General features: G+C 39.2%; 22 protein-coding genes and 1 long non-coding RNA gene across 57 annotated transcripts in view; 11 read left to right on the top strand and 12 right to left on the bottom strand.

The window, feature by feature from the left end:
• The first annotated feature begins 81,523 nt into the window (after window positions 1–81,523).
• LOC122969885 lies at window positions 81,524–95,477 on the top strand. Its single transcript, XR_006399108.1, has 3 exons — window positions 81,524–81,611; window positions 86,098–86,101; window positions 95,466–95,477. It is a non-coding gene; the product is annotated as an uncharacterized LOC122969885 (long non-coding RNA).
• A 27,062-nt stretch (window positions 95,478–122,539) lies between these two features.
• stpg2 (sperm-tail PG-rich repeat containing 2) lies at window positions 122,540–183,943 on the bottom strand. Of its 6 annotated transcripts, XM_044372994.1 has the most exons (14): window positions 183,003–183,941; window positions 182,274–182,377; window positions 181,782–181,949; window positions 179,709–179,876; window positions 176,369–176,484; window positions 173,932–174,043; window positions 169,423–169,530; window positions 161,643–161,802; window positions 159,288–159,451; window positions 158,971–159,063; window positions 137,432–137,597; window positions 135,273–135,388; window positions 125,160–125,346; window positions 124,411–124,485 (listed from the first exon to the last, which is right to left on the bottom strand). In XM_044372994.1, the coding sequence occupies exons 1-13, from the start codon at window positions 183,115–183,117 to the stop codon at window positions 125,179–125,181; spliced, it is 1,758 nt and encodes a 585-aa protein (XP_044228929.1). In that variant the 5' UTR covers window positions 183,118–183,941; the 3' UTR covers window positions 124,411–124,485; window positions 125,160–125,178. The 6 variants fall into 6 exon arrangements, with proteins under 6 accessions (XP_044228920.1, XP_044228938.1, XP_044228956.1 ...); XM_044372985.1 differs by lacking the exon at window positions 125,160–125,346 and having other exon boundaries at window positions 122,540–124,485; window positions 183,003–183,943; XM_044373003.1 differs by lacking the exons at window positions 125,160–125,346; window positions 183,003–183,941 and adding an exon at window positions 182,860–182,983 and having other exon boundaries at window positions 122,540–124,485.
• An 18-nt stretch (window positions 183,944–183,961) lies between these two features.
• Window positions 183,962–192,937, top strand: LOC122997086 (bri3 binding protein). Its single transcript, XM_044373053.1, has 3 exons — window positions 183,962–186,512; window positions 188,618–188,720; window positions 188,851–192,937. Exons 1-3 carry the CDS (start codon window positions 186,336–186,338, stop codon window positions 189,273–189,275), a joined length of 705 nt encoding a protein of 234 aa, XP_044228988.1. The 5' UTR covers window positions 183,962–186,335; the 3' UTR covers window positions 189,276–192,937.
• Window positions 192,938–194,124: 1,187 nt separating this feature from the next.
• wdr31 (WD repeat domain 31) lies at window positions 194,125–202,388 on the bottom strand. Its single transcript, XM_044373043.1, has 10 exons — window positions 202,065–202,388; window positions 201,185–201,256; window positions 200,352–200,484; window positions 200,068–200,142; window positions 199,800–199,944; window positions 198,790–198,890; window positions 198,525–198,592; window positions 197,194–197,335; window positions 196,243–196,405; window positions 194,125–196,125 (listed from the first exon to the last, which is right to left on the bottom strand). Exons 2-10 carry the CDS (start codon window positions 201,229–201,231, stop codon window positions 195,923–195,925), a joined length of 1,077 nt encoding a protein of 358 aa, XP_044228978.1. The 5' UTR covers window positions 201,232–201,256; window positions 202,065–202,388; the 3' UTR covers window positions 194,125–195,922.
• A 3,925-nt stretch (window positions 202,389–206,313) lies between these two features.
• On the top strand, window positions 206,314–228,226 carry LOC122997040 (guanine nucleotide-binding protein G(q) subunit alpha). The gene is made up of 7 exons (XM_044372948.1): window positions 206,314–207,423; window positions 217,043–217,227; window positions 220,470–220,624; window positions 220,790–220,918; window positions 221,859–221,988; window positions 222,792–222,945; window positions 224,227–228,226. Exons 1-7 carry the CDS (start codon window positions 207,288–207,290, stop codon window positions 224,415–224,417), a joined length of 1,080 nt encoding a protein of 359 aa, XP_044228883.1. The 5' UTR covers window positions 206,314–207,287; the 3' UTR covers window positions 224,418–228,226.
• A 2,185-nt stretch (window positions 228,227–230,411) lies between these two features.
• Window positions 230,412–242,414, top strand: gna14a (guanine nucleotide binding protein (G protein), alpha 14a). 2 transcript variants are annotated; one of them, XM_044372962.1, is made up of 8 exons: window positions 230,412–230,815; window positions 231,058–231,215; window positions 237,843–238,027; window positions 238,398–238,552; window positions 240,262–240,390; window positions 240,529–240,658; window positions 240,803–240,956; window positions 241,506–242,414. In XM_044372962.1, the coding sequence occupies exons 2-8, from the start codon at window positions 231,092–231,094 to the stop codon at window positions 241,694–241,696; spliced, it is 1,068 nt and encodes a 355-aa protein (XP_044228897.1). In that variant the 5' UTR covers window positions 230,412–230,815; window positions 231,058–231,091; the 3' UTR covers window positions 241,697–242,414. The 2 variants fall into 2 exon arrangements, with proteins under 2 accessions (XP_044228897.1, XP_044228906.1); XM_044372971.1 differs by lacking the exon at window positions 230,412–230,815 and having other exon boundaries at window positions 230,825–231,215.
• Window positions 242,415–243,754: 1,340 nt separating this feature from the next.
• On the bottom strand, window positions 243,755–283,539 carry vps13a (vacuolar protein sorting 13 homolog A). Of its 3 annotated transcripts, XM_044372917.1 has the most exons (76): window positions 283,369–283,539; window positions 282,454–282,497; window positions 282,313–282,355; window positions 282,135–282,230; window positions 281,558–281,659; window positions 280,177–280,286; window positions 279,888–279,947; window positions 279,666–279,725; window positions 279,253–279,333; window positions 278,732–278,789; window positions 278,116–278,243; window positions 277,822–277,928; window positions 277,505–277,676; window positions 276,930–276,992; window positions 276,417–276,549; window positions 276,120–276,214; window positions 275,831–275,973; window positions 275,131–275,332; window positions 274,924–275,038; window positions 273,900–274,036; window positions 273,556–273,688; window positions 273,152–273,269; window positions 272,536–272,674; window positions 272,114–272,225; window positions 271,804–271,979; window positions 271,247–271,403; window positions 271,054–271,133; window positions 270,871–270,930; window positions 270,342–270,540; window positions 269,972–270,088; window positions 269,620–269,723; window positions 269,099–269,266; window positions 268,222–268,529; window positions 267,921–268,068; window positions 267,366–267,537; window positions 266,991–267,115; window positions 266,710–266,879; window positions 265,333–265,589; window positions 264,489–264,673; window positions 264,212–264,355; window positions 263,657–263,866; window positions 263,301–263,444; window positions 262,833–262,934; window positions 262,583–262,735; window positions 262,233–262,491; window positions 261,738–261,898; window positions 261,177–261,280; window positions 260,714–261,026; window positions 259,335–259,471; window positions 258,145–258,439; window positions 257,750–257,854; window positions 257,421–257,567; window positions 256,658–256,789; window positions 256,351–256,484; window positions 255,334–255,402; window positions 253,915–254,047; window positions 253,247–253,304; window positions 252,656–252,827; window positions 252,035–252,188; window positions 251,675–251,821; window positions 251,490–251,571; window positions 251,335–251,404; window positions 251,103–251,217; window positions 250,850–250,963; window positions 249,932–250,077; window positions 249,728–249,809; window positions 249,462–249,575; window positions 249,078–249,153; window positions 248,619–248,782; window positions 248,097–248,142; window positions 247,810–247,933; window positions 247,445–247,559; window positions 244,827–244,912; window positions 244,370–244,493; window positions 243,986–244,060; window positions 243,755–243,829 (listed from the first exon to the last, which is right to left on the bottom strand). In XM_044372917.1, the coding sequence occupies exons 1-76, from the start codon at window positions 283,466–283,468 to the stop codon at window positions 243,770–243,772; spliced, it is 9,843 nt and encodes a 3,280-aa protein (XP_044228852.1). In that variant the 5' UTR covers window positions 283,469–283,539; the 3' UTR covers window positions 243,755–243,769. The 3 variants fall into 3 exon arrangements, with proteins under 3 accessions (XP_044228852.1, XP_044228861.1, XP_044228871.1); XM_044372926.1 differs by lacking the exon at window positions 255,334–255,402; XM_044372936.1 differs by lacking the exons at window positions 243,755–243,829; window positions 243,986–244,060; window positions 244,370–244,493; window positions 244,827–244,912 and adding an exon at window positions 245,209–245,709.
• A 1,538-nt stretch (window positions 283,540–285,077) lies between these two features.
• LOC122969867 (C2 calcium-dependent domain-containing protein 4C) lies at window positions 285,078–286,325 on the bottom strand. The gene has a single exon (XM_044335883.1). It carries the CDS (start codon window positions 286,323–286,325, stop codon window positions 285,078–285,080), a length of 1,248 nt encoding a protein of 415 aa, XP_044191818.1.
• Window positions 286,326–297,775: 11,450 nt separating this feature from the next.
• foxb2 (forkhead box B2) lies at window positions 297,776–299,098 on the bottom strand. Its single transcript, XM_044337632.1, has one exon. It carries the CDS (start codon window positions 299,067–299,069, stop codon window positions 298,110–298,112), a length of 960 nt encoding a protein of 319 aa, XP_044193567.1. The 5' UTR covers window positions 299,070–299,098; the 3' UTR covers window positions 297,776–298,109.
• Window positions 299,099–305,183: 6,085 nt separating this feature from the next.
• On the top strand, window positions 305,184–348,966 carry LOC122996998. Of its 6 annotated transcripts, none has more exons than XM_044372886.1 (19): window positions 305,184–305,491; window positions 312,864–312,965; window positions 314,239–314,441; window positions 314,897–315,063; window positions 317,503–317,637; window positions 318,238–318,326; window positions 327,159–327,308; window positions 327,931–328,259; window positions 328,413–332,201; window positions 334,142–334,684; window positions 337,953–338,041; window positions 338,448–338,669; window positions 338,846–339,025; window positions 339,847–339,946; window positions 340,699–340,830; window positions 343,007–343,093; window positions 343,415–343,513; window positions 347,356–347,388; window positions 348,381–348,966. In XM_044372886.1, exons 1-19 carry the CDS (start codon window positions 305,453–305,455, stop codon window positions 348,409–348,411), a joined length of 6,519 nt encoding a protein of 2,172 aa, XP_044228821.1. In that variant the 5' UTR covers window positions 305,184–305,452; the 3' UTR covers window positions 348,412–348,966. The 6 variants fall into 6 exon arrangements, with proteins under 6 accessions (XP_044228821.1, XP_044228813.1, XP_044228836.1 ...); XM_044372878.1 differs by having other exon boundaries at window positions 334,139–334,684; window positions 337,956–338,041; XM_044372901.1 differs by having other exon boundaries at window positions 334,139–334,684; window positions 338,466–338,669.
• A 4,073-nt stretch (window positions 348,967–353,039) lies between these two features.
• On the bottom strand, window positions 353,040–358,684 carry LOC122996993 (beta-1,3-galactosyl-O-glycosyl-glycoprotein beta-1,6-N-acetylglucosaminyltransferase-like). Its single transcript, XM_044372856.1, has 5 exons — window positions 358,422–358,684; window positions 356,630–357,342; window positions 356,415–356,508; window positions 354,667–355,071; window positions 353,040–354,538 (listed from the first exon to the last, which is right to left on the bottom strand). The coding sequence occupies exons 2-5, from the start codon at window positions 356,926–356,928 to the stop codon at window positions 354,053–354,055; spliced, it is 1,284 nt and encodes a 427-aa protein (XP_044228791.1). The 5' UTR covers window positions 356,929–357,342; window positions 358,422–358,684; the 3' UTR covers window positions 353,040–354,052.
• A 5,903-nt stretch (window positions 358,685–364,587) lies between these two features.
• Window positions 364,588–371,887, top strand: rfk (riboflavin kinase). 3 transcript variants are annotated; one of them, XM_044372845.1, is made up of 6 exons: window positions 364,588–364,752; window positions 365,025–365,158; window positions 367,036–367,187; window positions 369,531–369,633; window positions 369,756–369,947; window positions 369,982–371,887. In XM_044372845.1, exons 1-5 carry the CDS (start codon window positions 364,721–364,723, stop codon window positions 369,926–369,928), a joined length of 594 nt encoding a protein of 197 aa, XP_044228780.1. In that variant the 5' UTR covers window positions 364,588–364,720; the 3' UTR covers window positions 369,929–369,947; window positions 369,982–371,887. The 3 variants fall into 3 exon arrangements, with proteins under 3 accessions (XP_044228780.1, XP_044228772.1, XP_044228763.1); XM_044372837.1 differs by having other exon boundaries at window positions 369,756–369,967; window positions 370,002–371,887; XM_044372828.1 differs by having other exon boundaries at window positions 364,589–364,752; window positions 369,756–371,887.
• A 2,687-nt stretch (window positions 371,888–374,574) lies between these two features.
• pcsk5b (proprotein convertase subtilisin/kexin type 5b) lies at window positions 374,575–454,445 on the bottom strand. Of its 5 annotated transcripts, none has more exons than XM_044372782.1 (37): window positions 453,691–454,445; window positions 449,478–449,582; window positions 440,756–440,908; window positions 438,968–439,111; window positions 438,033–438,109; window positions 433,882–433,970; window positions 433,001–433,173; window positions 429,067–429,279; window positions 427,727–427,827; window positions 422,242–422,345; window positions 420,493–420,610; window positions 414,967–415,155; window positions 414,384–414,520; window positions 413,693–413,824; window positions 413,372–413,474; window positions 409,076–409,269; window positions 406,710–406,794; window positions 404,392–404,495; window positions 404,143–404,281; window positions 402,425–402,540; window positions 393,130–393,232; window positions 392,283–392,419; window positions 390,230–390,430; window positions 388,121–388,189; window positions 382,694–382,754; window positions 382,459–382,604; window positions 381,888–382,091; window positions 381,498–381,575; window positions 381,095–381,281; window positions 380,782–380,996; window positions 379,552–379,794; window positions 379,214–379,447; window positions 378,864–379,044; window positions 378,545–378,762; window positions 377,437–377,537; window positions 377,033–377,237; window positions 374,575–376,583 (listed from the first exon to the last, which is right to left on the bottom strand). In XM_044372782.1, exons 1-37 carry the CDS (start codon window positions 453,868–453,870, stop codon window positions 376,159–376,161), a joined length of 5,664 nt encoding a protein of 1,887 aa, XP_044228717.1. In that variant the 5' UTR covers window positions 453,871–454,445; the 3' UTR covers window positions 374,575–376,158. The 5 variants fall into 5 exon arrangements, with proteins under 5 accessions (XP_044228717.1, XP_044228726.1, XP_044228733.1 ...); XM_044372791.1 differs by having other exon boundaries at window positions 377,033–377,228; XM_044372798.1 differs by lacking the exons at window positions 438,033–438,109; window positions 438,968–439,111; window positions 440,756–440,908; window positions 449,478–449,582; window positions 453,691–454,445 and adding an exon at window positions 435,406–435,511.
• A 5,710-nt stretch (window positions 454,446–460,155) lies between these two features.
• LOC122996941 (ubiquitin-associated protein 2-like) lies at window positions 460,156–477,072 on the bottom strand. Of its 3 annotated transcripts, XM_044372750.1 has the most exons (30): window positions 476,973–477,072; window positions 475,383–475,520; window positions 474,592–474,669; window positions 474,340–474,450; window positions 474,016–474,175; window positions 473,616–473,693; window positions 472,518–472,581; window positions 472,168–472,256; window positions 471,743–471,795; window positions 471,479–471,543; window positions 471,076–471,307; window positions 470,692–470,947; window positions 470,467–470,604; window positions 469,812–469,948; window positions 469,009–469,256; window positions 468,602–468,839; window positions 468,421–468,460; window positions 468,034–468,163; window positions 467,757–467,814; window positions 467,298–467,532; window positions 466,953–467,044; window positions 466,380–466,430; window positions 466,020–466,098; window positions 465,557–465,757; window positions 465,120–465,290; window positions 463,695–463,799; window positions 463,561–463,593; window positions 463,174–463,247; window positions 461,925–462,116; window positions 460,156–461,027 (listed from the first exon to the last, which is right to left on the bottom strand). In XM_044372750.1, exons 2-30 carry the CDS (start codon window positions 475,476–475,478, stop codon window positions 460,932–460,934), a joined length of 3,600 nt encoding a protein of 1,199 aa, XP_044228685.1. In that variant the 5' UTR covers window positions 475,479–475,520; window positions 476,973–477,072; the 3' UTR covers window positions 460,156–460,931. The 3 variants fall into 3 exon arrangements, with proteins under 3 accessions (XP_044228685.1, XP_044228694.1, XP_044228703.1); XM_044372759.1 differs by lacking the exon at window positions 463,561–463,593; XM_044372768.1 differs by lacking the exons at window positions 463,561–463,593; window positions 463,695–463,799.
• A 1,986-nt stretch (window positions 477,073–479,058) lies between these two features.
• LOC122996921 lies at window positions 479,059–489,238 on the bottom strand. 3 transcript variants are annotated; one of them, XM_044372741.1, is made up of 16 exons: window positions 488,912–489,238; window positions 487,397–487,507; window positions 486,416–487,312; window positions 486,073–486,235; window positions 485,828–485,925; window positions 484,754–484,972; window positions 484,332–484,419; window positions 483,682–483,803; window positions 483,428–483,533; window positions 483,242–483,313; window positions 483,020–483,129; window positions 480,725–482,715; window positions 480,515–480,625; window positions 479,957–480,431; window positions 479,536–479,629; window positions 479,059–479,298 (listed from the first exon to the last, which is right to left on the bottom strand). In XM_044372741.1, the coding sequence occupies exons 2-16, from the start codon at window positions 487,453–487,455 to the stop codon at window positions 479,137–479,139; spliced, it is 4,767 nt and encodes a 1,588-aa protein (XP_044228676.1). In that variant the 5' UTR covers window positions 487,456–487,507; window positions 488,912–489,238; the 3' UTR covers window positions 479,059–479,136. The 3 variants fall into 3 exon arrangements, with proteins under 3 accessions (XP_044228676.1, XP_044228659.1, XP_044228668.1); XM_044372724.1 differs by having other exon boundaries at window positions 480,515–482,715; window positions 488,912–489,237; XM_044372733.1 differs by having other exon boundaries at window positions 480,515–482,715; window positions 487,397–487,502; window positions 488,912–489,237.
• A 1,131-nt stretch (window positions 489,239–490,369) lies between these two features.
• On the top strand, window positions 490,370–493,266 carry LOC122970764 (Rieske domain-containing protein). Of its 2 annotated transcripts, XM_044336987.1 has the most exons (5): window positions 490,370–490,714; window positions 490,914–491,026; window positions 491,759–492,016; window positions 492,555–492,589; window positions 492,733–493,266. In XM_044336987.1, the coding sequence occupies exons 3-5, from the start codon at window positions 491,785–491,787 to the stop codon at window positions 493,015–493,017; spliced, it is 552 nt and encodes a 183-aa protein (XP_044192922.1). In that variant the 5' UTR covers window positions 490,370–490,714; window positions 490,914–491,026; window positions 491,759–491,784; the 3' UTR covers window positions 493,018–493,266. The 2 variants fall into 2 exon arrangements, with proteins under 2 accessions (XP_044192922.1, XP_044192911.1); XM_044336976.1 differs by lacking the exon at window positions 490,914–491,026 and having other exon boundaries at window positions 490,371–490,714.
• A 1,361-nt stretch (window positions 493,267–494,627) lies between these two features.
• gtf2h3 (general transcription factor IIH, polypeptide 3) lies at window positions 494,628–498,258 on the top strand. The gene is made up of 13 exons (XM_044372701.1): window positions 494,628–495,013; window positions 495,158–495,237; window positions 495,326–495,432; window positions 495,644–495,783; window positions 496,077–496,139; window positions 496,637–496,666; window positions 496,762–496,790; window positions 496,875–496,949; window positions 497,038–497,091; window positions 497,186–497,254; window positions 497,361–497,496; window positions 497,591–497,627; window positions 497,725–498,258. Exons 1-13 carry the CDS (start codon window positions 495,004–495,006, stop codon window positions 497,792–497,794), a joined length of 900 nt encoding a protein of 299 aa, XP_044228636.1. The 5' UTR covers window positions 494,628–495,003; the 3' UTR covers window positions 497,795–498,258.
• A 216-nt stretch (window positions 498,259–498,474) lies between these two features.
• psmd9 (proteasome 26S subunit, non-ATPase 9) lies at window positions 498,475–501,440 on the bottom strand. The gene is made up of 6 exons (XM_044372712.1): window positions 501,250–501,440; window positions 501,020–501,119; window positions 500,045–500,238; window positions 499,814–499,915; window positions 499,395–499,483; window positions 498,475–499,082 (listed from the first exon to the last, which is right to left on the bottom strand). Exons 1-6 carry the CDS (start codon window positions 501,373–501,375, stop codon window positions 499,055–499,057), a joined length of 639 nt encoding a protein of 212 aa, XP_044228647.1. The 5' UTR covers window positions 501,376–501,440; the 3' UTR covers window positions 498,475–499,054.
• A 1,064-nt stretch (window positions 501,441–502,504) lies between these two features.
• Window positions 502,505–511,839, bottom strand: LOC122996891 (rab5 GDP/GTP exchange factor-like). 2 transcript variants are annotated; one of them, XM_044372692.1, is made up of 9 exons: window positions 510,102–511,839; window positions 505,809–505,993; window positions 505,256–505,383; window positions 504,724–504,875; window positions 504,544–504,613; window positions 504,321–504,456; window positions 504,131–504,225; window positions 503,769–504,025; window positions 502,505–503,665 (listed from the first exon to the last, which is right to left on the bottom strand). In XM_044372692.1, exons 2-9 carry the CDS (start codon window positions 505,964–505,966, stop codon window positions 503,249–503,251), a joined length of 1,413 nt encoding a protein of 470 aa, XP_044228627.1. In that variant the 5' UTR covers window positions 505,967–505,993; window positions 510,102–511,839; the 3' UTR covers window positions 502,505–503,248. The 2 variants fall into 2 exon arrangements, with proteins under 2 accessions (XP_044228627.1, XP_044228620.1); XM_044372685.1 differs by lacking the exon at window positions 510,102–511,839 and adding an exon at window positions 507,397–507,694.
• A 1,673-nt stretch (window positions 511,840–513,512) lies between these two features.
• On the top strand, window positions 513,513–520,179 carry cfap251 (cilia and flagella associated protein 251). The gene is made up of 20 exons (XM_044372672.1): window positions 513,513–514,003; window positions 514,161–514,301; window positions 514,442–514,551; window positions 514,637–514,745; window positions 515,366–515,446; window positions 515,544–515,621; window positions 515,723–515,764; window positions 515,877–516,148; window positions 516,250–516,426; window positions 516,535–516,785; window positions 516,870–517,021; window positions 517,573–517,749; window positions 517,870–518,054; window positions 518,140–518,254; window positions 518,369–518,532; window positions 518,633–518,723; window positions 519,033–519,176; window positions 519,278–519,506; window positions 519,684–519,794; window positions 519,888–520,179. Exons 1-20 carry the CDS (start codon window positions 513,815–513,817, stop codon window positions 520,013–520,015), a joined length of 2,946 nt encoding a protein of 981 aa, XP_044228607.1. The 5' UTR covers window positions 513,513–513,814; the 3' UTR covers window positions 520,016–520,179.
• Window positions 520,180–521,606: 1,427 nt separating this feature from the next.
• On the top strand, window positions 521,607–539,789 carry LOC122996854 (MLX interacting protein). Of its 4 annotated transcripts, none has more exons than XM_044372637.1 (17): window positions 521,607–522,206; window positions 526,685–526,791; window positions 527,322–527,407; window positions 528,047–528,136; window positions 528,285–528,320; window positions 528,760–528,931; window positions 529,189–529,278; window positions 529,460–529,554; window positions 530,631–531,219; window positions 531,988–532,088; window positions 532,730–532,841; window positions 532,925–533,040; window positions 534,396–534,503; window positions 534,631–534,758; window positions 534,862–534,985; window positions 535,922–536,051; window positions 537,571–539,789. In XM_044372637.1, exons 1-17 carry the CDS (start codon window positions 521,899–521,901, stop codon window positions 537,675–537,677), a joined length of 2,499 nt encoding a protein of 832 aa, XP_044228572.1. In that variant the 5' UTR covers window positions 521,607–521,898; the 3' UTR covers window positions 537,678–539,789. The 4 variants fall into 4 exon arrangements, with proteins under 4 accessions (XP_044228572.1, XP_044228555.1, XP_044228562.1 ...); XM_044372620.1 differs by having other exon boundaries at window positions 528,691–528,931; XM_044372627.1 differs by having other exon boundaries at window positions 528,279–528,320.
• A 17,989-nt stretch (window positions 539,790–557,778) lies between these two features.
• Window positions 557,779–569,612, top strand: LOC122996844 (leucine-rich repeat-containing protein 43-like). The gene is made up of 12 exons (XM_044372602.1): window positions 557,779–557,954; window positions 558,136–558,348; window positions 559,762–559,872; window positions 560,639–560,778; window positions 562,182–562,420; window positions 562,559–562,722; window positions 564,735–564,894; window positions 566,087–566,226; window positions 566,318–566,407; window positions 566,871–567,089; window positions 567,255–567,345; window positions 567,941–569,612. Exons 1-12 carry the CDS (start codon window positions 557,868–557,870, stop codon window positions 568,126–568,128), a joined length of 1,842 nt encoding a protein of 613 aa, XP_044228537.1. The 5' UTR covers window positions 557,779–557,867; the 3' UTR covers window positions 568,129–569,612.
• A 49-nt stretch (window positions 569,613–569,661) lies between these two features.
• Window positions 569,662–576,716, bottom strand: part of clip1a (CAP-GLY domain containing linker protein 1a) — a 28,974-nt gene continuing 21,919 nt past the window's right edge. For 3 of the 7 annotated variants that reach the window (XM_044372537.1, XM_044372570.1, XM_044372555.1), the window contains 11 exons: window positions 576,594–576,716; window positions 575,395–575,532; window positions 575,162–575,268; window positions 574,910–575,030; window positions 574,755–574,807; window positions 574,112–574,229; window positions 572,768–572,918; window positions 572,593–572,645; window positions 571,912–571,917; window positions 571,259–571,383; window positions 569,662–570,338 (listed from right to left, as the gene is read on the bottom strand). The exon at window positions 576,594–576,716 is cut by the window's right edge and continues 2,331 nt beyond it. In XM_044372537.1, coding sequence (XP_044228472.1) covers window positions 570,107–570,338; window positions 571,259–571,383; window positions 571,912–571,917; window positions 572,593–572,645; window positions 572,768–572,918; window positions 574,112–574,229; window positions 574,755–574,807; window positions 574,910–575,030; window positions 575,162–575,268; window positions 575,395–575,532; window positions 576,594–576,716 — 1,227 coding nt within the window. In that variant the 3' untranslated portion in view covers window positions 569,662–570,106. Of the gene's footprint in view, window positions 570,339–571,255; window positions 571,384–571,911; window positions 571,918–572,592; window positions 572,646–572,767; window positions 572,919–574,111; window positions 574,230–574,754; window positions 574,808–574,909; window positions 575,031–575,161; window positions 575,269–575,394; window positions 575,533–576,593 lie in introns of all 7 variants that reach the window. The other 4 variants (XM_044372589.1, XM_044372546.1, XM_044372564.1 and 1 more) reach the window with 3 other exon arrangements.

The following is a 576,716-nucleotide window of genomic DNA, read 5'->3' as shown; positions in this document are numbered from 1 at the left end:
AGAGAAAAGGATTTTGGCTTGAATTCTTGTTCTCATATGAGCAGATATTGCACGTACAGAACACATGTTACACTCAGTACCAAATACACAATCACAGCACACGTAATCACAAATGCTCACACTGCACAACAAGAGGATCTTGTGCATGCACATACACACACAAGGTTATGCAACACAGCATTTAGGGCAACAGTTGGTGGTAAAGCTCAAGCACTGGTGCTAATCTGTTTTCACCTAGATACAGCCACTGTAAAAGACATTTATTTGTGTGTGTGTGTGTGTGTGTGTGTGTGTGTGTGTGTATGCATGCGTGTGTGTTACATGGCAAGGGATGAATGAAATTACATGTGGGTTTGCCAAAATTGTAATAATTGTAATTGTTGCTTAAATACAGTACTTATTATGAACTTAATTTAGACTGATCCTGATCACTCAGGTTTAAATGTCTATTGATGCACCCAGTGTGACCAGCACACACACACACACAGCTCGCCAAACATACTCACAGTGATTTCTTAACATCACTAAGAGACTGCTTTAAAATACAGGCACATTAGCTAATAATATTCTGTCCTCTGCCAACAATTATTTCCATCCTTGTTAACGTCTTCATTAGACAGATGTGTCAGTTCACACGCAAAGATGCACAGAAACAAGTACAGATGTGCACACACATACATGTGCACACACACATCCATATTTGATCAGGTGCCAGCACCATTCTCATTAACAGTTTGTAATTAAGAGCAAGTCAATAAACAGAATTATTCTCTAAGGTGCAAACACAATTCATAGGTCTACTTTAATTGCTCATGAAAACACAAGCAACAGCTATACACACACACACACACACACACACACACACACACACACACAAACACACATACAGCAAATGACAAATTTTCTTTTGTTTGCTGGTGTTTGTCTGTACTCACGCTCATGTGAGTCCAGTGCTTAAAATGTCAGTGTGATTACTTACATGTCTCCATATGTGTGACAAATTCTTACCTCTTCTTGAAGTACACATTCTCATTTGTGTGTGTGTGTGTGTGTGTGTGTGTGTGTGTGTGTGGTGTCTTTTTGGGATGAGACAGCAATTTATCGCACTGGATCGCACCCCCCGATGGTGTTCGACCTTGAGCTGAAAGAACAGAGAGAAAGGAGAGAGGAAGGCAGGCAGTTTGAGCCTCGTGGGCACCTCTCCGCGGGCGGTCCCCATGCCTGCACCCTCGCTGATAACGAGGGGTGGAAAGAAAGGAGGGACTCGAGGAGAAGCAGAGGGGGCAAAGAGACAGAGACAAAGATGCGTGTGGCAGCAATGGGGTACCACACATCACCACAGCCATTCAGCTGTTACTGCTCATTTTCATTCTACACTTTAATTTTCTTTTATTTAACAGCTGTGGGTTTTTCTTTTTCTCTGCTACATTCGGAGACAATTTGGCAAGTTCAAGTTAATTCTCACTTTTCTTTTTGCACCTTTTGATGAACTCTGCAGAACAATTTAGCACTGAAAGTAATGTTAAATGGCTAGCTACCTCCAGCTGAACGATTTTCACTTTGCTCAATAGGCTTGGAAAATCATTTTTCATACATGTGCTAATAAACTTTTTTTTTTTCCAGAGAAATTGAAAATTTTTTCCATATTCATATTCATCAACTGCTAACATTAAGTGCCAATGCAGGAAGTGAGAGTCCTGCAAGTCACAAAGTACAAAGTAAGGATGTGGAGAGGAAGATTAGTGAGACAATTTGAATTTGAAAAGAATTTGAAAGTTTTAGAATTTTTACTGTTTGTGTTTTGTTTTTTGTTTTTTTTATTGCATGAACGCAACTGCTATTGATAACTATTTTGTGTATCCTGTTGTCTGGTTGATCATACGTTGCCTAGCAACAGCAAGATGCCTTTTACTGCAAAAAACAATGTCAGTGTGACCAGAATCATGGCTGTGGGCGGCAAAAGCATCAGGGTGCCCCTTTTTTTAGGCATCCTAAAGAGCCTTAAAATATTCCACTCTGTCTTCCCTTTAACTCCCTGTCTCTTCTCTCTCCCTCTCTGTCTGACTCACATATTTTTCACTGCAACTCCCTCTCTTCTGTTTTCCTTCCACACAATAAAAGCGTTAGGTGAGTCAGGGCAGTTTAGAGCCATTTCAAATTCACCATTTTTATTCTTCACCAACTCCTTCACCCATTTTCACAGTTTGTTTCTTTTCTGGCTGGACCGGCCACGGACCAGCCGTATAACCACAGTTGTCTGTGATTGAGTGAGTGATAAAGTTTCACCATTGGTTGTCAGGCCGAGTGTTAGAGTTTTCACATTGGCCGTTGCTCAATTCATTCATTTCTTTCAAAATAAATCAGTGCAAGATGATGTAAGTGGAGGACAGCAGCTCAATGCAGAGTGACTGTGTTTTCTGCTCCAAGCTCTGACACTCTAAATGCAGAGAAGTTGGCTAAACTCCTGTTTAAACAGACGCGTACCAGGACCATGCGTACTCCGGCTAGCAGCACTGTCAGCAGCCAGCAGAGGAGACGCTCCATGGTTCGCTCTCGGCTGAAAACTAAAGGTGATCGTGCCTTTGCAATTGTGGCTCCAACACTATGGAACTCTCTTCCTTTACATATACAGTCTGCATTCCCCATAGATCCTTTTAAAAACTAATTGAAGACTCGTCTTTTTTAATTGGCTTTTGTGTCATCTTGAGTTGTGTGTGATGTGTAATGATTGTTCATTCATTTGTTCCTTCTTGAGGTACCATGCTGCCTGTGTTTTGTTTTTATGTTAACTTTAACTTGTGGCATATATTTTTATTGTATGTATATTTTTATTAATTTTAACTTTTATTCCTGTGAAGCACTTTGTGAATTTTATTTGTGTGAAAGGTGCTATACTAAATAAACTTATTATTACCATTATTATTATCACAAACGATGGACAACAGCATTAAAACAGAGTCTTGCAGGTAAAACATGAGACTCATGTAGCTGTTATATCAGTTTAGTGTGGGGCAGCTGCTCTGCAGGTGCGCGTGATTTGATCTCTAACTGCGGTAAATGGGCAAAAAGATGTCAAAAATTTCATCTGCAATCACCACCACAGCCTCCATGATCATCGACCTGGAAGGAGGCAGAAAAAATGCGTATAGAGTCAGAGCGCACAATTAAAGCACCCATAATAACAATCATTCTGACAAAACACTCTATGCAGAGTGACAAAAGAGACACATCCGCAGAGTGAAACAGATAAAGGAGCAGGGAGAGTAAACAGATAATTAGAATAGTTATAATTAGAATTAAAATAAGTTCTCTTTCAAATCAAACATCCCAAGATATGAGTGGAAAGTTTTGTTCTTGCAACTTAATTTATACATTTTTTTTGACTCAAATTTAGCTTAACAGTGTCATGTGATATGTTACTTCAGTACACTTTACCAGCAAATATTACTGGGACCACTACAGGAAATTGCAGATAAACATTTAATATCAAATTGGCCACAATTTCACACATTGACCATACACGGTCCAGCAATATACTGGGTTTTGATCTAGTCTTGTTTATGTATAAAAGATTATTTTTTGCAGTTATTGTCATGAGGAAATTATTCCATTCATTACGCTTTAAGTTTTCACTGAAAGCTCTTTTCTTACATATGTTCTTTCTCTCTGCACTTCAGCTGAGACTTGAATCATTTACTGCTTTAAATGAATTGACTCATCTTATCCTCTATTTTGATCCACCTCCTTGTTTCTCAAGTTCTTTTTCTTTCCTTGTTTGCTGAAGTCATCACAGTCTCATCTTCTCTTTCTCTGTACCCCTTTCATTGATTGAAGAATGTCTTTGTTGTTGACATTGATTATATCAGCAATGAAAAGCTGACCACCAAAGCATTAAAATGATAATGCTAGTATAATCTTCATAATAGGATAATGCTTGTACTCTTGATTTCCTAAGCTTTTTGTCATAATGACATTGAGTGTGTTTTAAATTTTAATGCTTACTTCACTGTAGAAGTTGATGTAGCTTTAGTTCAGCAGGACACATTCAAAGGCTCAAACCACTCCAACGGTCGAGACCAGAATTGTATTAAAACATGTTCAAGTCTCACTGACATTTGATTATTAAAGTTTTGTTTTGGGTTTAAATGTTATAGTTTGCATTTGCCTCTTTATTGTATATTAGAGCTAAAAGATGTAAAGTGAAGGGACTGATTAAATATTGAACCCAATGAATCATCAGCATAAGCAAAATGATAAAAATGTCCCAATTAGAATATGTATGGAGTCATCCTTTGCTTTTAGATAGTTGTTCTGTAATCTTTCCTGTTTTCCTTTGAGAGAATTTGTGCGTGTGTGTTTGTGTGTGTGTGTGTGCATGCGTGCGTGTGTATGCGTGTTTGTGTGTTTATGTGTATGTGTCAGTGTGTCTACTTCATATCAGTCAGGTCAACAGGAAGGCATTACATATTCATGAAATTACCAAATTATGAAAATGGAACATGAGTCAATGCTGGGATGAAAGAAAGCCAGCCTTCCATGGCTTCAAAGCTCCCATCTGAAACTAGTTATAATCTGAACGCATGGCATGTGTGTGTGTGTGTGTGTGTGTGTGTGTGTGTGTGTGTGTGTGTGTGTGTGTATGTGCGTGTGTGTGTGTGTGTGTGCACGCACATGATTATACTGGATGTGAGAATAGAGAGCAGACAGAGAGAGAGAGCGATAAGGGCTGACCTTCAGTGAATCACTTCCCTCTCTGGACAGACTTGTGGAGAAGCATCATGTTTGGCAACTGTTCTTACAGACAGAAAGACACAAAAGAAAGAGCTAGAAAGAGGCAGAGAACTGGAAGGAGAATGAACAACGTACAAGAGGTGTGGAGTTAAAGGAGGATGAAAGTAAAATAGATGGAGATAGAAATAGAAAGAGTAAGGATCAGAAAAAGTTGGGGCAGGAAGGGAGCTCAAAGTATTCAAGAACATCCCCAGAATTGAATTAAAACCAAGAATGGCTTGGCTCAAACCACAATGAGGGCACTCAAACATTGTGTAACAAAGTTTCTGTCTTGTGAATTAACATGATAGTTCATCAAATAAGCATAATGTTAGCTCCAAAAGCAATAATGAGAGATTATTTAGTCATCATAACCTGAAGGCAGACCTTTAGCAAGCAGGAAGGCACTGGAATGCACTAGGAACAAGTGCTTGGGGAAAAAAATGCAGAAATGGGCGGCAAAAAACACAATAATGTCATGTAGCCAGCGTTATGCTACACCTGGGTAATATGTGGATATACTGTAAAAACTTGGTTTTTGGTGACCAGTGAAATAAAGCTGCAACAGCATTTTTCAAGCAAAAAGTGCCAAACATTCTCTGGTTCCAGCTTTTCTGGTTCCAGAGGAGCATTTTAGACTGTCAGGCAGACAAAACAAGCAAATTGAAAACATTGTTGTGACCTCTAAGATGTTTTTTAACATTTCATGGACTAAATGATTAGTCAATTATTCCAGAAAATAATCAGCAGATAAATGAAAATAATCATTAGTTTTAGCCCTAGAGTGAAACTGGTGACATTTGCTTCTCAAATAAATGCATTTCTTGTCTTTGCTTTGAGTCACTATGACAATTATCAGTACATTGCTATAAGCAGAGACACTGAGTGGTGGACATTAATATACTTTTTTAGATGAGAGAAAAGTCATTGCTTATTGTTTACACTTGTAAATGAGTTTCTGTTCACTAAACTAAGAGCAGGACGCCTCACAGAATGCTGTGCTTTTGTTGAGAAGGTTCATTTTGTTTATCATTTTAGTTGTAAAGGTTAAACTATAAATTTATCAGCAACCTATGCTGTGAAGATTCATCATGTCAGGTACAGTAGCTTCTCTTAATTCTAACTTTGTAAAACATTCTGACTTTGTAAAGGTTATTTTCACATATTTAGTTCAACAGTGATATATATAAACATATAAACCTGAATTCTACATTTCTCTACACCGTCCTTACACACAGTCTTACCCAGTTCAGAATGAAGGTGTTTCTGTCATTCAGAAGTGAATGCCACCCTTATACAGTCACCTCGCTGCTCCTCTATGGTTATAAATCAAACATGACGCTCTTTAAATAGGGAAATTAATTATTTACACTTCAAGCCAAAATACCTTGAAGAGGAAGGAAAAAATACTGACACATAATAAGTCATTTTCAGGCCTGAGAGGCTGGCCACTCTATTACCATAGTCTAGATTTATAATGCTCTCATAAGAGTCGAGCCACCGATAGAGATACTTTCATCTGGCAGTACTCTGCAGCCCGTTCTATTGCCCCTTTTCTAAAACAGAAAAGTGTTTGTCAGATCCAGTGACTGAGAGCATTTGGCCAGTTTATGCTGCAGGTGTCATGCTGTTACCTCATTCACATGAACAGGAAGTGCTGCAAATATGTAGCACTTTTCTCCCCAACATCACCATGCTGAGATGTTTGAACAACATTTCAGCTGGCAAAAAACTACATGTTACCTAGCAACGATGATGGAGCAGAACTGTGAAGAATACACTGCAGTGACTTAAGTATTCCTACCAATGGTTTTGATAACAGTGTTTCACATGAGCATTGGGCCTTTTTTGAGTTTGAAAGCCAGTGGTTTTCAAAAAGAGTTATCATTATTTACCAGGTTTTCCACCAGAAAAGTTGTTAGGCCTGGTGGCTGAGTGTCTTTTTTTTTTTATTTATTTTGTGGAGGGGGGTTGCTGAGCAAAACTCTGAGGAGCGGCTGGTCACTAAAATGAAAATAGCTGGTCCACTTTAAGTGAGCCTGGGCCGAAGTTGTCACTAACTTTGGGGCTAACCTCCTTCACTTCAGCCGGGTGGCAAACAAGACACACTGAACTTGGTTTGGTCTTGAGGAGTTGTAGCATTTATTCACCGACAAATGGCCTAAACTGTGCACACACTGCACTGCTACATTCACAGCTATAACATTACTGCTAACTACTGCTAACTTACTATGCACACAACCCATGAACTGAGTTTTTCTTTAAAGGAGCTACATTACTTATATAACACATTATAGTGTTAAAAACATCTCAATGATACATTTAAAAAAAAAATCCCTGATGCTTAGGCCTGGCAGGCTGCCTGGCTTGCAATACACTGGCAGAAACTCTGCTTACCACTGTAGCACTGGCAGCCTTGGTGAGTGCCAACATTACTGACATTCTCTGAAATTGACTTTTCAGTAATGGTTGGACATTCCCTTAGAGAACTGGATTGTGACTATCAAGTGGAGACAAGTACCAGAAGCAATAATAATGGTTAAAAGTAATAAAAAATACTACAGATAGAAGTCCATGGAATATGTAGAGGAGCAGAAAACCTTAGTTACTAGCTGTCAATAATCTGGAGCTGGGAATTGCCTTATTTTCTGGAACCAGGAGAGTTACATGAGACAAATCTAGAAGTTTAGAAGATGAAATTTATGTTTTGAACTTTGGTCTAAAAGACTTCCAGAAAATGTTGTCATCAATTATCTATTTATTTATTTTTGTGTGCTTTTTTTCACCGTCATTAGCTCAAATCCTGGTGTGAATGTCATGTGAATATGGCTCAATAATTTTATTAACAGACTACTGATCCACATCTTGCCTATATATCTTTAAGAGACAGCCCTCATCCACATCAGGCCCCATTGCTCTTAGTGGCTCATGCATACTGGTAAGGGCAGGATTGCACTGATCTTTTTATCCTGTTACTAGGTGTAGATGCCATTCAGTGTCTTACCTAGCTAGCTTAGTTGATTTGATTACAGTGGTTACAAGAACAGTAAATATAGCACATTATAAAAAGCGCACTAATGCTGGCAGTCAAATTGGCACCTATTGAATACAGAATCCCACTTTTCAAACATGATTTGTCATATTTGACACTTCAGCATGTCAGGAACCTGCCTTGACACATCTCAACAAATGGCTACATAAAATTAAAGAAGTCATCAGGTTGTGAAAAGGATGTGTACTGTATGAACCAGTGTTAGTTCATCAGCAAACACTATGATGTAAAATATTATTTTTTCACAACAGAAATGACACTAAAAGTATATGAAAAAGTAACCAGAACTATGATGAAATATACTACATTTTTCATCATCAAATAAACAGTACCAATCGATTATGTGAAAAATATACTTATACTTATTCAACTACCTGCAGCCCATGTTGTTCACTGTTAATAAGAAGCATCTTGCATTCAGTAATGTTATGTCTGTCAGTAATGTTATCTGATGTTACTGGTTCTCGGTAGAAACAGATTTATGGACTAAATTCATTTACAATCCACTGAGAATTAGGCAAGAAGCAGCAACAAAACAGCTGGGCAAAAAATAAAAATATGCAGGCAGCATACCAACATTTAAGCTGATGCAACATTATCAAGTGCCATGGATGCAACTTCAGTCGGCTATCTTTCGTGTTGCTATCAGAAGGAATGAGTAAATTTCAGGATCAATATTGGAAGCCAACCATTTAAATTTTCCTCTAAACGTTCACTAAAGAAATATTACTATGTTTTATCTTCCCTCAAGCTAGACCCACACAGGTAACAGTATGTTAGTGGACAGGTGAGTGAATCCAGCTTCTGAATGATCTCGCTGCTCTGCAGTGGAGAGCACATGTAGCTGTGGTCACGCTAGCGGAGCAGGAACAACAGAGAATGAGCTGTTCTGCTCAAACAGCCAGAGTTAGGAAATTACTTATGAAATTTACTGAGAAGAGTCATAGACATGTAACCATAGTGGAGACAGATGTAACCTCAAAATGCTAGAGGACATATACAGTACATTTTAAATACATGACAAAAAATGAAACTGAAATTAGATGGAAACTAGACTAAAACTCTAAAATGTCTAAAATTTGACTAAATCTATATATGTTTTTGTCCAATGACTAAGACTAAAATCAGGTGGCAAAATGAACACTGGTATAAACACTGCCTTTCTGCAGAGCTTGCCCTCGGCCATATTTTCCACATTTTCAAGGCCATGCCTTACACACTTCTCTTTTGTAAAATAAGGATATTTTCATCCTTGGTGTTGTGTTTTTTATGTTGTTTTTTTTTTATGAAATAAGTGGGCCAAAGTGGGGGAGCTGTCAATATAATGCTTAGCCATCTAAAGATAACAGCTCAAAGTATGTGCTACAAGGCTACTACTTCTAGTGCAGTGCTCAGCATGCATGAATTGTCTGCCAGGTTTCTCTCCCTCACCTGCGCTCCCCTGGATATTGTTGTGTGATGCTTTCATGTCTCATGACAGGTTTGGTATTTTTCCTTACCCAAAGACCCTGTTTTTACATGCTGTCCCACTCACACCACTAATTCTATCAAGCTTTCAGAGCTTAAAACTAATAGTGTAGAATACTGTATGATGCCAGTGGCACTACATATGATGTACAGTACATATGACTCTGTGATGCACTGTTTATGCTTATCAGGACAGCTGGGGCTTGGATGTACTGGAGTGATGTCCTCATTTGATGGTGTGGGTGTTTTATGAACATAACAGACAAACTATACAGTAGTACTTAAATGACAATAATACTTAAACTACTTGACACATTTTCGTGGCAGGCTGCAATGTTAGAACATCACCAGCTTCGAAAAGGCTTCAGGAGCAAATTATGGAGACACAAATTATGCACATTAGATAACTTGCTGTTTTCTGTAAAACACAGCACAATGTGTAGAAGACATGCAAGATGTATAAGATTGAGATTACTGTTTCTATGGCAACAGAATGAATCACATCTCAGAATGAAAACACTGAGAAGATAAATTTGGCCAGCTTTTCCTCTGCCATACTGTCCCTGTAAACAATATGGGTCATAATGAGTAAAGCAGAATCACTTCCTATTTCATATTTATGGTTGAAAAATGTATAATTTTACAGTACAAACCCAGTGTCAGCAGCAGCAGAATAAAGTGGGCATAAAACATGTTTAAAACAGCTGCATTAGAGGAAGAAGTACTTTTATTGATCCCCGTGGGGAAATTGATCCTCTGCATTTTACCCATCCTATATATACACACTAGGAGCAGCGGGTAGCCGCAATGCAGCGCCTGGGGACCAACTCCAGTTCTTTTTGCCAGTGCCTTGGTATTAACCCTAACATAAATGTCTTTTGATGGTGGGAGGAAATCTCAGATCTCACTTTCACAACCAAATTTTTAAAAAATATGACACTCGCATAACAGAGGATGAATCTAGTATGTCATTCTGCAGAAATGAGGTTAGTTATATTTCAAGTTATTTGTGAAGGAAGAGGGTGAGAAAAGAGATTAAACATGTGAGTCACTAGCTCAAAAACATCAAAACGCTTGTTGACAGCAGGGAGCGACCGCCTGAAGAAGATGAGTCCCTTTTCCAAAATTACATTTTCTTGGCAGTTTTAGGTGCCGGGTTGTAATATTCCACATTCTACCAATGTTCCAATGTTTCCTGCAGTCCCCAACCATGTTAGCTCCACAAAACCGCACGGAACCTGTTCAGCAAACAGAGAGGGAGCGGAGATATGGACATAAGCAGCACAGACATTCTCCTCAGGTGAAAGTGTCTGCTGTAGCCCTGAACAGGAAGCACAAGTGAACTCCTCTGGCCTGAGCAGGTGTTTCACACTTCCCTTAATGAGAATCCCTCTATATGAGAAGCCAACTCATAACCAGGCTCATGTGGTCATGATCCGACTGCAATCTTTATGTAACACTTTGCTTTCACAGTTCAGTAGTTGAGTCCCATTTACAGAAACTAGTTTGTGCACAATTCTGAATTACAAGAATTCCTGTAAGTGAATAAAGCATACAAAATCTTACACCCTATTTATACTAACCACAATACTGGTGTGGGCTCTGATGCATATTTGACAGACCAATACACACTTGTAGCAGTTAGGCCAGTACAACAGAAAAAAATAGATTTGAAGCGCAAAAAGATGCTTTGGGTCACAGTTATGCAAGTGAAACACAAGCTGTTATGTGACCTGTGTAGACAAACCTTTTGGCTTGTGCCTGTGACCCCCAAACATCCAATGTACCTACTTAAAAGGCAATTGCTGTCAATCCCACACACACTGTTGTTGTATCTGTATGTGCTCAGCCTCTGACTGAACTCAGAACTCACCAGAAAATGTCATTTCTTTCTGTTATTTCTCTCCAGTCTCAATTTATCCTTTAATCTCTGTACATTTATGAAGCAGATTCATAAAGCCCAGAATTTATGTATACAATCGAGCCATCTCTAAAATTTCCCTTGCTTTCTGCTTGAACACGAAGTAATGGTTATGACCAGTTCAACCAAAGACAGATTTTTTTCTAGTTTTATTTGAATCATTTTTAGAGTCCTATAAAAGTAAAGTTATCCATCAATTCACTACAAAAAATAAGTCGGAGAATAAAGATAACTTTAAATAGCAGTCAGAATAGGTTTTATTTTCTGCCTTTCTATCCTGTTAATCATCTCATGACCCATCAGATTCATCATGCAACCCCTTGTAGGAGTGCTGGTCGGGAACCACTGGACGGAAATATAAATACATCTATTCCATCAGATGCATATGAGAGGGACAACCAAAAAGCGCAGCTGACATGCATTCAGTGAAAATATTCTGTAATGCTCTGGTTTGTGCATTGCATTAGTTGAACTTGATATTTTGCAAAGCAGTTCTTTTTAATGTAGCATTATGATTTATGACTATGTCACTGTGGGTTCAAGGATCTATTTATTTACCCATAAAAGTCAAGGAAATTTCAGTACATTCTTTCTGAACATAATCCAACTTTAATAAAAATACACAGACAAATCAGATAATACATCTCACATTCATTTGAGAGCTGATGTAGCATGCCTACTTTTCTATGGTTTACACACAAAAGTTGATTATGCAGGAAATTATTTTCTGAACACAAAACAAACAAACAAATGCCTAAGAGATGGCATCATTACTGCAAGTAGAGGACTGTAAGGCTTGAAAACACTTGTTATAAAATAGAAATCTTAAGAATAACCAAAGCAGTATTTTCTTTTTTAAGATATACTTTTGAGGAGTGTGTGAGGATCCTGGATGAGCCCCCAGTTGTCATAAACTGGCTACGTGCATGTGACAAAGAGGAGAGACAAGTCAGGTTAAAGTGCCAATTGAATGTTTTATTGGAAATAAAACAACATAACCATTTACAAAAGGCATGAGGTTTAGAGAGTAACTTAATCAGGAATATATGGAGTGAGAAATGTGTATGCTACTGTTACTGCTACTGTTACTGAATGAAGGAAAAAAAGGCCAAAATAAACCCAAAACCTGCCAGCTCCTGCAGGAAGAGGCCAGTTCAACCACTGCAGGCAGGAAGACAGGGGTTGTAATAGCAATGAAAAAAAGTAAATGTGTTTGTATTGTCACCCCTAACCAACTCATTCTGTCACATATTATGTAAAATAAAGACCAGCAACCTCATGTGAATCTAACTTAAAAGTGCATTTCCCAAAATTGCATTGGTTCTATCTATGGCACTGTTATTGTGCCAAAAGCCTTTTCAGTCCATTTGAAACTATAAACACATCACCCAACTCATGCTGTGATTTGTTTTTTTACATTTGATTTGAAATTCAATGGTCCTAGGAAGCCTTCATCTCGGTTGCCAAGGGAAATGTCTCAGTTTCTCTTGTCCCAAAAGTCTTTGTTAAAATATTAAGTTCTCCTGGGATTACAACTTCAACTAAGTCAATGTGAAGTTTTCATTCAACATGTTTTTGTAGATTTTTGGGGGAAAATAATAGTCAAAATAACCTCTCCCGTTTGAGAGTTTGACACTGCAATTTAGTCTGAATACTCAACCACTTAAGAGGAGCAGAGAGAGGAAAAAATATCTTCTCCCTGAAACACATGCTGTAGATGCTGTCAAAAGAACCACAACGCACTTTCTCAGAATTTCAGAATCAGAATTTCCAATGTGCACTGAAATAGAAGTAAAATAAAAAATATATATATAAATAAACATGCTTTGTAAATACACAATCAAAAGACAACATAGACACAGAGGAACAAAGACAATGCTTTTAACTAAAATTTGTCATCACATTTTACTGATGAACAAAGAAAATTATACGTTTTTTTACACACATAATTATAAATAGGAGCATTTAGAAAAGTGACTAAACAGTCCATAAGTGAACTACATTGCTGAGCAGCCAGAGTGTACCAGTTTTCATATTTTATGAAAAAAATAAAGGAATAATTTAGATATTTTTACATGAAGAAATGGTTACCTTCTCTTTGTGAAATCAATGTAAAGACATTAAGTCAAGCAGCCAGCTCTATTTGGCCAACTGCACTGAGCCAGCTGTTGTGAAAATGTGGTACATCCGCCATAAAAACGGACAGTAGCACACACTTACTAAATTAAAAAAAAAAAATGTTTTATTCAAAATAGCCAAAAAATGATATTGTATTATTAGTCTGTATGCATATCAGGCTGAATATAACCTACAGGTGTAATTTAATTTGTTAGTCCATGGGCCTAAAGCTGAGCAGCATTGTACGTTTTCATTAATCTTGTGTGTTGCGTAAATGTCCTTGCTGCAAGGCCAAAACGTACAACTTCTATGCTCACACTGTGGATTGTCTGACCTGAATGTGGGTGCACACACTGAATATAAACAGGGAACCCCCCACCAGTTTTGTCCACTGACAATTGGAATAAAGTTTTACACAAACCAGACGGCCGCATTCTTAAAAAATGATGACAAAAAAAGAGAAGGGCAGTGCTACTCTGTTGTTATCCTACTTTGGAAAGCAAGAAGACAAAAATAAATATATGGACTTACAAATGGCTGACTGAAAGGTTCAGTGTTATTTTTATCACAGCAGTCTCCATCAAGACGTCAGTTACCCACAACATGTAAAACACTACTCCAATAATATTAAAACAAGCTCATTACAAGTTGTTACTTTTGACACTGGACATGTGGGAAGTTGGATCCCAGAGCTGCTAAAACTGCAAGACAGCCAACCAAAATTTTGGACATGCCAGAAATCCAATTGATCATTGATCATTCTTGCAATTAATCGGGTGTCGCAACCCACCTTAAACTAAAGGTCAAGAGACAGCTAAGGAATTTAGCTTGGTTCTAAAATTAGTCAGGGCGACCAACTCATCACCTGCTGCTGCATACTGTGATAACCTGCTATAATGGACCTGCACTTTTATGGAAAAGTCTTTTCTGTGCATCTCTGTTCTTAAATATAAACCAAGGAAAATTCTGTTTAAAAATTGATTTGCCTAGTTGGAACCAATCATCAGACATCAAAACAGAGAAGACATAAAATCAAAGCAGATTACTTGTCAACATAAAAAGTATTAGAAACGAACGGTCTAACCAACAAATCCTCTCCTCAAAATCAAATGAAAACAAGAAATAATTATGATCTAATTTAGGCAGATTCAGATTCATCTTTGCAGGTACAGAAAGTCCATTTTAACATCCTGAGAAGGAACTGCAGATGGAAAGTTTGGAACATTTATATTCCAATGTTGATTACTGTGCATTGACCCTATGAAAATAAATAAATAAATACAAATACACAATTTTCTAGGGAACCTCAAATGCTTTTTCATCTGTCTTAATTAGTCTGTCAATCAATACAAACTGACAAAAACATGTCCCATCCTTAGTTTGGGTCTCAGTGGTGGACCTACAGTATGTACATCATTGCCCACATTAACACTCTGATTGTCTATGCAAGTGGGGGGGGGGGGTTGAATTGATAAGAAACGTAATTTGATAATGTACAAAATTCATCACGCTGCTAAGAGCCTTTATTCTGTCTCCTTGGACAGACTCATCTATTATGTAGAGATCCCTAAGTCTGAGGAGAGAGAGCGAGAGAGTAGAGCAGAGCAGAGCAGAGCAGAATAGACACAGAGAGAGATAAAGGGAGAGAGAGGAGAAGGAATTGAATGAGATAGATCAGGACGAAGATATTTTGTGAAATCTGTGGTAATTAGATGGATTAATGAATCAGAGACAATCCCTAAAATGGAGATTAATTCCTATGACGTGGCCATCATGTTATGTATTTATCACTGTCAAGCAAGTATTTTATTAATAAGCCATAGATCTGGCTCTGTCCCTGTAGCTAATAAAAGGGTAATACGTCTAATTTACAAAGTAACAGATAATCTAGAGGAAGAAGTGATGGGACTTAATAGAAAAAGGGAGTGAAAGAGAGAGAGAAAGTAAGAGAGGTTGTTAGAAAGTAGTCATTGGTCTTTGACAGGATTTAATTATAATCATGTTTAGCCAATGATTTATAATGTTATGAATTCACACATATGATTAACGATGCTAATATGCTAATCCGTGTGTGCGTGTGTGTGTGTGTGTAGCATGCTGTACTTTTATATTTCTATGTATGAACAAGATTTTCTTGCAGTTTTAACACATAAAGGGCAGCAGACACTTCTACTTGAATGATAAAACATTTAGATTAGGGTGAAATTACCACTATTTATATCTTCTTGTAATTTATTTTAACTGTTTAACTATTCTTAATAGTAAAAAAAGAACAACTACTTGTTAAAAATGGTAGTAAAATGACCTCACTACCAATAATCCTTTATTTTGTGACATGTCTTTTGAGTATAAACTATTGTCATAGGTCCAAGTAGTAAAATGAAGATAGAATATCAGCAAGAAGTGTTGTAGTGATGCTACATTATCCTGACTTGTTAAGATAAATGAGTAGTACTGAAGGTTATAAACAGGTTTATGACTGAGCAGATGAGGAGTGTTTACTGTATATACGCAGCTGCTCTTGACAACAAACAACTGGAGCCCGCAGTGAAACCCTTAAAGGACAGCATTAAGCATTTAGTGTGAATGCTGACTTAATGTGACCAGCTGTGAGGTTCACTTGGCAGAGACCGCTGTCTCAGGCTGGTCTGTACAGGAGTTCAATGAAGCTGTTCTCACCTGCCCAAGTGAGCTTTTAGCCTATCATAAAGATAATTTTATATTAAAATGTGCTCAAAAATTAAGTATACAACCTTCACAACCTGTTGAATAATTGTCCAAGTTACACTTTTGAGTACATTCTCTGTACATTTCTGTTCCAATCTGTGTTGAGCATGAAGCCTGCGTGCTGCAGGATGATGACTTACCACCTCTGACTGATGGTGGTTATTATGTTTTTAATTCCCTTGGGTTCACTACATTTCCCATGGTGCTTCAGTCCTGGAAATCTCAATGGTTGACTGCAGGGAATACTTGTGAAATATAGAGATGGAAATACATGCACACACACTCACATCATTTGCACACACACACAAATTTAGCATTCACTCCTCTTTCCTTTTTCTAACCACAGAATCCATTAGGACAAACATTTAAACTTCCCAGCAGTCCAAGCATTCACAGAAACCCATTACTATTTTTCAAGAACAAGTACAAAAAAAAAAATCTAAATGTCACTGCATGTCCTTGAAACCACTCACCATTTTGTTCCTCTCTGCTGTCTGCCCTGCCATCAGCGCTAATTACTGTAAATGAGTTTTAATTGGGGATGCTGAAGCCTGCCTGATGTTGGAGATTTAGAGTCAATATGCATGTAATGGCACTATGTCTTTGTCCATCATTAATCAAGGTTACGTATGGAGTCGCAGACTGCAAGACCGACAGAACACGTGTCAATTACTATCAAACAAGGGAACAGGGTGTTGATGAGGTTTAGAAACAATGCTAATCTTTGCTTGAATTTCACAGACACACACATTAGTAGTAGTGAGCGGACAGACATGGCACACAAATTGAAACAATGATAGAAAAGCTGAACTCATTGCAGCCTTCCAGTCTCATCTATGTTGATAATGCTTTCAGATAAAAAAGGCTTACAACTTTTCTGTTCTTTTCTCGCCAAAAGCATTTTTGGATCCGGTCCAAGAGGTCTCAGAGTTTGTACCACAAAGCTCAAGCACCTACACATTTGTTCAGTGGGAGAGTCAGCATCAGATTAAGATAGTACCACTCACAGATATAAACATTCAACAGGACCGACAGCAATAGCATTAGCAATTTCATTTGGATTGGCCTTGTTTAAAGTTTTATGAAAACTCCCCTCAGTAACATAAACGTTTTATGGAAGGTCAATTTGGTCTGCAGGGTGAAATGCAAAAGCTCTTTCCAAATGATGGAGTGGGAAGTTGTGCTGCAAAGTCTAACTCATTAGCTAAAGGTTGTCCATTTCACAACATCCATGCCCTCTGAAAAATTTTAAAAATAATATAGTCTAAATTTGTTTGTATAAATATGCATCCAGGAAAGTCTGGCTAAGCATGCATGGTCTTTGTCAGAAAAACCATGCTTTCAGTGACAATACATCAACTTAAAGGGGATATAACATGCTTTTTGTGATTTTCTGTTATTTTTATACTGTTATGATGTCTGATATCCGTGTTAAACATGGTCAATGTTCCAAAATTTGCGCTGAATCTATATAAAATGCTCCCTGAAAGTCAAAAGCCAGGGCTTCAGCCTGCTCTGAACACTTAATTTGCAAAGTCACCTCTACTTCCTCATTGACCTGATGTCAGATCACTCGTTCATGCCCGCAAACGGCCCTCTGTTCCATAGCCTTTGTTGCTAAGGTTGGTTCATGGGTTGTTCACGTTGCCCACTTGCATATTTCAGACCAGATTCAAGCATGTTCGGATGTATTTAAGTTTCCATTTCGAGTAAAGAACGAGAAAATGAAGTGAAATCAGACTACTACTAATTGTTGACGTAGGCACAGCCGAGGCACAGCTCGTGGTAGCTGGCCAATCAGAACAAAGTGGGCTCATCAGGAGGAGGCCCTTAAAGAGACAGGAGCTAAACCTGCCTGTTTCAGACAGAAGCTGACCTAAAGGCCTGCACAAAGAGCCAGCATAAGATATAAATAAGGAGATTTTTTAACAGTAAATCACACAAAAATATACCAGTCGAGCCCCAGAATATAAACAAACACATGGAAATGTGCATGATACGTCCCCTTTATATGTTTAGCCGGCTTTTGTACTATCAAAATGTATGTGTGTTCTATGCAAATTTCAGTCAAATTCTAATGTCATGTTGAAGAAAAAGTAAAAAATAGTCAACAAAACAAGCATGCTGGTAGTCTTTGAAGAAATCTGTGCCCTACATTTGTTCTACATTACTTGCATCATTTTACAACAATTGCCTCTTATAAGATGGTAAAATACTATCCTGACACTCATGTAAATATAGGACAAAACTAATATTGCAACCTGGCCAGTTTATTCATGGTTTTTAGTGACATCACTATTCTGTTGATAAACTGTCTTTTAATTCGACTCCCAAAGGTATTTATGAGACAGTATGCCTAATACTGCATTTTTCTAAATCATGCATTTTTCTTGTTTTCAATGTGCTTTTTTGCAGTTGTTATCTTTCATTCATGCTACACTTTAAAAAGTCAAGAGAGTTTCAAGTGACATTATCATCCCTGCCTGGTTATTAGGCAAAAACCTATTCTCCTGATGATATGGTTTCAGTTATGCATTAAAGTGCAATAATGATATTCCTCAGCACTTCTGTATGCTTTAAGGGCCCGATCACATCAGCATTTAACATGATTCATTTTATCAAAATAATTTTTTCAATGCAATCAGTGTATTCTCTCACCGTGGCAAAGTAAATCCAGACAAATCTTTTGTGTTGAAAAGGCAAATTTGATCTGTTGACCAATAGCGAACTGCATTGACCTTTTAAGGGAACGCAGGGCTGGAAAGTCAAAAACAAGAGAAGCCATAATTGCCTAGCTGTCGTGAAGTGTAAAATGCTCCACAAAAGTAAGGAATGGTTTGCAGACAGTTATGAGACAAGAGTTGATGGAACAAATATGTCTCTTTAATAAACTATGTGAACATATTGTCCTGTTAATGAGTGAGAGCTATTGTGACTGACTAGCGCTAACATGAGTTAGTGGTGTCAACTGTCGAAGACGCTGAATCAGCCAACTCACTGTGATGTGCATCGTAGTGGGCTACTACTAATTCCACTGAGAAGGAAAGAGCAAGCAGTCCAATGACATAACTATGTTGTTCTGTTTCTACTGGACGTGTAAGTAAGCAGTCACTCACTGAACACATTAATCATAACAAGTTGACAATCTGATAAGGTTGTGGCATCTTTCTGCTGCTTGGTGGTTCAAAATTGCTTAATGCAGCTTTAAAACTCTCTCTTTTTTTAAAGGAAGGTGATTAAATTGCTTGTTCATGGACACCTGTTGTATGGTCTGATTCTGTGCACGGGAAGATTAACGTGACACACATGCTGCACAGTAGCTGCATACTCAAACTGGACAGGAGACATTATCCTGTGACATAGAGTTACATTTTAATCTCCTTTAAGTCTGGCCTTCTAATTTGCATTGTCTATTACCATGCTACTAACGACTCTGACCTTCTCCACTGTTAAACACCAAGCCAGCAGAAGACGAGGTGTGGGGGGAAGAAGGGATGACGTGGTGGGGAGGGGGGGTTGAAATCCCTAGAAAAAAGGGAGCGACAGAGAGAAGGACAGGATGACAAAGAGAAGAAGGAGACAAGATTTTTAGGGCCCTGGCATTCACTAAAGTAATAAATCTGTGGTTTATGGTGAAATGATGGCAGATAATGTAAGTAAAGGTCAGCGCAGCATGTCAGCCAACAATAGATCAAGGGGACTGATGATTGTGGTCACACTGCTTTGGTGGAATCCTGCACATTCTTTCATGCGTCTTTTTCCTTTTCTTCACTTGCATTCTTGTTTATTTTTATTTTTTTTTATCTTTAATGCATTTTGGAGCCTGCAAATCTACTGCAAATGTTCTGTAACAACACAGGAACAACCACCTGTGAAGTATGCTGCAGTGAATCTGACTGGATAAATTGTTATTGATAGGCTCTAGACAGAATGTGTCAACATTGTGTTTCACAGCCAATATCATATCGTCACTGTGGGAGCTCAAGCATAAAAATCTCATAAATGTGTTTTTCAATTGGCTGCTTATTTCTGTAAAGAAAAAAATAATGATTGGATACTAATTCAGTAATTACAGACCTTGACTTGACGTGTTTGTATTTCATCTGCTATGCCAGACATTGTGAATTGTCGTCCCTGTGGCGTATCCAAAATATAAATGTATTGTCACAGATTTGTCTTTTGACACCAACTCTTTTGTCTGACATATCCTTCAGATATCACTCAGTAATCCAAGTATGAAGACATGTCCACAAAAGCTATTATTTGCTTTGTTGATGTGATACATAAATAATATTTAAGATTCAAATAAAATAAGGTCCAGCAACATGACCCGCCTACAAATATTGTTGCAACATCTGCAGGAAAGCTACATTTCTAATTGATTTTCCATAAAACTTTATTGCTTCTAAAAGCATCAAGAACATAGATCACATAGACATCCACATTCATGCTCACATTTATGTCACCATCACAGGCTGTCATATGTACTTTTTCATTGGTTGCTGCGCTTCAAGAGGGCAAGTCTTTCGTCATATGAGCCAGTCCGGGTGCTGATCCCAGAGATGAGAGTGCTAGAGTAAAGATATGGATGCATGAGAGAGACGGACTGCAGATGAATGCAAAGAGCAACTTTTCATGATGGACACATGGCATGTATCATAACCATAATAAAGAAACAGCATGAGCACATTGAAGAGTTTTAAAATACAATTAAAAGCTATTTTTTGTTCATCTAAAACCTTAGATATGTAATTGTCATGGGGATTAGGCAAATGTAAGCTTTTACAAAGCCAACAGTCAGGCTTCAGGTAGAAGTCTATGTTCAGCAGTTGCACAATGCTGTCAAGCACTCAGCTATTTCGCTTTCTATTCTGGCTAAATTAAGACTCTTGTAGAACTAAAACACATGGCTGATTGATCTAGACTTTCAATCTTCTCAGACTGGCTCATTCTAACAGAAAACCTGTACATCCTGAAAGAATCTACCACTTGCGAGTTCATTTTATCAAGAGTCAGCAGGTGCACTGTTACAACTGAAACACCACTCTTAGTTTTTAGAGAAAAGGTGGTTATCTTTTTAGACTTCCAATTAGTCTTAATTGCGTGCAACTGGCCTAACTAGCCCAGTATCTTTGAGGGTAGTTTATACTGTATGTGCTACTCTTAATGAGATCCACTTGGGCCTGGCTGAAGGTTCTGTGGTTAAGAAGTGGTTTGATATAAAACAACTTTTTTCACTCTCCTCCAGAGCCTCATATGGTTCTATATTGATCCACTGTTATGCACCTTTACTTCCTTACACAGAGCAAAGTGAGGTGGAGATTGACTGCAGATTTACTATGCGACTGAACATTCGCTACCTGTACCTTTTAACACGGACATAAGTCAAGATTAGCAGAGTCAGATGAGAATTTTATCCCCAACACACACAATCCAAGCAATCCAATATCACCTGAGCAAAGTGCAAGGGTGTAAAACGTCTCTCATTACCCATTCACAGGCCTGTCTTATCATGTATAACCAGACAAGCTGCTTGTTGACTCAACCTTGCCTTCCTGAGAGGCAACATTTTGAAGGGAAAATTATCATTTTGATGGGAATGATGTCTCGGTATGCTGCTAAAGCCACTCTGTCGTCTCCAGCTGATAAAAACTTTAGAACAGTCAGACGCCATCTCTCCTGAGATCGAATTGGGATGCGGTGATAAAAAACATGAAAAAGGTTTTTATTTATGTCCCCATTATTTATTTATTTATTGAGAAACAGCCATTCCAAAGTGTTGATAGAAATTATGGATTTGACTTTTAAAACTGAATCTACTGGTTAATGGGAAATATTGTTCCTTTGAGAAACTTTTTTCTGCGTCTTTGCTCAAAACTTGTGTTTCCCAAGTAAATAATGGTGGTGGGTCTCCCAAAAGTTTTGGCATATCATTACTGGACTATGAAAGCCATTAATAGCACTACTCTTGATCAACGGCCATCAATGCACTTCAATGAACTGTAACTGACATTCTCTTGTACAGAGGGCAGCTTGTACTTACTGTGAGAATCGGGTTCGTCCTGTCGTCATCAGAACATTTTTCTCCCAAACACAATTAACTGTTATTGGTTTTCTTTTTCAAAGTTGGTTAATCAAAGTTCTCAAACAACAGCAATAACTGTTCAGTAAACTGTAATGATATTTCTAATGTTTGATGATCACATTTGAGATTGTGCTGACATTTCAAAAAATCCTGGAAAACTAATTGTTGATCATCTCCTCTAATCATGGGGACAGAGAATATTATTGATTAGACTCAGAAAAGAGACGGTATATTGATTTTGTTATCTGCTGATGGTAAGTGCCTACATTGTTATTCTCTTGTGTCGCTACCAACATGAACATTTGAGACTATCCATTACTTCTTTTGCTCTTTATTTTCTGCCTTACTTTCTTTCATTTCTTTCTCCATTTCACTTTCTCTGCTATTGTTCCACTCAATGTCTCATCCGTAACTGAGTCGGTGGACTGAGATGGAACTACCTCATACCTCAAGCCTCGCCTGTCTTATTGTGCTGCTCTGGTTACCTCTGTTCTATATATGAATGTGGATGTGTATGTAGGTGGAAGTACAAAGGTGTGCTTTTCAAAAATACCTGTGCCATTTTGTGTATCTGAACCCTTTGTGTGTGTGTGTGTGTGCGTGTGCGTGTGTGTGTGTGTGTGTGCTTGCGTGTGTGCGTGTGCCCAAGCACAGTATGTGTGCTCAGTATCTGGCATCTAGCCTCTGTGTTGGAATCTCCCAGAGAGTATCTTCCCCCAGGTGTCACAGTATCATGATAAATGGGCTCAGTACCGCTGAGAAAACCACAATACCCCACAGCAATATATTTCCATAACTGCTCACTGCTTTAGAGAAATATATGCCATTTCTTGATAACACGGGGGCACCATTATAACACATTATAGGATAGACCTTTGGCTCCAAAGGCAAGCTAGTTGACCAAATTGGGAACTGGCTTTTGATATATCAAAAAGCAGCTTTGGCAGGAGCAGTCACCAAAGAGTATTATGCCATATTTTTACAACAGACGATACCACATCAGCAATTTAAGACATAATTTAGCATATTCTTTCTCTGTACATCATATTTGAATTGGCCTAGTGTCCAGAAGCCAAGAAGTCATTACACATGAAGGTAATTGGGTTGTGTTCAATGCTTTGTTTGAAGGACAGTATTACATTCACAAACTCTGTGTGCTGTGCCCCAAACAGCAGGAATGTCTACAAAATCTCTCACATTCATTTAACAAACACTCTAAACTAGAATACTGTCAACAGTTAGGACACATTTATACTTATTTCAAAATACATGCGGCTTCTGTACTGAGGCAAAATGTTGTTACTGGTTAATTGACTTTTTAGAGGCTGTTAGCTTGTTGTTTTAGAGAAGGACAAATCAGTGTAGATCAAACTCCATGAAAAACTAGAAAATTGTGTTTGTGTTCGCTTTATTAAATGGATACAAGAGCAAATGTTTTGCACTGAAATGTTCAGTGAACTGAAATCCTGGTTTAATTTTACAATAGTTATGTTAAGATAATATGGTAATAGTCTTAAGAGTCCATTATAATACATTGCCAAGTTTCAAGTCTCTGCTCATTTATTTTCATACTAAACTGAAATGATTAGAAACAAATTCTTCTTTACATATTCTTCTGTCACAGTTAACGATTTGAACTTTCCATGGTAACCTTCAAATGCAAAAACATTGCCTCTGTCAGATCACATTTTGTTTGTGTCAGCATCTTGGTAATGTGAAACATTTTACACACAGTCTCCTTGAATGTCATTTGCATGTAATTTATCTCGCACTTTTCTTCTTCTTTTTCATCACTGCATATAGTAGAATGGTGATTTTCAAGACCAAACATCAGCAAACAACAAGGCATTTCATAAAGGTAACACACTCTTCCTGATAAAGAAAAAAAATCCACTCGATAGATCAATTCATCCTCTGTTGTAACCATAAGCTGACTCCTTTTTAAAAAGTGAGTCCCTTGCAAGCATTAATTACTTCATATTTTTTTATTTAGGCAGTGTTAGCAAAGCAGCAGCAGCTGTCATCAATTAGCAGGTTGATGAAAATGTATAATGAGGGAATAGAGAAAGATGCTAAGCTGATGCAACCTCCTTATCTCACAGCTTATGTTGATTTGCCAAGTTTACTGTATTTTATTCAAGCTTATGCTTTGACAGTAGTGGCTGCTAGATGTATTTATTCACATCCAAAGCTCTCGTCTAACCATTTACATTAAAACACAAAATCACCATTTTCCAGTCAATTGTCATTTTTGCTTCAGAATTCTCATCTTCCATGCAACAATCAATGCCAGTACCAGTCAATGTTGATAACAGTTATGGTTTTTCTTCGCCTGCACAGAATCAATAGAAAATAGACGGCATATTAGATCCTGCTCCACTTCATCCATAACTGCCACGGAGAGCATTTATTCAAGCACAATAACTCCGCCCAGATATTAGTATCGAACAAGATGATTAATCTGCTTCAAATCCACCTTAAAATGCCCCAATCAATAAAAGATTGACGGTGTGAGAAGTTACAATATTGCTAAAGCACTTCCGGGATAAACATATTAGTTGAGCAGATTTTTGCATTCACTGTCTGCATGATTCAGGGTCATGTTTTGTTAAAGCTACATATACATATAGCTAATATCATAGCTTATTTCCTTTTCAGTAGAGAATGAAACAATACAGCTACATCAAATAAATAGCAACAATGGAAAAAAGCATGTAAAAATTACACTAGATAACCATTAAGAGGACAAATAAAATTTCAAGTGTGCAAATAAAGTGTGTAATTACTTTTTCTATCAATTAATCTTGCGGAAGTGTGTTACAGTATAATCAATACACAGTTTTTGAACTGTTCAGTTGTGCCTTTTATGGCACTAATTATGTTATACCTGCCTCCTAAAGGAAATTAATGTGTTTTAGAAAAATCTTTTTGAACATAACTCTTATTAACTACAAAGCTACAAAAAAAATCAGTAATTGCTATGAAAAACTATGTAAATAATATGGATGTTTACAAGAACATCTCCAACAGCATACACATGTTTTTGTTTAGTTTAGAGGAGACAACACTTTATCTCAGTAAAAGTGAGAAACCAAGACAGAGTGCAGACCTTTGCAAAGACGATTATCTCCCTAGTGAGCCATCGCTGTAACAGTCAGCGAGGTAGCAGGTAGATGACAGAATTCATAACAAAGGGTAGCCAGAGTTTTGGGAAAGGTCATGGGGTAATCAAGGTGCCATAAACAAATATTGTGTTTACAACTAAGGGCTAAGGAGATCTATTTGAATGAAAGGTTGGCAACTCATTTCTTCTTACTGGCAGCATGAATGAACACCAAATATATCAGTATGAATCAGATTGATCTAGAAGTGGGTGGGATGGAGGTATGATTGTTAAAATCTGTAGTTTTCCTTGTTGAATGTGTTCACCAAATTTGAGGCATGTCTGTCCATATAAAGATAAATAAATCATGGAGAAGCCTTAACACAAAAACGATCATAATATCTCTTAAAGGAGGGATCCAGTCAAGATAAAGGATGATAAAATACACAGTTAATTTGATTAATCTGACTCCATAACCCAGGCACTTAAACCAGGTTAACCACCACCTGACACTTATTTGTCATCTTTACCCTACTTAAGTGTAAATTAATTACAAGTATATTACAGTTGCATGTCTCGGTCAATTGAAAGTGAGTAGTTTCATCTTCATACTTCCAACTGCCTGTAATATTTCTTCCAAAGCTGCTTGACCTGAACAAGAATAAGAACAGCCCCTCCTGATTTCCTCTCACTTTAGGAGCAGTTGCTCTAATGACATATCAGTCTTAGAACCATGAATACATGGGCTGTAAAGTTGAAGAGAGTGCTGTCACATTTATTTCCCCCAGTTTCTTCTTCAGGCTTCAAGCGTCTGTGTCCCCCTGTAGTTAATTGCGGTTCTAAGCTGACGCGATGCCCTCCCTGTCTATTACGTCGCGCCTGGCTATGTCTGAATTGTCTGTGTTGATGTGAGTCACTCTAGGAGAGAAATTCAATTACCTCCCCTCTCTACCCAGTCATGGCCCTGCCCAGCCAAGCTGAAGTATGACTGATATCTGAGGGAGAGGAGAGGAGAGAGACAGAGAGAAGAAGATGGAATAAGTTGAATGTCTGTGTATATGAGAGAGAGAGATCACAAAGAAAAATAGATATAGTCAAAACAGGGAGAGGCTGGTAAACAGATGGAGACAGTGAGGTGGAGAGACAGTTTGAAAGAGTGAAAGACAGGCGGAGACGAATGGAGAGTATTAGAAGATGCGGAATATAAAGATGCATTCCAGTGAAAACATAATCTGACATTCACCATCCAAGCAATTTGTCCTTGATGGAGGTCTGAACGATATGGGCGTCACATCCCGGAAACATGATTATTGGAAGCTGTTTGGTTTTATGAGACATCAAATAAAAGTCCAAACAAATGGATCTTCTATTTCTGCTGTGGGCTCAGCGTCCTAAAGGAATCTCATCTCTCAGCATATAAATATTTTTATTTATTGAATTTTACACAATATTTTAATACTAATTTTAACGGTTGTCTTTATATCAACATCAATGAATATCAGACATAGTTTATTATATATGAATAATAATGGTTGACCCTAAAATTTCACCTGTTTTTTTCCCCAAGTAGGCATGTTACTAAGTAATCTAACAAACTGTAACTCAGTTTTTTTAAATCAAGTGAGAGTACTTTGCACTCTTGTCAGCTGTCTCTTGATAAAAGATGGTAAGTTGCACATTGTCTCACATTTATACCATGGCAGCAAGCAGAGAAATTATGAAGTAGAATGATCATACAGCACGTATCGTCCTGTTTTTGGTCAACGTCACTCATAGATCAGACTATAAATTTCAGTATCAGTCATGTAAGAGAAAATATTTTCTTACTTCAGCCAAAATCATGACAAGGAACTATCCAGTCATATAGTACTGTGTGACAGGGCTTGACATTGTCTTTGACAATATAAGCTGCTATATTTGTGCGGAGCAACAGCAATAATAATGATAATTATGCCCTTCTCTTTTTATGGCTTTTCCTGAGGTGATAGTAATCATTGCAATTTTTCATATTTTTCACCACCAGGACATAACAATGCAAAGGCGCTATACATGCCAGTACCCCCAATTCAGTCTTTTCTGATGTCATGAATAGATGACTCAATGACTAAAAGGTCTTGACCTAATTTTTTTATGAAGGTGGTCAAGAGGCACAAGAGAACACTGAGGTAGAGGCAGAGGAGGCACCTGAAGATAAAGATAATGAAAAGTACAAAAGTACAACAAGTAAGAGCCAAATGAGTCATCTTCAAATGACGCAGACATCCCTGAGGACCATTAAGGTGAGAGGGGACATTTTTGTCCAGAAATGAAAAGATAATCTGGTCTTCTTCACCGTATGGCAGTCAGGGCCAAATGACAGCACACAGTGAGATCAGGATGACCCTGGGGGCCAACTAGAGTGGCAGTTTCCCACGGTCAGGACACTGTCTCAGTGTTTCATCTTTTCAGTACAGCAGTAGGGGCAAGCCCGTGCGAGTTATGAGAGCAGAATGCTGATACACCTCTACACGACAAAGTGTTGTTGTTTGAAGACGCCGCATGGTGCTGGCTGAGAGCAGCATCCTTCCCCTGACCCTGACACTCTGCCGCAGCATCCTGGCAATAACCACCAATGATCTAAAGATCCTACCAACCTTTTAGCAGCAAGCCACACCTCAACTAATTTCCTACATGTAGTACAGCAACTGACAATTATTTTGACTTGATTCAATTAATCTGTTTATTATTTTGTTGATTAGTCATTTGGTTTATTAAATGTCAGATAATTGTGAAAAATTCCCATTACAATGTCCTAAAGCTTAAGGTGATGTCGTCATATTGCTTGTTTTGTCCAAACCAAACAGTCTAAAACTCAAAACATATTCAGTTTACTATCATGTATGAAAAATTAAACTGCAGATCTTCATAATAAAGAAGCTGGAAACAATGAATGTTTGGCATTTTTGCTAGAAAATAGTTGCCAATTCATTTTCTGACGATCTGACGATTCAGTTCTACCAACATGTGCAAAAATACATTCACTGTACTAGAAAAATAGTATATATTAAGTTTTTCTCCATCAGCCTCTGACTCTCTATGTCCCTCATGTGAGCAGCAGAATATCAGCCCTCTCACACTGACTGAGAGAAGGAAATGACCCAGTAGAGGCAAAAAGAGACCACATACAGCAAATAGTTTCCTTAAGAACTGCTGAGTCAACTATCTGTAAGACATCTGTAAGACATAAGGGTCTTAAATGTAGCAGTGAGCATTAGCAGAGGGAACTTTATGTTTTGTTGTCAACAACATGTATTTATTTGATGTCCACAAACAAAGCACATTGTTATTCCTGTAAAATGTCTTTAATACTAAAGTATAGATGAACAGCCCAAATAGGATGGAAAAAAAAAGAATGTGTTGCACAAATCTTCTTGTGGCTAAAGTTGTCTGGAGCCCTGTAATTGAGCCACTGTATCACATACAATGTCTCAATGGACTTTACAGGCACACATCAGCAACGGTTCCTGACCAAGCCCAAGCTCTCTAAAAAAAGTGAGGAAAACTCCCCAAAAGCCAGAGCACACAAGGAAAATGGGAAAACCCTTGGGAGAGGCAATGCAAAGAGAGATCTCCTCTTCATGTGGGAGCAAAACAATATATTATTGATATACAGTGAAGCCAGAGAGTATAAGGGAAGGGCAGAAATACTTTTTTCATTGTTGAGTCTCTACCCAAGCACATTAGATTTAAAATGAGACTGTGACTGCGAGGCTACGGTGCTGACGTTCAGCTCCGAGCGTGTTCAAAAGTGTAAAAAAGCCCCTTTTATACATTGTCCCCAAAATTTAGGGTAATCCAGCAGGATACTGATCCTAAACATGCCATCTTGTCTCCTGAAAATGATGTTATTATACCACTAATTTGTTTTGTGGTTAGAGGGAACTGTCATTCATCTATTCCTAGGCTACTTGAGATAATATATACACTGTTTAAAAGCCTGTTAACATTGCCAGAACATGATAAATAAAAGTTTTGGGCTGATATTTGCAGGTGAGTCACAACATTCCGTTAGTAAAAGAATTACAACCAAGCAACACTGCACAGATTTCCCCAGTCTGGTGAGATGCTAATCTATACATCTAGAGCTCAAAAATCACAACTTGACACACACTTTGGTGATAAGGTTTAGATAAGGTCATATTGACAAGAGGGAGAGAAGTCATTACTGGACGAATACACAACAGTTACATCTAGTGTGGCTGCCAAAGGGATGTCGCTTGATAGTTTTCCTCATATTTCATAGCTCTTTAGCTGTGAATTTAGATAATCAAAATGGCAGACTGCCAGCTTGTCAAAAGCTTGTCTTGGAGCAGCCTGCCTTTTGCCTTGGCATTTTTATTCATAAGCATTACCACTAAGTGCTTTTTGTTGTATGACAAGGCTAAGCTGAGGCCCATTTTCACCCTGCTGGGAGAGCAGTTACTGGAATCAAAGCTAGATCACAGTTGTCACAATGCCATTTCACTGTGTATTACCATAGCATGCCACTTATTCAAGTTGGACGATGGAAAACACGCAGGTATGTTTACCCCGTTTCTTCAGATAATCAATTTTTACCTAAAGGAATTCACATATTGAGTGTAAACATGTGAGGTGTGTGGTGGGATGTGATGATTCTACATTTTACCCCATTTAAAATCAACATCTCCATAGTATCAGATGTTTTACAGCCGAAGTTTTACATTCAATAGTCTAAGAATGTCTGTTCTATCCATAATACATTTCATTATCGCGGAAAATCCACCAGGGGTGTGAATTTATATTATTACAAGCAAGCTGTGTACATCTGATTGTTGTTGCCATTATGTGCAAAGAATCCAATCATTTCTGATATGTCCAATGTTTGCTGTAATGGAAAGAGCAGAGAACAGAGAAATATTGCTTTGAATACAACCTCCCATTCTGGATGTTGCTGTTGTAACCTGTGCTTCAGTAATTGTTGGTTATATCAGAGACTAAATTACCTGCTGTAGACTGAGTCCCACCCATGTATTGTCACCATTATGAAAATAAAATTGAGCACTTGTTTCTTGTGCAGTGGTGTGAGTTGCGACCCAGCAATAAGCCTAAGAGAACATGTCGTGCTAGATTATTAAAGTCTGGTTCTGTCTGTATTGATTGGTCCCGATGCCCTTGAGGGAGTCAGGCTGTTTAGTGGTGTGACGGGCACAGTGAGTCATAAACATAGCGACAGGATGTCAATGAGCCATAAACACTTCTATAAAAATTATCTCTCCCTGGTGCTGCTGAAATTTGTCTCACATCACATAAACATGGAGGTGAACTGACAGTGTGGGAACATTTTTTTTAACAAATTTAAAAATTTAAAAACAGCAATACACAATTGTATAACCTCAGACGCTATAAAAGAAAAGGTAAAACAACACAACAAAATCAGACAACAATCAGATTGAGCATATTTGTCCACTCAGATGATATTTACTTGACAGAAAGTGATACAACACTATGTGCCTAAACGGATTTAGCTTGAGAACAGTTGGGGGGTGAGGGGAGAGCAGCACCTGAGGAAAATCATCCAAGTTAAGTACACCGCAGTCCCAGTGGAGCTAACACCTTCGCAGCTAGCATTAGTCCACTGCAGCTTTTCAATCTCTTTTCTCCACCTCCTCCCCACAGGCTGCTTCTGCATGATTTTGGACTGGCCAATCAAACTGGTCGGGTGTATTTACAGTGTAGGGTAAAAGGAGCCTATTTGTGAGTATTGGACTGGTCAGGAAAGGTGCTGCATGTTGTTTTCCAGGCTTTGACTTTAATAGATCCTTTTCCACAGCAGACATTTTGACTTGTCAAAACAGAATAAGCACAGGTGGAATTAACATTAATGACGGCTGCACTGCATTTAAGTGAGCCAGTTTCAGGGCTTTGGTATTGTACATGCTCACTTACTGGCATCGCTTACTGGGACAATTAATGTAATGGAGCCATTGTTGGTGTTATTATTTACAGCTGTGAAATATCTGCTGTGAAAAGCATCAATGGACCCAGCCTTCACTGCACTCAAACCTACCCCGACTGCAAAAGTTTATTTTTCACACAAAAGAACATTTTCACAATGCTTCACATACAGTGAAGGCTCAGTAAGCACAGCTAGCTTCGAGAGGCATTTTCTGAATCTTATCCTGAGATGATTCAACACCAACACTTATCACCTTCAGTCATTTCAGTGGAGTTAATTAGTATGGTTTTACTACTCATATTGTTTCTCTGTTGTGCTGTGAAGAAGTCCTCCAGATTATTGCTTCGTTAAGGTTATAGGGGACCTTAGTCATCATAGTTAAAACAATAACCCTGTGGCTAAAGTCAGGGAAGGACTGTTATCATAGTTAAAAGAAACAACCGACGCTCTTGTTTTTCTTTGGAGGATAGTCTCTGATTAATTTGCATATTATACATATAAGTATCTGTCTGCTTTCCTATTTTTTTTTTTATTACCTCAACACTGTCACTGTGTGTGTCTATGTTGTAGGGCTAGCATTTTGGTGTTTGTTTTCATTGTGTATTCGGTAATGTTGTATTCATGATGTGCTCTGACAACACAGAACACACTGGTAAGTTGTATCTGCTCTTTACAACAGTAGGATTCAGTGTAAGTGTAGATAGAATTTTACAGGTTTACCACATTCATTATCACTGAATTGAACCATTAGAAAAAACCCCTCAGTATAATTCAGTACGATCCAAACGCACCACAGCATTCAAGTGACTATTCAGTTAAATCAGCATCCCTATTTTAGCAAGGTGTTCCTAATAGACTGGAAATTGAATGTAATTAGAGAAATGTGTATGTATTCACTCAAAGGTCGCTACTGTACATAGGTTTTGTAAGGTCAATAAAGATCATAATTATCTTTGACTACAGTCAGGCACCAAGAGCTAGATATACTAAGAAAATGGCGTTGTGTAAATGGGTGCTGCGGTTTTTCAATGCATTTGCGGCTGCAATCTGTGTGTATTCAGCATCTGATTTATTAAGACAGCAACTGATTATGCAGTCAGCTCCTGTGCTGTGCCAGGGACAGCCCTCCAGTGAAATTAGGAGCACTCATAGGCACTGTCAGCAGTGGGATTTCTATGAGGTCACCAATTTCAAGACAAAAATAACATAGTGATCTTGAAAACACTTGGGCTGTGGTTCAACTCCACCTATGAAAAACTTTTACAATAGTCTAAATATTATACTCATAAAATTATGATATTCTAATTTTTAGCACATATCCAATTATTAATACATAAGGAGGCAATAAATGTCAATGGGAAACAAAAAGGAGAAGAGTGATAAAATAAGACAAATGAAAGAAATACAAAATACACACAAGCCACCGTAACCAGAGGAGAGAGGGAGAAAGAGAGCAGCAGCAGGTCTTTTTTTTTTAAACAATACATTACTGAAAAAAATGCAGCAGTATGTTATGCACAAATAGAAAAGTAATACACAAGGCATTTTCAGTTTTTAAAATGTTTCTCCCCAACTCAGAACACCCTTAACCCACCTGGCAGAGGTGGGAAGTAACAAAATAAAATTAAATAAAAAATACTTTGTTACTGTACTTAAGTAGAGTTTTCAGGTATCTGTACTTTACTTGAGTATTTATTTGTCTGGCAACTTTTTACTTTAACACCCTACATTTCAATACAAATATCTGCACTTTCTAATCCTTACATTTTCAATATGCTTGTTACTTTAGTTTTAATGCACGACAGATGTAACAAGATGAAAACAATGTAAAAGACATAACAAGATGAAACAAGCAAGAGAGTTTTGTTTAAGGGGGCAGATAACTGGTTCACACTCCAACATAGTAGGTGGTGGAAATGATGGCTTTATTAACACTACTCTGTTACACTCTCTTAGTTTCCCACAATTTAAGTCGCTTGGATGAAGGGCCTTCCTCTGATGTTGATCTCCTTTTCACAGCAGGTGAGGTGAGGTTTTTGTACCTCTCCAGGTAATTCCCATGCTTTCACTAGGAGTGACAATATGCACATGCAAGCCACAGACAGATATATGATTTACAATTTTATAAAACAATTATAATTCTGTTAGCCAAATTACTTTTCTTTTCTTGCCAATGTGTGTATCTGTCTGTGGCTTGCATGCAGTCTAGTAGTGCATATTGTCACTACTTGAGAAAGCATGGGAATCACCTGGAAAGGTACAAAAACCTCACTTCACCTGCTGTGAACAGGAGATCAACGTCAGGGGAAGGCCCTTCATCCTATTAACTTAAATTGTGGGAAACCAAGAGAGTGTCACAGAAAAGTGTTGATAATGCCATCATTAACTTTGTCATTCAAGGTCTATACCTTCTCAGTATTGCTGAACAGCAGAGTTTTTAAACTCTTGTGCATCATCTACAACCAGATATGGTTCTAATGTCTCCTGGTACAGTGAATAAGTTGAGAAAGCAACACTTGAAATGAAGAATAATCTACACAGACAGAGTTTCATTGGTGTCACAGCACATTGGATCGAGCCTGAAACTCTGGAGAGATGCTCTGCTCCAGTAAGCAAACACCTCAAAGGATCACATACCTTTTCTGCACTCGCTGGTGCCCTGAATGACATACAAACAGAGTACAACATCCATGATAAGATTGTACACACAACGATTGATAATGGCTCCAATTTTATAAAAGCATTTCAAGTCTATGATGAGCTGGATGAAAACAATAATACAGAATCACTTGAGGGGGCAAGGCCAAGTCAAACAGGAGAGTGAGAGAACAGTGAAGAGGAAGAGGGGGAAAACATTGTGGGTGTTGAGTTTATTGAAGGTGGAACCATGTTGGACAAAGATGATGGCCTGCAATACCAACTGTCAAAGCCAACTCCTAAACTTGGTGTCAACAGTTGATGTCTCAGAAGCAATTGCCAATACAGTTTATACGAGACTCTCTCAATCAGTGTTTTGTAAGTGCTGGACTCTCTGGAAAATTAAAGTGAAATAATTTAAGAAAAATGCAAACTCCAGCTCTTGAGGCCAAATGAGACAAGGTGGAATTCTCTTTTCCTGGCTGTGGAGAGGATTCTAAGGATCATGAGAGAACAAGGAGAAGGAGCCATTACAGTACAGTGCAGTGCACTAAAAATTCCCATGTGCTTACCACTTTATTTTCACTTTATTTTTAACTTATTGACGGTAATATGAGGTGTGTGTGTATGATAGATAGATAGATAGATAGATAGATAGATAGATAGATAGATAGATAGATAGATAGATCCCACAAAAATTATACATCAGTCACTACCTATTAGTCACTGATGTCCATCTCTTTTTAAAAAATAGGCAGATTTAGTTGTAGCTGGGCAGTCATGAGTTCCATCATGTAAACCTGTTTGACTTTTTGTAGCCATTGATGTTTCCTCCAAGTTCTGTGGGCCTTTGGTGGATGCTCTTCATGCTGGACTTGAAAGGCATTTCAGACAGATGCTTGTTGATCCAAAGCTAACTGCTGCTGCCATTCTTGTCCCCAAGTTAAGGACATGTTGGACAAGTGACGAAGGCATCCTAAAACTTGGTAAGTGTTACACTGTTTGCTTTATGCGTTACATTTATTGTAGGGCTGTAGTCAACCAAAGAAAAGAGTGCACAGTAAACTCGGCAGCCACACATTTCTCTGTTCTGTATTTCTCTGTTTTGTGTCTTCAGGTTATGCTAGCCCATTGTTGCTAACTTTGGAGCTAACCTCCTTTACTTTTCCAGCATTTGAGGAAACAACAGACGTGACTTTTTAGCATTTATTAACTGACATACTGTAGTCTGTACTGTACATTTAAGTTACTGCCAGACTGACAACTTACCGCTAACCTTTTCCTCCAGCCCGCTCGCATCCACCATCACTTCTCTGCCCCTCGCTCTTTCGCACTCGCTACGCAAACATACTCTTTAACAGAGCCACGCTACCAATAGTTTCCCAGGCAACGACAGAGGTTGACTCACATACCAGAACAGCGCTGCACAGAGACTCCCAAATGCTATTGATTTCAAATATTATTTCGGATAATGTTATATAATATTATTTCAGATTTCGGATATCAAATATTAAAAAACATTTTTTTTGGCCTGGCGGGGGTTCTCGTCGTGTCATTATGGAGAAAAACAGATTCAGTAAACGTTCAGTACGTTCAGTAAACGTTGAGGACAGTTAGACCCAGCAGATCCATTAGGTTGGGTGAGTTCAAAGTTGTGAAAACAACGGGGGTGTTTTGAATACACCCCCGTTTTCACAGGTAATTTGTTAGTCTGTCCCTCTCGCCGCAGGAAATAATGGATTACTCCTGAAAAGCTATTGATGTAGCACTTTTCTCCTTATGAAAATAACACAGAGATTATTCGACCAATTAGAATTTAGTCGGACGAGAGCATATCGACCAACTAATCGACTAGTCGACCAGCAGACTACAGCCCCAAGATAACAGAATACATTTTGGCATTTGAAGTCTCCATAACATAATGAGCAATTGTTTTTTCATGCAATAGCAAGTAAAAGTCACATTTGCTTGTGCAAACAAAATTACAATCCTATGCTAATCCTCAAGTGCGTTTATCAAAAATCATTTTACAAAACATCTTAGCATTAATATATTGTAATCTTACTCCATGATCTAATGTTTTAATCTAGGTATTACAAAGGTGATGTTTATGGGGGAAAACGGTTAAATCCTTTGATTTTGTATTCCATAAGCCTTGACTACATCAAAAGCGATCTGAAGGAGCAACCCTTGGTGCATCAAGGTGACACTTCCCATTCTTCAGAGGAAGAGGACTTCTTTTCCCCCATCAAGCAGTGCAATGCTCAAGAAAATACCAAGCAGTTTGAATCTTACCTGGCCTGCCCAGCTGATACCATGGATGTCCTGAAATCTTTCCCAGTAGTGTGCAATTTGTCTCTCAAACTCAACACACCGCTACCTGCCTCAGCTGCCTGTGAGAGGCTTTTTAGGACTGTAGGACTGATTTTTAGACCCAAAAGGGCATGCCTTGATTCAAAGAACTTTGAGAACAGCTTCTGCTGAGGCTGAACAAAAGATTTTGGTAGTCCTGTAGAGATGAGGGAATTTCTAACAAAAGAATTTAAGGCTTAATTATATCTGAAATGTGTTTTTGTGTTCATGTTTCGAATTCTGTCGCTGACATTGAAAACTGTGTATGCTGAACAGTACGTGTAGATATTATAAGTGGGGAAAAGGCTCATCTTGGCTTCAGAGAGGCCAGGGGACCCTGAAACATGCCTTGAAAAAAGCCATGAGCCACAGAGAAGGATACAGGTTACAGAGAAGTGACCATCAGTAGGAGTCTGATCTGTTCTAAATGTTTATCCAGCTGCTGAGTGATGGAAGTTTATCAGGTGGTGAAAAGTGTTTTATTTTCTAATCCTGATTAGAGTTGAAATTTCTTTTTTTTTTTAAGATATGTTTTTGAAGTTAAGTTAAGAAGTGAAGTTAATGTTAATTATTTTCAGTATATTGTTTTTTACTTTTTTTTTTTTTTTTTTAAGTTAGAATGGTTTAAGTTTAATAGTCTTCAAATTATATTAATATGATGTGAGGTTCAGTTAGCTTTGGACAGAAACAGCTGGTAGAAATGTCCTTCAGAGGGCTACTTTTTACTTTTATACTTTTGAGTACATTTCAGAGCCTGTACTTTTTTACTTTTACTTGAGTAAAGAAGTTAAATCAGTACTTCTCCTTTTACCTGAGTCTTTTTTTAAATGATAGTATAGTAGTATAGATAACAAAGGTAGAAGTGAAAGTAGGTAAAAGAAAATAAATAAAAGAAAATAACAATGAAATTTAGTATAAAAATATGAGTGAAGACAGGAATTGTCATAAATTATAAAACTGAAACTAATAATAAAGAAGGAAATCATCACATGGGAACATGCACATAACACACATATCTCATTAAAGAGGGGCTGGGTGCATACCTGCCAACATTTAGGTTTCATAATATGGGAGGTCTTTTCCTTTTTACTCGAGCTGACGACATATATGCTCGTTACTGTAAGTGCAACAACATTTGTGAGTAAAAAGCCAATAAGTACTTTATCAAACCACCACCAACAAGCATGAACATGTAGAAAAGTGATATTTTGAACTGCTTTGCCTGCGCGTACATTTTAAACAACCACAACACACTGGTTAAGCTTATAACACAAAAGTTGTCTGATTGTGGCATAACAGCTTATCTGAGTTTGCCACGTATCTTAAAATTTGGTGAATTCTTTTAAACCTAGCTGCTGGCTGAGACAAAACAGCCCCCTCTCTCTACAAGCAGTATCTGCAGGTAGTGATTCACATCAGCAGCAGATGGAGGCAGACAGAGGACAGGAGGAAAGAGTTTTTGCACAGAGATCAGTTGTGCACACACCCCTTGAATCAGATTGTGGTGACAGATAGTGAGTTTGTGAGTGTAAATTGTGTTTCATCGACAATCTGGCAACTTGAGTAACATCAGACAAACATAAAAAATGTCTGGATCCGTGTGTATAATGATTATTCATAATAAAGGTTGAGGGTCATGCAAATTATGGGAATTTCCTGGGAGAAATAACAAAATGGGAGCACAGCGGGAGAGGGGATGAAAATACAAGATAAACCCAGGAAAAACCGGGGTGTTGGTGGGTCTGACTGGATGGTGAACAGGCAGCAAGGCAATCACACATTGCAGACAGGCCCAAAGCATACCTCTACTGTAAAATTTCATTGGCAGGCAGCCAATCAAAATAACTGATTAATGGTTGCCAATGGGAATAGAATCAAAGTCAGAGGGATGGAACTGACAATGGTGATATTTCTAAGGCTGGTTGGTTAAATGGGAAGCATTCTCTTTTTTTGAATATTCAATATATACCCAGAAAATGTGACAAAAGAATTTAGAATTGACAGAATGTGAGGGATACTAGATGATGGATTACATACATATAAAAGTAGGTCATCAGCGTACAATGAAACTTTGTATTCTGTTCCCCATCATTGAATAATTAAAAATCATGTTTCTGTTTTCAGTGCTATCGAAAGCAGCTCAATGGCGATGGCAAATAGAAGTGGGAAAAGTGGGCAACCTTGACATGTTCCATGAGAGAGGGGGAAAGGTTTAGAATGGTGGGTTTTTGTACACACCGATGATTGAGGAGAGGTATAGAGCAATCAAATCCAAGAGACAAATTTGTCTCCGAAGCTGAATGATGCTGAGAAGCCTTCAAAAGTTAGTGAGTAATTGCCGCTGTTTAATGACTCCTGTCTGATCTTCTGATATGACTGAGGGTATAATAGATTCCAGTCGACAAGCAAAGTCCTTTGAAAGTATTCTTACATCAACAGATAAGTGATATTTGACGGAAAGAACAGTTAAAAGGATCTTTGTCCTTCTTGAGGATTAGAGCGATAGAGGCCTGTGTGAGAGTGGGTGGCAAAGAGCCCTGTTGGTGTTACTGTTTAAACATCTCCAACAGTAATGGAGCCAATTTCCCTTGATTTTTTAAAGTAAAATTCCACCAGGAATCCATCAGGCTCCAGGGATTTGCCATTGTGCATTAATTTAATTCCTTCAGTAATCTCAGAAAGTCATAAGGGGGTATCTAGTATCTGTCGGTCATCAGCTGAAATCCTGGGCATGTCCAGCCGTGTAAAAACTTCAGACATTTCATAGTTGGGACTCTGATGTGTAGAGTTGGGAATAGAAAGTTCTAAAAACATTATTAATCTCACTAGGGTCAGAAGTAAGGGTGCCTGTGTTAATACGGATCTGAGTGATATGGTTTGAAGCAGTCCTAGCCTTGCTTTGTCCCCAAACTCAGATAAAGTACCTCAGGAATGAACCAAAGTTGTTCAGCCTCTCTTTTTGTCAAAAGATCAAGCTCTGTTTGGAGTTTCAACCTTTCCTTATAAGGATCAGGTGACTGATTAATTGAGTAGCGACTGTCCATGCTGGCGATAGATTCTTCTGAATTCTTTTTGATATGCTCTATGTTTATTAGAACGAGATGTATATGAAATAATTTTACCTGTAATAAATGCCTTTAAGGTTTTCCATAAAGAAGGGTGGGTGTCTTCTGTTCTGTTAGGCTGGAGATATACTTGCTTTTAACTACACGTTCACGTGCGCATGACGACTGCCTTGCTTATCCTGCATCCGTTTGGAGCATTGGTTGTGCACGTCCTCAGAAATTAACCCTATGCATCTGCGAGATCCAATACGCACATGAACTGCAGGAGCAGTGTAGGGGCAGTATTGGGATGTGATGGTGACAGCAAGCTGCTCTGCTGAACTGACTGGCTCACTGTGTGTGTTGTGGTGTATAATCAATGGGCTAATCTGATGGAGAAAATCATCAAACATCCTGGCAGACATTCGAAAATACTGGTGGTGTTTCTGATCATCAATTTCTCACCTTGGCAGAACAAGAGAAACATAATCGCCATTGTCACAACATGCTTGATTTAGGGGTCTTACATATTGTCTACGATGGTGCCTCTGTCGCAAATCCAGAAGTTCTGTTTATATCCTTAGTTCTCTGTTGTGTCATCCAGTGGCATCCTCCAGTAACATGCAAAGTACATAGGCAAGTGCGTGAACAATTACATTCACGACGCAGCTGGTTGTCTATTCAAATGCCTGGTTAAAAAGCAAGTATATCTCTAGCCTTAGTCTCCAAAAAGAAGTCAATGGCTTCAGAGACATATGCGCAGAAATTTGCATTAGTTACTAATAAAGGGTCTAAACACCAATGTCTAAAATCCTTAGGTTTAAGGTCAAAGCAAAGATCAAGGACTACAGTAGAATGGTCTGACACAGCTACTGAAAAGTATTGTATGGAAACTACTTAAAAGATAAGCACTTTATTGATAAAGAAATAATCTATACGCGAATAAGTCCGATGTACATGTCAAAAAGAGAGTATTGTTTTGCAGAGGGATGTAAGAATCTCCAGCGGTCAATATATCTGTACTGTTCCATGAAGGCACAGAGGGTCTGAGACATTTTGGAGGGTGTCATAGCTCTAGAACTAGACCTATCAATTAGGGGGTCAATGACACAGGTTTTGTCTCCTCCCATTGTTAATAAGTGGGAGTTTAAATTGAGAAGAGAGGACTACAGACCTCTCATGAAGTTATGATCATCCCAATTGGGGGCATATACAGACACAAGAATGACTGGTTTCTGATATAGTGTGCCAGAGACAATGATGTAACGGCTGTTCATGTCTGCAAGAACTTGGGGCTCCCTGGTGGCCTAATGGTTAAGGCGCATACCATGTAACCGCAATGTCCACAGTTTGATTTCCAGCCTGGGGACCCTTGTTGCATGTCACTACCCGCTCTCTTCTTGCTTCCTGTCTTGCTATACTAACTCTCAAATAAAGACAAATGCCAAAAAAAAAAAAAAATGTCTGCAAGAACATTGCCAGGGGTAAAATGTACATCTTTCCTAATTAGTGCAGCTGCACCCCTTGTTTTCAAATTAAAATTTGAATGAAAAATCTGTCCTATCCAAGGTCTACTTAGTCTCTGCTGATCAGTATTAAGTAAATGTGTGTCTTGGAGGAGCATTATGTCTGCTTTTAGATTTTGAATGTGCAAGAAGATTTTTGCATTTTTACTAGGGCATTTATTAGCAGCAGATTTGGCTCAGAGCGGAGCAGGTGGAGGTGGAGATGGTGTTGATAGGGATGTTAATAATGTGGTAAATGTATCCAGACACATGCCTTATGTCTCAACAGAAGATAAAGAATGTAGCCACAGCCTGTATGACAGTTCACTGATGGTCAAGTTCAACTTCAAGTTTGATGAACAAACAACCGCTCCCTCCACTTTCCATTTGTTTGCGTAATCAGATATTGTGATGAATAAACACTTTTTAGTTGACACATTTATTTTCAATGCAAAACTGAGAGTCACAAATTGTGTGACCATGACAAATCCAGCTGAATACGTAATCAACTCTGTTAACATGACTACTCCTATTAGGAGTGCCTGGTTGATAAATAAACCACCATGTTTGGGGCAGAAAAACAGAAGCAAAAGCCTTAATCAATCTGGCCCAAAGTTGCTTACTCAGCACAACCTGGCATTTAAATTTGTCTCTCGTAATGTGCTTTGACAACAAATGTTTTGGAACCATAACTTCTTTCAGCACCTTTTGATTCATTCATTGTATTCATTTCCATTTCAATAACCTAGATGTCTAAATCCAAGCAGGGCCATGCGTATTGTCACATTTCCAGTTCTTGGATATAGTGATGTGATAAAACTACAAATCTATTTTTGTTATGTGATTTCTTCTGTTATTGATGACAAACACCTTTGAAATTCAGAAATTAAATACATCATTCATATGGCCTTGCAATTCAGCCTGTGTTACTGGTGTTACTGTAATGAATATTCAGTACAGAAGCATGAACTTAATACATTCATACTAGTGCAGCATGCTTGATAGTTAAACAACAAATAAATGCTGTTATACCAAAGTACTAAGTAAGTAAGGGGTAAGATGAAGGTTCACCCAGATTCACTGCTGCTCACCGGCTTCCGACCCACAAACACGGTCAGTTGTGTTCCTTGGAATCCATAACTTTAAGATGTACTGTACATCCTACAAAAGTTTTAATAAATGTTTTCAACATACATTATGCATCTCCCAAATAAAACTCCCAGATAATATACGAATGCACAGAATATTCTGGTCATGTTGCAGTTTTCACTCAGCAGTTGAGACACGTTGGTTCTTGATATATTTATTTTACATTCTGTAAACAACTAACAAAAAAAAAGAATTGTGGCTGATTTGTTATTGGTAAGTTTTCAGAAGAGGCCTTCAAAACCAACTCTGCCCAAGGTCACTATAACTGTAATGTAGAGCCAGTGAAAATGCACAAACGATGCACAAAGAATCAAAGATGTCAACAAGGACAACATTGTAGAAGAGAAACGACACAAATGCATATACTTAAAAAAGGAGAAAAGAACAAACAGTGTGTCTTCATTTGTAATCAGTGTGGAGTCAGATGTAGGGTTAACTATTTAACCCTTTAGGTTTAGGTTTTAGGTTTTAGTGGTATAAAAAAAAGAAGAACACAACTCTTGAGTTGAAACTGAGGTACTCTGAGGCTTTTTTCAGAAAAATTGAATTGTGTGCATACTTAAGGCGTAGAACAAAACAAAATTAACGAAAGACTTCTAGAAACTAAGATAAAATAACATAGTGTTTCTGAGCTCAGATGAGGACCAGTTTAACAGAACAAGGTTCACTGTTGTCAACTTAGCCGAAACAGACAGAGTTTTGGGCGTGTATTAGGCATGGAGAAGTTGTTAAACACCACAACTTTTATACATATCAATTCTTTTGTTTGCAGGGGACAACATGGTTTGATGCCAAGATGGCAGTTTCTCCTTCAGTGCCTAAGATGGCGGCTTATGATTTCCTAACTCCTGATTTTTATGGTATTAAATGGAATTAAATGTTGAGTTTTACATGCAAAAATCCACATATTTCAACCATCACTATAGTCAATTAATCATGATTTCGAACATAAATTGTAGGTAATAATGTGTATTGTATGAGACATTCAGAAACCACATAGATTTAAACATTAATGAACATTAAAACATTCCTCAAACATTATGTCTCTAACATTCCTCCTACTTTGGCATAATTCAATATTATAGTAAATGCACACAAGGTCAAAGCAGTAATTAGGTGATCACCCAATATATGAAACACAGGATACAGTCTTCAGGTATAGTTTAGTGTTAAAATATTTTGCTATACATAATCAGTAGATGCCAGTGTTGCCATGCAGTGAAGAATGTCTTACGTCTGGATTTTAGTAATTCATCCATGACTTATCGTACAGGTATCAAAGTTAGACCATTCTTCAAGAAATCTTATGCTGAGCAACATTATCTGGCTTACATAATGATTACACAACTTAATTCACATGAATTCAAACTTGGCTAAACAGGGGGTATACTAATGTTAGGTCACTCAGGAATATACAGATATGGCCACAAATAGTAGTACCCTTCCATCTTTTAAAAAAAATAAAAAAATTAATTCTCTGTATTAAGTTGAAACTGACAGAAGTATATGGTGTCCATCAGTCCTTATTTCACATTGAATATAACTGAAATGTTGCTTTTGATTTACAAATTAACATATTATTTAATACAGTAAAACAAATGAAAATGGCATGGACAAAATATTGGTCTTATTGATATCTTAATATTTTGTAGCACAGCCTTTGGAGGTAATAACTGCAGTCACGTGCTTTCTGTAACTGAATAAGGTTTCTACACTTCTTCACTGGTAGTTTGGCCCACTCTTCTTGAGCAAACTGCTCCAGTCCTCTCAGGTTTGATGGGTGCTGTCTCCCAACTGTAAGTTTCAGCTCTTTCCACAGATGTTCAATGGGATTCAGATCAGGACCCATAGCAGGCCACTTCAGAACGGTCCAATGTTTTCTTATCATCCACTCTTTGATGTATGTTTGGGGTCATTATCCTGCTGGAAGACCTATGACTTGTGACTAAGACACAGCCTTGATAGTGTCCTGATTTCATTGTGCCCTGCAAAGATTCAAGGCACCCAGTGCCTGAGGCAGCAAAGCAATCTCAAAACATCACTGAGCTTCCTCCATGTTTCACGGTAGGCGTGGTGTTCTTTTCTTTGAAGGCTTCATTTTTTTCTTCTGTAAACATAGGGTTGGTGTGATTTACCAAAGAAGCTCTAATTTTGTTTCATCTGTTAAGAGCATATTCTCCCAGAAGGACTGTGGCTTGTCAACATGCATTTTGGCAAAGTCCAGTCTGACTTTTTTGTGTCTCCCTCTTAGAAGTGGGGTCTTCCTGGGTCTTCTACCATGGAGCCCATTTTCATTCAGACAGTGAGAGATGGTGTGACTTGAAACTATTGTAACTTGAACTTGAAGATTAGCTTGGATCTTTATTGAAGTTTTCCTTGGTTCTTGACCATTCGAGCAATCCTTCTGTTCAATCTTGGGCCGATTTTCCTCTTGACATCCAGAGATGTTGGCTACAGTTCCATGGGCCTTAAACGCCTTAATAATATTTGCAACAGTGATCACAGGAACATCAAGCTCTTTGGAAATGGTCTTGTAACCTTTACATTGACCATGCTTCGCTATTACCTTTTTTCTAATGTCTTCAGACCGCTCTCTAGTTTTCCTTCTGTTTTTCCACATTCAATGTGATGCACACAGTGGCACAAAACAACAGAGTGAATAATTTTCTCCTTTTAAACTGGCTGCATGAGTGATTATAAGATTGAAAACACCTGTGATACTAATTAAAACATTTTAGTCTGCTCAAAGTATCACTACAAATCAATTATTTCTTAAAACATCTAAAGGGTACCAATAATTTTGTCCAGGCTATTTTGGAATGTCTTTGTAGAATAAGCATGAAAATTAAAATTTTGTTCCACTGCAAACCAAACACAGACATGCACTGATAATAAAATATCGTTTAATTTCAACACTGTTCAGGGAGAATGGTAATGGTAAAATACAAGGGTACCAATAATTTCGGCCATGTCTGTACTCTCAGATTTATGACAGTGTCTGGAGATAAGTGAAAACCAAAGGGAGACTCTGTCTATGTTAATATGGAGTTCTCTTGATTTGTTTCTTCAGTTCAAATGACCCAATGGTCATTTAAATGTTTTAACACTTTGCTGTTAATTGTTAATAGTTATCTTGTTAGCCATCAAGAATTTTTAGAGACAGTATTTGGTCTGTTCAGTGTCACTTCTCACCCCCACTGAAAAAGGTGAAAAGGCCAGTCTGAAAGCCTGAAAAAAAACACTCACCTCTTTCTTAGAAATTAAAGAAAAGGTTTTATCCAGTTGGAAGGAATCAGACTGTCCTACCCAGAAGTGATGCCAAGCCTCACGTTGAAGGAGCTCCCATAAGGATATGGGGCTTTTTCCTATCTTTATTCGAGAGCGGGGTCTTTCAATTTGAAAGCATGATTTATTGATTTCACTTTCAGATTTTGTAATTATTTTCCTAAAAACCCTCCTCTCACATTTAAATAGCCCCTGCTTGCGCCTAGATTTGCTCTGCTTCTGCTTAAACTGCTTGCACTTAGATATATTGTTGCTTGCACAGATTTCCTGCACTCCAGCTTCAGCCCTTTTCCTCGCACTTAGGCTGCTTCTGTGCACTTGTGAAACATCTGCTCTCAGATTTCTGTTCTGCTTTCAGATGAGCAACAACCCTGTCAAAATTCCCCAACCAATAGAATGCCAGGTACAGTGTTGACCAATGAAATGATCCCTGCCTCCTTGCAGGCGTGTCTGCTTTACTTCCTAGAGCGTTGCATATAGGTGGTTACTCTTTAACTTGGTTCATCCACTCCCGCCCTCGAGGACTTTATGAAATGTATTTCCCTTGCTTTCTTGTACTACTTTTGGAATAAAAGGACAGTTAATGTATATACCAGTGTTCATACATTTTCTTTTACTATAATAGCTACATATAATAGTAGCCGTATAGCACACCAGCCTCCCATCTGTGTGCTAGAGGAGAAAAAGTCACCTTCATGTGTCAGGAGTGGGAGACTAGCAGATCGATGACCAACATGGACCTCCAAAGTGAGGGACCTCAAGTAAGTTTATTATTCTAATGGTGCTATTACTTACTTCAAATTGAATTGATAAAGTCATATTTGCAGCACAAGAATACATCCATGATAATATGCTTGGCAACTAACAATAAAATGGACACCGCTGTGTTTCTTTTTTTTAATCTGTATTTCAGTGTGTAGGAATGGGAAAAGTACCAAACTCATTACGTAGCCATCGAAAGCAAAAGTAACTAGCTGACACACAGGACAGTAGAAAACAAAAGTTAATTACCTTTAAGAAGATTGCCAGGTACTTTACATTTTGCAGTCTTCTCTCAGGGAAACCACTGCTTATGTTTGGCCATTTTAATATGATCTTTTATGTCGGCATTTCCACCATGCGCGACTGAAAATGTACTCTTGCAGTATGTGCAGAATGCAGTGTTTTCATTGTCGGGTACTTTGTGAAGGAAGGAGTAAGCCTCCTGGAGCTCTTTAGAAAAGACTGACTCTCTTTTCAGCAACTGTTAGCATATTGACAGGTTCTGTCAGAGAGAGCCGCAAGCGTCATAGGCTAGCAATAGCCTTGACAACGACACATTGATTAACTGACACGCATACATACAAATCAGTGTTGAATTCAAGTGTGGTGCATTGTTTGTTTTTATAAATGGTTAGGTAATAATGAGTGGGACGGAACATGATAAACATCGATGTGAGCGCTGAAAACAAGTATAATATTCTTATAATTATTATTTCAATTGTGGTCTAAACAATTTGGTAGTGAATTGTGAAAACCGGAATATTTAGTCTTACAGATATTTGTCTGGACTCGGGAGACCCAGTTTGAAACCAGGACAATCCCAGACACACAAGGATGTCTGGTCACCATACAAGTATTGCTCTTATTGCAGTCCCATGCACACCACTTCAGCAAGTGAAGAAATCCAAAGCTTGACAGGCCTGATGTGCGTAGTTATAGATGCTAAGCTATGATTGGAGGGTAGGTTTAGCGAATTGGTCAATTGTCTGTTTTATTTATTTATTTTTTATTTCATTTATTTCTTTCTGGGGGCATGTAATGCCTTTATTATATACGAGGATAATAGAGAGAGATGACAGGAAATGAAGGGAGAGAGTTATGGTTATGGCATGCATCAAAGGTTCGCTGCTGGAATTGAACCTCGGACCTTGTAGTTATGTGCCTGGCCTGTTTTGAAATTATAGTATGTATAGCTACCCTATCCTTCTATCCTATCCTAGCTTAACTTGGTAAGCATCATGTTAGACTTAAATGATTCCAAAGACAAATACAAAAATACTTCTAATAGTGAAAAAGAAAAGAATCTAATGGGTGAGCCAAATCAAAAATTCAGCTCTCCTGTCCCATCAGGATGGCTGCATGTAAAAGGTGGTGCACAACATTAAAATGGACAAAGACGGGGACACAAACCAGAACAAAGCAGAGAGAGACATGATTAGACAATGAGGTGGGACTCCAGCCAGAGCACCTGTGTCTACTGCTGAGTATAATCACTGCATGTGACAGTGTATAAACAACAGGACAAACAAGCAGACAGTCAGTAATTGTAATGATGCCACAATATAGTGAAGGCCCAATACAGCTGGTTTTTATATAAACATTGGCTCAATGAACATTCAACTAACTATCCACCTACCTATATTTTAACATCCAGGTGGAATGCTTGTAAATGTTACATTTGGATTTGCCGATCATTTAGCAAGTATTCCCTCAAAGGTTTGTTAGCTCATCCCATGTCTGCAAGATGTAACAGAAAGGTTAATAATGCCTCCCAGTGTAAATGGCCAGTAGCACATAGACCTTAATGTTGCAATATAACACCTACAGTATTACTGATTCACCCCATATGGCTGCAAGGGTTTTTATCTACATATTTTTCCACTAAATCCAACTGTAGAGGTGACTGTTTCTTGAGAAGTAAAATAAAATAAAATATACAGCACTTTTATTGATACTACTGTATTATTATTGTATCTGGGCTGTGGTATTGTACTATATTATATGCATAATAATAAGAGGATTTACAGTAGGTACAGAGGGAGGAGGATTAAGTTATATCACAAGTCTCTGCTGGGAGTATCAACAAACAAAAACAAACAGGTGCCTTGTTTCCCAATGAGCTTATTGTACCTCTGAAGCATTTGTTCTAGTGATTGTTAACATAATTTCAACACACATCCTATATATGGTAATAAGATTACATGCAGGCTTTGCGGTTGCATCAGTTAACTACCACCATTTCATTGAAATGCTGCTAAGACATAATCATTTAATTTATTTAAACTGTTTAAGCGCAAGTCAGTATGCACAGGTAAGTTATTTCTAAGATGTATAAATACTGATCTGAGCTGGATTGATAAAATAGATAAAATAGATAAAATATGATGAATAGATTTAATCATGTGCAGTCTCCTTCCTTTCTTATGTCTATTGCATACACTTATGTTCTTACACTCTGTCCCACTGACTGAGTGAGATTTCCTTGCGAGTGATGTGTGTGTGTGTGTGTGTGTGTGTGTGTGTGTGTGTGTGTGTGTGTGTGTGTGTGTGTGCGTGTGCTATAATGATATACTCATGTTATTGGAGAAATTTGTTTTCCCTATGTGAGCATTGCACTTGCCCTGAGTGGAGGGAAAACAATTCCTCTTTAATGGATCCCTATAATGTTCCAGTCACAGTCATTAGGGACTCTGACAGGCACCATATTTAGAGGAAATCCAGTAATTAAAGGAACCGTTTGCCATTGTGAGAAGGGGGCTGGCTTTAATGGGAAGTTCTATTAGACTGTCACAGTGAAGCCTAATGGCTGACCACCATACTATCATTAGGAACTCTGTTTGTGTGTTGACTAATCGTACAATTAAATGGACTATGATTCATCACAGACAAGTAATGGGAATACAAACCTTTTATTCCGACTTCTCCTCATTATCTATCTCTGTCCTTTTGTGTTTTTATTTCAGCTGAGCTTAGCTTCTGCCTCTATTTGATTCACGGACTGTCTTTCTCTATAGCTTGCTGTTGCTCACTGCTGCACTGTTATTCCTCATTACTTTGTCCATCCGTTTCCATTTTAGCCTGTGATTCCATGTTTCCCTCACCCCTCTTTCATCCTGTCTGTCACTTTGCATCTCTCTCTCTCTCCCCTCTTGTCCCTTCCTCTATCCTCCCTCCATCGTTATCCTAACACTTTCATCTTCCCTCCTGTGCCTACATTCATTCAATTTGTCTTTCTCTCCAATGCTGTCAGCATTTTCTCTTTTCCCGTCGCTCCAAATTCCATTGCCCCCTCTCCCTCTTCAGTCCCATTCTCCTCATTACTATCTCACAGCAATACTCCTCTATCGTATTTGCCACGCATGGTGTTTTCATATTCTGTTAGCATATGGTGAACTATTACTATGGAGAAGTCATCAGTATTTGTATCGCCCTATCAGTCCTATAAGTTCTAAGCAGATGGTTATTATGAACTGCTGATGAAGGTATTCTTGCCTGATCAGAGGCTACAAGCGTGTAAGACATGTTTAACTATTTTTTGACTCAACAAGCTGATGAGGAACAAGTTATTTTTAACTACAGCTTTGAAGAGTTTTTACACTGGTGGGAGTGTTGCATGTATACACTACTTATCTCAAACAAATTATTTTTATATCCTACTAGTTTGCTTTGCCAAAAGCATTTGGGAGGAAACATAATTTCTGCCTGGATTCTGTTAACTGGCAATGTTTCTTCCCAATCAAGAACATCAAGTGTCATTGTTATGTATATATAAATGTAATTGTTCTTCCTTATGTTGATAAAAACATAATCTGGACAGCAGATGTATTCAGTAATGCAAATTAATTTGCATTACTGTTTTATTAATTGTATTTATGAAACAGGGTTGACAAATATTCTTTTGTTACAAAAAGTCATTTTTGCATTGAAGTTTTTTTTTGAAAATGTGGATACAAATGAATGTCATGGATAGATTAGTCATGCAAAGCACATTGCAGGATCCGATATAACCAATGGCCCAATGGCCCAATTCCCTGATGGCTTGGGGCCAGTAAAAGTTTATGTAGGGCAAGTTGATTGGCCAATCATTAGGCTAGTGACTGCCAATCAGAGTAATGGGTATACAGTTTAGGATGAGGGGAGGACATTTCTCTCTGATTGATAACGTTAAAAGTTAGGCTTTGCGATCGGCTTCCTGACTCATTTTAAAAAAAAAAGATGAGAGGAAAAGAGAAAGAGGGAGAGAGAGAGTTTTAGTGAGCTGATAGCAGTGGCGGTCAAGCGAGGAGAGGGAGCGGCGGTAGAGAGAACAAAGCAGTGAATGAGAGAAATAAAACGTTATTTTCTGATTGTTTCACTACAGTTACGTTCTAAAGCACAAATAAATAGCCATCAAACACTCAACAGATGATTTACTGTGGAGACAGGCGCTCTTAATTTCTGTTTCATTTTTCTCCTCTGCATTTTCCTTTTCATTCATTCCTTACAGTTCAACTCCATGCCTGTAGTGGACAGGTGGCTCACGGAAGCAGACAGAAGGAGCTTGGAGTGAACACGCACACAATTAAATGCCATTATGCTCTTTTCTCACTGCTCAGTTTTAACAAGTACATTTCTGCAGATCTCTCAGCATTGTCTCAGTTCTTGACACAAGTTTATTATCAAGGTCATCCATACTTGCTGAAATGTTATCATAAATTATGTTTTTCTTCTCCCTATGTATTCCATACTCTCTAGGTTTACACAAAGTATTGAGAAACCTACGTTTATACTAATTTTGCATTTTGCATATTTATGTAATATCAACATTACATATCCATAACTAAAGAAAAACAACCAAATCTAAAGTGAATTTCACTGTTGTATGTTTTATGTATGTATACAATAAATAAATCACCAAAATTATGGAAAAAAGAGTTATTTTCATTTTTTGGCTGCTAGGCCAGAGAAAATATACAAGATATTCCCCGATGGCCAAGTGGGCCAGTGGGGAAAAAATGTTACTTTGCTCACTGCATAAAGTAACCACAAAATATGTACATTTCTGTAATTTGGACAAACTCTTGTTAATTTTGGAAAACTGAATACTTGTAAGTTAAAACCCTATTATGCTGCTGTGGCTCAGCAGGTAGAGCGGGTCGTCCACTAACTGCAACATTGATGGTTTGAACTCCAGCTCCTCCTGTCCATACATCAAAGCGTCCTTGAGCAAGACATCAAACCCCCTTAAACTGTAAAGCGCCTAGAAGTGCTGTATGAATCCAATCCATTTACCATTTACATATCAGCACATACATTTACTCACATAAAAAAAAGCTTTTAAAAAAAAGACCTCAAACAATCACCTTCAGTGAATTGAGAAAAGCTCAGTGAAAGCTTTTCCCATTAACAGCTATCCAGCTTGACATTTTACAAAGCATTTTCAATTTTACAGCCCAGGTTTTGGGTTATGAAAGTTAGAGAAACTGTTAAGATTAAATCTTCAGATCCATGGTTTTTACAGGATCCTGCAGTGTGCTCCACCCTAGAGTGTTCAGTAACATCCCACAGCCACCTTGTAAGATCTGTCTGAGCAGATGGCCTCTCCCCATGAAACTCTGATGACAGCACAGTAATCTGACTCAACAGAGAAAAGACTGTCGGATTAACAACTAACTCCATTCAAGTGGAATACCAACACAGGTGCTCAGCACTGAGCTGGAATGTCCTGCTCATGTCAGTCACTGTGTAAAATATAGAATTTATCTAAATGATGGACGCGGTTCGATTCAGTATCTGTTCTTAGGTTTTGATGTAGAATTTCCAGTGTACAAATTTGAAATTCTGTTAGTGAACAAGAACAATGTAATCAGCATATGCAAACATATTCACTGCATTGTAACGACTGGCTGGTTGGCCAGCTGACAAATTGGTTGCCATGGCTGTTATGAGAACCCCGGGCAGAGGTGATTGGGTCGCAGCGTCTGCAGCGACTGTGGTCGAGAGTTACACTGAGGGGCCAGATGGGGCAGCAGTAGGGGGTGAGAGTTGCTATCCTTAGTACTTCATCACAGAGACACCAGAATAGAGAGATGGTGCTGGTGTGAAAATGATGACCTAAACTAAAGCTGTTTTTTAAAGCAAATTCAACATGACATATTGTGGAAGAAATGCAAGGCATCCAATTTTAAACAAAATAAGATACATGATGTATAGGGAGGGACACACACAGTAAGCAATCCAGTACAACAGCCCTGAAATAAGTAATACATGAAGACACAATTTTTGCAGATATAGTATAAACGGTGAGCCAAGACAACAGCATGTATTGTTTAAATCTTGTTGCCAGTGTGAGAGATGAATCCAAAATAAACACCTAGGAGGGAACCAGACATTTCAAAAATTAAGGTGTGAAAAGTTTTTCTGTTAGTGTATTATTCCTTAAAAAGGATCTATTATGCTCATTCCAGCTATAAATAACAAACTCCTTATTTATCTCATACTGGCCCTTTATGCAGCCCCTAAATATACAGTTTCTCTTACACTCTGTTTTAGCTCCTGTCTCTTTAAGGCCCCTCTCCCGGTGAGCCCACTCTGTTCTGATTGGTCAGCTTTACGTATCAGAGTTGTGTAACTGTACCGTCAATGCAAACCAAACATTTCCTGCTGTACTGTTTCAAATTAAAAGCTTTTCAATGACTAACTAATTGCAGACTTTTATTGTGAAGAATTTACAGGAAGTAAAAATGTGTTCCTCACCTAATTAGCAGAGCTTCGTTAGCGGCGCTAAAAAACGGTCAAAACAACAACATATGGAGTTATTTGTTCAGCGGATCAGTTAGAAAAAACGCAGGGAGGAAGAGTACAAGCAGAAACAGCCACAGTGAGATGTTTTACGAAGAGCTGCAGACAGCCAGCACACCTCCAACAGGTAAACTACTTATTTTACTTTGCTCTGCTGTGTAATGGCATTGTGGCTTGGCGTAACTACTCCCGGAGCAGAGCAGCGAACTCACGCGCTGTGCACATAGCAGATGTCCATATAAAGAAATCCATCATGAACTGATGTCAGCTCGGGCGAAAGTAGAAAAAACCGTTGGACACCAAGCTTTCAGAGCAGTCTGAAGCTGGTACTTTTTACTCAAAGGGATTACTGCTATATACATTTACCTCCTTATTTGACACATCGGCCACTTTTAACATGAACATCTGACATTGTGACAATATATATATGTCTGAAAATAAGGGAAAGCATAATACATCCCCATTAAAATTGCTTTTCTATGGTAGCATTTGTGGCACGAAGCAATTTTCTCAGCAATGGCCGAGAAATGTTGCAGTGGGAAGCATGGATGTATAAAGAGAACTGGATACAGTGTCGGAGGCGGGGCCCCATTCATTCCTATGAAAGTTGCTCTTCCGGGTATGAAAGTACCCGGATCTTCCACATTGTGTGTCCCATAGAGCATGCGCACTAGTGACTTTCGCTGGCCGAGCCGGCTACTTCCGGTTTAGCCCTCCGGCTAACTTGAATGGGGATAAAACATCAATCACACGGCGCTTCTAAGCTTTTGAAATGTGATCAGGTTCAATAGCGAGATGAGTCATTTCGCAGGGGTTGTGATGCTCAAAAAAATGTATTCGCTGATTTACGGATGTCTCTTTCACAATATAAGTCTATGAGAAAAAGTCTTTTTGGGCCAGTGTGCATCACGTGACGTTGTAATTACACGGTTTGGCCGCTATGTCAAATTGGCTTCAAAGCCTGGCGCTCTTCCTGTATCCAGTTCTCTTTATACATCCATGGTGGGAAGTGAATAATTGATGTTCTCTGCTTGCTGTTTAAGTGCCCATGAGTAGCTCATTAACTACTCCTGTGCAGTTGCTCACTGGCCAATGATACAAATGGATATATTGGGACATTCTTGAGTGCTTATACTTCAGCCGAAATTCAAGTATATATGAAAAAATGTGTTATCTCCATGACACATGGTGTTGTCACCATTGAGGCCGGAGGCTGAAGCTATTTTGTGCTGTTCCACCACCGACCCTGCAGATGCGTCAACCAACCAGTAGGGGTCGGCAGTGCAGCAACAAGTGAGAGAATCGTCAATGATTTCCTACCTCGCAAACATGGCAAATGGCGTGGACTAGAACGCGAAAAATGGAGGTACAATAACAGTATCTCCAGTGTTGCATGAAATCCTAATCCCTGCACCACCTCTGCACCCCTGTAGTCAGTGTGCCGAGGCTGTCAGGAGTTGTTTAAAGACTCAGCTGAGAAGCCAAGTTTAAGTTCATTTGTACATATAAGAAGGAAATAAAACTTCTGATACAAAAAGCACTTGATATTCCATCAGTTTCATAATTGCACAGGGACCTTAACAATGAGAAGTGGGCTTTTTGTCACTATAGTAGCAAGATATTTTCATTAGCAAAGGAGCTCAAGGCTAAATTTGTTATGTGAATTGTATACTTACAAGTCTAAAGAAATCTCTAATCTATATGGCTGCGCCTTGGAGCTGACAAATGTCATAAATAAGTAGATTCAAACATTTTAAAGGTTTCATTCTGTCTTTTTTCTCACAACGCACACCTGAGTGGGCTTTTTAGGAAAACAAATTAATCATTTCTAAAGAAGAACAGTAATTATTCTGCATAAATTACACTCAAGAAGTAAGAGAAAGCTTTGGTAACATAACAAGCTGTGTGTGTGTGTGTGTGTGTGTGTGTGTGTGTGTGTGTGTGTGTGTGTGTGTGTGTGTGAGTGTGTGTGCGTGTGTGTGTGTCTGTGTGTGTGAGAGAGAGAGACAGCATGCAAGACTGGTGCTGTACTTGCCCAGTGTGTCCTCAGTGGGCCTGTCAATCCCAGTCATTTTTACCTGAATGATGCCACTGCGACTCCATCTGTCACTAGAAATCCAGGCCAGAAGATGAAAAATGAAAAAAAAGATTGAGAGGAGAGAATGAAGAGAGAGAAAAATAGAGGTGTGATGAGACAGAAGGTGGGAAAAGTAAGAAAAGTAGCCATAAGTTAAATTAAAAAAAGCTAACATAACAGGATATAAAAAAGAAGGAAAACTAAAAAATGGAAAGGATGGGAACATGATAAATGGTAAATACAAGCATATTAAAGGAAAGATGGAAGAGACAAGAAGAAATATAAACAGGTCTACTCATACAGGGAGGAATATTACATTTTACTGCAATGACATCCATAGGTATGAGCTGTTTGTTGACTGATGCCTATAAGGCTTCTTTGAACCAATCTATCCTAAGTTAGAGAAACAGATTTCAAAGGATTTCATTTCAGATATCGAATCAGCTGTGAGCAAATATCTCTGAATGCATTTGAGAAAAAAAATGCTTTTGAAAATTCCCTGCCTTACTCTGACTTCTCTCTTTGTCCTCGCAGTAGTGAAGAAGACAACATGCTCTTTCAAAGCAGGACACCCTTAAGATCTGAGCCTGTATTCATGCAGAAGAATATCATATATTATATACCAATATCATCAAGTAATGTGGGACATAAGTGATTTTTCTGCATATCTTTGAAGTCAAAGACTGATAATACATGGACTACCTCTGAAATGAAGTTTCTAAGCGGGGATAGGAACTGATCAATGTGATGGAATCACTAAAGATGAAATATTGTTCTGTAAAAAAAGAAATAGGTACAGGCAAAGTATAATTTGTCATCACTTCGTGAAATTGCACCACCACACTGTCTCAAAAAAATTCGTACAGGAGTTCACATGTTAATGTGACCTCGCTAGTGATCCTGAGTGAGTCCCTTAGTTCTTAGAGGCTTTGCACACACAGGCCCAGATTTTCTGTGCTGTCTAAATCCCGCCTGGCTCTTCCACTGAGTCTCAGTCTGTAGATCTTAGATAGAATCTCAAGGATCTGGCTGTGAAGCTCAAAAGCTGAGCTTACTGATGTGAATCAACACCATCTGGATAATGTGGGTCACAATATTTTGTGTAGAGACAAGACAATGTTCTCTATTCGGTAGATGCAGATGCAGTCAAATATATTTGACTGTGTCAAGTGACTGCCGTAAATGCGAGACATACATGCACACACATATACTGTATGTAACCAAACCCCCCATTACCTTTCATGATTTATACATAAACATAAGCACACCTCTGATGATGATATGTCACTGACCCCTGTAGCAAGGGTCGGTGACACTCTCTCTCTCACACATACACACACAAACATTATTTAAAAGATATGGCTGGTGATTTTCTATATTTTTCTTATTGTCAACAAATCTCATGTACAGAGCCAAACCAAAAATGAGTTGATCCTACTTATACATATTGTGTGTGTATCCAAAGTCTGAGATACTGTATTCCTCTGTGCCATAGACCTCCGTTGGCAGAAAGAGGGATGCAGACCTTTCTTCCTGTATTGCACACAGATGTGATTTGTATATTTTTATTGTACTTCAACATCTCCATTGTGGTCTAAAAACTAGTGAAAACAAGTCAGTGAGCCACACTGTAGCACTGGGTGACATGTTTTTTTTCTAATGAAGACTATGGGTATGATAGTTTGTTTAGAAATGTGTTTTCAGTGTTTTCAGTCTCCAGTGAGTAGTTCAGCGTAAGGCAGGTGCCACTGCACATGCACAGGAATGCAGTTCCATTTACTTTTACGTTAGCTTGTTGTGCTACATATCCTGTTACATATTCCAACTTCTTGACTTCACTTGAGGCAAAGAAACATGTCACCCAGTGCAATAATGTGGCTCATTGACGTGTTTTCAACAGTTTTTGGACAACAAAGGAGGTGTTGAGGTACAATAAAAATACACAAAACACATGGACACAGGAAAAGTCTGCATCCCTCTTTCTGCCTAATTTTGTATAAGCCTACCTCCTGTCTTTAAGTCAACTATGTTAAGAAAGAAGAATAAAGAACGAAAGTTGAGAGACGAAAAAAACAGTTGAGTGTCAATCACTGACCACAGGATAATTAACAGACCAATCGTGTCAATTCTTCCTTTGAGTTCCTCTTGTTCCATCTCTGAACTGTAAATGGTGCCATTTTCTTGATAACACCACTTAAAAAGAAAGTGAACATCATTTTCTATTTCTCTTTCATCTGTCCTTCTTTTCTGTTCTTAGTTAAGTTAAGTTTCTAAATCCCATGTAGATAACCAGCTCTAGTGATGGAATAAACCAATGTTATGGACATCATGGATTCTTCTAGGATCCAACAGTGGTGAATCAGGTCTGGACTGGATAATTCAATTCAGCCTCTGTAACAATTTGGTTTATACAGAACTATAGGTCTTCACTTTTCCTCTTTGTCCATTCAGTTTAAATTAGAGGTTGTCATATCATAAAATCTATTTTTTTTCAACAGTGATTTGAAATGGATTTGGAAGGCGCAGATAACTGCCACTAGGGGTGTCAGATCAGAAACTGCTTGTATATGTCGTTCTAACATGAATTTACCAATGACATATTTTGTTGTTTAATTTGGATGACTTGTTTGAGGGGACAGCTTCCTCTTTCGTTGAGCTAGGTGGCACACAACACAAAACAAAAAATACATTTCAAGTTATAATAACTCCAGAAGGTTATCTGTACAACACCACTTGGCACCTGAGACCAACATCTGTAACAGTTTGAATACGTTCCAAAAAGCAAGATTGTGTCACAACCACCATGTAGCTAATTTATTTAATGGTTTCAAGCTATAGAGGCAATGCATCTGCCAGACAGCTTTGTTCCTGTATTTACAGTAGTATTAAATTTTTTTGTCAGATGCATGTATATAATGAAATATACATACATTTTTCCAAGTAAAAATGGTACAGAAATAAAATATTTATCCTTGATATATAAGAACCTTAAAACACAAAGTGTCTGAGCTTTCCTCTAATGCTCCACGATGTGCACATAGTTTTGTAATTAAGTTAGTGGAAAACACATTTCTTCTTTCTATTAAATCATTTATTGACAGCATTATTTCATCTCCATGAGCCTCTTTTAAGTGTCATTGTCTTCAAAAAATATTCTGTTATTGAATTTCTACTGTTTCAATTGATTTATTGCTTCACATACATTCATGAGAATATATTTTTGTATTTTTAATGCGGATTTCCTATACAGTACGACGGTTCAACCTCAATCAGAATTTCATGCATCCACTTTCAATCAGCAAGTGTCTCATGTTCTCTATCCAAGAGCCTGAGAGGATCTCTCTCTCTCTCTCTCTTACTCTTCCTCCCTCTCTCATTGCTACTGTATAGATCACAATAATGTTAGTGGTGACACTCCCTTCCACGGTCATTCATCTGAAACAGAATTACATAAGCCATTTACCACCCGGTCTCCATGATGGATGGCAGGGCCCCCAGCCAAAGCACCCGGGCCTGATCGCTCCGCTTTTCTCAGTGACAAATGTCACCAGAAAGACGTACACCACCTTCTGATTTCCTACAGTTTTAAATGAGAATATGTTTGCGATAGGAGAAGTGAGATCAAAAATACACAGGTCTTTGTCATACATAAATTACCTAAAAAAGTGTGGCTGTGTTTCTCTATTTTTCTCTTGATTTTTGCTTTGTGTTTAAATATTTTCCATTTCAGGAGTGATAGGAGTCACATTTTGATTGATTGACTTATCTGTACAAAGAAATTAGTGTCATGCTGTGACGATTTGGGTGTGTGCTTGTGTGTATGTGTGCGAGAGAGAGAGAGCTAGAGAGAGAGAGAGGGCTCTAATTTTGTGTATCAAGGTGGAAAACACAAATTGCAGTCAGTGCGAGTAGAAGTGGCACTTTTAGTATTTCAGCTTATGCTTGCAAATTACCCCTATGCACATGTTAACAGGATGGGATTAGCAATATTGTATTATCCTAGCTTATCAGAGGGTGCGTTAGGGGCTGGTAACCATCATGTCCCATCATCATTATGTGCAATAATAAGAATTCTGTAATACAGTAAATAATGTAGTAATGGAAAGTCCTAAAGCGTTTCCCCCAAGAGGAAACTTGTCTGGGATGTGCAGAATTAAGTGCAAATATAGAAGACCAAATGTGCTGACATGGGCAGATGATGTCTCTTTTTAATACATTTTCTGGACATATTGAAGGTTTGAAGTTCATTATATTTTCCATGAGTTATTTTTAAATATAAATTAGCCACACAATAAAAACATCTGTTGTCTGTATGAGCCTCTACACGGTTACATGCACTAACCATTTCTGTAATTATGATTTTTATTTTTCCATTTTTTGGTTTTGGCTTCACACCTACAAAACTGCTATATCAACAGCCATGACTGTGCTCTAAGTGTCTGATTCTTACGGTTGTGCTTCAGTTTTTCAGTGCAGCCACAGCTTAACCTTTATCACAATTAAAAAATGTGAAGCTTCAAGCATTACAGAGAAGAAATTCAGAAAAAATGGTCCTGAGGGGTTTCATTGAGGAGGGAGAAGTTTTAATTATTTTATGACTTTTCATGAAAATGAGTGAACTGTTTGTCCAATGTGTCCTGAGGATGTCAGTGTCTCCAGATGATTTTTATTCCATAAAACATGTATGGAGCTAATTTCCTGCCAAAACTTAACAACCAAAACATGTTTTTACAAATGTCCTACAATTGACTAACAAACACAGTGTGGTTTGCAACTACAAAACATACCTATCAAACAAATACACAACATATTTCTAATACATCATGCTTCAGAAACAAATACAGTATGTCTTACAAGTACAAAAAAATATATCCTATAAAGACAAAAAATATCACGTGACTTTTGGCACAATCTTTTCCGTCATGATTGTGCTGAAGAATTTCCGGGAGTTTGAGCAAAGCTCATGGATGTATTATAAGAGCTGGATATAGCGCTGCCACTCAGCCTTGCTTCCAATTTTCCCCAGTGGTCACTTGTGGTATTGCAGCGAAAAAATTCCCCTACGGTCTGTAAAACTGTTGACAGGACACCTCCTACTGCAAACAAGGTCAATTATGACTCTTTCTATTATGAATTGTTGATCCATGAAGTTTTTATATTTGTAAAACTTTCCTCGAGCTGAGAAAAACGATTTAAAAATCTGTGACGTCATCATATTGTATAGTCTATGGGCCAAGCGGGACCTTGGAGGCAGGGCCAGCAGGAGAAACACTATTGTGCATGTTTAGTAGGCCACAGTAAACTTGAAGTAAACCTGAAAACTACAAACTTTTTTGGCATATGTGTCAGATGAGAAATTCTTATTGGACTGAATAGGTAACATTTTCGGTCCCGTATCCAGCTCTTATAATACATCCATGGCAGAGCAGAGCAGAGCAGATTGAACAGACACCGCCTGCTGTCGCTGCCCGAAATGTTGCAGTAACGGTAGAAAACAGAGGGAATATACAAGTAAAGAAAGTTGAGCCATTAAGATAATAATTAAATAAAATAAGGAGCTGAGCACGGGGCAAGAATAGATTATATTCAGACATAAGTATACAGAAGCCTCTTTTACACCGAGAACCTGCATTATGGCTGTAAAGAGGATCCACCTTTGAGCTACCTTTGCTTTTTTACACTGAACCACACAAAGCTGGCATAAAACCGCCTCCGTGTGTGCTTTTACATAGCATGCTGGTGTTCCAGATTCAGAGGCGTGAAGGAGATCAGACTGATCATAGCTGTAAACTCCGCTGTGAGGGAGTACAAAGATGTTACTCGGATGAGGGGAGGACATTTCTCTTTGTTTGATAACATTAAAAGTAAAGTTATACTTTTCTGTTGGCTTCCCAACTCATTTTAAAAAAGACGAGAGAAAAAGAGAGAGAGCAGCTGTGGTAGAGTGAGCTAGAGAGTGAATGAAGAGAGGGAGAGCTACTAGTGAGGAAGTGAATCAAATCAATAAAGCATTATTTTCTGATTGTTTCACAGCAGTTACGTTCTAAAGCACAAACACGCCCACACACCTCCGCTCAACCCTGCAGCTGTACGCCATACCACCTGATTTGGTCTGAATACCGGCTAACATAACAACGTCAGCTGTCCCACCGTGCCTGCTGTCCCTTTTACACATACAGTCGATCCGGCTCTGTGACTCTCTCCGTAGCCGGCTTATTGGTGGAGCAACTCTGCCCCTCCACTCCATGCCTGTACCTTTTATACAGAACAGCGAAGCAGATTACAGGCGCAGTATTCCTGCCTTGAACAGGCTGTGTAAAGGGGCTAGAGTTTCCTGGCTTGGGCGCTTGTTACCCTTTTTATACATTTGTTTAATAGAGAAAATACATTTTTTAGTGCATTCCGCAATGGGGGGATTTGGCCAAGCAACATTTATATATATAGTATTTTGTTATAATGATAATATTATTAACTAGACATTCAATATGCTTGTTCTTCATCCAGTGTTTCTTTAATTAATGCTCTTTGTAACCCTTATTGTTGTTGAAAAAATGTATCCCATAAGTAATACTTCATAAATGCATAAGGATGCTGAATAAGCATTACTTAATCATAATTAACAATTTATTAATGCGCTTTGTGACCCTTATTGTAAAGTCCACTCCACTAGATGCCACTAAATCTTACATACTGGCCCTTTAAATGTCTCTCTATCTGGGAAGGATAAATTGGTATGTGATGATCATCTCCTTATTCATTGTGTCAGTCCTGTAGAATGGGATCCAAAGCAGCTGGCTACACCACTTCCAGGTTTCTGTCATAATGTTTCACCACTGGGACTTATTCAATAAAATGTCATGTTTTAGTCAGTAACACTATGGACCATATGGTACAAGTTTGTCTATATTGCATGGGAAAGGAAACCATCCATTTTGATGAAAGGATGTGGTAAGGACTTTGTAATACCATGGGATTAAACATTACTTTTGCATTTTCTTTCAACATGTAGCATACAGTCTTCATCTTTTTGAATTTGGAATGAATCGTGTTGATAACAGACGGTTGTCATGATGAATTGATTTCCAGTTGGAAATGTTTCACTAATGTTTAATAGCTGTGTGATTATTTCAACTGTACAAGGTTCACAAAGAGCATTAATGCATGGTTAATTATGGTTAAGTTCTGCTTTTTCAGCACTCTTATGCATTTATGAAGTGTTACTTAAGGGATACATGTTTTCAACTTCATGATAAGGGTTACAAAGAGTATTAATAAATTGTTAGTTATGGTTAGGTAATGTATCTTATACATTTATGAAGGGATGCACTTGGCAGAAATGGTGTATATATAATTTATATTTAATTAGTGTATATATAATCCCAAGAAAATAAGAATTGTGTTTTCATTACTTTAGAATGAACCCTTTATATCTACATAGGGAGTAGGTCCTCTTCCACAGAGCCCACCATGTTGCACTGCTGTGTTTCTACAGTAGCCCAGAATGGACAAGCCAAACACTGGCTCTAGAGAGGGCCTTCCTTGTTTTTCACAAGTTTCATGGCCACCATAGGTTCCCTACATGTTTGAAAGAGGAGAGGTATTCAGTTGGTTGCAATGTGTGTAACCTGTGTGTGTACAACCTCACTGCTAGATGCCACTAAATCTTATACATTGGTCCTTTAAGTTGAAAACATATATATTTTCAACTTTACAATAACGGTATTAATAAATGGTTAGTTACGGTTAAGTAATGCTTATTCAGCACTCTGATGTATTTAGGAAGCATTACTTAAGGGATGCATGTTTTCAACTTTACAACAATGGTCACAAAGAGCATTCATTAATGGCCAATTAATGGGTAAGTAATGCTTATATAGTATAACATGAACAATAATTTACAGGTTAGGCTATAAGTTAAGGAACGTCTACATGAAGATAAAGGAACAAGCAAACCTCTACATGAAGACCATGGAGTGTGCCCACTGATCTCAACCTTTACCAAAAATAAGTCATGAGTTGGAGGATGGACAAGTAAGTGGACAATCATTATCTTTAACTAAAGATTTCAAAGAAACAGTTAACTTCATGACATACATGTTAATTACCATCATTATGAACCATTTAATAATATCAGTTAGCACCTTAATTGACATGTAAACTCTTAATAAATGTTAACAAGAGACATTTGTTGACAGTTACTTAATGTTTATTATTGTATTAATTAACTGTTAGTTGATGCTTCTTACTGTGTTAACTAATGTTAATAGCATCTTTATAAACTATTAAATAATGTATGAATCAATACCTTAGTTAACATGAACACCATTAGTAAATTATTACTAAATTACAATTATTACTATTACTAATAATTATTACTAAACGCATTAGTTAACTGTTAATTAACTGTTAGTTAATGCTTATTACTGCATTAACTAATGTTAATCAATGTACCCTTATTGTTAAGTGTTACCATAGAGCTTTGAGTTCATGTGTTTATGAGAGAGAATTTGTCAGTGTGGTAGGCCCAATATAACGAACAGATCCATCCAGGAATATGAATGTGTGTATATGTGTGTGTGTGTGGCTATGGGGACAAATTTGACTGCATGTATGGCTGGCAGATAGAATTTAGACCAGTCTGACAAATGATTTATAGGTGCAATTTTATCCAGCTGTCATTGCACTTTATTCAGCTTGACATGGTATTTGTGTGGATGTGTGTATGAGGGAGTGTGTGTGCGTGCATGTTCTCATGCACCTGTTCTTATCTGTATGAATGTATGAAGGTGTACTGTATGTATATGTGTGTATGTGTATGTGTTTGTGTGTGTATACATGACCTGTGCTAGCTGGAAGAAAATTGTGATATGAGCAGAAAGCACATTTACTATACTGATCACTGCTTTACTTAATGGACAGAAATGACTTGTGTCATGTACAGTAGAGCTCTATTAATTCAAATGTATCCCACTTCATCCATTTTTCATCTTCACTCTGTAACTCATTCTTATTACCAGGAAAATCTCATTCACTTGATTTAATCTGATGCTGTTATGTGCAATTTCCCTTCTCATCACCTATTATGGCTTCCTCTCTCACTGTTAATAGATTTATGGATATACAGAGCCAGAAGACAACAAAATAAATGAATAGAATAACTTTAATTAGGCTATTTATTAAATCTTAGAGACATGTGTAAACAGCAATGTTACACAAAGGACATATATATTTGTCCGCTAGTGGCATGAATGTAGAGGAAAGAATGAAAACATCAGTTTGCAGTCTGAGAAGCGATTGAGAGTTATTTAAATGCAACAACCCATGAAGAGAGAGTTGGTGGGTTCATATAACAGCTGAGAACTAAAAAAGGTATGTGATTGCCTAGTTCTTGAAATGCATGCATTGAAAAGACAGATGAAAGATATGCTTGCCTTATTTTAAGACAGTAATTATGTGACTGAAACTGGCAATTGTATGTTGACTGTGTAATCTAATCAATTATACATTAAACAGTAGGAATAATGTATGGAGAAGCCTCCCACTGTACATGTATAATCTAGATTGCACTCATCTCTCTCTGTTAAAATGGATGACAGTGAAGTAGGACCAGATAATTCAGGACATAGCCTGCATGTCCTCGTCACTCTTTCTGTATGAGCTACTTCAGTTCTTTCTTTACTTCACTGACCTGATCATTTTTCAAGCGGACTCTTCACTCTCACAAAAGCAGCAAAGCCACTCTCTGTCCTCCATCCACAAGGCAGTTCTCTTCAAGAGAACTGGCTTGTGTCATTGAATCATATCCCCTCTCTCACACTCTTATTTTATATTTACATGATCGTTAGCAAGGACATGTCTTAGCACACTGATTCTACATCTTGTTAGTCGTCACACAGTATGTCTGACTGTGGAGAATTGTGCATTTACAATTAAATGCCTAAAATACAAATATTTTGTTAGCGCAGTGAGTGCACCATTTCCAATTTTAACTATGTGAATGATTTTATAGGTTTGTAAATTCCTGAGATGTTCCCACAGTGTGACATCAATATCAAGTAACTCTTCCAGTAACATTTATGTCTCTCATTTAAACCAGTCTATCAGTTTATCAGCCTTAAACATCCATCGGTACTGATCTGGCTAGTCACAGGTTAAAACATTGATCAGCAGAGCAGCTAATAGCCTGAGCTGTAGTCATGTAACACAACTAAAGAAAACCCAATTGCCCTTTATGTGGCCATGCACTGACTGACTGAAAGCTGTTTGCCTGACTGCCTCACTTTCTTTACTCGCCTTTAACCTCTTGTGATCTTTTGGGCTCCTCTCCGCCGTACTCTTGCCAGTTTTCTTACACTCTTTGCTTATTGGATGTCCTTGGCTCCTCTCCCTGTGATTTCTAATTCTCACAATGTCTCTCGGCCTACATTGGCATAAATATATTGTTTACAGTAGATACATCTCATACCACTGGATTATCAGTACTTTCAGTGCTGTACTTACTAGTATTAAGATGCAGTGTAAAGAGAGCTAGTAAAGATAAAATTAGAGTCTTATCAAATAAATGATGCACATTGAGCTTTGCTTGTGTATATTTTATGCTTAATGTGTAAGTAGGTAATTATTTGCTAACATGCTAGTCATATTATATTGCAAAGTCACTTGTATATCAGGGTGATGTTTTTTTTATTCATATCTGATGCAATGAATAAACCATAACATGTCCAAGGGTTAGGAAGTAGATATGGTGGAGTCACAGAGGTTCCCTGAGGCACAAATTACAACATTAAAAGGAGTTGCTCACTTAGACATCCTGACAGATTGTTTTGGGGGTTTTTTTTTATCTGAGTTTGATCACTCAAGTTGACTGAAAATAGCTACACATTACTAAGAACAAGTGCCAACTAAAAACAAACTACAATTTGCCAGAGACAGCTAGGTATGAACACAATTCTCCTTTTTTTAGGGCAGAACTACTGTATATGTTGTTCCTGACTGTATAATATGTTTGAGTCGACTGCTACTGCACCTGTAGTGAGCAGCATGGAATTTCAGAAGGTTATTTTTGTGCTGTTACTACAGTACCGGCTGGTCAATCTTTATCCAAAAGTATGGTGAAGTTTTCTCACTCACTCTGAACATTCCTCACAAGGGGTTTCAGAGCCTTGAAAACAGGTCTGTTTACTTGACTGTTTCTCTGCCTCTGCCTCTTTCTACAAACACACACACACACACACATACACACTCGCACATTTCTATAGGATTGTCATCTCTGTGAAGCTCAGCTGGTGAAACTGATATGGCTGTAGGCAAGGACATAAACACAAGGCTAGCAAATGGTTGTGGGCAAGAGGTCCCCATTGTGTGTGTTTGTATGTGAGTTTGAAAGTTTCTGTTCATATGTGGGTAGCTTTTCTTCTGACTACCTGCAAGTAAACCTAACCTCAATTGAATAAATAAATCATAAATCATAAATCAATCATCTTACGATTTATTGAATTTTCCTCACTGATCTTATCTCACACGCTATATATTTGCCATTTTTATTTGCTTCAGAACTCATCAGCTATTGAGATACATGTTCAGTTTTAGCTTCTCATTATAATATTGTACATGTGATTTTGTAAACACACACACACACAGACATAGAACAAAAGATGTTGGAAATTGTATGTGCATGTCTTAATAAACAATACTACTATATTATAGTACATAAATTGGATTGAATGGTAGTTTTGATCCCAGTGACATATTTTTCAGAGTAACATTAAATATTTACAACCCAGTTTGAATGTGTTGAGGCCTTTAACATCTGTTTCATTGCAGATGATATGACAACATCTGTTTTCAAATAGAACCATTTGAGAATTGCACCTTTTTAGATTTGGTGACACTGACATTCACACAATTCACACTCTTGTACCCACGAAGAAGAATGGGTTATGTCATTTGAACTTTAAACTAGCAGCTGCTGTTGTCTACAAATATGATTTAAACAAATCCATTGGTCCTGAAAGACTTCTCCACTGTCACCTTTGAAGAACCAGATAAGTTAAAGGAATCAGTCTTTCCATCTTAGTTGTTGCAGGCAAAATAAGGCAGCCAAACTTATGTCTCTATCTACTGTATGTGTATGTGTTCTTCAGTGTTAGCCTGGGTGTGTGTGTGTGTGTGTGTGTGTGTGTGTGTGTGTGTGTGTGTGTGTGTGTGTGTGTGTGCACGCGCATGTAAGTGTAATTTCATGTGTGTGTCTGTGTGCATGTGCGAGAATGGATCTGGCCTTTGTGCTCAGCTCTGCCGGTTGAGTGGACAGTGTCCAGGATGATGAATTGAAAGTTCAGAAAAATATCTGTTAGAATTTGAAAGCCATGGAAGGAGAAAATTGGCAACGTTGTCTAAGGCAGAATCCTTCATAACCTCCATTCATCATCTGGAGATAAAAGGTTAGATGGGCAGTTATACTGTAGCGTGTGCATGTGTGTGTATGTCTGTGTGTGTTGTGTGTATCTGTGTGAGGCTGGTCGCAGTTGGCATGGATGGATATTTGCTCTTTAATATTAATCATTTCAGTTTATTTTAGGATAATTTGTGCGCAGTGGGATCAGTGTGTGTGTTTGTGCATTTGTGTATAGCAGGACGTTTGTTTGTCAGAATGTGCAAAGACATGTTGATCTGCATCGACAGCAGAAACATTGTGTTAATACCGGTCACAGCGGGGGGACACTGACAAGTATTTGCTCTTCAGTTATCAGTCACCTCACTGTTTATTTTGGGGAAATTTGTGTTCAACCAGATCTGTGTGTGTGTCTGTGTGTGTCTGTGTTCCATGTGTATGTGAACTTATGGATGCACTTTGCTATTTTCTCTACTGCACTAAAATGTCTTAAAATTAAAATTCCATGAGTGCAATTTGTGTAAAACAGGATGTGTGTGTGAGAGAGAGATTGTGTTTGTGTGTAGGTATGTACAATATGAGTGCGCAGCATTTCTGGCCCACTTCATAAACATTCAGAGACACAGTCTCACAGCAGGTGGTTCATTACACGGCCTGTAATTAGGCTGACTTGACTTTCTTCTGCTCCTGATTACAGATATTGGTTTCAGTGGAGCATGGAAACAAGATGTTTTTTAAATTATTTTTTATTTCAATAAATTGCTTGTTGCTATCACTGTGTGAGTTTATGAGCTGTTGTTTTGCTGAAATCGTCACTTTTAAAGGATGTGAAACATTTGTCACTGGTGTAGTTTTGATCATTTATGTGCCAATCATGTATATGGTTCTCAGAATATTACATGACTGATTATGGCTCTTGCTCTCTAACATAATTCCTCTCCTATGTTCATCCTTTTGTGTTTCTCTAATGTTTGCTGTTCACAAGGTAGAGATGTCAAAGTAATATTTCAAAGAATTTGTAAAACTATGCTAATACCAGTGAGCAGAACATGTCCTACCATGGCATGTCTATGTTGAAAACCAGACAATGGTTTTAAATACCTTTGTGTTGTTATTTAGTTAGTTTCTAATAGAAGGCATAACATCACTCACACAGTGTGCTCTAGTGTTGGGGTTAGCTTAGCAAGGCATCAAAAACATTCATTTTGTGTCATGTTTTCTTTTCACTTTTAACATTAGTAAGCAGCACATTCTTTATAGTTAAATTTCCAGGACAGTTTATGGGTATTATATGGTTTGACATCAACTACAAGATATATGAATTGGAAATGTATTTGGCAAGAAATAAGGCAGCAGTAGGATTTTCTGTATATCATACATTTCTATTATTCACTGTTGATTTTAGGTCAAAATGAAGAGCCAGCAAAAGTGATCTTAAGCAGCAAGACAAGACTGCATGAATATTACAGATGCAATAATAAATTTGTATATGATGCAAGTACACTGTGTGTGTCTCTAACTAACTGAAAAAAGCCACCTGCTTCCTGATTTTTCCACACAATTTAATATTTTCCTACTCTTGGAGCAGGATCTGCTCCCATCAGCTCTGATATTTCCACGCGATGAGTTGAGAGAAATGAGGATCCTGATCAGCTACCTTTCTCCTCTGGCAATCACAGTCATGAGTTGACTCAGTAAGTGCCACCTGACCTAGATACAGTAATAGGTAGGAGGAGTAAGAGTTGGCATTGGACTGCTGAGGTGGATTGAGGGCTATTTACTATAGAAGCTATGTCGTACAAACATACTCTACATACAGGCTATATATATATATATATATATATATATATATATATATATAAATATTTTCTCCATTTTTACTGCTGACTGATTTTAATTAAGTTCATCAGCAAATCAGAAGTTTAATCTGTACAATTTTACATTTGATCATATATTGTCTTAGTCATTTTGTTTACATCATCTTCATTTTGGATATATATATATATATATATATATATATATATATATATATATATATATATGAAAAAATATTTTTTTCATTAGTAGAACACAGGACTCACTATATACCAGTTCTGTGTACCTCCAGAGGTTCAGCACCTTGGACAGTGACAGCAGCCACAAGCTTCGCTGGTGCACATTCAGCCCTGAGGCCAATGACTGAGAATTCCACATACCTATGGACCCAGAGTACAGCAAGTGGACTGAATAAGGAGTAGGGAGAGCAGACAGAGATGAGATCACAGCCAGCATCACCTTAACTCACATTCTGACATTTTTTCCCCATCTCTAAAGACATCTAAGGCCACTAGGACAACTGCACTGGGTGCCTTTATCCTTCTATGAACCCTTACTTTGACTGGATCACCTCACCTGCCCCCTCGCCACAGCCTGCACAATCCATGCATCACTTAGGCTGCCTCCCTACTACTTTCTTCCACACTTCATCAGTGTGATGAGCTCTTTTGTTTGCACTTTCGCAACATCCCCCTCATCATCTTCAAGTCAGCGTGTACATTTTGCCTTTCCCACGTCCCCCCATGACACAATATAATACAACTGTGTTGAATACATGCAACGCAGGCACTAGATGCCTATGGTTTCACTAACACCAGAGAATGGAGCTTAGGATTTGCCTAAAAAAACAAAAAAACATACGACTCTTAACCTACGACTTGAGCACAATGAGCATATGGGTGGTGTGTAAGAATTTAGTAGCTTAATAGTGGAATGAAATTGCAGTCGTTTCATGGAAAGTTCCTGGATGGGATCATATATCAGTTTGATTGTCTAGAAGCTGTCCAATCAGAAAGAGTTGTGAGTCCATTTGGCTTTGATCACTTTTACTGACAAAAGACTCACATCCTTGAGATGAAAAAATTGAGAGTTATTGTAAAGTGATGGCTTGTTATTTATACTCCACCCAAAATACTGCTTGGCACCAAAGATCTCACAGATTTTTGAAAGAGAGAATTCAAAGTTAAGAAGAAAAATAGAAGCCCTAAAGCTGAAGAATTGGTATGATAAAACATGACATGACAGCATAACACTATTTCACTTGAAGATGAGCGGTCATGGTGTATGTGCGTATAATTTGTCATCCAAGTCCAATGGATGCAAGTGTAAATCATTTTTTAATATGAAAACCTTGTGATTGTCATTATTACCGGATAACAAATCTGATGTTTCTTTGAATTTTGTCCAATACTTTTCCCCTTGAGTTTAATAAGCAATTATAAAGCATCAGAGTCTCCCATTGTATTCTTACCACTATTTACACAGATATAATACCTTATTTTATTGCTTGTGCTATTGTCTCGTGTTCCTGTTTTCTCTCACTGCAATTTTTCCAGACTTGTGACATTTAAGGCATTAGGCACAAAAGGCGGTCGCTGATTATGTACTTGGTGCATTTTCCTTAAACCGTGGCCTTTAATGATTTTGTTTCCTCTTACCAGGCTCAGAGGCTCAGAAAAAGCAAACATATTGTAGCTTCATGGGTAGACAGACAGAGAAAAAAGGAGACAGGCAGAGAAATAGAGAAAATGAGACAGGGTGAATGAGAAGGAGAGAATGAGGCAGAGCAAGAAAGCTGAGTGACAGAGTGAGTCAGAAGAAGTGCGTTCAGGAATTTAATGATACCAGATAATACATGAGATGAGTTATTCCGAGAAGAGTACCACAGATATGCACCAGAAACATCCACGTTATAACAGTTAGACTGGAGAAAGCATGATTCAGCCAAAACACTGATCTCACACAGTAATCCTAATTACATTCTTTTTACACCTTTGCTTACATAATACTCACATTTTGTCAGATCAAATCCATTTCTATATACTTATTTATACATCTGAGGTAAATATATTCCTCTGAGGTGAAAGTCTGGATATTTTTCTGTAATGGCCATAATGAATAGCTTCATGTCAACCGAGAACCACAGCACTGCCGAGAAGTAATTACATCTGCAAATGCCCCACCCTCACAAATAATCAAATCAGTGCCACAGAGATCTACACACATGTATACACAGAAACACACACAATGAGCCTCATTCATGACAAAGGTATGCACAGAGAGGGGAGACTATCTTAACTTGTACATATGCTTTTTATTGACTCCTCAATATTATTCTTTTCCAAAAGGCAGGTAACAGAATTTATGTGTGGTCAGGACCACTTGCTGCCACGAGATCCAAAACAGTATCATGGTATGACACGTTTGAAGTAAGTCACCATTTTTAGTTGACTATGTTTTTCAGCATAGATATCATTTGAGTTGCCAACATTCTTCTTCAGCCTTCAGCTTCAGCACATTCATAATGTATGTGAACTTGAGGGTTTGTGAATTTGAGGGCTTGTTTGTGGGTGTTAATTATCAAAAAAGTCACTTTCTACATGCATTTGTAGGTGTCTGGGTAATCTGATCCCATGTTTCAGTGTGGGTGTAATTTAGGCGTAATCAATGCAAAGACTGTCTGGCTTTTTTATTGTGTTTACAGCAGGCTGAAAGTTCCTGATGCTATAATTTTAAGCTCTTGTTAAGTGTTGTTCAGGGTGTCTCTCTCTTTTGCAAATGCACACACATACACACACACTTACAAAAAGAAACACCTCAGGATGTGAATAACCTTCTTTCTGAAGGTGAGGACATGCAAATTTAACCCCCAAATTTAATGAGAAGGAAAGGAGTTGAGGCAAGACAGATAGCTACGTTTCAGAGCGGCACACAAACACACACAGATGCGGACACACGCATGAATGCACACACTTCTAGTGAGAGAGAAAGCATGGGAAAGCAGCGAGATCGACTATAAATGTGTCTTCCAGCACAAAATGCCACTAAACACAGTGGGCCGTGTCTAGGTGAGCAGTGCCAAAGGTTCTTCTCCACTGAATACAAAATGTACTGTGCATTCAAATCATGAAACGATGCTTTTCACACCAAGCATGCAGGAATAATATCACTTAAGTTATCAAGACTTGTACCACAGTATGAAGTCCATACATCAGTGCACCCCATTAAGCTGTCATAGGCGTAACATAAGTTATAACAGTGCAGCAGACATGACAGAGGTCATAAAGCTGTCTGCTAGTATGACTCTGTCATAAACTGTTCTAGCCACTTTAGCTTGGCTGCTTTGATAGTAACATATGTCAGTGGAGCTGTAGCACAAGTGTCAAGGCAGTGTGGGTAATGACATCTCTTGTATTTTAAAGCTGGAATACAGCAGAATCTAAGCTTTGAAAAATGTCAGAAACAACAGGGCACAGAGCATTACGTTTCTGATTGAAGTCTTAGTTCTCTCTAAAAGCCAATAGTCAACACTCGGGGTCTAATAGGTCTGGTTAACAAACGCCAAGTGAAATGATGACGTGTCTGTTCCCAACTAAACTTATGGATGTGCTGAAGGTCAAATCACCTATGTAAACTGTCACAGCTGCCTCTATTGTAATCCTTTGTGTTTACGCTGCAAAAAAGCTCTGGAGTTGACTGTCTATTCTCCTTAAAAAAAACAAGTCACACTTTATTCATGTGTTGTATCTGCTGCCTCCTTGGTTTGTGGATGAGATCAGTACAACAGACATCTGATATCACACCGGATACAACGTTGTTTGATTGATGGGCTAACTTGAGAAACTTTTGTTTAACCAATTCAATGTTGTCCAGACTGGACAAAAGGCATTGAATACAATAAAAATAAATAAATGAAAGGACTGTCTGAAAATAGCCTTTGATTGACATTGGCAAGCTTGTGTTTACAGTTGATATACCTCAGACAACTTCTACAAAATGTGTTCAATACAATAAAATCCAATCCAACTATCATAATTAATCTACTCATACTGTATGAATGTGGTTTAAAAACACAATGCCTATGGCTGCAAATTACAATTACAGGCTATTCAGAGAGCATTTTATTCATTAGTATCCTATAAACTGCACTGTCATTATAAAGATTCATGGTCTTGCTCTTACATTATACAACTTTTATGATGAAGATGTTCAGAGTGTTTTCTAAACAAAACATTTCTGAAGCATAACGACATGCTCTGAATTTCATTGGAGACAGCTTCTTTGGTTTACCATCAACTTTCTCTATTTTAGAAAAAGGACGAATTAAGGTTATGGAAACTAAGCTGGCATGCTGGTGTAGTGTTCAGTGGTTTCATGGCATACTTACAAAGACTTTGAAACCATTTGGACTTCAATCATTTCATCACTTTATCTTCCCTTACTTCATTAAGTAACAGTTGCAGTTCAAAACAATTGGCGTTTATTGGGTTCCAGCTGTTGCTAAGTCACTGTCGAAAGGCTGCAGAATTATGGTCTGTCTGCTCACCATTAACAGAGATATCCATATGCTGGCTCCAGATGCCCAGTGTCTCTACTACTGGCTCATTATCTGCTCTCCTTTTACGAGCTGGCAGGGTGGAAATCATATCTCATTCCAAGTGCAGCTGGAAACATTTGGATATTCAGCTGTCGATTGATTTCAAGTTTATGTTTTTCTCTTCACAAACTCTTCTGATTGTTTTATACACTAGGAAGTAAGTTACTGTATATGAAGAACACTGCAATGCACAAAAAATGGATATAAAATAAACATTATATGTTTTGCAAAGGGAGGGCAGTACTCCCCCTTTTCCTCTCCTTTTTTTATTTATTTACATTGAATTGGTAAGAGTAAAACAAAGGACAATGTATCTTCTGTATGCTTAGTCAGTAAAAATAACAAATGAAATATTTTATGTGGCATTGAGAGCAAACATATATCATAAAATGTGTGATTCAGAGTTTGGATAAATGGTTGAGTTTCTTGATCCCCTGAGCTTTGTGCATTATATATATGGCTCCATTCACTTTGTGGAACATAAATGAGTCAGTTAAGATGTCAAACATATCACCTCCGATGAAATTAAAAGGCTCATATGCCCCTCTGGGCAAGAATATATATCTTAACAAACAAATGCATCAACAGACATGCACAATATTATTTTGAGCTGCAACCATTAGTTGATTAATCAATTAGTCGATTGTTAGAAATTAAATCGCCACCTATTTTTATAATCGATTAACCGTTTCATCATTTTTCTATCAAAATGCAGATGGTCCCATCTAGAGCTGCAATGATTAGTCGATTAACTGATTAGTAGTCGATGACAGAAAATTAATCAGCAACTGTTTTGATAGTTGAATAATCGTTTTAGTCATTTTTTAAGAAAAAAATGCCAAACATTTGCTGGTTGCAGCTAGTACACTGAATATCTTTGGATTTTGGACCCTTGTTCGGACAAAACAAGATATTTGAAGATGACATCATGGGCTCTAAGAAATTATAACATGCATTTTCCATTATTTTATGGAGAAAACAATCGATTAATTGAGAAATGAATCAGCAGATCCATCTGTAATGAAAATACTCGTTAGTTGCAGATCTCGTTCCAGCTTCTTAAATATGAAGGTTTGCAAAATTGTGTCACTATTTTTTAACATTTCATAGACTAAATGCTTAATTGACTAATCAAGAAAATAATCAGCAGGTTAATTGATACTGAAAATAATCTTTAGTTGCAGCTCTAGCATTATCATCAGTTGTCCCTGTAAATAGGTGACAATCCTCTGCATCCCCTATCCACCCATCCTATTTACTAAAGATGAAAAGCTTGTTGGTTGGTGTAATTAGAGTGCTGATCTGCGGTGCCGAGTGACAGGGACACGGTTTAATAAGGAAGGCTGGCGCACACACTCACATACACAAGTACAGACGATGTCACCTCAAGGACAAATCAAGAGACTCTGAAAGTTGGGTAGGAGAGTGTGTGGGGGTGTTAACTCATATCACATTTATGATGACTTTTTCTCAGATAATTAAAACAGCAGTGGCCTCTATGATTGAATGTAATTACTGAATAGTAAAACACTGTTTTGTGTCAATGTTGTTTTGTTCCACTTCCCGCTTGAAAAGAGGTGACATCTTCATCTACTCAACTCTTGATATGAGGTAGCCTTAGTAAAACTCGTCTGTTTAATTTGTGATTGTCAAATATGAAAATGATTATTTACATGTTTGGACTATGGGTGACTTTAAAAGCCTTGGAATATAAAATCTGTGAGATTTTGCTAAGCCATTATAAAAAGTGAGATACATTATGCTGCTTACACATTTTTTACAAAAACAGAACAGAGCATTCCAATAACTAATTAAACTTTGATGCTCACTAGTAACAAAACAAAAGCCTTGTGTCTTCCAATAAATTGATGACATTTTCACATGAATACATTGTCTCTTACACACCTCCCCTGTAAATGTTACACTGATTGCCCCAATTTGTCTCGTTGTTCATTATGGCTCCATTCTTCTCTTATCATGTAAAAAGCCTCCTGCTTGCAAAGACCATCAGTCTGTTGCTTTTAAAGAACATGTGACCGATAACAGCACTGTGTTCAATTAAAAAAGCTCTTTCTCAGAGGAAGGCTGATAACTTCAACCCTGCTGTGAGAGAAATTAAAGGCCAGGACTGGTGCAGAGGGATGCAAAACACCCGCTTGCTCTTCACTTCCCTTCCATCCTTGGTCCTTGCATCCTTGGATACTCCCTTTCTAGTGTTCCGCAGTCCTCGTGTCCCTTTTCTCTCCTCTACTTACTTTTTGCCTTCAGTGTTACTTTTTATGCTCATACTGTTTTCTTTTACTCTCTTTACTCCCTCCATCTCCCCTGCTCTTTTTTCCACTGCATCTTGTTTTGTTTTCTCTTTGAAATTCGTTCTTTTACAGTGTGATAATAAGCTGTCTGTCTAGGCGTGCAATGGCCCCCAAGAGCCACTTTGTGTGTGTGTGTGTGTGTGTGTGTGTGTGTGTGTGTGTGTGTGTGTGTGTGTGTGTGTGTGTGTGTGTGTGTGTGTGTGTGTGTGTTTGGAAGGAAGTGTGAGTGTGTGTGTTTGAAAGTGTGAGTGTGTACATGCGAGACAGAGAAAGACAGTTGAGTTGCTGAGTGTTTGCATGAGAGTGACAGTCCCTGTTTGTGTGTGTTTCTGTGCCAATGCAGACATGTAATTGGGTGAAAGTGATAATGTGTGTGGATGTGAGGGAAAGTGACAGTGAAAATGAGTGTGTATGTGTGTGCGTGCGTGCGTGACATCCATCAGTTTCTCTCAGACTGTGAAGGCGACCCACAGAGCAGGAAGCAAGGATAAGGCGCCACACCCCCCGCTGGTGAAAGAGAGAATGAGCAGGGCAGATAATGCCCTCTTATCTCCCCCACCACCCCCTCACTTCTCTTTTCTCCCTCTAACCCGCCTCCACTCACTCCCCAACACACACATGCACACAACCCCTCACCCTCCTTCCCCTCCCAACACACTCTCTGCAGGGGGGAAAAGCTTTAAGTTGGATTTGGTGGTGGGGAGCGTTGAGGGGTACTCACGTTGCAAGATGCCAACCCTATAACTCACACAAACACTCAGTTTTACTCACTGCACAATAAACAAATAAATGTGAGTACACACACACAAAGGCACACACTATATCTCTTTTTCACTTGTGGGAGAAGTGCCTGTAGGAATTTTTATGCTTGATTTAACCAGGCAACTCAATTAAGTGTAAAATTTGTATTTACAATAATTGGCCCAGCAAAAGACTTCTTAATGTGTACATGCACAAGTCTGTGTGTGTGTGTGTATACATATATATATATATATATATATATATATATACATACATACATACAGGGTCTTGATGACCCTGTAAGAGTCACTCCTACACTTCAAGGGGCTTATAGCACACATGGTGGAAGCAGTATAGATGACTCCACTCAGTGTTCATCACAGGAACTTTTCCAGGAACCTCTTTAGGATCTCGAGAACATTACCTAAATTTTGCAGATACCTAGTTTAAGTTTTGGTTCCTGGCCAAGAGTCCCCTGCCCCTCAAAAGGTTTTTGCTCCTGAGGTAGTGCAGGTACTTTCTGATCAGGGTGGAGAAGTGCTGAAAGTTGCTGACTGATCTAACTTAAGCTCTGACGCTGCTAAATATTAACAGCCTTCATTGAGACTGTATGTCAGCACTGGTTGCATGCAGTTTTTCAATTTTAGGATCTGGAATGGGAATTTTTTTTTACTGGGTTGAGGTAAGGTTGAGGGGACAGTATACTCCTTCAGATGTGCCTGTCGGATGGCCAAATAGTTTCTTAAACCTTCCCCCCACACCTTTCCAACGGCAGATTCAGGGGGTCTGTGCAGGACCATTTCTGTAACTTCCTGTTACAGACTAGTCAAGTCTAGGGGATTCAGTGCTGAGAACCGATACTAGTCCTAACCTGGAGGGTGTAGAAAAGGAGAAAATGTGGAAGGACACAGAGGTAGAAGGACTGGTTTCCAATATTTGAGAGACAGCCAGGAGGTGGGTTGCCTTAACGAGTTCCCAAGCCGGCTAGCAGTTATTAAGTCCCTCCAACTCGGCCTCGCCAGCATTGGGCGTTGCTCTCATGATCCGCGAGCTCTGTCTGGCGTTTCAGTTCAGTTTTTGGTGGTTCGGGGATGGGTACCCGAAGAACAGAGCTGATTTTACACAAAGGTCCGGGCGCAGGAAAGGTGTGAAGGTGTGATGTCTCAAAAAAACGCTTCTAAAAGGACGTCTCTGGTTTTTAACTCAACTCGTAGCACTCATTCAACTGTCGCGCTTTTCCAGCTGAGCCTCATCACGTCATTAAGTTACTCCAGTGGCTGCGCGCGCACCTCACTGTGACGTCCTTTCACGTCCTTCATCAACACACAGCTTAACCACACCCCTTGTTATCTTCTCAATGAAAACCAGTCCAGTGTGTAGAAAAGGGAAAGGAAGAAAGAGGAACTATAAACCCCGCCCCCAATCACTCCTAACATTCCCGACACAGACGAGCCGTCATTCACACCCACTTCATGCAGTGATTGGCCAGCTGTGCAAAGGTGAGAACGGAGCCAGGAACAAATGGCTCAACAAATGAAACAAATGTTTCTACAACTTTTTAGGTGAACAACCAAGTGCAACACCATGACTGCCTTCCAAGAGGGAATGTCTGAAAATATGCACCGTTTTCACCGTATTTAAATGACATCATGACTCCCCTGTCCTCCTCCCCTCTCTATGACGGTCGGCTTTTCACTTCGCCTTTGAGTGTGGCCGTTTTGAACAACTATATACACATTTGATATCCAACATGGTTGAACAACACATCGTAAGAACCAGTTCTGATCGACCATATATCAACCTTTTGCTAAAACTTTACAGCGTTCATTGTTGTTACTGGGTTGAGGTAGAGTTAGGGTTCCTGAAATTTAACAAACATCTCCTTTCAAAAATCCAATCAAACATCACAGCTGGTCCTAGACTAAATTTGGAACAAACAACACAATGACTTGTGTGACTTGGTGTTGTCTTGTTGTGCACAAATATTGCGTCTCAAACAAAGTAATCTCCATTTAATCCTATACTGGTCTAATTTGGATAATCTTCACGGTTCTTCACATCTGGTGGAAACGCAAACAGGAAGGCACAAATGGAACTTTTGAGTTTTGAGTTTAGCTCCTGTGGGTATTTGGTCAAAAGAATCTATAAGACATACTACAGACCGGTTTATAGTTCATGTGAGTTCATTGTCATCCTTAGTTGCAGACAAAATGATAAAGGCTTTTAATAATATATCAGACTAATATCAGGCTTAATACAATCTCTCAGACATGAACCCCACACAATGCAGTTACACGCTATCAAATCGGGCAATCTCTTGATAAAATTAATCGCTTCAAGTCTGGTGATGCTAATAATCTGCTGATTGTATTATCTCCACAAGCCCCCAGTGGGAGTCTGTGTGTATTATAACAGTCATTATTATGTTTATATCTGTGGTTGGGAGGGTGAAGGGGCAAGCTGAATTTGGAGTGTGTGTGTGTGTGCACGCGTGTGTATGCTTACGTCTGTATCCCATTATCTTTGTCATTAACGACAATAATGGCATCTCATTGTGGGCACCTCAGGCTATGTTTTGAAGATCACACACACACACACACACACACACACACACACACAATGGCTGTCTTCTGGCCTGCATCTCTGCCTAATTGGGAAGGGAATAGTCCTGGTGTGGGCGATCACACCAAAGCCCCTAGCTCATTGACACAAGGTTAAAGACCCATTAACTTGACCAGTAGAAAATTTGAGGAGAGGACAAAAGGGAGACTGAGTAAAAGAGAGAAGGGAACAGAGAGCAACATACAGAGGAACAGAGAGGTGGCCGACTGCAGGCTCTTTAATGTCAAACCTGCCTGCCCACACAAATCTTTGAAAATATCACGATGCACAAGCAAGCCAAAGTAGTCCTGATTATCTTACATCTCTGCCAACACCTGAGGCCTTTTTAGTAAAGATCATGGTACCTTTTTGTAGGTGTCTGCCCTGTGACATCTTGGAGGATTGACAAAAGGGGAAATACCAGCCCAGTCTCCCTTTGGACGATTCTACAACAAATTACTTATGTCCAACACTAACATTCAGTCCAAATGCAAAAAGCAGTATGCCGGGTATGTAGCATGTTGACGTAAGAGCAGCACCTTTACATTTGATGCCAGAGATTTGGGTTTGGATCATGCCTGAGACAAACCTTTAAAGATATTTAACCATGATTTTTATCTTTCCCCAATATTAACCAGGTGTTTATTTCCCTAACCTTAACTATATCTTAATCATACAGTACTTGCTGTAAGAATATTGCCGTATCCCATATGCCATGGGCATGTTGAAAAACTTTGGCACTGAATGAGTTTTTGCAGAATCGTATCAACGTTCTGCTTGAGTTGAAAATATACAATACATCTCTGAAATCACCAGGCTGCCAACTTCCAAAAAAGAAAAAAAAATTCAATAAGAGGCTGCCACAAAGTTCACTTCTGATTTTCATGAAAGAAGATGGAGAGTGAAGCTATGTGACATTTTTCAGGTCTTCTTGTGTATAAAATGAATAAAATATCAGTGAAAAAAGCAGCCCTGTGCCAAAAAGTATGACGTTAATCCCCTATTCTGTGTGTTTGTAAATCAATGTGCATGAGTGTGTGTACTCTCACTCAGAGCTCCACATTCATCTAAAATTGACATTCACTCCACAGCCTCTCAAAATGGGCACAGCATCTTTGCCCCTGCAAGTTAAAAGACGAACATTTCAGTGAACACCACATGAAGAGGAAGATCCTCTTTTCCCTTTTCTAATCATCTGATTAAAACTGTGAAGAAAGCAAAGTGGTTAAGTCCAGAGGGTGAAGGACTGGGTAAATCAATTCTTTTTGAGCTGCGTTTTTGTGTGTTGTTTAATAAAAATGTGTATTTTGCTTCTGAAATCAAATTAGAAGGCTTATAAAAGGAATATTCATGTAGAGAGAATAATTAAGAAGGGAAAAAACAGTTTCTAAGAGAATCTTAATATGGCCCGCCAATATGGCGGCTCAACTTAAAGGTCAATTGATGTTAAGTCTGTTTGATTCTTCTCAGTATGTTTATATACATTACTAAAATCAAAAGACTTCTGCATTCTGACATATGGAACTGGCAAGGTAAAATTATTATTTTTATTTTTTTCCTTTCTTCCTCAGACAGCACATCACTCCTTTCTTTTTACTGTTGAATCCTCTATCTCTCCACCTCTTTTTGATTTTCATCTTGCTCACTCTCTCCTCTTTCTTTCCTACTTTTTTTCTATACATTCTCCTATTTTTGTACATCAACACTCTTATTTTGCTCCAGACACTCCTCTCATTAAGTTCTTGAAACACCAGATGGTGGGACTTGGACACATCATCAGTGATGAACCCAGGGTCATAGGGTGTTTCCAGTCTTAGATCAGACACCCTCACTTGGGCAACCCAGCCGGTGATGATCAGTCCCCAGCTTGTATCCAAGTAGCGCACTACACCATAGATAACCCCTCTTGGTCCACAGCCACCTTGACGCTTTTTCTACGGCTTCGATGATGTTCTTGGTGGCTCGTCTTTCCTGCAACCCTCTGATGTCAAGGAGACTGACGGACGGTTGGATGGACGGACAACACGAAAATATAATGCCTCCGGCCACGGCTATCGCTGGCACGGAGGCATAAAAATATTTTCATTTTACACACATTTTCGCTTACATAGATTTTGTCTGACTAAAACACATATTGTTTAATAATGGTTAAACCTTGATGTGAGTAGGGCTGCAACTAACAATTATTTTCATTATCGATTAATCAATTAGTCGTTTGGTCTATAAAATGTCAGAAAATACTGAAAAATGTCCATCACGGTTTCCCACAACCCAAAGTACGACCTAAAATCTTCTGTTTTGTCCCTACCAACAGTCTACAACCCAAAGATATTCACTTGACTAACATAGAGGACTAAAGAAAATGTATTTACATTACAGTTATTCCCTGGGGAAAGTTCCTGCGGTCAAAACACGGCTTAAGAAGCTGGAACAAAAGAATTTGGGCATTTATTCTTAAAAAAATAGCTCAAAACAATGAATCAGTGAATCACGTGAATCAAATAGTTGGCAATTCATTTTGCAGCTCTAGACATGAGTGTCCTCACTGAAATGTATGTATCCTTAAAGTCTAGCAAACATGTTGTTGGTGGGGTAAGTGCCAGTGTTGTATTGATCAGTGCATCATTTCGTTTAACATTTTAAAATCAGCATTTTTTTACATTAACTACCAATCCTTTATTGATGGATGATGACTTTTAAACTTTTAAATCTCAATATGTAAAATTGCTTGAAATCAAGGGACATCAAACATTTACCAACAGGCAAACTGATATGCAGGCTTAAGTAAAAATGAATACATTAAAGGCTTAACTGTTTCATAAGACCATATTGCAAGGCAGATTAATGATTTTGTAATTCTGCTCTGTTACTTCACATTTATATCACCATCTTCTGTAGTCAACAGAAGGGTGTATTGTGTCACTCCTGTGCTTGTGTGCCTGCTGCTAGATGCTTGCACTCCTATACTCCTTAGGAGCCTGCATTACAAAGTCTTCACCTAATTCTAACCTTCACCCTAAAACTAAGTCTTAAACAGCCCTTTAAAGAAGTGAGGAACAGCTAAAATGTCCTGACTTTCCATAAATGTCCTCAATCTCCAGGTTCAAAGCTCAATTTCGCCCTTGCAAAGATAGATACACAAGAGCATGCCCACACACACACACACACACACACACACACACACACACACACAGGAAGAGTACCTCTCCTGCTCCTATAGTCCTTGTACAACATGACATGCCTTGGTGTTTCTGTCCCCGCAGTAAGCACACAGGTGCCAAATTCCCATTTAGCTCTCTAACACACAAACACACACAGGTGACAACCTACTTTTCAGCTCCTTTACATCATTTGAAGTGACAACATCCCATTGCAACCATACGTACTGGTCTCCCACACGGCAGCCGTCTGTTAACACAGTACACACCTTCCCATAGGCGATCACACACACACACACACATACAATCACACATACTCACAGAGGAGTGAGTGCCAAGACACAGCAAGTGAACCTGACGTGAATGTTCTTTCGTAGCCTCTAATCTCTTTCACAGGAAAACAACTGCACCTCAACAGAAGAACAGTAGTGACTCATAATACAAACGACCTTCACATATTGTGTAGGAAGAAAGAGAGCAGAGAAGAAAAAAAGCAAGCCAGAAAAAAGAAATAATGAGAAAAAGAATCTGGAAAACAAAAGAGACAAAGAGCAGAAGACATTTCAAAAGGCTAAAAACATATTGCTCTGCCAGTTATACAGCACTTCGCAAGCACTTTTTATACTTTATCTATATTTTCCAGTGTGTTGCGCAAGGTTTACATGAGGTAAAGAACACACACAAACAATCATTTCCCTCAAGGAAATTAGGATGAACTGAACTGAGGTGAATCTCATTTTAGACAACAGAGAGAGTGAGGTACAGATACAGTTAGGTATGTAGTTGTAATGTCAACCTATAACCCATAATCACAGCCTTTATATGCTCTTAACCACTTTGGTTATCAAAATCTAACAAGGAACAAAAAAAATCTGACCTTCCCAAGAGGCATTAGTACCTTGGCTTTCATCTTTAATTTAAGATATAGTGCAGTAGAATTCAATCAGGGCTCAACATTAAGGCTTATCCGCTTGTCCGGGACAAGTGGATTTTTCTTGTAGGGCAAGAGAGGGAAGAGAAATTTACTTGCCCCACCAGACAAGAAACATGTCTTCACATTATGTGGAGTGTTTCCCTTACTACTGCTTGACCCCCCGCCCCTCTTGAAAGAAACAAATAAAAACATATGTTACTTATACTAGCAAGATAGCAAAATCGTGATAAGCTCGCATGTGTTCATATGTGTGTTGCATAGACTGTATATGGTGTGTTGTAATCAGGGCTGTAGTTGAGGCTGAACACACGTAAATGCTGTTTAGCCACCTCTCAAATTCAGAAATAGTGTTTATGCAAACTTTCCATCACTTTATAGCTGTTAGCTCAGACAGGCTCCCTACCGCAGTTTCTGTTGTAGCTTCTAGGAAGGTGCGTTTTGTTTTCCATTTGAACACTGTAGCCTTGTATGAGACATAACAAGGACCAACAAAAAACCAACAGCTCCTGCTACACGGGGGTTTAAAACAAACTAAACTCTCTGTGCTGAAGTTAGCAGGCAGACTGGAGCCGCTTTCATGAGACAGACAAATGAATCAGAGTTCAAAAGGATCATGTCACTAACATGTGTGGCATTAAATGATAATGTCAGACAAAAGACAACAAAGTATCTACAAAAGCTCTTCAGTGAGGCTTAAGTTTTTAAAATTGACATTAGTGTTGTTTTAACAGTCAAGTTTATCTGGTGCTGCTGCTGCTGCACATGACAGTAATGTTAATGTAGCTTAATAGTTCGGATAGCTTGACTGTTGATGTATTCCCACTGTGTGTCATTTGTCCACAATTATTGTAATTAACATCATACAAGTTAAAGCTCTGCATCATGCTCTGTAAGACTTTTAAAAGGAAGGATTTTTACATTTCCATAATGAGTGAAGGAATCAGGAGAGAGGAGATAGAAGTCAGGAAGAATCGCAAGTTGTAATGTTAATGGTGTTGAAAGAAAAACAAGGAGAAAGTAAAGAATTGATTCAAGGAGGGAGAAGGTGCAACTGATTCAATATTTAAAGAAAATAAGTTTAAGGAGGAAAAAGAAACATAGAGGCAGCCCAGGTGTCTGGTGATGGGAGAGACATGAACAAATTCAAAGCAGGAGGCAGAAAAAACTGCTAAGGTCTGACTTGTACTTTTAACTAGATGAATTACTGCTCTGGTAAATATTTTTAAAAGCCCAATCTGTTATCCAAATGTAAACTGGAGGACATCTTAACAAACAAAAGTCAAAGCACAAGATTTAAACCTGCTATAAAAGGACTTACAGATCTTTTAACACAGATACTAACACTACACAACTACTCTAACAACATGATGTTTTCTTAAACTTGTTGTTGTTGACCTTAGTAACTGATTTCAGTTATTAGGAAACACAAAATGCTGAATCATCATTCATCTGACTGTTTCATCTATAAGTTTAACTGTTGTCTTAATTCGGCTTTAAGTTTGAGCAAATTAATTCTCCATAAGTCAGTTTTGTTATTTTGTTATATTACAAACACTGATCTATATTAAGGACCATATAGACGGTGTGAGAACCGTTTTGTTTTTAAGTGATTAACTGATTGGTCCATCTACCATCCACAAGGCCTATGTTTATTTATGTGTTGTAAATAAATATTGTTAATATTTATTTACCTCATTTATCATTTATGTGCACTTGTTTCACATACCATGTATGTATGTAAAAAAATAATTGGGGAAACACTGTCAATCATCATTATTCAACATCAGAAGGATGATCGATGATTAATCTATAGAGCTCATGTTGAAACAGACTTTACAAAGTGCTTCACAATTCAGGATCGAATGAAAAGACCATTAACAAGGAAGTAATGACTGTGATAAAATTCAGAAATTGAATCATTTATATGTTGACACTGTTTGGATGCTTTCAACTGTTTGTCATCTGAATTCTGCAATCACAAACAAAATGAAAAAAGTACATTATTGTCATTTTTACATGGACAAATGTTTTTTTCTGCCTGGACAAGTGAAAGGTGAAATTTACTTTTCCAAAGGACAAGTGTCTCAAAAAGTTAATGTTGAGCCCTGATTCAAAGCTAGAAAGACTGTGATTAAAGAAGACCAGCCATGAATCTCCAGCCATGTAGTTACTAATGTAAGATGAGGTGATACTGAGGTATTAATGTAAATGTATTCAGAGAAAACACAGGAGAGAAGAGAGGAGAAAAGGAGAGGATAGGATAGGAGAGGAGAGAAGAGAAAAGAGATAGTGAGAGATGTAAGTCAAAGGACGAGATGCACTGAGCAGATGGTTGTGTGCTCTCAGGTGTACAAAGACCTGCCGAGAAAGATCTGTTGCACAGAGGGAAGGAGGCAGAAATGGAGGGATAGGTGAGGAATGGGAGGGATTTAACAGAAATTAAAGGTTGTGGGAAAGCTACGGTATATGGAGGGAGTGAACTAAAAAAAGCTAGAGGGATAGAGCAGCATGGAGTCTGGTGGTGAAGGAGAGCAGGATCGGAAGAGAGGACGGAGAGAGAGCGGAAGCTGGCTGCAGTAAAGGGACGGATGGAGGCATGGTGAGCGGGTTACAAGTTGAGGTGACAGGCAGCGGGATGCAAGGTGACCAAAAGAGATGAAAGCAGTGGTTAGAGGGAAGGAAGGTTAGAGCTGTACACAGGTCTGCTGTAGAGGAGAAAGGAAGGGTGGATGGAAAGGACAGAGGGAAAACAGATAAGAGAAGTAAAAGATGGAGGGGTGGAGAGATGAAAGCCAGGGGATATGGATAAAAGTGAAGTTAGTCATTCAGAGGTATAGGACACAGAGAGATGAAGGAGAGGGGAAATAGAGGAATAGAGGTCTGCGCCCACATGGACAGATCTGAGTTTTCTGTCCATCCAAAATGTGGCTACTTCTAGAGTTTTCTTTCTTCTCTCCTTCCTCCCTAAACTCTTAAGTGCTTCCTCCTTGTTCACTTTCCTTAGCTGTACTTTGTTCCGTTTTTCCTTTTCTCCTTCCTGCCAAACACACATCGAACTTTCCTGCATCCATCTCATTGTGTTATTGGTTACTGTAGTTCCCATTCCAGTTTCATAAGTAATAGACACAACACTTATTGTGATTTACATTTACTAGCAATGTTTCTGCTAATAGAGTAGTGTGATACAGAACAAGGAAATGTACAAGTGTTTATGTAAGCGTATAAAACATCTGACTTTCACATCTGAGACAACAGTTTTAGTCACACTTAAAGTCTGCCTCCACTCAAAAAAGTATTTTTCCTGTTGTTCCTTCAGTTGGGTGTTTGAGCTTCACTGTGTCAAACGATGTAGGTGCAAAGTTCGATACCTGAAGACTGTTTTCACATTCATCTGCTGAAGGAGGAAAGTTTCTCCATGTTCACTGAAAATTTTGAGTTTAGGGTGTGTATCTATGAGCATACACACAATTTTAGAGTTAATCATGTTAATCATATCTAGTATACATATCAAGTAAACATATCTGGAGGGGATCTTTAAATTTTGAATTGACTTTTTCAATACTTCAACATAACCACAGTCTTTCCTGAATTTTACCCAAAGGTTTTAGCTGCCTTCAACCTGCATTTATTGATGTTTTGCCACTTGGGCACAGAACAAGCTGTAAACACGACATTGGTATATTAGCTCCTCAAAAGGCTGATATAGCAAACATTTAACAGCTCCTTATTTACACATCTAGCAGATACAAAGCACCATTAGCATTTATTTGGAGTCATGTTTCTGGCCACCTGAGAAATCTAAGTCAAATGTTCACTCTCATTTTAGATTTATGTTGCTCTCCCACAACTCCTGAGGGAAATATCTCGCTCTTTAGCTGCTCAGTGCAGAATTATCTTTACCAATTACTCGCTAACTTTGTCTGTCTGCTGTTTGGTGCTAGCCAGGTAGCGTACAGTGAGTTTATCAGAGCTTTTCCATTGACAACAACAATGAACTGTGGGTTCATTACTACGAGCAACCTCTTTCAAATTGTAGTCGTGTAGTCATGTTTTCATTGTTAGTATAGAAATATTGATTAGTGCAGCTTTAAACTAACCATAAATTAACCTTGCTACAGTTGCAATCCAAGTGAATATTGTCCAGAATATTTAAAAAATTTAGAAAATTATTTTAACATAAAACATGAACAGAACATTTTGTAGATATATCAGTGTTTCCCCTATAGTTGTACAGACCTGGTGGGCCACCAAGCCAACAAGAGGCCCCACCAGGCAAAAAAATCTTTGCTTTAATGCCAAAAATAACACCAAATATCCATTCATTCGGAAATCAATAGTCATTTGCGTTTGGGAGCCTCGGTGCAGCGCTGTTCTGAAATGTGAGTCTACCTCTGTGTCCTTGCCTGGGAAACTCTTGACGCGATGTGAGTGCCACTGCTGTCAGAGTACCTTTAAATTACTGCAGAGTAAGAGCGCGGGCATATGGGATGCAGGTTAGCTAATGGCGCCACCTAAAGAAAAGCTCTAATACAGGGGACAAATATAACCAAATATATTAAAGTTTTTCTTGAAAACTCTGGAGCCAAGCAAAAATACATGTGGGGAAGAAGGGAGAATGACAGAAGTGAGAGAAGTGAGAGGGACAGATAGGGGGGGAAGCTCAAGCTTATTTTTATGCAATAAATGTAGCTTATTAAGTCATCCTCTCCTTGCGATCTGACTGCATGAATATGCCATCCCACGTACCTCGTCTCTTTAGGGTTTTTTCGGTGCATACCACCGAGCCTGAAAAAAATTCTAGGGGAAACACTGTGTATACAATACTGATGTTGATATAAAAAAAAACAAAAAAACAAATGCATCATCAAGGCTGGTTAGAGTTACTTTCCCCAAAAACATATTTTGATAATGCAAAATATTTGCATGTAATCTTGGGAAAAATTGCTGAATTCTGAAACATAATTCCGCACACTATTACAGTGTGAAATGTAATTTTCTCCTCAAATGCCCTGAGAAACACACAGGAGGCAAAACATGTTCTCTATCTTGCGCTGTCTACACACACACACACACACACACACACACACACCAGTTACAACATGCAAACACCCATACTTCACACTCTCAGCCATCTGCTCATTCTCCCCCAGTCACTCTCTCTTTTTTCCTCTCTCTGTTAAGGTCATTTTATACACATCATCTAAGAAACGACCTCTCAGAAATCACTACATGCATTTTCTATGCGTCATGGAGATGACGAAGAGAGGAAGAGAGAGTTAGAAGGTTAAAGACAGACTGGCGAAGGGAAATTCCATCCTGCGTTAAGCGTGGTTTTGCCTTTTATCATGTTCCGTCTAGTTTGTTAGGGCTTGATCAATATAATTACTGACGTGGCTATTCGCACACAAAGACCATGTTCGCATACACACACAAACATCAATCATAAAACTGGACTTCAGAGAGTGACACACACAAGCACGCAAACACCCAGCCTGTCCCACATGAAGGCTGTCTTAGAGCATAAGGACATGCTGATTGATTGGCGCCTGGGGGAGGCTGTCCCTTCCTATTAACATCTCCCCGTCTATGGGAATGTGTGAATAGATATTTTGCCACCAGCAGCATGCGGGTCTGTATTAGCACATACAAATCAGGGGTGTATCTCTGCCTCATGTTTGTATGTGTGGTCCAGGTATTCCTCACATTGTGGGGACGTAAATCTGTTTACACAGTCATTAGTAAGTTTAGGGTTATGGTTAAGGTTAGGGTTAGGGTTAGGGTTAATGTCCTCTGAAGTGATGGAAACACAACTGCGTGTGTGTGTGCACGCTATGTCTGTGTGTGCGTGTGTTTTCTTAGTTTGTGAGATGTTTTGGAGATTTTCAATTAAAAATAATCATAATCATGCATTGAACCATCCACTTAAATCATCAACTGCTAAAGTAGATTTTTGGCTTGTGCGCAAATGTGGTGCTTTATACCAACATTATTTATAAACAAACAAAAACAAATCGAAGCACTAAAAAGGACTTTTAGTAAAACTCTTACAATCATATATTCATTACACCTTTGACACCTAGAATAGTTTGGAGACTTGTGAGTATTAATAAATCAGTGTGTTTACATGCACTTGCAGTAACCAAAGTCGGCTTTGCTGTGATGCAAACTAAAAACCTACCACTATCAGGGTAGGGGATTACACACACCAGGAAAAAAGAAGCATAAAGGGAGAGAAAACAAGCTGATTACTGGCCTGCTGCATGCATATATGGATTTACAGTAACAAGGTTACTACAGTGCATGTAAACACGTTCTCCAATTACCTGCATAACTGAGTAAGCTGGTTACTTAAGTGCATGTAAATGCATTAATTTACTTGCCCACATGCCCACATATAGGCCTAAGTAACTTGTCCTCAAAGTGTCAGCAGTAGCTGCATTTTAGCTTAACGGTGCCCTCATATTATTAATTGATCCCCTAAAATAATATAATTATCTAATTCAGTACATTTGTTCCTTTCCCCTTAACACTCTTTATCATATGCTTTGGATGCTACATCGGATGTTTCAGCACTCCTTTTTTAGAACCAATCAAAGTAATTAGAGGGTACAAATTACTAATTCATGCAAACAAATTGCTAATTACTGATTAATGTGTGGGCACTATGTATCACAAGGGCTTTGTAGAGTTGTTAATTCAAAGTCATACCAGCAAGAAGATACAGTATGAATTAGGACTGGGCAATATATCAAATTAATTCGACTAATTCAAATTTTTGTTTTTGCACAATGTGTAAAATGTCAAAATGGTGAAAATCCAGTTATTAAATATGCACAAAAAGTTTATCTTTAGTCAAAAAGTAACACAGATGGTAGCTGCTACATTTCTGAGTCACAACAGTCCTGTAAATTGTGACATCAATATCTTCACTATATGTGCACCTGCAGCAGTTTACAAGACTGTTGTGATTTCAGGTGGCTATCTCATAGTTTTTATTTAATGGCTACATCTACAAGAGGGACAGATTCAAAATGACTCTGCACAGTGATCCGCGCTCTCGGCTTCTGTTTGTTGACGAGGCATGATCTTTGTTCACGAGAACAATACTGAACAGTTTCCTGATTCTACTTTCTTCAGTTTGTCACTACCTGCTGGGTAGCAAACACTAGCTAGCAGCAGCCTGAAGATATCTTGTCAAGAAACACAAACAACAGATCAATTAGTGAGCGATCGTTTCTGCTCTGTCTGTGCTGAAACTGACTATTACATTGGATGTGCTCTACTTAGTTGAAGTGAAGTTGTGTGGGGTAACCTGTATTTTATGCATAATGATGACAGCTCTGCAGGTGGTGCCGGTCCTTTTATTATTCTCACACAACTGTCTTGAAAATATGATGTTCTAATACTGCATTTTGCAAAAATCAATCAAAACCATGAATCATCTACAAGCTTGAAAAAAAATTCAAGATTTTATCTCTTTTTCCATATTGCCCAGCCCTAGTATGAAGTCTGAAATGTGGAATGATTATCATGATTGGTTTGTTTTGTATTTAGGAAATAAACTATAGTATTCTATAACTTACAATAGATCTGTTACGTCTGTTTCTCTGAAAACTGTAGTCAAGTCAAACTAAAACTGCAAGTTTACCAAGTATATTTCCATTGTAACTTTGTAGCTAATATATATTATGCTAAGATTTTGAACTTGTTAAGTGAAATGTCATTGAAAAAGCAGCAAAGGTTTGTGTACATGCACACAACATAAAACACAAAAATATAGCTTTGCACTTGAGAGGGAGAGAGAGCATTTTGCACACAGCACACAGCCTTGTGTAATGTGCAAAACTGTAGAAAAGAACGCCCACTCCCCCAGAAGGTGAAAAAGCCCTTCCTATCTACATGTCAAATTTATATTGCTTTGACCTTTTCCCTCAGGTCCTCCTATTTTTCAGTGCATGCAGAGATTCACTAAACTGCTGATGTCTGCACCACCTTGCCACTTTCTACACATTTGGATAAAGGGGGTGCGGGGTGAGGTATGGAGTGGGGATGCAATATCTACACCGGCACTTTCAGCTTCTAATTCACACAGATAGGACACATGAATGGCAAACTGAACTCCCTGGAGCATTTTTCTTTACCCGTCGACTGTTTGTTCCACAATAAACAGATGGAAAAATATATTTGTAGCTTGAAAATTGGTTTGCTATTTTGTGTGTGTGTGTGTGTGTGTGTGTGTGTGTGTGTGTGTGTGTGTGCATGCATATGTGTGTGCATATAAAATGTGGTTTTGCTCCAATCAAGTGTATGTGTGTGGATTCCCAAGGACTTCAAAGGACAGCTATAGAGAGTTATATGCTCGTTTACCTTCAGTTATTATTTGTAATGATAATGTTGTGGATATAGAGTCAAAGTTAAATGGAGTGATGATGAATTGAAGTTATCCAGCCGTGACCTTAACCAACCAACCCCACCAACTCTGTACAATTATTCAAAGGGGGCTTGGAAGCAAATAATTGGTTTCCAGCACAAAATGGGACAATTTCTATCAACACACACACCCACAAGTAAGCAGCATCATTCTCTGCTATACAGCTGAAGTCCACTGGATGGGAATGAGGTGGTGTACAGTAATTTAACACCACATTTTGACATCACCTTTTTTGACAACAGAACAAAATAAGTCATTTAGGTTTGAGGTAATACAGATGGATTCTGGATACAGAGGTACAAAGTTGGTGCCTGTAGGTAAAAATAATTTTACACAACAATTAACTTAGTATACATACTACTGCATTAGTGTCTACTGGCATGTTTAAAGGTTATTCTCTGTGTTGTTGACTGAGATAGAACAAAGAGGTGGAAGAACATGTCTGTCTGAGTCAATCTGTGTCAGATGTGACTGTTTCTCAGCGTCCTTTGATTCACTGTCCTCTTGTCACACCCTCGGGGAGAAGTTAGGACATTTCTGTGTATGTGTCTGTGTATGTGTGTGTGTTTGTGTGTGTGTGTGTGTGTGTGTGTGTGTGTGTGTGTGTGTGTGTGTGTGTGTGTGTTTATGTGGGACCTCGGGCAAGTGCCAGCATCTATGACCAGATTTCACCACCTCAGAGCGTGACACATTAGCCAGTGGCAGCTGAGGGCAAGGACACCATATAGGGGTTACATAAAGGTCTGAGTGTGAAATTGTGTGTGTTTGTGTGTGTTTGTGTGTGTGTGTTTGTGTGTGTGTATTCCTAAGATATGCATACTGCATGTACAGTTATAATGTGAGCACATAAATATTTGTAAGAGTACTGTATGTGTCTACACAACACAGAATCCTTGTCAATCATTGTTTAAAATGTGCTGCTGCTGTAGTGATCGCTCAGTATCTCTTCTCGGACTCAAAAAGTGATGTCAGAGTGATAAACTTCGCCTACGGAAGCTTTCACAGGAGTTTATTTTTAGTTTAATTCAGTCCAGTATATTTACAACTGACTAATATTACAAACAATTATTGGTCACCTCCCAGAATGTTTAGCTGAACTCATTAGATAAGACACGACCAAATCAAGTTATGCTATTTATGTTACATGTACACTGTATTGTACATGTTGTTACATGTACCATGATTTAAGATAGATTAAAAAGCAAAAAGAACATGTTTAATTTAAATTTTAAATAAATATTAGAAGTTTAATATCAGTATGTTCGTGCTACTTGCCAAAACAACAGCTACAGTACAGTTTTGTTTTCTTCACAGTGACGACTCTGTTTACTGACAAAATGTCTGTCCATAATTGAAGGTTTTAATCCACTTAATTCTTGGAAATTCAATAAAGTAAAATGGATCATTTGTGGATGAATATGTGACTGATTTTTCTCTCACGAATTAAACTTTCAACTGACAGCTAATTATTTCTGCGCATTTTAGGACCCTCAGTCCGTCACTCTCAATACATGTAGGCCAAAGTGCAATTAAAAGAAATCTTCAAAACAGCTACATAATAAAATGAAATATATTTTTTTTTAAATAGAAAATGATACCTTTATCAAGTGTAAATTTTGATGTACTTCTATAATAACTACAACAAGGTAACAACCATTACTGATGTAAAATATTAAGGCAATGCAACAAATGTCAAAATGCTTATCAGAGAAGCACCAAATATCACATGAAGGCTACATATTAGTGTTTAGTTTACTAGTCTACTAAGTGTTTGATGATCATGAATGCAGGTAAATTCTCAGTGAGTCCAAATTTGCACTGAACTATGACCACTTAAGCTGATCCAGCTGAAAAGGAGTCATTTGTTTGCCCTGTTTGGAGCACACTAAATCCCACTCCACACTATATTAGTAATCTTCATCTCACCTGTTAAACTGCTGATCTGGATTTAAGGAGCCCGTTAGTTGACATTGACCACTGAGGACAAATAGCACTAGTTTACTAGCTTTATTCACCTTCAAAAATAAACACACCTCAAGTTTACCATGTGCCTCAACATACAGTGATAGAGACAGCTCCCTGAGCACCTCATAAAGACCACCTGATCTACACAACCACTCAGGCTTTAACCAGCCAATAACACTCACACACAGGCAAGTGAATTTATGGGAACAAACAATGGCCAGTACACACACAAACGAACACTCACATGTATGCATGGAAAATATGAAGACAATACACTGCTGGGGGGGGGGGGGGGGGAGAGATGAATACTCATACACACACATATGCACACACACACACAAAGGGATAACAGAATATGTACTCCTGCCAGACTTGGCTCACACCAAGGTTATGGAGAAAGAGGGATGACTAGTGAGTGGGGGTGTAAGTAGCATAAATGCCTTGCTTGAATTGAATAGATCAAAGTAAGTGGGCCTATAACACCACCTATTCTGATCTATTGTTACAATGAAAAGACTTGTGAATACAAGTTCAGGACTGCTGCAAGAAAAGGGAAGACAATAGGAAACAATGAGAAGGAAAAATCCACTAAAAAAGCAGCTGAAAAGGCAGAGAGGAATAGAGAGGAGAATGGAAGAAAGAGCATATGCTGGGCAGGTTAAATGTGGTGTGGGGATACACCATAATAAAGACGTCTTGGAAGCTTTAATGCTCCTGTGAGAGCAGCCGACACAAACAGCAGGAGGATTAAACACAAACCTCAGAACTTTCTCTTTTTTTAACATGTTTATTTATATTTATGCACATTTGAATTATACACTGCTTGTCAGGAATTGTTTTTTTAAAAAAGGAGAACTATTCACAGTCCGGCAAACAAACAAAAAAAATATAAATCATGACATCATGTGCATCCACATAGAGAGAAGTCTCCAAAACATTAAATACATAAATAAAATAAAAATGCCATAAAAAACCAGGTGTTAGTTTTGAGAGCCCATCGGTTTTAAAACATGTCTGTGTTTACGTGGAGTTTTGCTGTTATTTTTTCCATTAAGTGCACTTTCATTAACCTGTCATTGATGTAGGGTGGGTGGCAGTGGTTTGAGCCAAGATAAAGTTTGTTTGCCAACAATAAAAGGATATGGATCAATGTTCAAAATGGCAAGTATTTCTGTATGAGTCCCTTCTCAGTATGACTTCAATTTTGGACAATCGCAAAAAGTGTGATCTCCAACCTGTTTACAATCCCTCCAGCACAAATTTGTTTTACTTCTGTCATATTATGAAACAATTAAAGGAGTTATAAAATACCTCATTTTTAATTTTCATTTCCTGTTCCATATTTGGCTATTAGTTACTTTATGTCCCCCTTCACACACTTCTTCCTATGTTTCATCTTTGATCATAACATTCATCTCCAGCACCCACTTTTATATCCTGAGTAACATTTATATATTTGTTCCACGATTTTTGGACCACTCTTTTCTTCCATAATCCTTATTTTTTTTTAATTCTAAGGGAGTGGATGGTCGCTTGAGGGTGTTCCATTCTTTATGTGACATTAAATAATTTCTCAATTGTAGATATCTATAAAAATCTTCAGAGCATTTTCCAAACTTATCTCATAATTGTTTAAATGGTTCTAAAATTTATCCCTAAAACATTTGGTCTTTTGTAATAAGTCCTTTCTCTGCCCACTCCCTAAACCCAGCATCTGGTTTACCTGACAGAAAATTCACATTCTTTGTGATCTTTATTGCTCTTGATATTGTTAAAGGTGCTTCCACTCTTTTTCTCACCTGTGACTTTCTGGGTGCAAGTCATCCATTCATTTTTTTAACTTAAGTTTCCTCCAGATTTTTTGCCCCAAAAATGGCAGCGTCTCAAGAGGCCCTAGTGGACATGAATTTATTTCTACTCACATTAACCACTCAGCTATTTCACAAAGCTGTGCCGCCCAGTAATATCATTTCAAATTTGGAAAATGAAGGCCTCCTTGATTTTTTTGTGCAAACTAACAGTTTCAGTTTAAACCTAGGTTTCCTCTTCTGCCATATAAATGTGGAAATCCACTTTTTTTAAAGACTGATACTGGTATCCAGATGGGTAATGACTGAGAAAAAAATAGCCCAAGGAGTATATTCATCATAATTTCATTTCATTAACATAATTTCAATTCCATCAAATAGATGGGGTTGATGGAAAATCTCCCATTGTGCCAAATCTGATTTTATTTGAGCAATTAATCTACCATAATTTGCTTTGTACAACTGTGATGCTTCTGGGGTGTTTCTGGTGCCTAGATGCCTAAATCCTTGTGCTGATCAATGATCCAATTGTGATGGCCATTTACCCACCAACATCATAGCCTCCAATCTGGATTCATTAACTTTGTAACTTGACACCATCCCAAAATCCCTCAAACATTTCAAAAGTGTTTGGATAGTGGTTAGAGGGTCACTAATATACATGACATCATCCGCGTGCAGTGATATTTTATGTGATCCTCCTCCATCTGATATTCCATATATTCTAGGATTCTCCCTTATCATTTGCTCACAAATAATCACAAATAATAATGGGGATAATGGGCTGGTCCCCCTTTTCAATTTAAATTGTTCAGACATATACCCACTGACTTGAACTTTGACAGTGGTCTGGAACACAGTACTTTAACCCAATTAATAAGATCTGGATGAAATCACATTTTTTCAAGTGTATGTTCCAAATACAGCCCGTCTACTCTATCAAATGCTTTCTTAGCATCTAAGCTGAGAAGCATTAAAGATCGTTTAATTTTTCATGCCACTGAGATTATATTCAGGGTTCGTCTAATGTTATTTGTTCCCTGTCGTCCGAGTATGACAACTGTCTGATCTGGTTTAATCATTTTATTAATACATGTCTGGATTCTTTTAGCCATTATTGTATTCAGTGTCTTTACATTACTGCAAGGCAAACTTATAGGTCTATATAAAGCACAATTTATAGGGGCTTTCCCTTCCTTGGGAATCATGGAGATTATTGCTTCTGACCATGTTTTAGGAGGATCATTCTCATTGAGAGCATAATTAAATACTCTTTGCAGAAGGAGCGTGACCTCCTTAAAACATTTATAAAATTCCCATGGTTACCCATCTATCCCTGATGACTTATTAGTTTTCAAATTCTTTATAACTTGTTCAATTTCCTCCTTTGTGATTGGTGATCATTGCTTTTGACTCTTTTTCATTCAATTTAGATTAATTCTTCCAAGTAAAGTTCTAATTTTTCTACTTTATCATTTATCACTGGCAAATCAAGTGCCTTGTAATAAACAGAGAAAGCTCATTTTAAAAATTATATAAATAAAAATTATAAAATGATAAATAATGTATGCACTTACAAAATTAGCTGAGGAAAATCCTGTAATAAAATGAACAAGACAAAGAGTCTGCCATTATAGCAGCTTGGAGAGGCTGTACTTAAGCACAGCGATGTTTTTAGCTAAATTATAACATCAACATGCTAATATGCTAACAACTTGATGATGACACTAGAGGAAAAGTTTGGGGATTACCAAAGAAATTACAATTCATCCTGAGGTAGATATGAATGTGCGTACCAAATTTCATGGAAATCCATTCATCACAAAAGTCATTTGGATTTATCCTCTGATGACCATGACCTGTGGTACATTTCATGGAAATTCATCCAATAGTTGTGATATTTTAGTTTGGACCAAGGTGCTGGACCAAGCAACCAACAGAGCAAAAGTGCCATTGCCAGTCATGTTGGATAAAGCAGCATGGATAAAATGAAAATACTGAACACCAATTAATATAATTATAGTGTTTCCTGTAGAGCTGCACTGGTTAGTCAAGTAATCAATTAGTTCATTGAATGAAAATTAAAGCTTTATGATAGATAATATAAAATAGTAATCAGTTCTCATTTTTCAAGCAAAAATGGCAAACATTTGATGTTCCAGGTTCTCAAATGTGTGAAATTGCTGCTTTTTTGTCTTACATTGAAGTAAATTGAACATTTTGGGGTTTTGGTCTGTTGGTCAGAATAAACAAGACATTTAATGACATGCCTTTGTGCTCTCAGATATTGCAATGGGCATTTCACACTGTTATAGATTATTCAAGAAAATAAATCAGCAGATTAATCAATAATGAAAATAATCATTAGATGCAGCCCTAGTTTCCTGTAACAATAACAAAATGGTAATTGCATTTAATTCAGAAGTATTACAGCTGAGAGATTTAATAATTCAATAACATATTGACTGAGGTGTAAAATGAACTGCTCTGTAAAGGCATGATCTATGTCATCCTAATCAAATTGCCTCATTTCCCGCTCATGGTTGTGTGTATATTAGTTTGTTTGTGCGTGTGTGTGTGTTTAGAAAACTGTCTCCCCTATTAACTCTGGTGATAGCTGATAAAGATGATAGACACACTGTATTCGCATCACACCAGCTTTCTGCTTTTCTCTAAAATTACTTGCAGACACTTCAATTAAGGCAAGCAATTTTACCACACACACATTCACCTCACTCATTCTCTGCCTGTAGATTACCTATAAAATAAATACAACTAGTTCTTATTATCTCCTTATATCTACCTTTAATATTTGCCATATGTTGTGCATGTAGTGTAATTATTGTTTGGTTATTTTACCAGAGAAACTAATGCAATTATGTGGGTACACAGGTGATCTGTGTTTTCTATTTATGTTCCTGAGAGATCTGAACACAGAAAAACTTTGGGAGATAAGAACAACCTAATAGCAGCAAACCAAACTTTTTATGTGAAGACATATTTACGAACCCACACACACGCACACACATTTTTGATCAGAACAGCTTGTCTTAGTGACTAACGCACAAGTCTTCACGGACCATTACCTTGCTCCAATTAAAACATGTAGCAATATGTTGTTTTTCTAGCAAGAATTTTTGCATACTCCTTTATCAGCCCTTAGGGACGACACCTTGAGTCTATTTCCGCTTCTTATCCCTCCGGTCATTCACATATGGTTGTTTGAGGCATCTTGTCACTTCCAACATGATGAAGGAAGAATTTTAAAAGCCTTTTCAAGTGTAATACCAGCTGGGAGAGGGATCCCTCCTCCGGTGTGCTTCCTGAGGTTTCTTCCATTTTTTTCCTTATTAAAAGGGTTTTTTTAGGGAGTTTGTCCTTAGTTGAATCCAGGGTCTAAGGACAGAGGATGATTGCTGTACAGACTGTAAAGCCCCCTGAGGCAAATTTGTGATTTGTGATATTGGGCTATACAAATAAAATTGACTTGACACACACGCATTAGACATAGGATGCAGAGAAATTAAATTACTCTGAAATGAATCATCACTATACCAAATGACCGCAACAATATTTAAAAATAAGTGGGTTTGAAACAGTAAGCCATACTGTAAATGGAAAATGCCTCAGATATCTCCATCAGTCCTTTGGGATGACACCGACAGCCCTCTCCCTCTGCTGATCCCTCTGTTGTTTCACATATGGCTGAATGGAATTTGGCAACTCTCTTACAATATGTTCATGGGTGTAGTAGATCGCTTTCACAATATGGTTTGAAATGGCATTTAAAGTGTCCATGGAGCACAATACAGTGTCAGATTTTGATGCCAACCCTTTGAGACAAAACTGTCTTCTCCTATTGTAGCCGTCTGGTGGCTTGTGTTGTTTGTTGGCGGCTTGATGTTTCATTTTCACACGACTGGGGAGTAACAGAACACGTTTAGGTAAAATATAGAAGTCTGAAAAAGTCAGACCAGATAAAGTCATCAGATTAAAGATTCATTTTACCAGAAAAGATGACTTCACACTATGAAAAACAGATAGATATCAGTCGCAGGTGATGATGACATTCATTATTACTCTATTACTCTCTAATTACTTTAAACAAGTCCTCAAAATTCCTCAATACAAAGATGATTTGTGATTTCAGTTCATATGACTGAAAAGGCATAAAAGGCTTTGATATAGGTAAGGAGGGTTTTTGAAATATATTAGATGTATCCCATCTTCAACCCCTTAGTCTTCCTGCACATATTCAGTGACATTTTAGGTAATTAATCCACATGACATTGGCCAGAAGGTTTTAAATGTTGTCATCAAACATCTCAGACAGCAGTGTGACTCATCTTTTCTGTTTAAGTCTTGTTATTTAACCTTCAACCAGGAATGCTTCTTTCAAACGAACATTGAATTTTAGTATTAAACTTAAAGGTGCACTATCTAAATAGTAATGGGGGACAGCATAGTCCTCGCATTCTATTGATAATTTTAGTTAATTTTTGAATGTTTTAAATTAAAATTCTGGTCCTATCTTACATACTGCAGCTTTTTAAAAAAAAGCATGTTACTATGGTCACCATCCAGCAACTCTCCAGACTGAAAGTGACCCAATTTTGTGTCCAGACTCTGATCATTATCTTAATCATCTGCTAGAACACTATATTGTGCTGTTCTTATCTAATCTCTATTATTATCATTGTTCATTATGGTTATGAAAAAAAAGATATCCAGTAGATGCAAATTACTCTTCCAATGCACTACACTAATTATCATGGACAGATCTTAATGACTTTTGTAACTTTGCAGCTGTTAAAACGCTTGATTAAGTGATGTGATCTGCAGAATCATGTTCATAACTTCAGAGCTCATTTAAATGTTCATTTATAGAATTTTTTTATGTGTCAATCGCTACCTGTGTCAAAACAACATCTCTTTTGCTTCATATACTGAAAGTAATTTGTCACCTAATTCATCTTGCATTCTGAAATGAAATATTCTATGCACAAAATGAGACTATTAAACTACCTGAAGCTGTATAATTGCAACAGTGGTATACATAACTTTTACTTTTTTAAACTGATCTGAAAGTATGCAAATCTTTAGTAGTACATAACATGCAGGGGAATGCAGTATAAAGTGATTTACATGACTATGAAGCTGTGTTTGTGCCCATTTATGATGAAAACTGACAGCTATTATCAGCTGCATAAAATGTACATTATTTTATCAAACTGTATAACGAGAAATCTTCAAGGTTGTTCAAGTAATATGGAACAGAGCACAGCATGTAGTCCAAAGCCATGGGAAGATGTGAAACTGTGTGTGTGTGTGTGTGTGTGTGTGTGTGTGTGTGTGTGTGTGTGTGTGTGTGTGTGTGTGTGTGTGTGTGTGGCGTGAAAGAGAGAGCGAGCATGTGCAGTGTAATCTACTGTATCTGACAGAGGCAGGTCTGGGGATTTTCTCCACACTGAGCTCAGCTCTGCAGGGGGTTCGAGCGGCCCACAGACACACTTCCTGAAGCACCGCTGGCCATGATGAAGGAGGCAATTTCAAGTTACGGTTTTATTTCTTCTCTATAGCTCAATATGCAACAGGGGATTGGTAAGAGGTGCAAATACATTTGTCCAAATATGCATAAACAGTGGGTAAAAGAGGGAGAGGGAGAGGAAAATAGATGAAGAGGAAGAGAGAGATAGAGACTTATAAATGTTACAAAAAAATAATTAAAATGTTTTTAAGAATTAAAAGTAGCATCTCCTTCACCTCTTGCACTTCTGCAGTTTGCACAGTGCAACTTTCTTCTTAAATTGGAGAGTTCAGCAAATTGTGAAATATTTCCCAGCACAACCTCCACTTGTGTACTACGTCTATATGATGCTAACCTTGTCTGGATGCTTTACTGAGCCTTCACTTTACGGATTCAGCATTGCATTGAAATGCAGCACAACTATACTGGAGTGAGTGATTGACTGAGTAATTATATAGAAATGTATGTAGAGGATGGTAAAAAAAAAAAAATAGAAGGGGTGGAAAAAAAGAGAGTTGTGGATATAGAGCCAGCCAGCCATTTTCCCTTAAAAGGTCCCATCAAAAATGTATCTATTAATATATCTGTATATTAAAGCCAGCAACCCTGTCTCCTATATTACCTTTTTAATGCCAGCCAGATTAAGTTTTCTCATAAAATATTCAAGAAATGTTAATTAATCTGACAAGTCACAAAAATCTCGACACTGAACATATCAGTAAAATGTTCACTGACAATGTATTTCATTTGTTTTCTGCCAAAATACCCAATCTTATAGTACAATATCTGCTCATTGTAACTACAGCATCATTAAACCTTCTTATGGCTATGTTTAGGCACTGACAGCATTTGGTTAAGGTTAGGGAAAGATTGTGGCTCAGTGATTCCATTTGCTGCCACATCATTGGAAAAACAATTTAGTAAACGTAATTTCTAGGAGACACGGTTGCAAACAGACAAGATGCCTGTCCTCAGAGATATAATTTAGAAAATGTTTTTAGAAAATTAAGTATTGTTAGCAGGGCTGTTGCTAGTGGGAAAAAGTTGATGATGATGTAAGAAACATACAGATTGACAGGACTCCTAAAACTGTCCAGGAGAGGAAGCTTTGTCCTTGATCAATATCAAAAAGTGATAGCTGTTATAGTGATGGTTTATTACTGTCAAATCAAAAGCAATAGTATTAGCTTCTGGGTAGTAACGGGTTAAATTAGTCATGATGGATTGATTGTAGCACAAGTCGTAGCACCTAAAAATGTCTGAAACAAAACACCTTGATCCACAGTCCCTTTAGGACCAGTCAGGAATCCCTACAGTACGTTTTATTTATCACATTTACCAACCTTCATCTAAAGCCAACTCCGCCTGTTTCAGCTGTTTCCAAATGTGCTCGTCTACCAGGCTCATGGAATATGTACATCATTTGGTATGAGAGGTAGAGTTGAAACAGACAACTGGTCAAGGAGCCAAGGGGTCGCTTCCCTAGTTAGATCATTAAATTTCCAGGTGCAAAGGAACACCTGGCTGGGGGTGAACAATGGGTGGTCCCACATCAGCTATTATTATTGCAAATGCTGTGCTACAGCTGGTTGGGGTAGTAAAGGGCAGATCCCACATCCGATCATTAATGCCTCCTGCAGAGCTGAACCAGGGAGGGTGGGGAGGGGTGGGTGATGGAGAGGTGGAGCTAGTAGGGCACATAGACAAGTAGAGAAGAACTCTATTCTCATCCCCTCTAACCTCCAGTGGTGGTTGGTGCCCAGCATCCCTGCAGGACACTTATTACCTATAAGCCCCATTTACTCATTTGCGCAGCAGTGTGGACTTATAGATGACCAACTGTTTAAAGATGTCCAAGGTTCACAAGTTTCCTCACAATCACACACCCACCGTGTAAAGGTAGAGTTGCACCTTGTGTCACTGAGACTCAACCTTTTGATCTCAAAAGTAGAGCAAAAAAGGAAAGAGGAACATCAGTCGGCGCTCTCTTGATCTGAGAAGTCATACTCTCAGTTCAATTCAATTCAGTTTTTATTTATATAGTGCCAAATCCTAACAAAGTTATCTCAGGGCACTTTTCACATAGACCATACTCTTTAATACTGTAGTTATGTAATCAGAAATTCTACTGTATCTTACTATGTTCAAATTAGGGTACATTTACTTGTCCTCGCCTGTGTATTCTGTGGTTATATGTTTTTATTTTTTACATGGATTTGCATAAATGTACATATATGCTGCCACTGAGAAATTAAATTTACATGCAAGACAATAATTGCACAATTAGAGCCATGTAATTTACATGCATGCCTGTGATTGGATGTCCAACTAATATCCATGAGTCCACGAGTGACAATTCACAGCTGAACACTATAGGGGAAAAATACATGTTTTGGCTATAAAATGTTTTAAAAGCCCTCACGGTGATCAGTGGGTGTCGATGAGTGTGTGTGTGTGTGAGTGACTCAAGATAAAGATGGAGAAGAAAGAGAGAGCGAGAGAGAGAGAGAAAGGGGGGAGTGAAAGAGTAGAGACATCAATCTTCCCGCTGCCCCCTGTGGTCTGGGGTACCTGTCCTGTTTCTGACATCAACAAAGCCAAGCCTTCTGGGTAGTAATCAATCAGTCACACTCCGACAAGCTGGCGGAACTGAATGGTCTGTGTGTGTTAGTGTGTATGTGTGTGAGTCGGTGTGAGTATTTAAGTGTGTGAGTGTGTATTGGGGTGGAGAGGGAACATTAGCCAGGCAAAAGATGAGCAAAAACAGAGATAATGGAGTGTGGAGGGTGGAGGGAGGATGAAAGAAAGACAAGTGAGGTCTGCGTGTAAAAGAAGAGATATGGGAAATAAATTTACAGCAAAGACAAAAGTGAAGGATGAATTTAACAAAAGGGTAGAGAGAGTAAGTGGACTGAGAAAATGTTAAAGGAAGGGAGGAAAGAAACAAAAGGTGAAGAGGAAGGAAGACTGAGACGAGCGCTATTTTTTCCATACAATCATAAAATACAATTAAAGGCTTATAGGAATAAATAAACTGCATGATTATCACACATTGCATTCATCAAAATAAATGTTATCTATGTCATGTTTAACAAATTACAAATCATGAATGATGACAATACTTTTATTTAATCTAAGTGTCATGATTTCCAAACTGTACTCAACTGCTGTAGAATTACATGATGACAAGTTAGCTTTTCACTCCCGTCCAGGTTAAAAGACTTGTGAAATGCACTGGCTGTGTCCTCTGAGTGACCTTGGTTGTCATGACAGTCAAGAGGGCTTCTTAAGCTCTTGGACAAGAGACATGAGCAGCACTAATATCAGAGATCAATGACGATGACAGCTTTAACCCATAAGTTCATAAGTGTTATATCAGATCTAAGAATTACTGTTAATTAGTGGCCATAATCTGAGCATATTTGCTCAGCCTTTTCTAAATCTCTACTAAAGACCTATTTTTATAGATTGGCTTTTAATTGAATTATTTTGATCTTGTTTATTCATATATTTTCTCTTGTAAATCATATTAATTAATATTTATTCAATGTGGTCCCATGAGTGTTTATTTTCTCTTCGTTTTATCTACTCTTATGTCTTTAAAGCACTTTTAAACCTGCTTTTGAAAAATGCTATATATACTATATAAAGATTTTTTTTCTCCTGTGTCAGATGAAGCAGGGTTCATAGAGAATGAGATACATGTAGCAAATAAAGTTAGATAAAGAACATTCACAAAGATAGAATGTGTCCAAAATAATAACACATATCTTAGAAATAGTGTGTAATTACAATGATTGTTCAAACCCCTACACATCCATGGTTCACCCACACAGGTGTTTCCACTTATTTTCTCTCATTAGACTCTTCTAAGGAGTATGTGGTGTATATATATAGACCATACTTATCTCCCTCATGCTCATGTTTTTTTTTTTTTTTTGCACCTCTCAGAACAGGTTATTCTTATTCATACACATAGTTAGTGATCTCACATTAGAGAGCCGAAGTAAAACCTGCATTTCCGGATTCTGTTCCAAAAGTAAGACAACCTCATTTAAAATCCCACCGACATTTGCAACTACGCTGATAACTAAACATCAAGCCTTGGAACAGAACCTTTCTCAACAGTATGTCGTGTGGTTCACTTCATATGTTTAGATAAGGATGGTAGTTTTTTGAAAAACTATCTCATATTATTGTTACTACTTATGTTTTTAGCAGCCTTTAACGAACACCATTTCCCATAAGCCCTCGACGTTTGTAGGCTAAATGTCACGGCTCAACAGAGGAGGCACATCCTTGAGCGAGTCGAGGGGTCCTGGCTAGCTCAAGCATATCTGTATTAACAGCAGGGGAAAGAAGAGCAAATGCTGTAGAAGTTTGTACACAGCAGAGATTACAACTAGAAAATTACTTTAGAAGAAAGCGTTGGTGAGTTTTATGGGACTGGACGAAACCAAGTTACGACTGACTGATGACATAAGTACCTGTGCTGCCGCGCTTGAAGTTGTTTTATGGGGCCTGTTGTTTTTTTTTCTGTGCTCACAAAGTAATCATTGTTTAACTTTGTTAAAATCACAAAGGTTTCAACTTCTGAAAGCAAGTGCTGCAGTAGATGCTGAGTTGTCTCAGAATATAGAAAGTAAACCCCACGCTTCATTTTTTTCAGAAAGACAGATGCTCAAAAAGAAATTCTGAATGAGAAATAACATTTAGTTACAGAAGCTAGTGGAACAGAGGCTAACTGGATGTGATATCATGAATTTGCTCTCTATTCCAAGCATACACCTCCACCTAAATTCAACCTATTTAGAGATCCAATCAACCATAAATGAAAACACCCTCAGAATTACTAGAAGTTTTCGAAGAACAGCTTTTCCAAATACTCAGACTAGTTTTTAGCTCCTGTGTGAGTATTATGTTACATCCCCACTACACTTCAACCTGTACAAACTCTTCAGACCAGTGTTTGATGTAATGTTCTTTTATTACTCCATAACTTGTTTATCCATCTTTTTTTTTTCCTTACTACAATCCTGTCTTTGTTACTAATGCTCTCTGAATGTGATCAATGGGTCTCTGGGTTAGGAAATCAATATAAGAAAATTGTAAATTGTAAACTGTCAATGTTTTGGATCTTTAAGGTTTTCATATTTGTAATGTTATATTCTGTGGAGAGATATTTCCTGAGGTCTCCTTAAAGCCCCTTAGTCATCTCCCACAGGGACGTCGGACCTCCCAACCCAGCACAACAATAAACTGACCCTCGTAAATCACCAAGGATCTCTATTGAATTAGCTCTGCAGCCAGATCAAATCTAGCATAATTGGTTAAATGCATTATGCTGATTAATCGGTTCCGCTAGCTGTAATAAAGTAACAAGCAGCACAAGTAGAACAGATCTGTCTTTTTCTGTCTTTGGTCTTTTGTACTGAGAAATCTTTACAAATGACCTGACAAATGACGGTCGGTTTCCCCCTCCTCCTTTTACTGTCAGTCTCTCACTCGGCTCTCATTTTTGATTGTTCCTCCATTCTGTATCTCGGGCTTCTGGTAAAAGCTCTTTCTACCACCACTCTCTCCTATCTCATTATCTTCCTCTCCATCTTCTGATGTACAGGCTTTTAGGAATGAAAAACTTTGCAAAGCAACAAAACTGTCCGCACTAATGAAGAAAATCACATTCTTCTTCTCTCTAATCACAACCTCTCCATCAGTGAATGCTACTCACACGCCGCCTGTATTTAAAGGAATGCTATTGTCCTCTGAATAATGCCATAATTACTGAGCACTCTTTAGAGAAAGAGCCACCAAATCTTTTATCCCCTCAATGAATTTTTATCTTAGAAATGGAAAAGTATTTTCCAACTGTCAAGCTAAAATCAACTTTTCAGAAATTGTCAAAAACCTGGAACTGATGTGACAAATCTCTTTTTCCACTGGTTCTGTACTGTATACAGTAGCATTGTCATTATTATTATTACCTTTATTTAAAACTGAAAATAATTGACGGCTGGCCCTCATTTACAGTGATGTTGAGTATAATAAAATGATAAAGGTACAGGATTAAAAAAATCAATTAAAACAAGGATAAGTAGAGTTAAAGGATAGAAGATAGAAAAAACAATTTAATTAAAATGAGTATATAGATAATAAAAGATACAAGATATAAAACAAATCAATTAAAACAAGTACAAACAGAAGTTAAGTGGTTGGTAATCATAAATTTAAAATGTCCAAGGGTTACTAAAGTATCATTTTTTAAGCAGTATGCCTCTGCTTCATATAGTTAGACACAAGTTCTTCTTCTTGTGTTCATTTACAGATAGTAGCCTCACTGTGTACAAAATCAAAATTCTAATTAATTGCTATGTTATTATGCTGTTATGTAAACCAGGCTCTTCCTGCTGCTGGTTCATGTTAAAAGCTTTCCACCAGCAATCCACTGGAAGGCTTGTACTGTGAAACACATACAGGAAACTGCTGACTTAAACTGCATTTCCACCGCACAAACTTTCCTCAGGGACTAAAAATCTTTTGAGGAACTCAGTTCCCCTACTTGTGTTTCCACGAGAGGAACCAGAGTCTAAATGAAGTTCCAGGGAGATTGGCTTTACCCTCGAAAAAGTCACTGCTCGGAGGATAGCACTTTCCAAAGTACAGAAACTTTGGGGGCAGGGTTTGCAGGGATGGCCATCGCTGGTTGGTCAAACACAGACACCGCAGCCTCTTCAACTTCTTCAACTTGTGCACCGCTTCATTAATAAAACAAGGAGGAACTTTTGGTCGAAAAGGGGCTTTAGTCTTTGACATAAGTAGTTTTTGCCTCTTTTTAAATAGGGGGATTAGTTTTAAATGTTGGAAGGAAGTAATGGTAAAAGAAGATAAAGATACAAATGAGTTGGCTATATAAAGACCTCAAACCTCATCAAGGAAAACAACAGCTTTTACCGTGCCGTGCCGTCCTGTTGTATGGTAACCGCTCTATTGAACGAATGCTGTGCTGGTCTGAGGCAAAGTTGTGGCAGTGTGAGCATCTGTGACTTTAAGTCTCCAGTGATCCAACTTATACTTCTTGGAAGAATGAAAATCAGCCTAAAATTCTGACAAGCGGCTGGAAAAGTGTGTGTTGCCTGGCAACATTACTAATGGGAGCAGTCGAGTATCAGCAGTTTGGATTCCAGAGAGAACCAGTTGGTTGGCTCATGAACCAGTACCAAGACGAACGCCATGAGTCCAGGGTTACAACTGCAGATTGGATAGATGGTCAGGTGCCATATGAAAACATACGTACTATATTCATACTGGTTGTATATAGTTCAGCTTGTAGAGTAGCACTAACACTGCCAGGTATAAGGTATTTCAGTCCCACTTAGGGCACTCATGCTTTAAACTGAATGCACCCATGGACTGTAAGACACTTTGGATCAGAGCATCCATTAAATGATGTATGTTATATTAATGTGGAACACTTGAGTATGCGGCAAAACTGACTGTAGAAAGATTTCTGAATGTCTTTGGGGCATGAGCCTTTTAAAAAATTGATAATAACATCAAAACGTTACAGAATGTGCAGTACTCCAGGTTACAGGCTAATTCAATTTACCAATTTAAATGTGACCTCAACTCTTCCTTAAGAAAGTTTTCTGTACCATCCACATCATGCTACATTAGAATAAATATTTATCATGTATATGGAAGACAATCTGTTCCTTCAGCTTCCGTTAAGCAGCCAAGCATAGGAGCCAAAGTCCAACATCCATCCAAAATATCAATCTCTCAGCTGACCCAGAGCTGCAGTGCCGTTATTCCAATGAGCGCTGTGCGGTTTGACAGAACCATAAGAAACAGGCCTATATCTGCACCACCATCACAAACAGGCCTTTCTCTGTTCACATCCTCACGCAGTAGTGATGCTATTAATAGATTATGCTTTTACCAGAGTTCTTGGCAAGATACCAGAAGAATCTATTCCCTGAATAAAAGCTTTTAACAGAGTATCTTTCTCCACTTTAGACCATATGCAACTCCTCAGTAAGATTACAACCGTCTTTTGCACAGTGGGCCTGATGTGTTCCCAGAGTCAGCTTGGATTCATAATTGTTACAATGGTTTCTGACTTAAGCATACAGTATATTTGCTTTGAAAAATCAATCTACATTTCTTAAACCACCCATATTTTTGCCAAAATGCACATAATATGCATCATAAGTGATGTAAGAAAATATGTCTGCAACAAATTATTGGCCAGAGTCCCGTAAAGTATTAGTGAAGAAACATAATGTTTAATAGAGACATGACAGTTTAGTATGTGTGTGTATATGAGTGAGAGAGCATCTGTGTGTATACATTTGCTGACACTGGAAAACATGTGCATGTGAACACACACTGAAATTATACATAAACACTGCAGCATAAAAACAGATCCACAGTGTGTGTACATTTTGTACACACTGCCCATATTGAATTTGGACACACCATTTGTTGTCGCAGAAAGTAACAGAGGAGCGCATGTGCATGCACACACACACACACACACACATACATACACACACACACACATACACTGCTGCACCTGTCCCTGATTCTTTGTTTTAGGGATGATAAATGAGCTGTCAATACTCAGTCAATACCTTGTCTTGTTAGCTGAATAAATGTTGTGACCAGCCAAATGATGACTACAGTTGTAATATAAGTTGATATTTTCACAAACATTAAGTCCAAAACAAAGTTATCTTTTAACTAAAACATGTTTGGCATTATTCAAAAAAGACCACTGGGGCTGTATTTGCCTCAGCAGACACGTACTGTACTATTGCAAGTCATGCCAAAATTTTAATTGACATCTGTTGTTTATCTTTTAACTCTTTTTCAATTTTTGATGCCTCATTTTCCTTGATTCTGTGTGCTGGATCAACTGATTACAAAATTAACAGAAACATTCAAACCAGAAGCAAACTTTTTGTACTTTTGCTTTAAGACATTATTAACTTCTGTCATTTCCAGCTGCATTGAGAGTGAAGTTCAGTTTAATTAAGTTGCATCTTTTGTTTCTGCTGGGGTTGCTGTGCATTCTGTATGTGTTGAAAATGCTATGCTATTAAACCTTGGAGACCCACCATAGACCCATTTTTGTCTGTTTTGGGGGAGACAGGAGATCTTTAGAGGGAGATAGCAGGTCAACAGTATATGCCACACAGAAGTGGTATACATCATCTGAAAGCTGGGAATCTGAGATGCAGCTCAGCACTGTGTGTCAAGTTTTTCTAGTCATAAATCTGCAATAAACATTGGGTTTTGGTTGGGCACCTATTCAAATTTTGAAAGTTTAGAGTGTATAAGGGCTTAGAACATTATGATGGAAGTATATGATGGCCATTCACATGCTCAGTTATGTCTCATAATTTGCTGCAGCAATTTTTTGTTGATTGATTTTGTTGACACAGATTGGGTGCAAAATATAACCATTTTTGACCACTCGAGAATTGATAAAAATGGTCAAAGATCCCTCCAAAATACCACAATAAGACACCAAGACATTGAGGAACATCATAGAAAAAATCATGCTGTGATTTGGCATCATCAGTGATTGAAAGGAAAGCACTTCTGTTCTGGAAATTGCTCAAGAAACCCTTTACTGTCAATACACCTAGGAGCCATACATCCCTAGGTCTCTAGTCTGTGCTTGTAAAGTTTCATGAGGCTGTGATTATCCTAAAGGTCACAATAGGTCATTTTATACAGTGAGGTCAAGTTACAAAAAATGGTCTCACTACAATGAAACTGCTCCTATGGGGACCAACATCATCACACATGAATACAATTGGGCTGACTAAATCCACAAGAGTCTCAGCTTTCCAATCATATCAAATTTATGCAATTCCAAGGACCCCAGTATGCATTAATATTCAAATACACCATTTTTAGAATAGGCAAAAATAACACATTTATACTGCATGCAAAAACTGCATGGGATTAGCATAAAGTGGGCATGTCAGTAAAGGGGAGACTCGTGGGTACCTATAGAACCAATTTTCATTCAGATATCTTGAAGTGAGAGGTCAGGGGACTCCTTTGAAAATAGCCACGCCAATTTTTCCCTCACCAAAATTTAGCCCAACTCTGGAGCATTATTTAGCCCCCTTCCCAACAAGTTAGCATGACATGGTTGGTACCAATGGATGCCTTAGGTCGTCTAGTTTCATATGATACCGGTATCTTCTAGCTTTAAAACTGAGGCAGCTACAGCCTCTGAAAGACAGTAATGTCGACTGAGAGTGCAGACGCCCCCGCGGGTCTCCGAGGGTTAATTATATTGCTGCTATGCCTTTTGATCAAACAGTCAGCAGTGGTGAGTCATAGGTGGAATTCTTCTCTCTAGAAATATTGGAACTGTAATAATTTGAGATGAAAGAAAAAGGACATTTTTTAAATTACTTACAGTAACTGTTTCCTGTTTCAAACACTTATACTGTACACTCTTACTAAAAAATCCTGATCAGGCTTAACATGCTCTACTTGCATTCAATATACATGTGGAGACATGATTATTAATAGAGCTTGTACACAGGATGACTGAGAAATGATGTATTTAATTAGGGTTTTTTCCCCAACGGTGAGAGATGACACAGCATGCTCATACTGCATTCATGAAGCATTCATGAAGCTAAGCCTAATCTAGTGTGAATCTTTGTAATACAGAACGCATGCTGTTGCCATTGACAGACTAACAAGAAAAATAAACATGTATAGAGAGCAAAGATTAGACTCATAGCTTTGAAGTCTGTCTTATGGTACACTAAGTAGCCAAACAAATATGAGTATAATTCTGACAAAAAATAAGAAAACTTCTTCCAGATCACTAAATTAAATACAAATTAACATACAAATTACAATGTATTGCAAAATCTGCATATTTGTCCAAGTTGTTACTATTTTTATGCCTTTCATTATTTTATTAACTTTTATTGATTTATTATTTTTTTGTTAAGATGAAAGCATTCATCTCATCTCTGTCACAAGAGCAGCCAAAAATCACTGGGTGGCGGCACATCAATTTTGGATACAGAGTGAGTGAAATGAAAAACATTTCAAACAGAAATGCCATCTGCCAAAAATCAAGGTTTACAAAGTGCATTGTTGTGACATTGATGTAAATTATGTAGCAGCTCGTGTCAATACTTCTGGCTTCATAATTAATGGCCATGAAGGCAGTGTTTATTTACTGTTAATCCTGAAATCAACCTCACACATGACTGCGCAAACACGTGTATATACAGCTGGAAAATTATTGTAATTACTGACAGCAAAATTAAACAATCAGAGAGGGAGAAGAGAAAATCACATCTCCCACATAGCTTGGATGTCAAATAATGAAATCCACTTGACCTTCAATCTGTTGGTGCCTCGGAGTCCTTTCATGCCATCTCTGTCCATCAATCTCCAGGAATGGATTAACTTCATATTTCTTTTCGAGTACATGTTGCTTTGTGTTTCCACAGAAATATCATTATCTGAAAATCTGCCTCAGCTTCAGAAAATGACAGTAAAGTCACTTTTGGACACAATGAGAAGGACATAAAATTGGAAATCGGATCAACCTTTTGCATGCCCACATGTGGCAAATAAATAGATGTTTTCTCTGCAGAATCTTTTCCTTTTGTTTTTGCAGTTCACATCTACAAAGAATACATTTATCCACTGTTTCATTCTCATTATTACAGAGGCTAAAAGTGCTGCTTTTCCTCCTCTCCAGCTACAGCTTCAGCTGACCCGACTTTGCAGATATTTGATGTTTTTTTTATTGTCCTTTACCCTCATGTACCTGCCCTCACTACTTCCTCTCACTCCCACTCATATTCTGTATTCCTTTCCATAAAACTCTCTTACCCTAAGATCTGAAATCAAACAATTTATCCACACGACCCTGACACACTCACCTTTCTACTGTTTATCATGATTCCTTCTCCCACTTGTTTTCATCATTTCTATTATTCAAATACTCCTCTGAGCATCCCTCAGCGAGTAACACCACTGTTGTTTTGTTGTTTCAACTCAAAGTGTGAACTAAAATGAACTTTCTGAAGAGATTCATCTGACAACTAACTAAGCATGAAAGAGTCTAAAAAAAAAAAAAAAAAGAGCTTTTTAGTTGAAGGGCAGATGAAAGTCTTGTTAAAAGTGAATCCACATACGCATAAACTTCAAAACACATGTGCACGCAGTCATGTTCAGAAACGAGACATTTGACTTTTCCCAACCCTTCGTAAAACAAAGGACATGTTTGCGTCGTGAGGAGTGCGCAGCATGACTGAAGACACAGTTGTCTTGTTTCTGTGGAGAATCAGGGAAAAAGGTTTCCAGGATATTCAAAGCAAACGCTAATCAATGCTAATCAGGATATTGTTTTTGTTATTCTTTGTCGCAACACAACCCTCCGACAATTTGTTTGAGAAGACGCTCTGATAATGACGACTGTGCAAATGAAATCAGACCTCTATTCTTTAACTCCAGTCTGCTGATGAAGAAAGACAGGAAGAGACAAAGAGAGGAGGGGGAGCGAGAAAAAAAACAAACAAAATGGGAAAAAAAGATCACTGCTGAATTGATTAGTCGATCAGAGAAAATAAACTGTAACTAATTTTGAATTCCTGGTAGCAGCCTCTTAAAAGGGAGGATTTGCTGCTTTTTTGTGTTACATTTTCATAAATTAATACTTTTGGGTTGTGGGCTGTTAGTCGGAGAAAACAAGCAATTTAAAAATGTCTCCTTGGGTTCTTGTGATTATGACGTGCATTTTTCACTATTTTCTAACTGATTTGTGGATGAATAAAAAAAAACTGACCAATTAATTGATGACTCTCTTGACCTTGAAGAAGGGTCATGAAGGTCTTTCTAAAAATGTGCTCTAACTGAGCTGCTAGAAAAGCTAACAAACAGATTAATTGGCAAGACAACAATTCATATAATAGATTATTCATATAAATCATTTTGCAAGAAAAAAATTCAATGCCAATTTAAAAAGAAAAGGAAGGATTTGTTGCTTTCTTCTGTTTATGTGATTGTTAATTCAATATCCTCCGTAATGAAAATTGCAGCCCTTCTACCTGATGTCGTGCACATATACTTAGTTTTACAGTTTTACTCAGGTATTGTTAAAATTACTTATAATGTACTATCCCTATGTACTAACCAGGTTATTAGGCACTATGCATTCTTACTTCATATTTACCTTGTAAATAGCTTGTTCTTAAGCAACTGTGCACTTACAAGTAGGGCGTTTTCAAATCTGATTTGTTTACTCCATTTGGACTTAAGTTCATTGTCCCCCTTGATACGCAGCAATCTTACTCAGGTGCAGACCAAAACAACCTTACAGAGACACTTTGAAGAAGTGGTCTCGGACACAAACAAATTCTGGAGCAGTACATTTGTGGTGGGAAGGTGATCCGACTACAAGGTGGACAACTCTGCAAGTGAGTAGCCAAAAGCAGGTTGCAGGGATGCAAATGAGTGAAATCAACAGCTGCTAGCAGCTAGCCGCAGAATGAATCAAGGGCCAACCTGGACTAACAATGAAGTGTGCTGGCTTTGGGGCTGCAACTTACAATTATTTTCATTATTGATTAATCCATCAATCATTTTCTTGGTTAATCTATTAGTTGTTTGATCCATAAAATGTCAGAAAATTTCCACAACAGTCCAAAACCCAAAGATATTGTGTTTATTGTCATAGAAGACTAAAGACACCAGAAAACATTCACATTTGAGAAGCTGGAATCTGAACATTTTGACTTTTTTTCCCTAAAAAAATGGTGATTAATCAATTATCAAAATAGTGATTAATATAGTAGTTAGCAACTAATTGATTCATCGACTAATCATTGTCAACCCAACCAGTCAAAGCAGATGGCCGCCCACCAAGAGCTGGGTTCTGTTTGAGGTTTCTACCCATTAAAGGGGAGTTTTTCCTTACCGCTGTCGCCAAGTGCTTGCTCATTGTTGGGTCTCTGTAAATTAAAGAGTACGGTCTTGACCTGCTCTATGTGAAAAGTGCCCTGAGATGACTTTTGTTGTGATTTGGCGCTATATAAATAAAAATTGATTGAATTGATTGATTGACAGATCTAGCTGTATTCTTCATATTTGGACAGTGGACCTTCTTCAGGACTTTCCTGTGTTTACATTCTTACTTAAGACACAACTAACCAATGAGAGTGAAGGTTTTCCTATCTTGGTGATCACGTTGAGCGCACTCACGTGGCATGAAAATGAAATGAAAATGAAATGAAAATCTCTGCTCCAGGCTACAACAGAGTTATTTTACCGAATGGTTTAAAAAAGCGTACTTCATTGCAGCAAACAAGTATGGTATGGTAACCTATTGGCACTGAGTCTTCATCTGAAAAATCTGTGCTCAGAGAGGCACAGAAAATTCTGAATGATCCAAAACACATCCTGAACTCTGAATTTGAAGTGTTGCCTTCAGGCCAATGGTTCAGAATCCCAAAAAACAGACTGAACCGGTACAAGAACTCATTTATTCCATCCTCCATCAAGATATTAAATAGCTACAAGTAGTGGAGATATTTTGAAACTAAGTGATTGTGATTTGACTGCTTACTATCTTACTATCTTGATTTTATTTGGCTTTTGAAACTATGGTCTATTTATTGCAACTATTTACAGTAGTGGTACTGTATTTCATTTACAGAATAGGATACAATGATTTGATTATCTATTATCTGGTTTGACGATACTTGGCTTTTTTAAATGATTGTGTTTATTTCCCTTTCTTCTCTATTCCCCTTTATTATCCCTAAAAATATACTGTCTCACTCAACATGTGAATTTAAGCACGTTTAAACATATTAAGTTTAAACTTAAAGTTTAATCTTGAATGTATGTATGTATGATCTATGTTCTGTGTGTACAAGTGCATTGTGACACTATCGGCAAGTGTGTTGTGTGATGCAGCGGCTCGGAGCCCAAGACAAATTTCCCTTGTAGGACAATAAAGTATAGCTTATCTTATCTCACGTGGCTTTTAGTGATGCATTTTGGTACACTTGGATTTTTTTCTGTGTGAAAAGAGACCAAACCAAGGGGAAAACACACCAAATTTACCAACTCATCCACTGATTCAGAGCAGAGCAAACATACTATCCCATAGAAAGTGTAGCATTGTTCCCTGAAAACTAACTACGACTGTACAGTCAATTGAACTGATGAATAATGACAGAAGTGTTTAACAGAACTGCAAGACTTGGCCTGACAAAGCACAAATAAAAGGTTAAATAAACTGATATTTGTATCATATGCTCTACAAAATGATGCATTTATATGAATATTAAAGTATATCATAGCAATGGCTGCTAATCTAGTCATCACTAACTTTAATAGAGTACATTTTTACAATAATGTCCTGACTCATAACGATGAGAGAGAGCAGCAGTTTTCACAATCATGTAGATTTGTTTGTGTGTTGTTATGTTGCCATCTCAACCTCACACCCACAAAACAGAACATCTCTCCAGTGATTCACTACTTTGCATGATTTGCCATGATACAACACTGCTGCTGCTGCTGCTATCTGCTTGAGAATGAGCCTTGATAATGACACCGAGATGAACGCAGCAAAATGTGGAAATGAAATCAGACATCTATTCTTGAACTACAATGCCCTGATGGAGAAAGACAGAGGAGGAAGGGAGGGAGAGGAAGAGGAAGAGAGTGCACAGGTAAATTAGATTGAAAGAGAGAGAGAGAGGGCCAGGCAGCAGAATGTGGAAGAAATAGAAATAAATCAAAAGTGTGAAAAAGAAATGATATACTGTGGTGAGATGGAAAAAAAAAAGAGAGAGACGCAGGGGGAGGCAGTGGAAGAGAGAAGGCGGTGAGGGAGCTCTGAAGAGGAAATCAGCTGCTTTCTAATGGGCACTGATTACATCTCCTCCTAAATGTCAAGTACATTTCCATTTAAAGTGCCTTGCTGCTTAAAAAGCCATGAAGAGAGGCACACCCAGACCACACACACACACAGACACACACACGTGCATGTGGGCTGATATCCAGTCCACACGCGCAGACACATACAGGAATGCAAACAACTTAAAGACACACGACACTACACACACACAGTTTAATTAACATCTGAATGCATCCTGCGCTGCTGTGTGTAAGAACATATATGTGCACGCATCATTTCTTCAAACATCCCTTTTTTTGTATGTCTATGAATCTTGGAAAAGTGACACAGTTGCCGGAGTACACCTCCGTCTCATCAATAAAATCCACACATGCTCACTCGCGCTTCTTTATCCTTCATTTCAACCCGCTCTCAAATCTGCTCTGAACCAATGAGGCGTGTCCTCCCGCCGGGGCTCAGTAATGACTGCCAATCAGGATCACCGTAGCTGTGCCCACCAGCAAAGACCAGGAAGATAGATGAGTGGCCCCGAGGCCCCCGCTGCACTGGAGCGAACAGAGCTTAGGGATAGATTCAATATGTCACAATAACACACACACACACACACACACACACACACACACACGCTCCGACACTCCCACACACATGGAAAAAGCCTGGCGTGTGTGGATGCGAACACATGAACACGTTCTTGTAGCGAATGCAGACATGCACAAGTGGAGCCAGCTGTTCTTTCTCATCTTCTCTTTCATATATGCACAACGCAAGAAACTCACAGGCAGCGATTAACTGAATAACCACAAAAAGATGCACACACACAATACACAGGTTTTAAATGACGTTAGTACAGTAAAATATGAACACAAAATTGCAGTTTTAGCCTATTTAAACCAAATTCTACTTTCAGAACTGCTTAAACTACGTGTGTAAGTTTAAACAATGTTTCATTTTATCTGCTGTGTTACAGTATTTGGTTATTAAACATAAAATAAATACTTGAATGTTAACATGATGATAATTTGTTAAAATGTAAACTGTGATAATGCAAACTAATTATTCAAATTTGAACTGTCATTCTGACACACCCAAAAAAGAGGAGTAGGTAGAAATGTTTTCTTAAAAATGACTATTTCAGTTGATGCAACTCAAGTTTTATTGCAATTCTTTTGAACGTTACTCAGTTTATATCAAATCTGATGTAATTCATACGTTGACTTTAATCAAGTTGGTTGAACTCATTGTCTTTGCATTTTCACCGAGGCTCTACTCAGTTCACTGTTACAGTTACTGTATTTTATTGAGTTTGTCATACTCAATACTGTACCAAGAAGTTCACTAAACTAACAAAAAATGCTTGGGAAATGTTGCCTTAATTTCCTCATTTTAAGTTTTCACAATGAAAGTAGTAATTTTAGTAGTTTTAGCAAGTCCCACAGGACCTCTTAACACAATATGAAGCAGATTAATGTGTCATTTTACCTACAAAGTCAACAAATCTAGATTTGTAGTGCTGTTTAGTTGACGTGTAACACAAGAAACCACATAACAGATATAGTTCATTTCTAAAAACAATACACATTATGGATACAGGACTATATATTTTTTTCTTAGGACTACAAAGCTTACAGTCTGACACAGGTACAAATCAGTGCTGAAAACTGTCTGAAATGACTGAACACTAAAAACATTCTCAGATCTAAAACGATATGTTCACATGAAAGAGCATCAATGCATGTAACAAATACATGACCTACAGACTCTGGTCTAAATGGTTAGCATGCAGCCTTAAAGATTCACAGCCGATTATGCAGCACAGCTTGAAAACAAAACAAGACTGATGCAACTCTCACAAGCAATTAGTGTAACAGGCCTTCTGCACAGGTTCACCAATCACACTATCAACAGGTGACTGAACTGCTAATAGATACAACAGTGGAGATATTTCAAATGCCTGTGCTGACAGCAGATATAATACAACAACTCCAGTGTCCAGACAAACCTCCATAAGATCAACAAAAGCACAGCAAAGAGTTAAATACACACAAACAGCTGTCAGAGACAGAAGACAGAGGGTGTATCTGACTCACCTTACTTGAAGATAAAGTGGTCCATATATCTATATTATGTCCGCTGCACTTGTTGCTTTACACTGTTACACTGTTGTTTTTTTATTAGAATAACAGTGATAGCTATTTTGGTCAGTGAAGGAGTCCTGACCAAAATGTGTGTGCATGTGTGTGTGTGTGTGTGTGTGTGTTGAAAATTGTAAGAGCTTTCTTTGACTAAGCATCAAATGTAAGACAGCTGATTGTTTATATATTTAAATAGAAAATGTTAATCTTGAGATGTGAAGTGAAATAGCTCAGATGTTAAATATCTCAGAGCATAAATATTCATTATATCACTTACTCTCTATAAAATATTTACTGATGCTCCATACACATAAGGATGTGGACTGTATGAAGTATAAAAGCTGCAAATGAGACAATGCATCCACGCAATGTGATACATTTTTGATAATAATTAAGATAATGACCCCAGTGGATTATTATTGTACTGTCAAATAAACTAAAAACTTCTGTTGATAAATTGCATTCAGGAAATAGCTCACACCTTGAAGCTGTAAAAAAAAAAAAAAAAGCTGTGCATTAAACATCCAGGTGTGATTGTCTAATCTATTTACATTGTCTCAGATTGAAGACTACAAAACATGAATGGACAGAAAGAGCACTTCTGAGTCCATCACCTGCAAAAAATAGTCTTTTATTGCAGCCTTTACTATAAAATCTACTGTCTTCTGGCTCTCTTTCCGACCATGTTTGCCTATCAAAGTTCCGACGCTGAATGTGTCCCTTATGTAAAGTATTGATAGATAGTGAAGATATGAGGAGTTAAGGAGCCAAAAAGTGGAAAAATACTGCTCCCCTCCTTTAAAATCATTACCTCCAAGTATGAGGTCAGGAAAAAAAATCACTGCACTAGAGTTTAAAACTTTCAAATGAGGGAGACATTTTGTCTCAGACAAGAGTTAAATAATTTATCAGTAACTTGCAGCTACAGTATGGTGGAAAGTGTGTGAGTGTGTGGGGGGGGAGCGGGACGGGGGAGAAAAAGATGTTGATGAAATGATCCAGAGACAATGTGTGTGTGTGTGTGTGTGTGTGTGTGTGTGTGTGTGTGTGTGTGTGTGTTTGTGAGAGTGAAGTAGAGGAAAGTAGAAGTAATGCAGCCAAGTGTAAAAAATATATACATTTTTTTTAGTCAAGATTTTTAGCCAGCTAGTGTTTGGCAGCGTGTGGAATACTTGCATTTTTAACTTTTTAATTAATCTTAAGATTTGTGTACCTGCAGCAACACTGCGAGAAAACATAACATTTTGTCTTATGGGACAAAATGAAGCAGCTGAAGTCCTGAATGAAACCAGTATCAGGGTGCTTGTAATCATAGGAAATAAAGCATTATACATCATCAAATCTACATAAAAAACCTGCATGCATTTTAATACCTTTCCCTTCAAGATGCATGAGTAAATCTCATTACTGCACAACTCTCAAACAGCTACCTGACAACATGAGCTTCTCATCACGCTCTTGTGCACTACATTAAGAAAAGAATTATCCACAGCAGCTCCAAGAATAAAAGTGGATAGATGCAGGGAAGAGTTGAGCACTGACTGGCACTAATTGTAACCCTGCCTCGTTCTTCTCACTGTATCTAAATGAAGCCTCGCTGTCTCGTCTGCCCTTGTCAGCACTTGTTAACCTCCATATCGATTCTTCTGCACTACTGTACATCTCCTTTAATTAAAGACATCGGCTAATCTGGCTTTCCACCAAGCTGTATTTGCCAGCGAATATCTGTCAACCTCAAGATGATTGTAGCTAAATACAGAGCTTTACATTTGCATGTATTGACGGATTGAGTTACAGAGGATTGATAAAAGTAGTTTGATCTCTGGTGAGTTGCACCAATGACTTTGACTTTTGACAGAGAAATACTTTAGTATACGATGACTTGGACTCAATCATAATGGAAAAAAAAGAATGTGGTGAATACGAGGCGTCTATAGGCGTCTATCTTGATCCATCTCACAATCAGGTGTGTGGTTTTTGCATATTAAAGCTTCCAGCATGTAAACATCATTAAAGCCATGTTAAAATCAGTGGCGATAAGGCTGGATAACATGGACAAAATGTCAAATTGTATTTTCAAATATTTCAAAATTCATAGTATGCGTTACAATATTTTTGATTTTGAATATTTGAAGCTGGACTGCAAGTTACTTACAAGAAGAGAAAACCAGAACAAGAACAAAATTGTATGCAAGATTTTATTTCTATCACAAAATAAAGACATGAGAAACCATGTTTATTCAAAAAAAAATATTTTAAAAGTGAACTATAGGACTATACATTATAGCTAACAGTCAGAAACACCCTCAAACAAGGTGAACTACTGACTTTAAACTGCCACAGCAAAACACTACAATTAGATCTTTAAACTCACTCTTTACTGTATTTAAGTGCTGTCATGGGAAAACACTAAAAAAAAACACATTGGAGGACTTGAAATAAATGTCAACTTTTATGAACAATCCGCTGAAATATCTTTTCTGGAAATAAAAAAGGATTAAAACAAACTCTATGCAACATAAATATATATTATAATTTGCGTAGTTTTGTCTTTTTGAACAGTTGGAACGTTTAAGCCTTGAGAAAGCTATGATTACCATGGAATACGAATATTAATTTCATGCTTGGTTTGGCCAAAAAATTATACATTTGCTAACAACATATTTGGACAACATATGCCCGAACAATTATCCTCCAGAAGCAGTTATTTCCTGGAAACAGTCTGCAGCTTAAGCAGCTGCCCCTCGCATGCATGTGTTTCATGCATTACACTACTGTTACCAATAAAAATACTGATCAACCTCTACTTTACAATTAGCAAGAGATCTCTCGGGGACAGCTTCAAGGTTTGGTAAAGCTAATTAGATTAAATAATGGCTGAATAGAGCGCTTTAGTAAATGAGGTAATAAAAATGCTTTTTGGATGCCTGGGCACAAAGACAATGAAAACAGCCATCATGAGGGGACCAGCGCAAGGACACAATACAATATGTCTTCATCCCACACAAGACATCTGCAAGTGACGGTGCTTGGTACTATGTGAGAGATGAGAACAGAACAGAGAAAAAGGCCCATTTGAGCATCGATCACTTTTATGCCCCTGGTCTGTTTGCATATTTTAGACCTATAAACAACATGAATGATGTGCCGTGTAATGCACCATAATCGAGATTTATTCAGTCGGGGGGTGGCGGGGTAAGGGGAGGAGATGTTCACAATCTCAGAATCAGGAGGGGCTTTTGTGGCTGTGTGTGTGTGTATGTGTGTGCGCACGCACTGTGATTTATTTGATTTAATTAGATCGCCGATGTAAAACAGCTCGCAGGGAAAAAAAGGTAAAGACGAGTGCCAAGGGAGGCATAAATAACACCAGGCTCTTTCCCCTTCCTCGATCGCTTTCTTTCCTCCTCAGCCTCTAGTTTTCTTTCAGCTCTCTGATCTTTTCCCTGCCCGTACACAATCTCAAATTTTTTTCTACATCCTCTTTTTCTTCACCTCTTTTCCTTTGCTTTCTTCTGTCTCCATTTTGCTCTGCCCATCCTCTCCCTCCCCTTCCCTCTCTCCTCCATCTCCCTCTGCTCCGCTCCCAGCTGAATAATGATAGGGGGTAAACACCTCATTAGGCTAAAAGGCCCACAGGAACAATCAGAGACATGGTACTCAGTCGAACCTGTTACTCTGAATGAGACATTTTGAACACAGCACAACAAGATGGATTCTACACAGGAAGTGGATAAGAGGGAGGGGGGCGCAGTCATTCACTGGAAAGGTTGTCCAGATCAGATATGACTAAACTGCATCTTAAAAACTAGATCTATATGCATAGTGTCATCTGTGCATCCTCTGATGCTTAAACACTTCTTGTGGCTCTCTTCCTGTCCCTCTTTGTTTCCTGTGGACACACAGAGCCATGAATATCTGATTTATAGTGAGTGATCAGCAGAGAAGAGGAGCATAAATCTACACTCTCCAGTAGTAACGGCCAGTAAAAGTAGTTTATCTGACACTTTGAACCGCCTGCATCGCCTCATCACAGCCAACCATCTCTACCTCTCTGATACCAGACGTACAAGGTCAGAAACTTGTTTCACTTTTCACCTTTCAGCTGTTTTCACATTTACTTTCATATAGAAAGTTATTCCTCCCTCTCTTTTTTACTTTTTTTTTACATTCTCTACGCTTGACTTTAAAATGTATATCAAAAGTCCTTGATTTAAAAAATGTATCCCTAGTAGCCAGTGGCAGACCTTGAGATTTCAGTGGTCTTTGAATTACCGCATCACCTGAGAAACTTATTGAGCTTGTGTTTAACCGTAGTCGCTCTAGGTGAGGACGCTAATTTAGATTTCTTAAATTTAGGGCGTATTTCCCTTTATCATTGCTCCACATGTATTTTCTTCTCTCTCTCTCTCTATCCAGCCTCTCTCCTCTTACAGGTGTTTGAAAGCATCAGAGTATTTGTACACTCAATATTTAATGTTGTAGCCACATAAGCCTGGGCAGTGAAATTTGGACAGATCTCTCCTCTGCATGCTCAGTTAAAACCAAACCAAAAACAGCAAAACACGGCACAAGCAACAAGACAAGCAATCGCACCAAGAATGAGACCGAAACAATGCATGTTGGTGCATTGGTGCAGCATGTGTGTGTGTGCATTAAACAAAAGATGAGGCTAATTTGATTAATGAGCAAAGCATATCAGTGTACAACCAAATTGGAACATAAGTCATGAGTCTTTTATATGACTTTCACACCTGTTTCTCTGGTAGTCAGCACAAATATACATAATGAATGGCTTCATGATTTATGCATGCTAAGCAATAATGTATGGCTACGAATCTTTAGGAATTCTAATGGCATTTTTTATAATTGTCTCTTGTGCTGGTTCACTGTCATTAAATAAAACATGATTTCTGACAATCCCCACCTCAGGAAGAAAAGATGCAGACTTTCCCAGGTTTCCTGTCACTAGCAGATGTGAGCAGCATGGCGATCTGTCTTGCAACATGAGTAAAAATAAAATATTTTTGAAATTTTAAACTATACTTTATATATGAGGACGAATTGATTTTTTGATTGCTGCTTTAAGAAAATAAAGAGCCACGTGTTTCTCTTTTTTTAAGAGCTGCTTTGGAAACACTTTAGACAATATTCATATTAATAGCTCTTTAATTGTTATTGATTACCAAAGTGGCTTATGCAGAGAGAACAGATCCACAAAAACAGCTGAATCAGTGTGTCAAGCTTATCATTACTGAGAGGAAAGGATGAGGAAACCAACAGCTGTAGATGCACTGTACGTATCTCTCCATGCGACACTGAAGAAAGAGCAGTCATCTTCCTCCAAACACCCACCTGCAATTATTAAAATAGCAAAGAAAATAAATTCATCAGTCAGTATATTGCTCCAGTAAATTTTAGGTTTAAAAAGTCACAAGTTATTAGCTGCTCTAATTAGTAAATTATCTGTGAAATTAACTGTGAGGACAATTTCTAACAATTTCTAACACACACAAAAATGAGGAGTATTACCAAAACAACAGCTCTGGGGATCTACTGTGCATTATTTGTTGGCAAATTTTGGGCTTAGACACGCACACACACCCATAAAACACACACATACAAGCAGCAGAACAAACAGGAATTGGACAGACTGCTTAAGCAAGTTTTCAAAATAACAACGCCAACAGAGAGAAGCTTAAACAAGCTATGAAATATTCAAGTGATTACTGTCACTATCACAATTCATCTAAAACAGTTTGTTCAGAAAACCTCTTCAAGCTTTGTTTTGAATTGCACAATACTATTGCAATATCCATGCAAGATCTCACTAAAACCACTTTCCTGTTCATTTAATGAATAAGCTTTGTTATGTTACAATTCAATAATTGAAAATAATCTCACTCATGATCAATTATACATTCAACAGAAATGGATTTAACCATAAATATTCATGAAAAATCAGCTTTCTCCAGAATATGAATTGAAAGGATTGACCTGTCACTACCCTCTCACCCCTCACCCCTCACCTCTGACCCACAGAGAGCTCTAGGAAGTGCTACTGGTGATGAAGGTGTTGGGTGAGACAGCATTAATGGTTTTGTGTCCCGTTATTGGGCCAGGGGCCACGTGGGAGGAACAGGAGGTACGCAGAGGGTTGTTGAGCGTCACGTTGAAGGTGCCCTTCAGCACCGTGTTCATGATGCCTGGACTCAACTGCAGACACAATTAGAAATAGGAAGGAACAAAAAGAAAGGAAACAATGAGGCAAAGTAAGAGTTATAGCTTTGTGTCACACACACAAAGGAAAAGGGAATGTTTTAAGACAGTGGTTCTCAAACTTTTTCACATCAAGGACCGCTAAACTGACACAAATTAGACCATGGACAAGATTTTGTCCCAGGGTCCCCAATCTGGTAGGATTTTTGCTTTTAGATGTTTTATTACAGAAAGTGTATAAAACCCACGATCAAAATAGTCACACATTCTGTCATTGTGTTACTTATGGATGGAATTATAGTGAAAATATTTTTTTTTTTTGCTGGGGACCCCTGGGGGTCCCTGGACCCCACTTTGAGAACCACTATTTTAAGACATAAAAATACTCTGCTTGGAATAATCATATGTGTTTGACATGGTTTTTACACAAAAAGTTACACAATTACCTGTTTAAAAATGCTAAAAATTACATCTACACTACTCAACAAGATGTCTCCTACATCACCAAAAAGTTCATTCTCAGTGTAAATTTATGCGCTGGAGATTCACACATCCAGATCATGTCTGTCATCACAAAACTCAGACAGAGAAACTTTCCCTCCTTCAGCAGGTTAATGTTAAACCAGCCTTGAAGTTGTTTTACAATTGCATAAAGCTGAAACACAGAACAGTCCCGTTGTACAGAACATTGTGCAAGAAAAAAAAAATGAATGAATGAACGAATGACTGGGTGGAAGGCAGTGGCTGAAAACTAGTATGATGGTTGTTGTTGTCTTCTGGCTTGAAAACAGGACAATTCTTCACATTTTCCACCAACTGCCCTCGTTTTTACTGCAGTCCACTAAACTGTCTCATAAACCACGTCCCTTGACGGAGTATGAACTTGCCACCTCATGTGAAACAGCTTCACAGTGTCTGTCAAGATATGAACACACACCACCTAAACACAGAACTTGCTTAAGACTGAGGAGCTGTGCACTCTGGTGTATTTGACTTATCCTGATATCTGTTACTTCATATCTCTCAAAAGTTTAGTGTGAAGTAAGGTAAGATTCAGGGTGGCTTATGAAGTGATTTTTTTTTTCTTTGTCTACAGTAGCCTTTGTTCAAGTCTTGGTACTGCAGGGCGTTTGTAGTGTCAGAGGAGGTCACTGGACTATTTCTTAAAAGTAAAATTGCTATTAATTTCTAATATTTTAGCATCTACAACTTCAGCTTTAAACATAACTTAGATCCTAAAAACACATACATGTAGCAGACAAAACTATAATGATTGTTGTTTTTCTCATTGAACCCACAAATATGGAACTAGCATTACAGCACACATACACATGAAGTATTAGTCTGTCTGTCCACAGTCTTACCAAGGGTACATGAAAAAAGCAGACAGCACATAAAAAAACAAAAGAAATCCATAAACTTCAAAGTCTGACTTTAAAATTACCTTGCCAAAAAAAGAAAATCTCTCACACACACACACACACACACACACACACACACACACACACACAAGCCAAGATGAAGATGCAGACATACATGCATATATACGCTGTATGCACACACACTTGATCCACCATCCCTCCCACCCAGGTACTGCCTAAGGAATCTACTTCCTCTATGTTGTCAAATCTCTCTCTCTCCTCTCTCTCTCCCCCCGTGTCTGTCTTTCTCCCCGCACTTCCTCCCCTAACCTCCCGGTGCACATACAGACATCAGTATGCCGGAGATGCCACAGTAGGATTTAGGCACATTGGCGGGGCCGCTCAGATCTTAGTATTGATCCTAATGGGAAAAGGGTTGCGGGTTCAACTCCAGGTCACCCTCAGGGTTGCCCAGGAGGTCGAGGAGATAGGGGAAGAGCCCTTGGAAGTGACGACACCATCAGCATGGCAATGATGAGGGAGATTATGGGATGTTTCACTAGGTCAAAGAGGGAGAAGGAAAAGGGGATCTATGCAGGGAGTTGGTGATTATGTTACTCTGTCTGTACACAGAGGTGTACAAGTGTGCACACAGGAGCAGAAGAAAGTGCAATGCAGGGAAGTCTTTCCCACAACACACATACATGTACAGTACATGCTACATAAAAGTAACACAAGCTTCACCCAATGTACTATGCATATGCACATGCCAGCAAAATTAGGGATGCCTTTTCTGTATAGGTGCATGTAGAAATTAGCATATCACATACCAATTTGGAACCACACACAAAGGCAAACATGATGCATACGGACGTTATCTAATCGATGACCTCTGTTTAAAGGGGACATATTATACTTCTTGTGGTTGTGTTGTTATTTGTATTCTGTATGTCTGATATCTGTGCTAAACATGGTCAGAGTTCCAAAACTTAAGGTTAACGTATGTCGAAATGCTCCCTGCAAGACAAAAGCCAGGGCTTCAACCTTCTTTGAATCCTTTCTTTGTGACAGCTTTTCTACCTTGCAGACGAGCTGATGTCAGCTCATAAACGGCCATCCACTCTGTAGCTTTTGCTGCTAAGGTTCTTCTATGTGCTGTTTGCGCTGTCCATTGTCATATTTCAGATCAGATTCTGGCTCGAACATGTACGGATGTATCTTAGAAGTTGACATTTTAAGTAAAGAACGAGAAAAAGTAGCGAAATCCTACTACTATAGTTTGTTTCATGGTTTGTTGATGTAGCCTCTGAAGCCACTGAATGTCTTCTGATGAGTGTAGAGCGAGCTCCTCGGGATGGGCGGGGGGGCTAAAATGGTCACCGAGACTGAACTGAGGGACTGCGTAATGGGTCAGTATGAGTTAAATAAGGAGTAAATCATGCAAAGATATTCTGGTAGAGCCCCCAGATTAAAAATATATACCTGGAAATGTATATAATGTGTCCCCTTTAAAGGTATACTTGAGTTCATCAGCAGTTAGCTTCACAATGTAGGTTCAACTGATAAAAAACATACTCATTCATTCATTTTTCCTATACCCACTATAATCTATTCCAAGACAGGAAAGTACCCACATACCCAAACTTGTAGTTAAGCTACAGTTTCCAACACCCACAGAAAAAAAGACAGGAGCAAACAAACACATGCAAAAGTTTGTACTGAGGGAGTAACCTTGCTGTTCTTGTCAGAAAAATAGAGGAGAGCGTGATGAAAAAGTATCAGGCTGCTGTGCTTCCCACTTGGAAGCATTCAAAGTAGAAGTATAAAAACTCTCATGTGGAGGAAGCGCATGTAGAGACACAAACAGCACACCCCGAGGAAGGTTTGATGAAATGTCAGCTTAAGGACACCTTCTGTTCTGACTCATAATGAATACCAAATAAACTTGAGCTTCTATTTTATGTTTGGCTCTGGATGTACTTTGCACTCGGCCAGTTTATATCTCAGCAAAGCTCGCAGCATTTAATTAATACTTGTTTCTGCTTGACGTCTGCTCCCTGTGACTTTTTATATTCCCGTGTTCTATCCACACACTCCCCTCTCTGTTAAATTAAGCTCAACCAATAAGAACAGTGTCGTGAGTGAGAAGGTAATCAGGCCTACTTTCCAGAAGTAGATACCTCACATGGTGCATTTAATGGAAGCACCAAATGAGCCCTCACTGTGGCCTAATGCCGCTCAAGTAGATAGCTTTGTGTCATTACATACACACGTATGGGTGGACGCACACGCACACGCACGCTGATGCTAATGCTGAAATAGGTACTTTAACTACCCTCTTCAGCTGCTCGATTTGCTGCTGTCTGTCTCTCTGCTTCCTTTCCTCTTCACTTTTTTTCCACCTTTTCATCACTCTGTCTCTTCTCCCTCTCTCTTTCCTAACCCTTCCTGCCTCTCTCTCACTGCTATCATCCCGCACTCTCTGCCTGCTCGTCTTCCAAACTCTTATTTCTGTCCCTCTCTGCACCACTTCACATCATCTTTAACTCTGTATGGCCTATGGTGTCATATAGATTCGCAGTCACACAGCTCGAGAGCTTAGACATGCATTCCACCAAAAAAAAAAAAAAAAAGAAAAAAAGAAGAAAGAACCAAAGCTCCAAAAGCTTAGTTGAGTAAGGCGATGTCTCACTCACAATGCAAGACTCTCTACCAGGTATGAATCACAACACATTTATTTGTTAGTGTCAATAGTCTTCCCTTCCCCTTCCAAGCGTATAGGGGGACTTACAGTGGCCGTGAAACTCACGAAAAACGCTAAAGGCCCTCTCTAGAGCCAGTGTTTGGTTTGTTCGTTCTGGGCTATTGTGGTAACATGGCAATGCAATATGGCGGGCTCCGTGGAAGAGGACCCACTCCCTATGTAGATATAAAAGGCTCATTCTAAGGTAACAAAAAGACAACGATTCTTATTTTCAGGTGATTATACACTAACTAAAACATACTTATGAATATTATATTCCATTTCTGCCAAGTCCATTCCACTGGATGCCACTAAATTCTACACACTGCACCATTTTAACATTAAAATGTGTATTATGTGTCTGAAATGTATATGATTTTTTTTCTTTAAAAGGGCAAGCCACTCAATTTACAGAAGTTCAGTTTAGTCATCATGAGGAGTACTACTCAGCCTGTGAAAACAGTCGTATGATGTCTTCAGTGGCTCTGGAGAAGCTTTCTCAAGTCTGCGAAAAATAACGCTGATGATGTCATCAAGGTTATTCTGTTTATCTCTGTTTGAGCTTGAGACTTGAAATTAATATAAAACAGAAATCCTGTGTAACAAACTGGAGGTGTGGAGTTTAAACGATGTCTGAATTTATCAGTCTAATGAAAGACAGCATCAAGCTGCATTATGGGAAGTGTGGGATCCAAGGTTTTTGGGCAGTAATGATAACTGGTGCTTCCACTTTAGAAATTATTTTTAAAATTCACACAAGCCCCCAAAATTTATCAAAGTGTAATGCTAAGTATCTCTTTAATAGTACTTTGAAAGACTTTTAAAGGCATGTTTGTTTTATTATCATATATCTGAATATATTCACACTTTCACTTACAGTTTTTTTTTGCCCTATTTCATATGCTGCCAATTTATCAAAGTTTCAGGATTTGTTGTTTGTTTTTCTATCTATCCATTATCTTTACCCACTTATCCTGTTCGGAGGCTGGTGCGTCTTCAAGCTCACATTGTGATCACTGAGGAGGTCGCCAGTCTCACAGAACTGACCCTACATGTCTTTGTTTTACATCTTTAGTCTACTGGTTTATATGGAAACTAGAACACCCACTGGAAACCCACAAAGAAACACTGGTGGATTCAAACCCAGGACCTACTGTAACAGTTTTCTCGCTGTGAGGTGACAGTGCTAACCCATGCACCACCACACTGCCCCAAGATTAGTTTCTCCATTATGAAGTTTATTTATTGTTTATTTATTGGCCTGCATTTCAGTTCTAGGTACCATTCTGATTAACTTTATTCCAAAAAAAACAGGCCGGTATTGAAGATCTAATCATATAACTAACCTCTTAGAGCAACACATTTATAGTTTGAGCCAATTATCTCCTAGCATTAACTCTACTCTCTGGTTGACTAAAGTGGCTGCAGACAAACACTTGACAAGCTAAAATGGTGGATTTTTACTTCAGTTTTGATTTAATGCCGTGGTTGAATTAATAGTTTTTGGAAGTTTTTTTGCTTTCACATACCCAGGGAGAGGAGAGGAGAGGAGAGAAAAGGGGAGAGGATCATACAAGGTACTTCAACAGTGTGACTAGTTACTGTCAGTGGAAAAATTCCCACAGCTACAGTTTCTCGTCATAACAGAGAGTAATGGAGCAGAGCAACGGAGACAGAAGCAGAGAGGGACAGGAAGGAAAGATTAAGAGAGGAGAATATAGCATATGGTGATGAAGAAAACAGTACATCTAAATAGGAATATAGATGTTACAAAAATGTGTAAGGTGCATTCTGTCTTAATCTTAAGCTTCTGGACTGAGCTTAAGATTGTTCAAACCAACAAAAACTAGACAAAACAGGTAACAACTCTCTCCACAGACAAAAAGTTTTTTTCTGGACTTGACAGTCAGAAATGATCACATATTGAACTATAATTAGTGTTTTGTCTCTAGGCAAGCCCTAATATCCACAAATTCCTCTTCTGAAAAAGAAATAGACATCCATCAAAAATGGTTTCCAATTCAATTTGCACTGAAAAGACTAAGAAACTCAGTAAAAACTCTTCAAACATGAGGGCAACAAGGACTGCAAACTCTGCAAAGAGAGCTGGAGGAGACTTTACTTCATCACGGTGAGGTGAAGTTCAGGTGAGCTGTGGTGTTGTACTGAAAACTGATGAACTGGATAATGAAATTATTCTCAGTCATCGCACACCATGCTATTTTACCATCCTCCTCAGTTTTTTATTATTATCTATCCCATTACATGTGGTCAACAATCTTGAATCCAGTCCTAACAGCTGGACATGTTAACATAATTCTAATGAGAACAACAGGCAGCATGCGGATCAGAAGACTTACATTTTTTTACCACATAACCAAAAGAAATATGGTAGAAAGAGACAGAGGAGGAGAGAGGCAAAGACAGCAATGAGAGACACAGAGGTCATGAACTGTGGAGAAGAAGACAGGGAGAAGTTGAGGAGATAAATCCACACAGAGACAAGCAGACTGAGAAAAAGAGAAGGATGAGCTCTGTGATAACATTACCCCCGTAGACATGAACATGACGATAAACTGCATAGTGAGGTTTAAATCAAACTCTGTGGTTTTATCTTTGATTTTCACCACTCAAAGTCAGAAGGGACTGGAAGCGACATTAGCTTTGTCAGAAATGTATTATATCAGGATAAACCCCTTGAGATGTATCATCTCGTTTTCAAGGGGTCCCAAACAAACACTCACAAAACAAATGGGAAACAGAACAGTACAAGACACAATAATATATAACACAACAATGACAAACACCAATCAAACAACAAACAACCAAACTAAAGCCTCTTTCACGCATAGTTCCCAGTAAATTACTGGGATAACCTTTCAGGCACCACTAGTGATTTTCACTATTCACACATGCAGCTACATTCAGGAACATTTCTGTCTTGCACCTTTTCATACATGCCATAGCAAAGCCGGAATAGATGGGGCAAGGGACAGTCCAGTAGATAATGGTAATGCAACACTTATGGATGCCAACCACCATAAAACTCAACAGAGGAAGAGGTCGAAACTCACATAACTCAGATCAAACTGTCAAACTAGGCAGTCCTGATCAAATATGAATGAAGATTATGTTACTCCATTGCCTATTTCTCGCCTCAGATATTTTCAGAAATACATTTTAGTGTACTGTTTAGCCATAATATGAGAAAGTTTGTGACGCGGCCACCATGTTGAAATCCCTGAACTCGCAGTATGTCACCCTCACGTCAAGTCTTGATTGGTTTCGCTCCACATGAAAGCGTCTCTCGTCAGACAGACATAATCCTGTACGGATATTTACAGGCAACTTATTCGAATCAGAAGGAGCCCGAAACAGAAAAGTTTTTTTACCAACTTCCTTAGATACATAGTGGTCTATAAAGAAAGGTAAGTTCAGAGTCGATCCACACACCTAGATATTATTTTTTTCTATATTCTGAAGAAATCTACCATTTACAAGTTACAAGTTAAAATCAAAGAGTTGGATTTGGAGTTGAGGTTCTGTCTCACACCAAGAAGCATTTAATAGGTTTTTGTTTTATTGAGCAGTAATTTGTTAGCTGACAACCAAGTTTGTAGTATATTAAAAATCAGATTGCAGGGCCTCTTGAATTTGTGATATAAAGGCTTTTGATGTATATATAATAGTATCATCTGCATGTGCACAACAATCAGAAAAAAGAGTAGATCATTAATAAAAATAAAGAAAAGAAGTGGTCCTAAAGTAGAACCTTGAGGCACACCTATCTGCTGAGTAAGCAAATCTGATTTAAACCCTCTCAAAACAACTCATTGTTTTCTCTTGTGAAGAGACAACTTAAACCATAGCAAGGCATGTTGGGAAAGACCGATAGCATGAAGCTTGTCCAAAAGAAGATAGTGATCCATCAGATCTCAAGCTTTGGTGAGATCAATAAATATTGCTCCTGTCTGATGACCACGATCAGATGCAGAGAAAACATTGATGGTGAATTTTAAGAGAGAAGTAGTTGTGGAAAAGTTAGATCTGAAACCAAATTGATATTGAGAAAGGATATTATTATTGTTATTAAGGTACTGTGATAATAGATTATAAATATGTTTTTTAAAAGTACTTTGGCAATGGAACAGATAATTGAAATAGGTCTGTAATTATTGGGATCAAATGTGTCATCATCCTTTTGGAGAGAAGTAATACATGCAGATTTCCAAATAGCTGGTATTTCACATGTACATAGTGAAAAATTAAACAGATCAGCCAATGGGTAGATGAGAATATGAGATGCTAATTTAATAAACTTAATTTCAATCCCATCAAGTCTGGGAGCACTGCTCTCTTTCAAATCATGAATGGCATTGCAGATATCATTAGGAGTTATTGTATAAAAATAAAAAGAACTTTGACAAGCTGAAATGGAATTAGAAGTCATGTACACTGTTAAGAATTAAATTAGAACAGGCAGAGGAAAAATGCTGATTGAATGCAATGAGGAATCATTCAGTATTGTATCAGCAACCCTTCATTTACCAGCAGAACATTTATCTGATGTATGAAATAGGTTTTTTATTTTGCTCCAAAATTGTTTTAACCCGACGCACCAGATGGTTTGTTACACAGAGCCATCTGAGAGGTTGTCCTTGGCAACTGTTGGGAAAAGGGCAGGTACTTTTAAAAAATACTAGATTGGATAAATCATCTGTCTATCACCATCTATCACTGTCTTACCTTGGAGGCAGCTGGATTCGAGAGATAACGAGAACATGTGAGAATTCTCATAGGACGCTGACTGGTCCGAACCACTGGTGGTTTGGACACAGGCGCATAACTTAAATCCTGACGAGATGGATTCTTGTATGATCTCACGATTTTGTGATCTTGTGAATCCAGCTGCCTCGCTTTGACTTTAAAAATTATCACTCAGAAATTCTTTATAGTAATTAGATTTAGCATTTCGGACTTGAGTATTGGTGATATTTCTTAATTGTCTGTATGTTTCCCAGTCAGCTTGTTTACTTGTCTGATTAAATTTTGCTCAAGCTTTATCTCTCTGCCTAAAAAGAGATATGAGTTCTTCATTCAGTCATCTCACAAAGACATTCACCAGCAGCTGTAACCCAGAGCTGTAATTCCTATTAAAACACACTGAAATAGAGCTGAGAGAGAGAAAGAGATTAGGTTTCATTACAACTGTATTATACTTCAACCTTAAAGTGCATTTGTCTCTGTCAGTAGTCTAAGGTGGGTGCATTTAACAACATTACACTTAATAAAAATACACTCACTTTTCCCGGTTTAATTTAACCGGGCAGGTCAATTAAGAGCAAATTCTCCCACAAAGTTAAAAGCCGCCTTGAGCAGGAAACTGCATCATTCAGCCTCGTGTTGCATCGGTGGAGAAACAGAGATTGGTCGAAACCGCAGAAACTTATTGGAGTTTGGATTTTTTTTGTGAAGCAATCAATTTCTTCCGCACAACTCAAGGTCACAGAGAGAACTCTTAACAATCTAATCTCTCACAGAGGATCACAACATAATGTAATGCCAGACATACATTTGTGCCTCTTGTGCACAAACCAGACACACAAAAACACACACAACAGAGTCTGTGTACATCCCGGTACGCTTTTACTCTTAGAAGTAAAGAGACATTAAAATCAAAGAATGTACTATCCACACATATCAATGCACTTGTACGATACGCTAATACTGAATGTTGGCTGCTCTGGGAGTCGTGCAGAGTGTAGTGGGATGTAATAATGTTCTACAAGAGTAAAATGTAACTTTAACAGCATGTTTACCTGATAAGAGCCAGGCCCAGGATTGGTGTTCACAGAGACTTTGAATCGATCTTCTCTTGAGGAGATTAGAGCCATTTGAGGGAAGGATTTCACATTGGGGTTGTACCGGTCAGGGCCTGATGAACACATACACACGTAATCCACATCTAAGCTTCAAATACATCATTTCATACTTAGCTGCTTTAACAGAGGCAGGCAAGACTGGCGTACAACCACAAAGGCATGCAAACAAACAAGCTTCAAACTACTCAAAATTTTCAATTAATTATGTTTTTTATGGCAGCATACAGTACCCTTCAGCAACAGTATTGGTTATAACATGACAGAACATACAACATTTGTTGGGATGTACAATATTTTCAGAAACAGCAGATCCAGTTCATACATATTTTAAGAAAACCACCAACTGCAAATGTGTATTTTTTGTCTAATACAAATGTTTTATTTGTTCAAGTTTTTAAGTGTTACATCTTTGGGGGTTAAGGATAGGTTAAATAATTTTGGTTAAAGCTGAAATCTCTAACTTTCTGCACATTATTGTGGTTGACAATGATAAGAGGTCTACAGAATAATTGCAGTGGCAGATAATATTGAAGTGTTGTTCATTCAAATTTAACCATTGCATTGAGATTAAGACAAAGTGTTTTGGTCAAGGTTATTATAAGGTTTTAATCATGTTTTTTTTCTTGGTTTGCACCTTTTCATACACAGTGGATGAAAAATGTCACAGCATTATGGGTGTGCAGTATGAGTCTGATCTATTTCACCAGAGCTTGCTGGCTTTTTTCATGTGTTGCATTGTAATGTAGCTGTAACTGTTTGGACTATGATCAAAGCTCAGGCTACCGTAATACTGAACCACCATGCTGTCCTGCACCCAGGCATGAGGTGTTTTGTATTAAAAAAAAAAAGAGTCTATGTTATGAATAGACACTTACAAAAACACAAAACACGCACACACTCTCACTCACAGTGTTGCAAGGGGTAAAAACAAATTCCTTCTAAAAAGCTAAAAAGTTCCATTCACATTTAATTCTGAAAAATGAAAATTGAAAAAATGAAGAAGCTAAGCCTTGGGGGTTTATCCATTACACAACATGTTTCCATAAACCATTTTATTTAAAACCTCAACCACCAACTTTTCAGGAATTATGGAAACAACTTTTTGAGATTGTTTAATGGACCCCAGGGTTATGGATCGTAATCAGAATTATGATAAGAACAATAAGAAACAAATTACATTACTGGTCCAACATTGTTGTAAGACAGCAGCAGGTGCTTTGTCTGACCCATTGGCTGCAGTCAGCTTATGCCTACACAAATATGAGGTGACTTTCAAAGTTACACATAAACACATAGCCTACCTAAAAAACACAACACACATGCATAATAAACACCTTTATCCACTGTTAATGTCACAGAGCATTATGAGTAACACTGTCATTCTGCAGGGACTTTGTGTATACTATGTGTTATCATTAAATGCCTTTACCATCAGGAATATGATTGCAGGGGACGCAGCATGATGAGGAATATAATGTACCCTAATGTTCCATACACTGTAGGCCAATTCATGAATGCAAATTCAATAATGGGTAAAATGATGTGTGTGTGTGTGTGTGTGTGTGTGTGTGTGTGTGTGTGTGTGTGTGTGTGTGTGTGTGTGTGTGTGTGTGTGTGTGTGTGTGTGTGCACTATTAGGCATATTTCAGTGTGTGTGTTCCAGTGTCCACATGTGTGTATGCTTGTGCTCTGCATATCTGTTTCAGTGTGTGTATGTATATGAGTATGAAAGAAGAAACACTACTGCAAACAGTCCAAATCTATTTATATGCAAATTGGATTTTGGTTAAACGGTTTGGGGTGCCTCATGGGTTGAGTCCCTAGGTGAAATGGGGCTATTCATAAATTATCCAAGTAAGTCATGAATCTATCAATTTTGAAACAACATTTTTCAATGGGAGTGTAATTGAGGTAAATATTAGGTTAGAAGCCCACAGAGATGGAGCTAATTGGACAATATGATGGGGAAAGGGTAGAGCTGCACAGTTTCGCTGATAGATAGATAGATAGATAGATAGATAGACAGACAGATAAACAGACAGACAGACAGACAGATTAGATAGATGTGGTCGTATGTTTTTGTGTGTGTCTGATACCTGGTACACTGGGGTCACATTGTAAGAAGAAATCATTCCGTGGTGCAGCTGAGAGAAAGCAGGTGTGTCGTCTCTTGGCTCCCTCACTTCGGGGTTCAGAGAAGGAGTTGCCATTAGTTTTCTCAAATGCCTTAATCACATCATAACTCGTGGCTGGAGGGGAATCCTACAGGGAAAGTAGAGGAAAAAGCTTCTTAGTTTACATGTACATAACAAGACTAGGGGCTCTATTTTCGTGCCAGGGCAGGGCGTAAAGCACAGTGGCGCACCGGCAAACTACTATTTTCCTGCTGTTCACTGAGGTTATTTCCTCAACTGCACCAAGTTGGTATCTTGGTGACTTGCTGTGCACCACACTGGGAGGAGAGGCGCAGTAGAGGGTGTGGTGATGCCAATCCAGCAGCACACTGCAATCTTGGTGCCAAGAATGAATACATCTGGCACCATCCGCTGCTTGCCAGCTCAGAGCAGATTGAAAGCTCAGCACACTTATGTTCCGTAATTATTTATCACTTTATTTGGGGTGGCTGTGGCTCAGGAGGTAGAGCAGGTCATCCACTAATCGGAAGATAAGCGGTTCGATCCCTGGCTCCTCCAGTCCTTGGGCAAGATACTGAACCCCAAATTGCTCCCGATGGCTGTTTTTTTGTGTTTTGCTTGTCTTTAACTTTCCAGACAGTTTTTTTTTCTGGTAATGGCATAAATACCCGTGAGACTGAATAAAGATGAGAGTGATTCTTACCAGCATCTGTCATCCACAACAGCTAGCATCCTATACTGACAGCCTTTTCTTCACCCTGGTGACTGTCTGTAAAGCCATCTGAAGGCAGCAGGAACCTGCTCCATCCGCAGACTCTAATTGGAATGATGTTTCGCGTTGTCAAGGCACCATTACGCCCACCAGATCTGCTGGTTAAACTGTGTGCAACCAGCACCACACTGTTGCAAAATAAGTACAGAGACCTCTGTGCTTATATGAACATCAAACTTATCAGTTATGATCAATTATTCTGTACAGTTTTTCAGAACAGGGCTGGCCAAAGTGTCGCCTGGAGCTCCACATTTTAATTTACAATACAGGTAGACGTGTCGCCTTGATGAGCGACATGTGATAGAGATTGTGAGGGTTAAATTTTATACAAATGTGTTTCAAAAACCCCAAACTCTCATGTGTGCATGACGTGAACCGTAGTGTGGCTATGAGAAAATTTGACCGGCAAAAAATCTTATATATATATTACTTCTTCATCAATTAACAAGTTTGAGTCCTCGTCTTCAACTTCCAAGTCCAAATGCAGTCAATGCTCAGGTCAAAGTCCAAGTCCAAGTCATCGGTGTGCAAGTCCAAGTCGAGTCTCGAGTCCTGAAAATCAGGACTCAAGGCGACTCGAGTCCAAGTCCTGGACTCGAGTACTACAACACTGGTGATAGCATGCTAACATTTGCTGATTAGTACTAAGCACAAACTACAGCTGAGGCTGATGGGAATGTCAATTTTGCGGGTATTTCGTCGTAAATCAAAGTATTGCACAAATAAAAATTTTGACCTGATGATGGTCCTATATGAAGACTCAGGGTCAACAAAGTTATTACAATTCATCCTGAGGGGAACATGAATGTATGGCATTCCTGGAAATCCATCCAATAGTTATTGAGACATTTCATTTTTGACAATGTGTTCACTATGTGTTGACATATTTTACTGGATAAGTGAAAACTTTGACATGCTGGAGGCACTAGAGGAAAAGTCAGAGGATTACCAAAGTCAGTGGGATTCATCCTCTGATAACCATGAATGTTTGTGCAAAATTTGATGGCAATCCATTTAATAGTTGTTGAGATATATCAGTGTGGACCAAAGTGGTGGATCGACATACAGAACCTTGCCGAGGGAATGGCTAAAAACATTTTTAAAATTTCTACATATCTTGAATTGAATGATGGTGAAGGAAACAAGAGGTGGCACCTGGCACTGTCTCTAACACTCAGGGAAATGTCTGACTATGTAAAACATAATCATACACAAAATGTGGCATTTCAGGGGTCCCCTCATTACATTACACGACTGACAGATCCACAGTACAATGGAAATTCAAGGTATTATAAATAACAAATGATCCAATCACCCATCTGTTATCAGAACACACTGTCAGACTTGTTCTAATATCACCAACATACACACATTCATAAATGAATATCGGCGTTCAGAAGCAAGGACATACATATCACATCATCTACATGCAAATGCAGACAAACACACACACATACACACACACCCACTGATCTCCTCCCTGGCAAAAATGAGAGGTTAGCTTTCATTGGTCATTATGCCGCTTCTCTAGAGAGAGGAATGATAGAAACATGTGCAACATTTCGAAAATATCACATGTAATTTCAGATAAATCGTCTGTATATCAAGGCCATTACAGTCATTAATGTATTGCTAATAATTCATTGCTAGTTCATGGAGGAACCATTGCTGATGTGAATGTAACAGATCCCACTGACAACAGTTACAGAAATTTAGATCTGAAAAGAGAAATGGGTGAATTATATCACCTGGTGAGAAACTTGCACTACCTCCGCTGCAGAGGAATCTGAGTTACTGGGGATTTGTCTTGTCGGTGGCTCTTTGAATAATTGATGGCGAAGGCTGAATATAGCTGCGCGATCCATTTATCCTAAACATAGCAGAGCTGTCATTTACCTCAAACTGTCATTTCCCAACCGCTGTTTTCTCCTTCTCCTCCTAGTAGCCGTCCATCTTTAATCATCGCTAACCCAGGCCATTTAGCTTTTCATTATAGACACAGTGGGAGGAAAAGGAGGCGAGCACAACATGTGCACGACAATCCAATCTCACACACACACACACACACACAAACACACATACACAAAGATAGTCAATTTACAGGCACACACACACCTACACAAACTGATTCTGCGTGATGTTGAAAGAAACTGTGGCATTGCTGAAAAGTAAGATGAATTGAATGATGGTGAGGAAAATTTGTGTCATTTGCTACTGTTTCCCATGGTTTGCTTTGGGGTGCATTAGACATACACACACACACACATGCACACACACATGCACCTATAGGCACACATCTGTCACAGATCTATCTAACAATGCACAGCAATCGTCCTCCAACCCCTAGAACATATTGTGCACACACACATACCTATCGGGGAGCCATATGGTCTGTAATTATACCTGAATATAGAGCATACCACTGTTCCCAGTAGCAGTCATCACCTATTGACAGCACTCAGGTTGACTTTAATTACACACTCATGACATTTAGACAGCTCAATACTTATCTTCTGAAATATACACACAGAGATACACACAAACACACCCTTTCCTAATGATTCTGTCACATTGCCCTTGACTGTCAAGAAAAATATCCCAGAGTTCACATATACTGTAGATGCCAGATACAAACTGGGCAGGCAGGCAGGCAGTGACACAGACTGACTGAAACTGAATATTGATGTGATGCAAGCACCAGATTGTCAGACCTGACAGCATTTTTTTAATGAAAGCGAAACGAGACAAATTAACACAAAAAAATAAAAATATTATTAATATGATGCATGCAGAATGTCACACATGAACATAAACATGTGTTAACGTGTGGTTCACTGAGACAAACATATTGTGGGAGAAAATCATTTGAGCATGAAGTCATGGTAAATACTAAATAAAGTAACACATAGCTACTAAATTAAGTAAAAGTGTACAACGAGTGCCAGTGAAGACATACCGTATGTACATATTACATTAGATACTGTCCCAAAGCACACTGTGCATAAATTGTGTCCAACTCAAAGTCACATGTCTAAATAGAAATAAAACATCCTAATGCACAACATTTCATCAATGCAAACACAAAACAAACTTTAAAACTGACAAACAAAAAATGAAAAGCCTAAGATTCCCCTGGCTTATGGACAAATCACAGTGTGTGTCTCTTAATTATATAACAAGATGAATAGTAGTGCTCATCCAGTTGGTTTTTTGAAGGACTTTTCTAAAATTGATCAAAATATTAATGCTTGTCTTGTGCAGTTGCACATTTCCATAGGTTGTCATTATACTGAAGTTCATTGTCCAGAGTCAAATTTAACCTTCAAGACTTTATTCACTTTATTTCATTACCTTGGTACTTGTTTAAAAAATATTTTGTGCTTCATATTTATTGAGTAATTACTGGCTGCTGGAAACCAGTCTCTGGCATTACTGATGAATAAGACAATTTAAAGTTTAAACATTTTCAATTTAAAATTTTTCAGACAATTTATGTGCTTGTTGTTTTGATAAGTGACAAGTAATCATCATGTGCTGTAAAGAGCTGTCTTAGAAAATTTGCAATATTTAGTTCTGACAAAAGTTGGCCACTGTAATCAACAGGTCAAATCAAAGCTTGCCAATTTTATTACATTTTGTAGGGTTGAAAATCCAATATTCCCCTGTTTTAATATAAAAAATTAATTTTTTATACCTTTTGTTTAATGAGCCATATCTGTCACTGACCTACGAATGTATTTACAGTATTTGAGCCTCTGCTCTCAACCCTCTGTACAATCCAGTAAAAGAACATTTCTACAAGGATCAATAACATATTACACAGCTGCATCCTTTATAGGTATAAGATACAAGATACAAAATGTAAAGCAGCTTCACAAGAATTCAAACTAAACAAAATGTGAATACAAAGTGAGATGTAGCTTGTTATCTTCTTAAAACCTTTCTTCTCACACCATGTTCCCTCACACTAATGACCGCTCAAGTACACCTTACAGTGGTCATACTACTGATTTGGCTTAGTATGTATAATGACAGCTTTGACTAATGGCCAGATGGCCAGGCATAACTCATGTGTGTATGTGCATGTGTGTGTGTGTGTGTTACCACCAGATCCCATTCTTCATCCTCTCATTATTCTTAAAACCTTTCATTCTTCCTAGCAGATAAGATTTCTATTTTCGGACCCAGCCTATATTTCCATATTTCAGAACTTTGTAGTAGAGGTAATGGTAACCCTTCCTTTTACAGTCCCCTAGTAGTTACCTGATAAATATCTGGTAAATTATAGTATATTATTAGATAATTACTACTGGTAATAAGTAGGTAAATACAGAAAAACTACAGCTGAAATACTAAGAAAAACCGCTACTATCACCCATCAACTCAACTAAGTACTGTGTAGTTGTGACTGGTTTAGGTTGGTAATGACTCAGATATAACTGTGTGCTTTCTAAGAAAGTAAGCAACCAATTTTTAGAAACACTTCCTTCATTACATTAGATAGAATATGTAATTTCTAGATAGAATATAATTAAACTTGGGCTGTTACCAACATAAACTCTGGATAACTACAATTGTAACTTGAATTGATGGGTAATGGCGGAAGTGTTTCTAAAAATCGGTTGCCTATTTTCCTAGGAAGTACGCAATTATATCTGAGTTATTACCAATCTAAACTGGTCACAACAACATGGTACTTAATTGAGTTGATGGGTAAGAGCGGAGGTTTTTTTTAGTATTTCAGCTGTAGTTCCTCTTTATTTACCTATTTAATTATCCAATAATATACTATAATTTACCATATATTTACCAGGTAAATACTTACTAATTACAGGGCTGTAAAAGGAAGGGTTACTGAAATAATATATATTCTTATCGTGTATGTGTGCTAATGCATGTACACATCTGTGTGTATATGTATGAGTATGTGTGTGTGAGACACATCCATGGTGTGTAATGTACGCAAACAAACACCTATGACATATTCGCAAATCCATAAAATCCATTAACTATCCATTAACTATATTGTGGTGTGTCAGGGTTGGCTCTGATTCATTTGTTATTTTTATCTGCTCAAGATAATAATAAGGTAGGCTGGTTTGCGGTGTTTTAAGAAATGACAGGCGCAATCTGAATCAGTAAAGCAAATTTTTAAAGGTTTCAACCAATCTGAGGCTCAATTATGACTCTTATTAGAAAACTAATTTGTAATTAATGTTGTATGGTTAAAAGTCAATTCTGTGGACTTGAAATTAAAAGTGTAACTTTGTTTTAATTAAATATTCTTGTAAAAGTGTCTATTACAAAAGCTGTACATCTATAATCTGACTGTACTTTGTCCTCAGTCTTGCTGGCACACTCTGCATGAACAGGTTGGATATCCCTGTTTAGAGTCTAATAAATAATACTGATACCCCTTAAATCCACAGTGTCATATGAGGTTCATCTATTCCTGTATACAGCTGAAACAGATGGCTTATTATAAAGTGCGTATCAATCAAAACTCTTACACAATGGCTTCACAATGAACAGACTTCCTTAATACGACTTGATGCACCAAGCAGCTAGACTTACACATACTGGGATATCTGTCAGTAATGTCCCCTTTTGAGTTCATAACTTCACGTTTTGTCAGCTTGTTTCTGATGTCCTATAGATAATGTCTTTTTATGGCAAATCATCTTCCCTCAACCCGATTCTAAGTCAGTCATATGTCATCTTTCATATGAACCTCTTGTCAAAGGAACACCAACAGAGCTGGATGCTAGAATGCATAAGCAGCATAACAAATTTTAAGCCTAAATTCTTCTTCTGTACACAAATCATCTTACAAACTGACACAAGACAATTTTAAGGAAAAAAGGGAGAAGACTTGAAGAAGTTCAAAAGATTGTGATCAGATATAGATTTGCTTTCCTGGAGCAGCACAATGGTCATAATGTATTTGTGGGGACTAAAGGTATGGTTTATCAGTGCCAATATCAGTCTGATTACTTTGCCAAAGTTCTCAGACGTCTTTATTGTCTTCTTTCTATCAGATACTGTCCTTACACTCAACCAGACAATGGTTAGCAAAGCTGTAACAAGCATTGCACTGAAAATGTCTGCTGCGTAGCACAGTCTTTTAATTTAAGCATCTTTTTTTCTCTGTTTAATTTTGCGCATGTGTGTTGTTTTACCTTACGTAACAAAATAGATTGCTAGTATTTAAATGAGAAGTGAATACAGCATTTATATGCTTGTTTTCCTCCCAGAATAGACTATCTACGTATGTCATTCTGTGGCATAAGCACAGCTGGTGTCTCATCATAGAGCCTGATAACCATCTGTCTGATTTTAGTAGTGGAGGTATGGCTGGTGTCATAAGGCCTTAATGAGGTTTTAGACAGGTCTTCAATATAGATGGAATGACAGAGAGAAACCATATGGGTCCCATTCGCTTCCTATTCACACTTTATAGGCAGCAGTTAGTCTAACAATTTGCTGACAGCTACAGTTTTCTGCTGTTTTGTAGACTTTTACATCTTACTTTCTCCATTATTTATTTTTATCCCTGCCTTGTGTTCTTATTTTCATCTTATCTTTTTGTCTTTCTTGCTCATTTCCCCCTTTCTTTGTCTTTTCTCTGTTTCTGTCTACTGCTCTGCTATTTGTGCTCCTTACTCTTTCTCTGCACTAATCTTTCAACAGTTGAAAAGTGTGTCCCTCTTCATGTATTAACTGTTCTTTATGTTTGTCCAAACAATTGTATCTTTGCAGTTTCCCCTTTTTTATTTTCTTTGTCTCACAAGTGCTCAGTTTGTCTAATCTGACAGGCTCATCTCATCTTACAACATCTCACGTAGTATTTACATGTACACAGGAACAGTGTACAGTCTATATTTAAGGAACATCCATGTGGAAGGATTTTAGCTTAGATCTTAACCACTTTTTTAAGCTTAGTCTCCCTGTGATTAATTTATGTAATGATTGGTAAACTGTCTGTCGAGTCTGGCAGGTTGAGAGTCCTGAATAAACACCGACACCCACAGCTGGGGCCCTCCTGAACCACCATCCATCCAACAGAGGTCCACACGGCCTGGTTGAGCAAACGCCCGGCCCAGGCCTTCTTACATCTCTCTGGGCTCAGTTTTCCCTGTTGTCCCCCTGGCCGCCTGCCTGACTGACTGTCTGCTTGGCTACTAAAATCATCACCTGCTACTAAACAGCTGTCCATAACCAAACACACACAAAACACACAGCTGCTGCATAAAATGGGAATGTACCCACACCTGCATATGGGTTCATGCACACAAAAGCATTATACACACATCTGCTGGCCACAGCTGGTGCCCATACTATATACATGAGGCGTGCGCATGCACACACTGGACACAGCTGCTTACCACATGTGTCTATTTCATCCACATGAGGAGTGGGTGAAGAGAGAGAAAGAGAGACTGATTAATGGACAGAGAGAAATAAATATTGATATGAAGCAGGAGAAGCAGAGACGATAGAGAAAAATAAATATAGAGGAGGAATGGGTTGCAGAGAGAAAATGGAGAAAGATTGCCAAGGGAAAAGGAAGAAAATAAATGAAGTTGAGAAAACTGGCAGCAGAAGTAAAACTCAACCTTTATAATAGACATGGACAGCATCAAATTAAAGGACCATGCTGGGTCACATCTCACTTTCTCTAATTCAATCTAAAAGTGGAAAATAAGTTTTTAATTTGTTTAAATACTGATCTCTATTCTGGGCAGTGTCACAGGTCCACAGGTATCTGCTGATGATTCCATTATTCTCAAATAAATAAATACAAATGGAATCCAGTCTCTCACATGGTACTGAAGAGTTTCAAAGGCAGGTCGATAAAAATGAAATTTGACAGACGGAGCATGTGGCTGATTCTGACACTAGACAGAAGAGATGCACCTGAATGGCTTCAATTATCAAAATGATGTTATTTTACTTCATGTAGAAAAGTCACTGCCTGACTGTATTTCTTAATTTCAGGCTGTTTCCACTTCTCTATTTTCCTCAGTGTGACACCAGATTTGAGACACAGAGGGGGAATATATACAAATATGAAAGAATACTTGAACCTCTGTGTCTGACTGGGCGCTATAAGGCACTTTATAGCTTACAGTAAACAGTGAACCAAATGTAGATTTTATCTTTGTGATGCTTATGAGAGATTATCCATATCAAAGTATGATTGCATCTGTTGTTTAGTTAAGTGCTTGAAATCTTGAAATATTGTTATGTTTTCTGATAGAAACCTCTTATGATTAAGGACATGGTCACTTTAACTGAGTCATTTGATGCTAACTAATGGTCATATGGTTCATTTTGGAAGGCAATGGCAAACAATATCATCCCCACCAATAGGGTCAGAAAACATTCATTTGGGTTGTTTTAAAGGCAGTAATGAACAACCTATTTGTTGTTTAGGTTTGAGGACTTTTTTTCAGTTTATAATGTAAAATCTCATTCCACTTCCAAAACTAAAAGTATTTTAATAATAAGTCTATGTAAGTATGGAAACGGGCTTCCTCTGTATTTAATACACAATAGGTGTGATTGGTGACACCCAAATAACAACACTGTATACAGCATACTAATGAAGCATACAGTAGGTACAATGGCTTGCACTGGAGTTGTGTGAATGTGCGAGAAATCATGTGGTGTTTATCCACCCTCACTTGTAAAATGTTTTTCATTCTGAGTCATGGGGTGTTTTTGAGCAAGAGCTGTTTTGCAGTTGACTTGTTTTATAACAGCAAGACAGCAGGGAGGTAACAATAACCAGGACTTCACAGCAAGACAGGAAGAGAAGGAAAGAGAGAAAAAGAATTTCACTGAGCGTATGTGATCTTTTCCTCCAAGCAATGAGTTAGAGAGCATCCACACATCGTGAAATCTGAAAGTGCTACACAGACAAGTTCTCCATCTGTGCCCCAACACACATTTTAAGACTACTTTTTTTCTGTTCTCTCTTTTCTCTGTTGCTCATGCGTGCATCCTCATTTTGCACATTTATTCTTGTCTCTGATGCTCTCCTTTTACTGTCAACATGGTCTCCCTTTCAACTTATCTTAACACCCCTCTCCTTCCCCACGATGTCTTTGTAAATCAAGATAGATTTGAAACTATGGACTGGTACTATTAAAAGATGTCAACATTATTTTCATTAGATATGAATCACCTAATTTGTATCTATCCCACTCAAGGCAGGAAATTAAGCTTACAACAACTTAATTAGAGGACAGGTGAGGTCAGAAGTGAGAGTCAGTTCATTTAGCAAGTGACAAATTAATAAGAGTAAAATATTTTAAAAGATTAAAACTTACTAACCACACATTAGGTGACAACTTGTTCACCTGAGCTACATTTGCTAACATCTCACAACACTGCATTCTATAATTGTTGTTGACAGTCTTGACTGTATGTCTTTCTCATTAAGTAAGTGAGGCAGATTTCTGACCATGCAGAGCTCCATAGGTGATCACAAGAACTTTCAATTGGATTCTGAATTTGATGGGGAGCCAGTGAAGAGCAATCAGAATCGGTGTCATTATCACATTTACCACATGCTAAGGTGAGTTTCAAAGACAGCCTAATATGAACAAAAACGTTTCTGGTGAAGACAGTCTCGCAAACAACGCTTTGGTTGTATCGCAAAAACTAGCAGTCAGATGTCCATTTCCATGACTTTTACTGTAGTGCCACCATCAGGACACATAATAGGCAATGTAATGTGAGGGGGTTGTGAACACTGCAGCCTCTAGTGGTCACTAGCAGAAATCACAGAAAAGACTTAACTCTTGTGCTTTAATTTCTGTGTCGATAATCTGTCTTTTTGTCTCACCCACACACCGCCACCCACCACCCCTTACTACATCAGCCATTATATGATCTGAGCATCAGACTTCAATTAGATCCAGTAAACTGTTTGAATTAGAGACTTGTTTCCACCAGTCACAGTCTCACACATCTTTTGATGGACAGCAATTTAACATTAATTTAGCTGAAAAGTTGAGTAGAAAAAGAGAGTAAAAGCCCAGACAGAGGCGCTTAACAGCAGGGCTCCAGACCAACGGCATTGCGTCGTCCTGGGGATGGTAGGAAATGTGTTGATGTGGGATGAAAAGAGATCTTCCCCGGGATGCCTCCGGGACGAAAGGGATTTTATATATAATTTTTTATTTATCTATTTTAAACTATTGCTTAACAAATGACAAACTGAATCGAGCGCTGACTACAATGGAGCGCGTCTTCTCATGCTGTTACTATAGTTACTATCACTGGCTGCCTACTCAGTGTGAGACCTGTGAAATGTTCCCATGGTACCGGTCCATCTATCCCCTCAGTCACAAATGGCTTGCTGGCAGGACCTTGCGTATATGTTGCGCTGGTTAAACAAAACACAGCGCTACCCTGGTTGTGTGTAAGTATATTAGCTAAAGCATACATTTAGACAATTTCAATATATTATTGTGGTCTTTCTTGTTATAATCTACACCTTAAACACTTTAAAAATAGCTTGTACATGGACAGTAATGATGCGTAGATTGCAGTTATATCCGCAGGCACCGATGGTTAATCTGTGGATCGGGTAGGTTGGGTCATAAAAATTTGCATTCTGATTAATAGCGGATGGGTCTCATATGGTGAAATAATAAAACATTAATGAGGAAAATATTAATTACATTCTCTAACATATGAACATAGCAGAAAGCAAAGCTGCAGAGCTACAGAGCTGGTCCTCTGCTGCTCTGCAGCGGACAGCTTCATTTTTGTCAGGCACGAATTAACTACACAAACTAACAACGGGGAATACTAAGAAATATACAGACACTAATAACAATTATTTCTATAAGTATACAAGAGAGACTGCTAGACAAATTGGTGCACTCAGCATGCTACAATCTCTCCAGACCGCATGGGTTATCAGGAGCAGAAACAGGACGACAGCAGGCAGCATACATAGGACATAAATATGAAACTGTATTGCAAAGGCACATTTCACCATGGAAATATTTACACTTGCTGAAAATAGCATGTCTAATCTTTGAAGTAAATCGTTAAAGAAAACTTTCATACATCAACAGGGTCAAATTTAGTGATTTGGAGGCCCCAGGCAAACTCTGTTTTGCTTTACAAAGTATTTTTAACATTTTGAATTTGAGATGGTTTACATTCACTTTGGGACAATTAAAATTGTTTTTCAGGACAGTTCCATGGCAGTGGTGAAAAAAGTTAGTCTGGAGCTCTGTTTAACAGAGCAGACAATCCCCTAAAAATAGTCTGTTAATAATATGTCTATAAGTAAAAAGGGGAAATACAGAAATAGATCAAGCTAAAGCATTGGTCCTGAGGCTTTTACTTCAGACACTCCTATGTACTAAACACGGTAAACACATACTGCTATATGGATTTTATTTAAGCTTTCCAGCAGCTTTCCATCTGGTTACACCTCAACTAGTGATGTCACAGCAGGTGGCTCACTCTCTGGCAGAAACAATAACCTCTGACACTAGCCTTCTATGTTTTATGTATGCCATTCTTTCCATTATTGTACTGTATCACAAAAAGCACCTTGTTGCAAGGCCCATGATGATCAGGACTTTTCTTTTACAAAGTCTAACAACTGGACACAGGTTGACAGATTGAACACAGAGTGTTCAATCAGGGAGTTCAGGGAGGTTTACAGCACAAGGGCATTATTGTATGCTGGCCCCTAAGCGCAATACACATACAAAAGTGAAAAACACAACCATTAAGAGAAATGCAACAAATACTGAAAAACAAACATTGAAGCACAAACATTGAGGGAAATGTGCTCCAAAACACAAAATAACACCAAATGGCAAAACACACACAAGAACAACACATATAAAAAGAGAAACTGGAAGTGCTCTTGGCCACTAGGGGCAGCGATGAGTTCTTTGCCCTCGCAGTGGCTAAGACAAAGTGGGCTTATTCAACATGAAATTCACCTCATCTGGAAAGAACGGAGGTTCAACAACATGACGTCTTATAGAAACTTCATATTCTGAGAGAGAGAAATTTTTATTTTATTAGTTGGATTTTGCACTATGAAGGTTCTGTTAGCAAAACATTTACTGTTTTAGTATTTATAACACTTTTGGATTTGAAGCGCATTTTTCTTAATGTTTGTGTTCTCACTTTTGTATGTGTTTTACGAATTGTAGCATTTTTGGGATTTGGAGTGTATTTTCTTAATGCTTGTGGTTTTACTTTTGTATGTGTTATGACTTTAGGGGCCACCATACTATTAAAACCTGTCACAAGTGAGAAAACGCTTTGTTGGATTGCCCCTCACTCAACACAATGCAATGTCATCCAGCAAAGCACTGCATTGGACAATGAAATATGTGCAAGTGCACATTTCTGGTTGATTACTTTAGAATGGGAATGGCATATTTCTTATTTTCCTGATCCAAACCAGCTTCCTGGTTCATTTTTCATTGTCTCGCCAGTACCTGAAATAACACCTACACCAACACAGCCACTTCTTTTTTTTTTTTTTTTTTTAACACAGTGCTATTTTCAGTGTTAACACACAGCAGGTGAATGAGAAGAAGTGTTGCTTGCAGTCTTAAACTGTGGGGACTCCAGTAAGCTTAAATTGGAGAGGCAGACTCAGATAGGTAGATAGAACAGGTAGAAAAGCAAATCAGCGGATAGCGAGGCACAGACATAGACAGCTACACTTGGCCATTTCACTGACTCATGAACACAAAATCAATGTCATTGCATGTCATTTCCTTTTTTATTCTGTTTATAGCTCTGAGCAAATGAAAGTGGCCAGAGTGAAGGACAAACAAAAAGACAGCAAAAGGCAGTAAAAAGCCCTGGTCAGACAGACTAGTCAATACAGATACAGGATATGACAGCACCACTACTCCACCACTCCACCAACCTCCCTTCCTCCTTTCTTTAAATCTCTCCATCTATCACTTTTATGAATTGTTCAGGAGAATATTGAATAGAGCATGATGGGAGTGTTACTGTCTGATGCCTCAGGGTAGAAGTGTCACTAAGCACTTCTTGTCATTCGGTCACTTAATTGTGCATGTGTATGTCTGCTGTGTGTGTCGTACTACAATATGCGAGTATGTGCATGCTTAAGTACATGCGACTGGATGCATGCATATATGTATACTGTATGTACAGTCTGGGCATTACTGTTTGAATATGTACATTTATGTGTGTAAGGGCACATTTTGAGGGTGTCACTTTCTCTGTATGTGCACTAGTGTGTGCATATGACCGTGCTTGAATTCTCACAGGGACTCACATCATCATCATTACCCTGACAGCTGACAGTAAAATCCATATCAAATCTATAACTCCATTTTCCTGTTTTTGTTCCTTTCTTTCATCTCCCGACTCCCTTGTCTCCCATAAATAGAGGCTGCACCATGACATGCCATTAGCTGTCCATGGATATATCATAAAAATGCAATGAAACACAGAGACAAAAAGTCAATAAGTGACAAACCTGGACTGCTGCATATTTTCCTATTCCAGATACTTCAAGAATATGTTGCCCATGGCATTACTATCAATGCAACTGTCACACACTCTTTGTCTGACTCACATGGTATTTATTTATTTGTCATCTGTCCCTCTCTCTAGAGCCACAGAAAGCGGTGTCTCACTTTATCTAATTCTGTCTTTCTTTCTTTGTCATCAGCCACTTTTTCTTTCTATCTGTCCCTCTTTCTCAGTCATTTCTTGATTTCTCTGTCAATCTCACCCTCCTTCATTCTCAGTATAATTTCACCCGCTAGATTTTTGTCGTTCACTCTGCCCTCTACAGAGCAGGGGCATGATGCTGCTCTTCAGTTTGATAAACGTATGTTTAGCAAACACACTAATTATCTCAACCAGAGCTAATAGGATAGATAATTACACATTATACACAGAGGCTCTGTCTCTCATTCTCTTTGTCTTTCCTTTACTCCCCTCCCACTGCTTCCTCTCTTCCTTTTAGTTTGATTTTCACTCTCTCCTCTTTCTCTCTCTCTCCCGAGCCCATTGTGTGTGGTATATTTGTCTGAGAACGATGTGGTGTTTTTCCACTTGTCATAGACATTAATGAGTGTTTCCTTGACTGTGCCAGGCCTTATGAATGATGTCTGTCTGTGTTGGTGAACCAGAACTGTCGCTACCGAATATGATTTTTATTTTGTATGTGACTTACATGATGGGAGACAGGTAGGAGAGGAGAAATAAGGCAGTCCAAGCAGACCATTGACCCTACATTGCAGTCTCCACATAATGTACATACAGTAGCTCCTACAGGAAATCACATTTTTAGGAGGTTTACATTAGGAATGGCTGGACTCTCTAAAGTATGTACATATGGAGCTACCTCACATACAAAAACACCTGACCTGATCATTTAGACTTCACTGTTAATTATTTTTACTGCAAAATACTGTAATCTTAGCACATGTACCTTATTACCAGTCAATCCTGGTTTTGTAAAACTGTAACATATAAGTGGACAATGAGTGACTAGTAAAAATCATTTAGTTTGTTGCCATGGCATTGGAAGTCAGTGTATTACTTCTACAAGAAACAGTGAGAGCTGTAAAGGATGGAAATGTCTCCAGTTATGAAATGTCTCCTTTTTCTATTTGTTTTCATTATTATTTTCTCACCGTTGGTGTTTTATGAATCCTGGTTCCAATCACTGTCAGTGGCACATCTAATAAAAGCCATGTTTTAATATTGTCTGTCGGATTCCATCACGCCAGTTACACTGGAGAATTAGGAAGTGTTGTTTGATGTCAGCGTGACAGATATTAGTGCAGATAAACTGAAAATTTGTTTGACTGGCAGAGACATTATTGCTTGGTTACATCAGTTTCAAATTACTTGCATGGAGCCAACAGACCTCCATGATCAAAGACTTTATATTGTCAAATATTTGACTACTGTGACAGAATAAAACAGAAAATTACTTTTTATTTACTGATGTTATTGAGGGTTATATGAGATATTACATTATTATTACAGATATTGCATTTCTTATTAAACTTTTATGAAAATCTATACAATGTTTTAAGTTTGCTTTTCAAAAGATACAATCAGAACATGTTAAAAGCAGGTTTCAATCTAATTTTAGGTGACCAATGTACAGTAAGAAACTATGAAGGCAACTTGTGTACAGTATGTGACTTACATAAGTCAACTTTGGTTACTCTAACACTATTATGTATTGTGATGTAGTGTTGTGATCATTTGGGGCCACCCACCTTCCCTCAACCCTTTTTCAAACACTTTCACGTTACACGTTTCACATAATAAGTTCAGCCAACTATAACCATGAAGATTGTTTATTGACCATGACTGGATAAAAATGGCAGTAGGACGCTGACTTTGCTCAACTCCATTTTTGATGATTGATATGTTCATGGATAATTTAACAAACCAGTAAAAAATTAGCTCCAGCATCATTGTACTCTGCGTGGTTTCTGTGGTTGCCATCCATCCATCACCCAATCTACAGGCAGCAGCAGCAAACAGTTGTGCGCATTCATGAGAGAGGCACCCACCCTCTCTCTCCTTGCCGCTGAGCCTACCTGCGCGGCCAATGTGTTTACACTGGAAACAATAGAGGTCGCGACTGCATCCTCTCAGAGTCTCAAAGTACCTTTAAAGTGTATTAAAGCAACTATCATTGGGGAAACCTGTGCTTCTGCTTCTTCTTTGATGGATTTCTTTGCCTACAATCCCTGTAACACCAGCGAAATATGATGGGCCTGAGGCAGTTAAACTTATTCATATTCTCCACTCATGTTCTGTTTTTTATTTTACCCATGTTTAACTTAATGTTTAAGTCAATGTATGCATCAAAGACGACCAAGATTAATTAATAGTCATATTATTTAATTTCAGTATTTCAATGGATTAATTAGCAATTTTAATCCCTACCCACAAGTCACTGATGTGAACCCTAAAACTATTGCTAACACCTCATTATTCTACCAATGCCCTTGCCATTGACAATGCCTCACTCTCACTGAGTATAACAATAAACATCCATCAGAACCTCTATTATTCTCAACATCATTGGCAACACAATAAAATTGACAGAAATGACGAAAGGCAGAAACGTATCAGTAAAAACTGACAAAACATCCAGTCAAACCTCTCTCCTGTCGCTCCAAGGGCTTCACTAATCTATAGAAGAGAAAGGAATTCCACTGCCTTGGGTAAAACACAGGTCTAAATTAAATTCTACACTTTTTCTCTCCCAGCACTGCCTGGAGGTATCCCACGACCTCTGCAACAGAAAGGTCATTATCAGGAAGGGTTGACCGAGAGGAAAGAGGAGGAAGAGAAAGCAGCTAGTAGAGTGAAGGGTATGTGCAAAGTGGGGTAGGAGGTGAAAAGAAAGAAGTAAGAAGGGGGAAAAGGGAGAGAAAGAGATGAGGGAGGACAGAACAGAGGAAAGGAAAGGAAGATGGCAATCAAGAAAAAATAGTGGAAAGGAACACAGAATTAAAGAGAGAGAAATGCAAACTCTTTGTAATCGTCTTTCTCCTTTCAGATCTGTCATTTCTCAACAACATGTCTGACTCTTTTCTCTCCACAGACACATAATAATCATCTCCTATCAGATCCAGACCTGTAGCTAAAGTACAGATCTGATGTGGCTTCAAATATTTGAACAAGCTGAGTTGTGTTTGATTTAGGCTGTCTTTCAGAATTTCAAGCATCCTTTGAATGATGGCATAGCAAAAAATAAGAAAATTCTACCTAAATAAATAATACAATGCATTCAATATGCATTTAACCACTGTTTGGCAATTTAATCCTTATAGAGTGGATTTGGGAAGAGGCACATTTGATATTACTAGTGTAAATAGAAAAACTGATCATGAACTGCCACTGAATAAACAGAGGCCTTTGTGCACCTTGGATTTTGCCCCAAAACAAAGCAAACAAAAGATCTGGAAAATAAAAGGTAAAGTAGGTAATAGCAAAGGCGGAGGAAAGAAAGTAAATATCTTTTGGAAGTCAGATTACAGGACTCCCTGCTGTGTTTAATGCACCACACAAGACAGCTTCTATCATTTCAACTGACGTGAAATATTTTTGATTTCAAAAGCCATGCAGTGTGAATAATTTCTCCAACAAAATGTCGACCTCTCCTGCTAGATGAAGCTTTTCAGTCAAAGTACAGAAGACATAAACTCCCAAACATGAAACAGATAATAAAGACATACTTTCTGCCTTCATCTTTTTTTTCTTTTTCTTTCAAGTCTTACTCCCTTCAGATGATCGTGATTGTTTCCTGATTAGACACTTTTAATATCCGTCCCTGCGGGGTACCGTTACCAGGGATACAGCTTAGGCTGCAGCACGGCATGTGGCTAACTGTTACAGCTAAGATGTCCCCGGGCGATTTTTCATTAACTAGTCATAAAGGAGGCTCTGTGTGGAGCCATTACAAGTGCCCTCAGATCTTCTCCACAGAGCACTCAGAGGTACTACCCAGAAGAAAGCGCCAGCAAGACAGGGAGGAAAATATGGAGGTAATATTGTGTCTCTAAACTGCAGTCAAACAATTATTTTCTTGGGAGGTTTTTTGTTTTGTTTTTTTGTTGCAACTTTTTTCCTTGTTCTCTCCAAATGTGGAAAGTCCAAACCCTATGCACTGCACTGCAGTCCCTATCACTGCCAACCCTGCTGTTTGCCAGAGGAAGGCTGCAGATAGACATATGCTACCTCCATGACACATGATGCCCCCAGACACTTCTTTTCACTTCAACCTCGCCAGCTCCCCACCCACAAACACAGCCAATTATGTTTGTTGGAACGCACAACCAAACTGGATGTACCGCTAGTGGGGATTGAATCAAGTTAAAGACATGTTAAATATTTAATCACCCAGTGTGTCCGGCATATAATGAAAGTCTACACTGTATAAACCTACAGACCTCCAATTTCCAGATCTGTAGCTATCAGAGCATAACAATGTGAAACATAGACACTATGTGGACTGTGCAGTATGGCTGTCAAGTTTTTGTACTGTGTACAGGATTCTGAGTGAGCCAGATCATCCATCAGCACGATATACTGCAGTGTGACAGGAAACTATCACGAAGCCATTGTCATGAAAAATGGCAAACAGCGCTGACAGATATATGAGGTAGAGACTATTACACAGGCATCAGCACCAGAATTCTTAATAGATCACTCTCACTGCTCTAATGAGTATCATCATCCTTGCAAAAGTTCATTTGTGATATGAAATATATTGTGAATGATTCAAATTATTCAAGTGCATAAACAATTTAACACTAACAATAATGTAAATCTATGAATGCAAACTTGGTGAATGGGTTTTTTTCTAAACTACCATACCAAATTCACTGAAACTGAAAGAGATGCAATGCTTTGAATACATATTATTTTTTACTTTGCTGGGCATAGTATGGTGGCACAGGGTATAAAGAGACTATCTCTAAATCTACTATCTAAACTATCTAAAGAAAATAGACTGTTTGTATGTGACCCTGACATCTGACCTCACTGCATAGGAAGGCAAGAAAATGTCCCGTTGGAAATTGTAGGTATATAAGACTATTACACTGATTATTGATGTGGATCACCTGCAGATTGCTCATGCTGCGCTCCTTACAGCCCTGCTGCTTTTATGTCCTACCAGGTAGTTAATTGCATTCACTTGGTGTTCAAAGTATGAATCATTCCCTGATTAAACAGCAGGAATAAAAACCAGCTGGGCTCTGTCCTGACGCTGAGGTCTGGGTAAGACTTAGGGATGGCTGTACTTAAGTGTTCTTTGTTACTAAGTTAACATTAGTTTGAGTAAAAAGGCAGCATTTCTTTCAAAAGTGTGCCCTTCAGTAGCAGTCAAAGGGTTGCATTGTTGCATTGTCGTCAAATCCCAGTGATAATTGTCAAAGCAAGGATTTTGCAGCAATGACAATTGAAAGAAAACACCTGCTGTGACACAATGACATAATGATTTGTATGAGGCCACAATTGCACATGCTTGAAATGTATGTACACAAACTGACTCAGTGTGTGTCACAAGGGGAAGTTCAAGTGCAAACTTGTTACTTTATTGACACAAATTATTAAGTGGATGATTTGGATAATTATTGTGTTTGTTATATCGGTAGCATACAACTGAGTGAGAAATGTGTATGAAAGTTGCAAAAATGATAAACCAAACCCAGAGACGTGGAGCCAACACCTAAAGATTTCTGCCCTCTGTAATAAGTGTTGAAATACCCTTTAAACTGTCTTTCTAGAGAGCGGTGTAGTTTGCAGTGTTAAGATCAGATCTGGAGACCTTTGCCTCAAGATTCAGATTACACTTCTACCCTTTAGGATTAATCAGAGTAAACACCAGCTGCTACCCAGAAGGGTACTCAAAAAAACAAATTGTGTATCTTGAATATTAAAATGCCGTATCATACACATAAGCAGGATTTTTACATAATTTTTTTTACAAGATTTTTTTTTAATACAGGCGTCAGTAAGATTTAATCGCTAACCCTGTAATCCAGCTGCTTCATTGTTTGTTCATTAGCACATTGTTTATTTACAGGTAAACACCATCTTCTGTCATATAGGTCAAAGAAATACAGTTTTCATCATCCAAACACTGTCACTTCAAATGTAGCACCAGTGTGGCGTATTCATTTGTACAAGTAGGCTGTTTTAGTGTAAATTCTGAAGACACAGGTTTTAGCAATATATTAAAATGGATGCATTCATAAAACACAAACGCCTAGAAAAGATTAAAATGTAATTCAACTGCAATATGGCATGGTGGGTAAAGAAAAATGTAATGGCAGCATACTCTAAATGTCACCGAAAATGTAAGAATGTTGAAGATAAACCTCCATAATTATTTAAAGATAATTCAAATATGTTGATATTCAGGTTGCTGCTGAGTTGCCCTGAAGGAGTCAGTAGACTTTCAAACAACACAATTCACTGAAAGCTGTTTGGATATGAGGTTTAGATAAATGAGTCTCTGTGAGGCAGTCGTCTGTATCATTGCCTTAAGAGTAAGGTGTGCAGTAGCTGTAGAAATACTCTCAGTTTTATTTGAGTGAATACAGAAATACCTTTATAGCTCTCTATAAAGTTAATGGCCCAGTCACTTAAGAAACATTAAGATATTCAATGTAAAATGTACATAAAGTAAGCATATCTCAAATATCAGGTCCTTATGTTTCAGTTTTACTCCTCTATCACAGATACTGCAAATAATTTATTTGGAAAAAACACTGATGTCATGTTCACCTTAAAATTGTACGTTTCAATTACCGTTGGGAGAAGTTGGAGAAGGAGAGGAATAAGGGAGATCAGTGAATAGGAAAAGGGAGATGAACAAGAAACTAATTATCAAGAATTGTGACCTGTTTTCTTCTACAAAATAAGCATTAGGGAGAAGAGGAAAAGAAGAAAAGAAGCAGTCAAAGAAAATTAACTGCTGGAGAACAGGCCCTTGGCATAGTGGGTCAGATGCTACTGCTGCGATGGCCCATTTATGCAAGTAAAAACTTGGCATGTAATGCTTTTTTACTTCATCTTAGACTCCTCTGTTAAGTAGGTTTCAGCAGCTTTACGGCACACACTTGGCGTGGGGATAGAAAAGAGTGAGACAAAGACAACTGTTGGGGAAACTGTAAAACAACATAGAGAGAAAGAGACTTACTTTAGCCAGCAGTGATGATGCCAAACGCTCTGTGGCTGATTTGAATACAGCTGTGTGGTGCTTTTTGTAGTGCTCCTCTGTCTTCTTTTCTGTCTGAATGCAAACATACGGCATTCACACATATGTATATGTACATACAGCACACCCACACATATACGGGGATGAGGATATGAGCGTTTTCTGTAGGGCTCAAGCAATAACACAGCTAAGAAGCAAGGAAGTAAGAAACAAAGAAGCAAGGAAAAAACAGACAAGAAAACACAATGAAAATGAAGACAGAAAGATGAATGCATGAATACATTGATGGATCATCCTACCTCATACTGTCCTGGACTTGGGGTCTCTATCGATTCCTTGTTGAGAAAGATGGAGTTGCGCTGAGCAGTGGAGCCAAAGCCTCCCTTCCTGGTTCTCTCTAAAAATGCCTTTTTAAAACTCTCTCGGGCTAAACCATAGTCGAACACATTATAGGAACCTGGACCTGGATAGAGTACAGACAGGATCATTGTGTGTATGTCTTAAAAAATGCCTTCTTTTCCCTGTGACAACATCCTAAAGAATCAGTACAGAAAATGTACAGCTTACCTTCCTTCAAATCAATACCTGCTATTTCTGTGATGACGCAAAGGAATTTACATAGGTTTACAATGAAGAACCAGGTATTAGAGACATGTAGCGTAGGTGTAACTTTGGCATAGAGTCTTTAGTACTGGCAGTGTGTTTAGCATTCATGTAGTGTTGGTTTGGACTGAAAATGACGCCTGTGCTACACCTGCACTACTCTAAATTTGTCAGTGCCTGCTTTGATAACAGCTGGCTGAGTGAATGCTCAAACTCACAGAAGAATGATTCTCCATTTCTATTAATACAGAAGCTGAGAGAGCCACTGCTCACTGTAACTTAAGAATACACTTAGATATAAACAAATGAAGAGAACATTTTCACCAATTTGACAACACATACTACATACATTCATTTATACGCATGCTGCAAATACAGAAAACGCAAGTAAACACAGAAATGCTACAATATGCAAGGACAACACAAACGAGCACCTTTTTCGTAAGTGTTTGGGGCTGTAGTGCAACCAGACTCCGCGCTGATCATTTTTGGCACATCAGAGACACTGACCACATTGATTTGTGCTTCAAAGACCATTCATTGCTCGTATAACTGAAGAGAACATTTTATGCACTGAATATGAGAAATATGATATTGAATATAGAAATATGAGAAATTAAACATAGCATTTGCTAAGGCAGAGCACTAAAGATGCAATTGCGTTAATAAATTGGCATCAGCTGTTTCATTGAGGCTTCGCAGGTTTAGCTGTGTGGCTATCTGCTGACTACTCCCGTCCCATGTTTGTTCTCTATATTTGTCTTAATTCATTGAATTTATGTACTTTTGTTTATATTTTTTGTTTGTTTTTTCAGCTACAGTGGGAAAACTGAAGCACACAACTGTAACTTTGTGAACACTAGCAGAGCTTCAATAAAAAAATCATATGGCAACACAAACAAGTTACACCTGTGTAGCCACATTTAAAGATGTTCTGAGCAAAGAGTGGAAAGACAGAGGTCTAAATGTTAGTATGGTGGCAAAGCACAGCTCCTGAAATGTGTCTGCATGTTATACGTGGAGACTCAGCATAAAAAAACACACATAAGATTTATTTTTTGAATTATCAATGAATGTCCTAAGCTCTTATTTAATCAGTATGATGAAAAATAAATGATTCTAAACCAATTTTGGACCTTCACACTTCCATTGTATTGCATCTGTTCTGTATTTGTGTTCTCTGCATTTATCTTTAATTTTTAAATGCAGCACTTTATATCAAATTCTGTTTTATGTAGAGGCCGTTGTTAAAAATCTGTGTGTATTAGTGTGTGCAGGACAGTGTGTATTGTGTTTCTGACATGTGTGCACACACACACACGTTTGAACTTCTATACATGTGAGAACCCACCCAATGTAGTCCCCAGGCCCTCACCCTAACCTTAACCATCACAACTAAATGCCTAACCATAAAACCTTAACCCTAAAATCAAGTCTTAACCCTCAAACAGCACTTTGAATGTCTGTACCTCACTTTCCAAAAATGTCCTCACTCCCAAGGTATGAAACTCAAATTAGTCCTCAAAAAGACAGACATACACACACTAACACAGCAGGAGTTAGTTCCCTTCCAGTTAATTTCAAAATGTTATTACAAGCTGCAACGTACAACTCATTTTTAATTATTACTTGTTAAGTTGAGTATAATGGTCATGTCAAGTTGATATCTGAACTTTCAAAGAAAACGGCTTGTTTGAAATGAAAGAGGATGTGATTCGGACTATAAAGCCACATCTAAAATGCTTACAAATACTCTCCTCGGATATTATACTATAACAATCAAGTGCCAATGATGTCTGACAGAGTACTGGTTATTAACTACAAGAGCTAGATCCATTTTAAGCATTATGAGAAATTAGTTCAAAGCAACATTTTCTGTCTTTTGCACAAACAGAAGAATGCTAAAACTCCCTAAAGGAAAAGAAAACTGCATTACATCCGTACAACATAACTCTATATATCAAAGAGGAATATCACTTTGAAGAGCATCCAACTTGGACACACTTTAGATTGGCACACACATTTGGCCACACAAATACACACATACTGACCTGGTGTGTGGCATTTTTTGTCGTTAAGAGTAAAGCGCACTGCAGTGAGGCCAAATGGACTTTTCTTCACTCCCGTGGTCTTCTTCACCAGCTCCAGGGCACAGCGCGGGTCATTATATGCACCAACAGGAGGCGACACTTCTTTCACAGGGTTAAACCTCTAATGGATGGAAATGAAAGGAAATGAGACAGATAAAGGTTAGAGTGAAACAAGAATAAGCAGAAAGGAAAGAGAGCTGGACAAAAATGGATGAATCTTAATTCAAGATCCCTCGCACACACTGAAATATCAGGAACCATGACGCAAAAAGCTGAACATCAAAGTCTACTTTGTAAAAAGTAATCATTGTACAATTTAATGATTAATAGCCTTTTCTATTGATCAAACTGAACACTCAGCACAGTTTTAAAATGATAAATAGTGAATTTATTTTCTCTACCCAGTGCCCATCTGGAACACAAAAACAAATCAAGCTGTGAATATTTGCTTTATCCGCAGGAACAAAAAATGACAGGGCACTGCATCTCCTCACTGTCAGTAATACCAAACAGAGTCAGAACTTGACCAAATACAGACTACTACCCGCAGCCCACAAGTAAACAGCAAGACTAGAAGTCTATCAGGCCCCTGGAATTGCTCATTACACATCACATAACCAAATTGTTGAATGGATGCAAAATTGAGCCACAACTTTGATTCTTACAAAAAAGACTGGGGCAGTGCCAGAGGAAAGACTACATTTTTAGTAAAAGAAGGCCATTTCAGGACAACTCAGGATCAGCTTGATATTGTCAGTCCTGGCTCAGATGTTTCATCAAAGCTTCACTCAAACTCAGCGATAAATCAGCTTCAGCTGTAGTTATATTACATTGAGGTTATGTGAAATGAATAGTGACTGGAAAGATTTTAATGGTTGCAACATGCAAGCATTTGATCAGACATTTTAACTGTACGGCTGTGATTGACACACTGTATGCTGCTTTGGGGGTAAGAAGTGTGCATTTACAATACCATATTAATATTAAATTAGGCGTTATATACACACACACACACACACATATATATATATATATATAGTACTATATCATATACATATATGTATGTACTGTTTGTATGTCCTTCATTCGTCCTATCTCGAGAACTGTTCATCTGATCTACTTCACACTTGGCGGGTGTATTGCTGGGACCCAAGGAAGTGCAGACTCGGGGGCGAAGTTGTTTGTTTGAGTAATGTCAAAGATATCATTAGAAGAAAACATTTAGCGGATCTTGACACGGATCTCCAAAATGCCAGCTATGCAGACACATAGCTGCAACATACAGCAGCCAAAGAAGTCTCTCTGTCTGTCTGTCCTTTGATTTTCTCGACAACCGTTCATCTGATCACCTTCACACTTGGCGGATGTAGTGCTGAGGACCCAAGGAAGTGTAGTATCAAGTGTGAAGTTGTTTGGATGAGCGGTTCTCAAGAAAGCTTCAGCAATACAGGAGGAGAGCAGAGCCGGAGAGACGGAGCACCGGAAACTGCCAAGAGAACATGAGCCTGCCCGAAATGACACACAGCAGCTGATACAGAAAACACAAGACAGAATCTTATATAAGGACAATTTCACCTCATTAAAACTAATCTAACTAAAATGGAAGAAGTATCTGTCTGTATGTATATATGGCTGTCCCATCCAATCAATTTCACACTTGGTGGGTGTATTGCTGAGAACCCAAGGAAGTGCAGTGTCGAGTGTGAAGTTGTTTGGATAAGTATTTCTCAAGAGAGCTGCAAACAGCAGTACCGGACACTAAGCCCATTGGCCCATTTCATACAGGCGCATTTTGAACAGGCACTGCACTAGTTTCACTCAAATCCACAAATATAAACCGGCGCTAGATGAAAGGTCAGGGGATCACCAAAGTAAGTCCTATACATCATCTGGGAAGCATGAATGTCTGTACTAAATTTTATGTCAATCCATCTTGGAGATGTTGAGTTATGAATCACTAAAGTCATGAGGATTCATCCTCTGGGAACCATGACTATATAAAATTTAATGGAAATCAATCCAACAGTTGTTAAAGTTTATCAATCTGAACCAAAGTGGCGGACTACCCAACAGACAGGCTGACCAGCAATGCCATCCATAGAGTCATGCTGCTAGTGAGCAACTTTGTCTATTTTCTGTTATATTCTTTTTCATAACTCCTAATTGCATGCAGTAACTGGAAAAGCTGTTCTCAGACAATTAAAACACACTGAACTGAACTGAGAGAAAACAGAAAAAGAAGAAAAAGAAAGACATGCATGAGAGAAACAGTGAAAGTGATTAAAATGCATACGGACAGAACAAAGTGGAAAGATGAGGAGAGAGAAAATAAGTTGGGTTAAACAGCATTTCCAACTCAAAGATAATGATGCATACAATCAGGTATGTAATGTTCTTTGACTGTTTTGCTGATGCCAGAGCTTATTCAGCGCTGCGACTGCTTGGCAGCTTTACTTCCTGGGTATAAATGTGTTTATCTGATAGCCTATTATGACAACACAGGCAATCAAGGGACCAAAAGCAGATAAGTTGCCTTTTCAGTCAAAATTACTGAAGGTGAACTGTGTTTTAATGTAATTCTAAATTTCTCCTCAGCCTCTCACAACTGAACCATTCAGTTGGTTGTTATCGAACACAATGAAGGAATACAAAGAACTTGATTCCTCGAATACTAGCGTGCCCACATTAACAATTTCATGCGCCCCCCCAACCATATACACACATACACACACTCTAAGCCAGTTCCCCAGATGCTGTCAAAACTATAAGAATGATCTTAAAAATACCCCCTTTTACTGGATACATGCCAATCATTGATTTGCACTTTCCATTTAAACAAGATGCAGCCTATAGAAAATTAGTTGTGGGGTAATGAAAACTATGTTAGTAATGTACAGCTGAATTATTGGGCTTTTAGGCAAAAGGGAGAAGGAAAACGAACGAAGTGAAGAGGTGTGGCTGGAGGAGGAAATGGAGAGAGGAGAAGAAATGACTTAGAAGAGAAGTGTTTGGGTTAGAACTGAAGTGAGTGTTTGAAGAGAAGCAAGAAGAGGAGCAGGAGTCGCAAGACATGCTGTTTCAAGGCCAAAACAAACGGTGTTCAATCAAAGCCAGTTGTAGAGCTGGGGTTTGTGGCCATCTGTCAATCCAGTACTGCCCTACTGGCTTTAGTTAAGTCTTATTCATGGGCACTTTTTTTTTCTCTCAAACTGACTGACTGAGCTTTGTTGGTACATCACATAGATGCTGGATCTATTTTGAAGGTGGATTTTTTTGTTATGCTTCCTGTTGTTCCATTTCCAGACACATATGATAAGACATGCCAAAAGGAATACTTTTGAAGATTATGCCCTGAGCCAACACGTTATCAATGCAAGGTGTCTCTGTATGGGGGCCTACCAGAGACAAAATGTCTTAACGTCTGTTAATGTGGATAAACGAGGCCAGTGTAAGTGTAGCATAAGTGCCCTCATGTCCCTTCTGGCACCAAACAAATGGGAATAATCTCATATATAATATACTATATAATAATAATGTTTACCCAACAGTGCAGTCAAACCCAAAGTTTAACCTCTAGGTCACCAGAAAACCAAAACAATGACCTGAAAGGCACTATAAAGCTCCTCAGAGCTCAGGGGAAATACAGAGTCTTTGATAACTTTCTGTGGGTTTGTCATTACTAGCGACCCACTTTGCATCTAAGTAATCATGTGATCTATTGTTAATGTCAAAATACTGAGATTATAGCCACTTTAAAGATGCAGTGTCTTTCAATTCTGAATGGGCTTTGTGGACATTAGGACACACATAGGCTCATTCAGTGTTGTCATTTATAAATGACAATTAAAAAATGTATGTATGGTGCTTTCAAAGCACATGATTTAAAAAATATATTAGTGCTTTTAATGTTGCTTTTCTCCCAAATTACAGTACAGTACAGTTGTTCTTTGTGTGTTTTTATGTAAAATTCTATAAAGCACCAAAACAGAAGATGGCCTTCAGGGATAAAAGGGACTCAGGGATGAACAAAGATGGGAATGGGCAAGGATAGAATAAAATAATTGCCACAAATAAGGAGAAGGGCAAGGAAATGAAAACCAAAGAAAAAAAAAATAGAACACTAACTGAAGGAAAGAGAAGAGGCCTGTAAGCTTAGGAAGGAAGAAAATAATTCAAATTCAGAGCTAATGGAGAAATGAAAAGGAGGGAACAAAAAGGAAAATAAGGATTAGTGGAGGAGCGAGGGCAAGGGGATTTTTTTTTTTTACAAAATGTCGGATTGATGCTTTGATATTGGGAAATTGGGAAGTCAAAGGGAGGAGGAGAGGAAAGAACTGGAAGATTCCAGCTGGTCCTCTTATCTTCAATTCCCTCCCTCCCTCCTTCCTTCACTCCCTCCTTCCCTCGTTTCCTCTCCATCCCTCTGCAGGATAACAGTGTCAGATGGAACCGGACTCACAGGGAGACGAAGATCTAAGGAAACTGTCGTTCTTAGTTCTGCATTGGAGATGACTTGTGACACACGCGCACACACACACGCACACATACACACACTCACTGACGTTCCTCGGTGGGTGTCGGTGACGACATCACAGGGTCGACGCACTAACACAGCATGTGGCCAGAGAAATTAGGTCAGAGCAAACTATGACACACACACATACATACATATGCGCACACACACACACACACACACACACACACACACACACACACACACACACACACACACACACACACACACACACACAGATCAAATGAAATCCACAATCTTGCATCAGGCGTTCTCGGCAGGAAACTAGCAAAATGTTTTATGTTTCTGACGTGATTAAGGTAATTTCAGGGAACTGTGATTGTGTGTGTGTGTGTGTGTGTGTGTGTGTAAGTGTGTGTGTGTGTGTGTGTGTAAGTTAGTGCATGTGTGAAAAAAGGCTAATTTGCATGCATGTTAACAGTACTTGCAAACCTGTCTGTCTCATGTCTATATCTGTCTGCAGATGAAATTCGCACACGTGTATGTCTGAGTTTCCTGTGTCTCTGTGTGTGCGTGAGCATACACTCTCACATTATGTATGACTGTGTGTGTGTGTCACAGTGATAATTAAAATATCAGTCAGAGAGTTTCACAGGAGTGAATCTGTGGGGCAGTGCCACAGAGGAGTTCAGCTATTCCTGAGACATCAAACTACACATTTTCACTTCCTTCATCTTGGCTCCTGTGAGCCTCTTAATAAACTCATCTTCACCCCCATCTAAAGAAACCCTCCACTCCCAGCACATCAATTAAAGAAGCAAAGCCCGGCTCAGTGTCTTGGATCTGTAACTTAATCTTAAATATTCCATATTGAAATCCAGTCTCCTTTGAGAAATTGTAAATTGAATATATTTGTCTCCCAGATTACGTCTGAGAAATCTTTTCAATGTGGTCTGATTGTTTTCTCTGTGTATAGGCCATTATGTAGAGTAATGCTCCTAAATTTATGGATTTAAATTTGTTTATCTTAGCCAGTTAAATCGATATTTGTGCATGATGATCTCATCCCACGGGCAGAATCAAGCCTGATCTGTAATATTATTGTAAATGTACAAGGGAAAAATGTTAAATTAGTTTTATACTCTGTCAAGCTGAATGGTATTCTATCAGCTGACCTGGAGCTACAACAGGGCCTCCATGGGAAGGCAAAGGGAAGGAAAAAGAAAATTATTAAGGTTGTGTTACTGTAATCGAAAGCACAGCTGATCATAACCACTTATATTAACACTTGTTTCCCAGATGCATAACCACACTCTTAAGTCAGCAGCTGTAGTTGCTCATGGATAGCTAACTGCAGCTATACTTTTACTGTTTGGTTTACTGTCAGTGCTCTAATCAGCCTAATTTCCAGCAACAGCAGGCAGCTATTTACAGCAGAAAAACTCTAAAATTCACCTGCAAATGGCAGACAGTCAAAATTAGCAAGCAGCTGGTGAACATAGTGGAGCAATTAGCAGCTAAAGAGTCAGGTATTTCACCCAGGAGCTGGTGGTGACCAAAAACAAAGCTAAAAAGGGTAAATATTGGCCTTACATTTGTCAAGTGGCCAGCATGCATCAAAATGAATGCTAATGTTGCTTCATGTCTGCTGAATAGGCAACTAATTGCCTATCTAAGTTAACCATATCAACTTTATTAAATGATAATATGTCAATGTGGTGTTTACAGCTTGGTGCACTTCTCCCAAGCGGCCAAAAATCAATTCATTTTAAACAATAAGCCTAGCCACATTAACAATATGAGGTTCCCTTTTCAGCCAGTAATGAGAATTGTCCACATATCCAAATAGAAAAATACATAAATAATAATAAATGCTAATGTTTATTTCTTTTTATGTAGGTTATATTTGCATATAGATGATTTTATTTAATTACAACAGGATTTCTGATGGTACGTTAGAAGAATCGTATGTGTAAAACTGCTACAGTATTATGACATCTACTAGCAACACGTAACATACAGAGAAGGAGTTCTAATGTCATGTTTGACTCAAACTTTGTTTTTTATCACATTTTATAGTATGAACTTTGAGTGATTATCATCCAATTTGAACTCGTGTGGCAAAAAAAAAAATTATTACAGACAACAGCAACGGGTCTCATACAAGCAATTGCTGTAGTTCTGGAGTCAAAGGCTGTGGGATGAACACAAATATCAAATCAGTGCAATAAAAAGGCAAAAACTAAAAGAGAGAAAATTGAAACAGACAGTAGCTGCAGTTACAAGCACACTTTTTTTCACGATTGAAATAATTCTGATTGAAGATTTCGAGTCAACTGTTTACATGGGATGTAATCTAATACATTCTGGTATTTACATGCGCTGACACATTTAATCAGAACAGCTGTGTGACATGTGCAAAAGTGATGAATACATCAGGGTGATATATCAAAATGTTCCTACCAGCCACCGTCAGCCCCACAACGGAGGGGGGGGGGGGGGGGGGGGGGGCTTAGCAAGACTCAGCAGCTAGACATCTCTCCTATTTAGGAGTAGCTGAGATTGTCACTAGAATGAGAATAACTGGTCCACCATAAGTCAGTCCACCTTAAGTGAAGTGATCAGGTTAGGCTAACCCATTGCTGTTAACTTCTGAGCTCACCTCTTTCACTTTAATCAGCAGGTGGCAAGCAGGACATGGGAACTTGGCTTCGGTCTTGAGAAGTTGCAGCATTTATTCACTGACAAATAGCCTAAACTGTAAACACACTGCACTGCTACGTTCACAGCTGCTAACTTCACACACACTCTCTCTCTCTACTGTCACGTCACCTAATGTTATCCCCACGTGGGTCAAACATGTGCAGAAAGAACATGTTTATTCCAACCAGAGAGAAACAATCGGATTTAGTGTTTACATGGTTATTAGGCACTAATATTTTCCTATTGAACAGATTATCAAAGGTTTACACAACCCCTCTTGACCTGATTGAAAATTCCTTCTGATCAGGGTAGATCGGGCCTGTCTCTTCCAATTGAGTTGGTTACATAAGGCATTTTTATTCTGACTGGGCTATTATTCTGATTATTAGTGGAATATTAGGGTCCATGTAAACGTAGCCAGTGTTGGACAAAGGCAGCTCTAAATTTGCTCAAGAGAGAACCTGCTCTGTACAATACAAACCTGATTCATCTAAAAATGTACTCGGAAGGCTTCATGCAGAGCGGTGAATGGCTCCACTGTTAACTTTTTTGTTTGCACTGTACCTCAGTCTGAGAGAGGAAGGAGCAAGTGACATTCTGCATGTTGCGACTGGACTTCATAGGCTTTTCAAATTGACCTCTGATGTCGTACTGGCCTGGACCAGGAACTCCCTGATGGGAAACAGAGAGACAGAGAGAAGGGTAAATACAAGGTAATAGTTGTACTGGGATGGGAAGTACTCTGGTAATATCAGTATTCATTCAATTGTGTCAATTATAGGAAAAGGAGAGGAGTTGTTTTGAGTCCAAAAGATGAATTTCTTACATGCTCTTGAGGTAAATGAAAAGCACACGGGAAAAGACTATTAGAGGGAACTAAGTGATGAGGGAAATGTGCTGCAATGTAAAAGAAAATGACTAAGGTGCTGTTGAAAACACGCAGGTAAAGAGCTCTGAAAGCCTTTTTACGTCTTTATTCTGCACTGAAGTCATCTGTGCTGAAGAAAAGATAGACAGACAGGAAGAGAGACTCTATACGTGTGCACATTTGCTCTTTTCATAGTCTGGAAACAAACACGTCAACTCAAGACTACTGCACCATTTTAGTGCAGTAATTACAGTAACTAGCATACCAGCTAACAACACCTCACACTAATAGAGATGCTGACAGTGAGAGGTGAGGAAACAAACATACATTTCCAAACTCCCTAGTGCAGAGCCAGGAAATTTTTTTATTTGTGGTAAACCCACTGGCTTGTTGGGCCAGAGTGTGCAGTTAAACAACATGGATTTCTGTGGAGATTGTTAGCAGTTACATAATCTTAAAGGGAACAGTGGTGAATTTCAGCACAATATGTCCTCCCTATGCCTTAAGACAGCTCAATTTTTATTCATGAACATAGTTTCTTGTCCTCAGAATATGATATCTCACATACTGACATATATATATATAAGTAAAGCTGTTACTGAGAATGCTTTTTGCAGGGTAAAATGTTCTCTGGAGTAAAGATGCTTGACGCATAGAGCAAAAACACACCTTTTTTGTGACATCTGAGGCCAATATCTCTCGACATCTTTAGCCTGTGCACCTTTTCTTTGCCATTCAGAAAATTTTGAGCTACAGAGTCACTCTGTGGCTAGAAAAAGACAGTCTTTGGAACTCCTAAATGGGCACTCCACCGAGTCTACTTGTCATGGCGAGTATGACTCAGTCTGTTAAAGCTGTTGTTTAATATATTCGACGGTTGTGGAGGGAGCTTTCTTAAATTAAATAAATTGACTTGGGCTTGCATCCCAACTATTTTTAACAGAAAGCCTGTGTTACAAACTGAGACTGTGGAGTTTGAAAGATGTGGGTAATTAACCAAGCAGGGAAGGTCCAATGAAAGAGCTATCTAGTTGGTTTGTGGGAAGCGTAAGATCCAGCATTTTTGGACTTCAAGTCAAAATATTATTTTTGATAAGTCTTTTCTAAATCTGTATCTCGCTAGTCCCTCAACTTTACAGAAGTGTAATACTAAATCATGGGAGTACCCTTTTAAAACAACTCTTGGACACGTCAAAAAATTCCTGAATAGGTCAAATATTTTCTTTCCATCAGCCGTGAGGACACAGCAGATCTCCAGGATTGGTTGAGTTCACCCCATCATTGCAAAATGCAAATAAAGTATAATTATGACACATTTAACTGAACTTATTTGACATTTGTTTGTAGATTTTTAAGGTAGAAAATCTAAGATCCAGTGTTAAGCAGTAGTGCTAAGTTTTTCTCCCCTCTATTTCCCCTTTGGCGGTGGTGTTGCCTCCCCATTCCTAAAAATAACAAGTGGTGCAAACATAACAACATCATCCATGATTATGTTAGCATGGAATTCACAACATTTTTAAGATAAGCTGACAAGTGAACTTCATATTTACACTATAATATCAAGCATTACAGTGGTACAATCCCAACTGTTATTTTCTTTTGATTGCAGAAATACACACAGTAATGGCTTCTTAAAGTGGTTTGCTCAGTCGTTGCCCTTGCCATGTCAGAATGTCTATTTAATGGGAAAATCCTACACATAGACTCTCAAACTCTATGGGACACCAGCAGCCCCAAGCCATTTGAGCCAGACTGTCTGCTGATCTCTAGGAAGTAAAGGTGTTTGTCCTGAGTGTCCCCACTGCGGGTAATGACCCATCTGGTCACTGTATGTGTGTGTGTGTGTGTGTGTGTGTTTGTGTATGTGGGAATACATGTGAGTTGAGGTGTCAGGTACTAATGATGACGGATGGAGGCGCAGCCATCATGGTAGGGGGTCCAAATACAGCATGGTGCACTCTCACACACACAAACACTCACACAGAGGGCAAAGTTGTTCAAAGTCACAGGATAAATTATTGAAAGGATAACATTCTTAGTGAGTCTGTCTCTCAATAAATCACTCCAAAATGTCTAATGTATAATAAACTGTGCATTGTATTGAGATGCTTAATGTGGTAGTACTTCTATCTGAACCTAACGGCAGTTAACAAACAACCAAGTGAACAAATAAATAAGATAAAATCTAAAAGATAGTTGGCAGAGCAAGATGTTCAAGGAAAGAGAGGACAAACGGAGAGAAAGGCGTAGGTGCAAGTCTTTAACATCTGGGATACATTCACCTCACTCTCCACAAATTCAGTCCCACGTTTTTCAGACTCTGCCTCACCCACTCTACCCCACCGACCAGAGAAATAAGGCATCACAAAGTACTATTCTTTTTTTATTATTATTATTTTCAGGCTTTTTGCCTTTATTTGACAGACAGTGTAGAGACAGGAAGCTGGTGAGAGAGAGACGGGGGTACGTTTTTTTTTTTTTTCAGGCTGTTTGCCTTTATTTGACAGACAGTGTAGAGACAGGAAACTAGGGAGAGAGTGAGGAGGGGGTAAATGTTATTCTTTTTTTTCAGGCTTCATGCCTTTATTTGACAGACAGTGTAGAGGCAACAAGCTAGGGAGAGAGCAGGGGGTATGACATGCAACACGGGTCCCACGGCCAGGAGTCAAACCGTGGCCGTTGTGGTTATGCGGTAGGAGCCTTAACCGTCAGGCCACCAGGGCGCCCATCACAAAGTATTATTCTGCCAGCACACTCAAGTTCATATGCAGGTGAGTAACTCCCCTCCACTCAACCAGCTCCAATGTATCAATGTGTGTGTGTGTTTGTGCACGTATGTGTGGTTAGCAGGCTGTGGTTAAAGCTTATGTTCTACTGCCCTCTAAGGGTGAATTGAAAAACTGACAAACCATAATCAGAGAGGGAGGGGGGTTGAATTATTTCATTTCTAATCAACTGCACTTGAATAAATCCAGACTAAATCCAAAGCACTTAGTTTGACTCTCTTCTCACTGTAAGTCACTGTGCTCTATTATGACTCATTCTCAATCTGCAGTATTCAAAGTCCTATTGTGTTAAGAATTCATCTAAATCAAAGTGCTGTGAAGAATGTGGACAAGCTGTTTAACTGCTAAAGAAATGTAGTCCCTTCTTAAGCATTTAAAACTCCTGAAACATGTCAAGGCATTGCAAGCTCATTAGTATTTTGAAGTGATTACAACAACATTATAAATTATGTTAAATGTGTATAAAGTGTTAAAGGTTAAAGGCTTCAGTAACTGCACTGGGAGAAGAAGTGCACTAAGTCTAATTTATTCATAATGTGGTTATTATGACTTTCACACAATGAAATACTCTAAGATTATTGTTTTTACAACTGTTTTACAACTGTAGGGATCTTTATATGATGCAGGGTCTCCTGTGTGGACTGCTAATAAGGTAAATTTCTATACTCTTACGATCCAATACCCCAAGATTAATAAAGTGAAAAATTTCAATATACAACTTACTAAGTTATTTTTTTAGTTTTTAGAGAAGAAAATATTTTGGATGGGCTGTCCAAATAAATTACATGAACAGGAATTTGAGCTGACCTGCCTCCTTGATTATTAATGCAAGACTGTGCAACTTTTGAAAGAGGGAAAAACAAACATTAAACTTTTCCTACAAAAACAGTAAGCCAATAAAATTCACCCTTAATCAATTCAATACACTCAGGGTTTTTTCTGCTACAACTTTACGTTGTCCACTAGCATATGATGGCTAAGGATAATTGATGTTAGCTATCTTTAGATAGATAGTTGTATAACGGACATTAGTGAGTCAGTTGCTGACTTTATGACTCTTCTCCTCCTGTACTGCTGCCAGTACACTATGTTTTGTTTACCACTGTCATGTAATTTTGACTTGTGGCCATAATGGCCGCTGTTCAACAAAATTTACATAGGCTCACTTTAAAAGAGTAAGGCCCGCTGCATAGTTTGGTAATCTCACACACACACGCAAACCTCCTTAATTACGTAGATGAGATGGAGTGCAGTTTGATGCAGGGACCAAGCAAAGCCCATATGTTCCCTACTGAGTAGAGCTTGATACTGAATCTCAGCCCTGTGGAGATCTTATCTCTTTTAGTTCTCATTTACACAAACCTAGCATACATAGCTCCACATGGACACAAACACCCGCAAGCACAAACACATACTTGCCTTCTTTTCCTCTTGCTTGGGCACCAGTTCATGGTAACGAGGGATGATAAGCTCAGCTCTGCCATTCTGCTCTTTTTGAAGGTTCACATTCACATAGTGTGTTTCTGGGACTCTGAGGCGGACAGAGACAATGACAATGACAACAGAGACACAGAACAAGCAGAAGAGATAAAAATAAAAAAAAAGAAAGCAGTGTTTTTTAAAGACATACAAAGCAAAGAAGACGAAAGAAGGAGGAATGGGAAGATACAATATATTGAGAGATTGGAAGAGAGATGAGTAAATGGAAAAGTAAATAGAAAGAGATAAACAAAGCAAAGACAGATGGGAGTAGAGGACGAAAGAGAGTTAGAATGAACAAGAGAGGGAGGAGTGAAGGGGAGAAAAGAAGATGAGACTGAAATAACAGGTTTGCAAGCAACTGTAAGGGGATTAAAGACAGCAGTTTTAACTCAATCAAAAATCAGATTGTATTACAGACATGTTTGTGTGGAAAGGTGAATGTCTGCCTGCCTTTGTGTGAATTATTTCTCACATGTAGACCTTTGCTTCTATTGCTCAGTCAATTCCTTTATGAATAGCAGAGCTGGGTGTGTGCCCACCAATCTAGAGGTGCTTAATAAGGCCCATCCACCATAGCAATCAATAGAATCACCATGTAAGAAATGTCAAATGTAATGCCCTGGCTGGAGGATTAAAGCAATATTTCCCTTTGGTGGAACCGCTTCTCTGTTCAAAACACATTTCTGTAATGGTGCAGACACACTGGATCCGTTGACAGATGTCAAATCGACAGATCCCATTCATTTTCTATAGAGAGCAGGAGTATCTGAATTTGCATAACCATGACTCAACCTCAACTTTATGCAAATGAGTCCGTCCAGCGCAACGCGGGCGGCTCGTGAAACTCAGATGAAACTATGAAAGTGAGCAGTGCTGATCAAATATGAATCAAGATTCTGTTACATATTTTAGTGTACTGTTTAACTATAAAATGTTGAACAGTCAAGCCAAAACCAAGCACCGCCCAACTCGTAGTACATCTGTACACCTTACATATTCTGTTTCGTTCCGTTTGGAACGTTGGTTGTGCACGTCCTCGTGTCCGCAAGGTGCAATACACACATGAATGGTGGGGGCAGTGTAGGGGCAGTATGGGGAAGTGACAGGGTCAGGGGTCAGTAGGCACCAAAGCAGCAACAACAATGGCGTAAAGTTTTGACGACAAATTAATAGACCAAATCCGCAATTACCCGCATCCGTTCAATGTGTCATTGCCACTGCACAGTGACAAATAGAGTTTTTTGGCGGATTTTGCATCATGCAAATCCAAAAGTTCTTTTTATACCTGTAGTACTCTGGTGTGCCCTCTAGTGGAATCCTCCAGTAACACACAAAGTACATAGGCAAGTATGTGAGTAATTACGTTCACAACGCAGCTGGTTGTTTATATGAACATATGGTTAAAAAGTAAAGTTTAAAAGTATATATCTCCAGCCTTAGGCCTCAAGAGCAGTGAACTTCTAAGATTTGATGCCCTAGAGTATCTAATCAAACCAACTGTTTGGCTCTTTGTTCCTGCTTCAAAATGTGAATTTGTGAGGGTTTTGCAAACACATGCATCAATAGATATCCATTAATATCTCAACATCAAAGATGATGCTACATACCTGTTTAGTTAGCAAAGCTCCTAAGATGACTGCTAACTTCAGCAGTTCTTAAAGTGGACTTTAATGCTAACAAGTATGTAGTTTGACAGAGATTTCCCTAACATCATTCCCAAACAGATATATTACATTTACATTTTGCTTTTTTTGTCTGTATTTTACAAATTCAAAGTAAGTGCATGATGTGTCCACAGATCGTCAGAACTTACTAAATTGGCATGTGGCAGTTTATTTTACTACACTTTTTAAATATTTAAAATGTTCTGATGATGATGAAATATTGCTTCAAACCCAGTTCACCTGAGTTTACCTCAATTAAACTCTCCATTTCTGCAGTCGCCAGTGATGTCATAACTGCCTTTTGATTACTTTAATAGTAATAAAATACTGTACTACATCAGCCGTCATTGTTTATTTATTTTGTTCAAATGGTTTTTAAACCATTTGAACAAAATAGAGACAAAGCAGAAAAATATTAAGAATAATTTTAAAAATCTTAAAACTGAAAGTGAGAGTTTTAGAGTAATAGTTCAGATGTTTGGGAAAAATGCTTATTTGCTTTCTTGACGAGAGTTACATGAGAAGATCAATACCACTTTCCCAGCTGAGCGAGGTAGCAAACGTCTCATCTACCTCTTAGCAAGAGAGCGAATGAGTGTATTTCCCAAAATGTGAATTGCTTTAACATGTTCTCAGGCCACTGTTATGCCAGGATGAGCAATGTTGTTGTTTGTTCATTATGCCAGTGGTTCTAAATACATGATACTCACATCTCATTGTAGTATTGTCCTGGACCTGGCCCCTCCTTCACAGTCACCACATCTCTCCTCTCTGTCATGTTGCCAAAGTGGACACCTTTATACTTCTGTGCAGAACTCCTCTCTAACTAGAGATAGAGAAAGAGTAAGAGAGGGAAGAGACAGACACCAAGAGCGGAGGTGAGGAGTCGGTGAAAGAAAGGATTGGCCATGGAGAAAGAATGAGAGAAAGAAGATGAGGAAGGAAGAGGGAGAGAGCAAGATAACAAGAGGATAAATGGATGAACAAAGAAGGAGAAAATAGCATTGACTCATTCACACTAAAGTGGTTTCTCTTCCAGCCAGAGCTCATGAAGTTGGGGCTGAATGAAATGTGAAGTTCAGCCAAATGCCAGAGTATGTCAGAGATCTAGGGGAGACCCTCCGTCTTTGCTTATCTCTCTCTCTTTTACTGCCTGATTTCCTTTGCCTCCGGCCTTTCAGATAGGAATGGTCCACTCTGCAGCTTAACAACTAGGGGAGGCTACGTCTTGAAATGAGCTGGCCAGCTATAGCCAAACACATTTTAAAGATACAATGTGGGAGATGGCAATGATTGCAAATGAACTGAATAGAAAGAAAAATAAATAAAACAAGACCACAGGGTTTTGGATTCTTGCACAAATCATCCTTAAGACACAGGTCAAGTTTTACATCAATATGACTAGTCAAGTAAGTAGATTTTCACAGTGGGCTTCCACTTAACAGTGGGGTTCCCAATTTACTTCAATTCATGTTCCTGACACTCCTGGTCTGTCAAATTTGAAAACACCTGTGCTAACATGAAACAGACATGTAAGGAAAAAACTTATTGAATCAAAATTCAAAGTATCTAAAGTTCTTCTGTCTCTTTTCTAACTTTTTGCTTGACCCAGCTGTCTGTTTCTACTCTGTGAGACAGGTTTTGGGAGAACTGGCAGAGAGTCTCAAAAAGTTTCAAACTCCATGTGGGGCCTGTCTCCTTATCTCAACTTCAGCAGTGACTGTAGGCCAAGATCTAAGGTTCTATCCCCTGTGATCCACCAATCCAGTTTTGAGAAAGAGAGATAGGAAACAAGGATGTTCAGATGCTTGAAGTTAAAAAGAAAAACATAACTGTTCTACATTGCATGCAGACACATACAAGTACTGTGATGGTATCACGGCTGGCATTGAGTTCAGAGGCACAAAGTGCCTATTTATGTCAAGGAGAGCTTTTAAAGGCAAAACATAAACACAGCTAGTGGCTATAAACATATTTATTCAGCTTTGATAGAAGGGAATGACAGCTTATTTATTATTTAAATGAGAATTTAAAAAAGTCAACCAGAAATAAAAGTTTTTGGTTGTAGGGTCCTGTGTGGGCAGGATCCCGCAGGCGGAAATTGCTGGTGTGCTTTCCACAAACATATACACAGCACAGCATGGGTCTGAATCTGATTCAGGTTCAGTTGGAAGGACAATCATGACCACATATCCATTTCCATCTCAGGACAAATTCTGTGTAGAGACTGACCAGTACTTGATTTCCGGGGCCAGTATTGCACAGTGTTTTACAGATAAAAATGAAATTATTATTCATTTTAGACTCTGCGACAAAGTCTGTCGAGTAAAAAAAAGCTTTGTGACTAACAAGATATACAGACAGGTGGCAAATTTGAAGAAAAACATGAATAAATAAGTGAGGAAATATAATAAATAAAGGTGCTCCTCCACCATCATCAAAGCACCAAATGAGGGAATATCTTTTGGAAGAATAGTGTTCACGTCAGTAGGTTTCCAGAGACTTGTAGCTGTTCTGGCAGCTTGTGGTGGCTTAACACCTTACTTAAACAAAGTAAGTCGAATCTGTCACCTATCTGTGCCTGCTCTCTCTTTAAATTCAGAGTCAGCGCTTCTGGCATGCATATTATAATTATACATTATAATTACATATAATTTACACATACTGAGTAAAAGCAGAACTGCACAAATATGGACTTATATATAGCTCTCTCTCCTCTCATTTCCTGTCATCTATATGCTACCACCTCTCTAATAAATGCATAAAAAATTAAATACATAATTTCTTGAATAGGCTTTGGTGAGGGAGTTGCTGCTGTTGTCTCCACTTGTATGATCTGTCATAACTAACAGTTAGCTCTTTGATTGGCCAGTCAGAGAGTGCTGCATTGTTAGCCTTTCAGTTTTCACTTTCTAAAATCTCATATTACAGAGTCTGAACTAGCAAACTATCTCATGGTCATGTTTCTAAATAATTAAAAGTGCTTTGTACTGCATTATGTCGTTTTCACATATCAGCCAACATGTATGTCTATACCAATATATCTGTGATATGTCTGGCCAATGATATCACTACTCCACCACTCTGTTTCTAATTATGTGTACTAAGTTGTAAGTATCAGTCTATGCTGCAAAGTAATTGTTAGGTCAATACAGACTTGAAACATAAATGTATGGTGGCTGGATAAAACCAATTAAGATGTTTTTGTTTTTCTCAATAACATTCAGACAGAAAACAAAGTTATTCTGCTTTCATTTCCGTCTGATGTCTTATCATTCAAAGGTTGCCACGGCCACTTTGAAGTTACGTCCTCAGACAACCACTTAATTCCGCCTCTCTGCACTTTTGAACTCAGTTGGAGCGAAGGGAAGTGTTTGAGTTTAACGCAACGAGTGTGTCAGACACAGAGACAGAAGGGAGCAGACAGACAGAAACGGAGGCTGAACTTTCAAAGGGAGAGCAACAGAAGTTGAGACGGGAAAAAAAGAGCTGTGGATGGATGCACTGCTGATAGCCCTAAATCACAGCGCGCCTCTGTGCCTGCGCGAGTGTGTTGACACAACCTCGGCCAACACTCAAGGACGCTGTTGACTTCCTCTGGTCATTAACAGATGAAAAATGACTTAATTGAGAGCCAGACCAGCAGGCGTGTGCATTATTTTAAGTGAATATTGTAATATAGCTTGAAGAATAATTACTAATGGCTCTCTTTGTTGGCATGTAAAATGGATGAGCATTGGTGCGCTGTGGCTTTTTTAAAGTGGAGCTGCATTCATTAGCTATGGAAATGGGTTTTGGGCCAACAGAATGTGGGGGGAGGGTGGGGTGGTGGGGGAGGGGGGTTTCAGTGGTGCATTAGATCTGCCTAACACTAATGGACCTCGCCTCACGGGCAGAGTAAGTACACTCAGACACACACTCGCACAGACTAATGAAAGCACACATGCGTGCACAAATGAACACTTCACATTCTCTGATGGATGTACATTCAAACTTCAACATGAGTGTATGCGCATGTACGTGTGTGTGTGTGTGTGCATTCATCCTTACCAGTAGTGGATTGTAGTAGGCTGGCCCCAGGGTTGTGTCCCTGGGTGGAGGCTGTTGCTTGTGGAGCACACCCAGGGTGTCCTCCTCATAGCCATAGGCCTGGCCCGGGGAAGGAATGGATGGGATATGTGACTGACGAACCAGCCGGAGACTTTTAGCCTCCAGCCACTGCGCGGAGAGAAATAAAGCAGCGGAAAGAAAGGGAGAGCGGGGGAGAGAAGTCAGGGTTTGTGATGGTGAGGATGCCCTGGCTTACAAAGTAGCTGAGCATTGCCTGGGGCCAATATAGTGTGAGACCAAGGGAGGGACAGAGAAAGAGAGAGAAGGAGCAAGAGGGGAGGTGTTGTGTGTGTGTGTGTGTGTGTGTGTGTGTGTGTGTGTGTGTGTGTGGTGTCATGCAGATAATTACAGCTAGCATAGAAGGAGGAGAGTGTGAGCATAAGCTCTATGGGGAATCCTTCTAAAGATTGGTCAGGTCTAGAGGTGAATGTTTTTAAATTCTTCCAAATTCTTTGAATTAAGTGAGCTATCGGTGTAGATGAGATAAAAGCCCTGAGCTCAGTATTAACTCAAAGCTTATCTATGTGTGTATACTCGGGACATAAATTTAACATAGCAGGCGAACACAGAGAGCAACTCAATATCGTCTGTGAGTTCACTGCAAGGTTGAACTTCATATATGTTTCACTGCGGATGAAGCTAGAGGCTAGTGGACGGGCTACACTATCGAAGATTCAACATCTTTTCTCCAAAGTTCATATATCATGTGATGTATTTTGTGAGTTCAGTGATAAAATAATTTGCTTGCTTAATACTGGAGGTGGTTTGTCTTAAACTCTCCTGAGACATTATCTTTCACACCAAACAAAAGGGTGGGTTCACTGCACTAAATGTAAATTTACAAAGCTACAAGGCTGTTGTATCTGTTGAATTTGATTCATGGCGACAATAAAACTGTCAGGAGCGCTCGCCAAAATCTACTTGTTTACGGACACCTCGCACAAAAAGGTGAGCAAAGTTTCTGGGGCTTTCAAAGAACTGTGGTGAAATGGACACCCGGTTGTCTTCGGTCTTTAGTCAGACTATGACAGAATGAGGTCTGACTCTGCGGCTGTTTATGCTTCTCAGAATATTAAGATTCACCCTTATAAAACTTTTCTTACACTGTAACAGCGGCATAAAGAAAAACTGTACAAGTCAGAAAACTAGCTCATCGTCCCTGTGCTTATCATCCTATTGATTATTTTGAACTTGTTCTTGAGTCTGTTGCATATTATACATGACTGATACACATACACGAGGGGTTTTACATTGAAAAACGTGATACAATACTTTGAGAAGATACAAGAATTCATTTGTTTCTGCTGGCATGTTCAAATTATGCATTACTCAATATGATACATTTTCAAATGTTACACCAAATACAGCAGATTGTATTCTTTTTATAAAAACAGGAGAGAAGTAACTGTTTTGACCAAAGTCTTGATAAACTGTTTCCTACAAAGTTTTAAAATAGCAGCCTGTAATCCCCATAGATTGGTGTTTAGCGGTCTGCAGATGGCAGAACTGACAAAGATAAGGGCCAAGGTACTGGCAAGGTACTGTCTGCAAGCATTGGCAGTCGCTACATTTGGAGGAGGCACTGTTATTCATATTGTTTGTTTCACGAATGGCACAGATACAGCACATCGCAGTACACAGTGCTGAGGAGAGTTTTACATGTTATGTTTTTTTTTTTAATTGTTTATGTGAAAATAAAAGTCGTGTAGTGCTGGCAGGACTGGAGGCTGGAGAGATCGGAGAGAGATGGCTGAACTTCCACCAGCAAAGAGGGATATTTGGGTTACGAAGATGATAACACATGGGACAAAAGCATGTGTTTGTGGAGAGTAGAGAAAGGCACAGTAAACAACTAAAAAACCACATCTATCTTGATGTTTTGTTCAACCTCATCGGGTTGAATTAAAGAGCAGTTTTCCATATAGACAACATACAACAGCAACTCTAAAATAAATAATCGTCAGTCACTTTTCACTGCTCATTTGCTTTGTCCTCATTCACCCATATGCCTACCATTTTCCTGCCGAGCTTCTGAGACTGTCCTGCATCACCAGTCATGGCCCTGAGTGTGTTTCCTGAGGATGGCAGCACATTGTAGGCCCCAGGGCCCGGAACCTCTGACACAACCTTCTCAAAACGCTTGGAACGGTTTTGAAGACTACGGCCACCGTGAACATTTCGCTGAAGAGACGAGGACGGTTCAACAGAAAGACAAGCAGAGGGAGAAAGAATGAGATTAGAAAAAAGAAATGTTATTCAGCATCAATATATAAACAATATTATTTATACATATATATATATATATCTTTCTCTTGGTGTTACCCAAACAATCTCCCAATGACCATTATTACATAATACATTTCCGCTATTGATATATTTTGTGATATATGGGTGTAACAGGGAATAACTAATAACTTCAGATCAAGTGCCACCCAACCCAGTGACTCTCAGGTCAGCAGTTCTTGCCTTCCTGATGTGTGAATAACTGTCTTTATCATGCCATACCTTAGCAGGTGAGTCGTCATACTGTCCAGGTCCTGGCATCCTTTCACTGGGCACACTGAATAGTGCCGGTCTGTTGGTCAAGGACAAGAAAGGAGCATAGCCATCTAGGGAGAAAAAAATAATTTATTTAGTTACACTGCCAATAATGCTTTTGTTTCGGCCTCAGCCTAACCAACATAATGCGGCATATAATCACTGACGTTTTAATGCTGCGTCATATCACTAAAAATTGTAGGCTAAAGAAGGCTGATATATGGTGGGTCGCGCGACTTTTTCAGTTAACACTTCGGCGTAAGGTTTCAGTTGTCTCCGTGGTAACCAGGCGCTAACCTCCAGTCGGCTTGTTTAGTTACATTATATCATACCGACCGGGACTAATTAAACATGGACGGTAGAAGTTATCTAAAGTTACAGACCAAAATATCAATAAGGAAGTTCAGTGAAAACTACAATCTCCATGGCGACGTAAGTAACACTACCCAATCACACTGAGCGACAAAATGTGACGGTGTCCGCGACATAACAAAATTCTCCAGGTGCGCGACATTTGATCTGTCGAAAATACGTTATTTCTGTCAACACTTACCTTAAGTGTCGAGCGACCTACCGCAAATCAGCCTTAACAGGTAGCGTGGGCTTCATTTTCTCAAAGTAGCATTTTCATCTTGAAATGACACTGCAGCATGCTACAGTTTTTCAGTCAAGTCTTGATGGTGGCTAATATCCTACCTGATATTTTAAATTTGCCTCGGGTGACTTGGTACGATCCGGGGCCAACTGTAGATGGGGTTCCACTTGTTCCACTTGTTGTCAAGAGGGTGACTCTTGGAGCGCGTCCATACATTTTTTGCCCTTAGCTACCCTACTAAAAACAAACATTCAAATGAATGAAACTTAATTTGCAGAGGCACCTGCGAGGTTTAGCCCCGAATAGAAGAATAGCTCTCATTTGTATAGCTAAATGTGTTGAGCCACGAGGTTAAAACGTTCCTTCACTGCTCTCTTCTATGGTGCTGTGTCTTGTCTGGACTCTACGTTACTTTGCGTGCGTCGTTGCATGGATACAACGCGTCGTTACATTCTGAAGTTACAGAGCGACTGGAGTCAGATGCAGAAATAAACTGATCAAATGAAGGTACAAAAACTTATCTCCCTTTTATTATAGTCTATACCACCTACAGTTAACAAATATTCTTGCCATTTTCACTCTTTTTGGTTTTGCGTGAAATTGTGAAATCATCCTGAAATTCATTTGCACCTACTGCAAAATGTTTGAGGCTATTGCATATTAATTTAATGTGCAAACTTTTAAGGCTGACTGTTGTTAAAGTACAACCACAGCCCAATTCTACCATCTAGTGGATAAATGTGAGAGGCATGCAACCACCCATTTATCTTGTAATGTGGGCCAGTGAGTGTTCATTTAAAAGAAAAATCAACTGAATCCTCATTTTAAGATAAGACTTCATTGTCCCAGAGGGAAATTTGCTTTGGGCTCACGATGACACACAATGCTGAATTTAGAAACATTTAAAAACGTTCACCTCCAGACCTGAAAAGGATTCTCTAGAGAATTTATGCTCACACTCTCCTCCTATGCTAGCTGTATCATCTATATCTATATCTGCATAACAAACACAAACACATACACACACATTGTCCTAAGTCGCTTTTGGGGACATTACATAGACTTACATTCATTTCCTGGAGACTTACCCCTAACCATAACCACTACTTGCCTAAACCTAACCTTAAGCTTAACTACTGACCTAAAAATCAGCTTTTCCTCAATTGGGAACACAGTTTTGGTCCCCCCCAAAGCCGTCCCCAATCAGTCTTAAGTCTGGTGTGTGTCCCTGTAAGTAGTAGTAAGTCATACTCCACATAGACACACACTCACCCCCACCTTAGGGAAGTTAGTGGAGTCGCTTTAATGCATTTTTAGAGAGATGGCTTCATCGCCTGTTTCCTCATTTTCATGTGATGAGAAAAAGTTCAGCAGCATAGCTTGATTGTTTGCGCAGTAAAGACAACTGTTGCTGCATCTGGCCTTTTTGCGCGACTCTTGTCACCACTCTTGTTATCATTATTTGCAGCCTTGACCTGCTTCCTCTTGCACTATTAGGCTGCCCCACAATATTGTTAAGATTTAGATAATGAGAACTCAGGGGAAAGCCATCCAAGTAACAACTGCCTCTCTGGAATAGCACTGAAATGCATCTTTATTTGAACATCCTGTCAATTATCATAAGCAGGAGGTTTGTCCTGCATGCTGGTATTTGATTTGATTTGACAAATGGTTTTAATTCCCAAAAGGGAAACTTAGTCAAAAACCAAGCATCCAATTACACAACAATAATGATTATGTTACAGAGTGCCTTTAATTAATAACATTATTCTGTGATGTGATTCACATGATTCATGATAACTGTGAGGACAACTAAGAACTGGTGCAATGAATTATAATTTTGATGACATTAAACTCTCATTTATCATAAATTATTATGATAAAGTTATTCATATGATCAATCTGGTAGCCTATTTTTCCTAAAACTTGTAATTCAATTTCTCCCCATTTCTCAGCTTTCAGTCAGGGTCATATTCAAAAACTTTATATTGCTCTTTAGAAAACTACATCACTAGCCACTTAGTGAAAGTACTACTAATACCACTGAAAAATCCATGAAGAAGTTATAATAGTCCATAACTTTGCTGTCTTTTCTGAAGAGTGTGTGCAAGTTGAGTTAGGAAAGCATTTTTGATCAGTTTGTTGATTAATTCTCTGGCGACATTTGCCTTGCATGTCATCAAACCATGACAAAAGACAGGGCAGGAAAGGGTATTTCTGCATTAAATGAGCTAATTATCTTGTGAAAACATAACATGGGCTGGGCCTTGTCATAAATTGCCACCAATATTCTATTTCCTTATAGACAATACACAAACAACAGCTTTTTTGAAAAGACAAATAAACCTGTATTTACATGAAAAACAGAATAACACACACAGTTTAAGCCTACACAACTCACTAATATGAGAGACATGGGGTTTATTTAACTACAATTACTGCAAAATCAAATTAATTTGGTTAGCAGTAGTTTGTGTAGTTCTAGATACAGTCACAAGGACTGATACAGGAAATCCTTCCTGCCTAAAGCAATAACTCTCTAAAACACCTCATCTCTACTTGGTCTTTACTGTTCCCATGTAATGTCTTGATAACCTGCTTCTGTAACACAAGAATTTCGATATATTTGGGATCAGTAAAGTACATCTATCTATCTATATCTATCCATATGGTGACTGAATAATGCAGGAACATGTCCTGATCCAAGCATGATGGAGTTATATGATGAAAAATGTAGCTGAATATGCAGAAAACCAGAACAGAGCTTACCTGAATATGAGGCAGGTTACGGATAATGTGTTGGGTGACACAAATCCAGGGAGATAATGCTATTTGTCCAGTAGAGAGCAGCAGCAAGCTTGAGATGAGTTTATATACCTTCATATTCATATGAAGACAGGAGATGCTTTTGCAGGTTACCGGAAATGTCACATGACACCTAGGATATACAACTGTTTGAAACAGGCAAATGGGATTTTAAAAAAAAATCTATTTTGGACTCTAAATAGTGTTGATACAAATAAGTCTTTTTAATTTTTGCATGCTCAAAGGAGACACACACGTGCTATAACTGCAAATTAGGATACATAGTCTACTGACATCCTGTTCATAACGCCGCCGAAGGACAGACTAGCAAATTGTTGTTTGATTGACAAAGTAAAGCAGCAACCATTAATTGACTGCTTTTCTCACATAATCTTTTTATTAGTCATTAATTTCGTTGTAAAGAACGACAAGCTCTTTCAGGGCGGAGGAGTAGCAGTTTACGAGGTGTTCCTGAATGCAACACGGGTCATCGCCACCATCACAGCCAGCCTCTGTCATCATCCCCCACGAAGGTGTCACAGAAGGCAGCTAGCTACCTGCTTTACACTACGTTTCATTTAATCATTTTGATACATATTTCTGCTTGACCTTTCGGGGCATTTGGCGTCATGAAGGGAATCAGGTTTTTCGTGGTTTTCTTGGTGCTTTCCGCGTCTCTGCTGTGCACAGCCGAAGCGGGCAGAAGCAGGACCAGCAACCAGAACAGCTTCCGACGGGCAGCTAACGGCATTTACCAGACCCTGAGCAGTGTTTTCGGAGAGGACAATATTAGAGGGCTATACAAGGTGAGTGTGGTGAATGTGATGTTTAGATAAAGGCTCGTTTTCTTCAGGTGACCGGTAGCAGCTGGCCGTCAAGGCGGCGTTTGCGGTCCGAGAATGGGGAACAAGGAACAAGCGCGCGGGCCTGGCCAAAAATTTCACGGATGCCATTTTGAAAAATTAGCATTGATCCCTCTACAAAAGGTGTCAGGTGATGTACTATGGCCGTAAACATTAAAATGTGGCACACTCTCATGCAGTTTGACTTCAATCCAATAATTTGTTGTATAGCTAATTGCCATTCATTACACTGTGTCCAACAGCGGAGTGAAATAATGTCAGCACACAGATGTATGTAGTCCCGCTGGCTCAGGTCATAACAGCTGTTTCTTTATGTCTGCTTCAATTATGAGTTATTTTAAAAACGAAACTCGCAAAGGGAACACAATAGTCTGCTTGCTCTCATTGCATTAGCTGCACTTCCTGTATTTTGAAACCCAGTGGTATTTCCTGCTGTAAAGCCGCCAAAATGAACCAAAGTGGCATATGTTAAATGATTAGTGGCTGCACAGAGTAACTATTTACTTATGTGGACTGTTCACCATTTATAGTAAGAGCCCATTTGCGTCATTGATAACATGCAAATGGAGGATGACTGATTGAAGTTATGTGGAGAGAGACAATACAGAAGACTCTCCCTCTGGTGACTTCCCTATAAAGCCAAAGCTGATTGGATTAGCACAAATGTTACTTCCTATGAAGTCTTTATAGTCAATAGTCTTATGGTAAATTAACATGTGACATTGTGGCTTACTGGTAAATCTAAATGGAATGGAGACATAATTAATGTTATTAGTTACACCTTTGCATTTCCTGCTACTAAGATACATACTCCTGTAACAGTTTATATTAAAGTCCCCTTCTGCTCAAAAATGTGTTTTTCTTCCTTGTTCCTGCAGTTGGCTGTTTGAGCTTCACTGTACAGAATGATGTATGTGCAGAGTTTGACATTAGAAGGCTGTTTTCACATTTATCTGCTGAAATTAGGAAGTTTCTCCATGCTCATTGAAAATCCATTTTTAAAGGGTCGGCCTATGAGCATGATTTGTGACATCACAACCAGTTTGGAAGCCAATCCTGGTGCAATATTTAACTTACACAAGTGTGATGTGGAAACTTGAAGCCTCCAGTGCACAAACACTGAGAATGGACTTAACAGTGAATTTGGACACATCTTGTGTCCAGCAGTTAAACTTCTGAAATGTAATATATATATGCGTATTTATAGATTCTGGATTTTTTAATGAAGGAGTAGATGTAATTTTAAGGATTTTAACAAGACTTTCCACTTTTTTGTAGAAAAGCCATATTAGACACAAATTATTATTCAAAGTAGATTATTTTATATACATCTTAAAACATGTCTGGAGGGGACCTTTAACAATTATCACCCTGACTCATAGCAAATCAAAAAGTACTATTTAAAATCTTGGTTGACAAAATGATTCTATATATGATTTGATTTAGTCCCAGTCAGAAAAACTGCAACTCTGTACTTTTATTTCTGACTGTGCATGTTAGAGATATTGAACAGTGATACTGAGTAATTTAACATGTGCCATTTCGTAAACGAACACGTGTCACATGTGCACGCTTCTCAAAATCTGTCCCGTCATATTCCAGTACAGTTAGGCTATTTTATATTGCAGGCTTCAGAAGAAAAGTAACACGACGTCGCTAGCAGCTAGAATGAGAAGCTAATACAGTATTGTTTTGCTTAATATTGTAGTAGTGGAACACATATTAAATGTGGGCAATGCTAACAAAACTTTTTGACATACAGGTTATTGTAATAATTTAACCTAAGAGAGCCAACCTATGGTGAGCATAGAATTGATCTTTTTTTCAGTATTTATTGTTTTGGGGGCATCTTGTGCCTTTTCTTTGTGAGCAGACAGTAAAGAAGATGACAGGAAATGAGGAAAGAGAGAGATGGGAACTGAAAACAGCACAAAGGTCCTAGAATGTTGTGAATGATCCTTTTGCGTACTTTATGTACTTTTTATGTGGTTAAAATGTTAGTGAAAAGATTAAACACACTAATCCCCCACTCCTGGTTCTGTTTGTAGTTTTTCTCCAAAACCACGGAGCGGTTTGTTCATGGAGTGGACTCATTTCTTGATACCATCTGGAAGATCTGGTCAGATCTGCTGGATGTGATGGGCATTGACTGTAAGTCTCTTATTAATTTTACAACATTTCTTTGATAAGAATATCAAAGAAATATGTAAGATTGATGCTAAGAATGTAAATTGTTGTATGATTTTAAAGTAACATCTTTCTCCCTTTATTCCATTTGTAGCCTCAAACCTCAGCCACTACTTCAGCCCCACATCTCTCACCAACTCCCCAGCACGCGCCCTCCTCCTCGTCGCCGCCGTGCTCTTGGCCTACTGGTTCCTCTCTGTGTTCCTGGGGGGCTTCTTTTACCTGCTGCACGCTGTTTTCGGCCGCTTTTTCTGGTTAGCACGCGTCACCCTCTTCGCCCTGTCCTGCCTCTACATTCTACAGAAGTTCGAGGGCGACCCCGAGCGCGCAGTGCTGCCGCTGTGCTTCATCATGGCAGTGTACTTCATGACGGGGCCTGTGGGAGCGTATTGGCGTCGTGGAGGCGGGGGAGCAGGTTCACTGGAAGAGAAAATCGACCACCTGGACACTCAGATCAGGCTGCTCAACATCAGGCTGAGCCGCGTCATAGACGGCCTGGAACGCACCGGGGAGCAGTAGACTTAGGTGCAGGCGAGGATGAGGGGGAGGGAGGGGATATTCTAGAACCAGCTGCAGTTGATGTCAGAATGCTGTTCCTGCACATATCTGCGGCAACACAACTACTGGGTACTTACAACTCTATTGTCAGATGGGAACAAAGCTAGATTTGAAAACAGTATTTTAACTGCTTGAGTTGATTTTAGTTACCAGATACCTAAAAATGAAATCCTCAGAAGTGTGGACAGATGACCTGGAAGTTCCAAAACTCAACCAGACAAGGTTTTTTTTTTTGTTGGTTTTTTGTTTTGTTTGCCTCGAAGGTTTGAAAGGTTTTTGCTACATCTGTAAGGAGGTTATAAGAGAGATGTCCATGGTTTTCTAAATGCAGGCCTCAGTCTACACCTCAACTACTTTTGAGAAACTCCCAAGTTGGGGTTTGAATTTTTGGTGTTTTGATAAGTATTGTCAATGCTTGCGCAAAATGAATAAGCATATTTTATGTATGTCTGTGAATAACCTGGGGGTTGATTCTGAAACAGTTTCGTCCACAAGCATTTTTCCCCTTTTTGAAACTATTGAAGTAGGAAAGGGTGTATGATGCAGGGAACCAGTTTAAAAACATTGTATTTCTTATTCTCATATGTAAAATCCTCAAGACATCAGATCGTTGTTCATAGTAAGATTTATTTATTCAGTTTTCCATCCAAACTGTTGAAATCATGTAGATCTAGTTTGTTTCATTAAGTCAACAATACCATAGTGACAATAGTTTGACATCAGGACCTCTTTTTCTTGTGAGTATGTATGTGTGTGGTCGCATCTATGTGTATGTGTCTACGATCTTTTTGAGTGTTTGTTTCAAATTTAAGGAATGGAAAAGCACTGTAGTGAAAAGTCACCATCAGACTGTGAGAAAATGCAGACAGGCAGCAATATCTCAGGGACTCAACCAACAAATATTCAGAATTGGAAATGAGATTTCAAGTATATTAAAATCATGTCTTGGTCTCTTTGAGTCACTTCACAGGTTTTCAGATATGGTTTGAAATCGTCTCAGTAACTTACATGACTTATTGATACATGAGTGCACCGTGTGTGTTCTTGCATCTTGTTGGAATTGCAAGGTTTGGTTTATGTCAAGACCAAATACAGTATTTCAGATGCTTGTCATTCATCATTTCAATGTTAGTATGGAATTTCCATAGTAGGAATTTGTATAGTGGTTAGTGGTTCTAAAGTTTAAAATGGACAGTAACGTTTTTAACTAACTTTTAGGATTAGGATTTTTAGTGAGGTATAAATGTGATCAAGTTGACTACAGATTAATTAGGTCTAGTGCCTTTGAACCTGTAGGGGGCTGTACTGTTCAGCCCATTTGACTCTTGGCTCTTACCAGTAATTTAATGATAGACTTGCAACCAGCCTGATGGATACATACAGTATAACATTCTGTTGAAAACAGTGCTTTAGACATAGTGTGCATCACTATAGCCAGCTGTAGTCTGTTAGTATGAAAGGTCTTTTTGTATTTTTTATTTTTTTCTGCCGTTATTTCTTTATATTTATCATGTTCTATCAGAAGAGATTGGGCCTTGTTACTGTTTCTTTCCCTGCCAAACATCTTCATCTTATCATGTTCCCCTGTGCACAGTTCAATTGTAAAATTGTAAATTCAATTGATAGAATCTGGACTGTGTAAACATGTTTTTATATAAATGACCCTAATGCTGTGCAAATTTGAAAAAAAAAAAAAAAGTTTGCTTTCAGTGTCTCATGAGAAAGACTGACTAAAGAGGGACACAAGTCAGTAATGTTGCAGGATGTTACAAAGATCAGCGAGCACTCTTACAGTTAATGACACCACTGAGGCCAAAGAACCAACCAGTATTTATATCCTCGACACTCAGTATGTGTGAAATGCTGTGGGGTGCAGTTTTTTGCCCCTTTTCTAATGTTTCTCAATGTAGTAAGGGTGCAATGTTAACACTTTTCTTGAGTATGTGGCTGTTTCCCTGTATATTCTGATAATTATGTGCGTGGTTTTTCAGGTGTCCGGTGCAACGGCTGAGTTGAGATTCTCATTAGACCCTTTGTCTTGCCTTGCATCTCTATCTTGGACTTATGGCTAGATGTGTAAAATCAGTTCAATGCTGTATATCCAATCCAGGTTGTCTTAATGTGCACCAGTAATTTCTTCAAAAGGAAAAGGTTTTCTCATCTTTCCCTGACACATATAGTTTGTCCCCTGCAGTAAATCCCCCCATGGCCCACACAGCCAAAGTAAACTGGTATTTTCTTGCATGCTATGTTTCTTATGCCTATAATGTTACATCCTATACATATTGTTCACCATTTAGGTAGAAAACCCTTCCAAATGTGATTGTGGGAATTTGAATGTTAGTTTCATTTGACGAATTAGCAAGAAATTAAGTATATTAGGGATTTGTGTTTAACAAGTCTTATTTTTAACATTTGCACTGATTACCAATCTACTGTATAGACCAAATTATAATTCTTGTGAGGGCTGTTTCGCAGCTGTCATCACAGCCATGCTGTCTATCCTCTCTGACATGTTAGTCATGTTTAGAGCAACCCTTGCACTCCCAGGTGGAAGGAAGAAAAATGTACATTGACACATTTTCAAAGGTCTGCAATTGAAAAATAAGATATAGTATCTGGCGTGAAAGAGGAGCTCGATCCTGGTGTCTTGTGGTGTGGCTCTCTTAATCTGTCGCCAATGACTTGTGTATGTTTTACTAATAACAGCATGTGTGATTTATGAAGGTATAAAGTGAATAGTAATCATGTATGTTGTTTGTTAAGGAAGGTTTTACATGATATTCCATCGAATCTTGCCACTAAGATGGTCTCAGTGTGATCTTAACAGGCTGATTTTTCCATTCATTAATGTATTTCATGTCAAACATATTTAATGTCAAACACGTGTGTTATACTGTAGTGGTTCAGAATTTGGAGCACTTCACTGTTTGAGAAAAAAGAATCAGGAATGAAATAGTTTCTCTTAAAATTGCACATAAGTTCTCTCACACAGTTTTAATCATTTCTAGCACCATAAAAATGTCAGTTTCTGAGATTTAAAAAAAAAAAAAAAAAGCTTGAAAACGTTCCAAATGGACGAGGGCTTTAACCTTCCCTCAAAATATCATGACACTGTATACTTCAAGTTGCCACTAGCTATACCTGTAAGCCTACTCAGTTACCACTTGGCATCACTGCATAGATGTTGAAAGATGCTACTGGATCTCTCTGTTGACACCTGTCAGCACTGGAATGACTGCTACATTCAGATTATATTTATTATCTGTTGAAACTGTCCATGTACTGTATCCTACTTATTCCTGTTATTCCATGTAGCCTGCTTTTTCTGACATGCTGTGCCAATGATGTTTTTTTTTATTTAAGGCAATTCTTTGTATCTGTTGAAATTTGAATAGGTGTAATTTTTTTTATTTCAACATTTCTAGACCTTTTTTTAAAAAAAAGATCCTGTACTTCAGTAACATGGCAAACGCCAAACTGTTCTGCCTGCTGTTGTCTACTTTGTATGCGTGTGTGTGACTTTATGAAAACCTGTCGGTGGGTAAATGATATTTTAGTTTTTCTTTGTGTCGAAGTGAAAATGAGGTCCAGATTTGAATAAATTAAACACCGCAGTAGGACTGAAAGTCTTCCATTTTCTGTTTCATTAATAATTTAATGCAGATATGATAATCCAGCAAAATATTTGTGTGAGATATTTGTGTGTGGTTCTTAGATAAGAACCAGAAATTGATAGGCAAGAACATCATCGTTACAGTGAATTAAAGATTAGAAACAGTATGGTTACCAGATGGAAAACCCCAGACGGGGGGAGTCCATTCTCTAAACAGATTGTCACGGTGCCCTTAAGCAAAACAATTAACACCAGTTTGCTCCAGTGAAACTGCCCAGTAGCTGCTAATAGAAAATGTAGAAGATGTAAGATGTGCATAGCAGCTTTCAAGTGTAAACATCTCTAACCGTGACAGTGACATACCACACACGACATTATCGGTTATATTACTAGAAAAGAGCAATATTTTCTTTTTTTTCACATTTCTACTGGTTCTTTCTCACAGTAGACACAATGGTACATACTACTGACTTGTACTGGGGTACATCTCACAGATTGAGCTGGTATATCAAGAATGATTTAATTTACCTGTGTTACTCTTCTTTGATGAAGGAAATGAAGAAAGTATTTAGTGTTAGATGAAGTGTCCTTTTCTTAAATAATATATAAAACACTCCATTACAAGTTAAAGTCCTACATCACAAATGTCTCTTAAGTAAAAGTACATAAGCATTATTACAAAAATGTACTTAAGGTATCAAAAGTGAAAACACTCCATGCAGAAAAATGGCCCCTGTACTGTTACACTATTATGTATTGGATTATTACTACTGATGCAATAATGTGTCATTAGCACTTTACTGTTGCTGGTTGAGGTGGAGCCAATTTTAACTGTTTTATACTGTTTGGTAGTTTATTATACAGTTGATTTTATTTTATAAACTCATGTTTTGTATGTAAAATATTAGTCTGTAACCAGTAACCACAGCTATTAGATAAATGTAAGGGAGTAAAAAGTATAATGTTTCTCTGAATTGCAGCTGAGTAGAAGTAAAAAGTAGCATGAAATGAAAATACTCAAGTAAAGTACAAGTACCCTCAAGTTTGTACTTAGGTACAGTACTTGAGTAAATGTAATTACTGTAGTTACATTCCACCACTGGAAGTATTCATAATGACAAGTATGTAAGTAGCATATTAAATATGAGGCTGTGACCAAGTAAAAGATCTAAAAAGATGAAACTACAACAAAGATTTACTCCTCAGACATTATAAAATGCCTCATTTATTGCTTATTCATAACGTATCAAACAAACAGAGATAAAATTGAATCAACTGGTGATATTTAGAGTGACGACAGTAAATTCTTACAAAATGTCTGATTGAATGTGGACTCCTTAGCACCGTATGGCAAAGCCACACATCACAGCTGACTGAGTTTTCCCATTGAATTCAACTCTAACCTGTGAAATTCTCTCACTGTTTAACATCTGTTCAACAATGCATCCTCGTGCCTTCACATTAATATTCATGTTAAGTACATTTGGAACCACTTGAGAGTGCATTAGCTCTCAACCAGTGACCCTCCTCCTGAACTTTTGTCAACCTCTATCCTCTAGTTGCAGAGAATTCTCTAAATGGATTCAGTCTTAGCCCTGAGAAACTTTGACTTACACATTTTTGGGGGAAAGATGGTCACCAGGAAACCTACAGACAAAAGGTCAATCATGTAACTTTAAAGCAGTTGAAGTTGACAAAGTAATCAGTACTAAACTTAAGTGTCAACAGTGGTTATCTCACGTCCTGATACTTATCTACTCAGGTAGGAATGCAATGTGCTGCCAAACTCGCTCACTTAAGGCTGCTAATATTAACATTAGCATTTGCTGCTCAAACTACAGTATGTTTGGATTGTTAATTCTAACAAAGTAGTTCAATATCTGTGTTAATAGCATGGTAGCCACATCATTTTAAAAACAATGCTGATCCAACACTATCTGAAGTAACTAGCATGTTTCATGTTGACAGGCCGCGGAGCAGCTTTGTTTTGCTTTTTCAATATTTTTTATTCCCATTTGTATATTAAAAGAATTTAAACAGGGAATTACTCTGGGATTCCTCTTGCATAGTGATTTTCAAATTCAAATATGTTGGAAAACTGCACAAAACATCAGCGATTGGCAGCTTCAGTTCAAAAATATCGGAATCTGTATCTTTAAAAATCCTTATCGGTCGAACTCTACCTAAAAACAAAGCATGTTTATACAGCCCTGTGTCAGGTATTCATTCGGTCTAACACTTGACAGGTTAAAGCAACAGTACCAACTAATGAACGGTTACATTATTAACAACATACATGTTCTTCATTACTCTGTTTTGGTGATAAAAACAATTATCAAGTGTTTGACAAACAAGACTTCAAGTCTGACTGCACTTCCTAAATTATATCCAGGAAAAGAAAATAGTATAGTAGTATAAAACTCTATTTCGCTTGAGACTCATGATAAGTAAACACCTCACCAGATAGGTGATGATTTTCAGTTCCTTTTCACTACCACTGTTGCAGAATTCAGATATCCCGTGAAGTTGTAGTCGGCACTGACAATAAAAGCAATGCAACGAGTGCAAGAAGCATCCAGTCAGTCCCACCTAGCTGAAGTAGAAAGTTGAGAGTAATCCCCAAGTCATCTGGCTAGGTCCACGAAGGCAGCGTTCCAAGCAAGATCAGTTTAGGTGTGAATAGTCCTTTCAATTAATGGGTGATTTGCTCTACAGACCAGCCTCCCAGAGATAGAGATATGATGCACATCCAGGTGGCTCTGCTGCACAAAGGTGCATACTTTGTGAAATGTACATCATTATTATCCCATCATTTTATCCTCACTAATCACTTCTGTCTTTCTTTATTGTATGGCAGTCTAGTAAAGCAGAAATAAGTAAATTTGTAAAAAAAAACAAATAAACAAAAAAACGTCCACATCCAGTCATACTGCTCACTGTGCTAGTGGATGTTCACAGGTCAGGTCAGGACACACCAGGCTCATCTGGGCTGTCAAAAGCGCGCCACAACTTTAATGTCCAAGCCACCAGCGCCACCTGAACCTGCCCCAGAGCCCTGAGCCTGGTTTGATCCCTGGCTCATCTGAATTTGGTGGAGGCCGTTGTTGAAACTGGCACAGAGCAGACTGGAGGAGTCGGTGGGAGCCAGAGCAATCAGTGGACCAGCGCCATCCAGAGACAATGTCCCTAAACAGACTGAACAGAGAAGAAGCCAAGGGATGGGAGAAGAAAGGTTGGAGGAGAGTTAGACACACAAAATGTGTCTGTGTCTGTTCCCATGTGTCTTTGTATTTGTCTTACTGTGTGTGTTACCTGCTGTGTTCTGGTCCCAGATTTTGACGGAGCTGTCATGGGAGGACGTTGCTACCTGAGCTGCGCCACCAGGAGGCGTAGGCAGAAACACACAGCTGGCTGTGGTCTGGAGATGGCCTCTGTACTCCACTACCTTACAGCCAGGCTGACGCAGGTCCCAGAGCTGGTAACACAGACATAACTCCACTGAGAACAAATGATAACGTCAGACTTTTACAAAGTGTCATCATGAGACAGTGGACACTTTTGAGATTGTGCCAAAATAAATTCAAAATTGGGTTTTCATAAAGCTGGAGAAAAAACTGACAGTAACGCAAGAAAACCCACCAATATATGTAATTTCTAACTTTCATGTATCTTATTTTTTTACTAGACTGTGTACTACAGAACCACTGGAAGCAAGTCAAATAGGTGCGCATGCACCAGATTAACATCTCCATATTTGCCTCTTTTAGAAGACACAGTTTAGACAGAAAACCGGTCTATACAGAAGAGGAGCCCATAGTCCAAACCAGGGCCCAAACAGACTGCTAACTGGGGGAATCAAACCCTCAAGGGAAAACTTCAGAGACTGGGTGCACAAGGGTAATGGCCAATTGTTTTGTTTGATTTAATTTGGTGCCACAAGAAAGACAAAGAATTGGTATTAACTGAGTAGGCACCGGATTTCCTTCTTTACCAGTACATGATTTCAAACCTATAAAACATATGACTGTATCAGCGAACTATATTCAAAACCACTCCAAAGCCCAAACACTCATTGTTGTTTTCTGTCATGTGAATTTTACCACTGTTCATGTTACAAAACACATTGTTTATTCCAGTAAAGCGTTGTCTAATATCCACTCAGTCAATCCCACTAAATAGGCAACAAACCTCCAACAATCATCTGTACAACCACACCTATACAGGCAACAACCGCCTCTATACAAACACCTCCACCGGTCTCACCGTGGCTTCACAGCCCTGGCCTCCAAAGCCGTTGCTGCTGGACACCAAGTAGTTGCCATTTGGAGAAACGTCACAGTGGGTCTGGATGTATTGCTTGGCTGGAAAAGTATTGGTCACCTGCCATGCACGGCTGTCCCACACCCTGTGTACTCACACAAACATATTACTGTAGAAAAACACTCATTGTGTATGTATAGTTTTATACATGAAAATACAATTTTATCTAAAACACAAAGCAGAAGAGACACTGGTGGAAGTTAAGTAAGGCTAAATTAAGTGCTTGTATTTTATCAGAGCTAGAATCTGCAGAATTGTCTGTCATCTGAAATTTTAAAACTGGATAACATATCATCAAGAGTGAAGTCTCATTGGTTCATTACAGGGACAATCCCCAATTTAAGTCGAAACAAAATGAATGAAAATACTGCAGCAAAAACCACAAAAAGAGCCCAGGTTGATATGAGAAACTAAATTAAAATCAGCAGTTTAGACCTAATGGAACATCATCCATCTTTGCTGTAATACTTGCTGTAGAGGAGTGCTTCTTATGTTTTGTATCATAAGCGCTTTATTACTGACTGATTTCAGCAAAATACTGTACTGATAAAATTCAGTTGTATGAAATCTCCAGTGTGTCATTACAAAAGTAGAGATGGAGTTCACAGGTTCAACATGATTTATCTCTAACTAACAGTAGGCAGCATGAGGTCATGTCAGAGATAATGTATTCAGGGAGATTTTATCTGAGTGTAAAGAAGTGTAATGACTACAGCCTCCCACCTGTCCACTTATAATTACAACCATGCTGACATGCTGGTTTATCAACTAAAATTACATAAATCATATCACATGCAAGTATGAATGTTTCACTCAGGAGAATATGTGCGTTCTCCTTCTCACGTCACCTGTGAGAAAGAGAATGTACACAGGGACAATCCCAAGTTTTAATACTGCGTCCGGTATCACTGACCTTCTTTAAATGACAGCAGTAAATCACTGGCTAAAGTGTCGACAGTTGCATAATTTCATGTTTTCATGTGACCTACTGATTTGCATATGTCATGCTAAACATAGCCCGTCAGTCGCTTTTACTGGGTCATAATCAAGTAGTAGATAGAAAGCATGAAAACTCCAAAGGTAACAGCACAGAATTAGTTTATGAAAGGACAATAAACTAAACAAATGTCACAGCCAGCTGTGTACAAAGTGGATTTCCGCACCACTCCACTAAATTTGCTTTGTTACAGATGGCACATTTACACATCTACTGTAATGTATCATTTCTAGCTCTACATGCTTTGTATAGTTGTAGTAGCAAAATCTTTCTGTACCTTATGGTCTTATCCTCAGAGGTCTGGACTATAGAGGAACTGCCTGGCACCCAACACACATGAGTCACCTGGCCAGACGAGAGAGGAAAGTGGAAAAGTTTAGAGCCTGCAGGGTATGAACTCAGGAAGTAAAAGTCAGATTCAATGGCTTATTGATTTGATTATTTTTCATGCTTAGGTACACACCTGAGGCAAGTCAGCATGCTAGCAACTATTCTTAGCACAAGGCTGTGTACGCACAAAAATCACACACTACTACTCTCACCAGGTTTCTAGAAATGTTGTGTCTCTGTTCACATTTTGCTGATTCTATGTCCCACAGGCACATCCAGTTGTCACGGGAACCCGTGCACAGCTTTCTCCCTTCTGCAAACGTCAATAAAAGCAGTTCAACATCTTCAATGCAGATCAATAAACAGAAATATAGTATTTCAATGTGCATAAAATTACTAAATCACAGGCAAAAGCCTCTAAAGCCCCAGAAGTAGTTAAAAATTTCACTTGAAATATATGAACATAAAACATGAAAGAATTGTTCCCATTGCCTAAAACGTAAAAAAAAAAAAAAAAAAAAAGTAATCAAAACATCTAAAATAAAAACATATTGTCCGGTCAAAGGTGATAATGGATGATATTTATTACAGCCTGCATATAAAACAGGTATCTTATTGATATTTTACTTCATCTTCTGTAGCAGCATCTTGAGTGATCAAGACAAGAGATCAGTTCAGATATTAACTTGTTGAGGAGTCTCTGTCACATTTAAATCTATACCCAGGAGTTTGAACAGTGAAGATCCTTACAAACATTGATGTAAGTGTCTTTGAAATGGTCATCCAACAGCTACCCCAAGGGTTTTGTTTGTTTGTTTGTTCTAGCAGTTTTTGTACATGCTTTTATACCACTTTTGCATATTTAATGCTGTGCTGACTGGCAGCCAATAAGAACACAGATATTTAACCAAATGTGTAGATGACTGTCTTCTGCAGAGGGAGGAGATGTGCTGTTGATGGCACTGTTGCTCCACTTTTTGTTTAATATTCATATTATTATTAATGAAATATTTCCAAAGCAACAATAATAAATATAGAGGAACTTGAGTTAGTGTATAACCATAAATAAATAGTAAGCTATTAGTTTTTAATAGTAAGTTATGCTTTGGGATAAATAACATGCAACCTGCAAACAGATAATGCAGAAAATTCTGTATTTTGGTATAATAAGTGGGTGAAGAGACTCAGTGTGTGTTTGTGTGTGTGTGTTTACTGTATATACCAGGACTGATAGCTACTCCATTGACCACCAACTCATGCCCACAAAATTCCTGAATAGGTTCGTCCCCCTGGTTTAGGTCCCACATCAGAACAGTCTTGTCCCGTGAGGCACTAAAGATCCATGTGCTGCCTGGATAACACACCACCTGGCAGAAAGATGGAGGTAGAATCAAGAGGAGACGAGAGGATACATGATATGTGAAATGTGTGACAGCTTTGAACAAGCGTCACACCTTTATCAGTTTGCACAAAAACACTATTGACGTTACCTTGGTAACCTCTCGGTTGTGACCCTGGAAGGACTGACACATCCGGCCTTGTTTCCAGTCATACACCACCACAGCCTAAAGGGGCACACACACACACATGCGCATACAATTCCCTTACATGCTGCATCTCACTGTGTATTACCTAAATAAAAATGTAAATTGGACAGTATTATGAGTCTTTTCCTTGTATAGGACATTTTACTGAGTTCTAGTTATTTGAAAACCATTACGCAAGACAAAAATTACTCCATAATAAATGCTGTACAGTGTATACATGAATTTACCTTGTCATTCCCACCAGAAACACACAGATCTGGGCTGAGATTGGTGACAGTGTTGACGGATCCTTGATGTGCAAGTTCATACTGTACCACCTGACTGTCAAAGGTGTTATCTGCCTTCTCCCCCTGAGATGCCCTGTACAGAAAAAACACCAGTAGTAAGGAAGCAATACACAAATCAAACATATACAGACATATTTTGTTATCAACAGAGAAACAATGACCTGATAAAATTTTCTTTTTTATTTTCTCCAATATCAACGCTAGTGAAAGTAAGAGATTTTAATGTTAAATTTATCTCTGTATTATTCCGACATTATGTTCCTTTACAGGTTGAAATTGAAAAACTAACCTCCTTAACATCAATAAGTGGAATTAAAACAATCTTACAAATTACCTGTTGCACCATTTGTTGATGATACTTGCCATGTTGACATACTAAATATTCTAATACTACACAATATACGCTACAATGATCTTCATAGTACCGATATCTCCCGCCAATTTCAATAATCACAAAGAAAAAGAAAAATATTTTCTCACAGATTTTTTACTTTCTTTGTTTCTAGAGATTTTCCTGGAGCTTGGTCCCTCCTGTGCACAATTAATATATTTAAGTACATCTTCCATTTCATTTGTGCATTATATTGCAGACAGTAATCATCATAACCACACCCCAAAATCTAAGGATTTTAGGATGCATACTGACATCTTTAATAATACTTTCTTTTGATATTTTTCTTGTGTGAGTGGGCTACATACTCAAAGCCTGCTTTGAATCCATATGTAATATGAAACAAGGACATGGAAAGTGTTTTCAGCAGTACACGCCTCACCTGTAGAGCTCAGACCTCTTGCGAAATTTGCTCTGTAGTTTGCCCATGTCTGCCTAGGTACCTGCAACCACACTGATACACAGAGACACAGAATCCTGGTTTCTCAGGGGCTTTATGTCTTTCCATCCTTGTTGTACCTGTTGATGCTGAGGAGCAATGGCTTAAGTCTATTTGCAACCCTACAAAGCCAAATACTTTACAAGAGTTCAGTAGCTCAGTAAGTGAAACTCTATAATCACATTAAGCTTGAAAAAGCAACAGCATAATGCATGTTCCAACGTATATCATTACCATTAACCAGCTGTTATGATACATAATTCAGATTGAAACCTCAATGCTTTAACTGAAAAAGTTGAAAAGCTTTGCTTGCAGCCTGGTTGACTTTTTCAAAGTGTATTTTGGAGCAAATGTGTCATTGTATAATGTATATTAGGATCATGCTCTGATTACTTTCTTTTCCATGACAATTAAATTATGCAAAATAAAGGCTCAACTACATATAATCTCACATCCAATTTAAGTAGTCTGTTAAAACGAAACTATCATGCATAAAGGTAAAAGAGACTAATGTGCAAAGTTAGATTAAACCACTAAATAAACCACACGTTCCCATGCAAACACACAGCAAAGCTGCTCACTCGTTCCTGCCGTACTCCCCCAACAAGCGACAGGAAGGAGAGGGCGAAAATCCTATTAGAGCCGCATCATTACTGTCACAAGGAATTAGTCACTCGAAAACACCTGCTATGAACTGTGCTGGCAATCATTATGTAACAACAGCAAGGGATTTTCACCAGAGTTACTAATGGTCAAAAAAAAATAGTGGGTGAGTGGTGGTACACAGTCCTGGAGAGAAATGAAGTGAGGTTTCTTATCTTACCTGTCACTGGCAGGCGTGGTCGCTATGTGATGCTGAGGATGTGTGGCTAGCTCGCTAGCATGCTAACTAATCTTTATCGGTCATGCCAAGATAGATGCAATGCACTAACAGCACCAAAACATGAATGTACAAACGTCAAAACTTGGTAAAGCCGTTGTCGAAACGACCGAGAATCGTTTCCCGCAATTTGCCATGATAGTAAGCTCTGCTAACTGCGTGGGGAAAGTGCACAAAAGTGTCTTCTAACTACAACCGACCCATCCCTCTCCCCGTAGCGACCATGGAGCGACGCTTTCTCGTAGCTAGGCAAGGACGCGGTCACGTGACATGGGGCAGGAAGTAGTCCAAAGTGTTTTATCTTCCAAAATAAAAGTCTGTGTTTTTCTTTGATTGTTTTGTTTTGTTTATTTTTAGGGAAAAAATACAATTTATTGTTAAATATCTTACTGTGTATATTTTTATTGAATTGAATCTAGAACATTCAATACATATGCACTGTTTTTATAGGGATGTGTCCAAGGTGAATAAGTATAACTATTCATCTTTAATTTTTTTTATACATATGATGAAATCACTCAAGTGGAGAAGGTTTTATGTGGTGATGGGATTTATATCTATGAAAAAGTGATTTAATTATTGTCTGTCTTGTTTATTCCTCCATTGGCACATCTACACTCATGCCAGAATTAACCTGGGACACTGGGGCCTTCCCTGGACTCCAAATTAAGAGAATGCCCCTGAAGAGCTACACTGTAAAATTATTTCCCATTACCCTGAGGGATAAATAAGTTCATCTATGTCATTCAGAGATATCTGCACATGAGCAATGTTCACTGACACAGGTAAATTGTGGAATAAAATCCTGCTGTTCTGTAATTGTATGTCTAAATTAACCTCATTTGTTTCCTCCTAGTTTAATGGCTGAAACCTTTCTTTAGCAGATTTCATCAACAATCCCTCAGTCCTCATGCAGCTCAAAGTGATAAAATGTTGCAAGGAATATGCTCTTTTTTGGTTGAAATGAAAGTCTAAAATAAATATATTATGAGTCTATTAGATCATTTACATGGTTTTCAACTTGATGAAAAATAACTGAGGTGATACATGGTTTTCAGCTATTAGCATGGCACATTTGCTCAAAGGGGAATCTCTACTTTAAACAAGATTATGCTGAGCAACACATGACAGGTGAAAGTGTTACTGACCTGTGGCTGAATGTCACTCTAGAGAACCGCTTGGTTGCCCTTCATTACAGTCACAGATTGACATGGCTCCCCAAGCTGCAAATCTGGGACGAATCAGACAGGTCCCTGGACAGGTAACATTAATTCTACTAGAACTGTTTAACAGTTTTTCTTTTTATATTTTCACGTTTCATTCAAGGTTTAATTTTTTGCCAGTTTGGTGGATACAGACAGGAAAGATAAGACCGGCATACAGGGGTTAGCACATAGTAGTTTTAAACAAGTGCACTGAATGCAATTAAGCACTGAGTCACTGTCATGTCCCCATTTAAATGGTCTAAATGGGCCACTTAGTTAGGTTACAATCAACATGGCTCAATACCTATGTGAGATGACCTCAATTGAAACTTTTTTGTTTACAAAGAATTGTTTAAGCAAGTAGGACATCTGTAAAACTTGCAAATTACTGTTTTTCAGTCATTTTATGACAAAGTAAGGTCATTATAAACCAAACATGTTATCTCAATGAATAGTACTTTCCAAATTTGAGTATGTAGGACTATTGCAGTTACATATTTCAGTACTAGTACTATCTCCTATGCTCACTGGAGACAGTAATACAACCCCTATTTTTGTGCCTTCCTCTTACAAAAATAGGGGTCTGTTAGGGTGCCCATGATAATGAATTATTTTATATTAACTAGTGTAATGTGTCTTCTTGACTTGCTTTTATTTGCAGTACTTCACTTACTATAATATGTGCAGTAAGGCAAAACAAAAGCAACTCATATGTGTCTTCACTTCACTATAACCCCTGTCTCAGACTTGAACGTGACAAATTCCATTTGCCTCACCAAACGCTGTCACGAGAACAGTAGAAATCTATGTCACACACTGCAGAAAGCACCAATATCATCCTGTAGATCTTTTATGATGCTGTTAAAAAATCATGAACTTTGCTCTGAGAATGCCCAATATCTCATGTGACTAGGACTTATGTTTCCATTTTTGGTAGTGGTGTATGGCTTTGTCCATGACACTTAAAAAAAAAAGAAGCAAAGCAGTGCAGAGAAATTATGTGTCACTGAATCAGTATTACAGGTGGAACACAGCATGTGACCAACCAAGGAACAAATCTGGAAGGCTTTCAGACAGGCCTTAAACACAAAAGCCTTTAAACCAAAACTGGCCAATAAAGCAGGTCAGCGCTCGTTCTACAGCGGCATGCGTCTGAGTGGGATCCAAATGAGAAATTCAATGTCGCTTGGGACCCGAGCTCATTACTGTTCTCATTACTGGTAGGGCTCAAGAAGTCCACTGTAGGCCTACGACCCACTTAAAACCCAACCCCAAAACAAAACAGCTTACACAATATTGTGTTGACTTATGATTGAGTTTTCTTTCCATAATGAGTGGGTAATGATAATGTTTAGTTGCGGAAAAGGCGGTAACACAAGGCTACATTTACTGATAACACTATAAACACTGGCACAGGCAAGAACAGTGGGGAGGATCATAATGGAACAACTGAAGACATGTGATATGCCTCTAACATCCATCTATCCATCCATCCACTTATCATTTCATCAGTCTGTAAGTGTGTGGGCCTATTGTTGGAATAATATGACTAACAACTGCTTCATCTCTCCAGTTTGTTAAAGGCCTTCAGCTCAGATGATTTAACAGTTACAATGGGTGGATACAATTAAAGACACTTACATTAATGTACTCTCATTGGCTGCAATAAGTAATACATTTATGAACTGCACAATATTCTGTTTTTGTTGAGGTACAGACTCAAATCTACATGACGTTGCCAGTTTATCAAATACACTAGCTAAAAGTAATGCAGTCTAATACAAATTTCCTGCATATTTGGTGTTTGTCAGAGAGAGTTCTGCATTTTGAAGATGTCTTTACGATATAAAAAAGTCCAAAACAACATGTCGATCAATGTTTCAAAAAGCCCAAGATGACATCCTTAAATGTTTTGTTTTGTCCTGACCAACCATCCACAACCCAAAGATATTCAGTTTGTTATCACAGAGGACTAAAGAAACCAGAGAATATTTACATTTTCAGAAGCTGGAATCAGAGAATTGACAACTAATCAATTCATTGACTAATCATCACAGCTCTAGATCTAACAGTTAGATGGGGGTTAGTAGAATTAATCTGCAGTCTAAAACTATCGTTCTGAAACAGCACGTTCCAATCTCAATAAAAATAGAACATAATCATTCATAAAGGGACATTAGTACTCAGTTCTGTCAGCACTAAAACTCAATTGCACCTTATTGTCCTCAGTCTGTCAGTGCTGAACTTCCCTTGCTGTCTGCTGTCACCTGTCGCCAGTCTTCGCCTCATGCACCTGTAAACATGTTTTATTGTGATTTTGCCTTTATTGTGTCAGCCTGATTTATGTATTTTATATACTGTGCATGATTTTTATGTCTGCGCTTCTGCTTTGCATACTTCAGATAGTGTCAATGTGGTCTCATTACGTCCATATTTGTACTAACAATATCTCTCATTGTATTGTTTTGCATGTCTTATATTATGAGCCTCTGTGTTTTATGTTTTAACTAGTACCTGACAATGTTGTATAAGGGTGTCCTGAATGATCTGTGTTGACATTAATATTCTGTTTTCTTCTTCTTATGGTTCTGTCTTCTGTTTTTAGGGTGACTCTGTAACATCTGTCCAGATGAAAAATAGCTTCTTGGCTAACTCCGGCTCATTCACAACGTTTATTAAAGCGCACTGTCTCTGTTAAATAAACCAGCAAATAAATAAGTAAATACTTTAGCTGTTTCCCATTAAAATAGGCTATATACAGCATGTTTACTGATGTTACTCCTCACTGTGACTTTATCCCACAGCATCAGCACAAAAGCAAACTTTAAGAGGAACTGTCCTGCCCATAGAGATATGAGCTCAGCTTTGTCCATTCATACACATTTTCTATTCCACAGGTTGGGGGGTATAAATAAATACTTGTATGGCGTTTTTGTTTTTTTTTGTTTGACGTGACACTCCCCCCTTGTCGATGGGAGGCCGACGTCACCCTGCCAGCGGAGGAGCGGATGGCCTCTGTAATAAAAATACATGAAGAGAATTGAGGAAAAGGAGAAGATTGGCCGGGAGGGGGGAGAAAGCAACAAACACGGGCGGTTTTTATTCCTCTTCTCTATCCTCCCGCTGTTGAACCATGGACGTGAACCGGGATATGCTTTTCGTCGCCGCGTCGAGGGGCTCCGGCTGAAACGCTGTGTTATGTGTGCTTTTCTTTGTTTTTTTGGAGCAGACAGACAGAGATAACTGTACTGTATCCCAGCCTAGCGGATTGGAGTGAAAGTCCGCCATATTCTGCCTTACCACGCCCGGGAGTCGAGCCCCTGGAAAACAAACGGACAGCTTTATTCATGTGTTTTTCCCCCGTTGCCCTCACCCACGGACGATAACCTGAACACGGGGGTGGGGGGGGATTTTGTTGTTTGAAAAATAACAACATTGAAGACTTTGAAGAGAGAGAGAGGGAGAGAGAGAGAGAGAGAGAGAGAGGTGGACGGGATCACACAGGAGCAGCACGGAGGATGTGTCTTAAAAGGATCTGTTGATCATATTGAGAAGGAAAAGCAGATTACACCAATTAACTCAAACCGCTTTGGACGCTATTTTGAAGCTGTCGGGGAGGCCCAGAAAGCGAAACGAAACCGGGGGATGGGGGGGAGGGGGGGGTGTCAATAATTTCTCAAATATCTAATTTTTTTTCTCCCCTTTTCCACCACAATCTGTGCGCTGTGCAGGCTCATTATAAAGGGCGTCCACGCGTTATTTCAACACAAGCAGGCCTGTATGAGGACGTTTATTTTGGCATTCACAGGCCGCTGTCTTCCCCCCTTTCCACTCAACGATTCTGAAATCTGGATGAATCAGTAAAAAAAAAAAAAAAAAAAAAAAAAAAAGCAGAAAAAAGTGCGTGTTTAAAAAGGCAAAATAAAAAAATATTAAAAAAAAAAAAAAAAAAGGAGAGAGAATGACCCTGGAATCCATAATGGCGTGTTGCCTCAGCGAGGAGGCGAAAGAAGCCCGGCGGATCAACGACGAGATCGAAAGGCAGCTCCGCCGGGATAAGAGGGACGCACGCCGGGAGCTGAAACTGTTGCTTCTCGGTAAGCTCTGCGGGGACAAACACGGAAGGAGGGGGGGCGGCGGGGGGAGAGGGTGGGGGGGTACATGAAGTGAGGGGTCTGTTAATAGGGCTTCCCACCTGAGTGAAGTTGGGGGGGGTATTAGTGAGTCGAGTGCACAGATTGGCAGGTCAGCAGCAGAGGGCGGAGATGCTTGTCCAAGCCAGGCCTGTATATGACTCCCAGTGTGAAAAAAAAACAAACCACCTGATTTGAATAACTGCAGCTGGTTAGTGTCCTGGAAACAAATGCTTACCACTCAATGGGAGACTTACCTTTTTTTTTTTTTTTTTAAACTCACTGCTCTGACAGCAACCTGTGCAGCCAGGCCTAGAGGGCCCATCCAGGTGTTGTGCTTGTGAGTGTGTGTGTGAGTGTGAGTGTGAGTGTGTGTGTGTGTCTTCTATCGGCTGGGCCAAAGTCTAACCTTTTATTGGGAGTAATCAAGACTGTATTGCCGCTCAACACCTAACCCTGGCAATGATTATATCACAGGTGTCAGTCTATGGAGCAAGATTGGAAGCATGCCGTCCTGTAATGTGTGTGTGTGTGTGTGTATGTATGTGTATATATATATATGTATATATGTATATGTATGAGCTGGTATGCTCATACATCCACAATTATATATAGTTTGCATTAGGGTTGGGCAATATTATATCCATATCGTAATAGGAGACAATATCTTTTCCTGGTTTTAAAAGATACATTACAGTAAAGTGATGTAATTTTCTGAACTTACCAGACTGTTCTAGCTGTTCTATTATTTGCCCACTTACTCATTATATCCACATTACTGGTGATTATTATCATTATATTATATTATCAAAAATCTCACTGTGTAAAATTAGTGAAAGCACCAATAGTCATCCCTAAAATACGTTCACAATATCGATATCTAGTTATTTGGTCATAAATATCACAATATTTGATTTTGTCCATCTTATCCAGCTTTAAGTTTCATTCATTTTAACCAGTCTTCAACAAATTTAAGCCCAATGCAACAGCATTTCAGTAAGTAGAGAGACACAATAAGTTGACATAGATAAGTAGTTTTGCTTTTTAAGCCACAAATGTCTTGTAATAATGTTTTTACTTGTTCATTTTTACAGTGTGGGGTTGTGAAAAGGGGGTGTCAACCCTGTCAAGAAGTATTAGTCATACTGGAGAAATTTGAAGAAAAACAAGTCATTTACTCACCATTCCGTTTTTAATTAGATTTTCAAGGAAAAGCCCATTAGATGTGATGACCGCGGTTGTGGAGAGTGGTGCCAGAAACCCCTCTCTTCCTGATCCGGTGCCCTCCTCTCTCATTTCTTAGAAAAGGCACGGAGGAGAATGTGGTGGAGCAGACTGGGATCTTAAGATAATTTCATCCAGACAACTCTCTGAGGGACGCATGCAGGCTGTTTTTGGCTCCTTAGGGATGTTTTAAGACGAGTTTGAAGGTGGAAGGTTTCCCCTTTGCCCTCCTGTTTGTGCACACTGATGAAATGAATCCCCCTTAACAGGATTTGAAGGAGCTAACTGCCACCTCCCTTGTTAAGTAGGGACAAATAATTGTGTTGTTGTGGGCCTCTAATCTCTTTTAATACCCAACAATTCAAACATTATGTAAGCACATAAACAGCCAATGACCCAAACCAAAAAGTGACGATGTGTAAGACTGAGGACATAACTGTATTTGTAATAATATATATGGTATTTATTCAATAATTAATCACTATTCTCATGTGATAAAAAAACATTTGCTGCTCTGAAACCAAAGAATTTGTGATTATGATCCATATTCAGTATTTATTTTTTTTGTGTAGCAACTGCTATCATTATAGGCTATTATGTTTCAGAGTGGTTTAGCAGCACTCTAATGACAGGATGCCTTCAATTACTGTCTTTGATTATGGAGTCATAGGGAATATATGATGCATTAAGTTGTAGAGTTAAAAGGTTCCTGTAATGGTTAACCAACCATATGTGAGATTTCTTAATTTCCTAATAAACTCAATTAGCATTGATGAATTTTCTTATAATGAGAAATTTTCATACTACTATGTCTGTCCAGCATTCATGAGTATAGTTTTTGGATGGAGGTATAGAAGGTTGTCTGCTGTCCGGAAGTGTTGAGGGGGGATGATTTAAGGGGTGACACAGAGAGGCTGACTGGAGTATAAATGGGAAATGTGATAGGAATATTGTCTATGTTAAACCAGGATAACGGACCTTGCCGACCCTTGTGCACCGACATGAGTATGCTGTTTCAGTTCGACAGGAACAAATAGAATATATCAGCTTACTCACAGGGCTCTGAATTCACAGTGAACTCATACGTCTCCCTTCGTTCCTGTGTATATTTCTAATGGACGCCACCACTCCCACTACAAGTGGTCGAGTTAACAGGAGGAAGTAGTGTGTGTGCACTCTCTAGGGCTCCATTAACGCATATTCTATCAGTGTATTGTGGGTTTTCACTCCCTAATTGCTTTGTGTCCGGTGGGACTTTGGCACAAAACTCTGCAGTCAAGTTTGTAGAAGTTTGTCAATTCTTCAAAATGCCCATCGCTTGTTTTTCACAAATCATCCAAGCTTTCAAACTTCACTTATAATCTTTCAAACCTGCTAATTGCTTGGTGTCCGCAGGGACGGCGTACGTCGAAGTGTACACAAAACACAAAAAATGAGTAAGTTTAGAAAACATTGCAAGCATTTAATCCATCCTCCTTGTACATCTGATATCCGTTAAGGCATTTTAAGGTGATATGGGAGATATACAGAAATTATACAGAAAACGCTTATTGAACCCGGGCAGATGACCAAGAATCCATAACTAGCAACTATGTGGAAGAGTAGCTGCAGTTTGTGGGGGGGGGTCTGGCACACACATGGTTTAAAACTAGCTAATGAGTCAGAGATAGAAAAGGCTTCACTAAGATAGATGAGTCAGGAAAATTCCAGTGAAAACTGATGTACACGGAAAGAGAAAGAACAATGACGCAGGACATCTTGGTGAGAACCTGCTGAAATTGATCTGACAGTACATGAACATAAAGATATTCACTCTTATTAAATCAATGTCATAATCCATTAGAACAGCTTCTACCTCATTGTTCACAAGGAAAGAATACACGTACGCCATCTCTTTAACTGTCAATGGCAATCCATGTATGCACTGCAGCAAAATGTAGCGGCATCATCGGCAACATAAATAACATTAAAAGTGATTAGCTAATGAAATAACATGGACCCCAAACCAGGAATGTGGAAAGAAACTTTAGGGTTAGAGTTCACTTGTCAAACACAGGTGTGTCTAGTAACATTAATTACTGCATTGCGTTGCAATAATTGCTGGAAAGGAGCCATTGTCGGTGTTATTAGTAACACCTGTGCTTTTCCTGATATAACAATTCAAAATGTTTGTCTTGAAAAGGCTCTATGAATCTGATTCATGTAGGAACAATAAAAAAAATAGCAGTGCTCTGACGCTAGCAAGTCTTTTAGGATTCAGGCTAGCCAGATTTATTGAGTCTTCCAAAATGACGCATGACAGAAAAAGTTTGGGAACCACTGACGTAATAAATGGACATATCAAATGCTTCATGATGGCCAGGTTAGGACATAAAATATACTTTGTCAAGCCAATCCTCTGATGCTAACAGTCCAAGTGCACATCAGCAGCAGTCCAATCATATTTCGCCTTTACATATCTGCAAAAAAGGGCACACACTCTCGAACAAATTCACTTTTGTGAGATTAAAGAGGTGTCAGAGGATTGTGACATCATCAACAGCTGGATTAAGCTTAGAGATTTTTCTTTTAGAGAAATTGGACTTGTATAGGAACTGTGCTATTAGCCTGAATCTGAGACCTTCCCATTGACAATCCAGTAAAATTGAATAGGTAAAGTCTGCATATTTTAAATTTTCTTTAGGACAGAAGTCAGTAAAAATGAACACTAGCAGCGGACAATGCTGCTCCTCAGGGTTCTTGACTTGTTGCTGAAATAGAGAGGAAAACTTTTCGGATATGTGCAGGAGATTCAGATCAATAAATAGTGACTGAAAACGTGGCATCTTTTAGCGTAAAGAAGCGGTTATTTATTCTGTAAGTTCAAGGGAAATTACATGTTAAATGTTGGTAAAAATGAGGAATATCATTAGATCACATCATTAGATTGCTCTTGTGTCTTTTTTTTTGGAAAGTAAATAATTTCTCCTCTTTAAACGTGACATTAGCTCTGGGTAAATGTAAAGCGACAGGGGACCAGAACATCAGCCAAGATTCCAAACCTGTGCAGTCATGGGATGTTGATGAACGGAGAAGCGGGGTAAGCAGCAACTTAGGGTGACATGCTGACTGGAAACTGGAAAGAAACAGAGGCTCTGTGCTCTTGAGAAAAAGGGAACAGGGAAACCGAATTGGTTTGTGTTAAGATAATTAGGACACTTTTCAGAAAGTGCACAATACTGGTGGTTTTATACGTTTTCAGAGTAATTTTCCTCCTTCCAGGCAGCCATTGGTTTCAATCAAGGACTTCCTGTAGATTGTCGTTGTAAATATTTTTCATCTTTATCAAGTTAGTTTGAGTTAACATTATTACTGTTACATCCAACGTTATTGGAACTTGCTTTGGTGAGCTCATAGTGCAACTGGAAAGACAGGACAACCTTCAGCACAGGATACTAGTTTTCATGATAATGCAGCTGTGAGCTGAGATGTTTTGAAAGCTCTTGTTGGTGTTAAAGGATGATCTGGCATCTAAAACTCCAAAGTCAGAAACCTTTTTAAATTCCAACGATCAACCAACCAAATTCCAACGATCCTTTTTAATGACGTCCATGTTTACTTAATGTTTGTGTGGACCCTGAATGCAATACTTGATGCCACATTTGAGCGTGTAGAACATATGCACACAACACACTCATTACAGATAGAGTGTAGGGTCTCTAAGGATTGTATTTTAGTAGCTTGTCACTTCACAGTCTATTCAAAGTTAACCTCACAAAGTGGCTGCATGATGTAGACTATAGGGACAGTTGAAATAAGGAAAAATCATGTGTACACCACTGTAATATTGACATATGTGCCTCTGACTTATATTAGTTTAGCAATGATGTCTCAGCTGTCAGTTTACAGTTAAAAGTGATGAACATAATTATCAGGCTTGTGTCCATCAGCTAAATTGATTTTAAATTGCTTAATTACAAAAGTGGCACAGCTCAGCTCCAATCCTCAAGTGACCACTGGACCTAGTTTATGATGTCTGGCCCCCTTTTACACACATGCACATACACGTACATGTAGGAAATCATAGACAAGCGGGATGATGGGGGTATGAACAGTTCTGATCTGATCAACTTGGAACCTGGAATTTCCTTTGTAGTCAGAAAATACACTTCAATCCAACAGCTGGATAAAGTCATCGCCGCGTGTTTAACCTGCACTTTTGACTCTCAAATTTTGCATATCATCTGTCAAAAACATTTGCAACAGCGTTGATCTACCCAATCATTGTCAGCTGCTTTTATCTTACTTACAGTTTGGACTTACAGTTTGAAAGCTGTGGGAACTTTGTCGAGGCTACAACTGAGCAACGTCCGCCGCAACTTTTAACAAGCTTTTAACAAACACATGGTTGCAATTGTGAGAGGAAGCACTAAAGATATCGTATGATTCTAGTATGGACGCAGCCAAGTTAACAGTGCAGCAATAGAAAGAGCAGAATCAGAGTAAAACTGAAGTAATTTTTTTATAATTTTCTAACATGATTCAATTTGTGTGAGACAATTTACTACTTAACACAGCGTCAGCATTTTATACAGCGTACTTCAGCTCTTGCATGACATCGACAGGAAATATAGTGCATCTTTTCACATTACTGACATTAAAGCAGACATCCGCAGCTTTATTAATAAAAAAATTACTCACTCTAACATGTAGATATTCACGTTTTAAATGCTGTTGAAGAACATCAGAGTGCTGTCTAGTCAGGTACATGACTGCACAGCAGTGTTTTTTATCAAGTTCTTGTCTCTGCTTTGTGTTTTGCCTTGAGATTTGCTGGTGCTAGCTTAGGGCTGCCTGCCAATAACACTGAGTAGATCTGACAAACAGTGAGTGACTTTCCTTATGAAAGTGAAAAACAAAACCGACTCTGCAGATCTTTTTTTTTTTTTTTTTACAAATATTTTTTATACACATGACTGCTCAGTCACAGATTTATACCTGACCTGGTATATCATATAATTACTTCAACTGAGCTGTTAACTTTCAGTTCATAAAAAAGAGGTGCTTTCTGTATTTGGTTCACATAGAAACTCATGTTCAAGTAACTGAGACTGAGAAGAGCAGAATTTATGGATAAGAAGGTTTGAGATTTCCACCAATATCTACTTAAGTGCTCCTCTAATAATTCTATAGTTCACCCTTTTAAATCAGAGCCGAGCTGTGTCTGACCCTTGTTGGCCCCAAGACCCCAATACCCAGGGAGCAGGGCTATAAACCGAGGTCCGATAATGCATGTTGACAAATGGTAAATCTTAAGTGCGCAATATTTTGTGTTTTACAGATACAACTACTGCTCAGATACTGCTGACTGCAGTTACAGCAACACAAAGCAGCTTTCACTGAAGCATTAACATAAGTGTGTTAACTCACTTTGACGTGCCACTTAGCTCTCGGCGTCAAATTTATTTCCTCTTCTTCGTTCAGGCATTTTTTTTTATAATGATGCTAAAGCGCCATATCTGTGTTTTTGCAACCTTTTTCCCATTTGGTTTAAAAAGTCAGTAGTGGGTAGCTCTGTGTTTTTAATATAGGAAGTTTAACAAATTCCCATTATCAGTTTGATGACATTGATCTTATTGTTTGTTTTTACAGTTTGACAGTCTGACAGACTAGGTTGTGATCACAGTTAAGTTAACAACGTCTAGAGTTTCAGATAAATGAAGGCACCACACACAGACACACGGCAGCCTGTGTTCATTTTTGGTGGGTTTTTTTTTTCTTTTCTTTTCTTCTGCCTCTGCTTCCAACTACCCTCTCGAGTCCTGGAGCTTGGCCTCCGGGCACAGAGCTAGATCAGAGATACTCACCTCAAACTAGATTGGTTCACACCAACCTCAAACACATGTTAATCTGGGGTCACTGCATTGGTTTGAAAGGTGACTCAGCAGTCTCTAATGGCCGGAGTATGTGCTAGCATATACTCACAGCACACTCACTCCCTCCCTCTCTCTCTCTCTCTCTCTCTCTCTCTCTCTCTCTCTCTCTCTCTCTCTCTCTCTCTCTCTCTCTCTCTCTCTCTCTCTCTCTCTCTCTCTCTCTCTCTCTGTCTTTTTCTTTTTGTCTATCACTCGTATTCGAGAGGAACCATCAGGACTCCGATGGGGAAGAAAGTTTTTCTATATCTGACTTCAACTTTCTGAATCACTCACAGTCATCTTTTTGTGACTGCCTCTACAGTAGACAGTCAGGTTCTCTCCTGTTGTCTCTGTTTGATCAGAACTGTGTCACACAAGAGCAACCCAGATCCTTTAGTGCCTGAACAAATCCAAAACCCACTGGCACACTTAATGTAAGTTTTTGAGAGATTACTCACTGTTCCACTTTGCCTGTTTTAAAAAAATAGACAGCACCTATATTTAGGATGGATGCTGTAAGGCATTAACTCTTGTGCAGCGCTATTTGTGTCCTGCAAAAAACTACAACTTGTCATTGAGGTTAATGTAATAGTTAATCATAGGTGGATGCAGTGTGTGTGTATGTATATGTGTGGAAAGCAGGTGGTGACACATAATCATGTCTAGTTTTAATGCATTTATATATGTCAGAACAGATTAGTAACATAATTTGTAAATAAAATGAGTGTAGCCTTACTTCCGTGTTTCCAAATTACATCATCAAACCACACTTTCAAATTCAGATGTTCTGATTGCTCAGTGTATATGTTAGCACTTCCTCTTTGTTTCATGCTCCAAAAATTGTTCGGCCCAAGAGTACTTCAAGGGTAATTGTGTTGTCTTACTTACAATAACTGTATATCATTACTACCCTCCCTCCTCATTTCAAACATCTAAATTGGCAACCTTTAGAATTTGATTTTGTAAAGTGCTTAGACTTTGTTATGGGCCCACAGTGGAGAGGCTAATTTGGCTAAGATAGAGTTTATATTATACAGTGCAAAGTTGTGTAGCACATCCAGACTCTTGTAACAGAGACTTTACACTGGAATGCATCACATGTCTCTTGGCTGCTGACATGAAAAACACACACACACACTCCTTCCTGCCAAAGTTATTCAAGAGTTAGCAGTGAGGTAAAGTTAGACCTTTCAATTGGACTGCCAAGATTCTCAATGAACCAAAGAGAAACTACACTCCCAGCTCTTCACACCCAAATAGTTCCTGTCACCGCTGAGAGGAGCGAGATGTTGTTCTTGGTCTGTCACCAGACCAAGTAAACAGGCTGAGAGGAAAGCCGCCAGCACATAATATTATGTGCATGAGTGACTGGGTACGTACTGTATATGTGTGTGTGTGTGTGTTCATGTTTCTTCCAAGACAGGATGTTGTCTCACGAAAGCCATGATTCAGCTTATTGCCCTTAAGAAAAAGCCTCATAGATGTTAATATTTTTAAATGTTTCCATAATACTTTAGATTCCTGAATACAGTCATCCACACTTTCAAGGTTTGCACTTTAAATATTAATATTATTATAAATGAATTTGTCAAATGGTCAGAGGTACTAATTTTGCTCCTTGTCTACTGGATGTGTAAATAGGCTAATAAGTCCACAATACCAGCCTTATAAGGTGATAATGTTTCTCAGCTCATTCAGACCAACATTAGCACTATAGCATTGTTGAACATGGTTTCTGCTGTGGGTGTGTTGCCGCAGGGTAACGATAAAGTGCAGTTTTACTGATAATTAAACAAAACTCCACAAGGTTTGTGTACATCAATATGGATTTAAACCAACATTTCACAGCAAGTAGAAACCATATCACTTGGATTTAGTTCTTGTTGTGTATTAGTCCATGTATAACATGGCCTGTCAATCAAGTTGGGAGTGATGGCAGAGTCCCTACATCTGTTTGGATTGAGGGTAGTGGGTTAACCCTTTGTTTACACTTGAATCCTGGATTGTGCTTTAAAAGAAAGGGTGAATGCTTCTCATGTTGACATTACTATTAGCATTTTTCCACTGCCATGTCTACTTAACACAAAGCTGATCCCTGACAACAGAGAAGAGAGAAGTCCAGAGAAGCATCACTCACAAAATTCTGTATTTGTGTCAGTGACCGAAGATTGAACCGTCTCAGTTGTGAAACTATCTCCCCCTCTTATCTGCAAGAATGATAACATGTTTGAAAGAAACATTGATATTTTTATGGCTCTTTCAATCAGTCACTTAGCTAAAGAGGCTTGCTTGTTAAAAAATGTGTGTGCATGTAAGTGAAAGTCATAAATGACTAAATGTCCATTTAAGGAGTGCGGATGCTGAGGCGGGAGATTAAATGTGTTATCTGGTTAAATGAAACCGTGGAAACCTACAAAATAAATAAACTATGATCATTTGTCCCCACTCCCTGTCTACTTTCTCAGGCACTGGGGAGAGTGGGAAGAGCACATTCATCAAACAGATGAGGATTATCCATGGCACCGGTTACTCCGACGAGGACAAAAGAGGTTTCACCAAACTGGTCTATCAGAACATCTTCACAGCCATGCAGGCCATGATCAGAGCCATGGAGACTCTCAAGATCCCCTACAAATATGAGCACAACAAGGTAAATGAGATCCTTTCACAGAAAAACAGTTCAAATTCCCCAAACTGACATGAGCTCTGGAGTAGGATGGGTGACAAATGGTGTAAGAAAAAGAAAGAAAGTGGCCACAGCGTGCTTGTATATTTTTAGAGTACTGTCTATCTTATTTGGAACAGCCATCCGTAATCGTTTCCTGTCCTTTTTGACACTTCCTGTGTCCTTAAACCACTCCATCACACCCCACACCCCTGTGTGTATTTGTGTTTGCTTGTGTATTTCCGTGCACTCCAATCCATGGATGCACACAGTACTTACACACAAAGACACGTATGCAAATACACAGGAGAGTCCCGTAGTGTACCATTCACCCAAATTGGACCTCACTTCTCCGTAACTTCACTTCAGCTGCTTTGTGTGAGTTGACCGTGTACTCATAGCTTTGGGAGCTGTTACAGTGACCTCTTGCTCACAGTTTATTCCCTGGAAGAGCGACAAATGAAAGGAAGTGGAGCATAGGAGTCATCACCTCAGCAACGCTTTTTATAAATCAGACCATTTCAGGTGACAGCTGACCACGCTGCTTCAGCTCCTGCCCGCCCGGCCACAGCCAGACAATGTGCTGATTGGAAGGTTTTATGGATATTTGGGGAGGAAGCACCGATACATTATGTAACATATTCAACAAATATGATGGCTTGAAATCTGATCATTATCTTGAGATGTTAGAATCAGGACCCAGTATTTTATTGATAATGCACAGAAAAAAAGAGGATTAAAAAAATGACTATACAACGTGATATGAATATAAAACTTTGATATTTGGATATTGTAATTGTTTTAGAAATGTTGTTTGGTTGAGGACATTTTCAGGAGATTTCAGGAGGCTGTTTGCCAGGTAAAACAACAGGTTGCTACATGTCAGGTGCTACCACATGTTGGTTTCATTTCTGCTATATCTGAAGTTGTGCTGGGAATCTACTAAAAGCTTCTGGTCATAACTTCATCTTTTAAATGGTGAGATTTAATGAAAGAGATGAATGAGTTGCTGCACGCCGTCAGCACTGAGTTTATTAGACACGATGTGAAACAAACACATTTTTTTACTTAAAAAGAGAGCCAAATCTGTGTACCAGGTGTGCGGAGTTTAACACCTAAATGTTTAAACGGTGAGAATTAAAATGGCACCACAACGTGAGGTTAACTTGAGCAGGTGCTTTTTGAATTTCTGTTGTTGCAGTGGATCATATATTTTTTCCATTTTTGCTTTCGCTTCCCGTCCCACAAGAATGAAAATGAATGTGCTGTTTCAGCTCAGAGACTGTTGTACTTTTTATATAATAAAAAACAAACTACATCAAACATACAATTAAATATATAAACTGTTCATTTGTTCTCCCATCCCTTCATTTCACTATACACTAGTTCCAGTGCACCACCAGTGTGATCCGTCTTATTGCTTTGATATGAAGCAGTGTTTTCTGCCATGGCCCAGTCAGAAACTGCAAAACGTGCTTCTAATTCCTGTCATTTTGTCATTGTGTCAGTTAACTAGTCTCTGTGTAATGAGAGTACTGTAACGTCCTGGCACTATTAAGATCAACTCAATTGTGTAAGTGTTGTTTTTTCCTGGTTTTAAAGGCTGCATTACAGTGAAGTGATGTCATTTTCTGAACTTACCAGACTGTTCTATTGTTTGACTTTACCGACTTAGTCATTATATCCACATTACTGATAATTATTTTTGAATATTATAGTGAAAGCACCAATAGTCATCCCTATAATACTGTCGCAATATCGATATTGAGGTATTTGGTCAAAAATATTGTGATATTTGATTTTGTCTGTCACCCAGCCCTAGTGTACAATGAAATCAAAGTTATGATATGCAAACAATTAAACAAATGTACAACAAAACTACTGTCAGACTTTGTAACCAACATCCTTGTGTTCTCATATACATAAAGCTAAAATGGGAAGTATTTCACCTTCGACAAAGGAGTTCACTGACATAACAAAGGAAGTGAAAATGAAACCTGTTGATCGTGTTTACACTCTCTTTCTGAGCATTTATACTGTAGTTAATGTCACTATTGTAGGCTTGTAGGATACTCAAGCTCAGCCACTGAAAGACACCAGCAGTGTATCTACTCTGTGCCATACAATTCACTGTTTATCACGTTGCTGATATGAGACAAGGAGCCACATTCAAGACGGTGAGAATGAGGATTAGTTTATGTGCATTTCGGTCAACTGTACAACCGCATGTCCACACTGAAAATAAAGACCATGTTTTCTCAGTTATGGATCGGGGCGCTCCACGGTGATAGGTTAAACAATATCAAGTTTTATTTGCTCAGGTGAAGGTCTTGCTGTCGACCTACAGTACATGTAGGTAATAATTAGTGAAAGGCAGTTCTATATTAAACCATCATCTTAAAATTCAAGGGGAATTATTAGGACCACAATGTCTGCCAACTCCTGAGTCATGGAGCCATACAATATTCTAGCGCACTGTAAGACTATATTTTAATGATGTTTAATGAAAGGACATTGGACAATGATTCTAAAGATAATGGCTATCATGTGCTGTATGATAAATGGTAATAAACATTCATTGTTGTCATAATTTGCACTTTTTTTTCTTCAAAATATCATACTGAATATTTTATAATTAGGTTGTTACATGTGGGACATTTCCTAGTTGAATTTTGAATGTAAAAATCTAGTTTAACATAAATTCAAATGTATTACATTAAGATGTTCCACAGATTCACCAGTTATCACCCTGTGGTGAGACTGCAGACCTAATATGACTAAGTTTGAAAACTACAATAAAGAAATTGTGTGTGTTTAGTTGCTAACATAAAGTGTACATTATAATCATAAAGAATACTAGCGCAATATTTAAAGAAGTATGTTTCAATATCTCTCTCAAAACTCTCCTGTCTCACATGTTATGGGACACTGGAGAGTTTTAATGGGAATCTGGAGCAGCGAAACTTTCCCCTTAATAGGCCCAGTGGGATTCAGGCCTCAGATATTAGGTCCTCACTGAGCCTGGGGTGTAAAGAAATGTCTGGATATAGAATATGCAAGTGAGAAAATAAACTAGTGATAATTAGAACTGCGTAACCTGTATGTCGATTTATATTTCACAGGGGGGGGGGGGCTTGACGAATCACTTATTACTTTGTGTTTGATGTCTTTGAATAAATATGTATGTCACAGTAAATAACAGCAGTTTTTCTCCTTTTTTCCACCAGGGTAACGCCAATATTGTGAGAGAGGTGGACGTAGAAAAGGTCACCATGTTCGAGAATCCTTATGTAGATGCAATCAAGAGCTTATGGAACGACCCGGGCATCCAAGAGTGTTATGATCGAAGGAGGGAATACCAACTCTCTGACTCTACTAAATAGTGAGTAGAATGGGGGGAAAAAAAGCACAGTGATACAGGCTTTTAAAAATATGATTAAGGTGAAATATTAGTAGCAATTTCTAGAAAGTACAGTAGCAACTAAAGTGGATGCTTTCTGTGATGACAAATAGACATCGTGGATCATTTTACTCTCTATCTTTGCAGTTACCTGAATGCGTTGGACAGGATTGCTGAAACATCCTACCTTCCCACCCAACAGGATGTGTTGAGGGTTCGAGTCCCAACCACGGGCATAATTGAATACCCATTTGACCTGCAGAGTGTCATATTCAGGTGAGATTAATTCAACATCTGGAGGCAGAACAGCACTGTTGTCGATGAATTCTTTAGACAAAGTTTACAACTACTCCCATTTTGCAAGGCTTAAAGGTGACATAACATGCTTTTGTGTTTTTCTGTTTTTGTCATTTATATATTTTTATACATAAATATAGTCAAAGTTCCAAAAGATGAGGTCAAAGTATGTTAAAAAAAAAAAAAAAAAAAAAAAAGGGAGGCGCCTTAAAGAGACAGGAGCTAAAATGGCCTGTTTCAGACAAAGACTGAACTGAGGGCTGCATAAATAACTATAAATAATGCATTTTGAACTGTAAATCATGCAAAGATATTCCTGTGCATCTTGTGTCCTCCTTAACATTTTTACTCCAGTACCTTTTGAAAAGAAAATATTGTACTTTTTATTCACCTACATTCATCTGTTAGCTGTTCTTACAATTTTGTGGAATATTATTTTATATGAAGAATAAGATAAGAAAATATGATGCTCTGTTGAAGTTTAAAACTATCCAACAGTAAAACTGTGAATGCAGAATATTTAATTGAGCACTTTTATATTGTGGCATTGCTGCTTTGACTCAGGTAAAGGATTTTAGGGTTTTGCTCTGATTTACATACATAATTATCCCTTTATAGAAATTATACTCTTACCTCAAGCAGATTCATTGAAGCACTGAAATGGTAGCACACTGAGCATGTACTTTCACTTTTAATACTTGAGTATTTCATAGCAAATTCCCCTTTCATCACTTCCTGCTGTTACTCAACTGAATATCAGACACTTTAATGTTACACCCAAGTGTTCAGCAGGGTCATTGTATTTGACTCACTGTATAATGTAGCCACTGCTGCTTAAAATGTGTATAAAGAAGAGATTCAAACATTTCCAGTGTTAAAACGACTGTTGCTTCTCTCCTGGATGCTCCTGTCTGGACAGGATGGTGGATGTTGGGGGTCAGAGGTCAGAGAGGAGGAAGTGGATCCACTGCTTTGAGAACGTCACATCCATCATGTTCCTGGTAGCGCTCAGCGAATACGACCAAGTTTTGGTGGAATCAGACAACGAGGTGAATGATACACACACACACACAAAGCTAAATTAATTTAATCAACCAGAACTAAGTAATTATGTCTTTTATTCCAAAATCACTTTGACCTATTACAATGCTTTATTATTTCATGTGACGTGGACGATGAGCTGGCTCTGATGATGAAAAGATATTCCTTATTTAAAACAATGGAAATCAGATTCTCCTCCAGCCTGGCCTTGCTTAACCTCTTTTTCCCTCGGAAAGCACTTGTAAATGATCAGCCAGCTGTTTTGAATACCGCCTCGGGCCACATCTCCTTCCTAAGAGGATATACCATGTGTCAGTTTGTTAAAGTGCATTAATGAGCAGGTGTGTGTTCATACGCTTGTGAGTCTGTCTGTGAGAGAGAGAAGGCTAACCAGCTGCACGTCCTCTCTACTCTGATGCCATTAGATTCATTTTTAATCAAATTCAGGAGATATTTTGTTTGGTGCTGTTACAGTAATACACTGCAGTACTGGTGATGTGATGATATCTAAGGTGTACTTTCAGAATGGTTGTTTTGTTCAGTTGAACACTGACATCAAGTGCGAGGGAGAGATTAAACCCTTGAAGGCAATGTGGCCACCCTTCTCTCTCGTCTTTACTGCTCTCCCTCTGGTGCAGTAAAACGTTTATTAAAATCTGTACTTAATGAGTATGAAAGACTGGTTTAATTAAATGATAAACTCTCTTTCTCTCCTCCTCTCCTCTCTCTGTATGTGTCTCTCCCCCTCACTTTATACTCCCCCTCCTCACACACATTCCCACACACACACACACGCACTCTCTCTCTGTAGAACCGGATGGAGGAGAGTAAAGCCCTGTTTAGGACAATAATCACATACCCCTGGTTCCAAAACTCTTCAGTCATTCTGTTCCTCAACAAGAAGGACCTGTTGGAGGAGAAGATCATGTACTCTCATCTGGTTGACTACTTCCCAGAGTATGATGGTGAGTAATAGCAGCAGGACAGGTGTACCAGGTGATGGAGTCCAATGCAACCAAAACGTCAAACATCGGCACTGAGCTATTGCTAAAACCAATATTCACTAAATGCTCACCCGTGTCACCCAATCACTTAACCAATATGCATGTTTGTTTTGAATCTTTGTACAAACTTCCAGCAGTAAAAATAGGATTGAGGAGATACTAATGTAGTGTTTCAAAGGTGTTATTGGCTGATATTGGTCAGTGATTGTTTTATTATGCTAAAATACTCTGTAGTCTAGTATATTTGTTGGATTAGTAGGCTACACATTATATTAGTTATCTTACTGGTGTCAGGGAGTGATGATATAAAAATTCTGCCAGATACATTATATTTGATAGTAGACAATTCATGAGTTGATTTGATTGTAAGTGAATTAGTGTGAGATTTCATTTATTTTATTCAGTTATTTTTTAACAGGCTAGGTGTGAACATGACAAATACTGCCTGATTTGGAACAGATCTAACTTTCTGTGTATTTCTAAAATGTTCGTGATAATTAAAAGTAGCAGATTTTCATTTTTTGAAAGTTAGAAAAACAGTCAACGTCTAACAGGAAAGCTTCCAATAATCCTCTAGATGTAAGGGGAAAAAATGCAAATGATGTTTGAAAATGTTCAAGTAAATGAGTGAATGCAGACACTTGGAAACAGTGTTAAGTAATAATTCAGGACTTGTACCAAAAAACTGTAGCAAAACAGCTACAGTGTAACATAGAATCACCGCATGTAAAGTAGAATCATGTACTGTGGTGCTGTAATGGGGGAAAAAAGTGTCTTTATAAGTCGTATGAAACTTATTAGTTATAGATTCAAGATTCATTTATTATAATTTACAGCATATGGTTGTATAATGAAATGTAGTTTGTAGTTCCTTTATGCTACTCACAAAAACAGTTAATTATATAAATGGATTAATAGATAATAAGTCATAAAAATAAAACTATTTTTTATATTGGAGTGTGGAGGATTATTTGAGGAGTCTCACAGCCTGAAGCTGCTCTTTAGTCTGGGTTAGGGTTAGTTAGGGTTAGGATTAGGGTTAGCTTGCAAGAGAAGTGACTCTTTCAAAAGTGTTTTGAAAATGTTGGGTCCATTAAAAAGATGAAACCACATGAAACCAACCCTACATGAGTATATAAACCAAGCTTGAGTGATACAACAGCATTCTGATCAATAACTTTTTTGCTGTGGGATGGGAGAGTTAATGGACAAAAACATACAGCATCATCTTCCTCTCTTCAGGTCCACAGAGGGATGCCCAAGCAGGGCGAGAGTTCATCCTCAAGATGTTTGTGGACCTGAATCCAGACAGCGACAAGATCATCTACTCTCACTTCACCTGTGCCACTGACACAGAGAACATCCGTTTCGTCTTTGCGGCCGTGAAAGACACCATCCTGCAGCTCAACCTAAAGGAGTACAACCTGGTGTAGAGCGGAGCGGGGGGGCCAGATGCGCCAACAGGAGGCCCTCAACACACTGACTGACGCAATCTGTGAAACGATAGATCATTATACACACACATGAAAAAGATCTGAGAAAAAAATGGTTGCATAATACTAATTTATTTGCCATTTGTTGATCTCTTGGTCCCCAGGGGGTGAGCAAAGTAAATGTTATCTTGCTATTTAAGGAGTTGATAAATTGTAGGGAGGGAGGGGGGGTACTCGCAAGAGTCCGGGCGGTTTTCTGTTGAACATGTGCAGCAACAATCCTCATTTTTAGGCTTGGCGCATTGTGAAGTTTTGGTTTTTTTGCTTTGTTTTTTTGACAGAAAGAAAGAAACTTCTTTGTGCACTCAAGGTTTTGGGGGCTCGTCTTGTCTGTCAGTGTGATACATCAGAGCTGGAACGATGGCAACGTGCTCCCTCCCTCCTGCCTTTTTATAAACGAGAAGAGAAAAAAAAGGTTTTAATGCCTTTTATTTTTACCCTCCCTCCTTACCTGTTGGTTTGGTTGGTCCTGGGCGTTTTACCTGTTTGCCCAACAGATCTGTAATTGACAGCTTCCTTCTTCCTTGAAAGGACTGATTGGCAAGTTTCTTGATAAATAAGGCATTAACTGTAAAGTATTTCACATTGATTTGATATCGATTGACCTGAATCTTTATCATTATTACATTGCATTGACTTTGGCACCATCCGGTGAGTAGAACATGTGTGACCCTGGAAGCACATGGCAGCGGCGAAGTAGAATGGCCAAATTTTGGGGGGGAAAAAGCCCGTTGTTATGTGTCGTCAGCTCTCCAGCATCAGCGTAACTATGAAGTATGGAAGCGTGTGAGAAATTGGCTTTTAAAAAAAAAAAAAAAAAAAAAAAAAGCTTTTCTGAGCTTTTGAGTGATAAAGTGAGAAGTCACACAGGGACGTCCACTCCGTCATGTCGTGAAAATCATGACGTCGTTGGTCACTTTTACGCAGACTGAAGGGAGATGGGGTAGTAATTTATGAGACAATGTTGTTAAATGATTATGTTTAACTGTGCCACATTAACGCTTTTTATTATGGTGATATGTATATTTATTACCAATGCCAAAACAACTCAAGCACCAGACTCCACTTTGCGCTGTTTACTACTTTAATGAAATTAAGTGTTGAGGAGAGGAAAGGCTCATGACCAGAGAAGGAGCAGACTGACTGACTTTACTGCCTGACTTATTGATCGACCAACTGATTTCTTGCAGTTTTGAAGTATTCAACATTCACACATATGCACACACAACACACACAGAGCTTGGACTGATTTTAAGCTACAGTTGGTTAGCAGGCTGTCAGAGAGGAGGCAGCCACCCCAGCGCCCTCAAACTATCCTATCGCAAACCTTGCGCGTGGCTACAAGCCCCTCCCCCTGGCCTGCAGACTATCCAGTCACATTTTAGCTGTGTCTGTCCAATCACAGCCCTGTCGCCTGTGATTTAGCTTGTTGTAGTTCAATAGCAGTGGAGAATAAATTTGGCTAATTCCTACGTAAAAGGGCCGAGTGTTGATGTTCAGTTTGTACCAAAGTAAGCCCTTCTCGTTTCTTATTGGCACCTCTGATTTGCAATTCCTCATCCCCGAGTTATTTTGAGTACTTTTTGTAACAACTCCCTAGAACATAAGCCTGTAATTTACATTTATTGAGGCATAGTGCAATTATGAATGCTATAATCACTGTACATACATCTCTCTATATATATGGCAGCATCTTTGTTGGCTTTGTAATCATTACTTTTTTGGCAGATTGAATGTGCGGTATTGAAAATATGTATCTATGTAATTGTATTGTATGTCTAATGGCTAATTCATTTTTGGAAGAAAAAATATGTTATTTACATGTTTGTTTTTGTTTCCTTTTTTTTAAGAGGAGAATGTAAATTTTGTGTTTTCGCCAGTTTTTATTTCTCAGCAAAAGAAACATTGTTCAGCTTCAGAACTGCATAAAGAGGAATATTATTATCCAGCAACAGAGCGGTTGGTATGCCAGTACTTATAGTAGCCGTTTTGTTAAATTGACTTTTATATGAAAAACTGCAGACTGAATCCAATCTACAGGGCTAATTGTAATAGTTTAGTTCTTAACTGGCTTCAGGAACAGAGCATTTGTCATATAGGTGTAATCATGCCACATTGATTCTTATTCTTTTGTATTTAAGTACATTACTCAGCTTCTCATTAAGTATTGATTCACTTTGAGATTCCTTAGCCTACCGCACACTCCTCAACCCCACCGCCAACCACCTGTGCAGGCAAGATGTTTTATATAACAAGATGTGCTAGAAGAAGGTGGGTAGCAGGCAGGTAAAGTGATGCTTTGGCTCAGATTATGTGTAGAAATCTTTAGTTAACAAGCAGATGGAATTATCTGAGGGACGTGTGATTATTTGTACTAATAGACGGGAACGCCATCACCCTCTAAACCCCCTCGAATGAACCTCCACCCTGACAGGAGCTCAGTATTCTTGAGTCAATGTACACAAACGTGCAAAAAAAAATGATTCAACCATTTGGCCTAATTAGGATGGTATATTTACAGGTGCTTTTTTTAATTTATTTTTTCAACTTGATCCACCGTTTAATTAGAATGTACAGTATTATTTTAGATTTTATTTATGAAATGACCATATAGGAAAAAAAACAACAGTTCACATGTACATATTGCCTTATTGAATAAGCTGTGCCTCTGAAGTCCCATGCAAGGCACCTGTGTTTTTATGAGAAGTAAAGCTTAGCGCGGCCAATAATGCCCCATTGTGCATCTGGAGGATTGTTTGGTTTTGGCTTGGTGGTCTCCCTTTGTTATTCAGCGCTATAAGAAGCCCTGGGAACACTTTGCTTTGAAGTGTAGCACATGTAGCTAATACATCAACAGAGCATTATACAGTAAGCACACCATGAGTGAATTGTAATCAAACACAACTTATAATTGTAACAATGCTGTCACATCAGATTCATGTCTTAAAAATCCACGCCACGGTGCATTATAAAGCACTGAACGTCCTGAAGTGACAATGATTAACAACAGAGCTTGTACATCTACACATCAGGGTGTGAACAATGTGCTTGCAAGGTGTCACAATCTGGACTCAAAACCACCACCACCAGCCACCCGCTGAGTGTGTTTGCCTCATTTGGCTGTGGTTCGGCATCTATCAGCCACTTTTGGCAGGTAACCAGCCCTCACTTGGAGGGCCTGTTTTTTTTTTCCAGATATTTCAGCTGGCTGCTGAAATCGCTTCCAAGGATGGTTGATTCTGGCAGGCAACAGCCACTGCAGACATGATTTGTAAAAGTTCATTTCCAGTCCCTCTTAAGAGTGTACTTGAAGTAAATGAAGATCGTACAGTAACCACTTATCAACAGCAGGGCCTAATAGAAATACTGAGCGGCTGACTCATCTGACATTTTACTGAATTTTGCTTAAAATGGTGTTAAAAGTGATTCTGCTTGTTGCCAGAGGAGATGTTTTGAAGCTGGACTATAGTTTCAACTTATCAGTGTTGATGATCACTTGTTGTAGACTCACAGTAATCAGTAACTTGTGTCCCTGCTGTTGTAAAGTGGATATTTACACTGTCCCTGTTACTTAAAGGGAAAATCCTTGTTTAAACAGTTCACATACTGCATTTAACCCTCTGAGTGCAGGCAGTTCATCAATATTTGTGAGCCTCAATAGGTATCGTGCAAAGTGACAAAAAAATGGACAAAACCTGGAGTGTGTCAACTTGCAGGTTACTATTAAAACTATTGTGGTGACCAAAATGCAAATAATAACTGGGTTTTGTAAAAACAAATATGAGGCACAACTGTCAGTTTTCATGTTCACAGCATTTCTCTGAGGGAGCACACGTGAGTTATATTCAAGCTGGATTTTCCCTTTAAGAGAGCACAGACTCCAGCTGGTGTTGACTTGCTGACACACATTGTTGGAAAACTCTGCTGCTGTTCAGATTTCATGCGGAGCGTTCAAGAGCAGTGCAGCATTGCATTCAGTATATCGAGGACTGCATTATGTAGAACTGCAGGGCCAGTAATAACTGTCCATAAGCTGCTTTTTTACTCAGACACATCATCTGATTGCTTTCATCTAGCCTACTTTTTTTAAAATTTCTTTGCCTCTAAATCTGAATTATATGAAGTAAAATGACTCATTTGAATAGTGTTATGATCTGCAGTCATAATTGTGTAAACATGTCTCCTGTATCCATAAACTCACACTCTTTTCAACATGTTTCTGAATGAAGCAACATGTTTCTTTTCAAAAGTATGTCGACTCTGATTTTTATTTTCTGTAACAGCTTTCATTTCTACTCAGTACCTTTGAATCTATATCATTATTCTCCATCGTATAATTCAGTACATCACAATGCATCACAACATGAGCTTAATGCTTTAGTCAAGTTGTAATTGAACTCCAATTTGTACTATAAAGCTCTATCAAACTCTGAAAATTTTAAGTGAACACAGGTGTAATTTAATTTTGGACAGTTACTTGTAAAGTACAATAATAAACTACATAGTTCAATTGAATGTGCCCCAAGCATATTGCCAAGCAACGTGGGGTGAAGCTGCCCTTCAGAGGTTAATTTGAGGTCTTTTTTTTTCTCATATTTTTTTTTTACTTGAAAAAAATAAGAAAGAAAGATCTGAGAATGGATATTATACAAAGAAATTAACATTTGGTTGGCAAAAGGCCGACTTTGTTTACTTCCTCTTACCTTCACCGTACAATAAAATTTATTTAGTTGGGAGACAACCTTTTGATTGCTAATCAAGGCAGCAACTCCAAGAAAAAAATCATCATATTTCAAGAATTCACTGGTTTTATATCCTCAAAGGGTTGATGTTCACGCCCTAAATTATCTCTCCAACAGGGCAGAAAACAAATAGTTTTAAGGCAGTGGGAATCCAGCAGCCAATGGATCCTGTCGTTGATCAACCAAACAGAAAAGTAAAATATATTTCTACTTACTGTTTCCCACTGATGACAACACGTTCAGTCTTTTCTGTTTTTGTAAATGTTCTTGTTGCAAAGCAATCATGATGATACAGAGTAGAGTGGACTTCTCACAAATGTATGTACTGGGAAAGTTGTTCACAAAGGGGACAACAGTGTGGATAAAAAGAGAGTAAATTGCACAAAAAGTCCTCAGACTTCCTGTGGTTATTTTGTCAAAGTTAGCCATACACAATTCTCAGTATACTTAAATGATTTACATGTATTAAATAAGCTTGTGTCGAATGGGGGATGATTTGAGGTCTGACACTCACATGTACAAAAGAACAAGCATTGTGTCTTTGCCTAAGCTGAAAAGTTGATAAGACAGTCTTTGACAAACTGTTGATTGAATTGGGATAACAGTAATAATGTGGATTTTGCTACATGTCACATTGGAAGAACACATGTCCAAAACACAGAAGCAGGATCTCCTGTAAAAAAAAAAAAAAAAAAAAAATCATGAGCTCTCATAAACATCCTGTCATGACTGTAGAAGAGGAGCTGACCTCCCAATACAGACAAGAATCACTATCACACTCCTACTGGGTCATACATGCCATTTAGTTGAATTATGATATTTTTCTACTCAGCAGCATCTTTTTCATCTCTTAGTTTGACTCACTGTTTCATTTTATACATACATTCATCTCTTTCTTTCTGTCCTTTGTGTTTTATTATAATGATCATTAATCTATGAAACTCAAGCAAACTTTTTTGGCTCACATGTTCACTTTTCCTTTTCTGCTCATTCAGCAGTCAAGCTGTGCACCAAACTGCCTTATTTCCATGCCTCTCAAAACCCTTTCTAAGCTTTACAAGTGCAAAGTTATAAATGCTGTTTTTCTAGATGCACAGTTTCTTTTCATGGGTTCAGGAAAAAAAACTACACTTTCAGCTGACCTTCCTGCCCCCTAGTGGCCGTCAGGAGACACGGCAGTGTCAGAAGGTGGACTGAAGCAGGATGCCTCACTTCCCTTCTCACTGAAACTTATCAGTGGAGGATGTTTCACGTCCAGTAAAACATTATTGCCGTATAGAAAGTTGGCTACTCTCAGCTGGGAACAATGTTACCAGCGCCAGTTCCTAATATGACTCCTATACTTTTTTTTGGACATTTTTCTTTGCAGCTTTCTGTGATAAAGGCCTAGCAGCACTCCCACTCCTCCATTCACACTGCTGCTCATTATTCACTATCGTTTATGATAGGCAGCACAGTCTGCTGCTGGCTGTGGATGTCGACTTCCCATTTCATGTCTTTATATTTGCAACTGGTGCCACGCCCTTCTGAGCCGACTGGATAAAGTTCAACAAGTGTCCTCCAGTTTCAGATGAACCACACCACCTTGACAAAGAGGTTCAGAGGCTTTTTATTCTTAAAAAAAAAAGGATCCTCTACTTTAGCCGTGGAATATTTAAACCATTAAAAAATACATATCATCTCTTTCTCATCCTACTTAAACTACTGCTTTTCTCATTTGGACTTTAGAGAAAGAAAAAAAAACATGTTTAAAGATGCTTTGCGCCTTTTCTTTCTGAATTTGTGAAGTGATAGAGGGGATTGAGTGGGGAGACTAAACGGTGCGGACATCTCCACAGCCTTCAACATTTCCACCTAGCAGAGGGAGCTTGAATGATGGCTGGATGTTGTGTGTCGGCGGAGGAGAAAGAGAACCAGAGGATCAACGAGGAGATCGAGAAGCAGCTGAGGAGAGACAAGAAGGACTCTCGCAGGGAACTGAAGCTGCTGCTGTTAGGTGAGCATCACTGACCACAGTCAAGTCACTATCTGATGTGAGTTGTGAGGATATGAGGATGCGGTATCTTGCCCACATCCTTTCCTCCATATTTCTGTACTCATGTCATAATAATAATACTCTTATAAAAGCTTTTATTGCTGATAGAATCATTTGTCATTTTATTATATTCGGTGTTTGGTGTATCTCTGGTGGCTTTGACGGGAGGTCAGTGAGTCATCAAGGACAGTTTATAAATTGCTTCCTGACCACACCTGGAGTCAGGCCACACAGGTATCAAGGCAGGTGGGACAGCGCACTTTAAACAGGAAAATTACAGGAAAGGAGAGAGTATCTTATATGTCTGTTGCATGAATAGTTTAAGGAGACATAAGTTTCACATCTATATCAATATCAATCATTTCTTCTTATTTCTCTTCCTTGTCTCCGGATGTGGTGCGCACAGTGCGCGTTTAACATCCAGGATGTGCGGGGAAGTTCTCATCTTTTAATCAGTTGGCGGCCGGGCGCATTTAGTTACCACATGGCACAGAAATACTAGGAAATAGCCACATGTAGATAGATATGTGTCAGTTGATGATGCATTTTGACGTCCGCTGGTTTACATTTGAAATAAACGGAAACTTGCTTTGCTTTTAACATTCGTTTCTATTGAAATCCTCATATTGAGCTGTGTGTTTGAGGTTTGTTTTTGCTCCACGATGGAGTGGAGTGGAGTGGAGACGTGTGCTTCCTCGCCCATATTTGGGATAAACTCGTGTCTGACGGAGGGAAAGTGACCAAGACAAAAAAGAATGAGGAGAAAATATTAATATCAAGGTTTAAATTATCAGTACAGCTGATAGACAGTGTCACTAAGCCTAACAGGCCCCTGTATTTTTCAGGAGCATCGTCCTGCTTTATGGTGGCCTTTAAACAGTGTGGCATTATGTGAGGCGTCTGATGCTCTCAGCTTAACGGCACAACAACTCACTTCCTGGTATGAGTTCACTGACTCGCGCAAGGACCCTTCAACAGGTCTGATGCTGGTTTAGAGAGGGCCTGAGGCTTGATTCCCTGTTCTATGCTCACTTCCCTGGCTTTGGAAACACCCGGCAGAACTAGTAAACGAGGAAACAGGGTGTTGCCCCATGGCATCCAAACATCACCTGACACTGCTTTGGAACAGAAACATTTTATTGCAGCAGTATGGGAGCACTTCAGGGACATGAGACACTGTCAAAGCCGTGGTCAGTGGTGTGTTTGAAAACCATAACTAGCTGCTGCAGGCGCGCCTCATGCAAAAGTCATGCAAATCCAGCCCTGGGCAGGATATGAGGCGTAGGTTTGCCTCCACTGCTCTCTTAGAAAGGGCTTTCTCTCAAAACAAAGTGTCAGGTTGCTGCCCACTGTGGCCTAACCAACATTGATTAAAAATCCCACTCAATTTGTTTAAAAAAAATAATTTCCTCACCTCACTGTGCGGTAGATGACCAGCACATCATGGATGGATAAGAGCAGAAAAGGATGCCATGCATTCACTTTGAACACTATGTGGGATTGTGGTACATGCTGCTTCATTTCACTGCTGCCTGGCATGCAAACGTTACTGTAAGAGCTGCTGGGAAGCTCTGAGCTAGCTCTGAGCTCACTGGGCTAACATGACATGACTAAACAGAGTCTGATGAGCCTGATACCAAGCAGAAACAGGTGTAACCGGTTACCTGAAAAAAGACTCATTTACAAGGCTCGTTATTTAGTTTGAGTATAACTTTTGACAATGACTTTTTGAAAAATGAATCTATAATCTTCGACATCTGGAAAATACAGTTACATTTATTTACCTGATCAGAGTGACTTAGAGTTCTCAGTGGATTCATTTGGATGATCACTGTCAGGTCCCCGGAGAGGATGAGGGGGAGTGAAGCTGCATGAACGATCAACACATAGACGTTCTCACACTTCCTTTGATTCAGTGACCAGACTTGAGAAGCCGTAGGACATTGCACACATGTCAACACTGCCTTACCACTTCTATTAGCACAGTATACACGTTTAGTTCAGCTGCAAATTTGACTGTAAAAGTCCCGGACTTTGGTGGGAAACATTTAAAAAGAAAAGTGAAAGCATTTCGAACATGAAAGGCAGCAAGAAGCAAGCATTTTTTCAGTACCTGACCATCCACCAAGTAGGCGAGTGCACTTAATAGTATCTATATTAAATATTAACAAACTCAAAAGTATGCAGGCGCAAAACACAAAGACATCAGAAAAAATTAAAGTCTTGCTCATGAAAAGAAAAACAGAACAAGTTTTCAGTCCATTTTAGTATCACAGGAAGACAAAACACTGGGAAACAAGGATCAACTGGATTTAGATTAATTGTGGATTATTATCTTGTTCGTTACAACCTTTACATCTTTTTCTTAGTTTTTGTTATTATAAATAACATTAATGCTAATATTGTTAATAATGTTATTCTTATGCAGCAGTTTTCATGTTGTGTAGTTTTTATTGTGAGAAACGATCAGCATTGACACATTTTTACCATATTATGAAACCACCTGATTCTCCTGGTGAAACATCAGTCTATGACATAATTGCTATAGTGTGGACATGTAGATCAGGCTGAACTGATCTAACAAACTGATAAAATGTAAATGACATATTAGAGATTTTTTTGTGTCAAAAAAAAATCGTTCCAAATAATCTATTTCGTAACTTCCTTAATTTCCTAGAAGATTAGTAGTTTCTTTAGTGTCCGACCTTTTCCTTGAAAGCCTCGGCTGCCATGTTAGTTTCAATTGCAAAAAAAAAAAATAGTGAGAGGGCAGAGTGTGACAGATGATAGTAGTTCTTATCTCTGCCACATTAACACCACATTCATTCACACAGCCAGCACAATGCCACGTCACCAAGCTCTCCAATGAGGAAGTGTGTGTAGGTGTGAGGTTCAAATCTGCCTATGTGACAATGTGTTAATATCTCATATCTGCTGGCTGTAGTTAGTGTGCGTGTGTGTGTGTGTGTGTGTGTGTGTGTGTGTGTGTGTGTGTAAAGACCTCTGTGGTCATCTTTCATCACCCACAAGGAAACTGTGAAACATCACATGACACAAGTCACACATACACATGCAGATGTGCAAAGAGGCACAAATGTCGGCAAATAAACATGCACTTATGGACAGAAACATACACACTCGACCTACACAGAAGAGCACAGGTAGCTGTGGTGATGCGAGATGAGTAGCAACGACAGAGAGTGAGCGGTTCTGTTCAAACAGCCTGAGTTTAGAAATGACAACTGGATTTACTAAAGAGAGTCAGTCTGTTTTATTCCTGCAGAGCAGAGTGACATAGACACTGTGTATGACGAAGTAAACCTTGTCTTTTCCACTAACCTCGCAACAGAAGAGAAGGACACCTGTAACCATGGTAACTGTACACAATAAAGATAGTGACAGCTGTAGCCCTAAAATGCTTAAAGGCATAAAAATTGTGAAACAAAAATGAGACTAAAATTTTACTGATGTGAACTAGACTAAAATGTTTAGTTCTTTAGACTAAAACCAAACGAAGCTAAAATTTGGCCAAAATAATATACATTTATGTCAAAAGACTAAAATCAAAATCAGGTGCCAAAACACTGCAATGCACTGTAGATAATTCATTAAACTTTAAATAAATACTCAGTCAATCACCCTTGACACTTGACACCCTTCGGAGCAATAATTTAAAAATGATTTAGTTCAGTGATTTAATAAAGCACTTTCACAGTTTTAGTTTACTTGCAAGCTCCAAAAACTACCAGATACTACATTTCCCATAATGCAACTTGACAGAATCGCTTCATCAGGCCCTCAGTTCCTGGTAAATGCCAATATTTTTCAATCTGCTGTTTATAATGCAGACTTTATGCTTAAAATGTGTAGTATGCAAAACCAATCCAAAATAATCTTGATGACATCATCGAGAGGATTATTTTTTTCAAACTTTGGAGAGCTGCAGCCAGACACGTACAAGGACAGCAGGCTGTGTGGTACTCCCCATGGAAATTAAACCGAGCTCCATATGTAAAACTTCTAGAGAGCCCCTTTAAATGTTTTAGATATGTATTTCATTTAGATATTATTTGATCAGCGAGTCATTCAGGAATCAATTTTAAAGTGTCAACAGAGGGAGAATTTTCAAAGAAGAAAAAATGTACTAATATTCAACTCTTGGAATAATGTTTTGAAAACAGATGTTTTGTGTTTAGCTAACAGAGCTGAAGTTATTAGTAGATGCATGTCAGCTCGTTTAAGGCCGACTCTCACTGTGAACAAGTAAAAACACTGTAGAAGTGTGGAACATTGATTTCCCTCCGTCATAGTGTTTGGCCGTCTTGGCCGTGTTTCCCTCATCTCCAAGAAACTTGACTTGTAAACAAGTTACATTCAAATGCAGACAATTTGTCTAAGCCTTGTTTGCTAAGATGTTAAGACGCAAGTATTCATAATGCCATGCAAAACAGCCCGGAAAGCAGAACACTGCTGTCAACACTCAGACTCATCAGAGAGCTTTAACACACTATGCTAAGAGGAGACAACCAGGAAGGGATATAGATGTAGGTGTGTACTCACACACACACACACACACACACACACTCGCACGCCTACTGCAAGCACACACACAGAAACTCAGCATCTTCCAATATTCAGGTCTGTTAACAAACACACATTTGTTAAGCAAATAGATTCAACATCATGTGGTCTGAATGAGAAAATTAGGAGAGGGAGAGAGAAAGAGAAAGTGTAGTGTGCTTTTGTTCCTGTTACTAATAAAAATGAGTGGTTAGACATTAAATTTAGTGAATTAGTGCATTTATAATTTATTGTTATAAAGTAAGACAGTGGAAAGGTATAAGTGTGTGGATCAGCTGAAACCCAGCAAGTGTCCGAACACAGACCTCTGACACTCTACCGAGCCCCAACTATCAAACACACACACCTTCACCCTGTCACTTCACTCTCTGTCAATACGCGGCGTTGCACACACACTCATATTTTGTTTTGATTCAATCTGATCTCTAATTAGTAAAGACAAAAAGACATTAAATATGTACCTGTGTGAATGAAAATGGCTTTGATATGGGTTAAAAGGCTGATTAAGAACACGTTTTAAGCTCCAGCTTAAAGCAAAGATATGAATGATGGTGCCGGGTAATATAGGTGTGGTGGCCACACAGTCATGAAAATGGTGGGAGTAAAGTAGCCTTGTTACCTTTGACAAACCTGTTTCATTTAGTACAGTAAACCATCATTTATCATTTCTGTCCACTCTCAGTTAATGTAATATGATGTCTGAATATCTTTACGCTTTATCAACAATTTTGTGTTTATCAACATATTAAATATACATCAATTACATAAGCTTTACATCATTTTTGCCAGATTTTAAAGCCTTCTCAAGTACCAATGATCTGCTGCTTGTACACACAGTAAAACGTCCGTCACCTTCTGCTGGCCAAGTTGAGGATTCAAGCAAAATGCTACTGTGAGGATGTCAGTCGTTCACTTCCTGCACCCAGATATTGACAGGAATCCTTTTGGCAGTCAAATATACATTCAAATCCTTCAGTTTGCCTGTCTATCCCTGCATGGACAAGTTAGTAATCAAGAGTTGTCATAGTGCTTGGTTACTTGTTAGTATTTACAACAAATTGACTCTTAGAAACAAGCCGTACAGAAACAGACGCATCTTCTAATATATCTGCGAGCGAACTGTCAGCTCACATATATGCATGTAAAGAAGTGGTGAAATGTAATAAAGTGACTTTAACAATTATAAGGTACTTGTACTCTACTTGAGTATTTCCATTGTATACTACTGTACTTTATGCATGTACTCAACTACATTCCAAATTAAATGTCACTAGTTTACACATATAAAACCTACAAAGTTTATAAAATATGATCCATTGTGCTACTCAACAGTAAATTAGCTCCACTTCAATGCACCAGTAATGTAATAAAATCGACTGCCTGCATAATAATTACTTTTTATGTACTTAAAGTACATTTTGCTGACAATACATCAGCACTTTTACTTCAGTTAAATTTTGATTGCTGTACTTTTGAAAGTGAAAATGTAGAAAATTATATCACCTTTTAAATTGTGATATATTTACTTTTGCCTCCAGATCTGGATGTTAATCAGTTATCAAATATGACGGGCTTTTCTCTGGCTTCATAAGCATAACACTATATCATAAAAAATGTAAAGTCTGCAACTTCTCCTGAGAACGTAAACAAATCCAGTATTTTACCGGCCATTATCAAGTCTCTCCCAAAGCCATAAACATGAGAGCTGAAACAATGAACTCGCTGAACTGACAGCAGCAGTATTTTTTTTTTTTATGATTGGACAAACTGAGCAGGACGTTCACACAGTCAATAACAAACATCAGACAAACAGAACACAACATTACTGCCTGTCACAAAGGATGAAGCAGCTCTGTCTTTCTAAGTCTTGACGCATCCTGCAGTCTTCATTCCTGTACACACATCTAGCACTGAACACTCACGTTTTTGTGAAGATGTGGTAATACAAAAAAAATATGGCACATGTAAAATATCTTATTTGGATTTAATCCTCGTTGTATGTAACAGGCACTGGAGAGAGTGGAAAGAGCACCTTTATCAAACAGATGAGGATTATCCACGGAGGAGGATACTCAGAGGAGGACAGGAGGAGCTATGCCAAACTGGTCTACCAGAACATCTACACGTCCATGCAGACCATGATCCGAGCCATGGAGGCACTCAAGATAACTTTCTCTGGATCCCAGAACCAGGTACAGAGTCTGACTGTGTCCCCTCTTTGAATTTTTGGATTTAAACAATCACAGATGTGAAGCTCTAATAGAGTACGGAGGGATTTTGCCCTGCAAGAACAGTACATCTATACAACATGTATACATTACATTTTCTTTGCAGTAAAATTTACAAATCAGTATTTTTTTTATATTAATAATGAGCTGAAATACCATAAAACCTGCCAATTATTAGAAACAGACATACTGATTTACTAAAATTAGAGAAATATATTTCCACGTCCTTTGGTCTTTATTTTAAGTGTCAGTGTGCAAAGTAAAATCTAATCTTCTTTCCTGCTTCTTTTCTTCCCATTTCTAAATGTCTTTGTGTCTGTCTGTGTGTTTGCAGGGGCTTGCAAACTTAGTCCTGGAGGTGGAGGTGGATAAAGTGGAGGTTTTAGATCAAACCCATTTAGCGGCCATCAGGAGTCTGTGGAATGATGGGGGAATACAGGAGTGCTACGATCGACGCAGGGAGTACCAGCTGTCCGACTCCACCAAATAGTGAGCAATGGACATTCTGCACTGATGCTACTACTGTAACAAATACTACACAATAACAAACCCACAACCATTTATGGACCAAATGCTACCTTGCTAAATAGTTTGGACTCTCTCTGCCAAACACTGAATACATAGTTGATTAAAGAGAGATGGTTGCTGATACAAATTAGCAATAATAAATGCAACTTCAGGTATAAATACTGTATGTTGCTGCTGCAGTCAGTAGCACAGATACTACAAGGAGTAGAAAAAAGAACACCAGGCAATAATAAAACACCACAGAATAAGATCTAAGGAACAGGGTTATTATGTTGTTATAACATCTCTCTGACACAGTCTCAGTGAATACTGTAAATATTATATTGTAATTGTTTGTTGTAAGGCTATTGCATTATAATAGGCAGCACCATAGCTACCATTGAAGACAATGAGGTTCTGTCCTTTTTATTTTTACCTATAAATTTGGGGGTTTTAGAAAATTGGTGGGAATGTACCTGCATGTACTGATTTTTAGACTTACAATGTTCAAATCTGAGTGCTTGTAGCCCAAGATAAAGAAGTCAAGTCAATTTATTTAAATTGTTTAAATGTTGACCAAAGTGCTTAACAAAGTCTAAGAATTACAATTAAATAAAAACACATAGACATAATTATGAGGATAAAGGGGGAAATTAATAAAAGTTTATAATAATAATAAATAAAAATTTGATAAAATCCTAAAAACATGACAGCATTGCACAAAGACCAAATAAATAATAGAAAAAGAATAGATATATCAATAAAAACAGACCAGTCATGTCTTCATGATGAGATTTTTTTCCTGGCTTTGAGCAGTTAGCAGTTAAAATGTACAAACAATATAATTGAACAGATAACTAATAAAACAAAGAAGAGAAAATAAGACACCATCTGTATGCTACTGATCAGGCTGCCATGTGCTGTAAATACAAAGAGACGCTGTACTGAGCACACAGAGGAGTTCCTGCTGAAGAGCATTTATTAAAGATCTATTTTTTGTGAAGCTACTGATGAACCAGAGACAATGAAAAGAAACTTTTTTTTAGCTTGTTGTTACTATTTTTGGAAATGCACATGTGGTGTAAACTAAAATACACTGTATTTGTTCTCTACTGGAGCAAATCTCTTCTCCACTGGTTTTCAATTCCGATCTGCGTTTCCCTTTATGACCCTTCAGTCACAAATGATACAGTAACAGTCAAACGTTAGGACACACTTTCTCATTTAAGTGAATGGAAAGGTGTGTCCAAACTTTTGCTGACTGGTACTGTACATCAATACTTGACTTAAAGATCTCCTCCAGACATGTTTTAAGACATATAGTTGTGATGTCACAAATCATGGTCGTAGGTACCTCAGATTTTCGGTGAGTGCAGAGAAACTTTCCACTTTCAGTAGCTGAATGTGAAAACAACCTTCTAGTGTCAAACTCTGCAGATACATCATTTTGCACAGTGAAACTAAAATACTCAAGTAAAATGATAAAAAGCAAAACACATTTTTGAGTGGAGTGGGACTTTAAATGACAAGTCACAGCTAACATTCATGTGTGGCATAAATCAGATTTCTCTTATTCTCTTAAATTCACAGCGTTGGTATTTTTCCTTCCTTTTTAAATAGCCAGAAAATTCATTTAATTCTGTTATTTTGCTTAACCTCTCACTGTGCTTATTTTCTACACATTTCTTCAGCTATCTCACTGACCTGGATCGAATTGCACAACCCTCTTATATACCCGACCTTCAGGACATCCTCAGAGTCCGAGTACCAACCACAGGTATCATCGAATACCCCTTTGACATGGAGAATGTCGTCTTCAGGTGAGATACGACATACCAACAAAATGAGTAAAATTATGAGTATTTATGTTAAGACGGAACTGGCCACAGGCACTACAGGTGATTTTTGACATGGCATACCTTTTCTGTTGTTGCTGGGGTTGGCTGTCGTTATGGCAGGATGGTGGATGTGGGGGGTCAAAGGTCAGAGCGGAGGAAGTGGATCCACTGCTTCGAGAACGTCACCTCGATAATCTTCCTGGTGGCGCTCAGCGAGTACGACCAGGTCCTGGCCGAGTGCGACAATGAGGTGAGACTTCAGCTCGTCAGCAGATCATGAGGCGACGTTAACGCTCTTCTCGGGAGCTTGTGATGCGACTTTGATCCCGTAAAAAAAAAAAAAAAAAAAAAAGTTTTCAGCGTTGCCTTTCTCTGTGCACCAATTTTATTTCAGAATCGGATGGAGGAGAGCAAGGCGTTGTTCAAAACCATCATCACCTACTCCTGGTTCCAGCGCTCCTCTGTCATCCTCTTCCTCAACAAGACTGACATCCTTAAGGAGAAGATCGTGTACTCCCACATAGCAGACTACTTTCCTGAATTCACAGGTTTGTTAGTTTGTTTGAACAATCATCTTGAATTCATGTGTAGGTAGCTGATAGGAAATATCAAGGTAGATTCAGGTTGAAATTGTGTGCAGACACAGTGTCAGATTAGTGTCTCAACTCTAATATTGCACTATGGGATTTGTATTTGTAATTTTAATTAACGATCTATCTATCTATGTATTTATCCTAACCCTATCTCAGTAATATATTAATTCTTTCTTTTATACATGTACAATCACAAGAAGAAGAGACCAGAGCTTTTATGCACAGATCTCGTGATAAACTTGTGATGTATGGTACCAGTTAGTTTGGACACACCTTCCCATTCACTTGAATAAGAAAGTGTGTCCAAACTTTTGACTGGTACTGTATGTGGCACGTAAAGTGTAAAATGTGGCAAAACACTGAAAATGTGTATTCAAAGGTTTTTGAAAAAACACCTTGTGCACTGAGACACATTCTCAAATTTGGTCTCATTTTTATCTTAAATAACACAAATGATTCACATGTTGAATTCACTGAAAAAAAATATTCAACCCTGAATTGCAGGACCTCGGCAGGATGCTCGAGCGGCTCAAGAATTCATCCTGAAAATGTACCAAGATCAAAATCCAGACAAGGACAAGACACTGTACCCTCACTTCACCTGCGCCACAGACACGGAAAACATCCGCTTCGTCTTCGTGGCCGTCAAAGACACCATCCTCAGACACAACCTGAAAGAGTTCAATCTAGTGTGAAGAGGTGGAGCGGGACAGGAGAGGCGATGAAGGGATGCGAGAGAGCGGAAGGAAGACGTGAGGACAGCCAAGATGGGAGAAATCAATCAAACAAAACTTTCTCTTGGCTGTCTAAACAAAGAACATTTAGAATTTTTATAGTTTCTCCCAGTTTACACAACCGCTGAAAAGATTCTTGGGTTACTTAATACAAAAGTTCAGATATTTATATTTTTTCATCTTTTGTGCCTGTAAAAATACACCCAAAGAATATGAACATGTAACAGACGTACTGTTCCTGTTGATTGCTGTTTCTGAAAATCTTTGTAGACTTTGTAGTGTCCATTTTAGGCTTTGTAGAGATGTACTGTAAGAAAACAGTTTGTAGTAGAAGTGAGAATGTGAAAATTAGTAAAAAAAATAGTATTGTGTGGTCTACTTATTTTATTAATTCTTAAAATATAGTGATTAGAAATAGGACCTGTGTGCTTTAACTGACATGATTTCTGCCCATGTAAAAGTTGTAAAGAGTTCCCTTTAATAATTAATTTAATAATGTGTAGAAAATGTTTGTTTTCCCCTCTCCTCTAACACTGTAAGCTCCCTGTGTCTCATTTTGCCTGCAAGTGCCTTATTTATTGAGGGCAGAGAGCAAAGCTACTGAGTTTATCTGGTTTTAAATGTAAATAATCCAAGTTGTGCTTTGAAAAACTTTACTGAACAGTTTCTTCTCAGGAGAAATGGAAATATTATTTATGGTAATTTCAAATAAACAATTACAGTTACTTAATAAAGAGTGAAATTTGTGTGTTTCTGGGTGAAAACAAGACCTAAGGGAGAGGATGAAAACCTGTATGTGACAAAAAACATACATGACATAATGCTGATATTTGAAACACATATTTTATTTTTTTGAAAACAGCGGGAAAAAAATTAAGCCACTGCAGTGAACATTTTTCTCCCCGAAAACATAAATGACAAAAACTAATGGCAACAGACATTTTTAGTCATTATTAAACTGTGATGCACCCCAAACCTAAAGCAAACCTTTAAAATATCCGTCAGAGGAAAACAGCAGCTCACAATCATTAGCATTCATTTCTTTTAAATATACTTTTCTCTGCATATATCATCAACATAGTTGGCATTGCATATGTGTGGTATAAAAACATAAAAATCACAAAATTACAATCTGCAACGCCTTCATACAGACTATAGTGTGAGGATGGATATATACAGGATATTAGATCAATATACAGCAGATTGATACATCTAAGTACAGTATAAAAATAGCATGCGTCTCTAAATCACACACAGAACAGTCTTCATCTTGCGTAAATGTATAAAAAAAAAAAGAGGGATAGTGAGAAGTAAAAGAAAACAGGTTTCGTGTACTGCGCAATTTGAATGATGTGTGTTATAAAGCCATACTCAAGATTTAAATTAGTTTCCCTTTTATATAATCCAGTAAAATAAACAACATCACACAGTATGTGTTGACAGTGCTACAAAAATGTTCAAGCTTTTTTTTCCACAAAGTCTCTCACTACTGTAGCTGTTGCAGTATAAGAGAGACATTTAGGCAAATACAACATGAGTGAATGTCAGTGAATAAAATGAGCGATTTAATGTGCATTTGACTGAGTATGGCAAGCAGAGCTATGACAAACTGAAGGCCTAGGAAATGGAAAATGCTCTGATTCACTCGGCATTTCCTACTAAAGCACATACTGATGAGGTGTGTTTGTAAACTCAGACGTAGCATTAGTTTTACAGACTTTCAAGTTATAAAAGAACTCATTAAAATCACTTATATGTGTGCAAAAGGATGAGTGCAATGAGAGCAGAGAGAGCGAGATGGTTCGATGCATTGTGAGCGTATGTGGTAAATGTAAGTCCGTTTATATTGTAGCACTTCTGTAAGCATGCACACATACAAACTACTCACCCTCCCTCCCTCCCCCAGGTCTGTCAACATACAGCATCGTTGTGCTACTCACACATGGAGGTGAACAAAACTAGCATGCAGTAAAAGAACAAAGGCACTGACACACACACACTTTCTTTGTGTGTTCCTTGTTTTGTTTTTTTGTATCATTTCTCAGTCAGATTTTGGGTAAACTCTCTTGCGTCCTCCAGTTTGGCAAGAACCCACTGGAAGTGAATGAGAACAAATTTTAGCACATTATTTACTGTGACTACAGGTTTGATATACAGATCTTTAACCTAGATGTGACAAAGAAACACTAAGGCATTTCATCAAAAAATGAATAATGAAGTTATACATTTGAGTCAGAGGATCTTACTCACCTTGGCTATCTCAGGGGTTTTAAAGTTGATGATCTTCCCAAACTCCTTGGCGTGGAAGACAGACTTTACTCTCTCCTGCAGTTCACAAGACAGATGGTTTAGTGCAAAAATCTACAGGAAAATTGACTACAGGTGTCGCTGCATCCCCAAATCTCAGAAAATGTATGAAACTGTATGTAATATGTTTTTCAAAGTTAGGCTGGATGATATTGAATACTTGAATATTTCTGGGGAAATTTACATTGTAGAGATGGTGGATACAATGATGACCAAAGATTCACTTTACCCCAGTGTGAAAAAAGAAAAAAAAAAGTCAGTCTCCTAAGGGCAAAAAGAGTAGCTTCTGATTTGGATAAGATTTGTCTTTATTTGTTTTTTTTGTACCTTAGCCTCGATGCGAAGTCGGCGGTCCTCTACAATCAGCGGCTCCTTGGTGAACTCTTCAAACAGATACTGCCACTCACAGGTCAGCTGGCCAAATGTGCCTTTGGTCACGAAAAATACGCCCCTGGAAAAGAGAGCAAGAAACACTGAATATCTCGTGAGAGGACACCATGGATACAAGAATATGGGTATAGATTAGAATGAGGCAAACTCATAGAAACATCACACAGGACAGTTATATGTTGGCTGAATAATAGTAAATATGTAGTACTCTGCCACTGTTTAACAGCTTCTACCAACAAACCACAAGCCCACAGGGCTCCAGTGGCCAAAACTAACACACTGGTTTAACTGGGCAGGTAGAAAGACACAATGATAGACTTGACTAAAATAAAAAAAATGAAAAAACAGCTGGAATGCTTTTCATTAACTCAATAAGGTGCTGAAAAACACTCACCTCTTGGTGATCATAAGGAAGTCGGAGTCATTGACCTTAGCATGAGCAAAGTATCTGTACTTAGCAAAACGTCCGTTCTCAATTTTCTGGAAGAAGAGAGAAAGAAAGAAGTCAAAAATAGCCAAATTATTATACACTGTGGTATGTCTGAATCAAACTGAAATATGAATGCCAATATGTTTATATTCTATGACAATTCATACACAAGTGCCTTTAAAAAACATTTTCTAAAGACTGAAAAATGAATGAGCACGAGCTACATGTTGACTACGATTCTCTGCAAAGTGATTACAGAAATTCACTCTTGTTGAAAAAATTGGAACAGAAAGATGTCGTGGGGTGGAGAAGAAAGATGGAATGAAACAAACACAAATGGCAGGTAGACGTTGAAACTGAAACTCTTTATTGAGAACAAGACAGAAGTGAATAAGTGACAGTGAATGACAGAGAATGATGAAACACATTGACTGATGAGGAGAAAAGACGATTCAGGGAAATAATTCTCTATGACTTCATGAGGATTTTCTCAACAATGAATAAATATCTGAACAATGGGAAGAAAAGTTGGTTTTGTGGCATGAGTGTACATGATGAAAGAAAAAAAAAAGGGTTGGAGTTAAATGATGAAAGATAAAGACATTCGGAAAAACAAAGAAAACACAACTTAATAATTAAAAATTTAAGATACATAAAAACACATTTCTTTCACGTAAAGGCCTTTGTGAACTCTGACTGAGAGACAGCGGGCAGAAAACAAACTCCAGCACAGACTACTTATATACAAAACACCAACGCTACACTACAGCTGTCACTCCTAGCTGCTTTCCTCATCACCCTCATCCTCTGAGCCAGTTCTACTCCATTCAATGTAGGCCCATCTCCTCTGTGGACATGACAAGAGAGAAGACAGAGTCGAGGTCAGAGCAGACAAGAGACCAAACCTGCTTCTACCCAGTCAGCTGTATCTACCCCAGTGGTAAAAGGAGATTTAGACAACTGTATCACATAAATAAATGTTACTATAGTTTGGTTCTTACCCAGCAGCTTTTTAAAGTTGCCCTCTGCTGCCATGTGTTTATGTTTTTAAGTTTAATGTGACTTTTCAAAACAACTGAAATTGTAGGTTTCCGTTTGGCTTCTGGAGCCGAAATTCCTGTAAATGGGATGAATTTCGCCACCCTAATGTGGTGATCTAACTCTCAAGTTGTTGGGAAACAGGCTTCAAATACATTGTGGACAAATTTCTTGTGTCCATCTGCTTTGCAGTTAAAAGCTTCCTAAAATAAATTCAGTTTGTCCACAATGTATTTTAAAGCCTGTTTTCCAAACAAGTACAACAGAAACATGAAACAAATGCATGAAATGTGGTATCCACTAGGATTTGTAGTTGTGTTATTCTTCAGTTAGTCCTAATTTGTCACAGGGGGTAAAACCATCACTAACACATCAATACACACACAAACCTAACCTACGTCTAAAGCTGGTGATACAGACAGATGACAATCTAAAAGAAAACCTGAATAAATGAATAGAGAAACAACTATGGGAGATTTTGGACCAACATGTTAGGCGAGGATCTCCACCATCATCATCATCAAAACGCCAAATGATGAAATCATTTACATATCTTTTGGAATAATGGTCGACACACAGGAGTGTTGAAGCTGTTGGGGAGGATCCTTGCTGCCCAACACTTGAATTTGGTTTCTCTAATTTGTCACCAATCTGTAAACATTAGGGGAAATTCTACACACAGTGTCTTTACTAGTAGGTGAATAAAGTATCTCTGACCTGAGACTCATAAGCAGAAACTTCAACCCAATCCATCCAGCACAACTTCAGCACAATATCAGCACAGAAAAGTAACCAGAAGCTTAAATGAAGCAAAACTGAGACACTTCTAACCTATTCCAAAATATACAAATATGAGAGACATAATACTAAGACAAAGTCACCACACCACATGCAATTTAAAGTGCTAATCGACAACATGTTTAGCCAAATGCCTGCTATAATTACAGCTGATTTTGCTAAAACCGTGCAGATATAGATAGCATCATTTGCCACAACATCACAGAGCATTAAAACATGTTAGTTGAGTAGAAATATGGAGCAAAAACAGAGAGGTAGTCCACTAGCACAGTGGCTCTGTTTCAGTAAAAGCTATGAAAGAGTGAAAACATAATCTTTGCTTTGGCACTGAGGAGTTCTCACGTTTATTTCCACTCTTCCTCATGCATTTACATGGTTGCAAATATGTAGTTTTACCTTCTTACAGCTAAAAATATAGCCACAGAGGTGAATAAAAGGACAGAAAGTTGAGCTGATCCATAAACACAAAAAGCTACGACAATTGCTGAAATAAGTAAAAGGTTTAAAGATAATTAAATTAGAGCAGGCTGAAGGGGGGATGGTTTAAAAACAAGGTTTAAAACAAGTTTCTTTATGTCTGTGTTCATGTGTCTGCATGTACACTCGCACACAAAACTGCACTAGCAAACCTGGGCGAATACAAAGATGAATCCTGTCATAATCTCAGTTAAATAAGAATATTCATGAACTAATATTTGCTCAGGTCTGACCGTGGAAAGCTGATGATATGGAAATTTTTGTCCTACCTGGAGCATCTGACTGCCGATGCCCTCTCTCTCCTTATATGGTCGTATGACTCCGTCCTCGTGGATGAAGCGAGGAGGACGCAGGGATTGAACATCTTGTGAAGTCTCTGCTGCCCTAAAAGTGGAATGAGACATGCAAATACATGGTGGGAATACAGAAGACTGTTGATGCAAGCAAACACACAGTATGATTACATACACAAATATTCACATGTACATGCAAAAACATACAGTTTGTATTCTAATATGCAAGTGTTTTTATATATTTTTGGCTGTAAACTCCCAATGAAGCAGCAACAGATGCAGATAAAATATACAGAATATTCACTTTGTATACATTCAAACACACTGTGAGATGAACATACCTCTTGATCCCTTGGAAGGTGCTGCTGGCCATGTCAATAATGCCTCCTGTAGGTCTGGCTACAGCACCAACTAGACCTTTACCAACACCTTTAAAGAAGCCTGCTGCACCCTCCTTTTGTGCTCCTGCAAAACAATAAAACATCACAGTTATAGAGGATTAGATTAGATTAATGTGAAGAAAATTATCTTGATGTAATATTTTATACCATTAATTTTGTCCACAATAATTGTACCATTAAATTTTCTGCCGTCACAAAAATCTGTAAGAGGCTTTGACTCAACGTACCTTTAATAGGCTTGGTAACAATCCCTGTGATCCCACTGACAAACCCCTGAAAAGAAACCATGACAATGTTACCGAGTAGCAGCAATTCGAGTAGTTGGTTTACAGTATTATTGTTACTAGGTTAAGTGTTAAATGATTCACCGATGACAGATTAATTTAAGTCATTATATTTTTACACTTCACAACATGTGTTTAAAGGATAGTTTATCTCAAGATAATATGAGGCTTCAGCCGTCTGAGTTAGTCAAATAAAGTGGAAATCTTCCACAGTTACTGTCTTTTTACTCAAAAAAACTTCCTCTTTTCTTGTTCAGCTGCAGTAGAAGGATTGTAACAAAAAGAGGGAATTTGGCACTAAAAAGGCTGTGACTAAGATATTGACTTGATTTGACTGACGCGGACATCTGAAGCTTCAAATAAACTTGAAAAATCATGAACCTGTCCTTTAAGGTGTGTTTTTTTCCACTGATAAAAACACTAAAAACAATAAGAAACAATCCAGACGCTTCTTGTTTTACGTACAGACACTAATCCTTTTCCGCCCCTGGTCAGCCCCTCTCTCAGGCCACTGGGTTGTTTGTTCATAGCCTCTCGTCTCTTCTGCTGGTACTCCTCGTCCATCGTTATGGCGGCGACACCCTTTGCCATGGCACCTGTGATCCTGGAGGCTGCGCCTGCTATTCCCCCTACAAGGCAGATACGAGTGTTTATATTTAGTCAGGTATATTCTTTAAAATATCTACTTCTTCCTTTGCAACTTTATTTCATCCTGCCTACAGGGCATCCTCTGTTTATTTATGTAAAAAAATAATCATTTCTGAATATTGCACAAAAACCTAAAATAAAACCCAAAACAAAGAAAAAAAGTGTAATGTGCAGCTGTATCTGTAATATTCACAGAAATCGTAAATGTACAAAGATATTATGATTACATAATGATGACTAAATACATAATAGAAGACTTATGAGCCTTTTGCTTACCTACAGCTCCCCCCACCAGAGCCTTGACTCCGAGAGCCATTCCTTCAACAAACTCCTCCGGCCCCTGGATGGCTCCCTGGAAAACCCCACGCAATAGTTAAACATGAAGGAGACACGAAAGCAACGTCTGCACTGTAGCGGTTTCATGTAGCCACACTGCTATAAATATTAACATGAACATTATACTGATACTTTAAAGACTGCACATCTTAAATAATCAATAGGTTTTGAATGGCTCCTCACAACCTCTGGTGTCTTTCAATACAGTCAAAGATAAATAATCATGTAAATGTTCAGCTGAAATAACGAGCACTAAAATTAATGTGTTTTTTTTAATGCTGCCGCATTGATTGGCGTTCATCAGTTCTTGCATTATATTGCTACCTGATAGGGCTCATAGAAGAAGGCCTCCACTCCCTCCGACAGTCCTCTGATCAGCCCAAAGGGATTTCCAAGTACATCCAGGCCCAGCACCAGCACGTACATCTGTTTAATAGCCTGAAATATACACAAACGGATGCTGATAAGCTGACGTGTATCCAATGTCTGGTTTGATTTGGTTTAATTCTGCAGAATATTTCAACCTAGCTGGCTTGAAGGAATATTTTTGAATATTTCTGGGTTTGTCATTGTGCATGAGTTTTTTTTACCTGTTTAGAATAATGTCTGATGACCTCCCATTGAAGCTGCTGGGTGGTACAAAACTGGAAGGTCAACTCAAAGAAGGCCAGCCTAAAATAAAAGACAGACTCAGTACAGTCACAACGATTCCTCAAACAACAAAACACACAAAAATAAAAGTTACTGTGTGTAATTTATGCGTTGTGTATTTGTGCCCTCATGTGCATGCATACTTGAAGACGACATCCTGTACGTCAGTCAGTGTGGCTCCGATACTCTTCAGCAGCAGGTTCAGGGACTGGACGGGGATGAGTTCTGTATCTCTCTTCTCCTTCAAGCCGTCTTCTCCTCCTGAACTCAGAGAGAAACTCAGGTGCAGCTGCAAACACAGAGAGAAGATTAAGCTGACTACTTCTGATTTTAAACAAACAACAGAAACATACTACAGCAGAATATTACAGATGGAAATATGCTCTGTGTCTCTACTGAGATTTCAATGTTTTTTTTGTCACATTTATTCCATTTTTAATTCAATTCCTCTTTAAAGCGCTTGTGGTTTTGTTTTGCAGAGGAGAACATTTTTAAGACATTTGTTGACATTTTAATAATTATAGCAATACTTTAATTATTACACAAATGGAGCAGTCATTCTCCACACAATTTATTATTAAAATTTCTATTACTCTCACATTTTCCTCCTTTTCTGGGTACTTAATTGTGAATTACAACAGTAATCAAAGCATTCAGATGCCAGTGAAAGTACACTTTTCTGCTATTTTTCATACAGACTAAACTAATTAGTTTAGTTTAGTTTATTTGCACTATAATGAGGATAAAATAAATTCAATAGAAAAGACAGTAATTATGGTGCAGGACAGGAAGGAAGCCTAAAAGGCTTATTCAGAGCCCTCTCCTTATTTAAACAAACTCATCATAAACAAAACAAAGTAACAAACAAACAGACAACACACAAGCAAGCATAAACAGTAGTAAAAGAAAAGAAAACAAAAAAACAAACCTAGAATAAATAGATATGTGCAACCAACAGAAAGAAGGTTGTACTACATTAAGACCTGCAACTATAAGACCGGTGGTGACTGATGATGATGAAAACAAAGACTCAAAAAACATACAGACACACACATATGCACCTTGATGGGAGAAATGTGGAAGTACTCATAGAGGCTGATAGGAGACGTGTCAGCAGCAGAGACGCTGTTCAGTTCTGTCTTCATGTTCTCAATGTCCTTCTCAAACAGTTCCACCTGGAGGAAGAAGGCAAACATACACATGAATGTACAGGCACAGAAAAAGCACGGACCTCACTGACTGTTTATTTGATAAGGATTATGATTACACATCACAGAATTTGAACAAAACAGAGGGAATGTGTGAGTATTTCACCTCCTGCTCTGAGCTCATGATGCTGGCGTTCTCAGTGGTGAACAGGTCCAGGATGGCATAAAGGAAGCCCAGATCAAGCTTCAAATCCATTTCTTGAATCAACACTTTGAAGTACCTGAGACAGGTAGACATTTCAATAGGAACTTAGGGGCCAAACTGAGAGAACTATTTCTGTATTCCAAATATTACAGTAACATAAACAGTTAACAACCGCAGTAAGAAAAACAATTACTTGATGCGAGAGATATCAGAGTGCCCTGCTGTCCTGGTAACAATGCTGATATCAGTTAGAGGTTTGGGTTCTGTAAGAAACATGAAAACAAAATAAGATAACAGAAAACCTCCATATAAAAAGCATATATACTCCTAAATCAAATATTAACAGACCTGAGTCCATAGTGATCGACTTTGGCAGTTTTACAGGGTAAAAAACGTAAGGAAAGATGGCTCCTGGCAGCTGATTCTGGATCTGTTGGGAGGATGCACATGTAAAGAGAGTGAATAGAAAAAGTTTTGAATGAAGAAGGAAGGAAGATATTTGTTTCTATTTTAAACTGGACTTCTTTTTTAACCTGTATGCGGTGGATTTGGACACGGTAGGCGCTCTGTCGCGGTGAGACACTGTACTCCACCTTCACCCCAGGCAGGAAGTGCCTCCTGAGAGGAGCATCACATGGCTGCAGCATCCGCATATCCACGCCATTGGGAGTAAAACTCACCTGAAGAGACAATTAAAATTTTTTTTACTTCCAAGCTTGTAACTAATTACTATTTTCATTATCAATCAACCCCTATATATATATTTTTTTTTTTCTGTGAGACAGAAGTGAAACTGACTGAATAAGATTTGTACAATTTGTACAATTTCCATTTTTTACTGATCACTTGTTACTGGACCAAATCAATAAAGTTGATTATATCAAGTCTCTAACCTGGAAGTTGTTTTCCAGGTCAACGATGGCATTGTCAATGGGTCCAGATTCGGTGTACTCTCTGAAGCTGTTCTCCAGCATCTCAGCTTCTTTAGTGCTCAGAGTCTTCCACCGATTCTTCTTCTTAGGCTTTAATTCCCACACCACATCCGAGCTAAGTAGGAGACAAGGGATTGTTAATGGTACAAAATCACCACATGTTGTATAGCTACAACCTGTCTGACTGACAATTAAATCTCATCTGGCCAGTATTGCATTACATTGACATAAATGGGGCCTATGAAGACAGGGGCCGGAAGTTTTCAGTTTTGAAAATCTAAACTATAAAGCAGTATGTTAACGTTAAATTCACCATTTACAAAACAAAAAGAACTTGAGAGTGAAAGAAGATCCCTCATTTGCATTTTTTTTTATTTTGGCTGACTATGATCACCTGCAGTTCTTTAAAAGTGGACACTTGTTGTATTTAATCTTATTATATTTTACTTAAGTTGCACTTACTGACTTTTACTACAAATGTCAATGTATTAAACTGAACATGAACATGTGCCCTACAGGTCTGGGCCTAGCCAGGTTTTGTGCTTGTTATTCTGTGTCTACTGTATGTTGCTGGTTTTCTACCTTGTGATCCCAATGAAGGAGACCTCCTGGCTGCTGCTGTTGTTGACCAGAGACACGCCCATGTTCTGTAGCGACAGGATGATTTCCTGTTCAGCCAGCTGTGCCTTCTCACTCTCACACAACAGTTTGTAGATGCGATGCTCCTCAGTAAACAGCACAACGCGCTGGAGACCTTTCAAAATTAAACACAAAACATACCAAACTTAATTAATCCAAAAGGGATATTCTGGTTTTTCCCCTGCAGAGAGGACACAACACTGAGTCCCTGAAGCTGGTGGGGAGTCACTGATTCTTTATTTAATTAATCAAGGATGAACAAAAGCTTTAACCTGAAACCAACAATCAATATGCCACCTTGTTGTCCACTTGTGCCATAAACATATAGCAAGGTCCATTTGAAATGATACTAAATTTGTAGGCAGTAGTAGTAATTGTGTTCTTAATACATAACAACATTCATGCACTCTCAACAAACTAGCCATCGTAAAGTTCATTTTAAGTGAATATACAACTGCAAAGCATTTCAGATTGTAGTTAAGGGATCTGAACATTTCATTTTGGACATTTCAATTCAAGCTCCTTGTACTTTACCTTCATAAAAGGAGATCACAAACAGCTTTCTCTCATTATTCATATCCTCACGCAGGTCCTAAAGGTTCAAGAGCAGACAAACATGCAAACTGTTTAAACAAACATCGTAATATCTCATGTGAACAACTGTGTTCACATCCAAAACCCATGACCGTACACATCGCCACCACAACATTTACAATTTGGCATTTAGTAAACAACGGTGTCTCACTGCCACTGTAATACTGGCCTCACCTTGAACATATGTAAAAATATATCGAGTCACTGTCCTCCACAGTAATTTACTATAATGTAAGACCAAGAAAAGCAACACATTCTCACATTTGAGAAGATGGAGCCATCAAATGTTTGGTGTTTTTGCTTGAAAAAATTACTGAAACAATTGATCAATTATCAAAATTGTTGTTGATTTATTTTCTTTTGATTAACTAATCAATTAACCAAATAATTGCAGCTCTAGTGTGATGTCTACAAAGTCTCTTTTTAAAGTAATAAATATTTCTTTAATGCTGAAAGCAGACCGCTTCCTGCTTTCTGCTGGAAAGAGACAAAGTCATAGGCAGCTTAAGTTTTGAAGAGCTGAGAAGTTAAGGTGTCAATTGAGAAAAATGATAATTAATAAATATCCCTCCTCAACCACAGACATTGTTCTGGCTCAGATACGGTACCTCCTCACTCTTCAGCTTCCCACTGTAACTGCCACACTTCCAGCAAAGCTCTCGTGACCCAGTGGGCTCAGCCCAGGTGTAGTGCACGGCTTTCCCAGGCTCCAGCTCCTCCTGCTCCGTCACCTTCTGAGAGCTGCACGCACATGAAACCCACCCAGACACAAACACACTGTATATATCAGTAACATAACATACAACCACTGAAAATCAAGAAAAAAAAATATTCCCTTGACTTGAGACGACAGGAAGCAAATAATGACAGACGGCGGTAAAACAGTGAAACAGAAGACAATATAACAGAGCCAAGCCACCAAGAATCTACTGTCATGACAACCATCCAATCCAAAGTACCTGTCTGACAATTCCCAGAAACGGACAGAAATATAGTATTACATGACAGTACAACAGCCAACATCCAAAAGTCCCCAGTACCTCTCCTTTAACTGAAGAGACAAGGTTTAAAAATGCATGATCACACTGATGTTGATCTCGACTCGGACAACACAAAGCGGACAAGAAAAGGAACTGAGGAAAGAGAGGTAGTAGGGAAGCCATAATCTATGGATGGAGATGGAAAAATAAGAGAATACTAGTCAATGCAACAGAACTACTGGAAGAAGCAGGAGGTGTGATTCCACTGGCAGAATCCCATCCAGTCAGCGGCGTTCAAAACTAGTACTTCTATAAGTAAAGATGATTTGACATTTGATAGGAGACCAAAGGAACATAGTAATAAATGAGTAAATGGGTTTAGATGTCTAACCTGCTCCTCTGAATCTACTCCAATGACTCTTAGACATTTTAGAACAGCGCAAATTTCCAGGATGGCAATCAAAAACCATGACTAGGGAATGTAGTAGGTATTTTATAAATTTGATGTTTAAGAGACAGCGAAGCATAGTGGCTCTCATTGTTTGAGTTTTGGAACAAACAATATGATGAAGTTCATGATATATACATTTACTGTACAAGAAATATCAAAAGTACAGTAATAATGTAATTTCAACATGGTAAAGGTGAGGAGCAGATTACACAAAAACAAACCAGAATCAGAACTGAAGCGGTCTTCTTCTACTTATCGTTACCTGCACTCTTGATCTGATCACACTCTGCATTCAGATGTAGCGTCACATTGTAGTGAATGTGACGTAAGCCCTTTAATGTTACACCAATCCTCATTGAAGTGATGCATCAATTGTTTGTTTCTGCCCTCTTGTCGGCTTCTTAATTTTATAAACAGTATTTGGATCTCTCTTAATCTTTGGAGGTGTTTAATGTTATACTTTAAATCATTTGGCACTCGTAGAAAGTGCAACACCAACATTGTTTTCTCCACCCTCCCGTTCCCATTTAATTTCTGTCTTTCTTTTTCTGAGTTCAGAGTGTGTCAGAAGAGTTTCTCATTTCATATTTTTCTACCTTTCCTCCTCCTCTGAGAAGGAGAGGTCGAGCAGCTCATCAGCCACCCACGTGGAGTCTGTCCGGGCGCTGCATGACCCACAACACACAAACATAAACTGCTATCAGCAAAAGACAAACAATATTAGTTATTACCAACTAAACTGCTAAAAGGTTGCTGCAACAAGAGAAAAAGGTCATTCAACAAATATGAAAAATACATATCAATGAAATGCAAGTATGAATGTTGTGCATAAAACAGTCCTTACTGCGTTGGTAAAATTAAAAACTGCTGTTTCTTCATTCGGAAACAAAATTTGTTGAAAAGTAAATAAACAGAGATTGAAAATCAAATACAGAAGCTGAATAGACTGGAAGAAACAGTAATGGCACAACATAGAAAGCAAAACATCCTCTTTAGTTTTTCAGAGATTTTCTGTTTACACTTTATTGTGCCCTTTTTTAACTTAAGGCGAGTGTGGCACAACCACACCACGAAAACTTAAAAAAGCACATTTACAGACAACACTTGCACTAAAGAGACACTGTTATGTAATAAAATAAAGCTGTGGAAGTGTTACGGTATTGTAAGGAATGTTGTTATGCTGACACTGGAGATAACAGGCTCCAAGCAAACAGAGATGACTAAAACAGCTTGTTTAAGTACTAAAATAAGGTATGTGGAGCTACTTCATCCTCAGCCAGTACTTCAACTGTATTTGAATCATTTTCTCATCCACTCTCTGCCTCCTTCCTCTCTTCTGCATCTTAATCAGTTTATTTACTGAGCTCACACCATAAATTTATTCTTTCATTTTTGTGGTAGTTTAAGGACCCAATCTCTGTGTTAGATGCTTGATGAGGTAATGATTACCATGGTGACCTGCTTCACCCCCCTAAAGTTTAATATCTAACTTCTGTCCTTTCTCCTCCCAGTCTGAGCCCACTTGGAAATGCATCCTACCCAGTAATTTAAACCTGCATGGCTCAAGATCGTCTATTTACTTCCCCCCGACTGTCCACGCTTTGTTCTCTCACCTCTGGTAGAACTGCAGAGTCTGGTCTTTGGTGTGGTTGATGATGAGGAAGGGGGCAGCTCCGTCGTGGTACTCAGAGAATCTGATTGTGGCTGAGTGGTCTGATAGGTTCACATCCACAATGATCCCACCCACCTGCAGAAGGAAACCAATAACAGTCTACATACTGGAATATATACGGGTTCCTTCAAGACATACCTGAATATCAACTATTACAGATGGAAATGAGGTCTTTACATAGTACATGTTGTATGAAAAAAAGACTTAATATGCACAGATGACCATTATCACAGTGTGTAAGTACTTACAGAGTTGTCCAGATGCAGCAATAAGCAGTTCTCTGGTCGTGTGAAGTCAATAATCCGAGGAGGCGATAAACAACCCTGTACCTTGATTTTGAGCCGCTTGGTGTCGTTCTCAGGCCAGAAAGGAATGGCTGACTAAATGTAGAATAATACAAAACCTTCAATAATATGGTGAGGGCTTCATCTCAAAATATTACAGAGAAAGTCATTCAGTACTTTAATAACCTAAACACCAGAAGGGTTTGTTAGAATTCAGCAACCAAAGGTCTTAGACAGTTTTGTTATTTCTGACAAATCGCATAACAACAAGACTTTCACTGATTACATTTAAATAATTTTAAAAATCTTCTCAGTCTTGTAGATTCATCTATGTACTGTAGATTTTAGATCAGTAGCATATCTTCACAATCCAATCATTTAATTTAAATCATAGATATTCTGTATATCTAATGTTTGCAAATTAATAATACCTTCAATATTAATAGAATTTGACAGCAGTGAAAGTGATGGAGAGCTTCAAACTGTACTGGCTGCACTTTGTACCTTATGACACCTATTTTCTAGGTCAGAGAAGATGACACACTATCACTGGTATCAGAATAACCTGCCTGCAAAACCCAAAGATCAGTTTAGTGTATATCATCCATGTTGTGTCTGATTAAGAGACCATGTGGTGGACGTTTTAGTGCCCAGACTTGGTGGCATTAAATGAAAAAACAAACAAAAAAAACCCATAGATGCAAACAATGCTGAACTTGGCTCTGACCTGTTCTGGCTTAGCCTCAGTCCAGTTGTCCTGCCCCTCCTCACAGATGTAAACACAGTGTTTGGTTCTGTTGACCAGCATGTAAAACGGCACAAAGGTAACGATGCGGGTCAGACTGAAACTGCTTGCGTCGATCTTCACACCGACCTGAAGTCAGACACACATCACACAATACCCAGCATGACGATTATGTACTTCTCCGATATCAAACCAAGTGTCACTGACAAGTAAAAGTCATTTAAATTCAATCCAAAACATCTGCTCTTTGAGCAAACGTTTTGTGACTTTAAGTTTGTGTCTGAATGTCAGCATCAGTGGCAAAATCTCACCAGGTAATCTTTGAATCGGCCTTTACATTTCACATCTCCATGGCTACCAACTGTATCCAGGGAAAAGTCATCTGACAGTTCGCTGTCTGAGATCATTAGACGGACCTGAGGGATGAAAAGAATTAAATAATAATAACAAAGCAGTATTTCACTTTGACACAAGCAGGGCTATCTGTGACTTCAGTAATTCTTAATTGAATAGAGACAAGATTTGACTAACTGATTGGACGATTTAATTGAAAAATCGGTCAGATTATTTCTCCAGTATCTAGCCAGTGTCCCTCTGCAGTTAAATATGCTAATTCAGAAGGATTTCTTAAATACTAATGCTAAAGACCTGTGTATTCGGTTTTGAACATAACTAAACGTCTTTTGTAAGCTTTTACTTCCCTTACCTTATTGTTTCTCAAGAAGTAACGAGGTTTAAAGGAGAAGAGCAGCGGCATGTCGTAGTCCAGTGGGTGTTTGCGGTGGATATCGTCAGCCTTGTACTGCAGCAACCTGCCCGTTTTATTCATCATCCAATACGGTGAGTGGATAGCAACCACTGTCTGTCCCAGGTCATATTTAACATGCACTGCTATGTCCAACTCTTCCCTCTTCCTCTCTGGCCCTTCACCATCATCCTCTTCATTCTCTCCGAGAGACTGGAACACAATGAAGGTGATCTCCTCCTGTTCACTGCGGAGACTGTATGACGGGATAAAATATACAATGAGAATGTAAATGTAAAGGTAAAGAAAGACCAAAGGATTGTATTATCATTTTAATGTGCAGAGATGTATGAGGATGATCATTAATTCTCTCCTTTGCTAATGTGGGCATTAGGAGGCCCACACTCCTCACTTTCCATTCTGGCTTAGGCCCAAATAAGGTATCATTCTGTGTCTTGCAGTAGGACATGTTGAGGGGTCGAAGGCCACATATGGCTTGAGGCTCTTCCTTGATTTGTGTCTTTAGGTAACGTGGCTCTTAGTTAACATACATGTGCATGTAAATGTATCTCGTGGCTGTTTGCCATTGGCTGTAATTCATAAATTTGTATGATTTGACCAATCACAGATCATTTCTTTGTGCCCTCTCCAACTATAATAGAATAGGGTTTGCTTTTTGCTCGCTGAGACGAACTGATATGAATCTTTTTGTGCGTTCTGTCTCCTTATTGTACAATAATATTTTTTTAATCTTCAACCCAGCAGTGCTTTGTGTATTATTTCATATATGTGTTTAGTATAGTGTCTTCAGACAATTTCCACATGATTAATTAATATGTGTCTTCTCTTCTGTTGCAGGTTTAAAAACACACTTTCAGGGAAGGAATTCCTTTTTATTTGTTCCTACAAATGAAAATTTGGTGATCTGGACTGGAGTTTTAGTATTTCAACTGTTGCACTGATATTAAGTCACTCAGAACATAAAAGCTGAATAGCTTCATAGCTGAGGGTGTAAAATGTAACAGAATATCAGAGTAAATTAATCAAATGTATGAGCATTATTACTCTTTATGTAAACGATGACTAATATACTCTAAATATATAGACTACATGGACACAGCAAAATAGTCCCAATATATAAGCAGTCTGACCTGTATTTAGAAGACCAATCCTGAGACAAGTAGTCAAGTAGGCGGAGATCGAGCGTTGACTGATTGATGACTGCAGTGTGAAGCTGGGCAGAGTGGCCTGGGTTCAGAGTGGCTTCAGGGGCAGAGGCTCCATTGTCCTGTTGACCAGCGGGCAAAGTTAGACAAAAACAGTCAAACCATAGTATCAGATTTAAGCATGATCTTTGACTTGCCAAAAAATTTTTAAAAAATAGATAAATAAACCTTCACATTGTTTGGAGCATCTTGTAACACATGGTTATATAGTGACTAATCCAAGAGTAATATCTGCTGTACTGATATTAATGATGAGGACCATACAGTGTCTGTGCACCCTTTAACGGTAAATTTTGTGCGTCTTAACTGAAAATTGCATGCATGTTGCTGTTGACAAGTGTAGCATATTTTTAAACCAAATTTCTGGCTTCCAGGCAGAACTCAACTCTTAATTTAACAAGACTAAGAGTCTACAGCCATGCCGTGGTGCTGTACTTTGGTACGGCAGTACTTTGAGCTAAAATGCTAACATGCCCACAAACATATAGGGCCCTATCTTACGCGCGGCGCAAAGTGGCGTCAAGCACAGCGCAAGTGTCTTTGCTATTTTAAAACCGATGCAGTTGTCATTTTCCGGTCTAGCACCCACGTGCTAGACGGGAAAATGTTAGAAGGTGCTAGAAGGTGCAAGCCCACTTGGCTCTTGAAAGGAATGGGAGATGACACTGTGATTGGTTTATTGCATGTTACACTGAAAACACACCCATGATTAATTAGGAGACTATGGACAACCCCTTTGAACCATGCGCCTGGCGCATCGACCATTTTTCGAATAGCAAAAGTGGATTTGGACACACCCTCAATGCAACTGTGCCATGCACCTCAGACTGTGAGCTTAAGATCGTTAAAATAGGGCCCATAATGTTTACCTTGCTAATTAGCACTAAACACAAAGTACCATTGAGGCTTTAGCTTTGCAGGTATTTGGTTATGAAACAAGGAATAGGACAAATTGAATGATGGTGCTAGATGAAAAGTCACAAAAGTTATTAGAGTTCATCCTCTGGGGACAATATGTGCAGCAAATTTCACAGCAGTCCATCAAATAGTAGCTGAGATATTTCAGTAACAACCAAAAATGTCAATCTGTTGGTGGCGCTACAAGAAAAGTCATGAGATCAACAGATACAATGAACATCTGCCTGTGTGGGATAAAATTAATCTAAAAACCCATTATACATTTTGGAAATGTTCAGTGATGATTTAAAGTGCGACCATATTCTTTTTCTTGAGCATGATACAGTCCTTTTCAATCTACAATGGACCATCTACGGTTTCTTAGCTGACTACCAGTCAAGTTGTACCTTTAGTTCGTAGGCAATGGGGTAAGGCAGCAGGTTGCGTAGCAGGATGGAAGGCCACAGGTGAAGCACAAAGGGCACATCAAAGTGTTCCCCCGCACCCCCGGTGTGTTTGAACGTCACAGCATCCTTCAGTGGCACAATGTTGACCGTCAGCACACCACCGTGCTCTCCACGGCGACGGCAGGTCTGCTGGAGGCGTGCCTCAGGCTGCAGGTTGCTGACGTCTTCGTAACTAAAGCCCTCTGAGCAATCAAACTGCTCATCCTGATCATCAGCATCTTCCTCTGTTACTGGCTGAATGCTCAGCTCAGACCTGAAGGGGCAGAAGAGAAGGAATGTGGGTGAAAGAGTGACAGCAAAGACAGACCGTGATTAAGAGACAGAGAGAGAAAAAAGGAGACAAAGAAGAGTGTATGAAGATGAGTGCATAGACAATCAGGCTTGTTCATGTATTTGCACTCACCTGTATGAGTCCAGAGGCACACATAACTCCTCATTAGGGAGAGCAGTACCCAAACATGTTGATCCCTCAAAAACTTTGAATGGGATTGAGAAATGATTGATGATCTGCATGAAAAGAGGGAGAAAAAATCTTTTTTTTTTAAATTTCATGATGATCAGTTATCATATTCTGTTTTAAACTAGTTGGAGACTGGTGCATTATGAAAAGAGGAACAAAAAAAAAAAAAGCTGTAAGGAAAGAAAGTCTATATGTTGAAAAACAGGGAGGATAGTTTTGATTTTTTTTATCCTGCTTCTTCTAGCAGGAGAAGCAGGATAAAGTGATTTTGGTATAATCAGGAAAGGCATGTCTTGATAATAATAATAATAATAAACTTTAATGGGTATATACAGTCACTGCAGCCTTTTAAAGGAACCGCTTGTCTAATTGATATTACTACATCTTTAATTAGCTTAAAAGATAAAGACTTGACTGTCCCATGTACAACCCTGTATGATTTTCACAGACAGGATAAACAGAAAATGACTTAAAATGTAAAGTATAACATGATCAGTGATATACCTGGAAAGGAGAGCGGATCTTGATGTACTTGCTGCCCTCCACAGAGTAAATCTGACAGACCAGGAAACGAGTGACTCCCGAGTCTTTGTGCATTACACTGTACATTCCCCTGCCCACCTTGATCAGGGGGATCACACTGGCTGGGGTGTGGCCCACCGGAGCTGGAGAGAATAGAGGAAATAAGATCAGCCCATACAGTATGTGTTTGGCTTCAGGGTTTACACAATTTTCTTACATTAGAAAAGAGAGAGAGGGGGGTATACAAAGTAAAGTAGGACTGATTGGGTCTGAATGGAATAGCATTCAATTTGCTCGAGAGATCAGAATACAAATTAATTGTTGGGTAAGTCTTGATAAAATTCAGTGTAGGCTTTGTGTTTAACTAGAATGTGTTGGTAGTAAATGTAGTTGCCGATGCTGAAACAACTAATGATTGAATTTTGTATGTGCATACTGCATACAGCATACTGTAATTGCTTATCAAGTGTAACTTACTAGGCTGTATGTAGAAGTCCTTTCCACTCAAGGAGGTCATAGCTGAGAACTGGTCGGAGTCTGTTGTGGTTGAATAGTCCATCCCGAGGGTTTCCCCATCCTGCAGCTCCACTGTGCGGTTGGTGCTCTGCTGGCCAATGGGACAAAACATCTCACTGTAACGGACGAATACTGGCAGGCCCAGGCGGTTTTTCACCACAAAAGGAGCTTGATCCTTCTGAAAGCACTCAGCTGTCTGTTTGGCAGCCTCAGCAAATGCCTGCGGAAGGACAAGAATATGAACATTAACGATAAACATCCACCCATCCTTGGACAGTTTCCTGTTAATGTGATGACAGCCCTTTTCTTACCGTGCCCAGATTACTCAGCATGGCCAGTCCACATTTGGAGAGCGTGATGTTGAGCTGGTCCTTACTGCTGATGACAATGACAGTCTTGTAGTCTGGGATATTGTAATCAACTTCATCTGCACAAATTGTGTGCTTCACTGGCTTCTTCTTCATCTGGTTGCGGGAGAGTAGAAAGTCAGAAACACTGTATGTATGCATGCATGTGTGAGTATAAATATGTGTGCGTGTGCACATGTATGTGTATGAGTACCTTCAGTTTCAGTGTCCAGGGTCTGAAACCATCTCTTGTCTCATCCTCTAAGGGCTCCAGCAGTGGCTCCCACACTCCCATCATCTCATTGTAATAATGAAGCTAAACATAAACATAAAAAAATAAAAATAAAAACAAACAAAACTTCAACAGCCAGCAGGAGCACTAATTCTAGACATAAACAGCTGAAATATGTCTGACCTTGTAGTAAGTTACCATAAACGTCTTAATTATGTCAAAATCTTAGTTAAATCTTAAAAATGTGTCTATAATTCATATTATAATGGAACAACTGATACCAAAGGCACGGAAAAAAATCTGGAAAAATAAATCTAAGTCAAAACATTTCTTTATATTGTAGTGAAAGGTTAAATTTAGGATTAGGACATGGTTCTGGAGTTTAGGATAAAGTTTAGGGAATAAATGTGATACATCAGCCATACACACGTCTGTGCTTGTGTGCGTTACCTCTAAGTTGAGCTCGCTGTGTAAGTTAATGAGTGTGGACCAGTTTTTGACGTTTCCATTGAAGGAGGACTTAGCCAGAAGCATGGGGACTGTACGGTGTCCCACTCCAGCCTCCAGAGTCAGACAGATCGATTTGATGGTCACCTGCAAGGATGGACAGTCCATGAAATATCCCGTTCTTATAAATTAAATAAATTAAGCTGAAATAACTTATTTTGTACACAGAACAAAATACTACTGCAAATTAGATCAAGGGTTTGTGATACTGAAACATACTAAAATAAAAACTGCAAAAAAATCTAAACAACCAGTTCACTGGCTGTATTATGTCATGCAATCAGCGTACTGCGAAATACCTGTAATGACTCTCCCTGTGGTATCAGTGGGACCAGTGACTTTGTGTCTTCATCCCCTTCCTCCTCTAGGAACCAGAGTTTGAGCTCCTTCCAGCCCCGTTTCTCCCACATGTCCACGGGAACGGGACTTTCTAGTTCCTCTGGAGTTTCTGCTGTGGGAGTCAGTGCAGACTGGATTGTGATGACTGTGTTGATGATGATTGGAGATACCTGGACAGAGAGTCAGACAGTAAAGACATAAAGCTGTTTCATACCAATTCCATTGTTAACAGTGAAATTTCAATGTCTAATTATATACATATTGAACTTTCTTTACCTCAAGAGATGAGATAATGTGTTGCCTAACTGTAACAATTATTAGAAAATATGCCTCTTTTAACATCATTATGCTTATCCTTAAACGATATTGACCAGTCAGACAACTACTACAGGAAAGGGACACTTGAAGGGTATCATAATTATCAATTTTGATGAAACAACTTTTTTAACACTTTAATTTGAATGATATGCATTTCCTGAATTTAATTTCCTGCGTAACAATCATGAAGCACTTACCTTCAGTGTCAGAGCATGGATGGACACCTCCATAGCCTGAGGGGAGGTTGGAGACTGCCTACTCTGGAAGAACACCTGACACGGCTGTAGCACTGTGGTCACATTGTTTTTCCTCTTCTCTCTCAAGAAGGGACACGCCACCACCTACAGCAACAACAACAGGCATCCAGACGAACTTTTTATACGCGTTATTCTTAAATGCTGTGACATGTTAATTATTTTATTCTTTCAAAATAATCTACTTTTTCAGGGATACATTAAGACAAAAACACGCAACCTTGAGGTCCTTGATACTAGCAGTCATCTGTGATCCCTCTGCATCACTTTTCATTACTAGTTCACACTGTGTGGTCATCACCAGGGCTGGGGCGTCGGCACGCGTCAAGTCAGCCACAAAGACAATCTCTGGATTTCGCACCACAACATTCATCTCTGTCTTTGATACAACAGCCGGAGCTGCAGCTGAGAGTGACAAGAGAGAAAAAGAGGAAAACATCAGTCCAGGGAGTAAGACAACAGGGTACACTTGATGTCAGATTAATTAAATTCATCCTTAACTTAACTCACACTTATGAACCATATTTTATTGATCTGTTTGTATATCCCATTATGTTGTTGTAGACACAAACTGCACCTGTACACCACATACCGTACCATTTTTTGAAGATAAAGGTTCTATTCCATTCTTCCTGACCACCAAAGTCGGTAAGTGATACCTGGATATGCATTGCGTGCATGCACAGAAGGTCGAGGCATAATATCGACAGAGTCACACATGGGACCTGGGTGAAGCAAGCAACCTGATAAAGGGGCCTGGCACCTAGCAGTCATCTCCTTTTCATCTTCACACCTAACTGCACAGTGTATGTCGTTAGCATTAGCTAGCATCAGTGCTTACTGCTTATGCCATTATGTCTCAACCTTCTGCACACGTGGACAATGCATATCCAGGTAGTACATACCGTCTCTGGCGGTTGTCCAGAATTCATAGAACTTTAGATACATTTGTAACTCATTAAAATTAAACTTTCAATCTCATGCCGCACATTAACAATAAAAAAAAACAAGTTTCAGCTTGTTGAACTCAGCTAACTATATCAAAACCAATACTTTTAACTCACCGGACTCTTTAGATGTGACAGAGGAGTTAATGTTCTTTTTTTCTCCTGATCCAGTACTGCTCTTGGGTTGTGGAACTTGAGTGAAGCCCTGCTGGGTGGCCTTGAGAAAGATATCTGCTACAGTGAGCAGAAACTCCATGCTGGCACACAGGTACACATCCTGCACCACTGTGTCCAAATTGGTGCCATCACGGCCCTGACGGTAGTTGACTTCCACCATCATGTTCTGTTCTGCACCAGGACGCATGGCCATCATCCTGGGGAGGACAGTGCATGGGTTTGGGGGGGGGGGGGCGGGGGGGGGGGTTAAAGAGATCAATGAGAGAAATTCAAAAGACAGGCCAAAGTAAGAGTTAATGCTGGATTCACAGCGGTTACAAATAAACATGCCCACACCGCTGCAATACCTGATTTGGTCTGAATACAGCGTCACAAGTGTCACAAACAGTAAGAGAAAAGGAAGGACATCTAAGAGCAGTGAGTGAAGAATGAATAGTGAATCTCATTCTCTCACATTTTACTGGTCAACAGAACAAAAGAGAAACAACTGCAACTCAGTTGAAAACATCTATTATTTGTCAACCACCATTCAGACACATTATATGTAATTTGTCTGCAATTACTTTCAGACATGATTATTATGTACAGTATTACAAGACTGCAGCGCTCGTCCTATTTTCTTAAAGAACCCATGTGTAGGTTTAGTGGCATCTAGTGGTGAGGTTGCAGATTGCATCCAAATGAATACCCCTCCCTTCACCCTCCCTTCCAAGCGTGTAGGAGAACCTATGATGGCCGCGAAACCCACGAAAAACACGAAAGGCCCTCTCTAGAGCCAGTGTTTGGTTTGTCCACTCTGGGCTATTGTAGAAAAACGGTGGTGCAACATGGCGGGCTCCGTATGTAGACACAATGATTTTTATTTTCAGGAGATTATACACTAATTAAAACATACTTATGAATATTATACTCCATTTCTGCAAAGTCCGTTCTGCTAGATGCCACTAAATTCTACACACTGCACCTTTAAATGATCTTTTTCTACCAGTTTTCTGCTCTTGTCCTGTCAGTACAGTAAGACTGACATGACTTATAGTAGGATCACACTCACTTTGTTGTAATGGCAATAAAGTTAACTCAACTCAGCTTAACTCAACTAACTGCATTACAAAAGCCACAACATCATCTGAGAACAGACAATGACAACATCAATCAAGTTGGCATATGCTGTTGGCATGAATTTTAACAAAATATTTTATTTTCAGGTTGGAGTGTGGGTATTTTTCGTGATACTGTATGATATGCAAGTGTGCAAAACACAAATCTCTGCAAAGACAATGTATGTATGTATACTGTATGTGTGTGTGTGTCCAGTACCTCGGGGTGACCATCTTGATTTTGGGTCTTTTGTCATCTAAAAGACAGGCAGCCAGTTGGACTGAGGCCTTCATGGAGCTGTCGGAGAACATATTGACAGAGGTGGAGATCGTGCCCAGCGTAAACTCTGCCAGCTTCAGCTGCTCATCATGCGAGTCCAACATCTGTATCTAGAGAACGACAAGTACACTGTGTTAGCTAACCAAGACTCATAAAATAAGGATGGACTGGCCTTATTTTATATACTCATCATTTGTGCCTGGTGTGTTTGTGTGCATTACCTCATTCCCATTAGGGCTGTACAGGACCAGCGTCATGGAGTCGAACTTGAAGTATAATTTGAGTGTGGTCTTCAATTTGCTGTTCTTCTGGGTTTCCACAACAGCTGCTATCACCACCGTGTTACCTACAAAGCACATGTTTAAATGTTTAATGGTTTTTGGTTCCAATGGTCTAAAATATTTCCAGTCACAGAAAACATTTGTATATTTCCTAAACCTTCTAGGAGTTTCATGGCTGTGGAAAAGCTGTAGATCCTTAATCTTAACCTATTATACTAAACTGAAATTGCCCAGTTTTAGGACTGACTCATTTGCCCACTAAGTTTTTATTTCATATATCTATAAGACTACAGTATAAAAAGTCTCCCTCCTTACTGCTGGCTGGTCCAGTGGTCCCAGAGCCCTGGGACTCTTTGTTGGATACACAGTCAGAGGAGGGGTCTGTGGTGGATGGAGGAGCTGGAGGGGGAACGGCATCAGACTTCTCTGATAGGTTTTCACTCAGAGTCCTCAGGACCACGGTCATATCATCCTGGCTGAGGAGCAGCTGTTGGGAACAGACAAAAGATATGACAATACTGAGCACTTCTTGATTTAGATTTACCCCCAAACCTAATTTTGGAATCCAATGTCAAAGCAGACAAAAAGGCACACAAAGAGACGGATCGTAGAAGAAAAATGAGCTTTTCTAGGTATTAATAAAATTTTAATATATCCTAATCTGTACACATGTTTATTATTAATCCAATAGGAGTCATTAAACAATCTTCAGACTAAATGAAAAAGAGATGAAGTGACATAAAATGCTCAAGCGAAAAGAATTGTAAAGTACATGTGATATTATACATTGACGAAGTTCGAAAAGAATTAAAACCACCACACTTGCAGTAAATCACTCTCCTCCTCATGCTACCATAAATCACAACTTACACTCATGGGCTTAAGATGAGCAGTGATCTCTATGTCAGGTATGATGTGGTACCAGTTGGATGATAGATTTCTCTGGATTTCCAAGTCAAGGCTGACTGGCATCAACAATTGGGTCTCTCCCTGAAATCTTTCATTTATGTATGTGGTTCTGTGGATGGCAACAACACAATAATTATTAGCAAAGTTACTGAGACATATCTGATTACGGTTACTTTCATTTAGTCAAAATACATTTCAGCATGTAAACATTTAATCACAGTTCATTTTTAATCATAAATCATAAAGATGGCTGGAAACTGACCTGTACATCTTGAGATCAGTCAATCTCACTGTCATTATATCCACAACAGGTGGGATCTTCGCGTCACCTTTAAAGGGCTGCTTAGCAAAACAGTTCTTAACAGACAGTAAGCCGAGATCAGCTACAATGACATTGGTGGAAGAGGATGACTGGGGGAGGAAGATGACAGGCGCATTGAAGTGCACGTTCAGAGCAATCCGTGTGCTCCGCTCTGCCAGTTCCTTCACACCTGACGCTGCCTTTTCTGCAGCCTGGACTGTCACCTCAGCCAGGGCCTCTTTAGCCTCCTGGAAGTTATTGATAAATGCCTGGCAGGAAGAAAGAAGAGGCAAAAAACAGAGAAAGAGTGTAAGAGAGAATTGATAAGCAGTTGGGATGGGAGGGCAACAAAAAAAAAAAAAGTATGTAAAACAACCCTAGAAAGCTGTAAGTGAATGAGTAAGATACTTATCAGGTAAAGACACGATAAACAATCACAAAAAGTCTGTGGATCTTATAGTATATGACATATATGATCTATTTTAATGTAGTCATTACCACTCAAACTCTGGATCAGAACAAGCAATAATACCAGCATTAACACTAGGACTTTGAAGAACTGATCTTCTCTCTCATTCTCTCTCAGAAAACGTTAATATTTAAAAGAAAATTAAAGTTTATCATATGTCATGTTAATTTTTTTAAATATTGATTTTATCATTGCCTTATAAAATAAATTGAAATGCTGACATATTCATGAAATACAAATTCTGCCTAATGAGACTGATACACAAATATACATGTTGGGTTTCACCATGATCATCCCCACAGGTGAGCACAAGAGGAAAATACAAACTGTTAAAACTCTTGGATTATGACGAGGATGTGTGATTCTTACCAGTATGGAGGAGACAAACTTGTTGAGAAAGATGACCTGGATGCATCCAACAGTCAGTGTGACCGCAGTGTCAACTTTAGACATGTCCAGATAGGCGTCTCCTTCTGTTGCATCTGTGTAGTTCACCATGCGGAAGGCAAACACCTCCTTATCTGCTATAGACACGGCCTAAGAAATGAATGAGAGACAATAAGGCACAATTAAAGTGAAGAGAGCGACACTTTTCTTTATTAAAAGTTTGTCTGACTTTGTTAAAAGTTTGTCTGAATACATTTAGTATAAAGAAGGAAACAAAAGTCAGCATCACCAGCATCATCATCAGCTACTATTCTTGCCAACATGGCAAATGCCAAAAACACAAGTAGTTAAAACACAGGAAGAAAAAAAATCTGAATATAGTATTAAATATATAAAATATTATTATTTTCAGAACAAAAAGCCAAGTTAATAGGAGACCGGTAATGCAATAAGCAATAATGCAATTAGTGTAGATTCTTTAAGTGCTTGATGACGGACTTTACCTTCTTGTAAAAGGCGTCTTTGTCACAGTCAAGGATCACGATATTCTTCAAGTTGGCCAGAACCTCCATGTTCTTCTTCCTCATCAGAACCTCAGAAACCAGACCTGGAAAGTTGAGAAAGTTAGACAAAGAGAAAGCACTTCCAATATAATTGCATATTTGCCAAGTGCGACATATGGGGGAACAAATCAGAAAAGTTGTGTCATAAGACAATAAAAGGCTTGTTGTGGTGACACAGTGAACATGCAAAACCATTTACGACAAGACAAGGAATTCGCAAAAAATGAATATCAGCTGAAATAGACAGGAACTTCTGCCTAATGGAGTGAAAGATGTTGCAAGGCTTCCTTACCTTCAATACTGATCTCAGAAATCCTGACTTTCTCTCCTCGAATGAAAACCTTCAGACAGCGGAGATCAGCTCTGATATGCAGATTCACAATGTCTGCAAACTTTGAACTCTTTGAAGCTGTGAAACAAAGTGAAAAGAGAGGAAAAGGGATTAATAAGGATGAAGGAACGATGGCTCTGGAATGTGAAATTTAATGTAGTGTTTTATCATTGATTAATTACAAACATAATTTATCATTTGATATTAATGGAATAAGCCAAATCTAAATTATGAATCATCAAAAAGTACACACTAGCTATCAACTGATCTTACTAATACGGTATATAAATCAAATTACAAAATGTGAGGTAACAGCAGGGTATAACAATACTTTTTTTCTTGGCTACAGTAGTTTCCTCCTTCTTCTCCCCCTCCCTCTCCCCCTCTCCCTCGTCTTCCTCAGGGATGGTGGGGAGCTCCTCCTGCACTCCCTCCTTCTTAGCGGATGGAGGGAGGAGGTTGCTGAGGAAGTTCATGGTGTTTAGGAGAGCCTCCGTATGGAGATGAACGTCCAGGGATGAGAAGGTCACCTGATGGGAAATATTAAATGTTAATGTTAAAAAATGAAGTGGAGTGGCATAATAAAAATGAATCTTTTCTTTTTTGCATTAAGCACAATTATCCTTATATTTATACATATTAATTATTTGACAGAGTCAAGAGAATAAAGTTTGCTTTTAAATATGTAATTTTCATTATCTTCCAGCATTGAGGTCGCACATCATCAGAATACAAAATGTGACACGAAAGTGAAACCTGCACAAACATGCTATAAATTTTCTTAACTGTTATACCCCAGCAGAAAAGAATAACACTGAAGCATCTAGATTTTAATCACTAGTTAGTTGCATTTGTCTCACCTTGATGAGCTGCTCTGTATTGTTGTGTAGAGTCTTAAACTCGGGGCCGTTCTTGTCAGCCTAGAAAAGACACACAATCCTAAATGAGAGAGCCATTTACCACCATTTGGAAAATAATCATTCCGGATACTGTTAATTTGTGGAATTACTGTCTATTATGTCAATGTATAATATCACATGTACTTTAATGTACTCCAGGGTGAGCAGGTCAACCTCCGTGTTGTCTAGAGTGGTGATCAGCTGCACCTGCTTCTCTTCAGAATCTACACAAGGAAATAAATGAAACATGACAAATCAAAACTGCAACCAAGACTCGCCTGTCATTAATTCACAAATGTCTCCTTAACTGGCTGAAGTAAAAGTGACAACTACTGACCCATGTATTCAGGACACTTGAGGCAGATCTCTTTAAGGTAGGTGTTCGATGTCATGTCAAAGGTGTGCAGTTTGAGCTCGGTGCCCAGACCCTCTATGTCCAAATGGAGCACTGTGACCTCCTGACCTCCAGACAGACGACACAACTGGACAGAAAACTAGATGGACAGAGAGGACATAGAGGAGGAGAACATTTAGAGAGACAACAGAAAAGTAGGTAAGAATAATAGGGGTCATAGAAGTAGGGGGAGGAGGAAGAATAGAAGTAAAGAATGTGTGAAAAGATGGGAGTATGAGGCAAAGAAGAAAAATTAGAGAGAAATTAGAGAATTAGATGTCAAACAGAAATAACTGGACAGATGAATAAACAGGTTAACTAAAAACATGTTTTTACAGATGTTGCTGTGCAGATAATAAAGTGAAATTTGGGAGTTTGGATCGATATCAGATTTAAAGGTTCCACGCCTGCATTGTTTCAGTTGTGCATTTGACAAGTGCAGAAGTAAATGCTTGTAAAAAAATTTAAAGAAAATTGAAAGCTATTAGATTTCTTTGTACCTCACTGATTTCAAACTTCATGATGAAGTCAGTCATGTTCTTCTGAGGGTCTTCCTTGATCAGACTTCTTCTTTTGTGCAAGTCTGCATAGCGCAGTGGCATGGGATTGTCTGGGAAGAATGCTTTATCACCGATTGGAGAGCTGGGAGCATCGTAGAATAAATCTTCCTCTGACCCTGAGGGGTTGCAGACAAATCAACACAAACACACACACTGAGTCACATGTTTTACAAGTACACACAGAGCGTATTTAGCACCGTGATTGTGTGTGTGTAGCAGCATGCGAGCTGAAGAGAGAGGAGTGTCTCACCCAGTGAAGTGATGCTGATGGTCTCACATGACTCAAAAATGAGAGAGGAGCGCTGGTCAGCTAAGTTCAAAGGTCTCCTGGGAGTGAGCTGGGGGGTGAACGACTGCTTTGGCTGAGGAGGAAATAACAATAAAACATGAACATCACCTCACTGACTTTATTAAAATCTGATCGTTATTATCACATTGTGGTCATCAATTAATAGTCATCTCATTTTATTACTCCATTCTCTATCCTCTAGTAAGAACAGAAACTATTTATTGTGAAATATGGGCGCAACCGCAGAAACAAATTCTTTTTCTTCCTTCCTGATTTTTTTTTTTTGTTGTTGTTTATTTGCCCCAAACTGTTTTTGTTATTCCATCTAGATCATTTATCTGATCCTCTGGTCTGGGTCACACAGGGGCTGTGAGTGTTCTTACCTTTGGAGTGGAGGATGGACCGGTGCCGCGTGGTCTGCTCTCTGGCAGAGGGATGCTCTCTACCAGCTCCAGAACACTTCGGAGTTTATCATCAGAAATACGAAGAGAAAGCAGAGGAAGCTCTCCAAAGATCTTATACCTGGAACACGTATGCAAACATGGAAGCACAAAGATAAACACACAAACCTACGACCTCTAACTTCAGTCCGCCTAAATCTTAAACATAATATTTGTCACTATAACGCAAGGACCGAAATAACTGGAGGAAAAATGTTAAGAGGCAGTTATATTTGATTTAACAGTTTGCTCAGCTGTATATTGGAAATGAAACTGAAAAGTGCTGTAGCTTTTATTGTTGTGTAGTTTGTCTGAAATGGTATTACAATTGTGAGGCCTTTTGGCATTTTTTCGTTTAAAAAATTATTCTTAATTTCAATGGAACCGGCTAAATAAAAAATAATCATCTGATTCCCAAATCAATGACTACAGATTGTGAAGAAGTGGTTCAATGGGGACCAGAAGGTGACTTTTGTTTTATGTTGTTGTTGCTTATTTAATTTATTTATCAGTGGGCCTCTTACTGTTGTGCAGGTGAAAGAAAACACTTCATACTTACTTTGCCATGCGTGAGTCTTTGACAACCATCGCTCGGCTGAACACCACTTTAAGATCCACTGGCTCTAGGATGTGGAGCGGTGACTGTTTCTGCTTACGGGCCATTTTCCAGTCGCCATCTATCACACAAAGTAAATGTTTTACATTTAACTTACAAAACAATTATTACACACACATAAAAACAATCTTGTTGGAGGGATGTACATGTATGATGATATCCCTCTCCCAACACCAAACATACAACATTTTTAGTCAATATATTTTGATGCCAATGTGTTATCTTATTTGTTATCTTTGTTTGCTGGACTGACAAGAAGAGTTGACCTCTTCTTTACATGCATTTTCTAAATAGTTTTCTTTGTATTGATTGTGTTCACACCATAATGCACTTGCTCTCGTGTGTACCTGGTTTGCTATAAAGGAACTGCAGGTTGCTAAGCTGTATGTCAAAGCTATCGTATGCTCTGGACATGATGTCTTCAATGTTGCTGGAGTACGCTGACAGCTGAGGTAGATGCTTCCTGCTCTGACTGGACATCTGAAAACACAACAAAATTATATTTTTAAGAAACTAAAATGTGAAGCCTTCTCATGAAAAAAAGGATGCCTTCCTTAATTGTTTTTTTCTTAACCATGATACTCATAATTTTCACTCCATGATAAAAAAAAAAAAACACCAGCAAGTTTCAGATTTTAGCACAATCTTGGGTCAGATTTTCAGCCCAGTGTCAGACTTCCCACTTCCTGACCTTGAAATGTCCAAGATCCAGCAGCACGATGTTCTGAGTTGCATTGTAGAAACCGGTCTGTGGAATGATGACGTAAGAAGCCATCAAGTTCACCTTCAGGTCGAGAACTTTCTGGGTTTCGATCACATACATTAGACCTAAAAAACAAACAACCAATAATTAACTTATCAATCATAGCCACAACAAGCTGAACAGCAAATAACAGCAACGATAGATTTGTTTTTTGATCAAACAGAGCAAACTTCTGTAACCTGACTACAATTATTTCAATTTTTTTATGATGATGGTGAAAATAAATCCTAATAAAGTTTATCATCAAGCACTATGGTCATTATCATATTTGTAATATATATGTAATATTATCACAAATATACTAGATAGACAATTAACTTTTTTATTGATAAGATTAAATCATCTCAAACATCATTAAGTGTTTTAAAAAGGAGAGAAGTTGGCTTTGCTTTGTACATTTCCACTTCAGTCATAGGATAGGACGCCTACTACTTATTTTTGATTGCATTCTCAGATTACAGTAATTGATCTACAATAAACACAACAGGGTAAATGAGGGCACTTGTTTAGGTATTTGTTTACTTTAGATGGATGGAAAACCTTCCAGTAAATCATTTACTCATTTTGTATCAGATTTGGGTCCAGCAAAAACTGTTACTTTGTTAACTTCAGTAAAAGTCAATAATGAAACGTATTTTAAATATTCATCCCTAAATTGCAGTATGATATAAGATTGATATCCTGATGTCTTGTTGAATGTGATGAACTGGAGTGCATTATGCCACCGTAAAAATAGAAGCTCAAAATGTCAGGAAACAATCAGTTTCAAGAAAATAAACAGGAAAACAACAATTTAACTGAGCGGCTGAGACAAGACGTCTGTGTGTAGATACATGAAAAAATGAAAATGGTCCAGGAAAAGCAAAGATGGAGGAATGTAAACAACAGAGTCGGGATCAGGCTTTAAATCTACTCCTGATATGCGGTAGGTGATTGTACATGTGCAACTAACCAGTGGCTGTGCGGTCTCGAAACTGCTCCAGTTTCATCAAGGTCGCATTGGTGAGCTCATCCAGCTGCAGGTCATCAGGAGGCATGAAGAAGGCTGACATGCCGTTCACTGTTATCTAAACAGACACACCCACAAAGAATAGATTTGACTTGTGCCCCTTTCAGTTTTATCTTGCTCATAAATGAGACACTGACAGACATCACTCACAGCATCATAGATTATTTCCAGCGGCTGTGATTCCACATGGAGACGCTGATTGGCACTCTCATCCAACGGGTTGGTCTCAAATAGAATACTAAGCAGCGGGGTCCCTGTTCCTGTAGCCGCCTTCCTTGATGACAGGAGGGTGGGTGCAGGCCGGTTACTGGCCAGACCTGTGACCTCAAACAAACTGAGCTTGGCTGTGAGTCTGAGAAAAAGGAGAAAGGAAAATAAATGTCAGTGACACCAATGCCAGAATGCTTAGGAGGAGATATTATTAATGGGAGCAAAAGGGTGGACCCTATATTGCCAAGTATCCACTATGCTGAAATAAATGGATGCCACTTGTAGCAGAGTCTACACTCCCACGCATGAAAACAACGTTTCCTTACAGGGATTTGCTGTAAATGAATAGTGTTGTTTTTTTAATCTACTAAACTGTAAGTAAAACCGCAAACTGCTTCTACTGGTTCTAGCGATAATTTACTAATCACAGTCCTTCTTTAAAATATTTTATTTCATAGATTTTTTATTGAATTTTTAAACAAACACAATGAGAAGGGCTTGTGCTCAATGCTTTTTTTTTAAACAAAATGAACTAAAATGAAAAACTTGTACTTGCACTGGAGACAGACTCTTAAAACATACAGAGCATACTGTTAATACCATGGAGAACACCTCTAAAAATTAATAAATGATGACAAACTTGAGGGCTTGTGCTCCAGGTCTCTGAGTGAGGGTGGACATGAGCTCTCCCACAGTCAGCCTGATGATTTCATTTTTGTCCTTGTTGTCTTTGATGGACACAGAAAGCTTCTCCATGTGGAAGTTGACCTTCATGTCCTCAAACTATAACGAAAATACAAACAGTATTTGACAGTATCTGATACAGTATTCATATTTTGATCAGAGGAGTATTGTTTAAGTGGGGTGGAGAGCCAATAGGAAGTGTATTATTAGTTGACAGGTGGGTGTTGAGGAGGGAAGTGACTCACATCCTTTGGCAGATTGGGATTGGCGGCAGTCTCACTGTATCCAATGGCAGTGTAGAGTTTGGCTTTCTCAGCAGAGGTTAACAGCTCATCAAAACCTGATGATGAGTGACAGGAGATGACATGAAAAGGCATGAATTTGAAGAATAAGAAAAACATCAGCTAACACTCTTGACTATTACTACAAAAATATACTGAGGCCGTTGGCTTTTGTCCTGTTTGCCACATGTGCATATTCTCTATTTGCAGGTCTTGCTGTTTTTCTACAGTATGTCCTGATGTCTATTTTCTACATCTTACCTCCAGTCTTGACCTCTTTTTCTTCTGTATCAGGCTCTCCTCCCCAATTCCACATCCAGCTTAACCAACCCTGAGACTGCTCTTCCTCCATCTTCATCCCTGGACGGTAAATACGCAGGCCTGCCTTGCTAGCCTGGGAAGAAAAACACAAGTCAGGAGATCGAACTGTTGTACCCCATGAAAACTAATGAGAAATCCACTAATTAGTGTACTACACTAATTGTACAAAATGTTTTTCATATGTTGGTGGTACTTTGGTAGCAGTGTGGACAGTATTATGGCTAATCTTACTCTTTTTTTCTTAAATCCACAGGCATACATGGGAAAATATTAACCATTTTTTCTGTAGTGTTGTAAATTTTAATTCTGGAGATATAAACATTGGAAGGACATTAACAGTTAAGCTAAACACACATTAAAGTGTTACAATATTACTGCCATTACAGTTTATACAACAAATACAAAGTGAATGTAAAAAGTGACGGTGCACACTGCAGGTGAGACAGAGCTTACCTCCACCTCAGCCTGCTGTCTGGCCAACGTGATGTTAAAAATATCCAAAGTCTTCTCATGTTCCTGAGAACAGATACAGGATAAATTGATTAGGCCTTTTAGCAGCTTATGCTACTCCTTGCAGGAATGCATCCATTACTCAATGTCCATTATTAATCACATCACGAAATGATGATGCTTGCAGATCAGAGGAGAGACAGAGAAAAAGACCACACCTTTTGCTTAAGGTGGCTTGAGATTCGATGTTGTGTTTCTCTGAAATATAACATCAACCTCAAATGTAGTTCAATCAATCACTTTAAACAGTTTAACAATTGATAAGTGGGTAAGTCATTATGGCTAGAGATAGTGGTCGATAGTGGTAATAATATCTGGAGCTATCTTTCATTCTGTCCATAGTTGAAATGTGTTGAAGTGTTAGTGATAACAGTGGGCAAGGAGACATCTCTATAGTGCCCCTTTTCAATTGCAAAGTCATGAGGTTCCTCTCCACAACCTTGTTTCTTTACAAAGTCCATCTATATGTCCATTTCTGTCCTCCTCCTGCATCCCTCTTCACTTTCCCACAGTCCCACCTCTAGTTGCTTGAGAAGCTCCTCGCTGGGTTTCTTGCTGGTGATCTTGGTCTTGTAGAGCTCCCGGTAGCGTTTCACCATGACCCTGTGTCGACGAATGTGCTGCCATGACCACATGTGGAGACGAGGCTTTATATCCACCTCCAGGATACCTGTGATCACATAGTGCCACCTGGATGGTAGGAACATAAACAGTAACAGCTTTACAACTCTCATGGTGGTAAAATGACAAAAGTCAGAATTATAGTTACGTGGATTAAGTCTGATAGATGTTTATATTTACAGCTGTGGCATTCAAGATCAAAGTGTTTTCTTACCATATGCGGGCATTCCTGTGGACATGGACCACAGGTCTGTACTTCCTGTACGGCAGGTTCCGTGACATCATATCCACTGAGCCCAGCAACTCGAGGATGCTGATGTACTGGAGGGAGATAAAATCAGCAATTACTCAATGGCACCAAGTGCTAACAGAGGTGATGTTATCATTGCTAAACAACACCGTCTTTAATTATTTGCCCTTTGGAAATCTGTTTTAATTTTCATTAAACATTAGCCAGGATTTTACACAGACAGGTTTATAAATGACACACGCAGACACATATTCCTACCTGGGGTCTGTTAAGTTCGATGGCCACCTCACTGAGATTGACCATCAAGTCCACTTTAGGAGAGGAGAAGTCCACATCTGACCTAGGATTCATGCGAAGTTTAGCATGCGCTGAGATGGGACAAAAAACTGTGGACCAGCAAAAAGAAAAAATGTCAAACTAGGCATAATGTTTCCATGAAGTTATGGGCTGTAGTTGGCTTAATTTTTGTATCAGCAAATGAAAATGTAGTTTTGTGGGATATGAACACTGTAAATGTTTTCCTTTAGCAAGGTTAAATCTTCAAGAATCTGTGAACTCATGCCTACGATTGAAACTAAAAACACAATCTGTTCAAATGTGATGAAAATCTGTTCAAATGTGTTGGTGGTGGTGATTCAAGCTGTGTGATTCACACAATGTTTCAGGGACTGCACTGCATTACATATCCAGTACCAAATGCTCTCATTATTTATTTGCTCATTCTATAGTATTTGCAAAATACTGATTCATTCATGACAAGTAACATGTGGCTTTAGGTGGGTTTCATTGGGTGGTCTGAACAAAATTTTAAAAGTGAGCGTGTTAAAAGACGAAGTGTAAAAATGTGAATAAAGGATGACGGTGCGACACTCACTGAAATCATGGCTGACAGAATGAGAGTTGTGGATTTCCATGCTGCTCTTGAGACATCGCTATAAAAAGACACAGGAAGAGGAGCTTCATTTATATTTTACCAGTTTTCTTTACTCTTTATTTTCATAACCCCGCAACATCTCTTTTCTTAACTACTTTAACAACATGCGAAGAAATGAAAAATCATGAAATCACATTCACACATTAACACTTTTACACATTAATTCTATATGTATGGCAAGGGACAAGCATTTGTGGATTAAATGAATGATTAACAAAATCGGCATTAATCTTACAAGCATTTTTATAATATCTGCAGCAAAGTCTGAGTCAATTATGGTAAAGGCTTTAAAAGGACTTGAGAAAAAGGCCGTTCATATTGTGACTGTTATTATGAAACTGCTTTTCTGGTTGTTTCTTCAGCCTTACTAAGAGAATAAGACAGACAATGACATTGATAAATCCGGGTTGGATAGTCCAGATGGAGACCAGGTAAAACACAGTAATAACAAGGTGACTCACCAAAGCCTCATCTGCACTGTGATTGGAGTAGAGGACTGAGTTGACATTCCAGTAAGCAAACAAGTTGTCTAACTGAACCAACTGTGAAGAAAGAAACCACAAAGCAATTAGAGCAGTGCAGCTGCTTGTCACTATGACAAGCAGAGCTGACAGTGCACAATGACATATAAAGTATGTATCAGGGCCCAAAGGTAGCTTATAACGAATTAACACGTGTTCTTAAAATGAGTGCTGACAAACCCTTTCCACAGAGATGAACCGACTGGTTCAAATTGCAATACATGTACTTCAAACAGTTCAATAAGAGAGTTTCTCAGTTTACACAGGATGCGTTTGATATTCCCAATTAAATATAAATGCATAGTCTGTAAAGTACAGATATTACTGTCAGATAAAATGTTTGAATTTCTTACCTTGAAAAAAAGCTTTGCATTCTCATCCAAAAGGCTGGGATTCCAGTTTTTATCAGATGTCTATATGGTCAAACAAAAAGTGAGATACAGGGGCCTTAATGAGATTACTTTAATTTTTTTTTACACATGTATAATTATGTTTTGCTTTGATGTTTCAATTGTTAATTAACAACAATTTAATACAGCATATAATCTGATATTAGAGGCATTACAACACATTACCTGAAGGCTGAGGTTTTTAAGTGACACTCCAAATGACAAAGGACAGTTTGGATTAGTGACCTGTGGAGAGGAGATGGGAGGAGGTAGAGCTAAAGTCTTTAGACTGCTTAAGATTACACTTACTCTGCTTGATCTGTATTGTCAGTGTTGTGGGGAACATGAAAGTGCAACCAACTCTCGTTCCCTTTGTTTATCACTTACTGCTTAATCTACAAACACAAATTTGAGTAATTTTGAATTTTAGTTTTGTCACATATACACACCATGGTAACTCAGCCTGAATACTCACATCATCTTCATAGCGTACGTGGATGTTAGAGATCTTGACTTGCACATTTTTGATGACCTGAGTGACAAGCTTTTCCACAAAGGTGTCCTGCTTCTCTAGCTTGGGGTCTTCTGTCAAACAAAAAAAAAAAAGAAGAAAAAAAAAGAAGAATATGAGACGTGATCTGGTCCTGCAGATTTTCTGATGTATTGACTCACTAACAATGATTATTACTTACTGTATGCTGAAATAACCTTATTGTATATCTATATACAGTAACAGTCAAAAGTTTGGACAAACTTTCTGCTGGCACCATCTTTTAAGTTTTAGTAATGTTTTTCACCAACAGCACCAGCAATTACTTTTGACTGTTTTGTTTACTCTTCCTCATTTCTTCTAAGGTTCCAAAAAAAACCAAACACAAGACTTGTTTTGTCATTGCATCAACAACTCATAAATGATTGTGACTGTAGATAGTAAGTGAGAATGTGAGAAAAAACAATAATTAGACTAGATTGAACATTAGTTTCTACACTATTCCTAATTAAGAAATATTGTAATGTGCAAACTTTCCTTATTTTAGGATGTTATCAAGCAGTGAATGAATTTTTGTGTAATAGGACTGTCAGAAGTCTTATGATGCATTCTTTGAAGCATGACTACTGATGCTGAAATGTCATTCAGCTCTACCTGACAGACTAATTTGCATTTGTTTATTAAAAATTTGCATGCTTTGAAGGGAAACAGTCTTCATACTAATACAGTACAGTAATTAGCATTAAAATATATACATCAGCTTTACAACAATAAACATACATATAAACCATCTTATTGTTAATATTTGTAGTTCTGGGGCAGAAACTGAGCTGGTCTGGTAAATGTAAAGTCACAGTATATTTTACCACTAGAACACCAAAACTTACATGGTGTTTTATTTATACATTTCTTTTAGTATTCACAGAAGCATACAACGGACAGACTTGTTGGTAACAGTCTCACACAAAACAGCTCTGGTCAGTGTATTTTATCTCATTGGTGTTAAACCGCAGAAAATCAAAAGTGTAAAAGCGGTAGCTGCTTCAGAAACAATACAGGAACTCAAAGCAGATATACCATAACCACAATGACTTCAAATCTCTGCTTCTGCTATTTTGCTGCATCTAACTCTATATAATCTTGCTTTTTCTGCTTTTTAGTGACCGCTGCTACCCTTTTGGTGACCTCAACTAACAGAACTGATTACTACTGGCCTTTCTCTTTTACAACTTAGCTAAGAATGTCTCTGAAACCTGTAAAACAATTTGCTGAGAAAATGTAAACAGACACAAATATGTGAAACACACACACACGTTTACACACACACACACTCACACACTTCATAAAATCCAACTTGAATCCTAACCTTGCTCTGCAGCCTTCAGCTTTGTCTCCTCTATCCTCTGTAGCTCCCTCTGACGAGCCTCCTGCAGCTGCTTCTCCTCCTTTTCTGCGTCATACTTTATACCTGAAAAAGAACGTTGTGCATTAAAATGTTTATCGGTCTGTATATCTCACAGAACAATGACATATACAGAGGGTTAAGCTTGAGTTTCCTGTTTGTCCTGAGAAGTACTTTAGGGTCATGAATAAGTGAGAGACCTCCTTTGTCTGACTACAGTGTTACACTATGTTGTGTCTGCTAATACTGAGGCTTATTCATTAGACTGAATTTGATATAATGATGTTGTTGATGAATGATGTTTTTAATGTGTTAGGATGATTTTTTTTAAAATAAAATATATGTCATTAAAATTATAATGGGTTTTTGATTTTTTTGTAAAATGAGTAGACTAATCATCTTAACACATGTAGCAGATTATGTTTAAAGCATGTCTCTACTGAAACAGAGAGAATTGACAGTACACATTATGATTTCTTTGAGGAGTACTAATATCTCTGTAATTCTTTTGTATTGAGCGAGATGTAGACTGTGTTCTTACTTGCTGTGGGGACTATGAGCAGATAGACACCATCCAGTGTCGCTTCCACAGACTGGGTGTAGAGGTTTTTCCATGGAATCTTTAGCTCCAGTCGTCCTATTCAAAGACACAAAAAGTGAGAGATGTTCCTTTGCACCAAAGGAAAGGAGACAGACAGGGACAGTAACTGCAGTCTCACCTATGTGTCCAGCTCTCACTTTAAAAGGAATATCAAGTTGACTCTGCAAGAAACGAACAATAAATTATGGTAATACAAATCAATCACTATTGCCAGACTGTATTGACCATTTGCTTACTTGCGCATTTATTTGCAACTTACCAAGGCATTTTCCTTTATTTCAAGATTTGTAAGAATAGCATCACCTGTGATGAAAGGAATACTTGTTTACTGATTGTTACTATGTACACTCTGATAAGCAAAAAAGATTAGTACTGTTATAAGGCTCCTAAAAATCAGTCCTATTTGAAGAAGAGACCTTTGGCCTTTGTCTATTGACTTACGGGGAATGTCAACCCTCGAGGCTATGGAACACATATATTATTTAAGTCATTCATGACGCATCAATCATTACCATAAGCCCCAAGAGAAACACTATGCAGTGTGTGTGTGTATCTACATTTTACATACTTAACATCTAGGGCGCAAAGTCTGAAATCCTCCTTTATCACTACAGTTATTGAAAGAAGCAGATATCAAGCAGTGGTAATAGAGGTCTGGTAAAACACTGGAATTCACTGTGATTTAGTTGGTTGTGCTACAAGTTGGGACATGTTTTGCAGTGGCACTCTGAAGCCTTTCTGTTAATCCTTTCAGTTTGCCTGGTGTTTCACAGAGCTGTCAGTATGTTCAGCATGTGACGTTCTGGTCGAGCTTGTTAAATAAAACACTGTGGCGAGTCATAACCTCGCTGTGTGAAAGGGTGTGACCATGAACTTCTCGTTTATCTCTCAACTCGCATGAATGCAGTTAGCAAACAGCCTTTCACTAGCAAGTCAGCTAACATAAATGTGAACACAGATGTCAGACATTATCAATGCTGCTTGATCTATCCAGCAACTAATATTCAGCTGCGCTATCTAGCACACACTGGACAGCTTATTAACTCGATGTTGGGGCGGATAAACTGACACTGACAGCTGAGGGAGCCTCTTCTCACACGCCTAGTGGCTAACGTCAATTAGCATTTGCTAGCTAGTTCGGCTGCACTAAAAATACAAACACAAGTTCAGTTACCTCCCCATATGCCGAGTTTAAGCTGTGAGCTGTCAAGGTTGACAACGTAGTCCCCTAAAAATCTGTTGAGGACGTCTACCACCACGCTTTCGAAGACCATTTTGGCGTTTTCTATCTGTTTGTCACCATGTTTACATTCTGTCTCGCTTTGCTCAACGTCAGATTAGGACGCCGCGGTGGGCGGAGCTCTGACGTCACGTCATCCAGGTCTGGTTACCTTCAAACGTTGGTGCAACACCCGGAAACAGAGGAGTAACGTGTTTTTATGGAGACATTATGAGATGTGCTTTTTGGTGTGTACAATTTTGATTTCAAACATAAGCAACAGTAAATATATTTTATTCATAGAATTGCCTAATTATATACCATATCATACCCCCCTATCTCTCCAAAATTAAAACCATCATTTATGTTACTCTTCATCAAACCAAACAGTACATTGGCACAATTAAATCTGTAAACACAACACAACAAGCAGCAACGAGTTGTTAAATTTAAAGCTGCTTTTTTATGTTCTTATGTGAGGACATTCACTGGCCTCTACTGTCATCAAGTCAGTATCATCATCATCAGTTTTATTTGTATAGCCCAATATCATAAATCACAAACCTGACTCAGGGGGCTTTACAATCTGTACAGCACTCTGTCCTTAGACAAACTAAACAAAGTTATAAAGAAAAACCCTCAACAAACAAGTGAGGTTTTTTTTCAGCCTTACCGTGGAACAGCCAGCAGCCCTTCTTATCCAGTAAGAGGGCACTTGTAGTGCAGAGGGGCCTGGCCATAATAGCTTGAGTGTCAAGAGTAAAATTTTGAAATAATCTGTGATGGGGAACCAATGGAGAAAATATGGCAGGAAACCAATATCATTAGTATTAGTATTTTGAGAATCCAGTCATTTTATTGCACTAAGGAATTCATAAAACTACATAGTTTATGATGAGTATTATTTACAGAAGCATTACAAGGCACTGAAGAGGGAATGTTTTCATCATCACTCTGTGATTTTTAATATTGAAAACATCATTACAGTTAGAGTACATTAAAGTGAAATGAAAGTAAGAACAAGTCCATCCTTGACTAGTTTAACATTTATCTTCTTGGCCACTTGGGTGCAGCAGAACATCTGTAAACACAACAGTTCTTATAATGAATGCTTTAGCAAATAATTGTTTTTATTCTCAGTAGGTTCTTTCTTATATGAGTGACACCTTTCACATTACACATAGACATTTGATCCATTGTTAATATAAAAATATTGTTTTTTTTTAATCATTCATGATATTAGTGCAGCATTAATTACTACCAGGGTGTATTTACAGTACATATACAGTATACTGAATATGTACATAAAACTTGGTCTTATGGCCTTATGTTTCAAATGACTTGTTCATGATTCAAGTGTTAAAATGAATTAAAATGAATATGAAAATAGGTATGAAAAATTAATGTAACCTGCAAAAGAAATAAGTCATAATTTTACTACTAATTTTACTATAAGAGATGTATTTAAATTTGATTTTACAGTTGTTCTGGGTGTTGATAACCTCCAAATGATTCATGATTTTGTTCGACTTCTGTCAGCATCTTTCTTTTGTACATATTGTAACAATTATCTTGAGAAACCATGTTGTTATCTCAAATAATACACACAATGCATGAGGGACATTGTATTTTCACATGTCAGTGAGAGGGAAATGTTTTTTCCTCTACCCATTTCTAAGAGGGAGTAACTGAGACAGTGGTTTGGTGATTACTCCGATCACTGTCACCCTCCTCAATGTTCCAGCTGCAGGTTTATCCACCACTTTCACCCTTAGCTGCAGTTCCCGCAGATCCTCCCCACTCAGCTGTGTGAAGAAGAAATCTTCATTGAACACAGGGCTGCGGCAGTTCCTGATGGTGGCGCTCTCCTGTTGCTGCAGCTTCCCCGGTGTCAGACACACACTTACTGCACAGTTCAGAGGTCGTGTGTCAGCTGCGTCCCGTAGGCCTTCCACAGACACCACACGAACTCTGAGTGTGGAGAGGGATGAAAGCGTGTTGGTGGAGAATGTAGTGTGCTCAGCGGAGAGGCGAACTTTACCATGGCCCTGTAAGGGGAGGACATGCTCACGCTGAAGTCTCTCCTGGCACTGCAGAACATCCAGTGGGAAGAGGACGGGTGGGGCGAGGGTGAGCGAGCTTCCCTTTAAGCTGGGAGGGCTACCGGGAGAGGTTGTTAAACTTAAAGCCCCCCCTTTCCACCTCCTTCTATCCTCTCTATTGTCAATTAGAGAAGGACAGGATGTTGCTCCTTTAAGACGGCCACTGCCCGACAGGATGGAGAGGGAGGATTTAGTGCTGTAAGGGGAACTGAGAGGAGATGAATCACTGGAAGAAAGTGTTTCACTTTCTGTGCTCCCTGTCTCTGAGAGGCTCTTGCATGGAAAAAGAGGGAAAAACCCAGATAAAGTTGAGGTTTTCTTGGGCTGGTTTGTCTCCTTTGCCAGCCTGGGGGCTGTAATGCTTCTATCAAACATGTAAGCAGGGCATTTTGAGTGGAACAAAGACTCTTTCCTTCGAGTGTTGGGGCTCTCATATAAGCCAGCCAGACCATAGCCCTCTGCAGAAAACGGCAAGGGTTTCTTTACAGCCTTCCTCACCACTGCTGGATCACCATTCTTTGTCTTCACATCATTTGTCTTTAGGTGTTTAGTGTCTGAAGTAATGTTGCTCCTGGGCATCTGGTTCTGACTATGCAGGTGAGGTGGAGTTGCCTCAGCTCCCAGTAGAGGGCTCCTCTTGCAGAGCCGTGGAGGCAAACAGAACTCTGGGATTTTGTCTGGGGTGAGGATGTTGTTGTGTAGTTTGGCCTTGGAAGAGAGGAAGAGGTCCTCCTCACTCTTCCCCATGTAACGACTCAGCTCTAAAGGAATGCTCTCCATGCTCTCCCTGATCTTCCCAAGGACCCACATAGTTATTTCCCGATGAGATCACACGATTTGAGTGTAAAATCCTTGCACACAACAATAAAATATATATTATTTAGATGAGTCAAACAGGCAAAACATGAAGCAGAATATACTTTCAGAGCTAGAAATTGAGGTGGTACAATATTTTATTCCAAATATCAAAGTGACAAATATTTTCTTCTCACCTGCTAAGGTCGTGATGTGTCCACCTCTGAAAGATCCATATGTGTGTGACAGATGTGCCAGTGACAGATTTTAAGGGAGACTGCGAGACTCTGCATCTCCGGTCTGCCGCCCCCACCTGCGTCATAAAACAGGCTGTACACATACATACACACAAGAGGAACACACCTAACTGACACAGTGTGGTCGCTCAGTGATTGTTGGAGACTGGGTGGGTGCAGGTGCATTGGTGTGCATTTAATTGTGCAACAAGGATGGGATGTGGGCTTGTCAGTAAACAATTACAACAATTCACGTCAAGCTAAAGTCTCAAAGTATTAGATGTGATAACTCTAAATTCAATTTTAACACACAGCATAAAAATGTAAAATACAATTTTAATATGTGCAAATTATGCTCTATTGAATACATTTTTATATCTATGGCAACATTTTTAAGATATATTGCATTTAATATTCATAATACACCACTACTAGATGATTTATAAGCATGCAATCTCAGAAAAATAAATTGTTCCTTTGATCTTGTTTTCAAGCTAAGGGTATAAAACTAATAAAACTAATTCATTCAACACAAATAAGGACAACTTTATTTTTAAGGCTAAATAAACTGCATAATATTGTGTATAATAGTGTTCAGAGGAATAAAGTTCAGATTTAAAACACATTATATATCATTTCATCATATAACGTGTACATATCATCAAGTTGTGTTATTGTGTTCATAATGATATAACTATATTCTGCTTTGAGAGATCTGACCTCTCGTTCAAAGGCGATTCAAAGACCAGAGCACCCCAGGCCCACAGACAGCACCCACTACCTCAAACACGCACTGACCTTTAAACTCCAGGTGGTTCAGACACACAGATGCACAACTGATCTGAAGCATAGCGGACAGCTCTGACTCAGTTATCAGTGTCGAATTCAAAACCTCTCTTTAAAGCAACGGAATAATGACGATGACAGTTAAAATGTGAATGGATGTTGATGAACACATGGCTTTTTTACACTTGTTTTCATGTAAACAAAAAGATAAATAAAACTGCATGCAGATAAAGACATATTGTGGGAACATTTTGTAATATGGTATTCGTCCCTAAACGAAAAAGACATCTTAAAGTCCCCTTCACAAATGATTTTTTTCTTCTTGTTCCTTCAGTTGAATGCTTAAGCTTCACTGTGCAGAATGATGTTTGTGCAGCATTTGACACTAGAAGACTGTTTTCAGAGAAGAGGAGAGAAAGAGTAGAAGAAGATGCATTAATAAATTAAAATTAATAATTATTAGTAGTCTTGCATAACAATCAGCATCTATTAGTTTGAACACCTTTCTATGGACTCTGTATTTGAATTACTGAACATAGAAGCTCTTCTGTATCTGTAGGGTAAATTTTAAGTACATAGGTTTTTATGTATTTTAACTGGATTTGGTCTGTACTCTTTTATCGCATCTTAACTGGATATTTTGTGTACTTGCTTTTAGTGTGTGATAGTTGTCTTTGTCTGTTTATGTATTTTGTTGTAACAGTGTTTATGCAGCCCTCTTGGCCAGGTCTCACTTAAAAAATAGATTTTAATCTCTTAATCAGGTTAAATAAAAGAAAATGAAAATGAAGTCTTTTGGAGCCGGGCGTTTTCAAGATGCAGATGATCCAGTTTCTGCCTTTTAACTGGCACTGATTGAATTCACCACAAAATCCCACTAATTTAAACCAAAGATTTTCACATCCAATAACATTTGAAATATGCCTTGCTTCCCGTAGACTCTCTTCCATTATAAGCCTTTTTCCAACTTGGTAACTGTCATAGTTTTGAATGGAACTGAATTCTAATAATGTGTCTCCGAGAATTTGTGTATCATTCGTTGTGTGGTTTGGTTTCCATTCTATTCAAGCTTTATTGTAGATCACATACACATCGGGGGACAGCAAGTTCATGTAGTCGAACACTAGCAGCCTGAAGTCTCCCACCAGGCCAACGTGATGTCTTCCACCACTAGAGGGCAGATGTGGATTATATTTACTGTAGGGCAATCTCAAACATCTGTTTGACTTTGTTATGACATCTGTGCGATAGAGATAATATTTTTAGAATTCATTATAACATCTATGAAAACAAGAGATGGTTTCAGAACAATTGGAAATTCAAAGGTTGGTAAAAATTAGATTGAATCCAAAAACATCACACACAAACTAAAAAACACACCAAGTCACCAGTCCATTGTTTCATTAAAACAAATCTCTTATAATTAAACAGTTATCTTGAGAAACAACATCCCTGTCTGCATGCCCGCCTGCCTGTATGCAAGCAGTGTGTGTGTGTGTGTGTGTGTGTGTGACAGAGAATGAATATGAAGATGATGAATACATTCGAGGGGAGTCAGGGGCCTCTGGAGCACCCAGGGGTCAGGAGGCTTTTTGTGGTAGTGAAGATCGACTTTATTACACCAATAAAAACCCAGAGTGCTTTCTGTAATGGAGAGATAAATGATTGGGAGTCAGAGGAGGACCTTGCCTTTAACCGCTGTCACAGCTGCAATTAACGCTAACGAGAGAACAGTGCATTGTTGCCAAATGCTCTACGGCTGTCAAGTGCATTAGTGTTAAAACCATTTTTTTGTCTTGGGGCTCTAAATTTTTTAAATAATAATTCATTATTTTTTATTTTGTGGATTTCATTTTGTTAATTCATTGTGTAGAAGACTGTGTTAGCTAATCACACTTGTAAGTTCTTATCCAACATGCCCTTTGTATTTTAGTCAGCCTAACTTGCATTGTTAGGACTTTGGTATGACTCAAACTCTAAACTTTAAAACAGCAATATCCTCTTCAGAATAATCTTTTCTTGGACTACGTTTAATTCCATTTTCAGCTTTTAAAAACACTAATACACTGGTCAAATAGCAGCTGAAGTAGATTAAGTGTAAAGTGCTTTGTAATTCTACACCCTCTCACAATAGAGCTACACTGTAACTGTTTCCCTCTGTCATGCTACATAAATAACTAAAAGCTTTACTTCTCTATGCCTTACTTAAAATAAGCTTGGAGTCCTTGCACATACACATTGAAACATCATGAAAATATTCACGCAAAACCAACTTTACTGTCTAAGCTTTATTCCATCAATTAGAGTAAGTATAAATGAGCGTGCCTCCTGATTCGTTGCTGTTTGTTTTGTAATGGCTGCTGCACGGGATGAACTGATAGCTTCTGGTCATCATCTGAGAGTTAAAACGAATTTCCCAAAAGGAAATCACCCACTTTACAACAAGCCACACTTTGCCTCTGCATTTACGTACATTATGATTGATGTAATACATCTTTCTCCTCATTGAAGGCTGTAACTTCATCCAGCTTAACCACCTGCCCAGAGCTAAAAGTGACCTTTTAGCCTTCCTTCCATACAAAGCAGGTATACAATGGAAACTTCAGTTCTGTTTTCGTGCAGTGACTCAGTAAGAAGAATGACTCTTAAGTGCTGATTCAGTTGCTGAATGGGACAGGAAAGACTTGATGGTGCCTGATGATCAGAGATCAATCAAGCAAATCTTTGTTGACTCTACATCAACTAATTTATCCAGTGCTTGCCTTGAAGAAAGTTCAAGGCAAGCACTAGATAAATTAGTTGATTTCATTTGTTTGATAATCTTTCAGCAAGTTGATGGATAAAACAATGCACCCAAAACTGTGAAAGCACAATGAAATAATATAATTAGCATGTCAGCATTCTGTAGTGTAATGTTTTGCAAAGATATGGCCACAGTAAATGATTAAGTAAATGATTTAGTGGGTTCCCAAACTACCTTTTTATTATCAATACCTGAAAGCCATCAGGCCTCTACAGAGTAACATGTGTAGAATAAACTCTGGTGAGTTAGTGGCACTTCAGATATGGGTAAGCCCACACAACAGAACAGAAACAAATAGTCTTTGTGTGACACTGAAAAGAGATTTTTTAAAAAGTGTCTCCCCCGAGAAAATGTTTAACAGCTGCTGCAATACAGAACAGGGACAAGAGGATGAAATTATACGATATAAAATTACACTGTCTTCATTAGATTTCATTTGATGCCTGGATTTGTAATGCTCCAGCATTAAGAGTGTGTAACATTTATATGAAACATATTTATCCTATTATATATTGTAGTCTGAAGTGTTTTAGTCATTCTGTTTAACAAGTGTCTCAAAGAAGTCTGGTCCATTTTTGCACACATTTTCACTCTTTACCTTCATGTAACCAAACAGATCCTGTCCAGCTCCAAGGCTGTTTTATCAAGCCAAACCTTTGTTATAAGGTTTTCTCTGTAACACTGCCAATTATCATCTTTTGACATTGTGTGATGAGATTTAAAATTCAAAGTACAAACTCTCAGCAGGGTGAGAGCTGATGATACACTTTGTTAATTTCCATTTTACTTTAATCTCTATTATTGAAGAGCCAAATGAGCCTGTGTGGGCACTCATTCTCTTGCAAAGCACTTAACCTCTTTTAAAATTGCAGAAGTTTTTTGGCCAGAGAACTTCTTTGTCTTAACTCTGCAGAGAAAGTAAGAAAGTGGGGATGTCAGAGAGGAGAAACAGTGGGAAGAGGGCCAAAATGGTTGAACCGTTGACCTTCTTTGAATCTATGATACAATGTAATAATGGCTAATAAGGTGTAATAATTTGGGCCAATAAAGATAGATGACAGATTGAAGATGGTATGAGCTGCGTCAGAAGACCTTATACTGAGGACAGAGCAGAGACAATACACTTCAGCCAAGGGGGGAGATGAAATTTGACCCCAGATCAGTGAATCATTGTCTAATTACTAAGGGGGAAGAGAGAGACAGAGAAAGAGAGGGAGGGAGACTGTAAGAGAGAAATAGATGAGGGAAGGGAAGGGGAGAGATGAAGTATGTTTATGAGAAAATGTGGAAAAGGAGGAACAAAAGAGTAACAAGTGAAGAGATAGAATGAGAGAAAGAGAAACAAAACCCAGAGACAGTAAGATCATATGGCTGGGATGGTCAGGTGAGCAGTGCAGAGAGGGTGTAGAGTAATAGAGAATGAGAGATATAAGGAAAAAAGTGACACCAGAGGAAGAGAATGGGGACGTTATGGAGAAAAACAGAGACGAAGAGTTACACAGTGACCTGTCATTAGGACTCTCTCCTCTGACAGCCTCACTCTGCTCCAGGCCTCATGCAAATATGCTAATTCACCTCAGATGGCATTTTCATTGACTGATGCTAACTCCCGTTGACACGTGCCAGCTGACTGTACCCTCGTCCCGCTATTAAAGACCACAGCAGTGAATATGGCAAGGCGACCATTACTGAGATAAGAGCAGATGTAGCCGTATGGCGGCTGCCTGCTTGCAGTGAATCACATACTGTTACAAGAAGTCATCACATGCAACAGAACTGCGACATGACAGGCATTACAGTAAGTGGATGAACATATGGTGAAAAGTAATATGAATGTACAATATGAATACAAAGATATGACAATATAAATTATATGTTGAGCAGACTTTTGACTGGAAGTTTGCCGGTTTTATCCTTGAACCAACAGGGAGAATCTATTTGGGGAAAGTGAAAAAGCAGTGATTTCACATCTCTCTTTCGCCACCACTGAGGTTCCCCTGAGCAAGACCCTTAACCCCCGACTGCTGCTCAGTGGCTAGAAAATCAGACTGGTTGTACTGGGCAGCTTCAAGGTGTGAATGTGTGAAACTGTGTGAGTGTGATTGGGGCACTGAAAGTTAGAAAAAATGATTTTACAAATTGTATATCTTGTCGGTGTCATAAATGTATGAAAAAGGTTTTCAGAACCCCTATTACAGGTTTTTGGATTAATGGACTAAATTTATAAGGAAATTGTATATGACATGTTTTTAGAGGAACTTAAATTGCAAAATAACAAACTGAATTTAGGGTTATTTGTGGCCCTGACAGCAGTATTGGAATAACTTATTTCCTACATAGAGGGAAGTTAACAGAGACTGTTTATGGCTTTCATTGGCCAGCTGTAATTACATGTGTTGTGAACCGTCTTGTTAGTTGGTCAATGACATTACACTTGGCATGTCTTTAAATTCTCCTTTACATTAAACACACTGTGGGTGCCGTAATTAAAGTGTGAATGAATTGATGAAATGAATTATGAGATGGAATATCATTAGTAACACGTTAGCAAATTGATTAACAAAGAGGAACATTTTTTTTAACTCTTTTAAAAGTTAAATAACTTATTGGTAATTTAAAAACAAAAAATAATAATATTATTATTAATTTATCTTGTGAAACTCTTATCTCTTAATTTTTAGATTTCTCCAAATGTGTTTTCATGTACACTGATTGTATGTGTTCATTAAACAGTTAAAGTTCATAGTTATTCCACTGACACCCTCCAGCATCCATGACTGAGATCATTGAGGGAAGAATTGTAATGACCTGTGACCAAAAAAGAAGTACGGACCTTGACATATGGTTTCATTTAGACATAATCCAGATATGGGACATATAAATAAATACATAAATGTAGATAAACTTATTTTCCATATACATACGCATGGATATGGCCAACAGTGTTATGAAATTCAAATACATATAGAGTATAAAATATTGAGCCACTTTTGAATAAATGAAACACTTGTAACACATTGATTAATACTGATTACAAGTATCTGACACCAGATTATATTTTCTTTACTTGGATTTGAACAAACAAAGAGACAAATACATTTAAATCCTGTCTTCATCTGCTTTTTTGTTATTATACTGTGCATAAGTCCCCTGAAAAGAATAGAAAAAGAAAAGAAAACATACAATGTTCTGATTTTGTGTTACAATTTCCTGATTAAAATTAAATTAGACAGCCAGCCTATAAAAGCATAAATCGCTGGTCTGAGTGAATGTCATATTGAATGTCTCAATTCAATTCAATTAATTTTGGTTTTCCTTTGCTTTTGTATAATTAAGTTGTAATCATTGTCTCATGTCTCTGTCTGTCTGTCTGTCTGTCCTTGAAACGGACTCAGGTCCATCCTCTGGTACAGACTTCATCAGATTGCATTAGAAGGTCAGAGGTCATCCTGTAATCTGTGACAAATCTGGAGCTGGAAGAATCCTTTTAAGAAAATTACAGTTTCATTGGTATGACGCTCTCATGACCTTGTATAGTTGTACATCTCTCTCATAGTGTCATTTTTAAAAAATTAATTTCTCATTCTTGCTCCTACTTTCCCGTTTTCTTCTTTCATCTCATGGTTGTAGTTATAAAAGTGAGAAAACCTGAGCCAACGTCCAGCACTGTCAGTTTTTCTAATGCACTGAACTCACTGTATTCTGATTTTGCAAATTATGAAACAATTGGATCCATTATAATTTTTAATTATGAGGCTTTATGACATATATATGACAGACATCCTTCTGTTCTCTGATAAAAATTGTTTAACAGAGTAAGTAGCCAGTGTAATGTAGTTTTATGCCTCCATTTATAGTTGAAGTGGCTCCACTGCTAGTTTTAAATATCACTCAAGCTGTGACTGAACAAGGAATCCTTGTATGGCAATTATATGTTTAAAGAAATTAGAACAAATTTCTGTCATTTGATGTTGCCAATACATTGAATAAAAAGACTACTGTCTGGAACAAAGAATAATATTTAAGGTTGTTCATGTTCGTGTGTGCTAGTGTGCTTGAATTAGTGCGAACATCAGATCAATAAATTAAGCTGCTCATTATGATGGCCTGCTCTTGCTGGTCATTAAGAAAAACGCATGTCGAATTTGCCACCCTGGCCCCTATGAAGTGTGGGTAATTACCACTAATGTATCATCGCCTATTCAAGACTGTAACGTTTCGTTTCTGAGGGCTGACAGTAAAACACCTCTGACCTAAATGTTTTATTCATTCATAAGACTCCTATTACTCATTTTAAACTCATATTTCACATGATGAACAGTTTTTCCATGAATTAAGAGTTCTTTCATATTCATGTCCCTCACACTTTTATCAGCACTAACAATTTTTCATATGGTGTAATATTTTATTTGTGTTGTTGAAATGAGATTTCATCATATCACTATCAGCCCTCCTAAACCTAAAACTGCTTGTTAGAAAACCAAAACCAACTTATAAACAGACTGTCTTCAGACCCAAAACTGATTTTACATTGTCCTTGTTATAAATCATCAATGTTTTCAATATTATTTATTAGTTTTCTATTATTGGAAAGTCTTTAATGAGCAAAGATAAGTAGTTTCAATACAAATTTTGAATTGCTTTTGCTTCTGACTCAGTCTTTGGGAAACACTGTGTTACATCAGAACCTGCTGCTTCCTACATAAGTTGCTGTGTTGATGTCAAGAGTCAAAATAAAAAGTCTCTCGGCTTATATTGTTATATTAGTTGTTACATTAACAGGTTTTTCTATATTTGAGAAAGAGTTACCAGCAAATCATCTGATAGAAAACTGTATTCCTAAAAATATTCCTCATTAGTGGACATGATCATAAATAAAACCCCATGATTATTATAAGAAGAAATCATTTAAGTGAGAAGACAACAGACAGTGTAATTGCTGTAGAGTAATCCAACACATAACGTTCTTGCAGTTTTATGTGGTTATAATTTTGAGTGCATGCTTAACATCTGGACAGGATAGTGATGTGATGACACTTGGCTCCTGATTCATAGAATAATAGAGGAATGTAGTGAGCTGGCTTATTTCACCATGTAAAGAAAGGAAAAAAGATGTTGTCCAGTATTATAAATAACTTATTTTTTTTGTAATTGCAGCAGTTTCTTCTGAGAATTACATTGAATGCAACTATTTTGCAGAACATATCAAACAAAATATTCATATTGACAAACCACAAAAACCCACAATCACTTAAGGAAAAAAATCTTGTGAGTGCACTTGCAAGCTCTTGCATACTAATATGCCTAAAATATAAGAGCATATATGACTTACATCTGTGTTTCCCAAGTCTCTCCAGAGACTGACACTGAAGTTCAAATGCATTGCTAAATGCTCTGACACAACCAACACGGTGTCTGCTCTTATAAAAATGAACTGCACATATACCTCCTATTACCCTGTGCATAAACACATGTGCACATTAGGGGACCTCATGTGATATTATGATTCCAGAGGCATCTAACTCCGGTGTTGTCAAGACTGAGGATCATGGAGGGTAATAATGGCTGCATTATTACTCCTCTTATTGTGTCTTAATTAGTGGCATTTAATTATACACTAATGCAGTGAGGGCTATTAAAGACATTGAAGCCTGCTGATCAGGGAATTAATGCAACACACACATACACACACACCTACAGGCACATGCACACACTTTCTCACACACACACACACACACACACTTTTGTCGTGCCATAGAAATCTTGGTTCTCTTTAACTAGGAATTACAGACACCCTGCAGAGAAAGTGTGTATGAAAATGTGTGCATGGTGTAAGTGTGTGTAGTTTGAGATGAAAGTCATAGATAACAAGAGGTAACCTTTGGAAATCGATGTGATCTGACGGAGGAAAACTAGAAAGAAACTGCAAAAAGAGAGAGCTATCTAAACAGTAGCTCATAAAAAAAGAAAATGATGAAGATAGAGGAAATAAAATAAAAGAGATTAGGTTGAGGAAGAAGAAGATAAGGGTAATCACTATTACATGTATTCTGCTCGTTAGCAATGACACCCAAATAGATTTTAATTCTTCACTCCCACGCCTCTCCTCTGCTGGTGCATCTCAATTATTTGTTCAGAGGCTGGTGTGACAATAGTGTCGGCTGTAGGAGCCTTTGGGATGCTAAACAGGGGACAGGAGGCTGAATATAAGTCATTTTCAGTGGGCTGAGCCTGGCGCTTTGTGCTACTGAAGAGGAGAAGCTTCAAAGCTACATTTAAACAGAGCAAACAAAGGAGCAAAACTTGATCCTATGGCCGTGCCTGCTTTTGAAGTTGTGAAGCTGCAGCCCAGACTGCTGGCTGCTCATATCCATCTTATCAACATCATACAAACCTGCCCTGGACACAACATGCATCAGCACATGTGTCCATTCCAGATGTGATTTATGCCATGTTGCCCACACCTGGATGAATGAGTGCATGCAATTGTGCGGAGTGAGATGATGACTCCAATCTAAACAGCTTTATGAGTAAAGCTTGCCTCAGATAAAGTTGAAAGTTTTGTTCAATTCTATATTTTTTCATGTTCATCTCTTGAATTTAGGGAACCTGACATGTTGAAAGGATGAACTTAGTATAAGTATATCAACATTTGCACCACCCTTCTGCAGAATGTTTGAATCTTCATATCTGTAAACTGAGCAAAAATAAAAATGTTTCATTTTGGTCTTGTGACCATTACCACAAGCAACCTGCACTTCTCCTGTAATCAATCAGAGTTATATATTAACTTACTTACTAATTCTTTAAACTAATTCAAGAACCCCTGATCACTTGAATTTGTTAGAAGAATTAGTAGGTCCACGTCCTAAAATCTTAATGTCATTATGTTTTGATTAAGCAAAAATTAGATCAATTATTGTATGATCACAGGTTTCTCTTATACCACTATCATGTCCCCCATGAGTTCCAGCCAAAACTTACAAATTAATTGAATGGGGTACTGTTGTCAGAAAAGTTTTTCTATAAAATAAAGGAGATAAACTTAATCGACAAACAATTGTGTATTTAAAAGAGCAACTGGTGGAGTGGTGTAACCCGTGCTGTGTCTTTATTTCCAGTTATAGATCAAGCTGCGCTCTGACAGCCACTTATTCAAATATTTAATAATCGTGTGTATTCCACACACACTACAAAATCACCATAATAAATTGTATAATTTAGTATACACTCCATGTGGTAAGATATTAGCCTCCAATTTACTTTATCTCACAGAAATTTATAATAAAAGAATACCTGAGTGTAATGGAATTTACTTATTTTTACCTTTAATTGTGCAAACATAGTGAAACCCCCGAAATGCACGTGGAAACGTAATTAAACAAATCCTTTAAATAACTAAGACACTCAAGAAGATTCGGTTGTAAGTTCTTTATAAATATCTTTTGATAGATGTTGTTATAATACAAGCATAACATTTTCAATGCACTGCTACAGTAAGTAACACACAAAAAGTGCAACAGGCCTGATTAAAAAAAACATGAAGGCCTATTTGTATTTAGCCGACAGGCCTGCCATAGATTAAAATAAAATGATAAAATAAGAGCAAAACAAAAGACAAGAAATATACAATTGTTGGTTTGCGTTTGGAAATAGTTTCAGACTGTGTGTCTCCTAAATCAAAACTTTCTTTGGGTTCAGCGTATCTACTTGTCTGATTGTATTTATCAGAGCCACATTACAGTATGTGGTAAATGCCCTCACAAATTGTGCAAATAAATTATGATTTCAATCAACATGGGTCTAATGAAAATTTCATTACAAAGCACAATGTTAACTTAGTTTTAACAACTCTCCTACAGCTGCACTGAACTTAAACTATGATGTTGCTGACGAGCCTTTTCTGTCTTGTTTTATGCAATTAAAATGTCCTTGTTTGCGTCACTTTTCAAAAATGACCCACAATTTACCCGGTTAGGACAGCAGGAGAGCCGGGTGTAGAGGGTTGCCTTTCCCCTCTAGCAGGTCGCTTTTCTCCATCACTGAAGCCGGGGAGCAGAGCTGAGCCGGTCCGGACTGCAGCCCCGTCAAACCGGGCACGGGACCCAGGGAAGGGGTGGGTTTGATTGGCACGGGAACGGCGGGCAGTGTTTGCCCGCTGGCATTGTGGTATAGGCCCTTAGCTGACACGCCGAAGGGCGCGTACTCGGAGGATGTAGGCATGGGCACGCCGCTCATGGACTCCGACAGCATCCCGACGTGCGGCCACATGGAATTGACCACACTGCTGAGCTGCGGGGGCACCGGGTAACCCAGGTGGTGCATGACCGAGGTGAGAGGGAGCCCGCTTGCCATCACACCCTTGTAGTCCCGACCTATAATGTTCTCGATGGCGAATGGGTGTTTAAACCCGCCGGGCTGTGCGCAAGCAATGCCCCCATAACCTTGAAAGTGAGGGAGCCGTCCCACGGAGCTTGCAGGGCCGGCTGAGTGGTCGTGGTGGCTGGATGCTGTGCCCAGCTTGCTGCCCGGGTGGTGGTGATGGTGATGGAAATAATGCATCATCGGGGAGCTCTTACAGGCCATATGCTCAGCGCGCAGCACCTTGAAGCGCTTCCTTCTCCTCAGGAAACTGCCATTCTCAAACATGTCCCCGCAGTCCGGGTGCAGAGCCCAGAAGCTGCCTTTGCCTGGCTGGTCAGGCCGCCGAGGGATCTTAATGAAGCAGTCGTTAAAGGAAAGGTTGTGTCGCAGGGAATTCTGCCACCGTTGAGTATTCTCTCGATAATACGGAAACCGGTCCATGATGAACTTATAAATGTCACTCAGAGGCAGCATCTTCTCGGTTGAGTTCTGGATAGCCATCGCTGTCAGGGATATGTAGGAGTATGGGGGCTTCTGGTCGCTGTAAGAGTTCTTCCCGGGACGGGGCATGACTGGTTGCTGTTTTCTTGACGTTTGAAGTGTTAAATAAAACAGCCTTTAAGTTATAAACTTACTCTATTTTACGGAGCTAACTTGATTTCATATCAGGCTCCATCTGACAAATTTGTTCCAAAGTTCTGAGCCATCTGATTAGAAGCTGGTCTATTTTCCTACAGGTGCAGGATCTCCTGCGTTATATTAATTATTAGCGGTCCCTAAAGGCCCGCTGCTGTCAGGTAAGATCCCTGAGAAGCTCCTGCATCCCAAGAGATTTTCTTCTGAAGACTTTTGTCTGTCTCTCCGTTATATGATGCTCTTGGCTTCGTGCGTAAAAGTCAGTCTCTGTGCGTAAAAGTTGGGAAGTCCTCTCAGTCTCCCTCTCCCTTTCCGCGATGGTTGAAGGGTGTGAAGTTGGCTTCGCTAGTCTGTGTGTGGCGTGTGCTCCTCTCCTCATGTGCGATGCTCCTACTCGCCGAGCGCCGTTTTTGTAAGACCCCCGCAGGTCGCTGGCTCTAGCCTATTATCTATTATCCAGACACTTAGGGGACACGCCAGGGAAGAGCAGGGGGGCTAGTTGTGTGTGTGTGTGTGTGTGTGTGTGTGTGTGTGTGTGTGTGTGTGTGTGTGTGTGTGTCAGAGAGAGAGAGAGAGAGAGAGAGAGAGAGAAAGAGAGATGGGCTAAAGAAATGAGGGGTGGGTGGTGCGTTCGCCTCTAATCGCTTGTTTGCCAATCAAAGAGTCGCGTATAAACTACAGAGCGACAGAACAGAACCAGAGTGACTGTTTTTTTTAAAGGTATTTAAAGGTATCATCCATTTGAATGTCTTTGAGCAAGTTACTAAATCCTTGATTGTCCAGGACTGCTCCTGTGTAGCCGACCATGACCTTTGACCTATCAGGTCAAAAAGAGCGCTTAATCAGATTGAATGGGATATTCAATTTGCTGTATGTGTTATCTTGTTGGAAAGCCACATTGCTCTCCGCTGGGTATTGCTGTGTCATAAAAACGTCTGACAACACTTTATTGTAATTTTTTAAAAATCCAAGATATTCTTAAAAACTCTTAAATTAGGTCTTGCCCGGAGGATACATGATTGAACAAAACGAGAATTTGGATTTGAGTTGCTATATTTGCTTATTTTTCTTGAGGTAACAAATAGTAAAGAACTGAATATATAAATACAACCTCTTTGTTAAATTTGCTCGACTGCACTTTCAGACTTTGCAAACAATAAATCATGTCTTCCTTTGCGCACAATCATCAGTGTGCGCTGCTCTTCTGCTCTCAGTTACACAAGCGCACACGCACGCACACACACACACACAGAGAGAGAAAGAGAGAGAGAGAGAGAGAGAGAGAGAGAGAGAGAGAGAGAGAGAGACTCTGTTGTTGATTAATTGCTGAGAGGGGAGTCCGGCGGCTGTCTGTCTGTTCAAACACTCTCCGGTGAATCCTACAAGGATGTAAACAAACTTCATCCCCTGCTCTGAATTCTGCTCTGCGGAGAACAACAAAAGCTGCTCCCCTTCTCGTGTATTTTTTTTCTCTGGCCAGGTGTCATGACTGGGTCCTTGACGGCTCATGTCTTCCCCGGTGCCCCGGTGGGCCCCCGAATACATTACAATAATTAAGCCTTCCGTGATTTAGCCTCCTAGGAGAGAAGTCCAACAATGTAATTAAGGGCAAGCTCGCTGTATTAGGTATGAATATTCAAAACTGTGTCAATTAATTAGCCTGTGTATCTCTCCCGTTATGTCTCAGTCCTTCAAACCCACTCAAAAGGTCAACTGTGTCGACGGAGAGCATATTTTAAAGACGATCATGTAATTGCAAGGAAAATCACCTTTTTAGTGCCACTTCGCTTGACAAAGAGTGAACATTTATATATTCACCGCTAGATAAAGACAGCGGATGTTGTGCTTGTGTGTTTTTTTGTTTTCTTTGCATAATTGTTTTCCTGGCGCCTGAAAAATGAGTTTTGAAACTCCGAGGCCCTCAGAGGCCAACGCGGGTAAAAGCATCCTCTTTAAACGCCCGGGAAAGATCAATATTAAATCTGTTTTCACAAAGGGGGCCGTTAAATAGACACCGTGGCTGATCTGCATAACAAAATTAATTAGGTAGTCTACGGCAGTCTTCGCCTGCACCCAACTCCTGGACAAATAACTAGTTGTAAAGCACACCTTCTGGGCATACGGAACATATGCTGGAATTATCCTTAATTGACTAATTACATAAATTACTCATTAAGTTTACAGCACATCAATTATAAAAGATGTATCAATTAATTTTGCATAAATTACAAGCGGCAGGCTGCACGAAGAGGGCGGCGGAGGGAATAAGGGTCGCCAGGAGGGGGTCTACTCAAAGGTGGAGAGTGTGTGTGTGTGTGTGTGTGTGTGTGTGTGTGTGTGTGTGTGTGTGTTTGTGTGCGTGTGCGTGCGTGTGCGCGCGCATGTGAGTGACGGTCGTCTGTTTGTTTCCTGTCTCTAATAATTATTTGTTCAGCTTGAGGGCAAAGATATTCTTTCTCTGTCTCTCATTCGCAAAGGGAAAGTGTGGGGGTAATGGCAATTACACGAATAATAATAATCTTAAAGACCTCTCTCCAAGTCATAAGGGGCGCATCGTCGCGGAGAGAGCCATTAAAATCAATTAGCGAGGCCTATTGTTTTCAATGGAAAATTAAACCAGTTCAGGACTGCCGTGCAGACGCTGTAAACCTTACTTGAGCATAAATGGGGAATTATTCAGAGGCAAAATACGACAGATCTTTCCGTTTCCCCATAAAGGAGCGAGCAGGCAGAGACAGTGATGGATCAAAGCTGCAGTGTGTTTGCCTGACGCCTTCAAAAAAGTTATCTCAGTTTGTCAACTCAGGTGTACTGTGGGCTACATCATTATCATTCATCACAGTGACAATGTTAGTATCTCTTTGCATAAAAGGCTTCCAGTCTTAAATTCATCCCAAACTCTGACTTCATTCTTCCAGAACAACTAGAAGGATACTTTTTTTTTGTCAATTTTAAATTGTTTCCTTTGAGGAAATAATAATAATGAATAATTTCACATTTTACACCAGTGTCAGCAGTAGACACATGCTAAACCATCTAAAATGTTTGACCTGTAACATCATATTTTTGAGCTATGCTTGCTCATAACGAATTGTAAATGTGAATATTACAGGGGTGGACAAAATAACAGGAATACCCAAATCAATATACCTGCCATAAATAATGTTTTTGAAACATTTATTTTTGTTGTAAATGTGGAAGAGAGGTGTTCTGATAACTTTATGATATTGTTTTAGACTGCAGTTTGTAGTGCTATTGTATTGGACAACACTGTATTGTAAGGTGTTGTTTTATTTTACCACTTCTTACTGTTTTGGGTTAACTGGCTTATTGCTGTTCCAAACGGTGAGCCAGTCTGGGCAAATGTCTACAACAGAAATTGGGCAAAGGAATTGTAAATCAAAAAATACCCTAAATGTTTGATCCTTATTTATTCATTTTTCTTAGTTATTTTCTAAAGTTTTCACAATCATTTAGGCTGATTGACTTTCATGACATAATCATTGAGAAGTCCATTGTGTGCCATATAGACGGTGGTGTCAGTACACTTGAAATACAGCTGACCAGCGTCGTCATGCTTTATGAACTCTTAGGGGCAGTGATTGGTACGTCTGTCCAGTTTCTTTACTTTCTCCATTGTTCTCTACCTTTCTCTTACTCCTCCTAACACTTTTCTCTTTGTGAGGGATCTACTTGTCTGGTCTATTTGATTGCCTTCCATCTATTACAAGGGGAGCATCAAGCCTTGGCCATGAAGTTTCCCCTTCCATATATTTTATTAAGTGGCCCACTAACCTCTGTGTCTTTCACAAGGCCTCTGTTCTCACTGAATAGAGCTTTAACAAAATGGAAGCTTTTAGTTCACTGAGAGTATGCACATGGGCTGTATGTGTCTTAGAGTTTTCACCAACCAACGTCTTACTGGAGTTCACCCAAATGACCCAAATGAGGAAATTGGTTTCCAGAAGAGGTCTCCGAACGCTTTCAAATGTCTTCTCTTCTGTTCTTTTGCCAGCTGTTAGATCACATCTAAAGCAGCTTTCTTTGAGTCCTGAACTTGTGACCTCTAATCAAGTGTTCAAGTTCATATACAACAGCTATGGATCCTACCAGTGAGGTTTCTATATCTCATAGGTACTGATGGAGTATCTATATGGCTAATCTGGAGCTGATACTGCTGTAATAGACTGCAACAACATGATGACCATACTGGAGTTTGTTTCTTCATATCATTACAGGCTGTCAGTTGCTCTGTTCATTCATCAAGATGATGATCAATATAGAAACTCACTTCAGATCTCAAAGGAAAACCTTAAACTTTAGATACCTTAAACACTTTCAAAAAATAAACAATGTACTATGTTCAAGGTTATTGTTTGGTTTTATACTTTTTTTTGCTGCCACCCATAACTGGCCACACATAAAAGAATTTCAGCTCATCAGCAGCAAACATCAGGTTTTTGTGTATTAGAGGGGCTTAAGATTCACTATTGCACATTGACACTGAATATTCATACAGGGAAAGAAAGATACAGGTGTCTCTTCATTAATATTTATTATAACACATAAAAACACATGTTTTAAATCAGGGACTTGACTCACTTTATCTCAAATGGAAAATCCCATCCTGCTCTGTGAGTATTGCTGTCACTGTTGCTCCCTCTGCTTGGTATAACATCACCAGCCTCCAGTTAACAAGTTTAGGACTAATCATCAGGGTTTATGAGAGGGGTTCTGGAAATAAACTACAAATTCAAGGGAAAGTAACAAAGGAAAATGGGAACGCCAAAAGTGCAATTACATGTTTCGGTGCACCCACTTTTCTGCACATACTGTACATCTTAATTTAGAATAATTCACTTTTAATTCCTTTGGACAACAATGTGCACTTTACTCACACTCTGTATTATTTTTTAAAAAAAATCAATGAGGGTTTTATTGTGAAGATTGTGGCCGGAAGTCATATTGATTATGTGTGGCTTGACTCTGATCTGAGGACTACAAGTCCTCTGGGTTCCCTGCAGTCATAGTGCACTAAGGAGGCTCCCATTAAGACCAGAGAATCACTGCCTTCACCACAAATGGGAAACCACGACATGTTTTAGAGATACTCATGTTGCCTGCTGCAGTAAAGAGTTCGGCTCCAATGGATTCAAACTAAAAGCTATAGACAGTAACAGACAAACACATACAGTTATGTTTGAGTATTATGTGTAATGTGCCATTGTTTACAGTTTGCATTTTCTCCTTTTATGATCTTATTTTAAGAAAATAATCTCCATCTATTTTGTGATCACAGCAGAAGCATTTCTGGTGCTCTCTTCAGAGCCATTACATGCAGGCGAGGGGTCAGTCTAGCATAGCTTAATTTTGCTAATTAGGCCCACAGATGATGTCCAGAGAAAAATCCGCATTAGGCAAAATATCTATCCTTATGATAGATAGATAGATAGATAGATAGATAGATAGATAGATAGATAGATAGATAGATAGATAGATAGATAGATAGATAGATCTGGTGGCACCTTGACCCAATGATAAGTGGCTTTTCCATTTTAATATTAAAGCTCGTGACTGGCTGAGTGTCCATTGTGTGGATGTTACCCACACAGTCATCTTTCAGATCAATTGATGTGCTCCCTGTCACACTGGCTGAAGACACACAGAGACATACACATACCAGAAAAAGCCATTACAGTGCATTTGTTTTGACTCTGGTTATATTGCGGCAAAACAGAGAAACGTGTGAAAATTGCAAAGCATCAAAATGCACCAGAAATGGACACTAAAGCCACTGGCAATGAAAGGGTGCTGTCCGCGGTGCTGGAGCGCCACTGTTCATCATTCACCGCGTTTCTCCGCTGGTGGACGTTGAGTCGAGGCTTTGTACGGGATAGGATGTATGTGTGTGTGTGTGTGTGTGTGTGTGTGTGTGTGTGTGTGTGTGTGTGTGTGTGTGTGTGTGTGTGTATGTGAATAGAGGGGGAGGTTTGGGACGGAGGGGGGCTCCCTACCGCAGGGAGCGCGGTTGAATCACCGAGCGCGCCTCCGTCGGATCTCCTCTTCCTGCCGTCACACCCACTGCTCGGTGTTGTGGGTTCACCCCGTAGAGAAGGGGAGGACCGACGGCACACACAGCAGCAGAGAGTGCTGCAGTGCGAGCGCAGCAGGGGACTCGGAAGCGGAGAGAGAGAGAGAGAGAGAGAGCAGAAAAATATACACACACACACACACACACATACAATCATCAGCAGCCTTATTGCCGAAACTTGGTCTATGGAGAGATCTGCAGCGGCACCGTAGCGACGAAGGCCGACATGGAAGAGTATTTGCGGAGGGTCCAGAGCAGACTCGGGGTGAGTTGAGAGCCTTCAGCGGCGTTAACACCAGGTTGTGGGTATAATGAATGAGACCATGACGGAGAGGCTGACACTGCTGTGCTACAGGCTGCGTTCTTGTTGCTGAAAAAGCGCACTGCAAAAAGCCTCTCACGTCCCTTCGGTCCCCCCCAAGCACCTGTAGATCGACAATATGACAGTACATGGGAAAGGAAGACGTGTGTGTGTGTGTGTGGCCCCATACAATAAGCTCGTTGTGTTTACAGGAACAGCGTGTGAATTTGAATGAGGAGCTGATTTCTAATGAGGGGGAGGCGTGACATCAACAAGTTTAGCCAGAGGCTATCTGGCTGCTCTGCAGATACTGACTCATAATTTGCATTTGATCCAGGACTGAATATCTGTTCACACATAAAAAAAAAGCCTCATACAAATACTTAACAACCCAATTTATATAGGCTAAATGACTGTGGAGCAACTGTGCAGCAGTATTCTGTGTCTCTGGGGCACACATACTTGAATATAGGTAGCAACAGATATGTGGTGATATTCTTTTTATATGTCTGTGTATTCTCGGCCTGTACACATTTAGTCTGTATGGAGTGTTATGCAGCACTCGCACAGATGTTTACACCAGGGAGCCTTGCATGGATCATGCACATGCCCCGAGGCCATGGGCTACTTTGGACCCCTTGAAACTGCTTTTTCTACATTTGCGAGTTTAAGTATCATGACCACATTATCAGTTGTAATATATGGCCTGGATGATATGTTTCAAAGGCTGTGAATACATGTATATCACCTTCTGACAAAGAGTATTTGTGATGACTCAGTGGTCAGTTCATATTGACATTGCTACTCATGAGGCATCTTTGCGTTTATATTTTGGCTGGCTTCAATATGGTGTATTGTTTTATTTTAATTTGTCTGATGAGCATAGAGCATGCTTGCCCAGGTATTTATCAATGCCAGGAATTGATCACAAATGCCTTTATGTCCTGTCTGCCACAAAAGAGCACACATTAGCGTTATTATTCAAAGACTTTTATACAAATTAATAGTAATGATTTTGTTGTTTTTCTTACAGAATTAACACCCACGTAAACACACTAACAACAAGACAGGGCAAATTTGATTCACATGCACGCGTCCACGTTCACTGTACATGGAAACAAGCAGTTGCAATATTATTTACTAATGTTTTTCCAATTAGATGATCTGATAATCAGATAATCCTTGAATGTCACTTTCAATTAATGCCATCAGCAGTTCCATCTCTTTTCAGGCAATATAACCAATTAATTTGTTTGTTTGTTTAAAGTTGCCTATATAGTATTGTGTAACAGGGAAAATCCACTCCTAAGCATATTGTTATCTATGAACCTGATGCTGTTAGTCATTCACAGGGTAGGAGCCACAGCTCAGATAAGTATTTCACAGAAAGTCCAAACTTTACACTTTATGGCAATTACATAATCATCTGTCAACAGTCAAGTATAAAGTAGAACATATTGAACTTAAACATGAACATAATGATTTTGAGTTGGAACGATATATAAGAGATGTTTACACCAATGTGATGTACAGTTTGTTGATACTACCCAGTTTATGTGCTTCTAATTGCTACAGTATTCAGAATATTCAGTTTATTCATTTAAACAGGTGTCAGCACAATACAAACACGCATACATGAACAGCCTATCTGACATGAAATTTAAAAGAGGATAAGAGCTTGCATCCGGGCTGTACTTCACATTAAACACAGGGAACATGGAGGAGACAAGAAGATCAAAGATGCAAATCCTCAGATCAGAGCACAGCAGGGTAATTGGGTGATAAGGAGGGCAACTGATGAGTGTTAGGGAGGTTGCAGATAAAGTGTAACACATGTCATGATTAACAACCACACACACATACACACATATCAGATCATGGGCACTTTTGGGGACATTACATAGACTTAAATTCATTTCCTGTAGACTTACCCTAACTATAACCACTACTTGCCTAACCCTAACCCTAATTTTAATCACTGACCCAAAAATCTGCTTTTTCCTTCTTGGGGACACGACTTTTGTCCCCAGTTGGACAAGCTGTCCCCAATTAACTGATCTTAAGCCTTAAATTTGTCCCCAATATTAGCCTATGACAGAGCACACACATGCATACACACACACACACACACACATTTTATCTCTCTCTTCCAGCTCTCCAATATAAACTCTGATGATTCACTTTTTGCTGGCTACTCTCGACTCTCTCTCTCACTCTCACTCTACTCTCTAGATGGCCACCATCCAGAACATCCATACCTCTAATTGGCCTGGCTCTTAGTGCTCACTGAACTTATATTCTTTCTCACTCAGTTTTCCTCTGCATAGCTCTACCGCTCTCCCTCCTTCACTCTCCCATCGTTTGTCATAGAGATGAAGCAATGTGCTGAGTGGACTTCCAGCATCTGTCCCTCTCAGTCTGCACACTAACACACAAACAAAATAGGTTTTTAGGACCAATTTGGTTCTGGCTTTGAATTTGTAAGCATCTAGAAGTCTCTGCCTGTGCTTATTACAGAAATATCATTCAAAAGAATATGTCATTTTCAAAACTTATGGCTTGGGCTACATACTTATTTTTTGTAAATGTTTACAACATCACATAATCCTTGAGACATAAAGCAAACGGCTGGATTAAAAAGGTCCCAATTGGCTTCACGTTCAAGGTTCCGTAGGCAATCCTGAAGTGTGATCATTTAATTTAATTTAAATGCACGACTAAACCAAAAAGAAATTTTGAAAAGGCAACATGCTCGGACTACCATGAGCTTTATCAATATACTGATTGCATCCTTCATAAGTTTAAGAAGTTTAAGAAGTCTCCTTCAAAGGTTTATCAGGCATATTTCACACAAACTGCTTTACCCTTTTTAAAAAAAAAAAAACAAAAAACAACAAATTGTGTAAATTATACTGCAATACCTGCATTAGATGTAATGAAAATGACAGATTCCTAAAGAATCTTTGTGAAAAGTGTTGTGGCAGTAAGAAGCATTCATCTCTCATTCTCAGTCCAGGTCTTTTCTATTTGGAGTTTTTGTATTCTGCAGCTGTCAAGAGGATTTTCTTCAGGTGCTCCCACTGTCTACAGACACACAGTTCAGGTGAAATTGAGACTCCATAGATATGATTAGTAGTGATGTCTGTGTGAGTGCGGCGATGGACTGGTGAATTGTTCAAGGTGTTTCCCGGATTTCCACCTTATGTGCTCAAATTCCAGTTGCCCCAGTGGTTAAAAAACACAAATGTAAACATTTAGTGTTTATGAAATACATTTAAAGATCGTGTTTAACTGTTTCACAGTTTTTATATGAAGAGCAATTACTGTAAGCAGTAAAATCTCTTCAGTTCCGAGTGATATTTAGCTGAAAATATAAATTGAGGCAGCTGGTCATCTAAAGGAGATTCATAATCCCAAACTGGCCGGCAGTGATTGAAAGATAGAAATTAGAGAGGAGATGAGAGGAGAGGAGAGGAAAGGAGAGGGCTTGAATTTGGTGAGACAGGGAGATAGAGCTGAGTGAGAGAGAGCACTCAGATTGAAGGATATCAGATGGGCAATGCATGCTCGTGCACACACACACACACACACACACACACATACACACACACACACACATACACACACAGAGATGTTCTCTCGCTGCAGTAGAACAGACAGTGAGTGGCCTTTTCTCCTGCTAATGCATCACTTCCTTTCTCTGGCTATCTAGTATTGATTTATTCTCCCTCTCTCCTCTATGAAGGGACTGGCTGCAGACCTCCTCCTCTTCTCCTTCTCCTCTTTCTGTTCTCCTCCTCATGTTCTCTCCCTCCATTTTCACATCTTCCCCCCCTGCTTATCTAATTCCTCCCTCCTTCTTTCTCTTTCTTCTTCAGTATCACACTTTTTCACCTGTCTATCCCCCATTTTCACCGCTACCCTTTTCCCCACCTCCTCTACATGTCTGACTTATCAATCTGGTGCCTATACTCCATATATTTCAGCCCTCTTTTTCATAAGCATTTTCAATCTCCTTGCCCTCTTTCCTCCAATCTCACTGCACTCCCTCTTTTCACATTCTCAGTCTAATCAACGGCCTCTAACCTCGTTCCTCCCCTCCCTCCTTGTGTTTCTCACCTCTTCTCCTTTCATTTTATGTATCCATCTGGCCCCATTGGTAAGGCCCTATGGACAGAAACATGACACTAGCTCCATTCCTTACGCATTATTACCAGTATTTTATTCATCTATTGGTAGCATTAAGCTCCCTTAAATTACCAGACCCCATTATATATTTGACATGTCAACAAATCTGCTAAGCCTTAGCTAAGCTTCTAGGTTGAGAAAGCAGGATTACCCAATTAAATAAAAGTAGAAAGTCATTACTCAGCACATAGTGCTCTTAAGAGCATGTATTCAATATTTTAACCCATAATCTACACATTCACATTACTGCTGAACATTTTACAAAGCACACTTTTGGTTTGTAGACTGATTTTCTGCACATTGCAGGTGTGAATGTATGTGAATGAGCTAGTGGGAACAGGTTGTCCCTGAAAAAGAGAGTCTCAGGGATACTTTCCTGGTTGAATAAAGGTTAAGGCAGCCATTTGCTTCCATTATTAAGAGTACAGTATGAAATCGACACACAGAGACTTGAAACCTGCTTAAAACTAGTTACCAGTCTCCATCGCAGTTAACATTAGGTCTCCTTTGTTTAAGATGTGTAGAAGATTGTCCACAAGGGGAAGATGTTCTGAATATGAATCTGATATAATAAAGGAAAGTTATAGCAGCAGTTTAGACATGCAGATGTTTCAGTATTGCCACCCACAAACTAGGAGAGTAGTAGCTGCTGCAGTTTTAACAGTCCCGCCCTGCAGACTGGTTTTTTGCAGTTTTTTTAGTTCCTCTTCAAAGTCATATAATCCTTTTTACAACACACTTGTTTGCTTATTGTTTGCATTTCAGGTTTCAAATTCCAGCAACATTATTTCAATATGAACAAAGCTCTATTTACTGCTCTGCAGGAGCGGACTGTTTTGTAAATCCCAGATGTTTGCATGTCTTTAACGCAGCTTCATTTTCTCACAATGATGTTGTGCTTTCCTTTGAAAAAAAAGGAGTGACTACTTGTTCACCGTGATGAGAGGAACTCAAACTAAAACCATATCGTCATCTTTGGACAATGGCCAGCAGTACTGTTAAGTACAGTATGCAGTTTGTAGCAAATGGCCTAAAACATACAAAACCATTTGTAAGGTGACTAGCTAGTTTGTTATGTTGATGTGATTTATCCATATTTGTGATGGATTTCTTGTAGTGTGAAAGAAAATTGAATAGTAGTTTATCATTTGATGTATTTCTTGTATGTATCATACATGTTACAAATAGTGCTCTTAAGTTTAGTTTAGTGTTAGTTTGTGTTCCACACCTTTTGCAAATGTCTTCACGTTGTCTATTCTAAACTTAGTTCTCTGCTGTGTAAAATGAGACAGTTGAGTGTTTAACAGTTAGTTTATTCTGTTGTACTTTTGTCTGAGCCAGTAGTAAGACAAATCCTAGTTCTGCAGACTTCTATGTGTCAATCTGATAAGCCTTTAGAGGATAGTGTTGTTTGTTCTTAATTTAGTATGGTAGCAATGTTATATTGTGATGCTATTTGATGCATGCGTGTGTGCTGCCATATAAGGTCGTGAAGAAAAACTGTTCCTAGGTTAGTTGAACTCTTGACTTTTGTTTCAATCTGGGGGTTGTTTACTAACCTGTAACGTTAGCAATAGATGCTTCAAATTCTGTACAATAGTATTTAAAGGACTGGTTGAGTGCCAACTTTTCAGACAAAGAAAAGATAGCTAGGTGGTACGCATCTTTGTCTCCAGAAATATAATGCATTGTACTTCTGATTGTATTATTTGATTACATTATTTCATAACCTGACAATGCTCTCTTTGCGTGTTTATTGAGTGATCAAGCAATTTTCCATGAGAGTAGCCATATCTGATTCCTAAATATCTGAATAATTTTTAGAGTGTATATCAAATCGTGCACTGAGTTCTCAAGGTTATACCACTTCAAATTAGTCTTGACACACTCATACCAAAGTTATTTTGCCTTGAGCACAAACCTGGTGTGTCCAGTTTGGAAGAAATGTAGAGGTTATAGTGGTAAAACCAAGGTTGTGGCTAGAAGGTTGCCAGTTTGGGCTAACCAGGAAACATGAATGACAAAAGGCTTCTTACCTGTCTTTGTTGCTGTAAACCTGCTTTTTATCCTCCCGTGCTCCATGCGCTCCCAGCTTCCCACAACCCCATTAAGATGAGCCACAGATAGACCTGCTATTCATTGAATCCACATTTTGCTTCTTGATTAATGGCACAGACTGCAGGGAAGGCTTGTACCTTTGGTGTTTCAGCTCATCTGTTTTAGATAAAACAGACTGACACAGAACACCCAGTGCAGGATGAAGATTGTGGGTGATTTTGAGAAATAATTACAGAAGATGATTGTGCTGTTTCATTTGACTTCCAGTAAGCATATTGTAATTAATGAGGAAGCATGTCAGTAAAGAGGAAGCCTCATTTCTATAATGATGTTTTGAAATTCTAAGATGTTTTAATAGTTTTTTTTTCACATTTTAACAAAGACAGATGTGGACAGGTGCCCAGTACCCTCACATATTTTTTCAATAAATACCAGTATCTAAATACCAATGCTGGAATCAGACCATGGAAGTAGGAGTATGGTTTTATAAAATATCTGCCATATTAAAATCTAATAGTAAGAATCTCATTCAACGGATGGATGAAGAAACTTAATTTTCTGCCTTTTTCACCCAGAAATGAATGTCAAATCTCTGTAATGGAGCTGTCATTAATGTCCACTTAACCTAAATTAGGAGTGTTTGTCTGCATTGTTTAGTGGAATTAATGGAACTCATCACTCCTCTGATAAAGCGCGTTACTCTGAAATTGCAGTGACAAAAGTTTCCCTCCCTAATTTTCAACCGCCGGTTTGCTACAAACGATTATATCTCTAGTGTGTTGCATATTGTATATATAGTATTCTCTTTCAAGCATGGGCTAAACCTCACAGCACCATGATTTAATTATTAATGCATAGTGTAATTTTCAAAATGCTGCAGTCATCTAACACGGTCATACTGGCTGGAGGAGTTTCAAGTTATATCATTATGTCATCTATCAAATCACACACTAATGCACAGTGCTGTCACCTGCTTCCCTTGTTGGATGTTGGAAAACATCACTGAATGATATCCGCCAAGCATATTTAGAAGTTAAGAAGCTACTTAGCCACAGACACACTAACCTTGTATGATTGTGTGTGTTTCCAGGCAGATGCATCAGATGATTCCATCCATGCTGTTGTAGGCGGACCAGAGGCAGATGTTGACACTGTGGCCGCAACACTGTGCTTAGCACTACACCTCAGCCAGGTAACATGGGTTCTGTCCATTTGTGTGCACATGTTTTCTACTTAAAACACATGTGAAAATCAAACTTTTTCAGAGGTTTAAAGAGTCAAATCAAGTCATGGCAGTTTTATTTATGTAGCCTCAAAAGGTTTTACAATCTGTACAGCATAAAAATCTTTTATGCTTAGACTCTCAGTTTGGATAAGGAAAAACTTCACACAAAAAAAACCCATGAAGAGAAAAAAAGAAAAAACCTAAGGGAGAGCAACAGAGAAGGGTTCCCCCCGTGTAGACAGATGTAGCATCAGAGCAATATGGAGAAACAGAATGATAATATTAGATAAATAAAGTGAAAACATATAGAATATGGATCAGAAAAGATGTTGAGCTTCCAGGTGCAGGACCTGGTATTTGAGCCAACTCTTATAAAGTAAATGCATATTGTCAGTTTTTACTTTAGAAACTAAACTAATGGGTTAGATACAAGATTGGGTTTACACATTGATTTTTGTATGAATCAGAATATATTTTTTGGGCCCTAACCCTAAGCTAACAGATACACAGACCTGATATATCTCCCCTACAACATGTTTTATGGCTATCATGTTAACAAACAAATCTGTACTTGCACATTGCTGTTTGATGTGTGTTAATGTTTCAGGCACAAATCCCCTCCTTTTCATGTTTCAGAGTACTGAATGTTTCCCCCAAAACTTCATTTTTCAGAGTACCAGTCATTTGAAAACTGAGGACATTTTATGGCTTTTATCTGGCTGTTTGCCCAGTCAACCGCTATTTTTATTGAAATATATGACATAGAATATAGATAGAGTAGAAAATACGACACAGCTTGCATTCAATATAAGCTAAAGTGCTACCTTGGCAGCTGTATTTTTGATTAACAGAGTGGCAGTAGGGTGGAAAATTTCCCTGCATCGCCGATGTATCAAGCGAAATACACCAAAAAGTGTTAAACATGGTCTACTGTTAATAGTTAAATAAAAAATAATTAATCTGAGAATTTGATCTACTTCTTTGTTTCACTATAAACATAAATATACTTTCACTTTAGTGGTGAGACCTAGTTAAAGTTTTAGTATATTACAAATATATAATTATCAGAACTGTGGGTACTTTTTGGTGCAATTGTGGATCTATACAGCTTTATATTTTAAATGTAAATCTAATCATATGTCATGCATTAAAAACCATATTGATTGATTTACTGTGTTTGAACAAGCTTGTTTTTAATCTCAAAGTGTCTCTGGTTTCATGTATTGTCTGTTTGCTCCAGAGGGAGCCATCAGGTGGAGTGTGTGTGCCGGTGCTGTGCGGCCGGCGATGTGATGCTGTGTTGCCCGCGGAGACGGTGAGGTATCTGCAGAGTGTGAAAATTTGTGAGAGCTTGCTGCTGTGGAAGGAAGATGTAGATCTGGTGAAACTTCATCACACCAGAAAACTCTCTCTCACACTGCTAAGAGATGGAGTGCTAGACAGGTAAACACACTCACATATGCAAATCTTATCATCGGGTCACTTTGTACAGTTTCATCTGAACAAACTACAGTGAACAAGTATCGGTGTCAAGTATTAGAGCAAGAATCAGTTTCCACTACAGCTACTTTTTTAACTGCTTTATAGAAACACCAGGGAAGGTATTAAAATCTTACCTGGAAGTTTATGTTTTATCAACACTGATTAATATCTGTACAAGTAATCCTGAAATACACACACACAAACACACTCAGTTCTGGCTGGGAAGTCTGTATTTTTTTATGCAAAAATGAGAGTGGGTGTATGTTTGGTTGTGTATTTCAGGCCTGTGTGTGTTCATCCCTCATGACCCAAAGGGGAGTTGTATTTATGCAAATGCCTCACAATCATCGCTCTTTCCCTTGCAGCCATCCATATCCTCTTCATCCCTCCCCCCCCTCGTTCTCTCCCTCTCCCAGCTCTGAGTACCACACTCTGGAGTCCTGCATCCTGCGAGTGGTCCATCACGACGGGCAGCAGGACGCAGAGGATTATGGGGCATCGTCCGCAGTGACGACAGTCGCCAGAGAGATTCTTCAAGAGGCAGCAGAGCACATCGGAGCAGCGCTGAGGGAGACTCTCGGAGGTGAGGGAGGCGCAGGCGCCCCCCAGGGGGAGTAATGGGGCGATGAGGGAGGACACACACAAATCCCCTGACATGACTCGCTTAACACCCACCAGGAGAGATGAAGAAAGTGAGAGATGTGGGGTTGTGAGTGTGAGTGTGAGTAAGGAAGAGTGCAGAAAGACACATAATGTGACTATTTTTTTATTTAAGTTAGTTTAATCTGTTAAGTTGTTTCTGTTTTTATGCCTCCATGGTGACAGCCGTGGCCGGAGGCATTATGTTTTCAGGTTGTCTGTCCCATTCTCATGAACGCGATATCTCAGGAACGCTGTGAGGGAATTTCTTCAAATTTGGCACAAACGTCCACTTGGACTCAAGAATGACCTGATTAGAATTTGGTAGTCAAAGGTCAAAGGTCAAAGGTTAAGATCTCTGTGACTTCACAAAACACATTTTTGGCCATAACTCAAGAATTCATATGATAATTATGAAAAATTTTCAAACAAATGTCTAATAGGATAAAATGATGAAGTTCAAAGGTCAAAGGTCAACTTCACTGTGACATCATAATGTTCTGCAAAAACACTTTTCTGGCCGTTATTCAGTACCATAACTCAGGAACAGAAGGGGAGATTGTGACCATATTTCACATTTGGTCGGGTACTGAATTGCTAACACTAATCTTAGGTGCCCACCTTGAAACTGTGGTGATTATATAGATCTTCAGTGCTGCAGGGTTGAAGATTTGTGTGAAGCGTCCATGTTTTAGGATTTGTAGCTTCTTTGCAGCAACATCCATATCTAAAGCATAGTCTCCTGTCATGTTCTTTCAGAATAAGCTTTATTGGCCAAGCATGTGAACATATACAAGGGAAATACACTTAATACCTTTTACTAAGTTCCTTCAACGTTTGCACTACAAATATATGAATCTGGACAGACATGGATGCAACAACTCCAACAAAGTGTAGATGTGTGTGTGTGAATGTTGTTAAGGTCATACAGTCTGCCAAACAGGTATTCCAGTTGTTGACATTAAGCAGCCTGCGTGAAGGTTTGGAAGCAGACATGAGTGATCTCTGGTCAATGCTGCTTTTCTTCTCTGCTGTCTTTCACTGTGATTTACAGATGGGCAGTCAGACAGAGAATGGACCGATAGTGAAAGTGAATTAAGGTGGATGTAGTGAGAAGAGCAAAGTAAAGTCCAAAGACATAGACAGAAAAAGAGAGCTGATTAGAGCAGGAAAATGATGTACTGTATGTAGTCCAGTTCTCATATTTCTTTGCTAGAGTGCTTTGGACAGTGCATTTTAAGGTTCATTGATTCCTAAAGAGGCCAGTAGCTCAACTCTTAAGCTCAGTCAAATGGAAAATACTACCAGTGGATGTACTGTACTTTTTAATGGTTTTATATAGTGAACTGACCATTATCTAACAGCATGCAGCTTTTCTTGATAAACCTGTCCTGTTGTTATCAGCAGAAGGAAGCAACATGATCCCTCACATCTGTTCTGTCATAATTGTAATTTGTAAATATCTTTTTCATTCAGGCACTGGGAGGTCACAAAATTGTCAAATTGCACTTCAGATTTTCCTCCAGAATAAATGAAGATGATGTACTAACTATGCATTGTACTGTACATCTTCTTTATATAAAGGAGACCAGTGACTGTGTACAAACAGTATAAAGTCTAACCCTTTACTGAACTTCCCCCAACAAATACTCAAAAAATGCCCTGATTGCAACTTTGTGTTCAACCATTTGCGATGGCATATCAAGACAATGTCAATCTACAGACCTTTTAACCTGGGGCTGAACTCAACAGAAGGGGTTAAAAGGTCATTCAGTAATTAATTACTTGTATTGACCAATATTGGCAACCAAGGCTTTACAGCAGCATTGACAGGTCTCTGGAACAGCATACAGTGAACTGAAATGCACATAAATATAAGGGGTCATATCTTCACCATGAAGAATAAATGAGCTAAATAATGCAGTACTCAAGAAAAACAGCGAATAAAGAGATTATATCTTAGAACGCTAAACAATATTTAGTGTAACTGGCTCTAGATCAAACTGTGTTGCAATGCTCGTTACTTGCCCTACACCAGCGGTCTTATTACGTAGCCCCTGACATCCCAAAACATAATATTTTGTTCGCACAAGTTATTCTCTTGTTTGCACAAGATCTTATAATATCTGGTTATAGTACTTGTACTCACAAAATATTATCTTGTGCTCGCAAGATGAAAAAATCTAATCTTTCAGGAACCTGGGGGCTCTGTATCTTGCAGATTAGTCTTTGAAAACCAGAAATTCATCAATGGCCTCATCAAACATACTGTCATTTTGAGCTTAATTATTGAACCTATGTGAACATTTGAAGAAGAGTGTGCATGCTGCATGATACCATGTTGAACACAACCGTTCATGTATATGTGTTTATGTGTTTACAGAGGCTTTACGGCTACAAAGTGAAGCTCAGTGTATCAAACATGGCCGTCAGTCAGTACAACTGGAGGCGCTCATGAGATCCTTGGAGCAATTGAGTGATGTCACTGCGAGTCAACAGGATGCGGCGAAGCTACAAGGTGCATATTTGATTTGGCAGAGTGGTTATGCTTTAATTAATCACAGCAGAGTTTGAACGTAGGAGAGAAAGAGAGAGAGAGATGGGCTCACACCCACTTCCTCCACTATCATTCTCATTACATTTCATATAAGACGTACACTGTACTACAGCAACAGGTGTAACATCAACTATAATAGACTCTATCCATGGCAGATATTTTGAGTTGTAATTACTGGAACAAATGTAAGCAATAAAATTAAAGATGGCTCATGAGTCATGGGCCTGGAACTGACACACCTACATGAAATGCAGCCATGATTAATGTTATTAATTACACCTGTGCTTTTTCCAGCATATCTCCTAACTTCAGCCTTGTTAGAGGTCTGATTAGCCAGAAAACAAATATGTGGGTAGACTGTAGGGACTTAAAACTAAAAGCAGACGCATTCATCATGATGCAAAGTCCTTTCACTTACCTCTCATATCTGGAGAGGGCATTCACGCGTATGTTTTTTTCTGTCTGTCGTGAAATCGTTTTGTATCCTTTGGTGTGTGTCTTATATATAACTGTTAGTCCTCTTGTTCTATGCTGTTGTTTATGTGTGCTGACGGGATGTAGACTTGGAGCAGCTGCTGTCCAAGGAGCTGAAAGAGTTTTCGGACGGAGAGATGACCATAGCGCTAACCTCAGTGACCTCAGACGAGGAGGTGAGTTTCCATCTTATAAAAAAGCTTAAAATGATTCCATTTGGCTTCATTTCTGTCATTTAAAACATAAATATAAAGGCATGTGCTAACAGAATTTAAGTTATTCTTTTTTTTTTAAGACATCATTTTTCTGAATAAGACATGTCTGACCTCATTTAATTTAAGGTCAGTTAAACTCAGCTGTGGAAGACAGAAAATCCAAGAACGATTAAGCTCATTTATTTGAAGCTCAGTTGATGAATCATGTTAACTGAGAGACCGAAAGAGAATTTTAGGTTCAGATAAGTGTGCTGACATAGAAATATTAATACACTTATCATCTCAATTAAAGGTCTCACTAGTCTGACTGGTTATAATTAATATATCATGGTGATTATGTGAGACGTAATGTAGTTTAATACCATTTCTTCGTTGTTTTCAAAGAAGCTCATAATAACTTTTAGCTGCAAGAGAGACAAAATAAAACAATGTTTCTTTTTGAAAAAGTTACTTTTGATGGCTTTGATGGTTTGGATACATCACACCTGCACTGTCTGTGTCATTTTGGGGGTGGGGGTTGTTATGGAGGTAGTAGGAGCCCCTCCGATGTTGTGATGTTCTGCATTTGGATGAGATGCAGATGGAGGTCTGAGAGCCTCAAACACAACCAGGTATCACGTCGCTCCCCACTGATATCCTAAAATCCAACACAGACACACACACAGACACACACACTCAGACATGCACACACTTTCACACACAATTGTGTTCACGCCTCTATCTCTCTATCTCTGTCGCTCTCTGGTTCTTCCTTTTTACTTCACATTTGTACATGCACACACACACAGACACACACAGACGCACACACACACAGACAGACACAGACACACACACAAACACACACACACACAGGATGCTTTAAGCCTTTAAGCCTACCCCTTGCTTTTCTTCCCGCTGCAACTTCTAATGTGTTCACCCGCCACCACCACAACCCGCCTCCCCCCCAAAAAAAAATCATTCATTATTTCTTTTATATCTCCTTCTTACTTCAAAAGACCATTTTTCTCAGCGACTGCCTAGTGTGCAGTATTAGGCTATGTGTAAAATAAATGATGTCTGTAGCCGTAGGGGTATGGCTCTTCCTCCCCCAGAAAACTACCTAACGTCCAAGGAACATTAAACACCCAGATCCTCGTTTAGCGAATAAATAACCATTCATTTGAATGGCTTTGTGTGTGTGTGCACACTGGACTTTCTGTGCATATTTTACCAGCGCTGTGCCTACATGCTGTGTGTCAGGAGCGACGGAGAGAGAGGGAGAGAGAGAGAGAGAGAAAGAGAGAGAGAGACAGAGAGAGAGAGAGAGAGAGAGAGAGAGAGAGAGAGGCCCCATTAGAGACTTAATATAGAATAAATGGCCAGGGGCCTGTGTGTCGCCAGCGGACCCTCCAACTCCACAGCGTCATGGTGGGTTACTAATGACCTGAGATCGGGCTCCAAAATGAACTCCTTATATGCATGTCATTTGCAGTGTGTATATATTTATATATTATTTTTTAATTGTGTTTGAAAAGAGAGCAAAACGGTATGAGAATCATTTATCGAGGGGGCTTAGGGAAGTTCTGCCTTAAATGATTCTTTCCAGAAAACTAAATAAATTAGATTCAATTAGTCTGTAATGGTTTATGTGTTATGTGTTTGTCAGAGTGTGTTTTCTATCTGTGTGTGTGTGTGTGTGTGTGTGTGTTTGACAGCAGTTAAAGAGGACAGAGTTAGATTTCTGGGTAAAAAAAAAATTGTTGTGATTGCCTAGTTAGCAGAAGAAAAAGCCTCAGAGTGTGTGGTGTAATGATATGGACACATTGTATAGATTGACTAATGTATTTTTGTATACTGTACAAACATACATTAGTCAGTCTGTGTGCTCCTCTATTATGGGATAGAAACGTGGAAATGAACATTTCATTCATTTAAAATGGCCTGTCTGGATGTTCCTGTGTATCTGCTCATCAGCGTGTGCTACATTTGAAGCTGTAAAGGCAAATTTAGTTCCTCAAACTGTATTTTCATGATTGGCTAAAAAATAAAAATACTGTCTACTACCATTAAAAAAAGTTTTCTGTGGTGCTGCATATGAGCAACAATTAAATGAATTTGTAACTTTCTGAAACTAATGTGAGGGTATAATGCTTTTTTGTAAATTCTGCATACATAGACACGTCCCGTGAAAGTGGTGAGCAACATATTTGCCATGCAACCCTAGTTAGCTTTATTGTTTGCTTTACAGCATATTGTAAATATTGTTGCATTCAGTATTCCAGTTTTCTGAACCATAAGAAGACTTTTCTGGCTGTCGGTTATAGTGATTTCTTGTTCTTTAATTGCCTTATTATGTGCAGTCCACACATGTTGTGTCATCTGCTCTGTTAAGGTTCTGTGTGCAGTATTTCTACTGTCCAGAAACCTAATATGCAAACTGTATCAGCTAAGGTTCCTGAACTGTAGTGACTGAAATAAAGTTAACAACTCACAATGCATAGGCTCCAGACCTTTCTGCATTCAAAACACTGGTTTTATTGTTGTTGAATGCTTGAAGCTTGAATTTCCACTGCAGACTCACACAAATGTTTGCTCACTGTTGCATTTCTATGCAAACTATGAGCTTAGCTGACATTTGGTATCTACGTGAATAAATAACATGAGTCATACTCTGTAAACGAGGCCTTATGAACATGCTTCCTGTATGGCCAGCTGTACAAAATCCCTAATATTTGCTGAGATTTTAGGTTAGTCCTTTCTTGTGGAATGAAATACCAAGAAACAAAAGTAGTTGGTAAACCTTTTTAGGAGGAATTATCATCAACCTTTGATCATTCATAGTTACCATTTTTGTATACTACTACTCTTGTATGTGATTTTTTTTTTAATGTTATAACAGAAGCCTTTTCTTATATTGTGTCTTATGCATCATAACAATTCCCATATTAGCTGTTTTTTTCTCAGTGCAGTATTTTATTTTCTATGTGGTCATGTCATTTTAAAATGGCTTCTAGAAATTGGTAACCAGTGCAAAGAGGCTAAAACCAGGGTGATGTGAGAAATGTGTTTGGTCTTTGTTTCGTACAATCTGAAGCTGAGCTACAACTCGAGCATTGAGGCATGTGAACAAAGTGTTAGAGTAGTCCAGGCGTGAAGATATAAAAGCGTGAATAATGTTTTCGGTATTGCTAAAAGACAACATTGCTTGGAGAAGAGGTGCCACAGGGGACAATATGGGGTTAAGTGCCTGGCTCAAGGGCGCACAGTCATTGTGCAGCGTCACCTGTAGATGTGAAGGATACGACAGCTAGTAATAGCTGAGTCAATACAAGCTGGTATAAAAATTGGAGGGCTTTCCCTGTTTGTATGTAAGGTGTCGCATAAAACTAGCATGAAGCTCAAATTAATAAACACATTATTCCATGCCAGCCAGTGTGTGTTTGTGTATCAGAGGTTTCATGGCTCAGTAATTAGCGCTGGCAGATGAAACATTGGTCGGAGGAAGTGTTGTCATGCTGTGGAGTTGATGAACTGTGGGAAGGACAGGAGCCCGCAGCCACACGCGTGCGCACACACACACACACACACACACACACACACGTACAAGCATGAATATGTGAATAATGTGTTTTTTTGTGTGTGTATGTGTTAATATGGACATCTAAGGGTTACAATATGTTTTAGAGTTCCTTGTTTTATCTCTTTTGCAAGCTATTTCCACTGTTGAGACAGTAGAGAGGGGAAAGGTGGGAGAGAGAAAAAGTTTCCATTTTGTTTTGAACTCTAAATCATACATACACGCTAATCCACCAAGATACAATAATAATTGTAATGTTGTTTGTTTTCTCGTAGTAGTAAACAAAATCTTCTTTTTTTTTCTGGGAGAGTGTGACTACTGTAACTATGTGTGTCTGGCCTTGTGTACATCTTAGCATCCTCTTTTAGGATAATGCATCTGCATGTGAGTTTACATTGTTTTGGATGTTTGCTTTTTCTCCGTTTTTATCACGATAGTGTTTGATGTTGTTGATGTAGATATGTTTGTTCAGTTTTTTATGTTTGTGTGTCCATCTCTCCATCTGAGGTACGCTTTAGGTTTCATTTTGGCGACGTTGATTGTCTCTAATGTGTTGTTTGTTCACAGTCCTCCGGCCCTTCTGTTTGTTTATGCGGGGCCAGTTTTGCCCTACGCCACTTGCACAAATAATTATGCTCGCTAATGAAGGGGCCCGCAGCCACGGCACTCTGTAAATGCCTTTCTGATGAGAGGCACTAGGAGACAGCAGGTGCAGGGTGGGCCTCCCAGGGACTAAGATTGAAGACCAGGAAGCCAGGGTGCCCCGCCCCTCCATCCCTCTATCTTTCTATTCCTCTCTGACTTCCTGCTTCTTTATCTGTGATATTTTTGGTGAGAGTATTCATAAAGTACATATGATATGTACATATGAGTCAAATATTCTGATTCTAAATCTGCATAAAAATGTGCTGATGCTATCAGGGATATTAAAGCACGATACACACGTTTCATGATTCTGTTTAGAGTCATTTTTGTTGTGGCTCTTTATATAAGAATCCATTCAGAGTAATTTACACTCATAAGCATTATACAAAGATGCATATCACTTTTGTCTGGACTGTGAAAATATATTTTAAATTTGTTTGGCTGTAATGCATTTTATGATTTGTTATATATACACAAATGTGGTCTTCATTAAATATGTTTGGAAAACCACTGCACAAGACAGTCATCATACTGTATCTTCAGTAACTTGCACTGATGTTTCTTCCTCATCATCTTGTCTAAAACACTCGTTCTTTCTTTTCCCCCATTTTCATTCTCCCCCTGTGGCTTCCTTGGGCTTTGAGGGCAAACAAATAAACAAAACAAAACATTTATAGACTCAGCGCTTGCATCTTGGCCCCCAAATCCCTGCACTTAGAGCTGAGTGAATGAAGCATGCGGAGAAGGCCCATATGAGACAGACAGACAGAAAGGCTTCTTTCTCTGCAAACTTTTAGACCCCCCTCCCCTCTTCCCTCTGTCTCTCCAAAAACTTCATAAGCAGCAATACTGTAGTGGATGTGTGTGTGTGTGTGTGTGTGTGTGTGTGTGTGTGTGTGTGTGTGTGTGTGCATGAGTGTGAACGAGAGCGCATGACTGTTGGTTTGTGAGCAAGTTTGCCTGTGCATGTGTGTGTGGTAAGTGGTATATGTTGCACATGTGTGCATGCATGCGCATGTGTGTGTTTGAGCAGGGTGGTGTCAGCTCGCTCCTTGCCACCCCATTTGCTGTAGCTGTACCGCTGTGATCACAGACAGATGTATAAATCAAACCTCGCTTGATGGATTCATCAGGGTGGCGAAACGATCGCCTGAGAAGAACTCGCAACTCTCTTAGCGTTCTGTGTTCTGACGGAAAGGGTATGCAAAGAGCCTAAATGGATGAACGCTTGATTAATTCTTTGCCAGAGATGTTGGCGACAGCAGGAAATGTGTTTTTGCTTTGACTGTGTTTGCACGGGAATTTACGCGCGCGGGGCGTGAGTTATGAGGCCTGAGTTTTGTACCTAAGGCTATTGTGCATAATGATGGCAGGTTGGGAGAACTGCAAGCAGCCGCTAAAGACTTGCTACCTGTGGAGCAAAGACAACCAAAGAGAGAGGGAGGGTGTGTGTGTGTGTGTGTGTGTGTGTGTGTGTGTGTGTGTGTGTGTGTGTGTGTGTGTGTGTGTGTGTGTTTGTGGATTGGGACTTTGTGTGAGAGAAAGTTGAAGCTGCAAAATGTGTGTGTGTGTATGTGAGAGCACAGGTGAGGGAGGGAAAATGAGATAAACAGAAGATTTCTATAAGGAAACATAAAGAAGTTGATGCCAAGAGAAAAAAAAAAACACGACATAAGACACACAAAGTTAGACTAAGGGGGATTTCCCTTTTCACACACAAAGGCTCTCTATGACTTGTGATACTGAAGCTACTGACCATTCATACCATCGGTCACTGATATCCATCCTCCATCTGGGTCAGCAACTGTAGTTCTTTTTTGCCAGTAAATGTAGTAGTTGGAAAACACTAGGAGATCCTGCAGAAAGTGAGGTGTTTTTCAACATTTTTTATCTGTATTCAATCACTTTATGTAAAGTTAATGCAGAAACTTGCACTCTATAATCAGAGTGAATCATCTTTGCAATGAAAAGCAGGGGAAGTTATGGTGGGTTTGAAGATTGTTGGTGGAGGAAAGGTTCTGCTACTTTGAGTTTTTACCACACCTCAACGGCCCCTTAATCGAAACCCATAACTCCAAAAACCCTCAAAGCAAAGCCAGGTCAGACATCACAAATGGTAAATAGATCATTTTTTGTTTTAAAGCCATTATGCACTGCTCAATTTAAGAGAACTAAGCAAGGGCATGTTAAGTCTCAGCTGTAAAGGTTTTTAGAGTTGATGGTGTCATGTGTTATTTTCCCCATATTTCCTATTATTTCCTATTTATTTAGGTTCTTGTCACCTTTGTTTTAATGTTTCTTTAATTTTGTTTTCTTTGCCTTTTCTGTTTTTTATGTTGAAAACTTTGAACCTTTAAAGAGAGGTTTTATTTTGCTGTGTAACTTTTTGAGTGTAAATAAAGTTTGAATTAACAATTAATTAAACAAAAAAATAAACTTGTGCCTTGGTAAAACATCAGTACCCCCAAATACCAGTTCATCCACGTGCCTGCTCCGGGCAGCAACCCACTTTTACATACTTTTAATGTATGAATGACATGTCATTTCATAACTGAAAACAAGCATACTGACAGACACTGAGGGTCTTAATGCCTAAATCTTTCATTTGCTGTAGTTGAAGGAAAAATGCCACATCCTTAACATGGAAGAATTGAAACTGCCAGTACTCTTAATGTGCAGTTGTAGCATATTGTTCCTGTGAATGTCTGCTCATAAACAACTCAAAAGTTAATAAAAATAAAGCTAAGGGTTTAAAGGAGAACCCTTAGTTTCTGATATCTCAGTTTAGCTCAACAAATGAGATACAGGTTTCTGTGGCTGCATGCTAAGGTTCTTATAGAGAGGAAGTGGATTTTTATAGCTAACATGTTGGTAATTTATAAGAAAAGGCAATCTGTGTATCTGGAGGTGGCAGAAAGAGGGAGAAAAGGGAGGGGCAGGCAAGATGAGTAGTAATTTACTCAGTTAAGAGCCAAATGGCAGACAGACTGTCGCCCTGCGTGTTATCTCTGAGATTTGCACTCTGCTCATTTTCTGACTATATTTCCCTGCCTGTGTGTGTGAGAATATGTGTGTGTGCAGTTCTGTGTGCATGTGCACACAGTTGGATAGTGGCTTTAGAGTATCACCATCGTTTGAGCATTTGGTTGCATATTGTACTGTAAATCATGAAGACTTTATTGCTTTTACCAGAGCTCATATGTGTACATACTGGTACATGTTTGTTCATACACTCAGATTACAGTAGACGACTGGAGGCAGATTTATGTGTGTATCTGCATGTGTTAGGGTTATACGTACTTGTGTGTTTGTACTTATGTGAGCGAATATGTGTGTTTTAACGAATCTTGGAAAGCTTCATTGCACTCATCAGGATATCAGTGTTGAGAAATGGCGGTGTCAGTGAAGTGACAGTTGTGTGTGTGTGTGAGGATTGATGGGCCTGAGCCTGACAGCAGCCATATTGTGAAGACAGAGAAGGATGGAGGGATGGTGGGAGGAACGGGGGGGAGTGGGGGAGGGGGAGGGGGGGAGTATTGTAGCCCCCTCATCCTCACAGGTTAATATTGACACAGCCTGGGCAGATACAGCGCCTGCAGCACTCATCAATCACTTTCAGTGGACCCACACAAATACACTCACATACACAGGCTCAGGAGAGAAGGACCACACACACTGTAAGACACAGCGCACAGAAACACACACACACACACACACACACACACACACACACACACACACACACACAGAAAAACACTTTAAAAGTCAGGTGGAAACATGGACTATTTGGACAAGTCAGGAAAAATGATTAGAAATATGTTTTCATGAATGTCATTCACACACATGCATGCCAAACTTCCTCTGTTAGTTTTACTATAACTAACTCTTTTGTTTTTAAGTTCTACTTAAATAAGCACAAAAACAATTTTGAGAACTTCACAAAACAAACAGTTGTACGACAAATCTAGATTAATCAAGCAAATATGTTTTCAAAAGTATCTCTTTGCACACTTTCTGCGTAACCCTGCGTTGCAAATTATGGTTGCCATAACATTGTTGTTAATCATTTCAGAAAGAAAGAAAAACAAGTTCCCTTGACAAACAAAACAATCAATTAATGCAACTTTCCATCCATCAATCATTGTGCGTGTCACTGAATTAACATAATCTGTGCATGGTGGCTGTTTTAAGAGCAAACATTAATTTCCGAACAATAAATCACAAAGTGTCTCTCTACCCCTCTGTGCGCTTTGACAGCTTCGTCTCTCATTGCTACAGATGAAGTCTTACTTGAAACCACTTCATTTTTACTAAAAAAATGTAATCATATGCACAATAAAGGACAGGGGTCTAACAAAGTTTCCCATACAGCTGTAACTACAATGTTAGGGAATGTGTATTAATCATTTTGAGACTACGACAACCAAATGTGATAATTGTTTTTTCATTATTTATTCATTAATTTGAAAAAAGTTGGAACTGGGAGCATCTGTCAAGCAGTTTGCCTTACCCACTGTAGATGTTGATTCCTTCTCCTCTTTTCTTCTTTCTGTCCTATTTATTTGTCTTTTCTTTCTTTTTCTCTCTTCCAGGACTGGCATGGTTATGTGGACAGGCTGAAATCATTCAGTCATCGCCATGGCTACGATGGTTTGATGGTTCTCTTGTCCATCAGTGATACAGTTCATCATCCTCGCCAGCAGGTGGCTGTCTACACGAGCAACGCTGATATCCTAAACCAGGTAAATCAGCTGCAAAACTACTGCTGTGTGTTGTGTTTATTCTTTAATAAATGCAACTCTATCAATAACACTGGTAACTGGTAATAGGCGTTTTAATATCTATTATTTATTTGTCAGTTGCTCTGAATCCCTAGATATGATCTTTAATTTGGTAAATTACCAAGAATTGCAGCAGAAACTTGACAAGAGGTTTGTTGAGTGGTGTTGGTTGTTGGTTTGGGTTAAGTGGGGTGACATCACAGGTTGTTATTTGATATTAGGCCTTACAAGTCCGTGTTTCCTTAGTCACTAAGCCTTCCCAGAAAATCCATTTGTTAAATGAGATTGACACCATTCTCATATCTGTCAAGTATATAAGTGGCTACAGCCAGCAGCTGTCAACACATAATTCCCATAAAATTGCAATTTGATGTTTTTACATTTCAGTTTTCACACAGATTCTGTGTTTCCAGTTATCGTATTGTGTATAGCCTTTCATTAACACATGATATGAGAGTGTTATCAATTTGCTTTCTTCCAGGAGATAGATAAGTATATTTCCCAAAATGTCAAAGCATTGCTTCGGGAAGTCAAAATAGAAAAACATAATTATTATATTAAAATAAAGTGTCTCTCATTGCAGATCTGCTGTGAGTTGGAAGAGTCTTCCAGCTTGTCTCTTTCTGGTGAATTGGAGCCCAGGGAGTGTCTCCAGGTCTACCACATCACTATAAACACCCCCTTATCCTCTGATACTTCTCTGCTGTGGGAAGAGATTCAGGGCTTCCTCAAGGAGTTTGTTGATCGGCGAAGCTCTATGCTGGCCTGTCACCCCAGCAGTAGGACCTCTTCCACGGAGGGAGTGGCAGGCAGTGTTGAGTTCTCCCAGGGATCATCTGGAATCAATGACATGGATGGTTCTGATATAGAGAGAGTCGAAGGAGGCTGTGGAGATGCGGTGCCCATAGCACGGTAATTAAATGCATCCTACATTTGATTTTGTTTCATTCAGTGTCAGGGGAAGTAATCAAAATAGAAAATCTGATAATGAATATTACTTATTCATGGATTTCAGGCAAACATGGACACAATGTTGTGACAATGTTGTTTTATCTCTTTAAATAGGGTGATGGCAGATGAAGAGGACACAGGAGGTGTAGGAGTCGGTGCAGGTGGGGAGCTAGTGAGCCCTGACAGCGGCATGACCACAATCCGCAGCAGCCGCTCCTCCAAGGAGAGTTCAGTGTTTCTTAGCGATGACAGCCCTGTTGGTGAAGTTGTAGCAGGTGGGGGGTCAGCAGCAGGGCCTGGAGGACTCTTCCTGAGAAACCCCTCTCCCCTGGGGTTGTTATCTCTCTCCCCTCCTGTCCCACCAGAGAGGAGGAGGAACCGCTCTAGCAGGAATAGGAGTGAGAACTTTGACCTGTTTAGTTTTGACCCACTACATAGCAGTGACCACTCTCTGCCAGCAGGCGGGGAATCTACAAATTCTGGAGGAAGAGGAGATGAGGAAGTAAGAAGAGCAGGAAGCTCAAGCCTATCAGAATATGAAGAACTGAGCTTGATGGATTTCTCTGCTCCCAGTTCATTGGCAAATTTTTCAGTAGACCACCATGGTCAAATCCATGGGAATGAGATGATTGATACTGTGGTTCCTCCAACCCCAGTCAACAGCCTGGTAGGTAGTCGCCCACCCAGCAGATGTGGGGTCAGGTTCTTCCCAGAAGATGTAGTTGAAAGGATCAATGGCCTACAGCACAAGGACAGTGTGTCATCGTCCTTGTCGGAAACCTGGGATGAACTTGGCTTTGACACACAAGGAGCATTGTCCTCAAGTGATAATAATGCCTGGAATAGGACCAGAGGATCTGAGAGTCCACAGAATATTTTGGAGGAAGTTGGAGGCAAAGAGTCAATTGGTGACACAGCAGAAAGAGAAAAGATCGTAAAGTCAGAGAACTCCCATCACAGGGGAATGGGCCTTGAACCACAGCTTAGCCTGATCACCGAGCAGACTGAATCATATGACAACTGGAACCCAGATTCTCTATTGAAGGATCAATGGAACCTTGTTACTTTGGCGGATCTGCAATTGACACCACCAGAGGAGGAAGTATTTGGAAAATGCAAAGCTGGTATCATAGCAGTGCAAGAAAAAACATCCTCGTTGTCAAAAAAGAAAGTAATCCTAAACACTCTAACACCAGACACATCTAAAGAAGAGGACGAAGGGGTACAGGGGAAAAAAGGAGACAGACAGATGGAGCTTCTAGACTTCTGGACCTACTCAGCACAGAAGGGATTTCTTAAGTCTGATAGTGGAACCACCACGTCTTACCCTGAATCACTAGATATGTGGAATATGACAATCCGGGATGACAGTCTATCACCTCTCACGACCCCTGAAAACTTGTCTGAAAACTCAGGTTCTTTCTATGGATTGAACCCCAGTGTTAAGGGTGGTGCCTCTGTGGAAAGTCCACTAGGATTCTCTGATGGTGGAATGGAGATGTGGAACACCACCATTCAAGAAGACAGCTCTTCCACAATAACAAGCCCCGAAGGGCCAGAAAATGGAAGGGACCTTAGTTACATGGGATCACTGGAAGCCAGTGATATTCCTGAGACAAACGCGACCAAACAGACAGAAGAAGAAAAAGCTATAGAGGAGAAAAGTGTGAATAAAGTACTGAGTCAGACACCTGGGGAAGTAGAGTGGAAAGGTAATGAACACCATGTGAAAATAGTCATAGAGGCTGCAGAGGGTAGATCACAGATTAAAGAAACAGATGACAATGACATCCAGAGTGCTCAGAGTCAAATGTCTGTCATGCAGAATTTTGTATCTGAACTTCCAAAAGAACAGACAGTACCAGACCAAGGTAGTGACATGTGGGACCTACCTGTCCCTGGCATGGTCACCTCCACCTCAGAATATGACAATGTTGGAGCTGGCACTTGGAGCCTGACATCCTCCCCCGAGACCTATGCTAGTCCAGTAGTAGACATGATACAGCTAGAAGAGCAGTCCAGCCCTTTTATAGCTGTGACCAAGCCTACTCAGATAGATGAGGGACATGATCAACACCAGAGGGCTGATTCTCTAGGAGAACACAGAGTAGTACTTTCAGATAAAGAACAGCCAGATGACCAAGTGTTCATATTTGAGAGACCTAGTGAGTTGAGTGACATGACCAGAAGTGGAGGGAGTTCAATTGAGAGTAAGTACGACAACAAAACTGCAGAGGGATTAGAGGAGGCTGACTGGATAGAGCAACCAAGTGATCATTCCCCATTTATTCTGGTGGACAATTCCTCTGTCACTCAGCAAATTTCAGCCAATCATCAATCAAGTTCAGGAGAAGCTGTTGAGACTCAAATCCAGACTGACCAATCATTGTCCCCAAGCCTTATGAACTGGGATAGTCTTGTTTCCCAGAAACACGATGGCCCCAAATCAACTTCAGTCAGAATGGCCCACAATGATGATGGGCCTATTATTGAAAGCCAAAGGGGTCCTGACAATGAGAGCAATGGAAATGTGGAAGGTAAAACAACTGAGACCATGTCACTGAGTTCCAGCTCTGGGGGGGAGAGAGACACAACGAAGCATAGCCCAGACAGTCTTCTCCCAGGCAGTCAAGATGACCTCAGGTCCAATTCAGATGGAGATTCATCATCAGGCCTTGAAATGGAAAACATCATTGTATCTGGCACAGTAAAGGAAGCTGACAGAGAGTGGCATTATAGGCCTAAAGAGGGTGACAAGCAATCAAAAGGAACAAGGAAGTCCCTGGAAACATTTAGCATGCTTTCTTATGCTGCCACAGTACTGCAAATCCAGGCCCAAGCTGCACATAGAGAGCATCAGGAGAACACAGAACAAAGCAGGCAAAACCAAATGTCTAGAGATACTGAGGGTACACTCAGTGCAGATGTCCAGCAAAATCAAGCTGTCTTTGAAAGCACTAACAAACACATCACAGAACAGACATACTCAAAAACAGGAGCATTGCATCAGTCCAGCTCTGATGAGTCAGCCCTCGATGTTTGCAGTGCCTCTCAACGTTTCACAGACAGCACGCATCCCCAAGAAAATGCTAGTAATGCCACTGAAATATTCAGTCCAAGCCAATCAAAAACTATCTCTCAAGTTTTTCATCAGTCAGATTCAAGACCGACAGTTTGCAGTCCAACACCGATAGAAGAAGGAAACTATGATGATAAATCAAGCATCATGGCCAGAAGTGTGTCTCCATCATTAAGATATCCATCAGATCACTTCCTGAAAACCAGAGAAGAAGTTTATGTCCATTCACAAATCTCAATGGAAGATTCAGATGAGGGTGGGCAGTCGCCCTCTTCAGCTCCATCATGTCCTACTTCTTTGGGCAACTTACAAGTCTGGGGGGGTCAGTTAGCAAGACAAGACACACCTCAATCCACATCTGAACCACAATCCCCCGCACTTACCAACAGCTCTGTCTCCCACACAAGCTCTTTGGTTGGCACACCATTAAGTGAGTCAGGTATTTCCACTGACAGAGGACTTGGATTACCTTTTTCTGGAGATTTAATGGAAGAGGAGAATGGTGAGGAAGAGCAGGAAGAGGAAATTGATGTAGAGCTCACTACCCTGCCAAAATGGACTTCACAAGTCCAAACTGAGAAGGAAGAAAGACCACAGCTGGGTTCTTCTGATCTGTTGAGTTTCACTGAGGAGCTGATTGGAGGTTGTTCATTTCAACAAACAGATTTACAGACACTTGAACCAAAGGGCGGCAGGTTCCTACAGAATACACTGGATTACTATGATGGACAACCTATAAGGACTGTTGATTGTGATACATGGTCTGCTGAACAACACACTGGAGGCAATGGAGCTTCTCAAGAAAGCCATTCACCTATTTTAAGGTAAGCAAAGTACCTCAAATCATAACCTTATGTCTTAAAGTTTGTGATATTCTACCTGTCACATTTGCAGTTATTCAAGAGGTTTCCATGAATATAATTTAATTTGTACTGGATAGGATACCAGTGGAATATGTGTTTGTGTGTCTTTCCAGCATTCATGCTGTTGCTCAGGGCAGACTTTCTATTTTCAGGCTGCGAAAGGCCTGTGAATGTACATGCATGTACACACATGTACTTGCCCTGCACACACATATAAATACAGGCCAACAATTCTTCCCCTAACTCCTGTTTAGTTCTTTGTTGGGTTTTTGAGTCTCTACAGCTTTCTTAATGGTGTCTAAATGTTAGAAGAATATTAGCATTGCGGAACAGACTGTCAGAATTGAGCTAGAGGGCCCTCCTGAGGGTAGATGTTGGATTTTGGAAGTGTGTGTTTGCGTGTGTGTCTGTGTGTCTGTCTGAGAGACAGCAAAAGAGACCAAAATGATTCTGTGTGTATGTCTATCTGTTTAATAATGGTAGTTTAAAGGTTCATATGGTGGATATTGTACCCATGTGGCCCTGCAACACACCCTCACAGTGTTTTGCAAGTAAGGAGTCATGGGAATTGAAACTGACAGTGTGAGTGTGTGTGTAGGTGAGTGAGTAAGACAGTGAGATTCACAGTGAGGATGTGAGAATGAATGTGAGCGGTGTGACTGAGGCACAAACAGATTATATGTCCATATGTGTGTGTTTATATGTGAGTAAGAAACAAACTGTGCATGTATTTGTGTGTGTGTGTGTGTGTGTGTGTGTGTGTGTGTGTGTGTGTTCGTGTGTGGCGGCGAGCTTTGATCTGGAGCTCTGTGTGTGTGTTTATAAATCTGTTTACGCCTCATTAAATATGCATTACCTGCCTCATTACAGCTGGAGCCCCACCACAGCTAATGGAAACAGTTCCCTTAGCTCTCTTACAAGGTGTGTGTGTGAGTGCGTGTATTTGTGGGTACGCAAGCAAGCTTGTGTGTGAGTGTGTGCATCGGTTTTACTCATGTGTATAAGAGAATAAAAGTTTGTCTATGTAGGTTCAACTCTACATTAGCAAAGAGTACATAATCTTGATTATTTTTGTGTGATTCTTTTAAACTGCGTGTACATTACCAGTCAAAACTTTGGACACACTTTCTCATTTAAGTGAATGGGAAGGTGTGCCCAAACTTTTGACTGGTAATCTATGTATGAAGCAGTTTAAAGTTTACTACTGTGTTTATTCTTGCAGAAAAGTATTACAAACTATGGTTTCATATGAATGAATGGCACTTCATGCTGAGTTGTAGTAGCTTATTTCATTCTGTGTTCAATTCTGTGGTGAATTTAACAATGTTAAAGGTGCTCCGTGGAGTTTTCTTGTAAACAAACAACAAAAGTTTCTGTTTACGGTCAGCAGAACACATATTATGTATCCTTGAGACCCAACAAACATGTTGAAACATTTTGAAACCTGCATTGTTTACATCCAAGTTTTCCTTGTCCTCTTCTTCTATGCTTTTGCTGGAACATTGCTGCATTTCTTGGTGCTTTACCGCCACCTACAGCTCAATGGAAAATTGTGAAACCAGTGGCAGGACTGTGAATTGCATCAACCCGCATTGCACCATAGTGCTACTAAACTCCACAGCGTGCCTTTAATGTGAACCTCAAATATTTAAACATACAAGTCTATTAAACAAACTGATAAAAAGAAATTGCACAATGAAAATTTAATCTTGCAAGCCACTGATTCTAAGGAGGGTATGCAGGGCGGTTTGAATGAAAGTAGAACCCAAATATTTTGTACATTTCAAAATTCATAGTCCAGACACTGTGGTTGTAGTTCACTGTCATTAACATTAACCGTTCTTTCTGAATTTCTCATTCTCTTTGCTCTGATCTACACTCCCCTATTTCCCTGAAAGAAGACACCAAGAAGTGACATCACAACTTTTGTCCCAGACAACCGATGAGAATGCTGCATACCAGTGGACAGGAAGTCAGAATGTAACTCAGGGTCAAACCCAATATGGCTACAATTACCACCACATTGACCAAAGAACTGAAAACCAGAGCGCCTCCGCAGCCTGCGCAGATACCAAATCTAACAGCCAGGAGAATACCACAGATGTCTATGCTGAGTTTACAACTGATGCCACAACTGTACAATATAGAGCTGACCAGGCTGAGAGCTATTATGAACCTGGAGATATTGCCGAGTACAGCTCGGAAGATCCAGGTTCCACATTCCAGTACATAGCCGAAAGCCAATACGGAGGTGACTCTACCTCCACGCGTGCTTCTGAAGTCCAGTGCTCTCAGTATCAAGCTAATGGCCAGAGCCAGTATGAGACAGACCAAGGGCAGTACCAGTTTGATGGGCAGCTATTCTACCAATCAAATATCCACGCTGAGAGGGAAGATCATGCGCGGTATGTGCCAGAGGAATACGTCCACTTTCTCCTCTCAAGGTGAGCTGTCACTTATACAGACTCAATTTTGTCACTCAGTAAACTCCGTACTATGATTCTAAGTGCTCCCTGGGATCTAAAAATATGTATTAGTGGGTATCAGCTAAAGGCCCGTCCCTTTTAAAGTCAGTTTGTTGTCATTGGTCTCTCTAAAAAGCTGCAACATGATGTTAGCTTCTATCCATGACAAGTGTGTGAAAGAGAGAGCGAAAGAGATCAACAGTTGATCTATGTAGGTTTTTCAGAGGCTAAATGCTGCATTAACTGCCTTTTACCACAAAGAGGCAGCAGAGATCAATTTAAAACTGTGATCAATCCTGTAGATAACATACAACATTTATTCTTTGTGCTAAAGCCACCGATGATTGGCCTATCAATATAAATAAATGAGCACGTGCAAAGGTTTTTGCATACTGTAGGTGGTGCGTTATTAGAGGCTTAACATGGTTCAACAGAGGACAAAAGAAGCAGGACTGGATCAACTTATGTATAGACTACAAGATGTACAGATAAAATGGGACTGGTGTGACCTTTACATGTGGGTGTGATAATTTCCTGATGCAAACCTGCATCTCAACCAGCATCAGTCTCATTCAGGATGGAGTCATAAATGCTGGTCATGAGGAAGGACATGGTGGAAGAGTGTTGGCATCAGTGTCAGGAGCTGGAAGCAGTGTGTTACAGGTGCACAGTTGCTAAATACCATGCTAAGTGATTGGGTCTTATGTGGATAAGATAGAGAAGTGATAAGACAAAAACGGAGGTGGGACCGAGCTAACTGTAGACTTATTTAATTTTTATGAGTCATTAACCTCCACCCATATCAGCTCCATGATTAATTGGTGTTTCATCATTCCTATGGGCCAAAATTGTATTTTTTATTTATTCATTTTTTCAGTGAAAACTTTCTCCTCCATGCTGCGCATGTTGGAATCTGATCAGCCACCCTTGGTGCCCCCCAACATATTGCCGTCCTACCATTGTCAATTAAGGAAGCGCACAAAGCCCAATGAGAAAAGCCCTTAATTCCAGGAAAAGAAATATTGCATCCTCCTACAACAAACATGTGGCTTATTAACATATTAATTTTTGTGTGATGCCTGCCTTCTGACAATATTGCAATAAATTATTAATCTGCCGTAAGTGAAACCACTATATTACCTATTGGTCTGCCTTACAGTTGTCTCTGGTGAGTGGAACAGAGTTTATCACTCTTTAGATTGTCTTTAAAAAGAAGATATTGGCTTATAAAAGTGGCACAACACTGTGGTGCTTAAGTAGCAATAATGGGTTCAGTAGGTCCTAAAGGTAAACTGTAAAAGAAGAAGGTGGTTATTGGGCTGGGGTAAAGTTGGCGGTGACAGCATTGGATACGAAACATTATCTACACAACATTTTCTTTAATGAGGATCATAATTGCCCAGTGGGTAGATCTCAACGCTGCACTTTTGCTTGACCCCAGAATTGCAAATGTGATACAGTTTCAGTGATATGACTTTGGTAAACAAGGAAATTATGAACAGCCACAAAAAAAGAATAATCCAGGGTTTTCTTCTAATAACACAAAACACAATCCACAATGCCTAAATAGATGTATCTAAAAATGCTTTTGTTTGGTAAAAGCATTGTAACAGGTGATATTTTTCTGTTAGGATATTTCTGTAGTTTGATAATACAAATCTTTTTTTTTTTTGTAATACATTACTAAAGTAGTGCATTAGCTCAACAGCTCTCCCACCTAATGTCATCTATCTACTTTGTCCAATGTTGATTCATGTTGTATCTGCTAAACAGTGGCACTAATTTTACCCATGAATATCAGTTTACTCGTCATGGCGAGTACAACTCAGCCTGTCACAGGTTTGCATGTTGTCTTTGTCTTAGTTATTTATTTATTTATTCATTGGGACCATGTACAGTGGTAAACGTACATGTTACCATCTGATGTACTGTACCAGAGTTAGTTGATAGCTAATATTCATCTGCAGTCCCTTTGGTAGGTCACAATTAAAACATATAACAGCTCAATAACATAACAGTACAAAGCAAAAAACACACAGGACACATTATACAAAATACAAATAGCACATTACAAACACCCACAATGTAAACCAGAAATGACTAATGTATGGTTGTTAAATTAAAAGCAAGATTATTTGCATTCATGAAAAGATCGATGATAAAATGTAGTCAGTGGTTACGGAGCTGAGTAGCTTTTAGCAGACTTTTTAATTTGGTTTTAAATGTACCGATGGCTTCTGTGGCTCTGGAGGGAGCTTTTTATAAGTGGAAAATTTCATTTCTTTCTTTTTTAATCTTTCTTTTGTGAGTCTCCCAACTTTATGGAAGTGCATCTGCAAAGCCAGAGTACCTCTTTGAAAGTTGAAATAATGAGTTTGATTAAAGTTTTTTATTTTTCACATAATGTTTGTATTTTTGCTAAATCAAATGTAGTAATAATATTCAATGTGTGTATGTGCATACTTGTACATTGTACAGTGTGCTACAACTTAATTGTTCCTCATTAGCAGTTGCATCATGGTACTTATTTTGTTCCACTTTGTAAATCTGATGACCCGCCCCCTCTTTGGGGCACATGACCCTCCCCTGTCCTGTCTGTGTGTGTGTGTGTGTGTGTGTGTGTGTGTGTGTGTGTGTGTGTGTGTGTGTGTTGTTTTTTTTTTTGGGGGGGGGGGCATACATTCACGCCAGACCTTTTCATAATAAAGTGGTCATGTGACTTGATTGTGGGACAGAGAGTGGATCAGCCACTCATGGTGGGAGAAGACGGAGAGAGGGTAAGGTAGGTGTCCTAAGATAGATTTTAAAAGAAAAAAGCCTTTGAATGTGTGTGTTTTTGTGTGTGTGTATGATCATGTGTGTTTCTTTCTCTGTACTGCTTCTCTCTATTGTTAGCTGGCCTTATGCTAATCAGAGTCTGTGAGAGGGGCTTTGGTTGGGGGGAGGTAGCAACACTGCTCAGTATTGTTTCCTCAGCCCACACGTGCAGCCTGGGAATGAAGCAGTGAGTCGCTTTCTGCTTTTCTCAGTCTGCTTTGTCACTTCTGTAATCTTTTATGTCCTCAGTCAAAACAACAGAAATTCTTCCTAGTTCAATGTCATGGGAAAAGTTAGATTCTTCTTTTTTGTAGATGGTTGTCTTTGGCTTGTTTGGCCCAATACTATGCGTAGCTGTGCCTATGGTGGTAGTGGCGATAGCAATGATAATTTATGTCATTGCTTATTATTGTATTTCTGTGCCTCTTAGCAGGCACTCCCAACAAGGAGACAACGCAGCAGGGATGATGATGAAGATGGCCTCCAGTGAGGAAGCTGAGGAGATGGAAAACAGAGAAGGTAAATAAACAGCTAGATAATCTAAACTTACATTTTCTCAGTTTTTTTTAAACCATTGGATATTTTAATTATTATTATTATTTTCATAATCTAAAGGAAAGAATGATCATCATTTATGACAATTAGTCGGATTTGGAAATGTGTTCCCTTTTTCCATTTTTCATAAAACTGCTCTTGACAGCTCTATGTTCTGGTTTCTGTTGCCATGATAGTGACTTAATGATCTTCTGTCCCATGTTTTCACATTTGACAGACATTTTTTAAGGACAATTAAATCTATAGCAATAACACCAAAGCTCCTCAAAACATAGTCACATAATCTAAAGTGAATCTACACCTTGACTTGAAAAAAACACACACACACATTAAGATGCTAAGAAAAATTAAACAAACTCTCTCTGACTAGACCCACCCTCCTCTGCAGATCTGTCAATCGGGTCCAATCAAAGGAGGAAGTTAGTAGCTCCACCAATGAACGTGTCACTGGACCCTAGTGAAGGGTCCCTTCTCTCAGAGGATGCCCTGGATACAGAGGACGAGGCTTTGGATACCGGGGATGACCTGGATCTGAATATTGATGAGGTGGACACATCTGATGAGGCCGACTCAAGGGAGTTCAACAGACACGGTGAGACACACACCTGAGGATACTGTACGAACATGTCTAAATGCGTACATAAATGTCTGTATGTTGTCTACCTTATATTGTCCCAAAAAAAGAAATACCGTGCAAATATAAATATGCTGTTATTCCATCTTGTAAAACTCAACGTTCACATCAGCTGTCTGTGATGTCACAAACAGGGGACTCAGATGAGTCTAATCTTGGAGCAGGAGCCGCATTAAGTGAAGGTGTTGCAGGACACAGAGCGGCTGAGGAGGGCAGGGAGAGCAGACTGTGGAGGAGCGTGGTGATTGGAGAGCAGGAGCATCGCATTGATATGAAGTGCATCGAGCCTTACAGAAGAGTCATCTCTCATGGAGGTACACACACACACACACACACACACACACACACACACAAACACACACACACACACACACACACACACACACACACACACACACTACAGTCTTATAATCCAGACACACCAGTTTATCCTGTATGTTTCACAGCCTTTGATCATTTGATTTCAGCCGATGCTTCCTGCTCACTTGTATTGTGCTGGGGGTTTTTTTCCCATGTCTGGTGGAATCATATATTTACTTGATAATTTTATGCTTTGCACCTTATTTTTCAAAGGCAAACTCTCAATAATTGTTTTTGATAATTCTGTTTAAGGGTCCACCGACCCTGTTGATAACCTGTGATATTACAGAGCACACTGACCACACAGTGAAAGGAAGAAGGGTGGTTTACAGAGGCACGATCAAAACAACTTCATCTTAATTTGCATTTGAAACATTAAACTTATTAAATCAGATCCAGACAAATATTAGTAATTGCTACAATGAAAATTATATCTGAAAATGTTCTGGAGACACACATGCTGTGGCAGTTTGAAAGGACACAGCTTTGCCCTGCCCTTCCCCATATAAGGTCCTCTTTGCAGTGAATGTAGAGAAGTGGAGGGGAGGCAACTCCCACTCAAACCCCTTACCATGACCCATATGTAGACTGTGAAAAAAGCTGCCATTTTAACAATAGTGCTCACTGATGGGCCTCGAATTAATGGGTCACAATTACTAATTAGATACATAAGACAAAAAGAGAAGAATTGTAAGTAAATTCAATGATCAGATGTATGAATGCATACGCATTGTAAATGGGACCCATTATGAGTGTCCTTTTTGTCTGTTTTCAGGTTATTATGCTGAACAGAATGCCATCATCGTGTTTGCAGCTTGCTTTCTACCAGACAGCGACTGTGACAATTACAACTATGTAATGGAAAACCTTTTTCTGTAAGTAAAGCTACTCTACATGGCTAAAAGTATGTGGACATCTGAATTTTACACACACATATATGTGATTGTTGAACATCACATTCAAAATACCATGGGCATCAAGATTCTGCTATAATTGCCTCCACTCTATTGTTAAGGCTTTTGTTGTAGGAATTTGCTCTCATTCAGCCACAGGAGCATTAGAGAAGATGACCACTGATATTGGTCGATAAGGCCTGGCCCACAGTCAGCATTCCAGTTCATCCTAAAGGTGTTGGAATGGGTTGAGGTCTCTGAGCAGGCCAATCAGTTTCTTCCACACCAAGCTGGGAAAACCATTTCTTTATGGACTTCTTTGTTCATGAAAGCACTATCATGTTAAAACAAGGAAGTGCCCTCCCCAAACTGTTGCCACAAAGTTGGAAGCACATTAATGTATTGTGATGTCATTGTTGATGTAGCATTGAAATTTTACATTACTGGAAATAAGGGGCTGAGCCCAAATTCTGAAATCCAGCCCCAGACCAAAATTATACAAACATGTTGTATATGGACAAGTGTTTCCACATACACTTTGTCATATAGTCTACTTTCTATGACACAAAAGAGGCTGTTAAAATGCTGTTTAATTCCAGAAATTAAATTACATACTGGTGTCAACAGACAACCATGATTTATACATAATTAATTATTAAACAATTCACTTCACAAGGAAATGTATTTAAAAAATACCAGCCTGATAGTGGTTTCCATTGTCTGTCTTTGTGTAGATATGTAATTAGTACCCTGGAACTTATGGTGGCAGAAGATTACATGATTGTCTACCTGAATGGTGCCACACCTCGCAGGAGAATGCCTGGCTTTACTTGGATGAAAAAGTGCTACCAAATGATTGATAGAAGGTAATATTCACATGCATACACACACAGATAATGAAAAAACTCAAGCTCTTGATCCCCAGCCACATAAAACCACCCACTTGGCACACGCTCACTCCACCTTTCTTTTTACACAAAACCCTTTTGACTTCAAATACGTTTTTATTCACTTTGGTGTCTTTTTTCTCTGACCAGGATCTTGTGTGATTACATGGAGCCACAGTTTTGATTAAATGTCACATTAAGACATTAAGTTTTAATGATATTATATTATGCAGTTATATTCTGTGAATTGTCTAAAGTAGAATTTCCAATACTTTTGTTTAAACAAAAATCAAAAGCAGTCTGTAATGGGACAAATTAATGTTAATCAGCAGCATCTGCCATTAAAATGCTCTTTACTAACTCAGTGTTGCCGCATTGCCCATAAGTAGATGAATATGTGTAACCGATTAAATGTAAAGGAGAGTTTGTATCATAGACTGTAAAAAATATGGATGTAGCCACCGTGATGTCACCCATTAGTTTCTGAAGAGCAGTTTTGAAGCTCAAAGTGGGCAGCTTCAGCCATCGCCATCTTGGCAGTGCCTTACTCCACCTAACTCCCGGCTAATCCAAAATGGGCAAAGAGTTTGAGCTGAGGCGGGCTGAATGAAGCCTGGTTGCTGAAACAAGTCACCTAGCGGCTAGCGACCTGTCAATCAAAGCAGCCATGTCCTTAATTATGCATAACTTTACAGCTTAATAACATTTAAACTGGAGAATTATAAAAAAATTCACCCCCGTCCAGTTATCATGAAAGGGGAAAGTAGCTATAGTTGTATAGTTGGGCATTTTAACAAGGGGGTCTATGGGGATTGACTCGCTTTTGGAGCCAGCCTCAAGTGGCCATTCGAGGCACTGCAGTTTTTGGCGCTTCCGCTTCATTTTACAGCCCCGGAGGCATGGATGTATAATAAGAGCTGGATAGGGCGCCATCGCTCAGCATTGCAGCCAATTTTTCCCAGTGGTCACTCGCGGTATTGTAGTGAAAAATCCGCTTGTGGCCCAAAAAGCATTTTCCCCATAGACCACCATTAAAAAAGGGACGTCTGTAAAACTATTGACAGGACACCTCGAACTGCAAACAATGTCAATTATGACTCTTTCTATTATCAACTTTTGATCCTTGGAGGTTTTATATTTGTAAAACTTTCCTCAAGCCGAGAAAAGCGATTTTAAAAATCAATGACGTCATCACAATGTAAAGTCTATGGGCCAAGTGGGAACTCGCGGGCAGGGCCAGCGGGGGAAACACTACTGTGCATATTCAGTGGGCCGCACAACGCGGAAGCAAACCTGGAAACTAGAAACTTTTTTTGGCGCACATCCATGCTCGGAAGTTGCTAGTTGGTTTGTATGAAGACAAAATCATGCATGCTCAGTTGACATTAGCACATAAAGATTATAAAAGATAATAAGTGAATTCAAGCTTGGTTCATGAGTTTGTTTGCTTTTTCAAAACAAATTAGAGCTAAAATTACTGTAATTCAGTTTGGTATTAATGATTGGTCTAAATCCTCTAATGATTAAATAAATTGCATAACTCTGCAGTGATCATCCTCATCTTTTATACTTTACCAAGAAAAATGAAACCATAAGCAACTACATTACACAACTCACGTATTTTTTCCTAATATTTTTGTCAATTATCGTAAACCGTCTGTGTTCACTCATTCACTACTCCCTGTATAACATACAATCAGAAGTTTACTCTGTAGTGAGCAGTAAATTTTTCACTTATGAATCATCATCATCATTTGGAGTCATCACTGATAGGCTTAGTGTTGCACAACTGTAATTGTCAAGTCACTAAAATGTGATGCCATGTATTGTGGGATTGTTAGCAGAAAGTAGGGTACATGCCATGGACAATACTTTTTTTGTTCCATTGTGTGAATGTTGGAGGGCACTATAGAGTGCATAAATTTCACACTGAAATAAAGTGGTAGGCGGTAAATACAGTGTACTACTAAATATTGAGTGATTTTGGATGTAGCCCAAGTGTGGTCAAAACATTAGTGATACAATAAAATAATTGGAGCTAAAAGTGCGGTACAGGTGTAATTAATATGTAATATTTATTAATAAGTCAGCAAGTTATTAAGGAAGCTCTTGCCTATCTTTTTACACCACTTCTTCTTCTTCTCTTGTCCCACAGACTGAAGAAAAACCTTAAAATGTTCATCATCGTCCATCCTTCCTGGTTCATACGGACATTGCTGGGAATCACCAGACCCTTCATAAGGTGTCATTGTTGTACTAAATGTTCAAATAACACTCTTAAAAAATGCACACACTGAAGCCTTGATTCTACCAATAACTGTATCCATGCTACCAGTATATATGAGAAAGAAATAGAAACTCTCTATGGGCATATTTTGTGATCTATTAGAATTTGACACCAACACAAATCATAATACAAACCCTTTGTAGCCCTAGCTATTTCCAAGAAAACAATCTGATTACACTGAAAATCCAGTAGCCAACTTGTGATATCACAACGGTTGAATCAACTCACCTGAATACACATCACTGAATACAAACCTTTATGACTTATTTTTTCCAGCTCCAAGTTCAGCAGTAAGATTAAGTATGTGAATAGTCTGCGGGAGCTTGGAGAAATCATCCCAATGGAGTATGTCCACATTCCACCCAGCATTGTCAAGTAAGTAAGCTTGTATCTACAGTATGTTTGACTTGTTAAACAACACGGTCCCACCCTTGGAACACTTTAGTCTTTGTTACTTTAGCTCAGCATCACTCATTCAGACTTTTTGTTGTAAAATTTGAAGAGTTGCCTTACAAACGAAAGGTTGAAGAACAGTAACCTTTATATTTTGGGTACATTATTTTGTGAACACAACTGGGGCAGGTGGCCAGACAAGGTGAAAATGACACTATCTGCACTGTGACATTCTCCTCTTCAGTGGATACTGGTTATTTGTGCTTAAAACACCAATAAATATCATTCAAGCTTCGTTGCCATTCTTGATTTATTTAGATGACTACCTGACATCATGATATGCATAGACATATGAACCATGTTACCAAATGAATTAACGCTTCCTCCACTGCAGTTTCGACTCAGGTTTTGCCAGAGGCAATTACAGCTAATTAAAACCTGTTTGTTGAGTGTGTAGAAGCTTAGACCCTGAATAGTTTGTTTCCGAAGGCTGTTCATGGACTAAGAAAACTCAACATATACCTTTAGATATTATATGTGTTTTGTCTAACACACCTTTTCAAGGAGCTAAAGGTCAGGTTCAGTGACAAATCCTTTCTGCTGTAATCACATTATACACCTTCTCTTTTTTTTTTTTAATCTGTGACTAACTCAAGAATAACTCACTGACTTCCTCAATGAAAAAGGGAAACAAACACACTGCAAACTTCCATTTCAAGTGCCTAAATTAGGCATACTCATACATCTCTCACTCTGCCCCAAGGTATGACGAGGAGAGGGGTATACACAAATTTGCATGCATAAGGTAAATCAACTAACCTGCCTGTATTGATCAGCTGGCTGTGCAAAAGTCTCCCTGAAAAATCCTTCCACACTACTATGAATTTTCACATCTTCTGACTAACTAATGTTTAGTTGTCTCCTTATCCAGTGTAATGTGAGGCAGACCTTGATTTTCTTACTTCTCTCAATCTGTGATGTGGCTTTCCCTGGAAATTGGTTTATTTCACCTCTCACCTGTTGCATTTAAGTGGAAATCTAATGAACGTATATACACCAAAATAACTTAGACTAACAACCAGATACATTCTCGACCCAACCGGTCGAGGCAGATGGCCGCCCACCCAGAGCCCGGTTCTGCTCGAGGTTTCTTCCTGTTAAAGGGGAGTTTTTCCTTGCCGCTATCGCCAAGTGCTTGCTCATGGGGGAATGCTGGGTAAATGAAAGAGTACAGACTAGACCAGGGGTCCGTTTCACAAAGCAGGTTCAACAAACTCTGAGTCTAATCCTGAACTCTGAGTTGATCTACTCTGAGATAGGAAACTCCGAGTTTCCGGTTCCAGAACAGCTGATTTGAGTGAGTTTATTCAACTCGGAGTAGTTTCACCTGGAGTTAAGCGCGTGCACCACAACTATAAAAAGCCAGCATCAATTGAGCCCCGATTCAACGAGTCACCATGGCAACAGGGAAGCGGAGGGCTGCGTTTTTCGCCCCACTAGGGCTAGAAATCTTAATGCGATAATACGGCGAGTTTGAACATGTTTTCAAAAAGAAGTGCAACACCGCTGCAGCTGCAAAAGAGAGGGACACGGCGTGGGAGAACATCGCTGCTCGGGTCAATGCGTAAGTTTAAATGTAGTCCTTTGCAATCACAATAATATTACAGAGGAAAACTGCTTGATTGGTCGCCTATTAATTTATTTCATTTAGGTCCAATCCCGCGAGGGAGAAGCGCACTTGGAAGCAGTTTAGGATGAAATATAAAAACATTGTTCAAACAGGTGAAACCTCGGCATAATCTCATGGGGGAACCTCATTTGATCATGTTTTACATTGTAAAGTAAATATTAAGTGGCTGTTTGACTGTGCAGTTGTTTTATCCCCAACATAATGCTGGTTTCACACACATAAATGTCTTCTCATCTACATCATGTTCTGTTAAATAATTAAGCCTATTTAAACTAACACAGACTTCTACTCAGCCAACAGAAAGAAGGCAGATGCCCGGAAAACGGGTGGTGGTCCAGCACCGCCACCTCTAACGGAGGCAGAGGAGCTGGCCCTAAGCCAGAATTTAGGAAGGCCAGTGGCTGGCTCCGACATTGTACAAAAAACTTCCGTTTGCAAAGAAACACAGTGCAACACACAATATCTGCTGGGATGTGAGAGCATGATTACGATTGGTAATGTTGCAAATGTAAGGACGGATTAGGTTTTGTATGTAGATGATGGACTGTGACGTGAAATGGTACCGCTCAAAAAGATAATTGTCTGGAAATGCTAGAACATCTATGCGTGGTCTGATAATCATCTCTCAACGAATATTTAATTCTCTGCGCAGTAATGCTGCACCTTCATCCACGGGATCGTTATCAAAAGGACATGCCATGTTAGTGAAAAAGTCGCCACCTACTGTGCCTAATGGACTTCTAATATACTGACTCTGATTTTTTTAATGATTTTTTTAAATGACAGACGGCAGAACTAGGCTACGCCAAAACTCGCCTGCTGACTGAATGAATGAGGAAATCAAATGGAGTGTGTGGCTCTGAAAGAGGTCGGAGACTGAGAGAAACTCGAGGTTCATTGAGAAAAACCTGGTCCCGACCAGGTTAGGTTCATAGAGTCTGTTACTACGGTAACTGACCGAGAGCTTAAGTTACCCCTCTCTGTGAAACAGGCTAGAGTTATCCCTCTTTCTCTGGTTTGAGTTACCTCCCTTTTTGAAACGGAAAACTCAGAGTTTCCCTCATTTCAGGGTTAACAAACTCTGAGTTTTCACTAAACCCGCTTTGTGAAACGGACCCCTGCTCTATGTGAAAAGTGCCCTGAGATAACTTCTGTTGTGATTATATAAATAAAATAAATAAATTGACGTGACATACAAAGTGACTCCCCAACAGGCTGGTCTGATGGTTTGCTGTTGAGGAACCTACGAGCGATGCATAGTTTCCAATTACTCTGTCAGTATGAAAGGTGGCTAAGTGTTTTTATGACTTTCTCATAATTGGCCACATAATATTCCCTTAGCAAAAAAGAATATGAGGTGCAGTATTTTAACTGTAGCTGGCTGACAATAGCCTCCAGAGAGATGAGTCACAACTATTAGCATGAAGCCTTTTTGCAAATAGTAATGCCCAGTAACTAGAAATACCAGAAAAATATCATCAAGGTAGCAGGTCAGTCGTCAGGAAAATATAAACATTAGAACAAAAGACTAAAGCTTTTGTTTATCTGCTGAGGACAATACGATAAATGGGATTTGATGCATGATTATTTCCTATTCAGCTATTTTTCTCCAGGTCCGTGGTATAAAAGGGAAAAGGTTGTGTTTGTAGCATATAAAATAGAGTGGAGATGAGACCATGGAAAAATTCAAGTTTTTAATTCTAACTTCAACCCTCTCCATTACCAAGGGGCCATGTCTTGTACCTTTTTGCCTTTCTGTCTTGTGCCACTGAGCATGTATTGAGTCTGAAAACTACTATAATTATTAAACTACTATAAACTACTATTGACCTAGACCCCGTGCTTGTAAAAAAAATGTTTAACAGGGTAAAATACTGACTCTTTTGACTGGTTCATTATTGGAAAATGATTGCACCCTATGCATTGCAGTGCATCTGTACCGCACTCCTTTGATCTTTAGAGCACTGATGCTTGTTTTCCTTTCCTTCCATTCACCCTCCTATGGCAGTGTGGATATAGGCTACTAATCCCCAACAACTGCATGTGTACTGACAATGAGGTGGCCCCCTTCACTTGTTTTTCTCCTTACCTCACTAACCTTTGCTCTCTGCCCTCTAACCCAATGCTAAACCAGACTGGATACAGAATTGCAGGACACAGCAGCTAAGTAAGTAGTGAGCAATTGTTCTCTGTCAGTGAGTGAATCAAACAGAGACAAAGAAGGACATCCGTGTTCTGCTGACATCCTTAATATTACAGGAAGTTTGCACATGTGAAAAAAAGATATAGAAAGGGTTTACACAAAGCCGCTGCTGTGCCATTTTTATGGAACTTCGTCTTGTGTATATTTACTTAGCTCTGCTTCTGATGATCACAGAATAACCTGACTAGCTTAATAGCTTATATAGTCAACTAACTCCTGAATCTGATTAACTGATTAGCCATGACATGGACACATACTGTAGAGGCACTGATTGTTTAGAAGGAAAAAAAAGGAGGAGACCTTTCCTGGCTATTTTCACTGCAATGGAACAATAAACTATTTTAAGCCTCACTGAACTCTCCATGCTGCCTCACAGAGGGTTTACCAAACATTTTGATGCTAGCTTTCAATCGGAGACAAAGTGGCAAGGCTTTCTATGACTAACACTGACTGTGGCAGTGAGTAAATTGTACAGTATGACAAAGCCATGGTGCCCACTGTAAATGAATCTGTTTGTATGACTGAGGAATGAAATATCATTAATAAAGAGAGCAGAACAGCTGACTCATAACGCTGAGATTTTATTATTTGTAGAGTAAACATTTTTAAAAGTGCTACAGTTATTCTTCCATATAAAATTACAAGCGGGCCTGGTAGCCACTGAACAAATATTGATTTTGCAATGTCGTAGCTAACAGAAATACATAATCAAATCAATAAATCAATATTAGAATGTCAATAGGCATATCTCATGTCCTGTTTCAGATATAATCATAAAAATATATGAGGTGGTGCACATTTTATGAATGCCATTTACTTTGTGATCTGACTACTGTCTTTATTTCTCACATATATAGTTTTCAGTGGCAATCCCATTACTTCAAATGTTTAATTCTAATGCCTCCATGACAAATATGAACTACAGCTCTTTCTGTCTCTACTTCTCTCTCACTCAGAGCCGACAGGAAGGGGAACTCAGCTGTTTGACGAGATACCTGGCTGCTGCCTATCTTCTCCTTGCATTATGCTGTACTCTACAGCAGCATATATGAAAAAAAGCCTGTAGCATGATGTGTACGGCACATAGTTGTTACACCAACAACTAGCAATGGGTTAGACAGCAAGACGCTGTGGTACAAGACACCCAGCAACTGCTCATTCATCGAGGAAAGTACTAACCTGTGGGTGTTGAACATCGTAGTTTATTTACAGTGCAGAGACCGGCACTGTGCTGAAGGGAAGATGCTTTATTGTGTACTATTGTACTTTACACAGTACTTGATTGTGTTCTCCATTCTGTAGCTTTTGTTTTGTTTGGCTCTGATTCATGTTTGAATGACTTTGGAGGATTTATTAATTGGCTTTGTTACATTCCTGTACTAATCCCTGTCATTTGCTAGCTGTACCTTTTGTAGCCCATGGTATTAAGTGTGAATTATCTGAAGCCGTAACAAGGCTTGTGACTCTTTCACCAAATAACCAAATACACGTCAACAGTTGTATTACTTCCCATCTTACAAATAAACATTTGTGAACCCTGAACAACTTGTATGTTACTGAAGCTCTACCAACAGACTGTGATGTTAAGGGTGTTGTGGATATTTTGAGCGATGGTCAGCAGTGGAGAAAGGCGCACACAAGACTTTTGATGTCTTAATGCTGAAAATGTTTATTGAAAGCACTTGGCCAAGTGGAGAACCAAAAACAGTAAACACCGGAGTGTTTTGCTCCGATGCTGTCTCTTTCTGTTCTGCCCTCTGAAGGACAGTTTAAGTCATGTTGCATGTAATTTCAGCAGTTTGGGTTTGAGCGTCTGACTGTGTTATCCACCCATCTGTGTTGTTTAGGGAAGCCTCATCTGACCTTGGTAACCATGGAAATGCTGATATACCCTCTATTAGAGCGCTTTCTGCCTTCCCCAAAACATCACAGACAGCTGAAGTCCAATGTCACCCAGTTTGTAACCTCTAAAGATGGAAAATTCCATAACAAAGGGATTCTCCATTTAGACGCTAATTTTAGGCAAAGTCTACAAAAATATGATCCACACACAAAAAAATGATTGTACTGTACAAGCATTCAGTTTGCAATGGCATGAAACCAAACGGCAAAACTGGTTTTTGAAATACTTTATGTGGGTGACGAAAGGTTTTTACATTATGTCAACATGTGTCACTCGACACCTCTTCTTACAAAGGCTATGAGTGGGTTATTCTATTAAAACTGTATATCACTGTGAAATATGTTGCAAAGTCATATCGTAAAGGTAGCAAAATAGCAATTATCAATAGCTGCATACATTTGTTGCATGCTTTCAGTCGCTACAGTTTGAGATCAAATTTAGTCATAGTTTGTCCGGTGTGTGTGAGTGTATGTGAGAGAGAGAGTGATGTTGGGGAGTGATGAAGAAATAAAGTATGTTCACTGACATTTTTAGAGAGACAATATAGAAACTGCCTATGTCTGTCTTTCTTTTCATTACATTTACCTACATGATAACACTGTATAATAATGATCAGTAGTAAGTCATTTATGACATTAGATAATGATGAACAAATCATTGATATACCTGTAGATTATTAATTATTGTTATGTTAACATGTCACAAATGTTTTAAGTCATCTATAAATGATAGTTAATTAGGAAATATTCATGAAAGAATCAGTAGGCTAGATGATTAATTCATGATTTGTTGATATATTATGAATCACTTCTGAGCCTTTCAATGCAATTAATAGAAATTCTGGTATTATATTATATGAGCATCCCTTAGCTGTAGATTGTTTTCCAATTTAATAGCCTACAAAAAGCTTTGCACATGAATGGTAGAAGTTTAATTTATGCATTTACATATCCTTTGTAACAAGTGTTACAAAATCGAGATTTAGAAAACATTGTGTTATTTGAGTCCAATAACTCAACCCGCCCCACTCCGTAGTGCTGATTCTTTGTTGGGGTCGGTTGTGTCTGGAGTCTCCCAGGAATTATATTCTACTAAAGACATGTAAGTAGGCTCCTCTCATTGAGTGTTTAAATCCGAGTTTTATATTGTGTAGATATGGCACTACAGGATGCAGCTGCTGATGCAGCTATTTGGCAGAATAATTAATTTGGTTAATGGGAGAGTTATACCACCTGATATAGATTTAGTGCAATTTGCAGAAGGTAAATGCATGTGTGTGTATATTTTAACACTGTACCAATATGATGTAGTTTGTAAAAAAGTTTGGTACTAATCATGATTAGCACGTTAGCATGTCGGTAGACAACAGATGTCTGTAATATCTGTAAATACAGAGTTTCACCACCTGAATGAGGACTTATTGCAACCTACATTATATAAATGCATGTGTGCATTGTAATACTATATCAATTTTATGTAGTATGTAAAAATTGTGATGCTTTTTGTATTTAGCGTGTCAGCATGGTCAGCATGTTAGCGATAGTAGCATAGCTCTCCATGTGGTAGCACCCCACATTACTGTGTGTTAGGGATTAATATTTTTCTGGAATATTGACATTTTCTATCACGGGCAGGGTTGACATTAACTTTTTGAGGCACTTGTCCTTAAGACAAGTAGATTTAAACTTTTACTTGTCCATGCATAAAAGTCACTTGTCCAGGTAAAAATGACAATAATTTACTTTTTTCATTTTGTTTGCAAATGCAGAACAAACAGTTGAAAGCATCCAAGCAATGTCAACATGTAAATGATTCAATTTATGAATTTTATTTAAAATCTATTTCAATAAAGCTCTATAGATTAATCATTGATATCCTTCTGATGTTTAATAATTATGATTGACAGTGTTTCCCCTAGGATGTTTTTCAGGGTGGGTGGTAGCTTGGATGTATAAAGAAAACTGGATACAGGAACAGCAACTGGCTTTGAAGCAAATTTTAACCAAGCGGCAACCTCTGGAGCTGAAAAATGAAGCAAATACAAAGTGCCAAAAACTGCAGTTCCTCGAATGGCCACTTGAGGCTGGCTCCAAAAGCGAGTCAATCCTCATAGACCCCCATGTTAAAATGTCCAACTTTACAGCAGAAATAAACATGTTGCTACCAGCTGGCTACTTTTTCCCACTGACTGGCTATTCCATATCCTTGTGGAAAGTCCTGATACAAGGCTACAGTGTTCAAATGGAAAATAAAATGAGTGTTCCTAGAAGCTACAACAGAAACTGCGGTAGGGAGCAAGTCTGAGGTAACAGCTGTAAAGTGATGGAAAGTTTGCCTAAACGCTATTTCTGAATTTGAGAGGTGGCTAAACAGCTTCATTTTGGAAGCTGACTACCAGCAACTAATAATAATAATACCTTTAATTATACAGTGCTTCTCAGAACAAATTACAAAGTGCTTTTACAGTACATACAATTAAAAAACAATAAGCAAATAGTTAATAAAATATTATGATAAAATACAATGAAAGATAATAAAACAAACAGTAAAATCAATCAAAAAGCAAGTCTAAAATAGTGAGTTTTTAAAAGTGACTCAAAAGAAGACAATGTGTTAGCTTCCCTGATCTCAGGCCATTCAATAACGGAGGGGCCTGAACAAAAAAGGCCCGGTCACTTTTAGTTTTAAGGTTTGACCAAGGAATGGCCAGAAATGACCTACCAGAGAATCTCAGGTTGCATTCAGGCCTGTAGGAGATCAGCTATATATTTTGGAGCTAACCCTCAATGAGCCTTAAAAGTGATCATTAAAATATTAAAAATCCACTAAGACTGACTTGGAGCCGATGAAGTGATTTTAAAAGCGGTGTGATGTGAAGTTTATTGAGGTTTTGTTGTGTGAGGCATGAGAAGAGTGCATTGCACTAATCTAACCAAGATGAAATGAATGCATGAATTACTGTTTCTAAGTTCTTAGCAGATAAAAATAACCTGATTTTTGAAAATGTTCTTAGTTAGAAAAAACAGAATTAATGTGCTGATAGAAGTTCAGGTGGTTGTCAAAGATAACTTCTGCAAGAGTTAGTAATGTTAGATTAAAGGGGACCAAGGTGGGAAAATGTAATTCTGTGATAAGTCTAGACCTATTATAATAATGTGTGGAGGTTGTTTAATTGATTGGTGTAATTAGTGTCGAAGGAGAGATATAATTGTGTATCATCGTCATAGAAATGGTAAATGATATTGTGTTTTTGGCCAAGTGGTAGCATGTAAATAGAAAATAGTAAGGACCCAAGAGCAGATCCCTGTGGAACTCCATATTTTAGCAATACTGAAGCTGACTTATAATTCCCAATTTCCACATAGAATGATGTTCCCAAAAGATAAGAACAGAACTAATCTAAAACCAAACCTGAAATGCCCACCCAATTTTTAATAAGTTCCATTAAAATACTGATCAACAACTAAACACATTGCAGAGTAATTGTAATTTATAACTGATGAGGATGATGAAAGTAGTTGGGGATGGTATAGAGCTGATGCATCCTCTGTTCACTTGCATGAGGAACTATACTGGCAGGTCACAACGTTCGGTAGCCTGCATTAACATGTCATTAATATAGGTTCACATTATCCCACTGCCACAGACCCACAAACACTGCCACCAATACTGAAAACACAGGAAAATGATTCATAATATATCAACAAATCAATTAATAATCTACTAAAGATTTATTCATGCATATTTCATAATCAATGGATGATTTTTAGATGACTAACAACATATTTGTGAAATAACTTACTACTAACTACCTACATACTCCTAACTTACTACTAATGTCTTACTACTGATCGTTATTATAAAGTGTTACCGTATACATTTGTTTGTGACTTCATTTGTTGTAAATAAATATAAAATATATGCTCCTCTTCAACAATTGTCTTTTTACATAAAAAATCATCACAAATCACTCATTGCATCAAAAGTTCCCTGCACACTAATATAGAATCACAGAGGAGTCATTAATCATCAGTAGAAAAAAACATTTGTTAATACCAAAGTAAATACACATTTATCATATACAGTAAGAGTTGCTTTAAGTTCTTTTGCAGCAAATATTTGGACGCTTTTGGATGCTGCTTGTTTTTCCTGTTCTTTTTTGCTCAGCTGCTGAAGCTCTGTCGAGTTGTATGGAGGCTGTATTGAGGAGTTATTCTGGTCCTTCCAGAACATTAACATTGCTGTTTTGAAACCTGTTTTGAATTCCTGTGTAGGTATGGTTTATTTGTAATGTCATTGTCTTACTAGTTTTCAGGCAGGTTCTGCAGTTTTGCACATTGGAAGTAACAATATATTCTCAGCCAGAACACTGGCAGTAAAACTGATATGATGATATGATGCCACTTCCACATGAAATGCTCAAAATACCTTTTTTCATATGGACTTTTGAGTAGATTAATTGAACTATTGATAGACTGCCAGATTAGCAGCAGTGGGACTGAATAAAGTATTGCCAGTAATTCAACTGATTTTTAATTATCTTACTGTGTTTATGTTTCTCAGTTATTAATCTACAAATACAAATAATTTCAAATATACCTTAAAAATGTTTTATTTTAATGAGCTGTTGTTACAGCTCATTAAAATAAAACATTACAATAGCTTGTAAAGATAGCAATTCAGACATTCTCAAATTCTTGGTTGCCAGATAAATCTCCAGTACCCCTAATGTAACCCAGCCAGAGCCTTTTGTCTCAGATACTTCTCTAAACAGTGGACAGCAATGGGATCTGTGTCTGTATCAAACTTATTGGCAAAGAGGTGATGCTGCTTAAGCATCCACTGCAGGTCTCCGGCACCATACACACATATTGACCGGACATGGTTGCCTTGACACTCTGGGTACACCGCGTCCAGTGAATCCTGTGACCCCTCGTGCCACTGCCACTTCACCAGCCGTGCAATTGCATTGATGTCTGTCATGTCATATTTGCTGTTGGGCCACGTTGAGCCAGGAACACCAGGCATTCGTTGAATGGTTGCCCAGAGAAACTCATCAGGACTGTAGGTGTCTTTGGCCCACTCAATCAGTGCCAGTACTTGGTTGTCCTCCAACACACTGCGGATGTATCCTCGGCTAACCACAATGTAGGCATTTCCAGACAGAATAGGCACTTTGAAAGGAGGTGGGTCCTTTGCCTTTCCTGACGCCTGAGACAGTTGAAATAGTGAATTAATATGATGGTGACATCACTAAGGTCAAACCGAACAGAAGTTTTTGCAAAGTTATTCTGCAATATAGCTGTGTACCAAATAATAAAAATCTCCAAAACAAATACCTGGATTTTCCCATCAACTATCTGGTGAGAAAGTGTCACCCTCCACTTCTTTCCCTCAACCATTTTCTCTGACTCCAAGCTGTTGCCGCCCTTCAATGAACCTAACATCCGTACGATCTCCAAGTTGGTTTTCAGAGGAAAATCCTGGCCACAAAGGTTGATGAAGTATTTCCATTTTGTGCTGGCATTATAGAGATCAGCCATACAGTTGAGGTCAGCCTGGACTCGTGGCCAGGCAGCATAGACCACACTCACAGTCTTGCTGGCTATGAAGACATTTGGGAAACAAGCAGTGATGGCCTTGATGGCAGAGATGACTGAGGCCTCAGATTTTTTGTCAACATGGACACAATAAATATTTTGGGGTGCGTAGATGGCTCGCAGCAGACGCTCAAAATTCTGCACCTAGAGTATCAAAAAAATCAATTAAATCCTTTTCATGTCAGTTATACAGAAGGGTGGCAAATTAAAGGAAAAACCTGAACAAATGAGTGGAGAAACATAATTAATGCAGGAATGCAGATGCCTCCAAACAGGTGCACTGCATGGTACAATTAGGCAATTAACATCCAATCATGCTCTGTGGCTTGTATAAAATTGCTGAGCAGGCCCATTTGATTCTGAGTTTGTATCAAGATGGCAAGAGGGAAAGATCTAAGTGACTTTGAAAGAAGGTTAATTGTTGGGACACATTTGATGATTGTGATGCTTGTGCATTACTGAGATATGTAAGGAAAAACAGAAGAGCAACTATTCCTCAGGTGACTGAGAATGTGAATGCAGGACGTTATCAGACTGTGTCAGCAAGAACAGTCTGTCGACAATTACATAGAGAGGGATATTATAGTAGGGTTGCAGTGCATGAACCCCTCATTACTAAGATTAATGCACATTTGAGAGTTCAGTGATACTCAGATATAATCATAGGCACTGGTCTACAGAGATGTGGAAAAAAGTTATATGGTCAGATGAGTCATCCTTCAAACTCCGTGCCTCCAATTTCACAAAGAAGGCTTTCTATAGAGATGTGAAATGGAAGGAACTATTTCAGGCACCCCTGGTTCTGTAAGTAAAAATCACATTTATTTTTCCCATAAACAACATTACGTAACACATTCTATGGCTTGGATCAGTACAAGACTGTACATAAAAAGTTAACTACAATTCCTAAGGTGCATTTCAGCCAGAAACAGCAAGTCACCAAGATTAAAGTTTGGTCATGTTTGCTGCTAATGGTGGGCAGAAGTTTAAGATTACAGTGTTGAGAAAACTGATTTTATGGTCTTTTTAGTGAATTCAGCAACTATGGCGCTGCATTTTGTCTGCAATTTTGAATTCATTACAGCTCTGATTCGCACCTCTGACTGGCTTCTTCTCCATAGCAACGGCAGCCGAGGTGGATGGGTACTGTTGTATCCTTAGCCGTTCGCCACAAAATCACAGATAAAACGTGATTTGTCAGAAACAAAGTTGAAATAATTGAAATTGGTTGTCATAATATAAATCTTTAGGATGGTTACATTATCCGGGAGAGTCCTGAGTTTCTATGTTAAATAGAGGACAAAAAAATTTAAATGAGAATACAGAATGGGGAAAAACACTTCCGGGACCAGTGGCCAGTCCCCCCTCGCAATAAACTTCAGTCTCAAGGCCAAGCTGACGACATCGTCAGGTAAATTGTTTAGACTACTAGACAGTTTTTATTTCTCAATTTTGTCATTTAATTTCAGGCTTTAGAAGTTTCGTACCTTATGATGGACAACCATAGAGTAAGCCAGGGGGAAGTCCTCTTCTTCCTGGCTTAATGGGAATGTTAAGTATTTCCTGCTTAACTTGAATTTCCTGTAAATACACATGTTGATTAAATCTCAGGGAATGTATACTGTATACTTTACTGATAATAACTAGGAAATAAATTCATATCATTTGATATTTCTGAAACCCATAGATTAGAGCAACAAACCTGCAGTCTTTGGTTGCATTGATATAATACTTATCGGGGATCTGGACACTCTTGCGGAAGTCTTTGGTGATGGTCAGTAATTTGGCCTGGTCCAGTGCCTCCCTGTCTCCCTCCAGGATTGCTGAACAGTTGCAAACTTTCTCTGGGCCACCGTCAGCATCTGTATAGTCCAACCAGTTGTACCTGAGAGCGTAAACAGGATCCCAGCCTGTCTTCGAGCCAATGAGTAGGGACAATATCCATAGTGATCCCAGGACAACAGTGAGCTTCAGCCACCGTCCTCGTTTCAGTAGCCTCATTATTTGAGAGAAGGAACCAGGCTAAGATGGTTTTACAGTCTTCGTTCTGTATGTGACCTTTATATAATAGAGTCACTGGTTTGATTTTTACCAGTCTATGAATCACATTGTGTCTAAAATTTTAAGGTCTATCTTAATAATTCACATTGTATAGTAAGTGACAGTTATAGATATTACATTAAATCTAGTAAAATCATTAATGGTTAACTTTAAAATCCAGACTTATCTAAATCTAAACTCTATGGTAGAAATGTCAGATGGAGGCATTTTGCTTGCCAGTTATTACTACATGCTATGAGGTGATTCACCACATATCAGCATTGCTTTAAATAAGGTTCATGTAGTAATACTTGGGCGGAAACGTTCTACCCATTATGAATCCAGGCAGATTAGTCCCTCCATGTGTTACTGCCCCTGGAAACCAGATAAAATGAATAATATGAAAACACCCATTCTTTAACCAAACATGAGTAAAATGTAAAGGTGATCATAAAACAAAGTTCATGAGTTCATTTTAAACAATCTTGACATTTTTTAACTGGACATGCTCATACTTATAATAATTGACAGGTTGAACAGGCAATCAGTTTAGATTACATTATTAGAAAAAAAACAGCACAAAGAGGAATAAAAAGAAAAAAGATTCAGATTCAGATTTGGTGATATAAAAAAACAGCATACTACATACACACATGAACCACCTGTTTTTACATGGATTCAATCTGAACAAGGTGCCTCAGCTGCTGGACTGTGGAGTAAACTTTCTGCATGTTTTCTGGTCAAGTCTAAAACTGATACATCTCTGGATGTACATTTCTCTTTTCATATATAATATTTAGAGGGTTTTCCCTACACATGCATTTACATGGCAAATACTTCTCAGCACCATCAAGTGGAATTGAAATTGGAATTGTGGAATTGAATAATGTGTGTTATATTATGATCATTATTATTATTATTACATAAGTCACTATGTAACTTTAACATATTGTAAATCCATCCATATTTTCTCTTTAAAAAATTTCACATTTATATTTCTCTTTTTTATTGTGTTATTGATTTTATTAATTTATCTGTTTTCTTTATTTTTTCTGTTTTATTTCATGCCTTCAATTTAATTTGAGATTATTTTAGTAAAATAATTACTAGTTGAATACTGGACCCTCACCTTTTTTTATATGTTTGACTTTCAAAGACTATTATGAAACATTTAATTTGCAATTTGTCTCCAGGACACAGTCATACTTCTTCTCAGGTTTTGACATTGGCATAATTGCTTCTGAATGTAATCAGTCCCGTTGACAGTTTCCATGGAGGTTTTTGAATGTGTGCTAAATAAAGAGATAAGGTGCTGTTTACAGGCTCCACAATGAGCAATCAGAAGGAGCAGCTCTTACATGCGTAATACACCCAGGACAGGTTGTAAGGTAACAATGAATGAATGAACCATTAAAGGATTATTTGCATTGCTATTCATCACACTCATTCTTTACCTCCAGTGAAAAGGTTTGTATGAGGTGTCTCGGCACAGCATTTGGACTTGGATCCAGCTAGACGGACTTGTTCTTCCAGATAAAGTACATTCCACTCCACAATGGGGGGAACCCTGGTTAAACATAGCTAAGGACCACCTTCCTCTTGCTGAAACTGTTGGAATCTGTTTGCTGTGCCCGACTTGCTCGTCTGTCCTCCGATCATGCCTAGTAGGAGGATGATTAACCATACTTGAAGAAACAAGATGAAACTCCCACTGTGGAGGCATATCCACTTGATATCATTAACTCAGACTGCTGATGCCTCGTAAATCATTAACTATTAAATGCATTTTTGCACAAAATGAATGTGTGGACACACTGTGGATTTTGGCCTCCATCATCTTCATTGAAAGTGCATTTGAAGGGGATCTTTTCATAGTTCGTATAAACAGGAGGAATTATTACAGCGAGGAAAACCTCTTTCGGTGTTCATATGAGCGCCTGACTGTTGGCTCAACTTTATGCAAATGATATGAACTGATGCAGTGTGAACAACAAGCAGCGAGAGCCAGTCTCACTTGTTTTGATTCACATGGAAAGAGAAGCACAGTTGTTAATTACTCCACCCCGCACGAAATAACTTCAAACAAAACAAGCTATCGGTGCTGTTAAACAAGGATGACGAGTAGAAATAAATTACAGACATTATTGGTTCATTATACTGTAGAGTATGTAGCCTACATGATGTGCTCAACCCATGGGCGTAGATTTGGATATGGACAGTAGGGACATGTCCCTACAAATGTCAAGTTGATGCTTAATTGTCCCCACCAACATTTTTACTCATCTCAAACAGTCTTGTCATTTTAACTAGCAATATAATGTCACTGATAAGATCTCTGCAGTTGCCAGGTGAGTTTTCTGCAAGAAGTGGGTTATTATGATACTGGCAACCCTCAACTTCAAGCTGTGTTTCGTTGTCGACTAGCTGCACCCCAGCAGCAGCAGTAGCAGAGTCAGCGATGAATGAACAGTGGTCACTATTTATAGTTAAAATAGACAAAATAATTTAAAACATCTTCATTGAACAAAACTAACATCATGTTTAAATTTCAGGCATATAGATGCTGGTTAGCTCTGGCATGTCATTTAATTACAGAACTTTGTTACTGTAGGCGGAAATTCCTCTAAAAGCGAATTAAGGCATCAGGTCCCTTTTAAAGAAGAACTGAAGTGTAAATAACAGCTGAGCTCATCTCATGAATGTTCTGTAATCATTCCCAACATTTTTCTCCTTTGACATTATAAGGATACGTATTTATATAAGCCCCTTCCCTCTCCTTTCTTAAGAGTGGATGAACAATTATTGTATGGGTCATAATGGATGACATGGATCATTTATAAGGTAAGGGGAGAATGGTACAATTGTAACATCACCACAATTGTAACACCAACCCCATTTTTTCTAAATGTAAGCATACACTTGTGACCTCATCACGCACACAGCCTCACACACCTATCATCTTAGTCCATTTAAAAAATCCGAGCTGTCACCTGTCGAGACACAAACGAAAATCTACTTTTGTGCAAGTGAGTTTTCTAATAACTTTCCCCCCCTTACCAGTTCAAAAGCTGACAACTGTCCATTTTTGTAGAATAACCCCCTGACGGTTTGTCAGCATAGACTTACTAGCTTGTGCACACCAGTGGGTTTTTAAACAGGAAAGGCGTGGTGGCGTCTACGGTACAGTCTTAACAGATTGTGCTGCGCCACTATGACGCTGTCGCCATTACGGCTCAACGGTCAGAACGGCGGAGCCACAGAAGAGCACTGCCTGTCAGATCCAACATGGCCGCCCCAGTGCTACAGTTTCTTCAACATAATATTTCGCCTAGTAACGGATTCTCTTCTGTCCACAGACTCACATTCCTGGGAAATGTTTAATTTATTTTAAAACTATTATAAAATTTCCCCACAGCTGCCAAGTTGTAATAGGCCTAATGAAAAATACATTTTAGGACTGGTAAAAGTCAAGTTATGTTTATATTTCAGATCATCATGTCCAAGACGTGTCCATAAACCCAGCTGTATTTATCTGTCACAGACAATTAGGATGCCCTACGTCCTCTGCTAAACTGCTTCTCCAGTATTGTGCAGTGGATGAATGGCAACTTTCTCACATTGAACGAAGACAAAACTGAAGTCACAGACTGTCAAAGTGATGAAATCGTAAACAGACTCGGAAATCTGGCCCTACAGGTAAAACCAAAGGTGAAAAACCTGGGTGTCATCTTTGATCCTCAACTTTGAGAATCATATCAGCAACGTTACTAAGATAGCCTTTTTATCCGTTTAGAAACATCGCAAGAGTCAGAACCTGCCTCTTCTTAGATGATGCTAATAAACTGTCTTATGCCTTTGTACTCCCACGCTTAGATCATTGCAACGCACTTTATACTGCCAAAAAAAACTATTGTTCGGCTGCAAGAATTCTAACCAAAACCAGTAAAAGAGGTCACATTACTCCTGTGTTAGCATCTTTGCACTGGCTCCCAGTATTGTTGAGGATAGATTTAAAAATTCTCTTACTTGTTTTTAAAGCTCTGGATGGGCTAGCACCTTCCTGCCTGTCAGATCGCTCCCTCAGATCTCATGGTGCTGGTCTGCTGAGGGTGCCAACAATTTATCGCACTGTTAGAACTGACCCGCAACGTGTTCCGCATCGGCGTTATAAATAAAAAATAAACATATAAACAATGCGGTGTCTGTTTACTCGATGATTCAACTTGCACTTTAGAACAAGTGAAGACATGTCCACCATACTACACGTGAAATATTTTTCCTGTAAGTGACACAGTCTCTGAGTTACTTAGCAAAAACAAAAAAACAGTTGTGTCACTTCTCCCTAGCTGCAGCACGTCCAACTGATTTGTTTGTGAATGTGTAGGCATCATGTCGTTATGGAAATCCTGTCAGCAGCTCTCATGCTCTCAGGTGAGTTCTTATGTCATAGTGAAAGATGTAGCCATGAGTTGAGGAGTCGAATGAAAAATAATACAAAAAAAAAAAAGTTTCGAGATGATTTACAGATATCAAAGTGAAAGAAGCACAAAGCTACAGAATCTCAGGTGAAGTCTGAAAACTTCACGGCAGAGAGCTGGTTCAGAAAGAGCAGCACATTACCTTCAGGTTTCCATACTTAAATTTTCTTATTGCAGTTATTGTGAACGTCTATCATAGGTCAATTTAAAATATTGATTTATATATATTAATATAAATTCTTTCCTGTTATATCAGCAAATACATATTCAATAAAGTAAACTTTTTGTATAGTCAGGCTCTTAATGTGTATATGTGTACATATGCGTGTATATGAAAGAGAAGAAATAGATGGAGGCCAAGTGCTGTCCAATTTTTTTTTTTTTTTTGAAGTCCCGATCAAAGTTAAAACCAAATCTATGCCCTTTACTCATTTTTTTCAAAGTTGCAAATTCTCTTTTACATCCAGTCAATTCACAGCACTGTTCAGTTTTAATTTTTAGTTGTTTTTTATTTTGTTTGTTTGTTTCAATTAATTCATCCTCTGTATAAGGTTGCAAAAATGGCACGGGCCACTTTAACAGTGGAAAAACAAAGTTGAATTGTACTTATCAGTTTCTCCGACCCAGATAATATTTAAACTGCGGTATTACACTGTGTCAATTTTAAAAGGTGAAGTTAGGTGTGAATTAGGTGTGACTTGCTACTGCAGCAAAAGATATATTGTCACAAAAACGTTCAAATCACAGTGCTAGCATACAACATATGTAACAGGAGAAAAGAATTTACTGTTGAAGCCTTGAAAATAGCCTCAAGACAAATCTATGAGATGAAATCAGAGTCATTAAATGTGAGAAACATGAAATAGGCATAAATCCTGCTGTGACTGTGATTTTCAACTTTTGTTCACCTAAACAGCAGAGCAGATAAATGTGTCTTACCTGTGACTTTACAAGCAGCAGGAATAGATTCCAGTCATCTCTGTCTGTCCTCGTACCTGTCTGATGTTCCTCAACCTGTTGGGTACACCTGTTCAGGTGTGTCACATCAGTACATGGGAGTCACAGTTGGCTATGAAAGTACAACTTCCTGTCAGTATTTTTCAAAGTAAAACCATTTCTCATGCACCTAAGCCTGGTGAAGACGAACAGAGCTTTTATGTTTAACAAGGAGTGAAACAGTACACTACACACATTTCATTTGTATCATTGGTCTTTATAATTCTGTGTGCAATAGCATGCAATATTGTATCCAAAAATACATGAACAGTAACACAGGTCAGCCACACCTTGAAATATTTAACCTTCAAATATCAATTGAATCATTATCTTTGATACAATTGTTCCTCACATTTAGGGTTGGGTCGTTAATTAAAGGATTTATGGTTGTCATGGCCATATAGTATCGGCCCAAACTGTATGAGTATACGAGACGTTGAGAAAAAGCTGCACTGTTTTATTAACAGTTGATTTATTACAAACATGTACACTCCTACGGGCTAATGATTCTGTTTAGAGCATGAAATTGCCTTAAATAATGTTCATAAAGTCTGTGACCCTCCTTAAAGATGGAATTCATTTCAATCTCTGTTAATCAAAAATGTGACCATGCACGGAAACCGCTAAAATTTAGTCCTGCAAAAGCCATAATATAATAGAAAACAATGAAATGAAGAAAACAATGCTGTTTCCCTGCAGTCTGGACACTCAGAGTTACAATGTTCACTTATTTAGCCAGCAGGAGTAACTGTACTGTACCACTGCCAAGATTATTACAGGTTTGTGCTTTTATTCTGAGAGCAAATGTGTTTGAGTAGATTTGTTCTCCAAATTGGGACACACACTCAAAGGCTTTTTTAAGACCATATAAAGGAATCAAATTACTTTTTCTCTTTATTGATATGACATTTATGGAAGAACTTATATGTATGTATATATATAGAGAGAGAGAGAGAGATGTACATACACACACACAACGTTTGCTTTCAGTCCACAGATTTGCATGTTTATTGCTGCTCTAATGTAGGTAAATTTAACCTACAGAACTTCAGGGCAGATTGAATTATTGTGGTGTTTCAGAATAAGAAAACAGCATTAATACATCTTTAAATAAAGACTGAATGGTTCAAATTCATAATGATCTCTTTCTTGTATGTCCTTAATGTTTATTTTTTATTTTTTGCCTGCAATAATATACATTTTTACATATGGAAAAAAAAACAAAGTATAATAGGCCTGCTGATATATTTTCAGTTCAAATTTGAAAAAAAAAACAACTGTTTTAATGAACCCAATTTACATCACAATATATTTTTTTCTAATTTACTAGCAGGTAGTCTGTCTGGATCATGGTTTGGGTGCTTGGCAAAGTATAGTCTTCTTGTCGCCCTCTTGTGGTTAGACTCAAACACCAACGAAAGCACCAACAAACCTGTCAGTAACCTATAAAGGGTTTTTGTATATTCACTGGAACTTTGAAGTTAAAAACAATAAAACAATTCATTTTTTTATAGCTTGCCGTGCACACACACCTCCCAAGAGGAACATTTTAGTAGCTTGAATATCAAAACACCCAGCTGAAAACCTCAATTGTACTTCCATTGATTGTTCACACTGGTGTTAACAAACTGGACTTTACATTTCACATCCCTCATTTAATCCCTGCACTGGTCACTTTCATATATTTCACCAAACTGGACATAACATTGTGCTTCACATTCAACCTCCACTGTTACATAATTTAATTGCACATGTCACATTTAATTTTTACAGTTGTCAGCAATTGTTGGTTGGTAGCGCAGTCCATATTTACTCTGTGCAGTCGATATTTCATTTCAAGTTTTATATTTCATTTCAAAATTATTATTATTCTGTTCTGTAAAAAGATTTTAAATTTTTATTTTTTCCATTTAATTTTAGTGCTACTTTATTTCATTATTTCATTATTGTTATTACCTTACTCTTGTTATATGTTTATCCTTCTCTGTTGTGTTGTGAACAAACGCCAAGACACATTCTTCGTTTCTTGCATACTTGGCTAATAAACAAATTCTGATTTTAGTGAACGCCTCATTTGTAATGGCTATATTTCCTACAACACCTGAAGGCAACACATGACTCTGCATGGCCCGCTTTGGTCACGCGGTCAATGACGTTAGCAGAAGCGTAAAAAGCGCTACGGACGTAGATGTGTTCGACACACCAACACATGTAATTTTACCGGCTCTCTGTCAGCACCGGGGACTTGATTTTGATCACCACAGCGTGAGTGGACCTAAATGACAGCGGGGACTGTCATCTTTAGAGTACTGTAAGTTACAACAGAGACTTTTAGTTAAAACCGTTTCAGGGACAGTTTGCCTGTGAGCTAGCCGAGTCTGTTTAGCTAGCATAGCTGGTTAACTTTTACCGTCACTGTTAGTGAGAAACGTTCAACTTTAACCTATACGCCCGGTACCCAGGTACCCGCAGGTAAAGCTAAATACAAGGGCGGACTTTGAACTCTACAAGGGTAAAACCTCAGTCCTGCTAGCTACCAAAGAGGTGCCGACAGAGTAGTCCGACTTTCTTGTGTCTTTCGAGGTCATTCTGTGCGTCAAAGAGATCCAGCTGTTACCGGGAAACTAAGTTAGGCATGAAGAGCCTTCCGTACTTCTGCCGGGGAGAGGTCATCCGAGGTTTCGGGAGAGGAAGCAAAGAACTGGGAATCCCCACGGGTGAGTTAATCATCATTAAGAGTCTTTCCAGGAATATGTAACCTTATCTTACGTAGGTAGCGTTAGGTCACTCTGAATCGCTCTTAACGTGGAGTCAGAGAAGCTGAATAACGGTTCATAATTAAATTTAACATCGGCAGTCTTCTGTTCTCAGATACATTAACAAATACTTCAATCATACTGGTTACTAATGTGTAGTTACAGACCCAGGAACGATGAATGGTGCTGATGACGACACCACCTTTTTACGCAACCGGAGCACATTGGCTCTTTTTTTTTTTTTTTGACTGCAGTGGTAAATGTTAGTTGAGTAACAGCATCTGACTAATGGTGAAAACTGTTATTTTCCGAAATAAAGGATATTATGTTTCCAGAAATTGGTAGTAACGCCACAGCATAACTAAAATGAACGGACGAAACTATGCAAATGAATATTGAATAAGTTGGACACATGCTGTCGTCTGAATAATATCTCTGTGTCAGATCTGTTGAAAAGCAAACGTGATCCTCCTAATGATAAATGTAATATTGTTCTTCATTTTATTTATTTCCTTGACATTTGCCCTCAGATATGACAAGGAAAGTTGGGTTTAGAATATTTTGATGGTAAATCAGACCCCCATCACCACAGCGTTCATTAACACACATCGTTGTGTTAATGACGTTTGGATTTGCCTGATAATTGTAAAACCATATGGAAAGTTGCTAAAATGTTTTGGCAACCAATAGTTAGTTACTCACTTTTTGTAGTTTAATATATTCTTGTTATTACTAGAACTGCAATGATTAATCGATAAGTCGTCAAATATTGAATTAATTGCCAACTATTTTGATCATCGATTGATTGTTTGGAGTTTTGTTTTGTTTTTTTAAGAAAAAAATGTACAAATTTTCTGATTCCAGCTTTTCAAATTTTAATATTTTCTGGTTTCTTTAGTCCTCCATGACAGTAAACAGAATGTCTTTGAGTTGTGGACTGTTCGTCAGGACAAAACAAGACATTTGAGGACGTCATCTTGGGCTTTGGGAAACTGATCCTTCACCGTTTTCTTTTATAGACCAAACAATTAATTGGTTCATTGAGAAAATAAGCAATTAATCGATTAATCGATCATGAAAATAATGGTTAGTTGCAGCCCTAGTTATTAAAACTGTCGACAAGGTGATAAGAGAAACCTCGGTCAGATCCCTTTTTAGATGTTTTTGATCTAGAGGGAACATAGAAGTACACTGAATATGATTTAAATGTTATTAAAAGTCGTGCGAGTCGTTACCAGACCAATATTACCATGCAGATAATCTGTTATTGTCTTACATGTCAGCCAATAAGTAGCAAGAAATTACAGTACAGATACAAATAAATGTTTATGGTTACTTACAAACCCATCACCATTACATACTCACTCTCAGTCACAATTGTATTTAAAAAAAAAACACACATTTAATGTTAAACAGTTAATGGTTTAATTTTTTTTGTTTTTTAAGATAGACTTGTTGGCTGATATAACATCAGATTTTATTTATGGATTTTTTTTTTTTAACTCTCAAATATTAATGTTGATATCAACTTCAATAATCCATTATCAGTCTATATAGACTAACCATGTCGGGCTTGTAGGATTTGTCTTCTTACAAATTACAACAACCAGGTAAAAGTTTTCTCTGAACAGATAATGTTCTCTGGTTAATTAAAACTGACACAAAAACTTTATCTTTATCAAAAATTGTATCTGCCTTGAAGTGCCTTTGAGCAACACATAAACTTGATTCTAGATGAGATGTTCTCTAGTTGAACTTACATCAGTAGGACGTGCTGACTTTTCTTTTTTTTGTTGTTATTGTTGTCTTCTTCCTCATTTTCTCCCTCACATCTCCAGCCAACTTCCCAGACTCAGTGGTGGACAACCTCCCAGCAGATATCAGCACAGGGATCTACTATGGTTGGGCCTGCGTGGGTAATGGTGACGTCTACAAAATGGTGATGAGCATCGGCTGGAACCCTTACTACAAAAATACCAAGAAGTCCATGGTCAGTACACAGCGTGCACTTGTGTCTAATGGCTTTTAGTTCAGGCTGTTGTCATTGTTTGACTTAAGAGGCATGTAATGTAATCATTCATATACTTAAAATTAAGATATGTTAAGGACTGTTGGCCACATAGTTTGATAATAGTTGTAACACTTAATTTGCAGTTGACTCATACATAATACGCATCTTATATTCAGCATTTTATTCCCTTCTAATCTTTGAAAGCAACTACAAAATGAAGTGACAACTCACAATTCTACTTTGTTGTCAGCTGTGTAACATAAAGTACAATTTGCAGTGAGGCTATAGGACTTTAAGTTCCACTGAGCTGTAATTTAATTCTGTAGTCAATGAACATGAATGAGGCATTACTAACTGATTTTTCTCAAATAGTTTTTGACAATCTAGGGTTTTAAACCAGTGGTGGTCTTGTCACAAGCCCACTTCTTCCACAGCCATGGCTGGAAATCCAATTTCACCCAGTGGGGAAAAAATCAATTGAAAGAAGCAGTGCTGGGGGGGTATACTGATTCAGCCAGTATACTGGTTTTAATTTCACATATGATATGAATTTATGAACTTAGTAGATGAAATAAAATGGTTCATGTCTGCAAGTTTGGATAAAATGACAAGATACACACTGAGTAGTTTTCATGGAGTACCGCTGGATGATAGAGACTCACATACTGTAATTCCTCACACAGCTAAGTGTTGAAATCACATTTTTCTTACCATGTGTAGCTGAATCTTTCATCCAGCCGGCCTCGCTCTTTTCCTCCAGTTGATTTTGGTGATGGGTGGTTCAGTGAGCCAGCAAACTGCCCCGGATATAGATCTCTATACAGTTAGCTATCTTGCTGCTACAGGTGGCTATTTCCTGTGTTTTACCCTCATTCAGACTCTGAAACAAACTTACATAGCGATTCATGTAAGCTCTATGTACTCCTGACAGTAGGATAAACCTACACCCAGTCATGATATATTGTGAGACTGCCTGAATCTTAAAAAATGCTGTGATACAAATTTTTGGTCCTACCACCCAACACTAGAAAGAAGATGAATAACTGCTCATTGAAGTTATGTTATACTCACACAAAGAGCAATGGATGTACTCATTTATTTAAGTATTTATGAACAGACATCATGGTTTCATTCAGTTTCTCATAAATTCTACCTGTAGTTTTTTTTGTTTTTTGTTTTTTTCAGGCTTTTGCCTTTATTTGACAGGCAGTATAGAGACAGGAAATGTAGAGAGAGAAGGGGTTATGATGTACAACGTGGGTCCCCCGGGCTGGGAGTCAAACTGTGGACGCTGCAGTTACTATATCTGATATGCACTTTAACCGTTACACCACCAGGCGCCCTGCCTGTAGTTTATTAAAAAGAAATTATTGTCAGTGTCACACTTTGTCTCATTTGAAACTCTGTTTCACAAGAGGAGAAGAAGATTTCTACATGTTCTCCTTCACATTGTTTCTCTCAGTTTTCAGGAATGTTAAACAGGGGTCATCGTAGATTTCCTATTATTTTAGTTAAAAAGTATAAATGTCACCCATTAATAGCATGCCATACGAGTAGTGCTCATGATAATTATGGCCAGACAATCATTTGATTGTGTCTTTACTAACATTGCCAGAGGTCTAGGTGTCACACTGAATTGGTCTTTTAAAAATTTCTGTATTGGACAGAAAGATGTTGGAACAAATTAAATTAAATAGTTTTAATTTGGTGTGACTCCTGAACAACTCAACATCAGCATTTAGGCACAACAACATGAAGAGAGAGTCTCTATTCATGTGACCACCACTGAGGGATACTGAAAACTGTTCTATCACGACGAGTATAACGACCCAAAGAAGCACCTCACATGTTCTCGCTGTTAAACCACTGTGATGTCAGTCTTGCTCATGGATTTGTTTGCAGCCACCAATTTCAGACATTGATTCAGCAATAGGACATAGGATGTAAGAATTGGGAGGAATAATGACCGTCCTACTAGAGAGGGTACAGTCTGAGGCTTGGTGATAAGTTGCTTTCTGAAGTGAAGACAAAGTTCATTGTAAAAGGTTGAAAATGTTTCAAGCAAGTTGTGGCAAAAGTCTGCAATGTAATTCACTTCTGTGTTGTTGTATTGTTACACGTTTCAGTGACCACAGTAACGTGGAAGCACTTGTTGTAAGTGAAGTTATCAAATTCATGAATATTGTCCCCTTATTTGATTATAAAATATTATTGTGCACTACACTCACACTCCATACACAGCCTTTTTTCTACATTTATTTAGAATCTTCCGTTTGACATTTACTGTACATTACATATGACTTTTTCCTTTTTTTTTAATAGGAGACTCATGTGATTCACACGTTCAAAGAAGACTTTTATGGTGAGATCCTCAGTGTTGTCATGGTGGGCTACATCCGTCCAGAGAGAAGCTACGACTCACTTGGTAAGATAACTTCCTCACAAACACACATGCACACCTAAACTCTCATCTTCATGTGCCAAGATCTCAAGTTTTCCTGTACCACCAGGTTAGTCTTCATCTATCTGTCAACTCTGTCCTAACAGAAGCCCTCATTGCGGCCATCAACAATGACATCGAGGAGGCCAAGGTCAAACTGGAACTGCCAGAGCATCTCAAATTGAGAGAAGACAACTTCTTCACCAGCACCCCCATCTTGTCTTCAGCCCCGCCCGCCACCACCGCATCCACATCACAGACTATTATGAATGGCCACTGACAGCTGGCTGTGACTACAGCACACACACACACACACACACACACACACACACACACACACACACACACACACATCAGAACAACACTGAGATTTCCGTGTACACACATTTGCGTGCGTATGTACTCATTAAAATGCACAACCTCATTCTGAGAGCGCTTAGCTGTTGCCATGGCTCCTCATGGACATAATCATAAACCACCAATTTTTTTTTTTTTAAATTGTATTCCTCTTTTACTTTGTCATTGTGTCTTTGATCAGTCTACCGTGGTTAAAGTGTGAACTGTTAAACTTCTCGTTTCGGTTTGTTACAGAGTATGTTAATTTGTATATATTCACACCAGATTGCCTCATCCAACAGTATGACTGTGCGTTAAACTCAGACACAAAATATAAGCAATGTTGTAATAATCTATATATAAAGAACGTCACAAATAGACCATAAACTCAACTGTGTGAACACTATCAAGCCAAGGTCATACATGTTACTTTAGTCCTTTTTTGTTGAGATTTGTTTTGGCGTCAGATGGGTGGAGAGAAAGTCTGGGCATTATTGTCTGTAACAAAAACACAGGTCGCACAGTCAGGTGACTTTATGCAACAGTGTAGTAAATGCATCTGTCTGAAGACAAGGAGAGTCAATTATGAAATCGTGTAAATTTAACATATCCTTTCATTTCTCTCTTGAGAAAATGTCTTTTCCCTTTCAGTGTGACACAAGCCCTATAACTATATAATTATTTTAAATCATTTCAACATATTCACCCTTTGGAATTAAGTGGCACTGTAGTACTTATTCTTTCTTTCCATCGTCAGTCTGTTGGGTCGGTAGAGATTTGTAGATGATCTGTAGGCAAGTTTTTATGCATGTCAGTTAAGTTTTTTCCCCCACTGCAGCACATCTGGTTTGTTACAGATAGTAAAACACTGATAGGTGAGATGAGAGAAAGAAGAATGAAGTCCACAGCTCCAAGAGGGCAACAATCCAGTGAATTAACACATATTCACACCATTACAAATGAAAGGATGATCACGCAGAAGATCAGCCTTTCAAATTTTTAACAAATATATTCAAATACTGTGGAGAAAACTCTGCACTGCTAGAGGAGTACCTCTTTTAGTCTTTTTTATTGGGCCTGTGTGTGTGTGCCTGCACCTGTTAAATGAAAATTACATGAAACTGTCAAACACACGACTGGAACGATGTACAATTCTTTGAACCCCTGTAAAATAATTATTTCAACTGAATGAAATATATGAGTCTAGCTATGTGATTTTTTTTTTGGGATTTTTGAATCTGTGTTGTCAATACAGATTACTTATTGTCGATTCTTTACTTATTAAAGTGTTTATTTAGGGAGCGAAAGAAATGACTGCATTTTATGAATGTTGACATTAATCATGCAACAGTAGCTATGATTCTCTGACAAGAAGAGCTTAGCTGTTTTTTGCAGGCACCTTCCTGTTTTCAATCTGGTAGCTTTTTTTATATATATATTTCCTTTGAATCAGTTTAGTTTCCTTGCTAGCAGTGAAATAGTGTTTAATTATGTAAAAGCCTGAAAATTGTTATTCAGGCCAACTAAAAAATGAAAAAGCCTATACTGGAAGCAGTACTTCACTGTAGTCTGTTATCTAATCCACTATTACATAAAGCTTTTATATGTTGGTTGCTACATAAGACATGTTTATCTAAAGCACTTAATGTACAGAAGAAACCTCACTGTAACTTTGGATTGTGATGTGCTGCTTCTTCAAACCTGTCGATTCTTTACAAAGAGATTTTAAGATGAAAGTTTGATCCTACTGAAGTAAAGCAGCAGGGTCAGATGTCTTCCAGACATCACAGAACACAGGGACCAGGGTTACTGTATGTAGAGTTAAAAGGTTCAACGCCCATTTTATGTTTTCATTCACGTGTTTTATATAATTTATTCAAATAAATCATTTGATCAGAATACATTTACATGTTCATTTTTTATTATGCCTCTGCACTGGCGACAGCTATTTTCGGGTTGTCCGTCCGTCCCATTCTCATGAACATGATATCTCAGGAATGCCTGGAGGGAATTTCTTCAAATTTGGCACAAACGTCCGCTTGGACTCAGGGATGAACTGATTAGAATTTGGTGGTTAAAGGTCAAAGGTCACTGTGACCTCACCAAACATTTTTGGCCATAACTCAAGAATTCATACGCTAATTTTGACAAAGTTTAACAGAAATGTCTAATAGGATAAAATTATGAAGTGAGGACATTTTATATCCAAAAAGGTCAAAGTTCAACTTCATTGTGACATCATAATGTTCTGCAAAAACACTTTTCTGGCCATTATTCAACACCATAACTCAGGGACAGGAGGGGAGATTGTGACTGTATTTCACATTTGCTCAGACACTGAATCGGTGACACTAATCTTGGGTGCTCACCTTGAAACTGTGGTGATTGTTTAGATCTTCTGTGCTGCCGAGTTGAAGATGTGTGTGAAACGTCCATGTTTTAGATTTTGTTTCTTTGCAGCAACATCCATATCTGAAGCTTTGTCTACTGTTGTGGCTACAACTTTGTGCTCTATCAGAATCAGCTTTATCAGCCAAGCATGTGAACACATACAAGGAAAATACACTTAATACCTTTTATTAAATTCCTTCAAAGTCTTCACTACAAATATTAAATGAATCTGGACAGACATGGATGTAAACTGCAACTTGACTAGTTGGTGTAGGCATACTGTGAGGCAGTATTTCTAGTTTCTATGCATTAAGATAATGTGTAATGAAGCTATTTAGTTGAAAAGCATGAAAACCAGAAACAAATACTCACATTGACTATATTGTAATAATTTCATTAAAACATGTAATTAAGAATTTAGTGATATTATACTTTCAAGACTGACATTTTCTACCTTATTTTATTTACCTTGTTTTCTCCTTAAAACTTCTGTAACTATAACTACTCCTATGAATACTGTACTCCTGTCAAGTTTTCTGTAAATGTAATCTTGTCTGTAAATCCAGCAGAGTGGAAATAGCTTTTGAGAATAAACCACATTTTCCTGTCATTTCATGACAGGCCTGATAATGCATCTGGCCATGTTTACTCTGTATATCAAATTAAAATTAAATTCCAACACTTTGGGGATGTGGATGTGTGTGTGAGAGAGAGAGGGGAGGAGATACAACAGCAGATGTCCCAGAGTCAATGTTGTGTCTATTTGTTGAGTCTATTATTAGATAAGATACTGGATACAGCCTGTTCCTCCAGGCACTCAGTGTAAAGGTTATATTACGAAAATCAGACTTATGTAAGAGGCTTAAATAATTTGATTTAACAGTTCTTATGCAGATTAAACTGGAAATTTGTAACCTTAAAAGCAGTCCTTTGGTAATTATTTAGGATTTTAGGATAATTTGCTTGTGTAATTGGTTTGACTTTCTGGCTCAGGAACACAATAGGCAGAGTTGGAGGGGACATCAGGAAAGTACACCTGAGTAGTTTAGTCTTCAGCTTATTTAAGAGGCTTCCTGTTTGTAACCTCCTTCTCTTCTCTTCCACCCAGGCCTCCACCAGCCAGCTGGGTCAGGGTTTTGTGATTTGTTTGCACTCATTACACACTACACTCATCCACACACTGCATTCATTACTGATCTAGCTGACTAACATTATTATTATATTACTTTATCTTAAATTGACAATAATGTTATTTCTAGAAACTTTATACATGTGATTCCCTTTTTTGTCACTGACTTTGAGCCAGTTCATAAATTACAACACACACTTTCTTACATAACGCAAATGCCAACATGTGTTTGAACATGTCACTAAGCTCAATCACAGGTGTTGTGGCAATTTTTGCAGTTCCACTCTGACAAAGAGGAACAAGACAAAAATCTCTTACAATATTGTCACACTTTAATAAAGCTCAGAGCATCATGTGTGCACGCAGGCTCAGTGTTTGTGTTAGACAAAGAGTGAAAAGGCAAAGTCAAACACATATATACAGACATAACTACACCTGTCACAAAGGCTACAGAGCATTCCTTCATCCTTAAAAGCAATTTATTGGTACAACAGTCAACCATTTGTTACTGGATGGATTACTTATCAGCATCCATCTGCTGAGAACTGGAAGCTGAAGGCCGAATCACTCAGCTTCGCTTCTGACATATTTCTACACCTGCAGGGAACTGCATTCTGAACACTCTCTAAATCTCGCACAAGGGTCATTGTCAAAAGCTGCTTCTTCCAGTAAACATCCTTATCTGGTTTTGTTCCATTTTAAGGGACTGTGGCAATCTTGTTACCCTCTGATGCATCATTTTCGCCACGGCTTTTATTTCTAAACAGTTAACAGTTTGCAAATTCTCTGCTCACACTCCATGAATCTTTCTGTTACATTAACATTACTTTAGTATATAATCAAGCTTAAGTTCTCTCAATTAAAAGTTACATGGTAAGATTCAAAATAATTAAACATAGTGGAAACATGATTACATGTGCAGTAACTGTTCAAACATGTGCAATTGGTTGTGTAATTTCCGTAAAACAGGGAACAGCTAACAGTCACTTGTGTGTTGTTTTGCATGCAACTCTACTCAAAACTTCAAATTAATTCATGATATAAATTCCCATTAAACTGCACACTCCTAACACAGATCAAAATCCAACTTTATTAGGAAACATTCACAGTACATTTCACTTCAGGCAAGTATACAGAAAAATGCAAATTGATTGGACTTCACACTTTCCAGTGAGTAGGAAAGGAAGTGTTCTTATCTCAACACAAGCCAGATGTGCAACTCTGAAATCAAAACATTAAAGTAGCAAATATTTTAAGGAACTATTCTGCAACTTTCTGCTGTGTCATAAGTAGAGGTCTGGACACAAGTATCTAAGCATTTCACTGTGGTCTAAAAACAGGAAAACACTGAGTACACTCTGTGTAAACTAACCTGAAAAAGTCCAAACTTTAACACGCAGGTTCACAGATCAGATTATACTTCAGAAGAAATTTTGCTTTGAATTTTTAGATGCAGTGTGATACACAGTACAGTTAAAACTTAAACGATACAATAAAACACAGCAGCACTGAACTGTAATGTTACCAGAGCAATTAAGTGCTTAAAAGCAGATGATGCAGATACAGTGGAAGTATATTGCATTATTATATGTTAATCAATAATATAAGCTAAAAATGAATAATTAAATGTAAAAGTTTTATTGACAAAGTCTTCTCTTCATCGTCTCATGTTGTAAACAGACAAAGTTTGTTCCAAATGAAATGATTTACTCTAGAAAATGTAAACAACACATGAGAATGAATATGATTTTCAGCACATTCACACCTTCCACTGAGGGTTGTGTCTCAAAAATAAATGCTTATAGAAATGTGGATTAGACAAAAATGATTAAAGGAATATGCTGCATAACAGAACAGTAAACCAAAAGCAGAGTTGTGAAGTAAACAGGAGCAGAAGTAAGACAACTCATTTTCAGATTGACCCAGCAGCTGTATCGCCAAGAATTTCAGATGACATTCACAATGACTTACTAAGAAAACTGAACCTACTGTAGGTTGAGGTGCACCTATGTAGGTTTGCTGCATAGTCATAGCCCAACTTTTCACTGACACCAGCAAGAAATTGGTATCCCTATGCTAGATTTACACAAGTATACTCAAAAATCCAAATCTTCCAAAAAAGAATCTGGATGTATTGGAAACAACCATCACAAATATGATTAGATGTGTCTAGTAGTTTCACTCTTGTGTTGTTTTTAAGGCAAACATAGAAGATCTGATTAGTGCCAATAATATGGCTTGAAACATGCTAAGAGTTAAGATAGTTTTACAGGAAAAAGTTAATTATATGTTGATGTTCAAGTTTCAGACTTTAATGCACAACATTGGTTTTGCCCATAATTATTTTTCTTTCAGTTACAGCCATGTTAAAAAAAACAACAACCACAGAATAGTATTTATCCTGATGGTGATACCTGTCCTACAAAAAATAAAGATGATTGACAAATGAACATTTACATCAACATAATAGCTGCTGACTAGCTGGTATGACTCAAATTAGTTCCTGATTAAAAATGGTTTTAGTCTGAAAAAGTGTGTGCTTGATTTGACTTTTCAAAACATAATTACATCATGCATTAACATATTTAGATTGCAATGATATGTAAGGAAAATCTATGTCAGTGCAGCTAAAGTATGTTGTTCTTCATCTTGTTTCATTTGTATAAGAAGCTCTCATCATCATACTCTAGCTCAATCTCATCATCATCCAAGAGTCCATACTTGAACTTCCGATACACTGTCCCATCTTCTGACATGTACACAATATCATCATCTTCTTCTCCTTCATCATCCTCACATTCAATGATTCGGTCGCTGTACTCCCCAAACGGGGAGGTGTCGGGTTGTGAGCCGACTCCTCCGTTGCTGTCCAGTTTCTCATAGCCTCCAGCTTTGGTTTTGGGCATGCCAGGGATGGTGAGTGATTTATACGGTCGAGATTGGAGGAAGAGGAAGACTCCTCCACCCATGGAGAGAATGAGTAGAATGCAGAAAGTGATGAAGCGTCTGGCAGAGCTGCCTTGAACCTCCAACTCTTCAGCTCCTCGCAACACAAAGTTGACATCCAAGACACACTCCTCTGTGAAAGAGAAGGAGCATTAGAAAGTTACTGTACATTAGACGTAAACTCCATACAGGGTTTCTGATGATCCCTGCATGGCATGAGTGTGTGTTATCAGACTCTAGTTCCAAGAAATGCAGTCTTATCTGTAATAGTTAGAGGCCAAGAAAGCTTGGAATCATATTTAGCATCATTCCGAAATCCTGGAAACCCCAGTTTGCTAGGAAGTTGAAACTCGTGTCTACACAGCAGATACAGTTAAATGAATTATAAAGGGCAACCATTACAAATGGCAGATCCCCTCAAAAACTGTGACTGATGACTCACACACACAAGTATCAATACAGTGTGTATTCACAAATCTAGAGGAGGAATTTTCACTGACAAGATGACACAAGAGGCCTCATTGATCTGTGTGTGTTTTGCTAGAGCTGGCAGTCTGTGCTCCAGTATGTATTCTGGTTTACCTAGTGAGGCCTGGCAGTCACAGCACTCCCTGGCTATCGGCTTATCATCCTGGCGCGATTCTTTTCCACAACAGCTCAAGCAGCGGCCGTCATCATTCAGGATCTGGAGAGCGGGGCACACTGTGCAGTTCCACATGCTGGGACCTCGGCAGTCCAGGCAGGACGGGTCACACGCCTTGCAGTTTGGTTTGTCGCTCTGAGACACCTGAAACGACAGAAGAGTTGTTAACACATTCTAATATTGCTCCATACAGCAGCTGATTCTGCAAGTTGAGCATCTTGTCATGTAGATGCTATGATAGACAAATTATAACAATTTGTTCATTGTGACGATGCTGGATGAACACTGACAAAAATGCTCATTGTAAATACATGTAAAGTAACACAAAAGCTTTTTCTGTGACCTGTGAAGCTGCATAGAAGCCTAGGAGACACTTGGATTCACAGATGCCTCTCATAAACGTGTAACCTTCATGACAAGACTGGCAGGCCAGAGCGCCCTCTCCTGGAAGGAGAAAGAGACACACACACACACACACACACACACACACACACACACACACATACATACATACATGGGGAGAGAGAGAAAGACAGATATTGTGTTATAGTAACTTCTGTCAAATGTCATCACATGGCTAAACTGGAGTTTCCAAATGAAAAGCGTCTTAAGAGGCACAGCAGCAGCATGTCTTTGCTTGGGGGAAACCTCAGTAAATAAGACTAGAAAGTATAGTGCGACCTGCATGCTTATTTGAGAACATACAGGATGTAGAGATGTGATGTAATGTTAAAATATTTCTATTCTGGTGAGTACTGGTGGAGTAAGGCTTTAAGATATTAACCATGTAATTCCAATGTGCACAGTTCGCCTGGGAACCTTATATCATCCCCCCTTTCTTTTCCCTCATTTCCTCTCAGCTCTTAACTGTTCTCTCCAAAAAAAAGGGCAGAAAATGTCCTAAAAATGTATATGTATTTTTTATTCTTCCTCCCTGCACTGTGCACAATATGTGTATCACTACAAATACAAAAAAATCATTATATTGGGAATGACTTCTTGTTAAGATTTACGAAGAAACCTCACAGTTTATCTGTAATGAAATCTGCAAAAGTATATATTATAGAATTTCCTTGCCTAATGAGCTAGCTCAGCTTGGAAAAAATGATTCTGCATCTTATGGGGCTTTACTGATGTATATCAAGTTACCATGTTTAGTTGTGAAAAATCAGCTGTTTTGATTTCATTTACCAGTAATAATCAATTGCAATTTGTACTTCATTAACTCCTGATCAACTGCCACAAGTCATTTCTATGCACAGTATCAAGAGCCAACATGAAAATTCCAGCTAATTCTGACTTTGATGCCTAAAAATTTGGAATTTATTAAATATAAAAAATATATAAAAACAGAAATAGTAACACAAAAAAAATCATGCTCAATAATGTGAAAAAGAAAGCCTGAAAAAGAGAGAAAACATGGCAGTAATAAGCTGTCAGGCTTCCTTAACTGTTGCAGGTCTTGCAGGTGGGGTGACACCTGTGACAAGTCTTGGACCAGCTGTCATGGTAGTAGCCTGAAGGGCAGCTCCGCAGGCACTGTCCCGAATGCCTCAGGTAGACGTACCCATCCCGACAGCTCCGACAATTTCTGTTACTAGGACCCCAACACTTGCTACAAGAGGGGTCACAGTGCTCGCAAGCCATGTTGCTGAAGTTGCCATAGTGACTAAAAAGGAGAAAGGATGTTTTGTTAACTTTTTCATGTTTTTTAATGAAAAGGGAGAGAGGAGTAGGTGTGATGTTTGTGTGTCTGTAAGTTCTTCTAACCTCTCTAAACAGGTTTCGACACAGCTGCTTCCCTGCCTGAAGAATCCGAGTTTACAGACGTCACACTGCACGCTGTGACGGCCGGTACACGACTTACAGGTGAAGTGACAGCGCTCACACACACGTTCGTCCTTGTCCTCAGCGTAGTAACCCACAGGACACTCCTGCACACATGTGTTGTCTGATGGACACAGACACAAAGTCAAGATTTCTAAAGGAGAAGTTTCTTCTAAAATGCCTTCTATAATGATTGTTAATCATTATGTTGTTCTAATTTTACCAAACTGAGTAACCTGAAAGTTAATTGACCACATCTCTGGTTGAAAACAAAATTTTTCTTGATAACTCACTCAGTAAGAAGTGTTGTTCTTTGCAGCTGAGGCAGTGGTCTTTGCCCGGTCCAGAACAGCGATGGCAGAGTTTGTGGCACTTTTGGCACTCGCCATCCTGGTCCATGTATGAGGTCAGAGGGCACGCACTGAACCACACACAGTGGCCAGTGGCATCTTTAGTCCTGCTCTTATCACAGCTGAGGCAGGATGAGGGCTCAGGGCCTGAGCAGGTCAGACATGACTTGTCACAATCTGGAAAAAATTTAAAGTCATGAGACTCAGCTGACTAGAATTTTGGGGAAAGTAGAAATCAATATTTTTATTTCATGAACAAAATAAGATTCAATCTTCCCTACTTCTGCATTCATTGGTAGTTTTATCATGGTAAGTGTAGCTGAGACACTCAGCTAGACACTCTCCGTTGTGACGGACAGCTTTCTTGTTGCGACATTCAAGACAGTCATCAATGTCCGGTCCGTCACACGAAGCGCAATCAGCATGGCAATGCTCGCACTCCTGTTGCTTCTCACTGGCAAAGTAGCCAGTAGGGCAATCATCCACACACTTATCGTCATGGAGGAAGAAGTAGTCTGCACACTCTGAGATAGAGAAGAAGAGGAAGTAAAAGAATTATACAAAGGAAAAAAATGTGTTTTCATATCTTTTTGCACAGCAGGGCTCTGAAAAGTGACATTTAGGCCAGTGAGTCAAAACTATTAAAATTACATGGAACCCTGGACTCAAATTAAGTCACTTTCACTCTTAACCTGCACACAAACTGATTTAGGTGAGACCTTGAGATCTTTTAAACAATTACATGATAATCCTCATTCTCAAGATTTATAAATATATACATGTCTATGTATCAAAAGTAGTGATTGCTTTGTGCTCTGAATTTTCTTGCAGCTGTGACCAAATTTTCTTCCATGATGCCCAATCACATAACTGAATCCTTGGATGGATTTATACATGAAAACGTAACTCTTAAATCTTTGAGGTGTACATTTGATTTTCTTCTCCTTTAGTCTTATTATTCACTTTTCACTACAACACAATGTTGTCAGGAATGAAAAAATCTTTAACCTGCAGTAAATGATGATCATTCAAGACTACCACCACTAATCAAAAGAATCAGTTTTACATTCAGAAAAAGCATTAATTTGTGACATTTAGATCCTACTCCATGATAACATATTTCCTACTATACAATTTAATATGGATGTAGGATTTACTAATTAATTTAGGTCATAAAGATGTAAAGTATATCTCTCTACATTACCCAAAAAAGTGGAAAAACTACTCAGACCCCTTAATGTTGTTTTGTCTTCTCTACTCCTCCCAAATGCCTGCTCTAATCCTCCATCCTTCTTGTCATCTGATTTATCATTGGTCCTCACTTCCTTTCTCCTTCCAATTGTTACATTCAGTCTTCATCGCTGAAATATTTGCAGTCCGGTGAGCAAAGCAGGAGCTATTGGCATTTCCTGTCTTTCCCCCGTCTGCATTTATCCTCTTCATCCTCTCTTCAGCTCAACAAACACTTAAAACGTTTCTCTGTCCTCTACTGCTCCAACCAGCGTACTTACTCTTACACAGACCATCTTTATTGCACTCTCTACAGTTATCAGGGCAGCGAAGGCATTCCCTCTCGGTGGCGTAGTAACTCTCTGGACAGCGTTCCCTGCAGGAGTAGTCCAGCAGCAAGTAATGTTTCTCACAGCTCAAACAGTGGGAGGTAGTTTTCTGGCAGGATGCACACTCCGAGGCACACGGCTGGCATACGCTACCTTGAGGAATCCCTCTGTGGAAGGCGGCGAAAAGAGAGGAGAAAATCATTGACAGTATTATGATGGTGTGCAAACACATGCATGTAAAGAAATGAAAAACCAGGGTAAGAACCTCGGACACTCCTCCACACATGCTCCATCGTGCAGGTAAAGCCAATCGCGACAGCGCTGGCACTGCTGGGCGTCCTGGCACATGACACAACCTTCTGAGCAGTCTTCACACCTGCCGGACATTTTGTTGGCAAACGTGCCAGGTGAACAACGAGATAAGCAGGAGTATTGTGGGGTCAGAAAACGACCTGAAAGCAGAAAGACAAATCATACCACTGTTACAAGAAAAAGAATAAAGGACACAAAGGTTGTCAGTGGTACAAACATTTGTGGGAGATCTAATGTGGCTTTCTATCATACTGTTCCATTGATCCTGATGAAAATACATGTGCAGGTTTTCCAAAACATCTAAGACAAGTCCACCGAGTCCTTGTTTCATAAGCAGTCATAGACAGAGTATCTACCTGGGTAACAACTGCTGCACTCCTTCGTACCAGAGCAAGTCTTACAAGTGAAGTGGCATGCCTCACATTTCCCCAGATCTGAGCAAAAATAAGGAAAAAATGGTAACACATAAATGACACAAAACAGGAGATGAATGAAAATGTCATAATGACTGAGATGAAAAATATAGACTCTTAAGGGTGGGTTTCTAAATATTAATAGAAAAATAGATTTCAATGCAACATGCTTCAATGGCAGCACTTAACAGCAGTTCTACAGATGTGGCTCAGTTGTTGTTTAAAGAGAAGCATATAAAAAAATTACATGACTTATATCCACCCAAAACCAAAGTTTACAGATGGGTAATGTTGATCACATTGAGCCACTTGAGTACTGAACATTCGCCGTACTGTTTCTGAATTGTTTCTCGGGACAGGCAAGCTGTTTGTCCTCCAAACACTCCCCGTCCTTCAGTGTGAATCCTTCCTCGCAGGAGTCACAGTCGTCATATTGTGGCCCTCCGCAGGTACGACAGGCACGGTGACATGGCTCACAGTCCTGGCTCTCCTTATCCACAAAGAAACCTTCCTTACAGTGATCCACACAGGATCCATCTGGACACACAAACAGACTTTTGTGGATGCTTGTGATCATACAAAATCAATTAATTTACTGTGATTCTGTTCTTTAAAGGACGTTTAAAGATTTTCTCTTTAGCAGCCGAGTCTATATAAATATCAAAATCAGTATGCAGATCACAGTTTCTTCACACATCTCTCCAAGTGGAATAGTGAACAAATCTGAAAACAGTACAGCAAGACTGAAACTAACATTCCAGGTGAAGTGTCAGCTCCTCGGGGCGCAGTGTCCCACCCTGTCTACATTGTTAAAAGATAATGAGACGTTTGTTCTCACCCGAGGAGCTGACATTCACTCTATGACTCAGCTCATAATTATTCTGTAAAGAGTTCCAAATGGTACCAGAGACGTAGAATCGCTCTTCGCACCAGTAGCACTGGGACTGGTCACAGTTCACACATCGTTTGTCTTCACACGGTTCACACACCATGCTGCCATTCATGCTGTAGGTCCGATCTGGGCAGGACTGATGACAGTCTGTGCCCAACCTGACAGACAGAGAGACAGATGGTATCAAAATGACAGCATAAGAATAAAGGGGTGTAACTCAATGAAATTCTTAGCCAAAGAGACTTACTTATAGTAACCATCTTCACATTTGAGGCAGACAGTTCCCTGATCATGATGTGCTGAATCCTCTGTGATGAAGGGCAGGAATCAAAATCAATAATTAACAACAGGTTCAGCTGAGAAATGGATTTGTTTGCAAGCTCAAAGCGCGATAAAAGAGCCTCAACTGGATCAGTTGTTGCAGCCTTTGCTCAAATCACATTTAACATGACGTAATCTTTTCACTTATTTGCTCTCACATGTGTAGAGGTGAAGCCAGATTTTAAGCATTTTTCCTATCTGTCAATACTAATAAAAGTAAATATTATAATAATTATATAAATATAATTTTACTGTGGACTTCATTGGTGGTCAGTATGGTGGTTGGCTGTTTTTTTAAATGTTCACTTGTACATTAAAATGAAGAAAAATGTGAAAAATGTCGTATTATATCCTGTCTCATATGCACAGCACTGTGACACACATAAATCCCCAATTCCACACTATATTCTTGTTGTGTATAATATATACTACTGTACATACTTATTGTCTTAGTGTAATGTTTTTGCAGTTCATACACAAAAAATCAACATACTGCACTTAACTGTTCCATACTAACAAGACATATTATAATATATATACATCAATGCATTTAATTCCAACTGCGACTGTGGAATATCACTGCAAATTAAACTTAATAAATTAACATAAAATGTTTTTCCAAGTATTTAATAGTTGTTTCTTGTTTCTATGTTTTCTGGGGTGTTTACAAAGCTTTTTTGCAGCTGCAAGTGGCTCCTCCATTTCCTTTGTGTTTTGCTTTGGGGAGCACACTCAAAAAAGGTTTTTTTAGTATAAACAGATGCTGTTTTGAGTATACTTTGTCTCTTTTCCAGTTTGAAGTCAAGTCCGTTTTATTTGTATAACCCAATATCACAAATTACAAATTCTCCTCAAGGGGTTTCACAATCTGTACAGCATGCTACACCCTCTTTCCTTAGATCCCAATGCGAACACACTTCATACTCAAAACCTGCAGTACGGAATTGGGACACAGTGTCAGTCCCCTTTGTCACCAGCAGGAGGCACTCTGGCATCACACAATAAAAGTGTTAAAGTTCACAGGAATTGAGTGGCACTTTAGGATCAATCATCAGTTGAGAGTGATCAATGCAAACCGAGCAATCCAATCTAACCCAGACAAACAAATGTAAAAATCAAAGAGTCTCTACGGCCATTTCAGTTCACTTCTATAATGTCTGTTAGTTTCAGATGCTGCTGCTGTGTTCTGTGCCGTCCGTTCGCCCTTTACTACAGCTGAACTTTTCTGCTGACACAAAAACATGCATAATGTGAGTGACAGGTTTGTAAAACATCCGGATATTTGCTGTATATGTGGGTTTCTTTTGTCTCTGTCTGAGTCTGTGGAACATATGCAGAGGATATTAATACATAATTTAGGTGTGTGTGTGTGTATGTGTGTGTGAGAGAGAGAGAGAGAGAGAGAGAGAGAGAGTGAGTCTGTGGTTGTACACACACACACACACACACACACAAAGAGGAAGTTTATTTTTCTTCCAAACTAATTAATTCCTGCTGTCAATCAAAATCATACAACTGGAAACCAAAGAAGAGCCACACTGTCATCCTGTAGTCCATCGATGACCAAACAAAACAGGACACAGGGTGGAAGGGTAGGAGGAAGACAGAGAAAGGAGCAGTCAGAGACAGGAAGCAGAAAGAGAGAAAGGGTTAAGGAGAGACAGAGAGAGAGAGAGACGGGGGGAGAAAGAGATGGAAATAACTACTTAAGAAAGCCCCTTCTGCAGACTTCCCCTTGGGACATTCATCCTCTCCAGAAAAGACTCCGTCGACCCCCACACCCCATTCCTCTGCCTCTCTGTCTCCTTCCAGCACCCACAGCTTAACGCCGCACTGGTTTGCACTTCAATGCGGTCGACAAGCCACTACCTGTGAAAGCAATTACTCATACAGGGAGAGACTGGGAGAAAGGAAAGGTGGGAGGGACAGAGGTATAGAATAAGAGAGAGAAGGAGTGAGGAGCCGGAAATCATGCCTCCAGGCTGTGTCTATGTGAAGAGAGAAAATAGCGGCCGCATAAATATTAACTGTGCAAGCCAGGGGAGGGGGGATTTCAACAGAATTTAAACTGGCATACACATCCTGAAGTATGCACTTGTGGAATGTGCGAGCACACACACATTTACAGTCTACATGCACTCACACACTACATAAACTTGACACTTAACACTTAAACACATACAATATGATATACATGTGCATGACACTGAAGTAATTAGCAGTCTCAGTAAAAAAAAAAAAAAAAAGTGATATATAGTCAAGAGTGGAGATGGATAAACTTCATTTCAGCACTTCGGGGTGAGAAAGTGACAGAATATGCTTATCAAGAAGTCTTTGTGAAGTGGATTGCTGATAGAGAAAAAGAGAATAGATGTGCGTTAATGTAATGAAGTTAAACATCTATGAGAAAGACAGCTTTTATCGAGCAATCGAAAAAAGCTGAACACTGGAGGCGAGGTGAGCTTCGGCTTGCCAACTGCCTCGGAGCAGCCAGAGTCTGGCTCCACAGGAGAGGAACTGTATGTTACTGCTTTCTTGAAGTGTAATCTGACTAGTCAAGATCAATACGAGATGATATTGAGACAAAGTAGAGAAATCATGGCGTAGAGTCATCATGAGGCATGATGGTCGAAAATAGCTGATGTTCATGAGTTTAGCAAATGAAACACAAAATCGATGATAGAAGGAAAGAAGGGAGGCCCTGAGAGGTGGATTGGTGATATTGAGAGAAGAACTTTGAAGCACACAGACTGATTAGAAATGTGTCAGCAGCGGTGCTCAGTAACAGAGGAAGACAAGGAGCAACACGCCAAAGAGGACCAAGCTGATGACGGGTTTTTTAATCACAGGTAAAAGACTACATCTGGTGATTAAACCATTCAGCCTGAGAGAGATTTAACCACTGAGCTACACGAGACATGTACGTCTGTGCCATGCCTGGAATGACACAAAACCAAGACAGTTTTAAAGTCCTCCTCCACTCAAAAATGTCTTCTTGTTCCTTCAGTTGGATGTTTGAGCTTCACTGTGCAGAATGATGAAGTTTGACACTAGAAGGCTGTTTTCACATTTATACGCTGAAAGTGGAAAGTTTCTCTCATCTTAAATCTTGGTTTAAGTCATGCACCTAATAAGCAGGATTTGTGACATCACAACTAGTTTGGAGCAAATCCTGGACCGGTATTCAATTTACACAAGTGTGATGTGGAAACTTGAAGCTTCTAGTGCACAAACACTGAGAATGGACTTAACAGTGAAGTAGGAGACATCTTGTATCCAGCAATTAAACTTCTGAGATGAAATATGTTTGCATATTCATAGATTCTGTCGATAGATTCATAGACTTTTAATGAGGGAGATGTCATTTTAAGGATTTTAACAAGATAATCAAACTTGCTGTTATTATTTTATTATTACTTACTTATTCAAAGTAGAGTGTATTATATACATCTTAAAACATGTCTGGAGGGGATCTTTAAACATGACACTAGTCAAATTATAAAATATTTCTGAACCCTTATCCTATGATCAAGCAGTACAGGATGCATAAAGGATTGATGGGTATAAAAGTGCTGATGACTTAAAAAGAAGTATTGAAGTCATATGATGGGGGAGATAGGAGTGAGTAGGGGCTGCTGTATCTTATCACAGACAGTCAGGCAGGCCGGCTCATTGATCTCACACAAAAGCACATTACACACTAGCACACAAACTCATAAGCCTATTCTTATAACTCAAAATGAAGATAAAACTCAAAACCTAAGAGCAAAATGTATTGCTTCAGAACACGTGTACACATTTTTGGGGTCTTTTGTTGCCTTTTTGCGACCTGTAACCAGCTAATTCAGCGTTTTCACAGACATGAGCTTGAGAAGACAAAGACAAATAGTGCATGTCTTAATCCTGATCTATATCTAATCCTAATCCTGATTTACAACCTACACCCATGTCTGAACCCCCGATGTAGCCCCACGAAAAAGTCCCAAGATTTCCAAACATTAAATGTCCAAAAGGGGTTTTCATACTGTTAGAAACGCAGGATGACACATGGTGTAAGCATGCACACACATATCAAATGCCAATCTCAGACACTGCATGTTCTGTTTCATCCTCACTTTAGCCCGTAGCACCACGTCACCACCAGGCCAATCATCTCAAATCTCTAATCTGCTGACTGACTTGTATAGCTTGCAGAATTGTGATTACTGAGAGTGAGTGGGTGTCTGGGAGGCTGTGGTGGGGGGGAGGGGGGGTACTAGAGTGAAGAAAGATATTCCACCCAGAGTGTATAATGACATAATAACAGCTTGTCTCCACCTCAGACTAGTTCAGCACAATAACCACTTTCTATGGTATGTTGCTAATCATCTCTGGGAGAAGGAAATGCTTTATCTTCATGTGGCACAAGGAATGAGCTCGAGGTAATATTTACTGTAACATTTACTGTAACTGTGTTGAGAAAAAAGAGAACAAATATTCAAAAAACATCATTCAGTAAAAGACGGTTCTGTTTGGCTATATAGAAAGATATGTTGATTTTTGATATTTAGTGTGGAAGGAATCAAAAGTGGACAAATGTTACTGGAGTCATTCAGGAGTGGAAAATCATTTTTAACCATTTTCTGGGATAGATAATGTGCTTTGAACATACACTAGATTGTAGGCAGTGTTTCCTTGAGGAAAAGATAATCAACATCAGCAAAAAGTGAAAAAACAATCTGCACTTATGTGAGTCCGAATGCTAATGTGACATCTTCTAATGGGGTAAGGTGTATGATAATTAGGGAAATTTGCATTTAAGTTCTACGAGATGGTCTATGTTTGTCTAAATGATTTCCCAAATGAATGAGGCATATTGGAATAAACAGGAGGTCATTAATTGTAGAACAACATATATTGTAGTCATGCAGCTCAGTTATCGGGGCTCATTTAAGTTAATTTACAATGACGTATCTGCAGTAGCAGACAGCTTTCTTTGAAGAGTGAGGGGCAACAGCTGTCAATTGCAGCATCATTAGTACATGCAGGCACCACACCTCATGTCTACACTGAAAAATACATTTAGCGCAGTAAATATTTTTCTATACAGTGTTATGTTTTTGTCACAAGCTTTCTCAACGGTTTGCTGTATCTTACGCCTGAGAACTATAATGATAAAAGTCTTCAGCTGTAGTAAAAAGATGAGCAGTCCAAATTTCACTTTGAACGCAAGACATTTAGCTACAGTGATATATCTGTTGCTGCAGCAACAGAGCGCTTGGTTTGATTTCTACAGTTTGATAGATGAAGAAAGGGAAAGAGGCAAGAGGGAAGAGAGAAAGTGAGGAGCGAGAGAGAGACACTGTCTACTTACTGTGTTGACATTGCTCGCAGCCCTCATCACAGGGGAGACAGTCCTCATTCTTTGCATTGGCAACCTTACCTGATGAAGGCAGCAGATAAAACAGTGGATTAAAAATACAAAAGACACAAGAAAATGATGATTAAATGCAGAGAAGATGGAAAAAAGACTCAGAGAGCGATGTTATTCAGATTCATTTCAAAATGCTACGTGCTCATTTCTTTTAAAATACTTGACTCCATGTTAATTGTTTAATACTGGATGACACACTTGCGCATTTTTTTTGTTTCAACAAACAGGTCATTTTAAAGTTAAACCCATTATATTTCTGACATGAAAATCCGATTACATTGATTAAAGACAGATTGTAATTTTTTGTCATAAATTCAGGAAAGTGCCGTTTAAATGGTGCTTGTGTTATTTTAGACGTAATTGCTTTGTCATCTTTTCACCTCTCCACCAAAATTTTGATGCCACTTTTTTATTTATGTTACAGAAGAAAAGACGAAGAGAAGAGAAGAGAAGAGAGGAGAAGAGAGGAGAAGAGAGGAGAAAAGAAGAGAAGAGAAGAGAAGAAGAGAAAAGATAAGAGGAAGAGAAGAGATGAGAAGAGAAGAAAAGAAGAGAAAAGATAAGAAGAGAAGAAGAGAAAAGAGAAGAAAAGAAGAGAAAAGATAAGAAGAGAAGAAGAGAAAAGATAAGAGAAGAGAAAAGAGAAGAGAAGAAGAGAAAAGATAAGAAGAGAAGAGAAAAGATAAGAAGAGAAGAAGAGAAAAGAGAAAAAAGAAGAGAAAAGATAAGAGAAGACAAAGAGAGGACAAAGAGAAGACAAAGAGAGGACAAAGAGAAGAGAAGAGAAGAGAAGAGAAGAGAAGAGAAAAATAGAGAAGAGAAGAAGAAGAAGATGAGCCAGTGGCTAAATGGACAGACATAAATCCCACCACCATCCACACCAGATAAAATTTCGCCTGCTCCAGAGTTCAAGCTGTCTGTCGGGCCTGTTGAGACCTGCCTGCCACATATGATAAGAACCTCATCCTCCCACTCGAACATTTTATATGCTCACATACTAACTCTCATCATTACTCTTCACCTCTGTCTCACATTTAATGCAGTGAAGTTATAACTCCCCACCTTCACCTCCCCTTATCTCGAATATCTCATTCAAAACATTTCAGTTCTTTCTCAATCCTCCTTTGGCTAGCATCCACATTTGATCTCATACAATGAGATCAAGTGCAATGTGTTCATCTTTCACAATCTCTCTAAAAAAAAAAAAAAAAAAAAAAGTTTTTTATTTAGCAAATGTTCTTTAGTTGAACAGATTAAGAACAGAAAGTAGAGGCAAGAACACATCAGCACCAGACAAGCCAAGATAGATGAAAAAAGCTGGGTTGGCTTTATTTGTCTGCTCGGGCATTTTCAGTTGTTTCTCTCTTTCATACAGCAATAAGCTGCTAAAGCAATAAACATCATGTCTATACCAGTATACAAACACAGTGTTTTGATATTTCTGATATGATATTCTCACACTGTCGAACAGAGTTTTGCGGCCTTATGTAGTTTTCTCCTTTTGATGGTATGCAGGCACCTGTTTCATGAAAGTAATTTGCGAGCACTTTGTACACACAGATCTCGAATGGTGGCAACGACCTGTTTCGCAAATAATTGTCACTTGCAAATGGCAGATACATTTCCAAATCCTATAGTCCTCTCACATCTTCATGCTTGTGCAGGAAGTGTGGGGTTCTGTTTGATTTGTGTCAAAATCAAAAGCAAATTGCAAATCACAACAAACTGTCTGAAGGCATTTGAATTTTAATACTTGCTGTAAAATGAGGTCAGTGTGCTACATGTGTGTGTGTGTGTGGTGACGTTTGCCGAATTCAGGCCTGCTCTGTGACAGCGGTGCGGAGCGACAGTGGGTGGCGGCAGCTATTATAACGTCTTTCCCGACTTTTCATGTATTTGGCAATAATAATGCAAACTCTTTTCTTATTTATGCTTTTATGCAACCTTACTCAAAGTGGTGACCTTTGTAGAAGTCATCCACCAGGAGTCTATCCAACAGAGTTAATACATAGTGACGTCTGCAAATGAACGTGTATTAAAGTCTCTCACCTGTACTGCACTCCAGCGGAACGCACTTGCCGTTTTTGAACTTGTGTCCTGGGCTGCAGCGGAGGCAGTGATCTTTTTCTGTGCAGATGATGCAGTCAGCAACACAGGGTTCACACCGCTTCCAAGCAGAGTGGAAGAACCCCTCTGGACAGACTTCCCGACACTGACCCTTAAACAGGTACCTGGCCTCGTGAAATTTATCTAGATGCAGCAGGAGAAGAGAAGGAAATCTGTAAAGGAGGGACAAGAACTTTGGCAGCGAGTGCTGATGCAAAAAACAGGTACAGTATGCAGATATACTCATTGAAACATAGGCTGGTTTGTCTCTATGTCATTATATATGAATGTTGTTGAATAGTAACACATTTACAGCAGGAAATTTTCACTGCAAGTTGTTCTACAGTATCTTTCACCACATCTGAGCAGTGTTTAGAAGGCACTATACAGACATTTGGCACTCTTACATGTAAACTGTACAACACTTGTACACTGACTGAGTGAAAAAATGCAATAATCAAAGGGTAGAAATTAAAACTTCACTTCTGTACTAGTTTGTGTGTAGTTTGCCTGATTTCATGCACGTCTCAGCTTGTGTGTGTGTATGTCACTATTTTTGAAATGGACACTGATATTTTTGATTACACCTCCCTTTACTTTTCTTCATCTGATCCCTTGTTGCCTATTAAGCTCATTTCTGCTGCTCTTTCATTTTCCCCCTCTAGACACAGCAGGGGTGTATAACTGCACATTATATCAAAGGTCAATATCAAGAACTATCTGCTCAGTATGGATCAGTATGTGTGTGTATGTGTGTGTGTGTGTGTGTGTGTCTGTGTGTGACGGACTGAGATAAGAGAGGTTGTTTTGAGAGAGAAATGACAGATGGAGGGTCTCTTCATGTTATTATTGTTATGTCTCACTGAGCCTCAGACAGACCTGCAATTAAATGGAACCACATTTGCAAACACAGTCTGACAAACTTGCCGGCTAATTGAGAGAGTGTGTGTGTGCACACGTGAGGGTGAGAGAGAGAGAGAGAGAGAGAGTGTATGTGTGAAGGGGAAATCTGGTGTTAATCTTCTCCTTGGCTGCCTGGTGTCTTTAAGTGCGTGTGAGTGTGTGTATGTGTGTGTGTAGCTGGGTGTGTGCGTAACAGAATCTCCCTTGTGTAAATACATTCATTCTGACAGCCATAATACCGTCTGTGACACTGTGATAAACACAGTTATTACTACCACCTTCAAGTTGATATTTCTACAGCTGCAAGCCTCTAATGATGTCCGGGTTTTATCATAACGATTGTTGTTTTCACACTGATGGAAAAGGGTTTTTTTTTTTATGGACTTCGCATTGGCTGCACGGGATCTTGTGGTCATAAAAATTAACTAGAGGGTCAAAATGTCACAAAAGGAATTTATTGTCTTCTTGTTTGTATTTGTTCAAAATTATACCCCAAAAAATAAAGACCACACAAACACAAGAGCCATCTAACTCCAGACACAGTTTGTCCTTTAACTGAGCTAAAACCTGGGAGATGTGCTGTGACCTCTGCATAAGGATACAAATGAGTGATTTCCCCTTTTAACACATCTATCTGCAGGCATCTATCTACATCTATCTGCAGGCCTGGACTGAATTACTGCTTTAATTAGATTCATTTACTTTTAGAGGATTGATTGGTGGAGCCTGGCACAAATGAGCCTTGGCTTGATCCATACGATCTTACGAAAAAGCACGATTTTCACTCAGATTCCAGTCACAGTTAGATAAATGGGTTTTCAAGTGAACCGCTGCACAAAGCTACCATGTGTCACTTCAAGGAGGATAAAGAAGGTGCAGGTTTTATGAGATAGGAAAGACAGAAGGAGAATTGTTCAAATATAAGATTGTATTGATGGCTTTATCTACATCAACTTGCTTTTTCCTGTCACTTAAAGCAACGCAGTGTCGATATACAAATGTTGAGATTTTTTTTTTTTTATCTGGATGTGCATTTAATTATTAAAATATTTTTAAAAAGTGTTTTTACAAATCCTAACCCAAGTTAGAGTACCTGTGTCACAGCTGGTGCAGTTGTCAGGCCCCTCGTCTGTGCACTCGTGGCAGGTGTGGTGACAGAGGTGACATTGTCTCCCCATCGCGTAACGCCCTGCCCGGCAGCGGATGTCGCAGCGGCCATCGTCAAAGAACCTGCAGGTGAGGATGTTCACAATGAATCGTGCAAAATCTGCTTCAGCCACTGTATATAATATACATAATACACATACACATAATAGGCTTTAGTTATCGCTTCGCTGAAAACGGTACTTGTCAACTCAAAAATCTCCTTTTGTTAAAACAGACTTAACCCATTTTAGAAAAGACTCAAAACTGTACAAGCTAGAAAAAGCTGTTTAATTACAGTAACAAGACTTCTTGCAATAAGCTAATTTCTACATTTGTACTCAAGGTTGTTTGAACTGCCAACACGTTTAACATCCCACTACTAGTGAGAAACACAGTGTTTGTTGTGTCTCTATATGATGCACTGTATGTATAAGATAAATATACAAGCTCAAGATCGATTGTGTTTTACGCTGTTTTGTATGTACTTTCTTGTTGAGTTTTGTGTTTTAATGTACTGTATTTATATGTATTGTTGAGTTCTGTCCAGTTTAATATGTATTTGACAGCTGAGGTTTATGAATTTTGAAGGCCCATCTCATCTCAGGACGGTCAATGCAAACTAGCTTAAACTATAACCGCTGTGGTATGTGGAATGAGTTCATGCTCTATACTCATCCCTATATAAATAAACAATAAATATAAATAAGAAAAACAGAGATGTAGTTTTCACAACTGAAAATGGTTTCATCTGGGTCACCTTTGAACGTAGATGTTTATATTTCAGTGGCTCTCACCGTGTTGGGGGGCAGCTGGTGCAGTCCTCTCTCTCTGGACCTTTACACTGCATACAAGTAGCGTCACACAAGTGGCACTTTCCATGTGGACTCATGTACTGTCCTGCAGACAGAGAGCAACAGTGAACAACATGACAAATACAATTTCTCAAGGATCAGTATTCCAAGATAGTTTTTGTACCTATTTCATACTTACGCACTTTGCTGTTTGCTCCATGTTTTCTTTTTATTTGTTTACCAGCGTTGTCATGTGTTTGCTCACTTCCTTTTTTTTTTTTTTTTTTTTTTTACTTGAGTGACTTCAGTTGATGCTGTGATGTGTCCTAGTATCCACTAATTATAACCAACAGTCAGTTGTTATTGTTTCCATTTCACTGAAGGTCTAGCTCATTATCCTCTGCCTCCTGACATCTCATGCACAATAACAACTGTATCTCATTTGCTTTCTTCTTCATGTCGTGTGTTTATGTTATGTGCAAAATACGTTTCTTTTTTTTTTTCAAAGGTTGAAAAACATCAAGTTTGACAATGTCAGTCATACCATGTTAATTCTCTGGCATGCTGTCTAATTGCTGAGAGCTTTTACAGTAAACAAGAGACACAATTTGGATCTGAGATATTTGTAGATATGGAGATGCTTCTAAAAATAACTCAAGGCTTTTTAATACTAACACGGATTATCATTGTTTCACTCGTGCAGACTGATTTGGATCATAAGCATGAAGTCACAACATCTCTACTCTGCAGACAACGGAAACATAAATCTACTTTTAAAAGTAAGCTGACAGGACAATTTTAGTTTTGCGTGGAGTCTATGTATGTATAAGCTCTCTCCGTGATTGAGCGTTTTCCTCCCAGAGTCCTAAAACATGCTGTTTAGGTAAACTTGAAACTACAGTGAGTTACACACATTCATTTGTGTGGCACACCCTGCTTCTCAGCAGCGACTGGAGCCTTTTCTCAGACCTTGGACTGAAAAAGTAATTGATGACTTTAATGGAGCTGTATTAGCAATGATAGAAAGCAAGAAAGTACATTTACTAAAGTACAATTTTGAGGTACTTGTACTTTATTTGAGTATCTCGGGATACTTTTTATTTCTATTCCACTACATTTCGGAGGGAAATATTGTGCATTTCACTACATTTGCTTCTTTCAAACCAATATTTCATTATGTAAAATATATTATCAGTTTGAAAAATGACCCAACAGTATATAAAGTTCTTAAAATTGACCATTAAAACAAGCGTTAATCTTCTTTACAGCACTCCAAATTGGTACATTCTACATCATACATTTAAAGTCAATGCTTATGTATTTTTACTTCAGTGTGCTAAATATGGAGTTTTACTTGTGATGGAGTATTTTTTTATACCACTGTGCATTAGTGACCAGGCAACATTAACATCAGCATGTCTCTGGCTCGGCTACTTGAAGGAGAAATGAGTTTGCTAATTAGATCACAGATGTAACACAATCACACTACAACATCATAAAACAAAAATACTGTAATGACGCCAACTTATCATTTGTTTTTTACTTGAGAATGAAATGTCATCCAACAGCCTCATGTGCCTAATCCTCCACTGCAGAAAATGCAGAAAATGTGCGTAGGTTTTAGGTCGGAAAGTTTTTGTTGCAGAATGGAGTACAGGCTGGAAATTGAGTTTTGGGTGCCAGAAATCTCAACACCTGGCAAAGTGATTGTTGAGTCATTGGCATTGATCAAAAATAGTATCACACTCCAGGTAGATACATTATTGTCTTTCAGCCCAATGCAACAGTAAAATTTACATACATACATTGGACCTGCAGCATATTGTTGAACTTTTTTCCTGTATGAATGAGTCTTATATAAACTTTGGTCACATTCATTCAGGACATAGATTATATGTATATAAGCTATTGTGTCCAAAGTTGCTGGAGGATTGAGGAGAAAGTTCCAAAAAGCCCATCAACCTTCAGCTTCACACTTGGCAGCATTGAAAAGAGCCATAACAAAAGAGGCATAAACATTGTCTCCTATCCCACCTTTGTATTAGACAAAGGTGACAGACACTGGCTCAGGCATAAGGATGGAGCTGTGTGTTTTTGTGTGTGTGTGTGCATCCTTCAAGGCAGCGGCGAGGTTGTCTGTGCTCTCTGGCTTTCTGTGAAAAGCTCAATTGTTCCTCTCAAAACAAAAGAGCTTCTTTGTGTACAAACACAACAGGCGGTGGCTTCCCATTCAGTAGAGCTCTGCTGAAACCATTCAAACAGCCCCCGAATAAACGCCGTCACTCTCCCTCGCGCACACAAATTGTCTCCCTGTCTTTCTGTTTGTCTCCCCCTCACTCACGCACACAAACAAACAGGGAGCCAAGTTCTCAAGGGACGGAGAGCCGCACAACTCCACTCAGCAAAAAGCAGACACTTTTGGACTCCCACAGCCAGACGGAAGAAGAATGGTGCGGGGAAGAAAGAGAGCCTGTCACTCAGGGGAGTAAAACTTTTCCTCTGTTATGGACTCGGCTGACCTTGCAAGGACATTGACAGTCTACTCTGTCGGGAGAGAGAGGGAGAACTCTGTGGCAGATATCACACTGACATCCACCACACCTGGTCCTGAATCCAAATTCCCTGACCTTTTCACCTCCTGATACTTGCACACACATGGTACCAGAAAGCAGGAAAAGAGAAATATATTTACGACACCCTGCAGGTGGTGTAGAGAACCACGCTGTTTATCAAATACTGTGCATTTCTTACCACAGGAAAGTGTCCCTTCTTCTCGACTGGAGTAAAGTTATACATTATTAATCCCTGTGGGGAAACTTGTCCTGGATATTTGACATATCCTCACTACTTAGTAAGCCAATGCCTTAGTCAAGGGGACTATTAGTAGTATTACCTAACATGCATGTCTTTTGGGGTAGGAAGCACCTGGAAAAAGACACATATTGCTAACTACTGAGCCACAGCGCTGCCAGTCCGTGAGTTACAGCAGAATGAACTAAAGACTTCTCATGGCTTCCCACATAATTTGAATTCCAGAAGATGCTAGCAACTGGAGAGATAATGTTCAGTTTGGCCAGAGTCAGTACTGGAGGGAGCTTCAGCCATGACAAGATGTGCACTTAACAGAAACAACATTAGTTGGGGAGTTTATGAGCAGTATGTAGAGTTTTATTCTATTATTAAATAAATGAGCCCATAAGGGTTGTAGAAAAATATGTTTGGTTGTTTGATTTTGTGACACTTGTAGGATTTTCTTACATGAATTGTGCTGAATTAATTTAAGTGACATAGCAGATCCAAACCGTACTATTGGCTCATTAATACACAAACAAATGAACATGACTTATGGTCACAGGTTGTCACCAGCAATCAAGACGTGTGTAATGATCTTAACGACATAACCTGTGAATACCAACAGATAACAGAAACAAGGCTTTCCTTGGTTCAGTGAAAAAGGGATGAATCTCACAGCGTTGCCTTAAAAGCAGCGATGAGCTTTGGTAAAGAAAGATTTTGGAGTCACTCAAATTCCTGCAATAATAAAAATTTCCAATGTTATAAATTATCTACCAGTTCTACAACATGGACAGAAACCAAACATAACAAATCAAAATAGATAACTGTATGGGGATGAGTGGGAGGACAGTAACAGTTACTTATACTATATGCTATATATATTAGCAGATATACTTTTATTACTTATCAATAAATATCTTTTATATTAAAAATGCAACTGCTGACAATCAGGGAATTTCTTATCTGTTCTCTCCTCAAACAGAGCTGATTTTGGAGATGTATATTGTAAGTCAACATTATTTAAATGAAATCCTTTGAGTTTTGTTATCTGCTGCTTCAGTATTAATTGCTGCTGTATGGTGAAAAAGGAAAATGCTGAACTGAAGAAAAGCAAAACATTCAGACTCATCTTATCTCTCTCATGAATTTAAAAACAGTATAGACTTAATAAGACGACAAAGTTTGCACCAATGATAAAGCAGCAAATCCTTGCATTGCTGACCTGTTTTTAACTTCCACCTAATTGTCATTGAGTGCACACGTCCCCCTTAAAGTGCTCGGCTTGGAGCGTGTGGAACTTTAATTTAATCAATCTGATCGAGCGTTGAAGTAAAAGTTTCTGAACGCAATGATCTGAATTTCAATGATGTTATTCCCCTTTGTGAATTTGTAAAAATAACTCAATAAGAAGTGAAAAGAGGGGACCTAATGTTTTGGTGTAGCAAGCGAGAGACACTGATGAACAATGATGCCAGTGGCTGAAATAATACTGATGAATATCAACATAATGAATGGAAACTGAAAACAAAAACGTGAACAGATTAAACATTTTAATAAGAACACTTAAGTAAAAAAAAAAAAAAAAAAAAAAAAGATTTTCAAAACTAGGACTTTGAGTAACATTAATAATGCATTGTCACAGATATGTCACAGGTACACAATAAAAACAGCTTTTATACGAGGGGTGTGTGTGTGTGTGTGTGTGTGTGTGTATGTGCGTGTATGTGTATGTATGTGTGCGTCTACTACCACACAATCTAAAGTCAATTCAAGTCATCTTAAACAATGACCAAGAATAAGTTTTTGTTAACCAAAACAGGGGATTCATCAATCTTTATTACAAATCATCAAGAACCATAACCAGTTGACAGTACAACAATTCATCTAATACTGTAAATGCTCAAGCTGCGGGTGTGAAAACCCACACAAATAGAATAAGAATCTTAAACATTTTTTTTTTTGCTGTTCTTTATTAGAAACCAGCACCACCAGAATAAGCTTTTGAGTTCCACCAGGTAAGGTTCGGAGACAGACAGAAAGAGAAGCCAGACATCTGACGTCTGTCGGCCTTAACACAAGTATAGTTTTGGCTCGATATGATTTAACATTTCTGACACACTCCCGGTTCTACAGTGATGCTGTCAACAAGTCCACTTTCAGTTCTTAACAATTAAAATGTAAATAGAGAAAAAAAAAAATTGATTGCCTCATTGTGTTTGCTTTCCAATTTCTCTTGAGTTGATTGAACATAAAGTTCTACTCCCAAATGCGTTTCTATGTTTAAATTTTGAACTTTTGCGATCTAACTGAAAGTTAAACAGTCACAGCTCTGTTTTGCACCACAGCAGTTTGCCGCCGTCTGTCTGCCTGTCAGAGATCTTTACCTGCAGATGAAACATGATAACGACAGAATGTTTCCTGTGCCGATCATTGACCTTCTATGTTGAAAGTGTAGAGCAATACTACAGTTGATATGCATTGACATTATAGTGGAATGATGAAGAGTAGAAACTTCTAAAACTCCTATTTATCTGAGAACAGGGATGCACCGATACAGAGCTGACACCAGATGAAATAATCTATCAAAATTCCCTTTATCTGGGTTACATATGAGGAAAATCAAACTAACACACAGGAGAACTGCAGATTCCTGTAAAAATAAAAGAAGTTGTTTTTGAATTATTTTATCCAGTGACAACAAAATAATGGCGGAGCTTTACATTGTCCAGTCACAGTAATGGATGGAATCAATACTCAATTTTGGGCAAAAGTTTTAGTCTCCAGAATCTGCATCATGAGTGAAAAATGGGCATCGGTGCATCCCTAGTACCACAAATTCATTATAACTCGCTGCTGCGTTTCCTTCCCTGCAGAAAGCTCCGGAAGGAATGACTATCGACTCGTCTTGTACCTCTGGAATGAATCAATGCCGTCTGGGCTTACATCAAGAATTAATGGCATTCTCCTACACACACCAATAAAGACAAACACACACACTATTCAGAGGGCGGGTTCATGTTTTTTTAAATAAATGAAATGAGGTGACTTTGGTCAGTAACGTACATCAGTCTTGGGATAACGGTGACACTGCAGCGTCTGTAACTTCAAGTGGAGACTGCTCTATGTGTGTAAACTCATGTTTTTTTTAAATTGTATGTGGTATACATATATATGTGTGTGTGTATATATATATATATTTGTGCTGTGTGTGTGTGTGTGTGTGTGTATAACTGCGTGTGTGAATTTGTCTACCCTCCCCTGCACAGCCAAAGTCAGCCCAGACAGACATTATTTTCACATTACTGAGTGAGCTTCTTTTTTTTTTTTTTTCCTTTGACGTATATTTACAGGCAGAAAACCAGAGCCTTTCCTAGTGTATGTTCAGTTTCCATCTGTTCATCGTTAACATTGGAAAGAGGAGGAGGAGGAAGAGGAGCCAAAATAAAAATGCACACAGACGTATTCAGAGATTCACAGGCTGAGTGGCTCCTGTCTTTAGCTATGCACCCTACACTGGCAACAAAAAAAAAAGAAGGTTCAATTATTTTGGCATCGATGCTTTGGTCACAAAATACCGACACTTTTATTCATTTGTTTGTTTTTCACTTTTGTTTTCATTTGCTTGTTTGTTCTTGAAGTAAGTCCCAGTCATTTTACACCCTGACCACGTGTGTGTCCCAGTACAGAAAAAAAGGTAGGTTTGTTGTAGTCCTGTCATCGCACCTCCGATGCAGTCCCTTTAAGAGGCACAGATTCTCTTATAAATTATGTGACTGTGAATGAGTGGGCGGGGGGGGGTTTGAGAAGGAGGGGGTGCCCCCTGAGCCCCCATGTCCCCCCCCCCCAGCACTCCCTTTATGCTCAGTGAGTACGTCCCGTCACCCCTTTTGCGAGCACGTTCTGCAGCACAGTTGCTGCAGCACTTTCCTCTGGCAAAGATTGTTCTTTTTAACGAGCACGCAGAAACTGCCCTCCGCCCAAGATTCTTCATTTGCTTTCCACAGACCAGGAAGAAGAGATACAGGAGAAGTTTGGAAGGGTAGGGGGGAGTGTGTGTGTGTGTGGGGAGGGGGGGGGAGGGGGGGGGGGATGTGCACGCACACACAAACATACAAACACACACAGACACACAGGGTGGAACCATTTGAAGTAGTTGAATGGCATGTGATTGGTCAGGAGAGGGTTCAGGTGACAGGAAGAGTTTTTTTTTTTGATCCAATCACAGGTGATGTTCATCGAGGCGGAAAATGATTGTAGTCCAGTGGAGTGATTGGATCCATGTCAGGAAAGGGGAAACAGATTTGGGAGGAGAAAAAAAAACAGACAGAGAGAGAGAGAGAGAGAGAGAGAGAGACAGAGAGAGAGAGAGAGAGAGAGAGAGAGAGAGAGAGAGACAGACAGAGAGAGAGAGACAAACAAACGTCACAAAATTAGAAAATTGAAGATTTTGAAAATTCACAACTTGGTGTCATTTTGCAACATAGAGAATTAAAGTGGACAACCAGTCTGTCATGTGAACACACTATAAGTTCATTCTTTTTCCTTTTTTTTTTTTTTTCCAAATCAACAGCAATTAAAAATGTACCAGTAACCTTTGAGCTGCCAATCAAAATGTCATCAACATGAAATCAGTTACCTTTGAAACAGACTGAGTGTGCACTTTAAGCAAAGTATTCATCAACAGAAAGGTCACACAGTAAAGATATTTTTCTCCACAGACCTTTATCTCAGCTGGGAGACTTTTTGGCAGTGGATTAATTTTAACAAGAAAGTCATTGCTAGAGCAGCACATCACGAACTGCAATCGAAGCCTCATAATCTGACCGTCACTTCAGCTGGTTAGTGAGTAACAGGAATATTTATTCTAAAAGCTGCATAACATGCCAAAAAATACACAATTTGAGAAAATAGGAAAAAGGAGAGTGCACATAAAGAAGCAGGAGAAATCAGAGATTTTTTGTAGAGATGCAGATATTGATGAAAAATAAGGAAAGGGATAAAGAATAAGTAGACGTTAAGAAACTTTTTTTATGTTACAGACTACGACCAGGAAAAGTGAGCTCATGTTAAAATACAACGAAAAGAATGTGTAAGTGAGCGTGTAACCCCGAAGAGATGTGATGTTAGTAATATGCGCTGCGTGAATGAGACCTTTAGATAAAGAGCAAAAAGACAAAAGCAAGGATGGACCGCCTGCTTTGAAACTACTAAAGTCACCAGTTTGATTCAAGAAGTTAGTACAAAGCTCAAAAATAAGAAATGAGGCCACAGGTGAACTTAAAGGCCCCGGGGCGCCGCCGCTCCTGCAATTCCAACAGTGAAATACATGTTTTAATGAAAATTATTTTTGTTTGTGCTGTGTGGTGTGTGTGTATAAATTTCAGTTGTTACTCTCATATAAATCGTACATAATTACAGAAACGCCACTTAGCAACTGCTTTGAGGGGCAACTGTGGCTCAGGATGTAGAGCAGGTCATCCACTAACGGGAAAATAAGCAGTTTGATTCCCAGCTCCTCCAGTCCACATGTCGAAGTGTTCTTTGGCAAGATACTGATACCCCAAATTGCTCCTGATGGCACCACCCTACATGGTACCTTGCCGCCATCGGTGTGTGAATGGGTGAATGTGGCTTTTAATGTAAAAGTGCTTTGAGTGGTTGGAAGACTACGAAGGCACCATATAAGTGCAGTAAATTTACCATTTTGCCGCCTACAATCTTTTTGTGTGCCGAAGGGCGTACTTTCTTTGCCTGACGGCGGTATGTGTGTAATATGTTTGGCCTGTCCTAGTGGACCCTGATTAGTTGACGCTGCATGCTGAAAATAGTTGGATCTGGGGCAGAAAATTTTCCACCTAAGAAATGTTGCAAGATTGGGCGATTTTCCGCCCAATTGCTGCTTCCTTATTAGATAAAAATTTACCCCTGAAGGCAGGGAAAACGTGCACGGATCGTTGTGGTACTGTGGTGATAATTTTAAAGTGAAAGCAGTTGCTAAGTGGCCACCAAAAAATACTTTTTTAAACTTTTAGAAACCGCTAGCCGTTAGTCACCAGCAGCTGGCTCCCTGCTACATTGTACGGCGAATGCTCACAGCCAAAATACACAGAGCTACTCAGGGCCATAGCCCCACCTAGTGGAAAAGTCACACCATGCCACTGCAGGTGAATCCTTATCTTTTACTCAATTAACCATTTGCATTTTTTTTTTTTTTATATATATATATCCTGGCGGGATAAAACACTGTTTTATCTAACTAGAGATGCAAAATAGTCTCAGACTCTGCACCTCTGATTGGCCCTTTAATCAGCTCAGATAAGGTAGACCACAAATTGTGTATTTTGCATTTAATTTTTTGTGAGCATTATGTTTTTTTCCTGCTGTGTTGCTGTCCATTTCACTTTTTTAGTTGGTCTTTATTCGTCTCTATGTAGTCTCTATACAACAAGTATAAAATAAACACATTAGGACAATCTTGTAGATGAGAAAGCTGACAACTCACCATCTTTGCAGATGGTGCTGACCACGCAGGCTCCTGCCTCCAGATTGTAACCACTGACACAGCTGCTGCAGTTTCTTTCACCGGGCCCCAAGCACTCGTAGCAGCTATGGTCACACCTGTCGATAGTCGTATGAAGAATTAGATACTCGTCTATGCAGCATTAAACTGTCTTTGACTGGTCGGGCTTTATTTTCCTACGTAGCCTTTTTCATGATCAATATTGTTCAAAATCTTGTCACTGTAGAGCTTTTACCTTTCCACTTTACTGTTCTCCAATATGCACTCAAACAACTCAAGAACAGGCATTTTATGCTGCAGTATTACACATTATTTTAGCATGAATGAGCTATATTATTAGAATATAATTCAGGCATATCAGATATTGTGTAAATATCAACTGCAGCATGAGAAATAATTTGTGTCACACTCCTACACATTAACATTAGAACATTTATACATGTATAATTTATGCTTGTTCCTTTATGCCCTCGTGTGCATCATAAACAGTGTGTAAACACAACTGGGGACAAAAGAGTGGATCCACCAATGTTAGCGGCACAAAATATGAAACAAAATGAAAAGATCCCATATAAATGCACTTATATGATCAACCACACACAAAAGTGAAAAATATCTGCTTTAGTTTAGTTTATTGCTTTGCTCCTTTCAGTATGCGCTGGTGAGCAGCGTTTGCAAAGAACTGGAAGCTTAAAAATGAAGTAAGAAGTGAAATTTTGAACGCAGTCATAATCAAAACAAAAACTGGATTAGAAAATATTGGGAATAATCCTTTAGGAGTATAAATCCAAAATTAGGCAACATGAAAACTTAGTTGTCACATTTACCGTCCTGCTTGTGTGGAGAAAAACATTTACTGGAAATAATCTGATATCAGTTTTGGGGATCAGGAGGGAGCTGACAGAAAATGAAGGAATCGAGTAAGGTAAAGGGTCAAGTGAGTAATAAATAATTCAAGGTGGGAGAGAAAAATAGCAGGGAGACAAGTCCTCTATGAGGACTGATAAGAAAATGAACAACAGACAAGGTGTCTGAGTCAGCGGAGGAGTTCGACTGTGGGTGTGATGGAGGGAAAGTTTACTTGTTCCTTCACTCCTTTTTCTACTCATCCAAGTTAACATTTTTAAATAGTGAAGAAACACAACTGTGTGTGGGGAGAAAACTGCACACGGTGTTAAGACTGAAACACTGGTGGCACCAAGAGGCTGTCCTCAATGGCTTGTTAAAAATTGTGCAATTTCAACACATTCTAAAAGTTGAAACAGTGAGGGGGTACCAGTTTCATGCTTTCACAGTAAACTCCAAATGACAGCAAAGTCCTCTGCAAGGACACTTATCCTTACAAAAATACAAAATAACAATTCTTGCTGAGTCACAGTTTTAAATACATGTATAGTGCAACAAATTCTCTGTTTCTTGTAGAAGAGATGTTGGTATTTGAATCATCTGCTGGCCACTTTCTCAGAATATTAACAGAGAAACCCGACAACAGGGAATTGCAAACATTGTGCACTACGGAAAGAACAAGTTATACTAGGAAAGGCTCAACTGAGGTAAAGTTAAAGAAAAAAAAACAGGAAATTTGCACTTCACTTGCTAGAGCTCTAGATTTTCTTGTGTTTATCTCTGTAGACGAGAGCTGTGAAACCTCTTCATGAGTGCTCTGTGGTGAACAAGTGTTGGCAGGTGTGCTGACTCACTTCTTACAGGACCTCTGCACCTGCCCGTTGTCTGCGTTCTGCTCTGACAGGTAGTAGCCAGTGCTGCATGTTGACACGCACCGCCAGTCCTCGAGTAAGTAGCTGTCTGCACACTTAGTGCATGCCTCTATACCTGTGCCTGAAAAACACATCAGGGATGTTGTGAGGAATTACAAATCAGCCAGACAAAGTACACACTGACCTATACAATAAATGTAGCTCATTGTTAAATGTCTTATGACTTCCTACCTGCGCAGGTGGCACAGGCCCGATGGCAGGGCTCACAAGTCCTTCTGTGGCCGTTGTAATAAGTCCCTGGGTCACACGTCATCTGACACTTGCTTCCTTGAAGACTGGACAGAAAAAACAAAAATACATTCATAACTTCCTTGTAAATGCCAGAAAAATATGTAAGCAAAAAAAGCTTTTATAATTTCTTTTAATTGGCAACAAAGAACACACACAGGCAGCAACACAGGTGAGTTTAGGAAAAGATATTTTGGGCGAAAATGTGGGAAGAAGGAAGAAAACAATAACTTCAACACCGGCGATATGATTTCTCATGTGGGTGTTTACAACAGCGACTGGCCTTTTCATTTATTTTTTAACAATTATGCAGGAAATTTGAACATTTTCTAGGTTAATTTAAAAAAGTAATCAAAGTGTATTTGTAGTTTTGACCAATATATACAACTGATTTGCCAGATGTAGGGGTAGAGGTCAGTCAGGAAGTAGGTTTGGAGGTTATAAAGTCAGTTCTGTGAAGTCACAATGAGGACAGGTTGGTGAGCTCGCTGCGCTGAGCTGAAAAACAGCTGGTCTGTGTTAGCTAACGTTTCCCAGAAACGATCTTGCCTGGTTCTCTCTTCCTCTTCGGCTCCTAACCGACCATGAATGGTGAACTGAATGAGAGAAGAGATTGTGTGTGTGTGTATATATGTGTGTGTGAGCATGTGTCTTACTGTGGTCTCGCTGGTGTTTAGAGGAAATTATGGCTTACAAGTGTCCCCACCTCCACCTCTGGCTATACTGAACACTTAAAGTTGAGTTCAAGACCGCAGTATGTTTTAAACGCTTCACAAGTGTTTCCTTTGTGACCTATCAGGAATTCCAGCGCTTTGAAACACCCTATCCTCTGTCAGGTCAAGTGTAGCTGGGGCAGCCTGAAGAGGCTACTGTGGAAGTGGTCAGAAAATAAACTAAACATGTCTGCATGGATAGCTAAATGGTTTAGATTAGAGGTTCTTCAAAGTAAAGATCACAACCCAAAATGGGCAACAGCACCACTTCTTGTGGGTCTCCGCATGACACGAGTATATGTGGGTTTTAATAAGGCTGGGTCACAGGGTGAAACTCAGTTTACTCAATTTGAGTCCCCAGTGGAAAACAGTTGGGAGGCCCTGGTTACACTGGATCATGCTGCGAACCAAAAACCACAGTGTAACACAATGTGCTTGTCTAAAATAGCAATACTGTATTCCTGCAGCGTGAGAGTGGTTGAACGCTGAAAACCACAACACTGACATTCAAGCCTAACTGATTCAAAAAGGGCAAAACCTGAGCTATTTGTACTAGTATGACAGAGGACTGACTGTAGAGCCACATGTGAACAAGCTTTGATTAATATCAGCAGCTCTGATAGCAGGAGTCAATTAAACATTAGTCTCTTCAATGCACACAACAACATTTTTAAAATAGGCGTTTCTTACTATAATTAAAAGGCACAAAAACAACCTTCTGTCAGTGTTCTCACTGCACTTGTGTCTGGTCAGCTACTTGAGAATTTGTACCACGGCTCATTTGAGTCTCTGTCCTCTAATGCTTGAATGTCTTGCTTGAAAGATAAAAGTGTCAAATGAATGAAAAAAATGAAAAAAATGTAATGTGAATTGTAAAATAAGGGTAAAAAAGGTTGCTGGATCCAGGATTACAAATCCATGTTGTGCAGATGAACTCAGGTCAAATGTACTGAGCTTAATTTTAAATTTCAGTTAAGGCTTCCAAAGACACAAATTACGCCAGGCTGAAATGATGCGAAATACATCTTAAAATTCCCATTTGGCGTAATGGTACAAGCATAAGTTTAGGAGAACATGGGAAACATTACGGCGGAGTATGCTCTAAACAAACGTTCACACGTGTTAGAGAGGGGTGAGATGAGCACACTTTCAACTCTGACAACCTTTCCTCAAAGGCATTCATCATGTTGCGCTTGTTTGTACACACAAAACGTGACATTTGTGTAAAGAACGGAAAAACAGAACTTGAGAAAGAAGCACACTGACACTTTTAGAATATAAATGCTTGAAAAATAGTTCTCGGGCAAATCCTTCAAACTTTCTGCAGCAGTTAAGAAAAAATGCAGAATGATTTCACTCTGTTTGCTATTAATTCTAACTACACCCTTGCTGTGGTAAAAATCAAAACACTGAAAGTTATAAAGTGTATAATCACAAGTCGGCAAGAGCAAGACTGTGGCGATGACACGGCTGACATTGAAAACAGCGATGCTCCAAAACTAATTAGCAGTTCTTGTTAGGCATGGCTCAGCGTAGCTCTATGTTTACCTCATCCCAGGTTTACATTCTGTGCAGATATTGGAGGCGGTGCATTTCTTACAGTTCTCTGGACATCTCCTGCAAATGTTGGAATCTGAAAAACACAGGGCAAGCCAGTCATACACAGTGGCTAATAGGAACCAGAAGTCTGGTTGCATTTGAAATGAAGAAAGGGAGCAGAGGTGGAAGACAATGATATAAAAAAAAAAAAGGAGGAGAAGAGGGTAGAATGAGGACGACCAGTGAGAAAAGTGGAGGAGGGAAGGAGAATAAGGAATAAGCAGAAGAAGGGGCAGATGAACAAAAGTGGAGGACAAAAGGCAGGAGGAAGAGATGGCAAGAGAGAGAGATAGAGGTGGGGGGAAGAATAGAAATGTCAAAAGGCTAAAGCGGCAGGGATGAAAAAGAAGATTGTAGTGTTGGTGAGGGAGGATAGGAATGTCGATGAATATTTCAAAAGGCAGACTAAAGGCAATGCCACGCTTTGAAACAATGCACATGGACACTTCTGCCTTCAGCAGCGACGAGGATTGCCGTAAAGATACGTGAATAACATGTTTTATTGTTCCTAGGAAACCAAAGAGTAGACTACAACTATTCATCAAAACTGTAATTTCTACATTTCCAATGGAAAAACATTGCTGATGTATGACACAACCTTTATGGTTTTGTTTTGGGAAGTCATTTGGTCAGAGCAGAGAGGAGGAGACTGAAAGTAAGTGCGGTTAGATTTTCAGGAATCTGACAATCATTGAAGGGTGGATGCAGGATATGGACAGGTCACAGACACATTTCCATTGGAAGAAAATCCACTTTAACTTTTGCCTCTAAGTTTTTACTTTCTCATTTCAGTTGAAAACTGCAGGTCGACAACAGTGCTGAAATGATTAGTTGTTTAACCAATTAGTCAAACAAGAGAAAATGATTAGACAATTTTGATCATTTACAAAGCAGAAATGTCATTTCAGGATTTCCAGCCCTTTAAATGTGAGGATTTGCTGCATTTCTCTGTTTGACATCATAGTATGTTAAAAAATATCTAGATTTTAGACTATTCATCAGAAAAAACAAGCATATGAAGACGTCATATTAGGTTCTGGCTAAATGTAATGGACCTTTTTATACTATTTTCAGAAATTTTATAGACTAAACAATTAAGCAGTTGATAAAAATAAACGCAACTAGATACATCCCTAGTCAAATAGTCTTTTATGGATCTATGTGATTGGCAGAAACTCTGCCATAACTTTTTTTTTTCTGTAAAAGTTATGTCCACCAGTTGAATTCACCTCAGCTTGCTGTCATGTCTGACAAAGAGAAAATAAACTCTAGATAGCTCATTTAACACAACACAAAGCTCTGCAGTGCCAACATTTCAAAGGAAAAAAAATATCCACTACATCTTGGCCCGTTGAAATGTTATGATTGAATTTGGATCAGATCACATCAGATCTGCTGCCAAAGACTCTCGGAGCTGCCAGGACTTACACTATCTTGGCTGCGTACCAATATATAGACATAATTATAAGATATACATAGTTTCAGTCTCTCATTCCTGCTTCACTTTCATCCAGGCTGGCATACATCTTCAAGGCGAACGAGTAAGAATATACATACAGTTGATACTGTATGTTAACACGGCTGTTTATTATAAAGCCGTGGTCAACACAGAGAAAACAAGCTGACTTCTCCTAAACATAATCCCAAGAATCCTTCTGCAGATCTGTTCTATTTCATGATTTTTCCCAATTTAGTCTGGGCGAGAAAAAAAAAAAAAAAAAAAAAAAAAAAATCAGCTAACAAGCACAGGCGTTTCAGTCCTTTTCGGTTCAGCAGGTGTATTAAAATAAACAAGTGGCTAGACGTTACATCAGGAATACAACAGCATCATTGTGAGGCAGTGAACGAAAGCAGTTATGACCACCTAATATTTTTTTTCGTGATGCAGTTACTAGAAAGAGTTTCCTAAAAGTCCTGTTTGTTTGCGTCTTCTTTATGGAATACCTTCCCGCACAATAGAGAAGCAATAGATTTCACCATTCACTAATCTTAGGGACATCACACCTTAAGAATTTGATAAATAGGCGACAAAGTAACAATGGACTTGCCAAGACAAATCAATGACCTGAGTAAGCACGTATCAATCACGGCTGAGCCACTGATAGATTTTGTGTTGCTGGTGGCGATTTGCTGCTGCATCTGCAGAACTGCCCAGTTTAGTTAAGTTTAAATGTTGTTTCATGCACATGGAAAAAAACACTAAGTTAGAAGAAGCTTATAACTAAAACCAACGAACAATTTAGGAAACAAATTGTTGACTACAATGCACACCATTAGTGCATTGTAGAGGCAGTTTGGCCAGAAGGGAAACGTACCTTGGTCGAGGTAGAAGCTGTCGACACAGGTGGCGACACATGTGTTAGAGCCCTCATTGAGGTGGAAGCCAGCCCTGCATGTAGTGCACTGGTCGCTACGGCTACCGACACAGGTCTCGCACAACGAGGAGCACTTCTTGCAACGTTTCCTATCATCACGGAAAAAGCCACTGGGACACTCGGACACACACATCCTGAAATGGGGAAAGAGATGAGATGGGGGGGGGTGAAAGGAAAGAAAAGTGTCACAGAAAGCAAAATCATTAAAATCACCTTATAGACATCATATTATGATTGTAGTTTACTGTGATGCCAGTCTGCTTGAACATGATATTAAAAAGGACCAAATCGACATCATTGTTCCACGGTTAACAGCCGTCATCACGCAGTTCGATATAATGTTAACAGCTTCAAAATGTAAAACATATGTCTGACAAAAAACACATGGCTCTTGTGAGTGTTAAGCACATAATACTCTGTAGGTTTTTGTGTGTAATCATAAATAAAATAAGCTCAAGTAAAACATAATTTTATAGGACTCAATTTCCCACTGTATATTTAAACTTCATGTGTCAGTGGCATATACTGAGTCGGGACAAACAGATACAGAAGTAAAGGGGCTGAGTGTGTGCGTGCGGGTGCTATATGGTGAACAGGTGTAACATCTGTTGGATAACTTCACAGCCCTCCGTCACCCCCCCATTTCACCCGGAGGCTCCCTTCCTAAGGTGAAAAAGATCTCTGAAATCCTCAAGAGCACAAAACACACACACTCATGTACACACTCCTTAAGCCTTCTTCACACACTATGGACTTTTCTGCCAAGAAACACATATGGCACGTGTGAAACACATAATCCACGTGTGCACGTACACACTGCCATGTGTTCGTCCTCCAACTTCAGCACCGTTTCTCTGCTATGCTGAAATTATTATTTAAACAATAAAAATTACAAAAACACTATAATGTAACGCCTACATCAAGGACACCGTTAAATGTGAGAAACACTTTAAACAGCCTTTTCCAGACCACACTGTCAGTACTGGCAGATGTCTGTGATTGAGTCCTTGAAATCATATAGACGTGAAACTGTGGAAGAAGCAATTAAGATACATTTCATGTTTTTATTTTTATAACATGACCTTTACGCTTACTTTTGTATTTTTGGCCATCATTCCTAAAAGGCTATGATAAGATTTTAGTCACAAAATCACCTCAGGGGTGCAATAACCACATTAAACTCACTATTGTTGGGAGGTGGAAACAAAAGTGAGCCCAACCGAAATGTCAGTTACCTTTCCAATAAAGCCGATAAAGCACACTGACATGAACTGAAATTTTGTAACTTTACAGATACAGATTTCTTTGCTTATGAACATTGTCATCTTATACAATCAGTGCTTAGTTATCACTAAGGACACACAGATAATTTCCTAAATATTTGCTTGTGGGAATACAGGGACCTAAAGTGTAGTTTACATTTTATAATATAAAGTTACACTTAGTGGGTTTTTAGAAGGTGGATATTAATATTTTTTCGATTCAATGTCCTTAAATTTGACATTTGTTGGGCCATGCAAAATGAAGAAATACATAAATCAATAAATACAGCAATTAAATAATTCTTACCACCAGAATTTACTCCTGGTGAAGTAGAAAACACGCAATAATAGACAATAATGTAGAGAAACTCTGGGACACTGAGAGTAAATTAATTACAAATTAAAGATAGAGAATGATCATAATTTAAAGAACATTTTGCAGATTTTTGGACTTATTGGACTTATGACCTGAGTTTCTACATTCTTGTATATAATGCACAGACCTTTACACACATACAGAAATGCAAACATCCTACAAAGCTCCAAAGACCGACACACCTTTTGGCGAGTCTAGACCATCAAACACATATGTAGGGATGTAATTATCTGAACATTAAACACCACCACCACCACCACCACCCTTCGTCCTTCCTCCCACCACTCCCTCCAATCTTCACTCATCAATTGCTCCCTGTGGTGGCAGAAAAGGGCAACGCACCTCTAAAGTGGGCTAATGATAAGGCAGCGCCTAAGCTTGCACATTCTCATGCACCTGCATCGGTTTGCCTTTTATTAGTGCAGAGACCTGCCGACACAAAGGCAATTACAACAGACTTTGATCCTAATGGGATCCTAAGGGCACACACGAATGTGCACACATGCGCAAATTCACAGTCTCACACACACACACACACACACAGATTTAGACACACCATTAGACAATCTTATTCACATAAAGCTCTCCAACTAACAGGGAAAAGCGGTGACCTGTGACCTTAAATGGTGGCAAATGTGTAGAATTGCACACCAATAATGTGATTTTCTAAAATTCAAAAATCTTTCACAAAAAATGGTGACTCAAGGTCAGAAAGTTGTAACAAGCCAGAAATTATATCATGTGACACTAAAAAAACAAACTGATAACAGCAACAAGACACATTAAAATTTTACTCTTTTACGCCTTCATGTAGGAAACATACTGTACCAAGTTAAGTGGATAAAATTCATGCATAGTTTCTTACAAAATAACAAATTATGAGACAGAGTTCATCACTAAGATGATGGATTTTATTTAAGATTACGGTTAAAAAGCCTTTGAAAGATTCCCAATCTTCACCCTCGACTGGATTTTCCTGCTCTGTAAAGATTCATCCATAACCAGATTCAGACGACTGAAGATAAAGTCTTCGTAACTTTCTGATTGACACCCTCTGAACTAATATTACCTCGCTTCATTTGGCTGTCAACTCCCAGAGGACTTCAAGACTTCCAATTCTTCTAAAAACAATCAGACTTTGTTGGAATCATATCTGAGTCAGACGTATCTTCTATCTGTAGCTTTGTAGCTCAGATGCACTTTTTAAATTAAGAAACAAATTGGTTCTAGAGATACTTTTATATCTTCACATATGCTTTGAATGTCTGTAAACTGTTCCCTGAAGTGAGAGACTGAAAGGAATTTTAAACAATTATAATCACCACTTAAATTATACCACCTAAAAAAATGTACATAAGCAAAAATATATACAAAATTACGGAGCCCCAGAGTGGTCATAGAGTGAAAAAAAAATATATATATAGAGGCCATGTTTTACTACATTGAGCGTTCGAAATGCTATTGTGTGCACATGACATACAGTTCGTTCCCATGTTTTGGTTCATTCATGCACATGAGATAAGTGTGTATACAGAGAGCCGAATGTACTGTATCAACGATTCAGTCACTATCATTGCATCTCAACTGATAAATACTGGTAAGTTTACTAGATTATCAGTCACCATGTGTTCGCTATAGTAGAGCCTTATTAACAGCTTATTGGCTTTATGGGGTTACATCAAGGTACATTCCTTAAAATCACTAATTATGTGAGGCATGTTTTGTGCACCCACATATTCTTACGCACAGATGCAGTGAGCTACCAAATGCGCCAACTGTACACCGACAATTAAGGACTAAACTATAAAATCAACCTTAACTTGGCATCTTCACCATAATAAAGCCTACGTTGAACACATAGGTAGGCTCTTAACACGTAACTACGGTATGTCTTAATCTAAGTATACCCACTGTGCGTAAAGACCCGCACAACTCATTCAACAACACTGATCACTATCTCCTAAATAAAAAAGAGCTATGTGGCAGCTGCATCTTGTGTCCATGAATGAACCAAAATGTGGGAACAAATTATATCTCATGTGCACGCAATAGCATTTCAAACGCTTGATGTAGTAAAACGTGACCTCGATATATTTTTTTTCTCTCTATAACCACTGCGAGACTCCATACAAAATATATAAAACAGGTGCAAAAGAAAAGTTTATTCACTCACTCACACACTTGTTACATGACTCATCTTTGTATTTCTTATCTCACCTTATGTTAACAATTTATGTTTAAGTTGTTTGGCTCTGAATCTTTTTTTAACAACCCCCATATAAAACAGGGAAGGGGAAGACACAAGGTGGCATGACGTAATTAACGGGTGAGGTTATCAGGGCAATATGCTCCTTCACATTCAAATTTGCACACAACAGTGCAGAATCAGCTTTTTTGATCTGTGATTTTAAATAAAAAACATTTATAAAACTAGATCATTTCCTACAGTTTTCATGTGCAAGTCTTAAAGTCTATACGTTTAATAAAAAAATAGGTTACCATGTTGGTCATGTTGTGATTCTTTAATGTTCTATATTGAAGATTGGCAACAACAATGCATGAACAACATCGATACTGATGCTATAAAAGCAATCTGACCTGGTGTTGTTCTTGAACTTGAGGAAGTAGTGGAGGCAGTTAATGCAGTGATGGGGTCCGGGACCTTCACAGCCATTCTCGTTGCATTCAGAGTCACAGGGGCCTGGAGACACACAGTGTAAAGGAGTAAAGCCCATAAGAATAGATTATATAGCCCAAATCACAGCCTTTAATAATACCCTTACAGCTAACATTGCAGTACAACTTACTGTCTTTGTGACAGGTCAGTAAAAATATCAAAAGACTTACGATACAAAGCAGGACATCGTGGCTGCTACTGTGGCTAACCTGTGTTGTAAGGGCTCTGGATTTATCACTCACCGTTGTACTCCTCTGTGAACTCCTCGTCGGTGGGCGTCAGCATGTCTGTGGAGCGAGGCTTATCGCTGCGCAGAGGCGAGTACGGGTGCACAGATGTGCCGTACAGCACCAGTGACCACTCCTTCAGCTTTCCTGTGGAAACAGCAACGTTGTAAAAGTCATCTTACAAAAACACACACATTTCAGACTGTCCTGATGGTGAGCAGCTGGGTGTCCTTTGATATTTATTTAATTTGTATATTTGTATGTAGAGCTGCTATTATGATCATGTTTAACAACAGATGTGTAAGAGAGCAGTAACTCCATAGTCTATTCAGCTATAAAACAGGTATTTTGCTGCTACCATAAGTAGATTATATTACATGAAAACTTTTAATAATCCCCATGAGAAAACTAGGCACAAGTTACACAGGATTGCTGTGATATAGGTAACAGCTTTTTAAAAACTGCTACTCCCCATTTTGAGACTTTATTATGTTGTTAACTGCTCAAAAGACCCATTAATTTAAGTTCACTGCCTCCGGAGCAACACGTGTGCCCCTCCTGGTCGTGCACTGAGTCCAGTCACAACTTTGTCTTTTCCACTTTGTCACTGTAGCTTCAAATTAAATTTTAAAAATGCAAATTGAAATGTTCACCAATTTCTTTAATTTATTGAATTTTATTAAAGAAATGTGTAACTCTCTCATACCAGGTACTTTCTGGCTGCGGAGTTGAGAAGGTGAGTCATAGATCTCTAGGACCCAGTCGCCTGCTGCTTTCTCTCCCCAGCAGTGGGTGGTCATAAATTCCCAGTTCTTAAAACCCTCCATGGAGTGATCAAACAACCTACACATCAAAAATACACACACACATGCACACACACACACAGAAATCACACCAAGATATCAGATGAGGCAACAACTCAAGTATCGCACGTACCTGTGCAAACAATTACAACCAGTCAACCCAGTACAATCACAGTTTCTAATGAACTCTACAAACATTGTAGGACTGTGGTTTACTTGAGGTGAATGTAGCCTACATACAGTGCACTCAGTGTCCAAATTTAAAAATATTTACTGTTGTTTACAAAGCAAACATAAAGGAGTTAATCTACGTTTTAAGAGAATAATGCAAATGTTCTTCAATGTAATACAGAAACATTAAGTATTTAACTACGAGTCACATTTTTCCAAATTTATAAGTAACTTACAGCAGTTTAATGTCACTGCAAAGAAGCTGACTTGTATTCATTTATTCTGATTTAAATGTGGTCACAACTTGTTCTCTACCTGTTGGCAAGCAGCTGAGACTTGGTCCCTGAGGGTGAGGTCAGGTTGATTGACAGGTCCCCACGGCGAGGGTGTGTGATTGTAATACGTACGACCACATGCTCCAGGTAGATTACATGGTGGTTGGGGTTGTCAGTGCACCCGGTCGCCTTGTACACCGACCGCACCACATGCTCTGGACGGATAGTTCTGGAAGAAAGGATGGAAAAACACAGAAATGATGGAAAAATTCACCCTAAAAAGACAGAATTAAACAGTTGGTCACATTCCTATCAGTTGATGCATCAACAAAAGGAACAATTTGCAACCGCTACCCAACACCAATCCCTTTAAGCATCCACTAATGGAAACAAGCAAGTCATTAAGGCAGATTCAAAGTCTGAACTGATGTCAACATACTCCACCCACAACCCAAGACAAAAAGTGGGGAAAAGAATTTACGGAAATTGTGGCATTAACTAAGGAGGTTTGCTGAGTGTACAAGTACATTTTGTTGCAGGAAAAAAAAAGATATTGCAATTGAAAACAACAAAGAAGCAAACAAAAGAATCCAGTCGATTGAGGTCTGATTAGCTTTTGGAAATATACAAGTATTTCAAATCAATCTTTTCTCACAGCAAAGCCTGAATATGAATTTCAAAGTAAACTTGTGTATTCAGTCATTGGGTGAAACTGAGCAGCCATCATCTTTACAGCACAGGATTGACTTGCTGAATGTCACTCTGTGTGCTGGTACGCTGTCATGTATCTGTAGCTTGTATGCTCGAGTGGATGCGCTTTTTTCTCCGAGGATGAGGACTACGGCGGTTTCACTATATTCAGACATTCTGCGCTGTCAGCTCTCGCCAAAAATACTGTTAGTGACTGACATAACACTCACTATTAAGTTTCAATATACTGAACTACCCCTTAAAAGCAATCACATGTATTTTGATTTAACTTCCTCCAAGCCTTCAACCTGCCAAAGAAACCAAGAAGCATGAGCACGATAAGAAAGACAAAGAACATTATTTGTTCTGCCTGCTATACACTGCTCGGCAGCAGAAAGATGAAACAACAGCCAACACAAACATCTAACGACCGTTTGAATAACATCAGTAGTATGATCTAACATACTTCGATAGTGATACAATACCAATGACAGTAAATTCAAGGCTAGTATAGGGGAACAATGAATACCATCTTGATATAAATTGCATATAGAGCAGCTGAGCCGACTCAACATATCAGCTCACTGCAGAACTAGATTACATGCAGATTTTATTCAATGGAAACTGAAACAGAGCTTGTTAATTACATTTGTTGGCAAAATACATATAAAAGGATTACTATAATTAATTTTTTTGCTGTAAGGAGAACGCCAGTGACTTGTACTGTTTGATCCTGTATTGAAAACAGCAATTACATTTTAGAGACTAAGTGATACAACACAGATGTTTATCATTGAGAGGAAAATTACCCTTGGGCAATTATGGTTAAGAATGTATTTAGTTGTGTAAAAGATGAGGCTTTTTCTTGGAACAACACATTCCTCATGTCACCAGCAACAGGGTGGCTCTTTTGACAACTAAGAGTGTTTTCACACCTCTTGTTCGTTTGCTCTGATCCAAATCAGTTGATGCGTTGGTGAACTTGGTGCGTTTTCGACTTGGTTCAGTTTCTTTTCACACAGAGAAAAATCCAAATGAGTTGAAATGCAGCACCACAAGCCACATGAGGACGTACACTTCACTCAATGGGCAGATTGCGGGAGCAAGAACATAAACACAGGGAGAAGGTCCTGGAGGAGGTCCACTGGCCAAATACAACGTTGTGCGCTAGTCCAGGTCTGACATCAAATCATTCTGCGCCTTGTTACTAGCAACTGTTAATTTCGCTCATCTGCATCCCACTATGCCAAGCTCAACTGGCTACGGGACCTGTTCAGCAAGTTTAGTGAGTACACCAAGTAGTCAGGTCAGATTGAGGTCGGATCATGTTCCCACCACAAACAAACCACTCCAGAGTTCATTTGGGAATGGACCGAGACCACCTCCTCTAAAGGGTCTCCATTTAACTGGACTAAAAAGTTTCCACGCTTTTCCCCCTTGGCGCGATTCGTTTGGCAGGTGTGAACACAGTAATCACACTCGGGTGAGGACCAAAACAACCGCACCAAGACCCTTTAGAGGAGGCGGTCTTGGTCCGGTCCCAAACGAACTCTGGAGCGGTTCGTTAGTGGTGGGATCATGGTCCGACCTCAATCCGATCAAACTACCAGGTGTACTTTGCAAGTTTGAGTAAAACGGCTCCAATAGCCAGGTGAGCTTTGTATAGTGGGACGCCGATGAGCAAATTTAGCAGCTGCTAGCAACTAGGCGGAGAATGAATCAATGTCAGACCTGGACTACTCTGTCTGAAAAGAAACCTAACCAAATGGAAAACACACCAAGTTCACCAACGTAGCAACTGACTTGGACCAGAGCAAACAAACTCTTTTGCCATTCAGTAATGCATGTATAAGTTTTAAGTCACAGTCATAAATGTGGTGACTTTAAATCATTCTGCTAAATGTTTTCTCAAAAGTTTAATGTGAATGTGATCATTTGAAATAATGAGGAAGTGATTGTGTTGACTGTGGGGTCAGTCCACTGATCATTGATTACTGCTAAGAATACCAATTTGTTTGTGAAAGGCCAAAATTGGCCCTCAATATGAAACTGTAACGATTTCCATTGGGAAATGTAGTTCAAATTGATAACAATGGTGCATAAATGCACCTGTCTCATATCAATTAGATCAGCAAATTAGTATGAAAGGAGCGGAAGTGGTTCATTATTCAAAGCGGCATGTTATGAATTGTTTTTCCAGAATGCCGACAGGTAAACAATCCATAACCAATTCTCCATTCGTCCTTCAACTCAATCTCTGATCATTTACATAATGGAAGGCTGACCGAGCTGATACTTGGGGGATAAATAGTCAATATAAGAAAACTGTATGAACTCAATCAGACTTCAAGGAATGAATAAAAGACAGAAAACACTGATTGTCTGTTTTGTAAAGTAGTCGATGACTATTTGGAAAGTGGACAGCAGTAATGGCTGGGGAGTCTAGGGCTGATATCACAGCTTTGGCTTCTCTATGACATAACACAGATAACTGAACCATACGCATGGGACCGAGCAGAGCAGATGCACAGCTGATTACCACCAGCCTGATTGCACACAGATCAGGCAGTTCTCCTGGTGCGTGCTCCAAGTGGAGTGAGGCGAGCGATTGCAGACAGACATTACCAAACGCAGTCAGAGGGGCCAGCCAAAGGGTGTGTGGGAACACAGCAATGAGGTGACGGCAGCACTTATGTAGTAAGTTACAAGAACACACACACATTAAGTATACACGTGTGGGGATGTACCAAGAAAGGAAAAGAGACACACATAGACCTGCTTCCAAAATACATTTACACAAACGTACTTCTTTCTCTCACTTTTCCCTTCTTGTCTTACAATCACATGCACATTCATGACGCAAGTTGGTACAGAGACATAAATTTATACTTGACAAAGTGGTTCATTGGGGGGAAAGAATGTTTCAGGCTTTTTGGGGTAATTTAAAAACTGTTTTGTTGAACTGTTACACATGAAACTTTTATGACTTACTATATTCGCCCTCATCCCTAAAACAAAACAAAACAAAGCCTTTTGTTTCCTGGTGATTTCCTATTTTACTTCTTTGCAAGCCTGTCATTCGGAAGGGTAATTCTCTTTATGAACAAGGTTTAAGCTGCCAGGAACTGTACAAATGTGTGACTGACCATTTCTTGCGTCTGTAAGGCTACTCATAAATACACTACATTTGGGAAAAAGGAGTTAAAATGGCAGTTTGTATTTCAACAACAGTGAGAATCTCTCCATAAGCCAGCACATATTACATGAGTACAGAGGCCAAAGCACGGCTGCCACTGACACAAGCTGGACTTTACATAAGCCTCATATGGACTGACTTGTGCACTGGAGCAGAACAGACAGAATGACACTGATAATGCTGCAGTCATTGGCCACCGAGCCTTCGACTGAAAGCAAACCAGTCCAGGGCCCAAGTTCAGCCAGCCACCCTAACACAGAACAGTGCTCAGGCTTCCAGCTGCATCAAGAATAACAAGCTGTGAAGCCCTGGCTCTCTCTCTCTATGTGTGTGAGTGTGTGTGTGTCTGTGTGTGTGTGTGTGTGTAGTAAAGGTCTTATGTGAGAACCACCCTGCCAGAACTAATGCTTGGCCCCTATCAAGGTACAGCTTGCACAACCGCACTCTCACATGCCGGTGCATAAAACACCAGGGAAAGAAAAAAAAATTAGAGAAAAAACAAGAAGGAACTGAGACAGAGAGAGGGGGTAGTGGTTGTAAGAGAGGCACACAAAGACCAACCAACCTCTACTTATAACACAACACAACCATATTTTGTCACATATGCGGGTCTCAGAGTTGACTCACTCATCTGGAATTTCAGTTTAAGCTTGCGCAGTATGTGGATTTCTTTATATCCATCAAAGCGGAGTCCAATACGATTAATATACCTGTTGAACTAATAAACGTCCATCCATTATTGTGGCAAAGAAGTGGGTTTCTAGAAGCATTGTACTGCATGGTAGCCAAGTGCTTTTATCTCAACAGGAAGCTTTAAAACAACATTATCCTGCCAAAAGTTTGTGGACACCCCTGTACCTAATTCCCAAGTCAGGCATAGTTAGGGCAGCCTACGCCGCTGTTGGGTCCTGAGCTGTGCTGCTGGCACTTTATAGCAGCCTCATTCTGAGTTGAGTCATGGTATGCATGCATGAGAGAAAAACCATATCATAAGCCCAACTCCGTGTTATCAGTGCTTCTCATCGGAGCCCTCAAGGTTAAACAGGCATACATTAGACCGGCACCTGCTCTAAACAATTCATTATAATCCCACATACTTCTGGTTTCCGTTAGGCCCCTTATTTCCAGTTAAGGGAAATCTTCATGTTACAGGATACAATATTTAATATTTTTAGACAAATTCCAACCTTGTGGCAACAGTTTTTCCCTATTTCAACATGACATGTCACTGTGCGCAAAGCGAGGATAATGAAGAAATGGTTTTTCCAAGTTTGGTGAGTTAAACCACATCCAACACCTTTGGGATGAATTGAAACACCAACTGCGAGCCAGGGCTTAACACCCAACATTGGAGCCTCGACCTCACTAATGCTGTTGCGGCTAAATTGGAGTAAATCCCTGCAGTCAAGACCCAAAATCTTTTCTCCAAAGGAGTAGAGGCTACTATAGCAGCAGATTAATGACCGTGGTTTTGGAATGAGATGCTCAACAATCACATATAAGTGTATTGTTTGAGTGTCCGCACTGAAATGCTTAAACAGACTTGTGGTTCAAATGAGGTTTTTAGGTGAATGTGATGTGTTTTCCATTCTTTAGTGGGCTCAGCAAGTGGTCTGGTCACTGGTAAGTCACATCATATGTGTGTGTCAGAGTGTGTGTGTGTGTGTGTGTGTGTCCTACCTGATCTGTCGGTCTGCGCTCTCCACACAGACGTGCTGAGCAGGGACTTGCTTCCATCGCTCCGCCTCCTTCACCATCGCCTCAGCGTCCATCAGGCCAAAGCCGTACAGGTGGCTGACTGTAGGACACACACAGCTGATTAGACTACTCCAGTTCTCACAATCATACCAATAATGACTTATCAAAGAAAGATTCTGTATAGTTTAAGCTCGTGAGTATGATTTTGTGTGCTTTCCCTATCTTGTAATCACGAAGCCAAAAATAATATAAGAAGAGGGAGTCAAATTAAGAATCAGTGACAAATGTTCTAGACAATATCTGCAGCCATCTTTAATACGTTAGTATTATACTGGTTTTTGGCTCCTTGTAGAGACTGTTATGTAGGTTATTACAGTGTCAAAATGTATCCAAAAAAGCTAGTCTGTTTTTTTTAAGACAAGGATCCTCTACAGTAAAATAGATGGATGAAAGTACTGAAAATATGTGAAGTAGTTGTCGAAAAATGAAAAAGAAAGTTTGGAAACCACTCAACTTATGGGTACAGCTAATCAAATATGAATTCCTTCCATACCCCCCTCACCCCCCCTTCCCTGTTCTGTTTCTCTTTAGTTCCTCTTTGAAAAAACAGTCACTTGGAAAATCTCCAGGCACACTGGGCCTGCAGCCTGGCTGACCCTTAGTTCTCACTCTCTTGGTTTCTCTCTCACTCACACACACACACACACACACACACACTCATACACACACACACCCAAACACACACACACACGCAGGTATGCATACACACTCAGGCACGCATTCACAAAGTTGTGAAACAGCAACCACCACATGGACCCTGACAGATGACAGCTGGCTGTGCAGTAGTTAAGCAGGAGGAAAAAATTCCAGCCATCTTTTGATTGGAGAAAACAAATTCAGGAGTCAAAATCATGCATATTGATTTAATACTTTCTGTGACTGTTTTGTATCTTTCTCTCAAACATAACAGTCTATCCCACCATGAATTGTAAATGTAACTGTGTTGCAAGAATATCTGCTGAAACCAACCACAGTATCATCTACAAAGTGGTCATGAATTAAAAACCAGTCTGAAGCTGTTAAACACAAAGATTCAGCTTTTCTTTTATCGTTGCTTGTGACATCGTTATCGTCAGCTTTACCACGAACAACAGAAGGCCAAGTTAGGCCTGTCCTGTGTCCTGTTGTCTTGTGTCTCACGGGATGGTAAGATTTAAAGTGGTGAATCAAAGGCCCTGATAATATCAAGCTGAAGTAATCAGTCAGAAAATTTAGGTGAAATTGGAAATGTAGATAAGGTTAAATAACAGTTGGATAATGTTCATCACAACACAACTTTTTACGGTTTACAATAAGTCCAAACAACAGTAAAAAATAACAGTAACAAGTAAGCTTTGAAATGCTCTTTCTGGATCTTTAACCATTCTGAATTTAAGTTTTCACTCATTTAAAAACAGTCTCCTTGTGTTGAATTGCTAATAAAGATATCAAAATTAATTCTGCAGCAATCTGATCCTCGGTTGAGAAAATCACCTCTAGGTGGTGTGAACTGAGGTGGAAAAGCCAGATGATATTTTTCAAATATTGTTTCCCCTGATTTCTGTTTCGCCAAGTACATGTTTTATGTAATTTTATCTCAAGAAGTTTTTTTCTGTTTTTATCTCTGAAACAAACATTGTTCTCTATATACATGTAGAGTCTGTGTGTCTGTATGTGGTTGTATATGTGTACCGTTGTAACCAGCAGCATTGGTCTTCCAGTCGGGAGCGCTGAGATGTCCGGCTCTAGAGGTCTTTACAATGATGTGCTGAACATCTCTCCAAGACAGAAGAGGACTAGCAGAAAAAAAAAAATACACACAAGCACATACATATATTAATACATATATCTAGACACTTGGGACTGACTACAAACGCATATCTGAGCAGGAATTACATAAATATATAAGTGAAATCAAGGCTGCTTAAGCTTCTCTATACAGACATTCACATACATTTGAAATAACAAATATGGAAATCTACACATATGAACATACATAAATGAAAAAGTCAGGCCTCGTAATACTAATAACGTCAACACAGGAATGATGATGAGAAAATGACATTTTGTTGCTTTTATCATGTTCTGGAGAGAGGAAAAGAACATGGAGAGAGAAAAAAAATGATTGAAAGCAGGAAAATGTATAAAAAGACGTCGTCATTATGGGAGTAAATTCAGACGACAGCATGGGTGGATAGGTGGATGAAAGAACATCATAAAAAGTTTAGGATAAAAAGGGGGAGTACGTGAAAAAAAAACAAAGAAGAAGAAAGAGGATGAAATGTAAAACAAGGTAAAGAAAACACAGTAATATACAGTCTGTAAAATTACAGGGAGGCGTAGATGGAGAGCATAGATGCCCATTCATCCGTCCCTAGTTTCTCAGATCTCACGTGAGATCCATTACAAGATGGCAGCCATGTGTCTCGACTCCTTTGATGTCCAAACGCTACATTAAAGGGGGAAAACCAGGAAGAAGTGGGTCACCAAGTTTCCTGGGATTCCCTTCCATCTCATATGCCGGCCAGATGCTCCGCTCCCTCCCCTCATGTCTCTCCCCTCGCCATCTGAGACCACTGGATCATGCACAACTCTGAAGCAGTTGACCTAAAACTAATATTTAAGTTTTGTAACCCAACATTCTGATTTTAACATTTTAGAGATGTGAGAGGGAGACAGAGAGCGACAAAAAGGAGTCCACCTTGAACACACTATGCTTTTGCCCGCTGAGCCAGTTCTCATAAGAACAGGTTCTTTTGCAGCTTCCTGTGATCTCTTAAACCAGAAACGCGCTAGAAGACTTTTAAAATCCTGAACGTCTGGAAGAAGTCTCTGCGTCCCACATTTAGCTGCTGACTTTCGCAGATTACGCTGAAGCCCCCTTCACACGTGCACTTTATTCTGTGAATGTTGGCGATTTTACATATAGTATGTGTGTGTATCTGTAGAGTAATGCTGTATGGTATGAGTATATAGGCTACGCACAGGGATCGTTGATGCTGTGTTTGGTTTTGTGGATGGTTTTGCTTGTATTTCCCTTGTATTTTATATATTTGTATTGTTTTTATTACATTTTTCTATGCATATATATATTTTTTTTGTTGTGAAGTACATTGAATTTCTTTGACTTCTTCCTTGGTGTAGTTATTCTCCAACTTCTCATGAGAAAAAACAATTATGTACCTAGGAAAAAGTCTATTTACAGATTGCTTATGCAGCATGTGAAAAGTACTCAAATTGACTTAATGGACTGTTCAGACATCCTTTTTGCAGCCATTAGGGTTATATTAAAGGAAAAAACTACTTTCTGGTGTTAGGGATGTGATCAAGATTAGACAAACAAAGAGAATTTTAAATAGAAACATTATTACATCTTTTTATGGGAAGTTCTGCTTGCAATGAACCCAAAATATTATAACCCTACGATGCCCAGAATACATCATTACAGTCAGGTCTGCAAACCAAGACGTTGTTGCTACACATGTTCAGAATTCACAAACGCCCTCACCAAACCCGCACTTATCAAATGCAATTGAAGAAAAAAAACACTTAATAGCTGAAAATATCAAGCAAAGAAATAATTAAAAGGATCGTAGCACAGACAAGTGCTATGATAAGTCAGAATAATTAATGTTCAGATCAATATTAATAGGCTTAACTGTCACTGTGTAATTATGGTTCTATAAATGTTTTATGGTCATTAATTAAAAGTGACTTTGGCATCGTTATCTAGGCCACGACAGCCTTCCCATAAACAACCCAATACTAATTAATGGAGCAGCACGCATACTGGGGGGAAACCATAGGCAGCAGCAAATCAGAACATCTAACATAGGTTTCTTGGTGCTTCTCTCAAGTGTAATTATGGACGAAAACACACAGGGATAATCTGCAGGGAGAGAGCACGGAGGGAGGTGAAGGAGGAAAAATGAAGAGGCAAAAAGTCGCAACATTTCATCTCCATCTCACCTTGGTTCAGTCCAGTGATGGAAGATTATCCACTAAACTCTAAAATCTGCCTCTCTAGCATTTATTTTAAAGCAGATGAATGGAAAAGAAATAGAGGTTTCAATTCATCCATCTGTCCCTGCTTTGGTTTTCTTAAAACCTCCCTGTAGATGAGGTTCTTATGCTGGGTTATCCGTGCTCATTTCTTGTTCATCCCACCTAATTTCCTCACTGAGGACTCCATGTTCACTCACTTTTCCATTTCTTCACTTCCAAGGACAAAAAGGAAACATGAAAGAAATAAAAGTTTCATAAGCCCTAAGACGTTGGTGCTTGCCATGCTCATAAAGAGATAAATCACACACTTAAACATCTTAAATTTGGCATAATCTACAGAGAATGGAGCATGGGACAGATTTCTGAAATAACAAGTTCCACTCCACTCTCATACCAAGGGAAAAGACCTCACAACAACGAGTTTAGTAAAGTCTGGCGTGATGGCGTCTTGACACGCTTATCACACAAAGTTTGCTCGCTTTCATTCACCAGATAAGAGCTGATATCATCGGTATTGCACAGAATTTGTCTAAACTGTTTCCCTCTCCCTCTTTCATCCTCTCCTTGTTTTGCCTGCGTGTGCATGCATGCAAGTTTATCCATGTGAGAAACTCAATGAATGGATAGAAAGAGCGTTTGCCTTGGAGGAGGAAAAAAAAAAAAAACAGAGACCATCGTGACAGCGGTGGAGGCACAGCAAGCACGACAGAGAGGAAGTGAGAGCCAGCAGAAGAGAAGAAAGCAGGCGAGCAAGAGGCAGTGTGTGATAATCTTGTTGAGGAAACAGGCTTATGTGACCAGCACTGCCAGGAAACCGAGAATATTTTCTACTGGGAGGATTTGGATTGGATTATCCAGGTTAAATGAAGTGACCTCAGCTAACTGAGCCGCTCAACATGTGATGATGGGGGTAAAGCCCAATTCAGAGTCTCTGTACCTGCCCTGCACTTTCCAATTGATGAATTTATCGCAAATTAAGCACACTGACAGATTTCAAAGAGGAGCGGGCAGGCTCCTGCTATGCATCACCAGGGCATCTAGAAGGCATGAGGGCAAGACAGGACATTGAAACCAATGGAGGAAACTTTGTACTTTTCTCATTTTACTTTGAATTTGGCAATTCAGTCCCTTCTAACAGAAATGTTTGGCATGAAAGCCCCTGGCCCTAAAGCGTTTGTGGGTAGTCCTTCTTGTTGCAGACAGCTTGAAATTGAGTCAATCAACATTGCTGCAACTCAAACTCAAACTGAATCCAAAGTATATGATTTGTGTGATTTCAGACCGGGGTAACTACAAGTCACTTTTGAACCCAATAATGATGGAGTAATCATTAGAGTATCACGATTTTGAAATAAGAAATTTATTTTAAGACAACCATCTGCTATGCATCACCTCTGTTGTGTGTACATTGGAAGTATAAATAAAGAAGAAGTAAATTTTAAATTGCAGTTATCAGTCTTATTCTATATTTATTCACTATATTATGAAGAGCCTTCAGTTTTATGGGCAGCTGAGTTAAATATCCTTTTTTCAGCACATACAGCAGCATGACCACATGCCATCATTTGATATTTAAACTGCCATAAAATGGCAGAAGGCTGAACTGCCAGAAAGCAGAAAAGTTCAGATTTCAAATGTCTGCAGTAAAGGAAGGACAGACTGCTGCCTCAGGATCCCGAGACTACATTACTGTCATATTTGTGCCAGTGTATTGATTGACTGTATCACAGTATATCATCATATCAAATTAATTATCTCAACCCTATGTAAGACGGGCTACAGTATGTACACATTGTAGCTTCCCAATAGAGTGTTCAGTGGTATCTGCTGAGGTCTGGAAGAAAAACCAAACCTCTGCTGAGAAACAATCGATCTGGATGGTCCGATGTAATCCAAGAATCTAAAAGACTTGATTTAGAAGCCGCTGAAACACAAGCGTCACATAGGAAGTTCGACATCGTTATGAGGCTGAAAGGCTTCCGCTCCAAAATCAACTTTGTTTCTGATCACGTGGACGAACAAAAAAGGGTGGTCAGATGAAACAAACGTGTTTTATTTTGCTACAATGACAAGAAGTATGTTTGGAGGAAGAAAGGTGAGGTCATCAAACTGAGCACCTGCTGTTAAACATGGTGGTGGTGGTATCAAGATCTAGGAATGTTTTGCTGCAAAAGGAACCGCCGCTTTGAAGAAAGTGGATGGATTTAATGAGGAAGATTACCTCAGAATTTTTCAGAACAACATCAAACCATCTGCTAGAAAGTTAAAATCTTGGATGTTGCTGGGTGTTCAAACAGGACAATGACCCTAAACAAACATCAAAAGTGGTTTTTGGGTGGCCAAATCAAGCTAAAATTAAGTTTTTGGAATAGCCTTCCCAAACTCCTGACCTCAACCATGTTGAAAATATGTGGACTGCCCTGAAAAGACAAGTTCATGCAAGATCCAAACACAATTCTGCCTGAAGGTTGTTGATGGCTACCAAAACCCTGCTGATTTAGACAAAAAGAGCAAAGGGACATGCAACCAAATACCAGCCCATAACATTTTGATCTATTTTCAAGAAACGCACCATGAATTTGTTAAAGACACTAAATTTGTGAATGTTTTAGTGACAAAGGAAGTGTGTTTTCCAATCATTCTGTTCCAGAAACCATTATAATCCCAATGTGGCCATAATATATACAGTATATCCCTTACAAGTACAGTATATGTAAACTTTTCACTGCAGTAAGTGCTGAAACCCTGAACTGACCGGAAACAGGTGCGTAATGTAGTACACTAAGATAATATACTTCAGCCCCTGACAGCCACTTTCCCCAGCCAAAGGTACGTTTACACGTCTTGTACTTCTTGTTTATGAGCATCTATGTCCTGTGGGAGTGTCTATGTATAGTCCAGTTGTCCTGAATATGAGTAGCATCCTCTGAAACCCGGTACGTTCTTGCTACGTTTCTGCACAAATGTCCCAGGGATTAACTGATTAAAAACAAAGATAGCTTTTTCAAGTATTCAAATGCATCTCCGTCGCTGACTTGACAATGATGTACTTCTAAGAAAATGCTACACGTGTTCCCCTTATAGATCAATGAGGCCAGAGAACAAGGGGGCATTAGAAGGTAAGCAAGGGGCAAAAGGATGAAGTGAAGGGATGAAGTTAAGTGGATCTTACTTTGCCTCCAGAGCCAGAGCAATAATGGCAGCAGCCATGGGAGCCGAGGCTGATGTCCCCGTGTGACTGTCTGTACACCGATGTCTTAGGTCTGTTGTGATCTGCGGATAGAGGAGAGAAGGGTAATACAAGACAGTAAATAGAAAGTAGAGGAAAGGGAGATGAGGGGATGAAAAGTAAAAAAAAAAAGGCATGAAAAGGGAAGAGGTGAGGGGAGAGGAAGAGAGTAGTGACAGTGACAGTGATGGCAGGCGGAGAGGGAGAAAGAAAAACAGACAGACACGGAGACAGAGATTGAAGTCATGAGGATCAGGAGGATTTAATACACCTGAAAGTCACATTCCAGCTTTGATACACTGCCTCACTACAGATAAAACACACACAGACACTCACACTCAAGTACACAAATCACCAGTTTCCCAAAGAACTCAAGGAAACGATTCAGTGCCCAAGGAGAAACAAAGGACAAAGAGTAAGAAGTAGTAAAACGTGTTGTTAAAGCGCTGTGTGTTCGCTTTAATTGTACGGACTTTAGTCAGACAGCTTGACAGTCAGTCAGCCAAGAAAAGTTTGGCCAACTTCCAGTCTGAGCCCTCATCAAAGGACTGTTGCTGGACCAAAAAGTTTGAGGGATTATCTGAAACACACACACTGAATGTGAAATGCTTTGGTAAAGAGTGAAAGTGGTCCAGTAGCATAAGAGTAGACAGGACATTATGTGCTCAAGAAGATTTGACTGACATTCAGATATATGAGGTTCTACTCTAAGAGTACAAAGCCAGAGGGAAACTGTAAAGATTGTGTGTGTGTGTGTGTGTGTGTGTGTGTGTGTGTGTGTGTGTGTGTGTGTGTGTGTGTGTGTGTGTTTCTGCACACATGTGTGTGTCCATCTGTAGCATCAGTACGAGGAATGTAGCAAGACGCCGCCAGACAAGTTAGCTCACAGTGGCCAACTGTCACCGTCCATCCCAGTGGATCATGGGAGGGATTTGGTCGATTTGGGTCAAACCAGGTCGCTCCACTGGACCCACAAACACACGCAAGGCCAAGTTAACGCCAAGTTGTACCATTCTGTGCCCTTAAATGATCTAATGTAACGTGCAAATTTTTCTGAGTCAATTTTTTTGAGCTCACGTTTCAAGGGGAAAAACTTAAATCTTGTCCAAATTTTAATTAAGCACAAAACACCACAGATAAAGTTTGGACATTAGTGAGGAAGACGGTAAAATTAGGCCATGAGTGCCCCTGTCAAGAATTACTATGTGTGTACATGTTCAGTAGAGGTTGTCATAAATCAACCACACACACACACACACACACACACTCACTCCCATTCTTACAATCTTTCGGTCGTAGTTCTCCCCGCTGCTGTAGGTGGTGGTCAGCGTGGACGAGCATTCCTCCAAGTACCAAGGTTTGCGTCCACTCTCGGCCGTGCTGGAGATGGAGATGGTGTAGATGGAGTTGGTGTAGCCGTCACAGGAGCAGTGGTCTCTGCTGCGACCGCCGTTGCCTGAAGCCCACACGAAGATGGAGCCACGTCCTTTCCTCCCCTGACAGGAAAAGATGCAGAGAGGATCCAGTAAGAGGGTGCAGATTTGTTTTAGCGCTCAGAGCTCACTTACTGCTCATCGGACTTTGTTTTGGCACACTTTTAACTGTTTGTCAGAAGGGGGGAGTGACAGGTTATGTGTTCAGGGTTCAGACATCACTATATATAAAACATGAAAAGATCAATACTGGCAACAGCGAAAGTGCCGGAAAAGATCAGTAAGCAGAAAGGCAGTTTAAGTCCTCGGCAGTCCTATGAGTGTCTGGCAACAGATCTGATGAGATCTGATCTAAGCTCAGTAACCATAATGTTTCCCTTTGAAAAGTTGGCATTGCCGGATGCCATGTTGTGTTAGTGAGTTTTTTTCCATGTCGGACTGAGGTGAATTCCTGTCTCTCCTCACATCAGTGACATTGCAGCAGAGGAGACTAATTCATTTACTGACTGGCATCAGGCTTAATCTGTTACTGGAACTAACTGAATACTGTCACATTTATTAGTAATAAGTCAGCTACAGGACATTAGTTAGAAAGATGCATGTTTTTCTGAATAGTTCATTTCATTGCATAACATCTGGAACTTGACTTTGGCTTTATTTTTTTTTTCAATGGGAGGAAGGAGGAAGATTGCTCGTATATGCTACTGACAAATGAGTTGAAAATGATAAAATCATTTCTCTGTATGTTTTTTTAGTCCTGTTTATCTTGGAACATTCTGCCTACAGGAAGTCAGGTTGATGGAGCCGTATCAACTTTTAAATCTCTCTTGAAACGTACTGTTACCATAAAGTCATTTTCTCATCTTTGACCCCTATTTATTTTTATTTATGTTGTGCTGTTGTTGCAGTCTATCTGCCTAGTCTGTTTTATTTCTTTCATTTTTTCCAATTTGTTATATGCTTATGGTTGATACCTTGTGTTTACTCTTTTTATTTTGTCTGATTATTTTTGTTTATCGCTTCTGCACATCCAGTTTTCTCAATTTTTCTCAAAGTTTAAGTTAGACTTGATCATGTACAATTTTGAAAGGAAGCAAAGCAGTAGAGCTACAAATACTGTATGAGAAGTTTGCATAAAGAGTTTGTCTTACAGATCATATAAATAAACTAAGCATTTTAACAGAAAGTAAGACTGCATTTTAACAACGATTTTATGTGCATGTTTTGCATTTTATCAAGTTTTGGCTGAACACTGCACACATATGGACATTTGTTATAACTGAGGCCCATTACATGTGCAGCCAGGCAGATGTTTAATATTCAAATCTAGGTTTCCAGAGGAGGTTACACAGCACATAAAAAAATGTATCCCTGATGTATTCAGAGGATCTTGCTAATTGAGAGGCCAGAGCCAGCTCAGAGCGAGTGCACTTAATCGACCCAAAGTGTGAATAAAGACACCGATTCATTTACTAGAACAGTATTCAGTTTCAGTTATTTTTCAATTTAAACCATCTCCGGCCAAATGCCTTTCACTATTTCAATTAGACATTGTACTTCCTGAATTGGCTGAGTTGAAAATGATCTAAACGCAGGCCCAAAGGGAGTCACAGCGCTGGTGATGACCGCCCGAGTTATGAAGGCAAAGTTCAGCCAGGAGTCAGCGAAAAAGACATTTGACGAACTGACTGACACAGCAATTCACACTGTTTGTCAAGATACACACTCAAAAAACACTCATCCACACGCTTTGAAACACACACACACACACACACACAATGATATGAGGATAAAAGGTGGAATGGAGTTCTTCAAAAGGGGGCTTCTGTCAGGCAGCGATAAGCAAGTGGAGCCCTCTGAGTGAGAGGGGGATCAGACAAGAGCAAATGCTGACAGATGAGAGTGATGGAGAGCGCTTTGAAGAGCAGTTAGCAAAAGAAAGGAGGGGACAAAGAATGAGAGGGAGAGGTAAGAGTCAGTAGAGAGGATGAGGAGGGGGATAGAGCATGAACGAGAGAGGTGAAACTGATGGACGGCCGTCATCAGCAAGACATCGGAAAAAAAGGATGAATGTTTTGTTGTTCAAACAAATACTCAAATCAAAAGGACAGAACTCTCCATGCACAGCCAGTATTTTCAGACAGGTGCCGGTCGGTCAAAATTAACCATCGCACACTGTAATGACTTTAATGTGACTTTATTAAGAGCGAACAACGCGTTTCGCCTGTAGCTTCTTCAGGTTCACTCAGTACAACTGCTGAGTACTCACAGGTGTGATAAATACATCTGAGTCACATGACTGATTATCACAGTCTCAAATCAATTTGTCAAATGTCAGAAAATGAATTAAAAGTGATTTATCCAGGAAAATCTCCAAATATTTACATATTTCAGCTTCTCAAATGTGAGCATTTGCTGCTTTTTCTGTTTTAGATCAGTGTAAATTTGGCTTTTAGGCTGTTGTTTTATCAAAACAAGCAATTTTCAGCAGTCTTCTTGCGTTCTGGGAAAAAGTGATGGGCATGCATGACTATTTTCAAACAGTTCATTGACTAACCGATTCATCAATTAGTAAAAGACAAAATCAAACAATTGATGATTAGTTATAGTCCTAAAATGCCCTAAAAACATGAAAAAAAAACATGAAAACACATAAACAGAGTTGGCCTCATTTTCAACAGTCATTAGAGAGAAAAAATGTTTAAAAAAAAAACATACAGTAGAGGCACACAATTCCTCACGTCCTTTCATATAACAAAAAAAGCCAGAAAAGAGAAAAGTCTAAGAAAAAAAGCACGTCAAAGAGAAGATATACACAGCAGCAGTGGCCAGACTGCAACCCTCAGCTGTCAGTGCTATCTCTAACACCCCAGCTTTCTGTGATAAACTGTCTCTCCAGAGTGTCACATAGGTACATGCCGCACTCACAAGCATGCCATCTCCACTCAGCTTCACACACACACACACACACACACACACACACACAACTCGTACCAGTTGGACAGATATCTCCATCACCTCTGTCATCTTAAAAGGCCAGCCTGTCAGGAGCGACTGGGACTCTCTTCTACTCACACTGCCAACCTGTTCGTCCTTTTCTTTTCTCTGTCTCTGTCTCTTTGTGTTTCTCTTTCTCGTAACATGCCACAGGCCCTCAGTCTCTCCGTCCACCTGGATCTCTGTCTCACCTCCTCAAAGGTGCACATCTACTTACCAAATGGCAGCAGGCCAGTTGTAGCAAACTTTGTGAATGTGTGAGATGTGACCAATAAATGACTTCACCCCTGTTAACCTCTGTTAAAGCTTTTTCACTCTACTCAACCAAACAACACAGCGCCAGCTTGTCATTATGCAAAATAAGCTATGAATATGTAAATTAATATATGCTAATATAGCAGAGCTTTTCTCTAATGTCCGGAGGAGCTTCACAGGTAGAGATAGTCAGAAAGGAGTTTGGGATATGAGTATATGAGCCTCACACACACACACACACAGATGCATGTGTTTCACAGGTAGAGATAGCCAGAAAGGAGTTTGGGATATGAGTATATGAGCCTCACACACACACACACACAGATGCATGTGTTTCACAGGTAGAGATAGCCAGAAAGGACTTTGGGATACGAGTACATGAGCATGAAACAAACACATCTGCTTGGAGTGTGTGTGTTCATATCTTTTCTCACCGTATGAATACCAATGTCAAAGTCCTGGCTGAGCAATGAAGCACACGTTTATTTTCACACGTTTCTGGATATAAATGTGTTTGCGTGCATGTGCCCACCGTGCGGATGCCATTCTCGAAGGCCTGCCTGGCCAGAGACGCTGGTCCATCCACAGTCTTTCCGTCGTCATCAGGTCCCCAGCTGGCGCTGTAGATGTCGATGTGCTGTGGCTGGAGGCTCAGAGATTTGGCCTCCACCATGTCTGTTACATCTCCGTCCAGCATGCGCACGCCTGATACACAAAGAACATAGAAATAACATATGCACAAAGCAAAGTTTGATCTGTCTCCAATGTGTTTCCACAGAACTGGAAGAAAAAGTTTCACAGGCAGCCAATCTCCATAATGTCCTGCGATAATTACCATAATTAATTAAACACAGTCAGCCTAATCAAGTAATTAATTAGGCTAATCAATAAATTAATTCATATTTCCATGTTGGTATGCTTGTCCCACTAACACATGATTTATCAATACAGTCACTGTATCTATAACCATGACAAGTTATACTCATTTAAAATTCTTTGTTCCTCTTCAATGTAAAGCATCCATCACATATTGCTTTCATCAGAATGTAAGTACACAGAGGCAGTCGTACATCACTGTGACGATATAAGGACACGATCAATCACTGAACACCAATTTTTAGTTAAATCAGGTTTGCGGAATAACTGGAATAATTGATGAAATGTACTAAATATACAGTGTGCTGAATATCTGTGATGAATTTACTGTGTGAACTAGACAGATTTCAATATAGCATTAAAGCCGGGAGCAGAAAAATAAATGTTCAGTAACGGTTGCCGTCAGCATCCTTTCACATGTCATACATTAGTAGGTTAATTACACTAAACATAAGCCACGACATACATCTGCTGAATAAACAGAGATGTGTCAAAAGCTGTTCAGGAACCAGACAGATATGACTAATCATCACTCACCTCCTATTCTGGCATTATAGGCAATTCCCACAATGCAGTGGGAGTTGTTTGCGGCTGCAGCAACTTCACCCGCACACCGTGTCCCGTGTCTGAGGAGAGAGCAGGAATGAACAGCTTATTACACAAATCTAAACACACACACACACACAGAGATGATATCAAGGTTAACACGGGCAAATGTATACATGAGCAGGAGAGCACACACAAACTACCAGATAAACATGCAGCTTTTGAGGTAGAAAACAAGGACATTTACACGTAAACACACATTTTGACATATAAATGTGTACATTCCTCTTGAAGCAACGCTAAACAAAATGGTTTAAGGGTAATAAGTGTTACAAATGCAGCAGACACTGCAAATATTTCAACAATTTCTGTTTTTTTTTCCCCTCGTAGGCCTAACAGACTACAGAATAAGATGTAAATCTGTCCAGACAAATATGTTTGAAGAACCTCAGTGAGGATGTAAAAACACAAATGTAACAGTTTGATTGATCTTTTTTGGACGTTTTCTGGACGTGCTCTGAGCGGAGCGTACAAGCGCTGTTCTCCCCAAGCACAGACACAGACATAAACACAATGATAGCTGAAATAATGTCCAAGATTAGCAATACATTACACTACTCATATGACTAACAGCTTCTCACACACACACACACACACACACACACACACACACACACACACACCAGGGTAACATTCCACCAGTAACTGCAGTGGTGACAATCGGCTCGGGTCAGCGACCAGCGTAAACAAACATAAGTGTGTTTGCGTCCGCCGCCTCCTCAAAAACATCACTTTCTAGATCGGCACAAACACACTCACACACACGCGCACCTCCTGCAGAGAACATCTGCATCACAACACCCCCCGGAAACAGCTCTGACCGCTGCCATGGAAACCCAGCATCTAGCTATCGAAACCCCCGGGGAAGCCACTGTGAAGTTTCAAAGTCCAAGGAAGCACTCAGACAGAGGAAAATCCTTTTCACCGTAACCTGATTATTTCAGGTTAACATTTAGATAATATCATGGTCAAAGGCTTAAAAACTTATTGAGGCATTCCAGTAATGTACTGCAACATCCCTGAGTGGCAGCTTCAAAACTACATGAAAAAAACTCATGAGCAGAAATCCCTGATATAACTTCTTTACCCTCAATCTCTCCCAGAATTTCATGCTATACAGTTGCATCTGGATTTCCACAAACTATAAAAAGTTGAAGTCAAAACAGTGTAAAGGAATTACTGTAATTTTAGGAAATACGCTTATCCGCTTTCTTGCAGAAAGTTAGACTGAAGCATCTTTATTTCTGTGTGGTAAATATGAAGCTAGACCTAGCCTAGCAGCCAGTTAGCTTAGCTTAGCATAAAGACTGGAAACAGGGGGAAACTGCTTAGCCTGGCTCTGCCCAAAGGTAACAAACATTTTTGGCCCAGAGCAGTGATTGCGCTCAGGCAAATAGTCCGGACCAAACCAGATATGTGTGAGCTTTAAAGGTGCAGGTGAGTCGATTTTGTTACCTTTGGACGGACTCCGGCTAGCTGTTTCCAGTCTAAGCTAACAAGCCACTTTCAGTAGCCTAGCTTTATATTTACCGTACAGACATGAGAGAGATGTCAATCTTCTCATCTCACTCGACAAGAAAGAATATTTCCCAAAACACCCAAAACCCTATTCCTTTACATCAACAACACTTCTGTTCACGACATCTAACTTTAAAAGGATTTTAACCTTCTTCACTTCACAAATCTCACAGTTCAGCTGCTATTAACAGTTTTACAAAACCTATTTCTATAATACATAGTACAGTATACACTGAAAATACATTTATAATGAGAAATTTCTTTTTGAATCATATCCATTTCAGACAGTGATATTTATATTATGTGTAGTAGAGTATAGATGTGAAAACATTCGTTTTATTCTCCGTCCAGCTGAAATGACCCCCAGGTTTACAGAAAAGTTAACACAAGTGAAACAGTGGGTTGAAGTATAACATATTAAATGTCTGCAAATCAGTGATGGGCCCCTTTATCACAGTTAATGAGCCAAACCTCTGGCTCCCTCTTTCAAAACGCTTCAACAGTCCTCACTCAGGTCACTTCACTCCACTAATCCATAAAATCGTCTGTCTGGCTGTCTTTCCAGTCTTTGTGTTTGCCTGTATTTTCCATTTTCTACACATCTGTGTCACAGTCACTCTGGGATCTCTCTGTGTTTCAACCAGAACCATATAACATTTTGTGCAATGGATAATAGTGAAAACACTCGCACACAGTACTTATTCAAATTTACCTTTTAACTTTCTAAAGGTTTCAAAAGGATACAGCCTCTAAAACTCACATTTAACTCTTTGTGGTACATATCTGAGGGCGTAAAAGCACAGGTGTGTGTGTTTTGTCCCTGCGTCAACAAGCAAAGTAAACATCTTATATTTGCTGGCTCTTTGTGAATCAGGATAACTATCATTTCTTTTTTTTTTTAAATTCCAATTTCAGTTAAACTTTACGCAGTTTTCAATGTGTATGTCTGGTTTTTTGGGGAAAAAAAGAAAGATATTTAATGATTAATTAATTGATTAAACTAAATGGCGGGCCAGTGGCGTATATTCATTGCTGCCAAGATACATTCCGAGACCAATATTAAAAATAACGATTACATTCTTTCGAAGTCAATGACGGATAAGAGAAGCTTTGTCTAGTTTTCCCTAGTTTCTTAAGGGAAAACACACACATGCACACACACACACACACACACACATACACACAAACACATATATAGGTAAATACAAGAGAAGACATTTGATTGAACACCCACAGACTCATCATATCCATGAAGACTGAGTTATTAACACACTGATCACAAAACCCTGCAGTCTAAAGCTTTGCAATGAACCAAACGCACACGTCAAGCTTTGATTTTTAGTGGACTAGTTTCAACTATCAGGTAGAGAAAGAAAGAAGCTCAGAAACACAAACACATAAAGTTCTGTAACTACTTTTTATCTGTTTAACAAAAGGATATCTGACGCAGAAAAGACTGGATTTTCCGCAATTATATTTGTCGTGTTTAAAATCTGTGGTACGTAGGATGGATGTTCTGTAATGGGCGATATTTAAAAGTTTGCAGGCACAAGGAACATCACTGAAAATGCAGCACAGTAGGTGCTGGTGCATCCAAACGCGTTATTTCAGAGAGCTGTATGCAGTAATCACGTACTTGCTTTTTTCCCTCCTGCCTACATTCAAAGCGCAGCTGTTGGCGCCGCTTGTTACACATAGACAGCAACAGATAAAAATCCACCAGCATTAAGTCATTCTTGTTGCTATACAACACAAAGTTTGACAACAACCCGCAGTTTGCCAGATGTAGCTAAAGTTAGCGTTCTTTTCTCAGAAATTCAACAAACTGTGTGCTTGCTTCCAGGCGTGATGATGACCAGTTTTTACTTGCCACCTCACACAGACCTCTCACATCTATTCAGCTCTCATGAGGGACGTGAGCGTCATGTTCTGATTTAACTGATCCTAAAGAATAGTATGAAAGGTAAAAGAGGAAAAAAACAAATGTCTGTCAACACGCACACACACACACACAACATCGCAGTCGACTATGAATTCAGCTTTAAAAGGAACCCAGCTCATTAAGCTGCATCTGTAGGCCTCATGTCTCTTTAAGACAATGCATTACCAGCAGGGACTGAGCCGCTGCCAAGGCACTTGGGCTGCTGCAGCCAAACACACATACACACACCAAAAAAAAAAAAAAAAAAAAATCACTCACTAGGCCAAACTGGCACAAGACAAGTGCCTGGACAAGCTTTTTTCCCCCTGACACACATACACACACCAATTCCTCCAAACAGAAAAAAAAAACGCAACCTCCCCACAAATGTCACAATCAAACACACTAATGTTACTCATCACACCCACAACAAAGTCAGGAGCCAGCAAATACAAACACACTGAGGTTTCTGGCAAAAATCAATCCCCCAAAAAAACACAAAACACACAAAAGCATTTTGATTACTATAACACCAAAACACTAAAGCCACTTGCTAATCTTTACCTGAGCCCTGTTGTGACCTTTAAAGTTACATTTCTTTCCCTCGTTAGATCCGGGATGCAACATTTTTCTAATTTCTTACTTGTTCTCATTGGTTGCGTCATATCGCGGCATGGGATCCATGTCGTTGCCATTGACATCAAAGCTGGCTTGAGAGTCCTGGAAGAGACACAGTTGTAATAACCATCAGGGGGCAGAGAAAACATCCAACAGGTTAATTCATAAAAAAGTGTGTCTGACACCAACACAACTGTGTGTGTGTGTGTGTTATAGACCTGTGTAACGCCAAAAAGCTTCTCTAACCCAATCAAACAGTTCACATTAGCATCACTCACAACAGTTTTGTAAATCGAATGCAATCAGAGCTAACTCAATCTGCGGTGCCGCTCGCCCTTCGGCATAAACAAATCCGGGCATTAAGAGTAGCTAATAACAGCAGCGCAGGCTCTGTCAAACAGGGTGTGAATCATTTTATCTGCACAGCTGATTGATGGCCTTACCTGCCGCCTCGGGCTAAGAAGTTGCTCTAACTATCTGGCCTTGGTTTGAGGGACACATACCTCAGCATGCACATACAGTATGTAACTACAGACAGATAACACTAGAATACTTGCACAGCTTTGAGGAAGCTTCCCTTCAAAATGTAATCTGTGACACATGATTATCTGATCCAAGCTACAATCCAATCTAGTGGATTATTTGAATTCTGTAACATGAATTTCTTGCTTTCTTCAACTTAGTTACATGATAAAAAGTACAATTAAAATGTTAGTGTCATTCATATCATCATCATAATCACCTTTGGTTTAAACATATATTCTAGTGTGTCCATAATCTCATAATCTAAGTGTCTTTTTTCCACAAGAAGACCTTCACTGTTTGTATATTTGTAATCAGACACTCACTTACTCCTGCAGTTTACATACAAGTTCCTATAATGCCCCAAGACACACATTCACACACACACACACCGCTACCGCTCATAGCCGCCCTACACGCGCATACATACACACTCACGTAGTTCTGATAGAGGTCTGGGTGGTTCCTCTCGATGCCGTCATCTAATATGGTCACCACCACGTCTTTACCCGTGTAGCCTCTCTTCCACGCCCCCATGATGTTCATGTCTGACTGGCAGTTATGGACGTCGTCGTTACAGTGCTGGAGAGACGGTAACCGGAGTTGAGAGGAGGAGGAACATGAAAAAACAAAGACAGAAGAGAGGAGGGCAAGAGATAAAATACGTAATAAGAGTCTGTTGATGCACAATTTAGAATTTATGAGCGTGCCCACAGACTGAATTTTTACCGCTTAACTTACAACAGTCACATAGACGCCAGTTCAAACAAGTTAAAGTGAAGTCTCAAGTATTTGAAAAAATCTGAGTGAAATCTCAGCCTGTTTAAACAGAAAAAAAATCCTTCAACCTTACAACAGTTTCTCTTATTTTACTATTAAAATATAGAGTCCATGTTGAATTGATAAAATTATTAATTAATTAATTAAACAGTTGAACTACACAGCAGCACAAAAAAATGCAAAAAAAACACAATGAAAGCTCTTTTTTACATTGGAAAATGCAAATTAATTAACATGTCGTCAGTGTCTCCGAGATCAGTAAAATAGTTTTTGTTTTTTGAACTTCTGAGCTTCATCTCCTCTGATTTATAAGCTGTGAAGTGCTAACTCTTCCTCAGCTGGCTCCCCACCAGTCACAACACATGTAAACTTTTCTGACATTAATGCAGGTGTTGTGCTTCAGCTGATCTATTGTTCTGTGTTATCAAATATCTATATAATGTAACATGATTAAGTATGATTTAGGCAATCCATTATCATTTACTGCAAATGTTTTTCAAAGGCACTGCCTCTGCCACAAGCTGTTGTTTGTTTGCGTGTCAAAGTGACATTCAGATACATAATTGAATGTAATGGATTTTTCATAGGTTCTTTACTACAGACAACTTCTCAAAAGTCAGTAAAATCAAAGTCTTGCTTCGGTGTTATTGCTTATAAAATATAATCCGCAGATGGACAAACTGTCAGAAATGTGAGATGTTTCAACAGCATGCCAGGTGACTTTTTTTTTTTTTTAGAAATTACTGGAGGAAGCTGAAAACATGCACGCGGAGTTCACAGAGTTCTGTCCTCAAGCTAGAAAAATATGTTTAAAACCACTGGTCAAAGTATTAGGAATTATCTATACTGAGTTAACAATTGACAGAGCTGAGGACACTCAACCACACACAAATACATCAATAAAAGAGCAATGATCTGAGGGTGTATGCAAACATTTGTGATAAGCCGGCAAATCTCTGCTGTATGAATTTGAAAGTACTGTGTGTGTGTGCGCGCGTGGACGAGCGCGTGCGCGAGCTGCCGATCTCCAAGAAACAATTTCGAAATGCAGGAGCGTGGAGACACGTATATTCCTAGCTGTGTGGACATTCCTGTGCTGAATGCTTATGAATAAACACAGACCCTTACCTTGACCCTAAACTGTCTCTTTTCAAATTGAGGAAAAGCAAAAATTTCATAAGTGCGGATCTTCTATTATTTCATTCAGTAAAACACACAAACACACAAATCCCTCAGCTCCACTGACCCTGCAGTAATGAGGACTGTGCCATGACCTCAGGTGACCTTTGACCCACAAACTGGATAAATGTGGGCAAAGAAAAGCACGCAACCCTGTGAGAAGAACAGTCGAGTACGGCGTAGATTGTATCAGTCTTTATTTGTTTCAGAGCTTCTTGTTTTGGTCCTGTAAACACTCTCTCTGGTATGAGTATACAGTGTACTCACAATGTACCACATACTGCTCCACTTGGCGTCGTTATAGAATATGTTGTTCTGGGCCGGGCTGCTGTGGGCGGGGCTTGATAGAGAAATGGGCGGGGCTTGCTTGTAATCCCTCTTGATCCTCCTCTTCACCACCTGCTGCTGTATCCACTCCACCTGAAACACACAAACACAGACAGGAGATAGCAGAAGTAGTAGTAGTAGTAGGTGTAGTAGCAGAATTACTTCACAGATAGTACAATCAGTCATCAGGTGATGATGTCTTCAAGGATAAAAAAGTCTGAAGGAAAATGTGAGGTGGCTGGAAAACCTGAGATCTTATTAAATAGCGGACGCTGCATCATCAATAAAAAAAAGTGAAAATATAGTGGCTATATGTCTTCTCCTCTGCTTGATGAGTTCACACAAGAAAAATATACACAGACCATCTCCAGTCAATAGATCTAGCCAGTATACTATCACGCCCAACCAAACAAAGACAGAAAAAAACATTAGAAAGTAGCAGAAGAGAATAGAATATTTGTTATGAGTGAGCCATGCATCAAAATGACTTTTTTTTTTTAACTGTAGGAGGGAACAAAGCTCAAGAAAAATGTGTTTTTCTACTTGCAAAGGTGAAAATACATATTTTTTTAAACCAGGTGACAGTGCTCAGCTGAATTATCTGCACTTTTTATGTGTGGCCTCCCCGTTTAAATGTTAAGGTGAACAAATTAAGACTAAACAGAAAATGCCACTGAGAAAGTACATCAAGAAGCATGTCCAGAATCTTCTTATACTCCTTTAAAATGGTCTCTTTTTAGCCATCTTTCTATGCAGTTTTGCTGTGGACAAAAAGTTTTTCTCTCCATCAGTTCCTCTGCAAAATGGACAGACTAAGACACACACACTCACATATGCACCGAAGACATAAATGTCTCACAGGTAACATCAATCTCTCAAATGTTATGGGCTCGCTTCAAGGCGCAAGGCATTCCTTGGCAGGAATCTCGCTTCACTTTCAGACGGAATTTTCCGATTTCAAAATCAGCATTGTTGGATCCGAACAAGGCGGCTGGACACCACTTGCTTGGCCCTGTTCACCTCTTTTTTAAAACCCTAAAATCTTGTGTTTAGTCTAGCTGAAGTCCTGCAGACTTCAACGGTCTAAAAAGACTCCATCAGAAGTTTACATGCACCAGCAACGATGGCTACACAACAACTGAAACATTAGCAGGCATAAGACTAGCACAGTACTTAGAGGGAGTGTGTGTAACGCTGTGTAAGAGCAGCCTGAGATGTAAATATTTCTGGAGTTAATGATTTAGACACTCTTTAGACTGAAGTGTACATTGACATTCATATAAACCCTCCAGGATCACAAGATGTTCAGAGGAAATAGATGAAATCTTGTGAATCTATACCTTTTTTTTCCCCCCATTTTCCAAGTCCACACTCAGTTCTCACTCAGACGGAAATGATCGCCACACCATCTACTGTGAAGTAAAATTGTCGAGCTATACGCATGACGTACAGACAAAGAAACTCCACTCATAACTGATAATCAATACAATAATTTTCACACTGCAAAAATCATTATTGTTTTGTTGCTCAGTTTGCCAGATCTAGAAGTCTGAGGCTTTAGTGAACAATGTCCGACTTCAAAGACGAGGCATTTCTCCACATCAATACGGCTCCAGCAGACAGAAAGAGAAGACGAGAGGAGGAGAAAAAAAAAAAAAAAAAAAAAAAAGTAGAAGAAAATAGCTGACATAATGACTGCAGAGTGATTATCTGGTCTCATGCACTGAAACAATCTGCCAGGCTCTCTGGAGAGTTGGAGAACGAGGCAACGAGACAAGATAAGACGAGAGAAGGAGAGGCGATAAAGAGCTGAAGAGAACGAGTCCCAGGAGAGTCAATAAAAAAAGACCAAGCTTAGAAGGGGAGGGAAGTGAAAACAAATAGCAAGAGAGGCCGAAAGACAGCAAGTGAAGGGAGGATAATTGATTTTATAAATAACATTGATTTAATAACTCAAGTATGTAGCTCTTTATAGATCATGGAGGGAGAGAAAAACAAAACAAAACAAAACAAAAAAAAACGATTCTGTAGATGACGTAATTTAATAGTTGAAGTGTGTAGACCTTCTTTATAAAAGAGTGGGGAAAGGAGGACAAAGAAATGGCAAACTGGGAGAGACAGAGAGCAAAATACCAAGTGACATATTTAGTTTTAGCCTCATGCTCTTCCGTCTGCCGAGGTCTCAGCTCATTTCACGTCAAGTTCTGTCAGGACCATCAGCTTCAAAGTAACCGTTTACACACGCCATTAGCCTCAAAACAACAGTGTCATCAGGACTTGCGCGCCTGTGTGTGTGTGCAAGGGTCTGCGCAAAACCACTGATGCTTCATTACAATTTGCATACATTAGCATAGCATCAACCGCAATCTTTGATCAGCAGAGTCACTCTTAACTGCTGTTGTCCTTAACTTGGTAATTCCAGGGAGGGAGGTCTGACGATGAACGCGTCACTGCCTCTCATTCTCGCCACCGATCCTCTCTGACTGACGATACAGGGCAAAGACTTAACAGATGGCAAAAAAAAAAAAAAAATTTTGGTTGGACCTGTGGTTTCATGCATCTGCTGACAAAGCGTCCACCTCGCTTAAGTGTCTTTGAGCGACCTGGTGCTGCTCTGTAGCTGACGATGACCTCCGACCCGTCTGAGGAGGCGGTAAGTGATACGATTTAGGATCAGTGGAGAACCATGTGTTATTGTTACCACATACAGTATAACTTCTTATCTTACAGTACCCATATCTCAGTTCCGCACTGCGGAAAAAAGAAAGGCCAGGAAGTACTTCTAATGCATGTTAAAATCGGTTTTAAGAATAACAGTAGGACACTGAAGTGTTCATCTACCTCATGCAGCTTACCCAGATGATACTGATTTGCTGTGTCTGACCACAGCTAAGCTTTCCTCAACTTAAAGTAACACTTTTCGAAGAATGAACTGAAAAATGACTCTCCTTTCAAGTTCATCTGATTATTTTCAACTGTCTCCGGGGTTAAAAAGTATTCAAAATGTCATTCGGGAAAAAAAAGGAGAATATAGATAAAATGCATCTCCCGTTGATCGCCGGTGTCCTCGTCACATTTTCATACTTCTCATTCTCACAACTGCACATTTTCTATTTAGAAAGCAGTTGGGGAGAAAGCCGAATGAAAATTATTCGAGCAAACTGTGACAGCAATGTTAATAAGAGCAGGAAGGCGGAGGAACGGTAAATACGTCCAGCTGTTTCAGTGGGAATGTGGGGGTTGTTGACATTAATATCATGATATCTAAACAACTCTGCTGGTGTTTATATATATAAACAACTCAGCTCTTACTCCCAGAAGGACTGATAATTCATTTTTATTGATTTTTGTAGCCACACAGATCTTTTTCAAAAAAGGAGACGTATCATTGCACTGTATGATACAGATACATAAGGAGGCGTATATTGAGTGCATATATATCGGCATTTAACAGTTTGAAAACAATTTCTTTTTGCATTTAAAGTGTTCTAATTTGTACTGCTGCTTACACTGGTGACTTCTTCACTTGAGAAACTTTTGTCCACTTGCAGCGAGACCCCAAGCCAGTTTTTCTAAAACTATCAAGGGCAATGGCATCCTTTGTTGTCCTTTTGTTGCTAAAAATCACTCCCTGATTAACAGCCTGCAGTTATCCACATCAATTGTGTCACGTTTGCCAATCCCTATCCAAACAAAGACAATATTGCCCTCTATTATTGCCTCGAAAACTTGCCCATGTATCACTGCCTTTGTTTCACTGCCAGTTCGCTGGCAGGCTGCGAGGCATGACGATTGGATCTGCTCCATTCTTTTTACTCCTGCTTGGTGGAGCAGAGGAATGATCTGCTCGCACCTGTACCTCGCCGTCGCTCTCCTTTTCCACTTTCTCCCGCTCCTGACTCCCTCTCCTCTATCTCACTCTCCCCCCACCCCCCCATTTTTCTCATCTTTCCCCTCATCTCTCGCTGTCTCTCTCTTTTGCTGCAGATGCCCATTTCTCTCCGAGATTGCCTGCCTTTCTTTCTCATTCCCACTCCAACCACTTCCTCCCTCTCTCTCTCTCTCTCTCTCTCCCTCCCTCCCTCTCCTTCTCTCCCTCTCTCTCTCTCTCTCTCTCTCTCTCTCATTCGCTCCCTGTGTAAGGGCTTGCAGGTGGCTCTTGCTGGCTGGGTCAGTAACCAGGGGAAACTGGGGAAGAGTTCACTTCAATAGAACAAATGGGAACAAATTGATCCACTTTCACTGCTGTTTTTGTGACACTGTTTTAGTCGCAGGCAAAAATAATTGAAAGTTGGGGAGTTTTTTTAAAAAGGTCAAAGGCTAGTGTAGCAGAACTGCCATAACAACACCCATAACAACCTTTGGACTGACACAGGAAGGCGGCTATTCTGCTCTGATTCAGAGCCTCGGCCTGAACGCAGCACACGGTTTGAGCCCCGTGGTGCTGTACTGGCCAGCTGTAGGTGCTCGTCTCCGGGCATCAACTCTTAAACGGTTCATCTGTTAAACAAATTCAAGGCAAACATATGCAGGAGTTTACTGCTGAATGTCAGACAAGCATCCAAAGCTTTATGGAAATCTGTACCTGGGACTGTGTGGATCCTCATAATACCTGCACATATGCAAATGACTCCTAAGGTCCTGAAGGCTACACAAGCTCCGTCTGTGTTGTCTACTTGATGCTATGAGTGTCCTTGGTTTCAACACATGTTCATGAATACAGTGAGTTCTAAAAGCGATTAAAATAATTCGATGAGACATAGATTTCAAGTGTTTAATCATTTGGATTTGAGCTCCTTAAGATCACATTCAAGTAGTTTTACTATGCGGGGAAATATTTTCCTCATGTGGTATGACTGAAATTTCGTTTTGTCGTCACAGCCATTCCGCATTTCAGTGTATCCCTGCGAGGATTCAGCTGCGGACCACACCTGGCTCTCAGTTTTCCTGCACATGTCTGGATAAATGACTTCAAGTAAACAAGAGTCTCACTAAGTGAAACTGTCTGGAAACACCATGCTCCCGCAACGGAACGCCATGGACCGTTTTTTTCCTCTCTTCTAATCTACTGCACAGACTTCAAAAAGACATTACAAAAAGAAGAAACAGCCACTGCAGTATTCAAATTGTTGTTTACAGGAAACTAGAAGTTGCTGGAAATACATTTCAAACAAAGCAGACTAAGTATAGTTGAACTCATTTCACACCAAAAACTAATAACAGTGCAGAGCTACGACGAAAAAGTCTGCGGCCGGCCAAACTCTCTTGGAACTCCCAGTATGAATGAGTCATGGGCGTACGTCAGCAGAGCAGTGCAAGGTGCAAGCTGAGTGCTGCTGGAGGCATAAAGAGAAGATCTCCTCACTAACAGGTTTATATACGCTGATTTAAGTGACACCACCGCATATTTTATCACTTTTTCCTCTCTCAAATCAATTGAGAATCCCCGTCATGTGATGTGATAAACACAGGGACAGCTGAACATTTACTGTATAGTAACATTTAAAGCTTCAACGATTAGTCGCTAAAAAGTTCATTGCCAACTATTCTGAATCAAACAACGACTGTTTTGAGTCATCTTCTTATAAGAAAGATGCCAAAACTCTCAGGTTCCAGATTCCTAAATATGAATATGTTCTGGTTTATTCAGTCCTCTATGATAAATAAATGTCTTTGAGTTGTTGACTGTTGGTCGGGACAAAATAACATTTGAGGACGTCATCTTGAGCCTGGGACATCTTTCACCTTTTACTGACATTTATAGAACGACTAATCAGTTAAATCGAGAAAATAATCGACAGATTAGAACGTAAAGAGTATAAAAGGATCTATAGTTCTTTCTTGATGGAATGTGAAGATGGTTCACAGCTTTAAACATGAAACAATAAAACTTTAATTATTTTGAGACTGCAGACCTTCACCATCTGTTCAGTGGTTTAAGAAATAATGATAAACATCTATAATAAACCCAAAATGGGCTGAAAATCTTTGAGGAAGTTAAAAAAAAGGAAAAGTTAGAGACGTGCAGCTATCAAGGTAAAGACGCATACTCTCTCCAGTGTCCTTGGCAGAGTCCTTCACCGGCTTGGAAAAATAAAGTGGTCTTTGACCTGAGAGGCAAGTGACACTGCAGTTAGGCGGATGCCATAAAGTGGTAATCTGTGCTGTGCTGCATCACCATGGTAACATGCGTGCCAATGAGTACTGTGGATGGCAGGGTGCGCCTTTCATGGCACCGCTACACCCATCTGACTCACTCACACACAAACACACACGGCTGTCATTATTACAAAACCTGATTGCAAAACATCATTAGCTGTATGCCAAATTGCGCTGGTGCCAAACTGGCCGTCATGTTGATCCCAAACCCACAGACAGGTCCACAGATTACGCTGAAAGCATAACGAGTTGGAGGAAAACACTGACAGCTCCATTCCTCTCCACTCCACTTCTCCTTTATTTGGCTTCTCTAATCCATCTTTCCCCTCTTCCCTCCTCTCTTCAGCTCCTCTTCACTCTCCTTCTGTTGTAATTGCTCTTTTCCCCCCCCTTTTTTCTCTCCTTTAACCTCTCCTCTCTGATCTAGTCTTCTAAAATCTCAGTCTCTCAGCCAGCTGGCATCAGGACACAAACCCTCCTCAACCATGGCACAGTGTCAGGCCCGAGAGAGCAAGAGAACCAAAGACGGAGGGGAGGGAAACGAGTATGTTGAAAGCCATAGTGAGAAAAGAGGTAGGAGAGGGGAGACCAAGGAGGAGAAAAGAAAAGGGATGACAGGTAAGGACAGCAGGTGGACAAAACAAGCTGAGTGGACTAAAAAGAAAGTACAGGAGGGGAAGAAAACTGAAAAGAAACATGGTGATAGACAACAAAGAGATAAGTAGATAACAGAAGATGACAGGCACTGTCTTTTCTTCCTGTTTTGCTCGCTGTTTCTGTTTTCTTCTTCCTATTTCATACTCTTTTTTTCAGCATGCATGTGCATCCACAGATACAAACAAACTTGAATCCACTGTTTAAAACACACACAACCACTTCTGCTGGATGAAATCCCCAAATCTCCAAATAGTCAATATTTTTAAAAACGGATAAAAACTGGATATAAGTTTCACCCCATCAAAATCAATTCTATGTTTCAGATATAAATATGAAAAAATAAAAATAGGCTCATGAGCTGTCTTGTCCTTTGAAACCCATTTGAAGCTAGTCCCTACACATACACATTATGCACACAACGCAGTTTAAAAAAGGTCAAAAACTAGCTACGCCACATGTTCATCACGTTTTAGCTGGTGTATATGTCAATGAAGTTTGTACCAGTCTCTCTGTTTAATCAATCAGTCATGTCCATACAGTAAGCATTGTCAAAATAAACCCATTCACCAGTCAGAGTGATGTGGGGTTCAGGCTTCATCAATAATGCAGCCAGGGTTTGATGACCTGGTGCAGTGATGAGGAGCACTGATAAGACAAGAGGAACAGTTTACTTCAGCTCTAACTCTTGTTTCAAGGGTCATTTCTCTCAAATCAAAAAAAACAAAACATGTTCTAATTACATATGTTAATTAAGACGCATTGAAAGCCAGTGTTTTATGCTTAAGTTGACAGTAGTATAATGTAGAGATGATGTCAAATTGCATTAAATAAATACAAATATATCATAAAGCCTTGATTTGTGGCCGTGGTATAACATGGTGAATGACCGCTGGGGCAGAAACCTAGCCTTGTACCTGCCGTATAGAAAGTTTGTTGCCATGGTAACAGACAGAGACTTTCAGTAAACTCAGGTTTCTGTGACAGACCTTTTTTCTGTCAAGCACATACTAAGAATAGAAGAGCCAGGATTTCCCTGAATTTTGCTTTGACAAATCTGGTGAAGCGGCTAATTCTTCTTTCTGGGACACCACCACGACCACCGGGTGGCATTCAGTACCTCACACCTCTCTGACCCAGTGAAAGCAGTCAGACCTACTTTGTTAACTTATTCAAGGTGTCTAGACTTTTCTGTACCCTGGAGGCTGAATGATGGGTAATAAAAAAAGAGGAAAAAAAACTGTTAAAATAACTTTATATTTTGATAATTCTGCTTTCAATTACACTCTTTGGTTAATGGCATATTTGTGGCAAATTAAAGGGTAATTTCTAGAACTTTATATCAAAAATAAACATGCAATTATTAAACACACATTGAAGAAATTGGCAAACAGTCTAAGGAAAGTGATGCCTGTGTGAGAGCCTGCCAAAAACACAGAATTTGGCAATATGTCTATAATTACCTCCAGTACGAGTACATGTTTGTCCTTGTTAATAGTAGTTTGACAAAATAATCTTAACTCAAGGTCCGCTTACTTGTCTTTTCTGCTTTTTTAACCATACTACAGCAGATGGAGTTTGCTCAGTTGTCATCAAGTATGAAACTGTGGTCATGTGATTACAAGGAATATGGAAGTCCCGTACTTATGGTAGCATGATGACATCTGAGCTATCCCCATGAAAAGTGAGCAAATGTTCTCCACTGATGAAGACCAGGAGATGCTTATGAAAGCACGGCAAAAGTTAGTCAGCGGACCTTACCGTACTGCATTCACTGAACGCACAAGAAACACATCATCTGTAAACTATTTTTATTCTAAATCTATAATTAACATTACAACAGTCTTACCTTGGGCTCCATGGAGATGAAACTATGGCGACCACGGCTGGACAAAGTCGACCTTTTGATGGTCCGACTATGGAAGAAATGATAATGGTCTTTCAGATCCCCAATCTGCAAAGCACAGCAACACAATTAATAACCACTCTGACATTGATATTCTTGTAGAGATGTTTGCATTCCACAGTTGATATCAGACACACATCATACATATACGACATTACAGTTTATCACATTAATGAACTGGGTCGACTCCTGTTGTGACTGACAATTTAAGTACTTGAAGAGACGTTCCTTCTCTTAAAGTAGTAAAGTGACACATTTTCTGTTATTATAGTCATGTTTATGGGTTTTTTTCCCAATGTATTGTATATAAAGTTTTGTTGAGCTCTTAAAATCTGTCAGAGAAAAAGACAAAAGGACACGGATTAAAAGGTGAAGCTAAAAGTCAAACAAACACAGACAAAGACACACAAAACGACACAAAAGGGAGGCTGAAAATGTACAGACACACACACACAGACAAAGACTTTGAGTGACAGAGAGACGCTAAGGACAGAGGATCCGCAGACAGGCATTGATAGTCAGAAGGCAAGCTGCTGGACGGTGATTAGTTTTAATAATTGATAAAGACCATACAATCCCTCAGATGATCAAACTGTCATGGCTGCCAAGGGTCCTGTGGCGCGTCACTGATCCACGGCTCAGCTTCGCCGCCACAGAGCCCATTAGATCAGCTTTCAGCTCAATGCTCGCACATATTCTCCAACTTACAGACTGATAAAATGAGAAACAACAAAGTGCCAGTAGGCCTGAGCTACTGTAGATCACTTTCCAGCAAAAACACTTAACATCAGATAAACATGCAGCACACATCAGAGGACCTGGGTGATCAAATTATAAAGCATTCTGCATACTAACGAAATGTGCTTCCACAATAGGCGGCTACCACTTTGGATGTTTCTCATAGTGTAAACAGGTCTCAACATATCGAGCTGCCACTGTCTATTTAATCTACCCAACATCTGCACTGCCATTAGCAGGCCACCCTTCCCTCTAGGAGTGTCTGCAAATTAGGAGCTGCTGGAAAAGCTTTACACACACAGTGTTAGCAAAAACCTAAAACTCAGTCTTTGTTTTTCAAAAATGACTCATTTGTTTCAGTCACCATGTGTCATTATCCTCACAACTCTTATCATGGTGTCAAATTCTCTTCAGGTTCTAATGAGTCTTATCTTTTCAACCTTTTTTCACCCTAAACTCTAGTCTACATACATGGCTTCAGTTGTTACTGTTTCAGTTATGATTGCATATGATCAGATAGACACGCAGGGGTTGTAGAGTCATCTAATCTTTCACGCTGATGCAATAATCAGCGAAGTGAGTCCTTACTTCAGTATAACCTCTGGTTACTTGGAATCATGTCGTAACAAATTTGTGAAGTGAAACCACTTGCACATCAGTGATTCATGAGTTCCTGCATCACTGACATTTTTTATTTTTTTTCATCGGATGATCCATGTCTCTTGATATAGAATCCCAAAAGGGTTTGCAAAAGATGATAAGATTTTTCCAACAGAAATGATGTTTCATAGCTGAGTCTGACTCCTGAACTACAAGTTCAAGTTTTGCCTGAGGCAGTGCGGTTCAGACAAAACATTTGCCTCAGTTGGCCCTAAAATTAAAATAATCAACTCTGTCTCAGGTTTAATCAGCAAAACAAACAAGTATATAAAAATGACAAAAAAGTGATCAGTATGCATGATGTATTTATGGAAAGGTAGATAAATATTGACACATAACAACACCCTGTTGGCCTGATGCCTTCAAGAACTGATGTAGCATCAGTGCAACCTGCATAAATAATCTGATATCTTGTCCATCTCTTCTCCACCTCAGGCTACAGATCATCAGCCTCCCTCTCAAGAGCTTCAAGTCCTTCTCTCAGCTCTTCAAAACAACAGTTTGAACAGATATCCTGGTCTGGGGCCTTGTCAGCTGATTTAGACTCAATTTGGGCCAGTGTCTTAGTCTGGGAAGGGGGCTCCATGGTTAAGAGGATTACCCAGAATTCCCTAACGAGGTGCTCTCTCACTCCATGCCAACTCTTTTCATCCATCCGTCCATCTATCGTCCCTTCTTTCACTCCCTCCTCCCTCCATCTCCCAGTGTGCGGTTATCTTTGTCTCTTCTCCTCTTTCCACCCCTGTCAAGAAGACTATATTGTCCTTCTGTCACATGTTTTCCCTACCCATCCCCCTTTTGTCTCTCTTTAACTACTTTCCTTCCCTTCACGACGTAAAAACCTTTTCTCATTTTTCAGCCACGTCCCCAGATCATTTATCACAAACGGCCCGCATATCCAGCACAAAACAAAGTCTTCGCACCTTTTTCTTTTTTTTGAGATCTACAGCAGCGTCAAACTTCAAGAAACTTTACAATAAGTCATCTCAAATCGATCAGTCTAATGTCATTATACATATTAGAGCGAAAGGGTTGATGGAGGTGGATGTCAAAGTTCACATTAGGAAACCAGAGTGTGCTGTTATCACTCCCATGAGAGCGGCTTTCAGCTGACCCCAAAACCAGGAAGTGAAGTAAAACTCTTGTCTATGAGGTGTCAAAGTCCAATGAACGTTCCATATTGAGATGGAAATTAGGGCGAATGGTGGGGGTTGGGGGCGACACTGCACTCCACAGGGGAATTCCTATGGGGGGCTGGTATGGAAAGATGGAAGGGGTGGGGGGTGGTGATGGTGGTGGTGTGAGGGTTGGTGGGTACGGAGGGGACTCCACACATTAGTTCCCGTCAAAGACAGGGGATAAACGAGGCCATTAAGGCCTGCTCTCTGGGGAGTATAGTGGGTGGGCGGGCTGGATAAGGCGGGGAGGGAGGGGAGGGGGGGGGTTCAATAGCTGTTGACTAGGCTACCCCACAACAACCTGTCAGAATGCCCCCCTCTGTTCCACGCTGTCTTCACGTCGAGTGCTGGCAAGTGCAGGCTTGAGCTATCTGTGTATTTCGGTCACGATACTCTGGAGTACGTGTGAGGTCCATGTTTGTGTGGCGTATTTCTTTTGTCTATGCAGAACACAGGGTTTTTCTTTTAACTTTGTCAAAACACATTTCCAAGTGACCATAAACCCCTCCTCCTGGAGCTGCGCAGGCTTCTGTTGATTAATAAAACAACATCATGTGAAGAGAGAGTGTTTCCCCCTCTCTGTGTATGTTTCTTTACTGCTGGGATGGTTAGGATTCATCTTAGACTTTGCTGAGAATTGGCCCCTGAATTTGGCTCTAAGTGTACACTGTGGAGGCATGCTTATGTTTGATGGTTTTAAAAAAAATGCAAGCTGCAAAACACAGGCTCAGATTTTGCGAGTGAAATATGGCGTGTTTATTTTAAAATGTTCTCTTATAGTGGTGCTCAATCATTTCTCAAGATAAAAACAGCCTCATCCCATCTATTTGTACATACAGTCCAAAATATGGGAGCATGTACTTAGGAATTAATCCTACATGTCACTGAGCAGCTGACCCAGTGGGCCTAGATATGTCAAGATTACATTTACAGGAGAAATACTGAGGGAGAGTGCAACAGCAAATCTCCAATCTCCTTTTGACTCTGATGTTAACATTACCAAGTTTTTAAATAGAAAAACCTACCAGGGACGGTTTTTGAGTCCAACTGTTTCATATCTGGCAAAATCACAACACACAACAGCATCAAGAAGGGAACAACTCGAGAATCTGTTTGACTGTGGACCTTTTGATGTCAAGACCAAGACCATAAACCAAACCGCACTAGCTGTCTCACTTGTGTGTCAAAAGCACCGAGCACATGAGGCTGCTAAGTCTGTGAGGCTGATAGTGAGCTCCCTGCGGTTGTAGCCCCGAACATGATCCGCGGAAACACAGCGAGGAGGCACCTGTTGTGCCATCCTGCTCTTGGGTCTTCTTTCTTTGAAGCTTCTCTCACCTCTTGTCTGTGTGAGACAGAGAGTCACAGACACAGAAGGAACTGAGTTACAGAGAGCGTTTATGGGCTCAGGTTTGGACTCTTCGCGTCCCTTTTTGTCAACCTTTGACCCCTAACTGATAGAGGTATAATAACCACCATGATGACACTTTTACAAGTTGACAAAAAACAAGAAAACGCAAACACACACACATACACACACACACAACAAGAGGTAACTTTGGACAGAGAAAAAGACCTACCTGTCCCATGTTCCTATAGCCATATTTTTCCGCTATCCGCTCGGCCACCTCGGGTCCCCCGGCTATCCTGACTGCCCAGTGGTTGGTGTAAATCCGAGCATTGCACGGCGGGGACGCAAAGCCGAGACTGAGCGCCAGGACGCACAGCAAGCTTCTTCTCCAAGCGGCGTTGCGGACCATCTTCCCCCACTTTTAACCCGACTCTTCTCCTCCTCCTCCTCCTCCTCAGCCGACCAGGCAAACAACCAAACTTCTCTTCTCGCCGAGCAAGACTCTCATAGAAACCCAACTATCCGGGCAGAAACACACAGAGAGAGAGGGAGAAAGAGAGGGAGAGAGGGGGGGAGGAACGGAGCCCCGAAGAGGAAAAATATACCGTATCCTCAAACCTCTGCTTTCCACATGGGAGAGTTGGAAGTTTGCGTTCCGTGTGCCCCTCTCTGTTCCTCTCTCTCTCTCTTTTTTCCACGGCGGAGGAGGAGGAAGTGTGCGTGTGTGTGTGTGTGCGCCGTGCGTCTTTGCGCGCGAGTTCGTACACGTCTGTGTGCGCGCGGAGGAGCTCCTCAAAGCTGATTTCTCTTCTCCACGAGCAACTCGGATGTTGGTCGTTCAGCTCATCGGGCTTTCATGTGGCGAAATGGCTACAGCGCCTCCTCACAAATAACTAGCTGACACTCTGGAGAGTAGAAACAACTAAAGCCGCGGGGTTTCCCTGCCGAGCTCCGCTGGGTCTTAAAGACACTCTGCTTGGATGCAGAGTGGATGCACTGCTGACCGCCCGTCCACCAGACACAGCACGGGGGGGTGGGGGTGGTGTGTGTGTGTGTGGGGGGGGGGGGGGGGGGGGGTCAAACTGGGGAACAGGGAGCCACCTGGGGCCCAGCTTCAAGGGCTTCCTCCGGGAGAGCCCCTGGGCAAAAATGAAGAATAATCCACTTAAAGCCAAACTGTCTGGAAAGTATCCCAGTTAGAAAGAATTAGATAATGACTATTTGGGTTTTCACAAAGCTCAGTTGAACTTGCAAAAAAAAAAAAAAAAAAAAATACAAGGACCTCAGACAGTCTGTATATTCTGCAGTTAACGACGTGTTCATTTATGTGACTTCTTTCAAAGCAACGAGGTACTACAACACAACTGACCTCAAAAGCTGCGAAACAGTTGAATCTGTAGATTGGTGCCTATTCTACAGAATAATCACAACCTTGACCCTATGTTTAACCCTAACCATGACCCTGCTGTGACCCTATTTAACCTGGATCTAGAATTAATCATAATCCCAGATAAAGAAAGTATTAGGACCAGGACAGAGTTATGTTAAATCTCTTTTTGGTCTCTCTTATTCAGAAATAATATTGCCCAAGCAGTGTTCTGCATTCAATATGAAGAAAAACTCTTCAAACATGTTGACATGATTAAATATTTAGTTTGAAAAACAGGTAGTGCCACACTTTTAAGAACAGACTGGGATAAAAACAGCTTGACAAAGTGTACAGTTTGTTATATGACTGTTGTATCTTTCAGATTATTCTGATGGCTGAAGGAATGAGACGATCCCAGTGAACATTTTTGTAGTCTTTGTATTCCTTTTGTCGGGGCTCATGACTAATTTTGTGAGTATAGCCTACAGTAGAGTTCATTTTACCACAGTTTACTGGGTCATCAGAGCTGTTTGCCAACCATCAACCATTGTGCAACTTTTCAGTGAGCAGCTGAGATGTTGACACGTTTAGCAGTGAGTAACATTTTAAAAGCTGATTCAAACTGCTACACAGGAATGGCAGGGATGAGTTTGTTTTTTTTTGTTCACCAAAAATTCCCACCAGCGAACAAGTGGATGCATTACATGTTGGATACTGCTCCCCCTTCCTTCACCTTGAAACCTGCTGTTGAATGCAAGCCTTGTCAGTCTCCTGGGCAATATTGACATAGACATACCAATGTAAAGTTGGGTAAACTATGACCTCCACCTCAGTCGTCATCCAATGGGAAACAGCCACAGACATAAAAAAAACTACTATATGTTCAGAAAAAGGATGAAGTAATGCTTTCCTCCCGTAAAACACCCAACCATCTTTCTACTTTATCAGGTTGATGATTCTTTTTGTAATCAAGACTAAGGGTTAACAGTGTGGACTAGTTAAAATACATCCAAAAAGAGTAGGATTGCCCTTGGCTGAATCACTGAACATGAGCTGAACTCAGGTGTGTTAAACACTATAATACTGCAGGTGGGCCTGCATGGGTTGGATGACCACCACTGCCATGCAGACCCTCTGGCCTTTAGACTGGCTTTACTGCATATTTCCCCTCAATTGGTGAAGCTCTATATGTCATGCCCCCCACCGCAACACAGGTCACAGCTGACTAAATGCTGTCATTATGGAATGTGCCTGGTATTATCTGCAGTTGAGCCTTTCATTCAAGGCCTTTGTTGATTGATGGGTTTTTGTTTTGCAGCAGTTTCCCGGGGATGTCTCTGTGCACAGCGAAAACTCTGTTCTGCATGGGACACAAGTGAAAATCAGCATAATTGCACTAATTGCAGCCAATTTCTCGTTGAATGGACCCCGCTGTCACATCTCACAACAAGCGGGGGGACAAGAACATCTCATGGTCCCCCAGATGGAGATGAAAGGGGGTAAAGGAAAAAAAAAAAAAAAAAAAAACACCCCGCGATCGTTCTCCATTCAGCCGGATGGAAGGGCTTGTAATTTCAAGAGGAAAAAAAAAAAAAAGGAGAAGAAACGAAACACAGCAGAAATTGATTTGAGTATCCAAATCAAGTACCCAGGTCACGAGGCCGCCCTGAGCAGCAGGGCCCCCAGTTTCCATTCAGGTCTATAATGTCGCGATATCCTGCATGACAGCCTCACAGCTCCCCGAGTTTCTGCGGGGAGTGAACCGAGTGAACCCCAACAAAACGTCTTTGTCAACATCTGAGAGAGCGGAGCAGTCACGAGTGTCAACAAACACTGAGGGGCATTCCTGTGTGCATTCCTGTGCCTCTTCAATGAAATAACAGGGTGCATCATGTGTTTAGGCCAAACACAACTTGGGAAAAAAAAAAAAAAACTCCACACAACCCCCAAGATACAACACAATGGAACGCCCTAATAGGAAACTGCGGCCAACTAGCTTTATTCAGCAAGGACACAGCTAATTTGTTCATTCAGTATCAAGTCCAACACTTCTAGAGGAGAACCTCCCACTTGATTTTCTTGTCCCATTAAGACAGGGGTGTTATCGGACATGTGTGCCCCTATTGCATTTAAATGCATGTTGCAATTGCCCATCTACCACTGCTTCTCTTCACCTCTCTCATGTCCCGAATGCTCGCAATCTTTATCCATCATGGTCTTTCCTACCTGTTACATCCTTTGCTTTCATTTCCAGATGGTCTCGTTTCTGTCTACATCTTCTTTTTCTAATGTCTCATGCCCCCCCCCCCATCCGTATCTCTCTCTGGGTGGGCTTCCAGGGAGTTAGGGTTGACCTTTCAACTTCACTTTGACCTTTGACCTTGTTGCTGTAGGCTCCTGCACTTAGGCCACAATAGCACCTGCCACTCACCGAATTTCCATCTTCTCTGCTCTGCATCCCACCCTCCCATCACTATACTCTTCTCTTCTTCTTCTCCCCCCTCTCCTTTGTCAGCCACATACCAGGGTTATATGGGCTACTCTGCGGGCTAACACATTCTACATTCAGAGGAGAGAGATGGAAGGAGGCGGAGACAGAGAGAGCGCCGTATAGCCAAGTAAAACTTTGGTCTCCTGAGTCCATGAGGAATCTGAATACTGATTTCCATGGTAGAGATTCAGTAAGGCAAAGGGTCGTCACCTAACACAAAGACACCCAGTCAGCTCAGTTGTCAACATGTTTCCTTTTGATGTATGTATTCATTAGATTTGTTCAACCCTCATGTGTCCCATATATGACTCACATCTTAGAAATGAATCAGTGCTCGGGTCAAAGTGACCTGCTTATTTAACTGTCCCTACGTTATGGAGCGAAAATATTGAAGGGTATGTTCTAAATATGAGGAATCATTTACATGTCCCTGTGAGCTGTGACACCGGGGATAGCCTCGTGTTGAAAAGTCATCCAGTATATGATATGAAGCAGGGAAATGACTTCATTTGGCTATATTGCCACCTAGTGGTGACTGATATGGTTACAAATAATAGATGGCAGATAAACTTAAAGGTTGAGTTCAAAATTTTTAAAGTCTGTCTTAAAACAACAGTCAGGTGCCCAAATGAACATTGAAACAGGTTTTTCTCACCATAATCCCCTCATAATGCACTTATAATGTAAGTGATGGGGCCAATCTTCTGTGCAAAAATGTATTAAAAGTTTATCTGAAGCTAATTGAGGCTTCAGCTGTCCAAATTAGTCAAATCAAGTAGATATCTTTCATGATTATGGTCTTTTTAGTGTCAAAGTCCCTATTTTTGTTACTCTACTTCCACCGCAGCTCAACAAGGAAACACTGTCCGAAGAAACACAAAGAGGGAATTTGATGCTAAAAAGACTGTAAATGTTGCAGATATCCACTTGATATGACTAACTCAGACTGCTGAAGCCTCACATAAGTGTCAGATAAACTTTTAAAATATAGTTTATTTTACTGCTCAACACTAACAGAGCCATCCTTCTCCTTTTGTGGACCTTCAAACATCCTCATTTAACACCACAAGGTGTATAAAAGGTGTAAAAAATGATTTCAGTAACTATGATCAGAGTTTTTGTTCCGCATGTCAACTTGTTTTTTTTTTTTTTATGGCTGCCTCTTCAATCAGACTAATTACTGCTGCCGTATAAATGATCCTTTTTCAATAACTAAATGAGAAGGAACGAGTGCTCCCCAGTTCTAAGCAACAACCAGAAAAGGAAATGATCCTGGATGAATCAGCAAACATCAGTCCTCACATGAACCGTGTCTGATTATCTTCTCTGCAGACGAAAAGCTATTTTTCTTATTTTAAGATTATTTTTGCCTCTATTTGACAGGAAACAAGGTTAAAAGTTTATGTGGAATGCATATTTACCAATAGGCCATAAAAGTTGTATTCCTGATTTAAAACATCCATATTGCCACTATGTTTAGTAGGTTGTGTCTGGATGACAAACAATGCTTTTGAACGATTTAATAGTTTCTACCCTCTTCTCCACTCCTTCCTCCATTATTGCTTCTTTCAAGATGGCAAATGAGGCAACGACAATCCAAAACCGAGGATGACATCAGGGTTTAACTTGAAAAACATACCATTGTCTTTCCACATCTATTCACCCTCATTCTGCATGCTTGCTCATCCCGTCTTAATGAATGCCATGGTGCTGATTTACTGTAGGAACTCATTCCTGTACAATTTCACCTCATAAAGAGCAATTGTCCTGTCTGCCCTTTTCATGTTTAAGTCTCTCCCTCTTGCGGTGGTGAGTCACGACCCAAGGCACAAATTAACTCATAACAATCAGTTTCGGAATTCATTATTTAATTGTTGAGCCCTTGAGGCAATTTTTTGATTTGTGATAATGGGATTGGCTAAATTAATAAAACTTTCAAAAACAAAAACAGTTCCAAGTTTTTGTTAAAAGGATGAGATCTGATATGTATTCCACAGCTAAAGGAGGCGTCTTATGATGTGTTCACTGCTATCACAGAGCTGCCTGTGTCTGACTCAAGCTGAGTCACCATATGGCCAGTCACCTAGCAGAAATGTTCATTTCATTTTCAGGGATTCATTTCACACAACTTTTGTAAATCTCAGCAGAACCTCGGTTATTGTTTTCAGTGATTCTGAAGCCAAAGCAACAAAGGTTCTCCAGTCAAATCAGTTTAAGAGATATTACATCATATTACCATCCTATTTGCTTAAATTTGATCACACAGTTCCTACAAACCAGTCAACGGTCAAGACAAAAACCTCACTACTATCAGATTTCAACAAAAAAAGACATTTGTACTTTTTAATTAGGAATCTTTAATAAAAAAAATACTTTGTTTTGTCGTCATATCTGATTCTGATGGATTTACATTCTTAATTTCAGTAAAGATTGACATGTTGTAATTTGTACCAAAAAGTTAAATAATGGACCACAGAGAAGCTTTACCTGTCCCTGAGAAAGTCACCAATAGCCATGTGTGGAATATGGTTAATCACATCAGTGTGCAAGAATTTACTTTCCATGAATGTTTATACATAGTGATTTGAAACATCTTGTTACCAGAGTTTTCCTTTCAAACAGTTCTAACATGAATGTGAAAACAGTGGGTAGACTTCTTCCTATGATGGGCAGAATTTGCTGAAGTTCCTGTAAGATTAATTGATTTTTAAAAAAAATATATTTTTCCATCTCTGACACTCTTTAGTCTGGCCTTTCAGACAGTCTCTAAATACACACGTGAAGAAAACTGGCACAAGTGCACACAAATACAAAAAGACTCAGACAAGTCCGTGTTCCAACTGCTCAGAACTTTTATTTCGAGGGCAATGAGGATTAAAATTAAATTAAAATATAAAATTTAGATGGGCAGGTCTGTCTTTAAAGGGAAGGTGTTGACACAGGGAGAGTAGGCGGCCCTCCAGAAGAAGGGAGAAGAGAGGCAGGAGGGGAAAGACAGGAAGCTACAAAATGAAGTTTGGGGGGGATGAGCCTGTCATTCAGGAGGTTATGTATAAAAAAAAAAAAAGAAAAATAAAGAGGAGACAGATGCAGTTAGTTATTATAAACCCCACCCCCATCTGAAATGTCCTCATATGATCAGTGCTATAGCTCTCTTTTTCCTTTTTCTGGTTTATTCCAGGAAGGGTTTGATCATCTATCTTCTTCACTTGCTCTCTCACCATCATCATCATCATATTCTGTCTTTATGTAACATCTTTTCCTGCAGTTTTGAAAAAAGTAAACAAAAAGTCCTTCAAAAATAAAATGCAGCAACCACATTTCATGTTCTACTATTACATATACAGTATATATATATATATAAATACATACATAAATATCTTACATGTACAACCAATTTTTGAAAAGGGGGGGAAGAGAGAACCCAAAAGACTTATGAGGACTTGTGGAGGTGGGGGGAGCTGGGCGAGGACGCCCGTGGTTGCTCATTGTGAGGGTAGTGTGTCTTTCTGTTTGCTTTTTTTGATTTAGCTTTACACACACATGCGCGCGCGCACACACACATACACACAGCCTTTTGGGGGAGAAGGAGGGGAGTGGGAAGCATTCCTCAGTTGGCCCAGTAGGGGGAGCTGCCGTAGCTGGACTTGCTGCCTTGGTTTTTCTGCTGCATGCTGCTGGACTGACTGCGCTGACCAGGACCACCCTGCGGAGAACAAGAACACCATTCAGTCAATCATGTTTTAGAGTTTAAGTAACTACCTGACAGGTTTATTTCATTTCCACATTCTATTAAGTTTATTCGCCCCTTTCCAACCACATAACTTTCCAGGCAACTTCTTAAGGACTGAACTTCACCAGCACTCTGACAGCAAGAACCCACAGATGCAATTTTGGTCCCTGGGGTGTGAGGTTTCTTGCCCCACGCTCGAAAATATCTCCCACTACCAAGATAGTACTTTCTGATGGCCCACGACCAATTAAGGTACAGTTGCTGCATTTAATTACATCAAAAAAAAAAGTCTAAAAATGGCAACAACCTGTATACAGCAATCATTCAGGTGCAAGCAAAGTGGTTGTCGGCATTAATATTATTGAATCGATATGGGAACTTAAGTTATGCAGCCGCTTTCCTGACCACTCAAAAAATTGGAGGAGACTAGGAAACTAGAGACTAACTAAACATATCAACTTAATTTGTTGCAATTGTACAACTTTAAATTACAAATATGATGTGAACTTGTCTGTAAAAATAACTTAATATAGATCAAGAAACATTAATTTTTAAATCCATCATTAATCTACTTCACCATATTATTGTTTTTCTTGAGAACCAGTTGAAATGCAAAACAAACGCACCGCAGGGAACTCATAGTTTGACATTTTAGTTCTTGGGGCCAAATATTCCTGGGACCATCTGGCCAAAAACGCCTCTATATAAAGTTGCTGAATACTGCAGGCTAGCAGATAAGAATAGTGCATCACAACACTGAGGTCATGAGCGCCAAATAAAATGAACAAAATCCCAGATAAAAGACCCGAATGCACAAAAAATTCCTAACAAACTTATTTTCAGGACAAACTGAGCGCACAATGTGTTTACCTGTCCGTCCTGCGTGAGGTGATGATGCAGCAGCTGGGAGTGGGGCTGTTGGTGCGGCGGCAGGATGTGCAGGAAGGGAGCAGGGGCGTAACCAGGAGCACCCCCGGGGTTCAGGGGCCCCGTTCCCCCCAGTGCTGAAGGCAGGCTGAAGGGTGGCGGTGTCCCTGTGTGGAAGCCCTGCTTGTCAAATGACTGAAGAGAACAGAGAGAAGACACAAGTGGTTAAAAATCACAATTACAGGTGCAATGATTCTAGAAATAAAAACAAATCTTGCACATTTCAATTTGCATTTCATAAACTTCACTGAGGAACCTCAATGCAAACAAAGTTATCCAGTGTAATGTGCTGTTAATGTGTACATATTCTCTGGTTTTGGATCAGAAAAATAAGTTACAAATGGTCGTCTTTTTCACCAACATGTCTCACCAGTCTACCAGTCCCACACCTGCCAACACTCTGGAAACTCCCGTAATTTGCACGGCTCTCAACCTTTATTAAGAATAATCATCATACACACGGCTCCCTAAGTTTTGTATGTTTGTCTGGCGTTACTCAAGTTGCCAGATTGTCTATGAAACACAATCTACACACACGATATACAATTTCAACCCATCTGCCGCCGCAACCGATTCAAGGGGCGTGTGCACAGCTGCTCTCTCACAGCTGCGCAGGCAGTCTTTTGTCCTCCGTCTGCTGCTGATGTGATTCACTGCTGCAGGTACTGCTGGTAGAGAGGAAGGGTTGGTTTGTCTCAGCCAGCAGCTAAGTTTACAAGAATTTGCCAAATTTTAAGATATATGGCAAACTCAGATAAAAAGTTTCGCTACATACAGTTTTCGTTTCATTAGCTTAACCAGCGTGTTAACATAACATAACAGCAGTTGATGGGACACCGCGGGCAAAGCAGTTGAAAATATCACTTTTCTCCATGTTTATGCTTCTTGAACAGGCGGTTTGATAAAGTACTTAATGGCTTTTTACTCGTGACAGTTTTGTTGCACTTACAGTAATGCGGGTAATTGTCGGCAACTTGAGTAAAACGTTAACATTCACTCCACCCCACGCAATGAAACCTATCATAATTTGAAACCTAACTGTTGGCAGGTGTTCGGTACAAATCTACTCCAGAAAAGGTCACTCGAGTGTGATTTTAAGACTACGATCATTCTACAAGATGCAAGCAGAAGCACAAGGCCTTTAACCTAAAGACAGAAATACATCAGGAGAGCAAGTAGAAGGCTTACTCACCTGTGTTTTGCTGTAGATCGAACCTCCCATGTCAGGTACTCCTCCACTTGTACCTGAACCTGACAGTCCCGGTGCTGAGAGGGGAATAAAGAGAGGGAGGAGGAAGGAGATAAAGATTTAAGAGAGAAGGGGGGGAAAGCAAAAGGGGAAGAAAACGATAAAGAAAGGAAAATCAAGGGGTTAAGGGGGAATAAGAACAACTGTCACTTCACTGCTGATGAGTGAATATTGAGCACTGAATGTTCATTTCCACTGTTAGTAGAAGGGGGGGGCCAGCCAGTAGGAAGAAGCATATTAAATGAAGAGGCGCAGAGATGTGACTCTCACTTTATTCACCCTTGGGCATGTATCCATTTATGTGCACATCACACACGTGCATATACGCACCTTTCTCCAGAACATTCTTGACTGTAGAATCATCTGCAATTGTGAGTAAATCCGTTTTTTTTTTCCCCCACAGGACAACGCCCACTGACTTTGTGTGTGCTGTTAGAGTGTGCGCACATGTGTGGTGTGTGTACCTTTCCCTGGGCCGCTGCCCGCTGATTTGGCCTGTGACTGGGCAGAGCCTCCGTACCCTCCCTTACTGTATTCCCCACCGTGGGCTTGAGACAGGTCATCAAAGGCTGAAGGAGGAGGAGGAGGAGTAGGAGGAGGAGGAGTATAGAAAGAAGAGAGGAGGCAGAGCGAGCAGAGGAGGAGGGGGTAGGAAGAGAAAGGAGACGGAACAGATGAGGTCAAGAAAGAGAAGAGGGTGGGGTGGGGGGGGGGGGATGGAAAGAGAAAAGAAGAGAAGAAGAGAAGGGGGCAGAGGAGAGAGAGGCAGTAAGGTAACCTGACTAAAATGGCAGCTGTCTATATTGAGCCGTGTCCAACTTCAGCAGGGGGTTTGAGCTATGCATGCAGCACAAGCAAAAAAAAAAAAAAAAAAAAAAAAAAAAAAAAAAAAAATCACACACAAAAGGCCCAATCCCACACGCACATGCAGCATTTGGTGTATGAAGAGTTGGATGTCGATTTCTCTCCGCTCCCTCCTCACATTTCACACCCCAGTTTATGACCACGTCTCTTTTACTTATTGCCATTGTCTCTGCATACACACCCTGTCTCACTCATAATACCTATACTAGTAAAATACAGTTGTACCAAACTGTTGCTATACATGTGACTGTATAGCAACAACAGTATTATAACAATACATGGCAGTAAGTCATGTCAACAGTTTATATGACATGGTGAAGTAACTTGCTAAATAACCCACTAATATTACAATGATTAGTCCAACTGTTGAGGTTTATCAGATAACCTTCTCAACCATTTTTGCAGCATGTTGTTGTGACAGATTATGGCACTGTGATAAGTTTATTCAGCAGTAACAATTTAAGATGAACCTGTGCTGTCGGAGTTCAATACACGCACAGGCTGGAGTCTGTAACTATTGGTAACCGGTAACTATTTAGTACCATGTCAGAGTCTCAACTAAACCTCAATGTTGCTTATAAACTCAATTTTGGCTTCATCTTCTAATTCTTTTAGCTTCTGCTCAGCTTTAGTCAGTGTTTCAGTGCGTTCCATAGACGTCATGTTTGATCAGAACCTACTAAAACACCATCATCATCAACACTGAAAAGCTTTACAGAATAAGGAGTGAACGTTGGCATAATTATTCAATTCAATGTATCCACTCCTGCTAAATGCAGAGTCTTTGATTTAAGGCGTAGGTGCACAGACGTGAAACCTCACCAATAGATAAAATGAAGAGGATCTACATTTCTGTGTAGGTTAGTCACTTGAGATACCAACACAGGCTGGAGTCTGTGCGTGTATTGAATTTAAAAACACTAAATTAAAACTGCCTTTTACTGCTATTTGACTGAAAACGCACTGTTTTAACTGTCGATCCAAGCAGTGGCAGACAGAGCCTTCTTCTCTTGTCCTAGTCTTACCTGTGCCATATGCATGCTGTCCGTAACTGGGCTGATGCTGTTGGTGGTACTGGTTAGAGGGGTTGGCCAGGCCCATTGCAGGTTGTTTGGCTGAAGCAGGAGGCACAAAGACGGTGGGGCCATACTGGAAGGCTGAGGGAACCCCAGGCACACCAGCGTAGTATGGCAGACCTGTAAAATGGTTATCGTACAGTCAGTTTTGCCTTTTATCCAATTAGAAAATAGTATTCTAAACAATCCACAGGATTTACTGGCAAAAAAGAACACTCTTTTTTAGCTTCAAGTACTCCTTATTGGCATTTAAACAAGAGGCCAAAAATAACAAGAGGACAGATGGTAACTAAATACTTAAGTGCATGATGACATAATAGGAAATGCCTGTGAGGAAATGTCAGGCTGACATCCTCATCATGAAACATACTTTTGCTTATTCTTACCAGTGTATCCATAGCCAGGGGGCAGAGGGGGGTTGAGGAAGGCCTGGTTCTGTGTCTGCTGACCCTGGCTCTGTCCTTGGCCCTGCCCCTGTGTCCCTGCCTGCGGTGCCTGCTGGGGCTGTGACTGCACCCCGGCTGTAGACAGGCTGGTCGGGGGAGCTGGAGACGAAGAGTCATTCCTGCCAAACTTTGTCGCCTCACCTAGAGAGAAAACAGTGATAGAAAAGACAACACCGAAGTTGAAAAAAAAACTGTATCTAAAATCTCTTTGCCAATCTGTTGAGTGGCTAATTAGCAAAGAATCCACCAAACTGAGGAAAATAAAGTACTTCAACAGAGACGCTGATCAGCAATTGCGTCAATTGTTCAGTGTCAGTGTGAGTTAACAGCATATCTTATATATAAAGCACATGGTCAGTGAGTAGACACATCAGCTCAGAACCCCCGGGACAATTTGACTCACCAGAATATGGATTATTGGCCAGGCCATCTCTTCCAGGCATGGTAGCTGTAGTACCAGGGAATGTTACACCATAGTAGTCCTGTGCAGGAGGAGAAAAAAAAAACATTATTAAAAAGCCCTTCCTGTTTTATAGCTTTTTCTAATCATCTTAGACTGGTACTTTGGAAATTTAATGATAATGCCATACAATAGAAGAGATAATAACATCATATGATTGTTTCTCAAGGTAACAGGGACGTGATATACAAGAAACAAACATTTGAAAGTCCAGTAATGATTTTAAATACTTGAAATACTGGCTGTCAGCTAAGGTAATACCCAGCAGGCTACTTGACAGAACAAAAAACACAACAGACTCACCATAGGAAGGCGAGACTGCAGCATTTGTAGTTCCTCGTATCCATAGATCTGCTGTTGAAATGAAGATAACCCACAAGTTCAGACACGCAATAAACAATTAAAGAATTCTGTGCATATTTTCCAGTTCTTGTAAATTAAATGTAGGGAACAACTGGTAACTATTTACTACCATGTTGGAGTCTCTACTAAACCTCACTGTTGCTTATAAACTCAATTTTGGCTTCATCATCTAATTCTTTTAGCTTCTGCTCAGCTTTAGTCAGTGTTTCAGTGCGTTCCATAGACGTCATGTTTGATCAGAACCTACTAAAACACCATCATCATCAACACTGAAAAGCTTTACAGAATAAGGAGTGATCGCTGGCATAATTGTTCAATTAAATGTTTCCACTCCTGCTAAACACAGAGTCTTTGATTTAAGGTGCAAGTGCACAGACGTGAAGCCTCACCAATAGATAAGAAAATGAAGATGATCTACATTTCTGTGTAGGTGAGTCAGCTGAGATACCAACACCTATCTATTTCATCTGTCCCATTGAAGAAAAAAAAAAAAAAAAAAACAGCCAGACTTACCGGATAAGCAGGCAGCAAGCCACCAGGGCCCATTATGTACTGGTTGGCCAGGAGAGGTGGCACTCCTTGAGCCAAGTTAGGAGGAGCTTTACCTGGGAAAGAGATGAAACATGAGGAGAATTTGAATTTGACTTAATGGGTGAATATTTTAACCAATTCTTTATTTTGCAATGAATAATTTGTGATTTAAACTTGTAAAGTAACAAAACAAGAAGACGACCAAAGTGAGGGAATGATAAAATCTATAATTTAAAATCTGTATAGTTACAAAAACAGAATCAAAACTTTCTCCAAAGCATAAGCGAAAAAAAAGAAGTTCTTTTGAATATGTGAATATGAACTTACCAGAGGTGGCGGTGAGCAGTGGTGCCGTGCGGCTGCCTGCGGTTGAGAGTGAGGTGTTTGTGATGGAGTTTGTGCCATTAGGAGTTAGTCCCGGTGCTCCAGATGGATGCAGACCATTGGTGGTTGAGCTGCTGACAGCCAGTGGAACCGAAGGATTGGAATTGACAACCTGGCTGGACGACGATGGAAAGGCATGGAGATTGCCGCTGCTGCTGCTGCTGTCCTCGTTAGTTATCTGAAGTAATGGGACGAGAGCAGAGGGTGTGTGAGGAGAGAACCAGCACCTGTTTTATAAGTCAAGGCATGGATGTTTTTCATAAATAACACCATATCCATGTTTCCCTCAAACCCTCAGTGCTTAATGGAAGTCCCGCACTGAAAGTATCATATTCTAAAATCCTTAAAAAACACCACAACTGCAGAATTATGTCTTGTGTGTGCGAGCATGTGCACACTCACCGTCAGGGAGGAGCTTGTGGCGAGTGCTGATCCGGATGAGTGAGAACTGGTCACGTGACTAGAGAAAAAAGAAGTGTTTTGTCAGCCTGTTTAAATTTGTTGAAGCAGCAAAAGCACTTAGAAAATGGAGATTCAGTGACAGATTTTTCCACATTCAAAAGATTAAGATATGTGCTTGTAAACATCATTATCTCCAAAGAAAATTTGAAAAAAATAAGGAGACACAAAACTAATGAATCAATGTCAATACGTCACATGTGTCTGAAGCATCCCATACCTGCTGAGCGAGGCGATGGGTGTTGAGTGCGAAGGTGTGACTGCAGGGGAAGGGATGTGGTGGACGGGGCCACTGTCACTCGTCATTATGGGAGACTCCGTTTTCACCGTTCTGGACGTTGATGACGTAGCTTGTTTGAGAGAAGAAAAAAAAAAAGGGAGTTTGATTTTATTTATTTGGTGTGAATTTGTGGAAGGAGGAACAAGAATGAAACAAAACAAATGAGAAAGATGGGCTGAGTATGTCTTTGTCTTATCAAACCGCATCAACTTTGCCTGAGAGGACTTTTCCACTTCCTACCGGATGCATTTCGCAATCAATATTCATTATATTAGATTTTATAGGTCACTCCAGTGCAGTTCTACTAACGATGCTGAGAGTACTTACTGTCCTGTGTGCTCTGTGTCTTCATGCCGCTGAAGCCATTCTATGAAAAGAGAAAATGAAAATCTTGATTTTGTCATTCAGCTTTATGTTGAGTATTATTATGTTTTTGAGGAATAACATTCAGACAGTTCTTTGTCATTTAGGCCTTCCCCACCCCCCACACTCATAGATTTATCCTTACTGTGAGGGGTCCAGCAGCTGATGAGACATCCTTGCTCTGAGAGAAGCCCAGATGGGGTGGCATGGACCTTGGGCCACTGTTCTCTACACGGCTGGCTGTGGTAGGGGCTGTAGAAGAGGGTGGGGCAGCTGCACTGGGAAGACCCAGTGAGGGGGAGGGTGTGGCACTAGGTAAGCCCAAAGATGGTGAGGGGAAGCTGGGATCTGATACAGCTGAGGGTAAGCTGCTCATGTGTTCACTGTTCACAGGACAGACAGAAAAGGGTAGAAGGGAAAAGATTTGTAAATAAAATATTCAAATCAACACTACTGAGAATATGGCAGAGGTAGAGACAGGAAGTATTATTACTGGGTTCAAATTCCTCAAATAAATACACACCACACATCACCACTCACACACACACACACCTCACAGATCCTGGCTTGGAGAACAGGCTGCTCTGCGGCTGCTGTGTGGGAACAGCGGTGGGAACAGGCATGGGTGCTGGAGCAGCTGGAGCTGGAGCCACAGCCGGGGCTTGTTCTCTGGCTGACTCCGCCTGAGCCATGTCCACTGTTCCACTGCCAGTGTCAGAACCAAAGTCAAGAGCTCCAAACTGGACGTTCAGGCCAGATATATCCGCAGAGCCCGGCATCTCCACCGCTGATGAGGGGATCTGAAGTAGACAAAGTGGGTATTAAGTTTTATTTCGCATTTGATTATTTAGAATTTATTTTTGTACGATGCGTAAAATGTTTAAATCATGGAAATCAAGTTGGTAAAATGCACACAAATAAATAGGATGATAACTGCCTAGTAGCCATCTTTAGTCAAAACAATCCTGTAAACTCCTGCTTGAATGTGTTACAGTATAGTATGACTTATACTTAAGTGTATGAGTACACTTATCTTTGCCCACTGTGTCTGTGACGAGATGATATCTTCAATTATGAGAGAGAGTAAAGTAACGAGAGTGGAGTTAACAGCTTGCGGAAACTACTTTGCTCAGTCTGTTCCTACCACACAGCCAGACAGCTAACTGACTGTCTGAAGAGATCAAGCTCATCTCTTGTCAAACTTGTGAGAGCGCATTAATTATAGAGAGAACTTTCAGTTTCTACCATGTCTTACAAGTGATGTCGATCTTACATTAATTTTGCATGGAAGTCATTACGCTTTTTGTCGGGGGGGAGAAAAAAAAAAAAAAACAACAGCTATCTGAGGAACTTACCTTTGAGGGAGGCGGTACTCTGCGTTTCTGTGTCTTGAGCTGCCTCTGAGGGGGTTCTGTGATGGGAGGCTCCATGCCTGGTAGCTTCACTCCTGGAGAAGCTCCGTCTCTTACCGGCGGGATGGAGGACTCATGACCTGAAGTAGATTAAAAAGCCGAGAGGTCTAATTCACAATATGGTTCAGAGCACAGCAGTGGAATCACAAGTGTATGTCAGAAAAATATTCAATTATGAAAATAGTCATGAGTTGCAGCCGTGATATCATGCAGTACGCTATGCAGGCTGTCTGCTTTAAAGGACCAGTGTGTAGAATTTAGTGGCATATAGCAGAACGTATTGTATAAGTATTGTTGTGTTTTCATTGGTTTAGAATGAGCCCTTTATATCTACATAGGGAGCAAGTCCTCTTCAAGGGAGGCCGCGATGTTGCACCTCCATGTTTCTACAGTAGCCCAACACAGACAAACCACGGCATTTTTCACGAGCTTTGGGGAGGATTTTAGGATCTCCTACATTTTTGGAAGAGGAGGGGAGGGGTACTCATTTGATTGCAGTCTGCAACCTCACTGTTAGATGCCACTAAATCTTACACACTGGTTCTTTACATTTCAGTTTGATTAAAAAAAAGGAAGTGATTATGATGTAGTGTAATACCTGGTGGTGTGGGGACCTGTGGAGCATGCGATTGAGACAGGTGCAGAGGCTCTGTGGTGGGAAGCATGGAGGACTGTTGCTGCCTCTGCGCCAGCTGGCTGAGCACCGCCGATGGTTCCGGCTGAAGCTTCATCTCCACTGGAGAGAGAGGGAAATATTTTACAACTAGTGTCCTGCAGTGCACAGTAGTGCTGAGGTTCTTATTTACTTTTGAGTTAAACTTACAGTGTAGGGCAGTAACAGGGCCGTTCTCCAATCTCTGAGCCTTGATATCGACAGAGGGAGAAGAGGCAGGAGCAGGACTTTGTATTGGAGGTGGCCCCGCATCTTTGGAAACATTACTGTTGCTGGTGGTGGCCAACGACTGACTGGCTCTCTGACTGAGCCGAGGCCCGTTGAGCTGCTCCGATGTCCTGATGTCAGCAGCAGGTGCTGGCTTAGGTGCATTCAGAGACCCAAAACCAGAACCCAGGACTGAGGACTAGGAGGATGAGAGAAGCACAAGAAGAAGTGAATACACTGATATGATTCTTTAGGTACATAATGAGTGTAAGTATTTGCTGGTGTTTGAACATGTGGAAGTGTGTGTGTATGCGTGGCTGTCCGTACCAGTGCAGCATGTGCGTAGGTGGTGCTAGCAGAGGCAGCATGGGCGTAGCTGTTCGCTGTGGCATGTGCGTAGCTGTGTGTTGCAGTGCGTCCATTGTGGTGGGAATTGGTAAACACCAGGCTTTGCCCCAAATCCTCAGCTGAGGGGCCCTCGACTATGGCCCCCAAGTCAGAGTCCACAGAACCCCCTACGGCCACCCCAGCCTTAGGCAGTAGGCTAGCCAGGTCCACACTGAGGAGAGGCAGGCGACAAAGGAACAGATAAAGTGGAAGGAGTGAAGAGTGGAAGGACAAAGAGGTTTGGGGAGAAGAGATGACACAGAGAAGTTAACGTTATTCTCCAAAATACAGCCTGTTCTTTGTGTTATTTTAAGTTGAACGCACTTTGGACAGAACGACTTACTTGTGTCCAAGTGTGATGTGGTTTGCTGGAGCAGAAGAGGCAGTGAATACTTTGGTCTCAGACAACTGTGAAAGGGCAAAAAATACAAACACTATTATCCATCAAATTAAAATAAACAGAAGTGTTGTGCTGTATATTTTATGAACTATTCACACAGCTATGCTTAAGTTGCATAAAACCAGTCGATCTTCAATCATATTCAGCAAGTTAACAATCAGTCATACTGCAAATCCCTTTTGAAACCTTTAAGAAGTGCTGCCTTACATCCTCATTCCAGTCTTCTGAAGTCCAGTCTTCCAGATTGCCTCCCCATGTTCCTGAAAAAACAGTACAGAAGCCAAGTCAGTGTTGCAATGTTTACACATATTCATGATATGTTCTCAGCAACCATCCATCATCCCAAAACAGTGACACAAAATAAAGCACCATGACTACTTTAATACAACACAAACAATCTAAGATCCTGAACCCTATGTGCAGACGCTTTGCTTGTTTCTGCTTGAATTCTACTTTTATCTCACACTCCGTAACCTGAAACGAACTGAAAGCAGTTCAGCTCAGTTCACTGATTTAGGGTGAGTGAACACTAGATAATGCTGACACTTGAAAGCTAACAATTGCGTCATTCCACAGCAGAAGTAGGAAATGGATATCAAAACGTGACATCTTAATGTTGTTATTTTCCGTACCAGTTCCCTCAGCAGGTTCGTTGCCGTCACCTTCCCATGTCTCCTGGCGACCTCCCGAGTTAGCCGTGTAGTCAGCAGGATTGAAGGTGCTGAAAGAGGAGAGGGTAGAAACAAAAGACAACAGGAAAGTTGGAAAAACAATGGAGAGAAAATGAGTAAAAAGGCTGTTGTTGCTATTGATAACAAAAAAAAGACCCAGCAGATAAATAGGACTTAATCACTTTCTATAAAGGAGATTCAGAAACTTAGTTTTTCCACACATTTGTTTTAAGATATGTGCTTGTAATTACCATCACCACCTCCTCATCCGACATAATTAATAATAAGACTAAAACATGTGTTCTTCTTACCCCATTCCCTGGGAGGAGAACCTGTTGCCAGCAGCTGCTCTTCCTCTACCGCGACCCCCTGCCCCTGCGGATACACAAAACAACCAGATGACCTACGCTGACTCGTTCTTTTCAGCCCCAACTGCTCATTACGCTGTTCTTCTCTGTTTTTTGTTTAAGAAAGTATCAAACTAGAAACTTGTTTACGGAGAAAGCGACATTTCAGTCAGACACCTTTGTCAGGCATTAGATAATATTCTACTTATCTGTTTTTGTTTTGAATTACACCAAATATTTTCAAGTCTATATATGCCATATCATGATATTACGATATCCAAAATCTAAGACGATATCTAGTTTCCTATCATAATATCGATATAATATCAATATATTGCTCAGCCCTAGGTCTAAATAACCAAAAGATTTGTTTTTGGCCATGAATATCTTAAAGTATTTTGTCTTAAAGCTTTTGATTTTACCCATTTAACAGTTGTTCATAATGACAAGCTGCAACGAGAATGCATGCATTTACTCTACCGTCAAAGAATAACCTGCCAACTGACACCATTTCTTCTGACTCGCACCTTGATTGACATCACTATTCTTTGATCAAAGCCTATAAATCCTGTCAAATTCTTCTGCTTCCCATGTTCTCCACTCTCTTTACTGACGACACCCCCCTCCACACACACTCAAGCAGCTGCAGGGACTGAGCTCATTCCACACATGCTGAGTACTGCAGCACTCTAAATGCCTGCAGACACAAATAGATATGTTGCCAGCTACATCACCCAAACATACACAGTATCCTCAGACAAAATTACGACTTGCCTTAATGTGTGGACATGTTTGTCCAAATGCTTAGAACGATGTAGAAAGTGTTAATCTAAACACCACAACAATGGAGAACTTAAGCTTCTACAGTTTATATATAAACCCAATCTGATTTTTTTTTAATGAGACCAGAGCCGTCTGGAAATGTACGCTTATTGTAGCTATAGATAAACCCCCTCACCACCACCATTATCTTCACCCTATCCAACTTTGCATTGGAGCTCATCACTAACAAAATGGCAAGGCGTTTAGAAAATTTTAAGAGTCATTTGCTGTAACGCTCACCTCTGCCTCGTCCTCTGCGTCCACGGTCTCCCCCTCTCTCTCCAGGAGCCACCTCAAACCCATTCTCCTCTAACCGACCTGGAATCCAACAGGAAACAACGGGAAAAGGAAATTAAGACATTATATTCCATATATTATTAATACTTTCTCGAAGAAAGACCTCAGAGCCTTTTTAATTAAATCCCTAGGGAAATAAATGTTCCATACACTCTTCATACTTTTAACAACATATAACTTAAAATAAGCTGACATTAGAAAAACTATTCCTCCTCAGACATAATGCCAAAGAGGCAGCGAATACAGAGAATCCCATTCTAACACACTGACGATCAACAAATATCTACACAACCCAAGCCCCTTACTCCTTAGAATGGAAGAAAGGAACTAATATCTTTCTTACCTTCGCGGCCTCGGCTGATACCTCGGCCCCTCCTGTTGGAACCACCGCGTCCGCGACTAGCCTCCCTGTCTCCTCCCTTCTTCTCCCTGCTCTCCTTTATCTCTGAGGGTCCTCCTTCTTTCCCAATGTTCCGCTTCTTCCCCACAGTCTCCCAGGAGTTCTGGACATAGACGTTAACAAGAGAATGAGGTTGTGTCTATAAAATACACATATACTGTGATAGAAATTCTGCATTGTTCATGGCTTTTACGTCTCTACTAAAAAGAAGAGAAATTGCCACATGATATGTGAATACAAGTACAATAAGTGTATATAGGTTCTCACTGTGTCAGAGGTGCTCTCCAGCAGAAAATTGATGGCTCTGTTTACATCTTCGTTGCAGTCATGGAGGGCTACCATGCACTCATCTTGAGTCTTCCCAGTTACCTCAATCAGCTGTGCAAAACAAAAACAAACAGCATTATGTTAGATCAACAATTGATGCAGCGAGTGTGCCACTGTCAATGAAGTCCAGATTGATATGGTGGTGAGCCAGAAGAATTTGTATTTATGTGTGTATATGCACAAACACACTACCTGTTTGACCTTGTCTTCAAAGTCAGCGTCATTTTTGTCATAGATCATTTGGGCCAAACGAATCTGTTCTGCTGTGGCCTGGTAAACAAAGAGTTCAGTTAGAAACAATACAACAGGAAAATGATAAAAGGTGTCATTTTCATAGTCAAACAAATCAGCAGTTTGTAAGACCCTGGCTTTTATTTACTTATTTGAATAAAAGATGCCACAATCCTAGTCATATAAAAATCATTTTACGAATGAGATATCGGGGCTCTCCTTTAACCTATGGATTAAAATACGCAACCATGTTTGTGGTTCAATTCTCGTCTGACCTTTTTTGGATGTCATACCCCTCCCTCTACCCGTGCCCAAATTTCCAGTCTCTATACATTTCAAATGTCAAATTTAAAAAAAAAAAAAGCCAAATACTACCAAATAACATTTAAAAAAGTCTAAGTGTTAAGTGAAATTCAATGCTTCATTTATTCCACATTTTACTTTTAATGTCAATACAATAACATTTAAGACTAAGTGAGCCAATCAGTGGTGCTGTTGAATTGTATCATGTTATTTTGAGGTGTTTCTAATATTGAGTCCATCCTTGAAAAACACCTCTCAGTCTAACTTAATATAGTTTAACCACACTGTAAACTACAGCCTCCAAAATGGTCATAAAATATACCAACACCTCTTTAAAATAGATAAAAATATGTAACCTTATACCCTTCATGAAGGTAGGATTTATTGTAGAACCGTTGTATGTTGTACTTTTCTGTATTGCAGCTGTATGTACAATAGTGAAGACCCACCTGTATCTGTTTCTGTGGCTGTGTTGTTTGTGTGGTAGTGGGCAGCGTTCTGTCCCGAGTCCCCCGGGCTTGATTGCTGACCACTGAAGTCATCATATACAGTATATACAAAACAATGTATGTACAAAATAGAAAAATCTGGAGAGAGAGAGAGACAGAAAGACAGGTCAGAAGTTAAGTGGAGTGCCAGCCATTTGTGAAATGGTTAAGTTGCGTTACAGTTCCTAGTAAAATACAAAACTGGATAATGTCCAAGTCCCAGTACAGTATAATGAATATGTAAGCAGACTGAGAGTCACTGTTGTCAAGTATGCCATGTAAGACTAAAACCCCATCTGTCGCCCCCACCTCCCTGGTTAAATTTAGCCAGCCAAGAGGGGACAGTCCAGGTGTCAACTTACAACCCTCCCACAGTCTCCCACAGAAAAACAATTTGAGTATGCACCAGCATATGTTATGGGTGGGTATGAATTATAACTTTTTTTTTTTTTTTTTAAACAGCGACGCCAAGGGTAGCATCAGCGATTTGGCATTTCATTAAAAGTAACGAGTAACCTCAGATGACATGGGCCTTTGTGCCAGTCTAAACGTTGTCTCAGGAAACCGAAAGCAACAACTACGCCGGGTTAGATTATATTACGCAGTAACTGGTCGTTAAGCAACAATAATAATAACTGACAAATTGTCAGCGCGCAAACACAACAGATGAGATTCACCGGCTGTGCTCTTACTATTGTCTAACAATCGTATAGAAAAACGATCGACATCATGACAGCAACTATTAACGTTAAATGTATAATGAACTGTTATCATTGTTTTTCAGGCGCATGTGTCTAATGTTAATGGTAGTCGAACAGTTAGTTTGGTTAATGTTACAATAATCTGGACGGACGGAAATATGAGCCGCACCGATTGACGCTCACATTAGCGTTAGGTCAACCAGCTAGCTCACTGTAGCTTTAGCCCGGCCAGCCACCGCTGTTTGTCTTTGTTCCGTGTGCGATTCACACACACACGACTCCTGCAGTTAAAAAAGCCCTTTTCTACTGGCAAGATATTAGTAATGTGACCATAAAATTAACATATCCACCGATGTGATTTCTGTTCGTACAGCCTCGCCGAGTCATGAGCAGAAAAAAAATAAACAAATGTGACGAGTGCGAAGATTCACCCTTTTGTGAAAACCTAACAGAGAAGCTAATGTTAGCATCTGGCTAACACAACTGAAACGAAAAGAAAAAACACCGCGCTTTTACTTTCACATACACAACGGTCGGTGTCTGTATTTCACTAGTAGGATTGTGATACGGGTGTGTTGTCGAAGATTTATGTTAACCTACGACAAATATCACCAGAGTGCTAACTGCCCCGGCATGTGAACGGCCTGTCCGCTTACAATACAGCACCACAGTAACGTTACGGTAGCGCTTTCAGTTAGCTAACCACCGAACAGGACGAGTGGTGTCTCCGAATCAGCCGATCGAGTTCCTTTAACTAATTACAAAATAACAGGATAAAACGCGTAGGTCGTTGAAACCGCTTTTAAGTCGATAATATTCGCACAACAAACCCTTTTCTTTCTTTCTTTACCTGCTAACACGCTTCGCTCAGCCAGCAGCAGCAGCAGATGCTGTCACGTGACCCACCGCGCCGTTGTTCAACGTTGTGAGGGTGACGCTTCCAACCAAAACCCGCCGAGCCGGTCAGGTGGTTTGAACGCCGTGCCCTGACGTGCGCGCTCCCCCACGAGAGCGCGCAGCATTGTGAAGTGTTTTCAGCATGATGACAACTTACTTTAAAGGGAGTTTATGTGGTGATTTTTCCATATTTAGCAAAAGTATCAACACAGACCTAATTCTTGATGCGAGAACAGATATAAATGTGATGTTTATGCTCTATTCTTTATGTCTACGGAGGAGTTTTTTTTTTTTTTAACAGCAGGTTTTTCTTGAGCCAGAACAGGTTGTGGGAGTTTCTTTAATGGTGGTGTAATACTAGCTGAGGTGATCACCTAAAATGAACACTGAGTTTATATAGGCTTCTTCTATTCTAATTTGACTGACCTTATCACTCTCAAATCTCAGCTATGCTCTTCGTGGAATATAAAGATTTCCATAATAAAAGAATGGCAATTCAAATAGGCAAATAGATTTAGGCACAGGACAAATCAACACTGTCCCATTCAGAAAAATAATCATCCAATCAACTTTGACATCAAATCTTCTTCTAGGCAATATTTATATTTACCTGAAGTATTTATCACTTCTGTGCAGTACACTTATTTATCATGTATGTGTAATATAATGTATATTTGTATAAATTTATATTTTTTAATGTCATCTCTCTCTCTCTTGTCTTTCTCTTCTCTCTCCTTTTTTTTTTTACAATTATAAATATTTATTTAGTACTCTGATTGAACTAGAGTTTGAAGCCTAATTTCACTTCCTTCAATGTTGCCACCTGCTGTGTTGCCGTGCACACGACAATAAAAGTTCTTGAATCTTGACTTCTGACTGAAATATATATTTCACAACACAGAACACATCATCTGATCGCCAAGGAAATTTAATAAAATCTTAACCCTTTAGACCTGTGTGTCAAAAACCAAGTAGCCTCAATACTACCATTTTTACAAAAATGTAGAACTAGATAACAGTTTGCCACCTGCCCAGTAAACATCTCAGTAGACAACTTGAACTCAAGTTTTAAGTAGATTAGCAAAATATTAGTTGTGTCTATTTGGTATCGAGTATCATCTGCTCCAGAGTCACTGTAATAGTCAAGCCTGTAGCCAGCAGAATCCCAAACCTAACCACTTTGAGCTGGTCTTTGTCCAGGCAGAGACTGGCGGGGGTGTGGGTATAGCACAAATTGAGGAAAACTGAAAGTGCCTGGTCAAATTCAATACCAAGGTCACGTCTAGAAATGGGGTGCTTTAATTTTCATGGAAATATTAAGGGTGGGTCTTATTATTAACATTTAATCTTTGAGATGTAATTTTGAGTTTTCTACCTACGATCAAAAAACAAACAAGCAAGTCCAAAGCTGAGAAAAAATTCATCCATCTGATACAAGCACCAAGATCGGACCAAGACTGGGCCTGCAAAACAACAGCCCTGGTGAGTTAGGCTGAGTTAATAGATACTGTATATAGTATGTAAATAGCCATTACAGCTATTAAATAATTTAAATAGCAGTCATCCATGTTTCCATAGTAGTGCATTACATCTCCATCTTAAGATGAAATTGACAAATCATTAAATTATATTATTCAATTCAATTAAATATGTATGTGTGCTATAAATGCATCTGTATCAGCATGTGCTGCTTATAGTGCTGAGAATCCAAGAGGAAAAAAACAATCCCACATCTACACACAAAAAATAATTAACAAAACACCCACATCCATCTGCAGAACACACAAACATACATGTGGGTATAGTTTACCCTTCTGATTCTGATGTACCTCATTGTCCTGTAAGGAAACTGGTCTTGTACCCTAAGACAAGTTTCCACATGTGGACACTTGTGCAACACATCTCTTGCTGTCACACACAGCAAGTGATGTTAGTTAATTCCCAATGAAGTCTTAGAGTTTAAGTCACTTGAAAATTCAAAATAAATAAATAAAAGTAATATATTGGACTCATAATTGAAAAAAAACAGCCTTGTATAATTCAAATTTCTCCTGTGTATTACCTGCACTATACACTAAAAAAATGCAAATATTTCTCTGTTCATTTACTTAGTTAATTCAAGTGATTGGCTCATGATTATCCTCTTCTTGTTTGTGCTGGTTGTCGGATGAAGGAGGACTGAGCTTAAGATATGGCTGCAGCTGAGCTCTCATGCTGTGGACACACCGAGCCTTTCTCTTCATGATGTCCTCCAGCTTGTGAACGTAGTCCTCAAATGCCTGTAAGACAGACAGACAGACAGACACAGAAGAGCGGAAATTCAATTCTGATGGCATACATATATAAATGAGATAAATCCTTGACTAACAGAAGCATTTCAAGAAAATTCATTTTAATTTAAATAATGACTTATAATTGTATTAATTTAAAATGTACAGTTTAGTAGAAAAGAGACAGAAAAAGTAGGAAGGATGCGTTAACAATTCAGCTAATGACTGGATTTGATTTATTCTGACCATATCAGGTTGTTGGCACAGAAGCGTCCCCTCTTTACGATATAAAGCTTCCATCTCTTCTAGCTGCTCCCAGTGGGCCTGGACAACACTCCATCTAAAGTTGCATGGTGGCGGTGGTGGTGGTGGTGGTGGGGTAGTAATTAGAGATAGACAGAAATATTCTATTCAAACTTATAACCTCTAGGGTGTTATTACTCCCAAATACACAGCAGTGTTTACAAATGTGTTACCAAAGAGGTCTGAATGATTTCTGTGTCATATCTGCAGGATTGACATTTGTGCATCAGATTTAAATATCACTAAACACATCTCTGTATTATCATTATTAGTTATAATAATAGTAGTTGTTGAGCCTCAGTAAAATGTAAATGTAAAAGTATCACTTTAATTAAGATGGTTGTAATGTTGAAAAATTGCTTACTGGGCATGATCCAAGTCTTCCAGGGTAGACAGATGGATTATGGGTCCAATTTGCTGATTGCAGGTACTCTCTTGAATATTTGACTCTGTAAGTCTATTATTTTGGAGTGAGATGCTTGAGTTGCTGGGGTGATCTGAATGTACTGACTGACACTGGTTTGGCATTGAGTTCACATGGCCCAAGACATTTTCTGACTGTGGTAATGAAACTGAAGAGGCAGGTTTGGTGTGCATGTTTTCTGCATATTTTGGCGGCATTTTTGTGGCACCGCTGTGTGAACCGGGTGAACTAGTATTCCCAGAGTGCTGGAGAAAGGATGAGATGGGCTGAATCACAGAACTTTGCATAGGGGCACATGTAGAGGGTTTAAGTGGAGATTCAGGGGCTCTGGCTGGCTGTGTTTGCGGTTTCTGACTGTTCTCTTGGTCTTGCAGAGAGACCAGCATAACTTCAGGGATAGGAGGCTCCACCATACCTGGACAAGATAAAAAAAAAATGTTCATATACCCATTTTTAATCATTACTTCATAAACACACACACACAGGACTCATACTTACCTATTCCACAGTGTCCGTGTGTGGCACACCTGTCGTTTCTTAGCTTAGTGTGATTAGTAGCTGTCATGGTGTCAGAAGTTGGAGGGCAGTGGATCTTCGCTTGTGGTAGCTCTAAAAGAGACAGGCGAAATTCAACATCCATGTCCTTTAGAACTTTCCCCTCCATCTCCGCACATGTGAGACGGTCTTTTTCCACTTCCCTGTTGTTACCTTCCCTCTCATTCTCAAGTGGACAGAGTGAGTTGCTGCTCTGTTCCCCTTGAAGGAATGAGGCTGTGGCAGCCTGTTGATCCACCTCAAGCAGTGAGATGCTGAGAGGGTCCATGATGTCGCTTAGAGAACTCTCTTCTTGAGGTAAAACTGACATTTTGGCTTTGGTCTCTGGATGGCTGCATATCTGAGTGCCAGCTAGATTTTCAGATAACTTAAGGGGCTCGGCAGGTATTTTACATCCATTCTCAGTGATGGAAGTAGTGAGAAGTAGTTTGGCTGACTGAGCATCTGGAAACTGTTTTCTACTGGCATTAGCAGTGATCCGTGGTTCCTTCTCTCTGCTGCTGCTTGATGGCTCTCCCTGCTGGGCATTTTGCAGTGGTAAAGGCATGATGTTGGTGGTGCATCTGGTGTGTTTTGACACCAAGGAGTATTTGTTTGGGGTCAGGGTATGTGCGTTGGTATGTTCACAGGCTGGGGAGAGGGGTCGTTCTGCTGGAGCTCGTTGATGGGGTGATTCAACAGGAAATTGGTTAAAGAAACTGTTCTCATTAGTGCTGTGGGCAGACACTAAACTGTAGCCGTCTCCCTCCTCATTGCTCCACACTGGGGCGTCCATTCCTTCCTGCCCCACTTCTCTCCTCTCTTCTGAATCACAGTTGTAAGACACTACTTCCTGTGCATCGGTTGCCATTGCGCCTGCCATCCTGCCTGCCTGTTCTGTCTCTGTTGTTGTCACCCAAGCCCACCTCATCTCTCCTCTTTCCATCCCAGCTGACCTCCTATCTTCCCTCCTGACTCTTACCTCCCCTTTGCCTGTTGCTTCCAGTGACCTCCTCTTCTCACTTTTACCTCTGTCTCGTCCAAATCTTGCCTCTGTTCCTTCCCAACATTCCCTCCAATCTTCACCGATACCACTTGAGTCACCATGGCCATCCTCATCATTAGTTCTATTGTAGCTTGGAGAGATTTCAGTTTGTAAGCAAGTCTCTCCACCTCCACAGGGGAAAGGCAACTGTCCTCTATTACCATCCGCCCTAACCTCAACCCTGGCTCTGTACGTATGTAAAACCTCCTCCAGACCACGATGCGTTAGGGCAGAAATTGAGAGGTGGGAAGAGTTTCCGAGAGAAGAAGAGGAAGAGGCAGGGACAAGAGAAGAGAGAGAGGGCTGGTTAGAGGAAGACAGACTTGTAGAAGGTGAGAGGACATGAACAGAGGAAGAGGCAGATGAAGGTAAAAACTGCTGCAGCTGCTGGTGATACTGTCTCAGACGCCTCTCCTTCTCTTTATCCCTTTCTGCAGCCTTCTGAAAATCTCTTTCCCTTGTTCTCTTCACTTCAACATGTGTGTCTCTATTGCTTTCCACTTGTCTCCTCTGTTCTCTCCATCTCCTCTCCTCCTCTCTTCCCCCTTTCAAAGTTATTTGTTGGTTCTCTTTCCCTCTGTGGTAGAAGCCAGATTCCCTCTGAGCAAAAGACAAATGACCCTCCTGGGCTAACCTCTCTCTTGGCACCTCCCACGAGCGATGCTGCCTGTTTGTTGGTTGTCCCAACACCAGCCCTGCCCCTGTGTTTTGGTCACCAACTGAGTAATTGTCAGTTCTTCCGTACCTCTCTTCACTTGCTCTTCTCCTATCTTCCCTCTCACCTGTTCTTTCCCTCCTCTTATCACCTGTTCCTAGTGAACCTCTCACTGGTGTAATTTGTTCAAGTCCAATCCTTTGTCTTGCCCTTGCACTTGTTTCCTCTCCCCATCTACTGTTCTTTGGTGTGGAGCAGAGAATTGTCGCAGGTGAAGTGGGGCTGAAAGCTTCTCTTTGTCTCCCTAACTTTGGCTTTTTAGGGGGACTTTTTCCTCGGGTGCCAACACTGCTGGCTCCGCTGCTGCTGTTGCTGTTGCTGTTGGACAGGTTACGTTTGGGGGAGGGTATTGTCTTGCCTCTTCTTCCTCCTCTTAATCCTCCCTGTCCCCTCAACTCCTTCACACTATGGAAAATGAAGTACACATAACATCTCAAATAGCAGTCTGATCATTCCCTCTATAGCTCCTGACTATACTATGAAAAGAAAAAAACATTTTTGGTTATCCTATGCACCTGCATTTGTCAAAGACTGGATCAGTTGTCGACACTGGGATTAAGATGAAAATCGAAATTTAGCATAATTGACTTTAAAGCCGAATCAATACAATCCAGAAGTTAATAAAAACTGCTAAAAATCTTTCAAGTAACTAATATCCCATCCTGTCCCATTACATTCACACATACACACATATTGCACTCAAACTTACCGGTCCGCATATCTTAGAGTATTAAGTGTGTGTTCTGTTGCTAAGTGACCAGGTGAAATGTTGGCAATCATGCATGTCATTGAGTCACCAACAAACGAGTCTTTCAAGACCTAGAATGAGAACACAGGAGAATTTATTGATCAAACATTTTCACATGTGCACACTTGTATCATTAGTGCACACAAGAACCAAAGAAAAGGCGAGTTACCGAACTTTTAGTACCTGAGTTAGTTTGCTTTGTCTGAAAGGTGTGTGCGACTGCTCCTGATCAAGGGACCTGATACATTCTTTAAGCTAAGAAAAAAATATATAAATTTGAAAGTATGTAAAATACCATGTTATGCTGACGATGTATTTGTAATGTATTTGATTTGAGCGTGTGTGTGTGTGTCTGTGTGTGCAGCTTACAGCCAACAGACTCTGGTTGATCTCAGCTCCCTCCATACGACTCTGTCTGTCTGGTTCTTTGGTATCTGATGCTCTCTCACTTCCTGCCAAGTCCACAAACCACATTCTACACACACACACACACACACACCGCTCCTAGTTCAGTCACAGTAAGATACAGTAGTGTCTTAAAGGGGAAAGACAAGACATTCAGGAAGTGAACACACCCTAATAAGCTCACAATATAATAAAGCACATCAAATGTTGTCACTCACCTGCCAGTTATCTGCTGGTTTGGACCTCTTAGCTGAATCTGAAGCAAGGCATGGGAACGAGAGGAGAGTGGATTCACTCCGCTCATCCCCTGAGTGCGCTCCTCTGTGCCCTCTGTAATCACCTTGAAGGGCAATGATGAAGTAAGACGAGGGAGACAAGGGAGAGAGAGGTTGAGATTTAGAAAGAGGTTCAGAGATATTGCCGCTTTATAGTAATAATCAAAGTATTTAACGTACTCAAGAGTCTGCTGATGCATCTGTGAGGATGTAAGCACAGAGTTAGCCCAAATGAGGTAGTGTTGACATTGGACTTTCATGTATAAGTATATTTACTGTAGCATTCTACTGAATACTTAAGCACAGCAAAAAGAGATTCAAATTTATTAGAGGCAAGGTTTCGTTCTAATAATTCTTGGGGAAAAAATAAGTTAAAACTCAATTAAAAGATTTTTTTTGTTCTCTGCCATGAATTTGGTAAACATGATTGCTCACAACTTTAATAGTACACCATGATATTTGATTTCTCTTTTTCCAAATTTTAGATATCTCATTTTGGAACTAAAGTCTTAATAATTACCATAAGTGCTCTAAAAGTGCTAATCAGAACACAAAGCATGGACATGAGGCAGTTTTTATAGAAAGAGTCAAACCTCCAGCAGCGAGCTGACTGAGTCCACTCTGACGTCACGCAGCCCTGCAATGTGAACCACCTTCTGGCCATCCTCCCTGGCAAATAACCTACAGAATCATAGATTCAAATACGATTATAAGACAACATACTTTACATCGATGAGGACGTTACCAAATAATAAATTATCCCTATGGGAACACTTGGGCATAAAGGAAATAAATCACTAAGAGACAGGGCAATTTTCAATGCAAACAAGTATAAAGAAAATGGTGGTGATATTCCACAGATATGCAATTGATAATGTAATGAGAAATATCTTTATATTAGCATTGCCTGCAGATTATTATTCATCTTTTTAAAAAGTTTTATCAATTACTCTCAAGTCATCTTCTTGTCGTTCCTCCTCCTCAACAATTATTAATATCTTTTAACACAACACACCTTTTCCTCTGGTCCAACAGGTCATACAGCTGACCGCAGTAGATTTCAAAGAAACTGACATACACCAGCAAGGGTGAGGGTGTGTGTGTGGTGGACAGGTGAGCAAAAATGTCCTGGACTGCCAGTGCATACAACCCCGGTCTCCCAGGCGATGAACCCAACATGGTGTGAGTCTTTCCTGCACCTGTCTGGCCATATGCAAAGCAGGTGGCCTTGCCTCTATGAACACACGCACAACATCAAATATAGATAGTTAGGAGCACAGCTGTGTGCAAACACGTCAGGCCCTATATACACATAATACACACATACAAGCATGCGCATTTAACTAGTCTCTGTGTCATACTATGGTGACATTGCTGTAATGGTTAAGTAGATACACTGTTGATAGCCATTCACAATGTTTTTTCTAATTAACAATATGAATAATAATAATACAGTAGCTGTTCCTCAAGTCCATTTTGGCTTTAGAGATCCCTTTGTAATCCACTTCCAAAACTGTGAAACTCCCTCTTTGTCTTTCCCCAGATGCTGTTTCCTTGCTGAGCTGTGATGGAGTGGGAATTTAGTACTAAAAAGACTCAGTGACTAACTTAAGAAAATACCTATTTGATTTGTCCAACTCAGACAGATAAAGTCTTACATTCGCTTCAGCTGAATTTTAGAATGTATTTTTGGCCCCATCTCTTGCATTTAAATTGCATTAGAAAGGTATCACCTCACAGCCTGTATGGACAACAATTGCAGCAACCAAAGACATACAATGCACATATGGACATGTGAGTGTTGTTTTAAGACAGAAAAAATGTGATATCCTGTGTTGCCCTTTAAACGGAACAGAACAACTCAATGCATTATTAGTTGCATCTATGCTTGTCTTGTTATGATGAGGCAAAATGTCATGAGAGTCTCCAAGAAGAGGGAGATATCAATCAAGCATGTAAACACAACAGCTGTGATCAGATTTGTACTGATTATATTGTATACGCTTTTCTGGATTCTGATAGAAAGGATGGTAAGGTGACAACATACACACATCCATACTGTTAGTACACTACATCACTGCTCCCCTACCCATTGAGCATGTGCTGCACCAGAGGATATGCTGTTCTCTGATACACCTCCTCGTTAGAGCTCTCCTCCCCAAAAACCTGGTCAAAGTAGAACCTGTGCTGCAGGGACAAGGTGTGAAATAAACATCATATTAATCTGACACGGTGATCTTCCACCCTTACATGCTCCTACACTGTATACACACAGTATACATATTGGAGATAGACTTTAAAATGACTTGACTCCTCTCTGCATATCGTATCTACCTGTAGTATGTACTGTGTGAGATCCACAGCTTCTTTGCTCTCATGGACAATCACACTCTCTCCACCAGGAGTTGTCACAACATCGGCCTCTCCTCTCCTGCTCTCTGCACGTGTCAGAGGTCTTTTCCTCACACACACGCTGATCCGCTGCGCCCCTGCTTGCCTGCAACACACACACACAAGCAAATCACACACACAGGATAATCATGTCCAAAGGACACAATGCTCATATGTAAACTTTATGCAAACTTTATCATATAAAGGGAGAGAATCATAAAACTTCACTAAGGTATTCATTTACTAGGAAGGAGCTGTACAGACAAAATAAACCACTACCACTTACTTTCTGTTTGAAGCAGAAGGGGGACTCAGTGGTAGTCCGTAGTTGTATCCAGCTGTTCTCTTTGATTCATAAACAGGTGTTGGCTTAGCCATGCCTTCAGAGGCACCATTAATGCCTATTTCTGTAGAGAGTTTTTGCCTCCTAGAGATTCCTTTTCTATCTTTTTGCCCAACCGGTTTATTGTTAAACCTCTTTGATGCAACTGTTGCAGGCCGTGGTTTTGGTTTGTGGAATGACTCACACTTAGGTGTTAATCTAGTGTGAGAGCTGTGTATGGAAATTCCTCCAGTGACGTCTGGTTTGGTGTTTTCTCCTACGTGATCGTCAGATGGTCGACTCCGGACATCTGGCCTGTGGTTGTTGTACCTCCCTTGGCAAGCACAGACCACAGCAGATGCGGAGTCAAGCTCGAGCTGCACAGGTATGAAGGCTGACCTTCTGCCCTGGACTGACTCATCATTTCTGTTATAACCTGCAGAAACATGAACAGTCCCCGCAGGACGAGGAACTAGCTTCTGATGATGATCAATACTTTCACTACTGAAATCAAGCCGTCTGCGTACACTTGATGGTTTGGGAAAAGTGGCTGCATTCAGCTTACGCACGGCAGCACCCTTCACATCCTCATCCTCATATGCATCATCGTCACGATCTTCATAACCATCATAAGTAAAACTACTATCCGCAGCAGTGTTGTCTTCATCTCCACCATCAGCATCATAATCATCATCATCACCATCTTCAAATCCAAGGCTCTCCAGGTCAAGAGTTTTGACCAGTTGGACCAAACGGAAGAGCCGAGTCCTGTCCTCCATGGTGTGGATTCCCAGGATGGGGTAGTCCTCCATGGTAAGCGCTGAAAGGTGGGCTGCACGACGGACACCCATGGAGGTAAACCTGAAAGGACAGGAGGCAGAGGGTGACTGATAGTCAGAGGAGGAAACGTGTGAGTTTGAATGTGCTGTGAGTGTGTTTGCTTACCGTGCATAATGACGCTGTAGCCCAATCGCTCTGAGACACTCATACAGGCAAAGTGTCATTTCCTCCACTTCCTTTTTCTCTCTCTTTTTCTTCCACCTGTCTCCGCCTACCCTGGGAGAAGCAGATATTTCACTTTAGTCTCTCCATCAGTTGGTCATACAAAGCACATGCATGCAAGAAATGACTGTACAACTAGTGTAATTCTATGAGGAAATGCTAAACCTACACAGAAAAATCAAACTTGGATCCTTTCTACACAAGCTCTGTCACCGCTTTTTCCAAGTCAGTGTGTCCTTGCTGTTTTCCCTTCCTCTGTGATTTCTGTCAGAGACTGAAGGCCAATGGTCGGTCACTGTGTCACTACTACCACACTGCGCTGTTGTGGCAGTAAGCAAAGCGCAGGACGCTGGTATGATGCTGAAATTTGACACTCAGCCAGGATGGGGCCAGGAGCAGCACAGTGTAGTCATGTCACACATTTCTGTATCGAAGCAAATATGACAAATATAGCATATGCAGGCATGCAACTGTTGCTTCTTTGGCTTCTACAGTAAATTGACCAGCAGCTGCAGTATTCCTGCCTCGGCATTTGAGCCTCTTCATATGCACACATATGGTGATAGAGCACAGTTATGCTGCAAATGTAATTACATGAAGACAGCCTGCAGCACAGTTTTAATTTAATGTATGGCTGCAGAGCATAAAAGAAAAAGGGAAACAGGTTGTTGACACCTGTCCATCTCAGGAAATAGTTTATTGTTAGAACAAACCCACACTCTAAAATGAAGAAAAAGTATGAATTGGCTAACTGTAGGTTAAAGCTGTAAAGTTTTTCAAAATGGTAAGAGCAGAAACAGGGGCGGACTTTACCATTAGGTAGGGAAGGCAACTGCTTGGGACCCTCAACTAAAATGACCCCAAACAGCTATAGATTTATTATAATGTTTAGATATGAAAAATATTGAATTATGTTACTATTCTAACTCATTGTACCCAAAAATAACTTACAAAAGGCCCCCAAAGCCCCCAAATATGCAACTGCATATTTCTACTGCTACGTCAGAGGAAAACATTGTATCACTACATTTACCTGACAGATAAAATATTACTGGTTATGTTGCAGATTCAGATTTTACTCACAAAATGTAACAATTCAAATATGATGCAATATTATTCATTCAACTATCCAGCATTGTATAAAACTGTTAGAATTAAAAGCTCCACCTTGAATGGACGTTAAGTAAATTTAAGTACATTATGCTGATAATTCCTCTTTTACTCAAACTTTTAAAATTTGAATGCGAGACTCAAACTTTTGAAGTACTTTTACTGTGCGGTATTAATAGTTTTACTATTAATAGTTAATAGTTTTACTTCAGAAAAACGTTTTGAGTACTTCTTCTACCACTGACAATTTCCAACATTCCCAGTTAGAGTAAGGATGAAAATAACGCCCGACAGTGTTTACCTGCAGGCCCTAAAATCACTAAATCCGCCCCTGAGCAGAAAACTTACCGTCTGAACTCCAGTGAGACTTTATAGTAACAAAAAGACGATCACGACGGTTTATCTGAACAAACTGAACTGACCAAATGCATTAATTTTTCACAAAGTTGCTAGTCGGAGTAGTATCACCATTTCCGTACACAGAGTCGGTCTCCATAGCGACGAAAACGGTTTTGGGGTGGGCGCCTAATTTCTTTTTTTTTTATCAGACATCAATGCGGAATGTTTAGACGGACAGCCGGTGACAAAATGCCCAGTTCAGCATGAAGCAGAGGACAACGTTAATCCCTCAGAGGGCTTAATGCCCACCAGCAAACCCACTAAGACAAAAAGCCTTCTCAGACTAAACCATTAAGATATTTGTCCCACTGGCTTTACAATATAAGATGTTGTATGTTTTCTGGGCTTTGTTATGATAACACACAACGATTATTACTGTTATTATCTGTGTTTTACACAAAAATATAGATATTATATTGTACAGACTGCAGTAGCTATTGTATGGTTATAGACGTGCTTTGAACAGTACATTGTTTCCTATTTCTTAATGCTGTAAGCTTTCAGAGTCAGACTCAAGAAAAATATAAATAAAACAAAGATCAGCATAGATAAGATAGATTACAAAATATTAAGCATTTTCAAAAACAATACGATATCTAAGACTAATAGAAAAATATTTACTCTGAACGTTCAAATGGTATAAAATATGGCATTTTAATTAATAATATATTAATTTAATTATTCTGTCACTCAAACATAAAATCTACAAATATTTTTTCCCCAACACATCGAGTTTACCCCCCAGCATCTAAACCTACCATAATCCATGACACAGACATATTGGTATATCACCATAAAGGTATATTATACATAAGCGAATACAATAAGGCTTTGAGTATACTTTGGTACAACTTCTGTTTGCTTTGTTGTTAAAAAAAATGTTAAAGACTCCCTCCACTCAAAAATTTGTTTTTCTTCTTCTTCTTTCAGTTGGATGTTTGAGCTGAGTTTGACACTAGAAGGCTGCTTTCACACTGATCTGCTGAAAGTGGAAAGTTTCTCTGTGCCCGCTGAAAATCCAGTTTTAAGGGGCATGCATGCACGATTTGTGACATCACAACCAGTTATGAAGCCAATCCTGGTCCAATATTCAACTTACACAAGTGTGATGTGGAAACTTGAAGCCTGCAGTGCACAAACACTGAAAATTGACTTTACAGTGAAGTAGGAGACATCTTGTGTCCAACAGTTAAACTTCTCAGATGAAATATATTTGCAAATTCATAGATTCTCGTATTTTTAATGAGGGAAAATGAGTAGATGCCATTTTAAGGATTTCTAACGTGATAATTATATTTTTTTCTGGAAAAACCATATCAGACATACATTGTTGTTTTAAGCAGAGGGGATCTTTAAGCCTTAAAGGGAAAGGAGGACACGGAATCTAGTTCATCAGTCCGTGTTTCAGCGCGGACAACATTGGATGTAACACATAACATTGGCTCTTCCTCATGTCTTCCAGATCCAGATCATGGCTTTCCTGAAACACTGACTAAGTTTAGTTTACTCTTAATAATTTGTTACATGTCCAAATAAACACATGCTGTCAGTTTGATGCAGATAAAGCGCTAAAACATTGTCGTCTGTCATTTTAGCGAGATAGTCTATTTAAAGTCTCAGCTACATTTAGCATCATTAGCAGCCAGTTGCCAGGATACCAGACCCATCCCGTGAAAAAGATTACCATGGCAACTGACTACACAACTTGGACATGACATTCAGTGTCAGAGATGTGACCAGACTACATAAAAGGTAGGCGGTCTTGACATTTTAATTGGACAGTTAACTATAAACGTGCAGGAGCTGAGTTAAAGAGGAACTAACTTACTTCTCCTTTGTGAAGTAACGTGACTCATGATGATGTGTTTCTGTCTTTGTTGATTTTATTCTGTCTCTATTGGTCTTTATTGTGAGTATGTGCAGAATTATGTGCCACATTTTGTATCTTCAGAGCCCTTAAAAAATACCAGCTCTTTATGCGAAGGAAAACATTTTGACTGAGGGAGAAGAGAGAGACTGCAGATTACAGTTTAGTTCATACAATCTGAACTAATCTGGATCATGGTGAGATAGTTTGTGGGCTACATGAAGCTTATTCTGATGGGGTTACAACATGTTGCAACTCTGTGTCCACATCTCTCTTCCCCTTTCTCTCTGTGACACTGACTCTCTCTCTCCTTTAATCTCAGTCACTCACATCTATTTTAGGATGAATTAAGAGATGCAGATTGTAAATTACCGCCCTTCAGGAATCTTTGGGTGCATCCCAGGACAGACTCAGATGTGTTTTCCTTCACTCCTTTACCTCATTTTTTTGACTATTATCCATTCAGCAGTCATCTGAATGTAAAAGTGGAGGAAATTAAAGAAGCGGATGTTGAAAACATCTGGAACACTTCAGAGCAACATCAAGTGTATTCTGTTAATCAGTGTATGACCGGTTGGTATTCACAGGTATGCAGTTTAGCCTGCTCCAGTGACACAGACATAAAGTTAGGAAAAATCGCAATTTAGCAAATATTGTTCTATAGGTTTGGATGAAACTGTAAACCTACGAGAATAATTTCTGTCACTTAATTAATATCCCAATGTAGATCCAAGTTTTTTTTAAATGTTATTTGGTTATGAGGAAATTGGAGGAAAAGTAAAACTTGTGCCTTCTCATGTGTATTGTGGTCTTTCATAGGAAGGTGAATTAAGTCTAATAGCTCTGCATAAAAATATCCATCTATTTTTCTATCAATGATGTTCTCAGAAATCAAAATATTTTTGAAGTATAATCTTCTTCATTATCAGGAAACCTGCTCTAAGAAGTGATCAACATGTCCTCTGAGGAGGAGACTTCTCAGACTTCCTCCTCTTCCTCGTCTCCCCCTCCCTCTTCCTCCTCCTCCTCCTCCTCTTCCTCCTCCCCTCCTCTTGCCTCCCACTTCATCGGGAAAAAGGAGGACATTGTCAAATCCGGCCGTGTGACCAAGCTGGTGAATGGATGCAGAGATGTACTGGTCCTGTACCACGAGGGGCAGCTTCATGCAATGGACATGCGCTGTTACCGTAAGCTCTGTGTGTGTGTGTGTGTGTGTGTGTGTGTGTGCGCGTGTGCACGTGTGTGTGTGTGTTGGCATAATCCATTAAAAAAAATAAATCCATATTCTCTGTTTCTAGCTTATCAAATGTGAATATTTTCTGGTTTCTTTAATCTTCTGTGATAGTAAACTGAATATCTTTTGGGTTGTGGACAAAACAAAACATTTTAGCATTTGATGATGTCATTTTAGGATTTGGAAAACAGTGACTGACGCCATTTTCACCATTTTCTGGCATTTTATGGACCAAACAACTAATCAATTAATTGTGAAAATAATCAACAGATTAATCGCATATTAATTGTTACTTGCAGCCTCAAAAAATGTAATTCTAAAAACTGTCCTAATTCTTTTTGGGATTTTTTCTATTAGACATTTAGAAAAATTATGACATTCTTATTTTCTTTTAGCTGTAGAGAATTTACACTCTGTAAGGGATCATCATATGTTTGAAAGACTGATAAAGAAACACGGCTGTGACAATGACACTGTTTTCCTACTGACAGATGCAGGTGGTCCATTAGCATATGGAGACATTGAGGTGAGTTGGCTGTTTTTTTCTCCAGATATTGGGATCAGTTGACAAAAAAAAGGCTGTCCTCTGTGTGAATCTTACTGTGAGACTGCTACCGACACTTCCATTATATCATCTCTGTCATCACCTTCATGCTGTGACGCCGGCAGGAGTTTAATGGGCGGCCGTGCATCGTGTGTCCGTGGCACAAGTACAAGATCACACTGGCAGAAGGGGAAGGGCTCTACCAAGCTGTGGATGATCCTACAGCCAAACCGCTGAGAACACACTGGCGCTCCAAGGGCGTCAAACAAAGGATTCACAAGGTGACCGAGGTCAATGGGGATGTATATGTGACGCTGAACGACTCCAGCGAGGCCATTGAGTCGGACAACTACCAGACTGAGAGATACAGGACTGTCGTACTCAAGGCTCAGCCAAAACTCAAGAAATAACCAGATACTCAAGCATTTAGAGTTGTTTGATTAATCAACCAAAAATACTGATTGCTAATTATTGTGTTTTGCTCTCTCAGATGACACAGTTTGTTTTAGGACACAGAAAACAGGGGGTTACTGCAGACATGGATCAGGTCAGCAGGTATATGATGTATACATTTCTGGCATTTATGAAATGATTCTAAAATATTTTGTTTTGCTACAGAATATTAGGGTTTAAAATGATTAAATACTGTACAAAAATAATGCTTGTTTTTCTATAAATGATGATTATTTATATGTCATTGTCCTGGTAAATTATATGTGGAATATTATTATGGTGCATGGTGATATTTGTCAATATATACACATAAATGCTTCTGAACATTATTTAACACAAGTCAAAAAGAAAAACACCACAAGTGTCTACTATAGAGTAGATAATCCCATCAGATTTTGTAGCATGTTGCTGCAAATTTTCATATTGTTGATACTTTAACTCACTTAATGTAGTTCTAATTAACTCATATTGTGTCGTGTGATGACACAGTCAATTGATTAGTCAATCAAAAAAACTATTTTGATAATCTATTAATAATTTAAGTCATTTATCAGGGAAAGGATCTTTCTTCCAGCTTTTCAAATGGGAGGATTTGCTCCTTTTCTCTTTGTTTCATTGTGAATTAAAAATTGTTTTGGGCTGTTGGTTGGACAAAACAAGCAATTTTAAGACGATACTTTAGAAGAAGAAATTATGGCAATTTCTCATAATTTTTGACATTTTATCAACTAAATGGTTAATCAGGAAATCAAGAAAAATAATGGACAGATTGAAAAATAATAAAAATAATGTTTAGTTACAGCCCCAGTTAAATATTTGTATCTTTAATTGGTAGAAGACCATATATAAACATGAACACAAAGACAATACTAATCCAAACAGGTGTTTTCAGTTACTGTGGTTAAGTAGGTCTCTGCCCAGGTTGACTTTGGGCTGAGCTTTGCTGGAAGTTACATGCCACCAATATCTATATACTAATAAGAATGATGAAATTGTTAAGTGTCCTAACAGGTTCCTAACCTAACAGGTTCAGCAAAACTATAACACGAAAGTAAGACTGATGTCAATCAAGCACAATGTCTACACACCCACACAGTCCCCAGAAGAGGTCTAAGTGTTGGAATGTAGCAAGTACATTAACTACTTAACAGTATATAAGGTAGTTAAATCTAACTCCACCTCAATTAACTACAACAGTAAAGGACTGGGATATTATCTGTGTAAAATCTTAATATGAATTTCTTTAACTTTACTGAGGACAAAAAAATCTGTTAAATTCAGTTCAAACATTCCTGCTAACGTTAGGAAACATCACATTTTAACGATGAAAGGAGTTGGGATACTGGAAACAGGTTTAATATCCAGAATAAAACTACATCCATGGTATAACTTCTTTGTAAAGTTCTGATGTTACATTTCCGATACAGTAGGTGGCAGGAAGCACCTTTAACGTTGGTTTGTAGTCCGGCAGCAAAGAAGAAGAAGACGTCGCATTGGCCGGTTCTCGCGAGATTTGTTTTAAGATATAGTTTTAACCCAAACCATGATCTTTTCCTAACCTTTTCTTTACCCTAAACAAGTGGGTTTTTTGCATAAACCCAACCAGACCGTATCCATAGCGTTGTCACATCACAAAACATAATTATTTTGTACTATGACAAACAAACCGCACAATGAAGAAACAACGCATACAAATCTCGCGAGAGTTTCCCTGATGCAGTGGGTAACACAAGCATCAGTAGCTAAAGTGACTGTAAGCCCATAAATTTAGCTGTTTTTACAACTATAAATTACTATACGTTGTCAGAATATCCTGACTAAAACCAGCTCGCAAAGTTGTGTGGAGTTTCAGATGAAAGATGGAAGCTAACAGAAGATAAAGCTCCAGTTTTCACTTTCTGGTCTTTGATCGCATCAAACTAACGTTAAAGTCCTGCCCGGGGATGGCATCAGGTAACGTTATGTTTGGCTCAAATCATGAAATATACTTTATTTACAGTGTGCACGTCTTCTCTTGTCATCTGAGAGACGCTGGTTCGCCGCTTTACTGTGTCAAAGCTGCTTTATGTTCTTACAATGTGTCACATGTTTCTGCAGAGGATGAAATCAATCTGCTGGTGATCGTCGTGGATGTAAATCCGATATGGTGGGGACAGCAAGCTCAACGTGAGCCAGAGGTAACTTAGTACTGTTAACTTAGATGTTATTCTGTCTAACTCTTAGATGGTTGTTGTTTCTAAATGCTGCTCTCTTGTTTCTGCACAGTTCACCCTGTCCAAGTGTATGGATGCAGTCATGGTGATGGGTAACTCCCACATGGCCATGACCAGGACAAACAAGCTGGCAGTCATCGCCAGCCACTGTCAAGACAGGTAACTTCATAGTTTAGTTTCCACGAGACTGAACTTAAAGGCTCCCTTCACTCAAAAATGTCTGTTTCCTCTTGTTCCTTCAGTTGGATGTTTGAGCTTCACTGTGCAGAATGATGTATGTGCAGAGTTTGACACAAGAAGACTGTTTTTGCAATTGTTGCATTTTATGTCACTGCTTATATGCAAACCTCTCCCACTTACTTTGTTTCAGTCAATTTCTGTATCCCAGTAAGAGCTGGAGAGGTGGGGACGGTGGGGATGAGGCATCCTCCAGTGGGGATGGAAAGTATGAACTCCTGTCAGTTGCCAATAACCTTATTGCTGAGGAGATCAGGAACCTTATGTCAAAAAGTAGGTACAGGTCAGTTTTTATAACACAGAATATATAGTGTAGATTTTACTGCCTTGTCAGATTATTACTTTGTCGTCATCATCAATAATACTTTTCACAACTCTTAAGTCAACTCATAAGCTTTCTCAACGTACTGATAGCAAAACAAATTGGACTATTTTTATTATAAAATGTGAAAATGATCTGATTACTGTCTTAGTAGTTAATATATTGTACTTTTAACTTTATTTTTGGTTCATTTCACACTGTTGGTGACTCCTTGAAATGAATTATGCCTCATATGTGATTACAGCTGAAGTGAGGGGAAATTCGACAGATACTTTGTTGGCTGGATCCCTCGCCAAAGCTCTCTGCTGTATCCTTTCAATACAAGTTCTTTACAGTTTTACCATTTATGACACATAGCAGCTTAGAGTGAGTAAAGCTGCTAATAGCAGAGTATATTCACAATCATGAATGACTGCAGTAAAATTAGAAGGACAAGCTAAACAGAGACATTATATTGCATAAGCAAAATTTCAGGACTATTATTACATGTACACTTTCATATGGTCTTTCATCTGTAGTTTGGGTCTCTTGACTTGGACAAAGTTGTAACCAGCTTTATATAATGAAGTTTATATACTGTTGTTGTTGTTGAGAAATGTTGTGCATTTGATGTATTTGTATTAAATGTGTTGGATGATGGAGTGCTGTTCTGTTAGTAAGACTTTCCCTTGTTAGATAATAGATTTCTTTGCTATTTAAGTTGAAATAAATGACTGATTGTTTTATTTTTTTTCTGAACAAAGCAATGAGTGCAGCAGATCACTGAAATGTTTTCCAAATTCTCCTTAAACCTTTAATATTCAGATATTCACAGGGTCTCAAAGGACATGGAGGGTAATTTTGTTGTTAATATTAAGCTTAATAATGCTCTTCAATATGTGTTGTTTTTTCTTTTCAGTGCATATTAATTTATGCTTTTTCTTTTTTAGTTGGAAAGGAGATAAAATCAAGAATATTGGTAAGCCCTGAACAGTCTAATTTTACAAGTGCTTTTCTTTTATTCACCTGATTTTGAACCTCCGTAATTCATTTTGCTGGACAGGTGATAAAAGCAGCAGAGGACTGTGCCCTCCAATACATGAACTTCATGAATGTGATTTTTGCAGCCCAGAAGCAGGTAAAATCTTGTGTTTTTTGCCACTTTTCTGTCAGCTGTACAGTATATTTAGTTTTTTAAAAAATCACTGTTTTGTATTTTATTACAGAACATCCTGATAGATGCCTGCGTGTTGGATTCAGACTCAGGTCTCCTGCAGCAGGTTTGTTTTACAGCGTGTACATTTACTCTTTTATGCTCTTCGTATCCTATCCTGTTACACTCAGGTGTTTTACCTTCAGCTGTGTGTTTTTCAGGCTTGTGATATAACAGGAGGATTGTACCTGAAGATACCTCAGAAGATTGCCCTGGCACAATATCTTCTGGTGAGAGCACAACACAGATTCACACATCACTGAGAAGATTGTATTTGAATGTAGTAACCGTCGCTTTGTGTTGATAATGATGATGATGGTTGTGTTTTCTGAACAGTGGGTGTTCCTGCCTGATTCTGAGCAGCGGTCACAGCTGGTGCTGCCGCCACCTGTGCACGTGGACTACAGAGCTGCGTGTTTCTGCCATCGTAACCTCATTGAAATCGGTTATGTCTGCTCAGTTTGTTTGTCAAGTAAGTGCTCAGATCCCACCACTAAAATCTTGATATTACTTTTAAAAGCTGCGGTTATGTTTTTCGGTGACGCTTTCTTGTCTTCTCTTAAAAGTATTCTGCAACTTCAGCCCCATCTGTACAACTTGCGAGTGAGTATTTTAAAGACTAAATCTTAAATCCAAAACTCTTTTCATCGGCCACTGTTGGTATACGTCTGAAATTTTGCTGTGATTTTTATCTTCACAGGACTGCCTTCAAAATCCAACTACCACAGATGGTCAAGGCCAAAAAGAAGAAACTCAAGACAGCCACATGATTTCTGCAAATTAGTTATGAATGAAGTTATTTTTCTCTCTTCGTGTTACAGATTTTACCATTTTTGTTTGGCAGAGATTTGTAACAAACCCCATTTACATCCTTTGAAGCAATGGGGCCAAATGAAAACATTCACTACCTTTTCATGCTACTACTGAACTGATGTCACATTTATACCTGTTAATCAGGTATTTTGACTTTGTGGAGACGATTGTGTCTTCCTGAGTAATCTGATCAATGAGAATATGCAAATATTTAGCATATAAATACAAACATTTGGTCCAAGTTCATAACATGTGTTCACACGTCTTTATTGATGTGATTGTGTTCATAATTATATTAATTGGCACATACTGAAATTTAGCAGTGTATGATGTTGGGTAAAGAGGAGTTCCTGCTTTTGAAAAGAAATATTTTTGGCATTTGTTGTGTACATTTTTATAAAATAAAACTTTTTGAAATGTGTTTGGAAAATGTAACAAATTCCTCTTTGTTTTAAGACATGTTGGTCACATATGGCTTTTTGTCATCTCACTATAACGGACTCATCCATATAGATAGTTCAAATTCTTCATCTCTGTTCGGTCAAATCAATCATCAATGATGTGTAGAAGAAGGAATATTTTACTTAATGAACACAGTGAGTTGTGTATGAAAGAAGTTCACTCAAAATAAATAAAATCTTTGATTAAATGTTAAATAAACATTTCAGTAGTAATCCATCATCATATCAACATTCCCTGATTTGCTGCTACATAACATTTGATGGGTCATCAAGCCTCACAACGATAGAAGCAAAGTGAATCAATTACTCTCCAAAGTCTCCAGTGGCTTCTTTTCTGTTTTTTTTAGTGCTACTCTTGAACCAAAATTACCACTTGCACACAATATGTAGAAAACATATCAATACTTGCAATGACATTTGCTGAGTACATTCACGCTCCTAAGAGGGAAAAACTCTTCTTCAACTTAAAGTCAATTGTTTTAACATGAAAGAATCTATTCAGAGTATCAAGTAGAAATGTTCACTCAGTTAAGTAAACTCAACACAACTTCTATAACAGAAGCACTTTGACACTTTGTTTTCATACATCCCAAACTGAAATCTGCTCTCGTATGAAGGAAATAGATCCAGATTTGATTAAGATTCTCAAATTTCTAATTTCTGCAGTGTGTACAGAGTCAGTTAATTTCTTTGAAACCATCCAGAGATGATAAAAGTAGGGGAGGGGTTTCACAATGCTGTCCAATGTCACGGTGATCATCGATGGATTGGAACAATGTTGCATCTGAAAAAGAACAAGGACAGGCTTGTGAGTGATGTGAACCACTTTAAACCTGCTAACACCAACAGACAGCTGTTTAGATCTATTTAAACTGAGCGTTTTAAGGTGTAGACGTATTTTAACAATAACATTGCTACTTGTCAAAGTAAAACACACTGAGAGAAACATTTACTCTGCTTCACTTGTAGCATTTCAGTAACTTTGTTTATTGGGGGCTTCACGGCTTTCTTTGCTTCTAAATATCAGCAACTCTACTAGACTAACTGATGAATCTTTGCCAATCCCGACACGTGACTGAATGTCGATGGCACTCACCCCAGCAGACCTCTGCCTGACCATCGCTGTGGAGTCAAGCTCATCTGTGCTCTCTGACCGTCCCGGATCACTACAACACGCAATGGTTTCTGTAGGAGGAAATGAAAATGCAGAGATAGAAGGCACATAAGGCTGAGCAATATAATAAAAAGAACATAACCTGACTACCAGAAGACCTTCAAACCATCTGTGTTATGGAAAAATCTTAAAATAAATAGTGAGGAGCCTATTTTTAGCTGCAATCTCAAGGAATTCATAAATCATTCTTGAAGAATTCGGGTTTCTTTTAATTTAGACAACAAACAGCATCAGAAAAAATAATAAATATCACAACACAGTTGAATTGAAAAATGGAAAACAATAAAATTAGATTTATTGCCCAATCAAAAAAGCAGCTGTGGATTATTTGAGTGGCTTACCCCTTCACTATGTTGTACCACAGAAGCAATATTCTGCAGGTTCTGAAAGTTCTCTGTGTTCACAGAACCAAACTCAATGACTTCATCTCCAACTCTGAGGCCCTTTGGAAAGAAACACACCAGACACTGCGATCACAGGACAGAAACAGCTACTCTTTGAGTCTTAACTTCAATGTAAAATAGTCATAGTTTGTCATATCTGGATATAAACGCATAGTTCACATCACTCACAGCTCCACAGGCCGGTGATCCTTGTGTGACAGCATCCACCCGTGCAAAGGGAGAAGGCAGCGTGACCTGCTGCTCCATCGCCTCTTCCTGGGCTTCTGCCTCATCTTGTTCCCGCTTGGCTTTCTCTCGAGCATGCAGCTTGTGCAGCGCTTCCTCTATCTCCACCATGATGGCCTTGTGATCATTCTGCAGGCCTGAAAGACACAATCGAGGCATTACTTTAGAAATGTTTATGTTTTATTATGAAAAAGTTTATTCTCAAAAGGAGAAATGCTGTGATGTAGAGCTAGAACAATTAGACTATTGACAGAAACTTAATTGGCAACTATTCTAATGATCAATTGATGGTTTAACTTCTTATTTGCAGATCTCCTCCACACATGTTTTAAGACATAAAAATACCCCAAAATACATAAAATGCTAGGAATAATTTATGTCTGATATGGTTTTTCCAAAAAAAAGTTCAACACATACACACTAGCTAAAGATCATTAAAATCTACTCCTTTCATCTTAATTGAAAAATCCAGAATCATTGAATATGTATAATGCATAATATATATATATATATATATATATATATATATATATATATATATATATATATATAATCGAATATGCAAGTATTGTTGATTTCTACTGAACTTACTATTTTCTGGCATTTTACAGATGAATAACAAAGAGAATAAAAGAAAAGAATAAGAAGCATATAAATTGTAAATGAAAAAAGTTCGAGCTAATTAACATACATTAACATATTTTCAGAAAAATGATATCAATATCTATCAAACTATATTGATAGCCAATATTTGGCCAGTTGTGGTGTGGATTATTCTGTCCTGGATTTTTCAGTCAGTTCAAGTCAATTATCCCTGAATGACCGCGGAACAAGAGGCTTGCTGGAAAATGTGCTGCTCCCAAAACATCCTGTTACATAAACTGGTCCCAGAAAACACTAGAAACAACTGTTACTTACAGGAAATGTTGTGTCTCGCGTTCCTGATCTGGTACAAGTTAACATCGTCTCTGGGGTAACCCTCTGCATCAACCAAGGGACCTTCAACTCCGACACCTTGCTGTAAACGTAAAGAAAGCCATGTTTAAAGTACATTCAGTTAACCTAAATGATGTAAGTTAGCCTTGAGTTAGCTTAGCGCTGCAGGTGACTATTATTGACTACTATTACTGGTTGTCTGACAGACTTACGTCCTCCAAAACGTCGTAATACGCTTTTATCTGCTCTTCGATGTTATCTTTCTTTTTAATAAGATTTTTTACATCATCCATTGTTGTTTCTGAGTTTCCAGAACTGCTTTCCCCTGTCATCCTCATCTTCCTGTTCACGGTGTAAGACGAATTCTGTGATCCCGGTGAATTGTAGGCCTGATACCGAATCTTCTTCGTCTTTTTTCATGTAGGTTGCAGCGAATCTACTGCCACCAACTGGTCGATGAAAGAAGACTCAATCCCAAAGACATGTCATAAGCAGTTAAACAACCACCAAATAATTCACAACCCTTATTTCAAATGCAAGATAGTCTTTGTCAATTTTGGCTCTTTTTGACTCTTTTATCCGTGTCCCCTTTTATACATGATATTCACACATTTGAAGTTAAGTCTGTCTTAAAAAATAGTATTGTTCCCAAATGAAAACTGTTTTTCTTGTTATCGTTCCTCCTGTTCATACTGACCATTAGAAGATCCTTTCTTTTCAAAATCCACAAGCCTCCTCCTGTGCAAAAATGCATTTCAAAGTTAATCTGAAGCTAATATGAAGCTTCAGCCTTCCAAACTAGTCAAATCAAGTAGATATCTTCCACTGCAGCTCAACAGGGAAACACAAAGAGGGAATTTGATGCTAAAAAGACTGTAAATGTGGCAGATATCCACTTGATATGACTAACTCAGACTGCTGAAGCCTCATATACGCTTCAGATAAACCTTTAAATGCATTTTTTCACAAAATCACTGTGTGGACACACTGTGGATTTTGGCCTCCATCACTTACATTGAAAGCACATTTGAACAAGATCTTTTAATAGTCAGTATAAACAAGAAGAATCATTACAGTGAGGAAAACCTGTTTGTGTTCATATGGGCACCTGAATGTTGTTTTAAGACACACTTGAATAATTGTGAAACTGTCCTTTAAGTACAACAATAACAGAGTATGTTCAGAGTGAATATTTAATTCCTCCATGGCAAAAAATCCATATATAATTGTAGAAGTGATTGACTATAATTATTAGTACTTAAGCAGTGGAAGAGCATTCTCAGTATGAAATCATTATATATAAGCACATTTACTGTCACAAAGCAGTTTTTTTAGTCCTTAAATTGACTTTTTTTGAGACCAACAAAACATTTCTTTTTGACATTACATTCATCAAGATTAAACACAAATATCACTCTCTTCCTCAGTCTGCTGAAAAATGAAAGAAAAGCACAAACGCACACAATATTAAATCATAGATATAATATTTAATATTGGATACAATTTTTTATCATAACATAAACTCCTTTAATTTCTTCAAAAGACATCTGTAAACACTGTGTACCTACTCCACACTAACACAGATGGTAAAATAAATACAATTGTGTTGCACCAGTAATTTCATCCTCGTACAGACAATGAAGGCAACACAGAGCTCTGAAAAACCTGATTAAACTAAATACCCCCTGTGACTTGTAGTGGTCTAAGTGGATCAACTGCCATCTAATATTTCCTCCTCTAGCATATTTATTCACTTCACAGCATTGTATGAGTAGGCACATTGATATACACTATTGGAAAAAGGTCAATATTAAATAAGCACCCTTAAAGTGTTAGACGATATCCTCAAGTGCTGCGTAACCTGAGTGTTAACCTGTGTATATTACTTCTGATCAATATTTGTGCATATATTGTAAATTGGAATGTAAGTGTGATGGCCTTCATCCTCAAACAGGAAATATGTGCAAACTATTATCTTAACAAAGCCATTAAAAGCACCTGTGCACCCTGTGATATTAATGGAAAAAGTGTCATTTATAAATATTTCCTTCATGTTCAAATGGCTTACAAATTCTCAGATTTCTAAGGTTGGAACTTGTGCAAATGTGGCACTTGAATATAAATCTGTGTTTCTTTCTGCAACCTACAAACATTAGTGCTGAGGATTAAAAAAGTCAAGTACCAAATTAGATGTTTTGTTTTTTTTAATAGCTAACAGTCTGTATCTTCAGGACCTGCACATTCATCTGAAAACACCAGCACCGTCTGGTCTTTGGTGTCGTCCCCCGGTGGCACCGTGTCATGAGATGAGGATGAGAGCTGTGAGAGCTCCGACTGAGCTGTTATCTCCTTCTGCACCACAGCAAGCTGGCCTGTTGCCTCATCCAGTTGTGAATTAACTGCTTGCACCCACTTTTGTAGCTGCACGCCGAGAGCATCCATTCCTTGGTCCAGCTTCTCCTGTCTGCCCTTCAGCTCCTCTAGCAGGTGTTGTGTTTCACTGGCAGCTTGCTGCCTCTTGCTTCGTGCAAAGGGAGCTCGCTGACGCAGCATGTAGCCCTCAAACTCTTCTGGACTGAGGTTGAGTGCTGGTCCATCCAGTTTTTCAATGAAGGCCACTGCACAAGACTAAAACAGAGGACAACAGCGTGAGTGATTAACAGATCTTACAAAAAACGTTGTTTTTTGTATGCCAGATGAGTGAATTTCACTACACTTGCAATAAACTGACCAAATTTGTGAAATAGTAGCCGCTCTCTCCTGCCATCAGACTGTGAGGGAGGCCAAAACGAATCACATATTGCATGTTGGAGTGTAATCGAGGTGGATTGGCCTTCAGCACCACATAAACCAGGCCTGACAGGAAGTCATCGGCATTAGCGGGCTCAGTGTTCGAGGTGGAGAGTGCTTCGAAAACGTGCTGACTGCATTTGGACACACATGCAAGTTTGTCCTGAGGCGCTCGTTTGGCATCCATCTCAATTATGGCTGTTGGAAATAAATTAGATGTCAAAGACCAGAATTTCAGAACTTGCATATGTGAAATTTGACATACTTTTTCTCATGAGATGAAGTAGTGAAATATAGAATCACCTGTTATAGCCGGCAGAAAGGGATCACCTGTGACTGTGGTGTTATTTTCTGGAAAAGGTACACCCAGCATCTGAGGAGTAACCCAGTTTAATGAACTGCAAAGACAAAGACATCAGTCAGCATCCAGCAGGGGTTTCGGTTAGGAGGTTTCAATTTAATGCAACACAGGTAACTTGTATGTAAATCTAACCGTATTCTTCTCTGCAGAGCCAGGTCCTTCTGTTCATCATCACAGCTGTCATGGCAGAAAACCCATTTGTGCAACCGTGTCATTATCAGCTTCTCCACATGCTCCATTATCTGAGTGACCTGGGCCTCGGAGAAACCTAAATATAAAAACGACAAAAGTCATTTAATATTCCCGTGTCAGCAGAATAAACAGCCCCAGGAATGTTGAACTGATCTGTACTCACTGCTAAAATATTCAGCAAAGGACTGGTAGAAATCCTGCACAAGATCCGACTGCTTCTGTACCGGTAGATCCTGTACAGATGATGAGACTCTAATCAGCTCTACCATGCAGTATCAAAGAGATTTTATGAAAATTGTAATGTGATAGAATAACCATATTAAACTCTTAAACAGATATTTACATGGTAAGCCTCCATTGTTTTGAGGAAAGCTGTACATCGGGACTGCAAGCGCTGGGAGGATGGGCTCCGAAGTATCTTTAGGAAACCAGTGAAGTCCCCAGGCTCAAGGCCCTGGTAGGCTTTCAACACATTTGTATGTGTTTCAGAAGACTCTAGAGAAGGAAAAGGGAGATGTTAATTATCAACATCACAGATACCCAGGTTCACTCTCTAGTAGCAGGACCTTAAAATTGGTTGTACTTAGTTTTTTTGTTGATTTTTTTCCAATTACCAGCTCTCAAATGTATCTTTGTTATCATTTCTCTGTCAAGACCTTTTTGCTCTGAATTCTTAGGAGATATGCCCGGAGTCCGACCCAAATTTGGTGAAGCAGCTGATGAGGGATTTTTACTCTTAGGCACAAAAAAACATTCCACATACCGACGGGGCATAAGAAACTACTGCGTTTAGAAACATGCTGTGAAAAGACAACTTTTCAAATTGATGTATCTGAGAGCACAGGATCAAAGTACACAGAGCTAACCAGAAGTACCTTGACGTTTGGGAGGTGATGGGCTACCCCAGAAGAGTCTCCTCATTGTGTTAATTCGACGGCCCTTTTCCGCATTTTTCTTCTCCTCAAATTTGGAGAAGGTGAGAGGAGTTCCGTCATTGCTTGGTCTGCAAGGAACGACAACATTAGATATCCAAAACTAAACCTGTTTTAATCTGAAGTACTTAAATTGCCTCCAGCTGATAGTTAGAAGATAGTAATGTTACCAAAGCAGTAATTAACTATACATATTAATGAGTAAATAAAATGACAATAACCACTATCTGCTTTAATTCATGGACTTAATAAAGTAGCTCTATTTATCTTATTAACATAACAATCTCCTCTGAAGTCTTTTCCTTAAAGGGAGAGCACAATGGTGTAACTGAAGTTTCTATGATGTATTGTGTTTTAGGTGTTGTGACAAGAATCAATTTCCACACGAGACCACCACCTTAATATAGCAAACCATGGTCAAAATGTCATTATACCTGACAAAAATGTCCAGATGTAAATGCTCCGAATGATCGCTATAAACTGTGTGTGTGTTCACCTCGCGTCTTGTCTCTCGGCTCCAGCTGGACGGGCTCTCTCTCTCCAGCACTTGGAGCAGAAACCTTGCCATGCAGGGTTTCCATAATACCCACAGGCGTTCTTGCAGAGCAGCTCCTCCTGAGAAACTCTGATTCCTCTTTGCTTGTCTGTCCACATTGTAGAGCTCTTATATATTACTCCCACCTGTTGGACATATCATTACTATTTCACAACAGAAAATAAAAGGGTTTTCAGTGTAACTTTGTAGCTCTAATGCGATTCATTTGAATGTTAAATCTTTCAAAGGAGACCCAGTTTGTCTTGTGTTTGTGGCTGCAGGGAACTAAATCTCACGTGCTTAGCGTTCACTGCTCAAGAGCCTGGTTGTCCTAAACATGGCACATAACCTCAGGCTTCTTTACTTGGCCCTGCTCTTAGAGTGCTGCAGTACAGCACGCTAAAACCCAGAAATACTCCTCTCCAATGCTCTTGAACTTAACAATTTCAAAAAGTGTTGCCTTTAAGAGAAAGAAAGTTGCGATTTTTGCATTTTGAAGTGAATTACTGCTCCACGTGCTTAGCCGATGGTTATTTAACTTGGATGTTTGTCCATCACTGTATGTGCAGAGTTTGACACTTGGAGACTGTTTTCACATTCATCTGCTGTAGGAGCAAAGTTTCTCTGAGCTCACATTTACTCTGAGTTTAAAGTATGTATGTGTGAGCATGATCTTTTGAACATCACAACTAGTTTGGAGCCAATAATGGTTCAATATAACACTGAGAATCAACTTTTTAGTGAAGTAGAAGACATCTTGCGTCTCTCAGTTTAACTTTTGAAATGAAAAATATTTACAGATTCATAGTTTCAGGATTTCTCAATGAAGTAGAAGACACAATTTTAAGAATTTATTTCCCCTTTAAAAGGGCTTTTATTAGGGAGTTTTTTTCTTATCCGAATTGAGGGTCTAAGGATAGAGGATGTTGTATTGCTGTACAGACTGTAAAGCCCCCCTGAGGCAAATTAGTGACCTGTGATATCAATAAAATTGACTTGACTACAGTTTAGACAATGCATATGAACTATTCTTGACAAATACTTATGTAAATTACTGATTCTGAATTGGCTTACAGTTACAAAAAACAACTTTAAAACTGCTGATGATTAAAAGGACATTTTGTCCAAGTATTTAATGCTGTTTAAACTACTTAATCATACAAAGTTTCATAGAGTGTGATTATCCTTTACTTTTATATCCTTCATTACAGTTTTTATGTTCCTAGCTAACAACTGTCAACGCTGTTTGGAAACTTTTTCAAATTATTACGTTCAAAGCGCAGATAGTTAATATGGTTTAACAGTAGCTGAGCTGACAGGTGAGACTTACCTCACTGTCTAAAGGTTTATGAGAGCTGAGTGTTGGCTAACTAACATTGTTAGCTACTTAATAGTTTTAGTCAGCTGAGCGGATTGGAGATAACAACCACCGGCTAAAGTTAGCTAACTTTTTCGGTTAGATGCATAATCTCACTCAACTTGTGTCGGACTTAAAGCGCTATTTCTCACATGGATAAGTCCCCTGTAGACAATTATAATGTCTCCTCACCTGTCAGTTGGTGAAATCATAACTAGCCGCTTCCTTATAGGAGTGCTATTTTTCTCTTTCTGCTGTCTGAACCGTCACAAAGTCCTCGCAGCGATAATCCTTCAGACCTCAGTCAACGGGATGTAGCGAAAAAAGTAAGAAACAGCGGTGGCGAAAATGTAAGACAAGCTAAAAAAAACAGTAAAAGTTGACGACATGAACCACAGCCAGATAATCAGCAACAGAGATCAGCTGCTTTCAAACCTGTGCAACCGGAAAATTCTTCCGGACACCAACTCTAAGGTTGGAACCATGTGACATTTCGAACAACATGCGATATCTTCTTCTTCTTCTTTGGTTGTACTGGCGGACTACAAATCAACGTTAAGGTGCACACCGCCACCTAACGTACCGGTGTGTGTAACATCATGACTTAGAAGTTATATTCTGGGTATCAAACCTGTTCGTTTAAACATTTAAATAAAGCCATTTGAACCAGTTATATCAATGATTGATTTGAATATTTTGAGCCAAGTTCTAATTGCTAGTTCAGTGTTTATTGATCTGTTGATGGCATAGAAAGCTGTCTTTTAGTTCATTCACAGCCAAGCTAAAATTTCCTGTGTTTGAAATTTTTAGTCTTAAATATGTGTAGTGATTTGTTTGTTCGATAGGGTTGTTTCCAATTGTGAAGCTGGTGTTTCTCTGTAGTCTGGACCTTTTCTGAAAAATGAGCACTTTAGTTTTGGGCTGGTTGACTGTCAGGACCCAGGTTTGACAGTATTTTTCCAGTTCTAATAAGTGTTGCTGTAACCCTTCTTTGGTGAGGGACAGCAGGACCAGGTCATCAGCATATAGGAGACACTTTATTTCAGTGTCTTGTAATTTCAGTTCAGGTGCAGGGGAAATTGTTTTGCCAGTTCATTAATGTATATATTGAATAGCATGGGGCTGAGGCTACAGCCTTGTCTTACTCCACGTCTCTGGCAGAAAGATTCTGTTTTCTTTGTTCCAATCTTAATTGAGCATTTTGCTTTAGAATACATTGATTTGATCAGATCATATACTTTTCCTCCAATACCACTTTCGATCAATTTAAAGAAAAGGCTGTTGTGCCAGTTGAATCAAAAGCTTTTTGAAAAATCCACAAAGCAAGCATAAATTTTTCTATCATTTTGTGCACGTAATTATCAATTAGAGGGTTCAATGTAAAATATTATCTGTGGTTCTAAATTCAGGAAGGAATCCAATTTGGCTTTTGCTTAATAAATGATGCTCTGTAATGAAGTTTATGATTCGTAAATTTAGTATACTACATAAGACTTTTCCCAGACATGAATTTATGCAGATTCCACAGTAATTTTGGGGGTCTGTCTTGTCCCCACTTTTAAATATGGGGCTTATTAGTCCTTCACTCCATATGTCAGGAAAATAGCCAACTCTGAGTACTAAATTGAAAAGTTTCAGAATGGCTGATCTGAACTTAGAGTCCATGTGTTTCAGCATCTCATTAAGGATGCTGTCAGGTCCACAGGCTTCTCTACATTTTAGGGTTTTCAGTTTTTGGTCTAATTCATTTTTGGTAATTTGGTAATCTAATGGGTTTTGGTATTCCTTCATGATTGTTTCTAATTGGTTCGATTTTCCTTGTATTTGGTCTTGTTCGGGTGTGTTGTGAGTTTCTTTGTATAAGTCTTTGAAGTGCTTTATCCATATGTCTCCATCTTGAATGGCTAGATTATTATTATTATTATTATTATTATTATTATTATTATTATTATTATTATTATTATTATTATTATTATTATTATTATTGTCTAAGGTCTTCCAGTGATCCCAGAAACTGTTTGAGTTTATTGATTCTTCTATTAAGTTGACTTGGTTTTTGAGGTGTTGCTCTCTCTTAGTTCTCAGTGTCTGTTTATATTGTTTGAGTGTGTCACCATAGTGAATATGTAGCTCCTGATTTTCTGGAGCTCTGTGTTTCTGGTTGGATAATTGTCTTAGTTTTTTCCTCATGTTTTTGCATTCTGAGTCAAACCATTTTTCTTGTTTTCTCTTTTTTGGGTTTAGTTTTAGGAAGGATAAGATAGATTTTTGTGCCACATGATGAAAGATATTGTTAATGTGCTCTGTGGCCACGTTTACTCCTTCTTGACTGTGTGAATATGAACAGGCCAGGAAAGAATTTAAAGGCTCTTGGATTCCATGGCTGCTCATTGCCTCCTGATATTCAGATAACCTATTTTGCTTCCATATGTAGTGAGCTGTTATATGATATAATTTACTGGAGTTGGGGTATGGTTGGTTAGAGTGTATTCTTTTAAGGTAGATCCTGATCTGTTTATGGTCTGAAAAGGGGGTTTGTTGCTTAACTGTGAATGCTCTGAAAGAGAAAGGGTCCAAATCTGTTACTTCATAATCTACTGTGCTACTTCCAAGAGAAGAAACTTTAAACTATGGATTATATACCTAGAATTGTGAGAGATTATTTTAAACATAGAATTGGTTTATATAAACAGTATTAATATTTGTATAATTGTAATGATATTAATTTGATCAGTTAACAGTACTGATAAACAGTTTACAACAGCAGTTTATAACAATAACATGTGTGTGTGTATATGTGTGTATATGTGTGTGTGTGTATATGTGTACGTGTGTGTGTGTGTGTGTGTGTGTGTGTGTGTGTGTGTGTGTACATGCATGCACTAGTGTGCGTTCACCAGGGCTCCTGGCCAGTAAGACGAGTGCAGATGAGGGTGAGCATGTGTTTGATGTTGGTCATCAGTCAGCAGTCTGGAGCTCCAGTGAGGGCTTCAGCATAGCTTCTCTCATGTAGCTGCGGTCTGTGCAGCTGTGATGGTGGTGCTGAGCGGAGGTCTTTCCATGTTTATGGTGGTCCTGCTGTGTCCACGGTGGCACTCCTGGGAGGGGGTGGGGGGCCAAGGTGAGGTGGGCATGGACGTGGGGGTAGAAGTTGGGGTCCATGGTGGGGTGGGCATGGCAGTGGTAGTCAGGGGTTGGGGTGGGGGTAGGGGTCTGGGTGATGTGCAAGAAGAAATTCAGGAGTTCCTTGGCAGTGCTCGGTGGACCCCGTGTCCGGGGTGTTGTCGGTGCTGGTGTGGTGGTCTTGGTGGACCTCTCCTTTCTTGTCTCTGGTTTGCTGGTCCCTGTGTCCTGGTCGGCACTGTCTGTGTTCTGTCCTCTCTTCTGCTGTTTTGGTTGCTCAATGTGGGGATGTGGCCCAGCGCAGCGTCTTTTAGTGTCCTTGCGAAGACAGAAACATATTCTTGTTTGAGGTGTACTTGGTCATAGAGGTTGTCGACACCGAGGGTTGGGTGATGGACCAGATATACGTTCAGTCTGAGGGCACAATCTCTTGACATGCTGGCATTGATTCCTAAAATAGTTTTAGGGTGGAAGTCTTTTCGTGGGAACAGGGTGGACGTGACAATCTTTGTGTTAGGAAAAGTGTTGCTGGCCTTGTTGATCACTGCTCTTAGTGATGTTGCAACCCGTCCTGCTGGGCTCTCACATCGTTGGTGCCTGTATGGATGATGATGTGGCTCAGGCTGCCAAGATGTTCTTCAGATAGCAGGTCAAGGGCTTTGTTAGTAGTTGGGCATCGGATTTTGGTTACTTTGTGGTTTGGAAACAGTCTTTTTTCATCCAGGAACTTCCCATTAGAGTCTGTAAGAAAAACAATGTCCCATTTATATTGTACGGTGGGAAGTGATGATTGCTCTGATGGGTGTTGCTGTTCACGAGGAACACTGAGGTTTGTCGGTGGTTCTGGTGTCTGCTGCAGGTCAGGAGAGGCAGCCAGTGGGCTGGTGAGGGTTTGTGGTTCAGGGGGATGCAGATTTGGGTTAGCAGGAAGTTGCAGCTGCTGGCTGAGGCTGTGAATTGTCATTTCTTTCTCTCTCAGCTTCTCAGCCAGTAAAGACATCTCTTTCTTGTTGTCAGTTATCTCTTGTTGCATTTCTCTAAGCATTTCTCTAATTCTTTCCTGCATGTGTCATGTCATGCTGAAGTTCTTTTAGCTAGGTCTGGGTTTGTTCATATTGTGTCTTCATGGTTGACAGTTGCTGATGGATGGCTTTGTTTGATTCTCGAAGAGAGTTTGTCTGGAGGGAAATGTCCTGAAGTTGCACCAGTTCACTTTCCATATGTGCAAGCTTATCTCTCATTTCATTCATGGTGGTATATATGAGAGGGGGGATATTGTTGGTCAGTTCCCTCTCCTTGCCGCTCTGTTCCTCCTCTGCCAGGCTACTGTGTGTTGGTGATGGGGAGGCAGCTGAAGTTCTCTGTGGGGGATCCAGAGGGAAAGTGACATCAGGGCCAGATTTCTTTCTCTGTGCTCCTGCTAGTGTTTTGAGGGTTTGAAATTCAGATTGAAAGTTCTTTAAATTGCCTTGTACCATAATCTTCCCAGTTTTGTAGATGTTGATAGTTGTCATCACTGTATCTGGGTCCTCACTCTCTTTTAGCGGTAGTTTCCATCCATTGAAAATGCCTTTTCTTTCTGCAGATGGGTGGTGGAGGATGATGGCACTGTGCCACACACTGGGGTGTCCAGAGTAAAATATTAGGTTGCTGATGTCTCCATTTTTATAAAAATCAGCAAACAGAGTCTCAGGTCTTCCTTCCAGCAGCTTTTGCTTAAACTCTCTTCTTTGAGATTAATTTTTTGCCTCAGGATGGTAATTGATTGGCAGGTGGTTAGCCAGATTTGAGCAGTAGGGGAGTGTCTCTGATTGGCTCATATTGGTGGGACTGTTTGTGTACAGCACTCTGATTGGTCCGATTATTTCTAGTTTTTGATTGGCTCTCACTGGACCTTATTGGAATGAAGCAACTGACAAGTAACTGACAATGGCATGCGATCCCAATTGACAATGGAGTGCGATCCCAACTGACAACTGTCAACTGTCAACTGCCAACTGCCAGTGCTAATGTTAGCTTAATTTAGCTAACTGTTTAAATAAAGTATGAACAAATAGACTGATCAAAATATCAAAAAACGTGGAGAAGATGAGTTTTCAGGGTTTTCCAGTTCCTTTTCACGTTTTCATTACAGATAAATCCCTCCATGTCCTAGTAGATGAATGTTCTTCAGTACCTTAGTATAGATTGTCCTGGTTTGGTCCTTGTGTCTGCTCCTCTGGTCACTACTGTCCACTGTAATCTGTAGTTGTTGCTCTTTTGAGGTTGCATTTGTCTTCTTCTTTCTTTCTTATGGCATATAAGTGTAAAAATTAGGCATTTCACTTTGTTTAAACAACAAACAGATCAAATAGTCTAAGAGCTCTTGCAAAGCATGTCTCTCTCTGTCTCTCTGTCTCTGTCTCTCTCTCTCTCTCTCTCTCTCTCTCTCTCTCTCTCTCACTGCCTTTCTCTTTCTACAGTGAATTTCCTCCAACTTATCAGCACATGCTCAACAGTTTCCTAGCAGATACAAGTCTCACATTTATCTGACACTCTTTTTCATGATGTATAAAGGAGCATTGAGACCTGTATGTCCTGATCTTAACCTGGAAAAATAACATCTTTTTTCCTACATTTACCTCTATTATCACTTCAGATTTTGAATTTTGTATTAATCTCTACCCTCAGTGTCGATATTCAAGATGTCATTATTCTGTGATGAATTAGTGATACAAAATGTATCGATTCCCCGTTTTTCCCCACCGAAATCAATTGATTAAGGGAGTCACAAAATCGTTAGGTCTGCTTTGAGCTTAATCCCCCAAATGCCGTAAACACAGCGCATATAATATTATTGAAATCCTTTATTAAACTTTATTTATCGTAACACTTAACAAATTCTGGAAAGATGTAACCCGATATATTGTTGATAATATTTACGCTGACTTTTCTCTCTACCGGAAAAATATATTGTTTGGTCTCTTCAATAACAATAGTAACACAATTAATGAATTATACATAATCAATTTGATCATTATCCAGGCGAAATTTCATGAAAATGAAGCCAAGCAATACATTAAAACCATGTTTAGCTCTAAAAAATAAGAAAGCTGCTAAAACTGTTGATTTACGTACTTTGTTTAATATCTTTGTTTAGAAAATCCATCATAAACTGTGCTTTTAGTGTGAAAGGCCTGATGGTCGTCCCATAGCAACGGTAACTAGGCAACGAGACGCCCCAACAGAAGAAGCCACAGAAATCGCGTTTTTTGATTCACAATTGACAATTTAAGATTAAATAGTTGTTTTAGTTTTTACATCTTTGAGTGTAGAAAATTAGATAAGAGCTGGTGTTGTGGTCGTTGTTTTCAGTTACTTTAACCCTAATTGTGGAATCTGTTATCTTTCGTGGCCTACTCTCAGGCTAACGTTTGCCTTTAGCAGTGACTTAGCGCCCTCAACAAGCCTTCAAGAAGGCCAAGTGGTGTAAAATTAACCAGCAGGTATGGATAATGATGAAGGGGAGGAAATGAGTCAGAGGAAGAGCGGAAAGGATAAAGAAGATGGTGTTGGGGTCAGGAGAGAGGAAACAGACTCCAACACACTGAAAGTGACCGCGGAGTCTCAAGTCTACACTGCAACCAGGGACACACTTTTCCCAAAGAAGATAACTCATACTAGAACACATGCACTGGTAAGTATATGTTGTTGAATGTGTTTATATATGTAGAGAATGAGTACTATTTGTATATTGACCCTCTGCACTTGCAACCAAGAGGGTTTGTAAGAATAGAGTGATGTGAGAATATCCATTGAGTCATGACAATACTGCAAATTTGCTCTGCATGCAGTCACTAGACTGGGTCTTTGGGATGAACCCTGCTCTTCCTGTCGTCAGTCTGCAAGACCACGATCGGCTGGTGGTCCTCTATGCTGGAGCTCATGTTGGTATCATATACAATCACACCTCAAACTCTCAGCACACACTTCAGGTCAGTTTTCGACCTCTTGTATTTTCACTAGACATTGTCCTTCCTATTAAGTCAATGCTATGAGTGATGTGGGCAGCTATGGATAACTGTGATACGCAGGTTGCAATATTGATTTTAAATATATTCTTCAATACTGTCAGGGTCACTCCAGCCCTATTTCATGCATGTGTGTGAGTGAAGACAGACGCTGGATTGCGACAGCAGACCAGGGCCCAGAAAGCACAGTGATGATATGGGATTCCTACTCCGGGTAGTTCTTGATTCTACACGTATTAATATTTTCATGTATCAGCTTTTGCTCTTGATGGTAACCACATGTATGATAAATATTCCAGTATTCCTGTGCATACATTGTTTGATTGCCACCCTGACGGGGGTGTCATTGCGATGGCGTTTTCAAAGGACACAAAACATCTGGTAACCATCGGAACTGGAAAAGTTCAAGTGAGTATGACAGCATGATTTTATTTTTATGGTGTTGTGTTTGATCTAGATTGTGAAGCACACATTTTAGGATACAAACAGAAACCAAATTATGATCTGTGGTTTCCACAAGCAGCACCGAACCAATGGTCTTGCACCACTGATAGAGAATAGGAAACAGATGCTCACTCTGATGTTGAAATAGTGACACTTTTTCTCTAAAATTAAGGTCAGGAGTGTAATAGCACCAAACGCTGTGTGACTTTTTGTTATTTCAATGAAAGTGCTCCAAAACATAACATGACAAATGACATTATAGAATAGAATATTTATCTATATATTTTGGATCTTTAAATGTTGTTTTGTGATTTTTTTTTGTCTTATTAGGGTTAGGGTTTAAACACACCTTTAGGTTAAATATTTAGAAGAACAGAAAGTATGTTAATTGTTGTATTTATATCAAATGGTTAATATCTCAGAATGCAACACAAAGTACAAAATACAACTTAGATCAATTCTATGAAACAGCAAACATTTGACAATATTGTCTTTCTTGAGTAAAATTTCCATCTATTCATGTCTTACAGTATAAAGAGTATCTATAAGTAGATTTGGCAGTGATCAGAATGATTTTTTTGCAGTGTGTGAGTATTTGGGATTGGACAAATGACACAGAAAAGCCTTTGTGGTTTACTGAACTCAGTCCTACACATGGTTTTCAAGTAAGTCAAATTTCCTTTCTTTTTTTTTTTTTTTTACCTAACTTTACATATATGGCATTCAGGTGATCAAACGTTCAAACATTGCATTGTTTTTCAGGATTACATAATTTTTAATCCAAATGATAGTACTCAGCTGCTCAGCAACAGTAAAAGCCAAGTGTTACTTTACAGCACAGTAAGTGCCACTGGTCCTTTTTATTGAATTATGTTCAGTATTCAGTATTTCAGTAAAATGTGTTTATATGCTGCAATAATCAGTTGGTCTTTTTTTTTTAGGCCCAGGGAAGTTTGCAATACTTTGCCCTGAAGATTTGCACGGTAAAGATGATCATCAGGATTTTGTAGGACATGTCAGAGATGTTTCTGTCTATTATGGCAATGAGTGTTTTGATAAATATTTTACACTATTTTCATCTGTTCACCACTGCAGCTCTATAATGCAGCCCCCAGTGTATTTGATGCTCCCGCATTTCCTCACCCTTCTCCTGACTGCTCTCACATTGTCAAAATGGTTACCGGGTCATTCAACCAGTCTGTGTTTCACTGGAAAAAGCTTGAGGTCCTAACAGCCACTGCAGCAGGCAGCATAGTGGTGTGGCAAGTGATGGAAGACTTGGCTGCAAACCAATGCTTGACCAAAGATAATGTCCAGGTTCTTTCCCTTCAGGAAGATCCAATCACTGTGCTCGCTATAACTGACAGGTAGTCAGAGCCAGAAATATTAATTGTTGTTGTCTTATGAAAGTGGCTTCTATTTACTGGTCTCTAATCCCTCTTTGCATGTGTTTCATTTGATATCACAGCTGTATCGTAACTGGTGACACCCGAGGACATATCAACTTTTACAATGAAAACTTCATGCTCCTGACTTGGTACAGAGAATTCAACCTTGATGCTATTGTTTCCATTTCCTTTTCCAAAGAGTGTACAGATGGATATCTGGAGGACTGCACACTGGAGGCCAAACCATTAATTATCAGGTAAAAGAAATACGCTCCATTTTGTCTTCATTCTGAATTGTTTCCTGCAGCAAATTAAATTACCAAGAAAACTGCATTCTAGCCAAGCTGACCTTTCTGTTTCTGCAGGAACTTTGTTGTGTCCACAGCCAGCTCCAAAGTAGTACATGTAGATGCTCAGACAGGCATCCCTGAGATCCTGATACATGAGAACTGTGAGCCTCTACATGCAATCGCCTGCCACCCCAAAAGGCCAGATGTGGTCATGGGCAATCAAAGGGGCATTTTAAAAGTGTGGGACTATGACCGCAAACTGACCATCTGCAGCAGGGCCTTTGAGACAGAGGAACAGATTCAGTGTATCACATTTGACCCTCAAGGTGAGCCAGTATCTTTACCCCTTGACACAGTTTTAGTTGAGTAAAACTGCAAAGTGTAAAGACCCCCTTTTTGTATCTGAACAGGACTGTACCTGGCTGTCGGCTTTGGCAGTGGAGCTGTTCACATACTGAATCCAACGACTTTGCAAAGTCATCCAGAGGAGTGTTTCCATTACACTAAAGACGCCATCCATCACATCACTTTCTCCTCAGACTCTAACTACCTCGCCACTGCGGTGAGCAAGTTCCGGGTGTGGGTGTGGTTTGATCAGATTTGCTTGACAATGACAAACAACCCACCAACAGTCTTCAGATTCTGATTAAATGCTAAATCCTGATTGGTGCACGGACATATGTGACGTCACCTTTTTCCGACTGAGATCCGCCAACTGCAAACTAGTGAGAAGAGCACAGAGAAAAATAGAAATACAGAAATTTCTGAAGTGAAATAACGAAAGGTTTTCTAACTCTGGCAGAAACTTACATTAATCAAAGTAACATGAGGACTGAGAAAATAAGTTTTTAGGGCTTTAAAGCTGTGATTACGGGGGGGTTGAGCAGTAACATATACATAGAAAGAGATTTTGTGACATTAATCTGAATTATTAGCAACAGCACTGACAATTTTTTTGTATTTGTGTGTCCAAGTATCAAGTTCATTCAGCACTTCAGTAACTAGGTCTCACTCCATGATTATGGATTGCAAATCTACTTCTATGCTTGAACATTTTCAAAACTTCCAGTATGACATGTACCTTTTCTTTCATTGTTCCAATGCAATTTCTAGGATGCCGGAAAAGCCGTGACAGTGTTCCGCTTGCAGACTAATGAAGGCTCATTGCCTCGTTGGACATATCTGGGCAGATACCGTTCCCACTACAAACCCATCAAAGATCTTCTTTTTGGGGTGCACTTGGACAGCACCCAGCCCAGACTGCTTTCTCTGGGCATGGACCGCCGACTGGTTAGTCTGCTTTGTCAGCATTGTAGGCCTCTGGACCAGTTTGATGTCTTGTGATATAGGTTTTTTTATACCAAATATTTAGCACCCACCTCTCTGTGCATGTGTGGGACTGAATAACAGGTGGAGTATGACCTGGAAAAGAGTGATGTGAACCAGCTTGTCATTTTAAGCTCGGAGCGCGTTGAGCAAAGCGCAGTGCCAATGTGCATGACCTGGTATCCGCCCCTCTCCGCAGAGCAATTTCTTCTCATTGCTTCAGACCAATACAAGATGAAGCTTTTAAACAGCACCACCAAGATGTGTAGGTCTGTGAAATACTGTAATAAGATCATATTTTTTTATGTGAAATGTATTTCTGTGACAGTTGTTATTACTTGTATTTTACAACAGAAAGACTCTCCTTGGCCTGACATATGGAACTCCTGTTAAGAAAATAGCGGTTCTTCCTTTCTCTGAAGACCGTGAGACAAGCTCATATTACATGGTATTCATCACAGACGACAAGGTCAGAGCTTGAATTTGTTTGTAATATTTTAAATATTAATTACATATTGCTGTTTTGATAAAACAGAATCAGATTATCGACATTACCACTAAGAGTATGTTGTACTTCCTGCAGGTGGGTCTCCAGATTCTGCCTGTGGATGGGAACCCCTACAAGTCCAACGCTTTGATCTGCCATCCGTGGGGGGTGTCTGCTTTTGCCTGTTCCTACGACGGCCGATTTGTTTTTACGGCAGGGGGATTCGACTGCACTGTCCTGTCATGGGAGATGAGCTTCAAGTAAGGTTTACTGGTACCAACCTGAGGACCACAGGAAATGAGAGAGTAATGTAATTATGTTTCCTGGAGTCAATCCTTGTTGTGGTTGTGATATCTGCAGTGCGTTGGAGGCAGCAGCATCCTTGGGTGGAAAGGACATGGCACCCTTTTACACTCTTCTAGAGGGAGGCAGAGATGGAAAGTTCTACAGGGTGAGTTCATTGTGGCAGAAATCTAAAACTCAATGGAGAACACTGGAAACTCAATGGAGAACTTGTACACTGGGTGCATTTGTGGAAAGATATAACAACCAACATATGAAATCTTGTCTATCTGCCGTGTTAGAGCATTGTTTATTTTCACACATTTACTGTATTTTTGGATTGAAGAAGCAAGCAAGATTAAGACATCAGATTTTACATGAAGCTGCAGTCTTCCTCGCCATTTCCTTCTTATACAATTTTAACTAAGCATTCAAAATTTTCAATGCCTCACATTGATTTTGACTTTTCTGTCCTTAGGAGATGGAGGACTTTTTCTATTACTTCCAGATCCGCCATCAAGGCATCGACTCAATGAAGAAACGTCAAGTGTCTACCAAAATTCCTCTTACAGAGGTTCCCTCCCTGATGAGGGCTTTGGCCTACTTCCCTACTGAGCAGGAGGTACAATAAATGTCATTTTATCTGACATTAAAACATTGCAAAAATTAGTAGTTTTACACCTCAGAACTGTAATAACAGATCTCTGTATTATTTTTTACCAGATAGAAGACATGCAAAATGAGGTCAAGTTCAGCAAATATGCTGAAACAGGGAAATATGTGACCGACATCGACCTGGAGGAGTTTATCAGGCTGTACGTCAACCACCGGCCAGCCTTCGGCATCTCCAGCAATGAGCTCTGTCAAGCTTTTCACATCCTTGGTAAGCGTGGAAGTACAGGACGGCCTGTTCTGCAGAGACATAAGCTGCTGGAGCTTCTACAGGTTCGAGGTATGTTGAAGGCTGTTCAGTCAAAGAAGGATTAGTCTGTCAATTTTCAGCTGGGATTTTGAATTTTTGTCACATTACTTTTTAAAAAAAAAGTTTGATTCTCTGTTCTTGTTATATTTCATTGTCAGCTTGTCACAAAGTCCAACATGTGAAGCATTTTGATATGGTCTTTGACAGGGGAACCCATGACGGAGGATGAGGTGGCTGAGTGTTTCACTACACTTCTTGGCCTCAGTGAAGGAAAAGAAGAAGGGGAAAGTTCTGAGCACGACATTCATAAATCTGACGGTATGTATAAGAAAAAATCACTCACAAACCTTAGAATTCAACATAACTTCTGCAGAAACATCATCACTTTTCGATGTGTGCGTGTGTGTCCAGGTGGAGATTCAGAATATTCTCTACAGAGTGCGATCCCAGATGAGATATCAATGGAGACATTTACAGGTTACATCCTGGGCTTCCCATCGTCAGCACAGCAGGATGGCAGGCCTTCCTCTCCAGAGTGAACAACAAACTGTCGGCTCAACTCTGGGAGCTGAGTCATGTTGACAATGAGCGTTTGACTCTGCTGCTCTGTTTAAGGTTGTTCTTTCATTACATACCTTCACAAAAATGCTGTAATTTTATGTATCTGAAGGTGAAATAAAATGAATAAAGTGGTGTCATGTTACATCCACGTGTCCAGTTGTGTTACATTTTACATATAAAATGCGTTTTGAAAGGAAAAATTATAGATGAACAAATTAAACGGTAAATACACAAGTTGCATACCATTGCACACCAGTAGTAGGCAAAAAGCTGCCCGTGGACCAAATCCAGCCTTCCATCAAAAATATTTGGCCCCCTGATGAAAGCTGAAGTTTTGACTTTCACAGTTAACATCAAAACTTTTACATCAGTTTTCATAAATCTACTATTGACAACAGAATAAACACAAAAATCCTGTGAAACCCAATAAATATAACATTGTTACATCTATAGTGCCCTCACAGGAGGAGGAGCATTCAGACCACGTGTTGGTGCCACGTTATTTGAACAGTATATGGTGCTGAAATTAAGTCTAATAAACCTGCCAGAAATTATATATATATATTTTTATAATTCTAACACTTGATTCCAAAACTGTTCGACCATAGCAAGTTTTGGTTTTCACAAACCAAATTAAATGGCAGTCTTTCAGAAATTCTAAGGCTGCAACAACAATATTTTCAATCACGCTTAAATGTAACAGGTCACTTCTTACCGTGTGTGGATATGAAGTACATCTCTAATCTAGAGGTGCAACACAGAATAAATATATTAGACAAATGAGTATTAAATTAAACTGTTAGCCCTCGTTTATTAATATGAAGAATGACATCTGCTTTCAGATACGATCCTAACCAGTGTTATAAATCAATTTTATTCTTAAATTAATTAAAATAAATAAACTAAATATATAGACCTGCGTTGCCTTTGCGCCAAAGGCCATCCAATGAAAAATCCTGAAAAAAACTTGCCAATGTTTGAAGCTAATTGCTGACCATATACACTACAATGTGAAAGATCAGTGAGGATTCATATGTACAATTAGACTTTTCTCCTCTGATTGCGTTTGCTGCGTGTGAGGTACACTGACATTAGTGAAACGTTTTTCAACACAACGTACATTTCGTATCCTGGCTGCTTCTTTTTTTGTTTACAGTGTAACAAAAAAACTTTTTAAATAGTTATTATAATGTGTTATCTGCATCCTTGATGTGTAGCCTATATTTATATTTTCTATATTTTTCATTGTGTGGACAGCAAATGAATAGCAGTGCAAATTGTGTTCAGGTGTCAGTAGTGTTGCACTTAAATGCAATGCGCTTTCTTTTTTCTCTTGGGATTTATATGTTTTTTACGGAATTTTGTGGGTATACATCTTTATCCTTTCTTGGTGCACTGCTGTGAGCTGGGAGGAACAGCATTTCCATTTTTTTAAGTATGCAAGTGAACAAGAAAATGACAATAAACTAAATGTTGGGTGCAGTGCGACCTGTCGCCTCAGGTTTATTTTGAGTTCTGTGGTGGGTGGGGCTCCGACTGACCAATCAGAAACACTTTGACACAGGAACTTCCTGCTCCGGACAGAGGAGCCTGCTGGGATGGGCTTCAGCAGTTTTTTTTGTCAGCTGGTGCCTGCGACTACGTCAACTACCTAACAAGACAACAACAAGTTAACTTGGGCCATTAATTACGAACAACCTGCTTTCAGATGGGTGCACCGAGGGCCCAGACTCCGCGGCAGCAAGCTGACAAACTTTAACCGGCAGCAGCCTCTTTGCAAGCCTCATGAGAGGGACAGTTTGGTTGTCCTAGCTTGCTGGCTAACGTTAGCTATTTGTCTGCTGAGCTAACGACTGGGGAGATGTCTTTTCGGCAGAAATACCGTCGCCCACCGGCGAGTATAAAGCAGGAGCAGGACGACGACTCTGACGCGGAGGAGACTCACCTGGGTCTGAGGAGGATGGACGGGCTGGAGTCTCAGATCATCCACAGTGGACACTTCATGGTGTCGTCGCCCCACAGCGAGCACCCCCCGAAGAAAGGCTACGACTTCGACACTGTCAACAAACAGACCTGTCAGACTTATCATTTTGGCAAAGCGAGCGCATCGCACTTCTCCATAGATGCTTCACTGACCAAACTATTTGAATGCATGACCCTCGCGTACAGGTAAGTTATAGGTTAACACACGTCACAGCCCCCCCCTCAGTCTCACTTTACCTCTTCATCGTGTTCAATGTCCATATCTATTCTATCTATATCTATATCTATATCTATATCTATATCTACATCTATCTATTCAGATCCATACTGTCAGGCATTGGACACACTGCTGTGAAATTACAGTCACGAGCCTCCTTTCCGTGTAACTTCCTGCTTTATCACTTTTATGGTCTGTGTTCAGTTTAGTGTTAGTGGTGGACAAAGTACTCCTCCCCTATACTTATATAGAAGTACCAACACAATAGAGTAATAATACATCACAAGGAAAGTCCTGCATTCACGAGTATGATCAGGAAAACAAATGTACTCCCTCTACAGACAAAAGGGCCCCTGAGACTGATGTTTTATTACATGATTTGATTGTTAATCATCAATTTATAAGCAACAATTTCCTGTTGCTGCTGGTCAAAGTGTAGCTAGTTAAAACTACTTTATCTTAAGTTTCCTCCAGTGGTTACAAACCTACGGGTTGGGCCCCCTCTAAGGGGTCACAAGATAAAGCTGAAGGGTCATGAGATGATTAATGGGAGCGGAAAGAAGAAAAAAAAAGTTCTGCTGCACTGATTAGTCGACTAATCGATTAGTTGCCAACTATTTTGGTAATCGATTAATCGTTTTGAGCTATTTTTTAATGAAAAAATGACCAAATTCTTTGAATATATTGGTGTTGTGGACTGTTGGTCGAAAGAAAACAAGACATTGATGGATATGTTTAACCATATTCTGACATTTTATAGGTCAGACAACTAATCATTTAATCAGGAAAATAATCAACAGATTAATCAATAGTGAAAATAATCATTAGTTGCAGTCCCACAGGTCTTTATTCTTTTCAAATATTGGAGATATTGGAGAGGTTAAATGATTATTTAAAAGAAACCATCTGAGTAGTTTAGAGGAGAAATCACTCGCAACTCATAACGCACAACAAGGATGGAAACTTCTGGTTTAAGCTCTAACAGTGTGTTGTATTTTATAAGCTTATCATATGCTGTTTAATATAGAACCATAATCTTAAAAGTAGTAATTGCCTCTTTAAAATAAATGTAGTGTAGTAAAAAGTGCAATATTTCACCCGTGGTCTCTGTTTAGACATTAAGAGCTCTGAGGACAGGACGGCCTGATGAACTCGCATCACCTCGTCATTGCCCTTGAATACAAGCTCTTTGTTCCAATCTGGGGTGGAACAATCTCAATCGGCAATCAGAAACAACAAACCGTAATCTTTCATTGGTATCGAGCCAAAATAAACTACCAAATAAGGAGAGCTTTAGCGTGCCCCGTCGAAGCTGATGTGGTCCGTGCAAGCCTGAAAAATTAGTAGGCGGATCTGACACTGTTCTTTCTTTATGAGAAAGGAGTTCGTTTTGTGTGTTGAAAGCGCTGAGAGAACAGCTCCAGGCTTGTTCAGCAACTCCTGAATGAAACAGTCATAACATATGGATTACATAACGTTCTCGCTGAGCTGCTGTAGGTCAGGTGGTACAGCAAGTCTGCCATTAATGATAGGGTGGGTGCGATTTTATCCCTAAGCAAACAAATAAATGCAGTCTACAGGTTGACAATGAATTCTTGTTCCCTGGATATCAGCTGACTTCATCTCTGAGTGAAGGTGAACAGTCCGAAAAGATATGTGGAGTGATATCTTACTTTCTCTCGCTCTCTGTAAACCAGCCGTTTTTTCATGAATCCAGATTTAATTTTGAGAGTGTTTGAAAAAGAGCTGTCATGTATTACATAATCCCATATTTACTCTGTTTATTATTAATTATTATTTCTGAGACTCTGGCTGTCTGAACAATTATCAAATTATTGGAAATGAGATGCACGGCTATGACTGTAGATAATAATAATTACTATTTATTTATCTAGTCAAAAGAAATGACAAATAACCAGAGCTCATAGAAATGTTCTCAAATCTTTTATTTATTGCTGCACAACAGCATGAACAAAATATTTAGTCTTTATGTAAAACAGAGACATTGAAACAATACAATGTTTGGATTGGATTGGATCAATGATAAATTGTTAAAAAAAAAATCATAATTTGATTTGATCGATGGTGTTTCAGCACTAGACGTGGCTTAAAAATGACAAAGAACAATTATAGTTCCACATAATGTCACCACATAACATGCCACCATGTTCCTATTTGTGGTATAAATGTTTTGTGTGCTGGACTTTTTTCTACAAGCTGTACAACTCTACAGATTAAAGGGCAGGTTCACAATTTTCCAGTGTCCATATGAACAGGTTTTTGCTCGCTGTAATTATTCCTCCTGTTCATACTGACTATTTGATGATGTCTTCATAATGCACTTACAATGTATGTAAGAAAATCTGCTGTCCTCGTTTTGAACAGAAATGTAGTTTATCTGAAGCTAAGTTAAGTGATTATCTTCTACGGTTATAGACGATAACTAATTTGGGTGACTGAAGCTTCATTTTAGCTTCAAATAAACATTCAAATAGATTTTTGCATGGAAGTAGGACTGTAGATTTTGTCCTCCATCACTTACATTATAAGTGCATTATGAAAGGATCTTCTAATGGTCAATATGAACAGGAGGAATGATTACATGTGCCAACGTTCATTTCAGCACCTGGCTATTGTTTCAGGACTGACTTGAAAAATGTTGACCCTGTCCTTTAAACCATTTTAAACAATGTCATTGACAACGCAGCCATGTCCAATGAAGGATAAAAGGATTGTAATTGTCCAGACATAAACCAAAAGGCGCAAATATGCTGTTGTTGTTAACCAGATATCAAGACGCAGGCTGTAACAAAAAATGCTGGGCTCACATTCCCCATGGCTCTCTGTTTACAGCTTAAGTGTCACTGTCACGTTGGTGCAGAGCCAGCTGCTCAGAGGATTCCCTCTAACTTTGCAAATGGCACCAACTTGGACTCATCCGGGAGACTAATTATAGACCAGGAAAGCACTACTATCAGTAACTGCTGTTGTCATTCATCCTGAATGGAGAACTGATTGTGTCTATGTGCATGTTTCCCCTATAAAACTACCTACCTACTTATTTACACAGCTTTTTCTAGTCCCAAGGACATATAGAGAAAGTAAGCACTCAAAATGAAAAGTCTGGGGGTGGGGGACAGCAAAATCCTGGAAGGACAGGAAAAAAAGACAGGACAGGAAGGACAGATTGTTAAGAAGACAGGAAGGAAGGAAAAGAGGAGAAACTGTTGAGATAACTCTTTTGGAATGTGATAAATGTGGCCCTTACCACAGCAGAGTGGGAAGAAAAATATAGTTTCTCCTTGATGGTCATTATTATCTCTTCTTCTGATAAAAAATAACTATTAACTATTAACAAGGAGCTTGAATACAGTCAGTTAGACCTTAAACATCATATCTGCCTTCTTTGAGCTCACAGAGTTTCGGTCCATTGTGGGACAACGCGGCTGTCTGTTATTTCCAGTTTAACTCTTCACTCGACCGGACTCTCTATTCCTCTGATGTCGCCTTGTTTTACACTGAACAGCGCAGGTGTGTTTTTCAATGCCGGGTTATTTGACTTGAATTTGACCTTGACGGACTTCTTCTTGTTTTGCTTGCTCGCTGTATTTCTTGACGTACCAGTGTTGATCAAGGTGACCTTTACCTCTCTTTTTCTTGAACTAAACCTGTTTTTTCAGGATAGACTTGCCTCTTCTTGTGTCAATAGACAACTCACCGATTCAGTCAGTAAAGAAAAACAAGCTTTTGCTGGGCTTAGATAGTTCATCTTTATTATTCACACTTTATGTCATTCGCGTTTATACACAATTTGTACAATTAAGTTTTGGGGATCATTGCACAGCGTCAGTATTTGTTAGTATGTCATTCAAGGTGACAAACACGTCTGTTATTAAAGCTTAGCCAAATAATTGATAATAAAACAAGAATGGTGTCATGTTACAGTGATATAGGGGAAGGTTCAAACATTTTGTAGGTCTGATCCTGTACAAACAAGGGGCTTCTTCTGCTAATAATGCAAAGAAAATCACTATGAAATGGTAAATGGGCTGCGTTTGTACAGCGCCTTTCTGGTCTTCCAACCACTCAAAGAGCTTTACATTACATGCCAACATTCACCCATTCACACACACACATTCATATACTGATAGCAGAGGCTGCAAGTTGCTAACCTGCTCATCAGGAGGAGTTTCTAATGCTCATTCACATACACACACACACACACTCACACAACAATGGCCCAGCCTTTTGGAGCAATTTTGGGGTTCAGTATCTTGCTGAAGGACACTTCGACATGCGGACTGGAGGAGCCGGGAGTCAAACCACCGATCTTCTGACTGGCTCCACCTCTGAGCAGTAGCTACCCCTATGGTGTTCTACTGGTGATCTGCATGTACCTGATTTGTTTCTCACTTGAAATTGTTTCACTGTTTCATTGTCTTTTCAGTGGTAAGTTGGTTTCTCCCAAATGGAAAAACTTCAAAGGGCTAAAGTTGCTTTGGAGAGACAAGATCCGCCTCAACAACGCCATATGGAGAGCCTGGTATATGCAGTGTAAGAGTTCCACTCTGTCTTTTGTTATATATCCATATTCTCATAGTGAAGGTAGTGTTGATTAGTGTTTTATTTAGCGTGACTTGAATTTAACACTACTTTCAATCAAGCTACGGTGGATATGTCTCCACCTGCATCTCGCCTTATTTGGGATCCAGTGTGTCAGCAGGCAGATATTGGCACGGTGCTTGTCACCTGCTGCAGTAGTAAATGTTTGTTTACATGCCATAAGCAGTTTTGTGACAGTGACTAACGGCATCTCTCATTCATGTCACACAAACTGGGTCAAGCTTTTCATGAGCTATGACCGTTCACCTAAAGCCGTTCATGTTGTTGTTGTCTGCATACATCGTATCAGAAATTGAATTTCTATTGTAGGATTCGCAAAAGAAAGAAAACAGAAGTGAAACAGAAGTCAAATGTCAGCGTTTGCTATAAGATGTTCATTAATTTTAGTTGTGTTGTAAATGTCGGTCTGATGTGTGTATTTTCAAGTGTGAATGACTTTAAGGTTGTGTTTCTATTCCTAGATGTCGAGAAAAGGGAGAATCCCGTTTGTCATTTTGTGACCCCCCTCGATGGAACTATGGACTTGGACGTGCATCGTCCTGCGGAGGTAAATATAGAAAAATACGATCATTTTGTGCATTTCCAAACAGAAACACTGACTTTTTGTTCTCTCTCTCGTTACCAAAATCCTCCCTTGGATGATTATTTTATGTCCAGTCTCTCAGACTGACACAGTGACGCAGGTCAAACACTGCCTGGCTTTGGTGAACTGACGTTGCTACCACGAATGAAAATGAATTAAATGATACCAATGTTTAAATGTTGTTTAACTGACCCACCAGTCCACACCTTTACTAGAAAAAGCTTATCAGTATGACAGCTGTTGAATATCTTAAGAAGAAAGAGAGAGAGAGAAAAGAAAGTGCACGTGTGTGGGCGATAGAGAGAGTGTGCGGATGTACAGACAGAGAGATGTAGCTGAAACTTTACTTTTATCTGGTAATTATTCAGTCAGTGCAAGTTTATCAGTTAAATGTTTGGATCTACACTGCACACTGGAGACTCTGCTAACAGCTTCGAGTCACGTTACATGATCATCTGCTGTCTGAAAGGGGTATCAGATGCTTGTTCGGTCTGCGGTTCAGTGCTAATGTTCCCTTTGCCTCTTCCTTTCGGTGTCCTGTGTGTTTTATGGTTGACTTTGGCATATTTCCCATCTCCTCTTCCTCTTCTTCTTCTTCTGCAGGCTGTTGCCACAGAGGGGAAATGCTGGAAAAGAAGAATTGAAATTGTCATAAGAGAATATCACAAGTGGAGGACGTACTTTAAGAAAAGGGTAGAGTATAGTGCAGTTTTTCAGAAATATATTGTAACATTTCAGTTTTTGTGCAAGAAATACTGTACATTTCTTCTATGTACCTGTTTGTTTGATTATAAAACATTAGTATTAAACTAATATGCTATTCAATTTTTTGTAGTTACAGAAGCACAAGGATGATGACCTCTCAAGCTTGCTTAAGGTATGCAAAGAAAAAATGCATCATGCTCCACCCACCAAAGCACTTTTAGTATCAACATTACTATCAACTTCTGATCATCAATCAGATGTCGATACAAATGGAATCAACTCATGCCAACTTTCACACTATTAACACTTTTTAACGGATTATTTTCGATCGCTTGCACCTAATTTAGGTTGTAACTTGTTGACAGACACATAATAAATATTAATAAGGTGTTTTTTAAGACTAGAGCATGTGTTGTCATGTTGTTAAAGTTTTTGTTTTGCCATTATTTGAATTTAGTGTCATCCCATGTTGGCTGTACTCAACACTGCATGCTTTTTGTGTCATTAACCGGCTTGGTTGCTTGCATTTTGAACACTCAAAGGGGCCAGAGGAGCAGTTATCACTGTTTGGGGAAGTCTCTCCAGACATGCTCCGTGTCTCCTTTTATCAGGATGAAGAGATTGTTGCACGCCGCGTGCCTCGTAAGCATAATGAAACACCCGCCCCTATGGAGATGGACCCTCTCTTTGACATGGACGTTCTGATGTCTGAGTTTTCAGACACGTTGTTCTCCACGTTGGCCTCGCACCAGCCCATAGCCTGGCCCAATCCGAGGGAGATTGGTGAGAAAATAATCAGCTGTCTATTTTATGAAATTGGTAGAGACATCCTAATTAAAGTTAAGCGTTTTTCCACTCACTCAGTGCTTGATTTAATTATTATTTTTTAATTAAGCTCCTACTTTTTCTGTTGTGTCTTTCTATAAAGTATCAATCTTAATATGAACACTGCTGAAGGCTGATTTTCTGCCATATGTCTGTCAAAATGCCGGCGTTTCTTCCTCCCGCCGTCCCTACCTCTGCCTCTTTACCTTCCACAGCTCACGCAGGGAACGCTGACATGATCCAACCAGGACTGATCCCCTTACAACCCAACCTAGACTTCATGGACTCCTTTGATCCACTTCAAGGTAGCAGTAAGGCACCACCCGTAGCTGCAGTAACACTGCGCACACACTAATGGTGCACACGTTACGGGAATCAAGCCCACATGTTCTAGTAACTCTGCTACAGCTGTTGGCTTGTGCCTAACACAAAAAAAGTAGTGTGGTTTATACTAACCTCTAGCTAACATAGAGACTCTTGTTTCAGACTTATTTCACAGCCTCCGTCAGCCCGTCTTCCCCTCTGTTTCCCCCACTGCATCATCTGTCACCCCTCTACCCAGCAGCAGCTCTCAGTCACAGGTAAACACCGAGCCCAGGCTCAGTCTCTAACACACACCACCATGAGGAGAGTTTGTTGTTTTAAGATTTAAGACTTACGGTTTTGTTTTGTTTTTTGGTCAATTTATAAGGATTTCCGCCACACCTTCTACCATCTTTCTGTCTGAATGTAGTTACACAAAAAATGTAAAATAATAATATTACTAAACTATATTTACATAGCACCTTTCACACATGACTTGCTACTCAAACTGCTTAACATTGAAGCGATATTCTTCTCAGAATCAAACACTCAAAATATGGCTAAATATTCTGCTCCTGTTTCACGTTGTCGTCCTCTTTGAAGCTCCCCCAGAAGTAATTTATTGAGCCATATGTGTGTCAGATTTTCTTTTGAGTCCTGGAACACAGTTTTGTCATAAAGTCCTTGTCTGACTTGTAGGTACAAATTGTTTATTTGGGAGCTTTGCCTAGGAGATATTTTGGCAGCATGTGAGCGTAGTTATGGGGAGATATTTCAACTTGTAAAAGAGTATTAAAATCTGTTCTTCGTTTCACTGGAAGCCATTACAGGAACTGAAGAACAGGAGTGATGTGACCTCTTCTGTTTGCTTCAGTTGAAACTGCATCAGTATCTTCTGTATGAGTTGTAACGTTGTTGTTTTTCCTTTGGATCTGCATTCCATTAAACCTCTTAAAAACTATACAGGTATATTCTTAAGACCTAAAAGAAATGTGATTTGTATCTGCTGAACAGAAAGACTATAAAAAGTGGAAATGCAGCTAGTTAGATTAAGATTTTTCCAAGGTTCTGTCACATTAATTAAAGACACATTAGGAATTTTCTTATGTGCAAGCTGGTTACAGTTGTGATATAAATTTTAATTAATGCCGAATTAATCCATATTGAGCTGCCAGGGGAAAAAGTATTCATTCATATTTGAAGGAATAGTGAATCCACTTCTCTTATTGTTATTAGTGACAAATAAATGTGTAGAGTTTCCAGCTAATATGAACATATGTAGAACTGCCTCTTCACTGTAAGAAAGAAAGGACTAAATGTGTTTGTTCCCTTTTCCTTTGTTGTTCCTCGCCAGGCCCAGTTAATGTCCTCCATGCAGCTCACAAGCAACCACATCTCCCCTCCTGGCCCCCTGCCCATCCCCACTCCCATGGCCAGTCAAACCAGTGGAACAGGTGGTGGTGGGGATGCTGCCTTTGTACAAAACTACATGCCTCTGTTTCCCGGGCACGTGGCGCCCAGTAATCAAGCAGTAGTTTCCTCAGTCTCTCAGACGTTATCCCATGATCCGCTGGCACAGTGCCTCCCAGGTCAGAGCATGGTCTCAGCAGCACCCATGGTTCCCTCACCCTTGGACAACACAGCAGCTCTGGACGAGACCGTAGCACCATCTGTGATCACACACACAGCCTCTTCCATTGTCACACCCAGCGCCGCTGCCACCACCTTCACCCACGGCTCAGAATATAACTCCATATCCACACAACCTCCACCTCCTCCGTCCCAACTCCAATCCTTAGCTCCGCTGCCTGCCACCTCTGTCCAGCACCCTCAGACGTTTGTCTTGCCTCGCCCCTTTCAGTCATCCAGTGCCAACAAAAACCGCCCCGTGCAAAGGATTGCTCCTGCTAACCCCGTCCACCCCCCCCAACTTATCCTCACAGGTCTGTTGTCTCCGATTTTTCAGATCAAAGTATTGATTCTGCATTTGTAGAAATTGTGCATTTAACCCCTTTTGATCCAGCAGTGGAGCTGTGTCGTTTTTTTACCACAAGATAGCGCTCAAGCTTTTCTTACATACAAGTCAAGTAGTCAAGCTGATTTTCTGAGATGATGAAGAAAAATTGAGTACAGACATCTGAGTCACTGTACTGTGACTGTGCCTGTACTAGTGCTGATGTATGTGGCAAACACAGAAATGAATGTCTCCTGGAAGATTTCCAGCGGAAGTGCTCTTATTGTGCTCTCAATGTTTTTATTTTTTATTTAACATAATATTTAGTTTTGTTCAGCAAGATAATGAGTTCAAAATGTCATTAGTTGTCAGGATTTCTGAACCACAGAAACAGTTATTATACTGTTGATAAAGTGTAAAACTAATGTTAGGCTAATACTGTCTACAACAATTATTCTGTAACAATATTCTACCTACGTGTTAATAGAACAGCTTATCTTTGCAAATCTCATAACAGTCTAAAAATTGCACTTCATGATATTAAAGAATGCAATTTTTGACCTGAAAGTTGTTCAAAAAGGTGAACCATGTCAGAGTTCTGTTGATCACAGAGCTCATTTTCTGCATAAATGAAAACCACCGAGGAAGAAAAAGCACTGAAGATGTGGCCCATGTGTCAAAACTGATAACTCACGCACGGATCATGCACATTAAACTCTGGATGCTGCCTCTCACTGTCAACTTTCACTTTTCACAGGGCCTTTCCCAGGTCATGGCAATGCTGTGATTGTTACACCAACGCCGATGAAAGCAGAGGTGGGCCCCAATACAGTGGTGCTCACTCCTCATCTTGCAGGGGTAAGTTCTCAGCTCAGTCACTGTCTTTTCTTCTTACATACTGTATATCAGTCTTTCAGCTATAGTGGGTCTTGAAATAACTGAGCTGCCAGTAGAAAATTACGCAACTACAACTTAAAGATTTCCACATAAGTTCTTTTTAGGGCTGCAACTAATGATTATTTTAACGATCTAATGACTATTAATTAAACCGTCGATTATTTTCTCATTTTATTGATTAGTTGTTTGATCGATAAAATGTCAGAAAATGGTGAAACATGTTGATCACTGTTTCGCAAAGGCCAAGATGACGTCCTCAAATGTCTTGTTTTGTCACAACCAACAGTCCACAACCCAAAGATATTTAGTAGACATTAGAATACTAAATAAACCAGAAAATATTCACATTTGAGAAGCTGGAATCAGAGAATTTGAACATTTTTTTCTTAAAAAAATTACTCCAAATGATTGATTAGTGATTCATTTAATAGGTGACAACTAATCGATTAATTGACCCATCATTGCAGCTCTAGTTGTTTTTGCTCTGATGTGAGCAATTCATAAATAAGTAATTAAACTTCTTGTTGCAAAGCAAAGCTCAGGTGATCAATACAAGTGAAGTCAGTGGATCTTTTAACTTTTTTTTTCTTTTCTTTTCTCAGTCATCTGGATTTCATGTTGTGTCTCAGACGCAAAAGTCTCCCCAGCCGATTGTCCCCAAAGAAAAGTCTTATTCTTCCAGCCGCAAAAACCAGAAACCCTCCTCTAGTGTCGGTGAGAGTTCACTCTACCTAAATGGCATCTCATTACACCAAAACCCACCACTTGTACAAGTCTTTTTTGTTTTTCCTCTCCAGGTCACAGTCAGCCAGGATCAGGTCAAGGGTCGCCATGTGCACTAGATCAAGTTCCTAGTCCCCAGTCACTGATCAGCAGCAGCAGTACGCCTCTGGTTAAGAATGAGCAAAACCAGGTTTGTGTTTGTGTTCATATATTTTAACATCACTCATTTTTGTGATATGGTCTTTTTGCACTTTATATGTAAGGCATATACACTCATCGGCGACTTTATTAGGTACACCTTGCTAGTACTGGGTTTGACCCCCTTTTGCCACCAGAACTGCTTTAATTCTTCGTGGCTTAGATTCAACAAGGTGCTGGAAAATCTCCGAGATTTTGGTCCATGTTGACATCAGAGCATCAGGCAGTTACTGCAGATTTGTGGGCTCCACATCCATGATGCCAATCTCCCGTTCCACCATATCCCAAAGGTGCTCTATTGGATTGAGATCTGGTGACTGTGGAGGCCATTTGAGTACAGTGAACTCATTGTCATGTTCAAGAAACCAGATTGAGATGATTTGAGCTTTGTGACATGGCACGTTATCCTGCCAGAAGTAGCCATTAGAAGATGGGTACACTGAGGTCATAAAGGGATGGACATGGTCAGCATCAATACTCAGGTAGGCTGTGGCGTTTAAACAATGCTCAGTTTTCTAAGGGGCCCAAAGTGTTCCAAGAACCATCTACCAGCCTGAACCACTGATACAAGGCAGGATGGATGCTTTCTTGTTGTTTACGCCAAATTCTGACCCTATCATCTGAATGTTGCAGCAGAAATCGAGACTCATCAGACTAGGCAACGTTTTTCCAATCTTCTGTTGTCTAATTTTGGTGAGCCTCTATGAATTGTAGCTTCAGTTTCCTGTTTTTAGCTGACAGGAGTGGCACCCGGTGTGGTCTTCTGCTGCTGTAGCCCATCTGCTTCAAGGTTCGACATGTTGTGTGTGGCCATTCTCCTCCGACCTCTGCCATCAACAAGACATTTTCCCCCAAAGAACTGCTGCTCACTGGATATTTTCTCTTTTTCGGACCTTTCTCTGTAAACCCTAGAGATGGTTGTATGTGAAAATCCCAGTAGATCAGCAGTTTCTGAAATACTCAAACCTGCCTGTCTGGCACCAAGAACCGTGCCACATTCAAAATAACTTAAATCACCTTTCCTCCCTATTCTGATGCCTGGTTTGAACTTCAGCAGATCATTTTGACCATGTCCGCATGCCTAAATGTGCTGAGTTGCTGCCATGTGATTGACTGGTCAGATATTTGCTTTAACAAGCCGTTGAACAGGTGTACCTACTAAAGTGGCTGGTGAGTGTAGATAGAAAGCTGTAAGGAAAGGTATCATTTTGACAGACTGAATTTAATGCCTGGACAAATATATAACCCTGTTTGTAACATCAGTGGCATTTCCCCTTTTTTAACCACTCATTTGTGAATTGTGACAAACAAAACCTGTGTAATATTTCCACTGCTGTTGTGTAACAGAGCCGGAGAACAACACACATATCTGCTGAGCAGAAGAGAAGATCAAACATAAACATTGGCTTTAAAACACTCTGCAACCTGGTTCCCACACTTAAGTCCCAATCAAATGTAAGTCTGTGTCTGTGTTTCTTCATAAAACATCACTATTTTTGTCTATATTTGTTCACAGTATTTGCTGCACATGTTGTTCTAAATATTCAAATTCCCCATATGTTCAATAACTGTGTGCGTTTAGATCAGTAATGCAGTCACATTGCAGAAGACAGTAGAGCACATTGGGAAGCTCCAGCAAGAGAGGCAGCAGATGCAAGAAGAGGTCAAGAGATTGCGAGAAGAGATAGAGGAGCTCAACGCCTCCATAAAGTACGTCAACACACTGTATTTTTTGTTATCAGTCGTCTGATGCACAGACATTTAACACATTATCTCTCAACTGTTTTTGTCTTATGTCACTGCTTAATCACAGCCTGTGCCAGGAACAACTACCTGCAACAGGAGTGCCCAGCACGCGGCATCGCTTTGACCACATGCAAGAGAAGTTCAATGAATATATCAAGAGCCGCACTCTCCAGAACTGGAAGTTTTGGATTGTATCCTTCAATGCAAGAGCTCTGACTGAAAACAGCCTCTGCATTAAAACAATACAAAGGGCACTGTTGTTAAAGGTACCTGTAGAGTGACGTCAGTACACTGCACAGCAGTTTCAGATACTATTAGACCGGATTTTACAACCTTGTCATCATGGTGTCATTTTTATCTTTTGTTTGTGATGATCAAAGTAAAGAGTAGTAATATCTTGATTTGGTGTGGAATGTGTCTCTGAGAGGCACTTTAAGATAAGAGTGATGCATAATAACATCCTGTGTCATTACATTTCATAGAAAGCAGAGCTTATGCCACTGAAGTATTTTTAAAATCTTCACTCTGCTCTCAGTTAAGTCAAGCTACTGTTAGTCCAGACTGTAAAAACAGACTTATTCAAACTTTATTCATTGGCCACAGTGCCTAAAGGATTTGAAGAATTAATACAAATAACTCTTTTTCCACTGTGACATTTTTACCAGTCACATGGTAATTTAGAATGGGAAATTGCTTTGTTATATTATATATAGCAAGAAGACAAATACATGATCAGGCAGAATATCTCAGCATTTTTCTATACATGGAGCAATACCAGCAATCAGCAATGTTTTAGTAGCCAGGTCAGTTAACCTTTATGTATGCAGTAAATCCTTTATCGCTAACTGCATGCAACGATATGCATGGTTATTATATGAAGGCAATGCAAAGAGACATTTATATCCAATCTTATTATTTCAACAAATTATCCTCAGTCACACTTGTATTGACAATAATTGATGTTTTTAATTACATACTTTTCAGTTCAAGCTAATCTTATAGTCTATATAGTCTTCAAGCATGAAGTGGTTAAAACAAAAGCTACAGTTATAAAGGTTAGAGTCCGAAGCTCTGCCTTTGTACCACTCTGTGTAGTGTAATTGATCCTTGACGGTCATCCACTCCAGTTCAGCATCATTATCAAGCCTCTCTTTGAGTCATTTAACGGGATGGTGTTAACTACAAGCAGAGCAGAGCTGTGCCAGACCACGCTGCAATGGCTCGATCGCCATTGTTCCCTTCCGGTGCTCAGACCCAGTAAGTAAAACACTGTTTCTCCTAGACATTCAGCACAACACACACACACACACACACACACACACACACACACACACACACATAATGGCATACAGGTACTGAATGTCACCTACTCTGAGGCCACAACAGAAAGGACCAGTAGAAGAGGATCTTCTGCAGATAAGAGGGGACAGTCATTCAAGATTTACTTCTTCTTCCTGCCTCTTCCTCTGTTGCAAAACAACCATGACATGACAGGAAATTCAACAGTGCATCGATTTTTTTTTTTTTTTTTTTTTCCTAAATTAATACATGAAATGACTCCACCTTGAATCTTATGGGCAGGAACCGTGTCGATCACACTTTCCAAGCAATTTTTACCTCCCACTTATGACTCTAACAAATACACTTAGTGGATCTGATAATGTTAGGTGACGTCAAAAGATTTTAATCATTTAGTCACAGTTTTAGCAGCTCACTGGTGGGTGGGTCTCTGCTGCTGCAGAAAACTCTAAGAATTACAAACTCATCACTCCAGTAATCAAATTATGAATTGTGAGACAGTTTTTTAAATTCCCCTGAGTCATTGTCCTCAGCATGACACACAGGGAAAACCACTCTGGAAAACCATGTAAGTTCTTTCCATTTTTAAAATTTATTTACAAACTACAAAGTGTTTCTTTCAGTTAAAGCTGTGCTTATTAATACTTTTCTACTAACATAACATCTTTTTTTCAATGAACAACAATGAAAACGTGTAATTTGAAAGGTGCCGCTCCTATTGACAAAATCACAGGGAACGATCACAGGACTCAGTTTGTCTTTCAGCTCATTGTGTTGGTTTTAAGACCTGCAGCTTCACCGTTTGGGCTCAGTTTCTCCGCTCTCATCAACCTCGATTCCTGATGTAGCAGGCAACTATTTTAAAAGAAACAGCTCCAATAAACCGACTGTATGCTTCCTTTCCAGCAGTCAAAGTCAGACAGAAACAGTTGGTGACTAGTTGGTGGACATAGTGAAGCAACAGCTAAATAGCCAGATATTTCCATCAGCAGTTGGTGGAGACCAAATCAGAGCTAAAAAGAGAGTGAATATTGGACTTACATTTGCCAGGTGGCCAGAAACATGACTTCAAAAAATTCCCATATTTGCAGGATGGCAAGTGTTTGCTCACACATTCATCATATCAGCTTGATTTTACAGGTTTAATGCAATAAAGACAGCTTTTTGCATGTTGTTTTCTTAAAGTTTTTCAGTTTTCTTTTCATTGCATGTGAATAACGTCCAGAACTGGGCCTATCACAAACATCACAAAAAGAGCTGTGGTATGTTTTTAACAAAATCCATGCCACTTTCACATCAGTCCCACTTCTCACCCAGTAAGCACAAATATTTGAGACGTTGTATCAAACTACAAAATCACCGACTTAGAAAACTGTGAGCCATTTACTGTGCAGGCCAACTGTGTAGCTGCTGGCTTCACACTGCTGTGCTGTACAGGCAGGTCATGGTCAATAAACTGTGCTTCACTATTTTTCAGTGGTGCTGAGTACGCTTCGTCAGCTGAGCACAACCACGTCCATTCTTAGCGACCCATCCCTGCTGCCTGAAGAAGCCATCCAGGCTGTCACGCACACAGACGTGTAGACTCGCTCGCAGAGGAGGCGAGGTGTCCTGAGGAGCCTCCACACCACGTCATCATGAACCTTCCAACAGCAATCGTCCAAATGACATATCACTACTTTACCTTATAGCCATTCAGCAAGGTCGCCAGGTCTTCCACAGATCCACGACTTCCTCCGGGATAATAAATGAGAGAAATGCAAGCTACATCTGGCTTACTTTGTATGTACAAGGGTCCTGCATTTGTTCTGTTGCACACTGATTCTTTGGGAATGATGCACACAGGGGGCCCTACCTTTGATTTTTAGAAGCATTTTATCACATTATATTTGAATGACAGCAACAACCCTTGGTGATAATCTTCGAAATACATTATTGGAAGGGGGTACTTGTTTGCTTTTTGAACAACAGTATATATTTAAATTGAACTTACTTTTATAATACAGAAAACACAACATTGTGTTGAAAAAGGGAAATATTGAGTGATTGATAATTTTGTGTCTTCTCTTAGATGTATAAAGTGTACGGACATGATGGTTTGATCATGAGGAGATGAGATGAATGTGGGATTTTTAGGACTATAGCTGGCAGTATAGTGGTCTATAAGATAAGAGCTTTATTGTATTTTCCACCCCTCATTTACTCAGGTGAATGCCAGTGAACAATAGTGGTTTCCTGGTGGCTTTCTGTCCGTGCTGAACATCCTCCTTCATACTTTGCTTGCTCTGCCCATTTCTAGTGAGTTTGACTGCAAAATGTACTAGAACGCAGTCATCTTAGATACACACATGGGTTTCTACTGGGCAAGTCGCAGCAGCATGGAGCGATATTACTTACAGCCCTCATAGGGAGCATAACTGAAAAAAGCAGTACAGATTATTCACATGTACGGTGTTACAAGATCTTAGCTGAATGCACAGTAGCTGTAGGAGTATTTTCTGTTCTTTATTGGTCACTCAGGGCTGCGCTGGTGAGCGTAATTATTTACCATTCAGCTATGAACAAATCAAGTCAGGATCCTTCTCAGCAGGAAAACATTTTGGCTGTAACATCACATAGTTTGATTTACCAATGTCTCTGTTTTTCTGCTGGAAGTTACACTAATTTATAATGTGTGGTAATGGCAGACGCAGGAGAAAACACACTGAAACAGACCAAAAGCCATATATGATTGTGTTACTGACAACATCTGTTGACGGCTTGAGAATTAGACTCTGTCAGCCTTAAGGTCGAATAAAGTGCCCTTACCGGTGATCTCTGCAGACTGATTAGTCTGTCTTTTTCTTTAAAAAAAAAAAAAAAAGATTTGTGGTTCAGCACTCCTCAGGCAGACATGGATTTTGTGACTTGTGTTTTTACTTTCTGTTCTGCAGAACAACCGAGTTTACTCTTTGACTTTTACAGTAGAAAAAGGAACCATTGATAGTTGTTATTTGATAAATGAGCAGCTTTTTGTGTGCCGTCATGTTGGTTTTTTACTTTTCTACGACATAAAAATCACTTTATCACTTAAGATTTACCTGTGCATGTAAAGCTGCTCAATTTACAGTAAGACGGGGATGGCACTTGTAGCCTATTTGCAGTGTTGACTCAAAATAGGCCAATGTGATGTGGCAAGTGTGAAGTATAGATGTCATATTCACCCAAAAGGATGTTATTGCTACTGTAAGAAAATTAAACCCCACCTCTGTATGCAGTTACAGGGATGATTTTGTGATTATGATTGTTTTTTCCCTTCAAACTGAGAATTGAGACATGATTTAACTTATGACATAAAGCCCTAATGTTCCACTGCAGCTTGGCATTTGTGTGGTGATTGTTTTGTTTCTTCTTCATCCAGTGATTTTAAAGTGTTTCGTCATACCAGGTTGGATTTCTAACTTGTTTGAAGTTTCTGTGAAGGCGTTTTGCTCTGGATGATTGTACAGTGTATTGTTGCAGATTGGTTCTGCCCACGTTTTCCCCCCAAATTTAGTATTGTATTTTATTTGTGTATTTGTGTTAAACAGTAAAGATATTTTCTTATGCTGCATCTGAGTGTTTTTTTCCCCCCAAAGTTCCCAAATGTCTTCATGCAACAAGCTTCAAGATGCCTTAAATGGTTGTGAAACACAATAAAAGCAACACAAATGAAAAGTGTGACTTCTTATTACTTTATTTTCAATAAATAACATTAATAATTAATATCACTTATGAGATACTGTTAATAATTGTACCTTAAAGTAATTTCCAGGATAAGTTAACCTTCCCACCCATGTAAAACTGGGTTACAGTAATGATTTGTTTTCTAATAACTTAAAACAAATATGTGAAATTAATAAATAGAACATAATTCGCTGAGTTGCTGGTCCAGACTCTGCAGCAGACACTTTAGATACAAATCGATTTCCATCTGCTGCTCAAAGTGGGGCAGGCTGCAGTCCTGGCTGGGTGTGGGCCCGCCGAAACTCTTTTCCACCTCCAGACTGAGCTGGCTGATGGTCAGCAAGTCTTCCTCCAGCTTCGGGATCAGCTTGGACAACTCTATCATTTTGCAGCAAAAGGAGGAGAGCTCCCTGGTCATTGGAGGGCAGGAGGTGTTGGGGAACTCGGATTTAGTCTGCAGGACACGGACTTGATCAGTAGGTGTCAACATCAGTGAACAATGGTGTAGATTAGGTACATTTACTGTTTTTTATGAGTATTTCCATGTTATGGTTACTTTACACTTCACTACATTTGTGGTTACTTTGCATAACATAGAATAATAAGCCTTCCTGAATAGAAAGGTTTTTAGTGCTTTTTAAAAAGACTGTGCTGCCCTCATTACATGTTAATGCATAAATAATAACGATCAAATAATATAAAAGCCTACTGTATCACTGACAGCGTCCATCCTGCATCATTTTACTTCTGTTTAATTACATTTTATTTCTAATTCTTCTGCACTTGTATTAAAACACACTTTGAATGCAGCACTGTTAATTGTAATTAAGTCTTTTATGGTGCGCATTTTTTACTTAAATGATCCGAATAAGCCTTCCACCAATGGAGGCACCTGGATGACTTAGGAGCCAAAATTCCTGACTGCCATATAATCTTCCTACAATGTACTGATACTCTCCAAAGTGGCAAAGCAAGTACAGACCCAGATTGTACAAAAGATGAATAACCATATAATTCATCCCCAATAAGTTACCGGGACTAATCGAAAATCACTAAATGCAACCTTCACCTCCTGAATATTAAAATATAATGAACTGTTTTCATTAGTAAATAGATTTAAGTAAGCTCCAGAAAACTTACGATTCTCCCCAGAAGCTCTCCTGTCCTTTCTCTCATCAGCTGGAGTGATGGCCTTAAGGCCCCGGTACATTGTACATTCTCAACAGCTCTGGAGGCTGCTTGTGCAGTGAACAGGCACAGGAAGATGAGAACTACAGCAGTGAAATGAAGGAGCACATCGGGGAAATGCATTAGATTTGAACACGCACACACACAGAGAGAGAGAGAGAGAGAGGGAGGATAGGCCTGCGCTGCACACACCGCCATAGAAAGAAAACAGACACTTACCAGCACAAAAATCCATGACAGCTGGATGTTTTAGTCGACAGCAGGCTCTCTGATGTGACACTTTCTCTGATCCATCTTTTGAGGATCACTTTTATTAGGACTCCTCAGATAAAGATCAGCTTCTTAATATTTTCCTCTGCGTGTAATTAGTGTCTTTCACAGAAAAAGTTCAAAATGCAATTTCTGATTTCTAAAAACCTACACATCCTGTTAACCATAAGTCTGATCAAATCTTTAAACTCAAATAGCTGTCAAAATCCACAACACTCTTTAATAAAAGGGCGTGTTTTAGTTTACTTGATGATTTTATCTTTTTTGATGTCATGTTGCTTACATGAGAAAAAGGCGTGTGTAATTTCTTGTGCTATCAGTATTACTCAAATACTATAAGTTTTGACAATATCACAGGACTCAGTTTGTCTTTCAGCTCATTGTGTTGGTTTTTGACGTCAAAAGATTTGAATCATTCAGTCACAGTTTTGGTCATTGTCCTCAGCATGACACACAGGGAAAAACATTCTGGAAAACCATTTTTAAAATTTATTTACAAACTACAAAGTTTTTCTTTCAGTTAAAGCTGTGCTTATTAATACTTTTCTACTAACATAACATCTTTTTTTCAATAACAATGAAAAAATGTGTAATTTGAAAGGTGTCGCTCCATTTGACAAAATCACAGGGAACGACCACAGGACTCAGTTTGTCTTTCAGCTCATTGTGTTGGTTTTAAGACCTGCAGCTTCACCGTTTGGGCTCAGTTTCTCCGCTCTCATCAACCTCGATTCAAACAGCTCCGATAAACCAACTGTATGCTTCCTATCCAGCAGCCAATGTCAGACAGAAACAGTTTGTGAAGCATTTAACAGCCTAATAGCCCGATATTGCCATCAGCAGTTGGTGGAGACCAAATCAGAGCTCAAAGGAGAGTGAATATTGGACTTACATTTGCTAGGTGGCCAGAAACATGACTTCAAAAAATTCCTAAAGTTGCTCCATAATTGCTGGATGGCAGTTGTTTGCTCACACGTTCATCATATCAGCTTTATTTTGAATAAATTACTGCACGATAGACTGCCTCTCCTGACTAGACCACTCCCACAAGATTATATAACTCCATCTATCAGGCCCGATTCTGTATTTTATTACTGTAAGTAATATTGCTCCATGCTGCTGCAACCTGCTGCGTAGAAACCCATGTATGTATTTAAGATGTCTGCGTTCTAGTACAATTTGCAGTCAAACTCACTAGAAATGGGCAAAGCAAGTTAAGTATGAAGGAGGATGTTCAGCATGGACAGAAAGCTGCCAGGAGACCACTAAGGTTCATTGGAAAAAATAGCATTCACCGGAGTAAATGAGGGGTGGAAAATACAATAAAGCTCTTACCTTATAGACCACTATACTGCCAGCTATAGTCCACAGTCGGCCTGCACAGCACTTGAATCTCAGTTTTCCAAGTTGTGATTTGGCAGCTTGATACAACGTCTCAACTATTTGTACTGACTGGGTGGGAAGTGGGACTGATGTGAAAGTGTCATGGATTTTTTTAAAAACATAGCACACCTCTGTTTCTACTCTCCTATAAGCTCCTGAATGCACCATCAAGAGGGATGTTTTAAAAATAGGCCCAGCTCTGGACCTTATCCCCATGCAATGAAAACAAAATTGAAAAAACTTTAAGAAAAAAAGATGCAAAAAGCTGTTTTTATTGCATTAAACCTGCTGTTAAATCACAACGCTCCACCCCACCTGCATGATTTCTGGAAAAGGGTTTGTGAGCCGTCAATTCCTCCTCCTTATTCATAGACTCCATTACAGTAAGGCTAAACTTTCCAAACTTTACCCAGAGAAAGTGGATGAAAAATGTGAAAGATGCTCCCAAGCCCCCTGTGATTTGACTCATATATTTTGGTCATATCCCAAACTATCTGGCTTCTGGCATTCATTCTTAAACACGATGTCGTAGATTTTGGAGTGGAGAATCTGTCCATTCCCTCATATAGCAATCTTTGGTAGACCCCTGGACGAAATTACAAAGACGCCTCTCTAACTGCCCGTAGACAAATTATTTTTCTTTGGGAATCTTCCCAGCCACCCTTTTTTAAAGCCGAGCCATAGGAAATCCTGTTTCTACTTAAATTGGAAAAAATAAAGTTTACGCTGAGCGACTCCTCAAATTGGTTTTATTTTTTACTGGGGGCCATTGATCAAATATTGCCTTCCTCATGGTGAGGTGGCACCATAAAAATTGCGCCACCTGGGGTGGACAGGCGCCTCACTGTCTGCCCACCACATACATATGCCAGCTGTTCCCTAACCTCATGAAACCTAAACAAACCAGCAAAATGGCTCGGATGCTAGCAAATACAAACTCTTGTCTTCCATTTATGTTAGTTGGTTTTTGGAGATTTATATGAGTGGTTATTCGTGAGTAGATATCCATTTATTCACTTACTTGCTCATTTAATGAAGTTTATAGATTTATAAACAAGGTTGAGGAACAGAGACCATGCCGAGTACACATCCCACTTCCGCACAACAAAGTATTTAGACACACCCCATCCGTTGTTCTCCCCTTGTCTCAGTTGCAAGTCCCTCCCACCCTAACCCCTCTCTTTTCATCAACCATCCTCTTTCCTCCGTTCTAACACTAGAACAGGGGGCTCTATCCAGGCGATGGACTGGAGAGACAGTTCCCCCACTCAGAGTCTCAACCTACCCCGTTCCCTCCTACCTCCCTACTGTCGGCAGTCGTTGTCCAGTCCACATACCATACATCCATCATCGTCCCTCAACCCTCCATTCTATGTTCCTCAACTCTCACACCTCACCCCTTTCCTCCCCCCATCACTTCATCCCTCCATCCCTAATCCTTCATCAGGTTCTCCAACCCATCCATCAACATATCAGCTCTCTTTCATTATCTCAATTAAACTATTGAAATCTAATGTTCTCGGTGTGGTCTCAGTTAGTGAACTTTTTATTGTTGTTTTTTTGAATGATTATTATTCTCCTATTTATGTCTTGTTTTCTCTGTGAGTACTTGCATTCATTCTTATGGAACCTGGTCTAGTTCTGTTCTGGGAAGGGGTCTGTGGGATGGGGTAGGAGTAGATGGAGGGGAGGAGAGTTCGGGGAAATGGGATTCTGGGGATGTTAAAATGTTAGAAAGAACTTATGGAGTCTCTCAACTGTAATGTGCATTTTGTTCTGTTTTCTGTTTATTTAAAAAATAAATAGATAGGAAATCTATACACAGACTTCCAGTTAAGTTCACAAGTTGCTTATATTATTTTCTGCCTTATTCTACCAGTGCAATATGTTTTAGATAGACATATTTTAAAGGGTATGTTAATCTCTAAAAGGTGCTTTGTATGCTCATATTCCCTTGTCATTTCTATTTAATGTTATCTTGATAACCCTCTGTGAGCTGTATGAATTATGTTGGGTCTCTATAAAGTTGCCTAATTTTGCTTTGAGTAAGAGTGAAATATATTCAAACAATCTGCTGCTTTGTGAGTTCTACCACATTTCCAACTTCTGTTTTGTTCCTTCAACCATTTTACCACTTTATCTGTGCTTAAGTCCTTTAAGCTTTCACAGTGTGTCGGGTAGTGGGAGGAGAACTGACAGTATGTACATGGATACCGCCTGTGGCTAATGTCCTGGTGCAGTGTATCCAGATCCAATTAGCCCCGTGGAGAATGGTAGCTGATGGATGTTACGTGGTGATGGAGGGGAAAATATGAGAGCCCGACAGCATGTCCTGTGTTTTCTTCCAAGTAACTTTATATACCACAAAACCCTATCACAGGACACTTCTAGTCTCTGACAGAGATGTACCAGAACACAATTGATAACGTTACATCCCCTTTTCTGGGTACTGTACTGTACTGTACAGTCAAATAGCTATATCTGGGAATGCATTCCTTTTTAATAACTATGTTCAGCTAATTAGAATCCCACATCCAAGTCCATCAGGTACCTTGGAGGGTTTCTCACTCTTACTGGATAGCGTCTCTCAGCCTGAGGACTCTGTGGCTCAGAGTGACTCTGCTCAGCTGGATGATGACCAACTGTGGTGTCTGGATGAGTTGTGTCTGATGGGACACTTGGTGTGGCTGCAGGCCTTTGTGTGGTGACAAGGTGGCTGCGATTTCGACACAGTTTTCCCCTGGAAGTCTCAACAACGTAAGACCTCGGTGTGTCTGCATTTGCCATCACTGTCCCCTTTTCTCTGGTGTCAGTGACCTAAACATGATCACCCAGTTTCAGTCTTGGCAGGTCATAAGCTCTGTGCCTTCTGTTGAAGTTTTTCCTCTCTCTCTGTTTGCTGTTTTGTTCCTCCTCCTTCAGTTTAGAGATATCCAGCCAAGCTTGATCGAGGGAAGATGGTATGACAGGAACAGTAGTTCTTATGCGTCTGCCCATCAGCAGTTCTGCAGGGCTATGCCCGTTGGCCAGGGGTATGGCTCTGTAAGCCATCAGAGCCATGTACGGATCTTTTCCTTTCTGCAGAAGGCTTTTTACTGTCCTCACTGCATGCTCCGCCTCTCCATTACTTTGGGGGAAGCGGGGGCTGGATGTGGTGTGAGTGAATCCCCACGTTGCAGCAAACTGTCTGAAACAATCTGCAGAGAACTGTGGCCCATTATCAGTTCTGACTTCAGATGGAACGCCATGCCTAGCACAGATGGATTCCAAGTGTTCAATCGCTGCTGCCGCTGTAGTTGAGGTGAGTTTAGCAATCTCCATAAAGCGGGAGAAGTAGTCTACTACCACCAAATACTGGTGGCTGTTCCACTCAAACAGATCCGCACCAACCATAGCCCATGGCCTGTCTGGAAACTCAGTCGGCAGTAATGTCTCTTTAAAGTTGACTCTCTCCTTCGCACAGGTGTCACAGTTCTCAACCAACCTCTGAAGCTGCACGCTCAATCCTGGCCACCAGACCGAGAGTTTGGCTCTTTCTCGGCACTTTGTTATGCCCTGGTGTGCAACATGCAGTTTCTGTGGCATCTCAGTTTGTAGCAACTTTGGTATAACTAGTCTACTACCCTTCAGTCCATTTTCCACAGTTAGTTCGCCTGCAAACTGTAGGAAAGGTAGAAAAGCTCTGTCTATGGTGTGTCTACGTGGCCACCCCTCAGTGCAGTACTTTTTCACTTGCTGCAGAATTTCATCCTTGTCCTGGTGCTCTCTGATTTCCTGCAGTTTCTTATCTGTCGCTGGCAGGCTTGACATATCCATGTTCACATACAGGTTGACCTCCTTCTCCAGCCCTGTGTCCCCTTTGACCCCCACAGGTGCTCTCGAAAAGACATCAGCAGTGGCAATGTTTTTACCTGCTACATGGGAGATGGAGTAAGCAAAGCTCATTAACCTCATTCTCAGTCTTTGAATACGAGGAGGTAACTCGTCCAAGTTCTTTGAGCCCAGTAGTGGGACAAGAGGTTTGTGGTCAGTCTCAACATGGAAAGTAAGTCCCACTAGAAAGTCAGAAAAACGCTCACACGCCCATGTGATGGCCAACGCCTCTTTTTCAATTTGAGCGTATCTTTGCTCTATGTTGGTGAGTACTCTAAAGGCATACGTTACTGGTTTGAGTTGGCCGTCTTCTTGCCTCTGAAGTAACACTGCACCATACGTAAGAGGACGCGTCAGCTGAAACCACTGTGTGGGCTTTGGCGCTGTAGAGTACCAGTCCAGACGGCGTGCTCAGATCCTTTTTGATGCTGTCAAATGCTTCTTGTTGTTTATCTCCCCATGTGAACATGTTCTTTGCTCTCAACAGATCTCTGAGAGGCTGTGTTTTCTCTGCCAGATGTGGAAGGTATTTGCTATTTACCATCCCCAGGAATCGTCTGACTCCGCTAACATCAGCTGGCTCTTTCATGTCAGTGACAGCCTCCAATTTATCCGGATCTGCCCTGACTCCAGACTGATCTATGATCTGCCCCAGGAACTTGCTCGTGTCTCTTGAGAACTGCATGCAGGTGTGTGTCGTGAAGGGTCTGTGATTGTGCGTACATCAGGACGTCATCCATTTGGCATAATACTCCCTCTAAGCCCTCCAGGGTGCGAGACATTCTCCTCTGGAAATGCTCTGGTGCAGATGATATGCCGAAACACAGGTAGTAAGCAGTATCTGCCGAATGGCGTGATAAATGTCGTTAAGAGTGCAGATTCTTTGGATAAAGGGATCTGCCAAAATCCAGAGTTGGCGTCGAGCTTTGAAAACACCTTAGCGCCCTCTAGTTGTCCAAGTGTATGCTCAACTGAGGAGAGCATGTGCCTCTCTCTCTTGACTGAGTCATTCAGTTTTGTTAGGTCGACACATATGCGCACTTCTGTGTTATTTGGTTTGGGTACAGGCACCATTCCGGCGCACCAGTCTGTGGGTTGTTCAACCTTTGAGATTACACCCAGGTCTTCCAGATGAGCCAGTTCCTGCTTCACTTTGGGCAAGAGAGGTAGAGGGATTCTTCTTGGAGTGGTCAGGGAAAATGGTTTTGCATCTGGCCATTTTTCCAAGCCCTTCAAAAAGTTTAGGATACTGCTCTTTAACTGATGCAGTGGAGTCCAGATATATGGCATGCACTCCGGCTACCAGTCCGAGTGCTACACTTGCTGTAACCCCAAAAGACCTGACTTCAGACCTGAGACTACATACACATCTTCCACTGTGCTCTTGTTGTGTGTTTTCAGTGTGGCTGTGAATTTTCCTCACCTGCAGGTGGTTTCTTCCAGCTCCATAGAGAGTTTTATCTGACTTCTTCAGTTCAGGAAACTGTCCATAAGCTTGGTATTCAGAATCAGGTAAGGCTGTTACATCAGTGCCTGTATCTATTCTGAACTCAGATTCATGGCCATTTATTTTCACTTTTGTGAGCCAGCTTTTGTCACCACCTGCACCCACTGAGCCCAAAAAGGCAATGTCCTCCTCCGTAGCGTCTTCACAGGAAGCATGGAGCTCTCCGACAGTCCCAAATCTGCACACTTCTGCATAGTGCCCCTTTTTGTTACATTTATTGCAAAACACATCTTTGGCTAGACACTGCTGTTTGCTATGAGATGGTCTTCCACACCTGTTGCAGTATGTGTTACTATATGGCTGTGACTGAGGGTGCTCGTTCTGTCTCTTAAAGGGCGTTTTGCACTGCTGCTTAACTTTGCCTTTGTTGACCATTCGCTGCTGCACTCCAACCTTGTCCATATTAGCTGCTGTAGCCATTGTTTTGAAGTTGCTCACTAGCATGTCCTGCTGTTTTATTTACTTGTTCACTTTGGCGGACACGAGTGACAGCTTTCTCCAGTGTTAGCTCTGGGTCCATTTGAAGTTGCTAAAACAATCTTTTGTCTCTCAAGCCCACAACTAACCTGTCGCGTATCATCTCGCTGTGTAGTTCTCCATAGCCACAATGTTCGGACAGACAATAAAGCGCGGTGATGAAACTATCCACAGACTCTCGTGCTTCTTGTTGTCTCTGATTGAACTTGGCTCGCTCAAATATAGCTAATATTTCTGCGAACTACAAAATGTCCTTCCAGGTTAGCTTTGACTGTGCTGTACTCACTCATCTCCTCCGCTGTCAAGCGAAGTGAAGTTATCACGTCTTCAGCTTCTTCTCCCATGGTATAGATTTGAGTGTTTACCTGGTTTTCTTCCGCCTGTAATTGCAGACCAGAAGCTATTCGGAATCTCTCAACCCCTTTTATCCACTTGGGCCACTCCTCTGGCTTTGTGAAATTGAAGCTGGGTGGTGGTGGTACTCGAAAATGATCCATGGCCGCTCATGTTGTCCTTTTTTTTCCTTCACCTGTTGCGCCCGGTGGGTTAGCTCGTCGGCTCGTTAGCATTAGCTTAATTCCGTTTAGCAATGAGCACGGCTGCAACACACACAAAAAAACTCGCAGGTTCACTTTGTCCTCCGTAAAAAAAAAAAAAAAACTCTCAGATGACTCTTCACGGACTATACAAAGTCTTCTGACACCATGTTATGTGGTGATGGAGGGAAAAATATGAGAGCCCGACAGCATGTCTTGTGTTTTCTTCCAAGTAACTTTATATACCACAAAACCCTATTACAGGACACTTCTAGTCTCTGACCAATAGGTGGCAGAGATGTACCAGAACACAACTGATAACACTACAATGGAAACTTGAATTTTTGACTTGAATCTTTCCTTTGAATTTGGGGCACACTGATTTGAAGGTTGTTGGCTTGTGCTACGACTGCTTGACATTCCACCGCTCCTTCAAGCCTTTCACAAAAATCCACTAGGTTATAGTGAACATTAGGAGAGGCTGAGTGGGTATGTTTGGCAAAGTTAGAAACTAGCTCTAAAGGGAGTTTACTCAACAATCACTGAACATTTGAAGCAGGGGCTAGTTCTGCAGCACCTTCTCCTGATTTGAGTGATTGCATGCCCACCAATGACCTTAAGCTGAAATTATGCTTTTTGCATCCACAAGTACGTGAGGATCCACTAGGGTCCGCATGATGTAAATTTCATTATCATCCTCATACCTTCAATTTTTTGTGACTGCACAGACTTGTCCACGCGGTACAACCCTGTCTTCCTGTAGACTCTGATCTACTGCACATGCATGGAACGCAGACTCCAGAAAGTAGTATTAACAGAACTTCAATGCGTCCATGGTGTCCGCAGCTGTCCATGTACCTGTCCGCTCCGGAGTATATATCTGTGGCTTCACTCTAACTGCAAAGTTTTGAAACCACTAAACATCTCCACAAGCCTTTTTAGGGAGATTTAATAAGGTCTATATCTCCTTTAGGGCCAGTTGATATGGTTGACTATACTGTCACTCTAAGGCTGCCAGTGCCTTTGGTGAAAGGTTGTGGGTTATGGGCAGGAAAGTACAATATGGCAAGCGATCTTCCTGAACTAACTTCAATGATTTCTTCATCTAAATCATCAACCTGTCTCTTATACCCCATCTCAACTCAGCTGCTTAAGGAAGTCCTACCCTCAGTTAGCACTTTACTAGATATGATCAATCTGTCTTTAATAACAGGCTATGTCCCACAGTCCTCTATAGTAGCTGTAATTAAACCTCTTCCTAAAAAGCCTACTCTTGATTCAGGCATTTTAGCCAATCATAGACTATCTAACCTTCCCTTTCTCTCAAAGATCCTTGAGAAAGCAGTCGTGAATGAGTTGTGTGACTTTCGACATAACAATATTTTATTTGAGGATTTTCAGTAAGGATTTATAGCGCATCATAGCACAGAGACAGCACTGGTGAAAGTTACAAATTATCTAATTGCATCGGTCAAAGGACTTTTCTCTGTAGTTGTCTTAGTAGATCTTAGTGCTGCATTAGACACCATTGACCATCACATCCTATTACAGAGACTGGAACATTTCATTGGCATTAAAGGAATTGCATTAAGCTGGTTTAAATCCTATTGAGCAGATTGATTTCAGTTTGTACACGTTAATGATGAATCCTCCATGCATGCAAAAGTTAGACAGTTCCATAAGGTTCTGTGCTTGGACCAACACTATTCACCTTATATATGCTTCCTTTTAAGTAATATTTGGAAACACTCCATACATTTTCATTGTTATGCAGATGATCCTCAATTAAATTTGTCAATGAAGCCAGGTGAAACCAATCAGTTAGCTAAACTCCATGCATGCCTTGAGGACATAAACACCTGGATGCACCTGCAATTTTCTGCTACTAAATTCAGACACAAAACTGAAGTTATTGTGCTTGGCCCTAAACACATTAGAAACTCATTATCTAATGATATAGCTAATCTAGATGGCATTACCCTGGCCTCCAGCATTACCATAAGGAATCTGGGAGTTATCTTTGATCAGGATATGTCCTTCAACTCTCACATGAAACAAATTTCAAGGACTGCCTTTTTTCGCCCATGTAATATTGCAAAAATCAGGTACATCCTTTCTCAAAAAGATACAGAAAAACTAGTCCATGCATTTGTTACTTCTTGGCTGGATTAATTCAATTCCTTATTATCAGGCTGTCCTAACAGGTCTCTAAAGACTCTCCAGCTGGTCCAGAATGCAGCTGACACCCTCACTACATTTAAGAGTAGGCTTAAAACTTTCATTTTTGATAAAGCTTATAGTTAGGGCCGGCCAGGCTAGACTTGGACCAGCCCTTAGTTATGCTGCTATAGGCCTAGACTGCCGGGGGAGTTCCCATGATGCAGTGAGCTCCTCTCTCCTCCTTCCCCTCTCCATCTGTATGCATTCATGTACCATTAATGCATCTTACTAACTTGGCTTCTTCCCCATAGTCTTTGTGCTTTGTCATCTCACAGGAAAACTGGACATCGAGGGCTGCGGTGATGGTGGCATGGTCCTGTGGGTGTCCTGTCCTGCCTCGACACCTTCTCCTACTGTTATTGCTATTATTATTACTAGTGACATGTCTATTAATATTATTGTTGCTATTGTTATTAATGTTGGTATTATGCTTCTCTTTGTCTCTCTCCCCCCTCTCCCCTTCCCTCTTTCTCTCTCAACCCAACCAGTCAAGGCAGACGGCCACCCAGTTAGAGCCCGGTTCTGCTTGAGATCCCCCTCCCCCCAAAAAAGGCAACACAAATAAAGTCTGAGTTCTTATTACTTTATTTTCAATAAATAACACTAATAATTAATATCACTTGTTTATCAGATACTGATAATAAGTGCACTCCAGGATAAGTTAACTTTCCCACCCATGTAAAACTGGATTACAGTAATGATTTTTCCCCCTAATAATTTAAAACAAATGTGTGAAATCAATTAATACATGGTATTTTGCTGAGCTGCTGGTGCAGAAGCTGCAGCAGACACTTTGCATACAAATTGATTTCCATCTGCTGCTCAAAGAGGGGCAGGCTGCAGTTCTGGCTCGGTGTGGGCCCGCCGAAACTCTTTTCCACCTGCAGACTAAACTGGCTGATGGTCAGCAGCTCTCCCTTCAGCTTCGGGATACGCCTGGACAACTCCATCATTTCACAGCGGATGGAGGAGAGCTGGTGAGCGGTGGGGGGCTGCTGTCCCGGCCTGACCAGCTCCGTGGTGTTCAGCGGAGGACAGGTGCTGGGGAGCTCTTCCGAGTTAGTCTGCAGGACACGGACTTGATTAGCAGGTGTCAACATCAGTGAACAATGGTGTACATTAGGTACATTTAATGTGGTTGAGTATTTACATGTTAAGGTTACTTTACACTTCTACTTCACTACATTTGTGGTTACTTTGCAGATTAAGATTTCACAAACAAAGCATGTGACCACTTCATAAAATATGTTTCAAATTAATCAAAGCTATATGAGGCAGCTCCACACGGACCAAATAATAAATAAGATATTTCATTTGTATCACACTTTTCATTCATAGTGAAACTCAAGGTGCTGCAGGATAAATAACATAGAATAACAAGAGTTGAGATGAAAAAGCCTTCCTGAATAGAAAGGTTTTTAGTGCTTTTTAAAAAGACTGTGCTGCCCTCATTACATGTTAATGCATAAATAATAACGATCAAATAATATAAAAGCCTACTGTATCACTGACAAGGTCCATCCTGTATAATTTTACTTCTGTTTAATGTTTAATTACATTTTATTTCTAATTCTTCTGCACTTGTATTAAAACACACTTTGAATGCAGCACTGTTAATTGTAATTAAGTATTTTATGGTGCACATTTTTTACTTAAATGATCCGAATAAGTCTTCCACCAATGGAGGCACCTGGATGACTTAGGAGCCAAAATTCCTGACTGCCATATAATCTTCCTACAATGTACTGATACTCTCCAAAGTGGCAAAGCAAGTACAGACCCAGATTGTACAAAAGATGAATAACCATATAATTCATCCCCAATAAGTTACCGGGACTGATCGAAAATCACTAAATGCAACCTTCACCTCCTGAATATTAAAATATAATGAACTGTTTTCATTAGTAAATAGATTTAAGTAAGCTCCAGAAAACTTACGATTCTCCTCAGAAGCTCTCCTGTACTTTTGCTCATCAGCTGGAGTGATGGCCTTAAGGCCCCGGTACATTGTACATTCTCAACAGCTCTGGAGGCTGCTTGTGCAGTGAACAGGCACAGGAAGATGAGAACTACAGCAGTGAAATGAAGGAGCACATCGGGGAAATGCATTAGATTTGAACACGCACACACACAGAGAGAGAGAGAGAGAGAGGGAGGATAGGCCTGAGCTACAGACTCCACTATAGAAAGTTTCAGTATTGTGCAAATTTGCCCTCGGAAGTTCAAGTTTTGGGACCGCCTGGTTTAAAAACAGACACTTACCAGCACAAAAATCCATGACAGCTGGATGGTTTAGTTGACAGCAGGCTCTCTGATGTGACACTTTCTCTGATCCATCTTTTGAGGATCACTTTTATTAGGACTCCTCAGATAAAGATCAGCTTCTTAATATTTTCCTCTGCGTGTAATTCCCTCCTATGAATTTCTGATTTCTAAAAACCTACACATCCCGTAAACCATAAGTCTGATTAAATCTTTAAACTCAAAATCCACAACACTGTTTAATAAAAGGGCGTGTTTTAGTCTATCTTGATGATTTTATCTTTTGTGATAAGTCATGTTGCTTACATAAGAAAAAGAAATGACTGTCATGTGTATTTTCTTGTGGTATCAGTATTACTCAAATACTATTAGACTATAAGATGGTTAAGTAAACATATAAGATATTGAATCATACGAGTAGTAGTTTTGACAATTTAAAAAATGAATGTTTGTAAAGGTGCCTCCACTTTCTCATATGAATGTATCAGATGATTCAAATCATCTTTAATTTCCGGTTTTCTTTCAAGATCAACACACTGTAAATTTTAAATAAACAACAGAACAAAATGTTTGTCTCCAGTAAATGTAAATCTTGATGTACATCACCTGCACAGATTCTACAACAGAAATATATGATTTTTTCAAACAAAGGGAGTAATTTCATTTTAAATTGCATCCCTAACAAATATGTACTGCTGTACTTTTTTATTTCAAATATTTGCTCTAGATTATATTTTGTCCAATTTCATGTATTTACTCCAACATTCCTCTTTACTTGTGTTCTTGCCGTGAAATAAAAGTTGATACAATTCAAATTAAAAAAAAAAAAGATTGGCGATTTGAATAAAATATTTTTATTATTGCCATTTTACATGTAAAGTATGATATCCAGTCAGAATGGAAGAAACAATATGGGAGAGCATCATTTCATATAAATACTATAAATACTTGCAATTATGTAAATAAATGTAGAAAAAAACCCTTAAATACACCAACTAATAAATAAATAAATAAATAAATACATAAATAGTTGTCAAAAGTGGTTTTTGTTTTCATTCACAGGAGGAATTTGTGTGCATGAAGCCCTCCACCCATCGCCTGGAGGAGTTAATAATTCGGAGGCCCATTATTTTCTTGCGGTAGTCGTCTGAAATTGTGAGACTCGTGCTGCAAGGTTGTGTGTGTTGACTTATGTTTGTCTGCCGAACAGCAGCTATGAAATTAGTATTAAACCTATTAGCGTTTTCGATGATGCCGTCTTTGGGCTCCTTTTTCAGACTCTTGATGATGGCTGGCAGGTGGTTGCCGAGGTAGTCAGAGATGGCACAGACAGAGGCCTGGATCTCTTTAGCGTTGTTTCTCACAGGCAAAGTTATTCCTGTAATGGGCTTTAGTTGGTTTTTCATCGGTGGTTCTCCGTGAAATATGTGCTCAACCTAAAGAGAGGAAGACAAAGTTAGAGCTCAAAGGCTTCAAGCTGTTTCGATCCATAATCTCACATTAATTGGCTCTTACTACTGGGTACATATTATAGGAAATGTAATTTTCAAGTATGATGTGTTTACTTACATAAGCTTTTTCTGCCAGCAGTAAATTACACAGAGGTATCACCATTTTCTTCCACTCAGGTCTACAAGAGTCCCTATTTCCCAGTGTACAAGGCTCCAGGTTTTGGGAGGCCGTAAAGGAAATGTGCATCATCACAATGCAAGAAAGCAGGAGCTCTACAAAAAGGTTATACATAAAAAAATATGATGTGGTCATCTGCATAACATGTCAACCAGAAGCGTGTTCAAGCCTAACTGGAGTCAACACCACAGAGTCAACGCTCAAGATTATACTGACAGAGAATGATAAAGACAATGTTGTCATAAAGCTCACATTTGAATGAACTTGCCGTCAGACTTTTCAGGCAGCCAACATAAGGAAACAATGTGTTGTTAAAGTAGTTAAATGTCCAATTCACATATTTTCAGTCATTCTTGAAGTCACAACATACTTATTAACATAAGCATTATTACACAGAGATACAAAGAGTCTCTTTATCAGGTTCATTTTTTTCACCCTTTTCAGATAAAAGAATAACACAAAATGATTTAACTTTCATTTAAAAGTCGCTTACCTTTAGCCAGAGACATGTTGCGCTTTTTGTTTGTTTGCTGCTGAGTTAATGGACCTAAACTGGCGCATGCTGTGCTTATATATCGAAACACAGGATTTTTTTCTCATGCCATTAGTTGGTGGATGACGCCATTGCGGCATTATCGGCCCCCAGAATCTCATTGTAAATGTTTCTATTTTGCAATTGTGGGGTACAATGCACCACAATACTGGTTTAATGTGGGAGGCAATGCAAACTGACACAGAATTATCAAAGACATCTGATGTTTATCAGTTGAACGAAAATAAGAAAAAGTGAAGTCTGCTGTCTGAAGAAATTTCATTGTCACTTACTGCAGAATTTCAAAACCAATTACCAGACAAATTGCAGATTTACTCTGAAAATTATTGTTATGATGCCATCAAATCCTCAGAGAGTCTAACCTTGAACTCACACAGGTTATTTCACTTAATCTCACTGAATCACAAAGAATCCCTCCACACATGGAGTCGCTGAATCACAAAGCAAAGAATGAAGAATGCACAGCCAGCCTGCTTATCCTGCTGACATAAGAGGTAATTAAGTGGCTCACTATAGGCTGCAGCCTGGTTTATCTAGGATCTTTTGCTTTTGGATTAAAATGCAAGTTTTTCCCTTTTCCTGTTCATTCTTGTTTCTAGTGACCTGAGATAACATTACTCATGTTTAAATTTTTCTGCCGCGTCATATGGACTAGATTGCTGCTTCTAAGAATTTGAGATACCTTTTAATTGGTAATGAGCTTCCTAGAAACACAAGTCCTAAAACAAACTTTACAATCTTTTCACCTCTTAGAGATTTTTACCATAGATAACAAACCACAGGTTTCCCTCAAATATGCAAGAGACTTTAGATTCAGTGGAAATCAACAACAGGTGCTGGAAAGAACACTTACACACTTTTCTTGCTGTAATCATTCCTCCTGTTCATACTGGCCATTAAGAGATCCCTTCATAATGCACTTTTAACGTACAGTACCAGTCAGACCCTCTCATTCAAATGAATGAAAAACTGTGTCCAAAGTTTTGACTGGTACTGTAAGTGATGGGGGACAAAATCTACAAAAATGTGTTTAAAAGTTTATTTGAGGCTATATGATCCTACCACTGCGGCTCAACAGGAAAACACTTTTACTAAAAAGGGACATTTTTACTAAAAAGTCTGTAACTCTGGACGATATGCACTTTAACTTACTCAGATGGTCAAAGCCTCATTTTATCTTCAGATAAACTTTTTAATTCATTTTCGCTCAAAACGAGGACTGTGGATTTTGTCCCCCACGTTGTAAGCTCATTTAGAGGGAATCGTTTAATGGTCAGTATGAACAGGAGGAATGATCACAGTGAGGCTTCATTATCTTCGGTTTATCTGGTCTATCAGACCATACAGAGTGGTGACAAGAAAAAGTTACAATATTATTAGTATTTTTGAACCACATTTAAGGTGAGAACATACTGATTGTCCAGGATTTGCAGTGATGTGTCAATCCCAGCAAAATTCTGTGAAGATTTACTTGGAACAAAGGGAAAAAAAGATTGTTTTTATTTGTTCAAAGAAAAATGCCTACATGGGTAAATGTATTTTTATACGGTCTATGGAGTAAATATATTTCCATATTACAATCTGGGAAGAAAGGTGTGCATGAAGATTATGAAATAACATTTATATATCAGTCACTCTCTGTGGGGTCCTGTGTCCTGGTATTTTGAGCTTTGCCTTGCCATTATAGCAGTAGGTACCTAATATCATTAACAATGGCTCAGTACCATCTAAGTGTCCCAGTAAGTGATTCCAGTGAGCCAGCGTGCACAATACCACAGTATTAACAGTTGTAAAACCGATGTAGTGTAAGTCTTCTCGTACAGTAAACTGTACAATGTTACTGTCTCATGTTGCATCCACAGCAGGTTACAGGTTACATGTGGCATCGTGCACAGAGTGTGTGCTCTCAACAATGCCAGTAAAAATCTCCTCTAATCCCTCTCATGTGCTCATTTCCATAGTTACTACTAGTTAAGACATTTCTGTGATACATCCTCGGAGCTGAAACAAGTTTTTCTGAAGTTTTAACTGCTTCACTCAGTGAGTCCCAGCTGTTGCCAAGCAACTGGCAACCATTTGTAAACAAACACCCGGGGCCTTTTCCCCTGCAAGACTGACCAAAGACAAACTGATCATACATGCTTTAGATACAATAGTTATTGTTGACAGACATGAGCTCAAACACACTTTCTGCTGTGTTAGAAAAGCAGATTCGCCGTCTATGTCTGAATGACTTTCCTTGTGGATATGGCAGCTGGGTGAGTTCAATTCAGTTGGCAGTGTCTTCTAGATAAGTAAGGGATAATGTACAGTGAGCGGGTCATTATTGTGAGTGTCCTTGGACCTCATGTATATTTAGCGGTTTAAAGCACTCTCATCACTGCACAGCTTGCTTTTTTTTATGTAAGATATTATTAAACATAGTGCTTTTGTTTGTAGAGAAAGAGTAAAGACAGTACAGAGGGAGCAGAGACAGAGGACACAGGCGTCCTGCTGGATCTGCTTAGTTGCTCTCACTCTCCGTGGTGGCACGATGAGTCATGGAGCCCACAAGCTGCAGCCCTGAGACGGCTGGCTGTGTTCACACCTGAGTCTCTGCACGGTGACTTCGTTTACAATTACTTCAGCACACTACGCATCGTGGACAAGGGCGTGAGTGTACAGATTTTCTTTCCTACGTCAAAATGTTGAGATTTTTAATTTCATTCACTGCTCTCACCTGACCAGGGTCCAAACCTTTTTACAGAATTTGCTAAAACTGGTGAAACATAAACACCAGTTTTTGATTGAAAGTCCTGATTTAAAAAATGTTAAAAAGGATGCTATAACTTTAACATGTGCTCCCTGGCCTGATCATAGAATCCCCAAAACATGTTATTTATTATAATCCCCAACTTCAATGTCCCCAAATTCAAAAATCAAATTACACATCTAAAAAATGTTAACTGTTTTTTGTTCAAATTCAACAATTAATTAAAGCAAACCCCAAATCTCAAAAGTGGGCATTTGGGAACAAAAGATAAACAGTTGATTGCAAAAATAGATCATATTTTCATATTGTCTGGATCTCCTCTGGTAGCTGAATTATGGCTGCAACTTCAATAAATGAATGCTGTTTTTGCACAACTGAGCAAACTTATTTATTCATTTATTTATTTATTTATTTATTTATTTATTTATGCATTTAAGGAAATTATATAACATAATAACACTGGAGTTAGAAAGCATACGAAAAAATAAAAAGAATCAAAGAAACCGATAAAGAGGGAGAGGAAAAAGGTAATAAATAAAATAACTTATTACATAAATAGTTTGTAGGATACAGTTGAATAAACTGATAAATTAAAGTCAGAGGATACATTAAATCAATATAGGAACAACAACCATAGATACACACACGTGTGAGTGTGTGTGCACACGCATATACCCACACACACATTCCCATGTGTACCCATGTACAAAAAGAAAGACAGATAATATCATATTATTGCCTTAGTTTTCACATCTCATTAGAAATATTGTGTGTTGTATACTCAACCATTTTCATTTCTTTCTTCAAAGATATGAACTCGATTTCTAATTCTTATGGTTGTTTTTTCCACTCCATATATTTCATTTACAAGATCCTTCCATTTGGAATTAATTAAGTTCATCATCTTTTAACTAATTCCTTGTAATTTCTTCAATTATCTCAACCCTTATTACTAGTAACAAGTGAGAATCTTTCTTCTTGATCTCGTCTGGTATTTACTCAAATACGAGGACTATCACTGTACATTATATATCCTTGTAACACTCTTTTTAACTTTGTTTTAAACTCATTTTCTAAAAGGAGGGCGTTATTAAATGTCCAAATGCCAGCACCTTTTTTCCTTATTACTACTTAATGTCATTTGCAAAGGTATATGATCTGATAAATGTATTTGTATTTTTGTACTACTTTGTGAATCAATTTTTTTCATTCCACAATAAATTAAAATTCTCCTCATAACACAATTATCTCTTAACTTTGATGTTTGATTGAGGAAACATGTACTTGATCCTTTGTTGTTGTGTTGCGTGCAGGTATCAGTCATCGACAACGGCCTGTTAAAGTTTTCAAAGCTGGAGGAGTTGGTACTGAGTGCCAACAAAATCTCTGACGTCCCTGCAGATAACCTCCCCAAAACTTTGAGGGTGAGTCACAGATATGCATCAGCTTGATAAAAAAGTTCATCAGATTAAGTGAAATCTGCAAAAGTTTGTCAGTAAAGGATGATTCAAATTTGAATAATAAGGAAAACAGAGTTAGGGAGTTAGGCGGAATCAGGCACTGCTAAGATGACAACAACCAGAGCCACTCACTTTGAGCTTCAAAACTGCTCTTAAGAAACAACAGGTTAAATCACGGTGGCTACATCCATATTTTTTTACAATCTATGGGTAAAACACCTGCTGTGACATAGCTGATGTTGTAACATGAACAGTTTGATTGCAAATATGGACGGGTGACAAATTAAAACCAAAAACCAAATCAATACAAAGTTGTTCTGAGTGATCACCTCTATCCTATGATTAAACATTTCCATCCTGATGGGAGTGGTCTCTTCTAGGATGACAATGCCCCAATTCACAGGGCACGAGGGGTCACTGAATGGTTTGATGAGTATGAAAATGATGTGAATCATATGCTATGGCCTTCGCAGTCACCAGGTCTCAACCCAGTTGAACACCTATGGGAGATTTTGGACCGACGTGTTAGACAGCGCTCTCCACCACCATCATCACAACACCAAATGAAGGAATGGTGTTCATCCCTCCAATAGAGTTCAGATACTTGTAGAATCAATGCCAAGGCACATTGAAGCTGTTCTGGTGGCACATGGTGGCCCAACACCTCACCAAGACACTTTATGTTGGTTTTTCCTTTAATTTATCACCGGTCTGTATGCTTCTTTCAAAGATTTTGGAACTACGTGCCAACCAGCTGGTTGCACTCAACAGTCTAACCAAGTGCCCGTCTCCTCGACTGCAGTACCTCGGCCTCGGCTCAACTAGTGTAGGTTCCCATGAAGACGTCACTCATCTTACAGGAAGCCACTGGTTAGTTCACACACACACACCCACACCCACACACACACACAGGAAGTCGGCTGGTTTTTAACAAGGTAAAACAAAACCAGGTCAAATGAAAATTTGAACAAAGACGAATTGTGTGATTTTTATGGTTCGTAAGGCAAGACAATATTATAACATCACATCAAGTGGTGATGTTTCATCGCAGGTTTTTCTACGTGATTTTACACACCTACTGATCTGAAGGCGTGTCTGTTTTTCAATTCTTACTGAAGCAACGCTGAGGGTCAGGTGAGGACGACACAGGGATGACTGCAGTAGACACTGTTAGGTAGATTATCTATTGATCCCACCTAAAAGTATTATATGTACTAAATGTTGTTTCAGTGGGAGCAAGGAGTTGATGATTTTACAAAATGACACCCACTCTGCATTAAAGTTAAAGACACCTTAAGATTATGGTCATAAAAGTCTTTTTTATTTTACTGAGGATGAATATAAGATGGCAAATATAGAAACCCTTATCTAATGTGGTTATAATGTTAGTAAGCCAAAATATTTTCTTGAGATTTCCTTCTTTGTCATCAATTAAACAGAATTGTAAAAAATAACCCTGATAATAATCTGAAGGTCGATACTGAGGTTGACACTTAACATTTCTAAAAAAAAAGCCAAGCCAGTTACAAACTGGAGTTGTGATGTTTGAAGATACTGAGTTGCATCATTACATCATAGGAAGTGTAGGTGTTTTTGGAGCAAAGTCATGACATCTCAACCTCTACTGCTCCTTTTTTTAAAAAAAAAAAAAAAAAGTCTGTTGTGAGTAGGCTTGCAACTAACAATTATTTTCATTATCAATTAATCTGTCAGTTATTTTCTCAATTAATCTTTTGGTCTATAAAATGTCAGAAAATGGTGAAAAATGTCGATCACTGTTTCTCAAAGCCCAAGATGCAACCTCTAGTGTCTTGTTTTGTCCCGACCAACAGTCCACAACCCAAAGATATTCAGTTTACTGTCACAGAGGACTGAAAACAAACAGGAAATATTTACGTTTAAGAAGCTGGAACAAGAGAGTTTTGGCATTTTTTCTTTAAAAAAATCCCTCAAACGATGGATGAATTTGAATTTGTTTAGTTGGCGATTAATTTTCTGCCGCTTGACTGATCAATAATCAACTAATCATTGCAGCTCTACTTGTGAGTTACCAAACTTTATGGGAGCATAATTAAATTGCTGAAGAAATTCCCTCCAGTTGCTCATAACTCAAAAGTGTCTTATATATATTTTATTTTTGCTATGTTGTCTGTAGGTTTATTTGTACAATAAACGTTAGAATCCATGCTCTTCCTCGTCTTCACCGTTTCTTCAGAAGTTGTCGGATTTGCAGTCTGCTGTCCTGTAAAACCAGTGACTCCCTCTGACCTCAGGCCGCAGCTGGTGTGTCTGGACCTTAGTGACTGTGAGTTTCAGGCCCAGCAGGCCCTGCTGAATGCCTTGAGTACGCTCCCCTGCCTCAGGACGCTGGTGCTGGAGGGAAACCCCCTCACTCTTGCGCCCTCCTACCCGGGTTTCACTGTGGACAGTCTCCCACAGCTCTCTTGCCTGGATGCCTCATGGATCTCCCCTGAGGAAAGACATCGTTTTAGAGGCTTGGCCAAGATGAGTGGTGAGACTTTGGACTGTCAATTAGTGTTTCCAAGTCCTCTGAACCTGGGCTCCTATTGCTCAAATTAAACAGTTTTGTCATTTTATCCACATCAAGAGCTTATAGTTTACAATATATGGATTTTTTTCTTTTGTACAGATCTGATAGTGGACTGGGCATCAGCCACAGTGAGCGTAGGCAGGATGAGAGGAATCCCAGACCCGCTGATGAGTGTGGATGAAAACGCTCCTGACTTCCCTGTCATCACCTACAGCTATTTTATCACATATGTGTTCTTAAGTCATCAAACACCTGTTAACCAGGTAAGGTAGGGGAGAACAGGGTTGGTAGTCACACTTTTTACTTTCATTTGAATCCCTCAAAAACTGTATCCCTAATAGATTCCCTTTCAATATGTAATAGAGGCCTAAAGCGTCAGGTTGGCATGCAGTGACCTCCTCTCCTTAAGCTTATTCTGTTGTGTGTGGACTGCAAAATACGTCAAGTACACTTGTGACGACCCATCGTGGGGTTGGTAATCACACACTATGGAGTTCATTGTCCCTATGTTATTTTAATGAAGAAAAAGAAAAAAGAGGCAATTTATAAATGAATTTAAAAAGTTTCATTCCATGTTGAATGTTCATGAATGTGACAAACATCCCCAACTGGGATTTTTTGCTACCAGTAAAGCTAACAACCACATATTATAGCTAACTGTAGGTCTCCCCTCATACTTTTTAATGGTAATAACTGTTTTATTATAATCCAATTATATAAAAGCTTAGAAGAGAAACACAGAGGAGCTGGATATTTACATTTTGACATGGAAAACACTAAAAGTCCTCTCACCTCAATGTCAAGTGTCTTATTCCTGATATGACCTTGTAAGTGACCTCTGACCCTCTAGGGCGTGACATCTAATGAATATGCTCTCCCTTATCTCTGTTTTTGGCATAGTGTTCGATTTTATATCTTTTCTTTTCAGTTTGTAAATGGTCATAATAATATCTGCATTTTTGAACCTGTAAGAACTTAAAGGTTAGGTTCACATTTTTCCAAGTCTGTCTTAAAACAATGCTCACATGCCCATACGTACACTTCAAGACTGATTTATCGCTGTAATTGTTCCTCGTGTCCGTACTGGCCATAAAGAGATTCTTCCTAAAGCTATTTTAATGGAAGAGATGGGGGACAAAATAAACAGCCCTCCTTCTTTGCAAAAACACATTCACAAATTTCAGCTGAGGCCAAAGAGTCAAACAAAACAACTGAGTTTCTTTCAGAGTTACAGTCTGTTTAGTGCAAAATTTAATCTGCTGGATTTTATCTGCTCAGCAAGGAAACACTGCCCTAGGAAATACAAAGGGAAACTTTTGGACTAAAAAAGCAGCAACTTTGAAAAATATCCAATTCATTTGACTTATTATTTGACTGTTTTATGCACAGGATAAAGACTGTGGATTTTGTCCTCCATCTCTTACGCTATAATCATGTTAGACAGAGATCTCTTCATGGCCAGTATGGACAGCAGGAATGATTATAGCAACTAATAATTCTTGAAAAATACCTGTGAGCATGTGAGTCATGTGTTAAGACAGACTTGAAAAATGTGAACTCATCCTTTAATCTCAGGTCAATTCTCAGGTGTAATTTCTGTCAGAAGTCAGACATACAATCAGCACACTGCAGCAATAGCTACTAATGCATTTTATTTAATAGACCAAAGTTTCAGACATTGTCCAAAAACACAAGAAATATAAAACACACTCATCACTCAGGTGTTTGCAATCTGCTTAATTCAGAATCACTCTGCTCCCAGACTGGACCAATCAGAAAGCAGCGCTGCCTGATACTTCCTCTATGGGACAAAGCATGCCAATATGAAAACAGCAACAACTGAAGAAAAGAAAAAAATGACAAAAAACATGTTCAAAAGTCACATAAATCATCCATAGTGGAAAACAATTATCACAGAAACTATTGCAGGGAAAAACAGTGAAGAGAAAAAAAGGTAATAATAAATTTACCTAAAAAATAAAAATATAGCCTATTTTGGCAAAAAACAACAACAACAACAACAACAACAAAAAAAACAAGTAGAAATTGACTAATATTAAAATTAATACCTAAGCTGTCATTTGTCACATGGGAAATTTCACACTAACACATGAGAACCACTTTGTTGTTGTATTTATTCACATGTGCCCACATCAGTTTTTATATCTGACTTATTTTGCGAGGTTCAGTGCTGAGTAAACTGCTCACACATAGACACATTTTCCCCCTATCTTTTAAATCCACACATATATATTTTTTGTGGTGCTGTTCACAGATAGTCAACAGCGAGTCTAAATTAGACACAACAGCCGGAGGAGACGTGTCCAGTGATGCTGAGCTGCAGTCAAACAAGAACAGCGAAAGAGAAACATCCAAATCAGAAATTCAAGACTTGATGGTGAACACTGAGGAAACCCACCAGGATACTGCACACGGTAATAACACTTTCCCTCATTTGACGTGCACCGAGTTCAGGGCTGGAAGAGAAAGATTTTTAAAAAAAGCTACCGGCATTGTTGTGTTAAGGAATCTGGACATAATGTCAAGTGTGATGTCTGGATTATGTATTCTGAACTTTATCAGTTTCCGTAGAATCACACAAGTGCATGTTTTCAGAGAAACGCACAGTCAGAACAGCCAGCGGAGGGTTGGATGACTAATAATAATAATAATTAAAGTAATTTGTGCCACGCTTTTTATTCACAGTGAAATGCAAATTGCAACAGATTTAGTAACATAGAACCCACAACATACAGAAAATAGTAGTACAAATGACGAAAAAAAGCTTCCTGAAAAGAAAGGTTCCCAGGCCTTTTTTAAAAGAGTCTGTGCTGCCCTCAGATGGTCAGTGAGGCTGTTCCACAAGCGTGGTGCAGCAGAGTGGAAGGCTCTCGTTGTGCTGGTACATCTGAGGGTGTGGGTGGAAGTTTGTGGTGTGATGGGGAGGCGCATGTCCGTTGATGGATTTGTATGTGAGTAGCAGGACTTTGTAGTCAACCTTGAAGGAGACAGGGAGCCAGTGCAATGAAAACTGAATAAGTGTGATATGTTTGTGTTTTTGCACTCTCATCAGGATCCTGGCAGCGCTGTTCTGAATATACTGGAGCTTCTGGATGCTCCTGCCAGGGATCCCTGTGAAGAGCGCATTGCAGTAGTCCAGTCTAGAGGAGATAAAGTTTCTCTGCATCTGGCAGGATTAGAGAGAGCCTGAGTTTAGAGATGTTTTTGAGATGGTAGAAAGGGGTTTTGCGTAGATGTCTTATATGGTCATTAAAAGTCAGCTGACTGAGTGACTGAGGAGGAAAAGGGGGATGTCCTGGCTGTCAAAGGTGAGATGAGCTATAGGGGATGACTGAATCTGGGAACATCTTCAACTGGCGGAAACGTATACTCATCCAGGCCTTTATCTCCTCAAGACAGGTGCTGAGGCGAGACATGGCTGCAGAGGGGCTAGACTGATCATTTATTAAGCATTATCACGTGTCAAACTCTTTGCTTAACTTACTGCTCCATCGGTGGTTTGTTTGTATATATTCTCTTAACTAAGTGTCTCTGACTTGGCACAAGCCTGAATTATAGTTTGCTGTTTCTGGTGTTGCACATTCACTTGGATATTTCCTTTTCTAGAGTCAAGACACAGCACGTCAAAGCTGCCGTGGTCAGAGTGCATGGACTTCAGTGACACACAAACATACATCGTTAGCGATCTGGGGAGCTTTAAGAAATTCCTCAATCAAGGACTTTGTCTTAGGATAGAAGTGGAAAAGGTAACATTTTTTATTTTGAGAAGGAGAAGGTTTATATGCAAAAAAAAAACAGTATTTGGACTCATTTTCTGACATTTGACATGTACTGTAGGTCCTGTCATGGCCTGCGGCTTCTGAAGACGCCCCGGTGGCCAAACCGAGCCAAAATGCCAAAGAGAAAAAAGGAGGGAAGGGGAAAGAAGTGAGCTCATCATTTTGTTTTCACACACCTCTCTTGAGTCAGCTGGTGGCAGGCAGGCTGAGGAGTGGTCCATAAAAATAAACAATGAGTCAATGGACTTTCAGGGAAATCCTGGATTGATGCAGAAACGTTGATTTCTGAAAATATGTTTCCGTTACTATGGCAACCAAGGTGCCAAAACTGATAGCAATCTCAGGCCAGTTTTCAGTTGGCCCCAAATCACTCATTATTCATCTCATTATACTGTGGCCACACTTCAACTTGTATTATAGTTTATTATCTGACATACTGTAGTCTACTGTCAGAATGACCAACTACCAGGAGGATGCAGGTTTACTTAGCCCTTAATTTTAGTCTTTCACCTGTGAATCTTGTGTCTTGTCTGGTTTGGATTCACCAAACCATCATATAAGCTCTGTGTAAGTGTTGAAAATCTGTCTCCTTTCTGTAATATCTTCTTTAGTCTCCAGTCAAATCTGGCTCCAACAAAGACAAATCAAAGGACAAAAAGAAGAAATCTGTAACAGAGCTGGTCCACGACGCCCCCGTCAGGAGAATCCTCGGCTCTGTCCACGTTCCCCTGCAAAGCCTCGTCAAAGGGGGTCAAAAGGTGGACGTCCTCTGTGACCTCGGTACCCTGCACACGGAGCCTGAGGTGGAAGCTATGCAAACACTTGAAAAGGCGAGTTTAAAGGTGTTCACACAGCTACGGGGTTGTTGAGAGAGTGTGAACAAGAAACAAGAATAGGAAACATTGATAGTAACATATGAGACAACCAGCAGGATTATAAACTCTCAAACTGACATGAAGACTTGTTTCATGTGAGATATGTTTTCCCTCTCAAAGACAATCAAAGAGGACAAGAAGAAGGAGGAAAAGGAATCAAAGCGGAGAGGAGGCAGCGGGACTGGACAGAAGAGTACAGCAGCTTCAAAAGGTCATTTAGATAATCAACTGAGTAAAGTTGAGATTAATTAACGGAAAAATGGTTTTGACATAAATAAATAGGGGAAATAAGTCTAGAATGGTGTTATACTGTGGCTGGTCTCATTATACAACATGTGTTGGTCTATATCTAGTGAGTAACATAAAGTGGGCAGCACACTTTCGAATTTTATCATCATCTAGTGTATAAGGAAAAATAAAAAATCTGATCTCTGAGGGGGAATTGGGTGATGTTACAGTTGCTCACATTCTAGAAGAGAAATTATTATTATAAGAGAGCAAAGAGAAATTATAATAGAAAATAAGAAATATGTAAAATATGTGCATTATACTACATATATAACAGTGTAAATAATAAGGCTGAGAAATTGGATCTATAAGTGTTAAAAAGCAAAAATAGTATAACTAAATAAGAAATATTAGTTGAAATATACAGTATGAATGCAGTATAAATATACACCAGAGTATTGCACAGTTGAATTATTGTACAAAATGATTCTACTGTTATTCTACTGTACTGATTTATCTCTCACTAAACTCTTCTTTTTCGGTCTGATTAACTTCCTGAATCCTGTTGTGCTCTGCAGGCAAAGGAAAAGGAAGAAAGGAACGGGAGGTGGATGTCCACACAGACAACCCCATGTCCATCCCAGTGGAACCAGTGACTCTGGAGTTGAGTGTGGAGCTGGAGAAATGGCGGTCCTCATCAGAAGCCACAAAGCTCTCACACCAAACCTCCAGGAAAAAAAACCCCACTGAATCTGTTTTATCTTAAAGCAACATGACCAGCGAAGCCGGGCTCATGTATTTTCAGTTTGACTCTCTGTAAATTCTGGCTGGGTAAGGTTATAGGCTTCATTTCAGCTCCAGTTTAACCAGTGTCCTCCCCTGCATTCCTTCATTATCCTAAATTTATCATAGTTTTATATGGCCTGCAGTTATAATACAGTTATCAATCTACAGTATCTGCACAGTATTCCAGCCAACATGTGCTTCTAAATGCACTGGGAAGTTTAAACAGTACGGAAGAGACAATTTTAACCTCGAAGTAAAAATGACGTTCACACTATCTGCTGTCACTTTACCTGTGACGTAAATATGATTAGAGATAAAACTTGGGGAAAGTTAAGCCGACAACTGGATGTATTTCCACCACATGGAGGCAATTAGTCACCTGTACAAAACAAGCAGCACAGTCCGACCAAATTATCAGATCAGACACAGAAATAAATTAATGACAGGGATTAACCCAACTGAAAATGACACCATTGCAAGGAGAGGAGTCTGTTAAACTTGTTGCTGTGGTTAGTACTTCATACTTTGTCATATCTGTGCTGATCTGTGGCAACAAATGTCAGGTTTCTATTTACCTCGTCGTCTTCATTGTGAATTAATGTGATCTGTGCTTGACGTCTTGGAAATTATAATGAATGAATAGGGAACATGAATAAATCCCAGATCCAGAAGCCCTGAAAGCACCAGGTTCAATCTGTGTTAACTGGATTGTGGTAGAAATTTAATTGCCAATTTGTTTTGAAATTTGCAACATTGAAGTCCAACATCACCTAAAATGTTTTAGGGTTTAAGGTTCTATTTATCTCATCTGGAGGCCTTGTTTTAGAGCGGTCCCCTAAAACTATAAAGACTTCCATTATTTTATGTTGCATGTTCTCGATAACTCTGTGTTTATTTGATCAAACCATAAACTGACTGACACACATCAAACCTGGGAGCAGGCAGTAGCAGTACTAGGAGTACTGGTTAGTTGGTTTCTGGGAGTCTGGGAAAAATATTACATGTAGACTGTTGTGTATCACTCATGGTACATGAAGACAACAGGAGAACAAACCAGATGCACAGAGATTGTGCATTAAGCTTCCAACTGAACAATCAACACAGAGATGTTTGATTTTTAATTTATACATAAATTTCATTTATTTTATACAGATATTCAAAACATTTTTTAAAGAAATGCCTAAGTATTTCATTGTTTCATACAGAAATGATCACTTAATTTCAAAGAAACTTTTTTGGAAAGGCCATTTCACTGGAACTGAGGGCTTTACAGTAAGTGTGAAGTGCTTCTTTCTTACCTTTCAATCCAGCAATCCCTTTATGAAGACCATAAAAAAAGTTCCTGTTAAAGCCAAACAGCACAAGGTTTCCACTGCTCCACTCCAGGCAAGAGCGAGCAAATCTCTCACCTGTGATTACCCTTCACAAAATTACACACATACTATCAAAGAGTACATAGTATTTCCAGGCATAAAAAAATAAACTATAGCTCACCAATTTTTTGCGCAAACTGACATTTGTTTTTCAATCAAGTAATTTACATTTTGAAATAAACACCTTTTATGATACTATATTATCTTTGTAACCCTCCCCGACAAGCTGTGCAAACAATGTTAGGATATTGATAAATTAAATGATCTGAAGATCCCACAATGATACGTCCACCAACAGTATCTTCTCATTCACACAAACCCAGGATATCACACATTTCCTCCAAAGTCATTTACAAATACAAACTGTTGATTATTATTCTGGATGTCTGAACGTTTGGAGAGAGATTCTGAGGAGAACTTTCTCCTTATAAGAGCGCTTAAGGGCTGGCGTGGACGATGAAGACGCTTGGGATAAAACAAGCACACAAAACGCACACATGACAAACCGAAACCCCAAAAAGCACCGCATAATCTAACATGATGTGCAAATACAGTGATTGTGCGAACGAGAGGGTTGGAAAGGCTTCAGAAGGTCTGGTCATCGTTACAGGATTCGGTCCAGTGGCCAAAGACCTCACAGATGTCGCAGTAGGGCCGCTCTTCGCCCTTATTGCCGTGGTAGGTGGTGTGCGGGGGGGAGTCGGGCATCTGCATTTGTGTGGGACAGTCCTCGGTGTCGTGGAGGTCGAAGCAGTCGCAGATGTCGCAGAACAGCCGTGGGGGAGGCTTCTTCTTCACGGGTTCCTTGTCGAGACTGCACAAAAAAAAAAGAAATAATCCTTTTATTCTATTTTTATTTTATTTTTTACTTTTTATAACCTACTTTCTATTCTGGTTTTACTTACTTCAACTCATCTCCTATATTTTAGTATATTATTATTTTATTACTTTATCTCTATTTTATCTGTATTTGCCTTTTAATACCCTACCGTATATTTCTGGCTTAACTCACTTTAATACATCTCTCCCTTTTTTCTTCCTTTCTTTCTTTTAATATTTTACTATCTTTTCCTCACACTTCGATTTTATTTATTTATTTTGGCTGTTCTGAAAGTTATGATAGCGTCTCCTCAGTTCCTGTTTTTATTGAGTTCTTCATTTTAAACAAAGTAATTTATTGTTTGTGCATGGATGGGGGGGAGTTGTGTGCTTAATGCAGTGAATCGTAGCTCTACAATGTAAATAAAAATATATGAAAGCAGAGGCTCTGAAAATGCAAACTCACACAAACTTATTTTTCATTTCACCTCCATCATTTTGTTTCTTGTGTGCCGTGGATGTATTCAGGAGACTGAGTGTATTTTCTCTCTAAACTTTATTCAAAACAACTGCACTTACAAAACACCACACTGGCCTGTGTGTTCTGTTTCATTTCATGTCACATTCTGATTGGTGTGTTTGTAGATGTGGGTCGTGGGAGCGTTCCCATTGTGAGAATTTGATCCTAAATTTCTGATGCTGTCATAATTTTGCCTAAGGCCGTCTTTGGTCCCACATCATTCATCGGTTCACGTGTCTCAGTGAGATCTAGGATCACTATTTTGGATTGACGACCAAAGATTTTGCCACGTTTCTCTCACGATTGTCGACTTTTGCCTCAGACGGCTCAAAGACGCACAGTGTAAAAAGGCCTTTAGAGGAAGTCTGAGAAAATCTGCGAGGTAAGGGACTCACCCATCGTAGTTATCCAGCTCGCTTTGATTATTCCCATTGAGAGCGGCAGCTGCCATTTTCTCCAATTTGTCCTTGAGTTCCTCGTTCTTCCTCTGAAGGTCAACAATGACTGAATTCAGGAACTCAATCTGTAAAAGTGACACACAACAGTATCATCAATGCTGTTGTTGGCCAACGATCATGCATCCACAAATTCTTTTACACAATATTTTTTTATTAAATTGACAGATTGTCTCCCCTGTGAGGGTTTTTCATCGTGTTTCGTTTGCCTCAGCCCTATGACAGCGACCACAGAAAACAACTATGCTTCGCCATATCCTCAAATAATTAAACCTTTGTTAATCAAGATGGTGAATCACCACTGTGAGATGTCAGCCAAAGAAAAATAATCCCTCAGAATGAGTCAGTAGAGTCTGTAAAATACGCAGGAACGAGTAAAAAGTAGATCTGATCTCTGTTAAGCATCTATGATGAGTGTCACCAAAATTTTAGTGCAAGTTACTGAAACCTAAAAGTATTCTGAAATCCTGATTTATCTTTGAAGGACAGTTTCTAGTTTTGACACCAACTATCATGAGTTCCCACTGGACAAAACGTAATAGCCACAGTGACAGACAAACATGCACAATCGAAGCTGATGAAAAACATGAACAAACCGCTGCCTGATGGTGGTGTAGCATTGCCAACATCAGAGACAGGGCAGAGGAGAGGAGTTGGGATTTAAAAAAGAGAAGGGAAAAAAAAAAAATTTGAGATTCAAATTAGGACCCACCTACTGCTAGACACACACACTCAAGTCATCACTGACACAGAAAATACAGTATAACATTTTACAGTCAACAGAGGCTGAAAGCAATTGTATTAAGTGAAGGTTGTGAGACTGATGACACACGATATCATCTCACTGTGGGTGAAATTCTCATATACAACTGATCCGTGTGAGAACTGAGATGACGTTAGAAAATGCTTTTAAAGGACGTTTCAAATCAATTTAGACCCATTTCACCTCTGTAAAAACATTATACTGTAACAATTACATGAATCAACAGTGGACTGTATAACTCGGAGTACAGTGCTACATCAGTATGTTAGCAAATGTCTCAGTAAGCAGCACAGTCATTTCACAAACAGCATTCAGTCAGACTGTTTCCGTACGACTGCCCAGATATGAAGACCAAGTTAATGTCAAACCAGAAAGTTAAATAGGCCAGCGTAGGGAAACAGCTTTACACTGAATATATGAACAGCAAGAAAACCCAACGAAAGACAACCGAAAACCTCAACCAACCCTGGTCTATAACTGGTATTATTCAGACTGAGAGGAAACATGCACCCACCTGACTCTCAGCAGTCTCCTTATCCTCCCTTAGTTGGTCCAAAACCGCATCACCTGGAAACAACATCAAGTACAAGATTATATAAAAGTCTATCTGTTTTATTAGACTTTTTGTGATCTCCTTTCTGCTACCAGAAATAACAGCAGCTGCGGTTGCAAGTTAAGCCCATTGTTACCTGTGGACTTGTTGATGGCGTCAGGCCCTGCAGCCTGGTCCTCCTCCAGTCTCTGAACACGCTCCTGTAGATGAGCTTTGTCCCGCTCCAAGGCCTGAATTGTACCCTGCAATGTCTTCTCTGAGGCATTTTTCTCACGCAGTGCAGCCAGCTATCAAGAAAAACCCATCAGTCAGTGTATTTATACGAAATTAAGTTAACCAGGTTACTGTAGATCTGTGTATACATGCAGAGGATCAGTAATCAGATATCTCTCCTTCCTCTGACCTTATTTTGGAACTGTGGCTTACGAATTTGAACTGTTTAGTGAAGATGCTGCTTCCTGACTGACAGATAGAATGAAGCTCCTCACAGTGCAAAAGTGTCTGAATTTAACAAATGTCTAGCAGTGAAAAATGACTTATTTAGTTCAGTTTCAGTTTAAATACAAGGAAACATCGCTGTGCATAATTATCTCTCATTTCATCCAGCTGCTCCGCTGTGTTATACACATGCATACTTGTAAAAAGCCTTTTAGAAACCTGGTTACGTGTATACTATAAATGGAAGAGAAATCAGTGTTCTCCGGGAGAAATCTACCTGAGGAGACCAGGTTTTTTGTTTACAGGACAGTTAAGAAGCTTACTAGAGAAAGTCGACTGTAACCTGGTTAATTAAGTTCATATAAACCCGCTGATTTGTTGGGAGTTTCTTGGGGAAGATAAAAACTGCACTAAAAGCATTACAGTGTTATGACAGCAACAATAAATCCCTGAACGACCATTTATTATCACTACCAAGCAAGCACAAATTCAATTCAGGCAGTAATTTAATCTGCAAGTCAAGATCTGACTGTACACAGACCTCAATGTGTGAGTGAATTCAAAACTATTTTTAAGAGGGTGACAAGATATCAAATGCGCTGAACAAACAAAAAGAAAAGTGTCACTAGGTTTGTGTAACAGGGACTCACAATCTTCAAAGTTGCACTGTCAGGTTTGGCAGGTTTCAGTGACATCCTGTTAGTCTCTACAGAAATGTCCCTGCCTTTGTCATGTTCTCTGTCATTTTACTTGTTTATCAACTATCAAGAGGAAATGATGCTAAAAGCCAAATATGGGCTTTCCAGAGATATGAAAGACTGTGGGGAAACACTTCTTGCATCTTATAGTGCTCAGAATCTGTTACTACAGCACTACTACATCTGTTACTACAACAGTGCAGAGATCTTGACCGGTGGGTGCATAAAATCAAATCTGAATCTTTCTGTGCACTCAGAATTTATGTTGTGCATGCTCTCCAATTTTGTAAATAAGCTGCTATTCCTGCTGTCAGTACGAGTACCATCATGCATTTAAGTCTTACCTCGCTCCTCATGTTTTCCACCATCTGGTCCTTCTCTGAGATTAAGGCACTGTTTTTATGGATGGACTGTTGGAGGGCGGCCTTCTCCTTGTCCAACTGCTCCTTCAAGGTGCTCTCACTGTTAAATAAACAATAGTGACTCAATCTCAGAAGTAAAGATGTACAGTCACTCCAGGATGAGAAAAAAATGGCTCTGATTTACCAAAATGTTTATCAAAAGAATTCCAATAAGTAAATAAATAATTTAAAACATGCCAAATCAGCAGTGAAAGCACATCTTAACAAGTTAAGCGGGTGGGTGGGTCTGTGGGTAAAATATCTGTGTGCTTTTCCTTAATGTTCCTTATCATCTGCCACCAATAGTTAATAAATCAGTACTATTACAGGTTGATGACCAACATCACATAATATTAAAGGTGTAAAGTACCTGAAGGCATTATTTGGCAGGCTTTGAAGGAATAGAAAAGTATTACGGTACATACCATTCACTTAATTAAACATAAGTGTCATACAGGTGAAAGAATGAACCAGCTTTTGTTCTTTGTGCTTATTCAGACAAGCTTTAAAAAACTCACAATAACGGTGGACTTTCCAGATTTCTGAGAAACTGCCTGAATCACAAAATGATACTGTATTCTCTTACCTTTGCTTCAACTCCTCCAACTGTTTTTTGAGTTTTGAGTGCTCGTCCTTGAACTAGAAAACAAACAGTTTCAATTAAATCATGATCAGCAGATCAATAGCTTATAATCAAAATATTCTGATGCTTTTTAAATAAAAGATGTAAAGTTGATGCACCTTCACAAGATCACTCTGGCCTTTGTGTTTGCTATCGAGGTCCTGAGTCAGCTTCTTGTTCTCATCCTGCAGCTTCTGCAGCGACTGCGACTTCACAGAAACCGCTTCTTTAAGCTTCTCACTGAATACAAACACAAATGTTAAAATCATTCAAAATATTCTGACTGATTTACTGTAACCCTCTAATGACATCATACTATTCACATCGAATGGATTCAGTTATTCCAACAGCCAAAACTGAGGAAGACTCACATTTCCTGACACAGACTCTTGGTCTTCTCAGTTTCTGTGCAAAGCTGCTGTTTGGATACATTCAGATCTTCTTGGTGCTGAGAATTCTCTTTCTTCAAACCGTCCAGCTAAACGAATGAAGACATATTTACAATTTCAAGACACATATACCAAAGTTTTCACTTCATTCCGTTTCTCTCTCCACTCAGTCACTTAAAGCTTTAGCATTTTCTCTGCAAACACTCATCTCTTACCTCAGTCTCCATCTCCTGCTTAGAACGCCGGAGCTCCTCCAGCAAAGCTTGAGCTTCGTTCTTCTCCTGCAGCAAACTGGATTTCTCTTTTGTCAGCTGCTCGAGAGCTTCAGCAGTCTTGCCGGAAGCCTCTGAAGCCTAAACCGTGCATGAGCAGGAATATTCGTCAAGAAATGTTTTATATTAAGAGCAGTAACTGGTTGATGACCTCAACCAACCAGGATGAGATATTTGCAGGTCATTTTATGAAGCAATTCATAATGCATCATTTGACCACAACCAATGATCTCATTTTAATATTACTGAATAAATTAATGACATGCCTAAGGAATTAACTTATTTTAATTATTGATAATCAATTACCCAAATTTCAGGTCCTTTTAATTTTGAAGTACATGCCTATTAAGAAATAACAATTATTACACTAAGGTGGAAAATAACTATGACATACGCAAATATTCTATAACCTGTGGCCTCAGAACGGATACAGATAAGAACTTTCCAGTCACTTACGCAACTAGTCAGATAAGGAAAAAAAAGGTCAAGCCGTCTGTGTAGGACTTTCTCAAATCATACCACTGCTAAAATTAATCCTAAATGATGAAGTAACAATCTGTTCTCCTTCAATAGCCCCTAAAATCTAGCGTGTCAAGATACTTCATTTTTCTGTTTGTATTGTTTTTGAAGTGTAATTCGCAGTCTGCTCAAAGAGATTTTGCATGAAGTCAAATCCAAAAACCTCAAAATTGGACAAAATGACATTGTAAAACAGACTGGTGCTATAATTTCTAAAAACTATTTTTTTCCTTTTGAACTGCAAAACTAAACTCACAGCAATATGTTGAGAAATTCCCACATCTAGCTTTTTTAATAAGTCTGTTTACATCATTTATACAATCAAATGAAATATGAAACACCATCAGATGGTGTGTGTTGTCAAGATCACTTTAGACCTACATAATAATGTGAAACTGAAGAATTTTGCCTGTCATGTTAGATCACGTTATAAGTCCACAGGAGAGCAAGTAAAGGCTGGGAACTAAAGGCAGTCAACAGCGGTTAGTAAATGGAAGATGAAAGTTAGGCACAAAAATAAAAGTAAAGGGGAAAGGGAGACGCACCAGCAAGCATGCAGTGAGAAGGTGACATAGCCCCAGCCACTCTACAGTGTGTGTCAGTGATTACTACTGGAGGAATACCTCAAGCTGCTTAGAAAGAGCATTGTTTAGTTGGGACTCGAGCTGCCTGACTCGCTGGGTGGCTTCATCTCTCTCCACCTGCAGGGCATCCTTCTGAGCTGTTAACTGTGAGATGCTGGAGGA

The sequence above is a fragment of the Thunnus albacares genome, chromosome 2 (assembly GCF_914725855.1).
Source record: "Thunnus albacares chromosome 2, fThuAlb1.1, whole genome shotgun sequence".
NCBI classification, from domain to species: Eukaryota; Metazoa; Chordata; class Actinopteri; order Scombriformes; family Scombridae; genus Thunnus; species Thunnus albacares.
The sequence above is the reverse complement of the archived record's forward strand: the minus strand, read 5'-3'. Positions and strand labels throughout refer to the sequence as shown.

Coding starts and splice junctions, on each gene's coding strand:
- stpg2 (XM_044372985.1), bottom strand. CDS start 183,117: ATGTATGGACGCGCTCCAAGAGTCACCCTCTTGACAACAAGTGGAACA. Junction 179,877..181,781: donor AGAAGCTCGGCAGGAAAATG/GTAGGCATATGG, acceptor CTCTCCGCGCAG/TGGCTGGAGGCTAAAAGTCT. Junction 159,452..161,642: donor CAAAAAATGCCACACACCAG/GTCAGTATGTGT, acceptor TACTCTATCCAG/GTCCAGGTTCCTATAATGTG.
- LOC122997086 (XM_044373053.1), top strand. CDS start 186,336: ATGAAGGGAATCAGGTTTTTCGTGGTTTTCTTGGTGCTTTCCGCGTCT. Junction 186,513..188,617: donor ATATTAGAGGGCTATACAAG/GTGAGTGTGGTG, acceptor TTCTGTTTGTAG/TTTTTCTCCAAAACCACGGA. Junction 188,721..188,850: donor GGATGTGATGGGCATTGACT/GTAAGTCTCTTA, acceptor TTCCATTTGTAG/CCTCAAACCTCAGCCACTAC.
- wdr31 (XM_044373043.1), bottom strand. CDS start 201,231: ATGGGCAAACTACAGAGCAAATTTCGCAAGAGGTCTGAGCTCTACAG. Junction 198,891..199,799: donor TGGAGTAGCTATCAGTCCTG/GTATATACAGTA, acceptor TGACGTTTGCAG/AAGGGAGAAAGCTGTGCACG. Junction 197,336..198,524: donor TCTGAGGATAAGACCATAAG/GTACAGAAAGAT, acceptor GTGAGTACACAG/GGTGTGGGACAGCCGTGCAT.
- LOC122997040 (XM_044372948.1), top strand. CDS start 207,288: ATGACCCTGGAATCCATAATGGCGTGTTGCCTCAGCGAGGAGGCGAAA. Junction 207,424..217,042: donor GCTGAAACTGTTGCTTCTCG/GTAAGCTCTGCG, acceptor CTACTTTCTCAG/GCACTGGGGAGAGTGGGAAG. Junction 217,228..220,469: donor ACAAATATGAGCACAACAAG/GTAAATGAGATC, acceptor TTTTTCCACCAG/GGTAACGCCAATATTGTGAG.
- gna14a (XM_044372962.1), top strand. CDS start 231,092: ATGATGGCTGGATGTTGTGTGTCGGCGGAGGAGAAAGAGAACCAGAGG. Junction 240,391..240,528: donor ATGGAGAATGTCGTCTTCAG/GTGAGATACGAC, acceptor TCGTTATGGCAG/GATGGTGGATGTGGGGGGTC. Junction 240,957..241,505: donor CTACTTTCCTGAATTCACAG/GTTTGTTAGTTT, acceptor CCTGAATTGCAG/GACCTCGGCAGGATGCTCGA.
- vps13a (XM_044372917.1), bottom strand. CDS start 283,468: ATGGTCTTCGAAAGCGTGGTGGTAGACGTCCTCAACAGATTTTTAGGG. Junction 252,828..253,246: donor TGTGATCTCCTTTTATGAAG/GTAAAGTACAAG, acceptor TAATTTTGAAAG/GTCTCCAGCGCGTTGTGCTG. Junction 251,572..251,674: donor TCCAAATCCACCGCATACAG/GTTAAAAAAGAA, acceptor TCCTCCCAACAG/ATCCAGAATCAGCTGCCAGG.
- LOC122969867 (XM_044335883.1), bottom strand. CDS start 286,325: ATGTGGGTCCTTGGGAAGATCAGGGAGAGCATGGAGAGCATTCCTTTA.
- foxb2 (XM_044337632.1), bottom strand. CDS start 299,069: ATGCCCCGTCCCGGGAAGAACTCTTACAGCGACCAGAAGCCCCCATAC.
- LOC122996998 (XM_044372870.1), top strand. CDS start 305,453: ATGGAAGAGTATTTGCGGAGGGTCCAGAGCAGACTCGGG. Junction 305,492..312,863: donor GGGTCCAGAGCAGACTCGGG/GTGAGTTGAGAG, acceptor GTGTGTTTCCAG/GCAGATGCATCAGATGATTC. Junction 343,094..343,414: donor ATCACCAGACCCTTCATAAG/GTGTCATTGTTG, acceptor TATTTTTTCCAG/CTCCAAGTTCAGCAGTAAGA.
- LOC122996993 (XM_044372856.1), bottom strand. CDS start 356,928: ATGAGGCTACTGAAACGAGGACGGTGGCTGAAGCTCACTGTTGTCCTG. Junction 355,072..356,414: donor CTATGGTTGTCCATCATAAG/GTACGAAACTTC, acceptor TTGATACTCTAG/GTGCAGAATTTTGAGCGTCT. Junction 354,539..354,666: donor TAGTTGATGGGAAAATCCAG/GTATTTGTTTTG, acceptor CAACTGTCTCAG/GCGTCAGGAAAGGCAAAGGA.
- rfk (XM_044372845.1), top strand. CDS start 364,721: ATGACAGCGGGGACTGTCATCTTTAGAGTACT. Junction 365,159..367,035: donor AGAACTGGGAATCCCCACGG/GTGAGTTAATCA, acceptor TCACATCTCCAG/CCAACTTCCCAGACTCAGTG. Junction 367,188..369,530: donor AAAATACCAAGAAGTCCATG/GTCAGTACACAG, acceptor TTTTTTTAATAG/GAGACTCATGTGATTCACAC.
- pcsk5b (XM_044372782.1), bottom strand. CDS start 453,870: ATGGTCCGCAACGCCGCTTGGAGAAGAAGCTTGCTGTGCGTCCTGGCG. Junction 382,605..382,693: donor TGTGAAGATGGTTACTATAA/GTAAGTCTCTTT, acceptor TCTGTCTGTCAG/GTTGGGCACAGACTGTCATC. Junction 381,576..381,887: donor CGAGAAACAATTCAGAAACA/GTACGGCGAATG, acceptor ATTTTTGCTCAG/ATCTGGGGAAATGTGAGGCA.
- LOC122996941 (XM_044372750.1), bottom strand. CDS start 475,478: ATGATGACTTCAGTGGTCAGCAATCAAGCCCGGGGGACTCGGGACAGA. Junction 470,605..470,691: donor CCCTGTTACTGCCCTACACT/GTAAGTTTAACT, acceptor CTCTCTCTCCAG/TGGAGATGAAGCTTCAGCCG. Junction 463,248..463,560: donor CAAGAATGTTCTGGAGAAAG/GTGCGTATATGC, acceptor TTCCCCTCTCAG/CACCGGGACTGTCAGGTTCA.
- LOC122996921 (XM_044372724.1), bottom strand. CDS start 487,455: ATGACACTTTGCCTGTATGAGTGTCTCAGAGCGATTGGGCTACAGCGT. Junction 483,314..483,427: donor TCAACCAGAGTCTGTTGGCT/GTAAGCTGCACA, acceptor TTTTTTTCTTAG/CTTAAAGAATGTATCAGGTC. Junction 479,630..479,956: donor GAAGACTTGGATCATGCCCA/GTAAGCAATTTT, acceptor ATGCAACTTTAG/ATGGAGTGTTGTCCAGGCCC.
- LOC122970764 (XM_044336987.1), top strand. CDS start 491,785: ATGTCCTCTGAGGAGGAGACTTCTCAGACTTCCTCCTCTTCCTCGTCT. Junction 492,017..492,554: donor AATGGACATGCGCTGTTACC/GTAAGCTCTGTG, acceptor TCCTACTGACAG/ATGCAGGTGGTCCATTAGCA. Junction 492,590..492,732: donor TAGCATATGGAGACATTGAG/GTGAGTTGGCTG, acceptor TGACGCCGGCAG/GAGTTTAATGGGCGGCCGTG.
- gtf2h3 (XM_044372701.1), top strand. Junction 496,140..496,636: donor CCTCGCCAAAGCTCTCTGCT/GTATCCTTTCAA, acceptor TTTAATATTCAG/ATATTCACAGGGTCTCAAAG. Junction 496,950..497,037: donor TTTTTGCAGCCCAGAAGCAG/GTAAAATCTTGT, acceptor ATTTTATTACAG/AACATCCTGATAGATGCCTG.
- psmd9 (XM_044372712.1), bottom strand. CDS start 501,375: ATGAGGATGACAGGGGAAAGCAGTTCTGGAAACTCAGAAACAACAATG. Junction 501,120..501,249: donor ATTACGACGTTTTGGAGGAC/GTAAGTCTGTCA, acceptor TTACGTTTACAG/CAAGGTGTCGGAGTTGAAGG. Junction 500,239..501,019: donor CGCGAGACACAACATTTCCT/GTAAGTAACAGT, acceptor TGTGTCTTTCAG/GCCTGCAGAATGATCACAAG.
- LOC122996891 (XM_044372692.1), bottom strand. CDS start 505,966: ATGTGGACAGACAAGCAAAGAGGAATCAGAGTTTCTCAGGAGGAGCTG. Junction 504,614..504,723: donor AAACAATGGAGGCTTACCAT/GTAAATATCTGT, acceptor TCATCTGTACAG/GATCTACCGGTACAGAAGCA. Junction 504,457..504,543: donor CTTTGCTGAATATTTTAGCA/GTGAGTACAGAT, acceptor TTTTATATTTAG/GTTTCTCCGAGGCCCAGGTC.
- cfap251 (XM_044372672.1), top strand. CDS start 513,815: ATGGATAATGATGAAGGGGAGGAAATGAGTCAGAGGAAGAGCGGAAAG. Junction 514,746..515,365: donor TCGGAACTGGAAAAGTTCAA/GTGAGTATGACA, acceptor ATTTTTTTGCAG/TGTGTGAGTATTTGGGATTG. Junction 518,533..518,632: donor TCATGGGAGATGAGCTTCAA/GTAAGGTTTACT, acceptor TGATATCTGCAG/TGCGTTGGAGGCAGCAGCAT.
- LOC122996854 (XM_044372614.1), top strand. CDS start 521,899: ATGTCTTTTCGGCAGAAATACCGTCGCCCACCGGCGAGTATAAAGCAG. Junction 526,792..527,321: donor GAGAGCCTGGTATATGCAGT/GTAAGAGTTCCA, acceptor TTCTATTCCTAG/ATGTCGAGAAAAGGGAGAAT. Junction 534,504..534,630: donor CACTTAAGTCCCAATCAAAT/GTAAGTCTGTGT, acceptor GTGTGCGTTTAG/ATCAGTAATGCAGTCACATT.
- LOC122996844 (XM_044372602.1), top strand. CDS start 557,868: ATGAGCTCAAACACACTTTCTGCTGTGTTAGAAAAGCAGATTCGCCGT. Junction 560,779..562,181: donor CATCTTACAGGAAGCCACTG/GTTAGTTCACAC, acceptor CTCTGACCTCAG/GCCGCAGCTGGTGTGTCTGG. Junction 566,227..566,317: donor TTAGGATAGAAGTGGAAAAG/GTAACATTTTTT, acceptor CATGTACTGTAG/GTCCTGTCATGGCCTGCGGC.